This window comes from Triturus cristatus, chromosome 5_1, assembly GCF_964204655.1.
Source record: "Triturus cristatus chromosome 5_1, aTriCri1.1, whole genome shotgun sequence".
NCBI classification, from domain to species: Eukaryota; Metazoa; Chordata; class Amphibia; order Caudata; family Salamandridae; genus Triturus; species Triturus cristatus.
Window position 1 is genome coordinate 142,082,813 of NC_140587.1, and position 461,234 is coordinate 142,544,046.

At 47.1% G+C, this 461,234-nt stretch overlaps 1 protein-coding gene and 1 long non-coding RNA gene across 4 annotated transcripts; one reads left to right on the plus strand and one right to left on the minus strand.

The window, feature by feature from the left end:
• Nucleotides 1-24,429: 24,429 nt before the first annotated feature.
• Nucleotides 24,430-258,725, minus strand: SACK1H (scaffolding CK1 anchoring protein H). Of its 3 annotated transcripts, none has more exons than XM_085604648.1 (6): nucleotides 258,543-258,725; nucleotides 143,708-144,195; nucleotides 132,347-132,511; nucleotides 94,189-94,313; nucleotides 35,498-38,463; nucleotides 24,430-25,139 (listed from the first exon to the last, which is right to left on the minus strand). In XM_085604648.1, exons 2-6 carry the CDS (start codon nucleotides 144,161-144,163, stop codon nucleotides 25,129-25,131), a joined length of 3,723 nt encoding a protein of 1,240 aa, XP_085460774.1. In that variant the 5' UTR covers nucleotides 144,164-144,195; nucleotides 258,543-258,725; the 3' UTR covers nucleotides 24,430-25,128. The 3 variants fall into 3 exon arrangements, with proteins under 3 accessions (XP_085460774.1, XP_085460775.1, XP_085460773.1); XM_085604649.1 differs by lacking the exon at nucleotides 24,430-25,139 and adding an exon at nucleotides 93,101-93,138 and having other exon boundaries at nucleotides 33,343-38,463; nucleotides 258,543-258,676; XM_085604647.1 differs by lacking the exon at nucleotides 24,430-25,139 and having other exon boundaries at nucleotides 33,343-38,463; nucleotides 258,543-258,684.
• Nucleotides 258,726-269,975: 11,250 nt separating this feature from the next.
• LOC146830423 (uncharacterized) lies at nucleotides 269,976-363,490 on the plus strand. The gene is made up of 3 exons (XR_014961424.1): nucleotides 269,976-270,122; nucleotides 322,013-322,107; nucleotides 356,222-363,490. It is a non-coding gene; the product is annotated as an uncharacterized LOC146830423 (long non-coding RNA).
• The last annotated feature ends 97,744 nt before the right edge of the window (nucleotides 363,491-461,234 follow it).

The window sequence follows — 461,234 nt, forward strand, 5'->3', positions numbered from 1 at the left end:
AAATGGGGCTGTAGCACCAGTTATGCGCTTTACTACAGCCATCAACGATTGGAACCAAGTAGCACAAGCCAACGCATCACTACATATATTACAGGAACACATATCCAAGGGCAGCTTAAGCAGTGGTAAAAATAAGCAAACAGATATAGGGTGACCAGACGTCCCGGATGTCCTCAGACAGTCCCGATTTTCAGTGGACTGTCCTGGTGCCCGACGCTTTCATTCATTTTAAATACATGCCCCGGTTTTTGGGACAATGTCAAGTCATCCTGCAAAGGAGAATTTAAAGGTATGCTTTCCTTAAATAATATATCTGTTTCAGGCAACAGCAGGTTGACCTCGGCTGCATGTGTGCTGCAGTGGAGAGGAGGGCAGGGGTAGTCTTGCCATAGTTAATGTTATGTAACTGTACCACGCAAGTGCGTGCATTTTCTTTTCTTCAAAAAATCGAGACAGGACAGACATAGAAGCATGGTTGATGGCGTTAGTCCTACTTTTATGTCTGACCTGTCCCGGTTTTTGCTTCTCAAAATCTGGTCACCCTAAACATACCAACCTTAAGTGGATTCACGCGACTCGCACGTAAAGACGGAAAAAGATTAAACCTGGAATGGACACAGGGAAACAACTAGACCCGAACTTTGGTAGGGGTGGGGCAAAGACTCCCAGTCAGGGCCAGGTCGAGTGCTGGTTGCGGCTGTTACAACAGTCTTTTTTGGGCACTCTCCTCCTCCATAAACTCCTTCTCCATGAAGTCCCCTCACCACCACTCTCCAACATTGAACCTCATCTCTCGGTCGCCTCTCTCTGACGTACATTTCATTTTTTTTATAGTGCTACTCAGAGTTCTCTCACATTCAGTTCTGTAATCTGCATGTTTTTTGCAGCTGGGACATTAACCCTCACAGTACTTTATGATGAGCCAAAACTGCAATTGGACAAAATTCCAAACTCTCACTAGTACGAACATTAATCACCAGAGTTATCTTGACATTTTTATTGTTGCCTGAAAACTGCCTGATGCACAAGAAAGTTCTTGCGCCTTAGTCAATGCGATGTGCAGCTGCAACAGTCGCACCGCCCTAAAGCCAGTCCTGCTCCTAGCAATGGGGCAGGACAATCTTTTCCAGAAATGGGGTCACAGCTAACCTCATTCCGTTACATGAGGAAAAAGATCTATGTAAGTGGTGGGGTGTGATACTTTTCCACAAATTCCAGCAAGCAAAACAATTTAACCTATTAAGGAGTAGACTTCTCCCCTGAGAATTCTTTGACATTTTTAGGATTACATTTCTAAAACGCCACAGACCCTTATAGGGCATTCATGAAATATTCCAGTACTTTCTGGTGCACCAGGGAAGCCTGGTCTTTCCTAGGAGTAGATCTCTTTTTTTTCAAATGTATTAAGTGAGAAATTACTTCCACTATACCAATGTCATCATTTTTTCATAGGTGAGCCCCTTATACCAAGGAGTACATTCAATATGACAGTGCCAGAAATTTGCCATGGATACTTCAGCCAGAGTCATGGGTACCTCTAAAAATTCCCTCCAGTATAGGAGGGTCAGCATTTTGCCATTGACACCCCCTATAAAATGAAAACAGGAAATACTATGACAAGAGTTACCTCAAATATCAGTTCCAACATTTTGCTATGGATCCACCCCATATGCTAAGAATTACGTGCATTATGTCAGGGCCTTCGGCCAGGTGTGTTGGCACGGGTTCGGTGTCCCTGCCGCTGGGTATGACTGGGTTAGCGGCTTCCTCAGTTAGACAGTTCAAGTACCCACAGCCACAATAGAAGCATATGTGAGCCTGCAGTTTGCCATAAGTAACACCTCCCTCCCATATGATATTAGTGGCCCTGTCCATAAGGCAAGAATAACCTCCAGTATACCAGACCAGTAGCAGACTTGCACGTAAAACACACATACACTCACACACACATTCTCACTATAGGGCACATGCATCAAGCATTTGCGAATCGGGCCATTTTCAACTGCAAAAAATGCTTTTCAGATGTAGCTAATCCTATTTTGCGATTCAGTAACCTGTTATCGAAACGCAAAATGGGTTTGCGATTCGCTATTAGGAAGGAGCGTGTTTAGGGCGTCCCTTCCTAGTACCGAATCGCATTGTTATGTAGGAACATTTTGTGACCGAAATGCGGTCGCAAAACATACACATTTTACCACTTACTTTCAAGTGTTAATCAAGCAATTCCAGTCTTGGAAATGAACTAATCCACATTCTAACATGTAATATCACAGCATCCAACGGATCTTATGAAATGCATGACTTCTTCAGCAAACATGGATTTCATCCAGTAACACTTTGCATTCTGGGGTTTTTGAGCGCCAACTTACAATGTAAAAACTGTGTGTCCTGTAATAAAGCATTGTGGTGAATGGAAAGCCAGGAATGGCTGAAGGTGTCACACGATCTTCAATCCAGCACTATACCCCAAAGCCTCGGCCCTAGTCTCCCTCCTTGCATTGGTGCAATGTGAGAGGAGGGCCCGTGTGAGTGTCCGGTGAGGCGAGTGCGTGCGTAGTGAGCGTAGTGAGGGCAGAGTGGTGTGAGTGGTGTGAATGCAAGTAAAGTGGTGTGCCTCTGTGTGGTGTAGTATGAGCAGGGAGAGTGAAGGAAGATCTGTGAGAGTGACTGATGAGTGCATGGTGAGAGGAGTTAGTTCAGAGTGAATGGCGCGTCCCTATGAGTTCCAGCAGACTATTCTCCCTGTGTGCAGGGAGGATGAAGAGACTGCCTGGATCAATGCAGGCTGAGAGGTTTGTCTGTGTGAGTGCAGGGTGAGAGGAGGAAGTGCAGGATGAGTGGTGTGACTCCAAAGGGATTGCTGTGCTTGTGTGAGTGCAGGGTGAGTGCTGTGTGAGTAATAGGAGTGCCTATGTGAGTGCACAGTGAGTGACATGACAGTGTGAGAGTAGGGTGAGAGGAGAGACTGCAGGGTTTGGGTGTGGGTGAAAGAACAGAGTGGGAGGAATGAATGCATGGTGAGTGATGTGGTTGTTTAAGTGAGATTGCAAAATGAGCAGCGAGAGTGACAGGTGAGTGAGGTGTCACATGAGTGCAGGGTGAGTAGTATGCTCATGTAAGTGCTGGGTGAAAAGCATGAGTACATGGTGTGAGTGCAGTGTGATCACTGTTAGTGCAGAGTGATCGGTGTGCTCATGAGACCGCAGGGTAAGTGGTGGAGGAACGGCGTGAGTTATTGGCAAGGGGCATGAGTGCAGTGTGGTCGCTGTGAGTGGAAGGTGATCGGTGTGCCCGTGTGAGTGCAAAGTAAGTGGAGGATGAACGATGTGAGTGTAGGGTAACAGCGTGAGTGCAGTGTGATCGCCGTGAGTGTAGGGTGAGCAGTGAAAGTGACAAGTGAGTGGAGTGTCATGTGCGCGCAGGGTGAGTGGTGTGCTCATCTGAGTGCAAGGTAGGAGGGGGCATGGCATGAGTGCATGGTGAGCAGTGTGAGTGCAGTGTGATCAGTGCGAGTGAAGGGTGAGCGTGAAAGTGAAGGGTGAGTGATGAGAATGAAGAGTGAGTTGTCTGAATGCGGGATGTATACCCAGACACCTGGAGTAACTGAGCATTATACTGACGGCTGTTGTAGGGTTTCTGATGTTAAACTATTGCTATTATGGCATTAATCAGGGATCGAGGGTGGAGGAAACAAATAATGTGCTGATCCTGCAACAAACTTCCAGTCTTATGATTAGGGTTGCCAGCTGATCGGATTTCTACCGGCACCACCAGTATTTTGATGTCCCAGTCAGTACAAAAATACACAAAATCACCCAAAGTGCTGTGGCGGATAGAGCAGCAAAACTGGTATTCGTGGCTCCTTTATATCAAGTCGAAGGGTGCGCAACTATACCCTTTACGGCCACACTCTGTGTACACCCGGTCCCTCCTTTCTTCACACCAGCTCTGACCCACTTCTTGCTTCAGCTATAGTGTCCCAATGCCAGCTGGTAATGTGACCTGTATGGTCGATGTCCGTGTTTTGTCCTTCTGTCGCCATGATTATAACACCTACCCTCCTGCTTGTACCCAACGCTCCTGCTATACACCTGCCCACGCCCCACTTTTAGCCTGAACACCCAGCTCCACCCAGCTGGACTCCGCACACACCCCATACCCCGGTCAACCACACATCGCCCTGTGCTCTCTCCCCTTGACTGCACCAGCCATCTCTGCTTCTCTGCAGTGAAAACAGGATTCTCCAAGCTTCCCTAAGACAAGGAGCAGGTCCAGGACAGGAGGCAGGCCTCTGTTCTTCCTCACAAACACACAACTAGTGCAACGTGCAGCAGTGCACCATTCTAAGTCTGTTGCGACATCTTCTGTGCATTGTTTTTTTTTAATTTAATATATTTATATTTTAACGTAACTGGGTTTATTCCAAATCACACAAACTGTACATTATAGATTATAAACAAATACTTACTTGGTCGATCAAAGAGACCTGTTACTTGCCTGTAACCATAATTGTGCAGCTTGGAGCACTTTTAGATACACATGCTGTGCTTTAGTCTGAGATCTGGTTGTTGGATATCTAATTGCAGGATCAGATTGGTAAGGCGAGTACTCGGGCAATGGCCGAGGGGCCGGCGTCAGTGTTACAGGTGTGGGCTGCTTATTTGGGCAGCCTTGGGGCTGATTTGGACATGTCTTTGCTGTTCGGATGTCGCCAGCGGCCCAGTGGGTGCCGGAGTGGCCTTTCTGGAGGCAGATGGGCGTCCATTACCTCCCTTTTATCAACGGGTAGAGGTATCACCAGGGCCGGACTGGCCGTGGCAGGCACTGGGCGTTTCCCCGGTAGGCTGCCAGGGTGGGGGGCGATTTTGGGCCTCTGGGGGGCCTATTTTGTTACAGGGAGTTTTTGCAGCATACCTGCAATATCGGCCCTGTAACAAAATCGTCCGAAACCGGCCCTGGCAAAGAGGTCGGCCGCCCCCCCCCACGGCCGGGGGGGCGGCCAGCCGAGCACTTTGCCAGGGCCGGTTTTGGTTCTCAGTCCGGCCCTGGGTGTCACTCCCTTTCCCTCGGTCGGCCGGCCCATTACTGTAGGCAAATTGATTGAGCGAAGGGGGCCAGACCAGAAGTGGCCTCACTTGTTTTCAGGTGTGTTTCACCAGTGTGAACTAATCAGTGCATTTATTTTATCAACGAAAAGGCAATATGCAAATGTGGGCTATTTTTTTTTAGCGTGGCCAGACAGATTTTTAATCCCAATCCAACCCGGTCTAGTTGTTGTTGCTGCATGTTAACCAGAGGGCAGTCCCATCAACCCCTTGTGAGGTTGCGTGTAATCCCACAATGCCCAGAAAGTGGTCACCATCTTAAGATTCCTTTTTTTTTGCATTTTTGTTTTTGAGCGCTTCCATCATTCTCTGGGGCGGTGAGTGGGCTGCATGTGAATGTAGAAGGGCTCCAAGTTGCAAAATATTTTTTACAGGTAAGTAACTTGCGTCTTCTGCAGCGTGGATCTCTCGCAGACTCACATGCTATGAATCAATTCAATAGTGGTTTCAGTTAATTGAGGTAGTTAGGAATGAAGGACGGAAGGCCACTTGGCCCATTAGATCCTTCTTCATTAAAGGTCCAAACAGCAGTTTTGAAAACATAAACATATACTCGGACAACCAAGTTTCTGCGCTACATATGTCACTGTCCGAGGCATTCAACAAACAGACTCAAGTTGCCCCTTTCTTCCTTGTGGATGCCATTGGTCTCGGCTACAGGATCTTGCCAGTTTATTGCAGCAGGTCTAGAGATGTCTTCCACTATCCATCGTGCAACTGTGCATTCAATTCTGATATTCAATATTTTGAGCTGTGTGTATGATTTAATCATGATTTTTCGCAGCGAGTAATGGGCCACAAAGCGCGGTTTCCTCTCTGTCCGCAATTGTTCATCTCTAATCTATTTAGCATAATTGGTAGAAAGACGTTGGCTAATATCTCTGACCAATTCATATAATACCAGTGCATTTTCCTGACTTATGCTGTGTGGAAACCTGGATGTGAAGTCTTGGCATTAAACTCTTGCGTGAGTTGCAAAGACGTCTACTTCTAGTATTTCCGAGGGGTGAATAGGTCCATCTACAACACCCTGGTAGAGTCCTCCCTTGTAAGATATTCCTTATTGTCAGCCGAGTTTGGCTGCTTCAGTATTGTGCCCTAACGGTAAATCTCCAGCCCATAGAACCTTCCTCTACATGGCCCACATCCAAGTGTCTTGTGTTCGTTTTCATCGCATGTATGGCTTTATGCCCCCACTTCATCGAAGTAAAACATTGTACTGTTGTCGGTCTGTATTTGCACTCTTTGCATACCTGCTTATGAAAGGCCTTTAAGGCTAAGAACACCATTGTAAGTGTTAACACATTTAAGTGTTTCACTGCTTCCTCCTGTGTCTTCTTATTTTTACATTGTCCAAGTGTGCACCCCACCCCATGTGTGATGCATCCGTTGTAATCGTTGCTGGGGGGACCGGATGTTAGACATTTCTGTCTTTCCTAAATTGCCTACCGTCCGCCTCTTCAATCCTTTTGTTACTTTGTTCATCGAGAACCACTGGGTCACCCCAGCCCACAGGGACTGTTCCCATTGGTTTGTGAGCCATTCCTGTATGGAATGCAAGATGCCACCATCTTCATCACCGCTCTCACCGGCGACGGTATGACCTCTGGCCAAGGTGAACCTGCTCCCTCAGTGCTGGCACACTCTTCTGTATGGGGATGCCATTGGCTCTCACTGAATCCTACTCCGCCCCATGGGAAGTCTTTTGTAGGGCTGGGCAGAATGAGGATTTCTCTCAACCGACTGAGCAGGTTGACCGGCATTGGCAGTGTTGTCAGAAACTGGTTTATGCCCTTTTGGCACTGTGTCATCAAATTCTCCTTCACCAGCCAGTTGTCTTGACAGGGCACACATGTATGCCCTGCAGCTTGAGTGTGACACTTCCACTGATAGGCATTTTGTAATCATTCTTGGAGCAGACTATTTTAAAAGGTAGCACTTGGAACTGATAATAACTTTCCTCCATCAAACCACTTACATTTTCCCTGTGGCTGCTGTTGATGGGGAGAGGAATGCAGATGTTCTTTAGATCAGTGGCTGTCATGTAACCATCCTCTTCTAAAATTGAAATCACTTACTGGAGTGTCACCATTTTCCATTTTTGTGCCTTTATGAATTTGTTTTGAAATGTCACACCCATAATTGGTCTTAAAGTAACATCTTTTTTTGGGAACGTAAAATATACTGAGCTTATACCTCGATTGTATTTTGCGTTTTAGGACTTCTGGAATTGCTCTATTCTTCATTATGTCAGTACCCATTTGTTGAAGGTTATATTCGGGAAGAAATCCCCAGAGTCTGCTCCAATAGATAATGGGGGGGCCTGTCTAGGAGTCATTTGGGTGTATGGCCTGCACCCCAGAAGCTCTGGCCTCTTCCCTCTTGCCATGACTGTTTCGGATGTGCCGATGGTTGCCATTAACAAGATAGGACTTGTGAACCTGAGGGTTGACTGCTTTGGAATTGTTGCTGGAAGGGTTGATGTATTGTCTCCCATATGTTGCTTGGTGTTCCTCTTTGGAAGGACCCTCTTGCTTCTAAGCCTCCATGGTCCTTGCAGTGTCATATTTTTAATTTGCTGTAAAAACTCCTTCACAGCAGAACCAAATATGCTTCCTCCTATAAAAAGGATATGACATTAGCCTACACCTCAGGTCGAATCCTGAAATTCTGAGCTAGGCATATCTTGTGACCTGTGCCTTCTCTATCAGCAGCACCACACTCTGACCAATGACCTGCATCCATCCCCCACTCCATCCATCCCCCACTCCATCCATCCCCCACTCCATCCATCCCCCACTCCATCCATCCCCCACTCCATCCATCCCCCACTCTCTTGTATGGATCTTGACCTTGCCTTAAGGTACCACCCAGAGAGACGTACCCTAATGTGGTTACACTTAAGCTGAGACCTGAGCTCTCTGGCTTCCACCTTCCAGCTCCTCATGCTTTCAGACAGATGCACACTTCAAACATGCTTCACATCCATCAAACTCACCAGAAAATACTCACTCTGCACCCTACCAGTTTGAAACACAGACGGCTTTCCCAGGTTAGTCATCCTCCCACACCTGTGCCTGCGGATAATTGTCCCGGCATGTGCTCTCATTCATGCATCTTTGGTCTGCCACAGCATGCAGAATGCATCTAACCACCTTGCAGCATCTGTGCATATCAGGGGAAGGCTTTTCACCAGGAAGCTGAGCTTACGCAAGAGTAAGGCAAACTGAAACAAACACAGTTCATAGTCAAGACTAGTGCAAGTTTCTACAAATGTTACTTACCACAGAGTGAGAGGAAATTGCCCAATGATCTGATTCTCACATTATTAGAATGGAGCCATGTTGTTGTGCTTGATAAGGTTGATTATTTGAAACAAACTGTACAACACCCCCATGAAAAACTTACCAATGACCTGCTGCCTAAGGATCCTACTGATGAACTTGAACATGCATTTTAAGATAAGTGAGCTAACGGGTGGACAGACGCTTGTTCAATCTTGAACAGTACTGACTTCTGCTAACATTGAAAGAACGAGTGGCAATTCTGTGCAGTTTACAGAGGACTCACAGACCCAATCCATCACCAGCTAGGCAGACTGATTCTCTGAGGCATAAGTAACCTTTCAGAACACCTTTGATGTTACATTGATCGATATCTGTGGTTGCAGGTTTGCAATTTGGCATCCTACGTACAAGAACCACCATGTCCTGGGGAAACCTAAGGATACTTTCAGGAAACTAAATCTCTGGATGGTAATACGTATTGTTCACTCCATCCACACCTTCATTCTCCATTAAGATGGTATGAAATGGTGAAACTTTTTCACATAAGGATCTAAACATCAGATACGTGCTTCTTTATCGGAGAGCTTTTGTACTCACACATAACCATTTTCTTTTTCATGGAGATCTCTCAATACAAATCTGTGGAACTGCAATGGGGAGTAACTTTGTTCCTTAATCTGCACACCTCAGAAGGAGTTGGCAAAAACAAACAATTGCTTGAACTACGGAAACGTGAGTTCAGTGAACACACTTTTTTTGGCAGAGGAATATAGAAAATATAATTGTGTTTTGCAGGGGCTATCAGGATGTGCTAATAAAGATCTAAAAATTGGCAACTTTGCCTCAATTACTAACAGAAAACACCTCCATTTTACACATATCGGGACCCACACTAGTTTTACAAACAATATAACTTTGTTTAATTGTGATCGGTGTCAGTGTAAAGTGTGAAGATCTGTAACTAGCTGAATATTTCAATTAACAGTTAAAAAAGTCTGAAAATTAAATTAAAGAATGAAGCTTTCTGGAAGTAGCTTTCCACACACACTATTTATGTATTCACCTTACCCTCTATAAATGTTTGTGGACAGTACAATACATTACCCATTAATTAAATCAGCCCCACTTAGGAGAAACCACTTTTTTATGCTTCACAGGATATACTGGTTCCTACTTAAAACATCCAGAATAAAGGGCAGTGGAGAAGCCAGATGTATGAGATGTGGTGCCCAGAAGGCGAACGATATCCATGTGTTTGCTTCCTGTCCTAAGATTCAAGAATTCTGGGGAAATGTGGGTAAGACACTCTCCAAGGCTCTTGGTACCGAGATTAAGGTAAGCCCTACTCTTATCTTGTTTGGCATTGCTTGGACACCTGAAGGGTTGTTAGGCTCCATGGGGTTACATAATAAATTGTTTTATTTGATCCTGTTGGCTAGGAGAGAGATCTGTAAACTATGACGTCAGGTGATGCCCCCAACATGGAGTGCCTGGTGGAATTCAGTAAGATATTATAGATTTAGATCAGAAGGTTAATGCATACAGAGAAAGATCAGATCCCGGGTTAATTTGGAACTTGTTAGATGATTTAGTCCCTGATTAGACTAGACTAGTTTACAGGATAAGCTCCAATGATTATACCTCTTGGTCAGCTCAAGATGTGTGCTGCGGGTGGTTCCCATAAGAACATCAGCTGAGACTGGAACCACCAAGTTATAAGCTTGCAGGGGTGGATCAGGCCGAGAGGTTGCTATAGCTAGGGAGATCATATGAGGAATAAAAAAAATACATTCCTGTAAGCGCATAATGTTGAGCATAAAACAGCCAAAGAAAACTGACTTTAAATATGAATTAGCGGTATATGTTGCTGAAAAGCATATTAAGTGCAGGAATAATCTTTTTTTTTTTTTTGCAAGTGGTTGAACTACAAAAGGCATTGGAAGAGGAGACAGCGAAATCGACTAAAGATGAGCAGAATTGAAATAGGTTAAAAACAGGCCAGAGCCTTAGATTTGTAACTTGATGAGTAATTGCTTAAAGTGCAAGGATAGTTCTAGAAAAAACCTTTAATTTTAAAACCATTTGCCCAATAGGAAGAGCAAGTAATTTAGGATTGTGTCAAAGGTCTACTTGATACTTACATTTATGACTAACTGTGTTTTATCTAAAAGTAAATGTGGTCTTCTCTCATTTTACAATCAAAACGTAGGATGTGGACTTGGGTCATATATGCACATTTATTTTGGATTTATCTTTATTGAATTTCCCCAAAACGATTCTCATTAGAATTGAACAGAGCATGAATAGTGTGATAATCTTAGTGAAATGTACTTAAAAGTGGTACACTGCATCGTGGGATATATTAACCATGTCACACAGAACTGTTAAAAACGGCATGCCTGTAATGTGTATATATACCTAATGCTGCTGCTAGGACAATGCAAAGTATTTGATAAATTGTCATTTAATTGAATGTGCACAAGGGAGGTACAGTGTGTGGCAGTCACTTAAAGCTTCAAAAATACATGTTTTAATTAACGTATGGTAGACACACATATGCCAGATATTTTGAAGGCACAGCACATGGGCTTTTTCAGAAAATCCTTATAATCTGTGCTACCTATGAATCAGCATTGGTTGGGGCTTGTGCATTGTCTAAATATAAAAACAAAATTAAAGAAAAAAAATCTGGGATCATGGGCAAATGGTTATGTACAAAAAGCAGAAAGAGAAGTGGGTGTTGATTTTTTTTTTTTTTTGTGGAAAATATGTTTATTTGCATGAAAATCACTCAAATACAGTGCAATCAACACCCAACACTTGCCCGGAACATACCAATATACAATTCCCTTTGCACCAACATCCTTATTATGACTCCACAATAGACGGAACAATTCAGTGCCTCCCCAGCAGACCTTGTGGGGTACCCCTTGGAAGTCCACTATCCAGTGCCCATACGTAGGTAGCTCGTATACCCGTGGGGCCAGCCTTTCACTCGTCATTCGCCGGTATAAGCTTGTGACCGCTTTGATAGTGCCCGTCGCCAAAACTACATACTGACAAACCATCGATGTTTGCGGCTCCGACAACCCACTCCGCCACCGATGCTGAATAGCCGAGACCAGGGACGAGTGAAGCAGGTAGTACCCGCCCGGTAGGTCATAACGCTCGCGAATAGATTCATATGGCAAGAGTACGCCATCCTCATACAGGTCCCCCACCGCCGTCAATCCCGCCTCGCTCCATCCCGATAGCGCTGACCAGTTGCCCCCATGTGGTAGCTGCTGGCACATCAATATGGGTATCTCCGGCGCAAATGGACGGGCCTTTGCATGCAGTCGGCTGCATGCAAAGGGTCGCTTCGCAATCCGCCCACCGAGAAAATTCTGCTCTCCACTTCTGTAAGCGTGGCCCGCGGTGCGATTTCCAGTTAGCAGTAATTTCCCGCTTAGCTAATACCAGCCCTAGGTCAATAAATTTGCTGGTTATTTTATACTTGGAGGTGTGGGGGAACCAGTGCAACAAGCACGGGCCCATGCCAAGTTCAATCTCCCTGTACGTGATAGCACATAATAACGTCCACACCCCCCTCCAGTATCCCCTGATCTGAGTGCAACCCCATAACATGTGGCAGAGGTCAGCTCCCTCTGCCCGACAGCGAGGGCAGGGCGCCGTGAGAGTATGAAAGTAACTCTGAATCTTGGCTGGGGTAAGATAAGCCCGGTGTAGAATAAAGAATTGGATCTGCTGGAAACGAGCATTCCGAGAACATTTCCAAGGGCGCTCGAGCAATTCAGCCCACGCTCTATCAGGTATATCCCTTTCAATATCCTCCTCCCAACACTGTTTTAACCTGTCCAGTGGGGCCAGCCTTTCACTCGTCATTCGCCGGTATAAGCTTGTGACCGCTTTGATAGTGCCCGTCGCCAAAACTACATACTGACAAACCATCGATGTTTGCGGCTCCGACAACCCACTCCGCCACCGATGCTGAATAGCCGAGACCAGGGACGAGTGAAGCAGGTAGTACCCGCCCGGTAGGTCATAACGCTCGCGAATAGATTCATATGGCAAGAGTACACCATCCTCATACAGGTCCCCCACCGCCGTCAATCCCGCCTCGCTCCATCCCGATAGCGCTGACCAGTTGCCCCCATGTGGTAGCTGCTGGCACATCAATATGGGTATCTCCGGCGCAAATGGACGGGCGATCCGCGCCCTCTGCTGACTCCTAGTCCAACACTGCCGAAAGGTCTGTACCTCAGCAGGCAACTCCCCTCCGCGGAACGGCTGCTGGAGAATTATTTTTGCCAGGAGAGAGGCAGATACCCGCCCTCCCCAATTCCCCTCAACTCTCGGGCCACCGCCTGGGTCAACCACTGCAATTGCGCAGCCAAGTAATAAGTCTCTAGATCAGGGACCGCCAAACCACCGTCCCCCCGCGGCCTCATCAGTTTGTGCAAAGCTACCCGACGGTGGCCAGAATTCCATAGAAACCCCGTGATCATCTGCTGGAGTCTTTTAAACGTCGATGCCGGGACCCATACCGGCAGTGTCCGGAAGTAATACAACAGCCGGGGGAGTGCCACCATCTTGAGAAGAGCCACCCGGCCCATCAGGGAGAGTGGCAACGTCTGCCAGAAGTCCATATTACCTCGTAGGCCTCGCATCGCCCTGCCAATATTACCCTCCACCAGGTTCGAGTGGTCATGGTAAATGCGCGTCCCCAAGTATGTTATGCAGGTATACTCCCATCGGACCTCCTCTGTAAAGCCGGGACCTCCCGCCCTCTTGGAGGCGGGGAAGAGACACGACTTGGCCCAATTCACCTTCAGGCCTGCTAAGTCCTCGAGACACCCAAGCAACCTCTTGGCTCCCTCCAGATCTCCCCGCGTATTGCTCAGAAACAGGAGGAGGTCATCCGCGTAGAGTGCGATATAGTGAGCATCACCATCCACCCGGAGACCCCCAAACCAGCTCCCCTTTCGGGCCTGAGCCGCCAGCGGCTCTATGGCTAGTGCGAACAGCAGGGGTGATAATGGGCACCCCTGACGTGTCCCCCTGCCCACTGCGCAGGGGGAGGACACCAGCCTCCCCGTTCTAGTGCGGGCCGTGGAGTCCCTATACAACAGCTCCGTCCAAGACACAAAACGATCTCCCAGACCAAAGGCACGCAGGACCCGAAACAAATACGGCCATTCCAAGCTGTCGAAGGCCTTTTCTATGTCCACCGAGAAAATAGCGGCAGTTTGCGAATGCTGCTACTCAGCCTGCTGCACCCGGAGGAGCCGCCTGACATTACCGGCCGTATTACGCAGAGGGATGAACCCCGCCTGGTCTCCATGAACCAGCCGAGTCATGTAAGGTAGGAGCCGAGTGGCCAATATGCGACTTAAGATTTTATAATCGGTGGTGAGCATCGCCAGTGGGCGGTATGCAGTTACATCAGAGGAGGACTTCCCGGGCTTCAGCAAGAGCACAATCAGCGCTTCCCGCATTGCAGTAGGGAGTCTGCCCACCGCCCATGACTGATTATAGAGGGAAACCAAACTAGGCGCCAAGACATCAACATAAGTTGCGTAAAATTCGATAGGGAGTCCATCCACTCCAGGGGCCTTCTTCCGTGCCATGTGCTTGATGGCACCGCGGACCTCCCCGATCGTAACATCTTGACCCAGCAGATCCGCCAACCCCCTATCGAGTGCCGGCAGGTCCCCACCAACGAGGAAGCTCGCCAACCGATCGTCCTCCAGTGTTACTCTACTGGCGTACAGTGTCTCGTAGTAACCAGCAAATATAGAGTTTATACCCTGCCGGGTATAACACAAATCCCCCGCCGGGTCCGCCAGCGCCAATATGGGGCTCGACTGCTTCAAGGGATTCGCAAGCCAAGCCAGCAACGCTCCAGATTTATCTCGCTCCGCATGCGCTCTAGTCAGGTAGCGCCTATGATCGTAGCACCACAGCCTCTCGACCCCCACAGCCACTGCCTCGTGGGCCTCCAATAGGTCCCCCTGCCCCTCCGGATGTCCCGGGCGAGTACGCTCTAGGGTCCGTTGGCGCTGATCCGCAGCGTCTATGTCCTTAAGGAGGTCCCTCCGCACCCCTATCTTCTGCGCAATACGGAGCCCCCACACCACCACCTTGAAGGCATCCCATTCCACCGCTAGCGTGGAGGCAGTGCCCTCATTTTCCCGGAAGTACTGGGTCACCCCCTCACCAACCGCGTCGCGGAAGACCGCATCTTCCAACAGCTCCGGGTTAAGTCGCCATGCAGGTATCAGCGGGCGCCGCAGGGTCCAACACAGCCGCAATAACAGGGGATTATGGTCTGACAATGTTCTGGTCAAATATTCACTGTGCTGGACTGCCATATGTATATCAGGGTAACACAGCACTGCATCTAACCGCACATGCAAGTCGTGAATCGGGGAGAAAAAGGAGTAATCCCTCTCGTCCGGATGGTGCTCCCTCCAAGTATCCAACAACCCCCAGTTGGCCTGCCATGCGCCTCGGGCCCTGGCAGCCCCAGTAGATGGTGCCGTTAAAAGCGGCGGATGGGACCTGTCAGGAGCAACATCTGGGACTGAGTTGAAATCACCTCCCAGCATAGTTGGGCCAGAAAAGAACGATGAAAGCTTACGGGACAATGAAGCAAAAAATGCCTGTTGCCCAGTGTTCGGGGCGTAGATACTACCCAGTGTGATGTCCCTCCCATCTAGCCTACCCTGCACCAGTACATAGCGCCCCTCTGGATCCACAGCCTGTTGCACCATCTGGAAGGGGACCCCAGCCCTAATCCACACCAATACGCCTCACGCAAAAGCAGAAAATGAGGTATGATACACTTGCCCCCTCCATCGACGGCGGAGTGCCAGGCCCTCGCCACCCGCAATATGTGTCTCTTGCAAGAACGCCACGTGCACCTCCCTCCGTACCAGGTATGCATGTATCCTATGACGTCTGCTCATGGTATGCAAGCCCCTTACATTCCATGTGATGCACTTTAGGTCACTTAGCATACCCATGATCTGTAATATAACCAGTGCCTCAAAGTCAACCCACTATAGTCATGCCGGAGACCCCGAAAAACATCCCGCAACTCCCTCGCCCCCCTCCCAAGGACAGTTACCTCAAAACTAGCACCCATCCAAACATCATGTAACTTAACAATCATTCCTCCGACTACTTCAGAGGTAGGGGTGAACATGAGTGGCCCAGGGCTGGCTCACCGACCCGCCAGCCAGCATCAACAGCCTAGAAATGAGCCACCCTCCCAAAAGCCTCCCATCCCGCATGGAAACAAGTGCAGAATCGTAAGGCACCCAACGCATTCCAGTCTCGACCCAGCACTAAGTCAGACTATATCATCCACACTCTGCGGAGTGACCACCGGAAGCCTCGTACTGCTGGTCGTGGAGTCATCCGTTCCGCTCTCTGTCGACTCATCCGCAGAAGCCCCCTCTTCGCCCTTCTCCGGCGGACCAGGCGAGCCCGACACCGACTCCACCGCCCTCAAGGCCGCCGCCCTTTCCAGTTCCGCCTGTACCGTCGAGGGCCCCGGTCGGGGGCCCCGCCTCCGCATACCAGATCCTCCAGGAAGTCCTCCCCGGGGTGCCGACCCCCCTCGGCGGTCCACAACCGACAGCCCACCTGTGTACTTTTCCAACCACTCAGAGGCCTCCGAAGGAGAGTCAAAGAAATGGGATGTTCCGTCGAGGGCCACCTGGAGGTGCGCCGGAAACAAGAGGGAATATTGCAAGTTTTCCTTTCTCAAAGCTTTCTTGATTTCCTGGTACGAGGCCCTCCGGCGTTGGACTTCCAGTGTATAATCCGGGAACAGCGTCACCTTGCAGTTCCCTACCACGAAAGGCCCCACAGTCCTTGCCCTTTGTAGCAGCTGGTCCCGATCACAGTAGTGAAGTAGTCGGGCAATCACCGGCCTCGGCGGTCTTCCCGGCGCCAGGGGGCGAGCCGGGACCCTATGGGCCCGCTCCAGAGTGTAGAAGCCAGACAAACCCTCTGGGGCCACCTCCGTTTTGAGCCAGGACTCAAGATACCCCACCATGTCGTTCCCCTCCACGCCCTCTGGCAAGCCCACCACCCAGACGTTGTTTCTCCGATTCCTCCCTTCCGCATCATCCGCTCGCCGTTCCAGAGTGTTCACCCTCACCGTGAGCGTGTGCAGCTGCTGGGCCACATCTGCCTTAGCCGGCAGCAGCTCCGCTAAATGCATTTCAGCGTCCTTGACCCGTCCCGCCAGCTTACTGTGCTCATCGCGCAGCAGACTGAGCCCAACCGCCACCGTAGCAATATCTTGGTGGAGGGTAGCCTTCGTGTCCGTTATGGCTGCTAAGATTTCCTGAAGCTGCCGCTGCACAGAGTCCCCGGCAGCTCCCGGCGGTAAACTTGGGGGCACCCCCGCCGGCCCACGACCCGAATCAGCAGTTTTGGGCCTAGGCTTACCCATGGCGCCGATCCAACCAGCCGGTCCCCCACCAAGGCGGCCCCCACACACGGGCCGGGAACCCTCTAATCGGGGGGGGGGGGGGTGGTCTCGCCCTCTGCTCCCCCCTGCGCGCTGCACGCACCTGCAACAGCGGATCCCAGCAGTGCGTGGCCACTTATCTCCTCTCGGGCCCACACCGCCTCCTATTCCTGAAGATTGAGTCGCCACGCCAGTCCCCGGCCACAAGCAAGTCACTCCAGGCCGCGCTCCGCAGGTAGGGACCACAATGCGGGTAGCCCCGGGCAGGGCCGGCCAGGGGCAAGCGGCAGCAGGTCACAGGCAGCCCCAGCGGCCCAGCAGATCCAACTCTAGCCCTCCAGCTAGGCCCCAAACGGACCGCGGGGCGCAATGCCCACCTCCAAACGGTGGGTTTCTGCACCAGGATTCCCGGGGGGCCCCCAGCGGCAGCACCCCCCAAGTGGGAAGCGCAGGGCATCCAAGACATGGACAAGTCTCGCTCCCCCTCTACTCAGCAGCGTTGGGCCCCGTCAGGCCAGGCATCCACCGCAACTATGACTGGGCCAGGCGGCAAGAGTCACCAGCGCCCCTCGGCGCTTCGTGGACGGCCCAGCGGCGGCCGGTGTCCCAGCAGCACCGTCTCACCACTCTACGGGGCCGCTTGGAGGAGATGCGACAGCCCAGCGCCTCTCCCAGCGTCCCAATCACTCAGCCGGGCCGCCTCCAGGATCCCCGATCAGGCGGCCTCCCGCAGCCTCGCCGGCTGCCCAGTGGAAGTCGCCGGGAGTTTCTTCCCTTCGAGGTCGCGCTGCACTCTGGCACCCACAGCTGCCGCCTCCCCCGGCGAGCCGGTCCCAGTACCTCTCGTGTTCTTGACGCTCCCCGCAGACCAGCCACAGCAGCCCAGCGCCGGGTGCACCGGCCTCACTTCCAACCGCCCGGGTCCGCTCCAGATCGCCAGCGGGGCTTCCGTCCACCGAGGCAGCAAGGCAGTCGGGCCGCCTCCTCAGTCTGCTCCGGGGTGCTCCGCCGGGCCCGGCGCTCCACTGCTCCAGATGCAGCCCGTCCAGCGCCTCTCCGCAGACGGCGGCCCACACACCACGTGGGAGCCGCGAGCTCGCGCTAGTCCGCAGTACGCCTCACAGCTCCAGGCAGGATGGGCAGCGCTCCGGCCAAAGTCCCCCAGGACCGCGGCTCCGGCACTCCGCAGCGCTCGCCGCCCAAACTTTCAGCGAAGGTGCCAGAAGTCGTCCGGACCCCACAGCGGCAGTTGGGAGGGGGTCACAGCCGGTAATCAGGAGTTATCAGCAAATCGATGGGCCGACCCACGGGAGCCTCACCACTGCGCGGCCATCTTGTTCCAGCGCCACCTAGCGCCCCCAAGAGAAGTGGGTGTTGATGCCAACATTTGGGACAACGGACTGCTCAAGACTGCCTCCAGTAACAGGTAGAAATTAATAAGCCAGGGATGTCAACTGTTGCACTTCATTTGTCTTGTGACAGGAGGTCTGTGCCATTCCATCCTTTCCTGCTACTATTGTACAGCACTATGGACACACTTGACACAAATAAGTCATCTTAAGCGATAGGGGCTTCAATTCTCAGACAATGAGGCAGGAACAGTGGAAACTCACGTCAAGACTAAGAAATAAGAATGAAGAAGTTAAATACACAAAACAAGAAAAATAGCCTCCCATGAATACATTACCATATTGGTTGGGGCTAAGGAACAGAAGATACAGGTATGCACTACAGCATTAATGAACAGCCTGGACACAATTATCATGAGATAATTGCCTACCGCCCAAGTTATAAATCACAAGGTGAGACATTATAACATGGGTAAGGCAAAATATTTCAAAGATAATGCGCTATAAAAGGCTGATTAATACTTTTAGAACATACTCAGTGGAAGGAGAAGCTATTTAGCAAACTCAGTTAAAAAGGTATAATGTGAACAGTATACCTTTACTTGATGTCAGGAACCACTTTCTCTAGATGACGATTTCCTAGTGCAGCCTATTGTGTGACCTAATAGAAGCCAGAAAAAAGAGGATTAAGAAGCAGAGGGCTTTTGAGGATTAATCAATTGAAATAAGGTGATTGGGATACCGAACATCAATCAAACAATCTAGTTGTATGTGGAACATATAGTCTGGGTGGAATGTTGGTGGTGGAGTGTGGAATATAATGGTCAGGAATTCTTTGTATGCCGGTTGGTGCGCGGCAGTTGGTTCCAGCAGCTTCGCTTCCAGACGTGCCTGCCGCGCTCTGTTACTTACTCGCATCTTGATATAAAGTTGTTTCCTGGACCTACCTGCCTGGATCTTCGTTTCCACCAGAGCTCAAGAGAAAAATGGGAAAGAACCGAAATGAAAAAGTCTCTTCAGGGAAGAAGGACAATAATAATTGGCAAAGCCAAGAGGCCTGGGTTTAACCTGCTAACACAAAGATAATTTCTGGATGGCTGTTTTTTGCATGTGTTAGCTCATTAAAGCCTACTGCTCTGGCAAAGCTTTTTTAAGAGAGAAGAGAGGAGGAAGAACTATTGATAACCAATGTTAAAATTCATACAGGGGAAAATGAACGGGAAATAAACATAAGTGGGAAGTTAGTAGGAAAGCCAAGGACCAGAAAGAATTCAGAAGGTAGACAGGGAAAACACGCACACGGCTTCAGACTAAAACATGAAAAAGCTGGTAGAATGAGCAGCAAGAAAACAACAAGCATTTGCAATGCAATAGGTCTCGAATTTTCGAGTGTTTGAGCTATTGGCATTGTAGATTTTGAGCTATTGGCATTGTCAATTACAACGCCAATAGCTCAAACACTCGCAAATGCGAGACCTATTGCATTGCAAATGCTTGTTTTACAATCCCACTGGAGACCTGATCACTGCAATTTTTGCTGATTTTTGATGGGCCAATGGGGCCTAGTGGGTTAGGGTATCCCTAGCCTACCCCATATATAGAAATATCTATATATATATATATATATATATATATATATATATATATATATTACCTACTGGCGGTCGCCAGTAGGTAGTTATAGTTAGGACCCTGTTTCCATAGGAAAACCGCAACATTCTATTTGGAATAACTTTGGCGCCGGTCGACGAATCCTCGCGAAATTTTCAAAATAGGTGGGGCGCTACGCTCCGCTCCTACCCTAAAAGTCTCAGGGGGATTCGTCAAGCGGGGGCTGAGAAAAAAGGGGGGTCCCAAAACGCGTTTTTCCCATGCATTTTTCCATAGGACCTTTAGACACAGCTACAGCCCGAATGGCTGAACAGATTTACTTGAAATTTGGCAGAGAGGTAGTCCTCAGGTCAAGGAAGTGCCTTTTGTAGGTCTGGTGTAAATCTGTTCAGTAGTTCCTGAGAAAATAGCATTTAAATCAATATATATATCTGTGGCAGCTTACGGTGCGCTTACGGTAAGCTTACCGTACGCGTACGGTGCCGTGCGCGAGCGCGAATCTGATTGGCTGTTAGATCTTAGTAAACATTCAAATCGGTCGAAACCAGGAAGCCGCGGCCGCCATTTTCTCTCTCGCACTCTGACGGGGGGTTGAAAAACAAAGGCCAAAAACATGTAAAGGGGCTATTTAGACAGCTCCTAAGCACATAGCCATGATGACGGAGTCCCCAAAGATCCCCCAAGGCCAAAATTCATACTCTCCCCACCCCGTGTGCAAATGGTGCCCAAAGTGGACCATTTGCGCATGGCATATAACCCAGTTGAAAAATTAAAAGATTACCTTTCACAACGAAGCGTATAATATGTCCTCCATGTGCGCACGGTGCGCGAAGCGCATAGTGCGTACATGGCCCATCTAGCGTAACGTGGGCACGCGGTGCGCGTAGCGCACCGCGTGCCCACCGCGCGTGCACGGCACTAACTGCGTAAAGTGGGCGCGCGGTGCGCGAAGCGCACCGCGTGCTCACTGTGCGCGCACGGTGCGCGAAGCGCACCGTGCGCGCACGGAACGAACTGCGTTAAGTGGGCGCGCACGCCACGAATGGCGTACAGTAACTTAGCATTTAAAAAACCATACAAATTCACTGAAAAAACCATAGGTTTCACACACGTTATAGTTAGGAATTAGCATTTAAAAAACCTTGCAAATTCAGTGAAAAAACCATAAGTTTCACACATGTTATAGTTAGCTGGACATTTTACTGATAAAAAACCATTGAAATTCCCCCGTTATAGTTAGTGCAGGCAACTATAACTCACGCGACCGCAATCCTCTGCTGATGACATATGTGTCTTTATGAAAAAAAAATATTTGTAATATATGTATAGCTAAAATTTAATGGAAGAAGACATGGGCAAATAAGTGTCTAAATACAGTATTAGCATCAGCAGAGGATTGCGGTCGCGTGAGTTATAGTTGCCTGCACTAACTATAACGGGGGAATTTCAATGGTTTTTTATCAGTAAAATGTCCAGCTAACTATAACATGTGTGAAACCTATGGTTTTTTCACTGAATTTGCAAGGTTTTTTAAATGCTAATTCCTAACTATAACGTGTGTGAAACCTATGGTTTTTTCAGTGAATAGATATATAGATATATTTTTTCCAAAAGAATGTGACGTGGGGACACCCAGCCTCACGGGTCGGGGCTTGTCACGGTGCATCGGTCACCGTAAATATTCAGAGAAAGATATGTACTCCTCTTCCAGTAACATTAACACAAGGCCACCAGCCGACCATTAGTGATAGTTCTTTATTCTTTCGGCAAATTGTGCAGCATAACGCGTTTCGACTCCTCACAAGCCTTAATCATATGCAAATGTGAGAGTGCACACTCATTGGATCTTTATAAGAGTAGCTTCATCAACAGTGAAGAAGGACCCATAGTATTGCCAAAATACACAAACACTAAAAACTTACTTAAAGTGGAAGTGGGTCAATCATACAGACATTACAATACACTCCATATTTCAGAATCAGTGAGTGCTTTTAAATTTCAATGCGCTGGTAAATACAAAATTGCAATGCTTTACATTCACTTATTAGTGTCACTTATTTTAGTTTCCTGATTCTAGGAATTTACGGACCACCACAACCATAATGCTTTGTTGTTGCATACATGCAGTTTCCATGTCCTTCATAATCACTAATTTAGTTCTATGTTGCCTTCGGTTTTCACAAATAACTATGTGACCTTATAAAGCCTTCAAAGGATCTAATTCCACTTATGGCAAGTCTGGGTGTGTCAGGACTGTGGATGATGGTCCAGGGTTCCTAGGTGTGGGGGTTATGCAGGACTGTGCATGGTGGTGAACAGTTCTGGTTGGGTGCAGTCTGTAGAAGTTGGCTTAACAGCTGACTGCGTTGGGTCTGTCAATGATAGTCTGGAGGTCTGTGGATGGCGGTGCAGATATCCTGGCTGGGAAGGTCTGTAGATGGTGGTCCAGTCTTCCTGGCTGTGAGTGGTATTGTAGGACATGTAGCTGGGTGCGGTCTGTGGAGGATGGTGTAAGATGTCTGGGTATGTCAGGTCTGTGGATGATGGTGCAGAGTTTCTGTGTGTGGGGGTTAGGCAGGACTGTGGATAGTGATGGACAGTTCTGGTTGGGTGCAGTCTGTAGAAGTTGGCTTAACAGCCGACTGCGTTGGGTCTGTCAATGATAGTCTGGAGGTCTGTGGATGGCGGTGCAGAAATCCTGAGTGGGAAGGTCTGTGGATGGTGGTCCAGTCTTCCTGGCTGTTAGTAGGTCTGTGGATGGTATTGTAGGGACTGGTGGTCTAGAGGTCTGTGGATGGCGGTGCAGAAATCCTTGCTGGGGAGGTCTGTGGATGTTGATGCAGGAGCCCCCGCTATGGGGTGGTGCAGCTCGTCTGACTCCAGCTGTGTGCACGGTCTCCCGTCCCTGCCCTTGAGTCTCTGCTGCAGCCTCGGCTCCGGTCTGCTCTCACAGAGGGGTGTTTAACGAGAGCTCCGGAGGCGACTCTCGCTGTGTGTTCTGCGAGAGGCACATAGCTCATCAGAGCAGTAATTACAGCAGAGCGGGAAGGGGGTGTGTGAAGAGAGGGAGAGAGGGGCGAAGGGGTGGTCCGGAGAGTTAAAGAGGGGCGAGGGAGCCAGGGAAAGAGGGAATGAGTGAGTGTATACACTAAAGTAGAGTACACTGCTCGCCCCTCGCGGCGCTATACTTGTGAGCATGAAACGGGGAGGAACTTTAAGGCAACGAAAGATGGGTTGAGATAAGGAAAGAATGCGGAAGGAACAACTGAGACAATAATAGAATAATGAATAGTGTATATGGAGAGAGCGGACAAGACAAAAGAAAAAGAACAGAAGTAGAGAACGGGCAAAAGGAGCAAATACGGGTGGACAATGCAGGAAACGGTGAAACGAGAGGAGGGTGGACGAGAAGAAAAATGAATAAAAGATGGAAGAGTGGAAAAGACGGGCAAAGACAGAGAGTTAAAACAGAACAAGGAAAGAACGCACGCAAAAAAAAGCGCTCACCAGTCAGCCGCTGTTTATTTTTGCATCGCGCTTTCACTTTAAAGTGAAAGCACGATGCAAAAATAAATACCCGGCGCCATGTTTCCTTTTGAGACGGCCCATCCGGACTGCAGCTGGAGCATGGGGATTCCTTGTCTTTATGGGGCAATGTGTTTCAAACACATGACCCCATAAAGATAAGAAATCGCTTACGACAGAAGGAAAGCAGGCGAGCCAGTCCGGGTGGGCCGGCACAAAAAGCCAAAGGGAGGCAACAAACTGCTCTTTTCCAATGGCTGGCCACCGTTTAGCATAAAAGGTGACACCAGCCAATGGAAATGAGGGGTGGGGCTTAAAGCCCTTTACTAAAAGTGCTCTTTGCATTAAACCTAAAAATGATAGATTGCTTACTGTATACAATACACATGTAAGACAAGTAGTCTAATGTATGATAATATCGTTTACTTTTGAGATGCAAAAGAGACCCTCGTGCATTGCAATTCAAGCACTCCAGAGGTGGTGGAATGATACACCAAACAGCCAATAGAATGAGGGGAGAGAGATATATTGAATTCATCAGAGCCAAAGCCAACTCTATATATGTAGTAAACAATTGGTAACTATCAAGTCACATATCTAATAAAGAACAAAAGGAAATAAGTCCTTCCCAGAAGGACTCAAGCATAAGGGATCGGAATACTGAATATCCATCAACAAAGCTATCTGAAAGGAACAGTAGTTCAAGAGGAGAAAAGAAAGAATGACCTTCAGATGCATTTCAGAAACTTGAAGATTTGCTCGTGAATATATAAAAAATGTAAAGTGTTCTTGTCTTGGAGCCATAAACAAGGGATAAAGTAATTCCAAACATTTGCTCCATTTTTTTTTAGACTTATTGTCGTCTTCATGGTCTTCACAAATAGTTATGTCGGTAAAATCAAGAATATGCTTCTTAGAATTTAGATCTTCATTTAATTCTACCAATTTTTCCAAATATACTAAAATTAACAAACACATCTGGAGCCATCAAAACTAAACACAAGAGCAACAGACATCAAGATCAGAAAAAAATCCATGGATAGATATGACAATAAACATGGGGATTTTTTTTTAAAAAAGGTGCCTTTATTCAGGAACAATTTTAAAAATGCTTATTTATTCAAGAACAAGGTAACTGTGCAGTTTTGACAATGTACAGATTTAAAACCACCCGTGCCCCTCCCCCGCTCTTGTTTTCCAAAGAGTACATCTCTGGTTTGGTCCATGATACAATGCCCACTTCGTCCAGGGCTGCTCGACAATGAGCATAGAAAGGATGCCAGCCGAGGCAGCACCGAGCCCGCAGGGTTATGGTCCGCCACGTAACACTGTAAGAATGGCTTGCGGGACATTTCTCAAGATCAAGTCGCATGTGCGCTCTGAAAAATCCTAGGTAAGTACATGAATTATAAGACCTTGCACATCCTTGTTCCCAGAGTAGTTGTAACAAAAGGGGTCCAGGACGACGAATTTTCACACGTTCTTCTTAAGTCTTATGTTACCGGATACAGTTAAGCTAAGACTGGAGGCCATGTTTGCCTCGGATACCAAAGTACGTGCAGTGAAGAAAAAAGGAGACCACAAAGAATGACCAGGGAGTGAATGGAGTAATCATTAGTAGAGGAAGAAGGTGGAAAGAGTGCTCTTCAGACACAGCTTTGACAGGCAAGAAAATGGAGCAGCAGAGGCTGTAGTCCCAGTTGATCATAGGGAGGTAAGAGTTTGAGCCATACCGGAAAATCTTTAGGTTGAAGTTCCTTAGCTTAACTGTACCCTGTAACATAAGAATAAAGAATTTATTGGTATATGGATTTGTACCTGGACCAACTTCATTACACAGTTCTTGAATAGCTCGGTCACACAACGCCTCTACACACTTCCGACAGCTCTGCAGTACCACAATGTGCCTGATGAGAGTGAGAGTAACAAAAGGCTTAGGCTACTTTTTCCCTGACTTGTGCAGAAAATTGATATTTGGACCGGTGGGAAGCAATATGAGCAGCCTTAATCCATGTTGTGTAGGAAGGAGAGTCCCTCAAGTGCAACCACTGTATTTAAATGATGTTTTAAGGTGAGCTTCCCTGTATGCACAATCCTCTTTACGCCTGCATTGTTGTACTCGTGACCTCAATGTTTGGAGCAATCACATTATTCCCTAAGTCACATAAAAGTTAGGGATATCCTCTCTTACCCAAACCTACAGCAAGCCTGTGCCTAGTCATTTGCATCTGGCCCCAGTGCACGTCCACAACTAATGCTTCCCTAAACTACTTCACTCTGAAGCAAAGACCTAACCCTATGTGCCCAAATCCAAGTCAACGGTTCTTCTAACTGAATCCCCAAACAATTATTGAGTCACTTTTAAATTCTTCCTATTTTATACCACTGTTCTGGTGGTAAAATCATGAAACCAATCAAAAGAACCCCTGTGATCAAATGAAACTTATTTGTAACTTCCCTTTTTTGCAGTCTGGTTGCCTATACATTCATTTACACCTCAAATACCTTTGTCTAAATATCCATTGATATCTATCAATACATCTACATACCTAGCTGTCTGCTTACCTACCTACCCTTCAGTTTGCTTGTTTATCTTACCAGGGGACTGAGCCTAACAGTAGAACTTCTACACACCTTCATCGAGACATTCACCTGGGCATAGGGGACGACAACATCTTAAAAACTACAAAGTGACGTCTGTGTTTCAAGGCTCTACAATGTCAGAGAAATCAATTTCCAGAAGCTGATGATGCAGTGGTGACTACATTAGTGCTTCAGTGCACACTTCCATTGCACACAAATTAGCCTGGAACTCATAGCCTCACAGTTTATAGAGAATTAGCTGATGTGAAGCCTAAATGAGTTAGTTCCTAACAGGTTGCAGCTGTGGGATCTTTGCTATTTCTAAAGCTGCCCTATTCTAGTTGATTCAAACGTTTGATGTCATTGGGTAGTTTTGCACTACTTAGGGATATTTTAATCCAGTTATTTAATCCAGGTCACAGGCTGGGTAAAGTCATTTTTGTTATGTCATTAGAGTCAAAGGTTCTGGGGTCTTGATGTGTAATGTCACTTCTGCTGCTCCAATGATGTTAGTCAAATGCTGACCATGAAAAGAGGTCAATATTGTTCTAGGAAGGCAAAATGATAGGAGTATCTTGTGATGATCAAGAATATAGACTTGGCAGAGCTCAATGTGTCTATCAACATCAACTAGATGTGCATGAACTGGCAGTATGTGAACCATATTCTTGTTTAAAGTGCTGGTGGTTGTCAAAGAGCTACAATATTAGTGCTACCGAACGCCAACAGAGCCCACAGGAACTTATTTAAAGCCTGTTGGAGGCCCAAGCGCTACATTCTGGACCGAAACGCTATTGTTGCTTTCACTTTTAGGTGTTTTCAGAAATGTCATGGCGCTTGATAATTCTAAGAAAGTGGTGTCTGCTTCATGTGTAATCCCTCAAAATGACTGCTGTAATCAGTTTTGTAGAGGACACGTGTGACTCTCATTTAACAGATACTGTAAGTAATCTCTTGCCACCCTCTACATTCTATCCTCTTTTAACTCCACTCCAACTAATATCAGTTCCTTTCACCGGCAACCCTCCTCGAAGAAACCAGTGTAAAGGCGACAACATTGTAAAGGCTGAACTCCACTCCCCACCCACAGCATGCGTCTATTTGCATATGATCTGCATAGTTGCATAGGGAATTTTCCCACCGCAATGTCCCTTTAGCCTGCCAGGGTTTCTCAGTAAACAAAACAGACAAACAATATACCCAATATAAACCATTATGGTAGAAATTACACAGAAAGGCTGGGTTTTGGCACCAATGCTGGGTCCGGAACCATAATTTTGACGCTGTACACAAGTTTGGTGTATTTGTAGTTCTAGTGGCTGTCCCCTCAAGACCACAACCACCCCAAGTAAACCTTATGCTGTCTGGAGAGGGTTTCTCAATTTATATTACCTCCTCAAGAATACTACAGAGCAATTAGTGTCATTATTAAAACATTTGATCATTTCTGGGCAAAGAGTTGCCATGAGGCGTGGCGTTTGACCAGCTGCTAGCGAATGCTGCCTTAAGTGAACCATGCAACCATCATGCCCACTCCAAACCCGTTTTTGAATTGTTTTTTTTTTTAACTTGGTATCCTAGGGGGGACTGCCTACTTTACCTTTAGGGATGAGGAAGCCTTGCGTGCCATTTCAGCTCAGGCCGACAACCTATAAACAAAATGCGTACTCGCTTTCAACATGCAAGCAACTGTGAAAGTAGGCCTGGCCAAGATATACTCCTATCAGGCAGACTTGTGAATGACTCGTCCACAGGAGCATCGCTTCTCGGAGGCGCAGACCTGTTGTGGGGATCTGCTGGCATTGCTGGCATGTCTCAGTAGAGCACAACTCATAAATGTGAGAAGATCACCTTGGATTCAAAATCAAAGATTTAAATAACTGTTTATAAACTGCTAGCCCCATCTCTAATGCCCCTGGAATGCCTACAATTTTACACAAATGCTTTACCTGTCCTTAAGCTATACCTATCCTTAAACTGCTGTGTTGTTATCCTGCTTCTGTTTTTGGACAATTTTATTCATTTACTTTTTTAGAACCATTGCTACGTGGTGAGAGCACGCTTCATATCAACAGAAAGTTATTGAACAGCTCCTTGTTCGATTCCTGCCTCCGAGAATTTGGGTGATTTTATACCTCTATGAAAGATCTAGTTATGGTGGACCCCAGCCATATACCCAAGGGGAGGTAGACACATTTGAGGACCCAAATGCTACCAGTCGGGCGATGGCTGCAGACGTGGCCCACACACGTAGCTGCTGAGCGCCACTCGGTTCACCCTATGCCCCGCCCATATCCTGCTCTGGCTGTTCTCTGAGCTGAGCTGAGCTGGCTGCCTGCTCTCTAGGGGTGGGCGGAATTTGCGAAATTAACTTTCGCAAATTATCGCGAAAATGTTTAAAATTATCGCAAACAAGCGGAAATATCGCGAAGATGCGGAAGTTTTTTTCCGGCATGTTCGCGAGATTTTCTGCATGGTTGCGGGTTGCCAACTTACCCATGTGGTTGCTTGCGGGCGCGGCCATTTTGTTTTGAGTTGTCTCGCGGTGCATGATCGCGAGAAGAAAGACGTGATCGCGCAACGCATGACGTCACTGCGGGCGCGAACTGTCGCGAGACAGCGCAAATGGCTAAAAACAATACAACATCTCATGGAGAACGCGACCGGATCAAGAAAACTTGTCGGCGAACGCAGGGATTCAGGTAAGGCGATCGCGCGAGCGCAAGAATGTATTATTTTACAGCGCGAGCAAGAAACAAAATTGTCGCCAAGCTGCGGAAACCGGAATTTTTGACATTTTCGCGCTCTCCGCAGAACGCGAAAATGTCAAATTATCGCAATTTCCGCGAACGGAACGAAATTTTCGCCCAGGCCTACTGCTCTCCCCTTTGCACGTTGAATTCGAAGGGGGGACCGCCGTGCTGACATGAAACCGACCTGCGTTTGCTATGCAGTAAGGTCGGCAAATGAAGACGACGTGGGGGGGGAAATAAAAAAACATCCCGTTGCTTCTACCACCCTCCGCCTACCGTTTGCCGCTTGAGGCTTGGTTCTGTCGCTCTCTTGGGGGCACACGTGGAGTCCTGTGAAGCTGCGATACGCTGCAGCATCTACATTACGGCTGTGTGAGCAAAATGGTCATCGCTCCTGCGTGCTGGAAAAGTCACTGGTAAGACGCAGTTGGCTCTATTCTGTTGCTTTGTCCCCCGGAGTGTGGGATGTGCAAGGGAGCACAGTGAGTCCCCCCCGCCCCCGACTCCCTGCAATGTTGATTTGAGTGAATTGAGCAAAGAGGATCCCCCATAAAGGGAGGAAAAGAAAGGAAAGAGGAGGAAGAAAGGAGGAGGGTGGGAGAAAATAAAAAAAGAGGGAAAACACAGAATCAGATTAAGGCAGCGGCAGCTGCAATATCAGCAGGGTGACAGAGACTTTATTCTGCATTTATGCCTCAACTGTAGCTCAGCTGCGGCTCTACCTCTTATCAGGACTTCTGTGGAGTTTTCTTTTTTCAATGCTGGTCTACTGTGGACTGGATTTTGCGGACTTACAGTCTCATATCTACCTGCCAACTGGATTGCTCTATATTATTTTCTGGTCAGACTGTACTGAGTGAAATCCACAGACATTTATCAGCACATTAACAGTTTATGGAAACACTATTTAAAACAGTTCAACATAGAACAAGTGGGTACGGAGGAGCACAAACATAAGTATCCCTGATTTACCTGTCTGCTGTCTCTACACTCTGCTCCATCTATATAATCGGAGATGCACATGAAACACACTAAAGCAGGCGAAAAGAAAAGAACTTCAGAAATGTCAGGGCAAGCAACAACACCCTCTCCGGCTCCAAGGGGGATGCGCAGGGGTCAGAGGAATGCTCAGCAGAGGATGGAGCTGAAGGCTAAGGCTCTGGCCGAGAAGAAAAGCAATTAGAGCGGAATGTGCTTATTGACACATTGGACGATGATGAAAGCATATCTGAGCGGATAGTGGAGGAGAATATGGTCAGCCACCTATCAGAGAGTAGAATGTCGACACAGAGATGCCCAGACCAAACTGCAGATGGAGAGATGGATAGTCTGAACAATAAGATATTACTCAGCCCTAAGCAATATCCTCTCTTTTATAAGTACCAGTCACATCAGACTAAGACAAAAGACGCTACGCAGGTCACCTATGAGGGGACAATGAACCCAGCTCAACCTGCTCAGCCAGCTCAGCCGCAAATTCTGATGCATGCAGTGTCAAACCCCCTACAACCTGGCTACGATGTTCCCTCTACTCAAAGTGAGCAAGTGGAAGTCAAGGAATTGCTGAAGAGGTTGAATCTGAGTCTGAGTCTGATCAAGATCAAGTGTCTTTTGGAGATGAGATGAGCGGAGTTGACTCAATAAAAAAAATGCTAATATCTATTCTAAAAGCGATCAGAGATTTTAAATTATCTCAGTCACTCATGAATGCACAGCTACATGAAAGGCTGACCAAACTGGAAGAGAATATATTCAATATTCCAAAAAGACTAACAGAAGCTGAAAGTCGGATCTCTGACCTAGAGGAAAATATCTCAGTCATGCAGAAAGACATGCAAGTTCTAAACAAAAATAAGAATCAGATGGAGTTAAAACTCCAGGACTTAGAAAATTACAATAGACGATCCAATCTGCATCTGGTTGGAATGCCTGAAGGCTCCGAAAGTGCTGATATGGTAGAGTGGACTGGGTCACTCCTGAGGAAAGTAATCCCAGGGCTACAAGGAGATCTTATAATTACTAGAGCCCACAGAGTCCCAGCACAGAAACATCCAAATGCCAAATACCCGCCTACAATCCTAATGAATTTTGCTGACTACAGAATTAAGGAGAAAATATTACGCACAGCAATAGCAAAAAGATCGTTCTCCACTACAGACATTCAACATTTTAAAATCTTTTCGTATAGGTCCGCAGCTTCAGCTCGCAGGCGGAAGGATTTCATCAAGATGATCCATTCCTTCAAGGGGAAAGGAGCCCAAGCAACAATTGTTCAACAACCTGAGTTAAAAGTTTTGGCTAAAGGAAAAAATTTCATTTTTACGGATATTCATGAAGCTCAAGCTCTTTTGGAAGAACTGTGTGTTACTTGAGAAGAAGTCATATTTGAGATATATAGTAGGCTGAGGTGGTAATAGAGAAAAAGTCAAATTAATGTGTAATCTGTTAGACTAAGGGCGGGAATGGGGGGAACCTGAAGGCGCGAGGGGATGCAGCAAGATGGCATCCAGTAAAGAGGGGTGGAAGGAGGGAATGGTGGGTAATTCCGTCCTCCAAGGGTGGGGCGCTGGGAGGGAGATGGAGGGGGTGAAGCATCAGAAAAAAGAGAGTTCTTTTGTGGAGATTTAATTTTGCAGGGTATGTATAGGTGCTACGGCGTAATGTCAAATATAACCCTGTCTCCATTTGGTTTCTTTTGGGGTAGTGCCTTTTGGAAGGGGCAAAACTCTATTGCAAGGATTGTTGTTTGTTATGATAAGTACTGTATATATCTCTTAAGCACTTTATGTACATCACCCATATCATGCACTTTAGGTATCTATGCACTCTTGCACTTTGTATTTTAGCTGTTATGATATCTAAACTGCTCAATGCTGAATTTGCACAATAGACGGCTATCTTCTAGGGTGTATTCCTGGAGGTTCTCAATGATTGTGTATGATCAAGCACGAGGCACTTTCTACAGATGCGAAGTAGCTCGAATGTATGCTTGCACATGGCACCTTTATTATCATAAGTACAGTATTCTCTCGTGTAGGCATTTTCTGATCTCTAGTTGCTACATATTCAATGGAATAATTTATTTCTACACTCAAGGCTTTGTTCTATGTTAGCACAAGTCACTTTAAATATCCCAGGTACTGATATGTTTCTGTGCCTATTTCGTATTCCAGAGGCCTGTGTTGCGCATCAGGGTATATATCTTAGATTATTTGTATATGTTTATACAAGCATTAGAGACCCAAGAGATCTGGAAATATGGGGATTTCTATTGGAGTAGCTGGTAAGATAGCATTACTATAAGTAGGAAAAATCTAACAATACTTTCTTTTAACGCTAACAGTCTTAATAACTTTTTTAGAACTTTTCCTGTCTTAGTCACATCTTGATGCCTCTCTTCTTTAGAAGACACAAGTTTAAAGTCTGTGTATGGGAATGACTTGCCCACCTCACTAATAGCTGTTGAGCTACATTAGAGTCCCAGAAATGCAGGAGCTCTTGTAAAGGAGGTTCTCTGGCAGCCTGACCTCAAACACCCCGGAGGAGGAGTGGTGTAAACACAAGTCCACATGAAGAATAAAGAAGGACCGCCTTTTATTCCAACAAAAAGATGGTGCTTCGTAAATCAAGTGAGAGGAATCTGCAGTTGAGAGACTGTTGAACAACATTTTAAAAAAAAGTCTTAGAGAGGGCTAAAACTTCAAATTACACACTATATGTGCTCTTGTAAACACTGTGCATTAGGACTACAGGGATGTGACAACATGCACATTTTGACCGCCAAATAAAAAAGACATCTTTGACACCTTGTCCACCCTTGATCACTTAACAGACTCCTGTTTGCTGCTGAGGTGATATGGAAAGAGCAAATATTGCAAATTACATAATTTACAACTCCGTTTACTTTCTATTCTTGCAGCAGATTTCAGGCCCCTTGAGTCAAGGGGTAGCAGGGGCAAGCCAGCAAGGGGTGGAATCTGCCAGCACTGCCCCCCCATATACCTCCATACTTGCAAAGAGGAAGCACCTTTGCATTCTCCTTTTAGCAGGATGAGATGGTCTACTACAGAGAGTAGCCGCGTCCCTGCCCCTTTGGACATCATCCTGACTTTGGTTGCCAGAAAGAGGTGGTTGTTTGAGGGAAGGTGGCCGGGCATCTGTCAGCTACTGTCTGGAGAAGCTCGCTAAATGTTCACTTCTTTCGAGTTTTTCAACCTTATTGTATTGCATACCTCTTTCCTCATTTGATGCCACCTATGCCGGTGAAGCAGCCAGATTCTTTTAGTTTTTAGTTTAGTTCTTTCATGAAAAGATGCACTGCAAAATATATTTATAAAATGCATCCACTCCAAAATATAGACTGCCAATACCTTCACCTTACATAGACATGTTTCTACAAACAATATTGAGGCGGATTTCACGCCTAAATCAACACAAACTCGCCTTCCATTCAATTTAGGACTGGATTAAATTACTCTTCTAATCTCAATCATTGTCGTAGATTTTTGCCCATGAATGGAATCTTGGAGCTGTTGACAGACGGCAGATGCATGCTGCGATCCATCTGGGTGGGTCTCATGTTATCCACCGTGAATGGATGGCAATGGATCCGCCGGAATCCACCACAAAGCACTATACACATTTGCATATGGTACTATTTTTATTTGATGGGCCATCTTCACATAGGAAATAAGCAACATGTGTGTAAATGTATTTGTTGAAGCCTCTCAGCACAATCCCCTATTACCAAAATGTATAAAACTCTAACTTGTTGTCATCATAGAGACTCCTGCATCGGGCACGAACCCCGTTCCATGCATTCATGATCACTGGATATATGTGATTTCTTGGCTGTGTCATTTTCCGCATAGTTATGGATTAGCCGCATTTGACTCTCAATTCATCATCTGCTGCATATTTTTCTAGCTCGAACGGATCAAAAATTACTAAAACTACAGCAACATACGTTGCTGTGCAGTGGAAGGCGCTTTTCGAAAGCTGCATGGTCAATACCTACTGCTGCATTTCAGTGTTAAACTGTTATTAATGAGAAGGGACCTTTGCCTAGAGAGTGTAAAATGTGTGTAAAAAACAGACAAAATGTTGCAGCAATACTGTCCAAAAATGTACTGCAGTACGCCACATAATTTGGCTTTTCTTCCCAAATGATTTAGTCAACCCTGCCGCATAATTTGGTCCTGCCCATCACATAATTTGTGCATAAGCACAACATCCTTTCATTTCAAGGCATAGGTGGGCTGTGTGCGCGAGGTCACTTCCTGTAGGCGCGTCGGATCTGCTGAGACTTCCTGCATGTGAGGCTGGGGCTCCCGTTTGATTGGGAAAGTGAAAGAACTGTGGTGAGCATTGGCAACAATGTTGGACACCTGAGAATTAACCCGAAAGAAATCTGCCTAACTTGTTTGTGGTCTGGGCAGGGGCTTAACACAGGCCCCTGTCGCTCTTGCAGTATAGGGGGCCCCCTTCTTCAGGGCCCCCATTTCAGCCCAAGGTCAATGAATATCTGTGAAGAAACTCAATCTATTGGGCATGAGGCTTCTCCCATATTACCACTCAGATGACAAAAGGCATTGTGCCGCCTTCCAACACCCCCAAATTAGGTGTACACTTGACCCTGAACATTCCGTGCATCCCATGGCATTGCCCCCCAGAAGAATGACCTAGCACTGGAGGGCTCTGGGTTACCCAATGTGTTGGTCTCTGTATCACTTTCCATCCCTGAATTCAATCTTTCTGTCTCATCTTAAAATGTACATGGGGATAGTAAACTATACATCTGTACGGACCCTACCCATCTTTATAAATTCATTTTGGAGTTTCATAAAGTGCCACACCTTGGTAAGTGCCTTTAGGACAACAGCTCAAGGTGATGTTTCTGTCCCACTGATCCACCCTGCATCCATCATTAATGTCTGCATGAGCACATCTCATACAGCCAATGGTTAATGATATGTAAGGATTCTATATTGGAATATACTTTCTAGACCTGGGCATTCCATAGTACTACGTCTTATGGCACGAGTGCCTGCGGGCTGTCCAGTTTCTACAAGTATGTACTTCAAAGCATCCTGATGTTAGATATCAGACTAGGAGTGACTGAAGACATTCTTCTGGGATCTACAGCGTAGCTTCAATGCTGCCACTCTGAACCAATTACAGCTGCTCCAGAGAAACCACATATTATGATCATGGGGGTAAGCGGGGTGGTCTTAGCATCACTTGGTGGCCATACACAGGAATGTGGCAAACACAGGGAGAATCGCTCACCCAAAAACAAGAAAACAAGGGGATAAGGGTTTTGGAAAAGGCAAATGATGTTTTCAATCACTTATGGATTTCCCAGAAGCTATGTTCCTCACGCTCGTGAATCACAACCAAGTCCCTGGTGTGGGCAATGTCTCTTGAAGGTGGTTCATTTACACATTCACTTCCAGGTCATTTGACGTAAACATCAAAAGTGATTGTGCAACATCATAAATAGCATTACGCTTCAAGTAGGCCTCCAGTGAAAAGCTGTGCGCCTGCGCTACCTGACTGGCCTATTGGGCACTCGACAAGCCTCAGTGAGCCTGTCGTAACTATGGCTTTTTCAACGGAAGCAGCTAAATGCGATTATAACTAGCCCCCCCCCCCCCAATTCCCATCCTCCAATAAGATAGCTACGACCATGGCACTCCCAAAGGACGGGGTTGCTTAGATCATTTTTTGTTTTTAAAGGTGCTTAGTAGTTTGGGCATGAATTTGCTAATCCTCTTGTCTTTGTGGTCTGCCTCACCATCAGATTCTCCATTGTTTGGCTGCTCGTCTTTCTTGCAGAAGACCTCGAACCTGCTGTAGACCCGTTTCTCCTTGCGCATGCTTTCCATCTTTTTCAAAATGGTGTCCCTGTCCTCGGTCGATGTTTGGGGCCTCATGAATCGGCTGCGGCTTATAAAGCTGTCAGTTCTAGTGAGGGCCTCGTCCTTCGGAGGGGCCTCTTCCATTTGGTTGTCCAGTGAACTGTTACTGCTGGTCAGTTTGGACTTTTCATCATCGTTGTTAGCCGCAAGGGCCTGCTGTGCTTGTTTGGCCATCTCGGTGCGGTTCTTCTGGCTGTGGGCAGAGATTTGCTCCAGGATCACCTTGGTATCGTCACGTAGATTGCTGCTGTAAATGACATTGGATGCTGAAGAGGGAAATCGGCTTTGGGGAGACTGGCTGGTCTTTGGCATTGGAGTTGGTGTTGGAGTTGGTGCTGGGGTTGGTGCTGGCGCTGTCGTTGGTGCTGGTGTTTGTGCTAGCGTTGGTGCTGATGTCGACACAGGTGGTAGTGCGGACGGTTTTTTGAATTTATCATCAATCTCAGTCACTGCTATTGACTCCAGAACATCTCCTTTCGAGTGACGCTTATAAGCCAAGCCCTGCTTCTCTAACTTGTCATTATCAGAAGTTGATTCTTCCTCTACTTTTTTGTCAGCTTTTGGATTCAAGAACTGCTTGAACTTTAATGAGCCTTTCCTCAAAAACTCCATCGGCGTCTGCTCCGGCTTGTCTTCTTCACACTTATTTCCAGCGTTTGATGACTCTGGATTCCTTGACAGACTTTCCAGTGCATTACCAAAAATCAATGAAGAATTTTGTCTGCTGGGTGGCTTCTTTGCCTCAAGATTGGACTGTTTTGGGGGTTCCTCGATTTCTGCCACTGAGGTCAGACTTTCTCTAACCTCTGGAAGAGCAGGTTTGCTGCCGTCTGTGGAGAAGAGTTCAGAGGCCATCTTTTCAACCTTGCTACTCATGGTAACTACGTGATTGTCTGTATTTGGAAGATCTGTAGTATGGGAGCTCACTGAAGACATACTGTACTGTGCATCCAGAAGTGTACGGCTAAAGGGCTCCTTTGTGTCCAGCACCGTGGATTTAATGGTTTTGTACTGCATGGTTTCGGTGCTGAGGCTCTGCGTGCCCTGGGAGTCTTCTTCTTGAACTCTGGAGACCGTCGCCCCTTGGCTCACAGACATGCTTTCTGTGTCTTTACCGATGGATTTGTACTTCTCCAAGATTTGTGCTACTTTAGAGGACATGATTCCGGCTTCGGTTTCATTGGTAACCTCGCTGGCCGTTTCCTCCTTCTGGAAGCGATGCACTTTGACGGTTGCTGAGGCATGCTGTTCAACTTTGGAAGAGCTAAAGATCAGAGAAGACCTCAGCCGCGAACTCCTCTGAATCAGCGGGTTCATTCTGGACCTAAAGGAGTCATGCCGTACTATGGAGGTTTCATCGCCGTCTTTTTCCACCACTGCCCCCTCTTTTGCTTTTTCTGTCTCCAAGGCGGTGGTGTTGAACATGCCAGTAGGTCTGAATGGTGGAATCGGGTCAATGGAGTACTTGGCCAGAGTTTCACTGGTGTTCATTGTTCTCTCTGTTGACGTCACAGCTCCAGAGTACTTTGCCAGCATTTCACTAGTATTCATTGTTCTCTCTGTTGACGTCACAGCTCCAGAGTACTTTGCCAGTAATTCACTAGTGTTCATTTCTCTCTCTTTTTGCACCACAGCCCCAGAGTACTTTGCCAGATTGTCACTAAGGTACATTGCTCTCTCTGTAGGCACCCCTGTTCCGGATGTCCTGTATGGGGGAATGCCATCCACTGAAAACTTGGCCAGTGTTTCACTACTGGGAACTGCTTTCTCCGGAGGAACCAAAGCATCATCGTCATATTCAGGCTCTATTGCCATCTGGAGGCCCTCTTCTGAAGGATCAGGCTGGTAGGCACTCATGTAAGATGAAATTCTCCAGTTCCGCAGACCCTGCTTGTTCTCTTGGGGCTTCTTGTCCACCTCTTGGTCTTGTAAGAATTGTCTTTGTTCCAGACTCTGCTTCTGAGTTGGAGAGGTCTGGCATATGTACTTCTGGCCCACATTTTGCCTCCTCTGAATACTGTGGCCCAGTCTACCCTCTGGTCCAAGGTTCACCTTGTCTGAGCCGAGTCGAGCTTCTCGAGAGGAGCTAGAGTGCACGTAATCGAGTCTCATAGGATAACCTTCCTGCATGTAATTTGGTTCAATTGGTGGAGGCTCCGGTTGGAAGCGCGGATCATTTCCATATTCATCCAGCTCTGGGAATCCCTGGCGGCCAGCTCGGATTTTCTCGAACAGACCCTGTGGTCGTGTGGGTCCCAAATGGCGCTCAGCTTGGTAAAACTGTTCTTTCTGGAAATGACTTGACTGGAATCGATACTCGTCGTTGTTGTTGACAAACATCTGCCGGCTGTACTGTTTGGCGGCGGAATAGTTCTCGTAGGTGCCCTCTGCAAAGCTGTGCCTCTTCAAGCCATCCACCTCCAGCTGTCGGGTCCGTAGAAAACCTCTGTTCTGCTCCATCTCCATCTGCAAGGCCATCTTCTTCTGATCCGTTCGCATAACGTTGCCCTCCATGGTGTGCCGCATCATGTCGTCACGCCGAAAGCCCTGCAGGTAGTGCCGGTCTAGGTCGACCCTCTCGGCATATGTAGGGAGGGAGTTCATTGAACCATCATCTCTTGGGAACATCATGTGAAGCTTCCTTTGATACAAGGGCCGGGGTCCACCATAAGGGGTTATTTGAAATGGGTTATCCATCTTTATAATGGGGGCACCATCCAGAGGAACCAGGGGTTCGGACTGGGCAAAGAGTATCCGAAATTCCTCATCGAAACTGGAGACTAATTCGCCTTGGAAGATATGAGCGATGCTGCGGTGGATCTTCTCATAGGACCACATGAAGCTGCAAAAAGAGAAATAAAAGAGAAGCTTAAAATGCTGCAGACCAATCAGTAAGGAGTTCCATTAAATCAACACATCAGATGCATAGAATCTTATATTTCATAAACCTCATAAGTTGCTTTCTTCATCTGTACAAGCTGGAGCCGAATCATATCAGCCAGTTAGAGCTACCAGGATGTTGCATTGCTCATCAGTAACTCAAAAGTGGTTGAACCAACCCAACCACCCAAAAAAGGCACTCCAGAACGCCAATTTGCACAACCATGCAACGATTATGCCCAGCCTTCTTTAAATGTATGGAAAATGAAATTTAAAAATGGGACATAAAGCGCTCTATTTGAGCTGCACTGTGTCCCTATCTTCAGAAGAAGGGACTTCTCGAAGAGCACTGAAGAGCAAGGTGGTGGGTTACTATGACTTGCTCACCATTCCCCCATCATTGCTGTTCTAGTGTTTACAGATGATACTGTGACATTCAGCATCACAGTGAACCCCCGGAAACAGTCTAACAACTGACTTGTCACCCTTCACCTATCAAACATGCTGTATCATCGATGAAAGTAAAAATCGATACTGGTTAGACAAGCAGCTTAGAACTGGAAATAAGTTATAATGCATCAAACATATAAGAAACTTCTAGTAGAAATGTACCCCCACACCTGATATCCCCAACAAGGCCAAGCCTTCAAGAGAATTATAAAAGTTTACGTCAACAAAGCCCCAAGGAGCTGATGAAGGAAAAATGAAACTCCGCAGCAACAACTATTTTGCACCTTATGGTGTATACAGATTCACCCGCTGTGCATCATTCTGCCATCTAGTAGTTTGCTGCATCAGTTATTCTTCAGTGCCAAAGTATTTCTTAACTGTTTGAAGAAAATCCTAATTGCCCATCATGTTGATTCAAAGAATCTTTAATTTTCGATCACAATAAGGATAATGATTCCTAACATGATGGGAGGAAATAGAGATCAAAGATGGCGATCAAGTTGTTGGGCATTGTGGGTCAGGCAGGGCTCCTCCGTAATAGCGGAGGAGCGTTGCCCCACTACCAGCAGATGAAAAATTAAATGATAATAAAATAATTTTATAAATATTTTATTTATCACTGCCTGAGCGGCCCGAGCCATGGAGTATTAGGCAGGCCCGGGCCATTGATTGCAGGCAGTAGTAGTGGTGGGCACTTATAAGTGCGCATGTCAGTTTGGCCGGCTGTCCTAGGCCGAGCAAACACACAAGCGCACTTATATTTCTCCAACCCGGCTGTGTTGCGTCAGTGGCAGGTAAGATATATATATATATTTTTTTTTTTATGCTTTGCCTAACACACACACCCCTGCACCCATCCTCCACTTTAGATTGGCAGTGGCCGCCACTGTTGTGCATTGAAAGTTGATGTCGTCACACAGCCTAAAACGTTTTTACTAAGGTGCAACCGCTAAATGGCAGTATAATATACAGAATGTGACTCTAGAGCAGGGTCAGACAGTAAAACACCTCCTCGCGCATTAACTGGCTGTAGTAAAGAGCTATTGCTTGTCTATGGTCTGAACAACCTCCACATAGCACCATGCCATCTTTTTGGTCATGTTCGTACTTTATAAAAAAACTAAAATAAATAACTACCATTCCAAACGGAAAATCAATCCCCAGCACTTTCATCATTCACAATCTTCATACCAATGAAAATAAGCACTGGAAATGCCAAAAGGTCTAGCTACAAGGGGCTCTTTTCCTGGTAGAGGTATCTTTCATTGTGTATCTTGCTGTAGCTGTACAACCTGGAGCTATTACACCCAGTTCACAATGTGATAGGGTGTTCAGTCAAAAAAAAGATATTTGCCTTCTCTCAATACAGATAAAGCGCGTGTCCAGGGATCTTCAATATCAAATGATACCCTGCAAGCATCATTACCCTCTTTCCCCCCAAAAAAAGGTCCACCTGCCCTGCGCTTTGAGCTGTTTAACATATTTATGGGAACTATTAAACACTCAGCGGGACAGCTTTTTTCAATGCGCAACATTACAGGGCTGCTCACAATGAAATTGTTACTTACCTGTAAGTGTAGTTTTGCAGCTTGATACATTTTCCCAGATTCTTATGCTCTGCATTATTCTGCCATCTAGTGGTTGAGTCTGGAATACTTCCCTTTTTGTCCTCTTTCTCTGTCTTTTTTTTTTTGGGTGTGTGCATCGTCTGTCACCCTTTGGTGGTATGACCGTCCCCTTATGATATCATACGTGCGCCCTGCAGCCGTAGATGCGGATATGATATAGCAACCCAGTACTGTAAATCTAACCACATATATAGTGATAATGAGTAGCTTCAATAAGGAACTATTATACTGACGGTGCATCCATGCTAAATGTAACTGCACGTTCGGAACTTCAACAAAGCCAGAGGTGATATATTTCAGGGACATTGGTCAGCCGTTAAGGTTCTTGAGAGAGGAGTAGGCTGTGGTGAGATATCTCCACTTGTAGCTTTTAGGTTAAAAAGACCAACAGTAAGAAACCCTATTCAAATGTGGGACCTCTCCATAGTCATAATGGGTTGCAACAGCTCCCTTTTGAGGCTTTGGTGCAAGCAGACTTAAAGACAGCATCTTTGGTCACCATTACCTTGGCAAGGAGAGTTGGGAGTATTGGTTGTTTACTTTTCTTACTTGAAGTTCTTGCCAGGCAAGGTAGTTCTGAGACTGGACCCCAAATGTATCCGCGAGGTGAACTCTGCTTTTCATTTGCCAAAGGAGATCATATTGCCTGTCTTACCGTCAGACATCAATTCAGAAATTCCATATTCTCTGGCCGTAGGGCGAGCTTTGTGCATCAATTTGGACTGGACAAATGAATTCAGAGTTTCTAAATCTCTCCTTGTGTCGTACGGTGAAGTGAACAAAGGCAAGAAGGTCACAACTCGTACGATCAGCAGATGGGTTTACCAGGCGATATCGTAATCATACAACGACAACTATCATTCAAGCACAATCCTCAAGAGGGGTTTCAGCAACCTGGGCTGAAGCGGTGTGTCCCTACAGGAAATCTGTAGGGCTGCGACATGGTCCTCACATCAGACATGTACAGAGCACTATGAACTAGATCTTGCCGATCTAAATGAATGTCATTTTGGTTCGAAAAGTCTTAAAATTAGCAATGAAGCAATTGTCGACTGAACAAATATGATTTATTGCATCACTTGGTTGGCGCATGTGTTTTTCTGAAGATTGGTATATCCTCATTCAGTTATGACTGGGACGATAAGGACGAGATGAGAGGGTAACGATCCAATTACTTACCAGTAATGTTCATTAGCTTGATTCGTAATCCTCCTTGCCCAAGTCCACACCCTTTCCTCTCTTCCAAGTTTAAACCTCCATCTTGAGGTTGTGTGAGTTACAGGAGGAGGGGTGGTGGGAGGTTCATTTGTCTACCAGTATCGGTGAAAATAGAAGAAGGACACAAGAAGTGAGCTAGGAATCCCATAGCGTGTCAGGAGCTCTGCCTGGAAGCAGAATGCCCTCATTCAGTGACAAATGGGGCGAGGAGGACTACGAATCAAGAGTAATGAAGATTACCAGTAAGTAATAGGAACATTTCCGTACACTCAAAGCCCACATTGATCAAATGCTGCTCCCGCCTTCTCCTCCAAGAGGGTCAGACATGTCATAGGTGCTATCCCTCCCATTTAGCAAACGCCTCACATGGTGGCCTCGTAAACATTAGCCTGCAAGACAGCTGAAATGGCTGATACACCTGCAAATGGGATCTTGCACGATCAGACCTTCACAGGTCAGCCACAATTCTAGCACGGTAGCTGAGTGCATTGGTGCCCTAGTAGGAGACACTTGCTAGTGTAACCAGCAGGCTCGAATTCCAGCCACACTGCTATGAGGAAGCCGCTGATTACAGGTGAGCCGAACCAGCCTTTTATCCCATTAAGGCTGATAAAATAATTGCCACCTTGTCAGGTAACCGTAACTGCTATTAAGGAAATCACCAATAAACAACTCAACTCATGCCATGACATTTATGAACATTTGTGCAGCAAATGAACTATGCAGAAGACGTGTTCTGAACAATGGCGATATTCTTGGTGCTTTCCGCAGTTCGCTGCACCATCCCACAGCTGCTGGTCCACATGAGGCTCAATGATGGAACTGGATTATTTCCAATTGTTGCATACAAAAAAATGTATTTAAAAATTTTTTTTGGTTTTTTTCAGGATGTGACAGGCTTTATTTTGACTTTGCATGCAATACACTAAAATCAAATAAATCTCTCAAAGAACTTGTTGGTGGTTCTGAGAGGGATGGTAACGTGGATGTGCGTTTAATGTGGTTCTGTTTGTGCTGTTTATGACCAACTGATGCTGAACGTTTGGTTTTGGCTGGGTGAAGAAAGGTCGTCCAAATTCTCTGTACAACATCCTCTGCTGTGTGGTGAGGGGAGCCTATGCAAAAGAAACAATTGATGGACGGAATGCTGGACAATGCAAACATTCACCCCCAGTCACAAGGATGTGGGTTTAATCCATCATTCTTTTGCTCACCACACCACCCCAGTTTGGACCCAGCCATATGCACATCAGTCTTGACCCTGTTCCTTGTGGGAACAGTCCAGCCCGAACTGCTAAGCCTGTTCCTCCCTGGACCGGAAACAAGCATCCTGGGACCGGTTTCAGGGCATCACCCTTCATCAGCCAGGCTAGCTTGAATCCAGTGGTGTGGTGAGCACGGACCACCGTCTGGGCATATCCTTCCCACTTAGGGCGACATATTAGCCCGAAACCGGTTCTAGGATGCTTGTTTCCAGTCCAGGGAGGACCTGACCTGACAGTTTGGGCTGGACTGTTCCCATTGGGCGCACGGTCAAGACTGATTTGCATATGGCTGGGTCCAAACTGGAATGGCATGGTGAGCAAAAAAACGATGGATTTAGGCCCAGATCTCTGTACTGGGGTGAATGTATGACATTGTTCTGCATTCTGTCCATCAATTGTTCTTTTTGCAATTGTCACCCTGAGTGGGACGGGTATGCCCAGACGTGGCTCCCGTGCTCTTCATGCCACTGGAGTCAAGCTATCCTGGAAGATGAGGGCTTAAAACCCGAAACCGGTCCTAGGATGCCTGTTTCCAGTCCAGGGAGGACCTGACCTGGCAGTTCGGGCTGGACTGTTCCCATTGGGCGCAGGGTCAAGACTGATTTGCATATGGCTGGGTCCAAACTGGAATGGCATGGTGAGCAAAAAAACTATGGATGTAGGCCCAGATCTCCGTACTGGGGTGAATGTATGACATTGTTCTGCATTCTGTCCCTCAATTTTTCTTTTTGCAATTGTCACCCTCGGTGAGGGGAGCATAAAAATAAAATAGTGATGACCGCTGACCCTGTGAATTGTTGCCATTACTGTGCACTACACTGCGTCATTGTGTTTCAATGTGGAGGCCATCTTGAGTGAGTGAACGCCCCTCCAATAGGAGTGTAAGCTGCACTCTCTCAGCAGAAGCATACACATTCTGCCCAATCAAATGGTGTACCCAGATAAAACAGCAAATGGGCGGAGCACACGCCCCCCTCTCTCGAAGAGCTTCTTTAACATCTTTCTTTCTGATGATTACACAAGGTCATGCAACATCTACGCTCTCAAGCCAGACCTAAAGACTGGAGATGACAACATGAGTCTCAAAGTGCAGTGGGGCCTGTGCCTAAGTGCAGGTGGGAAGAAGACATGGCCTACACTTGCTGCAGAGGAGACCACCCTGACAGCCATTTCTACAGATGACAGAACCAATATTATCCAAAATACTGGCGAAGGCTGACACGGAACAGCAGAGCGAAACCACCATCTGAACACTTACAAGGGGAACCCATACCTCTAAGTGAGGGGGGCTTTATGGTCATCCTCATACTGGTCGAATGCCAGCGACCTGCTCTGAGCGCCACCCGCTACGGCGGATCAATACATCCACACGGTAGGGCGGATCAATACATCCCGCAGTCAGGAGTCAGACTGAAGGAACGGTGAGCACAGAATAAAGTGCAGCAGAATGGATCTTACTGGTTCCTCTCAGGGAAACAGCCTGGGTTTGCACTAGATGCAAAGAATTTAATGTGATTCTTCAAATTGTTTATTTATATAGCACAACATGCACAGGAGAGCTGTTTGGGAGCTCATCTACTTAGAAAACACATTGACAGCCCATGAGGGTGGAAGCTGGACTGCAGCGGGAGGAACTGAGTAAAAGATCACACGTAGTGTGCTCAGTGCGGTCGAACTACACGGAATCAAAATCATATGTTTGCCGAAATATCGCCAACTTGCCACCTCAACTGAGAGTGAACAGAAAAAAGTTTTATAAAATTACACCCATTTTGAAGAAGATCTGTATTCGGGCAGCAGAGGGCGCGTTTGAGCTTTGTAACCAATATTGAGCACGCAAGGCACATGTTACTATGTTTCATAAAGGAAAGGACAGGCAGGGCGCTGCAGCCTGATTTGGCAAACGCCCCAGGACTTCCCAAACCAAATGGTGGCATGCAAAGCAACAGCTGTAATGGTCTGCTTTACTGTAAAACGTGTTTTTTGTGTAGCGGAATAAAACACCCAATGTTTTCCGACAGCTGTTCCAAGCAGTGCTTTAGATGGGAAAAAATAAGTGCAGGTACTCATTAAAATGAGCTAGAGGTGTAGTGAGGGGGCGGGGCTAGGGGTGTGGCTAAGGGCAAGACATGATGATACTTAACAACTTCTATATTAGCTGCAGCGCATACCCAAACACATGATAAATGTGTTTATATAACCAAAGCAGGTTAACTCATTACACAAAATGAAAGAGAAATGCGATAATATGTTAACATTTCCTTTTTTAGCAATAGTTGCACCTTCCTAATGCCATACTGTTAATTGCTGTTTAGCACAATACTATATATTTTTGAGCACGCGAGTAGGAAGAAAAATACCCCCACATCGCACCAAAGCTCTTATGGCACCAAGCAAATGAAGCAACTCATCACGACCCTCCCCAGAAGATATCTCTTGTCTCTTCCATCGATCTATCCATTCATCCTTTTCATCCTACCATTTACCTGCTGATGTCCACCATTTAACCTTTACATTCTATCGTCTATTCAGTCTTTTATCAATCAACCAGTTTTTCACCGTTCCGTCTATCCACCCTTCATATCCAAACCTATCCATCCATCCATATATCCCCAAACCTATCCATTCATCCTTTCACTCATCCATCCATCAACCCTTTTACTCCTTTATTCCATCCACCCTTTCACCCAATCCCTCCTTTCACTCATCCATCCTTTCATCCATCCTCCGTACCTTTCATTCATCGATCCAATCTTTCACTTTTCCAACCATCATCCGCTCTTTTATCCAATCATCCACCCTCATTCACCCATGCATGCTTTCACTCATCCATCCATCTATTCATCCATCCATCCATCTATACATCCACCATTGCTTACTCATCCATCTGCTCACTCACCCACCCACCCTTTTACGTTATTTATGAATCTTTGTCACTGAGCAGACATGTACAAACAAAGTGCCACCTATTTTCTTTAAAATACTTACTGAGACTGTGGGTTCTCTTTCACTTTTTTCTTACAAAAACAGGCATACACACAAACATAGCAGACACACAAAAGACTCAGGTATGATAAAAGCCATCTTTTCTCTTCACCTACCATTGCTTTTTTAATTGCCTCAAGGGCCGGACTGGCCGTAACCTGATTGCCACTGCCAGGGGCCTGACATGATTCCTGTGCTTGCACGAACCCACAGGATAGTGTGAATGTGATTGACAGCACAGGGCCTGAATGGACCCTGCTCTGTCAAGCTGGGGCTAAGACCAGGGCTGCAGAAGCGGCGCCCTGGCTGCCAGAGACACGCTCCACTCCTGCTCACCAGCACAGGCATTGAGCCTACCTCTCATGAGTACCGGTACTCTCCACGGCAGTAGAGAAGTGCCGGTCCTCAGAGTGGTAAATCAAAGAAGCACCGGTACTCAGTACCGGTGAGTACCGGACCATTTAAAGCACTGGTTCCAAGCAGAAATGGCAGAGTTATAGTTACATTGGACCTGCAGGTTTTTCAATACATAGGCAGGCACTTTCAAAGTGATTTCCAACCTCACAACAAATGAGGTATTTAAATGGTCTACGATGTGCTCCATCCACCACCCTGAAAGTCGAAAACATGGACCCATGTTACTTACCTCCAAGTCAACGCTGTTGTTAAGGTATCAACTATAAGTGCCAGGAAAAGTCTCCTGTCCTTCAAACCTCTCAATGTATTGAGATAACAAGAAGCCAAGTCATGGGTCACATAGGCCCAGGGCTCCACCGGAAACTATTTAATAGCCTTGAAAGACTCCAGCGCCAGGCCATCACGGTGTGCCTCAACTTGAGAAAGTTTGATGTTGCAAAACCAGCCCTGAAAGCAATATGCTGGCTCCCCGTGGAGGCTGTGATACAACATTAGCCACAAGTTCTACTAGAACGAAGGGCCGCCATACCTACAAAAACTGCCTCACTCTATATTTTCACCAGCAAACTTTGTTCCACCTTGCAAAATGTGATCACATGGCTCCAATTCAAGCGTGTAAAGCTTGCGGGGTGCTGCGGAACAGCAAATCACAGCTGAACCAAAATACTTCTATTCAGTACTTCTTAAAATGGAACTCTTCAAGATATCAGTTGCCTGAATGAATTCTGCCGAGTATCGGGCCACACAGTTATATCAAGATAACAAACAAAGCTTTACAAAACTCTGAAATAAAATAAAAGGGTAGCCATAAGTCCTGGAGTAACCTTGTGTGGCCTGTTCTCAGTGCTTAATTTGAGCCAGTGGTGTTCGGTGATCGCCACCGGCACTTTATTGTCAACGCCGGCTTTTATGATAGCATGCCACATGGTGGCGCCATTTGTCTTATTTCTTTTGAGGAGCACAACAGCTGTAATTGAATAATGAAATATACATTAAAATCACAAATACCTGCCACCCAAACTTTAAGTATACCTTTGGCGGCATGTATTAGTCATTTTAATGCATATTTAATGTCTTAATTATCACACTTTTATGAGTGTGATGACTAGTAGTGATAGTACTGTCATTGGGAGGCTAGTGGGAGTAATGAGTGGTGCAGGCTGCAGTGGCCTCCTGACAGAAGCCCTGGCAGTTCCTTTTTTTCTCTCCAAACTAAGCACTGGCTGTTCCGGCCTGTTTCAAGGGACTCTCCCCCACACTGTCATGGCCTATGTTGTGCTTTGTCCTCAGCCCTCCTTCGGAGACAGAAAGAGGGCCCCCGCCTCATTTAGGGCCAGATGAAGTCTGTGTCCTCAAAACTCCTGAGCTGCAAAGTCAGCGCGCCTGCCTCATCATGTTCCAAGTGTGTCCAGGTCTGGGAAGGATTAGGGTCGGAAGAGGCACCTGCTTCCATGGGACGCAGAGTGAGTCCAGATCTGGAGCACTCCTACGTCAGAGCGAACCACATTTTGTGCATATACCATCCCTTGCACCTGTGGCAAAACATATGTGGGTTCTTCCATAAGAATGCCAAGAGATAGAATGACAGCTCTACAAACTGGTGATGGAAGACATTCAATGTTTGCGCACTTACAAGAACGGCGTACCAGAGAAAAGAAGGATTTTGTGGAATCGAGCACACCACAGAATGGGGGAATAGAAAATATCCATTAAGACGCATTGGATCAGTAGGTTCCACACAGTGGAAGTTTGAATATTGACTCTGAACTGCAAGTATTTTTAAAAGAATAAAGTCCAACTGATTTCTAGCTCGGATGATGCACAACGGATGCGCGGCCGTGAGTTATACGGGATGTCAAATGTCCACAGTGCTGTAAATGTACTTGACAAGAGCAATGTTTTTTACCATTTTTAATGAGCTACAGGATAGAGCGATAGCTGCTCAAATTATTTCTATCAATAAATCACGAGGGAATACATAATTAAAAGACAAGCAGTTCATTGAAAATTGAGCGGACCTTAGTCCAAACTGTAGTCATAGTAATACAAGAGTATAGACTATAATAGGACAGAAGTGAATATGTCCTAATGTCTCTGTCACTGTCACGCATCAGTTAATCGCCATCTTCAAAAAGATGTTAGATGGGGTGACACATACAGATAGTTAGTTTTTGTCTATGAGTAATAACTTACATGGAATAATGTAATAGAAAGGCTACTGTTGTACTAATCATTAGAGAAAACTAGGATCTACGTGAAACGAGTTAAAAAAACAAACTATGGCTCCGGCTGGTGAACTCTGTGCTGGGGCAGTTTCTGTGGGAGGGGGGTAAAGTGCGCGTGGCCCTTCGAACATGCTTTCTATCCCCTTACTGCGGAGTACTCGCGTCCTCGGATATCCTGTTTTATTACCAGGCCTCGCATCTCCTTAATGAGTGGTGGTATGGCGATAGGAGGGATCCGGCGTATGCATTGGAACGACTGCTTATGGGTCCAATACATTGCACACCATCCTGTATTCGGCACCCTTGCGCGGCAGGATACCTTCAGCCACGCGGGTGGTTTTCCTGATATGGCGGCAGGCGTTGCGCCGCATGGGTTGGTGGAACACCTTGACTGGGGAGACCCTCCTTTGGAACAATGAGCGCTTACCAGGACTGGCGGCCCTACAGGGCTTCCGAGGATGGGATGATATTGGCATCTCGACCCTGGGGGATGTTATGAGAGGCACGACACTTAAGTCATCCCAGGACCTACAGAGGGAATGTTCCATGCCCCAGTCACAATTTTATAGGTATCTCCAGTTTCGCCATGCCTTGTCTCCTAGCCTGGCGGGCCTGGCATCCCTCCCCGAGTTCAGTCCGCTGGAAGCAAGAGTTTTTATGGGAGACTTGGAGACCAATAAGATCTCCCGGATCTATCAAACCCTAGTTATACACTGTTCCACAACGCTTTGGAAGCTGCGAGGGGACTGGGAGACAGATGTGGGTGCACTGGATGAGGAGGACTGGAGGGAGGCCCTGGCGGCTCCTAGAGAAGCGGCCATAGCGGTGCGCCTGCACCTCATACAATTTAAATATCTGCAAAGGGTCTACTTTACCCGGGTTCGATTGTACCGAGCGGGCTTGATCACCTCCCTGGATTGCCTTAGATGTGGCCGGGAGGAAGGTACATTTATACATACTACCTGGCATTGCCTTTCCCTGGATCGGCTTTGGAGGGGGGTGTTTACCTGTCTGTCGGAGGACCGGGGATGGGAGCTTCAGCGAACGCCGCGGCTGGCGCTGCTACATGTCATGGAGGGCATTGGGGGTAATATTTACAAGCGACACCTCATGCGGCTTGGCTTCACACTGGCAAAGCGGGACATCGCCAGGGCATGGAAGGCACCGCGAGCCCCATCGGTGACCGCATGGAAAAACGGCCTAGATTTCGGTATTGGGCTGGAACAGCCTATTTTTGTGGCCAGGGGCTGCCCACGCAAACATTATAAAATATGGAAAAGATGGGCGGATTACCGGGGGATGTGGCTGGAGCCGCCAGTAGCTGTAGAGGTTCATCCACTGGGATAATTCTTGAGGTGTGCCGGGATCGGGGGGGGTGTGTTTTATTGTGCTAAGACTTTGTTGCAAGGTATGAAGACTGTGGCAGGGACCGTGGGGATATTGTGCGACACGCGGGGAGAGGAGGGGTCGTTGGGGGGTTGGTTGTATTTTGTCCTACATTTTTATCGCTTTTTGGGATGACACGTATAAAAGTTGATTGCTTCTGTAACATTGTGCAATATGATTTCGCAGATGACTCTGATATACAGGGCTCTGGGATGTGTATGCAATTGACAAATAAAATATGTTAAAAAAAAAAAAAAACAACTATATTCGGATTATAAAGAAAGCTACGATCATAGAGTAGAAAGCTAGCTGTTTTGATTTTACGTCTTCTAGGGAAGCACAACCATAGAGTTCACGTTATGCTTTTTGACGCCAGTTGCCATTTTTATAAATACCTAGATTAGTAAGGTAGTATGAGGAGAAAGAAGTACACCGGTACAGACCTGTACTAGAGGTATACGCCCCCGTTTGTATACATGCCAGCACTGTAGAGCAGACAAGTGGTAGATTTTTTTAAAAAGTCAGGAAAATGCATTTTCCCCTTATATTGAAGCAATCTGCCTGAATCGGGTCTTTTGGCATGTATGGTGATAGACAATCAGCATTTCATTTTTGGCAGTTTAATAACATTGCTCAAACAAAAACAGAGTTCCAAACTCTCTTTTTGTTTGAGTTATGTAAAATTGACAAAAATAAAATGTTGCACCTTGTCACTGTAATGTCGCGATAGGACGTGGGCTAGCCCACACCTATCGCTGTAAGCAGGGGAGTGTTTGATAACCGAGACCCCCGTCACGGGGGACAGGTCGAATGGTCTCGCCCCTGCGGAGACCACGTGATGTATCGAATAAAGTGCCCAGGGCTCTGGGCGGGGACTCACTGCAGGATCACCCTAGCACTATACCGAGTGTCCCGTGTGTGTTTTGTATATGCATGTAGGCCCCCCACTTCAAGGCCCACGATATTACACTGGCGACGACGGTGGTGACTCTCACCTGCCGTGCACCCTCTGTCCGTGCGCTGCCTCCATCGCAGTGCCGGCCTCTGCCCGGGACCTCGCCTGCTGCTCTGGGTGTTTCCCCGCTCCGCCCTGCTGCCGGAGCGTCGCGTGGCGGCCCCGCTACGCCCTCGTCACCTGCCTGGCCTTCTCTGCTGCCGCCTGGACCGGGACTGTGCTTCGCTGTCCCGTGAGGACCCGGGAGTCGCGGTGAGTGTGCGCGTGCCCCCTGCTGCCCCCTGGTGGCCGCCTGCGGTACCGCACCCGCCCTCTCTGCCTGCCTCGCCTGCCTAGGACCTGGCACCTGCACCACGTGCAGCGTCTGCGCACCTCGCGCACCGGCCCTCGCGCCTCAGCACGCCTGCTACAGGTCCATCCTCGCCTGGGGACGGCCAGCACCAGCCCGCTGCGGCCTTTTCGTGCCCTCACGCACGCTCGTCGTGGAGAGCCCCTGTGCCCGTTGTGGGTGCCCCTACCTTGCCACGGTGCACCGCGGTGGCCCCAGTCGCCACCACGCCAGCCTCCTGCAAGGACTCGCCGTTGCTGGCTCCGCGCTGCTGCCCTCCTGCGAAGTAGTTGCTGCACTCCAGGGCCGCGATGACCACTGTCCCTCCCGTGGAGCCTTTTGAAGTGTCTGGCCCGCCGCCGTCTCAGTCGGTGAGGTGGAAAGAGTGGATTGAGCGCCTGGAAACCTTCTTCGAAGCCGCGGAGATCAAAGAACGGCGCCAACGGTCCATGCTGCTTCATTTGGGCGGTAAAGGTATCCACAAGATCGCAAAGACGGTCCACGAAGTTGGGCCCCAGAAGACCTACGCTACGCTGCGGGATGCCATCACGGCGCACTTTGAGCCTTATGCGAACCCGGATTACGAACGTTTCCTCCTTCGGCAAGCAAAGCAACTCCCAGAAGAGTCTGTTGATGTGTTCTACGCCAGGCTGCGAGAGTTAGCCAGCACGTGCACCCTCCCCGACGAAGAGGATGAAGTGCGCGCGCAGTTTATCCAAGGGTGCGCTTCGTCCAAGCTGCGTGAGCGGGTGCTAGAAGAACACAACATGCCGATGCGTGATATCTTGACCTTGGGGCGCTCGAAGGAGCTTTCGAAGGCGAGAGCCGCTCACATGGAACTGAAAGGCCCGCCGACGGTCAAGGAAGAGCCAGTGTGCGCCGTCCAGTCCAACGCCCGCAGCCAACGGCCAAAGCTCAGGAAAACACCAGCTCAGGAGTCCGGGCAGAGTCCGAAACCTCGCCTCTGTGGGTGGTGCGGTGGCTCACTCCCACATGACGGAGCGTGTCCAGCGCAAGGAAAGACGTGCAGTGCCTGCGGCAAAGTCAACCATTTCTCCAAGGTGTGCCGCTCGAAGCCAGCCCGGCGAGGGCACGGTCCAGCAAAACCAGTACGCACTCTAGAAGCAGGACCCGTCGAGGAGTTGTCGAGCAGCGACATGGATGACGATGAAGCCGCAACGGTACACGTAGTGCACATGTTGCATGCCCTGTCGGACGATCCACAATCCGCACCCATGTGCACAGTAAAAGTCAAAGGGCACCCAGTGGCAGCGCTAATCGACACCGGAGCCACGATCAATCTCATGGCGCTCAGCGCGTACAGACAGCTGCCCGATCAGCCGGCCCTCCACCGCACCAATGTCCAGGTGTACGCTTTTGGGACCCGCACCCCTCTCAGGATATGCGGAGTATTTCAACCAGAGCTGTCCCATGGCGAAGCCTGCCTCACAGCCAAAGTGTATGTGTCCAGGGAAGGGTCCGGATTCCTGATTGGCTGCCGTACAGCAGTTGACCTGCGCCTCATTCAGTTCGCGTGCGCCCTCCAATCACCAGGCCTCGACCAGCTGGTAGCTGATTTCGCACCCCTTTTCAATGGCATCGGATGCCTTCAGGGCCCAGCAGTGCGACTGCACATTGACAGGACCATAGCCCCAGTGGCCCTCAGGCACAGAAGGATTGTGTTTCACCTTCGGCCGAAGGTGGAGGCGGAGCTCCGCATGTTGGAGGCGGCAGGGATCATCGAGCGGGTGACAGGGCCCACGCCGTGGGTATCCCCCATCGTGGTCGCTAAGAAGCCAAAACAGCCGGACGCCGTTCGCATATGCATTGATATGCGCATCCCGAACTTGGCGATCAAACGAGAGCGCCACCTGACGCCCACAGTGGACGACATCATAGGCGAACTAGCCGGCTCCAGGTGGTTCTCCAAGATGGACCTTCGCTCCGGATACCACCAAATCCCGCTCCACCCTGAGTCGCGCCCGATAACAACGTTCTCTACACATGCTGGCCTGTGGCGGTATAAGCGCCTCAACTTTGGGATCTCCAGTGCGGCGGAGGTGTTCCAGAACATCATTAAGACGGTACTCCAAGGACTGGAAGGGGTGCTCAATGTGAGTGACGACATTCTGGTCCACGCCCCCTCTCTCGAAGAGCACATCACCCGCCTCCACGCGGTGTTCGCCCGCCTGCAAGACCGCGGGCTAACACTACACCGTGAAAAGTGCGAGTTCCTGCGGAGGGACATCAGTTTCTTTGGATACCGATTCTCCGACAAGGGGATGGGGCCGGATCCCGCCAAAGTCAAGGACATCCAGGAAGCACCTGCCCCAACGTCAGTGACCGGTGTGCGGAGTTTTCTGGGGATGGTCACCTACTGTGGCCGATTCATCCAAAACCTAGCAGACCTGACGGGACCGCTAAGAGACCTCACCAAGTCGACGGCGATGTGGACCTGGGGCCCGGTGCAGGAGCAGTCTTTCCAGCAAACCAAAGCCGCTCTGTCAGCAGACACCACGTTGGTGTACTTCGACCCACGCCAGGAGTCCCAGTTGGTCGTCGATGCCAGCCCCACGGGCCTAGGAGCAGTGTTGTCACAACGGCAGAGCTGCGGCGAGTGGGCGCCAGTAGCGTATGCCAGCAGGACCCTGACGCCCACCGAACAGAGATACTCACAAATAGAGCGGGAAGCGATCGCTATTCTGTGGGGGTGCCGCCATTTCCATATCTACCTGTATGGGCACCCATTCACGGTCATCACGGACCACAAGCCGCTGGTACCACTCTTCCAAGGCTCCTCGTCTCAGCCCCCTCCACGGATCGAAAAATGGATTTTGCAGTTGCAAGAGTTTCAACTGACCGTGGAGTACCGACCGGGCTCGAAGAACCCCGCGGACTTCCTCTCACGGCATGCCAGACCAGTCACGCCACCGGAGGCGGCAGAAGCCGCGGCAACGGAAGACTATGTCAGAATGGTGGTCGAGCGTTCCCGCCCACTCCCAATGTCGCTACAGGAGGTGGTCGCAGCCACACGAGAGGATGACTGTTTACAGCTAGCGATACAGGCTGTCCGGTCAGGAGACTGGCAGCCTCTTCAGTGCCCTTCACCCCTGCGGACGACGACTGCCCAGACCACACTGAAAGCACTCTACCTGGTGCGACATGAACTGTCGGTGTCGGAAGAAGGCTGTCTCCTGCGAGGCCCGCGCCTAGTCCTGCCGGCCGCCCTCACCCAACAGGCCGCGATCCTCGCCCACGGAGCCCACCAAGGGATCGTCAAATCCAAAAGTCGCCTTCGAAGCAAAGTGTGGTTCCCTGGTCTAGACAACCTGATAGAAACTCTAGTACAACGGTGCCCTGCGTGCCTAGCCACCAGTCTTCCGAGCAGACCGGCGCCGGTGATTACGGAAGAAGGGCCTCGGCGGCCATGGGAGAGAGCAAGTGCGGATTTTGGCAGCCTCCCAGATGGACGCTACATGCTAGTAGTAGTCGACGACTACTCCAGGTATCCAGAGGTGGAGTTTGTCCAGTCTACATCAGCGGTGGAAGTCATCCCAAAGCTTGAGAAGATGATAGCCACCCACGGGCTATTCGGAGAGCTACGGACAGACAATGGGCCCCCATTCACCAGCTCAGAATTCGCAGCCTATCTCGTGTCCCAGGGGACCAAGCACCGCAAGATTACCCCGCGCTGGCCGCAAGCCAACGGCGAAGTAGAACGCATAATGCGGACCCTCAAGAAGACTATTCAAATTGCAGTGTCAGAGTCACGCAGCGTAGAGCAGTCGATCTATCAATTTCTGCGAGAGTACCGGCTCACCCCTCACTGCACCACAGGGGTATCACCAAGCCGCCTGTGTTTCGGCCGGACTGTGACAGACACCATTCCCCACCACGCCCTGTGGGAACGGGAGGAAAACCCAGCGAACTCGTCAGATCTGCGGCGAACCCGGACCAATGCTGCAGCATCTCAGAGGAGAGGTGCCCGAGAACCAACCATCGCAGTGGGCGACCAAGTCCTGGTTCAGGACCGACACCCCTCCAGCAAGTTCCAGACACCTTTTGAAAAGGACTCATGGACTGTCACAGCGGTCAAAGGTACCATGGTCACTGCCCGGAAGGGTTCGGAGATCGTCACCAGGAATGTGTCGCTGTTCAAGAAGATTCTCCCCACGGAACAGGCCACGCCTTCCAGCACGCCAGTCCAGAGAGCTACACCCGACAGCCTGCCAGCAGACCCCGGAACCAGCGCGACAGGCCAAGAGTCACCAGGCCCCGGCCTCCTGTCACCCTGCCTGCAGGAGCCGCCGCCACCGACCCAAGAGCCAAGGGGCAGCCAGAGCAGGTACCATCTCCGCCCGTGCCCCCAGCCATCCCAGAAGTACAGAGACTACGTCACCAGTGGCTAGTCGGCGACTGGAGGTCGAGTCGCAGCCCGGACGGGTGGCCAGGAGCCGCAGAACAAGTAAGACTGTTTCAGTTTATTGAACATGGGGTTTGGAGCTAGTGATCCGGGCCATGAGAGACTGCCGAGAGGGCTGGTCACGGAGGACTAGAAGTGACTGTTGGGAAAAGTTATTCAGTTATGCGTTTTGTTGTTATTGGGTTGGGGAGGAATGTAATGTCGCGATAGGACGTGGGCTAGCCCACACCTATCGCTGTAAGCAGGGGAGTGTTTGATAACCGAGACCCCCGTCACGGGGGACAGGTCGAATGGTCTCGCCCCTGCGGAGACCACGTGATGTATCGAATAAAGTGCCCAGGGCTCTGGGCGGGGACTCACTGCAGGATCACCCTAGCACTATACCGAGTGTCCCGTGTGTGTTTTGTATATGCATGTAGGCCCCCCACTTCAAGGCCCACGATATTACAGTCACATGCTCTAATTTCCCCCTCAAAAAGTTAAGGAAAAGTGGTTAACCTTTGATGTCAGAGGTAATTCTTGGAAGGGGAGATCGGAGCGTGCATAACAGGCATTGCCATTGTATTTTTGGAAGTTTTACAAATCTCTGAATGGTTTTCTGCATGCAGCAATCGGGAGGCAAGAGACTGGCCTTGAAATCGGTAATCTCCCGTCTGAATCGGGAGGGTTGCCATGTATGCGTTTGGGACAGCCCGTAACAACTTTGGGTCTTTAACACCTCTGACAAGTCTGTTTCGATAGGTGAAAAGACGTTATGGAAATAGGCGGATGCCGTATAAATAATGATTGGATGCGTTCTGAAATGGAATGCTGAGCCCATCAATGCACAGGCTGGGAGACGTCAGCCGACCCTACAGGAGATGGTGGCTAAAACCCTCCCGCGGGCGGCGGCGGCACAGGGGCGGCAGCCGAGAAGCGCGAAAACGCGTCAAGGCCAAGCCTATTTCGAAAGACCCAATGGAAACCAAGGGGCGGGCCTTCGGAACGGTCAAAGGAGGCGGGGCCTATAGGACGGTCAAAAGGGGCGGGGCATTCGGGACGGTCAAAAGGGGCGGGGCATTCGGGACGGCCAAAAGGGGCCGGACTGTCCATTCTCTGTTGGCCACGATCGTCACGCGCCGGCAAGTGCTGAAAGTTTGAGCCACTTCACAGAGATGTGGAAAGATCATATTTTTGAATCAACTTCCAAAAGGTTGGGAATGATGTTCGGACAAACATTGTGCGTACACAAACCGTCATCTGGCCCTGAAAATGGACCCTGAGAATTCTGAAAGAAACCCTTAAGGTGAGCTGTTCATCATTGCGAGTCCGAAAACAACATCTACTGAGTTGTGACGTCATTACAACTAACACTGGTTGCCATCTTTCCAAAGAAGCTTCCTAAAATACACATGAAAGGGGAAGAGGCAAGGGGTGAACGCAGGTGACGTCTCACATTCGAGTAATGAGTCTGCATTTCTAGCTACCCTGCAATGACGTATAATAAATAGGTCGAAGTTCAAAGTCAAAAAAGAAAACGACGAATAATTTAGTTCACCAAACACAGGTGCCTACTATGGGTAAATATGCAGGACACGTATACCCCTGGGTTTCCGAAGAAGATGACGTGTTCATGGTAGGTACATACAAACTGCCATGTATAGATTGGACGAGAATATTGCGGATACTAAAAGACCATCACGATCAGTGATGCTGTTAGATTGACAAAATGACGGATTAAGATTACATACGTGCTAATGCAGGTTAAAACATAATTTGGATGAAAAAATGAGAGGAGAAATTACTAAAACATGTGTTCAATAATCTTTAATCTTTATGACTGTACAAATAAAATGTCTATGCCTATTTAGAAAATAAGAATGGCAAAACTTATAATGAGGAGTAGAGTCCTATTGGCCTCAGCAATGATGAAACATAGTTTGTGATGATTACAAATAGGGGTGTGCCCCTCCTTTTATACACAATTATTTAGAGTCAAAATAGGCACTTGAGTTAATTGACAATTCATTGTTGAGTAATGTTACATTATGAAAATTGTTGTGATAATGAGTTACAAAAGTTATTTATAATTGTGAGAATTCTTCTTTACTTTTCATTTATATTTCCAGCGCACAGAAGGACACATTATATATGTTAATTGTTTAATGCTCATAAGTAGTGTCCGCAAAATATTTTCAGTACTTAATGTTCTCATTGCCCTGAAGAAGCGTGACATGAAACACGTGTCGGCGCATATCAAAAGTACTAAACTCAAAGAGGACGTTTACAACGTGTATGGCACATTTGGATTTTATTGGATTTCAATTTATATTGGATGAACAAAATGGATTTTTAAACAAAAGGATTTAACAGTAAACAATTAATTTATGCATCCATTGGAATGAGGAGCAGCATTTGGGTTTCTATTGTTCTCGATACAGTTTTTATATGATAGCCCTTGGGCTTAGGTCAATTTTTTGGATAAAAGCTGTTGGACCCGGCCTCGTAGGATGGCCCTCCGTGCCCCCGCACCACCGAAACCTGGTGCCTGCAGCCCTAGCACGCGGCCCAGCCGACCTTTCCCACCAGGACACCTGCGCCAACTCCGGACATCCCCGTCCATGGCCTCTCTCCTTTCGGCCACCCCGGGCCCGCGTGCCCACTCCCTGCAACAAGATGGCCGCCCGGCCCCAGCGCGACCCGGGCCTAGAGGCGCCACTCCGGCTGGAGGAGATCACGCTTCCAGGGGATGAGAGAGGGAGGAGCAGTTTCTATCGCACCTCTGAACTCCCCTGGGACGATGGGTTTCGATCGGCCCTCCGGCCTCCCTGCGGGCTGGCTCCGTGCCTGCTGGGTGTCTGGGACTCCTCCCGACCCGGCCCTGAAAGGATCAAAAGACAATAGCAGGAAACCCCGACAAGCGGCCCCCAGGTGACAAGACCCCTGCCTGCGCAGACTCCGGACATCAAAGCAGGGTCGACCTATAACAAGGGGTGCTCTGAGACTGTCCGGCAGATTCGACGCTGGAACAACGAGAGCCTGCTGACGTGGTCGCGGCTCCTGGAACTGGAACTCTCCTGAGCCCTGCTGAGTGACTCGCGGCTCCCTGAAGATCGTAAGACCTCCGAACTTGTACCTGAGCCCTGCTGAGTGACTCGCGGCTCCCTGAAGATCGTAAGACCTCCGAACTTGTACCTGAGCCCTGCTGAGTGACTCGCGGCTCCCTGAAGATCGTAAGACCTCCGAACTTGTACCTGAGCCCTGCTGAGTGACTCGCGGCTCCCTGAAGATCGTAAGACCTCCGAACTTGTACCTGAGCCCGCTGAGTGACTCGCGGCTCCGACAGACTCTCACGGTCCCGCCGGGCCCCGACTACGACAACGTATCCCCCAGCTCGAGGATTGTGAGCTGTGCGCCGGATACGTCCCTGCTTTGAACCGTTACCAGAGACAGTCCCGCTACCCCCTACCTTTCCGAGACTCTTGAGCCCGTGCTCGCCTTGTACATATTTGCAGTGATACCTATTTGATAAAGCTTGTTCTGAGAATACCCAGTGTGGTCTCTCTGTGTCGTGTGGTGCCAGAAGTACGATCCTAGTTGCGAGATTCCTCCCCCTGGGGAATCTCCCGCCAGTGCCCGGCTACAATACTACACGGGTGGGGACTCAGGGAAGTCAGGACCCCTTTCCGGGATCCTCTGAGTTCGCCGTCTAACATTGGTGCAAGCGACGGGATTCGGGCCCATCACCTAGAGATCGTACAGTGAACAACGGACGCACGACCAACAAAGATGGCAGAAGGAAGCGCCATGAGCTCCGCAGAAACCAACACCAACAGAATGTTCCAGGTGGAGCATCTGGAAGAATACACACACAAAGAGCTAAAACAATTTTGCAAAGAACTTAAAATAGCTACCACTGGCCTCAACACTAAGGAAGACTTGCAGAAAGCACTGAAAACTTGGGTGGAGACCGGGGCCTCCCGCCCGGAAGGCACGGGGGAGCGCCCCGACGAAGCCGAACCCCCCCAAAGTGAAAGCAGTAGCAATCAGGTGCGAGGCATCGTACCAGACGGGGGCCTATCCCCGGAAGAGCTCGCGGACAGAGAGAGAAGCCGCAGTCATGAACTCGAGTTAGCCAAACTCAAAATCGAAGGCGAATTGAAGTTAGCGGAGAAAAAGCTAGCGGTAGAGCAAATGCGCGTACAAGGCGAACTGGAAGAAAAGAAGCTCCAACGGGAGCACGAAGGAAGAAAGCTCCAACTGGAGCACGAACGGAGCTTAAAGGAACTCGAGCTCAAGGCCCGAAATGAGGACGGGAGGCCCCCGGGGAACCGAGAGACGGCCCCCCCAGCGGAACAGAAGGTCCACATCCCCAAGGATGTGGTCAAAGAATATTATAAAAACGATGACATTCAGCAATGGTTTCGGGCCTACGAGGTCGCCATGACCTCCCATCGGATTCCACAGAAGGACTGGGGGGGCGGGGTTGTGGGGACGGTTTCTGAGCGAAGGGAGGGACACCCTGCTCGACCTACCCCTCTCCCTGCAGACCTCCTACAGCCACATGAAAGAGGCTCTCCTCACAAGATACGGCCTCACCCCAGAAATGTACCGCCAACGGTTCCGGGACTGCAGGAAGATCCCGGGCACCACCTGGGTGGAGTATGTAAACTTTTTTAGTCGGGCCTTCGATGGGTGGGTCAAGGGCAGCAAGGTCACCACCCTTGCCGAACTCACTGACCTCATGTTATGGGAACATCTGGCTGCGAACTGCTTCGTAGAGCTACGTCAACATCTGCTGGATAGCAAGCTCACAGATCCCCGGAAGCTGGCCGTGGAGGCCGACCGCTGGACCAACACCCGGGTCTCCCGGGGCATGGTAGGAGAGTACCCCCGAACCAGTCAGGGACCACCCCGCCAGAGAGGGGGAGGGAACCAGGGAGGGCCAAGAGAGTCCCAGCCTAGCCCCCCGAAGACACCACCTCCACCTTTCCCGGCGCCCCCCCCACCAGTAACAGGGCCCCCTGGGAGACGAGGACACCGGGTGACCGTCACATGTTTTCGTTGCCAGAAACCCGGGCACTACGCCAATGACCCAGAGTGCCCCATGGCCACCCAAGTCACCCCTGCGAGACAGATAGCCAACGTAGCCCTGGGGGAGGAGGTTGAGGAAGCCGAGGAGTGGGAACCCGCCGCTATGGCCCTAGTATCCCTGGGAGATAGGGAAATGATCCCTGGTAGCCTCCTACCGTCCAACACACAGAAATATGGGCAGCTCGTCAAGATCAATGGCCACCAGGTAGAGGCCCTGCGGGACACCGGGGCCAGTATCACCGGTGTCCTCAGGCACCTAGTTCCCGAGGAGCAGATCCTCCCCAATGTCTTTTGCCCCGTAATATCTGCAGACAATAGGGAAAGTATGTGTCAGGTAGCCCTGGTGCCATTTGAGTGGGGAGGGGTGATAGGTAAACTCAGGGTGGCCGTAAGAACCTCCCAGCCGGTCGACTGCCTCTTAGGGAACGACCTGGAGAGTTCTCCCTGGAAGCACGTAGAGCGCAAGGCCCACCTAGGAATGATGGGACTCCCCGAGTGGGTGTGTGCCACCACCCGATCTATGACAGCCCGACTCGCTCCCCGGAGAGAAGTCGAGAGCACCCTGGTCGAAGTAGCCAGCACCGTCCCCGCCGAGGGTCCTCCCGTTCCCCCATCGGAAGGGTCCGTCGCCAGCGACGAACCCGCACCATCCGACCCCGCCCCGGTCCCCGAGTTGGGGGATCTACCCGAGTTGGCCCATTGGCGCCACGAGGGCGGGCCCACCCGAGAAGAATTTTGCCGGGAGCAAACCACCTGTCCTTCCCTGGTCGGGCTGCGGCGCCAGGCCGAGGGCCAAGCCGCAGGTGACCAGACCGGAACGCACCGAATCTATTGGGAGAATAACGTCCTGTATAGTGAGCAGAAATCAGTGGAGCTGGGATCCGGACGGGTACTGGTGGTACCCCTCCGCTTCCGGGATTTCCTCCTGGGCTTAGCCCACGATGTCCCCCTCGCCGGTCACCTGGGTCAGGACAAGACCTACAGCCGTCTCGTGACCCATTTTTATTGGCCTAAGATGAAAGCAGCGGTAGAAGCACACTGCAAGTCCTGCCCCATGTGCCAAGCCAGTGGGAAGAGTGGGGGGAAGCGCAAGGCTCCCCTCCAACCCTTCCCGGTCGTCAGTACCCCCTTCGAACGAGTCGGGATCGACATCGTGGGACCACTGGACCCCCCCACCTCCCAAGGTCACCGTTTCATCTTGGTCCTAGTGGACCACGCCACCCGCTACCCAGAGGCTATTCCCCTGCGCACCATTACGGCCCCCGTGGTGGGCCGGGCCCTGATGGGGATCTTCTCCAGGGTGGGTTTCCCCCGCGAGGTCGTGAGCGATCGCCGCACTAATTTTATATCCAGGTATATGACGTCCCTGTGGCAACAATGTGGGGTGTCCTATAAGTTCACCACCCCGTACCATCCCCAAGGGAACGGCCTAGTAGAGAGGTTTAATAGGACTTTGAAAGGGATGATCGCTGGCCTAGAAGAGCCCCTCCGGCGTACGTGGGACGTCCTGCTCCCCTGCCTCTTGTTCGCTTACCGGGAGGTCCCCCAGAAGTCCTTAGGGTTCAGCCCGTTTGAATTACTCTATGGGCACCCCGTCCGAGGTCCCCTCAGTTTGGTTAAGGAAGGGTGGGAGGCAGCACCCCAGACCACCCCCCGAGATGTGTTCCAATATGTCCTGGCCCTCCGGAACCAGACCAGGAGGTTCCGAGAACTGGCCGAGGCCAACCTGGAGGCGAGTCAAGAAGAAATGAAGCGCTGGTACGACCAGAATGCTACTCTGGTCGAGTTCCAGCCGGGCCAGCAGGTGTGGGTCATGGCCCCCGTGAAGCCTGGCGCTCTCCAGGACCGATGGACTGGGCCCTACAAAGTGGTCGAGAGGAAGAGCCAAGTCACCTACTTGGTGGACGTCCAGTCGCCTCGGGATCCCCTCCGGGTCCTGCACGTGAACCGCCTCAAGCCTCACTTCGTGCGGACAGAACTGAGCCTCCTGCTGGCCACCGATGACGGGGCCGAAGATGAGTCGGATCCCCTCCCGGACCTCCTGTGTGTCAAGGAGCAGGATGGCTCCGTGGAGGGGGTGAACCTCTCCCCAGCCCTCACTGCCCAGCAACAAGCGGACTGCCGCCAGCTCCTCAGACAATTTTCTGACCTCTTCTCCCTGACCCCCCGGGTCACCAACTGGTGTGTTCACGATGTGGACACCGGGGACAGCCCGCCGGTGAGACACCGAGCCTACCGGGTTCCTGACCGGGTCCGGTCCTGTATTCAAGCCGAAGTCTCGAAGATGTTGACCCTGGGGGTGATCGAGGCCTCTGACAGTCCCTGGGCCAGCCCGTGGTCCTGGTTCCGAAGGCAGCAGCCCCCGGTGTCGCCCCCGAGCTCCGGTTCTGCGTGGATTACCGGGGGCTCAATGACGTTACCCGAGCCGATGCCCACCCCATTCCACGAGCCGACGAGCTCATTGACCGACTAGGGGCCGCCCGGTTCCTCAGCACTTTCGACCTCACCTGCGGCTACTGGCAGATTGCGCTCACCGAAGGGGCCAAGGAGAGGTCTGCTTTCTCCACCCCCGATGGGCACTACCGCTTCCGCGTGATGCCCTTCGGGATGAAAAATGCCCCGGCCACTTTCCAGAGACTGGTAAATAGGGTCCTGGCCGGACTAGAACAGTTCAGCGCGGCCTACCTGGACGACATCGCTGTCTTCAGTTCAGAGTGGAGTGAGCACCTCCAACACCTCCGGAGAGTGCTAACCGCCCTGCGCCAGGCAGGCCTCACCGTAAAAGCCAGCAAGTGCCAGATCGGGCAAGGATCCGTAGTCTACCTGGGGCACCAAGTCGGGAGTGGCCAGGTCGCTCCTCTACAGCCAAAGATCGACGCCATCCTGGCCTGGGACCCACCCATCACCCAAACGGAAGTCCGGGCCTTTCTGGGACTCACGGGCTACTACCGCCGATTCATTCGGGGATATGGCAGCCTGGTCGGCCCTCTCACTGAACTCACGTCTAAAAAACAGCCAAAGAAGGTGCAATGGACAGCTGCCTGCCAGGAAGCTTTCGATGCTCTAAAAAAGGCCATGTGCACGGCCCCCGTCCTCCAGGCTCCCGACTACACCAAGGAGTTCGTAGTCCAGACCGATGCCTCCGAGCATGGCATTGGGGCCGTCCTGTCCCAAGTGAATGATCAAGGCCTAGACCAGCCCGTCGCCTTCCTCAGTCGGCGGCTGCTACCCCGAGAACAGAAATGGAGCACCATAGAGCGCGAAGCCTTTGCCGTGGTCTGGGCACTCAAAAAACTACGACCCTACCTGTTCGGCACTCATTTCAGGGTCCAAACTGACCATCGGCCCTTGCGATGGCTCATGCAGATGCGAGGAGAAAACCCCAAGCTACTGCGGTGGTGAATCTCCCTCCAGGGAATGGACTTCACCGTAGAACACCGCCCTGGTACGGACCACGCCAACGCGGACGGCCTCTCCCGGTTCTTCCGCCTCAGCGAAGAGAACCCCCCAAGGTGATGGGCAGTTCTCTCCGGCTTTCAGCTGGGGGGGACGCGTGTTGGACCCGGCCTCGTAGGATGGCCCTCCGTGCCCCCGCACCACCGAAACCTGGTGCCTGCAGCCCTAGCACGCGGCCCAGCCGACCTTTCCCACCAGGACACCTGCGCCAACTCCGGACATCCCCGTCCATGGCCTCTCTCCTTTCGGCCACCCCGGGCCCGCGTGCCCACTCCCTGTAACAAGATGGCCGCCCGGCCCCAGCGCGACCCGGGCCTAGAGGCGCCACTCCGGCTGGAGGACATCACGCTTCCAGGGGATGAGAGAGGGAGGAGCAGTTTCTATCGCACCTCTGAACTCCCCTGGGACGATGGGTTTCGATCGGCCCTCCGGCCTCCCTGCGGGCTGGCTCCGTGCCTGCTGGGTGTCTGGGACTCCTCCCGACCCGGCCCTGAAAGGATCAAAAGACAATAGCAGGAAACCCCGACAAGCGGCCCCCAGGTGACAAGACCCCTGCCTGCGCAGACTCCGGACATCAAAGCAGGGTCGACCTATAACAAGGGGTGCTCTGAGACTGTCCGTCAGATTCGAAGCTGGAACAACGAGAGCCTGCTGACGTGGTCGCGGCTCCTGGAACTGGAACTCTCCTGAGCCCTGCTGAGTGACTCACGGCTCCCTGAAGATCGTAAGACCTCCGAACTTGTACCTGAGCCCTGCTGAGTGACTCGCGGCTCCCTGAAGATCGTAAGACCTCCGAACTTGTACCTGAGCCCTGCTGAGTGACTCGCGGCTCCCTGAAGATCGTAAGACCTCCGAACTTGTACCTGAGCCCTGCTGAGTGACTCGCGGCTCCCTGAAGATCGTAAGACCTCCGAACTTGTACCTGAGCCCGCTGAGTGACTCGCGGCTCCGACAGACTCTCACGGTCCCGCCGGGCCCCGACTACGACAACGTATCCCCCAGCTCGAGGATTGTGAGCTGTGCGCCGGATACGTCCCTGCTTTGAACCGTTACCAGAGACAGTCCCGCTACCCCCTACCTTTCCGAGACTCTTGAGCCCGTGCTCGCCTTGTACATATTTGCAGTGATACCTATTTGATAAAGCTTGTTCTGAGAATACCCAGTGTGGTCTCTCTGTGTCGTGTGGTGCCAGAAGTACGATCCTAGTTGCGAGATTCCTCCCCCTGGGGAATCTCCCGCCAGTGCCCGGCTACAATACTACACGGGTGGGGACTCAGGGAAGTCAGGACCCCTTTCCGGGCTCCTCTGAGGTCGCCGTCTAACAAAAGCACAACAGTGAACGTCAGCACCTGAGAGAGAGAGAGAGAGAGAGAGAGAGAGAGAGAGACCACCGCATTGGGGTCTAGGGTGTATCTGAACCTGGAAAACTCCTGGGCCAGAGAAACAGCCCTGCCTCACTGGGGCACAGAGTTTGCCCAGGCCTGGAGATCTCCTGAGACGAGGGAAAGAGAGCCCCTTGCCTTATTGGGGTCCAGAGTTTATGCAGGTCTGGAGAACCCTTGGGCCCCATATAGTGAGAATACCTGCATCACTAGGGCCAGGGTGCATTAGGCTCTGGAGAATGATCGGGCCAGTGTGCACCCATTCAACACACGACTCATTTATTGGTGATAGGATCGAGTACCTTTCAAAATCTTTTTTTTTATTACTAAAAACAGACGAAGACTCAACAGAAGCCCATACCTAGATACTTGGCTTGATCTAACACTATTTCAAGAGTTGGCCTCATCCTATAATCATCAAGTCCTTCAGATCGATTCTGCACCCGAGGCAGCAGTAAGACATTTTCTCTGTTTGATTCTGCCCCAAACATCAGCTTGGGGGTTACAGAGACCTTAGGCCTATACGCGTCCCACATCTGTATTGTGCATGCATTCATCTACGACTGGGGTTTCTTCATTTTCAACTCTCTGGAAGGTTAGGAACAGCCAGCACATATAATGGAATGAAAAAGGTATGTGTGGGGGTCTTTTTAAGGGGGATGAGGCCGAACAACCTTCGCCAGAGGCGCGGCCTATGTAATTAGGGCGTGGTCTACAATAAGTGAACTAGAATCTCATTTCGAAGTTTCTCCAGCAGCATGTCTGACATAAATCTTCTTCCTCTTCATCACTGTCTTTTCAGTTTCTCCCTCTGTACGTCCTCCCTTTGTCTCCTCCTCTACGCCACTCGCTCTGTCTCACACATACACTCACAACCCACTTGTAAACACTTTACCCTGAGGATGTTTCGAAACTGTGTACCTCCTTCAGCAATTGCACACAGACTTGTAGTTACAATTAGCACACACGTGACCATTGATGTGTGCACTTTTCAGAGGCCAAGGAATGGATGAGCATGAATTCCGAATAACTCCATTACCCAAATGACAGGAAAAACTCACACTGCCTTCATCCCCAATTCCAGAGCTCACTGCTGTGCGCCGCCATAAACACCCATCCACACCTTGAACCCACCCAGACACCTCAGTTCACATCATGAGGCATAAAGCCACATATGTTGTATGAATAAGAAAACTTTAGAAACCGAACTTATAGGAAAAATGAAATCTCTTTAAGGAATAGAGACGCACATAATGTGCAATGTGTGGAAGGTAAACGGGGACTGCATTGCCGACTTTGATTACCTTAAGGTTTCTTACACTCATTGACGAGAAATATCACTGTTTTTGCTGGTAAAGATACATATATTACTATGGGGGCTTGTAGGTACCAATTTCAGTCAGGTCCCTAATTCCTGTTGGTGCTGCGCACTGGCAGGACCCGCCTCATGTTAGGTCTGGTCAGGGCACAAGTCCTAAACAAGCATTGGCATAACCAATAGGTCTCGCCTTTGGGACCCTATAAGTGTTTAGCCATGCAACAGTTGCATAACTAAATACTTATAAGGTCCCAAAAGCGAGACCTATTGGCTATGCAAAGTGGCTGTGCGACCGCGAAAGTGAAAGTAATCGCGGTAAAGCGCTTCGCGCGCCCGCGCACATGCACTGTAGCTCTAGGCTGGCCTGGTAGCACTTTTTGGAGCCCTCTCAATAAGTCTCGCTAGACCAGCGCATGCGCTGGGTCAGGCGAGACCTAAAAACAGAAGTGGGGGGACTAACCTCGTTAATCAGTAAGCAAGTGGCATCACGCCGCGTGACATCGCTGCACGTGTAACATCACAGGAAATGGTATCACAAGAAGTGACATCAGATCTTAAGCCCTCACATATATGTTTAGCAGGTGTATCAGTACATTTGAGCACATTTCGAGTATACTTGCAAACCCTCCTGATTTAGGCAGAAGATTCACACTTTTGTACGCTTCACATAAAACAAGGTTGCCTTTTGTCAGCGTAAAACTTCTTCTAGCCATAGTGCTTTAAAAGAAAAAATAGTGATATTTAAATTATTACAACGCCTCCTCAGGGGTAGTAAACACTATATAAATGCTATTTATTTGGTGCAAATACTGGGAAAGACCAACACGTCTGATATTCTTACAGTGCATGCATATCTCCTAAACAGAGACTGAACAAAGTGATAAGCTGCCTCCCTTAAGTATGTGTGAAGTGCTAACAAGGTGTGAGCCTTTGTTTCTCCTCTGCTGAATTTGATTCTAGGTGTGAGACTCCTGCCCGCTGCTAGCCAGGAGACTCGAACAAAGGGAGGCCTGATCACCCCTCAGACTGGGCCTTAGTTAAGAGCCAGCACTGTGAGAAAGCCCCCTCCCGCCTGCACTGTAGCGGATCAAAAGCAGAAAACGTGCAGGCGCTGCTGAAAGTGTCCCAGTGTTCGGAAATTACACCTGGACAAATTCAGCATCATTATTAGTAGGGCCCAACTTCTTGGCAGGGTGTACGCCGTCCACCCTGTGAAAAAAGTTTGTGGACGCCGTCCACCCGCGTGTACCCCCGACGCGTGTCCTGGGTCTGGTGAGCCCATCTCAACCTTTTGATCGGTAGCCTCGCCTACCCACTGAACCCTCCCTGACGCGTGGGTGGTCTCAAACACCACAAGCTTTGATTGGCATTCCCTCTGGAAGTCCCCGTCCAATCGCATCCTCTGTAACAAATACGGGGCAGAAATTCAACATTCGGACCATTCACTCTCTCTCTCTCTCTCCAAGAGTTCAAAACTGAACTGAAAAGACGTCTATTGTAACTGAAAGTACGATCGCCCCCCGCTCCCCTCTGATGTCAGTATGTACAGTTAATGGCTTGAGGCTCGGTTGGCTAACAGCTGTGTTTGTCTGATATGAAAACGTAGTTTAACGCCTTTAGGCTCTAATAAGCTAATATATTTGTGTTGGTCGCCTGCCAATAATTCTCTTACAATGACTCGATTATCTAAGCTTAACGGCTTTTCCATCTGCTTATTTTAAACATCCCGCCTTCCTGAACTACGTTTTAGGCGTTGCTGCTTATTGGTGTGAAATCTGTGAGGTCAGAAGCGGTTAATTTTGGGTACGAGTTATGATTTGTATGTCTGTTGTGTAAGTTATGGTGTGTGGACTCAACCAAAACTGGTGAATTTCAGTGTGACTTTTTGGTTTCAATTTACCACCATATTTGTACTTTAACTGAAGTTTAAGTGAATTTCAGAATTTAAAAAGAAAACCTATGCTATGGTCTTACAACTAATCCTAACAATACATTCTCTTTAAGCGTGGGCTTTTCAGTGAATTTCTTGGTGGTGTTGGGAGTGTGGGGGAATCAGGGGAAGGGATGGGATACTTCAACACACCCTGGACGTCCAACCCCCACGGCACAAATCCCTGGGGTGCAAAGTGGCCACAGCGCCTGTCCGAAAGCAATCACACAGTGGGCAGCAACCCCTGTTGTGTACACCGTTTAACAATGTTCCTTGCCCAACATTCCATGGGCAAATAGTCTCCGCTGTGCATGTTCTTCAGCCGTGCGGAAAGGGTATAGCTGTGAGCAATTGGAGTTTGGCTGCAGTATCTGGCCAAATGCTAAGCCTGTCCTCTGCCCCAGTGGGCATCCGATCCGCACAGTGGCCATAGGGCCCGAGCCTAACCCACCCCAATCAGCCATACGGGGCCCAGGAGCTCATGGAGACAAGCTCTTTTATTGAAATGGTGGTTCTCAAAAGAAACATTCTCTTTTTTTGGTGACCACTTGTTTGTGTAATTACTGTGAGTAGGAGACTGGCTTAGTATATGGTGCTCATTTATGGAAGTGTAGCATCCTACATAAATCCAGACAACCCTTATGGTGATTTTAGTGGTCTTGGACAACCTTAGAAAGCTCTCTAAGTGGTAGCTGTGGAGAGCAGCCTTCAGGCTTAGTCTAGAAGGAGTGTGAAGCAGCTTGTTTTACCAGAACGTAATCTTATAGGTATAGATTAAAGTGAAAAAGAACCACATAGTGTATTTATAAAAATATGTATTTATTATAAGACACTAACACATACAGATATCTCCTACCCTGAGATATATACAATACTTTGAAAAGAAAACAGGTAAGTAGCACAATATGCACAGTGGTCACCAGGGGGACCAAACCATATACTAAAATAGTGGAATGCGACCACAAGTCAAGACTATACCCAGAAGACGTAGAAGTGCTGGGGATCCAAGGAACCACCCAAGTTAAGTTACCAGGAACCCCACGGAGGCCGTGTGCAGAGTGGGAACACAAGCACGTGCTCAATTCAAGTCAATAGGTAAGTTGCGGTTGCAATTATAAAGAAGGGTGATCCTTCCCAGTGGACCCTGAAGAAACCCAGTGGAAGAAAGATGGTTGGAGAGCCACCCCACCCGTGGATGCCCTAGGAACCAGGATACCTACACCAGTTAAGCCGGGGGCATAGGTGCGAAGTGGCGTAGGAAACCTCCAAACTCAATGGAGGACTTCAGGAAGATGCAGCTGGCGAAGAAGGTGAAAGTGTCTGGTGGAACCCAAAGGTGAATTCAAGATGAGAAGTACCTGCAAGCAGAGAGAACAGAGCCTATGCCATTCAGGAGTGACCAGGAGGCACGGAACACGAATGCCCACCGATGTCAGGTGTTGCAGGAGAATTGACATGCCCTTGAATCTGCAGCTGTGTGGACCAAGCGACAGTGTTGAAGACCAGGAGCCATTCACAAGCTGTCCCACATCGGATGTCAAGAGCTGAGTGGAGTCCGTCAGGAGCACCAACAAGCCTTGGCAACTGCAACCAACGTGGCAAGCGAAAAAGGTGCAGTGTCAGGACCAGCAAGGTCCAAGGGACTCACCACAAGCAGGGGGGTCAGAGTAGGCCCCGAGTAATCAGGGAGCCCACTGGAGTCGAAGAAGACCCTCGAGAGGACCCACAGGCCAGAGGCACAGGAGTCGTAAGGGGACCTCAAGCTGCTCACCAAAGATGCAGACCCATGGTGCAAAGGATGCAGTGATGATCAAGATCTTGGTCAGAGGATATGCTTGAGGCTTGAGCTTCTTGAAGCCTGAAGATCTTGGAGGAAGAGAGCCAACAAGCCCTGGCAGCGGCAAGACAATGAGGTGCACAGGGGTTTGATTCCTGCGGTTCCGACGAGGGATACTGGACTCAAACTCGGTGAGAGGATAGCTCAGGCCTCGACAGAGTTGTGGAACCACCACCTTTGTTGCTGAACCCATCGGAGTCCATGAGAGCCCAGAATTAGCAGACCAGTCAGCTTGGTTGCGGTGCCTTTAGATGCAAGTAATTGACTCCTTCACTTCAAGGGAGATTTCTTCAGGTGTCTTTGATGCCCACAGGCCTTGGAAGGATCCTGTATGGAGCACAGGCACAGAAGTTTCAGCGGACGAGCAGGACAACACGACCAGGAGCAGCAGGAGTATTCCCAGTTGCAGTCTTGGTGCCCAGAGCAAAATCCAGCGAAGTCCAGAGTGCTGAGACGGTCGAAGATGAAGTGGTGTCTTGATCTGAATCTTGTCCCATGATGAATCTAGGGACCCAACTGCAGGAAAGCCCTTAAGTACCCTGAGGAAAGGGTTGGGACGATTCAGGGGTCCCTCCCAGAGGAGGAGCTGGACAGTGGGGAGGATACTCCAATGACCTTTGTCCAGTTTCGCGTCAGAGCGGGAGCCAACGTCTCCCTGAATTGGTTTGAGCTGACACCAAATGTGTCCTTCAAGCAGTCTCAGTGGTGCTGGCAAGCGCTCCCACCCTGCCTCAATGCAGTGAACCCTGTCTGGGAGGTGGCCACACCTCCCTGTGACAGGATATCTATTGTTCTGCCTTCCCTGCTGTAGCTTGGCTCAGCAGCAGGAAGGCAGAAACAGGTCTCTGGTCAGTGTCAGCCCTAGCTTGCTGTCCGGTTCTGGAAGACTGGTACCGGGAGCACTGAGGGCCTCCCAGAGGAGCTTTACAGTGCACAGAATCATACCTTCATACCTCCAACACCGTTTATGGTGTGGGGGTATGATTCCAACATGTTTGATACCAAACATAACAGGGTTCGTTACAGCCAGTTTAGAGATTGTCATCGCGTAATGATGCATGGCCCCTCTATATCTTATATGGCTGATGCACTTACAACCCAGGAAAATGGACTTCAAAGGTTGTAGGGGTGTCCTGCTCATGCAGGGGCACACTCACACTTAGAAACGAGACCCTGCATTCAGGATTGAAAAGGCCTGCCTTAACGGTGACTTATAGGTTTTAAGTGGAGTGACCTCCGATATAGGGAAACCTATATCGGTCGTAAGTGGTGCTAGCTCCACTTACACATGCTGCAATGGCAGGCCTGTAATAGCAATTTGAGTGGTCCCCCTTGGGTGGCATAATACATGTTCAGCCCATGGGGGACCCCTGGTGTACGTATGCCCTAGGTACCTTAGTACCATATACTAGGGACTTATAAGGGTACACCAGTAGCCAATCTGGGGTGTACCTAGGTACTCACCATATCCAATTTAGGGGAGAAAGCACAGTGACTGGGGTCCTGATTAGCAGGATCTCAGTCAGACTAGTCAGAAACAGCATCACACCAGGCAAAAAGTGGGGGTAACCATGAAAGCAGATCCTACCTTCCTACACTGTGTTTTCTTACAAATGTGTCAGCACACGACCACTTACAAACATAACCATTTTTATTCTCATTGATGGAATTTCTCCGAATGGTCTTCCATCTTCGTTGCCAATCCCGGGATTCTTCAGATGTTTGTTTTCTATGCCCTGCAGTGAGGTGCAGAGTTGCTCAGATGGGCATTGTTTACTCCAATTTCCTGAAGGAACTTGTAAGGAACCTTTTGTGGTTTATTCCTGGGAAGCCGGTGTTTGGTTTTTTTCTTGGTTCTTCTAGGAACTGTTTTTCATGTGTTGACTGCAGATGTTGCATCAACATTGAAGTCCTAAATGATTAGCCAGCTGCTCAGTTTTTCACCGCACACTTTGCATGTGACCTCACCTGGCGCTATGACTCTACAGGTGGGTGTGTTAACCAAACTCCTACACAATGGAGTGCTTTGAGGATTTTTATCCATCGGTTGTCTCGCCAGTGCAGAGGACTTTCTCTCGCAGAGCTTCGGATGATCCTCCTTGTCTGCTGTTCAGTGTTTAAAGCCGCGCTACCTCTGTGTGGGACTCAACATGCAGTGCTGGATTTACAACTTTGGAACATTCACTTGTTCGTGTGGGGGGGGAGAGGGTAAACCTGTCGGGGTTTGGGAACTCTGGGTTGAGTTCGCAAACCACATGCATCAAACATTTTTTTTCCATTTTAAACGTTGGGAGTGGGGGTTTTGAGTGCACCCCACCTAGGTCTGTAGTTCAAGGTGTACCAACCTTGTCCACTTTAGTTTGCTTTTAGATTTATTTTTCAGGTTTAAGAGACCATACATCGAGTCCAGCAATGTTGATCATAAATGAAAATTTTTAGCCAGCCAGTCAGAGCCTTCGGGAATGCGACCCACGTTTGAGTCCTTGGATCCAAGGTGGATGATGGGAGAAAAAGCATTCTTGTCCAATTAGGTTTGATTATATATATTTTATATACAGGTGGGCCAGAACGTGGGGGGACATCATAATTTACATGGGGAGGGGGACATACCTTTTAAATGTCCCGGGGACTTTCTACCCCAGGGCCTATTCATATGTAAAATTGAGGGGGGGGGGGGGTGTCATCCCCTCCCTGAGCCTTTTTTGAGCGCCAGGCATCCCAGTCCCTGGGGCCAATTCATATATAAAGGGCAGTGGGAATTTTCTTCCGTTACTCAGTTTTATCACATCATATTATGTAGAATTTTAGTTTTAACTAGCTACATATTGTTCTAGTCAATAGCAGTATACAAAGTTCCCAAGAAGCGGAGCAGCAGTGTCCTTAATGTATAGCGTCATTATAGAATGTGTTGTCTAGGGTAGATTGTAGGTGCATCGGTGGGGCGTGCGTGAGGGTGGTGTGGAAATGTGACTTGAAGAGAAGTAAGTAGGACGTTCGCCTGTCTGCTCCTTTACATACTAAGAATAAATACTTGTACTCTTGAACCAATCATCTCATGTGGATCCATGAATGGAAGAAAGTTAGCAATGGGTTAGGGGAACCATTTTGAGGTGAGGGAGCAGACAGTTGTTCCTGTAACCGGGCGAAGAGGAAATCGCTATCCGCAGCCGCTGTGAACTGTAAGCGGGTGACCGAATATACTGTGATCTGAATCACGTAGCTCCCTTTTTGCTACTGTAAAGTATGTGCTACCTTTACAAGTGAAAATAACGACGAAAGTGGTGAATCAGAGATACTACACACCAAAATATTTTTCAGTCAGGAATTTTTATTCCATTTTTAGTGAAGAAGTCTCTACTTGTGCTGTGGTTTACACAGTGAAAGAACACATGAAGTGGTGTGGTGAAGTTTGGACAGTGGAGTAACCCACTTTTACTGATGAAGTAAGGACACTTAACAATTCCACGTTACTTTTGCGATGAGTCAACAGAAGTTCTCATTGTGTCCGCCACAAGCAGTTTGGTCATCTGGCCTGGAACCTGCATTAAGATGCTGAGAATGGAAGGAGTATTTCTTGAATTAAGTTTAAATTGTGGATGCAGATGGGAAAATGTAACCGGGACACAAGAAACTCATTTTATTGCATTCTACAAGCCCAAAGGGGTTGGAAACTTTTAATCAAATGCATAAAGTTGTGGTGGGCAGTGGTGATGTGACTGTTTTCAACATAGCCATTAAAAATCAAGATAAACACTTTGCTCCCAAAGTACGCATAGGTGTAACACACTATGCGTTTTTTCAGAGAAAACAATCAAAGAATAGATTATGTTAGCGAGTTAACAAAATTGGCTACTGATTGTGCACTGAGAGCGGGGGGTTGCAAGAAGACATATTACAGGACCAGGTAGTCATGCATGCGTGCAATCCTGCAATCCAAGAACGTCTGTGTGTCAATGGTGATGCGTGTTTGAACAATGTATTGGCAGTTGGTCCAAAAGAGGAATCCTCTAGCAGATGGGCTAATGCTTTGAAGATCGACGCTAGAGAATCCAACATTGTGTCGAAAATTAAGGGTAGTACCCAGTATAACAAGCATTTACAATGCAATGGTCTCGGCATTGGTAAAGTTAGAGCTATTGGCATTGCTCATGACATTATTTTTGTTTTTAAAACATTTAAAGAAACGGCATTGTTATTTACAATGTCAATAGCTTAATCACTCTCAAATGCGAGACCTATTGCATTTGCACCCACACACAGAGCCACCTACACACACACTGATGAAGCTATTGACATTGTAAATAACAATGCCGTTTCTTTACATGTTTTAAAAACAAAAACATAACCAAATGAGCAATGCCAATAGCTTTAACTTTAACAATGCCGAGACCGTTGCATTGTAAATGCTTGTTAGGACAAGGGCATTGGATATCTCTGAGATAGTGGAGGCTCAGGGGCCTCTCATCTCATGTTGCAGGGGGCACCGCCATTTTGCGGCATGCCACTGAATGCACGGAAGAGATGCCTTGGTGTGATTGGGCCTGGCGGAGCCCTCTTTCACAGGGCATCAGAGCTGTACATCAAACAGGCCTTTCATTTTCCACACTCTGCTGTGTCAACAGCTACCTTACAGCTGCGCAACAGTCTGATGCAGCCCTTCGTGCAGCACTTCTGCGGTGCAGCCCTGGGGTGCTGGAATGAGAGCCCTTGGTTTCCATTCCCCTGTCATACACCACGCCCTGTGAAAATTGCCCCTTCTCACCCTTCAGGCTCACTCATGTTGATTGCTGCAAAAAGAACAATTGATGGACCGAATGCTGAATGCCAAACATTCACCTGGAATACAGAGATCTGGGCCTAAATACATTGTTTTTTTGCCTACCATGCCATTCCAATTCTTTGACAGTCATGAATATGCAAATCATCTCCGTTAATCGAGTCTTAGTTTGTTTTTTTGTTGACAGGAGCTCTCCTGTTTCTTTCCTGGGTGCTATACAACTCCTCCCAAAGACAACCAGGCCGAAAAATGTGAGCTCGCATTACATATATAAAAATACCTAATAATATGAAAAAGATTGCATATATAGGTTTCAGGCGAGGGGGTGCGGTGGGCGGGTGGATCTAATTTACCCAGATTGACTAAAAGCCTGATTAGAACCCAGGTGCCAAAATCAGCAGTTTAGTCAATAAACACAACTCCTCTAGAGTCCCGAGGTGATTTAGCCGCATGCATTCTGGGAATTGTAGTCTTGGCCTAAGTCAAAGAGATAACAGTACAAAACTACAAGGAGTACCAAACGTGCCAGGGAATGAAAAAGAGATCGTCAGCTTTCCCTTCCCAGGGTAGAAGAGTTCCCAGAGGCCCTAAGATCCACTAGTTCTTAGGATTCTGGTAATGTGGGGGGGGGGGCGATGTCTCAGCGACATAACACTCACCTCACACATCTGAAGGGCAGAGCGGCAGAGACTGAACCCTGGCAAGGCAACCCCCCTTTTCTGAGGGGCTCCTTTAAAATACAGACACGTAAACTCTTTCAGAAATAAATTAAGGAGTAAGGCAGAAATGCTACCCCACACCATGAAGGAGCGAAACAATATACATGCTAAACTGACAGAGGTAGTCGCTGTCTTCATCAGTCAGTAAAAGTTTTTAGAAAAAATTGAGATATGAGCACACAGACAAGTAAGAAGGCTTAGAATCGTTTGACCAAATTTACTTCAAATATTATATGGGGCAATCTACCCAATGGCTTACAACTCTAAAGTGGGCGAAGAGGCCATTTACACAATTTATTAAATTTCACATTTGATGGCTCTTAAAGCCCCAATCCTTTTTAATAGCCCGTATAAAGTTTCAGAATAAAGTATTGGGCTACCGGCGAGTATAATTTTGAAGGGATCTCTCAGGGGTACGGTACAAAGCACAGATGGAGGCGAAAATGCTCCGGTAAAGTGCCCGTCACTAAGTGAGACCAACACTCTTGTGACTTGCACACTCAGCTGTAATAGTGAAGGGGGTTGGGATGCTTGCGCACACTACCGTTTCGTTAATCATGGCAGGCAGCAGTCCCTTTAGTCGGGTTGCTGAGAAAATGAATATGGTTAGAAGAGGACACTGTAGGAGGGAAGGTACGCAATCAACATGGGAGGAGGGTGGGAAGACAACCGATAGTGCTGCTGAGGGTGCAGGGTTAAGAAGAGGTTAGAGTAAACAAGTGTTTATAGCAGGAATGATATGGGAAGAGTGCCAGGGAGAAGAGATGCACTTGTACGGAGTGCTCAATAGCAAATTTTTAAAAAGTACCTTCAAGATGTGTAGGCAGTGGGAGCACACTGACCACTAGCAAGTGGCCAGTAAACGGAGGCTGTACTTGGGCCAAGATCCATCACATTGCATGGACAGGCAAGCAGAACAGGAAGTGATGATGTGCTGACTAATAAGAATCGTGTAAATTAGAGCGACATTGGAATGAACCAATGGTAAGTTCAGGTAAGTATTGGATGGGTTCTAAGCCCCTTTTAAGATTTTTTTTTTTTTTACAAGAGATTGCTTTGCAGGCGAAAACTAAAAAAGCGCTGTCCTGTTCCCCCAGGCAATGAGCTAGGCCGGCAGGTGAACTTGTTGCTTGTGATTTAAGTTAAGTATAAATTACCAGATCCCCAAACCACGTGGATCTAGCAGGAATCACTGGAAAGCAGGCAAACAAATGATTCTGTCACATACTCATGGTCAAGGTCATTCACATGGGCTTACCCTCTACCTGTAAATACAATCGTTCCAAGCACACCAATTGACATTTGCTGTTTACTAATATGATGCTTTAAAATTACTAGAGAACTGTCAAAGTTGCAATGAGAGAAGTGTAACATTGAAATACTCTTCAAAACTTGACATTTTTGCTAAATTGGCTTGATCTTGATGCTTCTTTTCACAGGTCACAACATGAAATTGGCTTACCCATTTTTGACTGAAGGGGAGGGTCTTTGTGAAGCTTCATGTAGGCAACACGCAATCTCCATTCTTCGGCTTCACCAATTCATGTCTGATGGGAGTATTGTATGCTGCAACTGCTACTAAAGTAGTACCGATTTACACTGACCTTTAAGGGCACGCATACTAAACAGTAACAAAGCAAGGCAGGTTTCATCAAATTCTCCCAAAAAAAAAAACAATTTCACTGGTATGAGTTATGAGCCAAGAAGTGGAAACTGAGCATACACAGGGGCTTAATTACAAACCTCTTGCGCCGCTGGTGCTTCACTTTTCAACACATAAAATGTGATGCACAGGCATTGCAAGGGGCTTGTAAATAGGTCCCACAATTCCAACCCTGATGGCCAACAGTATAATTTGTACATGCTTTGATGGCACTGCCAACCAGTGGCAGCTGCCACAAACAAAGGGTGGTGGGTGAAGCAACGGAACGTGGGAGGGGGAGCACGCAGGAGGGGGGTGTTAGTAATAATATATATTGAAAAAATAACTTACCTGAAGCCGCTGGCCGCCTCACGTCGCACCTCCTGTCCTTTCCTGGTCCCAGCAACCCCTATGACAGACTCCATCCAATCCCTGTGCTGCTCTCATGCGATGAGAACAGCAAGGGATTGGCCTGAGGATAGGGAGTCTGTGGGTGTTTCTCCAGCTCGGCTGTTCAATGCAGCCAGGCTGAAGAAACCTACATGCGCATGTGTGTTTGGTCTCAGCCAAACACATATGCGCACTTAGGGAGTGCCCATAGCATTCCTCCTCCCATACCCCGCCCTGCACAAGCTGGCAAATAGCCGGGAAATGAAAAATAAAACGATGCTAGAACATAGTCTTACTTTTCAATTGCTGGCTCTGAGCCAGGCAGTGGGGCAACGCTCTTCCGCCATTGAGGAGGAGCTGGCGCTGCTCCCAACTTCAAAAAAAGAGCCTACCAGCACCTTCATCACCAGCCTCGAGTGTTACCAAGGAATTCATGCCGGGACAGTTTGTGAGTGTTCACAAATCTGCAATACTTTACCTCTGCACATGGCCTTCATTGCTTGGTTTTACTCTCAAGAAAGTGTAATTCGAGGTGTCACATTTGATGGTAGAATGCCACTCATCCTGAAACAGTGCTTTAAAAAGGCAGGTACTGATCCCCTGTACTTCTTTATGAGAGGGAGAGTACCTGCACTTCTCACCAGAGGTACAGTACTCTAAACTGGAGAGTACCGGCACGTCTCAGAACCAAGTACTTACCCTGGGACAGACAACCTGCACCTCTATTATTCCATTTCATGCACTTACTGAGAAACCAGGCTCCGGGAAGAAAGTTCCGCAACAGCATGACTAGCTTTATCAGAAATGCAAACTGCAGATGTGTCAAAGTCCCCTGTCTCTCATTCCTACAGGAAATGTAGAAATGCGCCGTTCGAGTGCTAGGCAGCTGTCAGCAGACTCCGAAGTCAGTCGCACTAGTGGCAATAAATACCACCAGTGGCAATAAATGGACAAAGTGCCAAACAGTAGCGAAGCCAGTGTGTCACGGGCCCTAGGGCACGGAAGAAAACGCCCCCTGGCTGTTGTATGAATGATAAAATACAGGAATAATCAGGGTTCATTGGGCCCCTGAGCACACTGGGCCCAGGTGCCACTGCACCTGCTGCACGTAAGGAAGCTCCGCCCAGGGTCACAATTGGGGAGAGATTGTGGCTCAGCGGCCACAGCTGCCGACTGGGAGCTGCAGATCCGAGCTCGAGTCTCGGCGTCGGCGCAACAGCCTGCCATACTAAGCAAATCACTCGATCTCCCGTACCCATGGACAGCGCCTGGATACCCCACGGGTGATAAACTGCGCTATATAAATAAACTAACAAACAATACAATTAAACCTTCTAAGAGCCTCACCATGACACTTTCTAAGAAGCATAGATTCCCCGAGTTGTTGTCTTATGTTTGCGAATTGCATTGCTGCCCCAATTTCTTGAGATCTAATTAAAAACACAAAGCTATGCAACAAATAGTCTTACCAGTTACCGCAAAACTGTGTTTCTTCTTCCATTTTCAGCCTGTTTGAGGTCTGTTCCGCCTTCTCTCGCCCGCTTCTCTTTCCTTTACTCGGGATGAGAAATGAAACCGAAACACCCGTGCAAGTTCATATGGCTCCTCCCAGCCCTTGCCAAGAGCGTGAAAAGGAAACCCCCTTGAGCTGTATGTAGGTGATTGTCGGTTCCGGACGATTCTATGTGCGACGTAATCGAATCTTACAAAATCGACAACACAACAAGATCGTAATGTGCCGAAGGACTACTTCACAACATTCTAAAGTTGGTTTAGGTGACATTTTCAAAGTGCACAGGCCAGAACCGACTTGCAAAATAGACAACAAGCCGAGGGCACTGGAAGACACCACCGCCTTTCTCCGAGGCACAGCAGAAAATGCCTCGGAGAAAGGGAGCGTCCTTTTCGGATTTGGGGGCGTGTTTTGCTGTTGTCTCCTCCCTGAGACTTCTCGCAAAAAACACGCCCCCCAATCCGAAAAGGACGGGGCATAATCGGAGTGACTGGACCTCTTCTCCAGTGGCTGGCCAGCATTTAAGAGGCCAGCCAATGGAGAACAGGAGAGAAGAGGGGCGGGTGCAAGCCCCTCTTCTTAAAGTCATTAAATCTCGCGAGCGAGACTGCGCAAGTGCAGCCATCGCTAGCCGAGACCTAAATAGGGTGCTACCTCAAAATCAGGAAATTCTTTTAAGGAACCTCCTAAATGTTATGGGTGCGGTCATTCGGAGAGTTTGGCATTTGCCAGTGTGTGCCTAGCAAGGGAAGTAAAATACGGCAAAAGTGGCATTGTTGGTCATTATGCCAAAATTTGCTGTAGGAAGTCTAAGAAAGTAACATTTGTAAATGAATGCGACATTGAGCGTGATCATTCTGCACAAGGTGAGGAAGAAACTGTTGAGTGTGTTTCTAAGTTGTAAGAGAAACTCATTTTGAATATTGAAGATGGGTGTTTGTTGGTGGGTAATAAGCCTGAATGTTGGATGAAAATTGGTAGTGTACCTTTCAAAATCTTTGCAGATTTGGGGTCGCCTTAAACCAATGTCAATGAAGACCTATGGAAAAACACTTTTATAAATAAATTTGGAATTAAATTGTTTGCCACAGATATACAACCAGAAGGGTACATAGGTGAAAAGATTGACAGAATTCGGTTTTGTTGGTACAAGTTTGAATTTAAAAATCGACATGCGTATGGCAAGTTATATGTTGCCAGGAAGGGCCCGTCAGTTTTAGGTTGGCAGGATCAGAAAAACCTTCACATTATTTTGGATCCTAATAGTACAGAACAAGTACTTGTGGTCAATGAAGGTGTTAACATTGGTGAAAAAATGATAAGGAACATTTTAACAGTTTTCAAAAAGTATCAGGAATTTACAGGGGCTTGAACATAAAATCAAACTCAAAGAGGGAGCGATCCCAAAAATTCATAAGGTCAGAAGTGTTCCTGTTTCATCATAAGAGAAAGTGAAAAAAGAACTGGAAAAGTTGGTTGCTGCCGATATCATTGAGCCCATAGAGGTTTCAGCATGGATTTCACCTTTGTTTGTAGCGCGCCGGGCTAATGGAAAGCTGAGATTGTGTGTGGATTTGTGACATCAGAATGGTAACATCATAGTAGATCAATTTCCATTGCCCAAAATAAATTAAATGTTATCCATGCAGAAAGGTGCTAAGCGGTATTCCACTATCGATTTGTCAGGGCTTATCATCAAATTTCTTTGTCTAAGGACAGTAAAGAACTTACGGCCTTTATCACACCCTTGGGCTTTTACCAATTTAAAAGGACGCCTTTCGGGTTGGCATCGGCGGCAGCTGTTTTTCAGCATTTAATGCACCAACTCGTTAGGAAGTTGAAGCGCATAAAATGTTTCCAAGACGATATCCTAGTGTACAGGAAGGATAAGGCAGAACATTTTTGAGTCGTGTGGTTTAACTATTGAATATTTTAAGTGCGCATTTGCAGAAACTGATGTTACGTTCCTAGGTCATATAATTGATTGCGAAGGAATTAGACCTAAACTAACATTAGTGGATGCGATACAAAATGCACCAGTACAAAAGAAGAAGTGAGGTCTTTTATTGGGTTGGCAGAATTCTGTTCTAAACACGTACCAAATTTTGCAGCAAAAACGTATAATATCATACAAGTAATCAAAAGCAGGTGAAAATTTGAATGGACTGTTGAGTGTGAAATGGATTTTCAAATGGTAAAGTATTGTATTGCCAATGTGGCACCGCTTAAAGGTTCTGATCCAAATATTCCTTGTGTAATCACCACTGATGCTTGTGGTAAAGGATTGGGAGCGGTTCTTACCCAGGTTGAGCTGGATGGCAAAGAGAATGTGATTGCTTATGCCTCAAAATCATTGTCTCTTACGGAAGAAAGGTATTCAGTGATCGAGAAGGAGACGCTTGCATGTGCATGGGCGGTAGATCACTTCAGAGCCTTTGGGTGGGGAAGGCGTTTTACACGGAGATGTGATCACAAACCTATGGTAAAGATATTGACCACAGAAGGAACTGTTAATACTTTTGCAAGGTTGGCATGGTTGTCAGTAAAATTAAAAGACTACAACTACAAAGTGGAATTTTTACCGGTAAAAGTTAATGTAATTGCTGATTTTCTTTCCCATAAGCAAAAGCAGTTGGTTGAACGTGAGGATGAGGTCTGGAATGGTTTTCAAATTGCTTATTGTGCATGATTCGGGTAATGCCTGCATAAAGAGAGAAGTGTGGGACCTTGCGTACAAGGAGGATAAAGAGTTAACTAAAGCTATAATTTTACTTCAGAATGAATGGCCACTCAAAACAACTTTGGATGTAGGTGTAAAGGCTTTTTGGGAAGTGTGAAAGGAATTGTGTGTGCAAGTTGACTATACTTGGAGGGACAAGAGAGTTGTACCCCCAAAAAGTCTTTGAAGTTTGATGATTGAGCTCTGTCACAAAGGCCATTTCAGGATAATAAGAACTAAACAAATGGTAAAAACTTCATTCTTGTGGCCAAGAATGGATATTGAAATTGAGCGGTATGTTCGAGAATGCCCTAAATGTGCAGACAAATCCTCGGTAACATTGAAACCTCCTATGGGCACATTTCCTATACCAAAGCCATCTTGGGATTCAGTTGCAAGTGATGTAATGGGTGCAATTGGGCAAAAGCAGAAATTCTTATTGTATTGATGGATATGTGCTCTAGGTGGCCAGTTGGTAAGGTGGTGCAAAGAGTGGATATTGATTCTTTTTGATGTTTCTTGGACAAAAATTTCTCAATGGAGGGAATTTCTAAAAACGTATTAAGTGAGAATGGTGTACAATTTAAGTAAAAAAGGGCAAAGGAATATTTTGACAGACTATGAATTAAACACAGACGACATCATTATATAACCAGAACAGTAATGTTATTGTGGAGTGTTTCAACAGAGTACTCAAGAACATCATTTAATTGTCACCTCGAAGGCACATGAGATTACTAGTGATAACAGCAATATTGATGTACAGATGGACTCTAAGTGACAGAGGAAACCCCTGTGTGGTTAAAGGATTAAGGCGCCAGATGTATGATCGATTTTTGCATGCGCAAATGGGTTTTAGAACCGTTGGCGCATGCAAAAAACCTGTGGCCCATGTACTAAGCCTATTTTGTTAGTCGCTAATTAAATAGCGACTCGCAAAATAGGGTTAGCGACTCGCTATTCGGAAGGGGCGTTCCGAGGGCGTCCTTTCCTAATAGCAAGTCTGAACCCTATGCAAGAATGTTTTGCGACCGCAATTGCAGTCGCAAAACACTCACAGTTTACCACCCTCCCAGGGACCACTACCTGCTCTTAAAAAATTAAATAAAAGCGTTTCATTTTTTTGTGTGTTTTTTTTTAAATGCAGCCCGTTTTCCTTCAAGGAAAACGGGCTGCATTTTAAAAAAACTGTTTATTTAAAGAGCAGTCCCAGACATGGAGGTCTGCCGACCCCAGCAGGCCACCATCCCTGGGAGTGCCAGCCATTCCCCATTGGGTCGCAGATTACGACAGCCTCATTAATATGCACGAGGCATGCAATTTTCGAACCCATTGGGAATCGCAAACAGTGTCTCAGACACTGTTGTACATTAGGAATTGCGACTCGCAAATTGCAACTCACACTTTGGCACAATTTGCGAGTTGCAATTACCAATGGTCGTACATCTGGCCCTACATCTCTGAAAACTTTCCTTTATATTTGTTTCCTTGTTTTCTAGCATTTTGTTTTGTGGGAATGCGAAGATAGGGTCCAGTAATTATATTGTAAATAGAAATGTTACATACTTATTAATGACGTTGACATGTGTAAAAAAGTATATATTTATATGCCATACCATTCAGGGGGATGTGTCATGGTCCTTAATGTTGTAGAGTCATTATGGAATGTGTGGTTGCAGGTAGAATGGAGGTGCGTAAGTGGGGAACACGTGAGGGTGCGGTGGACGGTTTACTTGAAGAGACGTTTTTAGGAAGTTCGCCTGTCTGCTACTTACGATACTAATAATAAATACTATACTCTTGAACCGATCATCTTGTGTGGATACATGAGCATAACACAGTGTGACTGTCAAATTGTTTACTAAATCAGCTCTTGCACGCATATTACTCACACTTCGATCTCTTGTCAAGACCACTCCAATATGGCCGACAGAGAGCATAGGCCAGCCTTCTGACCCATGAACTTGAATTAATTTCCTTTTAAACATTGTTCCTTACCTTCCGACTCTGATCTGCCATACGCCACGGCATAAGACAAATGACTTTACAACTTCTTGACTGCAGGGACCTTTTACAAATCCTCAGATTGGAGGTAAGCCTACCTAGCGACCCTCTTTCAGCAAGTTTGGTTTCAACCCTTTCTAATACGGTACTTTATTCCTTCAATGTACCTTCTAGTTACAAGAACAGCGATTTCTATACCAAACCAATATGGAGGCCCAGTAATTAGCTTATCGGCACGCTGAGATTTGAAAGTCAATTATTACGTTGTGCTGTTAACATACCTAAGACCGCTAAGGTAGGCACGTTGCGCCATTATTGGTTTCTCTTTTTAAATACTAAAGTGACAGCCCAGACTACAAGTCCTCTCTTTAATCAACAGGACTGTACTATATCTTGACGTACACATCTTTTTCTGAGAAAATTGAAACATTTTGAATTGTGACTACCAAGATCCACAGACAAAAAAACAGGTAAACCCGACGTTTAGGCCATAAATACATGAGACCTCTAATCATAGAACCAACATAAGTTATAACCTGGATTCTTTATACTCTCAGGTTCCCTTAAGATGCTTACCTAATTAAGATTGCTACCTGCTTAAGAAATGACATACTCCCAACCCGACACCAAAAACACGAGCACTGGGACACGCCTAACAGAAAACCCCTTGCCATTTTCTTTCACTACTAGCATGGAGCGTTGGGCAACAGTTTGTGGCGCACAACGCACCAACTTTAGGGCACAGAGATTGTACAAATAATGAATGTTGTACAACCATCTAATAATGTTTGTGTATTCTTTTTGATTGTTTCATTATTTTTTTTTTATATATATATATATTCACTGAAAAAACCATAGGTTTCAGACATGTTATAGTTAGCGGAAATTTTACTGATAAAAAACCAATGAAATTCCCCCGTTATAGTTAGTGCAGGCAACTATAACTCACGCGACCGCAATCTTATGCTGATGCTAATACTGTATTTAGACACTTATTTGCCCATGTCTTCTTCCATAAATTTTTAGCTATACATATATTAGAAATATTTTTTTTTCATAAAGACACATATGTCATCAGCAGAAGATTGCGGTCGCGTGAGTTATAGTTGCCTGCACTAACTATAACGGGGGAATTTCATTGGTTTTTTATCAGTAAAATTTCCGCTAACTATAACATGTCTGAAACCTATGGTTTTTTCAGTGAATTTGCAAGGTTTTTTAAATGCTAATTCCTAACTATAACGTGTGTGAAACCTATGGTTTTTTCAGTGAATTTGTACGGTTTTTTAAATGCTAAGTTACTTTACGCCATTCGTGGCGTGCACGCCCACTTAACGCAGTTCGTTCCGTGCGCGCACGGTGAGCACGCGGTGCGCTTCCGCACCGTGCGCCCACTTTACGCAGTTAGTGCCATACACGCAAGGTGGGCACGCAGTGCGCTACGCGCACCGCGTGCCCACGTTACGCACCGTGCGCACATGGAGGACATATTATGCGCTTCCTTGTGATAGGTAATCTGTTAAATTTAATTTGTAAGTGATGACAATAATATGCCATGCACAGAGAGTGTTTTTTTTTATTAAAATTTTTTGCGTACGCGTACGGTAAGCGTAATCGGCGAAATTTTCAAAAAATAAAAATTTACCGTTTTTGGCCTTTGAGGACTCAACTAACATGGCTATGTGCATGGGCGCTGTCTAAACAGCCCCTTTATATGTTTTTTGCCTTTATTTACAGCCCCCCCCTCAGAGTGCGAGAGAGAAAATGGCGGCCGCCGCTTCCTGGTTTCGACCGATTCGAATGTTTACTTAGATGTAACAGCCAATCAGAATCGCGCTCGCGCACGCCACCGTACGCGTACGGTAAGCTTACGGTAAGCGTACCGTAAGCTGGCTCAGATATATATATTGATTTAAAGGCTATTTTCTCAGAATCTACTGAACAGATTTACACCAAACCTACAAAAGGCACTTCCTTGACCTGAGGACTACCTCTCTGCCAAATTTCTAGTAATTCTGTTCAGCCGTTCGGGCTGTAGCCCTGTCTAAAGGTCCTATGGAAAAATGCATGGGAAAAACGCGTTTTGGGACCCCCCTTTTATCTCAGCCCCCGCTTGACGAATCCCCCCCGAGACTTTCAGGGTAGGAGCGGAGCGTAGCGCCCCACCTATTTTGAGAAATTCGCGAGGATTCGTCGACCGGCGCCAAAGTTATTCAAAATAGAATGTTGCGGATTTCCTATGGAAAAGGGGTCCTAACTATAACTACCTACTGGCGACCGCCAGTAGGTAATATATATATATATATATATATATATATATAACAACCAACGCTTGTTCCCATTCAGAAAAAAGCACGGCACACTCTGGAGTCTTGTGAGGGCTTTAATCAGATTGAAGCTCGCATAGCAGGTAGTCCATGAGAATCAGGCACATCAAGGTACTGGCAGTTCATGAAGCGTTGGCATACGCGTTTCAGCGATAAATCGCCTTCGTCAGTGCCGGTTTCACAGAGTCGCCAGCACACAGTACAGCTGTTGTAATTCCTGTTCCTGTTAAAAATTTACACATGCCCCTCCTCCACATCATGTGCTTGTTGCAACGCGATGACACTCCCACAGGCCAAAGGATGTTGGGACTTGCAGTCCGTGTGGGCGCTTGAAAAATTTCGTGACGCTCCAAGACATCAAGTGGTGCTCCCAAGTCAATGAGCACGGGCCACAAAACCAGCTCGAGTGCCCGCGGGGGTGTGCGTAAAAGGCCTCACTGGTTCCTCCATCAGGCACACCATAATGCCTCCTCTCTCCCCATCCAAGCCTGTAAAACCCAATGGCGGTACAACTTATATATATATATATATATATTGCCCTTAAACCAAAACAAATGTTTATAATTCTGGAAATGTCTTCTGACGCCTTAAGTTGAGTATGAGGAGTATTTTAACTTAAGTGATGTGGTATGTGCTGTTTACTCGCATAGTCTTTCTTTAGTGCCTGTTGTGGCTGACGCGGTTGTATGGGATGCTTTTGTCATTGTGTTTGTGTGGGGTGAATCCCTCCCCCTTGGCTGCAAGGCCTCTGCTGCTGCGTGACTGGGTCATGTGCTCACACAGCTTATTTAACCTCACCCCAGGCGGTCCAGCCCAGATGACGCATCTTGCTATGGCGTTGCCCCTCTGAGGGTAAAAGGTTTAGGGCATCTCTCCTCTGATGTGATCTTTTACAACCTGGCCAGGGCCCGCACTCCTTTACTGTTTCACCACTTTCCAATCTTTCCTGACAGACACACCTACCTCCCTCTCACTTGTTCAATAACTTAAGTGTACTACTTCCACAGAATCACTGTTTACACTCTCTCTCTCCTTAGGCCCCTTGATATCCACACCTTTGGGTTATTCTAGTACCTTTCCAGGGTGAACCTCACAGCCCTCCCAACAGTCAGGGTGTATGGTGTAAGTTCCAACACGTTGCTGTCTACTGCACCAGCAGGTTACACTGAACCTACCGTGGCTAGCGGTCTAATGGTTGCTCCACTCTCTGGGTTAACTCTATGTGGTACGTACTGCATGCATTTCTGTGACACCGCGGTCAGGCCCTGTCGCTTGTGGGTGGGCTACATTTAGTATTCTGTGGTTGCTTAACCGGAACTCCAAGAGATGGGTTCCTGTTACTCATGGGTGGGCTCCTCATTGTAGTCTCTGATTGCTTAACCAGACCTGCAAGGGTTGGGTTTCTGTTACTCATAGGCGAGCTGTATATTGTATTTTCTGATTGCTTACCTGGACCGTCAAGGGTTGGGTTTGTTACTCATGGGTGAACTCCTCAATGTATTCTCCAGTGGCTTAACCGGACCTACAAGCGCTGGGTTTCTGTTACTCGTGGGCGGGCTCCAGTGCTTAACTTGTAAAAGAATGAGTTATGGTGCCCAGGGCTCTGCTCACCAGCTTGCGGCCGGTGCTTATAAATGTTGGTCCACTGAATACCAAGGCTGTATTCCTAAATCCTTCTCCTGCTTCTTTAATCCACTTCCAGACACTCCCTGCCTGTTTATCTCACTCTTGTCGGCTGCAGATTTCTCACTCTGTAAAGTTGTTTTTCTGTCTTTCTCTTCCTACGTCGTTCTGTTTTGTGTTTTTTTTTCTCTTAAGTGCCTATCCCCAAATATGAGTGCCAGTGGCATCCACTGCCACCCACCTGTGCAAATTAAGCACTGGTAGGCTCTATATTGTATTCGCCGATTGCTTAACCGGAACTCCAAGTGTTGACTTTCTGTTATGCATGGGTGGGCTCCATATAGTATTCTCTGGTTCCTTAACGGCACCTCCAGGGTTGGGGTTCTGTTAGCCAATGGAGGTCTCGGTGTAGCATTCTTGTGGTGCTTAACCAGGCCTCCAGGGCCAGGCTTCTGCCGCTCATGGGTGGACTTCATGAACTATTTTCTGTTTACATCCTCCGACCTCAAATGGTAAGACTTAAGTCTCATTGGTGGACTCCATATAGTCTATTTGTTTAACCATGTCTCTGGCCAGATTCAGACGTTTAGAGGCCCTAAGCATTTAATAATTTTGGTGCCCCCATATCTAATTCATAACATAAACAATAATAAACCGTAAAATAAAATGTTATTTGTCGAAATTAACCCCTTCGCTGCTGCGGACATTCCGCTGCAGCGCTGGGGGGGGCAGGGGGGCAGCGCGGCGGGCCTGTGCTCATGACGGAGCCGCTCCGTCATGAGCCACAGTTGAGCTGTGCTCATGACGGAACGGTTCCGTCATGACTCCGCCCATTTGCGTTGTCGCCCCGCACAGGCGGGGAAACAGCGCCGCGCAGGCGGAGCGGCCGCCGACAGGATTGTCATGACGGAACCGTTCCGTCATGAGCACACGGCAACCGTGGCTCATGACGGAACGGTTCCGTCATGAGCAGGGAAGGGGTTAAACAAAACTTACAATAAGATGGAAAATAATGTTTATTTTCAGATACTTCCACTTTATTTATATGTTCATTTGCAGTTTTGCACCATGTGGTCCATGGTAAATCTGGCAATTAAAACTTTCTGTTGTGTCCCCCCCCATCTCTTGATGCCCTAAGCACGCGCCTGTTTTGCTTAGTGGTTAATCCAGCCCTGCCGTGTGTCTAAGGACTGGGTGTCTGCTGCTATATGGTGATAGCCTCCTAATATTCCATAGCTGCTTAACTGTACCTCCAGCGCCTGGCTCCTGTCGTTCGTGGGTGGACTCGGTCACCTCTCCCTGACCTCTCATCAATCCCCAGAGTTGGGCTTCCCTTACACCTGGGTAGAAAGATATATGGGCATATTTACAAGGCCCCTGTGCCACCAGAGCATCACTTGTTTTGACGCTCCGGTGGTTCTTAATGCCGAGCCATATTTACAAGGCCACACAAATCCACATTGCATGGCTTTTCATGGCCTTGTAAATATGGCCCCCTTTCACACATTTCTCTGCGTCAAAGAGTCATTCCATGGGTGTTGCTGTAGGTATTCCCACGCAACACCCATGCATTCTGACGCATTCCAAGATTTACAAGGTTTCATATCCCTAGGAATGCATCAGATTCTAATGCCTCCTCATGGGAGGCATTAAAGTGGCGCAACAAGGAGAAATAACATTATTTCTCCTCGTTTTTAGGTCTCGCCTGAGCTTGAGCCAGCGCTGCCCTGCGAGACATTTAGTAAGTGGGCTTTTAAAAGTGCTACTTGCGGTTACGTGCGCATGCGCTGGCATACTTATAAGGTCCCAAAAGCGAGACCTAATGGCTATGCCAATGCTTGTTTGCTCTTTCTATGCGTACTGAATACTGCATTACACACAGGAGGAAAACACCATCAATGATTGTTTTTGTGGAGGAAGGTGCCGCTTCCTGCACAAAACAATCATCCCTGCAACACAGGCCCCCTTTCACCATCGTACAAGGGGGCCTGCGTTGGCTCTAGGCAGCCAATTGTTGCAGTAAATACAACGCATCCCTGTACTTTTACTGTCTTTTTTCAAATCTTGCAATAGATAATGCTTAAATGCAATGATTTCACCGGACCATGCTTAGAGCACAACTGCAGACCTCCTGCCCCACAGCCAACACTTTCCATACAGTACGATCTTCAATCACCATGTACTGTGAAAGGGTGCCCTGGAACCCCAAGCAAATCGGAGTCCTTTGTCACTCGTGTCAAGCATATGAAGCACTATATAAATAATGCAATACAAAGCAACTCCATGGGTACCCAAGAGACAGCGTCTGCCAAAATGAGGCGATGAGCATTTACAGGTCTGGAAAACTCCTTGGGTCAGAGGGAGACAACAAAACACCTCACTCCTTGGTGCCTGGATACTGTCCAGGACTGGAGAACACAGAGGTTAGAGAAAGAACGGAAACTGTCCGGGTCTGGAGAACACAGCAGGTTAGAGAAAGAACGGATACTGTCCGGGTCTGGAGAACACAGTGGGTTAGAGAAAGAACAGTTACTGTCTGGGTCTGGGGAACACAGAAGGATAGAGAAAGAACTGATACAGTCCGGGTCTCGAGAACACAGCGGTTAGAGAAAGAACTGATACTGTCCAGACTGGAGAACACAGCGGGTTAGAGAAAGAACGAAAACTGTTCGGGTCTGGAGAACACAGAGGGTTAGCGAGAAAACTGATAGTGTCCAGACTGGAGAACACAGCGGGTTAGAAAAAGAACATATACTGTCCGGGTCTGGGGAACATAGTAGTTAGAGAAAGAACGGATACTGCTCGGCACCTGGAGACCACAGTGGGTTAGAGAAAGAACGGATACTGTCCGGGTCTTGAGAACATAGCGGGTTAGAGAAAGAACTGATACTGTCCAGACTGGAGAACACAGCGGGTTAGAGAAAGAACGCATACTGTTCGGGTCTGGAGAAAACAGCGGGTTAGAGTAAGAACTGATAGTGTCCGTGTCTGGAGAACATAGCGGTTAGAGAAAGAACGGATACTGTCCGGGGCTGGAGAACACAGCGGGTTAGAGAAAGAATGTATAATGTCCGGGGCTGGAGAACACAGCGGGTTAGAGAAAGAACGGATACTGTCCGGGTCTGGAGAACATAGCGGTTAGAGAAAGAACGGATACTGTCCGGGGCTGGAGAACACAGCGGGTTAGAGAAAGAATAAATACTGTCCAGGGCTGGAGAACACAGCGGGTTAGAGAAATAACGGATACTGTCCGGAGCTGGAGAACACAGCGGGTTAGAGAAAGAACTGATAGTGTCCAGACTGGAGAACACAGCGGGTTAGAGAGAGAACGGATACTATCCTGGTCTGGAGAACACAGTGGGTAAGAGAAAGAACAGACACTGTCCGGGTCCAGAGAAGACAGTGGATTAGAGGAAGAATTTATACTGTCCGGGTCTAGAGAACACAGCGGGTGAGAGAAAGAAACTGCGTGGTGGAGCCGTGATTGTTTAAATCATAGGGAAGACTGTCAAGTTAATGCTAACATTAAAAATGCACTACCCCTCTAATCAAGATATGATAAACATTACCAATGTTTTAAGAGATGATGTTCATAAAAAGTACTAGATATGTGAAGCCTAAGTCACTAAAGTATATTGCTTTATAGTTGTGCCATGGCTTACTTGTTATTAGGCAATTTGATGCTACTAAAATGATATGTAAAAAATAATTCATGATAGGAGCTTTCAGCCAGCCTTCTTCGTTCCTTGGTTTTTGTTGCATCATTCTCGTTTTGCTTTCGCCCACCACAGGATCTAAACTAGGACTATGGGTCTTCCCACTTTAGCCATTGGTGTCCTTCATTGTGAGTGACTGTATTCTGCTTGAGCACAACGTGCTTTTCTGCCTACAAAACCGTCCTCTTGAGTGCCCAGAACTGTGTTGATTTTGTTTTTATCCTGCGACACTGCTACAACCCACATAAACCGCCCCGTCCCAAGAGTGAACTGCAAGCAAAATACAATCATTTAATGGCTTTTAATCCCAGTCAAGGATTAGCAACAATGCATGCAGCGGCTTGTATTTGCAACCCCTCATCCAGGTGCCTGTGTTTGTATGTGCTTCCAACCTGCTCAAAGATGGCCGCAAGGGCGTGGACATTTTTGAATGGTTCTGTAAAGCTCGACTACCGAAACATTCAAAGATGCCTGCCAGTGTGCACGCATGCACACTGCTCCATTTTTCTTTCTTTTTTGCAATAATGATTTATTATTTTTTTTTTTTTTAAATACCATTGGTAAAGGAACGTAGTCTGGCAATAAGCACTAGAACTACTGACTTTGCCAGTGCTTAATATATTTTCATGGTGGCTCTCCGTGTTTTTTTCCCTCTTTCTGCCTCCTATTTCTTTAGTGTTGAATTTATATAATATTCAATGTTTAGTTATGCATTTTGCATCTATTTATAATGTTTATCTCTCAATTTTTAACGTTTTAAATGGCACTAACAATATTACTCGTGTAATGTATTCTATCAAAACTCAATTGGGTTATTTTCTCGTGAATCTTTATTTTTCTTAAACTTAAATAAACATTTTCTAAGTTTGATATGATGAAAAAAATTTACCTGCCTCATTGGGGCATAGAGTATCAACTTCGGGAGAACTTTCTGGAAAGGGAGAGAGGAAGAAAAAGAGAAACAGAAAGAGACCGTGAGAAAAAGCGAGAAAAACGAAGGGAAAAACAGTAGAGTGGCTCTCTTATTGTCAAAAGTGTGGAGAAATACAGAAGTTATGAGGGGAGGGAGAGAGAGGGAGAGAGAGTGAGAGAGAGAGATCCTTAGCTCAGTGCTTGGCCTGGATGAAGCTTAATACTCCAATGTTCGAGTGTGCAAAAGAAGCGACCAGCCATCAGCGTTTGCAAAAATAGTTGCGTTTTCTGCTAAGTTTACTAGTAATAGTGGTAGAAGACAGACAGACAGACTAAAAAAAACACTGGGTGAGGTTCTGTACCACGTCACAACAAACGTGCATCATAACCAACAGTGCATAATAAGGGTTTCACATGGGAACCTATTTGTGACAGGAAAATATTCTATGTAGGATTTTCGCATGAGGCCGCACTCAATGAAACTCCATTTATTGACCGTAAAAGGATGGAAGGCTATGTAGAACGAAGGGATATGAACCTTTGATCGTGAGTCAAACACACATCCCTGCAATGGGTAGAGGGCCCACTGGGCCCTCAGACCCGTTTCATATAGGGAACCTTGCGCATGTTATAAGGGGAATGTTCATTGTTTCATATGGGATATTTTCAGTGCCTCACCTATAGAATGTTTCGTTTTGTGTGTTGAACACTGAGGCCCCGATTACGAGAAAAGGTGTTGTTTACCGGCCCTGGTAAATAGCGTACAGGGTACGCTATTTATCAGGTGCGATGAATAACACATGTTATGAGTTTATGGGGAATAACATGCGCCTTTTGGTGTTTAATACAACAAAATCCGCATGACACGGTAAATACTGTATGCTTTCCCTGGTTAAATTTCAGCAGGTTTGACCTGACGAAATTTAACAAAGATTGAGTTATTAACGCATATGGTAATTTTAGGGTTCGTTAAACATCTTCACATTCGTAATTGCGACCCATGGGTAAAGAGGAGGCCCTCGTAACCAGGCCACGAGTATTTCCTTTGAGGCGCACCGAGGACACTCACCTGTAGCTGCCGCTCAGAACCACGTTGCAGTCCACCAGCAGAAACTTCTCCATCAGCTGGCCCTTGAAGGACTTCCCCGTCCGGCAGTAGTAGGTCGGTCCCGTCACTGTCCGCACCCTCAGGAACTGGGAAACAATAGAAGCAAAAAGATGACTACACGCCCTCTGACTACAGGATCGAACAAGCAACGTGCTCTGGTGTGTACTTTACAACAGAAAGGAAAACGGGACCTGCTTCCAGTCTGTCCTGCTCACCAAATATGTTGATTCAGTGTTTAAAAGTGAAAGAAAAGACACTGAGTCCAGACTGAGCTTTTACACGTAGAAGAAAAAGCTCGGGTGTGATTCACAAATGTGGCTTACACTTTTGAGTAAGTTTAATACTTTTTGGCTAGTCACAAAATCTGAATGTAAATTTACTCCAAAAGTGCAACTTGTACCCTGATTTTGAGATTAGCCAAAATGTAATAAATTTACTCTATTGTGTCAATTGCTTTTGTGAATCAGGCCGAAAGTCAAATAATTAAAAGATAAAACATTTACACAATGTTTACCTTTACAAGCAGATGTGCAGAGTGTAATATCATGTTTATTACCAGCGTTGAGTGTGGGGAGGAGCCTGAATCATGAGGGGAGGAGCCTGAATCATGAGAGGTGAAGCCTCGCGCGATCATGGTGCCCCTCCCTCAACAATGAGAATAAATAGCAGATAATGCTCTGCGCATCTACATATCTGGTTTACACCATGGCGTTATTCCATGTGCAGTTGTTCTAGCAAATGTTATTTAATCATAACCAGGATGCAGGGGGTCACATTTGTGCAGCATGGTAAAATCACACCTTGTAACTACTAGGAGAGTTGTTTCCCTATGTAAAGTAATTGTTGCATGGAAACTATGAGGCAGTAAAACATGTTTTTCTAATGTAATTTATGCTGTACTATGGTAATAAACCCAAATTTGAACTTATGACCGTGATAATAAATGTGTCAATGTGCGTTTATCTGTGTAGTTTGTATCACTAATGTGTTATTGGGCCACATTTCTTTTTATTGCCATGGCAATCCTTCAAAGCCTCTGCCGGATTTTGTGCAGATTCGTCACACAGTGGCAATGTTATTAGCAAATGAACACTTTCTTACGCCCATTTTGCTCCCCCTCACACTTTTTCTAGATGTACATAAAGTAATAAAGTAAAAACACCCAAGAGTAGGCTAAATGTGCCCTCTGCTAAATTTGTGAAGATATACAAAACTGTGCCAAAGTTATTATAGAGCCAAAATATCTTTGAGCCCACTTACCTTTGCCCTTCCCTCTCCCCCCACGCCCATTTCGATCTAAACCTGAAATCGAAGCACTGGTTGTAAACTTCCTTACTGCTTGCCTGATTTGGTGTAGACCAATCAAACAGAGTCAAAATGATAAGCAAATACAAAAGTTCCCTCCCCCTCCCCCCAGGACGTGGTTAGCCCCTCCTTGATGAATTGGCACAAGACTTGACATGGCAATTGAAAACTAACAATTCCAAGCCTCTGCCTAATATTTTGCAGATTCACCACACAGTGCCAGATGTATTTGCAAATTAACCTTTTTTGCCCCCTTCCCTCTCTTTACCTGAAACCGGCCGTAGCTCAAGCTCCCATAGAGAATTGGGAGTTTGTGTGAATCACTGCACCGTGTGGCAGGCTCCTCATGGTGCCTGACACATGGTGTAGGGACTCACAGGGTGCCCCTCGGCCCCCATCCGGAGGCCGCAAGCTGAACGAGGCCCTGCTAGGGCCCCCCAATTACACTTTCTGACAGGCTTGCCATGTCGGAAAGCCCGAAACGGGAAGCCTGTCGGAAAATGACATCGTAATCCCAACCGCTGAAACGCCGTTCATTGGGATTATGTGCCGGGCTCCCGACTGGGCGATGGGCTCCTTGAGCCTATCGGAATCTAGCTGGAATGACCGTCCGGTTTCAGTTTTGATCGCCTGCATAGCAATGCGGCGGACAGAATTCAAACTGCAATGAGGCTCGGAAAGCCTCCGAGCCTTATCGTAATTGGGCCCTTTAAGAGTTAAATGCCTATTCAAACAGTTGTAAGTAAATCAACAAATGGCATTTCAACTGACAAGATATACAAAAGTGTTAATCTGTCAAGCCCACGAGGCACCTTTTCCAAATGATAATAGCTCAAAAACTAGGAACAGATTTACACCGAACAGCACACTTTCTGAGTAAAGATTTTCTTCATGTTAAGTTTGGTGTAAATCTATTCAGTGGTTTTGGCTGTAGGCGCGATCAAAATGTCAAATGGAACATAGAATTGGAAAAAAAAGCTTTTGGTAAAATGTGCACAATATATGGCAAATGCACAAAATCCATCGTTATATATAAATGCATTCACAAAATTTCATAAATCTACTCTCCTTTACTATTGCCCACTGTTTTATTATCAATTTATTCCCCTCTGCTCATAGTCTAAAAGTCCTTCACTGAGTCCTTCACTGGCTACGTATTAAGAAGCGGATTGATTTTAAAATATGTTGTCTTGTCCATAAATCTCTCAATGGACAGGGCCCTCAGTATCTGGTAAATAAATTAAAAATATATCAACCAGCTAGAACTCTTCGTTCCGCAAATAAACATCTTTTAATAACTCCTAAGGTTCGCACAGTCAGAAATGGTGGCAGATCATTTTCAAAACTGGCTCCTACTCTTTGGAACTCCTTGCCACTTCACCTTTGGACTGAGATTGAACACCAGAAGTTCCGCAAGTCCCTGAAGACGTGGCTCTTTTAATGTATCTCCTTCCCTCTAGTTCTCCTTTGTCTGTTCTGAGTCTAGGCAAAGCGCTATGAGACCTCTGGGTGAAACATGCGCTCAACAAGAATCATTTTACATTACATTAAAATCACAAAATACAAAAAATATAAACATTTTAATTGTAATAAGTGCCCATGTTAGCTGCACTTTGAAATCTTTCTCAAACTAACCACCCCAAAATAAACATGTAATATAACGTCATACGGATCTGGAGGAGGTAACACGTGTGGAGGAGGTGTGAGTGGGAACCAGAGATCACCCTGGCGCATCATCTTCTGGTTCTGGTGACATTTACAAACCACTCGCCCATCGGCCTCGTGATATAGGCATATGTATGATTCCATCACACACCCAGAAATGCTGAGAGCAATATGATATATATATTACCCTTGTAGAGAGTGGGGGCAGACCATGGCCCAAGGCAAGCAATGCCTTCGCCCTCGGTCAACAATCTACAATGGTAAAAATAACTCTTTACACCCAGCTGACCAGCAAAGGCACAGACAGACACACAGTAGAAATCAAGAAAGATGAGGGTAGTGGAAGAGAAATAGAGAAACAAAGCCATATCACAAAGAATACAATAACCTTCGCAGGAAAGTGTCCTCCTGAGAGCTCGACGTCAATTCCAGGTACATTTTGTATTAACAGAGGACATGAAGAAGGGCACCGATTAAATTGAAGTCCACACGAGTTTGAGTTTGTGGGAAGTGATGATGCAAAACTCACCTAACATGATTTATCTTTTTTTTGGGGTGGATCGTGGGCTGCACTGATGACCTGTTCAAGCTTTTTTAACGCAATATTGAAACTGGATAAGAGACTGGGACGTGGTGTGCGTGGTGTAGATCAAGAGATGGTTAGGGTTCTACAGGAAACTTTAATTTCCGTTTCTGTTTATTTTGTAAGGCGTGCAAATGCCCAAAGGCGTTCTGGTGCTAACACAAGAGACCAGGAAGCGACGAGCCATGGATCTGGCACAGCCTCGTTTTTAATGCCTTTTGAAAGTTCCTATAACTGAAGATTGACCCCGGACGGAAGGAGGTTCTCAAGGGACGCCATTTTGAATGAAAAAAACGCCATTTTTGATTTTTGTTATTCAAAACAGGGAGGCACGAGCAAGTCGAGGGGACACGAATATCATGAAAAGAGAGATGTTAAAGTGCCACAGGGGGAATTATTATTCAGCGCTTTAAAACCTATGCAGAGGAGCTTGAATATAGCGTCTTCATGGGTAGGAACCCAGTGTAGATTAGTGAAGTGGCTAGCTATAGGAGCAGAACGGGAATGGGAGAGTATTCCGGGCCAGCTGTAAGGTGTGGGTAGTAACTGTAGAAAGGCCCAGGTACGAGGCATTTGCATGGTCCAGTCTGGAGCCGACTTGAATGATGTTAAAATGAGTGTGTCAAGGAAAGAAGGGAGAGCCTTCTTCAGGACTTGTAAATGCAAGAAGCACGTGGAGACCACCTTTGGATCCTGGGGTTTAAAAGAGAGATTATCATTGAAATGAACGGGCACATTTTTCGCAGATGTGGAACGAGAAGGATAACGTCCCAGACACTCTGGGCACCAGGCGAATGACCAGTTCGTGGGTCGGTCCTCCTAGGACTATCACCACTATCTTATCTACATTAAGCTTCATGCAGCGATAGTTCATCCATGCTGCTGCATCGAAGAGGCAGGAGTCAAAGTTATGGCAAGCGACATCAGAGTTCCGATATAATCTTAAAATCAGCTGAGTGTCTCCTGCATAATGCATGGCGGGCAGGCCGGAGGGGTGAATCAATTTGAACAGAGGAAAAATAAAAATGGTAAAAAGCATAGGCCTTAGAAATAAGTCATGGGATACTCTACATGTCAGCTACACTGGCGATCAGTAGTACGGAGGTATGAGAACTTACTGAGACCCAATCGAAGGCCTGGCCTTTAATGCCCACCACATGAAGACTGGTAATCAATACACTGTGAGATATCGTATCAAAATTGGCAGACAAGTCGTGCAGAACAAGGGCCGCTACTCCGTCTTGGTCAATGATGATATAGAACTAATTTTGCACTTCAACGAGTGCTATCTCCAATCTACGGGCAGGACGGAACCCTGCCTGGGTAGTACCCAGAAGGCAATCTGAGGAGGTGTGTGAGGAAAGAGGAGCAGATACCTCCTTCTCTTCTATCTTGGCAATGAACAGGAGTAAAGAGATGGGACACTCGTTGCACATTGTACCTTTGTCCAGGGAAAGCTTTTATAGCAGAAGGCTAAGACAGGCATTTTTCCATTCTCTTGGAACCCAGACAGCTGAGAAAGAAGAACTGACCAGTGCCTGGATTTGAGGGGCTACTGAACAGGCAACCTGTTGAAATATTCTGGTGGGACACGGATCCTCTGACTTGCTAAACTACGGATAACGACCAACTGAAATGGGTGAGAAAGTCAGAAAACCGGAGTAGGAAGAAGTCCTAGGGAAGTTTATTTTGGAAAGGAGTAAAAAATGGCCAGAATCTTGGTTTTAAAGAACGCCAAGAGGGATTCATACAACTCCAGAGAAGGCGCAATGGCTTCCAGTGCACAGCTAGAGTTAGTAAATTCACACGATATTTTAAACAATTCCTGAGAAGAAATCTAAGCCCTTGATATCCGGGGGTCCTAAAATTGCATTATGGCAACTGCAATTTCTTTCTTATCATTTTTCATGGCCGCGTTATATTGATTTTAAGCATAGCTGAGCAGTCTTTCCGCAAAAGGCGTTCGAGGTGCTTCCATGCCCGTTTCAGTCTCAGTGGATGATTGAGTGTACCGAGGAGCAGAGGGGGCTTAGCTCACTGTGAATTAACTTATCTGACTCAGGACACCATGTCAGAAACAGTTAGACGGTTGTAAAACCTGTCAGTATTGTATTGAGGGACACCACTGAAAACAAGGACCTAGGTAGATAGTAATTCTGTGAGAGTAGAGACCTGAATTTTAGGGAAATAACGCTTACTCACAAAGGTGGTGGCTAGACATACCTGACCAGTGAGGAACCTCAAATTACAAAGAAAGCAATGGCACCAGGTCAGACCACAGCACAGGGAGAGATTTTAAGTTAGTGAGTATGTCTCCATTAGAGAAAATTAAATTTAGCATGTGACCTGCCCCTTTTTTGGGATCAGATACCAATTGGGTTAGGACTAAGGCTGCCCAGACTTCCTACTTCACCATCCACCCACCCAAACAATCCCAAACAAGTGTCCTTTCCCTACAGCAAAACACTGGCCACATTTTACTATAGAATGCAATGTTTGGTTCAACAAAAAACTTTTATCACCGATCACTTAGACAAACTCTTGCCTTTACAATCACGGTAACGCAGCCTTTCACACCCCTCACACATCATTTGTAACACTATCCATTAAGAAAAATGGCCAATGTGGGACCCGTACTCAACCAAACTCTCCAAACCACCCAAATGTAGACCTCTTCCACTCAGCATTTACACGCTTCTCTCCATCCCCTTTAACCCAACCTTATGTACTATTATCCGGCTCTACTGCCTTGTCCAGTAAGATCTGAATTCAGTTAACTTCACCTCCTTTTTATCAACCTTCCTCCAACAGGTCCCTTAAACCAGTTGCCAACATCAACCAAAACACGCAGAATGGAATCTTCAGTGACTCCTCTGCTTGAACCAGGCCCCCTTCTGAACCAGAGGTGTTTAATGCTTTAGATAGTAAGTACCAAACTTTCAAAGATGAACCCTGTCATTAAGGACAATTTGCATGCACAGGAATCTTTGGTTACAGCAGACTCAGAACTGCAACTCCTTCCTAAGTTTAGACATATAAGCTAAAACCCGTGAGAGATGCAAGTCAAAACAAAATCGTACAGAAATGTTTCAATTTCTCTAAGGTGCAGTAACACGGAACAGTAATTTCATGCCATCATTCGAAAAGCTAGGATAAACTTGACAAAGTTGGGGGTTTTCTCCCTCTGGGGGCTCCTTTTGTGGTCTTTCTATGGAAAAGAGGTTGCTTCACTCTGATGGGATAAAGAAGAACTTAGCTGACAACACTGTGGGCACGGATTGTGCCCCGTGTGTGCATAACCGTGCTTGGTTGGACACATATAACATACGAAGTAACACCCATGATAAAGTCATGGACTTCCCCTTCATTGGGAAGACTCTTCTTCTGCCTTTCATGGGTGTAGTCTTGGAGAAAGGCAAGACCATACATTGCATTCTAGAGTCCTTAAGTGTCATTTTCACACATTCCTAAAATGGGTTCTTATCTTATCCCCTTCACAAGCTTTAGAAATTCTAAAATAGAATTTGCAAAGAAGTTGCCCACATTCAAGAAAAAGCACCTACTCTGCCTTATAAGTCATCACCAAAACCTCAGCTTGACTACTTCCAGAGGGTGCAAGAGTCTCTTCTAGACATCTTGGAGATTGCAACCCCGGGGGATAATGGGTTTAAGGGGTAGAGGCAGGTGTGGTAGAACAGTATGATCCTTTTACAAGCATCTTCTAGGATACATGATTGGTTAAAATACAAATGAAAGGTATGCTTTACTCACTCGTCACTTCCTCCACCATCACAGAGGAGACTTTATAAATCCTTGTTAGAGCTCCTAAGAAGAATCTCAAAAAACGCTATTCGAGAGCACTAGGCCTGGGTTCAGAGAACAACAAGCGGCTACTTTGATTCAGGGACTTCATGCTGTGGAAATGAGCCTTTTTAGGGGCCCACCGGTGCAGGGGTTCACCCTTCTCTGTCCACGGGTCGTTAAACCAACAAAGAAGAGATTGGCACTGAAGCTGGAATTCAAAAACAAGTTTATTCACTCACTGAGACCACGTCCATACAACGCCCTCAAGTGTTCCAGGAGGTAGTGACTTGAATACACAGACCCCTTCCCCTTTATGAATGGGTAACCACGTACTTGAAGTAGTGGTAAAATGCGAATGTTTTACGACTACATTTCAGTAGCAAAACATTCACACATACCACTGCAATTCCGTAATAGGAAAGGACGCCATAGACATGCCTCTTCCTAATACCAAATCGGGAAACTAATTTGTGATTCGGTAATAGGTTACCGAATCACAAATTGGGCCTTTGGACATTGAAAAATGCCTTTTTTCAGAAAAAATGGTTTTGAGCTCTCATAGGGACTTACTCTGACAGAGTTTTTCTGCTTGAGTGAATCTGCTCCTATGGTTTGGGCAGTTAGACGGGATTTTTTTTAAAGTTTGTGAACACCCATAAACTCAGATGTTTGTGTGTATTGGGCCCATTTTGCAACACCAATTGCAGGAAAATATTTATTTCCAGGGTGTGAGCACATCTCAAACATATTGGGAGACAGAGTTGGGTTTTCTCCACTGGAAAAAAAAGTTAAGCTATCAAAGCATTTACACCTGCTTTTTTGCATGTAAACAACTTATTGGGTCAACTTTCTGTCCCAAGTCACTTGCACAGCCAATTGCGTTTGCAAAGTTTTTTCACCATTGTCACTTTTTTAAATTTCTGCTTGTCATTTATAACTCCGTTTGTAATCCACGTTTTCGCTTGCGTTAAATCACATCAGCATGCAAGGAAAGGCCATTTCCCAAATTTCTAATGTTCTTGCCGGGCCATCCGAACCTCTCTTCAAAAACACTACTGAAGCCAAATTCATCAATAGCAGTTTATTGAAATCCAATGCATTTCGGGCCTCTTGGGCCCTTCGTCAGGGAAAAACTGTAAATTGTAATTAAACATGCTTTAGTATTCCATTCCACCAATGTATGAACTGAAATCACATGTATAAAAAAACATTCTTAAAAAGCCGTGTTTAAAGAACCCCTCTTCTTATTTACCCCAACACATCCTCTTTAAATACATTGTTAACTTTACTAAGCTAAATTCCCCCCTAGTGTCTCTGCCAATCGGTTTACTCTGCCGTAAACATCTGAATCATCCTGTCACTCGGTGAATACTTATTATGCTATGATCCTGACTGCTTCAACTTTCGGTGTTCACCTCTTTACTTTCCCCACTGTTTAAACGAACCATCTCTTCTCACAAACCCCTTTCCACGTTGTGTTTGTCGTCCCTGCTAACCATGCGAAAAGTTCAGCCGGCTACCATCCGTCCCACCTTCTACACAGAAAGCTTCCATTCCCTTTTCCCTTAAAACGTCAAACATCCATTCCCTTTACCCTTCAACTCGGTGTCTCCCTTAACCTCCTCTACCTATCGCCCCTTGACGTCGTACCTGCTAACTGGAAAACGCTCTCCTCACGCCATCACTGGAAGAAGCTTTCTTTTCCCTTTCGACCTCCTGATTTTTAAATTCAACTTAGGCCCCTCCTCTCAAGCAGCCCACCCCTTAGTCATCACGTGATGCTCACCTGTGCTGGTTTCAGACTCCCAAATTACCCAGAGACACTACAGCAACCATAATGCAATTTTTCGTTCTCATTGCCTAATAATAAATCATTAAACACATTCCTGCTATAGTATTATGCCACTGCTAATGTTTTAAAATCAATAAGGTTTTCTGAAAACATGTGCTCGGTCCAATTATCATTACTACAGTTGTCCACACTGTTCCGACTCCATAAAATAAACTTGCTTTGTGAACATAGTTGTTCCGCCTTGCATGTGGATGGTTACGAAATTTCAAAATATTCCTTTTGTTACTTTGGTCTTCGTGGGTGCTAACCCGATCGGGCATATCATTCATAAACGTTATATAGGTACGGGTTGCACACCTTGTTCATCATGCTTTAAATCCCAAACAAATCTTGACTTCTAATGTGCTCGTTGCGTGCAAAGTGACGTCGTGCCCAGCCCAAACACAGCACGTAATAAACTAGACAACAACTTATTGGGTCAACTTTCTGTCCCAAGTCACTTGCACAGCCAATTGCGTTTGCAAAGTTTTTTCACCATTGTCACTTTTTTAAATTTCTGCTTGTAAAGGGAATGGATGTTTGACGTTTTAAGGGAAAAGGGAATGGAAGCTTTCTGTGTAGAAGGTGGGACGGATGGTAGCCGGCTGAACTTTTCGCATGGTTAGCAGGGACGACAAACACAACGTGGAAAGGGGTTTGTGAGAAGAGATGGTTCGTTTAAACAGTGGGGAAAGTAAAGAGGTGAACACCGAAAGTTGAAGCAGTCAGGATCATAGCATAATAAGTATTCACCGAGTGACAGGATGATTCAGATGTTTACGGCAGAGTAAACCGATTGGCAGAGACACTAGGGGGGAATTTAGCTTAGTAAAGTTAACAATGTATTTAAAGAGGATGTGTTGGGGTAAATAAGAAGAGGGGTTCTTTAAACACGGCTTTTTAAGAATGTTTTTTTATACATGTGATTTCAGTTCATACATTGGTGGAATGGAATACTAAAGCATGTTTAATTACAATTTACAGTTTTTCCCTGACGAAGAGCCCAAGAGGCCCGAAATGCATTGGATTTCAATAAACTGCTATTGATGAATTTGGCTTCAGTCGTGTTTTTGAAGAGAGGTTCGGATGGCCCGGCAAGAACATTAGAAATTTGGGAAATGGCCTTTCCTTGCATGCTGATGTGATTTAACGCAAGCGAAAACGTGGATTACAAACGGAGTTATAAATGACAAGCAGAAATTTAAAAAAGTGACAATGGTGAAAAAACTTTGCAAACGCAATTGGCTGTGCAAGTGACTTGGGACAGAAAGTTGACCCAATAAGTTGTTGTCTAGTTTATTACGTGCTATGTTTGGGCTGGGCACGACGTCACTTTGCACGCAACGAGCACATTAGAAGTCAAGATTTGTTTGGGATTTAAAGCATGATGAACAAGGTGTGCAACCCGTACCTATATAACGTTTTTGCATGTAAGACAGCAGACTCATATTCTTGTGCGTGAAACTGAAGACCACAAAACCTTCGAACAATTGGGCCTGGAAATTTGCGACGGGTGCAGGTTGTCAGATGCAACCATGAAAAGGTTTTTGAATTCCTGGAATGAGTACATTTGCACCCAAGCAGGATCGGTGATCCCATGACTGAACTTGATTCCTTGGACAGCTCAGACGAACATACTGTAGCTATGTGTGCTGCTGGGGAAAGTTCTACCAGGTATCAATAACAAAGCAAACTGCTTCTGCAACTAGGTAGCGGGAGACCACTTCAATCAATCAATCAGTAGATTTGTACAGTGCTACTTGTCACCCGTGAAGGTATCCAGGCGCTTCAGTCTACTAAATTCCTCCTTGAAAGCTGTACTGTCCTTCAGGGCACAATTAAATGCTTTTTCTGTGGATTGTAGCATCTTCATCCACGCATTCCAGATCCTTCTCCCGATCACCTGCGACTTCAGCCATTCGGTGTGCAGGCTTGGTCCAAAGCCAGGAATGGATTTTGTTGAAAACCTACAGACACGGATTCGATCAGGTAGCAAACAGCCCAACGCACCTGGGGAGGAGCCGCCAAGGGAGCCCAATAGGTAAATGTATGTATGTGTCTTGTAAAGCGCACTGCTGCCCTGAGGCGTCGTGGCGCTGTAGACCGCTGGGGAACCCGTCCTGGCTATCCCTGTGAGATGGTCCCTCCAGGGTATCTCCAAGGTGAAACCAGGCATCCCCGGCGAATGTGGGGGGCCGTTGTGGAGATGAGGCAAGCTAATGCCCAGAGTTGCCGAGTGTGTTCCTGGTTAGAGTAGGTACCGAGGCGAGAATTATCAAGTCCGTTTTTGACCCTGGTCCACGACCCTGCCGCGTCGGGAATTGAACCCTGGTCCCTGGCCGATTCTCTGCTTACGGATCGGCCGCCTCTAACCAGTGAGCCACACCTCTCCACGGTAGACTCGGTAAATTCATAATCTAGAGCATTTACAGCACAAAAAAAACTATTTTCAATCTAGAGCAGGGGGAATCAAACCCAGAGACCCTAGAGAAATGCTCTCTGTGCAGCCCGACAACACTGCAAGGAGGCCTTGAAACCCACAACCTTCCACTTGCCCTCCCAGCACAAATCTCTCCTTGTTTACACCCCAGGAAAAGAAAGTGAGTGTCGGACTATCAAGAGGAAAGCACCTGTTGTTTCCTATAGCATAAAGCAGGGATGCCCAAAGTAGGTTGATAAGGGGCAGATTTTAACCATATTTTAGATTAACCACCGATCTGGTTAAAGAGTTTAATTGGCATTTATCCTATTTCGATATTCTAAAAATCTGACATGGAGGATCCGACCGTTCGGAATTTACAATCTGATACTCAAGTCTGGACAAATTAAAATAACATTGTCTTCAACATGTCCAAAACGTTAATACTTCTGATCGGCTCGGTCCTTTCTCCTTCCCATCTCCTACAACAGCACAAAAGTAGAACAAGCAGTGGCATAGCCAATAGGTCTCGCCTTTGGGACCTTATAAGTGTTTAGCCATGCAACAGCTGATGTTGTTGCACCAAGGCTATTGTGCTGCATAACTAAATACTTATCAGGTCCCAAAAGCGAGACCTATTGGCTATGCCAATGCTTGTTAGATCGCGCGAAAGTGACCAAATTAGAGCTCGTTACACGAGCACCAGATTACATTACATAAGTCAGATTTCTGTTTTTAAGTGACGGGGAGAATGGTGGTTGCAGGACTAGAAGGGTCAAACGGGACAAAGGAGGGATTAGCATATTTGTGTTTTGTTAAGCCTGTGGGTGGGATGCAGTGGCAAAGCCATCAAACACGGCAGTGTGCGATTGGAGGGTCTCACGGCTGTTGAAAGAAAGAAAAAAGTGGGGAGGTTAGTAGTGTGTGGAGGTTTGTCATTGTGGTGGTGTAGTGTGCTGTATTCATTCGCCTGCAAGGCTGCACTTTGCAATATTTTATGGGTGAGGATATCTGCTGCAGAAATCGGTGTGAGCCCAGCAAATTTCAGGGGACAATGATAATGGTAAAATAATTCCTGTGGTTATGGCACCTGCTGAATTTATGTTTTGTCTAGTCACAGTTCTGACTCAAAGTAGCTTGTAAACTTAACATGCCTCATGCAAAGCACAATGCGTAACATGTACATCACAGATTTGTATTTTTTGTAGATAGGTAAGGGGGTGACTGCTTTTGACAGAAATTCTCTTTATTACTTTCAGTCGCTATCCTTCTAATATAGCATAGCGAGCTAAGAACTGGCATCAAAGTGCTGCATTCAAACTGCAAGTCATTGATTTAGATCCTTGCTGTTTTTTTTTCTCAAACTCTTGCTATTCTGAATTTGCGAACAAGTAAACTCTGAAAATACGTTTCAAATCCTGACCTTGTGTTTCTCCTGTGCAAGCACTCTTTACAGAGAACGTCTCCAAGTATAGACAATATGCGACTTCTACACCTTAGAACACTCATTGCGCTATGTCACATTTCCTCTACATTTATTTAAACACTTGTGTAATTTATGATCTCGTGTGTTGTGTGAAGCGCTCTGACAATACATGGGCAGCGCTGTTGGATAAAAAATGAATTAGTAAGTGCCATTTAAATCGTTATTTGTGTGATTACCTCCTACATACAGATACAGACGGCATTCTTACAGTTAATGCACATCTCTTGCATGGGGAGGGGAGGGGGGGTGAACCAAGTCCAGCCTCAAAATTATAGTTTCTACTAAGTGCTTTCTCAACGCGGACTGGTAGTTTCTCATCGCGAGCGGTCGCGAGCATACGCGACCACTCGCAATGAGAAACCTGACCTTCCTGCTGTTGCTGATCGCGAACGAGGAAAAAGTCTCGCCGGGATGTCATTTTGCTTGCTTGCGGTCGCCAACTTGACGTTGAGGACCGCGAGCAAGCAAAAAATGACCGCTGCGCTACGCGTGTTTGCACTGTGCTACGTGCAATTCGCGTAGTGCGAAGTAGCGCAAACGTCGCAAACTACGCGAGTGTAGTGTAGTGCTTTGCCCAGGTTTACTGCTGAACAATATAGATGGCCACCCCCAACCCAGCCTCAAGTAGTTCCCACACGATGTGAGTCACCTCTCAGAAGCAGGGTGCCTCCTACCCTCAGGGGGCATTGATGACTCCGTCCCTGCCGGGGCTGTGTGAACAGCTCCACGTAGAAAGCCCCGTGGTTTGCCACGTGGGTAGAGCGGGAGCGCTGGGTACTACTTACCACCTCCCTGTACCTTTTTGGGCAGTGTCCAAGGACAGACGGCTACCCCGGGGAAGCACGCTCATTGAGAAGTTTGGACTGTGCAAAGACTATAAAATGCCTTGGTCATGCAGCCCGTACCGACTGATGGGTTCTTCACCCTGAGGGAATAAAGGAAGCGGCAGGCTGGATATTTAGGTGAGCACAGAGGGACCGCCACACGGATGTGTGCTGTGCTGCCCAAGTCAGGGGCAACCACTGGCAGGTTTGCCGGAATCCACCCCCTCCTTCCTCACCCCCGCCTCCGGCTTGGCTAGGAGAGTCCGGTTGTGGAGCCAGAGTCAGCGGTTAGTACAGGGAGATGCAGCCATTCCAACAACCTCAGACGTACCATATGTGTGCCTGCGCCACTTTTTCCCCCACCCCACCTCCCCTCCCCTCAACCAGACAGTTAATGCTGGAACAAACGCAGTGACTTTGGCACAGTCTGAGAAGAAAAGGCCGTTCTCACTCTTAAAGTATTTCCTGATGAATAGAAAAGTACGCTCGCATAAAAACGGCACATGCAACACCATAGCACGCATGGGTGAGCACAAATGGAGGCAAAATATACGCAAACGAAAAGGGAACACATAAGTAAATACACAGACATGGGTGCACACCCTACATACGCACATGACAGAAAAGTCCACAGAAACACGTATATAAACGCAAATATATATACGTCGAGAGTTGAACGCATAGCAGAACAATTTAGGCATTCAGAAAAGACAAACACACATGCACATGTACACTGTGACCAACGTGTACTCACTTACCTGCTCATACTGACAACGTAGACGCACACCACGCACGTGTGAATCACAAAGACACAAACCCTTGGACCACAGACAACAGGCAACTAGTACAATCTGGAAGACGCATGTAACCATTAAATTAAAAATAGTCGTGAATGTGTTTGGGACCTCAAGCATAATTAGTCTTCAGGGCGCTGGAAGTTTGTTGTTAAGAGAAGAGTGCATGTTGACGCAGGTTACAGAATCTGTGGTTCTGTGGCAAGAGAGCTGTGCTTATTAAAAAACAAGAGAGGGCAAGGGTGAGAAGAAATGCGCAGCCGCAAAAGTGAACACGACTGCAATCTGCTTCCAATTAACGCGACCGCGAGACAGGCAAATGCAAACAAGCGCGGGCACTATAATTGGAAACAGATGGCGCTGCTGCTCGTGCCCGCAAGGTGTATGCCGTACATGCACGAGTGCTCATTGGAAACAGTGCAGTACATGCTGTGGAAATTTAGCTTGCGAACTGAACATTATCTGCACCATCTTGTCTCTCCCCAGCGCAACACGCAGGAAAGCGCACGGCAGCCATTTTGAGGCACCCTGGTCTCTCCCTGCTCATTGCCGATCGCCAGCGCGTCCCCCTGGCGCTGCGAGCATTCCCCCGCGCGCCGGCCCACCCCCCCCGCTCTCTCATACACAGGCCATAAACCCTCTCCTTCTGCGCGACCCTGCCATGGAACCACATCCCACGCCTGACCGACATCCCATACATGGTCATGCATCTCTTTGATAACCCCCTTCCTCTGCGCTCAATTGTCCGAACCGATCCCAGGCCATCACCTAGCCCTGCGGATGCAGTTTATTGCCCCTACTGTAAGGGAAACACCCCACATCAAAGAGATTACAGTAGATCAAGGCCCCCCACCCCCTGAGACCCGACCGGTCACACACACCCCCGGGAATCGGCGGAATGTCGAGCTGTGTGATAGCCATCTCCTACTGTGGGTGGGGTGGGGACTTCCACTGTAGATATGTGTGGGAGCGAGCTTGAAGTGGGGATTCTGAGGATGTTCTTTCATGTATCAAAGCGATCTCAAGAATGTGCCATGTATGATAAACCTGCAATAAAGTCATAAACCTGTGTATAAGAGGCCAGGCCTCAGAGATGCAGTTAGAGCACCTCGTGACGATACCTCGCTGTCTGATCTGATGTGTTCCACTCCGACGGAATAAAACTTTGTTTCCTGCCTTCCAGTCTCCAGCGCCTGCCTCTTTATTGGTTTAGCATCGAATGGTATAAGAGGCGATTACCGCCGGGCAATACTTGAAAGGTTACCGACTACGACTGCCGCTACCATTTAACAATTGGCGTCCCAAGCGTGGGGCCCATCAGCGACACGTGGATCCAGTGGGAGAGGTCCCAACGACAGAGTGAACGACTGCAATGATCGGGAGAGCTCCTGCCCGATAGACCCTCGTCTGGCAGCCGATCATCCGAACTTCACTGATTCCGAACAGACCTCTCTCGAGTGATCTACGGTCCTGACTGGGAACCATCAGGAGTGCCGCGGCAATAACGGAGAGTAGAGGACGATCGGGCGCTGGAGGCGGAAGACGAGAAACTGTCCACGCGGTCCGGGTAAGGTCGTGAAACACGACAAATTGCGAAACGATTGATTGATTGATTGAAATACTAGTATTTGCTTATTGATTGTTCTCTTTGAGATATTCGCTGTCTACAAACGAGGAGGAGTAGAAATACTCTCTCTTCCTTTGCAGATAGTGAAGGGTAGGTAACGCAGACTTTTGTCCCCATTGTAACCCGTCGTGCCTATTTTTATCTCCCCACTGATTGATTGTCCGAATATTGATTGTTTTGAAGGATAGTGCTCTTTGAGATATTCTCTGTTTGCAAATAACGTAGAATAGAAATATTCTGTCTAGTCTTTGCAAAGAGTGAAGGGTAGGTAACGCAGACTTTTGTCCCCATTGTAACCCGTCGTGCCTATCTCTTTCTCACCATTGATTGATTGATTGTCCGAACACTAGTTGTTCGATATTGGTTCTTTGGAGGTATTCTCTGCTTACAAATAACGAGGAATAGAGATATTCCGTCTAGTCTTTGCAAGCAGTGAAAAGATAGGTAGTGCTGACTTTTGTCCCCGTTGTAACCCGTCATGCCTATCTTCTCCCCACTGATTGGTAGTTGGTTCTGCCCGGACCGCTTATTAGAGGTGAACCATCCGGCTCCACTGGAAGGCACCCCTAATAAGGACATGTTCACTAAATATGGACTAGTCGCCGTAGCTTATAGCAAGCTATGGCATAAATATACAAAGAAGGACCCCGAGAGTCAGTGGCCACTGATGGGATCCTTCGACGACCATAAAATAGAAATGCTAGAAATAGCTCTGCGTAGTAATAAAACGACGCCTACTATGCTTGACAGTATTGGCATGTGGCGCAAAGAAGCAACACAACAGAAAAAGAGGGAAGTAGTAAAAGCAGAAAAGGAATTACGAAAGGCAGCTCACCTTGCCGCTAGAAAGTTAGAGGAAGAAATAAAGGAGAGAAGGGAAGCTAAACTAAGACAAGAGCCTGAAACATCAGGCCAGTACCCTGTTAGGACCCCCTCTATGCTTTACCCTGAGTTGTCTTCTAAGCAACGAACGAATGACGAATTGCTATTAGGTCCCCTGATCATTTACATGCCCCCTCCATACGCACCCTCCCAATCGGTAGTGCAACACCCACAACCCCCAAACACAAGCGAAAGCAGTACCGGGGCCTCGGTCCTCATGGCCTCCGCGCCGGCCGAGCCTCTTGTACTAAACACAACGTTGGCGATAACGTTGGATGACCCTGAGATGAGAAAGAAAGATTCCACCAGAATGAATCGACTAACAAAGGATGAACGGGCAGGAATCGACAAGATAGTAAGGACACTGGTGGAGCGAAAGGAAAGTGAGGAGTATATAACAGACGTGTATAACTCGTATGCCGACAACCGCAGACGACACTTTGTCGTACGACTTTGTTATCACGCCCTGAATACATATGAGGATAGGTACCACGATAAAGGACCCGAAGGCTTAGCGGCCCTATATAGGAAGGTACACATTGGGGAAGAAGGAGAGGGCGATGTGACGGACCTCTTCACTCGTACGCTCGAGGTCTACCGGCACCTTAAAGAGCACAGACAGACAACCAAAGCAGAAACCCCCATAGCGACTAAGCCCCAGGCAGGAAGGGCTGATACCATGATGCCCATCAAAGAGGCTGCCCCCTACTGGGTCCCCCCACGAGGTCAGGGAACACATGACGACATCAACCACCAAGATGCGAAGGGAAGGGTTGTATATAATTGGGTCTACCAGCCATGGGACCGACAAGACATTTTGACCTTTAGAAAAACCCTACCCGACTTAAGAAAGAACCCGACTGCCTTCTACACCGAACTAGGTACAGCCTTAGTTTCAACAATAATGACCTTAGCAGATATCGACTTGTTCTTCGGGTTATGTCTGCCGGCTGATGTGTGGAAGCAAATCCGGAAAGTTGACCACGCTGAGCCGTTCGGATATACTTGGGTACAACTTGATACCATAGACAAACAGCGAGAACCGGGACAGAAACCCCCGAAAGCCATATTGGAGCTCCCAGACAAGATTGTACAGAAGTTGAAGACTCTAATCCCAGAAAGAAAGGTAGACTGGTCGATAGTGACGGCTTGTCGCCAGAAACCCCTGGAGGATGTGTCTGAATACTTCTCTCGATTCGAGACCGTGTTTTCCGATTATAGTGGCCAGGACATGACTACTGCAACCGGACATCACCTCTTTGTCCAGAATTATGTGAAGGGTCTGTCACAAGAAGTCTCCCAGAAGCTACAGACCAGCGAGAGTAGTTGGGCAGCCTCCAAACCCGCAGCAATCCTCCAGATGGCCCAATACTACGAAAACCAAAGAATGAGAACGATAGGGCGTCCGAGAGGAAGAAAAAGGAACTGAAGGAAAGGGTAATGATAGCACAGTTGCAAGGGGTGACCATAGGAAGGGAGCCCCCAAAAGGGAATTACCCACCAACCGCCTCTAGAAAGCTACCCCCTAGAGACCATACACCTGCACCCTACAACGGACGGAGAGATTTAGATGGGAACCAATGTGCGTTCTGTAGAGGGTTCGGACACTGGAAATCCCAGTGCCCGGTCCTTCTGGAAATGAACAAAAATAGGGACCCCAGAGACATAGCATATGACCCCAGAAATAGAGGACAGGGACGAGGGTACACGAACGACACCATCAACGACAGGCCAGGCAGACCAAACACCTTTGATCGTCCCCGACAAAACCAGTGTCAGCAGTCCGACTACGAAAGCACCCATGACTTCGCATAGGACCGCCAGGGGCAAGGGAGGGATCCAGTCGAACTCCGTGTTGACCAACAAGGTCCTTACGTCACTGCTAAGGTCTTGGGCACAAAGTCTCCATTCCTGGTAGATACTGGGGCGACACGTAGTGCGTTATCTAAACGACTGATTCCTAGGACACCCTTGTCTGGCTCGCACGTAACCTCAATAGGCTTCGATGGAACGCCCTCCACTAACCCCTTATCAACACCAATCTCCTTTGACTTAGAAGATAACGCCACTGACACGACCTTTCTGCTCTCCTTCAACACCCCCGATGCTATTATGGGACTCGATTTGCTAAAACATTTCCGAGCTACCATCAGATGTTCCCCAGACGGAGTTCGAGTCATCCTGCACGATAACCCAGATCTGTTCAGACCTTGTCACACACGACGTATGCTCTCTATAACTGATGCTGACCTGTCCCTACTCGACACGTTACCCTCACATCTATGGGCTAAAACCGACTCAGATGTAGGGCGCATGGTGATCGACCCAGTACACATAACCGTCCGACCGGACGCAGTGCTGCCAAAGCTTCCACAGTATCGAATATCGCCCGAAGGTGAGAAGGCATTGGTGGAAATCATCCAGTCCCTAGTCAATGCAGGAGTAGTAGAAGAAGTAGTCAGTAATGTTTGCAACAGCCCTATCCTACCCATTGTAAAGAAGCAAGGCGAGGGAGATGAGAAAGCATACCGCTTCATTGTTGACTTACGAGAAGTTAACAAAGTAGTCATACCTCAGTACCCCGTGGTCTCAGACATCACCACCATCCTCACCCTAATTCCGTCCACTGCCACCACCTTCACTGTTATTGATCTCAAGAACGCATTCTTCTCCATCCCCATCCCCATCCACCCAGACAGCCGCTACCTGTTCGGCTTCACTTTAAAAGCCCGGTCGTACAGATTCTGTAGGGCACCCCAAGGCTACACTGAGAGTCCCAGCATTTATAGCCAAGCCCTCAAGAGACAACTAGATGCAGTCCAATTACCCGATGGAGTGGTGTTAATACAGTACGTCGACGACATCCTTTTGGCGGCCGACACCACCCCACTTGCTGTCACAGCCACCATTCACCTCCTCCACTTCCTCGCCGAGAACGGTCACAAGGTCTCCAGGAAGAAGTTACAGTTCTGCCAACCCCAAGTGACATACCTAGGCCACCTCCTATCCAAGGACGGGAGGAAACTTACCCCTGACCGAATTCAGACTATCCTAGAAACCCCTGTTCCCAAAACTCAGAAGCAAGTGCGGTCTCTAGTAGGCCTCACCTCCTTTTGTCGACAGTGGTTGCCAAACTTCAGTCTTATTGTAAAACCTCTGCTTTCCCTGTTGGCTAAAGATGTCCCCTTCCCCCTCCCCTGGACACCCGAATGCCAATCCTCCTTCAAAGAATTACGAGACGCCCTCTGCTCGGCCCCAGTCCTAGGAACCCCAGACTACACTAAACCTTTCTCCCTCTACACCCACGAAAGGGAGGGATGCGCGTTGTCTGTCCTAACTCAGTCCATAGGTCCTAAACAACGCCCTTGTGCCTACTTCTCTGCCACTCTTGACCCTGTAGCCAGAGCTTTGCCCACCTGCCTTCGAGCAGTAGCCGCCGCTGCCGTCTCTATCCGGCAAAGTGAAGGGATCGTGCTCTCGAACCCCCTCACTGTATTGGTACCCCATGCGGTTGACACCCTCCTGAACCAGACCAAGACTCAACACCTGACTAGCGCACGACTGACTGGCTATGAACTGACCCTGCTTGCACCCCACATCACATTGGAACGATGCACCACTCTGAATCCAGCCACTCTACTACCTCTCCCTGACACTGACCCCAATGCGCCCCCTATAGATGACTGCGTAACTCTCACCGACGAACAGACCAAGAGTAGGGTTGACCTTCGAGATACTGCCTTCCCGGACCCTGACGGAGAACTATGGGTGGATGGCTCATGCATCAAGCTCCCCGATGGCACTACTTCAGCTGCCTATGCAGTCACCACAGCCCGAACAGTTGTTGAGACAGCCCGCATCACACAGCGATCCGCACAGGCGGCTGAACTGATTGCTCTCACACGAGCATGCATCCTGGCAGCAGGGACAACCGCAAACATTTACACAGACAGCCAATACGCCTTCGGGGTAGTTCACCACTTTGGGCTCCTTTGGAAGGAGAGGGGATTCTTGACTTCCCATGGCACACCCATCCTGCATGGAGATCTAGTCTCTGCCCTGACCGAAGCAGTCCTCCTCCCCACACGGCTGGCTGTGATCAAATGCCAGGCACACAAGAAAGTGACAGACATTATAGGACAGGGAAATGCACTAGCTGACATTACTGCCCGAACCACAGCCGAGAATAGGTCCACGACCCGTATGTACGTAACCAGGTCACAAACTGAGAAATGGAAGGATGCTAGGGAAACGATTAGGGACATCCAATCAGCCAGCTCACCACACGAATTGACTGAATGGGCACGGGTGGGATTGAAGGACGATGACGGTTGCTGGCGAACTAAAGACTCGAACAAATGGTTGCTACCAGACTCATACTTGATCCCCATGCTGACCATGGCACACTCCCCCGCACACATAGGGTCTGCTCCCATGATCGAACTCATCTCCAAAGTCTGGCACAACGACAAAATCTCAGACTCAGCCAAACGTCTGGTCCAGCAATGCCTGGTCTGCCTCCAACACAACCCTGGGAAAGGAACTGCTGTACCCCGGGGAGGGTTTGGGGTTCCCAATCATCCCTTTGAAGTCCTACAAATGGACTACGTCCAGTTAGAAAGGTGCCAAGGTTTGAAGTACGTACTTGTCGTTGTGTGCGCCTTCAGCAAGTGGGTGGAAGCCTACCCAACCCGCGACAACACCGCTATGACTACCGCAAAAGTACTACTGAAAGAATTCTTCCCCCGGTACGGCCTTTGTCGAATTTTGTGGAGCGACAACCGCCCCCATTTTGTAGCCGAGGTTATCCAACTCATCTTAAAGGGGCTGGGTGTAAAACAGAAGTTCCATGCGGTCTTCCATCCCCAATCTGCAGGCTTGGTTGAGCGACATAATGCCACATTGAAGCTTAAGATAGCAAAAATAGTTGCCACCACAGGACTGAAATGGCCAGACGCTCTCCCGCTAGCATTGCTATCAATGCGTTCCACCCCCACCAAACACCACTTAACCCCCTACGAGGTCGTCTTCGGGCGGCCCATGAACCTTTGGACTGCACCGAAACCAACATCCATCCACGACGTCCCGGACGTCCTCATGTCTGACTATTTGTACAACCTAACTAAAACGTTGTCTGTTATCCATCAGCAGGTGCTGCAAGCCATTCCCGACGTTTCCAGGGGCCCCGGGCACGACATCCAACCGGGTGACTTTGTCTTAGTGCGTAACTTCCAGCGCACCAAGAGTCTGGAGCCCCAGTGGACGGGCCCTCTACAAGTCCTGATCACCACCCGAACAGCTCTTCGAGTGGAAGGGAAGCGCAATTGGCTGCATGCACACCACTGCAAGAAGGTATCATCGACCCTGACGACCACGGATAACATCACCGCCCAAGAGGAACTTCTGGACAAAGACCGACCATCCCTGAGCCACTGCCCGGATACAGAGACACTTGAATTAACGAAATATCCCGATCCCACTGTGCCAAACAAAGAAGGGTATAACCTACGACGAAAGGAGGGAACTTCGGCTAAGCAGGCCACAAACTAAGTTGAAATCTCAGAGCGGTTGCCTAGCCACCTCAAAGGCCACCAGGAGAGAAACTAAACAAAGTCTGTGGTTCTGCCCGCTACCGAGTCCCTTGAAGGTGATGGAAGCATCCGACATGAAGATGATGGAAGCAACCGGACGCCCAAAGATCCACTACAAAATCCCAAAGACTGACAAAATGCACAGCTCAAAGACTATTGCACTTTTCATTACCCTTCTCTTTTGCCTTCTCCTCATGGTCACCTTCTGGATCATGGAGGAGAGCGCACCCGCCCATAAGACATTGCTGACCACCGTTCCACCTACCACCATGAAAGAACACCATCTGATCTCACTTTCACCCCAACTCCGAGAAAGGCGTAAGGAGTTCTGGAATAACTCTTTTGTGCAGTTGCTCCACCAACACAATCTTGCCTCCAATGCCACTAATTGCTGGATCTGTGGATTGCTACCACATGCCACTGGACACTCTATCCCTTTCATCCCTTCACCTTTTTCGGTCCATGGTTCCTGCCTCGCATGGCTAATCCTCCTGCAGGAAAGCTACAAGGACAATGCCACTTCCGGCAAAACTGTGTCACACTTCTACCATGGGTTCTGGCTGAACAAAACTGGAAAAACTTCTGCCCCCTTCTGTCCCCTGAGATCAAACACTTCCTTTCACATGGACATCCCTGCCAAAGAACGAGTTGAAATGCAGGTGTTTAACAACCCAGCCAGACCCACCTTCTCTTACCTCCGGAAACGAACGGCCGCCACCCTAACAGTGGCCCTATCCGTCATCAACATCACTGGACTTGTGTGCCTCGAAGGCCTGGGGGCGCAGCTGGTGGGCCACAGCTCCTGCCTCATCACCCGAACATTGGACTCAGTTGATCCACCCTCCTTTGTTGCCTCCCCAAATATGTACTTCGTCTGTGGTATTAAGGCCTACACCTGGCTTCCGAGAGGTTGGGGAGGCACCTGCTACATCGCTTTTGTCCTTCCTCCGACATATGTGGCCCCAGCAAACCATCACCGACAGAAACGTGCCAAAGACATTGTGCAAGCCGACTCCACCGGAGCACAGTTCATGGACGCAGTAAAAGGACTTGTTCCACTCTGGGGTCCAATGGCAAACAGCCGTGCCATCCGCCACTTAACTCAGGCAGTCGAAACGGCGATGAACATTACGGCTGGCATCCTCGCCAACAACACCGCCGAGCTTCAGGCCGTCCGCCTGGTGGCTCTTCAGAACCGCCTCGTTCTAGATGTGGTTCTGGCGGATCGTGGAGGAGCATGCCGCATCATTGGGTCCAGCTGTTGTACCTACGTACCGGATAACTCACCCTCAGTCTACAAAGCAATTGAACACCTCCACAGACTTTCCGCAGAGGTTCATCAGGAGCAAGAAGAATGGTCACTGGGAAGTTGGGTTTGGGACACTATTAAAAGTTGGGGATGGAAGCTGTTTTCATTTATCCTAATACCAATTGTGATACTATGTGGATGCTGCTTGGGGATTCAGTGTCTGCCACCTTTATGTTCGCTTTTTATGAACTGCATCTGCCCTAAGACTCTGAACTTTGAAGCAGAGCGAATGAAAGCTTTGTATGAGGTGGAAGTTCGTAGTATCATGGGGATAGATCCGAACTAAAACAAGCTGGCGAGATATGTTAAAAGGGAGGACTGTGGAAATTTAGCTTGCGAACTGAACATTATCTGCGCCATCTTGTCTCTCCCCAGCGCAACACGCAGGAAAGCGCACGGCAGCCATTTTTAGGCACCCTGGTCTCTCCCTGCTCATTGCCGATCGCCAGCGCGTCCCCCTGGTGCTGCGAGCATTCCCCCGCGCGCCGGCCACCCTCCCCCCCCGCTCTCTCATACACAGGGCATAAACGCTCTCCTTCTGCGCGACCCTGCCATGGAACCACATCCCACGCCTGACCGACATCCCATACATGGTCATGCATCTCTTTGATAACCCCCTTCCTCTGCGCTCAATTGTCCGAACCGATCCCAGGCCATCACCTAGCCCTGCGGATGCAGTTTATTGCCCCTACTGTAAGGGAAACACCCCACATCAAAGAGATTACAGTAGATCAAGGCCCCCCACCCCCTGAGACCCGACCGGTCACACACACCCCCGGGAATCGGCGGAATGTCGAGCTGTGTGATAGCCATCTCCTACTGTGGGTGGGGTGGGGACTTCCACCGTAGATATGTGTGGGAGCGAGCTTGGAGTGGGGATTCTGAGGATGTTCTTTCATGTATCAAAGCGATCTCAAGAATGTGCCATGTATGATAAACCTGCAATAAAGTCATAAACCTGTGTATAAGAGGCCAGGCCTCAGAGATGCAGTTAGAGCACCTCGTGACGATACCTCGCTGTCTGATCTGATGTGTTCCACTCCGACGGAATAAAACTTTGTTTCCTGCCTTCCAGTCTCCGGCGCCTGCCTCTTTATTGGTTTAGCATCGAATGGTATAAGAGGCGATTACTGCCGGGCAATACTTGAAAGGTTACCGACTACGACTGCCGCTACCATTTAACAATGCACGAGTTTTACAAAAAGTACAAACCGATTCCAAGAGGTCATCTCCTAAGCAGCGCTTGCGCACTGCTAGGCTCGACCTAAAAAACCTGAGTGGGATCTCTGAGCAAGACCTTTCCTTCATAGCTCATGCTGGAGCCAGAATCAATCACACTGCATTTGTATAGCGCAGCTAATCACCCGCGAGGGTATCCAGGAACTAGATTAATCAGAAACACATGGTTTCAAGTGAGATCAGCCAAGGGTGTTACAGACTCCCTCCCATTTGAAAAAGAAAATAAATTAAATTACTACCCAGCGTGATTTATGCTTGTCCTCTATTTAGTGGTTTTCCTATTTCCTAGGACTAGTCAAATTATACATGGTACACAATAATCAGCCCATTTTATTTTCTATTCTAAGTTTAAGGAGCACTTGATGCCGCTACAGAAAGATATTTACAGGTTTCCTATCAACCCTAGGATTTCATTTGCCTCTGTGTGCAGCATCTTCAGAGTGGATACTAAAAACCTGGTCCACTAAATCTCTAAGCCTGGATCCATCACCATCTACAAACTAAACAACTGGGATCCATAAATAGAATTTTTGTGTAAAACTGTAAATTTAAAAAAAAATAAAAAAAACTGGGATCTCAGTTACAGGAGAGCTGGCCTCAAGTTTATTACATTCTTATGATGCCGCACAGACAGAGCTTTGCAGATATATACTCCAGTCTAGTTGTGTGCCAAATTTAAACTTTGCAGTGAAAATCGGCAACGTTGGCAAACTTTGCCCTTCTCGTTGGTTGCAAAGTTAATGAATAAATCTCCACAAAGTTGTGACGGTAGGAAAAAACTTTACAGAACCCCATTTCAGTTTCCCTTCAGCAGCAAACTCTTTCACAGCACCTCCTTTTCACATGCCCTCAACCTGCTCCTTCTACGCCCAGTTTTACGGTGACCACTTCGTTCAGCAGCACTTAGAAGTGGTTTCTCAGCAGCACGGAGCACCATTCAAATAGAAGTAACAAGTTATAGTTAAAGACCAGTGAATGGTATGAGCAGGTTCTGCCTTGATGCCCTCACTCTAGCAGACACACGTTCACCTTTGGTTACCTACAGTGATCTCAGTCTGAGCTACACTTTCTGTGGCTGATGTGGCGAGTTACCGTAGCCCAGGGGTGCTTAATGAAGGTACAGGAGGCTGGGCCCATATTGGATCCACTTGGGATCAATTTACCTTCAATGAATCTAAACTATGCTCCTTTAAATAGCAAGTGGTTATCTGATTATTTGTCATGGATATGGCTCCCGAACCTATTCTCGACGCCCCTGCTCTACCGTGAGTACCGTGTGTCTCACACCTACTATCTTCTTTTCTTCCGCCTCCCACCATATGCCACTGTCATTTTGTCCTCGCCCCAGGGCGTTATCGCCTCTCCATCATCTTCCTTTCATGGCCAGCAGAAATATCTACAAGGCCATTCGGAACAGCACCCCCTGCTAGAGAAACTAAGCACCTCACGTGGTCACCACCCTGCCAGGAGATCACTGGAAGAGAGGTTAAGAAATGCAAGAAGTAAACATCCAGAAGGCAGACCTTCTCCATCTATTGCAACCAAGAGATGGAACAGCATCCCTATAAACATCAGAAAGCCTACTACCCCCCTACAATTCAGAAAGAAACTTCAAGCCCATCTCTTGAAAGAGCACTACCTTCCTTCAGAACAGAAACCCATTCTAGCCTCCTTTTTTGTAAACAAATTTCAATCGTATCGTAGACCTCGCCCTCTTGATCAGAACTCCACTGCTATCCAGGTAGGTCTGCTCTATACAAATACTTTCACAAACATACAGGCTGTGTCATAACTTGCAAATGACTTTTTGATGGACATGTCAGACATTCCTGTCTCTAAGAGGTGCCTGCCAGCACTTATTTACCAGCTGTTCTCCAACATTACACTCATTCCACACATCCGTACGCCTCCGCTCAGCCACAGCCACATGTTCAGCTCTGTCAGGTTCCGGTGGAGGCCTTTTTCACATTTTTATGACGTTTAGCATTAAAAAGAGCACCCGGCTATATCTCACGCTGGGCTCTGGCTCCACCCATGCAGGGGATCTCGATCTGCTTGGTTTACCGAAATGAGTGATCTTGGCAGATCACTTCATCTCCCAGTGCTTTAACTTTCCCATTTTCCAATTTTGACCATGCCTTGAAATAAGCAAATTGCCAGTACTTAGCCCTAGAGTATACAAAAACCGAACACCTTTAATACTACTGTAGTAAGTCACATTTAGGGTTCTCACAAAAGGAAAGGACCTTCAATATCAATTCCAGACATGTTTGATGATACACAATTAACACACGTCATATGCTTAGCCATACTTTCCACAACCTCACACTGCACACTCTCAACCACAAATGTCCAAATCCAGGCAGGGTGTGCACTGTCACTACCATGCTTAGAAAAGACCTGTACATCCCTTCTCCACACGTTTGGCCCGGCTGTGTGTACGTTTAGTCACTCTTCTAATCTCACACCTGCACTCCACACTCTCAGCCACTCTCCACACATGCCCACACAGGGCCTCCCTCGGCTGCGAAAGGGGTCACGATCCATCATTATGCTGATGACACTCAGCTCTACTTGGAGGCCTTCTCTGGACAAAACATTGACGGTCAAATTGAACCGCACAAAGACAGAAGTTGTACTCCTTGCCACTGACAGACAACAACATGAAGTGCAGGGTGGCTCTCTACGATGAATGTCGATAGCTTCCCCTCGCCACTCGCAAATACCGCAAAATCCTTTGTATGGAACATATGTGTGGATTGCAATAGTCTGGATCCATTCAAGTAGGAAGTAAGATCTTTATTTCATATTAGGGCCTTAGGTTACAGCCCAAACAGGTAGGTCTTGTTAGAGCTCCATTTATGCTCCAAATGTAATCAGCCCCCAGGCTTCACCAAGAGACAGACACCAACATTCCAAGCATCATCACATTCTCTCACAAGCATCCATGCTCAACATTCTACTTCAGTGGCTCTTAACCTTTTGACTTCTGTGGACCCCTCTTTAATCATTCCCGGAACACAAGAACCCCCACTGAATCATTATTAGAATCTGGGGACGCCCACAGAGTCAAAACGTATACCTGGGGACCCCGGCATAGACATTTTCGAAGATTTGAACCATAAAATGATCCACCAAAAAAAGCATTATTAAGCATTTATCAAACAAAGACACAAATGTTGAAATATTTTATTTAGTTCATAAACAAATATGAAACAATCTCAATTTAAATTTTAATGGGAAGATTGGAACTTTTCTAAATTCCATTGAGGCCACTCATTCTGTTTGATGCTCTTGCCCTGCTCCCAAAAATCAATCTGAGGATACTAACATGGGTTTTAGCCTCCAATTTCAGTTGCTTCACATTTGCAGAACATTTTTAAATGTTCACTTTTACATTTTGCTTCTTTATATACACATTTTTCTAACATTGTTAATATTATTTCATTTTCTAAGCAGTCATGGACCCCTAGAATAGGTTTCACGGACCCCCATGGGTCCCGGAGCATAGGTTAAGAACCACTGTTCTACAGCATGCTATGTTATGTTATGTTAATTGGAATTTGTGAAGCGCATTATTACCATGCGTGTCTCTAAGCGCTGTGAGAGGGTACTACCTTAGTCCAGGTGGGGGATGGCGCAAGTTACTGCGTGCCCCAAGCCTCCTGGAAGAGAGCTGTCTTGAGCTTTTTCCTGAACGGGAGCAGGGAATGTTCCTTTCGTACATTCTCAGGCAACTTGTTCCAAATTTGGGGGATGCAGGAGGAGAATGCCCTTCCTCCAATGGAGGACAAGCGAAAGCGAGGGCAGACCAAGAGACTGGCCTCTGATGACCGTAACGTTCTACTTGGATTGTATTTGGCTAAACTGTCCTTGATGTATCTTGGCGCTTGTCCATAAATGGCTTTGTGTGCAATGCAGAGGCCTTTGAATTTAATCCTCTGTCTGACTGCGAGCCAGTGCAGTTGGCGCAGGAGGGGCGTGGCATGCGTTTGTCTGGCTACCTTAAAGATCAGTCTGGCGGCATCGTTTATAACTATCTGCAGTCTTGCCAGAAGTTTTCCTGGGAGACCGAGGTAGAGGGAGTTGCCATAGTCTAGTCTTGATATAATTAGGGCTGATACAGCTAATCTAAGGGTGTCAAAGGTAAAAAGGGGGGCCAATTTGCGTAGCTGTCTCAGCAAGCCTGTGCAAGTGCCTACTATTGCCGATACCTGTTGGGGCATGGATAGCATGGCATCGATGTTCAGGCCCAGGCTTTTCACAGCCTGTACCGGCTCTGGGTATTTGCCTAGTTCTTGAGGCCAGAAGAGATTGCTCCAGGGGTTGGCATCAGTGGTGATGACCAGCACCTCTGTTTTATCTGGATTGATCTTTAGAGAGTTGGCCGTCATCCAGTTGACAGTGAATTTGAGGATGTTCTGAACTCTGGCCTGGGCGATTGGAGAATTATCAATCTGAATGATGATTTGGGTGTCGTCGGCATAGTTGTAGATCTGGCACTCCATCTGATTCAGTGCGGCTATTAAAGGTTGGAGATAGGCATTGAACAGAAGGGGTGACAGTGCTGACCCCTGTGGAACCCTGCAGGGAAGTGTGCCTACTTTGGATACTGCGTCAGTCAGCTGTATTCTCTGGGAACGACCATCCAGAAAGGACGTGAGCCATGTCAGTGCCTTGCCCTGAACTCCTAGATCAGATATCCGCGACAGGAGTAAGTCATGACTGACTGTATCAAATGCCGCGGATTGATCCAGCAGAATCATGGCGCATGGTTTTTTGGTGTCCGCCCTCAGTCTTAATCCAGCCAATACTGACAGCATAACCAGTTCTGTGCTGTGGTGGGTCCAGAAGCCTGCCTGGTTAGTTTGCAAGAAACAATTAACTTCCAGGTGATGTGACAGTGCGAGAAGTACATGCTGTTCTAGAACCTTTGAAAGGAATGGGAGTTGGGAGATTGGCCGAAAATTCTTCAGGTTCTTAGTGTCGGCCCCCGCTTTTTTTGAGAGCGGAATCACACGTGCCTCCTTGAAGTCCTTGGGGACTTGTCCTGTCTCCAGGGATGTGTTGAGAAGTGAAAGGATCTCGGCCTTGATCCCAGGAAAGGCCATCCTAAAAATCCTAGGGGGGCATGGGTCCGCAGGTGAACCTGATTTCACACGCCCTAAAAGTAGAGCCAGAGAATCAGGCGTGAGCACAGGAAAGGAGGTGAGGGATTTTTCAAAGACGGAAGCCTGGGGTGTAGATTCTAAAAGGCAGGGGAGCGTAGGGGTACGCAGGATTTCAGTCAGAAGATCCTCTACTTTAGAGGTGAAGAAGGTTTGAAATAAATTGCTGTCTTCCCTACAAAAGGAAGGCTTCTGTTCCTTCACTTGTCTAAGTTCTTTCAGGATCTTGAAAGTCTCTTTTTGTACATTGTTAGCGGACGCGATCTTGAGTTAATAGAAATCTGATTTTCTTGTTAGTATAGCTTTTGTATAGGCAGAGAATTTTGCATGATATTTTAATCGAGCTTCTGGATCGTAAGGTTTCCGCCAGGCTCTTTCGTATTGACGAAGTTCTTGTTTCAAACTTCGAAGGGTATCATTGAACCAGGGAGCCCCTTTCCCTTTGTCCCTTATTTTTTCCCTACGTGCAGGTGCGAGAGTGCGAATAGCACTGTTCAGCCTTTGTAACAGGGCAGTACTTTGTGCGTCGGGGTCACCTGGAGTGGGACTTCGGGGGCAGGATTTTTTGAAGGCCGAGACCAGGTCCTCTGCTCTGATCTTATTCCAGCTCCTAAGGACTTTCCATTCCGGAGTTGGAAGGGTTTTATGCTCCAGAGGTGGGAGACGGCCCACTCAGCCCACAAATACATGGGCATAGAAGGTCAGAACCTAAACCCCCTTTTCTTACACACAGATCAAACTGGACATGCCACGTCACTAATGGAACACCAACGCCACTGTAAGCTTCAAGAACCCCATTGTACACAAGACCAATTCTGTCAAAACTGCAAAGCGCAGGCATTTCCATCTGAACCTGATTTTAGAGTTGCTGCCCAATGTTTGGCCCTGTCTACCCTTGATTGTGGCAACACCCGAGCAGGCAGGCCAGAGGAGGTACGTCCATAGGAGCCCCAGAGCATTGCCCCCCTGCGTGCCAGCCGTCGCATATAAAATATATTTTTGCAATAAAGTGAATTTAATTATGGCTCGTCCATGACTCTATAACCACGCCCGATGACATACCATGGGCGGGTCCAAGGCAGCATGATGATTGACAATAGCCACCCCCATCGCAGTGAAATGTAGTGCGCATGTCAGTTTGGTCGTTTTGTTTTCCACGGTTAACCTGACATGCGTACTTCAGCTCCTCTCAATGTATGTGTATGCTGTACAAGTGAGTCGAGGGGACAAAGACGCAGCCTCCTGGTCTCTAGATGAGCGCCGTGTCTGCCTGCCTTGTCCAACCCGGGTGCTGCTTTCATGCTCTTCACTAATACAAACAACATGAAAGCAGCATCGGGATTGGTTTATTTGGCAGGTGACACCTCTGCGGGACCACAGAATGCATCATGGGAAACATCGTCCAGTGGTGGAGATGCCACAGGACGAGAAGGTCACGACATCAGCAAAACTACCAGCTGGATCGCCCCGGGAGACCGGTGTGAGGAAATACTGGTTCACTGCGATTATCGGGTAGTGGGAGGCGGGGTATTTTCAGCTGCACTCTTGCTTGGCAACCAGGCCATACAAGCCACACCTTCTTGGCAGTTTGCGTCCAAAAGAGACTGGATGCTGGGATGGGCTGGCAGTGATAACAGTGGTAAGAGAGATATTTACAGATGTGCATGATTCCGTCCAGGGAAGAGTTAAAATGGCGCACATCTGGGTGCAGGGAAATTCCGGTCATGACAAGACAAGCAGAGTACCCCGTTCCACAAAAAGTCGGGGTGGAACAGCCGCCTCTTGTTTAGGTGCAATTAAAGGGTCCTAAACCCAAGACATTAAGGGGTGACGGATACTCAAATCTAAAAATATATATATATGGAACAATAATATAATGTATCTGAAGAGTCGAATGAGGGTTCTCATTTGCATACAATGAATTCCAGTCCCTACAAATGCTGGGGCACAGTGAGAACAAAACAGGTACTTACATCAAGTGATGCAGAGGTAGGGTACAGTGGGAAAAAAGAGTGGGGCAATGAGAGAAAGGGAGACACAGAGGGCCAGCGAGAGGGTCAGAGTTACAGAAAAGGACAGAGAGACGTGCACAAAGAGAGGCACAGACCGTGACAGAGAGAGACGGACGACAGTGATAGCAATGACAGACAGAGCGACAGGCAGATAAATACATAGCAATAAATGTGCTAAGGACAGATAGGGGAAGACAGAGGCAGAAACAGATAGAAGCAGTTAGCAGAAGACAGAGACAGGTAGGTAGAGGCACACAGACAGATATTATTTGGATGCACATGGATAGACTAAGGCAGAGATGCAAAGATGGTTAAAAGAGATAGCTATAAAAAGAATGTTAGATGTAGATCTGAGCAGATGGATAGATGGATAGATGGGTAGATAGATAAGATAGTTTACATGGCTTGGCATAGTTTCAGGAATTTCGCATAACAAGCAGAGCACACAATTTTCAAATCTACATGAATTACGGCGATGTAACTTAGATTTCGCTCAGACCTAATTCTCATTCACTGAGGGGTCATACTAGACATTCAGACCCGTCTGTCTGAGAATCTGTGGTAGGAAATCCACTATTTTAATCCATTTTCTTTCAAAATGTTCTTGCAGGGGGTGTGGTGGAGGACACCCCTACACCCTCCTTTTTCATTACAGGCTCCCTCGCTCATTATACTCGGTTATAAAATTATCGCCTGACCACTTTGAAAATGCACCAGCCGCCACTGAAGCGTGCATACCCGAGGCACACCTGGCTGGCTTCCTCGAAAAATGCCCTTCATGCTGAAGCTTGTCAAATCAAAGGTTGTGGGAAATATGAGAAAGTCATCGCTGCTTTCAGAGAACTCCACCGGCTCTCACTGCCGTCCTGCATCACTTACAAGGCAACGAATTGGTCAACTCAGGCACCGTACTGCCCTACTATGCCTGGCTATCAAGATCATGATCTTGGGTGGACTGCTGAACAGAAATGCAGCAGCACTGCCAGGCTCCAGACCATAAACTGCAGAAGGAAGATGAGACCTCAAGTCTCCAATGCTCCAGTTGTCTGAAAATCCTACTGGCTCCAGATGTGGCACGCACCTTTCTGGAAACAGCTGAAAACGGTGTTTTGAAACATTTCAGTGCTCTTTGGTGCACCGTAACTAGCCTCCCTCCACTTTCCTCTCAGCTACTACGGCCACCCCACCTTATGCACCCGTTACTGCAAGCCTCACCTCTGCCGTGCTCTACTTCCCAACCACACCCCTGGATCACTGACAGAATATCGAGGTACAAAATTATTGACACAAAAATATCGATGTCCAGATTATCGAAGTCCTATCTACATAATGGTAAGTACAAAAATAACGAAAAAAAATATCGGTCAAAATTATCGTTGTTAAAAATATCATTTTTTTAAATATTTAACAAATAATGTAAAATAAAGTAAATAAAACATATAATTACAATAAACATATTTTAACTAATACATATAATGCAAAAATAAATTAAACATATATGTATAAAATCTAATATATATACTTAATATTTATAAATAATTATTTTAATAACAAATTGTTAAAACATTAAAAATTATAATATATATATATATATATATATATATATATATATATATATATATATATACACACACACAAGTAATATAAATAAAAATATATAAAAACAAATTTAAAAAGTGGAATATTTTTAAAATACATTATACACTACATTAACTTAAAACAGTAGAGAAAATATTGGATAGCGGAGGGGATAAAATTACTATTCCTACTTCAGAGAGTGCAACAGTAGGGAAAGTGTTGGATAGCGTAGGAGTAAAAATTACTATTCCCACTCCAAAGAGTGCAACAGTAGGGAAAGTGTTGGAAGGCGAAGGGGTTAAAATTACTATTACCACTCCAGAGAGTGCAACAGCAGGGAAAGTGTAGGATAGCGTAAGGGTAAATTTACTATTCCCACTCCAGAGAGTGTTACTGTACGGAAAGTGTTGGATAGCAGAGGGTTAAAATTACATACTTATCAATTAAATAATTGTTATAATTAAATAACCAATTAATAATTAATCAATAATATATTTATAAATAATAAATAAAAATTAATAATTACTTCATTATAATTAAATTGCTTCCCACTCTATTCCCCTATAGACCCACAACCCGCTCCTAAAAAAATAACATAATTAATATAATTATCAATTATTCAATTAATAAAAAGTAATTACCAATTAATTAATACATTATCAATACCAACAAATAAACATTAATATTTACTTTATAAAAATTAAATTACTTCCCACCTTATTCCCTTATAAACCCACAATCCGGCCCTAAAAAATGTAACACAATTAATGTAATTATCAATTAATAAATTATTAAAAAATAATTATCAATTAATAATGAATGAACAATAAATCAATCCCAATAAAACAAATTAATATTTACTTTATTAAAATTAAATTAGTTTCCACCCTATTCCCCTATAAACCCACAACCCGGTCCTAAAAACTAATTAACACAATTAATATAATCATCAATTAATCAATTGCTAAAAACTCATTTCCAATTAATTAATTAACAATAAATTATCAATACAAATAAATAAAAATTAATAATTACTTTATCATTAAATTACTTCCCACCCTATTCCCCTATAAACCCACAACCAGCTACAGAACTAAAATGCTAAATTTAATTAAAAATAATTAATAATTTCTAAAAATTATTATTAAATTTACTATAATTAAATTACTTCCCACCCTATTCCCCTATAAACCCACAACCCGCTACAGAACTAAAACGCAAAATCTACTTTAAAAAAAATTAATAACTTCTAAAAATGTAATACATATATTTTTAAAAAAATACAATACTTAATAAAAAATATAGAACACATACATTTAAAATACATACTAAAATAAATAACACTAATATAAACATCAATATTATTAACAACGATATTTTTACAGACGATATTACTGACTTCGATATTAACAAAAACGATATTTCTTACCTTCATGTCGATATTCTGGTCACCAATTTTCTTGATGTCGATATTCAGTCCCTTCGATATTTCCAACACGATATTCTTGTACTCCGAAAATAAAAACTCGATATTATGTCTGTGCACCCACACCCCTGCAGCCCACTATCGTGGTGTCCCTCTTCTCTGCTGTGTCCCCCTCCTCTTGTACTGCTCTCTGTTGCTAGTTTGCTGCTCTTTAAATTATATACATGCATGCTCGACCACCATCAAGGTGCGCCTGAGTCATGAAGCCCAACAAGGCTGAAACGAGTTTGCCCATGGCGGGATCCTTCCTGTAATGGCACAGGTGAGCTAAAAAATAATAGAATGGAATGCACCAGAGTATAATGCACAAGATGGTTCAGGCTTTCAGCCACCACACGTTTGCTATCTTTAATTACAGCTGGGTTCCACACACTTCCAGCCACACTCACCCAAGGTTCACTTGCGATTGAGTGGGGTGACTGTTAGAGGGAGAGAATGTGGCCATACACCAGAGTTCTTTTCAGAAACAAGGTGACCTATAAAAGAAGCCTCTTGGAGAAGCTGTAAAGGAAGGTCATATATCTAGAACAAACATGGGCAAAGCCAATAGGTCTGGGTGTAATGATCTAACACATGCAGCTTTGGCACATTAAAGCCAAACAGAGTGGAGATAGCCTGCACAGAGGCCTAAAATTGTAAATAGTCCCTCATGCAGTTCGGTGCAAGTTCTCAAGTGGTTGCGGAAGGACACACTCAAACAGCCAATACCAGTACGTGAGAGGTAACTACTCAAAGCTAAGCAAAAGCGTGACTGACAATATGCCAGGCCAATGGCTGAAAGAGGGTGGTTAAAGGAAGACAATAGATGAAAGGGACAGATTAAATTCCTTTTTCAAAACCCAGACCTAAAAAACTGCAATTTCTAATTGGATACACCTGGCTATAAGGTTACCTCTTATTTCAAACACTGAAAGTGGGAAAAGCTAGGAGCCTGCTGGGTTACCTGTAGAGGCAAAGCAAGAAGCACATGTACCATTGAGGGATCTCGAAGCTCAAAATCAGTCGTGACCCTGCTCCAATGGGAGCAGTCCAGCCCGAACTGCCAGGCCAGGTCCTTCTTGAACTGGAGCATAAGCAACCCAGGAGTGGTTTCACCCTAGTCAGTGCTCATCAGCCAGGTATAGCTTGTCTCCAGTGACACAGTGTGCATGGATCACGTGTGGATGTACCCGTTAGAGGACTAACTACCCAATGAGAAAAAATATATGGAGATGATAATAACAACATAATACTTTTCTATAGCGCCTAAATGCGGCAGCGCAGCTATTTTTCAGCACTGTAAACAAGAGGTGTTACTATTACCTGATTTAATGGTGCTAAATGTATTGGCCTCTGAAACATGACAGCTGAGTTGGCCACGCTTGGAGTGAGTTCGCACCAGATGTGCGTTTCACTCCCACTTCCTGTCCACCAACATTGATAGAATCTGAACAAAAATCAACTCCACAATTCCCACCAACTCTCAAAGCCATCACTGCCTAACACAAAATAATTTTGTTCACCACCTTCTAGTTAACCACGTTGTAGTCACAAAGTGTAAAACCATGGCAAAGACACACAGTACAAGTACAGGATGGGTCTCAGAAGACATGACTTTTATACCCAGCCATCCAATAACCATCAGAAAAACAGATGTCTTTGCCTCGATAAGATGACCAGAATCCCCATGATCAGGCAGAGCCCAATGGCATATCATCAAAACCACACATGTGCCTGTTCTCAAGCACACCAGGCGTCAACCCAACGACCATATTTCTTGAAATGATCGTTGACTCAACAGTTAACACAAATCTCAGAAAAACATGACAATCCCATGTTTAGCCTCAGTGGGGCTACTGAGAAAACACTCAATATTGCTACCGTAAAAGTACTTTGCAAGAGCAATGCAAGCCCACCTACTCTCCTAAGTCAACCAATCAACTGTCTTTACGTATATCGGACCTACCCGATTCTTACAAGTGTTGCAGAACTCTGGGGCCAAACTAATAGCGGAATCAGGAATTGGGATCACATCACCCCAACGCTAGAATGCGAGCAATGAGTATAGCATTTAGTTACTACAGCTCTACGTTGCCCTGAAGGCACTGCTAATAGGTTTCATTCTTTTTGTAAAACTCAGCCAAGAGGAAAGATATGAGAAAACCTTTGTTTTTGGCACATTCTTTTGAAGTAGCTGGCCCACCATTGAAGAGCTCATGTGAACCCCCTGGAGGCATTTAAAAATGGTTAGAACCCCACCTCCTATGCACCATTGTGCCAAACAAACAACACTCCATGATGGTACACTGGCTGCACCACCATAAGATGCACAGACCCAACAGGGGGACTTTAGGAGCAATTTGTGCCGAAACGTATACCCTGTGTATCAGTTCTTGACATTATATGCTGCATAGCTCACCGATATCACTAATCGGTAAAAGTGTTGATTAAAATGTCCACACATTGCCCACAGGCATCGTACCATGAGGACCCACTAGAAACAAGTCTGCAAATCCTCTGCAAAAAGTGTTGCTTACCTCTGCGTAGTTAAGGTTGACCCGACACTTGGCAGCCATCTCCATGAAGAGGGGTGAATTCATATGGTCCAGCAGAATGTAAACAGGGACTCGCCTGGCAGCCGCATCCAAGATGTCGCTGAAGAGGTCCACATCAGTGAAAACGTCCATCACCAAGGCAACCACCTGGAAAGCAAGGGGACACTGTAATTGGCCTTCTCGGTGTCAAATGAGATCAGGTGATGTCACAGCCCAAGACACACAGAAAAGTATGACTTTTGGAGTAATTTGGAGGTACTATATAGGGAAGCGCGGGCTCTAGAATGCTTCCGTTTTAGAAGCCATTTATCTCGAAAAACATGCTTGGAAAATGGTTTTGATGTTAGCCAGGTAAGTGCACCCCAAAATTCTTGATACCTTTCTAGCATGCACACAGATTTGTTTATTTGACAAGTAAAAAGGGCACATTTTATTGACTACTCTATTGCAATGTCAGCTAGGTGTGACATTTACTTCAACCCTGGGACAAGTAGAAGAGCTTCTGATAAAAGTATCCTTAAACAGTCTTAAATAGCAAAGAACACCGCGCACTAAACTGGTTTAGTTGACACTGTGGATTAATGCATGTGCTATTTGTAACAAAAAACAGGCGCCCTTTCATCCAAATTAATCTCACAAAAATGTCATCTTACGGTGGAAGACTGAAAGGCAGAGGTGAAAGGCAGAGGCTGACTCACTTGCAGGCCTGGCTGTGATGCACGCCTTCCAAAGGCCCAGAGCTCTGAGAACTCGAGATTTCCTTAAGGGGCAATGCGGCTTCGCAGCCTTGAACTCACATTCCAAAAGCATGTGGATGTGAAAATGTCTCATGGATTGTTTCTGTAGAGTTTGAAAGTAGCCGACCCGTAGAGCACTTTATAAAGGTCATAAAAAGAAACTTTTAAAGAAAGTGAAAGGAAAGGAGAGCCAGGTGGCCATTGATAGTTTCGACTATCCAGGACTGTGTTTTGCTTAGTTGCCCTGCTCTAAGTGGCACAAATATGACTAGATGTGGGTCCCTATGGTGTCTCCCTCCACCCCCTCCCCCATCCCTCCAACCGGGATTAAAGCTGCATCTCATTAGGTGGCCAAAAAAGGTCAAAACTTGTCTATGATTATTTGAGTTACAATTCAGAGGTGACGGATACTAGTAGTGTGTGACTAGTACTTTTGCGAAGGGCCAAGACTGATCTTCACATGCTTGCTCTGTATCTGTAATGATACAGTGAGCATCAAAACAGTGGAATCGGGTCTTTAAAAGTAATGAGGCATATTTTTGCATCACTTTGGCGTGGGTGTCAGTGCTGTCTTGCAGATGTCATGTGCAGATATAGGGCTCAATAAAATCAATGTTGCATCAGTCTGGGGTGTAATGTGTCCTTGGCAGACCTGTAAACTACAGCAAATGTGTGTATAGACTGCTGCCCTTACAGCAATGCCCGCCTCGGATCATAAACTGAATCCCAGGGCAATCTTCAAATGTTTTTCAGACTTCTTTCAAATTCTGTTCAACCAATGATCAGAAACTGTTGAGCAACTTAACCCCCCATTTCCCTCTTCCATGTAGATTAAATATTTCTCTCCATTAGCATTCTATAATCAAAATTATATTTCTCCTGCAGCTGTTTAAAAAAACTTTTTTGAAACCACACAGCCAGTTCATAAGGCGTCATGAGAGAGAGAGAGAGAGTGTGTGTGTGTGGTTTGTGAATGGTAAGGGTGGAGAACTTGTAGGTAACTCCACACTACTTCTATATTGACTGTATATATGCAGACATGAAGTGTGTGCCAATGTCAGACACAACTTCCTTGGGAAAACCCACCCGGGTAAAAAGACCCATCAGGGCCTTTGCCACTGCCGGTGCAGCCATGGTTCTCAGAGGGATTGCCTCTGCATACCTAGGGGGGTGATCCACCAGAAACAGGATGAACCTGGTGCCTGACACAGACAGAGATGGTTTACACATTTCCATTTGTGATTGACAGTGATTTAATTATGTGTGCATTGCTGCCCTCTAAAGGACACTCTTAAGGACACATTGCCACTGTTCAATATTGACATGCCAGTTTAACAATGCTCCATTAAGTATAAATGGAGGAGACTGAAACAGAAATGGTTTCCACGTTTCCATTTTAGATTCACAGTCATTAGGCAAGTGCACATTTCACTGTTTATTACTCCCATGCCAGTATAGAAATGCCCCATTAGGTATACATTTCCAAGGCAGTCTCAACAGCACTTAGGTGCATGTTACAAAGCCAGGTTTTTGGTCAGTTCAACCTCGTTAACTAGGGGTTTCAGCTCTACAGTTAGACACTATTGCTGCCGAAACATGGGGTGGACAGATGATTAGACAAAAAGGTCTCCCTGGTTAAATTAAGGCCCTAGAGGAGGGAGTGGACAGGACAGGTTAAGCTGCAGCGCAGGTAAGTGCCAGCAACCACTCCAGCCCTATTAGTTACAATACATGGTATCCCATATAGGTTATGTATCCACTGCTTTGTTCTGGGGTCCTTATTCTTAATCACAGTTATTAGGGAAATGAGTGTAGAGACATAAAAAAAATGGTGGCAGAAGGAGGGGCGAGAAAACACACCATATAGAGGAAAGTGCTTAGAAGCTCATGGAATGCTGGCACAGAGCAAATGAATGTGACTTCAAATGAGTCCGTGAATAAACAGGCCGATGACTGCCTCGTTTAAACAAGTTTAAGAACTAGGGACTGAATAGATGAATGAGGAAAGAAGGTCATACATATATCAGTGGGCAAGGGATGTGTTTGTGGTTCACAGTGGTCGAGTTAGTGAGGACATGAAATAGTGAAGGTACAAGTCAGTGAAACACCTTGTGAGTAAGGGGATGGGTTTGAAGGGGCCTTTTGGTGAATTATGTGACAATACAGTTCAAAAGCCAGGAACACATCAAACAAACAACACTTTAGGGCGCTTATTGTTGGTGATTGTTAGAGATGCAGGGCTGGGGAAAGAAAACTGACCCCTTTAAATACGCATAGGCAAAGTCAACAGGTCCGGCCTTCGCTGGTGTGATGGTTAATTTTTCCAATGCAAGATATGCCACAAAAGAAAATGAAACAAAAAACGTGCAGCCCTCTAAATTTGGCTGGGATACGCTCCCAATAAAAAACGAAATTAAAAAACACACATTCACCGAGGTGGACATTTTATTAGTAATGTTTTTCAAATACAAAGCATTTGAGTTATCGCATGCATTTTATAATTTTTATTTGTAAAACAGACTAGAATAAATAGCCACCAAACGGAACACTCAACATGCAGGCACCTATAATGTTACTGTCACTTAAAGACTTTATTCCAGCAAAGTTAAAAAGGAGACAGAAAATAAATCATCACTTATCTGGGCACTGAAAGTGCATGCAAATTTAATTTCCAGTATTTGAAGTTAACAAATAGAAATACAACAAAGCATACTTTGTACCAGTTCTGTCATTGATAAGCAAAAAACTCTTTTTAGGCTGATGTAAACAATGTGCAAGGGATTTGTGCAGTCACTCAGAGTGAAGGGAGCAGATGGGTAAAGTGGGCTGACCCATTGCGCCATGCGGTATGCTCTAACTGGGTGGAAAGTTTTTTGGGGGAAAAATTTGTTACATGAGGAAAATCTGGCTACACACACACACACACACACTACATACAAGTCTTTACAGGCAACTGCACTGTCAGGCCCCAGACTGCTTCACTCCCATCAAGTGCTTCCCTGAAACTAAACGCCACCAAGGGAGAGTTCATTCCTATCACCAACAGCTGCAAACAAGCCGAGCTCCAGCAGCGGCATCTGACATACAACAAGATGAGCTCACACCACAGCTTGATGGGAACAAACACTTTATCATCAACAAACGATCCCACAGAACTCACATCACAATGAAAAGTGTCTACACTGCATGTTTTTTTGATGTGGCTTAACATGTTTTATTGGTGTACATTTGGTAATATATAATGCTATACAGTGCATTCCGGATGTGTGGCCACTCTTTTCCTTCACCCCACCTCTTATACCTTTCACTTCCCCATCTTTATCCCTCCCCAACCCGCTGTTTAATTGGAAAATGCTGTTTTGTTGATTTGAATGTACTGATACATACCAATAAAAACAATAAAAATAAAAAAAACTCGTAAGTGTCTGGTACAAGCTATCCCTCCCTAGGCAATAAAACTGTACCTACTTCAAAAGTTTTCATAACCACGGTACAAGGGGAAGCAGCCTAAACCACGAGGTCTAAACGATGGAGGTGCAACCACGCACGTCTAAACCGCGCATGTGTGTTGACCAAGCATATGCGTAGGTTAGACGTTAGTGGTAGTTAGCGCTCTAGACTCAGGCAGAGGGTCAGACTGGGTGGAGTTTCGAAGGTGACTTCCTACCAGGACGAGGAACGGCTTGATGAGTTCGATTTGTTTATTATTTATGTAGGGGAACTTTATTTTTGTATTATTTATGTCTGGGAACGTTTTTAAAAATTGTGTTATTTATGTCAGGGAACTTTTAAAGGTTTTAGGGCTCGGGCGGGTGGTCAGGGTACTTTAAATGGCACGGAGGTGGGTTTTTGTCCTCAGCGTTGGGGGGCTGGGTAGTTTGCAGGGCCGTGTTTTAAGGCTTCAGGACAAGGGATAGGTTACTTTTTTACGTCAGGGGAGGTTTAGGGCTCAGGGCGGGAGGCTTTGGAGTTTTTTTTAGTCCTGGGGTGCAGGTTATAGGGCTCAGGCGGGGAGGGGTCGGGTCGAGTTCTGGGGTGAAGGTTTTAGGACTCAGGGCTTGGCTGTATTTAGGACTGGGTGGGTTACGTATTCAGGACAGGGGGCTGGGGTATTTTTAGGCCTGGGGTCGTACTCAAGGCAGGTGGCTGAGTTTTAGGACTAGGGCAGAACCTTAACCACGCATATGCATTTACCAAATTTGCCATTACAACTAAACTCGTTGTAAAGGGATGCAAGGTAAAGGCATTCGAGGTTAAGAAGTGGTTGTTATTACGACCGCGTTGTTCAGGCATGCATGGATGCAACACACAACCCTGGGCAGTGATGAAAGCCCATCTCATTAGCATTCCCTGACCATAGACAAAGGAAGAAAGCCCACATCACCGCAACACTGGCAGCACTTCACTGAGGCAACCTACAGCTCCATCCAGTGAAGAGAAAAAAAGACTAGAGGTGTGCGCAACGTGTAATTTGCTGTAGTGTGATTACGTGAAATGACAGCAAAATTACACAAGAGATACGTGTGAGCGTAACTGCATTTAGCGCTACTTTCTTAAGGCGAAATGCACCCTTGTCTCCAAAATGAACCAGGGGATGCCTTTTGCACTAATAAATAGAACGAAGTGCAACAGAACAGGAAGAGCAGCAGCGAGCAGTCGCTCGCGCTCTGCATCTGTGCTCCTGGTAGCAGCGGTCGACGAGCATAAAGTAAAGTATGGGAACTTGGATTCGGAGTTCAATGGGGCGTGACCAGCGAGTGTGGGGATGGGGTCAGAGGTGTGGCTAAAAAATACAAATATTGTGTATCTATTTAGTTGATCTTTCACCTACAGGTAACTGTATATAAAACAGAATGCTCACACCTTAAATGAGAAAGAATGCAACTTAAATGTATCTGTGGTAAAAGCATTTTTCTGGTAGGATAGCTCGATTCGGCGATCTATGCGATCACTTCAGGTGTCTGGGAGTGTCCCCAGACAGTCACTGATTTGAATCCTGGTCGGTCCACTGTGGAAATAGTGACGTGTCTATAGTAAGAGGCCCAACCAAGCATGTGACAGAAAGACCTGTGAATAAGTAAGTCGTTTATTTCAACAAATATATTAAACAAAGTAGAAGACAGGTTGCACACAGTGTAAATGGTGTGTTCCAAAATGGGCAAAAAAATATTTTTATGTTTACAGGGCTTTCAAAAGTTATGCTTGTAGTGATACTCTGATTGTACATAGTGCAAAACTTTTTTTATGGGTTTCCATTAAAAGTACGAATTCCAGGTTCTATGAATTAAAGCCTATGTTGGCTCTCAAGAAGCCTTTAGATTTGTAGAATAACCAAATGCACATGTTTACATTTCTTACAGGTAGCAGGACCCTGGTGAGAAGGCTGTCGTTAGCGGTCAGTCCTTTATCTCATTCTAAGGCAGAGGAGTTCCTTCTTCTCCCCTTTCAACCTGCGGCATATCAACCATTCAGGCACGGCTGGTTTTATATCAAAAGTACAGGAACTGTTTTGATCAAATTAATAAAGCTTTGCAATGTCGTTCCCCTGCCTACCTCAGCCTCTGGTGGGTAGACGTTCTTTGCCCTAAATTACGCAGACAGGATTTTTCGCATACTTTTCGGTAATTTCACATCACAACAGTAACGCGAAATTAACAAAATTACTCCGATTACGATAGCATAATAAACATTTCGTCCAGGTCTAAAGAAACACAATTCTCTTTATCTAGTCACGCATTACTAATAATCACCAACAATAGGCATTCTAGAATGTTGCTTTGTTTGATGACATAGGTTTGGAAACCTATTGTGAAATCATTCGCCAGATGTCCCTTTTAAAGATCTACCCTGTCGTCTGATAGGCACCACCAACACGCCTTCATATATGGATGAAAAAAAATTACAATCTCAGGAGCCCAATGCAACACACGAAGGCAAGAAGAGAAAATCAAAAGCAAAATGGAAGACCAGAAGATAAACTCTGCATTCAGGATTACAGTAACACCTCTCTCTGTCGCTAGTCTACTTCCCAAAGTACCAGAAAAATAAAATTCATTAAGAAGCATCTTATCCCCCACCAATGAGTTACTCCAAGCATCTCTTGCCAAGGAGGGTAAACTAAGAGGAGAACCCCTCCCCCCAAATGGGTACATAATCCTGTAGCCGTTCAGTCGTGTCCACAACAGTGCGACATTGCGAACTACGATGCCACAATGCAATCACAACAGTGGCATTTAGAAGTACCTTCAGACAATTAGGTTTGTGGTGCACCCAATGCAATCAGTACAAAACTCAAGAACTTAGGTGAATGAGTTAGTAAGCCAGGGGATGGATACTCTAGGGAGGTCAGGAATACTCAAGTCAATTGGCAAGGAGATGCCATCTATGAGGGATACTTGATTGAGTGAATGCATCTGTATCTGAATGACCCTTGGGATCACTTCCTAACAAACCTCTCACTATGCGGAGGCGTTAACGAGTCAGTTGTTAAGTGAGGTATACAATGAGCACGTCAGTAAGAGAGCTAGTAAGTAAATACATTAGTGAGTGGATAAGTTTAATGAATAGGTGATTTACTACCGGGGTACGTTACTTAGCAAATTGACAAATGAACGAATAAGGGAGTGGACTATGTAGGTGAATGAGTTTGTGAAACTGAGAGTCGGAAGGTTTATGAGTGAATTAGTGAGAGTAAGCAACTGGATGAGGTTAAAACTGAGCAAGTTGTTTAGAGTATTAGCAAGCCAACCCATGGTTAGTGAATGAGCAGGCTAGGTCAACTGGAAAGCAAACCAGATACAGCCCCATGAAGTCGGGTGCCTGGAAAGGCGATATCTTTCAAAGGAAGCTAGAGGATGAAGAAAGTTAGGAACAGTGAAGTGACTATGCCTATGGAGAGAGACATTCTTCAATTAACATGGTCCATATAATGTGGGGTAAACATAAGTATGGTAACTTTGCATTTGCATTCACAGTAGATGGCAGTGAGGTGGCGAGGATCTACAGCATATTTTATATTGTGAAGACAGTAAAAGGACTCAAAATAAATGGAAATTCATTAATTTCCTCGTCAGTAGTAGGTCTTCCAATTAGTGACTGTGTGTGTAGGGTGAGGCACATGTCTGTCTGTTGAGTGACGTGGGTTTGACTGGTCTACACAAGGGGGTGTGAGGTGGTCGGTTCCATGGTTCGGTCTATACCGAGGTGATGGGGCTGTAGAGAGGGAACAGCAGAATACTATAAACGTACGCTAGTCTAGTTAGTAAATGAGGGTGCACTATTCATCTCAAGAAGTAAGGAAGCTCTTCTTATGAAGTTACAGGGACTAGTCCTTATTCACAATTCCAAACAATAAAAAAAATCTCAAATATACATCTGAATGTTCAAGTATGAGCGTATGGGCAGCAATACACAAACATACTTTGTGTCCTCATAAACCTTTCACTACAATGATCAGCATTTGTGGACATTGATGCAAAGGTGGAATTATGTTTTTTTTTATAGCTGGAAATAAATTATCCATGACCTGCGCAGGGTTTTCACAAGCAATGAGCTGTTGCCCTCTTTACTAGGTGTATGCGCTCTTCTTTTATCCCATTTCCTATGGCAGGTAAATCTGGGACCTTTCAGAATGGGGCTGAATGCTAGTGCGAAGCACTGCACAGATAGCAAGACTGTGGGAATACAACATTTATTGAAATGTCTATAAACAAGCTTCTGCCACAGTGACCTAAACTATGTATAAAAACAGTTTGGAAAAAGAAAGCACAGCTCACATGTACAGCCACTGTTCAAACCGGCACCAACTTTCACCCGCTCTGGAGTTTCCAAGAGTGGACGTGGAGCTCATCTGATCATCGCATAAAGTCCTTTGGACACTTGCGGATGATCGGTGTACAGAACGTTTCAGCTCATCCTGAACTTTCCCTCCATACAATGAGTGACCAGGGCACCTTTTCAAACAATTTCTTTGACATTTAGACATACTGTTGACCAACATACTTGATTTTTTAAGGCTGACTGGATGACATGTTGCCAATCGCATGCCTGGGAAGCTACTTTAAGACAATATCAATCTGACATGGACAAATCCAGGTAGGTTCTGAGAAACAACCAGTTGAAGAATCCCAATTAGTCATGTCCCATAGCAGGAGTTCCCAGAGTAGTTGTACTGCCCATTATAGCTGTGGATACCCAAGTCTACTTGGGACAAAGAGACAAATAATTTGTGCCCAAAACCACATGGGAGAATATATATTTATTGAGGGTCGGTCGGAACAATGTGTATTGCCTTAGAGTTCAAGGTGTCGAGCTCGTTACAGACCATTGTTTTGTTACCTTTGGCCTGTCTCCAGGTCCATTTTGGAGATGGAGCACACATATGTCTTCGTTTTTAAACGTATTCCTCTTGGATACAGATTTATTGAACGATATTCTTTTTTTTTTAAGTTTTAAGATTTTTTTCTTACCTACATTTAGAGTAAAATCTCCATTGTTGCAATATTCTTGGAAGGACGCCTTGCTTATTAGAATTAAATCAAAAAGAACAATTGATGGATGGAATGCTGAACAAATAAAACATTCACCCCCAGTCACAGATCTGAGTTTAATCCATCGTCATGGGGAGCAGGGTCAAGACGGATTTGCATATGGCTGGGAACAAACTGGAATGGCATGGCGAGCAAAAAAATGATGGACTTAACTCAGATCTAGGACTGGGGTGAATGTTTGATTTGTTCAGCATTCTGTGCATCATTTGTTCTTTTTGCACTCAGATCATTTAAAAAAGAGGAGAAAAGATATGGCTCCAGAGGGCAGTCTGGTCTCTAGATATTCCTCGGGTGTTTCACCAGCTACCTCAAATCTACTACAGGCAGAGTTATTTGATTGAAATCTAGTTAGCTTATGCACCAGTGCAAATTCCTTTTTAGCATTAAGTGAAGTATTTTCTTTCTGTCAAAAGCGTGCTCTACATATACAACTGCCCTGAAGGAAGCTCCTTCACCACCTCATGTGACTGCCCCAAAATTGACCAAAAATAAATTCCACTGCTTTGCAAACACCAGAGAAGACCAGATCGAACAATGATTGTCAAAGAGAAAGCGACTTATCCTCTATCCATGAACATTAAACAACTCTTCCCCCTGAACTCTTCTTCAAAGATTACCTTGAGAGGAAAGTCCAGACACAACGCGACCAGCCCGACTGCTGCAGAAAGCAGTCTTATTTCCCTGAATCAGAGTTCATGCCCACTTAGTAATCATTTTACTTTAAAGAAATTCCTGGTTGCCCCCGAAAACTACTATTGTCTTCAAAAACAGGTAAATCCCTTACAAAGCAACCACACTTGGTTACTTGCCCGACCAGACACAAAGAGCCACTTCATGGACAGGCATGAAAGCAAAAAAAAAACAAAAAATGCAAGAAATCTGGAGTCAAGCGTTCTGTCGTTCTGTGCTCTTTCTATGATCCTAGGCTATGGCATAGCCTCACTCCACCGCTCAACATTGCCCCTCACTAGATCGGTCTCTTCAAGGAAAATCCCATCGGCCAGCTGGAAGGCCCCTCAGAACTCCGTCTCTCTCTAGCAAGCCTTGCACTGTATTATTACCAACACTTAATTAGTTTACACAATCGAATACCTCACTGAGTCAATTACAGGAGTCCAAAGGATCACATTCACTTGAACTAGATCTGACTGGATTTTACTTCTATACAAGGCCTTCTTTATATTTTTATAAGTCGGTGGTAAACTCAGAGACCAAATCTTTCATATCTGCCTACTTTTCTGGTGAACAGTGAGAAAAGATATAGTTGAAGTAGGTTAGTGGGTTGTGCTTGGTGAGGCCTGTGGTTGTAGTGGTACCCATCCGCCAATCTTTGTTAAAAGAAGGTATCCAGGATGCGAACTGGTGCTGCTAAGGTCCCTGTATGAGGTAGGTAGCAGACAATGCACTTTGGGAGTGGAAGAATGGAAGGGGGTGGGGGGGGCGGAGGTGTGAGGTCAGACTTGTCCCGAATGGAGTTTAGCCAATATGGTTGGAAATTGAAGGAGTGAGAAGAGAGGGGAGGAACCTTGATAGGAGAGAGTAAGAAACAAGCAAGATGGAAATGAGGTACTAATGACTGCATGTGTCGGGAATACATGTGGGATTTGAACTGAAAGGTGGAGCTGGCGGTAGAGTGTTGGGCCCTCTTTTGGAGTGCGCAGGGTTGAGCAGGTGATGAGAAATGTGTGTGTGTTAAGAGGAGAGAATTTAAGGAAAGTGAAACGAGAGGATTGCATGACCTTGGATACCCTCACGGGTGGCAAGCAGCGCTCTACAAATCCACCTTACCTTGTTGATTTCATTCTGGAGAGTAAGTAGGTCATGTGGGAGGTAGATATGATGGAAAGATCATCGCCCTAAACTTGCTGCCATTCACAGTAGAGACTAGGAAGAAGCAAGCTGTACAGGGATTTGCACTCTGGTCCCTCATGTGGTTTTTTAATTACTCTTCCACAGAACTTACCTCTGTTCTAAGAGCAAACCCCTACCACTGTCAATCTTCTACAGCAATTTCCTCTGTCCTACAAGCAAAGCACTATCACTGTCAATCCTCATACCTGTTGAGCGCATCGGATCATCTTCCTTGCCTCCTCCTTGATGCTGGGATTGTCTGGTGGCGGCGGGTGGATGAGCGTCGTCACCTCTGTTCCCTGAAATCCATAGGTCATTGGCCAGCCAAGGTCCAGTTCAGGGGCCGCCATGTCAGAGTGCATTGGCCAGTAGGTGCCCGAGGAGCCGTCCACATCCATGTCACTGTTGTATAAGGGGTCCTCTTCAGAGCCCTCCTGCGGTGCATAATGAGGATTCTGCAAGTTTTTTGTGATGTGATCCACTTCCCTTTCACATAGAAAGTCGGGGAGGCCTTCATCCGATAGGAAGCCTGTGTAGCTCTCCGGCCCATCCTCGGCCAGCCTGTCAATGGCTATTCGGTAATACTCCTTGTAATGTGGCGGAAGATAGTTCGGATCCAGGGGGTTATCCCCCTGGGAGGAGCTCTGCGACCGGCGCGCCATGGCTCACCAGCAGATTGGGACACAAGTCCGACCTGGAGAGCAGAAAACAAGAGATAGCTGTTAGAACAGAGTTATTTACAGAATGCTGGAGCTACATTCATTCACAGAAACCAAGGCCTACTTTCTTATCGCAGATTGGCAGGAGGCATTCGCTAAAAAAGACAGTGCTCCCTCACATGTATACCAGACTGGCTCTGATTTGACACCCACCATAAAGGAGTTTCAAAGACCTGTCGGCGAGTTTGAGGCGACCTACAAGACAGATGTAACACCATACGCAACAAGGTAGAATGTGTCAGGCAAAATGCTTGAAGTACAAAAATGGAAGGAGGTTAAGCGTGAGGGCCAATAGCCTGTACAACCATGTGCACTGAAACATCTGAAACTGTGGAGTTATAAAGACCTGAAGCCTCCTGTTACTGTCACAGTCGTCTAGTTGGAAATACCTAATGGTTAATAGATACGTTAATGGTTAGCCAATGGTAAGTAGGCAAGTTATTGGTTACCCATTGTTATTAGGCAGGCTGTTCGTGGCACACAGTCACCACCAAACAATGCTTGTTTATCATTGCCATCAAGGTTGGAGTACCAGCATGGGGCGGTGCCAGACTTGGAAGTCTCAGGCTGGCATCTGATGCAGGTGGGTTTGCGCCAACAGCCTCCTGACTGCTCATCTGCTAGAGGCATATCTTACTAGACCTAAGGGACCAGGGGGGAGAGAAACTGTTTCAGACCAGCCTGGGTGGAGGTGGGAGATCTGTGATCTTAGGGAATGGAATACATTGTACCATGGACAAGCCTTATACATCCAGCAAGACACAGTGAGCCGAGGACCCTAGAGAGAGGAAACTGTGACCTACCCAGCGAGAGAGGGAATTGGGATCTACCTCTAGAGAGAGGAAACTGTGACATACCCAGGGAGAGAGGGAATTGGGATCTACCTCTAGAGAGAGGAAACTGTGACATACCCAGGGAGAGAGGGAATTGGGATCTACCTCTAGAGAGAGGAAACTGTGACATACCCAGGGAGAGAGGGAATTGGGATCTACCTCTAGAGAGAGGAAACTGTGACATACCCAGGGAGAGAGGGAATTGGGATCTACCTCTAGAGAGAGGAAACTGTGACATACCCAGGGAGAGAGGGAATTGGGATCTACCTCTAGAGAGAGGAAACTGTGACATACCCAGGGAGAGAGGGAATTGGGATCTACCTCTAGAGAGAGGAAACTGTGACATACCCAGGGAGAGAGGGAATTGGGATCTACCTCTAGAGAGAGGAAACTGTGACATACCCAGGGAGAGAGGGAATTGGGATCTACCTCTAGAGAGAGGAAACTGTGACATACCCAGGGAGAGAGGGAATTGGGATCTACCTCTAGAGAGAGGAAACTGTGACATACCCAGGGAGAGAGGGAATTGGGATCTACCTCTAGAGAGAGGAAACTGTGACATACCCAGGGAGAGAGGGAATTGGGATCTACCTCTAGAGAGAGGAAACTGTGACATGCCCAGGGAGAGAGGGAATTGGGATCTACCTCTAGAGAGAGGAAACTGTAATCTACCCCAGAAGACAGGCAAGCAGCACTGGACACAGAAACTGTGATCTACTTCTAGAGAGACGAAACTGGGGTTTACCGCTAGAGAGGAAAATGGGATCTAACCCACAAGAGAGGAAAGGACCACTGGACACAGGAAACTGGGATCTACCCCTGGAGAGAGAAAACTAGAAATTACCCATACAGAAATAAACTGGGATCTACCCCTGGAGACAGGAAACTAGCACCAGACATTGGGATCTACTTTGGAAGACAGGAAACTACCACCGGACACAGGAAACTAGCAATTAGCCCTGAAGGCAGAAAACTACCACTGGACAGAGGAAATGGGGACAGAAAGCAGGAAACTACCCTTGGAGATAGGAAACTGGGATCTATCCCTGAAGACCGAAAACTACCACCAGACACATGAAACTGGGATCTACCCCTAGAGACAGGAAACTGCCACTGGACACAGGAAACAGAGATCCGAGACAGGAAGCAGGAAATTACCCTTGGATATAGGAAACTGGGATCTATCACTGGAGACAGGAAACTACCACTAGACACAGGAAACTACCATCGAAGGCAGGGAACTAGGAAACTGAGATCTACTCCTAGTGACAGGAAAATGGAAACTACCCATAAAGAAAGGAAACCGGAAACTACACCTGAAGGCAGGAAACTTGGATACATCCCTGGAGACAGGAAACTGGGATCTATCGTTGGAGACAGGAAAGTGCCACCCGACACAGGAAACAGAGATCCACCCCTGGAGACAGGAAGCAGGAAATTGCCCCTGGAGACAGAAAACTGAGATCTTTCCCTGGAGGCAGGAAACAACCACTAGACACAGAAAGCTACTATCGAGCACACGAAATTACCATCTACCCCTGGAGGCAGGGAACTACCATCGGACACAGGAAACTAGCTTCTACCCCAAGTGACTGGAAATGTAAACTACCCCTAGAGAAAGGAAACTGGAAACTACACCTGAAGACAGGGAACTTGGATAAACCCTTGGAGACAGAAAACTGATCTACCCCTGGAGACAGGAAACTGCCACTGGACACAGGAAACAGAGATCCATCCCAGGAGACAGGAAGCAGGCAATTACCCCTGGAGATAGGAAACTAGAATCTATCTATCCCTAGAGACAGGAAACTACCACTAGACAAAGAAAACTTCTGTCGGACACAGAAAACTGGCATCTACCCCGGGAGGCAGGAAACTACCATCGGGCACAGGAAACTAGGATCCACCCCAAGCGACAGGAAAATGGAAACTACCCCTGGAGAAAGAAAACTGGAAACTACACCTGAAGAACTTGGATAAACCCATGGAGACAGGAAACTGACATCTGCCCCTGAAGTCAGGAAACTGGAAACTACCCCTGAAGAAAGAAAACTAGAAACTACACCTGAAGACAGAAAACTGGGGTCTCGCTTGCCTTCTCACCAAACTTTGCTCTTTCTAAAACCAACCATATCGGCATATTGATTCTCACTGTCATGCCTAAACCTATGTGTGATCCCATCCCATTGGTTACAAAGCACTCTGAAGTCAATTCAAGCCCATATGTTTGCTGCGATATAAAGAGCTAAAACATAGATGGGATAAACTACACCCTACCGTGCATCATAAAAAACCGGCAAGTAACCAAAGGGTGTTGTGTCCAAATAGAAGAAAATGACGCCGAACACTGCTCCCTCGTATAAGGTCAGAGAACTCTGGGGGATCCTTTTTATACAAAGTGGGGGCATTTTCAATTCTTGGCCTTCTAACCAAAATCTTCTGGCTACAAATAAAATATAATGAATTTGGAATGAAATAATAAGCACCTTGTAATTTCTTGCAAACAGCAACTCTTAAGCAGTTTAATGCGAGTCAGAATTAAAGCTACTTTTGCGTCTTAGGACGTGTGTGAAATAAACATTATACCCTGAACATTTGATTATTGTGAATTTTCGGGACAGAAGTTAAAGAAGAAGGGAATCTGCGAAGCTGAAACATGGATTTTTCCCATTAATTGTTCAGCTTGCGATTGAGTGTTATTTTCAGTAAGCTGTTCACACTGTCAGCCAGTGCATGCATTCTGATGTCACTACTCCACTGTAATAAATTATTACAGCACGACTACGATGTCGCTTTCTTATTAAAGCGGAGTGGTGATGTCACAATAACACATACAAGGAGCCACATGTGTCTTCTTTCTATCTACATCTTCAGCGCTCAGGTTGGCCCAAACACAACAAAGATGTCACATTTACTCTGCAGGCCGGAGGGGAAAAAACATGGTCGACTTAGGCAAACATAGAACTGTAGACAAATTGTACCATCGAAGAATGCCACAGCATTCATGAACTTTGCACGCTCTGCATACATTTTACTCGGGGCACCTTTGAAGGAACTCACGTATTTGTCACTTTAAACAGTCAATGTTGTCATCACGCTTTAATTACTCCCTCGAATGCATACACAGGCTCCAGGGCAGGTTGTGCCTACGCAGTTGCAATAAACACCCACTTATTTCAATAAATGCGTAGTTACTATGTGCGTAGCCTTACTCCCTGCGGCCAAAACCATTTTCAGCAAGGGAGCACCTCAAAGAGAGAGGCTGTCATACACATCAGTGTTCATTGATGGCCCCGCTGACGCTGAAGACCCATGTGACGGTGTAGAAGGCCACTGAGGGCGCGCAGCCATGTTGGTGTGGGACCTTCTTTCATAACCAGAGCACACTGGAAGTGGGGAGGGTGCTCCCTAGGAGAAGCTGTGGGGGGATTGGACCCTTGCGGAAGGCGCAGTCAGGTTGACTAAACCCCAGTGGGACGTGTAGGCAGGTTGACTGAACCCTACTGAAAGATGTAGGAGATTGACCCCTACTGGAAGGAGTGGGGAGATTGACCCCTACTGGAAGCTGTAGGGAGGTTGTACTCTACTGGAGGGTGTGGGGAGATTGAACCCTACTGGAGGGTGTGGGGAGATTGAACCCTACTGGAGGGTGTGGGGAGGTTGGCCCCTAGTAGAAGGCACAGGCAGCTTGATTGAACCCCAGTGGAAGATGGAGGTCGAGCAGCATGGTAAGATGCGCTTTCCAGGCTAGACACATCAGCGGCGCTCCCAGGTACTGCCCCAGGCTCTAAACCCTTCCTGCTGACTCCTAGGTCTGTCTGTACTCACCAGTCAGATGAACTAACGGTCCCGTGTAAGGTGTCCTTATATCCGTGAAGGTGGACAGGGCCACGGAGTGAATGCACACCAACAACCACAGGCAGTGGGACACTCGCGTCTTTCCTCACCAGGGTTGGTGGGGTTTGCTATCTATGCAGTCACCAGGGGAATGTATGACGGTACAACGCATTCCTTTGCAACGCATGCATTTACCACACATGCATAACTACGTGAATGCCTTTACCACGCATAACCTTTACCACACATTTTTTTATAATGAACATGCCTCTACCACATATGCCTTTACAACAAATTTCATTGTAAAGACATGCATGTTAAAGGCCTATGCGTGGTAAAGGTTTTCACTGTCCCCTGCCCTCAAACCGGTCCCCGGCAACCCCTGCCCCCCCAGCCCTTCTTTAATATACACAGCAACAAGTCTGAACCCTAATACTAGACCCCAGCGCGAACCCCCCGGACCCCATACCTTTTTTAAATCCCCAGCCCCTGCACTGAGCGTTAAAACCAGACCCAGAGATTCTACTCAGCCACTTATCCTTTCAAGGTCAACAAAATAATCCCCAGTGGCTTGGCCAAGAATAAATATTCAGGACAGGAGGGAGTCACATTTTGAAGGAGTATTCCTTTCTGCTTGCAGAGAATCAACAAATGTATTTGTCATGTGAGAATATGGTTTGGAATCTCTTAGTTTACTGGTTTGCCACATCATTTTGGAATTACTGAACTGTTTAGAAGATCCACCTCTTGTGGAAACCCTGTTTTTTTTGTGTCCTCGTTTTTCCCCTTATGTCATATACCTTTATAGATAACTTTGCATAGTTTATTATTGTGGTAAGTTCAATAAACAAACGTTGTTTATTATCCCTTTAAACTATACTCATTGTATGGTCGTTTCATTTTTTTTTCTTGTAACAAGATTATATAAGATATTGTTGTTGAATGGTTTTCTATGAATGATTTAATACATTTGATTGTATTTTTATACTGAGTAGCTTCGAAATATTATAAACAATTGTAAACAAAAAACCGAAAGAAACTCTGAGAGTGTGTCAATACTCTGATGAAGATTTCAGAATTAGGATCACATTATTGATTTGCACAATATTTTGTTATCTTTAAATTTACAAAACAAAATCTTATGGGAAATGTCTTATCAACACTTTCAATGCAAAATCTTTCTGACCAAGCTTCTGCCAGAGAACGCAGTTTTTTTATTTAAAAAATGCACACACTCAGGCTGATTGGTGGCCATGTTTGGATCAGGCATACAGGTACACTATGAAAGCACGTTGAAAACGAGAGTTTGCCTGGCTTTAAAATGGCTGCTGCTTGGGAGGCATCTTTGTTCTATTGCACTGGATCACGTGCCCCCTTTTTTTAACTACCATCGAGGGCACATTTCAGCGCTACCATCTGTGCGCAATAACGGCTTTATACAGTTTATCTGATGAGGCACGGGATCGTGAAGAGCCTATATACGCCATGCTGATGGAACATAAGAACTGGAATTCATGGTATTTCCATGTCAACAGATTGGAAACGAAATAAATTATCATTTCTTGGTAGTCCTTTTTAGGTCTCGCCTGAGCCATGCAACAGGTTATGTTGTTGCACCAAGGCTATTATGCTGCATAACTAAATACTTATAAGGTCTCAAAAGCGAGACCTATTGGCTATGCCAATGCTTGTTTATTGATGCATGTATGAAACCGTCTAGAATGAGAGAACAAGTGTTCTCGTCACACACCATCACACTAACACATGATCACTCACTAAACACATCACATACCACTCCTAAAAACACTCCACACACTTGTGCACCACCACCCAGCCATCATAGCACACGTGTGCACACGCATGAAGACTTGTGCTGCTTCACGTGATGTACCTGTTGTATGATTCAGAGGACGCATGCACAGCCGCTGCGTCTGATACAAGTGTCGAGTGTGCTTCAGGGAAGTTTGCACAGCTGTAGAGCATCCTGGACATAGTCTGTGTGCGTCTGAGAAGCATCTCCTGTAGCTGAAGCCTTCAATGTCAACTTGTTATGGTCTGGCTTGACAAAGCAGCTGTTGCCAGACTATTATGTGTTCATCACTAGAGAGGGGCTTTGGCTCCATCCACATGTTGAGGGCCAGGAGTACATGTTTTGATCAGGCAGACATTGTGTCCTTCCACGAAAAATGTGCTTGCACTCCATGCAGCTGAGACCATTTTGTTTATTTATCCAGCTGCCTGAGCTTGACATATTCAGGGCTCACACATGCCGTTACAATGCTATTTAAGTGTCTTAGATGCCTAGATAATTTGTGGCGCTTCTCTCCGGAAGCAGCGCAGATGGGAGGAGGGCAATCATTAACCTACATATATTTTTAGGACTGGCTCGACAGTGCATTCATAAACTAGACCTATTGGCATTGCTAATGCTTGTTTATTCAAGTAGCAAAAGCCTGGTCTAGCTTTTTAGACTTACTTAAAGAAGTAGCATCATTTCTCTCATCAATATTCAATAATCAATATCTAAGTATATTCAATCATTCACTCTGTGGTGATGCCATTCCCCGAGAATTAAAAAAAATATCTGACTGCAATTAAAAAACTTTATTTAGGCACTAGGTATCTCTATAATTGTAGACCTATGTCAAATCTTGTGTCTACGGTCCTGTTCTGGTATTTGGCACATATTTCTAGATGAAAGACCCATTTTGTGTTGTATTTTGCACAGAGTTTTCTGAGATAATTTCCCAACAAACGGAGTGCTAATCATGCCCTCTATTACCCCTCTTCTCTCACTATTTCACGTTTGCAAAGGTTTCCTTTTAAATCATGCAATAAAGTTACCATTACTATTTCAAGTAAAATAAAGAGATTTTGTGCTTTCTACAGACCCCTCCCCAGTTTGGGAAGACCAGTAGAGTTAACAAGCATTTGCAATGCAACAGGTCTCGCATCAGTTAGATTTAAAGTTCTTGGTATTGTAATTTCAATCTTGTAGACTGGGACCTCTAGGTTTCCAGGATTGCGACTGGGTATTTGAAGAGTGATGCAACGCTTTGTGAAGGCTGGACGTATTCCTTTGTCCCCTATAGCGCGCATGCCAGCACTTCTGAATAACCAAAGGGTAGAGTTGGAGAAAGGTTTGTGGGAATTAATGTTTCAATGCATCACCTTGCATTGGGTGGATTACATTTTTTGAGAGAGAGCTAACCTGGCACTATGCCACTACATACTACACAGCTTGAATAGAACGACGGGAACAAATGAAACACTTTCTTAGATGATCGACAAGAGTGGTAATGAGCAATAATACTAAAAGATAGATGCTGTTAAGATCAGTTTACACGCATGTACAATTTTTTGATGCTAGTCATGTGTTACTATCCAGTCTATAGTCAATATTTCTACTGAAATAAAGAAGGGGGGAACAAATCACGCTATCTGCAACTCACTGGAAAGGGAACATGGTTAATTCCCAGCCCCGTCATGTATGCCATATTCCGTCGTCATTTAGTACACGTTCAATGCAAAAAAGCTAATATAAAACAGAAAAGAAAAATGCATTCGGCATCTACAGGATAAGCAATGAACTAAAGAATAAATAGACTAGACCAACTAACAAACCTATGGGCAAAAGTAACAGAGGGCAATAGATGCATTTACTCTTAATCCATGTGAAATTTACAATTTTCCTTGACCACATTCTGCCCTCGGTGAATTTCTCAAACAAGCAACGCTAAAACATATTTCTTTCAGATCGTTACTAGGTTTCTCAGAATCATATACAGGTGGCCTGAAATATTACTTGTTCTATTATTATTTAACTCCCCCCAACCAAGCAATGTACACGACACTCATTGGAACGTTTAACAGAAACGTATATGTCTAAGCTAAAAGTATCCTCTGCTGTAGAAAATGAAGACTACATGGTAACCATAAACACAGACAGAACAAATACCAAATGTACAATTTTAGAAGGCGTCACTAGAAACCAAAGATTATGTGTTTTACAACAGAAGCAAGGCAAGCTTTCAAACAAGTCCGACACCTCTATTTTAGGTAAACACATTTTCACTACTTACATGGACCTTTCATGAATTCTGCCTTTGGTCTAATATTTACAAGGACGGCCCGTGAATTCAGCCTTCTGGCCGTTATTTGATATTTCACCGGATGGCATTGGTCAATAATATCATTACTTCCAGGTTGTACGTCAGCCAATCCCATGTCTAAACATGTTCTGGGAGACGACTGGGATTGGGAGGGGCTCTTACTGTGTAAAGTCACTTAGGATTGGAGTATTGATAGCATGTCATCCAATACCAGTGCATTGCATTGAATTCTAAAGTGCTGATTGGCTGTGGAATCGCATTTGTATTTTGCGGCGACCGGCATTTAGGACTTCTCTGAAAAGGGTTGTAGATGGCAGTTCTCCTGTAGTTTTGAACGAAGTGTATTAAAAAAAAAAAATTTGGAGCGGTGTGCATTAGGGTAGTTCATAGGAGTCAGTTAGCGATGGACAAGGCTGTAACCTGGACCCGAGGCGTGAGAGTTCCCGGCCGAGAGCAGAGAAGCAGGGTTAGAGCTCAAGTTAGAGAAAGTCCCAGCTAGAGTGAGTGCTAGTCGGAGTTTGGGCACACTAGGTCCCCATGTAGTCGGTGCCTTGACCGACGGGTCTACTGTGTGAATGCTGGTTCTTAGCTAGTTAAGCAAACCCTGCTGGAGTGCGACCAATGTTTCTGGGGCTTAGACCGTTTTGGTGAATACGGAGCGACACCCGTCTAATGCTTCGCGTTTAAGAACGTTGGCTCATGCCGCTCAATTAATTTGCTTTTGGCGGGTGTTACCCGTCGGAAGGACACCTACACGCTACAGTATATCACGATGGCTTAACTGTTGTCTGGGTAACCGGCACAAGTCAGTGTGGCGCAGGCGCACACCAAGGCGGAAGAGACGCCGTGAGCAAAAGAAACGCCGTGCACGTGCACAATCTTCAGTCCGGGTGGGCGAGGCAAACAGGAGACAGGGAGGGAACAAACAAGCCTCCCTTGCAATGAAAAGCGAGCATTTATGATGCGCGCCAATTAAAAGCATGGGTGGAGCTTCCACCTCACTTCCGAAGCAAACCAGACGACAATAGATCTTGCAGAGCGAGCAGCGCATGCCCTGCAACGCTAGGTGAGACCTAAATAGCAATGCTCACTGAATCTGGTTTCCTCCCTGGCGTGGGAAACAGCCAATCCATCAAAAGACAGTCCAATCAGTGCTTAATTTGAGACCGTGTTTTCCGGTGCTTGGCACCGGCACTTAATTGATAGCACCAGCACGAGTGACAGTGCACCACATCGTGGCGCTGTCTGTTTAATTCTGAAAGGATCACAACAACCATCTTTATTAAGTCAATTTGCATAGAAAATGAATAATACCAGCCTCTCACGCCAGCTTTGTGTTGCCTGAAATATTCTCAATTGTCACTTGTAGGACTGCGATGGTTAGGGGTTATGTTGGTACTTTCATTGGCAGCACTGGCAGGGGCAATGCTTTTCGACAAGGGCACTGGCAGTTACTTCTTTACAAATTAAGCACTGGATCCAACCCATAGATTCTCGTATCTACTATAGCAGTACAGCCCATGGCCATGGGCTGAAATGGTTGTTAATGGCCCTTTGCTCAAGTTATAAACAAAAGCCTCAAGCGAGGGCCTATAGGTGGTGGCCTTTAACGAGCACCACAGGACCAGTCATAAGGACTTGTATGCTATTAGAACAGTCCTCCCACTGAGGATAGAATGTTCTGAATTATACGAGAATCATACAGCTACACATTGGAACGTTGGAGCAGAAGGCCTACATCAGCTATTATTGGCCCTCCATTGTCTCCAGTAGAGCTCCCGGAATTCCATTGTTTTAATATAGCCTTAGAGCCCGATGTAGCGGGCTCTACCCTCCACTAAAGGCCCGCTCCAGCGAGGTAGAGCCCACCTTTGGAGGGGGCTATTAGAACTTTCTGCCCTAGAGGCCATAATGTTCTAATATGTCAAACAAAGGCCTCACGGAGGCCTCACGGAGCACAAGGGGGTTGAAATCCCCTCGGGCTCCGTGAGGCCTTTCTTCACAGCAACAGCAACATTGGAATGTTGAAGCTCCGGGCTTCTACAAGCCATCAATAACTTAACAAACCTTGAGGGGGCCCACCTGCAAAGTACATGGGGGGGCCACTCCCCAGACCCAGTCAGGAGCTTTCAGGCAAGTGGCCCGCTGCCCGTGCACAGTGCCGGAAGGGCCCCCTGCAACTCGGCCCCCCCCGCCTCGCAGCTGGCTGCGGGGGCTTTTGTTACACCTTTGCCAGTCATTAGAAGCCCGGAGCACTCCATTCTCTTCGATGGAGTGCTCAACATGCCAGTGTTCTAATAATCCTGGTTTGTTTTTATTCGATCCATCGGTTATCCGGTCGCAGAAGACGCTAACGTCCTGGGTTAATATAACCCAAACTCTGCAGTATCCTAGGGTGACCAGACGTCCCAGTTTTCCCAGGACGGTCCCCGTTTTTGGGGAAATGTCCCCGTGTCCCGACACTTTTCTCCAAGTGACTCAAATGTCCCTGTTTTCAAACAGTGTCCCCGTTAAACACAGAAATGTCCCTGTTTTTCATTGTTCCGGTTGAGCATGCGCGCGCATGCTCTCTTTGCACTGTTTACGGCATGTGTCGTCGCTGAGGTGAGCGCTGTAGCAAGAAGGGAAATCCTTTGAAGAGAGCCATTTTACACGCAGTGCCACCTACGTCATCGTGCCAGCCAAAGTTTCTTCTTTGGATAAAACAATATATCTTCATCCTGTAGCTTGTATTCATAGTCATACAAACTTTTCAGTAGCCCTTATGCATACCGTGCAAGGATTAATGCATTGCTCATTGCATGTTTTATTCATAACCAATTGATGTATGCTTTGTGTTCTCCATATCAAAGCTATGACTTGACCTTTTGACTGACCTTTCAGATCACGGCAAACTGTTTAGCTGGAAAGGACTTAAAGGAGCAGGGTTAACGCCTGTGGGAGAGGCGAGCAGCACTGCTCGAGCTTTTTGCTCAGGTCTTCACACTATTGCACTATGAGATGATACCAATGGCTAGAGTGCACTATACATACCCCAGTAAGGTAACATGACATCTCAGCAGTAACTACGCAAATGTGGGAGGACAGTGTGGTCGGCCAACCTTTGCCACCCTTAAGACCCTAAGGCAGTAATTCCTGGAGAGAAGTTTTTTTTTGTACATTGGTCCATGGCTGCCATTTGGCAATTTTTATTATAAAGGAACAGTGGTCCCATTCAATTCGAATAGATTAAAGTGCCACAATTAGTTCAATGAAAAATTGGGTTTTTATGTTTAAAGACAATGCAAAAATAACTCAAAAATTGTTTACTGTAAATAGTGAAAAAAATTAATAAAACAGTGAGTGAGTTGGTGGCAGAGTAATAGGAAATCAGCCGATTTCCGGTACCCAGGCAAGTGATTTTAAAAGGTGACTTTTTGGTGCTCAAAGGTAATTATTATCAAAAAGTCAATAAAACATTTCATACTCCGACATTTCAATTTTGTAATACACTGGAGTTTAGAAATGATTGTCGACGACGTTTCGATCCCTTAACAACAGCCCGCACCCTGACGCTTAGCCTGATCCTCGCAAGCTCCCCAGGTCCTCGTGGGTTATGCGGCCTGCGTCGTTACTAATTTACCAATTCCTTCGCTTTAATTCTTGACTTCCGCCCCACGTATGTAGGTTTTCGAATCTATCCACAAGCCCGACCGGGCTGCCTCGGAAATCCTATCGGCTTATTAACAAGACCTGACTCGCCCTTTTTGGACCAATTCCTCTGTACTCTTCGCCGCTCCCCTGGCTCACCTATCAGTTCACACGGAATTCTAACACCCGTAGAGCCCAGGTTCTGACGGCTTGTGACGGGACGCTTCATCCTAATTGGTTCCCGTTCTTTATCGCTGGCTCCAATTCTACCCCATTCCGGACCACAACACTAGGATTCTCTAGTTTTGGCTGGCGCGGCTGCGCAACAGTTACTAATTTATTGGGTCATCCTCTCACTGCTTTCTCCCAGGCAATTAATTATCATTTCCTTGTCCTGAAGAGATCCCGATACTTGTTAAGGGATCGAAACGTCGTCGACAATCATTTCTAAACTCCAGTGTATTACAAAATTGAAATGTCGGAGTATGAAATGTTTTATTGACTTTTTGATAATAATTACCTTTGAGCACCAAAAAGTCACCTTTTAAAATCACTTGCCTGGGTACCGGAAATCGGCTGATTTCCTATTACTCTGCCACCAACTCACTCACTGTTTTATTAATTTTTTTCACTATTTACAGTAAACAATTTTTGAGTTATTTTTGCATTGTCTTTAAACATAAAAACCCAATTTTTCATTGAACTAATTGTGGCACTTTAATCTATTCGAATTGAATGGGACCACTGTTCCTTTATAATAATAATTACACCCTCGGTCCCTTCTGACTCCTAGGGTCTCCTTGTTCCTTATAAACGCCATTTGGCAATTTAGCATTCCGCAGTTTACCTCCCATGCTTTTCTGTCATGAGCAACAAAGCAACATTGGTGAGTTGTACTTTATGTGGTGCTGACGTGCAGCTATAGAAACGAGCATTGATAAAGCTATTAAAACTGGTGTTTGCTAGCCTGTGATGTTTTATTGATTTTTGGCAAATATATGCTATAGTCCTTAAAAGTGTAAATGTAATAAAAAGTACTATTGCTGCTGTGTGAAGGAGAGGGTTGCCAATAAAAGACCGCGGATATGTTGTCTGTAATGCTTCATCTCGGTCTGTGGAGGGAGCTGTAATTGTAGTCCTTTTTCTATGTCTGACAGCTGTCAAATTGTCCTACTTTTATGTCGATGGTTACTGCAAACCAAAGTCCTACTTCTATGTCTATGACCTGTCCCCGTTTTTTGTTTTGAGAATCTGGTCACCCTACAGTATCCACATATCTCCTCTGTGTCTGCAGGGCCTCGCATAGACGAGCAAGCCTCCAGCTCAGCTTTTCCTGGCACTTTCCAAGTACAAGAGACATAGCCGGGTCAGTTCTCATGTGCATCAGACAGGCGCCTTCACAGCAACCTTTTAACTAGGAGCACAGAAGGGAAGGAGCCAACAGGCCGGGCAGGGCCAAATTTAAAGGGGCTGGGAGTTCAGCCAGTGGAATGGCGGATGGATTTTCTTATCTCAATTCTTCATTAAATTTTCAAAAAAAGAAAATAAATAATGAACCGCATATAGATGTCCTTACATATACTTGTAGTGTACATATTATGCAAAAGAAAAGAAAAAATACGAACCAATGATTGGAAATAAGTTAAAAAATGTTTAGATAAAAACAAAATTAAAATGAAGAAGAGAAGGAACACGATATTCAAATATTATATCTACTTGTATAAAATGTAAAATATTTTGTCACGGTAAATAAATATAGCAACAAACGTAGATATTAATACATATAAAATATCTTGAAGAAATGTGGAACAAACAGCATTACATTAGATAAACTGTAACAAGGGCACCTTTTGCCAGGGTTCGACAAGTAGGGGTGGTCGAGCCCCTGACAGCTCGAACCATATGCTTGGCTCGGCTCGAGGTCCTCTGGGAACCACGAGCCATACACGAGCCAAAGCCATCTGTGGTTTCTGCCACTCACATTTTTACAGCAATCACCCTCTTCTAGAGCGTCTTCTGCTTCAACTTGGTTTAACATGTGATGCGTATTTATTTAGCACAGCATACTGGTGTAACGACTCCAAGAACTAAAAACAAAGCATTCACTTTTGATTCAAAACTGAAGAGAGAAAGAGACACCCGCCTAGTGGATGAGCTGCACACGCGGGAATCCTGGGGTCAATCCCAGCTTCCCCGCGTGACAAAAGTGTGTGATCCTAGGCACTTACCTTATTTTACTGTGGCTTTTTTTCCCTTTATCATGGCATTTAACACCACCCTGAAATGCATTATTTCAGGATGTGCACTGACAAAAACCTGCGTTTTTTACTGGACTTTACGCCACATATAGGGTATATATGAATAGTGACTTGCCACCTGGTTCACTAATGACATCACATAGCTGGTGGGTGAGGAGAAAGAATGCGTCCAAGTTTACGTTTAGAAACTTTCACTTTTAGTAAAACCAGCCATACAGTGATACAGCCTGGTGCTGTCGAGTGAACCGTCTGCGTGCTTTTCGTATCGTTGCAGGGTCTCTGTCAGACGAACCTTTGTTGCACAATTTACAGGCTGACTATATTGTAAGCTTGGCTGGGAGGGCCCAGCCAGGCCCTTGCCTCGACTCGCCTGAGAATCTTCGAGCTCGCCCACCTCTAGCTAATGGTGCGCATAGAGTGAGGAGTCTGGGCGCACACCGACTCTCTGGACTCTGCTGGGAGTTTGTAGGCCATCGCCCTGCTCACTACTGTACGACAAGCAGCGATGGGCAGTGTAATGCATCATATATTCGCACACACAAGTCGGGGGGTCATGCTTTGCAGGGTGGGCTTTAAAGGCTGGCACAGGCCTTCTACGTTTGTCTTTCTGGTACTCACTCCCCTTTCAATGTACAACATTTAACCCTCAGTGAATGTAATGTTCCAAATGCATTTTAGTCCTTCTGCCACGTGCAATACAGGCCATTAAAGTCACTCCTCTCTCCGGCAGCTTGGACCTACAACTCAGGGAGAAGGCATTTAATAAATAATATGGCCTTTCCTCCAAATAAGGAAAATCATATTCCTAAAAGAAAAAAGAAAATCAAACTTAGAGTTGTAACCTGACAGTAGAGTACATGCTGCAGGATCTGTAGGCCAGGGATTTGTTTGTATTCAGAGGGTATTGTAAATATTCTTTGTTAAAAGATTTTATTCCAGCACTTTCTTCTTTGCCAAAACGAAAACTGAAAACATGGCTGCAACGCGGGAGATTTCCAGTCATGCATCTTACGTCACTAAACAAACCAGTTCAGACAGATCCTCAACTTTACATTTTCCAGCGCTGAAAAAATGTGTCAAGTACTGGCAGAAAACACCCCTTAGCTCAAAAAGCATTGGCAGGTGGGCTTTTCGGAGTACTTGAGGCTAATCACACAATTCTCGGTGGGGTCCACCTATATAACTGACATCACAAGTTAAACGGCCACATTCTGCTTCTCAAGCAATATCTGAAGGAACATTTATGCGTTATGTTAGGTTATGTTAAAAATACTTCTAAAGCGCACTTACACCAAGCGGTTTCATAGCGCTGAGAGCGGGAGGGGCGACAGCGACACAATAACAGAACCTTTACTCGTATGCGTTTATGTGGATTGCTTTTCAAGCGGGACGAATAAGACCCATGTACTAGGCGAGCAGCACGCAACCCAACAGTGATGAGACTTTAGCCATTTAAAGAGGTTTAAAAGAAGGCCAATAATTAGACCTTTTCTTGAGATAATCGTTATTTCATCATCATCAAATTCTTTATTTTCGATCATGAAGATCTTATAAAGTGCAAGGTGCTATAAAATTAGTACAAGCAGTAAAAATAGCATCCAAATACAATGTACAACAATGGTTAAAAAAATATACAGAATACAATATACAACATTATTTAAGAAATGTACAGAGTTAAAAGTCGATAAAATAGCCCCAGTTTTAGCACACAATGATTTAGAAGACTATGTAATACATTTAGAGCGTTTGATCAATGGTGCATACCAGAATCTGGCCAGACCAAATATTTCCTACGTGCATCTTGTGCTAATATTCTCATAGCCTCCAAATAGTGACCCGGACCGACCAGTCTGCATAATGGCACAATCCACTTGGTCCTCATATTTTTGTAGTGAGGGCAGAAAAACAACAGGTGGGCTATTGATTCTGGACAAGCATTACATGCTGGACACTGGTCGTCTACGAACACATTGCTACACCACTTTTTGCAGAATAGTTGAGGTGGCAAGGTTTAAAAGCGATATTGTATAAATAATTTCCTTGCCTAAGGTGGGCCAATTTCATCGATGGCTTCATAAAATAGAGCAAATTTAAAATTAGTAAATTCTTGGGTCAAAGTACCCAACCATCTGGCCACCTCATTCTCCATAATGCCATCCCCGTAGATCTTTTTTACCCTGCACTTTGGAATAAGGCCAAGTTTTCCTGGGGCGGTCCAGTATTCCTCCATCCTAGGACTCTTCAGTAGATTTTTCAAACAGCTAAACCATGGGATGGAGTTATCCTGGGATCGCTTTAGGAGATCTATGGTCTCTGTTCTGTATGGTGTAAGCTCGGTTGCCTACCACAGGCGGTGCCAGAACATTAGCTGCTTATAGCCCATCTTATTCTGAAGCGTTATTTCAAATTATGATTTTTTTTGCAACATCGCCATCTTGAGAGAAACAATGGCGACTGCCTATTCCTTTCTTGATGTTTATTGCATTATTCACATGACGTCCAGGAGCCTGGAATTTTCTACATTATTTCAAGTTCTTTCTGCTTTTTTTGCCAGCATCACCGGTCTTCCAGTTTCAATAAATGAAGAGTGTGATTTTTAGTTTGGTTTTTAGCATGACAGGTTGATATTGAGAAAGATTCACTGTACTTTCACTTACAGGTGTCCAATATACAGTTGAATTTTAAAAGCATTACACACCCAATGAAATTTGGGATTCTGTAATATTTTGTGTTTTCCTTCAAATACGGTTATTTAGTAGCCTTGAAAAAAAAACATTTAAAAATCTGAGGTGAAATGCGTGTTGGCTTAGAGAACTAAACAGTGGATCTTTAAAAAATAACTATCGGCTATGATGACTGTAGGAGAGTGGAATCTGACTAATGGTTGCCCCCAACTTTTTGCCTGGTATTTAAGTGGTTTTTGACTAGTCTGGCTGGGATCCTGCTATCCAGGACCCCAGCCTATCTGCTTTCTCCCTAAAACTGTTGTGAGTACTCTAGGTACAAACATAATTGGATGCTGGGCATGCCCTACCAGTCCCTTGTAGATGGTACCCTAGGTACCCAGGGCATGGGTCCCCCAGTAGGCCTACCAGGGCTGCAGCACTTATTGTGCCACCCTGGGACAGCCACCCAAACTTACACCACCAGGCCACTACTGTAGCCTGGGTAAGGTGGTGCTATCACCCCTTACAGGGATGTAGGTACCCTATGTCCCATACCATTACAACACATATACTCTCATAGGTCACCCCTATGGCAGGCCCTGGTAATCCTACAGGGCTGGGTGCTGAGGTATGTGTGAGGGGGGACCCCTACGTGAGTAGGACCTCTCTGCAACCTTCGTAAAATCGTTACTGGGTTGTTTGTAGTGTAGCCATACCATATACTCTTAACCGCATTATAAGTTATTGCGTCATCGCTGTAACTTAGGAATGGCTACACAGAACCATATCGTGTTTGGTGTCAAACATGAAGGAATCATACCCCCAGTCCAGCCATGGGCATGGGGGCACGATTCCCCCTTGCTAGGAGGGTGATATGGGAAAAGCGGTAGAATTTGGACACCAATTTAAAAGTGCACATGTACCACAAAATGGCTACTGTTCGCCACCTACACGACTCTGGCTGGCTGTTGCTGGGGAAAACCCCAGCCTCGCCATCTGGACAATAGGGCTCCTGTGGCAGGGAGGTGCCAGCACCTCCCCAGACAGGATATGTGGATTGGAACAGGGTGGGTGCACCAAATGTCCTTTCAGAGTTGCACGTAGGCAGCTGCAGAGCCCCAATTCTGCATACACCGCCTGGAACCGGTTCAGGGGCGTCCTGCCCCTCGCCCAGGCGGGAAACACACAAAGGGGAGTGGGTGTAGCCACCCTTTCCCGCCTCTACTCTGATTGGTAGGCTCTCTTTTGGACCATCCCCTAATCTTGGGGATATATGGGAATAACTTTGCCCTAGAGCCTTAGATTCGTACAGGACTTCACAGAACTGACCTTCGACGAGCTGCTGCCCAGCTGACTGAAGAAATCTCCCTTGGGATAAAGGAGTTATCCCCCTGCTTGGCAGGCACCTAAAAGACTACAAGATACCCGGTTGGAACTTCGTTGCTCTCTCGACCTTCGACGCCTTCCAGCAACCTCGAGGTGGGTCTCCAGTGCATCCCAGCGTCCTGTGAGTGTGCCCAGCAAGTCTGAGCACCCTGGACCACGTGGGTGTCGAGATCCCCGCATACCCCGAGACCCCGGCCACCTCTTGTCCAGCACACGACCCCGACCAGTGGGGAAGTTGTGCTTTGGCCCATTCTTGAGCCAACCTTCAAGCAGCATTTGTGCCGACTCTCAGCTCCCTGGCCCGCTCCGGTGGCCCGTGGGAGCCCTTTTACGCACTCCATTTTGCTGCCTTCCGCGGTCCCTTGTCTCTCGACTTGTGGGCCCTGACGGAGGACAATCTTCTTTTCTAAGAGTTCCCCTGGTTGCTCCAGGCCTGCTCTACGCTCCCTGCAAAGGAGAGCACCCTCAGACCTCGTGGGTCTGCACCAGCAGCTGCTTTGTTCATCTTGCGTGGGTTGCGGTTGCCAATGCTTAGTGGATCCAATCGGGACACTAACACCGCAGCGACCCTCAGCCGACGTGGGACAGTCGCCCTCCAGAAGCTGGCCTTCCTTGAAGCCTCCCGGAGCCCGTGACTGCAGAGCCCAGCTGTACCTTCCACACCTGAAGCACCCGACATCCACGAGCTCCTTCCTGTGAGCTCCCTGGTCACTGTGCTGTGACCCAGACTCTGTCCCCTCTGCTTTCAGGTTCCTCTTTGTCTTTTCTTCAACTTTAATCTTCACGACTTCAACGACACTTCCAGCTAGCAGCAGTTCGGACTCCTTTTCCATAGAAAATCAGCCCGCGACCCGACACCAGAATCGACCTATGCACCCGGCTTCCCTGGGGCAGGTAACAGTGGTACTTCGGTACTTCCGTGGTGGTGGGCTCTCCAAAGCCTTAAGTCTCAAGCCTTAACTTTGTACTGTTGTTAGAAGTGTCCTTAAACCTTAATTATTCAACCGCGACATTCTCCATAGGCTAACATTGCGATCCTGATAGCAACTTCTCGCACTGCACACGCCTCCCGTGGGTCCCCTTCCTCTTAACTATGGGTGGATTCTGAAGGGGCCAGCGATCCTGAATGCCCTAGGCATTGCCTGTAGAATTGTCGTGGTTCTTATACCACTATTTTAGTATATGGTTTGGTCCCCCCCTGGGGCCCATTGATTTCTGTGCTATTTATTGTGTTTATAAATGCTTGTTTAAAGTGTAACTTTGCCACTAGCCACATAAAGTGACTGTGGGATTCTGTCTAGAATAAATACATATATTTTATATATATACCTGTGTGGGCTACTCTTTCATTTGGTTATTCAAGAGGTTATTATGGTAAAACAATAAGCTTAACACTCCTTCAAGACTTAGCCTGAAGGCTGCTCTCCACAGCTACCACTAGGATAGCTTTCTTTAAAGGTTGTCTTAAACCTATCATCAATAGGAGTCGAATTGGACTGGTGCAAGGTGTCCCTATAACTAGGAACAGCATATGCCAGGCCAACTTCTCACAATGACGATTTGCATAATATTAATAATTTAAGTCAACATTTAATATAGTACAGTTTTGGAAACTTAGACCTGGCATCTGTAGGAAAGACGTAAACAGTGCAGGTTCTCTAAGACACTTTACAGACCTCTGGCTGACTATGTCCTTCAAAAGGGCAGGGCTGCCGGCGAAGTTTTGAGTTTAGCATCTCTGTCCAGCTGGCCTGAGTTCTTCTTTACTATATCTGAATTCAGATTTGGTCGGCTGCCATTGTTTGTAGTCTGAGACCTCCATTAGTGACGGTGCCTGTGGTACCAGTTCTGGAAGGATCCGGTTCGTTTGACCCAGCTTTTCCCATTGCTAACGGTATCTATTTGTACCTCAGTTCTGAACCTTATTTTCAATTTACTGACTGTACCCCAACTCTCACTGAGGGCATTCTTCATACTCTGTTAATTCCCCCTTTCTTCACTATTTCAATGCTCTTGGGTCTCGTAGACTTTGGTTCTTGAGAAGAGTCTGTCTTCCAAATCTCTGGTTGTATTCACACAGGCTCTATGAACTTTACCAGCCTCTTGAGTCTCCACATCTGGTTATCCCACTCTTCACTGGACCTTTACTCTCAATTCTGGTGGGATGTCCACCATCTTAGTCCCGATTATGTCTACACTCGCTACTTTCCTAGTCTTCCACCTCCACCTGTATGCAAGGTACCGGTGGGCTGCGAGTCCTCCAAATGTACTCTTGCCTCCTGGCTTTGATTTCCCTGACTCTACTAACATTGCTGGTTCTTGTAGGTTGAGGCTTCTCAGGCCTCCTTAGAATTCTTCACTCTATCAACCATCACCACGATGATGGTCCCAGATTCCTCAAACCATGATTTCCTGATTCGTGGATATCTCCGGAGATTCCGTCCAGCCGTGGAAGCTAATGGCATGCATGCAGATCGAACCAGTCCATGCTCTCGAGGGGGGAGCTGGTCTACCTCACCTCACAGAGAAGCATGATGGGAATTAAACCAGACCACACCTACACGTGAAATTAGATATCCGGGAGGGGCAGGGGGGTCACTAGGGCGAGACGAGGCAAGATCCAACACAAACCACACACCAAGAGTCACATCTTATGGCCCACTTTCGCAACTCTAGGCACCTGTCCAAGACTCCTCCGTGTGATGGGTCACAACCTGCGCAATGGATATCTTGTTGATTCCTCCAGATGACGTGCGCACCCAATGACAGGACGCTGAGTCACTTTCAGTGAGCCGGGAGATGATCTTGGCTTGTGGAGAAGGGCACAGGTACATCTTGAAGGCCACGTCTTCGGGGCACGGTCCTCCTTTTTAATTCAGTGTCTTGTTATCCTACTTTTTAGAATCAAGCTTGGTTTCAAAATTGTTGGAAAAGAGACACTTCCAGTGCTTAGTTTGTAAAAACAAAAAAAGCAGGAGCCCAAACCTTTTCTTAGGAGTCCTCCATGCAGAATGTTGGAGCTGCTGAATAGCAAGGCTGCTTTGTCTGATTTCATCTCATGGCTTTTTCTTCCACAGTTCTATATTTCCTGTCACTTTTCCCCTGTAATTCCCTTTCTCCTTTTTTCTACTGGTTTTTAGTCTTCCTCACTCAGACTTTTGAGCAAAGTCTGATGATGATGAAAACCAAGTCGTTGTTCCCAAAGATGAATGCTGGTTCACACACCTATAACCACCAGCACAAATTAAGCACCGGCCAGACTGCATAAGTAGTCATTACCTCAGTACACATGGAAGCCAGCAGGGGGAGAGAGTGCTATAGTTGTAAAGGACTCCCATATGCAGTACAGTGCAAGGACTTGTTTGAAGGCGGAAGGATACGGCCAAACAAGTGATTTAAATGGGCCGGTACTCACCGGTACTTAGTACCGGCACTTCCACATTTTCTGCGCTTGAGTACCGTAACTTCTCCTTGACCAAAGAGAGTACCGGTACTCATGGGGCAGCAAGTCAAGCTCTAAAATGTGGCTTGTACAAAAAGAAGTGCGACAGAGCTGGCGAGTCAGTCCGTTTTGTTGAAGCACTTTTGATAATGGAGTGCTAATCTACCCTTTTAAGGATCTAATTGAGCCGCGGCCCGGCCGTTATGCATTTATTCGGAGCTGGCAGGGAGTTTGGGAGGGGTCGGAGTCACACTGATTGACACAGGGTCTACTCAGGCTCCTTGGAATCAACAGCACGGTAGGTGTTTGAGCAGGGCTTTCTAACAGCTGCATGTCCAGACTCGGCGGGGAATCTAGGAGAAGACTTCCTGCTGGCAGAGCAGAGTGGGTCAAATGTGGTGATAGTGACGCTGTAGCAGAGTGGGTGGGAATCAAGGTTAATAGTGTGGATGTCAGCAAACGTAAGCTTTTCTAAAACGTGTCTGCGCGCACAAGTGCTTCTATGTCAGTGCAGATCTGCTTTCTCCGCAGTTTCGACACAATTGTATTTTGTGTTTTAGAGGCCGTTTTCTCTTGGGTGAAATGCAAGGGCTCTGGGAAGGGTAGAGGAGGGAGAACCAACAAAATAAGGGCCCAGTCAGAGCCGAACCACAAAGTCTGGCTTGGCCTTAAAAGCCTGTGCATAATCAAGCCTTAAAAACATTACCATTGAAATAAGTGTATTTTCTATCCTATGAAAGCATTTCACCTTGGAGCAGGAGCTTACATCACAGCCTTGAGAGGAGTCTGTGCTCCCACAGTGACACCACTGCCATTAGGGAACTAGGAAGCAAGGCGATTTTCATGTGTACATTATATATGGCCTATTTTCTTTTCATGAATGAAGAAACATTATAGTGTATTAAATATAACACATGATGTGATTGTACAGCACACATCTGGAACTCGTGCATTTGAATATACCATCATATGTGCTAACAAAGAAAATGGTGGCTTCGTGAGATAAAATATTTGTCTGGGATCACACAGTTTGGTCATTTGGGGAAACCAGGATTTATCCCAGAATTTCTGCTTTCACTTTGTGCAATTTAGCCTCTAGGAGGCTATATCTTTCTTTCTCTCCTGTAAAAGGTCACTATTTTGTCTTTATTCTTCGCAAATGAGATTCGAGTGTGATTGGCAGGCAGCCGCAACATCAAATTCGGTTAATTTTGGGCTTGAGGGTGCAAGAGGACCTGGAACTGAGCCAGGCATGCTAGATAGAGCTTTCAGAAGCTTGTCAACCTCCAGAAAGAGGGAATCACACTTTAGAGCTGGTAAGGAGTTTTGAGGCAAAGCTATGCCATCTTGGGGGGTAGGGGGGGGCACTGGGTGATGTCTGCTAGCTGGCAATGAAACAAGAGGGATAACCATAGTGAAACGCTTCAAAAAAATCTAAAGTAAAATATCTTGTGCAAGTCATATGTGATTTAGGTGTTGCACCATGAAAAGCCGACTTTAATATTAAATGTACATTTTTGTACGTTAAAGGGGAAAGGAATACTTAAGATATTCCGGAAATGCTTTAGTATCATTATACACATCTGCACACCAATCAAATCTCGATTAAATTAAATGTGTGTCCCTGGCCAAGTCCCATAGCACTGCTCGTAGCCCTGCCCCCAGTAGCTCCGCCCCCAAGCCCCACCCTCTAGTCCACATCTTAATTTGGTGAGTACCTGCACTTATTTTTTTCCATTTAAAGCACTGGACCAAACTGCCTATAGCTTTAGGTGAGAGTGGATTTCCTCCACTAGACTGAGTCAAGAGGTGATTGACAAACTCTCATGCCAATGCCTGAAAGAGGCTGGTCGAAGAAACCAATGGTTGAAAGGGGCAGACCTAAAGACAACTTTATGTATTTTGTTAGCAATAGGACGTGTTTGACAGGTGTGCGGTCAAGGCCAGACCTAACAAGGGCACTGGTCCTTTCGACACCCAGGTTTCCCTATCCGATGAAAATAAATTCACTGGACTCCCAGTACCAGCTATCGCTGTCTCAGTCACCACCAGTATTCCCAGCTCTTTGAAGACCACAACTCCTGTTTACCTTGGCGCACAAATATATATCATCCGTGGATATGATGACGACAGTCCTCCTGGGTGGATACCCCAAACATATCTTTTAATCACATGCGCTACAGTGCAGTCACTGGGAAACGGATGCAGCTGTCCACACTTAGTTACCAACACGGCTGTCATATAACCGGTTGTATTATATTTGCCCCTGAGGAGGCCTTGAAGCGCTTTACGTCGGGTCTGACCGAGCGCTCACCCTGCTCTCGCTGAAGCCTTGGGGATGCTAACCGGCATGTTGACCAAGTCATTAGTGACCGCTGTAAACTCGGCCTCGCATTGTTCCTTTCTTTCCTGCTCAGCCATCAGTGACTGCACAGAAGGTGTCCCTTCCTCTCATTGAAGGCTGCCTGCTCTGCTGCTGCCTGTGGGGCTGAGGGTTTACTTTTCGTTCAGGAAAGATGGCAAGATGGCCTTCCAGCAGTCCACGCATTCATCCCACTGAATCTACAAACCGGGTTCAGTAACATGGGCCTGTGGTGATAGTGGTGAAAGCCAATGAGACTGTAGGCGTGAAGAGATGCAATCATTTGGGGGAGGAGGGGTGCATTGAATTGAGGGGTCGAGGTACTACTGTTCCATGGAACTCGGGCAGATATGGAACAGGGGGGGGGGGGGGATGAGCCAATAGATCTATGGGGGTGAGTAAGGGCTGAGGGCCCGATTCACAGAACTAACTTAAGACAAAATCCTAAACTTACTACCATTTTGGTATTCACAGACGGCACTTACTCATTTCGATATTCACAGAAGCTAGGAGTCCTAACTTTAGGACTCCTAAATGCCTTCTGTGAATACCGAAAGTCTTTAAGTTAGGATTTTTCTCAGTTTAGGAGTAGTAAAGTTAAAATCCTAACTTTAGGACTTTCGGTATTCACGGAAGGCATTTAGGAGTCCTAAAGTTAGGACTCCTAACTTCTGTGAATACCGAAATGAGTAAGTGCCTTCTGTGAATACCAAAATGAGTAAGTGCCTTCTGTGAATACCAAAATGGTAGTAAGTTTAGGATTTTGTCTTAAGTTAATTCTGTGAATCAGGCCCTACGACAGCAGCAAGTGGGAGAGGCGTACATTGTACCAGGGGCGTAACCACTAACCAACTCAAAGCCAAATAATATATGTGAGATATGGGACACCTAGGTGGCCCTCATCACATTCTGTGGGTGTGGGGTGGGGGGACAATTTACATTACGTCATTGCATTCTATAAGCTTGTCGGTACAGAAGAGGCGAGTGGAAATTTCCACAGAGGGATGGAGCCGGAGGGAAGTTGTGCGGTGAAGGCGCGGGTGGGGGAGGAATTATATGCGAGACTGAGGAAAAGCAGATGTGAATTTCGAGGAAGGCTAATAATAGACACCAGGTTGGAGTAGATTTGCGACCTCTCTCTTTGCAGGGTGCTTCGCCGCCTCTACTACCTCTCCTTGCCTTAGGACACTTGTGGTAACTCATTCACCTGCCTCGCTCGTGCTTGAGGGATGAGTCGCCCCCTCCTCCTTCCCAACCCGGCAGCTGTGGGGCGTGCCTGGGCAGAGCCGGTCTAGTAGCCTCCAGGGTCCGCCTCGGAAGCTAGAGAGGCCATGGAGGCCTCACAGGCCCACCCAGGTCTTGTGGTAGTCAAAGATACCTATAATAGTGGTATATCATTGGCTACCTCACAGCACGGGTGCTGGTGCCACTGCACCTGCTGCACCATTGATAGCTACAAGCTGGAGGACCCCGCCAATCCACATACCTAAGATATAACCATTGGAATGCTCAAAGCAGGCACCTGGGCACTTATGTTATGTAGATGAGGATTTTATAGTACAACATTTGCCAATTACTTGGCCTCTAGGCGCTTTATGCAGTCATCGATCTGCAGTTGTGATTAATCCAGCGGGTGGGGGGGGGGTCCAAAACATATTGAATGTCTGACCCCATGAAGGTGGTTGTCTCTATTTCAGCCAACAGCGCTTTGCATGCTGGGAAGTTAAAGCCCACACTTTATAAAGTGGAAGCGGAAACTACAGGCCACACAATGCAAACCGATGTTGGCTAAGAATGCAGGACTGTGTTTCAACATGACATGGGCCCACTTGGCAGCAACCGAGAGAGGTAACACTAGGAGAGAGACTGCAGATAGAAAGGCGGAGCGATGAAAAGATGAGAAAAAGAGACAAGAAGAAGTAGGCGAGGATTGAAAATGTGGACAGTCACCCGAGAAGGTGACATACCGGCTGGCACAGCTGCCCAGTGTTCTCGGCTGGCATGTAAACAAGTGCCACCGTCTACGCCCTTGTGTCAAGTATCCATCAAGTGATACCTACCCCGACCCAGTGACTCACTGTCACTGTACACCCGCGCCCAGGGCACGGTCTGGCTCCGTGGGAAACATCTGAGCTTACTAGAGTTCTGCCCAACACACCCGCTAAACTGCACTTGCCAGGAGTCGAACATTTGACCCCGAGCCCTGGCAGCTCCTAAAATTAGCACCCTAATCACCGGAGCGATTGACTGGCCGAACTTGTTAGTCAAAGGACAAAACTCATGCTGCCAAAAGCAAGCATTGTGTCAGTGTTCATGTTTAGGTCTGGCCCTGGGGCATGATGGGAGGTCCACAGGACAACACTTCTCCCAAATGTAAGTTTTATGATTAGCATTACTTGCTTTCACTAAGCATATCAATAGTATAATTAGTGCTTAAATATTTTCTCAGTGATTGGCTAAAGACATCACTAGCTGTCTGCTAGAGCTCATTTCATTCCAATAAAACCGAGCCTTTGCTATGGAAACTTTTGGCTCCGGCCTCTTCGGGTCCCTGGGCAGCAGAGCCCTTCATATTTCGGATCAGCTCAGAGCACAGCACGCAGAATGTGAGAGAACAAAGAGCAAGAGCAGATCAGCACAGAGCACGCATCGGCTAGATGGCTGATCACTGAAACGGCCAAGCCTCGAAACAATTCTATTTGGTTTGTGAAAGAAATTGCCTCATTTAAGATGGCTGCCTAATGTGTTAATGTGGCAGCCATCTTAGACGAGGTGACTCTCTTTACATTCCTATGGAGTTCGTAGCAGCATCTGACTGGCAGGTGAATTTTTGTCGGTGGCACTGCTCGGGAGGACTACGGCAAGGGAAACTGGGGGTTGTAGTTCAAAAGTAAAATGAGGAGCCTTTCCATTTTATGGGTCAATAGGAACGACAAAGCAGAGGCTGGAACTACAACCCCAAGTATACCATTCGCCACATGACCCACTGGCTGAGACTAGAACAATAATGATAACATTCACATATATGACAATTTTATGTACATTTCTTTAAGTGGAAATCTCTTTCCAAGAAGCCTTCATGGTCAAGACGCAAAACTATGAATACCAGTGGAAGGAGGAAGTCCATGAGGGTTTGTAGAGATAGACTGAGGTATTTTTCTGACATGTTGGGAATGTGAAGGGGGCTCCTGCATAGTAGGAGTCAGCATGATGCCTCAAAGCACACCAGGGTCTTGACACTACACTAAAAGACTAGCGCAGCAGGGAAACTCACTAAGGAAGATACTTGAAAATCCTGTTCCTTTCTACAGACTAATATTTATAGGTGGAGCAATGTTTAACTAGTGGGTTAGGTCAGTGTCGGAAGAGTTGTCTTAGAAGACAGCTAGGTGGACTGCTGATGGTCTGGAGAGGGTTATGTACACGGACTACAAAGAAGAGACCAGCGATAGATGTCCAGACACAATGTAATTCTACATCACATACACAAGAACGAACATACACAGGAACGAGAAAACACCCCCCCCCCCCCCCCCCCCAAATGTAACCTCAATTGATTAGGCTAAACAATAGGAACTGTTTGCGATGCAAACCTCAAATCTTTAGAAGATTGTCCGTATCCTGCCCCAGGTTCTGCCCAGTGACTGCGCACGTGGTTCTGACTGCGTGGATGGTTCCCCAGGTGAGTGTGCACTTGGCAAAGAGAACAAGAAGAATGCAGGGATGGCATTATACACAATACGGCGTCTTCTTAAGCTGTAGACAAAGAGGAGTGTCCCTAACAGCACCGCTTTGCTTGTCATCGCCTGTTGACACAAGAAGGTATGTCGCTCTAATGGGCACAGATCCCTCACAGTTAACCTCACTTCAACCACAGCTGGATAAAATATTTCATAAATACAAAAACTGAGAAACAGACTCCAACCATTGGCCCAATTCATTGCCCAGAGAGAGTCAGGTTTCTAGCAAGAATCCTTCTCTGCACTGCCTGAAACGCGACATGGCGGTGTCTACATTAGTGCCATGGTGGATCAGTGGCACACCATATGTCGCCGACGCTTGGAAGTGTTGGCCACTACATTCCACAGACCATCAGCCACATCCAGGATTTAAGGGGCCATCCAATGAATAGTGAGTGTCTTCTCACCCATTCGTACATCATCAACCATCACATCCAATAAGGGTTCCGGTGGTTCCATCAAACTTTGTTTGTTGACATCAGGTTGGGTTGCAAAACCTATAGTGAGCTCATTCAACAGATAGCCGGAAGGAAGTGTAATTTTAATGGACCCAGAAAAACCTTTTGAATGAGTACCCAGCATCAACCAACCCTTTTAGAACCACACCACTGGGCAGCCAGAAAAACTGCTTCAACAACATGTGGGGATTGCCTCCAACTGGTGAAAACGAATAAAAAAGAAAAATGTGTCGATAATAGACTAAATAAATGTCAGACCATTTTCTCCATGTTTGTTTTTCATGGAAAACACATACAACCCACATCATAACATACAAGGCCTGATAAGGGAATAGTTTAAATCCTTGGCGGGCCAGACACAGCACTGTCCTATTTTTTTTTTACCACGAATGTACTCTCTCCCTATGGCCGATATCTCACCCTAGCTTATGTCACAGACTTCCCTCCCAGCCCTGATCCGGTTGTACAACGAGGGCCTCAAAAGATACCACATTTCTTGCCTAACCGGTTGCCGCTGATACTTTCGCTCGGACAGCGCCCACTCTCCAGCCAGCAGGCTTCTATGTGATCTGAAGTTTGACAACCACAGTTTCACAGGTTAGCACGTGCGTCTGAAGGCGACAGGGCTCAGCAGAAGGTCATCGCCGGTAGTGCAGAACCATGAAACATTAACTCGTGTAAACTAAGTTCATTTATTCAGTGGTAATGTAGTTCATCCTTCGGCCTGCATTTATTTTAGGTCTGGCATCGAGACAGCTTTTGCTGTATCGCCCGTCTCATATTTTCCAAAAATTCTTAATAAAAATACATACATGCAGAGGTTTTCGGTCAGCCGCCTTTATCCCCTGGTCTGTTTGAGAGCATTCCGTTTGCTTCCCTGCACCGCAGTATAGAGCACGGGGCAGTGGGACAGCACGCTTCATCCATGGGTCGCCTTCCACTGTGAGTGACAGCATCTTGTTTGATCACGTGCACAGCTGCTTGAAAAGGAGTGAACTTCAGTGCCAGGACTGGTGCGCCTGGAGAGCGGGGTCACTGCTTTATTGTTTATATCATTTTATATTTTTGACCATGTTTCCTATACATTGCAAATGATTACAAAAAAAAGTAATAATACATTTAATAACAAAAATATTGCACGCTTCCAAGGTCAGACATATTGGATTTTCCAATGTTTTTTGAGTTTTACAGTGAGTTTGCAAGGTCAAGGGCTTCTTGCAAATACAGGTGGAAATACTGCTTCCAATGACTAGTGAATTATTTTCAGAAATGGCGACAATGAATCAAAACACGATCTAGGCACAGAAAGATTTGCAAAAAAACCCTGAAATCTGACAATTAGCTTATTAAATTAAAAAAAGAAACTCAACACCCTTAAAGCAGCCAACCGGTGTAGAGTTATCTTCTCCCAATCCTGCATCACTAACAATCTCCAATAATAGGCGTCTAGAACGTGGCCTTGTTTGATAACGTCTGCTTGGGTATGGAGGCCTGTTGTGACATCATGCACCGGACGGCCCCTTTGAGCTCAGCCGCATACGGCTCATCAAGGTTACTCACAACCAGCGGTGGAGTGTCGCTCCATTGCTCTGGAAAAATAAAATGATTATAATGGCTATGGGGCTATGTTAGGGCGGGACTGGCGGTCACAGGCAGGAGGAGTGGTTTGTGCACCATAAGTGCGCATGACAGTTTAGCTGGACGTCTTGTGCCGGCCAGTTATGCGCACTAAGCATTTCTCAACCTGGCTGTCTTTCACAGCCGGGCTGATAACAGCCCCAAGGCTCCCAGGCACTACCTGAGCGGCCAAACAGGCTGCTCCGACCAATCACCACACTGCTGTCATGCTGGTGACAGAAGCTTTGTGATTGGCTTAGGGGAGTCTGTGTTCTGTCGGGAGGCAGGAAGAGAAGAAGACGGAGGAGAATCTGCAGCCGTAATCAGGTATGTGTTAAAAACAAAATGGTACACCCCCGGCTCACCACCCCCACTCTGTAGCAGCCGTCACTGCTCACAACAGTCATCTAGTCCCTCTAATCAAATGTGTTCAACATCGAGCAACTTAGCAGACACATCTTTAGACTGTGTGAGGCAAAGCAGCGAAGTGAATTACTTTTTTACAAATACTGATCTGCCATCGTTTGTAAAGCACAGTAACAGCGGGGTGTGTCGGCTGGCCTCTGGTACTTTTTGATTTGCTAGGGCAAGGGGAAGTAGTGTGTTTTCGTAGGTAGTAACCTTCATTTAATAGAGTTGCATCCAAAGAAGGCATTTACCAGCAACATCCATGGAAATATCTGCACTATTCAAAACTACGAGGCCTTTCTAAAACGTATTTTCAAGAAGGTAAAGCAGTCGTTCGGTTGTACTCCTTTGCATACTCGAACATATCTTTGTGTATTGGTCCCATAACTTCCAAAATGGGAATAAAATTGAAATATTGAAGAGATATTCATATGCAATTAGTACGAATAGGAAGGACTGTGCCCTCTTTCAACTTTTATTAATAGGAAGTTGGACGTTTCGGGGTCGATTCACAAAGGCATGTAAGAAGAGTACGTAAAAGAGTTCTTCTGTAGTACTACTTCCCGTACTCATAAATCCTTCTCAATTGGCTCTTGGCAGTGTAGTTCCAACTCCCATCACTATCCAAATGTCTCTGCAACGCAAAACATGAAAAAGATGGGAACCCCAATTTTTTCCTCATTGGCGTGGCACTGTCAAACTTATCATTCAATTCAAATTTGGTGAAAATTTAATCATAATCATCAAATATGTAACATCAAGTATTCCCTCTAGATAAAGCGCATCTGTTTGTACCCGTCGCTAGAAACAATGAGTCGATTTACCATTATTACTGGCAATTGCCTTTTCCAAAAGTACTATACAACAAATTTCAACAACCCCTCAGCAATGGAAGAAAAGTTCAACCCTTGATCCCCATTTAGAAATCCAAGCCTGCAATTGAAGGGTGGCCATTTTCTCAAATTAATTTCCAACCTCTCAGTTCGGCTAACCCATTTAAAGTCTGCCGATCTCTCAACTAAATCTATTGTACAATTACTAAACCCGTAACACATCCAATGCAAAGCAACTGATCTCTTAAAATATCCTTAGCACAAATAAGGTGAAAGTTTACTACTTCCTCAGCAAACCCGCTTTGTACATGCACTACACCCTCAACAAACCTTCTGTACATTCTATCAATGAACTTTTTGTAAAATTACTCATGTTTAAATGACGCCTCTACGCATTTCCTTAGATTTGTTGACAGTAGATTGGCAGTTAAATTAGTGAATCTCCCATGAATAAGTGTGTGGTTAATATTTCTCAGTGAGTCCACTGCGGGGTTCCTAATCTCTGAACAATCAGCGGTACAATTCTACGTCTTTCGATACTCTCAGTGACAGCCTTATGATCTCTGCGTAAACAACCTCCAAGGCATAGACTCTCTCCTTTAACCAGCGGTATTGTTAATACTCAAACATACACAGTGTGTCACTGATCCTTCAATAGGTTGCCAGCGCTATTAAGACAGTTGTCGCTAGTGATCTCATAGCAACTTTACTAGTCCTAAAACCATGTTGAAGAAGAGGTTGACAAAAATAGTTTTTCTGGATTTTGATTGAAACAATGTTGCCAGTTTGCACACGTTGCTTCTGTTGTTCAACTGGAGTTCATTAAGATAAACACACTCTAATGTGCGTCCACGCCTTTTGCCTAGTCCGAAGGCAACCAATGCTGAACAGTATACAAGTCTGTGGGAGGAGCACCTTTTCACTAGCGGGAGCACAAGACCAATAACAAAATAAATTGTTATCAAAAAATTAATTCAAATTGTAGTCCAATGATTCCGTTATGATTCAACTCTTGTTCAAATTTCAAAAGAATGTATTCTCGATTATTCATTCATAAACGATGAAATGAAATCCAATCAATTAATAATTTTCCATAATCCAATCAACAACCCAATGCATTTCGGGTCAATAACACGACCCTTCGCAGGAATCATCGCTCAAGGTTCTAAAAAAACAAAAGAAACAAGAGTCTAAACAATATATAGTCCTACAGGCTATCAAGCCACATCCAACAGAAAGTGAATCTCAAACACTCTTGTGTTAATAAATTAATCTAAAACCGCTAAGAACCTTGTGTGAAGTAACACTAGTAATCCCAGTGTCTAAACACAGTGCCCGAAAAGTGGCCATGTGAAAATTAAAAGATAGCGTCATACGTGAAAGAATCGTTCGGTAGCTGTGCAATAAAAGAGAGACCGTACGAAATAAACACTCAGTGCAAGTGAGAAACATGCCAACCAAGGCTCGAGGCGTCACTTCCTTTTGACATATTGTTACCGCGGCTCACGTTTATGGCTGACGGGACTCCGGTAAGCGGGTTGCACGTTTTTGAAATCCGAGAATATTCACTCAATAACTACCGTATGCGCACATGGCCGCGGTTTCTAAGTCTAGGCTGCGCTTGCGCAGTCTCGCTCCGAGATTTAATGTTTTTCAGAAGAGGGGCTTGATCCCGCCCCTCTTCTCCATTGGCTGGCCTCTTAAATGCTGGTCAGCCATTGGAGAAGAGCTTTGTCTCTCCAAACAAGCCCCGTCTTTTTCGGATTCGGGGGCGTTTTTTTTTCGTTTCTTTCTCTTTTTCGTAGTCCCTGCCCCTTTTACACGTGGTGGGTGTGTTTTTTTTGTTTTTTTTTACATCGGATGGTTCGGCCATTTTATGCGCGGTCTTTACGGAGCGGGACGTGGGGTCGCCTCTTCCTTGCTGCAAGGCTGATCTCGGTGTTTCCTCGAGCGGCGTTTCAAGTCCGGCGTTTCCTGGCTCCTTTCAGGTAAAAGCACTCACTGATTTCTGAATAGTGATTAAAAGCGTTAAGGTTAAGATAACAATGTTGTTCCTGCCTGCATTTCCACATGTTTACTTTTCTCTTGGGGCCATCTTTATTGTGCTGCAAACCTTTCCTCCATACCAATTTACCTTTCCCTCATGCACTTTGTTCCTTGGTGGTATCCAGTCTTCCATACCAATAACATTCCCTTACAGCCATCTCTTCCATCCTTGCCCCTCACGGGGGATTATCTCTGCGCTGGAAATCATTCTTCCGTTCCCACCTACCTTTCGCTTACAGACATCTCTTCGGCGCTGGAATCCTCTCGAGCACAGGTTTACTTTCCTCACTGGCCCAAGCTTTCTGCATAGGTCTAGCTTTCGATAGGGGCACCTCTTTTGTGTGGGAGACCTCTCCTTCATAAAGCGCTCTCAACGGTCTTCCCGTTTGAGGGGTTAACATTAGTAGCACCCGTATATAGTAACGCCCCCTACAAGAGGCAGGAGCTATATCTACTCCACAACTAAGCGCCACTTTTACAGAGTTTGCCAGTGAAGCGCTATTTTTGTTTTCTTGTCTTTGTTTTCCCTGGGCTTGCAACTAGTGCACAAATCCTGGAGGTACTGCAAGGTGTGGATTGGAAAACAAAATGTGTACTGCGGCTCTGCGTCCAGGGATGTGGCCTTTTTACCATACTGCTATCGTTTTGTAAGGATATCAGCAATGGCCATTGAAATGGGACCATTCAAGGCCCCTTTCAGGCAAAAGCACTCACTGATTTCTGAATAGTGAGTGTAAAAGCGTTAAGGTAACAATGTTGTTCCTGCTTGCATTTCACATGGTTCACGGGCGGCAGAGAAGTAACAGGACTCTGTCTTTTTCTTCTTACTTACAGAAGAAAAATACAGTGTCCGCTTCTGCTCTGCCGCTTCAGCTGCCCCCCACCCCACTCTTTCATTCCTCCCTCTCTTTCTGTCTAGCAGTTCTTCTCTTACTGAAAACCTTGACTTCAAGATGGGGTTCTCACTCTCTTTCCTCTACTTTCTTTTATTTGCTCCCCTGTGAAATGGATCCAAAAAAGAAAATCATTTTTGCTGGAAATGTCGTATTTTAATTCTAAGGTGCAGCATCTGGAATAAAAGGTTAAAAATATGAAAAATAAATAAATAAAGTAGGACAGTGGTAGCAAACTGGCCAGATTGATTTTATTCACACACAAACACATTAGCGCCACTTTTACAGAGTTTGCCAGTGAAGCGCAATTTTTTTTTCCTTGTCTTTGTTTTCCCGGGGCTTGCAACTAGTGCACCAATCCTGGAGGTACTGCAAGGTGTGGATTGGAAAACAAAATGTGTACTGCGGCTCTGCGTCCAACTGCTAACGTATTGTAAGGATATCAGCAATGGACATTGAAATGGGACCATTCAAGGCCCCTTTCAGGCAAAAGCACTCACAGATTTCTGAATAGTGAGTGTAAAAGCGTTAAGGTAACAATGTTGTTCCTCCTTGCATTTCACATGGTTTGCTAAATTTTGCATTCCCCTATGAGTGTTTGCTTTTTCCAGGATGATGTTACTTATTTTTGTAGGCCGCATATTGCTCTTGACTAGTGCGTCATTTAAATTGAGCCTCATCCAGGTGTTTATAGCCGGCAGCAATTGGGTTGTAGTTGAAGGCAGTGTGAGTTCTCAGAGCGACAGTATGGTGTTCAGTGGGGGAGACGATGTGGCACTATGGCCAGAGCTGCTGAATTTGGAACTGGGGAACCAGGTTCAGCCTTAATAACCAGTCCACCAGACGACTCTGCTGAGAGAGCACAATCCCATGCTAGACCTTAGAAGGCTTCGCAAGACCTTAGAAGCGCTGGTGTCTTAGCACCAGCAGGTGGACCCTAGCACTGGCAAGTGTAGGTTAACCTTCAAGGCTTGTCCACCACTATTCATATTGAAGTTCACCTCCAGTCTTGCGGGCAGGCCTATGAAGCAGCACAGCCAAGAACAACAGTGACTCTGTCACTGAGGTCACAGGACCCTTGAGAAGGGCCAGCTCTAGGGCAGTGCAACCGGTGAGACCGGGCGCTGACTTTGGGTGGAGACATTATGTTTGCAAGTAAATTAAGGTTTTAAAAGCGCTTGCTGCCTCCTTCCTGGCCTCCAGCAATTTTCGGCAACAATAAAAGTGTCATGATGACTCTGGTGTTTAATGTTCTTCCTAGAGAGAGATCGGAGTTTTGTCTAGTGGAAATTTTGACTCCTGGAAAGGTAGCACATAGGGCTAATGTGCCTGCAGCAAAGAACAAGTACCATGCAGATCACAAAGTGCACATAATGTAAATAGGTCAGTGGGCTACTGCGTGTGTGTGTGTGTGTAGGTGGCTCTGTGGGTGGCTCCATTTGTGTGTGGGTTGCTCTATGTGAGTGGCTCTGTGGGTGGCTGTGTGTGTGTGGGTGGCGTTGTGTGTGTGGGTGCAAATGCAATAGGTCTCGCATTTGAGAGTGATTAAGCTATTGACATTGTAAATAACAATGCCGTTTCTTTAAATGTTTTAAAAACAAAAACAAAATTAATGTCAGGAGCAATGCCAATAGCTCTAACTTTAACAATGCCGAGACCATTGCATTGTAAATGCTTGTTGATGTTCGTTTTCACAGGGGTTTGCTTTCATTTTGGTAAGCACTTTAAATGGTTTCTAAGCCGGGCTTATTCGCATTCGAAGAATCACATGCGAGTTCAAACGTTGTTTTCAATTTCAGTCTCGAGCCTTGGTTGGCATGTTTCTCACTTGCACTCATAGGGTCTCTCTTTTATGGCACAGCTACCGAACGATTCTTTCACGTATGACGCTATCTTTTAATTTTCACATGGCTACTTTTCGGGCACTGTGTTTAGACACTGGGATTACTAGTGTTGCTTCACACGCGGTTCTTAGCGGTTTTAGATTCAATTATTAACACATAAGAGTGTTTGAGATTCACTTTCTGTTGGATGTGGCTTGATAGCCTGTATATTGTTTAGACTCTTGTTTCTTTTGTTTTTTAGAATCTTGAGTGATGACCCCTGCGAAGGGTCGCGTTATTGACCCGAAATGCGTTGGGTTGTTGATTGGATTATGGAAAATTATTAATTGATTGGATTGCATTTCATTGTTTATGAATGAATAATCGAGAATAAATTATTTTGAAATTTGAACAAGAGTTGAATCATAACGGAATCATTGGACTACAATTTGAATTAATTTGTTGATAATTTATTTTGTTATTGGTCTTGTGCTCCCGCCAGTGATAAGGTGCTCCTCCCACAGACTTGTATACTGGATTTCGATTGAACAGCTGTCAGACCGACCCATTGCTTACAAAATAGAATATACTTAGAGTGGGCTTTGTCGTCCTCCTCCTCCTCCTCCTCCTCCCTTTACACAAGTGGCTTTTTATTTTCCAAACAGGCTCTTGCAGCCATTGCCTGGAGACTTTTTCAATCATGTTTTGTCTCAGCCAGTATCTTTCCACCCTCACTTACATGTCTGCCGTGAACTACAGGTTGGACTACTTTAGACTGTGCTGTCTTGCTTCTCTCTATAATGTACCAACGTTACGAGTATTAACACATTAAAGCACATCTCTTGGCTTTGCAAATGCTTGTTAATGTTATGAATGAATGAATGACTGAATGAAAACGCTTTCTTTTAGAATGTGACCACCAACATGGAAAGGTATGCAGGCCCTTTGAGTACAGATGCCTGGGGAGGCCAATAGTTACAAATGTACAGCACACGGGGTTGCATCAAGCGTCCACCTGGCTCTACTCTGCAGCGCGTCCCAAGTGACGCAGAAGGAAGGAATCTATTTTAAGATGGAGGAGTCTGGAAACTTTTCCATGGCAGGAAGTGTATCCGAACAAAGAAGGGCCTGATAGAAGGGGGCTATGAGGCGGGAAGGCAAACCGGCTAATACACCGCTGCACACCGAGCAGAACTATAAGGAGGGGGACACTTGAATCAAAATTTAAGCCGTGGGGGTGGGAGTATTTGGCTTCTCTTCACAGTTTTCAGTGCTTGATTTGTAAAAGAATTGGTACCAGTGCGCAAATCTCTGCCCCGGCGGTGCTATTAAAAATCAGCGCGCCGAATACTAAGGCTGCGCGGTGTTGATTCCACCCCCTGACTCTTTAATCCACCAGCAGACACCCCCTGCACCCTTTAATTTCACTCTTTCTGGTCCCTGCTCTCTCCATTGGTGCCTTTCTGTCCATCTCTTCCTCCTTTCCGTTTGTGCGTTGTTCCCTCTCTTGCTCGCGATCAATGTCCGGCGAGGAAACATAAGAGCGGGTCCCCAAAAAGGAGTGCCGGTGGGCACAGGCTGCTACCGGCCCAAATAAAGCACTGGTGGTGAGGAGCTATTCATCTGACCAATAGGCGGGGAACTGGGCAATTTAAAGCACCGGAACAGTGACATTTAGCGAGACCTTAGGACTGTCCCTTAAGAAGTTTTATTCGAATGAATAACAAATCTTGCATTTTAATAAACATCGTCCCAGCAGACTCGGCAATACATGGGATTCTGGTTTCTTTTCTCTGGAACAAATGGGGCCTTCAAATCCCGATAGTTCAGTTGTGTTGGACGGAACCGAACACGACTTAAAAACTACATTTTACAAGAAGCAAAGATTTGAGAAATTGGTGCTGACGCTTCAGATTAAGCACTCTCAATCTGATCTTCAAGTCCTGCAGCCCACAGGACAAGAGGCACATCTCTGGCTGTCTGGGAAGGATGCTGCAAGTCCAGGCGCTGCCTGATTTGATACCTCCCATTCGAAAGTTCTTTCGAGTTCTTCTCGTTGTCTCTGGTTGCACTTCTCCCGTAGTTCACTATGTTGTAACTATCACCAGTTCTGTGATTGCTGTACTAAACCTCTTATTTCTGTTATTGTTTTATCTCTGCGACGTTTGCGTGCCTGCTGCGCTTTTTAAAGCGCTCTCGTACATGTGGTTGCTGCGCGTTATATACATAAAAATATAGGACAAAGCATGGTGAATTTCCCAACAATGCTACTACGTGGCACCCTGATATCCAGAGCCTGCAATATTTTTGGCTTTGAAATGCTGAGTGTGGCACACCCACAACTTGAAATGAGTCCAACATTAGGAAGACGCGGGTGTAGGGTCATGCATGAAGCACAGCAACAGAGCACAAAGTGTGATAATCCATGATTCCATCACAGCACACGTGTAAGACTAAAATTGATCAAACAACCATGACAAGTCATAGCAGTGGCTCAGTGGACTAGTGCGTCCACTGAAGGGGCTTTGTTAGACCTCATGGTCACAGGTTCAAATCCCGGTGGGTCAACACAGCCTTTCATCTTTCTGAGGTCAATAAAATGAGTACTGTTGAGTAACAATAAACATTTTTTATTCTACGCCAAGATGCCCTTCGGGGTGAACATGTGCCTTACAAATACACTTTATGTTATAGTATGACATCACAATACATGTCACTCTAGCTCACTCTCCTCCCCTTCCTAACCTAACATGCAAGATTACAAATTTATCAAAGTCTCAAAAGAGGTTAGCAGCTCGTATTTGTTTGAAGAATGTATTTACACACTAGACTAATCCATTTCGAAATCAGAACTCCAAACAAATCTGTTTTAAGATTACCAAGATGTTATGAGATGTTAATTCTGTCAAAACACATCTGCAGTCTTCCGACCAAGCATTGGCAAAGCCAATAGGTCTCGCCTAGGCCAGAGCTATACACTTTGCTAAAATGTTTTAGCTGTATTGCACACCAGCGTGGTTGCAATACAGCATGGCTAAAAGTTTATGGCGTAGAGGAGAGAGGAGTGGAGTGGAGTGTTGTGGAGCGAAATGGCGTAGTGGAGTAGAGTGTTGTAAAGAGGAGTGACAGAGAGTGTTGTATAGGAGTGGCATAGAGTGGACTGACGTAGAATGCATTGGCATAGTGTTGCAGAATATAGTGGCATAGAGTGAAGTGGTGTAGAGCGGCATAGAATTCAGTGGTATATAATGCAGCATCGTAGATTACGGTATTGCATAGTAGAGTGCAGTGGTGCAGAATAGAGGAGAGTGGCGTGAAGTACAGTGGCATAGAGTGCAGTGCTGTGGAGTTGAGTGGCATAGAGTGATGCGGAGTAAAGTGGCATAGAGTGGTGTGATGTAGAATATAGTGCCGTAGAGTGCAGTGGAGTACGGTGGAGTGCTGCAGAGTTCAGTGGCATACAGTGGAGTGATGTAGAGTAGTAAGGCAAAGAGTGCTGTGCTGTAGAGTGTACTGGCATGGAATGCAGTAGTGCAGAGTGGTATAGATTTAAGTGGCGTAGAGTGCAGTGTTGAAGAGTAGAGAGTCGTAGAGTGCAATGGTGTAGTGTGGAGTAGAGTGCATTTAAATTGAGTACAGTGGTATAGAGTCCAGTGGCATAAAGTGCAGAGACATAAAATAGAGTGCTATGGAGTAGAGTGCCGTGGCGTGAAGAAGCATAGAGTAGAGTGGAATGGTGTAGAGTGCATTGGCAAAAATTATTGTAGAGTATAGTGACGTAGAGTGTAGAGGCATATATTAAAATGGTGCATAGTAGAGTGCAGTGGTAGAGTAGAGTAGTGCCAAGGGGAGTGACAGAGTGCAGTGGTACAGAATGCAGTGGTGTTGAGTGGAGTAGAGTCGCAGAGAGTGCTGTAGTGTAGAGTGCAGTGATGCAGAGTGGAGTAGTGCAGAGTGGAGTGACAGAGTACAGTAGTGCAGAATGCAGTGGTGTGGAGTAGAGTGGCAGAGAGTGATGTGGTGTAGAGTGCAGTGATGCAAAGAGTAGTGGCATAGGGAGCAGTGATGCAGTGTTGAGTGGCGTAGAGTGCATTGGCATAGAGTGCAGTACTGAAGAGTAGAGTGGCATACAGTTCAGTAGCGGAAAGTGCAGTGTTGCAAAGAAGAGTGTCGTAGAGTGCAGTTGTGTAGAGTGGTATAGAGTAGAGTGGCACAGAGAGAAGTGGTGTAGAGCACAGTGGTGCAGAGGACAGTGCATGGCTTAGAGTGCAGCGGTATAGAGTAAAGTGGCATAGAGTGTAATGGCAGAGTAAATTGGTGTAGTGTGCAGTGCAACAGAGTAGATTAGAGTGGTGTACAGTGGATTGCCATAGAGTGCAGGGGCTTACAGTTGAGTGTTATACAGTCAGCTCAATGGCGTAGAGTCAATTGGCAAAGAGTAACAAACCACAAAGTCAATGGTAAGCAACTGGTGGAGTGCTTTCCCAGGTCAACTTTCTGAATATCCCCAAGATGTCTATAGCAAACCAGACAGTGCAGGCTGCAACCTAAAAACAAGCATTGGCATAGCCAAGAGGTCTCGCTTTTGGGACCTTATATGTGTTTAGCCATGCAACACTGGATGTTGTTTAATCAAGGATATTGTGCTGGATTAGTAAACACTTATAATGTCCGAAAGGCGAGACCTATTGGCTATGCATTGGGGGGCCTTATAAGTGTTTAGGTAGAGCTATTGACTGTGCCAATGTTTCTAAGCTGTGCTGTAGAGAAGTGTGGCTGCTGTGCAGCATGCTGAAAAGTTGTAATTAAAAAGTGTAAGAAGCACTGAGTGATGCTGTGGTGTCATTGAGTGATGCTGTGCTGGCCCTGAGTTATGCTGTGGTGGTGCTGAGTGATGCTGAGTGATGCTGTGGTAACGCATAGTGATGCTGTGGTAGCGCATAGTGATGCTGTGGTGGTACTGAGTGATGCTGTGGTGTTCCTGAGTGATGCTGTGGTGAAGGTTAGTGATGCTATGGTGGCCCTGAGTGATGCTGTGGTGGTCCTGAGTGATGCTGTGGTGGTGCTGAGTGACGCTGTGGTGGTGCTGACTGATGCTGTGGTGGCACTGAGTGATAGTGTTCTGTCCCTGAGTGATGCTGTGGTGATGCTGAGTGATGCTGTGGTGGTGCTGACTAATGCTGTGGTGGTGCTGAGTGATGGTGTAGTGGCGCTGAGTGATGCTGTGGTTGTGCTGAGTAATGCCGACGCATATGTGTAGGAGGTCAGAAATTACTTGCAATTTATGTGACAATAACCACCGCTTTGATTTTTTTTATGTTTAGATTTTCTTTGTAACGTGCCACTCCCAGAAATACCTAAACTCCTAAACCTGACCTTAAATTTATGTATGTGATAATTCTGACATACTGGCAGAATTTGCACACTCGTGAGGGTACGTTATAAATGTAAAATTCAGCTAAACCTGATTCTCTGATTTCAATTTGGGATTTTAAATCGATACATTGCTTACTTGATGCATAAATTCGACTTTGTTTGGTAAAACAATGCATGGATCGGGCCCTCTTTCTTAAGAAAATGTGTAAATATGTTTGTACATGTTTTGAAAAGTTATTCAGCAACTAGGTTTTAGCTAAAAATCTGCTGTCCGTATTAAAGTCTTTAAAAGCAATAGATGTGTGATGCATATTTTGCAATGGGTTCATAGTCCATTTCTTATATGTATGCGCTGATGCAACAATCCTTGTGCAAAATGAGCTTGTACACAATCTAGCGGGCTGTCGAGCCCTCACCGCTCAGCCTGGCAGGAGTGGCCCGGACAGCGAGTGTGCCGGGGGGAGGGGTGCTGAGGGGAACCGAGGGCAGAAGAGCAGGAAGCCTCTTATCGCTCACAGACTGTCAGACGGAGAGCCGTCACCCGCCATAAATCCATGTACTGTAAATACGCCTCGTGAAAGGAGCCGGGACAAGGCCGAGGGGTCCAAGTGAAAGACAGCAGGCCAGAGAAGGGAGGCGAGAAAGAGGGTGGAATGAGGGAAAACAAGAGGGCAAGGATGGACGGGAAGAGGGGAGGAGGAAGAGGTGGAGCGAGGGAATATTGTACATAGGAAAGAATGTTGAGAAGGTGGTATACGAGAGGGCGAGGGAAGAAGGTGGGAGGAGAGGGAAAGAGTAAAAGAGACAAGCAGCGACACTGGGGAACAAGACGCACGGCCACGAGACGCGATCTGTGGATCTTACTACCCACTGCCATTTTTTGACAGTTTTTGACTGAAGAGCATAGGAGGGGTGCAGGGGAGGGAGAGTAAGGGGAGGGAAGGGAGTAATGTTTCCTTCTCCTGTCACGGCTGCTTGTTCCAGGCCACGAGACGCGCTTGGGGGTGGGGGAGGGGGAGGAGCGTTGAAGCGCGCGCTTGGGAGAGCAAGCGTGAGGAAAGCTAGATGGCGCCTGATCGTGCGCTGTAAGGGTGTCCACGAGCAATGCGAGGAATGTGCGTTACTGTGTGTGTAACCGCACGCTCTAGGCCAACCAAAAAGCTGTGGTTGGCTTTTTAAAGCCCACTCACTAAATGTCTCCCCAGAGCAGCGCATGCGCTGGCTCAGGCAAGACCTAATGACTGGTGTCTGCTCACAGCCCCTCGGACTTCAGACTGATAAGCACAGTGTGCAGCACTGCGTATACAACAGAGTGGCAGTGGGTAAGTTAGCTCAGTAGGCTGAGTGTTTGCTGTGATGATCACATCAACGTGCACCTGTGGAGCATATATTTGCCGGAGAGTTATCTTGGTGCTTTTGACAGACAACTGATGTTTATTGTTATTCAACTCAACTGTACTCATTTTAGGGACTTCTGAAGAGTTAAAGAAAGCGTGGACCAGGCAAGATTTGAGCATGTTAACCTGGGTTAATCAGACGTCACACCACTGGGCCAGTAGCCCAAATATTAATTTGAGCCTATGACAATGGGATACGACACACGTCACAGCACTGGAACAGTATTCCAAATATTGATTCAGCATTTCATAATAACTTATGTTTTCTATAGCGCCTGATACCGCAGAAAAGTCATGTCTAAGTGCTAATAATCGCTAATTTAACGACCGATCCGCCGTTCACCCTTCTAAAATCGATACAATGATTACAATTTTGTTGGGCCATAAATGACTATGTAGAGTGCTATGAAGCAAAAACACTGCAGAAGCAAGCACTACACAAAACAAGTAACTCGCATATGACTTGCAATAGTTTGTCATTTCGATAGGTGAGCTATCAAAGATATTATACCCAGTTAATTCCCACCCAATTAGAACTGAACTCTTGGTATTGACGTATGAAAACAACAAAAGAGTGTACCTTCATAAGAGAAGAGCAGGCATGAAGAATCTAACTAGATTCTTTAGAAAGCCCTCACTCACCAACCTGGTTGGTGACATGCTTCATCATCGGGCCCCACCAGGAGAGGCCGAGTGCCTCCCCGGTGTGCTTCAACACCAGAATTACTGCGGAGCAGGTTATTTGTTTGAGTGACACGTGAAAGTGAGAGTGTAGTGGTTAAAATGCATAGATTGTGTCCAAAAATGATTTATTCGTTGGCCAATCAGACACACTTAAAAACGGGGTGTGGGACGTAAAAACTGGATAGATTGTTCAGCTATATCCCATTGTGCGAGGTCGACATGTTTCTGCCTATATGATGCTATTTGCCAGGCGTTCTTCAGGACCAGAGAGTGAACCTCTGCGGTATGGGCACGCAAGGCCCACCCTAACCAGAGGTTTTAAGTGTGAAAAAATTAAAATCCTATTAGTAAAGGGTTTCTCTATTTGCACCTGTAACAGGAACACGAACACAGACAAACACACAAAGAGAAAACAGAAAAAACGATTATTCAAATTGCGGGTTTGTTATCAGAAAATTCTCATGCTCTGGTGCTCTTCGAAGTGCACTATAATTGTAACTCAAAGAGCAGAGGTGTACTATGGTGAATAGTAGCGTGCACTCCATTTCACATTATTGATACAGCCAGCTTATATTGTGAAGGTACCTTATGTAAAGTGCTATATCACCTGCACGCCTACTCTGGCGTATAGCGGTATTGTTATTGACACCTGAAGGATAATAGCTGAATCTGCCCTGTTACGTTTTGAAGTTATAAAGAGCAGGGCGTGATAACACTGAGATTAATGTTCACCATTTTCTGATAGAGTGAAGAACTTTCGGTTCCATAAGTTATAGAAACCTATAACAGTCGTAGATTTTCGTGAGGGGTGTGTACAATTTCTGCATGCAGAATTGTACCTTGGGATACAATTCCATAAAAGTGAACGCAAATATGAACTTAAATGCTTTATTTCTCCAAGTCAAAAATATTTTCTCATAGAATAACCCTTCCTACACCCCTACTAGGTATAAATGCGCTCATTCCTCACTTACACCCTGAAGTCACACTCACTCCTGAATCCTGCCTCTTCACATATGTTTCTGGCAAGGGGACAATGCGCAAAATGGTACAAGAAAGCCACAAACTTGTAAGGACGCGGGGTTTCACTCGGTTTGACAGAGCCACCCCATCTTCAGGGATGCCCACCCATTCCTGCTTCTAAATGCGTACACACATCATTCATGGCAGGAGTGAACTGTATTTTAGCATCTATATCTCGCTTCATACCCTGTAGTGGGGTGCCAAAGCGCATTTTCGGACGGATAGCATGCTACTTCATACCCAAAACTAAGGTAATGTTTGCATTCGTAAATGCTACTTACTGAAAAAGTCCAAAATTCTGTAACGAAAAGATGGAATTGTATGTTTGAAAAATCTTGCTTGTGAGCATCTAAGTTAACAAGATATTTGCAAACTTTTAACAATTGGGTCCTTTATGACTGGGATGAGTTGATACTCTAACGTTTAGCAAATACAAAATAAAAAGGCTCATTTCTTTATTTTATATGTGAGTCACTGCACAAATATGCACCCTTATGGTGTCGGAGCACCTTTAGACACTAAACTGCAGACAGAATTGTAGAAGATTGAAGCAAATACTACCAGTCGTAGAAACAAAAGTGTGCCGTTAAATGGTATAGCAACATCCATTACATATAGTGCTCAGAAACAGCAAACATGGCATGAAGCACTATATATTATCATCACTCACTAGAGGAAGGCCCGGGGGATTAGCTGCCCAATGTACGTAAATGTCTCCTTAAAGGAGACCGAATCATAGAAAGTGACGACAGACAAAGGCCACCAGCCCAATTCAGTCTGGCCCCCTTCTAGAACAGTACCGAGAGGCTTTAGTAAGCCACCCATCCAAATGGTTTCAGAAAAAGAAATTGGAGTTAAAAAAACAGAAACCGTGCTCGACAAGACCCGCCCCTCCCTCAAATAAGTTTCCAGGACCTCGTTTGCAATATTAGTTTCTAAAGCAAGCCATAAGCTAGGCCCCCACCACAACACCTAGAAGGCTGAATGAAAAGGACAAAGGCAGATCCGAGGGAACCCAGCAAATGCCATACATCTTTTTAGTAAGCACCACCATGTAGGCCACCAGCGAGTGGCGTCGCTGGAGAGCCTCAAGGATAACATGAGCTGACCTGTCATACACCGCTCCGTGTCAGCCATGGTGCTGTGACCTGACTTACACGCAGAGCTGTAAGTGGGCCGGGTCCTGCCGAAGCTCAACAACGCAGTTCTTAAAAGCAGGTGCCGAGACGGGTCCCTATCGAGAGCTCCATTTCTGCCCTCATCCTCAGGGTGAAAAAAAAAATCTTACCTCTGCAGCAGTACCGCCCTTCACTGTCTTTGATGTAACTTCAAAGAGACTCCTTATAGTTCTTGCACAGCATTGGCATAGCTATGGGTCTTGGCGGTCAGTTCCGAGCTGCACTTTGAGAGCGGCGGCACTTCACGTAAGGTGAGCAATTTTAATTGGCCAGGGAGCAGATTTAGCGGTTGAGGAAGAGGCGGGCCTTTTGTTGTGTATGAGGGGCGGCAACAGTGATGGCTAGCGCAGGTAAGAGCGGTGGAGGTGAGACGACTGACGAGGGAAAATGAAAAGAAAAAGAAAACCAATTGCCTTGCACTCGCCACATCGTCAAAGCGGCGAGCGCAAGGCAAGTGGATTTCTTTTTACTTTATTTTCCCTCCCTCCCCCGCTCTGACCTGCACTGGCTGTCACTGAACGGCAAACTCAGGGACCGCCTCGGGCAGCAAAACTCTAGCTATGCCACTGTTTCCCAGTCTTATCATTTCAAAACTTTCAATATTTTATATAGGGCTCCCGGTTTTATCGTATTTGTTTTTTTACCATTTCCGTCTGTATTTATGCATATTTCGTTTTTGGTCAGTTTATCTGTATAAATCTAGATTTATTTTGTGTTTTGTGTATCGTGTTTTGCGTATAAATGAAGGTGTAAAACTGTACTTTTCCATATTTATTTAACTGATAGATGCACACTTATACTTTGATGTCTGTCGTGTTTTGGCTATTTAAGCTGCCAAATATTATATAAAAATACATCCACTGGTAAATACTAGCATTATACCACAAATGATATTGACACATCCTTTATTTAATGAAATGTAATCCTATTTTTTAATCCTATTTTTTAATTTCCCATGGTACATGCTCGCAGTTATGCTATTATTCAAGAAAGACAGCACGGAGAGTCACTTACAAGCAGCACAATTTTCTGTATTTAATAACTTTTAAAAATAAATGCAGACAGAAAACACATTGTTTTCGGTCTGTATTTATCTGAAAAAAATCTGTAAAAACAGAAAACAGGGAACCTTAATTATATACAACAAAGCCATAGTTGTTGCTAATTTAACTTACGCAACTAACACCCATTGACAAATCCAATAGCCCTGGCTTGTTGAAGACATAGTGTTATTTGTATTATATACCTTGATGTAATGACAGAAGAAGCAAAATACCAGTCGGGAATCATAGGTTTTAAGCCACGCCCTTAATTACATCGGCTACGGCCGTTTCAGAGACCCCCCAGTTTTTTCATCCCACTTGAAGCCCTGCGTATACGCATGTACCAAGCACATCGCCTTGCAGAATAACGCCTTCACGAATGGCATGCCTGACCCTGCCTACATGAACAGGAACATTACAAATGTAATTGTAAAGCACATGTTCACCCCAGCAGGGGCATCGTGGGGCTACCTGAAAATACAGATATTTATTGTTACCCAACTCGATGGCACTCATTTTACCAACATTGGAAGGATGAAAGGTTGCATGGACCTGCTGGGATTTGACCGTGTGGCCACGCGGTTAAACAGAGATTCCTGCAGTAAATGCATTACCCACTGTGCCACCGGACCTGAAACACCAGCCCTTGTCATACTGGACAATGATAAGGCGCAGTTAATGTTCTTTCACAACCACCAGTTACTAACCCACCAATAGGAAACACATGAGTTATAGGTTTTCAGCCAATGGAAAACCTAAAAATAATAAAATAGTTTTTAACATATGTACTTTTTTTTTTTTAAATTTAATAATATCTGTAGATTCGAATGACGTTTACATCTTCCCACCTCTAGCCTCTTAGTGTTATGAGACTATAACCTCGGTTTATTGATCAACTAAATGGCAGCCTAAATTCTATCTTAATTGCTGCTTTTTTTAAACATCTAAAGTACACTCATGTTATTGATCCGGGAAGGTTGGAAGGATGGGTGCCAGTGTTTGAAGGGGCCCTCCAGGGAATGATGTCACAATAGATCACAAACCCCAGGTGACATCATGAAAGCAGCGTTCTAGAAGGCCTGTGGTTGGTGGTAAAGGTACAGGACTAAGCAATGTATGGCCCCTTTAAACTTGTGACTTGTAGATTACACGAAAAACTCAGACATGGGCGCTCAGCTCACCCAGCGACCTCATGTGCTCAGAATGCAACACAAATCTACATGTTTCTGGCAGAGGGGTGTGAATGAAACAGCCTCAGAATGTGCTACAGCTTCCATCATAGAGGTCTTTGGGGAGGCGGATTTCAGGACCCGCAATCCCCAGGCAGCATGGAAAGGTCAGCTGCGTGTCCATCAATACCTCAGAGGTGGGGTCCTTATTCGGGCCATACATTCTGGTACCACCAGCCTCCATTCTGAACGGATTATTAAGATAACGTCGAATTCTGGTACAATATCTTCCCACACGGTTTCTGGTCATCTCAACCAAACTAGAGCAGACAGGGTACCGCCACTTGTTGATGGAAGTCTTTTATCTGCCAAACTCCCAATGAGGCCTTGCAACACTGCTATTTTGTTCCTCGATTGAACAACGTTTACTGAATAAAGTCCACCTAATTTAAGAGGCAGGTCACATTTGGCTCGGTACAGTTAGTAAATCGTGAAATTTCATTTTTTGGTTTTCCAGTGCAGAAGGAACCTACCAGCAGAGGTGGGAAGGGTTCAGGAGGGGAGATGTCAGAGAGTGGCCCTGCTGCAACAGTTCTACTTGCCTGACTCGAAAAATGGACCACAGCCAATTCTCCACTTGTATTTATAGCACTTAGAACCAGCAAAAACTGGTATGAAGAACTATATAAAAAGAGCTCATCATTGTATGATTTCTGTCTTACATGGCTGTTCTCACTTTCATTCTCTATAGACAAGGACTCCAGCCAGTATCTCGTCACCTGTTTCCATCCATCAAGAGTTGCAATGCCCGGAATGTGGTAAAACCTGTGTGACCTCGAATTACAGGATCAAACACCACGGGTTTTGACCAATTTCCCAGGTCTTTTTCTGCAAACCTTTCTATCCTGCTGTGAGCAGGACGAAACTACTGTGGAAACCTCTGCAGATTTACCCTAGTGATCATTCAAAGTGTGGGACCTATGGGCCACTCACAATCGCCTGGAGTGGTATTCTCAGAGCTCACAATCGCCAGAGTGGTATTCTCAAAGCCCACAATCGCCCAAATGGTATTCTCAGAGCTCACAATCGCCTGGAGTAGTATTTGCAGAGCTCACACTCACCTGGAGTGGTATTCTCAGAGCTCACACTCACCTGGAGTGGTATTCTCAGAGAACATAATCGCCTGGAGTAGTATTCGCAGAGCTCACAATCACCTGGAGTGGTATGCTCAGAGCTCACAATCACCTGGAGTAGTATTTGCAGAGCTCACACTCACCTGGAGTGGTATTCTCAGAGCTCACAATCGCCCTAGTAGTATTCTCAGAGCTCACAATCGCCTTGAGTAGTATTTGCAGAGCTCACACTCACCTGAAGTGGTATGCTCAGGGCTCACAATCACCTGGAGTAGTATTATCACAACTCACAATCGCCTGCAGTGGTATTCTTAAAGCTCACAATGTCCTGTGTTGGTATTCTCAAAACTCACAATGGCCTGGAGTGGTATTCTCAGAACTCACAATCACCCAGAGTGATATTCTGAGAATTCACAAACACCGGGAGCGGTATTCTCAGAACTCCCAATCACCCAGAGTGGTATTCTCATAACTCACAATCACCTGAAGCAGTATTCTCTGCTACCCCTTCTTGGTAACTTCTATTGGGGGCCTTAGAGTGTGCACTCTGAGCAGGGCAGGCGGGGCCCTCCGCCACTTTCTGGGAGATGTACCGCATCCGTCAAACTCTAACCCACCACGCATTGCCTAGAAAGGTGCGAATGGAAAAGTACAGCTTCAGAACTTTTCCGTCTCCTTTTCCCTATTGGCCACCTATTTTTTTTCAAAACGTCTAAAAAAAACTTTTGGAAAATGTAGGTAACTCTAGAGGAGCCACGTTTTTAGGTCGTCAACACTGAATCCGTCACGCGGAGGGCTCCGAAACCTCCCAAAAGAGGCCTTTCTTTGTGCAGAGGCCGGGAGCTGGGCGTCCCATCCGAATTTCAGGCTGGTTTCCTATGCGTTGTAATGTGCCGTTCGAGACCCGCTTCCGAACCAGGCCCGTCCGCAGCTATTTTGACCGCGTGCCGCCGGTTCCAGCTTTCCTTTCTTTAAGTGAAGGAGCACAAAGCACACACGGTGCAGTGTACACAGCTGCCATGGCGACGGCTCTGTATTTACACCCCGCCCTCTGGGAGCACAGCCAGCGGCTCGCGCCAGCTGCCGCTGTGTTTTCTGTGAGGGCCAGAGTGGTGAACGCGCAGCGGTGCCCGTGTGAGGCAGGAGGCGGTGGGAGTCCTTCTCGTTTTCCCGCCTCTTTCCCCGGCCCCTCCCCACCTCCGACAGACAAAGTAAAGGAGGGAACAGAGTGACCACCCGGCAAGGAGGCAGATTCTGAGCTGTGACAATGGGTCAATATAGACGACAAAAGTTCAGGGCAAAAGTTCAATTTTATGGACACATCTGAGTACGTCACGAAATAATACATAAGTAAGTAAAAGACAGGGCGAACACATGAACGAGTAAAAGGTTGATTTTCTTTGGTTTTTAAAACTGATAGCAGGATTGAGAAAATAAACTACTTATATAAAATCCCTGGCTCCCTGTCCCCCAGCGCTGCACCTTCAAAGTCGGCTGCCTGGTGTTCAAATCCCTAAACGGTCGCAGCCCTCAATTCATTGATAATCTCATCTCTCGCTACATCCCCCACTCGAAATCTCCGCTCAGCCCCACTCCACCTTCTGACGGTGCCCACCTTCAAACTGAAGTGCCAAGGGGGTTGCAGGTTTGCAACCCTGGCCCCACGCTTGTGGAACTCCATCCCCCTGGAAATCAGACTCCGCACCAATCTACCCAACTTCAGAAATTCTCTCAAAACCTGGTTGTTCACACAAGCTTACGAATGATCTGCTCGGGACTGGCAACCCCCTAGTTTTTTCAGCGCCATGAAACCAACCGGTGTACAAGCACTTTACAAATCATTGATAACATAACAAAGAATAAATAATCAAACATGCCCGCTAAGTAGAATTTGAAAGGGATTGTCATTTGAGAGATAATGTGTTTGTTGGTGTGTATTTCGCATTAATTGTGTCTGACGAAACTAGTGGGAGGAGCCAGTAACCGCTTCCCCCTCTCCCACACTCAGTGCAACTTGCTCGACCCCCTACTTCCACCAACCAGAAGGGGCTTGGTCTTAGACACTAGTTTTAAGGCCTTGAACTACAAGAAATGTCAGATTGAGCACCGTAAAACCCAAACACGCATTAGCAAAGCCAATAGGTTTGACGATTGCACTCGATTGCTGACAAATCAATAAAAAAATCCTATTGCAGCGTAAAGAAATTAAAATAGTATGGCTTTGTGCATACGTGGGCCCAGGTGACACCTAGTGTGGTTCACAATCTAATGAGAGATAGTTCATGTTTATTCTGGGGCTCTCACAACTTTTTCTAGGCAGGACTACTTTCTAAAGCCACGCCACTGGCGTAACAAAAGTCAAGGGGGCCTCCCTGCAAGGCACGTGGATGGGCCCCCTCTGGGCTCAATCAGGAGCTTTGCAGCCAGAGTGCTGTGCTTAGGGGGTCCCCTGGAGCTTGGGGCCCCCCGTGGGGGCTGCAGGGGCCTGTGTTACGCCCCTGAGCCACGCCTCAACCAGCCGCGGCCGGTTCATGTAAGAGCGATGGGGTGGTAGGGCCGGGTAGGGGGGGGTTCGACAGACGACGAAGAGGGAAAATTAATTATATATTTAATTTTCCCTTGTGGTAGTCTGTTGAATCCACCCCCCAACCCAGCCCCACCGTTCTTATCTGCACGGCCAGTTGCTGGCCTCAACTCTGGACGCATTATGAATGCACATGTTCCTGCCAGAGACCTGTCAGGTAATTTCTCACAAACACTCAGACTTGACCTTGTTGGACATAGTGAACAGACGGGATGGAGGCTTAGTGCATAGTTCGGGATTGACGCTAAACTTATGCCCAGGTTAATGACGGATGCTGACACTTTCAAATGAATGTAGGGACGGTGCCCTCCACACTAACATTATGGGAAGCATTTAAGGCCACGATCCGAGGATTTGTGATTAGTAGCCCAGCAAGCCGCAATCGACTCAAGCAGGAAGCTATGGCCTGGAAACATAATTTCCTACTTCACACACACACACCTGAACTACTCTCACAGAAAGCCCACCACAAATGTCCCCTACGGCAGACTCAAATAACCAGATATAGGAGACCATGATGATGCTACAACACCACATCTACCACTGGAGAAACAAAATAGGAAAGGAAAGCTCCTTTATTAGTTAACCGAACAAGTTGACCTCAGGCGCCTCACTCCACAGATCCTACTCCGAAAGGACAACCAATCACCGAGTATCGGGGACCTCCTTTGGCTCTACTGATTATTACCAAACCCGGTGTGCGGTGGGCGCCCTCCCCTGGGGAGGCAACGCAGGACTTTGTTCCTTCCCATACAGTGCTTTCCTGACAAGCTGTCAGCCTTACAGAGCTGAGTGAGGCGATCAGCCTCTTGAAACGGGTTAAACAGCGGCTCCTTAGGGCTTCCCGGTGGTGTTTTCTGAAGAGCCTCTTTGGTAAATGAATCCCACATTTGCTTGCAGTGTTCAAGGTCTCTGTGGGAGGCTGTGGCTGTAATCCGACCTGGGAGAGGCTGAGATCACCATGTTCTCCCTCAAGCTAGGCAGGCTTACTGAGTCCTATGCCTCGTACAGACCGCTCTCCCTACTAAACACGGAGATACAAATTCTGGCTGAGGTCCTGGCAAACAGCTGAACAGCTGTCCTCTAGCGATTAGTCCCCCCGGTGCACCCAGGTCCAAATGCGTTCTTGCTGAACTGGTCTACGAGGCATAACATTAGGAGACTCATCTTGCATCGGCACCAGCACACTGCTTGTAGGGTCCCTCGCTCTGCTTAAGATGGACTTCGAGAAAGCCTTTGACTCTGTAAACTGGGACTTTCCTTTCACTATCATTGAAAAGATGAACTTTGACCCAGGCTTTACCTGGTACAGCCAGCTTCTCTACTTACAATTCACAGCTGGAGCCTGTATTAATGCCTCACTGTCCCCTCCCTTCCCAACAGAGCAGGGTATGAGGCGGGGGAGTAGGGTGGCCCTTATCCCTGCTCTCATTTGCCTTAGTCATAGAACCTCTGGCAGAATGGTTACACCGAGATAGCCAAACTGTGAGCTTTGGACCAGAGATAAGGAGGACAGAGTGTCCCTCTATGCAGATGAACCCCTCTTTCACCTGCAGTATCCTGCCTTGCCTGGGTTAAGAGCCTTAGAAAAGTTGCATTATATGAGGCAAATTTTCAGGCCTTGTGGTTAACACAGCCAAATTATTTCTCTACTTGATAAAGCGCGATACAAGATGCACATGGCTGTGTGCCTTAAAGTTGTGGCTGATGGTTTTAGAAGCCTCGGCATCTATGTATCAAGAGATCAGACGAGTCACTGGCAGGGAAATAAGTCTTTCCTTGTGGATGATCCCTAGAATTATGCTTGTTCTACTTTCCTTGACAGGGTGAATCCCCATAATTCAAAGGGTGTCACTCTTTCAAACACTGTACAAACTTCACAATTATCCCTACTACAAGCCCTCCTCTCTCTCTCTCTCTCTCTTTTTTTTTTTACAGGGCTCAATTCTGAGTCAAAGAATTTATATGGGAAGGCGAGCCACGCCCCCAGTCTCTTGCCACAGGCCTACAAGACAATTTGGGTTTGGATTGATGGAGGGTGGCTATTAGGTGGGATAAACCACTCAGAGGTGAAACTCTACTAGAGCTGGTAACAATATGGAGCAAATAACCTATCAGGTTTTCAAAGGCATCCCCAAATGATGGGGTGTCAGGCATATTTACTAACCTACACTATGAATACGGGCTCCATACACATCAATTCGTTGCATACTTAGAGCTTTGCCATGCCCTCTCCTCATACCAGAAATAGATCGACGTTCTCCCAGGGTTTAAACCACTGAAGCCCAAACTACTGACTGTGTGATATCAGCATCACCCTTTATTGATCACTCTTTATCAATCTCACTAATTCCTTTTTTCCGCATTGTGCAGGAATGGGCGTCAGACCTTGGCCCACTCAAAGAAAAGTTGTGAGACATCTTGATGGCTTTAAGAAAGGCGACAAGCTGAGCCTAATTCAGATGAGTCCAATGCAGTTACCTCCGCTGCATCTACTTGCGAGGCGAGAAGCTCTGGAGCTTCCGACGAGACTCCTACCCTTGATGTCTAAGATACAATGATGCAGGGGGCTTCTTGTACACGACCTGGCTGTGCCCCGGGATGCAGAACAGTTGGTGTAGCGTGACCTACATAGTGTTGCACAGGCTAGAGGTATCCCTTGAGATCACACCCAAACCTGGCATACTCAACATTCTACTGGACTGTGAAACCAATAGGTAAGCCAGAAAATTTCTACACATCAGTATCAAAGCGGGTTTGAGAGACATTGTACACAAATGGCGTAGAGCAACTCCCCCAGACATGGAGACTTGGGCATACGGCCTAGACCACTGACTAACACTGGAGATCCCAGTACACATGCCCAGGACTGCCTTCAAAAGCACCAGAACATAGGACGTTCCTGGGAATTAATATTATTCCTGGGATCCCAGAAGAATTGCACCGTAACAGACGTAGGGGCCACAGACCCTTGGTGAAAGAGCTTCTTGAGAGGATGGCATGTGGGAAAGTATTTGTGACTAACTACTGTTCTTCAAAGCCACTGTTGGCACCGAGTTGTCTACATGTATACTCAGAGTGAGAAGATATGCTGTGTGATGATGCAAGGATATGTGCTTAGTACTATGTATGCTCTATTGAAAATGCCAATAAAGTTTATTGATTAATAAAATAGTGTGTTCATATTTATCCATTCATTCATTCATTCGTGTTTCCATCCATGCACCCACCCAGATCCATCCATCTGTTCATCCACGCCCCACCAACAGCCATCCATTCATGAATCCATCCATTCATCTGCTAATCCATGAACCCACCAGGATCGACCCACCCACACAGATCAGTCTGTCCATCCATCCATGCACCCATCTGTCCAATCGGCCATCCATCCATCGGTAAATGTACCAATCCATCCATCCTGCACCCTCCCACAACCACATATCCGTCCAGGTCCATCAATCCCTCTTCCTGACCAATGGAGTATACATCCCCTCATCTACACCCACTATATTAATCCCCACACTCTTCATTCATCCATCCACCCATGCATCCATCTAATCTATCCATCCCAATGATAACAAAAACATCAACATTAACCCCTTCGCTGCGGCGGAAATTCCACCACAGCGCTGGGGGTGCGGGGGGGGGCAGCGCGGTGGCGCGGTGCTCATGACGGAGCCACTCCGTCATGAGCCACGGTTGGGCTGTGCTCATGACGGAGTGGTTCCGTCATGACTCCGCCCACGGCGCTAATCGCCCGCACAGGCGGGGAATTAGCGCCGCGTGGGCGGCGCGGCAGCCAACGGCCGCAGCATGACGGAACCACTCCGTCATGAGCACACGGCAACCGTGGCTCATGACGGCGTGGTTCCGTCATGAGCACGGAACGAGTTAACATGTTCAAGATAAATAAAAACGTAGGTGCATAAAAATCTTTGTGCCAAGTGTTATGAGAGAAAAACAGTAAAGGGTTCAAATAAATTAGCAAACCATAATAGTAAAAGAAGAATTTCCACAATGGTATCTGTTAGCGAGACAAATATTTATCTGTTCTATTGACATACCAACATTTCATGCCAACATTTTCAAACTGGGAGATTTTGCAAAACAAATCGGAGGAATGTATTTTCCCCATAGGCTTATATTGAAACAAAGGCAATTTTAGGCAGGAGGCAGCTAAAATAAAGCCATTTTCAGCGGCTGCCGCCACATAAAAAAGTGGTGAGGCGGGGCACGGAAGAGGGAGCGTAGGGAGGAGGGAGTTTAATAATAATAAAAAATGTAACGTACCTGCTGCCGCCTGCCTCCCACCTTGTGCCTCTGTGCTGGTTCTTCCTAGTCCCAGCAGACACTGGGACCACGTCACAGACTCCCTGTCCAATCCCCGCGCTGCTCTAGCAGCGCGGGGATTTGCCTCAGCAGCCTGGAAAGACGCTCCACTCAGGTCAGCGACTCTGTGGGGTTTCTCCAGCCCGGCTGTTCAATGCAGCCAGGTTAGAGAAACATAAGTCTGCATGTGCATTTTGGTCGGCCTGAGAAGGCCGGCCAAACACACATGCTCACTTAGAGAGTACAGATAGCACTCCTCCTCTCCCCACCTATGCCCTGGCCCGCCCTACACACGTTGGCTCAGCCAGCTGCTTAAAAATAAAAACGATAATAAAATATTGTTTTATTTTTTAGCTACTGGCTCTGACCAGTGGGGCGAGGCTCCTCCGCCATTGTGGAGGAGCCGCCCCAGGCCATTTTATCTTCATGAATCTGGACAGTAGGACATGAATGGAGGGGCCGGAGGGTTCTTATCTTATCTTATCTTAATGTTTTGGTGAAGCGCTACAGCTGCCCCGGCAATGAGGCGTCCCGGCGCTGAAACCCAGATCCGATCCTGAGCTAGAGGGTCCGAGGACAGAGGAAAGTTACAGGCAAGGGAATAGAAGAGTTTTCACTGCCTTCCGGAAAGCAGATAGGTTGTCTATCGCGCGAATATGATGTGGTAGTTCATTCCACATCTTGGCTCCCAGGAACCTAAAGGAGCGTCCGCCCATGCGGCAGAGTTTTATGCGTGGGACGCAGAGAAGGTTTTGGTTGGAAGATCTTAGGTTCCGTGACGGCGCATAGGGAGTGAGAAGGGGTTGAAGCAGAGGGGGAGTGTTAAGTTTGAGAATTTTGAAGGTCATGATGAGGGTCTTAAACTTGATTCTGGAGTCAACCGGAAGCCAATGCAGTTTTCTGATGGTTGCTCTGGCTGAGCATCTGCGGGGAAGGCCGACCAGAGTTCTAGCGGCCGAGTTCTGCACGCGTTGGAGTCGTGCTAACTCACATTTGTTGGCGCCAAGAAGGAGTACATTGGCATAGTCTAGACGCGAGAGGATGGTGGCTTGGATGATGAGTTGGCGGGTCTTTGCGTCAAAGAAGTCTAGTATGTGGCTAAGGCTTCTCAGTAAGCCAATGCAGGTGCCGGCAACTTTCTTGGTGTGAGCTCGAAAGTTGAGTGAGTCGTCCATCCAGACACCCAAGTTTTTCACTAGGGTTTTGGGGGGAGGGATGGTACCAAGGGAGGATGGCCACCAGTGCTCATTCCAAAGGCTGGTGTTTTTGCCAAGGAGAAGCACCTCTGTTTTTCCGCCGTTGAGTTGTAGACAGTTTGTGGTCATCCATTGGGCGACCGCAGAGAGTCCGTTTTTGAAATTAGAGGAAAGGTTGGAAGGTCCGTCTGAGAGGGCGATGGCCAGTTGTGTATCGTCAGCGTACGATACCAATGTCAAGCCCCATTCTTTGGCTACTGCCGCTAGAGGCTGAACATAAAGATTAAAAAGAGAGGGGCTTAGCGCAGAGCCCTGCGGGACTCCCTGTTCAATAGGGTGGGGTTTAGATAGAAAGGGGGGGGCAGAGACTCGGAAGGACCTGTTTTCGAGGAAGGATCTGAACCACTCCAAGGCATGGCCCGTTACTCCAAAGGTCTCCAGACGTTTAAGAAGGATGACATGGGATACCGTGTCAAAGGCCGCGCTGAGATCCAGAAGGATCAGCGCAGCACCTTGACCGGCATCCAAGATCGTCCGGAGGTGCTCTGTGGTGGCTAAAAGAGCAGACTCAGTGCTATGGCCTGGTCTGAACCCATTTTGTGATGGGTCCAGAATGTTGTTTTTGACCACATGTTGGGATAGAGCGCTGTTAACATGCGCTTCAGCGAGTTTGGAGAGCCATGGAAGCAGGGAGATTGGACGAAAGTTCTCCGGTTTAGATGGATCTAGGGTGGGTTTCTTGATGATAGGCGAAACCCACGCTTGCTTCCAGGCAGATGGTACACACGCTGAAGTAAAGGAGAGGTTCAGGATGGCGGTTAACGCTGGTAGGAAGAAGTCGATTGAATCTAGGAATTGAGCCGGGCGCATAGGGTCTGCGGGGGAGCCAGATTTGACTTTATTGCAAAGTTTAATAAGAGTGTCTTTGGAAATTTCTGGGATGTAGGTCAAGGTCGAGTAGCTAAGAGAAGCGGAGGGATAGCTGATGGTATTAGGGTCATGCTGGGGAAAGGAGGTGTAGATTTTCTGCACTTTGTCAACGAAGAACTTAGCAAGTTCTTCGCACTGTTGCTCAGAGGAGATCATAGGGGGGGGTGTTTTGCTGCTCTGTAGTTCTTGTACGAGTTTGAAAATTTCTTTCGCGGGGGTGGGACTAGTTTCAATTTTGTCGGCGTAGAAGGCGGTCCGTGCAGCACGGATGGCTTTATGATACGTTTTTTGTAGCAGAAGGTATTTAGTTTTGTCTTCTTTATTGTATTCCCTACGCCAAAGGCGTTCTGCCTTTTTACACTCTTTTCGTAGATTTTTGAGTGTGTCGTTGTACCAGGGGTTCGATGGCGAGTTACGACCTTTTGTCCATTTAGCAGGGATAAGACTGTCTAGTCCGCCCGTAATCCACTCGTGAAACGAGCTGTAGATAGTGTTGATGTCAGCGTTAGAGTCAGGGTGAAAATCCCCTAATGTCTTGTGTAGGTCATCATGAGACAGTTTATGCCACGGTCTTTTTAAACGGCTGGTCGGTGCCGTGTTGTGCCTACTTTTGTTGACCGGAATGGCTAATTTAATAAGGGAATGATCTGTCCATCCCATAGGAAGGGGTGGCTCTGAGGTGAGTTCTTCTAAGTTGGAGAAGACTGGGTCTAGGATGTGGCCGGCTAAGTGAGTTGAAGTGGAGATGAAGGGGTTGAGTTGCAGTGCAGAGAGATCTGCAAGGAGCGTTTTGATCGTGGAGTCATTAAGTAGATCAAAGTGGAGATTAAGGTCTCCCAGAATGGTGAAATTGGGGTTTTTGGTGATTAAAGAGGTTGTTGAGTCAAGGAGGGCCTCAATGAATTTTGAAGAGGGGCCAGGTGGGCGGTAGATGTAGAGACCCGACACGGTGAAGTTGGGAGTTATGGTAATTTTGAAGTTGGCGCATTCAGAGTCTACCAGATTTTCCCTGACAAAAGAACAAGAGAGCGTTTTTTTGTGGATTATAGCGAGACCGCCTCCTCTGCCCTTTCTGTTAATGGCCGACATCCGGTAGTCGTCTGGTAGAGTAAGATTGGGAATGGTGGAGGTGCCATCGCAAAGCCATGTTTCGCAGAGGAAGAGGATATCTGGATTTTCATCCAGTATTAGAGTGTTAACCTCTAGGTGGTGTTTAACTAGTGATCTGACATTGAGGTGGAGTATCGTGATGGAGGTGGTTATGTCCGGACCTAAAAACTGTCGGACGGCGTGGGGTTTGGTGGTGGAGAAACTGCAGGTTTGGCATTGTAGGCAGGTAAGACCAGGCTTACCTGTAATGTTTACGCAGGATCTTCCGGGGTTCCAGCTATGAAGCGTCTTACTGTCATAGGCAAGGAATGGTGATGATATTTGGCCAGGGGGTCTGGCGAGAGGCGATGACTTGGCGATGACGGGCGCAGACGGGCTTGCCTTAGGCGCGCCTTCGGCGCGCAAACGGCGCTCCCGCTGCGCTCGTCCGCTGCGCTTCCTATACAGGCACATATCAAGGGAGGGAGGGGGTGTGGCCTGAAGGGGGCGGAGTCAGCGCGCACGCCTGGGAGATTGGCGGCAGCTAAGAAGCGCGAGGTGGGCGCGTCAGCTCAAGGGCAGCTGTGCGCTGAAGCAATGAGGCGCTTAGGTGAGTGTTGTTATCTTTAAAAAACACAGAAAACAGTGACACCACACAAAGCAAGGAAATAGTGGGATTTTTCAATTTTAAAATTTTTCGAGTACCTCCAGCTCCCGGCTTCCGCCTCAGGACTGGGTCAAAGGTTTGTTCGTTGCCGCTGGGAGTCAGCGGTTTAAGTATAGCCAGCAGGGGGCGTGGCCTGAAGGGGGCGGAGTCAGCGCGCACGCCTGGGAGATTGGCGGCAGCTGAGAGCGCGAGGTGGGCGCGTCAGCTCAAGGGCAGCTGTGTGCTGAAGCAATGAGGCGCTTAGGTGAGTGTTGTAATCTTTAAAAAACACAGAAAACAGTGACACCACACAAAGCAAGGAAATAGTGGGATTTTTCAATTTTAAAATTTTTCGAGTACCTCCAGCTCCCGGCTTCCGCCTCAGGACTGGGTCAAAGGTTTGTTCGTTGCCGCTGGGAGTCAGCGGTTTAAGTATAGCCAGCAGGGGGCGTGGCCTGAAGGGGGCGGAGTCAGCGCGCACGCCTGGGAGATTGGCGGCAGCTGAGAGCGCGAGGTGGGCGCGTCAGCTCAAGGGCAGCTGTGTGCTGAAGCAATGAGGCGCTTAGGTGAGTGTTGTAATCTTTAAAAAACACAGAAAACAGTGACACCACACAAAGCAAGGAAATAGTGGGATTTTTCAATTTTAAAATTTTTCGAGTACCTCCAGCTCCCGGCTTCCGCCTCAGGACTGGGTCAAAGGTTTGTTCGTTGCCGCTGGGAGTCAGCGGTTTAAGTATAGCCAGCAGGGGGCGTGGCCTGAAGGGGGCGGAGTCAGCACGCACGCCTGGGAGATTGGCGGCAGCTGAGAAGCGCGAGGTGGGCGCGTCAGCTCAAGGGCAGCTGTGCGCTGAAGCAATGAGGCGCTTAGGTGAGTGTTGTAATCTTTAAAAAACACAGAAAACAGTGACACCACACAAAGCAAGGAAATAGTGGGATTTTTCAATTTTAAAATTTTTCGAGTACCTCCAGCTCCCGGCTTCCGCCTCAGGACTGGGTCAAAGGTTTGTTCGTTGCCGCTGGGAGTCAGCGGTTTAAGTATAGCCAGCAGGGGGCGTGGCCTGAAGGGGGCGGAGTCAGCGCGCACGCGCTACGTCTGCATGGCTCCTGTGAGGAGGTCCTCGGCTCTCTGTTTCACCATGAGCAGAGGGCAGCGTCATAAAAGGGAGACTAGTGAGGTAAGCCAGTGCAGTCTCTGGCACGTGCAGAGCAGGTTCAAAAGACATCACGGCAGCTAACAGCACAGAGGGACACAGACCTGCAAATGGTACTTCCTGAAGTGAAGGACACACGTAAAACGGGGGCGGACAATGGTCTCAAATTATGGACAGTCAGTGTCACAAAAGGACTGATGGTCACCCTAGGCATGAGATTAAAGTGAAGCTAAACTGAAGTTTGTTCATATTTTCTGGAAGAAGACCATAATTACATAGTTAGTCTAAGATCCAGATGCTCCAAATTTCCTCCAGGTGGCCTTAGAAGATAAATAAGCATTGGTAAAGCCAACAGGGCTGGATTTAATGTATTAAAGTATGCAGCGTTAGCAGCTTAGAGGAAGACACAAGGGAGGGAGCCGGCAGGAGAGGGCTATTCTCGTAAAGTACTCCTTAATGCAGTTCAATGCAAGTACTGGAGGTGGAAGGATACATTCAAACAGCAACTACCGCTGGGTCCAAGATAAATTCTCCACTGAGCTGAACCAAGACATGATTGACAAAGTCTGAAGCCAATCCCCTTTCAGCCATTGCTCTGTGGTTTTAGCAAAATATACAATTCTCTTGCCAGGCAGGCATTCAGAACAGGAGCGTGTGTGTTTGCATAAGGGTTAAGAGTCTGCTATGATCTATTTGTGTGTGATAAATATGATCCATGTGCTTTGTGTGTTTGACCTTTGTTTCTATGATCCGAGTATATTGAGGGTGTGTAATGTGTGCATGGTAAGTGACCTGCATGTGGGGCGTGGGAAGCATGTGTACAATGTGTGTGTTTTCGTGCACCTGTGTGCAGCGTGTGTTTGTATGTGTTTTATCCATTTGTGCGTTCTTGTGTGTTTTTGCATGTGTGCATGTATTTGCATGTGTATTTTGCAGGCCAGTGTGTTCATTGATCAGTGGGTGCTTATGCACATCTGTTTTATGTGTATGTGTGTTTATGCAATTGTAAGCATATAGATGCATACATACACACAGTTCAGATTATGCTTGTGTGTGCGCGCGCGCACGCCCCTTGCACCAGGATACTTAAACAGCTGGTAAATGGCTGAGGGCTGCTCCTAGAGCAGAGACAGCTCCGAGGGGAGCAGCTTGGACTTTGCCTTGTTACACTGTGTCCTGTCTTTGGTGTGACCTGTACCCATCAGGCACTGCGCCTCTGTGCATACAGCAGTCCTCTCGCTGTACGTCTCTGCGGACTCCACTACCGCTACAGCTACAAGTTCGAAGATGTGGAACGGACTCAATTACTTATCGGTAATCTTCATTACTCCTAGTCCAGTTCTTCCTGTCGTTGTACAAATAAGAGTACTTCAACACCACACGAAAAAACAGCTATCCCTCCCCCTGTTCTTAAAAGCGCCCAAACGCCCTGTACCCCCTGAGACACTCCCTCAGTCACAGGCTGCCCCATACTAGGTGGGACGGCTCAGAAGGATGGAAGTACCAAGGAAAAGGCAGATAAGGAGGAGATGGACTACGTGGAAATGAGATTACCTGTACTATATCAAACCTTTACCCTGGTGTCCCTTTCCTCGTCCCAGTGCTCACTGGTGCAGATATGTAGCAAGCCAGTGCTCGGTAGGCAGCACTCGGTTCAGATAACGAACGGCCTTAGAATCCACTGAAGAGCGACTGAGACATTTAAGCCGAGTAGAGGACAGTATGAAGGCCAGATTGCTCGTGCAACCTTCAATGCACCATCTCCATGGTTATTAATGGTGTTGGGAGGCACAGCGCCCTCTAAAATGGTTACATGGAGGCGTAACTGCCTCAGAAACTTTATCAATAGTTGCAGGAGGTGAAGAGACCTTCAAAACCTTATCAATGGGATCAGAAGCCTTAGCTACCTCTGAAACCGTATCCATGGGTTTAGAAGACTTAGCTACCCCTGAAACATTATTTATTTTTGAGTAAGAAGGCATAGCTACCTGCGGTAGGTTATCAATCAATCAATGAACTCGGATTTGTAGACTGCGACTAATCACCCGCAAGGGCATCCAGGCGCTGCGTTGATGCTGGGATCAGTCAAAGAGGCAGATTTTGAGGCCCTTTCTGAATTCCCAGAGTGAGGATGATGTTCGGAGATGGTGGTCTTTCCAGGATTTGGTGGTGAGATAGGAGAAGGAACGTCCTCCTTTGTGGCTTCACCGGATGCGGGGAATGTGTGCGAGGGAGTCGGTGCACGGTGTTTGGAGCGTTGGTGGAAGTTCAGTCGGTGGTTGATGTATGCCGGAGCTTGGTCATGGAGGGACTTGTAGGCGTGTGTAAGCATCGTCATCAATGAGACACTAGGAGTATCTGCCTCCAAAATCCTATCAATGCAGTCAGCCAGCCTAGCCACCTCCAACACCCTAGAGAAGTTCCTAACAGCTAAAAACCCAATAGTCCACCTGTAAAACCACCAGAAGACTGATCTCCACTTCTTCCCAACCATACAGTTAGATCATAAACGTGAACCATCATATGCAAAGTCCCACCATCCTGCGTCAATGACCTTCTTGATGACAGGGCACAGGGACGGGATGGTGATACTGGCAAATGAGGGATTGTGCTCCCCCATTTGATGATAAACTAAGACAATCACTGAATGGAAGGACAATTTTCAAATTCAGGCAAAATGACAAAAGGGTTTATAAATTTTGAAGTAGCAGGCCATTGTATTTCACATGCAGATGACAGACCACAGAACAAGCATGTGAAAGCGCCAGAAGTGCACTGTGATGCGCTCACCGATGCATCGCGAGTGCCTGAAGTAAACTAGCGAGCTTTAAACTAACTCTACCCCTGCACTGAGTGGCTCATAGGTAAGTAGCAATGTTAGCTCACCTACTGTTGTCTGTGAATCGTAGGTTGTAGAGTTTGTAACTGTTGTTTTTGCATTTGTCACCCGAGTGGGATGGGTATGCTCAGGCGTGAGTCCCGTGCTCTCCATGCCACTGGAATCAAGCTCTAGGATGCTTGGTTCCAGTCCAGGGAGGACCTGGCTTGGCAGTTCGGGCTGGACTGTTCCCATGAGGCACAGGATCAAGACTGATTTGCATATGGCTGGGTTCAAACCGGAATGGCATGGTGAGCAAAAAAACGATGGATTTATGCCCAGATCTCTGTACTGGGGTGAATGTATGACATTGTTCTGCATTCTGTCCATCAACTGTTGTTTTTGTAGAGTTTGCAACTACAGACCTCATTTTGTTTCGTTAGGGCTCCAAGCTACTCTACTATTTCCTCCATGTCTCTACGTTAGGGATCCTGGTTATTCTGCTGTTCCAGTACTTCTATTTCTCTGCTGCAAGGCTCCAGGGTGTCTCTCTTTATAGTCCTTTGTCTAGTCTCTTACTTTAAGTTTCTCTATCTGAGCCCCTGTCTCAGTTTCCATGTTAGTCCCTTTTCTATTGCATGGCCAAGAACTGCAAGCAACGTTGCAAGTTTAGTATTTCTTCTCTTTTTATGATGCGGTCTCCTCCATGACGCAAAATGGCTCCTGGGAATTCCTTCCACTCCAGGACAAACCTAATTATAAGGAACTCTTCGACAACCGAGGACGGACAAGGAAATGCTAAAAAAGATTTTTGCCAGATTTTCAAGTTTTATCGACTGTCAGTTTCCACCATGAAACCAATATAAAGGCGTATGAAATGAAAGGCATAACAAAGTACGACATGAGATGTCAATAAAAACGTATTATCAACAGTAATAATACAAAGGTTAAAAACAATTAAAATAATAATGCTGTCTGTCATGTTCAGATAAGGTAGACGGTCAAGACTATCTATAAAAGACTGTAAGCACGAGCTGTCAGTGCAAAGATCAGGGCAAGATGCAGGTTTCTGAGTTTTATTATCCAAACTGCACCAGCTCTAACCCGACAGTCCTCAGACTCCAACAAGCATTGTCAAAACCAATAGATCTAGCTTTATTATGTGAAAGGATGCAAACAGCATTTGTGCATGCCTGTTTTGGCATATTACAGCCAGGCCTATTGGCTTTGCCGCTGCTGGTTTATCAAGCTATTTGGAGTGCTCCAACAGGCAAAATGAGAGTACGAATAACACATCAAAGAGCTTTCTGCAGTGAAAAACAAAAAAAAATGCTTTCTGTATATGCTGCATGTATGACGAAAATGTCACGTGTGATGATTATGTTATGAGGTGAGAAAGAAATCCTGCTTTGGGGTGAGCCATACAACTGGTAACAATAGGTATGCAAACAACTGCCCTGTCAAGCCAGACATAAAAACCAGTAGTAAAATAGTCAAAGGGTCTAGCTTTGATTATGACAAAAAGCTTCTGTGCAATGCTTGAAGTAGAAGTATTGTGGGAAGTAATTTGCATGAGTTTCATTAAACCGAATGTGTGTGTAAGAGCAGAGGCAGAAGAAGCATGTCACATCTCTCCAGCGGTTTCATATAATATATTGCATTTATAGCTGGACTTCGGTTTCCAAACCTAGACAATGGACGTAGACTGTCGGAGCCAAGGAGCGGTTTCCAAGTAGTATCTTGGGGTTGCGACAGGCATGAACTCCAAACAACCCATGGGCTAAGGGCCCTTATCTGCTGCCAATGTCTATTCAGCTGCGTATCAGTATATATACAACTGCTTTCTTGCAGCCTTTCCTTGGTTACTGTTTTATTAGGCACACAAAGAAAGCATTGTAGTTACATCTCCTCCTCTGTGCTCCTTAATGTGACCTTCCATTTTGAAGCTTGCACCCCAATCCAAGTCTTTTCTGAGATGCAGTCGAGTAGCCAGCGTCCTCCTGCTGGACTACGAAATGAAAAGGTATTTGATATCAGAGGCCGAATGTACTTTTGGGCTAGATCTAAAGAGGGCATAAATACACAATGTGGGTCACAGTTCTTGGGGTAGTACAAACTATTTTGCACAAGTTGTCGTCTGTAGAGTTTTTAGGCAAAATTCGAGTGGTCGGTAGCGTCAGGACATTCCCATTCAAGTTAGACTTTGAGGGATGCGGTCTCCGAAAGGTAACTTTTTTCCTATAGGTTGTTTAAATCCTTGTCATAAAAAACTCTCTCTTGGAACCATCAGCATAAAAAAGTTAGAGAGAGTAAATCTGGGTATAACCTGCAGGGCCACGTGCTGAGGTCTTGACCCCTCCACCTGGACAGTCCCACCCCATGGAATCTTGGGATCCTGGTTGAAGCCCAGATCTCCATCAACTCCCAAATCAACAGAGTGGTCAGAGGATGGAATCAGCAGGTACACCTGCTCGGGGAGACTCTTCTTAGCTAGTCCTAGGTGTGAATCTATTGAGGCCCGGATCCTCCCGCGAGTGGTCCACCGCAACATCATCTACGCCAGCCCTCCCACGATGCACACTACAAACCTCAAGAGGATACATAACCAAGCAGTAAAGCTATGCAGTAAACCTTGGAAATACTACCACATAAAACTCATTCTGAAGTGCTCACTCTAGAGTACAAAAACAGAATAAAAAAATCCTGTGGCCATGAGCAATACCTCCTTGGCGAAAGATCTCCGGCACTAGCTCCTTTCTATATCCCTGCCAAGGCATTGAGAGCCAGACAGTCCATACGCATCCTTCAACTAACAGACAGAAAAAAACAGTGGAAGTTCGCCTTAAAGGAACTGGAACACAGATCTGGATGAAAAAGCACCATGGTCTAATTGTGCAGGTAAGCTATGTGAGAAGGACTTGAAATCCATACTTTCAAGAAAATCATTTGAGCAATATTAGTGATGGCAGACTACCATGCCACAAAGGTCCAGGCCACCAGATAAAGCCGAGCAAAGATGAGCAGTCGACCAACTCTCTCCCCTTGCATCAAACATCAGCTGCCTGCTCCCCACACATCAGTAGGGTCGTAAAGAAGCGACCCAGGGTAGAGACCAACAGTTCTCATTGGCCAGTCCTACGTCACTAACAATCACAAACAATAGGCGTTGCAGAATGTTCCTTTGTTTGATGATGCCAGCTGCAAAGGGGGGTGAGCTGGTAGGGGGGTGGTTGAGACCTACTGTGACATCATTCATGCGTCATGCGACGGGCCCTTTAACCCCTTCGACGCTCATGACGGAACGGTTCCGTCATGAGCGTCGGTTGAGCTGTGCTCATGACGGAACCGTTCCGTCATGACCACGCCCGCGCAGGTAACGGTCAGCACAGCGGGGGAATCCGCCCCGCATGGAAGGGGTTAATATCTAGTCATTCTAGACCATGCACCTGCCACTTTTTCACACACAAAAATCCATTGAGGCACTGTGGACTTCGCCACCCTCAGACATGGTGGATAGACTATATACCCTAAAGAGAACTATAAATAAAATGAATAGTGAGCAATCTGGACCAGCCAGGTGAGGTGTCCTTGTAGGACTAGGCTCCTACGTCTATACATTAGCATACACAAGCATACTTCGCTTGAGCATCTGGCACCCGTGCCACATGTCTGTGCCCAGACGTGGGTCCCTTGCTCACGTTGTAACTAGAACCAAGCTACACCTGACCGATGAGCCTCAATCAGGGTAAATCCGGTCTTGTGTTTCTGTTCAGAGAGCATCTCGCTTAGCAGTTCGGGCTGGACTGTTGCTATTATAACAGAGGCAAGACTGATTTGCATATTGCTGGATCTAATTTGAGGTGGCATGGTGGGCAAAAGAACAATGGGTTGGAATGCTACCCTGAGTGATTGGCAGTGGTCAGACTTATTGCAAGCATCCTCCCATCACCTTTTGTGTTTTTGATGTGCCCATCAATCCATCCTAATCATTTCTCATCCCCCTTATTCAGCACTCGCCTCTCCCGCTCCATATGTACCCTAGATTTACGAGCAGTGCCCTGCCACTACCCAGGTTCTGGTGACCAGCTATAAAGGAGCTCAGATCAATGGAACTTTCAGCCCCACATTCACCTTACTGCCTGCATATCCCATGGCGACGACAATCCCAGATGCTTGCACTAGGCCCCTTCCATAAACCCTGCGTCTACTGTGCTCTCGCTGAAGCCAAACCCCACAGTGTACCGTTCCCAGTCTAGCTGTTGTCATGCAACAGAATTTTTATATTGACAAATAAGTCTCGAAAAAGAAAAGCATAGCACAGCTCGTCTTGAGCAGTGCTTTAACCCGTTCCGTGCTCATGACGGAATCACTCCGTCATGAGCCACGGGTGCCGTGTGCTCATGACGGAGTGGTTCCGTCATGCTGCGGCCATTGGCGGCCGCTCCGCCCACGCGGCGCTAATTCCCCGCCTGTGCGGGCGATTAGCGCCGTGGGCGGAGTCATGACGGAACCGCTCCGTCATGAGCACAGCTCAACCGTGACTCATGACGGAGTGGTTCCGTCATGAGCACGGCGCCACCGCAGTGCCCCCAAACCCCCCCCCCCCCAGCGCCGCGGCAGAATTCCCGCCGCGGCGAAGGGGTTAAATGGAAATATGTAATTGTTGGCGCTCACTGTCTTAAGTACATGTTTGCTCCTGAAAGGTGCCAGTACTCTCTCACTAAACGTATTGGAAAAGTGCTGGGAAGTGCAGATACTCCCCATGTCAAATAGAATAAGTGCAAGTACTCAGTACTGGAGAGTACCTGCCCATTTAAAGCACTGGTCTTGAGTGAAAACATGCTACACATTTTTAACATAATAATACTAGGGGCCTATAAAATGAACAGAAAAAAACAGAATGGCTACTTGGAGAACAAATAATATAGTTGCTCCCAACTTATGTACCCGCTTTTCAAGCATGGAAAGAGTCAGCAATGGGGATCCCAGCTGGTGACTTGCAAGTTGGAGGCAGAACTCTGTAGAAGGTACTATGTAGCATGCACCTCTGTAGAAGGCACCTATGCAGCAGATGCTTGCCTTTCAGTGGCGGCTCCTCTGCTAAGGCGGAGGTGTGTCGCCCCACTGCGTTGCAGCAGTGAAGAAAAATAAAAATAAAATGATAATAAAGTGATGGGGGGCGGGGCTGCAGGGCAGGGGAGGAGTTGTGGGCACAATGAAGTGCGCATGACGCTGTGGCCGGCCAGCTCGGGCCGGCCAAAGAGTCATGCGCACTTAGCATGTACCCACCCAGGCGGCATTACAGCATGGGTGGAGAACATGGCCAGGCCCGCAGTCCCCGCCCAAGTGCCGAATTACGGTGCTCAGACCAATCACAAGGATGCATTGCAGAGTTGTGATTGGCTCAGGGTAGCCTGGCTGCTCCCTGTTCCGGCCGACGGAGGAGAGACGACGTGGGACAGAGCAGCGAGGAGGTAAGTGTATTTTCTTTTTTTTTTACACTCCCTTACCCCCTCGCCGCACAACCCCAAATCCATGCCGGCTGCCACTGTTGCCTACTGCTTTTAGCTCACACAAGAAGAGACACCGGTTAGACCTAGGATGTCCACAGCAGATTTGCCTTTCCAGGACTTTTTTGTAAAACCAGAAAAGGGCACAATAGCTCAAAAAAGTTTGAGGAAATCAAAAATGTCCACAGTTTGAATTATATTTAAACTATGACTTCCAAATTTGGCGTCTCTGAAGTACTCCTACAAGTGCATCTCTCCATTGCTGTCCTGACCATTTATTCCTGAATCCCTCTCTCCTTGTGCGCCCACATCTGGATGGACACCAGTGCTAATTTCTGCTCCTTGTTCCATTTTGTATCTGTGTGTATGTGGTGTTTGTATAGTGCCTAGAACTTGCCGTAAGAGAGTGAAGCACTGTTCACAGTTAAGTAAAAATACAATCAGTAATTGTATTTTATCAGTGATGAGTAATTGAAGGGAAGCTGGGTTCTGAGAGTGAGAGTGGACTGTCACGTCACGTCACTGTGATGTAGAGTTCTTTAAAGAGGTGAGTGAGCCTTTAGCTTATTCCCAAATTCCACATGCTAGGTTCTTGTAGTTATGTGTGATACAGTTCCTCTTTCACGACTTCATTATATGCATCCTTTGAGCTCAGTAGGCACGCTGTTGCATCACGGTAGTAAAACTAATACACCAAGTGAAATTTCTGATAGATGTTTAGCTCATATTAGAGCTCAAAGGATTTGGTGAAAAACTGAAATTAGAACGGCTTTCAGACCAGCTGTGCTACGTTCCTTTGAGAAGCTCCAACATGAGCGAAACACGTCTCAGGAACTGCACTCAATATATTTTTTGTATTTTGTAGGTATGACACATATTACATGGTCAATATCGCAGAGCAAATCTAGAATCAAAGAGCGATTTAAGCAAAGAAGTGCGCCTGTAAGTGATTTGCTGGTCTGATGGTGCGCACGCCCTGTTGTTTCTAAGCTGTTGCCCTAGATCGGGCATGGCAGGTCCGCCGCCATCCCATTTCTTTGCAGTGCAGTCTGGCATCTCCTGCCCAACATTATTCTTACATGTTGAGGACCACCAGTCTTCTGCACGGAGCTTCTTAAAATTAAGATACTAATTTTGTAAGCACCACTTACACTGGGAGGAGATTCGATGAAAATACCAAATATAACATCTGGTGCATAGCTCAGGTTGGCCAACCGACCTTTGACAGCGGGAACGCACGTGAACCTGACCTCGGAAGTACTAGGTGACGAAGGGTGAATGCTGCTCCACGTGGCCCAGCTCAATTGCGACCAGTGGCGTAGGAAGGGGGTAGCGGTCGGTGCGGGCCACCCCGGGTATCATCACTGAGGGGGGTGACAAGAAACGCCACTGATTGAGACTGCTGCATGCCAAAGTATTACCACTGCCCAGCAGTTGTCACACATTTTGAGTCCCTAGGTCGTGACATTGCCTGCATTGATGCATGTCTCCCTCTGTCAAATAAAAAAATAAACAATCATTGTCCTCCTGCCCCCTGGTTCTCTGACAAACTAAAGGCAGAAGAAACTAAATGCAAAGCGTTGGAGAGACGTTGGAGGAAAGACTATGAACCCGCATCAAGACTTACTTATAAACGGGCAATAAAAGGCTATCATGCCCTGTGTAACGCCGCTCGAGCTGAGCACGCAAATAACACCATTTTGCTGTCCCATACCAGCCCCAAAATCCTGTTTAAAGTGGTGAAAGAACTGTCAGGTGCAACTTGCCAACCAGAGCCTCTGGGGTTAAATGCAGCGCAATGCAAAGATCTGGCAGAGTTCTTTATAGATAAAATTGACAAAATCTATTCAGAATTCAATACTAATGGGAAGCCGTTACCTAAGACCATCGACTTACCATCAGATTGTTGTCCCCGCCCCGTGACATTCGACAAAAATGCTAGACTACGCAATACGCTTGAGAATTGGTTGCCTCTGGACACTCCTTCCTTTTGCCGTATTTTAACTAGTATCAAATCAGGCTCCCCTAAGGATCCCCTTCCCATCCCCACTCCCCAAAAATTGGAATTACCAATTCTTAATGTCATTATGGAACTCCTCAATGCCTCACTACGTGAAGCATTAGTATCTGCGGTGTGGAAACATACCATGATCCTCCCATTGCTAAAAAAAGCAAATGCTGATCCGGAAGTTCTATCTAACTTTCGTCCGATCTCACTACTCCCAGCTTCCTCCAAAATTTGGAAAAACATATCAACCTTCAGCCGACGCAATTTGTAGACTCCCAAAGCATCCTTCACTCATCTCAATCTGGATTTAGAGCAGGCTTCTCTACTGAATCCACGCTCCTGGGAGTCACCGAAATTATTCGCCAACGGCTTGATATGGGAGATACTGTGGCACCCACGACCCTTCTACAAGTCCTACATTCTAGGGGCATTGTCGGATCAGCACTCAAATGGCTGGCGAGCTTTTCGTCAAGCTGGACCTTTCAAGTCTTTTCTCCTACGGCAAGTCCTATGATTCCCCGCATGGAGTGCCACAGGGCTCTATACTTAGCCCTTCTCTTTTCAACATTTATGTCAGCCCCCTGGCGACTATAGCTGAAGAGGCTGGACTAACTATATATTCATATGCAGGCAGATGACACGCAGCTTATCTTCTCCTTGTTCACCAAGGAGACTTCCAATGTGTCCTATCTCCAGGTAGGGCTACAAAATATAGCTGGCTGGATGCATACTAATAGGCTGAAACTTAATGGAGGAAAAACTGAACTCCTAATCCTCGGTGGAAACAAAGCTCTCTGGGGCCCCCAACATTGGCCACTTCAAATGGGCGACATTCCCTACCCGTCACAATCTGTCCGCAACCTCGGCATAATTATAGATGATCAACTATCTATGCGATAGCAAGCGGTAAAGGTCGCCTCAACCTGTTTTACAATTTTGAAATGGCTCAAAAAATTCTCTGGATGCTGCCACCTTCAACACAAAAAACTGTTGTCCAGGCTTTGATCGTGTCCAGACTGGACTACGGCAATGTCCTGTACTTAGGCGCAAATAAGGAGGTGATTTGGAAGCTGCAAGTAGTCCAAAACTCTGCGGCCAGACTTCTATGCCAGTTACCTAGAATGGCCTCTATTACAGGCCCTCTCCGTGACCTCAACTGGCTCCGGATAGAAAACCGCTCCAAATTGAAAGCCCTTTGCTACATGCATAGGATTAATGCCGGTACAGCACCACACTATCACAATACCTTGGTACACCCATACCTACCTACACGTCGCCTTCGATCATCAAATCAGGCTAAGTTTCAAGTCCCCAGGATCAAACGCGCACGTATGGGCGGACGGTCCTTTGCTTACTTGGGCCCTCTACTATGGAATTCTCTCCCACTTCCACTCCGCCACAAACCTATTTACCACAAGTTCCGTAAAGGCTTCAAAACGTGGTTATTTAACCACTAGAGTCTGTCCTTTATTTTTCGAGCACGGGTCCGTAGGCGCCGGGAAACCTCCGGGTAGCTGTTGCGCCATAGAAATTTAACAAATAAATAAATAAATGGAGGGGAGGGGTGAGTCGGGTACACAGCCTTTGCTGTTCTTACTCCAGATTAGAGCTGCTGTCATCAATTTGACATTCAACAGAACTGGTTCACACCTTAAATCCCAGACAGAAAGACAATCCCCTTAGTATCACCCGTATACACCTACAATACAATTACGCATACATAAACACATAAAGGGTACAATTGATTTCTCTTCACATGGCACTTCCCAATACAGTCATGCAGCTTCACAGTACTGCAAAAAAAAAAAAAAAAAAACAGTTGGTGTCCTAAAAGCAATTCAGTGCCACTGATATTATTGACCAAACCTTTTAGAACCACAACCCAGTTTGTAGAAACACAAACTTTCACGACCCAGTCAGCTTTAATGGTCACAAGGCAGGCAAGTTTTTGATGTAACCAAAGCATGGTGTGGTAGAGCTTTGTCTTTTACAGACAGCACGTTTTCCTTTGAAATGGTCACTATGTTTGCACAGACAAACAGATTTACTGATAAAACGAAACTGCGCACAAATGATAATGTGGGGAAATTGGGTTTTAGTGAATATTTATCATTTGTGCATCACCAAGTAAAGTGTCTAGATTTTTTGTGATTTTTTTGCAGTTTTATAGAGCGTTAACTCGACCTGAAGGTATCAGTGTGCTTTACCGGAGCACCAGTTGCATCACAGACAAACACATTCATTTTTTAGCCACGGGAAGATGAAGTGATTTGCTCAGAATCACTGGATGCTTGAGCCTCCTGCCAGACTAGATCCTGGTTCCCCAGCTTCAAGGTCAGCCGCTCTAGCCATTAAGCCACATCCTATTAATTTTTTTGTGCCCTTCACACTTCAAATTACAAACAAAATGTGATTCATATTCCCTATTTGCTGAATTTGTCCAGTTCATTTACAGGTATTTACATCTTGTTGTCAGTTGCAACAAAAACAACATCGGACATCCTTTCCTTTCACTCTCTGTGCAACAGCAAGTGTCACATAATTCACTTTACTTTTCTTTCTCTGACTGCAATGTGAAAGGAGTTTGTAAACACCAATCCCCATGTTAAAAAACACGAGCAGGAATTTGTCAGAAGAGATAGCCTGGCTCTTGAAACGCAGCAAATGTGACAAGGTAAATACAGAATTTAAAGGCATTTTTAGTTATTGCTTGGACATTCAGGAACCACCAAAAATCTGCTCCCGACCAACCCAAAGCTTGAGAAACTGGCATAGAACGGGGAAAATAAGAAGCCGAAAACAACATTGTGGCAATAGCAACAGTAATCCACTAAGCCTGTGGTTCTTAACCTTTCGACTTCTGTGGACAACCACTGAATCGTTACTGGACCCCACGGACCTCCACTGAGTCATTAATGGAAGCCATGGACCCCCAACCTAAGCAATTTCTAGGATTTGAACATCAAAATAATACACAAAAATACAGATAAGTATACACCAAACAAATGCTTAAATATTGAAATATTTGTAATTAATAATTAACTATAGATTTATTTTCACTTTTTCAAAGATGTTTCTTTATTTGGATATGCTTGATTAATTTTATTTGTACTATTTCATTTTTTTAAATCAGTCGCAGACCACTTGAGTAGGCCTTGCAGACCCCCAGTGGTCCTCGGACCAGGGGTTAAGAAGCACTGTACTAAGCTATATTAAAGGCTGTGTTTGCATGACATACATTTCTTTCTCAGGAGAACTACAAAATGAATACCTATGATTAGGTAGTAATTGACACCTATTAATACCTTCCGCAGAGGGCGTTAACAGCTATTAACTGTCCACCTCACAATTATTGGCTTGTAAGCTGAGGGTGCATATAATCATGTGTTAACTTCCAATGGCATGTGCACGGTAAGGATATTAGCAATCATCTCCCTGTATCACGTTACGCAGACACACTGGCCAACTGTCTGCTTCATGCCTCCAATCCACAGTCTCACTGAACCTAGAATGCGGGAAAACAAGAGTGGCTAGCGTCAAGATTCTAAGCATTCTTGTTGGCTGAGCCAGTTTCAGCATTCCACACACGGTTCTACCATGCCTTGAGTCAACAGAAGGCAGGAATGCAGCAAACCATGCAGATAGTTTCAGTATAGAGGTATGCAGTCTATGTTGCTTGCGTCGTATAGTCTTTTCAGGGAACTTGATACCGTTACACGTATCAGAGCGATTATTAATGACTTTTGTACCAGAGACTAACAAACTACATAGAGCCAATCATGAAGAAGAAAGTATTCAAGCCCAAGGCGGGTGGGCAGTCCTGCAACAGGGCAGGGGAGGAGTGGCTACCCCAATGTTGTGGGCCCTGTTTGGTCGGCCCTCTGGGGCCAACCAAACCAGTCATGCGCACTCTGCCATTTTCTCCATGTAGGCTGCATGCAGCCTACATGGAGAAAATGGCCTTCCCATATGCGCCTGGCTGGGCGCCGTCCCCACCAATCACAACGCTGCCATTGCAGCGTTGTGATTGGCTTAGGGGAGGGGAGGGAGGCTGCCTGCTTCCTGCGAGGAACAGAGAAGCAGAGACGACGCAGGACCAGAACGGGCCGGCTAAGGTAAGTTAAGAAAAAAATTATAATTCAATTTAAACCTCCCCCCGCATGACCCCTTCACCGTGCGACCTCCCTGGGCCCCCCATAACCCACAAGTCATGCTGGCCGCGACTGCTTTTTGAACTTGTGGCTGCTTTTGAGACACCGGGCCACCAACTGCTACTACATGGATTCATCAACACAGGAGCTGACTTAATTACTGCTTCAGAGGTAGAACATAATTGGCACACTAGCTCCATTCCTCACTACGCAAAAGCTAGGGGGAGGGAGCCCACTGCCTCTCATCCCAACAGAGTTCATACCATTGCATTCTGGTAAATGCAGTACGCTTACTTCAAAGTTGCTGTACTTTTTAAACCAAATTTGGCGCAGGTAGTGCTGTTATCTAGACACGTTTCTGGGTTTAGCCTTTCATCAATAAAGAGAAGAAGTAGAATAGAGCAGTAAAAAGTCATCTCGAGTTGCTGAAATGCTGCCCAAGTCTTCACAGTTATACTCCACAGGCAGACAGGGGCATCTCAGGAGAGGTTGTTGGCTCAAGCAAGCCTTTTAAAGACAAGGGTGGGCGAGAGCCAAGCACAGTTTACTCCATTGCATTCTGGAAAATGCAGTACACTTACTTCAAAGTTGCTGTAGTTTCTCACAAAAGTTGGTGCAGGTAGTGCTGTTATCTCTAGATACGAGCTGACAAGCAAACCTGGCATGCACCTGTGTGCATGTGGAGTGATACTGTGACCTGTGAAGACTTGGGCAGCATTTCAGCAACCCCAGATGACTTTTCTCTGCTCTCTACTACTTCTGCACTCTACTGATGAAAGGCTTAACCCAAAAACACATGTCTAAAGATAACAGCAACACCCCTGCATCAATTTTGGTGAAAAACTACAGCAACTTTGAAGTAAGCGTCCTGCATTGATCAGAATGCAATGGGATGACCTGTGCTGGGATGAGAGGCAGTGTGCCCCCCCCCCCCCCTCATTAGGCAAAAGACAGGTTTACCCCAAATCTCAACCATCGTCCCCGCTTCTGTGCAACATAATCTGTCCCACTTAAATTTAACTCTTGTAAGCTTCCTTGTTTCAACTGAGCTGTTATAACCAGATTATAATAAAACTGGAAAAACAATCATATCAAGGGAATTCTGGATTCTCCAAATGTATGCAAGCAGCAGACACAGGGCTGATACAAAATCACCTGACACTAAAACCCTGAAAAACTGAGGTTCTCCTCACCTATGCACGAGAAAACCTATGACCTCACGACGGCCTAGTCTAGCCATATTGGATCTCCTCACAGTATATCGACACAAGTACAGAATCCAGATGCGAGTATGGACGTATCTCCACTATGATGCATCTTTCCTTAGTTGGGTCCAAGCCTTATTGGCCTTTGTGCTGGTCAGACCTTGATTATGTAAATGGACATTACATCTGATTTAGAAGTGCTTAATGAACAAACTTCAACAAATCCAGAATGCTGCTGCCAGACAAGCACTTACGCTGAACCAATATGACAATATTACTGCTAGCCACAAGGCGGTGCACTGGCTTCATGTCGCAAGTAGAATTTCCAGCAAAGCACACTGCATCCCCCACCAGCCAATCCACAATACTGAACCAATTTTGTTTTCAGACCAAATTTAGGCTCTGCCCCGAAGATTAGATTAGATAGATTAAGAATTACACCATTCCTGGTCATCTCCACTTTCAGTCATTACCTCGTAGGCGGACGCTCATCCTTTTTGGTACAAACTTTCAAACTATGGAACACCCTACCCAAAAAATAACCATGTAGAAGCACACGTCAGCCATAATTCAGAAAAGCATTAAAATTTGTCTTTTTCCCAAAAGCTGACTTAACTCACTCTACAGCTGTACATTCTCAGTTCCTAACACTGCATACAGCTTTGGTGCAAACAGTGGGGCTGGTCCCCCTGCTTCTGAAGACGCTGTTTATTGAACCAGTCCAGAAAGTGCTATGAACCTTGCAAGGTGTAGGAACGCGTTTTCTAAATGCCAATACCAAACTATACTATATCGGTCTCATCCATCTCATAAACAACTTGAGAATTATAGGACTGTCTATTTCAAGTGTCAGTGGACGTTTTAGCCTGACTCGCTCTCCGTAGTCATAAAAACCAGGAAAAATAACCAGAGGGGTGCACAAAATCCCATAACTTCCATAACTCTTCTGGGGTTTTCGCAATTAAACTGTTTTATTTTAATCTATACAGTAACTAAAGAGAAGATTTATTATTACTAATAATGAGTAGATAAATAAAAGATGTGGGTAATGTGTTTAATTTCACCAAAACATCTAATAAATGTGGTAGGCTATGTTATGTTATGCATATTTGTAGAGCTTACTGTCACCAGGGGCTGCTGGTGATCCTGGGGCTGGGCAAGTTTGAGACTAGGCCCACCTAGGGACTAGCGTGACTACTTCAAAAGCCAGGTCTTCAGCTTCTTATGGAATTCAAGTGAGGAGGAGTCTCTTATATGTAGCAGCAGGATGTTCCACGCTTTAGGAGTAATGTATGAGAAGGTTTAACTGCCGGACCTGGTTTTCCATATGTGTGGGATTTGTGCAATAAGGAGTCCAGAGCAGAGGTGTCTTGAGGGTGTGTGAAAGCAGATGCGATTATTGAGATATGTTGAGCCAGTGTTATGTAGTGCCTAGAAAGTGTGGATGAGGAGTTTGAATAGTCCCCGAAAGGGGAGCCAGTGGCGTTCCTTCAGGTAGGGTGTGAAGTCAGTATACCGGAGGCTGAGAGTGATTCTGGCCGCCGAGTTCTGACTGGTTTTCTGCCTCCTGGAGAGTTTTTTGTTGGTCCCAGCCTAGAGGGTATTCCCGTAGTGCAGCTTGCTTGCGACCAGAGTGTGCGTGACGGCTTTCCGCGTGCTGATTGGGAGCCATTTGAAAACTTTTCTCAGCATCTTCAGGGTATGAAAGCATGAGGCGGGAACATCATTGACTTGGGCGGTCATGTCGGGTTTGCTGTCAATGATGATCCAGAGGTTATTGGTGTCGGTGGCGGATGTCGGTCCCAGTTCTGTTGGCCAATGTGTGTACAGCAATCTAGAGAAATTTGAATTTTAGGTTTGGTTCAATAGTTTAAAAAGTGTAATAAATTTCGTAATGGGCATATCCCCTCGGAACAAATTATTTGATTTTGGCCGATGGTTACCTTCACCGCCAATGACAAACAATTTCAAAAGCTCTGGTCAGGCAGCAACTTGCTGCTACCGTGATGGAGGCGGGATTTCCTGTGTGATGATTGAAAAGACGGATGTTCTGAGTGAACTTCCAGCTTCTTGCTAAGGATTATTGCGAGACTGTCAGAAGGGGTTAAGAGGACAAAAAGTACAGAGCAGACAGCAGGCTAGAGGTGTGCTAAATTTTCATTTTTGCAATGGTCACAACGCTCTATGGAAAACTTGGAAGCTTTGGAAAGGTTGCAGAGATTTTTTTCTTTGCCGTTTGACGCGTGAAAACTTTGATATTTGCATTATTATGCAAGTACGCCACACCTCCCCTTATTTAACACTAACAAAACACTGCTGCATGCCATAGACTTTAGAGAAAACAGTGTTCTGTTTTTTGTACAATAATATGGAGAAAAGAAAAAACTGAGCAAAAGATACATTTTTAGAGAACATTCTGCACACATTTTCCAGCTTGGCAGCGTTCGATTATATTGAAAAATATATTTTTATACAGTAAAATTCATCTCAGAATGTAGAAAAACCTTTACTTGGACAAACCGGGAAACTTTAATAAAGGCGAAAATTGATAATGCTGCAAAATAGATGGCAAATAGGGAAAATGTGGATGTATCCACATGAAAAGTGTGGAAAAGACCAGAAGAAGCAAGTATTGCTTGGATAGGAGGGGAATGAAAGAAAGAGCACAGAGTCCACAGCGAGTGAAAATGGAGAAGTACGATTAGAGAGAAAGAAACAGGCACAACAACTTGAGCCAATGACAGACAGTAAAAGGGATAACTGCGAAGCAGAACAATCAAGCGTAGTGCCCAGAAAAAGCAAAGAAGACTTATGATGGCAGTAAAAGGTATAATAGGAGGATAAATCCCACGGCCCCTGCCCAAATAAACATGGAGTTGTTGAGCAAGAGTTGAGAAGATGGGTGGGGTGTTCTAAAGTCAGTACAAAGACGTAGAGCGCTGCAAGACCCAAAAGAACCCAAGGCCTACTGAAAGCAAGGCATGGGGTTGGAGGAAGTGCAGATGGGTACTGAGGCAATACGCATGGCCAACAGATTTAGAAAGTCAAATGGCGACTGGACAGAATGAGGGAGAAACATTTACACATTCTGCACTGCAATTCTGCATGGCCGAGCAATTTCTAGGCAGTGGCGGCCGACCCAATTCAGGGTGCGATAAAAGTACAAAAGGGCACTTCAGAACTGGTGGAGGGGTGAAGATGGGGTGGCAGGGTCTACCGTGTTTGGTGAGCTGACTGCCTCCCTTGGAGACCAGGAGAAGTGATGGCTGGCCAAGCAGGCTAGCTCAAAAGACTGGGGAGGTCCGCAAGGAGGAGACCTCCCCTTCGAAGGGGACATCCACTGAATGATGTCACAATAATAATAATCCACATTTGTAAAGCGCGAACAATCACCAGTAAGGGTATCTAGGGGCTGGGGGCCGTCGGGAAGATTAAGCAAGCTATTGCCCAGAGTCACATGGTGCTGGGCTAATCTGCCGCCGGCGCTGGGGATCGAACCGTGAACCCCAGATTCTGAAGTCAGTCGCCCTGGCTGCGGCGCCACACCTCTTCCCTTAGATTTTACACCCAACAATTCATCATCAATTAAGGATGTTCTGGAATCCTAATTGTTCGCAATTTTTGAAGATATAAGATTAGGTAAGAAGAGAAACTTTAGGCCTTTTAGTGGGGAGCCTTGTTAGGGAGCTAAAAAGTAGAATTTGATCCAACTACAAATGAAGCAGTAGCTGTGAAGGGCGGATGAGCAACGGGGGGTAGTGTAAGGCCCTCTGTGCTGCTAAGATGCTGTCCATATTTACTACAGCCACAAATAAGCCAAAAAGTGGCATCAAGACCCTGAAGCCACAGAAAGACTCTGGCCTGGATAAGGGTGTTGCTGTGTTTCATCTGCAGTCCTAAAGCCAGCCATGGCCCAGCTTTGTTGGTCTGACAGATGAGAGGAGGCATCATCTGAACCTTGAGGAAGCAGCCTGTGAGGATGGAAACAAATGGCAGGAAGGGGGTCAGGATCACCTGAGCGCCCACAGACTGAAATGTTTTGACACTGGGATGATGTTCTGAAGTTATGTGATCCACCTCTACGCGTGCTGCAGAAAGGCAAGGGATGTATGGAAACAGAAGTGTGTGGAGAAGGCACAGTAGGGTTATGCTGCCCTTCTCCACACAAATTTAGTTAATTTGTAATCAACCTACTCCAACCTCTTCTGTGTTTACAAGATGTGTTCAGACCAGAGTCTTGGCCAGTGTTATTAATGAACAACTCTATGATAACATCTCACAGCTAGGTCTGGAATTCCCATGCAGTACCCATCACAAGAGCATCTCCAGATAGATGACAGTAATGAGTGCTTGGACATCTTATTTGAAAACAGGTCATGTTAGAGACCTCTTTGCTTTCTGTGTCTCTTATACTTAAGTTCCCCTACGAAAAAAAAGAACAAAATGTTTGAAAAAGACCAGGGAGATTTATTAAATGTGAGGAGTCCTGTAGGAGAAACCAAGCAGTACAGCTATTTAATTCACACGTGCCTTAAGAAATATTTACTTAAGTCAAATTACCTATTACACACATGGAAACATTAGGATATATGTTCAAAATGCATGAATTTCCACACACGTAGACGCGCCTGGTTCAGGCTGGATTCTAACAACACAGAAAGTTGGTTTGGAATGTTTGAGCCTTGGATGGACAGACGACTCTGTCATTGCAAATAAGAAACTGTCAAATTGACTAAGACGAATTTTAGGAGCTGAGGAAAATGTATCCATAGCAATACATTGCTTATTGAGTGTGCTATTGATTATTCTACAGGTGAAGCGAGAGAAAATCTTGCAAATTAACTTAATACACATTTAAAGCATGTTATTGATTGGTTTGCTCTGATCACTCTGGAAATGGCTGAACAGCACAACATTTTTTTTGCCTATTTCAACCCCACCTGGAACTTTTTCAAGGGAATTCAAATTTTATTTGTGTAAGTTCCCCCAAAGAATAGACAGCTTGCTGTCTGCCAAGTGTCTTGTTGTTGGCATAGAACATAAACCAGTTATACTGCACATGCCACTTGGTTTCACGTCACAAGGCAGGTGGACTACAATGGTGGATCTTGAAAACATTGACAATTTGCTTAGTTGTTTGATGGATCTTCTACACAAAAAATTCCTTGCAGCCCGTTGTTCTGGTGAACCACTGCTATCAGATGGGTTAGCATTTATTTTTGCAGTAATCGTTAATAACTTATTCAAGCCGAGTATTATGCCCGCCAACCTAAAACGAGCTTGTACATAACGTAAAATGTGCCAATGTTGGAAATTTTGCAAGTGTGAGCAAAATTTTGCCTAGGCCTAGAAGCTATCATCGTGAGACCAGTTATTGCGGCATGCTTGATAATTGTCTTACTGCAAATGTAGACTTATAGATTGTGAAAAATGTTGAATATGATCCGAACCCTTTGTAGGTTGTACTGACTGCTAATTGCTCAGAGAATCAAGTTCAGTAGCCGAAGCTTTCTGGTAGTCCAGAGCTCATGAAAACACTCTCTGACATATGCCATGGCTGTGTTCAGACAGCTACTCTTTGGAGCGCTCTACCGATGAGCATGAGGCAAATGACTCATCATTTTGCTTATGGAAAGGTATAAAAACCTGGCTGTTCCAAGCTCAGATCCTAATTACTCCCCACATTAAATTCACGCCTTGGCAGACTCCGTAGTGTGACTGGATAGAGTTTGATCTGCTGGAACTTGTTTGTATGGAAACTACACTCTAGTCACAGACAGCGGGCAAAGTTACGCATTACGCAGTCCTGCCCTGCAATCCATGCGTGCAAACACGGCCTGTACCAGATCAGATCGTGCCTTCAAGCATGCAAGCTTCGGTTTGCACCATATGACATCGAGCCCGCAAGCATGCAAGCCGCAGCTTGCACTAAGTCGGATAAGGCAGCCATGCTCACAAGAGTCAGCTTGCATCAGACTGGAAGTGGCTACACAGTGCCAGGGCGCACAGAAATACACATCAAGTGAGGGTATGGATTTAACGAAAAAAGGGTGTTATTCTATCCACATCACTAATCTTCCCGACACCAGCTCACGTTTGCACAGCGTAGAGTTCAAAGTACCTCTACGATCCTCACGCACAAGACACAAAATATGGGTACATTCGACCATCCATGCGCAGATCTCATGTGTACCAAATACGGAAAAGGCAACTCTGCCCTCAGGCCACAGTTTGCATCAAACTGATTAATGCAACCAGGCACGTGAGCTCCGGCTTAGACTATACTGGACAGGATTACCAGTCACTCAATCGTCGACTTGCAAAGAATCGCAAACAGCACTACAGCGCAGCAACTGTAGCATCAAAGCACTATACTAATGACATACACTAATTAAATACCTGCTAGTTGGTGAAGCTATCCCTTGAGAAATCCTAGATTCATATTTGGAGGTACACAGGCCTGACTTGCCAAAACAGGTGCCAGCTGAAGCTATAATGAAACAATCTAGTTTCTATTCCAAAAAAGAAAAATATAACCTACTTGTTCCTTTAATCGAAAACGCTGCTGGCAAGACCTATCATGTGTTGTGGGTCACTTTCTTGAACATTGATTTGCAATTTCTAGAAAAACGTAAATAAGATCTAATTAAAACCTCTACTGCTAAAGGACGCCTCCCTCTGGTAGAAAAGTAGCATTCGATAATAATATTATTCTGATCCTGCTTCAGGCCATTTTAAGCTAAAATGACAGAGTTCCTCATTTACATTTATAGGTCTTGCCTACTAGACAGCGCACATGCGGTCTATAGTGAAATGTATTGTTAGCTTACAGTGGGCTTAGAGCCTTCCTTTTGGTTGGCATGTCATTCCCATTTGCTTGCTTCTTATTCACTAGCGTGTGTGGGTTTTTATTCCTTTTCTTGTTTTTGTCCCTCCCCTGGAGTATGGACCCATTACTGTGTCCTTACACTGTTCACTTTTTCATACACTACTTTTTTTTTTGTTTAAGTACCCCACAAGAGTGCATGTGTTTTCCAGCTGTCACCCTAGACACCTTCTCTTTCACTCTGTGTTACCCTCTCTCATTCCAGAGGTTCTCCCTTGCCATCATTTACGCCCCCCCCCCCTGCTTGTTGCTTTCTCGCCCATGTAAGTTACCCACCTCCCAATTTCACACTGAGATCCCTCTCACTTGCCCATTTGCTCTTCTCCAACGCTCTCTGTGCTCCACGTTGCGCTCTCACTTGTTTGTTCCCCACGCTTTCTCGCCTTCCTGCCTGTCTTTCTTCCTCCCACTCTCTTTCCAACGAAAAAAAAAAGCTTTCGCCCATTTTTTTGTTTTTTGATGAGTTGGATCAACAAAAATATAAAAATAAATAAGCAGTAGCTTAATTTTTAGGTAAGCGCTTGCTGTCTGCGTCTGCCTAAAAAAATGCAATAGTTTTTTTTTTTCTCATTTAGTAATGCTGCAAAGCATCGATAGTGATGTGTAGCATGGTAAAAGGCATATATTGGCAAGGCCAGTAGGATCCAAAGGCACGATCAATTGGCTTTGACAACGCTTGTTTAGGTCGCTTCTAGGGTGTACATTTCTCCTTAATAGCCACATCCATTTGGTTGTCAGCGGGGAGAAACGGGTCTCCTGCAAACAGTGGATTTTCTCTTTTTTTGAGTTCCCGGAATGGAGCTGGGTGCAAACATTATACACAGAGAGGGAGCCCCGCAGCGTGCACCTCCGCCCTGGAGCCTTCAAGGCGCTCACTGAATCAGTTGTACCTCAGCACTATATTTGCTTTTCACAGTCCTGGGCTGAGCCGGGCATGAATGAAACCGTCACGCACCTCGAAACCTGTGCTACCGGTACGCGGTGTGCTATTTCGGTTACGCCCCAGCGCGGCATGCCGCCCCGCCCACAAATTCCGGGCTCGTGCGTGTTTGAACAGCGCCCGCCGCGTGCGTTGGCCATGCCATGTGCAAGGTGTGATATTTAGCAAGGATTACAGGCGCTGCCGCCAATGAAACACGGCGTGCAGGGGGGCTTCTGGTAGCAAGAAATCTGATCAGGTACCACAGAGGAAGTCATTAAATAAGGCATAATGCCCGCCATGGCATGTGAACTTCATGAAGCAAGGTACATAGGAAAACCTGCATGCTACGTTCACAATTTAGCATGCTGTGCTCGAGGCAGCAGGAGCGAGGCTGTGCTTAATTTGGGCGAGTCCTCATTTTTGGGAACCAGAACCCATTTGCCATCATCAGACTTGGATGCAAAGCAAGTAAGACAAAGGCAGAAGAGGGGGAAATGGGAAGATGAAGACATGAAAATAACAACAAAGAGAGAAAGCAGGGATTAACGACCTGGAAGAATGAGGTAAAGAGACAGGAAGTGTAGGGTGGAAGACGAAAGAGGCCTGATCAGAATCAAGACAAGGCAGCCATGGAGTTAATGTGATAAAGAGACAAGAAGTGTGGGGTGGTGGAACAAAGAGACACGAGGTGCGGTCATGACTAGGGAGCCTTGGTGTTTGGCAACCACAGCATCAGTGATGGACTCCTGGAAAAAACTTGGGCTCTTGAATTAATTTTCTTAACAATTAAGCACTGACGCCAGTAAGCCTTGGGCAAGAAGCAATGGCTTCTCAAGAATGTTGCCTACACAACCTTAACCAAAGATAACAGAAATTACAACACAACATGACAAACCCATTGCAGAAATCATATTATTTCTAAATTAAGGGGAGGATAACATAATATAGAGCATGTACAGCACTCGGCTGCCATTTGGCTAGGTTTGCGGTATAGAAATATCATATACGTATATACATAGATAGATAGAACCACGTAGTGTCGCACACATTGGGAGATAAACGCCTACAAGAATCATGGACTCATCGCCATACCTGGTGTTCGTGCATTTGCCTCAGCCTTGGATTTGTCACAGAAGAAATTATTTAACAGAAATTGATGGGCGCAGCCTGGCCGCGTCATGAGGTGATTATCATTGCCTGAATGATGGCCATCAGAGCCACAAGGTATGCAGCCGGAACAATGTGGGTCTGCCCGCCGACTTCCACACTGTTGTAGAGAGGACTGAATGGCAAACATTTAGGTATGGTATTTAGAAGCCATGTGGGAGAACCAGAGGACATCCCCAGTCAATGGCACTTGGCAAAAACGCTCTGACCCTCAGAGGGAAAAATACCGACTTGTTCCAAGGCAGGAACCACACAAGGCGCGCACAGCACACGGCCCATCCTGCAGGCCTTCGACAACTGTATGGAAACAGAATCTAAAACTGGTCACAGTACAGCCATCCTTCCAGCAAAACAGAGAGCGGCCAATCAAAAAGGCCCGTTGGAGTAGGTAAAGTAGAACTCCTTTAGGACTGTTTTACATAGTCGTACATGCCTTAAGAGATGGTTTTACGTACTCTTACATGCCTTTGTGAATTGGTCCCAAAGAAATCTAAAATAGGAAGCAAATAGGAATGAATATTCATAAACAATTATTATAAGCAGAAAGGATTGCCTTCTTTGCACTTTTACGAATAGGGAGTTGGACATTTTTGGCAGATTTATAAGGACGAATAAGATATTCCTGTGGTACTGCCAATACTCATAAATGCTTCTGTAAATAGACCCCATAATCTTTCACTCCAATGTTTACGAGAGGACACTCATGTGGGATTACACCGAAGAGCCATAGCTCAAGCATTAGGAGAGGGCATTCACTGTTTCAGTACTGTGTTTAAAGTCCCACTGTGCTTGTAACATGATGTTGGGGTAAAATCTCTCGATAAATGGCCACCGGCGGTGGGCCACGGTAGATGAACAGGGAAATGTTTCTTTCCAACAGAACAAAATACAATAAAATGTTGGGTCCCATTTGGCTATTGTAGGATGTCCTAGCCAAACTATGTAAGTAGAAAATCTTCCTAGATTTCTGAAGTTTCTGCCAATGTTCCCAGACAGAAAACAGGGTCAACGGCTCCAATGCGCCCTGAAGTCGTTTTTGAGCCACATAACTATTTAACATGGCAAGAACGGGATCTAACAGCAACAATGTATGGCCCATTCATTGTAAAGTTTAGAAGGCAGGTTAAAGAGACAAATATGCGGCGGGCAAAGTGAAATGGTTTTGCCTAGTGTATCTGTTGGCTTTGCCAATGCTTATTGCCAATGCTGCCCGGCACAGAGAAAAAACAATATTCTTTTGTGAATGCTGTGCAGCATTGTAGAAAAGAATTAAAGAAGAAAGCCGCAATGAGGTTGGCAAAAACATGCATGATGGAGTACGCCCACCTAGGTCATCACAGGTGTGCATCCACGTCATGACGTGCTTGGTATTTTCTTACATTTTGTTATTTAACAGTTCAAGACAGCAGATGTCACATGGACCCGTTTATAAATAAAATAATTTTTTTAGAGCGAAAGATCTTAATGCACTGCGGAGAGGCCCAGCAGCAAATAACAGTTGCCGGGTCCTGCAATTTTTTTTTTTTAAAGTTAATAAGTCAGCAAAAGATTTGGGGGGCCAAAGAGGAGTGGGGGGGAAGAAACAGGGAGCAGATGGGGAAAATTAAATAAAACTAAAGGCAGTTGGGGGAGAATGGAAAAGAGGCACAAGAGAAAGGAGTAAAATGAAGGGCCAGGTTTGAAGCACACGAGAGAGAGAAAAACAAATGGGTGATGTGAGAAGCACATGTGGAAGGGAGAACAACAAGGATTATGGGGGAAGAGACGCATACAATGGAGACAGCTGGAAAACACATGTACTCCCATGGAGTGTTTAAGCAAAAATGAAAATGAGTTCCCTATAAGCAGCTGCGGTCGGTAGTAGGAGTAACTGCAGGGCGGTGACGTGGGGAGGGGGAGGGGCAGGGTGGGGGGTAGTAAACTATGGATTACGGTGGTTTATAGGTAAGTTAACATATAAATTATTAAAACAAATTTCGTTGCGTGCACTGCATCCCCAAATGCGATGCTGTGCATGCAACGAAATTCGTTTTATTAATGTATTTGTTAATTTACTTGTAAACCTCCGTAATCCATAGTTTACTACCCACACCCTGCCCCTCCCCCTCCCCACGTCACCGCCCTGCCGTTACTCCTACTACCGACCGCGGCTGCCTATAAGTGGCCAGTGGAAGGATAGAAACTAGCCAGTCAGAGAGATGATAAAGTGCTCCAGGGGAGGTATAAACACAAGATGGACACACTGGGACAAGTAAAGCAGTTAAATAAGAAGAAAGCAATTGAGACAGATAATAAAGTAAGCCAAAGGTAAGCAATTGGAGGGCTATAAGCCCCTGTAAGTAATTGGTTAGCACACAATAGGTCTTTTGAACCAAATAGCTTGCGCTGTCTGGTAGGCTCATCCTAAAAGGAAACAAGCTTTGACAAAGCAACTAAGTCTGGCTTTTTGTTAGGGTAAGTATTTGGTGATGTCTGGGTGATTGTGTATGTTAGCCACAGCTATCCTTAAAAGAAAATCCTAAACTGAAGCAACATTTTCGGCTACAATACTATGGAAGCTAGGAGTAGGGCTCCTTTGATTTCACAGATGCAATATCAGAATTATGCTGTATCACAAAAAACAGTGTTATGAAAAGGGGTCAGAAAGTAAAGCTTGCACTGAAAGTGATGCTACTTAAAGGCAAACACAGCTAAATGTAGCACAGAAGGCACTTTGCCAACGTTACACCTTTAAGAAGGCTTGTGTGTGTGTGCACGCTTTTGCTTTGTGAACAAAAAAAGCTGTAAATCCAACAACATGTTATCATAGCAGCAAAGTAAAACAAATGTTCATGGATGAGCAGGAAGAGAATAGCACTGTGTCTTTACAGCAAGGTAAGGCATCTAATTAGCTAGCACTGCCTAAACAAAAAGCCATAAACCAGCAGTTACCGTGTCATTGTGTCATCAAAGTAAATACACCAAAGACCAAACACTGTCTCCAAAGTTAATGTTTCATCGACACAATGTCATCATCCCCAAAATGCACAATCGTAATGAAGAGCCAGCCATGTAATGGCAAACCATTAAAAACATGTACAAGCCAGTGGCTGAAGCGGCTGACCCAAACCCTCTCTCTCTCTGTACATTTTACCGAATTAACGACAAGGGACCAACCAGACAGCTCACGCGGTCAGTAGCAAGACATAGAAAGCTATAAGACATTAAAGGGATTTGACCTAGGCAGAGCTCACCAAATGTGGGGGCATTTTTCTCAAATTTTCATGACCCCCAAAACTGATACTTGAACCTAAACCCCATCTATTGCTGTCAGTGTAAACTTCCCAATTGCTCTCCAGTAGAGATTTGCTGGTACAGAAAATGGCGCAGTTAAACGCTACAGGTGAATGCAGCACTCAACAAAAATAACCTATATGCTGAAATAGCCAATGCACTGGTTTCGCACACAGGAGCCTCTTCTATCTGCCTTCCATCCCACATTTTTACTGGATAATTTAGTCCCTGTAATCTCTTTTAGAAAACTGCCTAAATCAAGAGAACTTCTTCAGAGTACAAATTGAACAGCCATCTTTAAGTGGTGAACTTGGCTCCAATTGCGTCTGACCTTGCTAGAGATCTTTGTGAATCACACCAGTGAACTGCTCACTCATCTTCCATCCCATAAATTAAGATCCAGTTAGTGATACATATATTAAATATGTTTGTTACGCAGCTTCGCTTTTTAAGTAGGCGCATTAGAAATGTTTTAAAAAAATATTTCCAAAGAATGTTCGAATGAACTGAGACGAACTCATTGTTGAACGTAGCTTTGACTGACAGTCTGCAAACCAACCTGATCATATTCCAGTGTTATGATGACGACTGCGGTTGTTATAAAACGTATATAGTGTGTGCAGGGCCCAGCCTCCTGAGGGTCAAGTGAGCACGTGTCTGTTTTCCGGCGCCATCTTTGTGAGTGTGAACGGGTGTTTTGTAGCACCCAGGATACTGGCCCACAGGTAATGTTCTGCTTGTGCTCGTTTTTACCTAACGAGAGGGGACTGTTTTGCAGACGGAAATCTGCAATATGCACAGATAGAAACATGGCTAATGACACAATAAAGAGAGGCTGCTCTCTTCATCTCCTTTCATTGTACACACATTTACTGTATGTGATTTTTGACAGAACTGGAAAGGTCACGTGGTCTAGAACATGATTTACAGTAGCAGAAAATGAGGTGCATATATTGAAGCGTTGCATCCACCAGCAGTAGGCCTAGGCCACAGACGGGCGGCACTATGACTAAATCAGCAGGGGCAAAGCTGGAAAACACTGGGGTCTGTATTCGAACAAGGAGAGTGAGTCAGAAAGTTCCACCACGCTGAAAAGAAAATAGACCTTAAAAAGCAAGTAGTGGAAGCATCGAAGCCAACCAGTGAAAATAAATGGTAAAGAGGAACCACTCCATGGGAGGGACAAACACAAGGCTGCCAAGCTAGAACACAAGAGACAGGAAACTTCCGGTGTGAGGTAGGTTTGAGCACTGTGGTGTTCGGGCTGCACCTTTGAAATTCTCCAGTGTTTGCGTCCAAAGGGTACTTTTCGACCTTTTGCCCAGTCTTATCGGGGAGTGTTTCTTTCGAAAACCATGAGGGAGGAGACAAGGCTGCGGCCGGGATGATGCTATCAGTGGTGCAGGCAGGTGCAGTGGCACAGGGGTCTGGGGCTATACAGGGGTTCCACTGCACCAATATTGTGGAAGTTTTCACTATCAAACCAGGAGACGGGGCTATTAATGTGGGTGCATTCGCGGCTGTGGCATCCATGCTGTGTCTCTAAGCAGCAGACCTGGTGGCACCAACATGGGCAACAAGTTGCATTTTATTAACACGTCTGGCTTTATTAGGTTAAGGAGTCTCAGTGACGAAGAAGCCAGGCACAAGTTAGGTCCTACCATGTCTCTCTAGAAAGTCCTACAGTATACCTGGGTCAAGTGGTGGGAGGAAGATCGTAGACGGTGGATGCTGACACAGAAAACAAGCACTGGAAAAGCAAAAGGTTCTCACTTATTGGGTTTGCCAATTACTTTTAGTCATGTTGTAGAGCAGAGTGGCTGCTGTACAGCATGGCTAAGAGTTATAAAGAAAAGCTCTGTGAAAGTTATTTTTTAAAAACACTATTACGCAGGAAGGTATTTAAAAAAACTCTTTTTTTGCTTATGGCTGGTGGGTGGGGAGCTAACAAAGACAATAGGACAGTGAGAAGGGGAGGGAGAAGGCACCACAGACAACGGGGGCTCAGGTGGGAGGGAAAAAGCAACACAGAAAACAGGAGAGTGGGAAGAGAGAACAAGAAACATAAGCCTTGGGATTGTTGGGAGTGGGAGGCAAGAAGCACCATGGACAAGGGAGGGTTAGGGAGACAAGGAAGAAGCAACACAACAGGAAGAAAAAAAAAAAAAAAAAAAAAAAAAAAAAAAAAAAAAAAGAAGAAGAAGCATTATGACGGAAAGACGAAAAAAAAGAAAAATAGTACCCCAATCAAGGCCAGCAGCAGAAGGACTATAATCATGATGAAGCAATCTGTACTTGGTCCATGCTCCAAAGGAAAGAAGAGGAAGTGAAGCTGTTATGCGCTGCCCATTTAGGAGGCAGAAAATAAAAGTAACAATAAAGCCAACAAATGGTAAGCAATGAGTGAAATCCATGCCCCTGGTTGTTTACAAATTCCTTACAAGTGAGAGTGTATGTGCTGTCGCAGGTGAGACTTAAAAAGTATGCAGCGCAAACGCCTCCAGGTGCACCCTTATGGAAATTAGGTCCCAATGGGATATTTTGCAGACCCGGTATTTTAAAATACATACAACTCAACTAAAACAATAAATCACATTTTGCTGCTACCTCGATTCAACAAGACTGCATGCGGTTTAGGTAATAGCTCACCAGGACTCTGGCACTGCCTACTTTCATGCTGTGTTATTCATATTCCTGAGCCTGGCTTCTACAAGTGCCCAGAAAAGAAAAGATGGGATTGGGAGCGTGCTCCTCCCTACTTTTTCAGCTAATGGAGAGAACGCGGGCCTATCCACCCTATTTGCTTCCATGCAAATGGCCGTTCTATACACACAAGCACTGAACTCATCACAAGGCTATCGGCGAGCAAGGGAGAGATCAAAGAGGCCAGGTTCTCTCAGCTTAAAGGGGCCATCCAGTGAGTGATGGCCCAGCAAGTCTCAAAACGCAAACTGACGCCATCAAACAAAGCAATGTCCTAGAACGCATTTCCTTGGCGATGGTTAGAGCTGCAGGGCTGGGTACGAAGAACTGTTTTTACTGTACACTGGATGTCCCCTTCCGTGAGGGTGATGTGGACACAAGGTACTTTGAGTTATCATAAAGGAGACACAATGTACTCTTGTGTGAAGACCAAGGCACATGCTCCTTCTCTTTAAAGGCATCCCACCCCATGCGCACGTTGAAGTCTCAAATGGGATTTACCTCCAATGGTTCTCCTCCTACATTTCCAACCGATACCAGTTTGTTCACACAAGCACCTCCACGTTATGAAAGATCCCCATCGCCTGTGGATCTCCCAGGGTTCCATATTGTCCCCTGTCATCGCCAACCTCTACACTGAACCACTGGTTGCTATAGTCACGGATAATGTGTATGTTATAACAAGGACCACCCTATCTGCCCACCTGGACAGGGGTAAGTATTATATATATGTACAGGGTGCCGTGGGCATCATTCAGTAGGTAGGACTCTCACCCTCAGTAAGTGATCTCCTTTTGGAAGCAAGAGGAGGTTCTCTCTGCCTGCGCAAGGGGAGGTGTGGCGAATGGAAAAGAGATGTGTGCCTGGAGCGGGTATACATGACAACAGTTGCCAGTGTGTGCGAAAGAGGAGGAAAGTTGAAAGCAGTAACCACTGACGGGAGTGGAGGGCACAGCTAGAGTAGAATATCCAGGAATAAGGGAGACCTGACAGGAGAGAAAAAGCTACACTGCGACCACAGACTAGTCACGTGAGGGACCACGAGTAAAAGAGAAAAGAAAGACTCCGGGTCCTGCAGATCAGACACTCAAGCAGAACGGGGTGCAAGTGAACCTGGAAACGAGGGCTGTTGCGGAATAGCAAAACCAAGTACTCATTCTCATGAGGATCCCAGGGTGCGGGAAGAAACCAAATACTCTGTCTGGAAAGAGGGGGTTCAGAGAACTGGTCACTCTCCTGGGAAGTGGAGGGGTGCATTTAGGGTGACTACCTCATTCCCGGTCATTACGGACACTATCTTCAGTCCTGTACTTTCCAACTACAAATCATTGAGTTAAGGTGTGTTGATCTAGCAAGTTCAATGGACGCAAAGCAAAACTACATCAACCAGAATGCATTAGGTGATGACATGAAAGTTCAGGACTGGAAACAGTGTTTGTAATGACATGGAAGGAGGAGTTCCTTCTGTATATCATAAAAGATCATTAACATTATGCTCAAGTCCCAGGTAATGTTTAGTCTGGTTTGTGTCTGGGCTAATTAGTGGAATTAACAAGCCACGACCAACTCATGCACAGCCTTTCCTTAACTAAGGCCATACACGACTCCTAGCCAATTATGTTTATTCACAATTTATTGGAAATGTATTGCTTGTCCCTGGTTAATTCATGCTATAAACACATCCCTTCTGTTTATTTCTAATATGACCAAAGTCCCAATTACTTCATAGACTGCACAAGCCCAGCTAGATCACGCTGCGAGGCATAGCTTAATGATGCTAAGCCCAGTCAATTCACAGAAGTCACTGCTAGCTCAAAGTATGTGAATGGGATGGGCATACCTCATGAATAATTGACTGCATTCTGGCTCGACCAAGTTCAAATACCGGAGGAAGAGATGGCCTCTAATGACGCCTGTTAATAGAAAGGTACAACAGTGTGGCATGTCTGTCCGGTGATGGTCAGATGGAACACACGCAGCATTGATGCCATGCTACAAACACCAACACAGACCGCTATTAGAGGTGACAGGCCACTAATTAACAAGGGACCAAGGGCTTTAAAAGCCAGTGGACGAGCCAAGTCGAGTAAATGTTTGGCATGTAAATGTGCAACAAACATCGGGTTAAAAGATGATAAGGTCTCTTCAAAATACATTTAAAAAGTGAACTTGTTTAAGATAGAGAAGTGTCTCATTTCAGCGCATTAGATGGCGTCAGTGAGATGCATTTATTAAACTTGATAGTTTCTAAACGTAGAAATATTCACGCCCTGATGACAAAGCCAAGAGGTAAGTGAGTTGTCATTCAGATGTCTATGAGGCCCAGATTCCTAAAATATCTGTAGCAAATCTGCAGTCTATTAAATACTTAATGGGATCTCAAAGGTGAAAATGAAGAAAAATGAAGCTGGGTGAAATCACATATTTACCCGTGGCTGCATCCAAGCTTTGGAACACTCTCCCTCTCTCCATCTCTTGCCTGGAAGCCCAGCTTCCTTTCCACAAGGCCTTGACGACCTGACTTTTTGACTTGGAATTCCCCCCTTTAGGTCAGGGATTATGCACTGAGCCCTCCTCAGTAGACTAATCGCATTGGTGCATTGACGCCTTCCGGCATTGTGCCTTATAAATTTGCAAATCAATTCAGGATCACACAATTTGGTTAAGCGAAGAAGCTGGGATTTATCCAGTCTGTTCTAGTTCCACATTGTGCGATTTAGCCACTATGCTGGTATTTCTCCTTCTCTCCTCTGTTTTACATCACAGGTTAATGCTTTCTATCTAATACTTGGCCCATGAGCTAAGAGGGTGGCGGCAGACAGAAGATACATGAAAGCTTGGCTCCCTAGGGCTCGAAGGTTCAAGTGGACCTCGAGCTGAGCCACAGCCAGGGGCGTACAGCAGGCCCCTGGAGAGCAGGGGGAGCTCCTACCTTCAAGGAGGCCCCATTCAGCCTAAAGGCTATGAATAGCTGGGTGTTATGTAAGACTCACGCCTCTGGTCCCACCTCCAACCATAGTTGTGGCTTTTTGAAGTAAACACTGCAGGGGAATCATACTGATGAGAGGACACAGCTGAGTGCATGAACATTTCCTTTTACTTCAGATACTCTTAAACAGTTACACTGGAAGTGCACAATTCTGCAGCCCCAGCACTTACTGCAGAATTATGAATATACTAGACTCGCCACATAAACCTGCTGCATAATTTGCACATTTCAACAAAAATAAATGTTTCCATCGCAAATGGATAAAAAGTTACTAAGAAAGTACCAAGTGATGGAAAAAAGTGGCAGAGCACTGCCAAAGGTTAATTGGCCACATTTCAGCTGCTGATTGCTCTAATTAAGTGTTAAACGGATACTAATGAGATTAAACGTTTTCCCAGACAGTGTTAGTGTATGTTTAATTTAGAAAATAGTAAAATACTAACGGCAAAAAATGTGCTGCATTGCCCCATATTATTTGGCTTTTATTGCCGCATAATTTAGTCAACCCTACCACATAAGTTGAGTCTTTACTGTTTTATAATTCCAGTGACCCTGCTCTTAAATTTCACATCACAGCATGCCCCACCGCCAGCAGGATGCACCCCATCCCCAGGACAACCATTACAAGGATTTCACACCACCACTCATTACTGAGTTCTATGCCTGAGCAGGGAGATCCAGTCACATATACATACAAATACACTGCACAGGATACAGCACTGTTCAATTCTGAAATATTTTCGGTGCTGTGCAGGGAACTCAAACCAGCCCTGGTAATTTTGTCACAGGAGCCCCCGGGGAGGGAGGGGGGGAATCTGCAAGTGTGAAGCAATGCTGCTGCTTTTGTTACTAGTGGCCGATATATCAGCACATCTGCAAAACCAGCCACCAGTAACAAAACAGGGCCCCAGCCTCCCAGCCTCCCAGGAAAAACGCCAGATGCCCGCTACAGCCAATCTGGCCCTGGTACTGTGCTTGTGATGCCGCAGTTTCGGGCACATATCCTTTAAAGCCAGCACTTGGTGTTTTAGAGGATTCGAACTCTTGAGAGAAACACAAAATGAGGGGGTTAGAGGAGGTTTAGAGACCAGCGAGGGTATGCTCCCCTTACTTCATTAATTGAAAACACACAAACCCACGGATCTAGAGAGAGAAGTTAAGTTACAGGGGGCAACAACAAGACCCAGGAAGCCGTCCCTTTATAGGACGGTCTCCCAGACCCACCAAAGGTGGCATGCTTCATCATTGGGGAATCTCCTCACACCAAGAAGCCTAGTCATGGTGCGGGCTACAACCCCCTCACTGAGAGGGAGGAGCTCAGGGATGTTTTAATTCCATGGGGGGAGGGGGGGGGGGGTATCTACTAAATACCCAATGTGAGCTGAACGGCGTGGTGAGAGGTGCAGTGCAATGAGTGCATGAATTAAAACTAGCTTCAGGGTTCGCTGCACATCTTTATTCAGGCGACTCTGTGCTAGGATTAACCCTGTAACATTTTTTGCGAATGTTTTCTTGTATAAAAATAAAAGCCGAAGGCAGATAAGCACGGCAGGGGATATTAGACCCGCTAGTTTTGCTTACAGATCAACATGTTTCAGCCCGTGACCTAGTTAGTGTCATGGCCTTTGTCAGGATCTAATAAGTGCAAGTGCAACAAAGAAAGTAGTAAATCAAGAAAAAGAAAAGGAAATTCCTTGCGAAGAATAATATATACAAAACCAGTGATCCATTCGTCTTGAGGGTGGATTTACACGTTGTACCCGCCGCAGTCGGGTATCATACTTCAGCTGTCCTAGGCATGGGGGCTCTAAGGTAGTCCCATTTGCAACCAGGTGGCAATACCGGTATACGGTGGTCAAAGCTATGAAAAGAGCTCCAGTTAAAAAATATAGGTCCTACGCAAACTTTCCATTAAAATGCTTTGGTCTGGTTGATTAAACATTTAGTAAGGAAATTATGATGTTGTACATTAAACATGTGGGTGCAAAAAGTCCGGATCTGAAGTGTTGGCGACTCCACAGCTATGTAAAAGTCCACCACTAAGGGTATCTTTAAATGTTCCAATTAGAGGGCGAGAGCCTCCGCTCCCACATGGAGCGGCTACTTGTGGGTTGGATTGTCTGCCAGGATGAAGACAACTGGTGTGTATGATGACCTCCCAGCAAATGGACACCCGAGCTTGCAAAAAAGCACTGTTTCTCTTGAAGCACCCCAGTTACCAGCATCAAGCACATTTTCTACATGTTGGACAGTAGGCCCTCTCCTAAGGGAGACAAACAAAAATGAAGGGGCAATGACCAGACCCTGCCCAGTCTACTGAGAGAGCAACAATGCACAATCAGTCATTAAAATAGGAGATGTCAAGTTTAATTCACAAACATTTTACAGAGCAGGTCAGAAAAAATGTTGCTGGCAGTGGTTGGACTTTTGCCCCTTTATAATGCCTTCAACAAATGGGCTCTGCCATTTAGTCCTCCATATTTTTTCACTTTTGACTCCCAGTTTTTGTAGCTTTTACTGTGAGTGAGTCTCACTGCCTGAGTCTCAATCGCAGTAAATTCACAGAAAGTGGTCTGAGCATGACAACCGCCAGTGTCTACCTTATAAGTTAAGCCCACTGCTGCGCAGCTAGGGTAAGAGACAATGAGCCAGTTGCACATGGACAAGTGTGAGCAGGATCTGCATGCGAGACAACGCGAAATCTGCACATGGGTAGCCTGAAGCAGAAGGGAGTCTTCAAGGATTGATGCTGACCTGAGTTAGGCCTTAAATTGCGAGTGGGTGTTCACAGTGTAGGTCTGTGTTGCTTACACTGTGTACACATTATAGGGGAAACATGCACTAAAGTACAGTTTCACTCCCCTTAGGCCTTCAAGGTCCAGCAAGGTATCAAATCGGGGTAAAACATGACCCCCCCCCCCTCCCAAGGACCCCCCCCCCCCCCCCCGAGTATGAATTTCTGGTCCCCAACATCCACCAAAACATCTTATGGCACTTTGTCTTAATTCCTTGGCTCAGCTCAGAATCAGATTCCGGGCCTTTGTCCTGCCTACTGGCCCAAGTTAATTGCTCTGCTTCCTAGCATAGGGATCAAAAGCGTCCCACACAAATGAGCCATGAACAGGGCTTGCCACATTTCCTGGGAAAGGAAGGGATGGGGCTGAAATATACATCTGAAAATTAGATGGTTGCATGTTTATTACACTCACACACTACTAAATGCTATGTATTAAATTATAAATATACACATCAGGTATATGGAAATACCTTTGGTGACACCCTTACATCCTATTAAGTCCACAGTAAGTCCTGAACCCTGTAATCACAGTACCCCCATACGGCAAGCCTACTGGATTTTTCAGGGAGTCACCACATTAATAACAACAACCAAATGTTATACTTTGTCAGTGTAACTCATGGGAACAATATGAGTATTCATTATAAATGTAAACATTGCACAGTTCATCAGCACTGTAAATAAAGCACTTTCAAATCTAAAACATGTGTCACAGTTTTTCTTCCCATTCCACAGTTCACAAAGTGCAGCCACAGGAACAACTACAAGGGAACTCCATACTCCAGAGCCCAAGAACTCAAGCTCCAGCTCTGGGAGAGTGTGAATCAAGGGTACACCTCTTTCAAGCACATGATTGTAGCTCCCTTGGGAGACTTAGGGAAAGTTTGTAAAGCGCAGTCTGGCAGGGGAGAGGACTTGCCCACAATCCATCCCCAACATATATGACACGTTGGTGGCGCCGCTTCCCTCTTTGGGGCCACTATATGCAAGCTAAGACGAGATTTCAGTTCCGTCGCAGAGCATTATGGGATACTCCTCGCCCTTTTCTTTGAATAGTTTATTAGCACCTCTCTGCACTCTATCCACTTTTTAGGTCTCGCCTGACCCAGCGCATGCGCTGGTCTGGCGAGACTTATTGAGGGCTCCAAAAAGTGCTACCCGGCCAGCCTAGGGCTACAGTGCATGTGCGCGGGCGCGCGCGCCACTTTTACCGCGATCACTTTCACTTTTGCGGCCGCTCGGCAAAGCCAATAGGTCTCGCTTTTGGGACCTTATAAGTGTTTAGTTATGCAACTGTTGCATGGCTAAAACTTATAAGGTCCCAAAGGCGAGACCTATTGGCTATGCCAATGCTTGTTTCTTTTCTGGGCAGGAGGTAGTAGAGGGCTGTGCTGGAAGTCCCAAGGCCCCACTGGCCTCTACTGGCTCCCCACGCTGGGCAGGAGCCAGCATCATTGTTCTGCTTCTGCCCACATTGCTGCCATCGGACGGGAGGAGGGTCTAGCATTTGCTTCTCCCGCCTGTGCTGACCACAGGTGGGAGGCTGAGAGCAGGGTGCCCAGACCCGGGCACAAAGGGCGGGTGAAGCCCCCTGCAGGTCCTCCTCTGTGACCTGGTCCTTCTGTGTCCCAGGGGATAAGGTCCCTGGGAAGTTGATTTGTGTTGAGCCCCAAGATAAATGACTCCCTCGACTCAGTCTTACCATTTAAAACTCTCCCATCCAGTAGGAAATCGTCCAAACTACCATGGTTCTCTGAAGAACTACGCGAAATAAGAAGGAAGGGCAAAAGGCTTGAACGCCAATGGAGAAAGAACTGGAACACAGCCGATAAAAACGACTATAGAACCCATATTAGGTTTTATAAAAACGCATTAAAAACCGCGCAGGCCTCCTACTTTGAGGAGCAAATAGCCTCAGCTGCTAATTCCGCGAAAGAGACCTACCGAATAGTGAAACTCCTCACCAAAATACAAGACCCTCCATCATCCTCAGATTTGGATGGGGCAAAATGTAATCAAATGGCAGATTTCTTTTCGGCAAAAATTGCCAAAATCCTGAACTCCTTCCAGCTCCTTCTACCGCACAAACAGGCTTTGGTTCCCCTCCCCTTCAAGACACCCCAAGATTAACCTTTTTCTCCCAAATCTCCATTGAAACGTTTCTTAACGTTCTACAGAAAATCAAAAGTGGCTCCCCATCAGACCCAGCTCCCATTAGTAAATTGAAGCTAGTTGCTCCCACTATTGCCCCCCTTTTTACCAATCTGATCAACGCTTCCCTTAAAACTGGTATAGTCCCGGCGAACTGGAAAAAAGCCACAGTCAGGCTCTCATAAAAAAACCGCACTTAGATCCCACAGATCCTTCTAATTTTAGACCGATCTCATTGCTACCGGCTATGAGTAAAATAGCCGAACGGGTAGCAAACCAACAACTTTCGGCTTTTTTAGAGACCAATCATCTTCTCCGCATCTCCCAGACAGGCTTTAGACCAGGACAAGGGACTGACACCGCATTGCTAGCCGTGGTCGAAGAAGCTAGGGGCATAATGGACGCAGGAGGATCAGTGGCAGTGATCCTCCTCGACCTGAGTGCCGCCTTCGACACGGTGGACCATGCAACCCTTGTCCAGCGCCTTGGTCTAATGGGAGTGGCGGATTCCGCCTTGGCCTGGATCTCATCCTTTCTCAAAGACAGGTCCTTTCAAGTTGTTGACGGGTATTCCGTCTCCAATGCTCAGTCTCTCAAGTGCGGTGTGCCTCAGGGATCCTCCCTGAGCCCCACACTTTTTAATGTCTACATGGCTCCCCTTGAGGATGTTGTCAAGCCATTCGGCATTAAATCAATAATGTATGCTGACGACACTCAGCTCGTCGTCTCCCTTAACCAACCAGACAACGCCTTGTCCAATCTGAGCAGTTGCCTGGAGAAGGTGCATCAATGGATGTGCGAATCCAGGTTAAAACTGAATGGGGAGAAATCTGAAATTCTCCTCCTGGGAACCTCTAACAAAATCCCCATATCCCTCCCTTGGCCACCATGTATGGGAACGCCACCTATTCCCAAATCCGAAGTCAAGAGCTTAGGGATATGGCTTGACCAGGATCTAAGTTTCAAAACTCAGGCGAGGAAAACGGCGGGAACTTGTTTCGGCCTGATGAAGATGGCTCGAAAGATCTTACATCTACTCCCGCTCCAGTCCAGGAAACTCCTGATGCAGGGGCTTGTGAACTCCAGACTGGACTATGGAAATGTCCTGTATCTGGGGGCCCCAGTCTCGGTTGTCCAAAGACTTCAACGCGCACAGAATGCGGCGGCTAGAATCCTCACAGGAACCCCAGCGAGGAATTCGGCCAAACCAGCTCTCAGAAGCCTGCACTGGTTGCCAGTAAAGGAGAGGGTCAAATTTAAGACCCTGTGCATTACGCATAGAATGTTGCACAACGAAGGCCCTCCCATTCTTAGGACACTCGTGACTCAACAACATTCAAGCCGACAATTAAGATCTAACTCTCTTTCCCTCGCTAATGTCCCTAGAATTAGGAAGGCCAGAGCAGGCGGTCGCCTGTTCTCCTATAATGCTCCTAGACTGTGGAACGCCCTTCCTCTCTCCCTGAGGCAAGAACACAACCACCTCAGGTTCAGGAAACGTCTAAAAACCCTACTTTTCCCTTGAGCTCGTCTTCCTGACTTTTCCTTCCCTCAGTACCGTGGTCTTTGTTAGCGCCGGGATGCCCTAGGGTAGCTGCGCGCTCTAGAAAACCTAAAATCAAATCAAATCAATCAAATCAAGGAATGGGGTCCACTCGGCTGAAAGCTGGCTCAGGGAGGGGCCCCATACTCTCCCCCAGCCCTCTAAGAATTAATTGAAGGAATGATGCGCCGACCCCAAGGCCCTGGCCTAACCCACTGGGTAATTTATAGAAATTGCAGCAGAGTGCTATGTGCCTATTTTTGTTATTTTTGTTCCTGAAAGGGCAAAGCTTTAAATAGCTATACAAAGGTATGTGTATTTAAAGCCGGTAGGGCTGATTTTGACGATCTTTTTCTTGTTTTGCTAGTGGTGGCCATCGCTAGCCACCAGGAGCATTGTCTTCCTATTTCCTGGCCTCTAAAGGGGCGGTTTTAATAGGGAGTTGGGTTTTCATGAGCTGGATGCACCAGATCAACCCTCATCCTGGTTCCTGGGACTCATCTGTTGCTGGTGAAAACATCTGGAGTGGCCCCTCCAAAACCAGCCAGCAAAGCACCCTCCTTATCTTATCTTAAGTGTGACTTGTAAAGCGCGCTGACACCAAAGGCTTCCTGGCGCTACCCCAGTCTAGGATGCCTCCCGTCTTCTTGAAGGGTGGTGGTGTGTCAGTGGAGTCCAGCGCCAGTCCACAGATGTTATAGAGAAGTCATCCGGGGTCCCCCAGCAGGTGGTCTGAAGTGTGATTCCATGGTGACACCATTAAATGTAGACGGTTATCTATCCATTCAAATAATATATTTACTTTTCTAAGTGAGACCTATGCGTGCCTTTGTTTTGTTTAAACATTTATACCCGGGCCTCATGGATTTATGGGTTGCTCTTGTTGCCTAATAAGAGACTTGAAAGGCCTAAAGCAGAAGAAGTAATGCCCCTCATCCTTTCTGAGCTGGGAGAAATAACAAACCTCAACTTGTAAGAGGAGAAATAAAACCCATAATTCATCCTTGGCCAAGAGAGATAACAACTCTCGTACTAAGTCGATAGAAAAAAAACATCCAAATAATTCCTGTACCTGGACATAGATTAGGCACCAACACTTTCCTGCCACAAGACACGTCTATGGATACTCCTGAGTCACTGCCTGGTGAGCCACATGTACTTTCTCACTGTTGAAGAATACATCATGCTTGCGTAAAACTAGATAGAACATTTACATAATAATCACACCCGCCATAGTTACCGTCTCTAGCAAACACGGACAGAGATGAAACCCCTACATATTAGTCAGGAACTTACACACCACAGAATACCAGTCCAGGAGCTACTATACAACAGAATACCAGCCCATGAGCTACTGTGCAACAGAATACCAGCCCATGAGCTACTGTGCAACAGAATACCAGCCAATGAGCTACTGTGCAACAGAATACCGGGCAATGAGTTACTGTGCAACAGAATACCAGCCAATGAGCTACTGTGCAACAGAATACCAGCCAATGAGCTACTATACAACAGAATACCAGCCCATGAGCTACTATACAACAGAATACCAGCCCATGAGCTACTATACAACAGAATACCAGCCCATGAGCTACTATACAACAGAATACCAGTCCATGAGCTACTATACAACAGAATACCGGAATAGGAGTCCATGAGCTACTATACAACAGAATAACAGCTCATGAGCTACTATACAACAGAATAACAGCTCATGATCTACTATACAACAGAATACCAGTCCATGAGCTACTATACAACACAATAACAGTCTGAGCTACTGTGCAATGAAATACCAGCCAATGACCTACTGTGCAACTGTATACCAGCCAGTGAGCTACTGTGCAACTGAATGCCAGCCAATGGACTACTATACAACAGAATACCTGCCAATGAGCAACTGTGCAACTGAATCCCAACCAATGAGCTACTATACAACAGAATACCAGCCAATGAGCTACTGTGCAACTGAATATCAGCCAATGAGCTACTATACAATAGAATACCAATCAATAAGCTACTATGCAACAGAATACCAGCCAATGAGCTACTGTGCAACAGGATACCAGTCAATGAGTTACTGTGCAACAGGATACCAGTCAATGAGTTACTGTGCAACAGAATACCAGCCAATGAGCTACTGTGCAACTGAATACCAGCCAATGAGCTACTGTAAAACAGAATACCAGCCAATGAGCTACTGTGCAACTGAATATCAGCCAATGAGCTACTATACAATAGAATACCAGTCAATAAGCTACTGTGCAACAGAATACCAGCCAATGAGCTACTGTGCAACAGGATACCAGTCAATGAGTTATTGTGCAACAGAATACCAGCCAATGAGCTACTGTGCAACTGAATACCAGCCAATGAGCTACTGTACAACAGAATACCAGCCAATGAGCTACTATGCAACAGAATACCAGCCAATGAGCTACTGTGCAACTGAATATCAGCCAATGAGCTACTATACAACAGAATACCAGCCAATGAGCTACTATGCAACAGAATACCAGCCAATGAGCTACTGTGCAACTGAATATCAGCCAATGAGCTACTATACAACAGAATACCAGCCAATGAGTTACTGTGCAACAGAATACCAGCCAATGAGCTACTATACAACAGAATACCAGCCAATGAGTTACTGTGCAACAGAATACCAGCCAATGAGCTACTATGCAACAGAATACCAGCCAATGAGCTACTATGCAACAGAATATCAGCCCATCAGATACTGTGCAACAGAATACCAGCCAATGAGCTACTATACAACAGAATACCAGCCAATGAGTTACTGTGCAACTGAATACCAGCCAATGAGTTACTGTGCAACAGAATACCAGCCAATGAGCTACTATGCAACAGAATACCAGCCAATGAGCTCCTATGCAACAGAATATCAGCCCATCAGATATTGTGCAACAGAATACCAGCCAATGAGCTACTATACAACAGAATACCAGCCAATGAGTTACTGTGCAACAGAATACTAGCCAATGAGCTACTGTGCAACTGAATACCAGCCAATGAGTTACTGTGTAACAGAATACCAGCCAATGAGTTACAATGCCACAGAATACCAGCCCATGAGTTGCAGTGCCCCAGAAAACCAGCCAATAAGTTACCGTGCTACAGAATACCATCCCATGAGTTACTATGCCACAGAATAGCACCCAATCAGTTACTGTGCCAAACAATACCACCCAGTCCATTACTATGCCAGTGAATACCAGCCAATCAGTTACTCTGCCACAGAATGACTCCCCATGTTACGATGCTGCTCACTGGACACGGTCAAGCTTCAGAAAAGTGAAAGCATGGAGGAGGCTGCAGCAACCGAGGGCCCGAGTCCATAAGCAAGAAATCAATGTTTCTGTGTACCAAAGAGAGATGTAAAGAATATCTTAAAGCTGTGGAATAACGGGGTTCAGAGTAGTTGGTCTGAAAAGCAGGTTTCAGGTTTTTTTCATTAGATAGCTGAGAAATTTAGTAAGAGAACGAGCAGTGATTCAAAGAAATCAATATTTCAGTGCAAAGCACCTTTTTTTCTTGTTCATCTACAATTTGGGCTCAGCTATCAGGGTGTCTGCCCTGAGGAAAAGGCCCCTCTTTCTAGACGGAGATGATGAATAGGATTTGGAAAGTGCACAGATGCTCCAAGAGGTGTCTCTGGCGCTGGTCTTTCCGTAATACTATCACAGCTGAGTAAAAAGCCATGCTTTAAACTTCCTTTTAAAGATCTGCTCCAAACTTGACAGACGGAGGTCCAGGGGAAGTTTATTCCACTGGGAGAGACCCAGAAAGGTGAAAGAGCTCCCACCTGCCCTAGTACAGCGAATTCTTGGGACCTTAGCTATGGCCGGAGCTTCCTAGCTGGAGAGTAGAAGTGAATTCTGGTGGTCGGGTATCTACGGTCTATCCGATGCAAGGCTCGGTAGATCAGAGCCAATGTCTTCAACAAAATGTGTTTCTTCACAGGGAGCCAGTGCAGGGCAAGCAGGTGAATAGGAACCCAAGTTCCCAGAGGAAGATTAAGAAGCAGCCGGAACGCTGCATTCTGGATCACCTGCAGTTTACGTATAACATATTCTGTTAGTCCCAGGTACAGAGCGTTGGCGTAGTCCAGTCTGTTAGTCCCATGTACAGAGCATTGGCGTAGTCCAGTCTGTTAGTCCAAGGCACAGAGCATTGGCGTAGTCCAGCCTAGAAGTGATAAGGGCGTGAATTATAGTCTGCCTGGCTAGACCAAGACAGGAAAACAAACTTTTTCAACACACGGAGGACCCCAAAGTTAAAGCTCTGATTAAGGTTGGCTGCTTTTTGCCTACGTTCGGCATAGTAATACCACATCAATATATGTATGAAGAATTTGTGGGTAGATTACGAACTGCAGGTGCTTGTTCGGAGTGGTGGCAGCCCACCAGTGTGTTTAGGTTTCGCACAGTGAAGTCACCTCGCAGCAGTGGCGGCTGCCAGCAGGCAAAGTGGTAGGGCAGCGTGGGGTACAATATTAAATAAATTACAATAAAAACTTACCTGCCGCCTCGATGCTCTTTTGCTTCTGATCACAAGCTGCCAGACTCCCCTGCGCCAATCCAGGCGCTGCTCCCATGCTGGTAATACTTGTACCCAGCATCAGAGAAGTACTGGGACTGGACGGAGCTGGCTAGTTTTACACTCCCACAGGGAGCCTGTGCCTGCTGTTCTCCATGCAGTAACCTGGTGATATCTAGGTGCGCATGACGGTTTGGCCGTCCGGAGACTGCCCGCCACACCGTCATGCGCAATTGCAGTGCCCACCACTTTTCCTCCATGCTGCTGAACGAAGATGGCCCCTCCCTCAGGACTCGGTTCTGGCTCGTCATGAAAAATAAAATGATAAAACTGCTTTATTATCATTTTATTTTATGTTTTTATCTTCTGGCTGAGGCAGTGGGCGACATTCCTTCACCATAAAAGAGGGGCCGCCTCTGCCTCGCGACTGAGTAACTTCTATATCTAGCTCCAATCGTCTCTTCGAGGACTGGCCTCTACAGCCCCAATAGTGCGGTGTGTGGTAGTTTGTGTGTTGTTCTGGCTCACGGCACAGCAGGGAGAGCAGAGTGAACCATGGAGAGAATTGTGAACATTTCTTTCCAATCTATACAAATATTACAGGCACCAGAGGCCTCTGTGATTGGCTATGGAATTAGATTGAAAATTCCTGGCAGTTTGGAGAGTACACAAATCTTTTATGTCCCTCTGAGGACACCGTACGTGCTCCGTGCTCCCGCCTATCCTGAAAATCTTGTCCTGCTTACCAGGTCAACTACAGGGCAGCCCAGATCTGGCCCCGTCTGTCCCATCCAATGATGCTGTGTCTAGGCGACTGTCTACTGGCTTTGCAAGACAGGAATAAATGACCCTTCTAGGCGCCACCAGAGGCATCAATGCAAGGCTGCTGCCGCAATGCAAGGCTGCTGCCTCAATGCAAGGCTGCTGCCGCCTTCTCCAGACAGCTCTCTCAGTGCCATGAACTATTATCACTGATGACCTCTGACCCCTGGTGCACCAATTAATTCAGACTGTGCAAGTTTCCCTTGGTCCCTGATGATTCAGAATTGCTTGCATACACATTCAATATAATTCAACATTATTAATGTTCCCATTGCCTTGCTCAGCTACGTTACGTGAAAGTCTGCAACGGAGCCTCTGCACGTGTGCAGTCCATGCACCCTTGCTGTTTATTTTTTTACATCCAACAGTTTTTTTCAATACTTCACGCACATCTGGTGTTTACTTGAAGGCCACGTTATCAAAGTCTAAATATGAACCTGCAATTGAATTGCGATCATGATACTGGCTAAAAAAAAAAGTTAAAGTAAGTGTAGATTTCCTCCTATAAACTACGTGGTGACAATATTTCAGAGTGAATATGAGTTGGTATTAATGTCTTGATAAAGTGGTTCAATCGCCTCGTGTTCAGCGTTGGATTTGAAAAGATTTTGCGTAGGTTTTTCCCCAGTAAAACGCATAAAAATCCCATGTGTAATGATCTTAAGAAGAGAAGCTTCCATTCCAGGGAACTCAGCGCCCTGCCCATGAACTTTGCACTTATGCTCCGCGAAGAGCGCGCTCTCCGCCGCGGACCTACGAAGCGCTATGATGTGATTGGATGGTTTGCACTTCCGGCCGAACCGCAGAAATCCCACTGCGGGGCCTTGTTGGCATTTAACAGGATGTCAGTGGACTTCGACCTGTTTGCATCGGTAATACATGCTGGTGCTGATGTTTTAGATATTAAAAAAAAAACTTGCATCTCTTATGGTCCAAGTCAGTTTTAAATGATTGCAAAGCCTGTTGCTGTGCTTGTCTGACTTCTCCCTAGATTACCTGCAGAGTCTCCGGCAGGCCGGAGGCATTCTCCACATCCGAGTATCTCTGTGACGCACCGGACGGTGGGTGAGACGGTGACCTGTCTGTTCTCTCCACTTTGCAGGTATTTTAACTACACACAAGGTCCCGGGGATGGCCTGGCTGTAGGGGTGGGAGGGTCTAGTGATTCCTCCGGCTCGCTTCAGTGTGGCCCTTGCTGGTTGTTTGACTGACCATGGTCCGGGCCAAGGTACCTCGCCCTGGTGCATGGCTTCAGTGTGTGCACCCGCTGTGTGTCTATGCTTGCCCTGGGTGGTGGATTTGTGGGTGGTCGTGTTCCTGGTGCTCAGCTTGTGGCTTTGCATGCCCTGGTGATGTCGCTGGTCTTGTCCTCTGGCTCGGTGCGGTGGCTGGCTCAATCCTGGCCTTCTTGCCCGCCTGGGGTGGTGGTTGGCCATTACTGGAGTGCTGGTTGTGTGTCTGACGGTTGTGGCTGCCAGTGTTCTCGGGCTAATGTTTGGACTAGCCACCCGCAGTCTCTCACCATGAGAGGCTGCCCCCTAGGAGGAGGTACTTGTAGGAAGAGTAAGAGGGGTTAAAGGTCACAGGGTCCGCTCTGCTATGAATGAGGCCTTAGAGAAGTGAATCTCGGACAGCGCCAGTTTGTTGAGATCTCAGAGGCGCATGCGTAGAAGCACATATTTTTTTAGGTCTCGCCTACGCAGCGCGCAAGCGCTGCTTAGGAGGGGACCTTTCGGAATCGCTCAGGAATTTGCTTGAAACTTGTGCATGTTTTGCATTGGTTTCTATTGGCACTCGTGCACGTTTGGCGTTTCCCTTGCAGGAGCAAGCAGCAGCGCCATCTGTTTTTAATTATCTTGCTTGCGCTTTTGAAACAGATGGCGCCGCTGCTCGCTCCCGCAAGGGAAACGCTGTGCGTGTCTCGTCCTTTCCTGTTCTATGATGATGCTGCTCGCTCTCCTCCCCCTGCTCTTGCTGGCTTCCTCCGTACTGCTCCTCACTCACTTTCCTCTGGCTACAGTTGCCTCCTCCTGCTTGTAGGGCTCTTTTCTCCCCTGCAGCCTGTGCAGCACCGATGATTCACCATCCCCTCCCCTTGTTTTGATTTCCTGTTAGTGGCTCTCTTGATACAGAAATATTTTAACACCTGCTCTGTGTGGACGACAACTCTGTTTGGGTTCTAGTCACTGCTGGCCTTGAACAGACACGTTGCGCCACATGTTCTTTTTAGATCGCTCTTTCCAATGAGTCCGTAGATACTTTTAATATATATACCGGGTCCAAGTCACACAAAAGTTATTGTGGTTCATTCGCGCCTATTATAAATCGCACATTCTTCCAGTCAGAAGGTCTTGTGACAAGGACATCTCTTTCGCATTGCTAAGCTCATAGCTGCACAGCAAAGTCCTTTTTGCTTCACGGCAGGTATGTGTTGTGTTTTTTTCGTATTTGTAGTTTTATATAGCGCGAACTCGACCCGAAGGTATCAAAGCGCTTCGCTTTACATGAGCACCAGTTAAATTATAAACAGACATTGATTTTTAGGCACAGGGAGAATAAGTGATTTACCTAGAATCACAGGATGCTTGCGCCACCGGCAAGACTCTAATCACAGGATGCTTGAGCCACCGGCAAGACTCGAACCTGATTCACCAGCTTTAAAATCGGCTGCTCTGGCCGTTAAGCTACTTATTTATTTAGAAGTTGTTTGTTAATACAACAACACATAACTCCCTCTGGATTCGTTGAAACACAGAAAAGGTACAGTGTGAGCCCACTCAATGAAGGGAGGCGTCCTTCGCCGATAGCATTTAAATCCTTGCCTCCGGAAAATCTCAACGTGTCCGCCGCCCTTTGAGAGGGGAGGAAGGAGGCGGGCGGTGGGATAAATCTCACAGACACACCACTGTAGTTTTGGTTGTGTTTCAATGCAAGTTGTTTTTTAAAGAAATAATGTTTGCATATGTACCCCATTCTCAATTATTTATTTATGTTCCTTTATTCATTGTTCCAGGTTTATTGTGTGGGCCTGTGGATGGGGACTACCGTTCTTTAGCACTTTTTGGGTTCACGGGTTCACCTTTAAACATAGTCTGTTTTTATTTCCTAGGGGTTTATTAACTTGCTCATATTTAACTGTGGCACTTGCTTTGAAAATGTCATATTTTCTTTGACTGTTTTAGTCAACAGTGAAGAAAGGGAACATTTAAAAAAAATTATGACATCACAGGGCCCAGAGCCCATAGAAATGTAAAGTCAATATGGGTGTTTTCAGTTTTGGTTTATGAAGAAATTATCTGAGACATACAGTTTGCTGGAAACAACCAGATTTCTCATCAGTGCCCACAGTTCAGGTGCCAGAGATTACTGCAGGCTGGGGCTATGGCTCTCACGCTAACCTGGCCCGCGCTGCAGCCGCTATAACCTAGGTAGTCATTTTGATAGTGGCGTGCAAATCTAATTGGGCTAATATGAAGTACTTTACACAGCAATATGGAAGACACTGTAACTATAACACAAACAAGCATTGGCATAGCCAATAGGTCTCGCCTTCGGGACCTGACAAGTGTTTAGCCATGGAACAGCTGATGTTGTTGCACCAAGGATATTGTGCTCGATAACTAAACACTTATAAGGTCCCAAAGGCGAGACCTATTGGCTATGCCAATGCTTGTTTTACTTATCACTGACATAAGCCAGACCCGTCATGCAATATACTTTTATTTGAATGATTGAGGAGCTATGTGTCCAGCTACCCTGGGCCTCGGACCTGCTCCCCTCTCCTCAGGCCCTCCTCTGTTCTCTCGTGGCTATTGTCCGTTCTACACGGGTCTGATACAGTCTCTGGTGTCTCAAACACAGTGTCTCATACTTTCTCCAGTGTCTCCCTCACTAGGCCTCATATATTCCCCCGTATCTCCTTCACAAACATTCCCAAGTGCCTCATACATAGCACCTCATATATTCCCCGGTGTCCATCACACATTCTCCAATGTTTCCCCCTCAGAGCAAAATACATTCTCCAGAGTTTCCTACTCAGAGCATTATTCATTCTCCAGTGTCTCCCTCACATGGCCACGTGCATTCTCCAGTGTCTCCCTCACATGGCCACGGGCATTCTCCAGTGTCCCTTAGATAGTGCCTCGTGCATTTTCCAGTCTCCCTCACTGGGCCTTGTACATTTTCCAGTGCCTCCCTCAAACGGCTTCATACATGCTGTAGTGTCTTTCGCACAGACCCTCATACATTCTACATTGTCTCCCTCATGGGGCCCCATACATTCTCCAGGGCCCCTCACCGGGTCTCACATACAGAACCAGCACCGAGGCAGAGCCTGCTACAACACCAGCACCAAGGCATGGTCCCCTACAGCACCAGCGCTGAGGCCTGGCCTACTACAGCACCTACAGCGCCCGCACTGAGGCCTGGCCTACTACAGCACCTACAGCGCCCGCACTGAGGCCTGGCCTACTACAGCGCTAGCACTGAGGCCTGGCCTATTACAGCACCTACAGCGCCAGCACTGAGGCCTGGCCTACTACAGCACCTACAGCGCCCGCACTGAGGCCTGGCTTACTACAGCACTTACAGCACCAGCGCTGAGGCCTGGCCTACTACAGCACCTACAGCGCCCGCACTGAGGCCTGGCCTACTACAGCGCCAGCACTGAGGCCTGGCCTACTACAGCACCTACAGTGCCAGCACTGAGGCCTGGCCTACTACAGCACCTACAACGCCAGCACTGAGGTCTGGCCTACCACAGCGCCAGCACTGAGGCCTGGCCTACTACAGCACCTACGGCGCCAGCACCGAGGCCTGGCCTCCTACAGCACCTACAGCGCCAGCACCGAGGCCTGGCCTCCTACAGCACCGAGGCACGGCCTGCTACAACAGCAGAACAAGGACAGTCACAACAGCGGCTCTCTAAGACATGGCCTTCACAATACTGCATGCAGTTTTTAGTATATTTATAACTTATGTTATGTAACTAAAGCCTGCCCTGCAGAAATAGTCCCTATCGATTCTCTGTGCACCCGTTTTGCTACGAGTTTAAATGCAAGAGGAAGAGAGAGAGAGACAGAGGAAGAGAGAGATAGAGAGGAAGAGAGCCAGAGTTGGCCTCACTGCACGAGGGGTGACAGTGCGAGGTTGAAAGTGAATGAAACCTTCGGTGTTCCAACCAAGCCCCGGGGGATCCCACTGAATCCCTACACGCGACCCCTGGCGCAGATCATCTCACTTAGGGCTGTCACCCTCGCAAGGCCCGGACCAATCCTTGACTCGGCTCCAACCCAAAACCCAGAGGGTCCAGAGAGAGGGGTTCCAGCGTTCACGTGTCTTGTAGTGAAAGTGTGAGACCTCAAGTAACTCTTGTGAAAATGTGAGAAATGTTATACAAATTTTATGAGAGTATATACAATTATTATTATTTTTTTTGTAACTTTTTATTGATTTACAACAAGAACCGGGTGCCGGCACAAGCAGTACACATTTACTATAGGACTTTCCCCTTCCATTACTAATATCTTCATTTGTGACCTCCACATCTAGACAAAGTGAAAATCATTACAGGCTTCTACATCCATACAGGACAGAATCCCTCAAAAGAGACAATACATTCCAAGGAGCTCAGATCATAGTGTGATAGGTATCAGGGGCTAGGAAATAACAAAGACAATACGCCTAAGGGGGAGAAGCCAACAATTATTCTTTTTGAATGAAATTTACTTTGCTGGTATCTCATGTGACTTTTTTAACATGAGCACACACTTTGATGAAAAAGGATCTAACAAGTTACCGGCAGGAGATTGGTTTGAGAAGCAAACATAACTCAAAACACATTTTAAGCGTAAACCAGTCTCCCCTCTGTAAAGATTAAGCAAAATTGCACAATGCAATATTTTGAGAATTCGCAAACATTTTGAGAAATTTGTAAAAATATGAAACATTTAGAAATAATGCAAAATTTGGCCGCCTAATTCACATTTCTCCCAGGCCTACTGATAGTACAACTTTACTCCAAGGTAGTACATATTTTTTTTCAACCACACCCTGCTCACCATCAGGAAAGACCTGAAACTTGACCTTTCCAGAGCCACTCAGAGACCTCAGGGCACTCCCAACATCTGTGAACCAACTGATGTAAACAACATGTTCTGACAGTTTCCCTGGATTTCAGATAAGCAATGAAGCAGGTCTTTTCAAGCAAGGAGTCCTGCCTGCAGGGAGATCTTGCACAGTGGTGGAGTAAAGGGCTTGATGTCTCAAACAGAAAGAAGAAGGAGGACTGGTTATCTAGAGATGGGCTGAGAGGTCTCGCAAAGCACTGAGTGGTATTATACTCAGGGCCATTGGTAAATTATGCGGGAAAACAGGGCCTAATTATGTGACAGGGTTGAGTAAATTATGCGGCAAGAAAGGCAAATTATGCTGCACATTTTTTATAGTACTGCTTCTTTATTTCGTCATTTTTTTAAAGCTTTGTAACACTGTGTGGGCATTGGTTGTACCTCATAAGTACAAATTTAAAGTAAGCAGTCCAGCTTTGCAAAGGGCCTACCATTGCACAGAAACACGTGTTGCTGTATAATTTTGATCTGAGGTTGAAACTTTTTTTTGATAAAAACTGCAGATTATGCGGCTAATGGTGGATTATGTGGCAAATCTATAATTATGCTGAAATTGCCGCAGCCGCACAATCGCATAATTCCAGTGGCCTTGATCATACTCTAGAAAGAGAGTATGTCATGTCTGGCGCAGCAGTCCAGTCTTAGGAAGCACAGCAGAGAGATCTCAGCTCGCACAGTATTGAGGTGTCTCACACAGCAGTGATGAGAGGCCCAGCACTGTGAAAGGAGATCCCACAGAGGCCGAGAGATGCCCTGCCCATGGAGGGGGGGAAGTAGGTTTAGTGCATAGATGAGAGGTCTTCCACTACAAAGAGACACACAGATCTTGCAAAGTGAGGGGTCTCGACCAGCTGCGATGGTTCTGGCACTGTGGATTGGCACAAAATGCCACACAAAGTGAGAGGACTCAAAAAGTAGTGAACGGCCTCGTCTGGCACGGAGGGGCCTCACAGAGTGACAAGCACCCTGTACGGTGAAGAAGCTCTGACAGTCCTCACACACCTAGCCTTCCCACGTAGATCCCAGCTTCCGGTAGAGACAGCACACAGCTGAATTCCTTGAAAGTTTCTTTAAAAAGTAAAAGCGACAAAAAGTAAAACGACTGAAGTTTTACAGGAGTTGGAATAACAACAACATAACTTCCAAAAACGACTTCAGGAGGCCACGTTGCAAAGAAGAGGGGGCGACTTCACAACCCCAGATCAAAAGTCCCCACGATGCGCTGCCCGGGCGCCCCGTGGAGCCAACAAGTTCTCGAACACAACATCGCCCGGCACTATCGCCTAGAAGCCAATCAGCCGGCAATGAGCGCTACAGAAACTTCTCTCTGAGAAGTGTTGGGATTACAAGACACAGCAACAAGTGTTCCCCCGCCGGCTGCGGGGCCTCCCGCCCCTGCAGCCCCCTGGCCCCTCACCTGGGATCTCCTCTGTCCTTGCAGGGCCCGGCCTCAGCCCGCTCGGTACACGCTGCGCCCCGGAGCTGGGCTCATCCTCCAGGTGTGGCGGCGGCCGACGGCCTGGCGCTTCCTGGTTCGGTTTTTTCTCTCCCTCCCTCCGGCCGGGAGTCGGGTTTCTGATTCCCTGGCACCTCGGCGAGCGAGGCTCCGCCCCGAGGAGGCCGGGGAGGGCAGGGCCTGCGCCGGGACCGGGAAGATAAGTGCACATTCCAGAGGCGGCACTCCCTGCTCCTACCCCCGGGCTGCGCACACGGGGACACCCGGCTCAGAGTCCTCCCTGGCACAAAGGGGCCCTGCTCACAACTGGCACAATACCAGCCCCCTCCTCCTACATATACAGGGCAGGGGTTACACAGAAGGCCTGCGCAGGAACTTCAAGAAAAGTACACATAATGGAGCCAAGCTGTGCCCAAGGGAACTCTCGGCTCAGAGTCCTACCTGGCACACAAGATCCCTGCTCACAGCTCTAGGTCTTTCCCCACCCCTCACACACACAATGGCAGGGGTGACAACCGTGACACAGAAGACCTGCGCAGGAACTTCAAGAAAAGTCCACATAATGGAGCCAATATGCGGAACTCCCGGCGCAGAGCCCTCTCTGGCAGACGCGGCCTGTGGCACTGCTCACAACTGGCACAACACCAGGTCTCTCACACACTTATATGGGCAGAGGTGGCAGACGAGGCCTAACCCGGCACTGGGAGAAAAGCACACACTGGAGGCAGCTGCACGCGGGAACGCCGAGCGCAGAGCTCTCCCTGGCACACATGGGCCCTGTTCACATCTGGCACAGCACCAGGTCTTCCTCACACACATATAAGGGCAGGGGTGGCAGAGTAGGCCTGCTCTGGGAGAAAAGTACCCACTGTAGAGCCGGGCTGCGCCCAGGGGATACTCTCAGCGCAAAGTCCTTCCTGGCACACAAGAGCCCTGCCCAGAACTGCCACATCTCACCACTTGTACACGCATTCACGGGGTAGCAGAGCAAAGCACACGACCAACTCGCGCATGCATGGTGGCAGTGTAAGAAGGATCTGGACACTCTTTATAACCCGTGCCCCTTCCGCACCCGTGTGAACTCCTTTACACACAAGATACCTCACTAGTGCACAGAACCAGCTGTGTCTCACACGCAGGGTGGCATCGCCACCCAGGATTTAGACTGCAGTTCAGACTGCACAGGCTGACACTCCCCTGACCTGCACAACCGTGGACTCCCGAGAGACTTTTGAAGGCATGGGCAAAGTGGGCTCTGACTCAGGGCCCCGGCCTTTTAAGGGACCCCTGATTGAGCCAGCTCTGTTCTGCAGAGAGTCTTGCCCTGGTGACCTTCAATAATTTTTAGTTGGTTCTAAATACAGTTACCGTAAATTTATTTTTAGTGTGTGTGATTTGTGAGAATGTATTACAGACATTTTGAAACAAAATGTGTTTATGTTTCATGCAAGATCCATCAAAAAGTTGCTTTTAGCTCAAAAGTCTGTGGTGACTTGAAAGTGTGGGTGAGGGGTTTGAATTGGGCTCGTTTGTGAATGGGAGAAAGAGGAGCTCCTTCAGGTGTGGTGTGATGTGAGTGCGGCGTGGGAGGTTGAGAGGGATTCTGGCTGCTGATTCTGAATGGCCTGCAGCCTTCTGGTGAGATTTCTGTCGATCCTGGCATAGAGGGTGTTACCATAGTCCAGCTTGTTTTCATGCGTGACAGTTTTCCGGGTGCTGATTGGGAGCCATTTGAAATTCTTCCTCAGCATCTTCAGGGTATGGAAGCAGGAGGGTTGGTGGCGTTGACTTGGGCGGTTCTGTTGAGTTTGCTGTGAGTGACGATCCTGAGATTGCTGGCATGGGTGGTGGGGGTGTCGGTCCAAGCTCTGTTGGCTACCAGGTTTAGTCCCATGGTGAAGTGCTCTTCCCGTAGGTCACGATTTCGGTCTTGTCTGTGGCCGGCTTCAGACAGCTGATCTTCATCCATCGGGTGATTTCAGTCGTGGAGGCATTGAGCCTTTTCAGATACGTGGGGTCTACAAGGGAGCGAATGAGTTGCGTGTTGTTGGCGTTGGAGAGGACATTGATGTTGTGAGAGCGGATGATGCTGTCTAGAGGGATCATGTATGCAGTGGAGAGGGTCGGACACTGGGAGGATCCTTGCGTAACTCAGCAAATGAGGTTGCGTACGTCAGAAGTGTCTGGTGCCAGGCTGTCTGGCTGGGTCCTTCCAGGGAGGAAGGAGCAGTTCCATTGGAATGCGTGTCCTTGGATTCCGATGTCATGTAGGCGTTGGATGGGGTGGGGGACTGAGTCAAATGCTGCGGAAAGGTCCAGGAGGATGAGGGATGTGGTTTCTCCTACATCCATAGTCATGTGTATGTCATCCCAGTTGGCAATGAGGGTCGTTTCTGTACTGTGGTTGGGTCTGACACCAGAGTGAGTGGTGTCGAGGAGTTGCTGGTCGTTGGGGTGTTCATTGAGGCATCTGTTCATGATATATAGTGAAGATGTTTTATATAGCGCAGATCTAGCCGTAGCACATTAGAGCACTTTACATGAGCACCAGAATATATTTCACACTTTTTAAGGTATTAAGAGATTACATGATTTGTCTAGAATCACACGATGTTGATCTGAGGCCAGATTACCCAATTCCAAGTTGGAAGCTGTAACCAAAGGACACATCTCCTACCATAAAAGATAAGGTCTTAGGTGGGTCTGAACCACCGTTGGCAATGCATAACTAGGCCTCAGGACTTCCAGGATATACTCTGGGTGGAGCAGGAGGACTGTGTTATTGTGGGCTGTTGTAACCAGAATCACTTACAGTTTCTGGTGCTAAACAGGAGCCCAGTGTATCAAAAATCAACCGAGAGGACCATTTTGGACATCTGCAAGGGACTGCAGCGTTGCAGCTACATTACTGTGATAATTGCACAAGTTGTTGGGCTGATGAACTCTGGGATGCACCTGTGCTCTAGGAGTGGTTCAGAAACCTGAGGAGACTAAGCAGCATTGCCAGCACCCCCAAATGTAACTTGTTACTTTCTACTGAAGAAGGCCAAATATCCTGCAACAGGTGTCTAGAAATACATAGCACTGGCTGCAAGAACACTGGTGACTACTAAACTAAAGTGGGTGTTACTATGCACTGCATTTACCACAATGCATCTGGGCGAATTGTGCGCCGGTATGCTAGACAGTGTGCTCATTACCCCCTTTTTCTGTTTGGGGAGTGTACCATGGTAATCCTGGTGTCCTCCCACATCTAACACTAAAATCCAGCTAGAGGCAGTCACTGTACAACATAATAAACTCTGAGACAGAAGTCTGGTAGAACAAAAAGCATAGGTTTCAGCAACCAGAATGGATACACAATAATTGTTTTGGCATCCTGTCTTCGCCCTTTGAAAGGCGCCCCAAGTCTTATACGTAATACCCCAGCAGACCTATCAAGCAGTAGGTGACATTCAAGCAGGATTTGATACTGTTATGTCAAAGCGAGGCCCACTGTGATTTCAGCCTGGCTGGCTGGGGGAACAAATGTCAGCTAACATTTGCCTGTGAGAGGGTAGGCCGCTGAAGTTAGTCAAGTTTCTGGGCCCCGCCCACAGGCCAGCCTGTCAAGAGGGCACAACACCTACCAACAACCAAGGACTTTTGTCCCTGCTCTGGGGGCTATTCAGCTGCTCATGTAATGGGTCTCCAGAGATTTTAGGCACGGAAAAGGTAACTTTCTAAAAGTACCTTTTGCAAAATATTTAATAAAAATTGGACTTCACCAGTGAATTGGCCTTGTAATAAATATTTCAAATAGTCAAATAATTAATTTTGTAGTTATTTCCTAGCCGCCGTTAACATTATTCAATTTAATAATGTTTTCAAATACTTTGCTATGCCACAGCCATCCCTACTGCTGCGAAAAGCTTTTGGCCATTTTCACTGTAATGACATGATTAACATTAAACTTTACATGTCCTACTTCTAAATAACATGTACGCTGCTTTATGGGCAAAAAGGCCCATTTAGGGGTGGCTTATAAATATTTAAAAGGAAAGGTTTGACTAATCAAAAGGGATTATTTGGACAGGTGGGATTTGAAGTTTAAAACTGCAACATCCAGGATACAGATGGTAGTCCTGCAGGCATATTTGCACTGCCACTGTAACAGATGGCACAAGAGGTCCTGCAGTCCACTAGTGGCATTTACCTTACATGCCCTAGGAACACTTCGTACCGTATACTAGGGTCTTAGAGTTAGGTTAACCCTTTGGGTGCCAGGCCTTTTCCCCCTCCTGTGCCTGGCGTTTCCCTAGTGGGTGGGTGTCATGACGAGATAGTCTCGTCATGGGCACAGCGCGACTGTGCTCCATGACGAGACCATCTCGTCATGGGCACAGAAGAGGTTAAGTATCCCAGTTAGGTGTATACCAATTTCCTCATGTTGAAAGAGCAGGCCCAAGCACTTTACCCCTGGTTGGTAGGGGTAAAATGCACAGAGTTCTACAGCCAGCAAGATAGTCAAGGCAAAAATCTGTGGATACGCCATGCAAAAGATGGTCATTTCCAGCATCCACCACTGGTGATATTTCTGGAAATCCACCAGTTAGATTGAGATGCTGGCAGCCATTTTTTAGAAACTGTTAGATAGAAGGTGAAAAAAACCACATAACGTATAGCACAGTAAAAATGATGGTACGTAGTAGCTGTTGTGATCTGTGAACTAAAGAACGAGCAGAGTCAACCAAAATACACAATTCCTGAATCACACAGGCATCACGACCGTAAACTCAGATTTGCGGCCAAAATCCGATTTTTTTTTGTAGAATTCTCTTTATTGAGTTTCAAGAGGAGGCAATTCGCAATGCCGCTACGCAGGGCGGTAGCTTGACAACACAAAAAAGAAAAACAGCAAACCAGATGTGATTGCCCCTATTTGCATAGTCACACACAGAGAAATGAAATACCACATATTACACCAAAGTCACAGGGCAATGATTATATCTTACATAATAATATCGGTTAGTCATCTGCTATGGGATCACTTCGACCCTTCGTCATCAGATATTGCCATAATGGTTCCCAGATGTCTTTGGGCTTAGACGATGACGGAAGTTCTTCTGCATACAATTCAAGAGTCTCTTTACAGTATACCATATACTTCAGCCAATGATCAGTGCAAGGGGCCCAAGAGCTCTCCCAAGATAATGCTATTCGTCGTTTTGCTAATAACAAAGCAATTCTCAAGAATTTCCCCAAAGCACCTTTTATCTGAGGCACAAAACATAGCAAGCAGATCGAAGGAGCGCATTGCAAGTTCTGATTGGACGTGGCTTGTAAACAATTTATTACTTCTTCCCGGTATTTTGCGACAAGATTACAGTGCCACGCCAGATGCCAAAAGTTTGTATCTGGTTGGCCACACCTTTTGCAATTACTTGTGTCCCGGAGGCCAATTTTATACAATTTAAGAGGCGTGTGTTAGATCTGGTGAATATATTTAAAATGGATGATTCCGAGATTTCCATTGTGGGTGAGTTTACCAGTTAATGTGCAAATGTGCTCCCACTCTGATGGAGTCAGCGGAGGATCTAACTTATTATTCCAACGAACCGCGCTAAGGTCATCCCCTCTTACCATTTCAGCGCGCACCGCCCTGTACAGTTTGGTAACCAGTTTTCGTTTCGAGGGTGCGACCAATAAAAGTTGCAAGGATTGTAAACTAGGTGGTTCCACAGGAAACGGCTCATAATGTGTGTTGAATGAAAGTTTTAGGTGATGAACAGTGAACTGATACAATTGCGCCCGATTGGTGATGTATTGAAGGTCCTCAGAGGTGAGAAAGTGCCCATCTGAAAAGAGATCCTGCTTATGCTTAATACCAACCGCTTGCAGTGAGCGGATCAGACCCATTTTCTCTGCATCTAAGAGTGATGCATGATGTGCAATCGGGAGAGCCGTGGGGTATATTGGGAGCTTGGCTGCCAACTTACCAATACCTTGCCAAGCGGCAATGGTAGTGTCTACAGTGTTTATTTCTATCCGGGGGGTGCTTCTACGTGTATGCGTGAGTATCCCAGTCAGTGGAATGGGGTGCGCATCCACATCTTCTACTTCAACATGAGGTGTGAAGGCGTGCGGGTTGTACCAATAATAGGCGTACTGCGCCTGCGCACAGAGGTAGGTCAAGTATAGATCTGGTGCGCAGAATCCACCTTGTGTATAGTCCAGTGTAAGTGTATGCCAGCTTACTCTAGCTTGCTTGCCATTCGAAATTAGTCTAAGTAAGTGGGTTCTTAGTGTGTGAAAGAACTGTTTCGGGAGCTTGATTTGGATGTTACTGAAAAGATCTAGAAAACGTGGTAGCTCGATCATTTTAATAACGGCAATGCGGTTGGCAAGGGATAGTGGTAGAGAGGACCATCTGTCTACTTGAAGTTCCAGGGCCACACAGGCCTTACCATAATTCTCACGTATGACATTCTCCGGATCGCGAAGTACCCACACTCCCAGATACTTCACCGGATCTGTTGACCAGATCAGCGGGAATTCCATTTGCGGGGGCGCTGTGATCGTCGTCAAGGGGACTATCACCGATTTATCCCAGTTAATCAGGAGACCAGAAAACAAGCCGAAACGGATATATTCCCACAGGATAGGGGACAAGCATTTTTGTGGTTCGCGAATGAAAAGCACTGTGTCATCAGCATAGAGGGATATGCCGACGGGGCGATGGTTAAAATTTAGTGCCGTTTCCCTGTGACGCTGTTGAATAACACAAGCCAAGGGCTCAAGCATAAGGGCAAATAAAAACAGCGAAAGAGGGCAGCCCTGCTGAGTGCCCCAGTTGATGGAGAATGGCTCGGAGGTGAGACCCCCTACACTGACACGCGCCGACGGGTCAGTGTACAGAAGCTGCACCCATCGTACAAAAACATTCGAGAGCCCCATCCGCTTTAAAATGTAAAACATATATCGCCATTCGATAGAGTCAAATGCCTTGGCTGCATCTAACATGACTGCAGCAGCCGGGAGATCCGGAGTTAATACATGAAACATGGCAAAAAGAGTTCTTAGATTGTGGGACGTAGAGCACTCCGGTATAAAGCCGGATTGATCAGGCAGCACTAAACAGAACATTAAAGGTTGGAGTTTAGTAGCTAATATTTTGTCTAGTATTTTTGCATCTCAATTGATTAGTGAGAGAGGACGGTAGGAGTCACATTGAGAAGGGGATTTATCTTTTTTGAGCAGTGTAATAATTAAGGCCTGTCGCAGAGATGGTGGTAATATGCCAGTCTCATGAGCTTCCGCATACACCTCTAAGAGGTAGGGCGTTAAAAGATCAGCATACTCCTTATAAAACTCCGCATTAAGTCCGTCCGGACCTGGGGCTTTTTTGTTCGGCAGGGAATGGATCGCTGCTTTGATGTCAGTCTCGTCAATTGGTTGGTTAAGGTACTCCCGGTGACCATCCACCAACCAGGCACAAGCAATATCAGAAAGATAATCATCAAGTGCATCATCGTCCATACTCCTGTGCGAGGTGTACACCTCCGCATAGCAGGATCTGAACTGTTCAACTATCTCTTGGGGCATGAAGTGCTCTCCCCCGCGTGTGTCTACTATTTTTGTGATGTGATGATGTTCAGTTCTGAGATTGAGTTTATTGGCCAGTTGACGACCTGGTCGGCCCCCTTCGCCATATGTCCGAGCGACATGACAGTGCGATAGATAGCGGGTTTCGGTTTCCGCCATTGTGTTGAATTCCAGAATCTGTTCCTGAATACGCACCAACGTGGTGGTGTTTGGATCCACTGTGTATTCCCGTTCCAGGTCTGTCAGTGTAGCCTCTATTTTGGAAAGTTGGCCCCGTAAATCTCGTAGTATGCCTGCTGTTGTACTTATGCAGACCCCCCTCATGGTAACCTTATATGCCTCCCATAGGGTGGCTGCACTCTCTACCGTACCCACATTTATTTCAAAGTATTGTGCTATCACCTTTCTTATGGTGTCAGTATAGATAGGATCTAGCAGCAGTTCAGCTCTGAAGCACCAAGTGAATGGGTGGTGTATAGTGGTGAGGATACTGAGGCACAATTTCACGGGGTTGTGATCAGATAAGGTGCGTGGAAGCAGAACGACATCCATGACCCAATTGTTAGATTCTTCACTTAAGAGCCAAAAGTCCAGTCGGGACCAACTATTATGTGCTGGTGTGGCGTGTGTACCCCCCCAATATCATTATTGCGTATACGCCAAGCATCTACCAGCCCCATCTCCAACATAGCATCACGTATATACTGAGCTACTTTTACGGTGCGCGCTCCCTGCGAGTTTGATTTATCTCTAGCAGGGTCCAAATACGTCTTAAAATCACCCCCCCCCCCCCCCCCCCCCCCCATAAAATGGCTGAATCTGGCCAGGTACGCAGGATACTAAGCATTCGAAGAAATACCTGTGGTTCATCCAAAATAGGGCCGTAGATGTTAATAACTGTGATCATCGATAGTCCCAACTTTCCATGAATCATAGCACAGCACCCCTCATCGTAGACGTATGTTTTGAGTAGTGTAAATGGCAGTCCCCTTTTAAACAGAACAAGAACTACCCTTGCATATGTGGAATATGATGATGCCAGCTTGTAGCTGGCTCATTTAACTGCAATTCTAGCCTCTGATGACTTGGTAAGATGCGTCTCCTGTAGGAGAGCTATCTGAACCATATGTCTGTCCAAATATGCAAATACCTGACGGATGTTTTTGGAGGTGTTGAGCTCTTTGACATTCCATGTCAGACAAGTGTATCTATCGCTCATGAGCTGAGATGGCAATATAAAACTGAAGCGAGTACTGAATCAAACCGTGTATGACTGCAACAATAGATACGTAACGTTGCCAATATAGAGGTACAATCACAAGGAACAATTCCCCTTTAGGAACAATGAAACCCCCCGCCACCCACTTGAGCAATCCCAATACGCCAAAGCCAAAGCCCCAGAATACAACAAACCCCAACACAGAGAACAATCGTACAACTTATAGTGGGGTATACCCAGTGGGGGACACTGTGGCACAACAACTCCCAGATGAACCAGGGAGGTGGCCGCCTTTTATAACTATGTAGACCCTGAGTTATCCATCAAGAATCATCAGAAACAATTTACAGTGGTAACGGCATCCGAACAACTGGCATTGCAGTATGTGGGCGTTATCATCAATATCTATATAGGAGTGAGGAATATCAGAGTATCGAGGGAAGGAACAGGCATAGATGAACAACGCAGCGTGAATCGCTAAACTAGCTAGTTAGCTATTGAGGAGCCCAAGGACAGCAGTTATGTAAAATAACCCTAGAACCACTTCCGCCTATAATAGACCAACAAGGAAACATAACAGTTACCAACATCAGTCTTCATTATCTGATGCATCAGGAGGAACCTGTTTTGTACGACAGAGATTTAGCAAACTCCCTGGCCCGCTTCGGGCTGTTGAAAATCTGGGCCTTATCATCCACCCCTATCCGAAGGCGGGCCGGTACAGCATGGCATATGGGATGTTTTCGTTCATCAGGAGCTTTTTCACATATTGAAATTCCTTCCGCGCTGCTTGAACGGTTGCTGTAAAGTCCAGGTAGAAGGATAAGGTATTGCCCTGATGGAGATGGATCCCTTTTGACGAGAGATGCGTAGGACCGCGTCCCGGTCTCTGTAGTTCAGTAATTGGGCAATAACCGGTCTGGGCGGGGTACCTGGAGGTGGACGAGATGCCAAAGACAGATGAGCCCTTTCCACAATGAGCAATTCAGACAGATTATCAGCACCACAAAGTTCGCGGAACATATTTTCCACATAGGTTTCCAATTTGCCCACGTTTGTGGATTCTGGCAGCCCTAAAATGCACACATTATTGCGCCGTGAGCGCACTTCAAGGTCTTCATTTTTAGCTTGAATAACTGCCAGAACCTTTTCCATGTCAGAGACCTTAGAAGTGACCTGCTGCAGCCCACCTTCAGCATTGGAAATACGTTGCTCGGCCTCACCAATACGAACAGCATGTATGTCTAACTTAGCAGATATAGTGTCCATTCGACCAGCAAGGGCCTCAATTTTGCCATCTATAGATTGCAAGCTAGCTTGAATGGCAGTCAGAGTCTTTTCAAGGGCAGTTGGAGGCGCACTGGCGGTGTCGAGCTCCGAGTCCGACTCCGCAGTCTGACCCTGCTTACCAAAGGTAAGCCGCGGCTGACATCTTTCTGGTTTACCCATGATGGCAAACACAGTGGCCTGGCACAAATGCAATGCGGCAAGGCCCCACAGCCCCCACGCAACTATAAGGCAATGCGTTATGTATCTTTCGGTCCCCAGACGCAGGGGACCCGGGACAGCCTTAGCGCGATAGGCAAGTATGGACGGCTCCTGCGCACGAGGAGATGTGTCCTCTACAAATTGGCATCACGTCCTGAATTTCGTAGCCCGGAAATTGCTCAGGTGGTCCACCAGCTTATCACAAGAGTACGCAGCCAACCACAAGTGCACACTGCGTTGATATCGGCACATTCCCCATGTAGCAGCGTGCAACCCTGGTTAGCAGCAGATGGGGGCAATGTAGTGCACCACAGCTATCACCCTGCAGTTCTGCCAGTTTTCGATAGGGACTCAGCATGCGGCCCAGTCGCGTGGACAGGAACTGCACAGCAGACAGGGGTACCGAGCACACCAGACCGAACAGCAGCAGTGGGGAAAAGGCCCGCCCGCAGCACAGTTCACACTCACAGGGCCCAGGTACTCACGGTGGACAAGCCAGGTCTCATGCGGCTTGAAATTCACACCCCCACTTGCGTTGACAGATCTCACGGTCAGCGTAAGAAAGACCGAGCCAGCGGGAGTCCCATCTGATGCTCGGGAGCCGTGGCGCGTGTGCCCCTCCAGCCGACAGGCGAGGCATCCCGGCCCGCAGCGTATCCATTCCAGCAGCCACCGCACTGGCAATACGGCCCGCAGTCTTCAACAGAGAAGTCCGGTAAGGCGCCAAGCACCGCTACACGCCAGCAGACAGGCCCAGTCAGCCGCGCCGCTCACCAGTCCCAGGAGTAGGGTGACCAACCGTCCGTAAATTTCACGGACAGTCCGTAATTTCGGCCTTCTGTCCGTTGTCCGTGAAGGTTTCTTTAACGGACGCCATTTGTCCGTAATTTTACCTGCTGTTGGGTGACAGTCAATCATGTGCCTTTCTATCGCCAACCGTTTCTCCAATCTTTGCCGTGGAGAACAAACAAGCGATCTAGGATTGGCTTGAAGCCATCAGCCAATCCTAGAGCTCCCTGGTACACTGCAGGAGTGTTCTCAATGAGAACAGCTTTAGCGTACCCAGCCACGGTATTTCTGAACTCGACCCCTTACCTGTAGGCTCATGTGTGCGCGTAGGCCTGGCGTTGGCCTAGTTGTGTGCTGCTACTGCCAGCCTGCCAGAGGAGGAAGACCCGGATCGGAATCACCAATCTACCACGGACCCGCCGTTACCCAGCAAACACCACCTCATTCCGATTTGGTGATCAGTAAGTTCAAACACTTGTTTGAAATACATGTTCTATAAAATGTGTTTCAAGTGAATATCCCCAAGTCAAACAAAGATGCCTCCAACTTGTTACTTTAATCAATCATGGCACACAGCCATCCACATTAATTTCTAGTAGTTGTATATTTATAAGTTTTCTAGCTTTGAAACTATCATTTCTTGTCACATGAGTTCAACATAGGTGGACAAAGGGCAGAGAGCTGTCCGGTTAACATCATGGAGTCAGAACATCCTCGTGAAGTCACTTCCTTCTTTGTGCATCATTTATCTGTAGGAAAAAAAACTAAATGGCATGGGGGCAAAAATATATTCAGTCGTCTCTCAGTCTGTGGTCCACGCCCTCCTGGCAGCTCTCTGTCATGACGCAGTGATCGAGCACCGACTTCCAAAACATTTCCACATTTGTCTGAACAATCCCTCTTCTCATATAACACTTTTCTTTTGTTTGCATCCAACTCGGCCAACAAAGGGCTCCGAAGAAGGGATCTGGGTGGAGAGCAGCACCGAGGGCAGGGCTGCTCACCTAGCGGGATGGACACAAAGTGCTATTGTGGTACTTTTCAGCTTAACAGGAGCAGATGTGCCTGGAAAATAACTATGGTTTTGTCAAAGTTTGTTGTTTTCGGTACTCCGGAGGCCAACATGCCAACAACCATCATAAATTGCCCCTTCTTCCAGGCCAGTCGCTCTGGCACATTCCACAAGCAAATTACGTTTAACCCACAGCATCCTATCCAGCAAATGAGAGCGACTCTTGTGACACCGCCCAACAGTCCTAAAGAGTCATGTGCCTCTAGGTGCAGCAGGTCTCACTCAGGGGTGCGACACTTGCACATTTCTGCTTGTCCAGTCACTATTTAGAATTTTAGAAACAAGCATTTGCAATGCAATAGGTCTCACATTTTTAATTTTTTTTTAGATATGAGTGCATGTCAACAGTAATTACATTGCAGCTTAACATAATTTTCCTTCAGTAAACGGCAGAGAGGTTACAAAGAGAGGAAACCCGATTACCGCTCATTTTTACTACTCCACCACTTAGCCGCATGTTGTAAATGCGAAGTCCCAGGTGCAGATCACTTTATAAATACACAACCCTTCGACAGGGATTAAAGTGCCCCTCGTGGCATAAATATTTAAGAGAAGATATATGTTTGGAACAAAATGAATAAAAGAAACAGGTCCATCCTGCAGTTGAAATGGACTCATGACTTGCCACAATGTTAATGGGTTGGTCTCAATTACATAACTTGCAAAGCAGTAATATGTGTGATTAGGACAACACCATTTTATAGGCTGTGTCCTTAAAAGGTCTTCTCCCTAAAGAACGAGAACCAGCTCCCCCCTCAACATTTGTAGTAAATTCCTCCTCTTCATATTTGTCTTATTATTTAAATGCTAAGAGGCTGATAACACAGAGGTTTTATCCAATCTGTGTTAGCACTGAGTATGGAAAAAAGCACTGCTTGTACCTGCACTAAGTCACAAAACACAAAAATAAATTGCACATGCCCAGGATCAGACAATGTATGCAGAACTCGGGCAGGTTTTATAAATACAGGAGGCAGTATTAATTTCAGAATATTTTAAGATACTGGCACAATGAAGGTGAAAACTTAAAAATGTCCCTGTAGGCAAGTCCGCCTCTGACTTCTTATCCCACGTTTAAGTTTTTAAAAACATTTCAGTTTTACAAATGCTGTGATTCTCCTATGCCTCAGTCTCCGGTGACCAGATCAGCCTAAAAACGGCTGACTCTCCGGTCACAGTATTATGTTTAGGCCTAATCATGTTGCGTGATAGTAGCATGCACAAGTTGTCACCTCAACCAAAAATAACTCCATATACTGAGTGCCTAAAGTAAGGCAACTCAGCACTCTAGTCAGCGCAATGTAATGAGTTTAATATAGCATAGCATGGCTGTATCAAACTCATTACATTGTGCTCACTACAGTGCTAAGTTGCATTACTTTAGGCACTTAGTATGTGGAGCTATTTTCGGTTGAGGTGACACGTTGAACGTTGCTTATGTTTAATTGTATTTTTTATTTACTTAGGTTGAGTTACAATACGTTCGGTTGAGATTATTTTAATTTTCATATGCTGTCATACTATATTCTCCCTTGTGCAAATCCAAGTCACATTTTAAGGATTTTGGGGGGCCACTCTTCACAACATCTTTCAATTTATTATCAATTTCAGCTCTTTGATGCCCTATTTGGCGAGGTCACTGAAACAGGCAGGCTGGTACAAATTGTAAATGAGTTTACAGCTACTGTTCAGGCCAGGATAGTGGTGTGTGTTTTCAATATTATAATTCAGCAGCGGGTCACTAATGTTACATATGAACATGCCACTTGCAACCCTGCGTTACACTGTGTCTTGAATGCCTTAATTTATTTGCGTTAAACCCAACAAACATACTCCTGTGGTTAGGTGCACTACAAGTGGATGTTATTTTTGGATTGCTAAACTTTCAGAAAGTTGCGTTTTTGGATCTCAAAGATGTTTTGTGGGAGAGCATGCTCTTCCTTTGCGTAGTACTGAGTCTTGCCCTGAACTTTTCTTACTTATATCTAAGGATGTTTTTTCTTTCTGCTGCTTGTCGACCTCACCTTAACCGCCGTGATTCCCTTCAAAATTCAGTGCATAGCATCACACAATATTTTTTATTGTGGACTTGATGTAAATATGGGGCTGCAGTCTGTTTTTCCATTCGCTCAATTTATTTCATGCCATTTAATTCAATCTGGTCTACAAGAGGTGACGCAATGAGCAGGAGATGCGAGGTTAATGGAGCCGGCAAGATGGACGTTTGTGGGGTGTTTTTTTTGTGTGTGGGGGGGGGAGGAGAGTGTTTCTCAGTTGAAGTTCACCTGGACTGACACACGTAATAGGTGTGATGTGGATCTTGTTACGGCAGAATTGCAGATCCAGGCGAACATGAAACATTTGTGTGCGGATTTCTACCAATTAGCTCTTAAGAACAAAGAACTTCTGAAGTGTGCTAGTTCAGAGAAAAAATATAATTTCCAACACTAGCACCAAAACTAATATTACCGGTGTCAAAACTCTGTTATTTCCGTGGTCAAATTTTGCTTGATGTGCTGTACTACTTTTATATCTAATATAAACTTATTTTGACTTGTACTTACGTTTGTTGTCTATTTACTTACATACTAATGCACAACCTAATTTGTAGTGTCGGTAAAACTTGCCCTTTGTCCCAAATTTTTGTCCTGAATTTTGACCCTCCGTCCTGAATTTTTGTCCTGAATTTTGACCCTTTGTCCTGAATTTTTACACTCCCTGTCCTGAATTCACATCCATGCCAGTTGGTCACCCTACCCAGGAGGTAGGGGTTAATCTTGTCTTACTCGAGCAGGCCGCGAGCAGAGGCAGCAAGCACCACCCAGCCCGGCGCGTGCCTCACCGTCCGCTGCTCACACAAGCGACGCGATCGCCGCAGATTGCAGTCCGCTCTCACAGCTTCAGATGCGCGGGGATCGGTGCAGCATCTAGCCTGGGACAGGGCCGCATCTAACGCACACTCCAAGCTTCCATCACCGGCGCTGTCACTCACATCGCCGCCATGCTGCCTAGGGGCCAGCGTCCTGAAATCAGTTCAGGCGGCAAGCAGAGGTACACAGAGACCCCCAAAGCAGGCAGTCGGCGCTGAATCGTTGCACAAGGATGTGAGACGTGTTACCTTGCAAAATGGGACTCGGATGGCATCCAGGGATCAGGATAATAGCAGGATAGTGAAGGCAGCCGGCGGAGCTGCACTACAGTGCGGCCATCTTGCCGTGCGCCCTCTAGCGCCCCCCAAAATCTGATATTATGCTAGCCAGGAACCCCCAAAAGGAATTCTGTTAGGAGTAAACTATTTAATATTGGGGTTATTACTGTGGCTCTTTCTTCCTTGAGTGTGTAGAAATTTCCAGTAGTAAATTGCACGCGGGGGGGGGCGTGGTTGGAACAATGCATGGTTACCTTTTTGAGTTTGTGAATGGCTACAAACTTGTATGTTTATAGGCACTCTCAAACTGAAAACCAACCCATTCCCACCCTGGAAATGGTGGGAGATTTACTGGGCTGGAGTGATTTACTTTCCAGGATGGAAAGAGTAACAGATCATCCCCCAGATTTGAAGGAGTGTGGAAAAGGGCTTCCCCCACAGGAAAAATGATCACCCTCCCCCCCATGAGAAAAAAAATATATATACATATTCTTGCACATAAGGCTCCATTACATTATTGTACGCTATGTATGCTTATGCACAGGGAATATGGAAACCCAAGGAATGTGTCACATGACATTCCCAGCATTACGCCTGGATGGCACAATGCCCCGTGCATCAAAACACACTAATCTCAGCCCACATTTCCAGCTGTGGGGGACACAGAGTAGACCCAGACCATGAGTGGGGAGTGGGGAACTGAGATTTAGCGTCAGGGTCCAACGAATAAGTCTTACAATGTTGATTCTGAAACCGTGATGGGTCAGGTGTATGCGCATGGTATACAGCACTCTTACAAAGTTGGGTGAGCCCATTGTCTGTGGCCCTTAGACCACGACATGGCTCTCAGTATTCAAATGACATTAGCCAGATTCGAAGCAGAAGTCACTATTAAAAAAAAAAATCTTTATTGATTTTATGACAAACATTCATAATTCCATACACAGTGGGAGCACACAACATCAAATCGCTGCGGTGATATGTACAAAGCTATGCCAGCATAATCATTCCACATAATACAGTGTTGCGACACACCTTGGAGTGACTAAGCAACTCATGCGGAATTACAAGCACAGCGATACATATCAAGAAATATTCCAAACAGCGACCAAGGGGTGGGGGAGACCATCATGTTCGTCGTGTATCCATAATGTTTCGAGCAGTTTGTTACGGACCAGCGTTGTGCCACCCCAACTCGATGCCCACGCAGCGTAGCCAAACCAAACAACAAGGCCAGTACCGATACTCAAGTAGTTATTATTTAGACACTCCATAGAAATGAATCTATGACAGCCTCAAATACTAGATAGACTCTTCAATTTATTTTAAAATTCTTTTTTTTTTCTATAAAGAATAAATTGAAGAGTCTATCTAGTATTTGAGGCTGTCATAGACTCATTTCTATGGAGTGTCTAAATAATAACTAATTGAGTGTCAGTACTGGCCTTGTTGTTTGGTTTGGTTATAAGGGCTCAGCCTTACTGATTGGAGCCAAGACCCATCCTTGTTTTGTTGCATGCAGCGTAGCAGCACAGGCAGAGGTCACTTAGCATGGAGTGCAGGATTAAATATTTTTGTCCCCCCCATGTTCAGAAATATATTCATTAGGGAGCAAATTTGACAGTCTCTCTGTGCGATTAACTCCTCGTTATTTTCTGCAGATTAGCAAAATGGTGGTTGTTTTGTAATAGTTTTAATTAATCATGCAATAAGTTTATAATTGAATTGATGGGTGAAAGGATGGTTGAATCGGTATCGGGGTGAGCGCCCTGGCCCCGGATGACGAGGGTTCACCTCACTAGCAGTCAGTCCTAGTAATGCTCTCTGCAGGTTCCCGGTCCTCTTGCTGCTCAGATATTCTTAGGTGAGGTCTGGTAGCTGGGCTCAGTGTCCTCGTTCGCTCTATTACGATGTCCTCCCTACGGACTTCCATCTGCTGGGCCTTGCTACTGGATTTTTCTGGTCAGGGACCTGCTCCTCTCCATACAGGGAGCTTCCAGATTCTAGACCTGGTCCTGTGATGCAGTAACAAGCAGGGTTCTGTCCCTGGAAAATGTCACTCTGGGATGGTGCAAAGACTTCTTCTGTACAACTGTCCCTGCAGAGGCCACTGAGAATAAAACACAATATCCGAAGCAAACCCTACGAGAGAGTAAACACAAAGAAAGCATTGGGTATAGGGCTTGGGGAAAGATGCTTTCCTTTCACCTGACTGAAGAGCCCCAATTAGGGCAAAACTGGTCTTGGGTTGAAGAAGGACCTGGCCGGGCTGTTCAGCCTGGATTATTCCATATTGGAGCAGGGTCAAGACTGATTTGCATATGGTTGTGGTCCAAACTGAGGCGCACGGAGTGCAAAATGAAGATGGACTGGGATGCGGCCTTGAGTACTTACCAGTGGCTGAGATTAATTCAAACATTCCACCCATTCCTTTTTTGTATAATTCTTCCTTCCGCAAAGCATTGTTTTCTGGTGTGATAATCAAGTTGAATTGAACAAATTCAAGCCTACAAGTCCCAGAATGCATCAGTGTGCTAAATGAACTGGGAACAAGATACCTCCTTCACATGGAGTTGCTTGATAGCGTTTCCCAATACACTCTCAGAAAAGACACCATGTAAGCCCACCATCTTTCTCCCAAGTGGTTGGTCTTTGCAGTGCTCTCGAGTTGCTGGGTTACAGGAGTAGCTCATTCAGTTAAGCTTTTACATTGTATTCTGGGACTTGGAGTCCTGTAGAACTCATTATAAATGGAGGACTAAAAGTGCCAGATTGGAAAGAAGAAACCTGCACTGGAAGCGCTACCCATGCATACACCTCTCAGAGCTTTCCGACACAGTTAGAGCGTGGTTTTCATTCAGCCCTGATTTCTGAGCCACTATCACCAGGAATGTGGGCAGAATGCTTCTGTTTCTCAGGTCCATGAGTAAGTAACGCATCCAGTCCATGTTTTCTATTTGCATTCTGGGATTTGTAGTCCCTCTTAGCCTGTTATAAAAGTAGAGCTAGAAGTCCCAGGATGCAAAATAGTAGCTGGGACAGCAGGAGTTACACATGGATGGGCCTGTTACTTGAGAGGGCTGAACTAATGTGCTCCTACTTAAAGGAACCAGTGAGACTACAGATACCAGCATGCTTAGTGGTATTCCAAGAAAAAACTAAGACTGTCTGAAAGTTTCCCTGATTATATGGAGCCACCAGTCAACGTCAACCCTACCTTTTTATTTCAGTATCTTTACCTCATGCTGTCTCTGCCTACTTTTCTCTCTTGCCCATACGCTCCCATAAGGCCTCTCTCACTTTTCTTCGCATACCACCTCCCGTGGGGCTCCTTTCCCTTCCTCCCTCTTGTTTCGTCTCCTACACTCCCAGAAGTCTGCGCCTGAGCTCCCATGACCCCTCTCGCCATATCACCCACACGCTGTCAGGCTCACGTACAGAACATTTCACCCTCTGCTATTGCCCAAGTCAAGTTTGTTGGCAGACAACCCTTTTTTTAAACCCAACAAGAAATTCCAAAAAGAAAAGTTCATCTTGCTTGTTGACAGCTGGAGAAATGAGAAACTCAGATTTAAAGTGATCCTGCCTTTTCATTGCTATAATATTTAGCGCCAGAAACAGATCGGGCGATTGGTTGCATTTGGGTGAAAGTCTAGTTTTTGCACAAAAACGCTAACAGGCCATTTAGCGTGTCCACCTCACCGCATAGCACTAAAAATGCTGTTTACAGTCCTGGGCATTTTCTGTGACAACCTGATGCTTTATGGGAATTGTAGTCGTAGTTTACATCAGTTGACCAACTCGTATTAACACACCTGATAAAAATTACTGGAAGTGAGAAACCCAGGACTGGAAACAGTGTCACTGACATAGAGGGAGATGGCCACTCTAAACCCATTACCTCCTGTCTCTCCCTCACCTTCTTTCAGGACAAATGAGGCCCGCCTCCCTCCAGACCTACCCCCAGCCCATAAAAACTCCACCGCCACCACCTCCACCTGTTCTTTTTTTGTCTCCCTAGGTGAGACTTACCTTTGGCGTTCCTCCCTGTGGCGGTGCCGGGGAGTCTTCGGTCTGGTTCTCTGCGATGGCGGGGCCCTCGGAAGCGTTCTCCCGGCATTGCTTCCTCTCCTCGTTTCCCTCATGGTCAGGGGTGAAGAGGTTGCTCAGGAAGCCGTGACGGTGTGTGGCGGTCCTCCTGCGGCTGGGGCTGTGTTTCCAGGTCAGTGTAGCGAGGTAGCCTATACGCCCATGCCTGCACACATCGAGGAGACCTGGCAGGACAGGTTTGAGCCTGGTTTTTTATGTCTTTTTGGCACTTGGTGTTTTTTTTCCGGTTTTGGTGTTGTTTTTGTTGTGGATGGTAGGTAGGTAGCAGGACACTTCTTAGCAGTTACAAGTTAGGTTTATTAGCTTACAGCAGAGCAACACACCTGGCCAGCTGACCAGACCATCAACTGACAAGAGTAGAACACTCTGGTACAAGTTAGAACACTCACAGGTATTCTGGGAGGCTAAGGAGGTAAGAACACTAAGGAAGGGCTAACGACCACTGTCACCCATATTACAAGAAGAATCAATATACAACAGTTTTCCTGGCAGATGTTTATTGGTTGTCAACTGAATTGGTTCTCGCCCTTATAGGAGGGTGCTGGAGGGTGGCTTCTCCATTCTTCTACAAACATGGGTCGCAAGAGGTCGTTCAAGAGGAACAACCTGGTGTCTTCTTCTTCCTCTTCTTCTACCGATGGTTCCCAAGTTCCACCGAAGCACCCTAGAGGCCAGGGCCTTACAGTGGGGTGACGTGCCTCTCATGTCTAAGGAGGAGGTGCGAGGTTGCTGTGACTAGAGCTCTGCAGGCTCGTCCAGTGCCTTCTGGTCCATCTCGTCCTCGTACATTGGATCCTGTAGGCGATTTATCCCTGTCGGGTGGTGAGGGTCCTTCTACCTCCTATGGCGGCAAGTATGTCTCCAGAGAGGAGATGTGGGACGTTCTGGCTCATGCACGGGACAATTTGGGGTTCCCTCTGTTCCAGCTGGGCGAGGCCTGTGGGACTCTTTTTCCGCAGTACACTAAACCCTCTCAATTGGGCATGCCCTTTCAGGGCCCGGTGAAAGAGATGGTGCTCAGGGAATGGCGTGAGGTGGACAGGGTGCATGTCCCTCGCATCTTCTAGAAGCTTTACCATTTGGAGGGGGAGGACTCCTTGCCTCACAATGTGAAATTGGACTCTATCCTGGCCACAGTGATTGGCAAAATGGCTATTCAGCCTGAGGATTGTACCCCAACTGATGCTACGGATAAAAAGGTGGACTCTGGCCTTAAGAAGGCTTTTGCTGCTTTGAACTTGGCGCTGAGGGCTATCCTTTTCTCTGCTTATTCTGCAGTCTTTGACGCAGGTTTTCGAGAAATTGGCGGCAGCTGTGCAGGACGGCTCAGAGTGCTCTGACCTTCTGCCCGCAATGGAACAGCAGGCTAAGCTGTTGGCTGACATTTCATCTGACGTTGTTAAACCTACTGCGATGTCCACTGGGGCCTTGGTGGCGGCGCGTCGTTCCCTTTGGCTCCGGCACCAGATGGCTGATCCTGGGGAAAAGGCGGCTTTGTTGCCATTTGATGGCCAGGCTCTTTCTGGGGACCATTTGCTGGCCATTATCTCTAATGCTTTCAAAGAACGGAAGCATGCATTGCCCTATAAAGAGGGTTCGGCTCCGTCTAGTAAGCCTTCGAATAGGGCCCCTCGGTCATCCCCAAAGTGTGAGTCTTGTCAGTCCTTCTGGCGGAGTCATTTTCAGCCCAGTTTGTCTCCCAAACTAGCTGCCTCCATGCCTAAGGGCTCTGCCAAGAAGGGTCCCTGACAACTACTGTCTGGACGATTCACTGCCGGTTGGCGGCCGACTCCGGCATTTTCTTCCACGGTGACAGCAGGATGTTTCAAATGGCAGGATCCTGAGCATTGTGGGTCTTGGTTACGTGATCGACTTTTGGCAGGTTCCTCCGGATACTGGGGTTCGGCTGACTCCGGTGCCTGTCTCGGGTCTGCGCAGAGTGACTCTGCCAAACGGGCCATCTGCCGAGATCCAGTCGCAGACATCGGCACCGGAGCCTATTCCATTCTGTTCCTGGTGCAGAGGGTGTCAGGCAGTTTTCAGCCCGTTCTGGATCTCAAATGGGTCAACTCCTGGGTTTGAACGGTTCACTTTCGTATGTTGACCCTTCAGGCGATTATTCTTCTGGTTCAGCCAGGCGAGTTTTTGGCCTGCGTGGATCTAGAGGACACCTATCTCCACTTCCCTGTCACTGCTTCTTCTCAGTTTTTCCTGCGGTTCACTGTGGGGGATGACCATTTTCAATTTTGCGTTCTTCCCTTCTCACCCAGGGTGAAATGGATATGTCAACCTCAGCACTCTAGTACAATTATAGTATCAATTCATATAGTTGTTTAGCACAAATGAGTTCAAAGTATCAGCAGGACATTGATTCAGTTCTTGCTGTATCAATTTAATATAAATATATCACCAAATTTTAAATCACAAGTTTCAAATTTAAAACACAGTATCTATATGGTTAGGAATAGACAGCTTCATGTGACAATCCTCCTCTTTAAGCGTTGAACCGGCAGCCGACACGTGTTTCGTTTCTTAGAAACTTTTTCAAGGCTTCAGTCATTGTGTTGCATGGCCAGCACACAAATTTTATGTAGAATTGTCCAAGTCTTTGATGTGAGAATAGTCTTTTTCTTGTTAAGTTCTAGATAAGTTATAGTTCTCTATTCAGTCAGACGACCACGTCACGTGTTAAGCGTATTTAATCCACTGATTGTTTTCTAGTTTAAGTCGTCGCAAGGTTTTGGGCTATGATATGCCCCTTTTGTGTTTAAGAATGCCTTGCAGCGGCGTCTCTCAGAAATTCGTCAGGCAGCCTGCATCAGTGGATTAAATACGCTTAACACGTGATGCGGTTGTCTGTCTCAATAGAGAACTATAACTTATCTAGAACCTAACAGGGAAAGACGATTCTCACATAAAATGCCCATGCAACACAATAACTGAAGCCTTGAAAAAGTTTCTAAGAAACGAAACCCGTGTCGGATGCCGGTTCAACGCTTAAAGAGGAGGATTGTCACATGAAGCTGTCTATTCCTAACCACATAGATACTGTGTTTTAAATTTGAAACTTGGGATTTAAAATTTGGTGATATATATATATATATATATTAAATTGATACAGCAAGAACTGAATCAATGTCCTGCTGATACTTTGAACTCATTTGTGCTAAACAGCTATATGAATTGATACTATAATTGTACTAGAGTGCCGAGGTTGACATATCCATTTTACGTTCGCACTGGGTCCGAATGGGCTTCAGTGTTTTTGCACCTTAGGTAGTGGGGTGCAGTTAGCGGAAACTTGAGGGGCACCAATACTTGGATATATAGATTAAATGCACAAAGAGAATAGATGTGCTACCAATTAAACCACCACTGCCATCTGTAAATATTGTCCTCACCCACGGTCTTCAGGAAGGTCCTGGCGCCCCTCATGGCTCTCCTTCGTGCAGAAGGGTTTTCAATCATCCTTATTTGAACGACCTCTTACTACATGCTGCCGAGGAATCTCTTTTGCTCGCTCAGGTCAGGAGGGCTTTGGAGGATCTTCATGGACACGGCTTTTGGTGAACTGGGGAACACCTTCTATGGCCTCCTCTCGAGACATGGTGTTCACTGGGGCTCGATTTCAGACTTTGCTCGGCTATGTTACTCTGTCCGACCGGCGCCTGGTCTCTTCAGTCGCAGGTTCTGGCATTGATGTCCCGGGAGGCTTCTCCGGTATTGGAGTGGCTGAGGCTGCAGGGGCATTTGGCTTCTGTGGTGTTTCTGGTTCCCAGGGCTCATTTTCATCTTCTTTGCCTGGCCAACTGGATCCTGTTGAGTTGGGCTCCGGGGTCTCAGAGTCTGTTGTCTTCGCTGCCAATGACTGTCCAGATCTGGGAGGAGCTCTCCTGGTGGCTCTGCCGGCGTCATCTTCTGGCCGGGGTATCCTTGGCTCCTCCGGCTCCGCTTGTGGTGACTTCGGATGCTAGCCAGTCCAGGTGGGGTGCTTGGCTGGGGTGGGACCAGGTTCAGGGGTGCTTGTCCCTGCAGGGCTCCCAGAGGTCTTCGAACTGGCGGGAGTTGCGGGCGATTTGGCTGGCCATGGTTCACTTACTAGACTCTCTGCGGGCCATTTGCTGTTGGTTCAGACAGACAATCTGGTGGTGAAGTCCTATGTCTACAGACAGGGGGGACCAGGTCCAGGTCCTTGAACTTGGTGGCCAGCAAAATTTTTCTGTGTGCACATGTCTGGGTCTAACTGCTCTCTACATTCGGGTGGTGGAGAATATACGGGCTGATCGCTTGAGCAGGGACATTCCCTTTTCGAAGGATTTTTCCCTCCTTCCCAGTGTGTTCGACCAGTTGGTGAGTCGGTGAGGCCTCCCTGTGGTGGACCTCTTTGCGAATCCGGAAAATGACAAGATGGGCCTGTTTTATTCACTGGGCAGGTTTCCCAGGGCTCTGGGAGTTGACGGATTGACCTCTCCTTGGCCTCGGGGGTCTTCTGTATATTTTCCCCCCCTTTCCACTGCTCCAAGCCTTTCTGGTTCCAGTTCGGAGGGACCATGCTCAGGTAGTGTTGATTGGGCCCCTTTGGCCTCAGGCGAATTGGTTTCCTCTCCTGGCCTGGTTGTGTTGTGACCAGGAGTGGGTCCTTCCAGTGGTTTCGTCTCCTTTGGTGTTTCCGGACCTTCCCCCTGAGCTCCTTGAAGAGATTACACTCGACAGCCTGGCAGTTGAGCTGCAGGGCTTAGCTGTTTTGGGGGTTCCTGACCATTTGGCTGTTACTTTGCAGGCTTCTCGTAGGTCCTCCACTCTTCTGTCCTATGCTAGACATTGAAGGGCCCTTTCGGCCTGGTGTGCGTGAGAAGGAGGTTGATCCCACGGTGGCTGACCTCTTTGTGGTAATGCAGTTCCTTCAGGATGAGTCTCAGCTGGGGTTGTCGGTGGATCCTCTGCGGGTGCAGTGGTGGCCATTCAGGGATTTTGTGGCTCCTGGCATCATTTGAGGGATGATGGGGGCCGGATGCCTTTTTTTTTTCAGAGTCTGTTGATTTTGTTTCCTCGCCCTGCCCGTTCTTTTCCTTCTTGGAATTTGCAGCTGATTTTGTATGTCCTGTCCAGTCCTCCCTTTGAGCCCCTTGAGGGTCTTGAGTTAAAACTCTTGACTTTTAAAACTTGTTTTTTGGTGGCCATTAACTCGGCGCAGCGCTTGGGTGAGTTGGGGGCTTTTTTCTTGTAAGTACCCTTTCTGCAAGATCTTTTCGGATCGCGTGGTTTTGGTGCCAGTCCCTTCCTTTGTCCCAAAGTTCAATTCTGCATTTCATCTCAGTCAGGAGGTGATTTTGCCTGAAATCTGTCCTGATCCTTCCTCGGCTGAGGAATCTTGTTTGCACTGTCTGGATGTGCGGCGGGCATTGCTGTGGTACCTGCAGGTTATGGAGTTTTTCCGGAAGGGGTACGCTTTGTTTGTTGCCTTTGGTCCTTCTAAGAAGGTTATGAAGCCTTCCACGGCTACGTTGAGGTGTTGGATTCGGTCTACGGTCTTGCTGGCTTACAAGCTTCATGGGGTGGATCCTCTGGTTGGGGTTCAGGGCCGTTCTACTCGCAGTATGGCTGCTACGGTTGCTGAGTTGCAGGGTACCTCTGTGGTGGAGATCTGTTGGGCTGCGACCTGGTCTTCACCTTCTACGTTTGTCCGTCACTATAAGATTGCTTGTCGGGAACGTTTGGATAATGTTTTGGGCCACAGGGTCTTGTCCTCTATGAAGGACTATGGATGTTGATCTGCTGTGTTTGGGGCACGTTCTTTATCACTAAGTTGTCCGTCTCTGTTTTCTTTTGCTTGCAATGTCCTCATTTGTGCTGAAGGAAGGCGAGGGAGGGACGGGAGGTAATGCATCCATTACTATTGATAATGGCATTACTCCTAGTCCTACTTCCTTGCCTTCCTTCTAGGACCCTCCCACCCTCCCGGTGCGGAACATCTGAGTGCTAGCTCGGCTTGTTTACGTACAAGTGGAGGTGGGGGTGTGCTGAGTTTTTGTGGGCTGGGGGTAGGTCTAGAGGGAGGCGGGGCCTCATTTGTGCTGAAGGCAGGTGAGGGAGTAGGACTAGGTGTAATGCCATTATCAATAGTAATGGATGCATTCTAATGGCAGTCGAAAGCATTCATGTGGCGAATAGCCAACCACTGTATTGTGAGCAAAACTGGCCCTGGCAAAGAGCTCTGCTGGCCCCACTGGGTGCGGCCGAGCTGTTTATCAGGGCCGGATTTGGCCGATTTTTTTACAGGGGCCGATTTTGCAGCTATTCTCCAAAAACGGCCCTGTAACAAAAACGGCCCCGAGGCCCAAAATCGGCCCCCACCCTAGCGGCCCACCGGGGAAAAGCCCGGTGCCCACTACGGCCAGTTCGTCCCTGATTGTGAGGCTTAGTCCAGGTCTGCACCTGACCTCTGTAAACAGAAAGTATAGCTGCCACGTGTCCCGGTTCCATGCATGACTAGCAGGGCCGGACTGGGAACCGAAACTGGCCCTGACAAAGTGCTCGGCCGCCCTACCCCCGGAGGGTTGGGGGTGCGGCAGAGCTCTTTGCCAGGGCCGGTTTTCGTCCGATTTTGTTACAGGGCCGTTTTTGCAGCTATGGCCCTGTAACAAAAACGGCCCCGCAGGGGCCCAAAACTAGCCCCCACCCTTGCAGCTCACCGGGGGATTGCCCGGTGCCCGCTACGGCCAGTCTGGCCCTGATGACTAGTTAGGCAAGCCCGAGTTTTTTATTAACATTTTGGGACTTGCAATCTTATTTAACCTATTATAAATACCAGTACTACAGGTCCCAAAATTCTAAGAAAAATGGGCCTGGACTAATTAATCATGCATGGAGCTGGGAAACGTGGCAGCTGTGAGAAAGCCCAGTAAGGGAAGACAAGCCCCGCTGACATGTTGTGATCTTGCAAACCGGACCATACTCAGTGGAGACATTCTACGGCTCCGACGAGTTTCCCAGGTCCATGTGTGATGCGCTGCTGCAGTCCAGGTCTATGCTTTGAATTCTGGGACGTGTTGTCATATTTATTCTGTTATAAAAACAGGACCACATCACGTATGGACCCATGTAACTAGGCAACTATACATGCATTGGGTCACACACATGTAACGCTCACTAGTAAGTCCAGAGCTCAGCTGCGCTCAGTCCCTATATTGAGAGTACCACACTTTACACAGTTGAGCCCTCTCAGACATAGAGAGTTCCCATGTACATGTACACTTTCACTCAGAACACTCCAGTCACACAATACCATCAACCAAGAAACCAGCACCGACCTCTCACCCTGAGGTACGTAAAATCCTGAGTGAACCCTCGTTGCAACCCTAACAGGCGCGATGCCAAGGGGGGATCCTGAGGGCATCTTTTCAGCCAGTCATGCGCGATGTAAACAACACAAAACTTGGAACATTGTATGGCACAGAATGAAATGACCAACTCGAGAAGACTGAAGATAGAATTCTGAGATGTGTAAAAGGACATACACGTCATGGCGCATGCAGTACAGTACGAGATAAGAAACTTCAACGTGCACAATCGACTCTAGAATCAACCAATGTGCATAAAAGTGATAGCCAAAACCACTCATTTCTATTAAAAAAAACAAGACGTTTACTACCCAGAAAAAGAAAGCTGTTTGAATTCTCTGACAGCAAACAAAGAACCACGAAAATAAACGAGGCACATAAACCAATGGGCACTTGTTCTATGCTACAACAGTATGTGAAACCTTAAATGTCGAAATACGAATGCATAAAGCATATCATCTTCGGGTTAAACCACTCTATGCCCAAGTACACCCAGAAGAAAACTAAAAATTACATGATTTATACTAAAAAAAAAATAGCATGACAAATTATATTTATTTCCAAAACAACTATCACACTTTACTATATTCAGGATCACTGTAATTATGCAATTCGGTAACACCTCTGTCTTCCACATACTTATGGATTTACTTCGGATATGGCCTCGTCCAGGGCCACTCTCAAACGTAGCTGGCACAAACTTAAGCTGGATGATCTGCTAGCCCTTTTGACTTCCTGTCCTCTTACCCTTGACATCGACCCAGAACAAGCCTATAACGCTATCTGTGAGTGGATATATGTGACACTAGACTCTCTTATTCCTGCTAAATGGTCTAAGGGCCGTGACTCTGGCTCTAACCCATGGTACACGGATTCCCTTGCCACTATGCGGACTGTCTGTAAACAACGCGAACGAGCCTGGAGGAAGAATTACTGCTCCTCAGCGAAAAAACAGTATCAGGATGCCATCAAAAGTTACCATAAACCTATACAGTTAGCTCGAGCCGCCTTCATCACCAATCAGATAGCATCTAGCAATAACCCTACGAAATGCATTTTTAAGATCCTTAGCGACCTGAAAAAGAGGAAAGATCTGCCCACCTCTATCATCACCTCTGGAAAACATTGTGAGGAACTCGCTACCTACTTCGTTCAAAAAGTTGAAACCATATACATAACTTTTCCCAACTGTCCCAGGGTTTCAGAGTGTCCTTCAATACCTTTAACTCTTGCCACTCTGGAGGTCATTCCTTCCATCTCACAGGAGGGGTTCCTTGCTCTGAGCACCAAAGTTAAATCGGGATCTCCTCTTGACCCCATGAGACTGGCTCAATTTAGAGGCTGCCTATACGTTCTTCTCACACCCTTACTTTTGACCATTAACTCCTCATTTAGTAAGGCTTCGGTTCCCATATCCTGGAAACAAGCCGAGGTGCTACCACTGTTAAAAAACCCACTTTTGGACCCCACTAAGCCCGAAAACTTCCGCCCGATTTCTCTCTTGCCCTGGGTTGCGAAAGTGGCGGAGGCACACGTCAATAAAGTTCTCTCTGACTTTTTAAATATTAACATGATCTTAGACCGGTCCCAGAATGGATTCCGCGCTGGCCACAGCACCGAAACAGCACTCCTGGTGGTGAGTGAACACTTGCGTTCCATCCTAGATGAAGGTCAAACAGCGGCATTCGTATTGCTCGATCTGAGTGCTGCGTTTGACACGGTCTCCCATCAGATCCTTCTGCGTCGGCTAGAAGAAGTTGGAGTAAAAGATCTTGCCCTTGAATGGTTTCGCTCCTTCGTGTCAGACAGATCATTTCAGGTCTATGCTCCCCCTTTCGCTTCCTCCATCAAATCCATTAAGCAGGGAATTCCACAGGGCTCGGCTTTAAGTCCGGCTCTGTTCAACCTTTATGTTCAGCCCCTGGCAGCAGTCGCTCGCGACCATGGTCTTTCCATGGTCTCCTACGCGGATGACACCCAGCTGATGGTGGCTCTTTCGGTTGACTATGCTAACGCCGCCACCCAGTTTCGGACGGGCCTGCAGTTGCGGGCTGGTTGACGGAGAATTGTCTCCAGCTCAACGCCAATAAATCCGAGATGCTACTGGTGGGTAAGGATAAGGGGCTTTGGAACACTCAATGGTGGCCCTCCTCTCTAGGCCCTGCCCCTTCCCCTAAGCTGGTGGTAAAGAACCTCGGGCTTCTGTTCGATTCGACCCTGGGTTTTCAAGAGCACACCAAAAGAATCGCTAGCACTTGCTTCGGTCTGCTACGTGGCTTAAGGCCCATTCTTCGGTTCGTCGACTCGGCCACACGCCAACTCATAGTCCAGGCTACTATCCTCTCCAGACTTGATTATGCGAACTCCCTGTTGCTGGGCGCCAATAAGGCGGAACTGAACCGTCTGCAGCGCGTCCAGAATACAGCAGCACGTGCCATACTTGGCCTTTCAAGATCGTGCTCCGGAGCCGGGGCTGTTAGCCGCTTTCATTGGCTCCCTATCTCTAAAAGGGTTGATTTGAAGACCCTATGTCTCACCTTTAAAATTCTAAAGCACTCTACACCTGAGATCCTGTCGGGCCTGATCACCCCTTACATCCCTAGCCGCATGCTGCGTTCTTCCGAATTGATCCTGGCTTCTGTCCCCAGAGTCAAGCGATCTAGAGCTGGTGGTAAGTCCTTCCGTCTCCTTGCCGCCAAGCTGTGGAATTCCCTTCCTTTGAAGATCCGCAGCTTAGAATGTCGGATATCCTTCCGTAAGGCTATCAAAACCTTTCTTTTTCCCATGGCCTAACCGTCTCTTGCTTGGAAACTGCTGTCAGCGTCGGGACGCCCCTTCGTTGGGGCAGCTGCGCGCTTTATAAATGGTTTTAACATAACATAACATAACTTCCATTGCCACACAATCCGTAATATGCTACACAATTTGCAGTTTTAAATGAAAAAAAAAATTGTTTTAGTTCACACGGATCAAAAAGTTACTAAAAGAGAACCAGAAAAGATGCTGTGCAGAGGCCCTTACTTTCCTAAAGCAATCTGGTTACCTTTCAGTAGATTATTACTGACTGAAACTGAAACTAACGAGGCCCAAATGGTGTTAATGTGTGTGTGATTATGACAAAATAGTGGACTAACACTGCTTCAGAATGAGTCGCATGAAACCCTGTAATTTGCGTTTTCTAGTTACCGATGCTATTTTATTTAATTCACCACAGCCGCATAATTCCAGTGGCCATGTTTCCACTACTGCTCACACTCACTAGAAGGGCATCACACCGAGCTTGTTAGGCCTCCCTCAATGTTTGACAAACCCTGACTGATACTACAGAATACTAACTGTAGATCATTCTCTTTCCTCCTTATTATGGTTTTAATAGACAACCTCATTCAATTCAAGTATACATTCTGTACAGCCTCCTTCCTCCTTTGTGTGTATTTTATAGACAATCTTGCGCCTTATGCAGACAGTCTTTTTCCTGTGTATTCTGTCTCAAACCTCCCTAATATGTATTCTGTAAACAGTTGTCTTTTTCCTCACTGTGTATTTTGTAGATAGTCTCATCCTTCTTAGAATATATTCTGTACACAGCCTCCTTCTTCCCTAGTATATATTCAGTACACAGTCTCCTTTCTCCTCCATGTGCATACTGTATACAGCCTCCATTCTCCTTAATATATATTCAGTAGACAGCCTCCTTTCTCCTCCTTGTGCATACTGTATACAGCCTCCATTCTCCTCAGTATATATTCAGTAGGCAGCCTCCTTTCTCCTCTGTGTGCATACTGCATACAGCCTCCATTCTCCTTAGTATACATTCAGTAGACAGCCTCCATTCTCCTTAAAATATATTCAGTAGACAGCCTCCTTTCTCCTCCTTGTGCATACTGTATACAGCCTCCATTCTCCTCAGTATATATTCAGTAGACAGCCTCCTTTCTCCTCCATGTGCATACTGCATACAGCCTCCATTCTCCTTAGTATATATTCAGTAGACAGCTTCCATTCTCCTTAGTATTTATTCAGTAGACAGTCTAATTTCTTCTCAGTGTGCATACAGTATACAGCCTCCATTCTCCTCAGTATATATTCAGTAGACAGTCTCCTTTCTCCTCAGTGTGCATACAGTATACAGCCTCCATTCTCCTCTGCATTTATTCAGTAGACAGCCTCCTTTCTCTTCCGTGTGCATACCGTATACAGCCTCCATTCTCCTCTATATATATTCAGTAGACAGCCTCCATTCTCCTCAGTGTGCATACTGCATACAGCCTCCAATCTCCGTAGTATATATTCAGTAGACAGTCTCCTTTCTCCTCAGTGTGCATACAGTATACAGGCCTCCATTCTCCTCAGTATATATTCAGTAGACAGTCTCCTTTCTCCTCAGTGTGCATACAGTATACAGCCTCCATTCTTCTCTGTATTTATTCAGTAGACAGCCTCCTTTCTCTTCCATGTGCATACTGTATACAGCCTCCATTCTCCTCTATATATATTCAGTAGACAGCCTCCATTTTCCCCAGTGTGCATACTGCATACAACCTCCAATCTCCTTAGTATATATTCAGTAGACAGCCTCCTTTCTCCTCAGTGTGCATACTGTATACAGCCCTGTAGGAGAGTAGGATCTGCACTTATGTTGCCCCCACTTTTTTCTGATTCTGATGTTAACACTGGTTTCTGGCTATAGTCTGGCTGGGTCCCTGCTAATCAGGGCCCCAGTCTCTCTGTTCTCTCTAAACACCTTGGAGTGCATATTAGATGAACTAGTGATTGGATGCTGTGGTGCCTTATGAGCCCCTAGTATATGGTACCCTAGGTACCAAGGGCATAGGTACTTCACAGGCCTACCAGGGGCTGAAGCATGTATTATGCCACCCCTGGGAAGCAGACTAAATCTGACACCACAGGCCTGCTACTGCAGCCTGGGTGAGGTAGTGTTAGCACTCCTCACGGAGGTATAGGTTCCTATATCTCACTATACACACACATATAAACCTATCAGTCACCCCGAAGGCAGGCCCTATCAATCCTGAGGGCAGGGTGCTTGGTTTACAATGTGAGGGGGTGCCTCTGCATGAGCAGGACTGATTTTAAGGGTTTGTATAATCTTATGATGAGAGAACAGATCCTTAATAATTGCCAAAACCAGTTGTTGCATCCGTACCTGGTGGACTCTGATCTGACCTCTCCCCAAGAATTGGGAAATAAGGCAGACAAATGGGTCAGAACCAGGGTGAGGCAGAAAACCCAGAACCAAGGGGGTGACACTAAGAAGCAGGATCCTAAAGGCTCAGAGAAAGGTGGGGATAAGTCAAAAGACCAGAAGTCTTCACAAGGGCCCCAAAAATCTGCATCTGGTAGGGATTCACAGTCTACAAAGGGAAAAGGCCAAAAGAAGCCCTGGTGCAAATTCTGTAAACAGAAAGGGCACTGGACTTCTGATTGTACTAATTCCAAAGAACAAACCACCACCACTCAAGCCCCTAAGGCAGCTGTTCCCCCTAGTACAGCTACTGGTGGAGGTGGTAATCTGAATAAGGGTGTAGTAGGGTTGACCCTGGGTTCTGATGTGGACTCTGGCCTAGTCAGAGTAACCACACAGGCATTGCTGGTTTGTGGGGGAGACCTTGATATGTCCTTCCTAGTGAGCCCCATTAATCTGGGCAAGTACAAACAGCAGCCTATAATAAATGGCAAACAGGCTTTGGCATTCAGGGACACAGGTGCTAGTGTCACCATGGTGGCAGAGGATCTAGTGGACCCTGCACAGATCATCCTGGGTGAAATGTACCAGATTACCAATGCAAGCAATGTCAGGACCAACCATAGCCTGGCAGTTGTGGATTTCTCCTTGGGAGGGGTAACTGGCCCCAAGAAAGTAGTAGTCAGTGCAGACCTCCCTGTCGAATGTCTATTGGGCAATGATCTAGAGACTTCAGCCTGGTCTGAAGTGGAGTTATGGACTCATGCTGAGATGTTGCGCATATCTGCAGAGGTATTTGCTGTGACCAGGTCACAGGCCAAAATGCATAAAGCTGAACCAGCTGTGGATCCTGAAACTATGGACCAGATGCTACCCAAGAGGAGGAGCAGTAGCGTTAAGGCAGTGCCTTCCCCTCTGTCTCAGATCTCCGATTCCCCTCCTGAGGGAGGAGAAGCAGAGCCTGAAGAAGGAACTGCCCCAGAGGAACTTGAGCCTGGTCAGGTTGAGTTATTGGGGGCAGTGGGACCTTCCAGGGAAGATCTGAGTAAGTAACAACAGTGTGCTGCCCCTCTCTTGAACCCCTCAGACAGCAGGCTGCTGCTGAGGCTGCTGGGAGTGCTAGTGGGTCCCATAACGTTTATTGGGATGAGGCACTCCTATATTCTGAGGCTAGAAATCCTATCCCTGGAGCCACCAGGAGGCTGGTAATACCTCAGAAGCTTAGGGGGTTCCTCTTGACCCTAGCACATGATATCCCATTGGCAGGACACTTGGGCCAAAACAAGACCTGGGACAGGCCTGTTCCACATTTTCATTGGCCACACATGTCAGAGGACACAAAGGAGTTTTGTCGCTCCTGTGTCACTTGCCAAGCCAGTGGCAAGTCAGGTGGCACAACAAAGGCCCCCCTGATACCACTACCTGTGGTGGGTGTTCCCTTAGAAAGGGTAGGGATTGCCATTGTTGGTCCCCTTGACCCTCCAACAGCATCTGGGCACAGGTTTATCCTGGTGGTAGTGGATCATGCTACCAGGTACCCAGATGCAATTCCCCTCAGGACCACCACAGCCCCTGTGGTGGCAAGAGCCCTCATTGGAGTTTTCTCCAGAGTGGGTTTCCCTAAGGAGGTTATATCTGACAGAGGTACCAACTTCATGTCAGGGTATCTAACTGCAATGTGGAAGGAGTGTGGTGTAAACTACAAGTTCACTACTCCCTATCACCCACAATGCAATGGGTTAGTTGAAAGGTTCAACAAAACCCTAAAGGGAATGATTAAAGGCCTCCCAGAGAAGCTTAGGCGAAAATGGGACCTTTTACTTCCCTGCCTTCTGTTTGCATACGGGGAGGTCCCACAGAAGGGGGTTGGCTACAGCCCTTTTAAACTTCTGTTTGGGCACCCTGTCAGAGGCCCATTATATTTGGTGAAGGAGGGCTGGGAGTTACCTCTCAAACCTCCCAAACAGGATGTGATGGACTATGTACTTGGTCTCCGCTCCCGGATGGCTGAATACATGAAGAAGGCAACCAAAAACCTGGAGGCTAGCCAAGAACTGCAAAAAGCTTGGCATGACCAAAAGGCTGTACTGACTGTCTATCAGATAGGACAAAAAGTGTGGGTGTTGGAGCCTGTGGCCACAGCACCTCTCCAAAACAAATGGAGTGGCCCCCATACAACTGTTGAGAAAAAGGGAGAAGTCACCTACTTGGTGGATCTTGGAACTCCCAGGTGCCCCCTTAGGGTGCTCCATGTCAACAGATTAAAGCCATATGTGGACAGGGCTGACATGGGCTTGCTCATGGCAACTGAAGAGGAGGAGAGTGACCCTCTCCCTGACCTGCTCTCACAGAACCCTGATAATGGGCCAGTAGATGGTGTTGCTTTGGCAAGCAGCCTCACTGACCATCAGCAAACTGAGTGCAGACAAGTTCTGCAGCAGTTCAGACTTATGTTTAGCCTGACCCCTAGTCAGACTTCCTGGTGCACCCATGAGGTGGACACAGGAGACAGTCTGCCTGTCAAGAGTAAAATCTACAGGCAACCTGACCGTGTCAGGGACTGTATCAGGACTGAAGTCCAGAAAATGTTGAAACTAGGTGTGATTGAGCCTTCAGATAGCCCTTGGGCTAGTCCAGTAGTCCTTGTGCCTAAACCTCATACCCAGGGTGGTAAGAAAGAAATTAGGTTTTGTGTTGACTACAGAGGCCTCAATGCAGTCACCCGGACTGATGCCTATCCAATTCCCAGGGAAGATGAGCTCATTGATACTTTGGCCTCAGCCAAATATCTGAGTACATTTGACCTAACAGCTGGCTACTGGCAAATCAAGTTAGCTGATGATGCCAAGGCCAAAAGAGCATTTTCAACCCCTGGTGGGCACTACCCCTTTGTGGTGATGCCCTTTGGTTTGAAGAATGCACCTACCACTTTTCAGAGGTTGGTGAATAAAGTTCTGACAGGTATGGAAACTTATTGCTCAGCTTATCTAGATGATATTGCTGCCTTTAGTTCCACCTGGCAGGATCACCTGGTCCACCTCACAAATGTTTTGGAGGCCCTGCAAAAAGCAGGCCTCACTATATAGGCCACTAAGTGCCAGATAGGGCAGAGTCAGGTTGTGTAGCTGGGCCACCTTGTAGGTGGAGGCCAGGTTCAACCATTGTAGAGCAAAATCCAAACCATAATGGAATGGGTAGCTCCAACAACCCAGACACGGGTTAGAGCCTTTTTAGGCCTGACTGGGTACTATAGGAGGTCTGTTAAGGGATATGGATCTATAGTGACCCCCTTAAATGATCTTACCTCGGGAGGAGCCTAGCGCGCAACCAAGATGGCCGCGTAGGTGCGAGGCTCCCGAGGACCTCCGCGACCTCCTGAATTAATCCTGACTATATCCTGTCCTTTTCGAGGGGACTGTGTCGGTGAACCCGAGCTGAGGCGCCACCCGTTTTCCGTGTTCGAATCGGACCCCGAACACCGGCGGGAGCGCCGATCGAAGGTTGCGGCCTTCCCCGTGCCGGCCCCCCGGATTGGAGTAGTGGGGCGATCCGGGGACAAAGTGAACAACAGCGGCGGGCACGGCTGGGCGACTCGCGTACCCCGCGCTTTCACTTTCACTTTTGCGCCCTCCTCGCCTCCAGTGAGGTAGGGTCGCGAAGCGGGGTGCGGTGGTGTGGTCTTGTCCAGGTGCCCGGCTGACCCGCCTGCTGTGGATCGTCCTGCGGTGCGGTGGCTGCCCTCCCTCCCCCGGACCCCGTGAACGGGTCTATCGGCCCTTTTGCGGAGATTGGCACGACGGTGGGGAAGCAAGCATGTCCACCAAACAAGATGGCGACCGGGCGAAGGTGAAGACGACCCGCCGTGGCCCGGCGCACCAATCCAACAGTATGGACCGCTACACCCTCCAGAAGGGATCTCCGGAGACATCGCGCACGTCCCCGGCGGGCCTGACGGAGACATCTGCCCAGCCGGTGGACCTGACCCTCCGGGACGTCATGGGCGCCATCGCGGAGATGAAGGCCTCGGTGGACCAGCGCTTCGACACCCTAGCGCAGAAAATAGACTCGGTCCTGGTGGATGTGAGCCTGGTGAGGGCCGACCTCTCTAAGACGAATGACCGGGTCGATTCCCTGACCCACACCACAACGGGCCTCGAGACAGATGTGGCGGCCCTCCAAAAGGAGGTGCGCCGGCTTGGCCAGGCGAGCGCCCTGATGGACCGGCGACTGGAGGATTCAGAGGGTCGGGCCAGGAGGAATAATGTTCGTATTGTGGGGGTGCCGGAGGGACGAGAGGCGGAGGCCGCCGACCTTTTTGTGGAAGATCTAATCCTTACCCACCTGCAACCCCGGGGCCTGAGTAAGTTTTTTGCGGTTGAGCGTGCTCACCGGGTCCCTGGGGGCAGGCCGAGGGCCGGTGCCCCGCCGCGGCCTCTCATTGCCCGGATTTTTAATTTTCGGGACAGGGACGCTATCCTGCAGACCTCCAGGCAACAGGGACCGGTCAAGCTTGACAACATGGATGTGCGTTTCTACCCAGACTTTACTCCGGCGGTCCAAAAGCAGAGACTCAGTTTTCTCGGTGTTAAACGTCGCCTGCGGGACCTGAACCTAAAGTACTCAATGCTCTTTCCAGCTAAGCTAAGGGTGGAGGTGGAAGGTCGCACGCACTTCTTTGATCGCCCCGAGGCGGCTGGGGACTGGTTGGACACTCTGCCTGATGATCGGGGCCGGGGGGGTGGGGGGGGTGCGGGCGGTGGAGAGGGCCTGCCGGATCAGAACTAAGGGGTGAATAATAGGCACTGCTCGGGACAATACTTCTTTACCATTTCTCGATCGTGTATATTCCCCTCCTATGGAGGTCGTACGGGGTCTGTTGGGGGCTTCCCTCCTCCTCTGGGGTACTAGTTAGTCTTTCTCTATGGGGCGACAGGCACACTGCACTTTGGGGGGGCTGACTGGGCTCATGCAGGGGTGCAGGGAGGGGGGAGTTTTGTTGGGAAGGGGGGGTGGGGGGGGTGTGTTGTTTGTTTGCACCGCAAGGCAAACCCTTTACTGTATTGCTGTTCTCGAAATGCTCTGTGGGGGACGACTGATTGCTTCTACGTATGATGGGGGGTAGGGACTTGGCTGTGTTGTCCTGGAATGTTAACGGCCTGGGGGATCGGATTAAGCGTGGTGTGGTCCTGCAGTTCCTGAAACGTATATCGCCAGATGTTGTCTTCTTGCAGGAGACACACCTTATAGGTAACTCCTTCCATGCCATGAATCGGCGGGGCTATCGTTTGGTGGCCCACTCGGGCTTCACTTCGGGGTCGCGGGGGGTGGGTATCATGATCAAGAACTCGCTTCCACTGGAGATTGATGAGGTGCACCATGACGAGAGGGGACGTTACACTGTCCTGGTGGGTAGAATGGAGGGTAGAGTGATTGTTTTCATGTCAGTGTACGTCCCGCCTGGGTTACAAGCTACTACATTTGCGGACCTGGGGCGCCTCCTCCTGGACCTCCCGGGTGGCCTGCTGGTGGTCGGGGGGGACTTCAATGCGGTAGTTTCTGGGTCTATGGATCGCCACCCCCCTAGGGACCTCCCCCGGGCACGGGCGTGGCTGTCCGGCCTTTTAGACACACTGGGCCTGGTGGATTGCTGGCGACTAAAGCACCCTACGCAGCTGCAATACACTTTCCACTCGGGCGCCCATGGTAGCCTCTCGCGACTTGACTACATCCTGGTCCCGGCGGCCCACGCTGGGAGGGTAGGAGAGGTGTGCCATCTGGCGCGGGGTATTTCGGATCACTCCCCATTACTGTTACATTTTGATGTCTTCCCGAGAGGGGAGGGCAGGGTGGCCCCAATCAATGCATGGTACTTACGAGACCCCACTATTCGTGCCGACTTGATTAAATCCTTACAGCGCTATTTTGACGAGAATGTGGGGTCTGTCCCTTCGGCCATCTCCCTGTGGGAGGCCTTTAAGGTAGTCCTCAGAGGGGAGGCCCTCTCCTTTATCTCCCATGCCCGGAGGCGCGAGCGGGAGGAGGTGACCCGGGTGGAGGCCGAGATTGTGGAACTGGAGGGTGACCTGGGGAGCGGGGTAACGGATGCCAAGTTGCATGTTTTGCACCTCAAGCAGGCGGCCTATAGGGCCCTCGTCACGGAGGCGGCCAGGGGCCTCAGTAGAGAGCAACAGGGACGATTGTATGATGTGGGCGATAAGGCGGGTAAATTGATTGCGTGGTTGGATAAGAGGGAGAGAGCGAGTCGTGTGGTTCCTTTGATTGAGAGGATGGATGGTACGCGTGTCACCGAGCCGGAAGCCATCGTCTCCTGCTTCGCGGATTACTTCCGCGAGGTGTACTCCCCGGTTTCCCCCTGCTCGGAGGAAGATTCCCATTCCCTGCTTCGGGACATCGCGCTGCCCTCCCTTTCGGTGGAGGACAGGGATTCGCTAGACGCTCCTCCCACCTCGGACGAAATTGCCCTGGCTATTCGCTCGGTCGCGTCCGGCAAGGCCATGGGCCCTAATGGTCTTCCCATTGAGCTTTATAAGCTGCGCCCGGATGTGCTAGCGCCCCACCTGCGCGCGATGTTCTTGGCGGCCCACTCGCAGGGTTCCCTCCCGCCGGACCAGCGTCTGGCCACGATTGTGGTGATACACAAGGAGGGGAGACCCCGTGAGCGGGTCACATCCTACAGGCCAATTTCGCTCTTGAACGCGGAACCCAAAATCCTTGCCAAGGTGTTGGCCAATCGGTTGGTCGGTGTGGTGGGCGACTTGGTCCACCAAGACCAATCTGGCTTTATACCCCATCGCAACACGGCTCTTAATCTGCGACGCTTGCACGGGGTGCTCGCGCGTGTCCCGTTTGTGCGGGAGCCGGCCATTTTGGCATCCTTGGACGCCACCATGGCGTTTGACACGCTTGAATGGCCATACATCTGGGCGATGCTGGCGAAATTCGGATTTGGCCCGGGGTTCATTAGCTGGGTCAAATTGCTGTATTCGGGCCCGCTGGCGCAGGTGGTGGTGAATGGGCGAGTCTCGGCCCCATTCGAGTTGGGGCGGGGCACGCGTCAGGGTTGCCCCTTGTCGCCGCTCCTGTTTGCACTGGCCTTGGAGCCCTTGGCTGAGTGGCTACGGTGGCACCCTTCTATCCGTGGTCTCCGCTGGACCCCTGAGTATGAGGACCGCGTGTCCCTCTACGCCGATGATATCCTCTTGTATCTCGCCTCCCCGCGCAAATCGCTGATTGTCCTGGTTGATGTTTTGCGCTCCTTCGGGCGTAACTCAGGCCTTGTCATCAACTGGGCGAAATCCTGCGTATATGTGCTTTCCGGGGAGGCTCCGGCCCTACCGCGTGACTGCCCGATCCAGATTGCCTCCCAGGGGTTCCGGTACCTGGGTATCTATATCACCCTAGACCCGGAGGCCCGCTATGAGCGGAACTTGTTGCCCCCCCTCCAGCGCTTGCGAGAGGATGTCGCGCGTTGGCGGCGTCTTCCGCTCTCGCCACTTGGCCGAGCGGCCTTGTTTAAGATGATGTCCTTGCCGCGCTTTCTGTACGCCCTCCAGAACACTATGGACTTGGTACCAGCGCGCTACTTTCGCGAGGTGGAGGGCCTGCAGCGGCGCCTGTTCTGGGACGGGAGGCCGCGTATTGCTCTGGCCAAATTGACGCTCCCGTGGTACGATGGGGGGGTCGCCCTCCCGGACATTAAACGGTATTACTGGGCCTCCCAGCTAGCTGCAATCAATCATGGCCTTTACGGGCCCGCCTTGAACCCGGCATTTGCAATGGACAGGATGCTCCTGCCCGGTGGCGATTATAATCGAGCGCTCTATTCTGGCACGCCCGACTCCCGTCTGACGGGACCGACGCGTGTCATGGTGCGTGTATGGCACGCGGCTAATGCAGCTATGGGGTGGAAGGACCGTTTGACCCGGGCGTCACCGCTATATGCGTCTGAGAGGTTGGGCTCCCTGTGGACATCGAAGGGCTTCGAGAAGTGGGACACGATCGGAATCAGCACAGTGGGAGATCTCTGGACGAGGGGGGGTTTCAAGACTTTTGAGATGCTGCAGACGGAGTTTCAGCTGCAAGGCAGTGAGTACTTTCGATACTTACAAGTCCGCCACGCGCTGACCTCCGTCTTCCCGGATGCTGCGTCCATTCCGGAGTCTTCCCCCCTGGAGGACAGGGTGCTGGATGGCCATGTACCAGACAGCACGATCTCCCTTATATATAAAAAACTGATTAATGACAGATCGTGCCTGCTGACTGGCCTCCGCGAGGCCTGGGTTGCCGATGGGCTGGAGCTGGACGACGAGGATTGGATCTCCGCGGTGGCCTCTCCGAAGGAGGTGGCCATCCCGGCTCGCCTTCGTTTCGTCCAGCTTAAGATCCTTCACCGGGTTTACGTCACGGGGCCGAGGCTTCTACGTATGGGCTTTGTTGGTGACGGATTGTGTAAGCGCGGCTGTGGTGCTTTGGCAACTTTCATGCATATACTGTGGGAGTGCCCGAAAGTGGAGCGATTCTGGCGTGGTGTGCATGAGGTTTTGCGTGTGGTTACGCGTGTTGCACTGCTGCCTGAAGCGAGGAGATGCTTGCTGAATGTGTGGGAACCAAATGATTATTCGGTCCCGCAGACGCGGTGGGTGACTCTGGGATACATGATAGCGAAGCGGGACATCGCCCAATTGTGGGGATCCCAGAGGCCCCCGGCGGTGTTGGCCTGGAAAGAACATATGGACTGGTGTATGTTTCGTGAAAAAGTAGTGTATGTGGCGAGGGGTAAGCCTGGGGCGTGGGTGAAACTCTGGGGCCCCTGGAACGCCTACCGTGGGGGTATTTGTGAGCCGCCACTCCTACCGGCAGCCTCGCCAGCCCCATCTCCTTAGCCGCCCCCTCCCTCAGCCGTGGGCACGTGGCTCCCCAGTCCCTGCTATACTCCCATTCCCCTCTTCAGAGTTTTGCTGCTGGTTAGGATCCCCCATTACGGAGCATGTACTGCCACTTGGATCGCGGGTTGCCTTGCGGGTGTGGTTTTTTGTGTTGTTCTGTTTGACAAAAGGAAACCGTATTGTGGGCTAGGAATGATGCGGCCTACGCTATTGATATCACCTGATTTGCCAATCTGCTCCGCCAAGAGACTCTCACTGTATGTATGTTATATGCCTTTTGCTACTCTAGCGGCCGGCCGGATGGTTGTAGGCCCATGCCTGTAATTTTTTATCGTGCAATAAACGGTTTCAAAAAAAAAAAAAAAAAAAAAAAAAAAAAAAAAATGATCTTACCTCTAAGAAAATGCCAAAAAAGGTTCAGTGGACAGCTAGCTGTCAAAAGGCATTTGATGACCTGAAGCAGGCCATGTGCACTGCCCCCATCTACACAAAAAAGTTCATTGTTCATTGTCCAAACAGATGCTTCTGAGCTGGGTGTGGGAGCTGTACTGTCTCAACTGAATGATGATGGTCAAGACCAGCCAGTAGCTTTTATAAGCAGAAGGCTGACCCCTAGAGAGAAATGTTGATCAGCTATAGAGAGGGAGGCCTTTGCTGTGGTGTGGGCCCTGAAGAAGCTGAGGCCATACTTGTCTGGCACTTACTTCATAGTTCAGACTGACCACAAGCCCCTCCTATGGCTCAAACAGATGAGAGGTGAAAATCCTAAACTGCTAAGGTGGTCCATTTCCCTACAGGGGATGGACTATACAGTGGAACATAGACCTGGGACCCAACATGCCAAAGCAGATGGACTCTCAAGGTATTTCCACTTAGAACACGAAGCCTCAACTGGTCAAGGTTAGTTTAGTGTCCCTGCGTTTGGGGGGGGGGGGGTGGTTGTGTAGGAGAGTAGGATCTGTACTTATGCTGCCCCCACTTTTTTCTGATGTTAACACTGGTTTCTGGCTATAGTCTGGCTGGGTCCCTGCTAATCAGGGCCCCAGTCTTTCTGTTCTCTCTAAACACCTTGCAGTGCATATTAGATGCACTAGTGATTGGATGCTGTGGTGCCTTATGAGCCCCTAGTATATGGTACCCTAGGTACCAAGGGCATAGGTACTTCACAGGCCTACTAGGGGCTGAAGCATGTATTATGCCACCCCTGGGAAGCAGACTAAATCTGACACCACAGGCCTGCTACTGCAGCCTGGGTGAGGTAGTGTTATCACTCCTCACTGAGGTATAGGTTCCTATATCTCACCATACACACACATATAAACATATCAGTCACCTCTAAGGCAGGCCCTATCAATCCTGAGGGCAGGGTGCTTGGTTTACAATGTGAGGGGGTGCCTCTGCATGAGCAGGACCCCTCTGCAGCTGGCAGAGTTTATTCTCTGTGGCTGTTTGTGGATGCGGTTAAACCATATACTCTTAAGTGCATTATAACCCAACGGTAAATGCTAACTTTGGAATGACTGCATCAAAACATGTTGTGTTTGGTGTCAAACAACTTGGAATTATACCCCCACACCAGTAACTGGTGTGGGAGTATGATTCCCACCCTTCTAGAGGGGACGACATGTACCCACTGTGGTAACACAGTGGAAATCTGAAAGAGCCCTCGCATCACAAAATGGATGCCACCAGCACAGACACTGGGCTGCCCTCCTGCTGCAGACTGAAACTCGCAGTGGAGGAGGCCCAACAATAGGCATCCTGTCACAGGAAGGAGTCACCACCTTCCAGACAGGATTTAGTGTATTGGGGCTGGGTGGGTGCACTCCTAGAGTGCTTTGAAGTCCTGCACTGGTAGAGCAGTAGGCTCCTCTGTGCATATGCCAGCTCAAACCAGTTCAGGGGCTACCTGTCCGTGCTCTGGCATGAAACTGGACAAAGAGAAGTGGGTGTAACCACCCCCTACCCTGACCCTCCCAGAGGAGTGGTCATAAAGCTAGTCCCTCCCTCTCTTTTAGTATAAGACAGGGAACCCTTGCCATTGCAAATCAGATATCCCTGGACGATGCTTTACAAGAAGAATCCTGGCCCTTTGACGTTCCACTATCTTTGGAAGACAGAAGACTCTCCCTTGGAGTCAAGTGACTCCCCTGCTTGGCAGGCACCAAAAACTCTAATAAACGGTCACAAACTTTCCCGCTCCCGCCGGAGTCCGAAGTCCCTGCAGCCCCGGAATTGGATTTCCTCATTTCTCGACGGCCATTGTGAGACCCCAGTAGAGCTGAGGCGAGTGGACCCCACGAGTGACGAGGAACAGCAATACCTGGGTACTGTGCACTATTGTCGAGTGCAACCTCTTCTTGACATTCTACGAACTTGTGCATTGGACCATTTGTGGCCCGTCCTCCAGCATGTTTTGCAGTGAAAATCAGAGGCCTACCCCATCCCGAGTGACCATGGGCTCCTGTAAAGCATTTCCTCACGAGGCGTCTTCGCGATCCCTTGGCCGTTGGCTTGTGGGTCCTCTGATGCCTTTCTGATCAAACCAAAGGACTCCCCTGTTTGCTCCAGGCCTGCCCTCACTCACCTTCGCTGGGTGAGTCCCTCAGACCTTGCTGGTCTGCACCGCTGACTTTATTCACTTTTCACGAGACTTGCTGTTGCCAAAGCTTGTTGGCTCCAATCCGGTATGCCGACACCTCAGTAAGCTGCAGACATCGTGGGACACTCCGAATCCAGTTGCTGGTCATCGTTGATGCCTCCTGGTCCTCGTGAGCGAAGAATCAAAACACCCTTGATCATCTGAAATCACCCGACTTCCGTGGGCATCCATCTTCCTGGCCCCGGGTCACTGGCAAGTGACTGTGAATACTGTCCCTTCTGCTTTCAGGTCATCTTCATTCTGAATCCAGCCTTGGATTTCACCGGACACTTCTTCAGTCTTCGCAAGCAGCAAATCTTCTTTGGCTTCCATAGAAAACAGCAACGCGACCCGACACCAAAAGACACCTATGCTCCCGGCTTCCCTGGGTGAGGTAACTCGTGCACTCCGGTGCCCTAGTGTGTGTTGGCCCTCGAATTACTTACCTTGTAAGTGGCTTGCTTGTAGACTTCCTAGAAGTACCCTAAAACTTTAAAAATCCAACCACGACTTGCTCCATTGCAATCAATAGGGAACCCGCGGCTGTGTTCTCACACTGCACGCGTCTCCCGTGGGTCTTTTACTTACCTGCTTTTGCTGCACTAGTGAAGCCCCAGCGATTCTACAGGCCCTAGGCCTTGTCCCTCTGCAAGTCGACATTCCTAAACCTCTTTTTTTAGGTCTCGCCTGGCGTAGGCTGCGCGCATGCGCAGTCTCGCTGGCGAGATTTAACGTTTATGGGATTTTTTAGTAAGGGGCATTAAGCCCCGCCCCTCTTTCCCATTGGCCGGCGTCACCGTTTATGCTAAACGGCGGCCAGCCATTGGGAAAGAGCTGCTGGTGACATTTTCGCTTGGCTTTTTGAGCCGTCCCATTTGGACGGCCTCGCCTGCCTTCCTTCTGCTGCAAAAGGTTTCTTATCTTTATGGGGCCAAACACATGGCCCCATAAAGATAAGAAACCTATTAGCAGGCAAGGCCACGGCAGAAAAAGCCAAATGAAAACATCATGGCGAGCGCTTGTCTTTCACTGACACTCTCATTCACAACGCTGCGCATAGGATGGATTTTGCTACACTGGGCCTGTAGGCGGGTATTGCGCTGTTTTGCAAGTGGCGGGACACAGGGCGTCTTCGTTGCCACAGTCCCCCGCCTTGCCCTTCTTGGTGCCGGGCTATGCTGCATTGTGGTCGCTGCCATGTAAACACATCTGCCCAGTTCTTTGGGAGGTGCTGGACCAGCTGTTGGTCCATGGAGACGGAGAGACCTTCTAGGCAGAGATCGGTTTCACAGCGGTGCAAAGTCTCCGCTGCTGCCTGGCGACTTGTTTGTAAGCAATGTAAAATGAGCTCCGATAATCCCCGGTTCCGCACCCCCGTCCTGCACACTCCTCCTGGTGCGTGAGCTATGTCATTCCTCCATCTCGTGTTTCTGTAGGGCTGCTGGATCTGTTCCGCTACGTGACATGATGTGGGTGTTTCACTGCCCGCTTAGCAATGATTTCAAAACCTGCAGTGCATGTGTATTAACTATATCATCCTATGAACTATGTGGTTCATCTTGAAAGTTAAGCTGCGTTAGCAAACTGCAATATATAATCAAACTACACGCTCACCTTGTTCTTTTGATATTGTGTGTGTATTCACCAAGTTTCAGGCTGCGGGTTCTTTAGTTGCCAACTAAAATAGAATAAATATGTTTACATCGCATGCGTGTCTTGTGATGCATTGGTGCCAAAGCGTCGTGCAGGAGGCTCAGCTTCCCCTCCTAAAACTACAAACTAGGAACCAAATTAGACTGGGAGATCGTTGTTGTGGTCGGGTAGGGGTGATAAAGTCTGGCTGCTGGCCTGTGCATCTTTGGCTAAAAGCAGCTCTTACACATTGCGAAATAATGCCTCCGCCCGACGCCGTGGGTTTACACCCGTGTCCACTGTGTGAAAGTGGATAATTCAAGCCGCTTTCGTGTCAATTACAGACTCGCATCTTCAAGGCGCATCCGCTTGTCTTCCTGCAGGTGCCAGGGGTCTATTTTCCGTACTCGAACACACCGTGGAAGCAAAGCACCAGTTAACACTATTAAATATGCAAATTAAACAAACCTTCTTCAAAGTTTGGTATAGGTCTGGAGAAACACCACGGCAAATACAATAGACTGTGCTTTTATCTTTTGTCTTTATTTTATATTTTATTATATTTACATGAGTGACAGCCCGGGTTTTCCCAAGGCAGGTGCCCAGCTGCACCGCTGTCAAGAGGTGTGGGGTGCAGTAACAACTCCAAGTGCCATAAACAGCAGAGAAGTGTACGTCACCAGGCAGTAGACACGCATCTTAATGACAATGATGTGTTTTCCGCTTGACTGATGTGTATGTGTGGCGTAGTTTATGTGCGTGCGTGATGTGTGCGGTTGGTGTGTGTGTGCAATACATGCCTGGTGGGTGTAGGGTGTGTGCGTCGAGCCTTTTATATGTTCATGATGTGTTTTCGCGAGGTGTGACTGGTGGGTATGCGTGGTAGGCGTTGCGTGTGAGTTGTTAATGTGTTTGCGTGATCTGTGCTGGTTGGTGTGCGTTTGCTGGGTACATGCCTAGCGGGTGTAGTGTGTATTCGTCAAGTTTGTTATATGTACATTATATGTCTAATTGTCTGGTATGTCTACTGAGTGTGCTATTAATGTGTGATTGGTGCGTTTCATATATTGCCGATAGTTGCACTGTGTGTGATTGATGTGCGGAGTACATGTGGTGTGCGGGTTGCAAGAATGTGTATTAAGTGGTGTGAGTGTACGCATATCCGTGAGTTTTCATTCCCACTATCTGTTACATTTATTTGAAGGTACTTCATTTCATCGGATTCTCAGAGCTCTGCACGGCCTTCCTCCTTTGGCAGTTGCACACACTGGACATTGCGCGTGTATTGTGCGCACGGGAGGGGTGAGTCTACTGTATCGATGCCAGTCTCCGCAACCATCGTTAACCAACCCAGTGCAGGGAGGCAGGGCCCACGGAGCTTGAAATCGGGGTCTGAGTGCACGCATTGTGTGCATGCTACTTAAAGATAACCAACTCTCTATATATGCCAGCACTTATCTACGCTGCGCCTATGAAGCCTCACCCTGCTCTCTCCATAGGGGGTTGCAGTGATACAATGAGAGGAGACAGCAATGCACCAGTGCGGCATAAGTGAGAATGCAACCAAACGCTACCACTTGTTTCTGCTTCGTGTGATTAACGCCCAATGAGACGCCTGCCCAAAGTGTATGCTCTTATTTTAAGCTTAAATTGGTTTACAAATTCATTACACGGTAGCAAAAGCATTAAAGTCCAGTTTATTTTTTTACATCTGGAGACACCATAGTGTTATTTGTGGGGCACCCGTTTCAAGCAGGGCCCACGCCGAAGCATTTTTTATTTATTTGCAGCTTTTATAAATAGCCACACGCTGCCTTATCACAACTGGAGAGTGCCAGAGAGTCTGGGAACTATCAGCTGAGGATATTTGTGTTAAGGATCCAATGGAATTCGAAGCATACAAACCTATGCTGTATACACTGTATGCTACCTTGGAAGAATCAACGTCTCAAAAACAGCCAGCCCAAATAGTTGTGTTTTTGCCAGCAATTCTTGAAGACTATGGTTGAATTCTGTTGGCAAGGTGGGGTTAAAGAGATCTAGTGTCTGGGGATCTTAATGCCTAATAATCTTCCTTCAGGTTTCTGCTGACTGGATGTTTGTTGGTGAATCAGCTACAAGATGGCTAGCTGTAGGGTTCTATTTGGAGTCTAATGTGTAGGGCGACCCCCTCTGACCACTGTCTCCAGTCCTGAAATATTCACCAACAAATTATTGATTTCAGGTGCGTTAATCTAAAATCTATAAAACAAAACAAGCATTTGCAATGCAATTTTAAAAACCAAAACATAAATAAAAGGCATTGTCATTTACAATGCCAATAGCTCAAACTTGCGTAAATGCGAGACCTATTGCATTGCAAATGCTTGTTAGTATATGGTCTGGTACGCCCCTAGGGCCCCAGCCATATTTGTGCTTAACTTTTTGTGAAACGTTGATATTTGAATGTGTTCCTGTCTTCTAATCTCATAAAGAGATTAGTAGAGTGTGTCTAGAAATAAATACATATATATTTGATATATATACCTGTGTGGTGTCCTTTCATTTGGTAATTCAAGAGATTATAAGGTAAAACAAGCTGCTTTACGTTCCTCAGAGACTTAGCCTGAAGGCTGCTCTCCACAGCTACCACTAGGATATCTTTCTTTAAAAGATTGTCTTAAACCTATCTACCATAAGAGTCGAATTGGACTGGTGCAAGGTGGCCACTACAACTAGTGACCAGCATATGCCAAGCCAACTTCTCACAAGCCCCCATTCTCCTTAGTATATATTCAGTAGACAGCCTCCTTTCTCTGTATACATCCTCCATTCTTCTTACTATGTTTTTAGTAGAGAGCCTCCTTTCTCCGCAGTGTACATACTGTATACAGCCCCCATTCTCCTTAGTATATATTCAGTAGACAGCCTCCTTTCTCTGTATACAGCCTCCACTCTTCTTACTATGTTTTTAGTAGACAGACTCCTTTCTCCGCAGTGTGCATGCTGTATACAGCCTCCATTCTCCTTAATATATATTCAGTAGACAGCCTCCTTTCTCCTTACTATATACATTCAGTAAATAGCCTCCTTTCACCTTAGTATATATTCAGTAGACAACCTCCTTTCACCTTAGTATATGTTCAGTAAACAGCCTCCTTTCGCTTTAGTATATATTCAGTAGACAGACTCCTTACTCTATATATTTAGTAGACAACCTCCTTTCACCTTAGTATATATTCAGTAAACAACTTCCTTTCCCTTTAGTATATATTCAGTAGACAACCTCCTTTCACCTTAGTATATATTCAGTAAACAACTTCCTTTCCCTTTAGTATATATTCAGTAGACAGCCTCCTTTCACCTTAGTATATATTCAGTAGACAACCTCCTTTCACCTTAGTATATATTCAGTAAACAACTTCCTTTCCCTTTAGTATATATTCAGTAGACAGCCTCCTTTCTCCTTACTATATACATTCAGTAAATAGCCTCCTTTCACCTTAGTATACATTCAGTAGACAACCTCCTTTCACCTTAGTATATGTTCAGTAAACAGCCTCCTTTCGCTTTAGTATATATTCAGTAGACAGACTTCTTACTCTATATATTTAGTAGACAACCTCCTTTCACCTTAGTATATATTCAGTAAACAACTTCCTTTCCCTTTAGTATATATTCAGTAGACAGCCTCCTTTCTCCTTACTATATACATTCAGTAAATAGCCTCCTTTCACCTTAGTATATATTCAGTAGACAACCTCCTTTCACCTTAGTATATGTTCAGTAAACAGCCTCCTTTCGCTTTAGTATATATTCACTAGACAGACTTCTTACTCTATATATTTAGTAGACAACCTCCTTTTACCTTAGTATATATTCAGTAAACAACTTCCTTTCCCTTTAGTATATATTCAGTAGACAACCTCCTTTCACCTTAGTATATATTCAGTAAACAACTTCCTTTCCCTTTAGTATATATTCAGTAGACAGCTTCCTTTCACCTTAGTATATATTCAGTAGACAACCTCCTTTCACCTTAGTATATATTCAGTAAACAACTTCCTTTCCCTTTAGTATATATTCAGTAGACAGACTCCTTTCTCCCATTTCTCAAAATAATTCCAGTGCTTAAAATAAGATGCTAATGTTGACGGCTTTCTGGGCGCTTAAATGTCTAAAGCCATTTCCCTAGAATAGCCCAGGTGTTGAAGGCCGTGCTTTTCAAGGTCCAAGCCGCGAGAGGCAGATTCGCCAAATGCATCTGAAGACTGACTAGAAAGGTAGAGGGGTTGTCACTGGCGACAAGGCTTGAAGGGAGGAATAAGTCTTACTGTAACACTTGGAAAGGAGCATGAGAAATGAGCCAGTCGCCAAGATATGGAAAGATTTGCACCTCTTGTAACTGTAAAATTACCTCCTCTGGAGCCAGTACCTTTGTGAAGATTCTCAGCGAGGTGGATAAGTCGAAGGGGAGCAAATTCAATCGATAATGCTGATCCGCTAATGCAAATCTCAGAAAATGCTGACAGAATTGGAACAGGTAAATATGGTCCTGCAATTCCCGCCTTATGCAAACAATCTCCCTTTGGTATCAGTGGAATTATGCTTTGCAATGTGATCATCCAGAATGAAGCGCAAAGGATACATTTGTTAAAACTTCTTAAGTCCAGGACTGGCCTGAACCTTCCATCCAACTGCGGTACAAGAAAGATTGTAGACTATAGCCCAAGTCCTCCCTGTGGGGATTGTGCTAGGAGTATGGATTTTGCAACATGGCTTCTCTTTTGAAATCCGACCGGGCAGCTGAGTCATTTTGAAAAGAGATAGGGATGGCGAAAATGCAACTGTCATCACATAACCATCCGTTACCATCGATAGGGCCCACTTGTCCCTCACCGGATCCTAAAACGTTGATCCTTCCCCCAACTCCTTCCACCATATAGTCATTGCTTTGGAATTTGCTGGGTATTACTTGACTCACAGCACAAGCCCCCCTCCCCCATCCTAGAGCCCAGCCTGGAAAGAAGCATCAAACCCTCTTAGATCCCTTGAGATAGCTTTCTCTGAAGAAAGGATTTCTTCCCTCGTGGTGCTCTGAAGGGCTGAAGCATCTTTCTTTCTTCTGCTGACTTCTGTACGAATCTTTTAAGTTCAGCACCAAACAACTTAGGTCTCAGTAAAGGAAGATGATGCATCAAGGATCTCTGGTTAGGCTTCAACTTTCTTTTTTGGTGGTTTTTTATACAGCGCGAACTCGACCTGAAGGTATCCGAGCGCTTTAAATGAGCACCAGTTACGTTACAGACGAACACGTTCATGTTTGTAAGGCACGGGGTGATTAAGTGATTTGCCCAGAATCACAGAATGTTGAGCGTCCCTGCCGAGACTCAAACCCGGTTCCCCAGCTCCGTGGTTGACCACCCCAGCCGTTAGGCCACATTCTCTCGCCAATCCATCACCTTAACCAAGCTTTTGCCGCTGTAGTGGAGGACCATAGCGAGTCACATGTGGTGTATGTGAGCAATTCGGCCATTAGTTCCATATTCCCAAGGATAGAAGTTGGGTCCACCTCTTCCTATAGGAGTAGTAAAGTGATTAGAGCTCTTTTAGTAGAGCTTCAGAGGAATCAGCGGAGTATGCACTAGTTCCTACAGAAACATTAGCCGCTGTGTAGGTACTTTTAAGTGAGGTATCCACTTTTCTCTCCTCTGCATCAGGAAGTGAGGATTCTTCTGTTGCTAGGGAAGACAAAGGCGCCATGCTTGCCGATATCGAGTTGGCTTTGGGTCTCTGTGCAAATTCATCATCAAAGTTTTCCAACGAATACCTTTTAGGCAAAAATATTGGCAACAAGTATGTACCTATATCCTTCCATTCTTTGACAATTATATTTTTGATGACATCATGAAAAGGGGCATTCTCCACTCTTGAAGTAGTGGTTTTTATGCCATGGGCAAATAGGGCAGTTGCCCAGGGTCCCACCTTCTATGGGGCCCCCTGGGAAAGTGAATCATCGCTCTAGCTCATTTCTGTTTATTTCTGTACCTCTGCCTTCAACAAATAGTTCAATATATTTCGACCTTAAAGAGCTTGAATTAGCAGAAAGTGGGCAATAAAATTCAAAGTTGGGCCAAACATTGGACCCCAAAATATTTCTTGCCCGAGGCCCCCACATCTTGAGAAGACACTAGGAAAGGGCTGTTGTGGGGTCGAGGCCACCTCAATATGTTAGGAGTTGGACCGGGACGAGGAGTCTGGACGAAGGGGGAATTTGAAGAATGAGTGGGAATTCACTGAACGGTGATATGAGGAGCGAGTGAGGCTTTACTGAACGGTGATGTGAAGAGCGAGTGATGCTCCATTGAAGGGCGATATGAGGAGAGAGTGAGGCTCCATTGAACGGTGGTATGAGGACCAAGTGACGCTCCATTGAAGAGTGATATACAGTGCTTGATTTGTAAAACATCAAGTGCCAGTGCTCTGACCAGGAGGACACTGCAGCTTGCACCACCCATCGCCCTTGTCATGGCTGCCAAAACAAATACAAACCATCTCTCTTGCATGCATATGGGACAGTTCGGATTATTCCAGGTCCCCAAAGCTATAGGAATGGCTGGGGAGGCAGGTATTAGCAATTTTAATGTGTATTGTATTCTCAAACAACCGTTGTTCTGCTCATCTCTAAATTAGATGAGCAGCGCCACCATGTGGTAGACTGTTCTAAGTGTGGTGTTGACAATTAGGTACAGGTGCCGAGCACCAGAAACCAATTAAGTGTGGGTGCTGAGCACCGGGAAAGCACCGGCTCAAATTAAGCACTGGTGATATGAGGAGTGAAAGAGGTTCCATTGAGGGTGATATGAGGAGTGAGTGAAATCCATTAAAGGGTGATATGAGGAGTGAGTGACGCTCCATTGAACGGTGATATGAGGAGCGAGTGATGCTCCATTGAAGCGTGATATGAGGAGTGAGTGACGCTCCATTGAACGGTGATATGAGGGGCGAGTGATGTTCCATTGAAGCGTGATATGAGGAGTGAGTGACGCTCCATTGAACGGTGATATGAGGGGCGAGTGATGTTCCATTGAAGCGTGATATGAGGAGTGAGTGTGGTGAGGCTCCATTGAAGGGTGATCTGAAGAACAAGTGACGCTCCATCGAGGGTGATATGAGGAGTGAGTGAAAAGCCATTGAAGGGTGATATGAGAAGAGAGTGATGCTCTGAAGAGTGAGTGAGGCTCCATTGAAGGGTGGTATGAGCAGTTGGTGAGGCTCAATTGTAGGATGGTATGAGGAGTGAGTGAGGCTCCATTTAAGTGTGGTATGAGGAGTGAGTGTGGTTGCTTTGAAGGGTGGTACGAGGAGTGAGGCTCCATTGAAGGTTGACGTGAGTTGAGGAGTGGGTGAGGCTCTATTGAAGGTTGATGTGAGTAATGTGTGACGTGCCACTGAAGGGTGATGTAGGGAATGAGCGAGGCTCCTTTGCAGGATTTTTAGCCAGATATGTGAGGAATGAGTGAGGCCGGCGCCAGTTCAGCGTGCGAGCGAGGCCTGTGTATTCAGCGATGCGAAAGTGGCAGATGCAGGCATGAGTAACGCTGCCGGGTGCCGCCTGCACTTGCGCCGGGATGTTTTGCAGGTAAGTCAGACACCTGAGACGAGCTGACTCATGGAGTGAAATGAACACCGTGGGCGGGGCTGACACGCCCCTCTTTTCATCTGCGGTCCCCTCAGCCTCTCCCTCCACTCCTGGCGGCGAGGCCTGTGCGGCGCCCTGCTCTGTGAGGCCTCAGCCAGCCGTGCTCCTCGAGGCCCTCAGCCGTGAGCTAGGAATGCCTCAGCCCTGGAGGGGCCTCGGCCACAGTCTATGTGAGGGCCTCTGACCTACCCCGCGAGGGTTCCAGTCACCCTCAGCCCCAGTCTATGAGGGCCTCAGCCCCAGTCTATGAGGGCCTCTGACCTACCCCGCGAGGGCTCCAGTCACCCTCAGCCCCAGTCTATGAGGGCCTCAGCCCCAGTCTATGAGGGCCTCTGGCCTACCCAGCAAGGGCTCCAGTCACCCTCAGCCCCAGTCTATGAGGGCCTCCGACCTACCCCGCGAGGGCTCCAGTCACCCTCAGCCCCAGTCTATGAGGGCCTCAGCCCCAGTCTATGAGGGCCTCTGGCCTACCCAGCGAGGGTTCCAGTCACCCTCGGCCCCAGTCTATGAGGGCCTCAGCCCCAGTCTATGAGGGCCTCTGGCCTACCCCGCGAGGACTCCAGTCACCCTCAGCCCCAGTCTATGAGGGCCTCAGCCCCAGTCTATGAGGGTCTCTGGCCTATCCAGCGAGGGCTCCAGTCACCCTCAGCCCCAGTCTATGAGGGCCTCTGGCCTACCCCGCGAGGACTCCAGTCACCCTCAGCCCCAGTCTATGAGGGCCTCTAGCCTACCCCGCGAGGGCTCCAGTCACCCAAAGCCCCAGTCTATGAGGGCCTCTGCCCTAGGCTATGAGGGTCTCTGCCCCAGTCTATGAGAGCCTCAGCCCCAGTCTATGAGGGCTGAGGGCCTACCCCGCGAGGGCTCCAGTCACCCTCAGCCCCAGTCTATGATGGCCTCGGCCCTAGTCTATGAGGGTCTCAGCCCCAGCCCCAGTCTATGAGGGCTGGGGCTCATAGACTGGGGCCCAGTCTATGAGGGCATCCACCCCAGTCTATGAGGGCCTAAACCCCAGTCTCTGTGGGACTCTATCCTGCTCTATGAGGGCCTCAGCCCCAGTCTATGAGGGCCTCTACCCTGATCTATGAGGGCCTCAGCCCCAGTCTATGAGGGCCTCTGACCTACCCCGTGAGGGCCTCAGTCACCCTCAGCCATGACCTATGATCACCTCCACTTTGCTCTTTGAGGGCCTCAGCCCTGGTCTATGAGTGTCCTTTCCTTCGATGTGAATACCTCTGCCCAAGCCTGTGAGGGCCTCTGCCCCGGTCTGTGTGTCCCTCAGTCTGCCCTGGTCTATGAGGGCCTTTGCCCTGCTCCATAAGGGCCTAAGCCCTGGTCTGTTAAGCCTCAGTCCTGGTCTATGAGGGTCCCTGCCCACCCCTGTGAGGTCATCAGCCTGAATCTATGAAGGCCTTTGCCTGGCTCTGTGAGGGTCTCTGCACTGGCCTCAGCCAACCCTAGTTGTGAGGGCGTTTGGCCTGCTCTGTGTAGGCGTCCGCTCTACTCTGTAAGGGCCTCAGCCAACCCCAGGGTCCGACTGGGACACAAAATAGGTCTGGGCACCAAAAGGGGCCCCCATTAGGGAACCGGAGAGCTAAAAAAAAAAAAAAGTGCCACATCTGCAAATAAGTCCGGTTATGAACTTGTGAGGGCATGCTGTGGATGTGTTTGGCAGGGTATGGGATACTGCCTGCATTTCTCCCTGCTGCAGGTACATTGTGTGGTAATATCAGGGAAATTAACAGTAAAACCTGGCCCACTAGACCATAAAAAAAGGCCCTAAAACAGTCACAAAACCGGCCTACACACTGACCTACCAGACCAGCTCTTCGGGCACTGCAAGACTGTCCTGTAGGCCCGTCCGACCCTTGCCAACCATGGCCTATGAGGGCCCAGCTGCGAGCTGCTCTGTGAGGGCCTCAGTCTCTGCCTTGTGAGGGCCTCGGTCTCTGCTCTGTGAGGGCCTCGGTCTCTGCTCTGTGAGGGCCTCAGTCTGCTCTGTGAGGGCCTCAACCTCTACTCTGTGAGGGCCTCAGTCTCTGCTCTGTGAGGGCCTTTGTTCTGCTCTATGGGGGCCTTTGTTCTGCTCTGTGAGTGCCTTTGTTCTGCTCTATGGGGGCCTAATTCACCCCTGGATTAGGAGGGCCTAGCTGCGCCTTGTTCTGTGAGGGCCTCTGCCCTGGTGGAGAGACTGCCATCAGCCCCAGTCTCTCCAGCCTCTGACCTATCCTGCGGGGGCCTCTGCTCTGTAGGGGCCTCAGTCAGCCCTGGTCTATGTGGGCCCAGCTGTGCCCTTGCTTTGTGAGGGTCTCGGTGTCTGCTCTGTGGAGGCCTCTGCCCTAGAAGCCTCAGTGAGCCCTTGTCTATGTCCGCCTAGCTGCGCCCTTCTATGTGAGGGTCTCAGTGTCTGCTTTTTGTGGACCTCAGACAGCCATTGATTGTATAATATCGGCATAGCTGCGCCCACCTATGTGAAGGCCTCTCCCTGTAGGGGCCTCAGTCATCCCTGGTCTATGAGGGCGCGCGCAGTTGTGCCCAGCTGTGTGAGATGAGGGCTGTTGTGCCCAGCTGTGTGAGATGAGGGCACGCACAGTTGTGCCCAGCTGTGTGAGATGAGGGCCGCTGTGCCCAGCTGTGTGAGGTGAAGACCGCTGTTCCCAGCTGTGTGAGATGAGGACCGCTGTTCTCAGCTGTGTGAGATGAGGGCCGCTGTGCCCAGCTGTGTGAGATGAGGGCCGCTGTGCCCAGCTGTGTGAGGTGAGGGCCGCTGTGCCCAGCTGTGTGAGGTGAGGGCTGCCGTGCCCAGCTGTGTAAGATGAGGGCCGCTGTGCCCAGCTGTGTGAGGTGAGGACCGCTGTTCCCAGCTGTGTGAGGTGAGGACCGCTGTTCCCAGCTGTGTGAGGTGTGGGCCGCTGTGCCCAGCTGTGTGAGGTGAGGGCCGCGGTGCCCAGCTGTGTGAGATGAGGGCACGCACAGTTGTGCCCAGCTGTGTGAGATGAGGGCCGCTGTGCCCAGCTGTGTGAGGTGAGGGCCGCTGTGCCCAGCTGTGTGAGGTGAGGGCCGCTGTGCCCAGCTGTGTGAGATGAGGGCCGCTGTGCCCAGCTGTGTGAGGTGAGGACCGCTGTTCCCAGCTGTGTGAGATGAGGGCCGCTGTGCCCAGCTGTGTGAGGTGTGGGCCGCTGTGCTCTGCTGTGTGAGGTGAGGGCCGCTGTGCCCTGCTATGTGAGGTGAGGGCCGCTGTGCCCAGCTGTGTGAGGTCTGGGCCGCTGTGCCCTGCTGTGTGAGCTCACTCTGCTCTACCTGCTCTGCCAGGGCCTCGTTTGCCCCGCCTCCTGCAGGCAGCAGAGGGTTAAATGTGACACGGCGGGTGCGGCCTTCCCGCCCCTCTCATGAAGGCACTTTGTTATTAAACATGGCAACGGCCCCGAGGCCCGCGCGCAGGGTGTGGTCATAGGAAGACGGCTGAGCCAGAAGTGCAGGTGCCGGAGGGCGAGAGGTGAGCCGAGGGGGCGGGGCGGGGCGGGAGGATGGGCGGCAGGCATTGCCAATGGGAGAGCACCTGGCCGCCCAGGCAATGTCTAGGCTCATTCCTACCCAGGAGAACACAGTTCACAGCTGCCCGAGCCTGCTGCCATCGGGAGGGTGGGAAACGGGGGCAAGAGACTGGGAACAGTGCAGACCCCTGGAAGCCATGCATTAATAATCAACCAGCGATAGATAATAGAATGTACACCCTGCTCGCATGGGAGCGGATTTACGATCTGTTTTGAATGCACAATACAACGCAGCACACGCTCCTGTAAACCTGCAACAATGACTGGTTTCCAGGAGAGCTGCTAGACAAGTTTTGTGAATTCCTAATTAAGTCTAGGTAGGCTCAGTACCGCATGTGTAACTGAACACAGTCCACACCTGCTCATGCGAAAAAGTCTTTAGTGTCATGGATTATTTTTTTTCTTTCTGTGGAGAAATCCATTCTCTTCCCCTGGAGGAGGATTCACCAAGGTGTAATATTAAACCACCCTGGCGTAATATTCATGATGGATAACCCACGTTTTGTGAATTCCTTATTTCTATGTAGGCTCAGTCAGTACCGCATGCGTAACTGAGCACAGCCCACGCCTGCTCATGCGAAAATGTCTTTAGTCTAATGGATTTTTTTTTCCCCACAGGGAAAATATTTTCCTTGTAAAGAAATCCATTTTTTTCCTCTGTGAGAGGAGTTACCAATGTGTAATATTAAGCAATCCTGGCGTAGTATCAGTGATAGACAACTACCTTTACGGGTGCAAATTCACTTTTTGAGAATGGCAAAGTGATTTGCACACGGACGTTGGATAGATGTGTACATGGCTTCCTGGATCAGGCCCTGACAGGTGGTATTCATGTTTAACCTCAGTGCAGGTGTGTGCGCCTTGACTAGACTGAGACCCCTGGTCCCCCAATCACTGGCTCTGCATGGAACCCTCAACAACGCATCCCCACCTCGCTGAGGACAAGCAGAGTCATACTGCATAAAGGCTGGTACAGAGAGCCATATATCATATCATATCCACTTAATTTAATAGTAATATCACAGAATTTGTGTTCCACCCTGGTGGACCAGCACCTATAGAGTTTGTAAAAGCGAGCGTAGAATTTCCTAATGATAGTGGCGTGACTACTTAAAAATTATGCACTAGTATATGAATGACAATATTTCATTTCATAGCACACAACATCAACTATCTCCTCCACACCAGCCTTTGCAACGCTTATGTGTATTTCTTGGATGTCACAGCCTTTGCTCACTCTCTGGTCTACCACTACATTCTGAACCTTGTACTTATATATTCGTCAATCTGGCATCATCATTTTTTAAGTGGTTGCTTAGTATGTTTCTAAGCACTCCCAGTGTTGGCAGCTAAAGCATCTGAGGCATAGCAATCACACAATGTGCTCTACAAGTGAGCCAGGAATAGAACACAGGTTGTCCTGCTTCCACTTTATCCCATGGACACACCTTCCATCCATGGGCCTCGTTTCCAGTGCTTCTGTGATGACGAGATCAGTGGTAATTACGTAGGTCTGGTGTCAGTCACCTGTTGTCCAATAGCAGGTGGGGTGTTGTGGGTGAAGTGCAGAATTACTGATTATCTCTGTATTTCCTCATTTCTCAGGGGACCCTTAGGGTCCCACACATAATATTCAGTAACTCTGCTCCCTTGGAGTTGATTCCCCTGGTTTACTGGGTACCTCAGGGGCACGCTGAATGATATCCTATTGTAACTGTAATTGAATTTATATAGCGCTTGCTACCCCTGTCGAGGCGTCGAAGTGCTTTTCGGCGAGAAGTATGTTATTCTTCTTTCTTTATTCCTTTGGTTTTGCTTCAGACATCCAACACGTGTTTCGTCGCTTACAAATGGAAATCATCCGCAACTTTCTCAAGGCTATGTCCTTTTTGATAAAGACCTTTCTTTTGTGGTGAAGCAAGACCAAAAGAATAAAGAAAGAAAATAAGAATTGAAATAACTTGTGTATAATTTGTGCTTACATCATGCACTTAACGAATTGTTGATACCTATGACGTGTTCTGAGGATTTCTCTGACACTTAAGTAAGATACTATGTTATGTAATAAATTGTTTATATAACACACATCAAATATTTTCTTGGGGGGTCTTACCCAAAGGTGTATGAAGTGAAGTTTCAGGTTCGCTCAAGAGAGGCTTTCTTTGGTTGTGTCTGAGGACAGACTATGCCTTTATATTATGAGTGTTGTTGTGTTGCTATTTCCTCATTGTGGTGTTTCAGAATGTGGTGTGGTACTGCCAGGGCGTTAAATGAGCAGGTGCTCTCTGGTACTGAGTACCTGCACTTCTTTAATTTGAAAAAAAGAGTACCTGCGCTTGTCAGCATTGATGCAATACATTTAATGGGAGGGTGCAGGCACTTCTCAAGAGCAAACTCTAAATTGTGAGTACCTGAACGTCTGTATTTTCATGATGTGAAAGTTTACCATTTTACCATTGTCTTTGCAAGTATATTACAGCAGGGATGCAGCCTTCTGTCCCTTCACCTAACCCCTACCAGCTCTCTGGTGTAATCCATCCACTTGGGGTCTTCTCAGATCTCATACTAAACAGGATATTATTTCACTTTCCTAGTTGTTTGTAGAGTACTTGTGTATGTCTATATAGTGTGTAGTTGTGTATGTTCAGCCTCTTGTCATGCTCCTCGCCTGACAATCTCTACAGTACTAGAAGATTGGTTTAGTTGTGTTGTCTAGGCTGGTCACAAGTGGTAACACTCCACGTGTACAACTACATCTTCTACGTACTACATTTATAGAGCACCTAATGTTGTAGGGTCTCTCGGTCTCTGGTGTAATTTATCAGGGCCCGTGCCCAAGTTCCTTTACCTCCTGGTTGCTGGGTTTGTTCCTTGCTCACACAAGGAGATGATGGGCAGAAACCTTTCAGACACTCACCTCCAGTCACTATTAGATCTGGGTTGAACCCATCATTGTTCTTAACTCACTTCACCATCCCAGTTTAGACCCAGCCACATGCAAATCAGTCTGACCCTATATATCATGGGAACATTCCAGCCCAAATTGCCTAGCCAGGTCTTTCCTGGACCAGAAACAGGCATGCTGGTATCGGTTTCGGGGTATTGCCCCTCATAAGCCAGGCTAGCTTGAATCTAGTGGCAAAGTGAGCAAGGGACCCACGTCTGGGCATACCCTGCCCAGGGCGAACAAAGTAAATACAAAGGAGATGATGGATGGAGCGCTGAAACTTTTCTGACACTCACCCCCAGTCACAGATCTGGGTTGAATCCATCATCATTATTTAGCTCACTTCGCCACCCCAGTTCAGACCTAACCATATGGAAATCAGTCTTGACCCTGTTCCTCATGGGAACAGTCCAGCGCCGAACCGCCTGCCTCAGATGGCACGAAATCTTCTGTGTCTTGCCATTAGTTTTCCCATGGGCAACCTTCCTGACTGCATGGAGCTTGATGGTCTGCCTTAGATCACACGCTTTACGACATTTTCTATTTGACATGCCACCAGTTTCAAGTCCCTCGGGTAGCTTCCCTGACTACAAAGCCGCACTGATAGCAGAGTGTTTCTACTCTCCCTTTGAACGTCCTATGGGGTCCTGAAGCAATGAGAGTTGATTGGCTTTAGATTCCATGTTAATGGCCGCAACCATGCGAGAATCCATTAATTTAAATGCATGGCTGGTCCTGCAAATTGCAGTTTTTGCCTGCCGTTTTAATACAAACACTTTGGACAGCTCTGGTCCCATTATAGTGCCATGCAATATGTTTACATAGAGGATCACGCATCGCTTTTATTCATTTAAGTTTATTGTGACTATACATTTTGATACTCATACCCTTGCATTACTATGGGTACCACCAATACATTGTTCCATCTCCTCTCACTACTGGAGTCAACTGTTTACACTGTGCTGCTTTACACTGAGGTTGTATTACAATGGAGTTCCCACATGTCCTTCTGTTTATAGGACTTAGATGCCCCCTCGAGCTTGTGCCAAGGTTAAGGTGATACTGATTACCTGACATTGCGGGTAAGCTTGAACTGTATACATACATATCATGGTTTCACTTACTGATGATGTGATGGATGACAATTTTCCATCCCATACTATGCCCACAATGACTCTTGTTTGAAAATCATGTTGTGTCTTTGGAGTGAGTGCAATGGTTTAATTGTACATGATATTTTGGCACATTGTCTCTTTCAGGAAATACACCTAACAGTGAATCCTTGGCTAAGTAATGATCCACTCCACCCACTGGTTTTGTATATCATTTCTTTATGGTTTAGTATATTTGTGAGATGAGCCATACTACCCATCTTTCACTTTGGTCCTGAAGAAAGCCGCCACACCTCTGCAGAGGGTATAAGGCTGAAACATGTCGACCCTCACTGGTCTATGACAGGTTGAATACCCTCCTGTTATAGGTCTGCTTTTAATCCTGACCTTCGGACGCCCCAAAAAAGTTACTGGCGTACCTTGGAGTTGGTTTTATTTCACACACACTTTATTTCTTTTCTACTCCTTACCACACTCAGCTTATCCACAGGTTCAAAGGTTTTAAGATACCTCTTTTTCACATTTAAAACATCCCTGAGCTCCTCCCTCTCAGAGAGGGGGTTGTAGGCCGCATTGCGACCAGGTTCGCAATGCGAGGAGGATACCCTATAATGAAGCATGCCACGTACGGGTGGGTCAGGGAAACCGTCCTGTAGAAGGGACACACCAGCACTCCTCCATTTCACTCAGACCCAGGGGCCTTATTCGTGGTTGTTAGGTAATCTTTTTATAACATAGAACAATGGTGTGTTGTCCTTGTGTTAGAAGCATCTGGGGGAAATACCAGAAGCTACTCAGATGATCTTGTTTTATTTTTTTCAGTGCTAGTGTGTTTCCTACTGAAACTGGCAATTCCAAGAATTGGATGAGGTGTGCTCACTCGCGTAATGTGACATGCTTCATCATAGCAAACACAAAGAGATGATGGCCGGAGTGCTGAAACTTTTCAAACACTCAACCCCAATCACAGATCTGGGTTGAATCCATCATCATTCTTTAGCTCACTTTGCCACCCCAGTTCAGACACAGCTATATGCAAATCAGTCTGACCCTGTGCCTCATGGGAGCAGTCCAGACCGAACTGCCAAGCCAGGTCCTCCCTGGACAGGAAACAAGCATCCTGGGACCGGTATCGGGTTAACAGCCCTCTTCAGCCAGGCTAGCTTGAATCCAGTGGCAAAGTGAGCAAGGGACCCACGTCTGGGCATACCCTGCCAACTTAGGGCGCACAAAGCGATACCAAAGGGGATGATGAACGGAGCGCTAGAGCAAATCAAACACTCACCCCCAGGCAACTGATCTGGGTTTAATCCATCATCATTCTTTAGCTCACTCCACCACCCCAGTTCAGACATGGCCATATGCAAATCAGTCTGACCCTGTGCCTCATGGGAACAGTCCAGCCCGAACTGCCAAGCCATGTCTTCCCTGGACCGGAAAAAAGCCTCCTGGGACCGGTTTCGGGTTCATAACCCCCGTCAGCCAGGCTAGCTTGACTCCAGTGGCAAAGTGAGCAAGGGACCCACGTCTGGGCATACCCTGCCAATGCTTCATCATAGGCCACCTTGCCCCACCCTGGTAAGGGGAAACTACCAGGGCGGACCCGACCTTGGATTGGGCTATCTCGAGGCAGTTCTTAGATATCATTTTTTTCATGGAACATGTAACCAGTAGAACATGGAACCAGTTATTAAACTAAAACTTCCTCATGGTATATACACCACAAAAGTATCCAGTTATTAAAGTGGTACCTTGGGTATCGTTAAAAAGTACTGTTAGGTAACAGCAGAGTATAGGTGTGGATACTATGTTCCTTGCATACCACTGGGATCAACCGACATGTTTCTTCCCTTTACTAAAAGCCTAACTGGTCTTGAGCATTCATCAGGGTTCATATTTACCTTCCTGACCCTACTTTAAAGTGAAGTAAATCATTTGTTAATAAAAACAGAGGGGACCTACCTCTCTGTATTTGATACCTTTAGTAAGGGAGATAAAAAAGGGATATATTGCAATAGCCTAGAAAATATCAGGCATATTTCTGGTGTAATTTGACTGGTCCTCTTGTCCCCACTCCCAGCATATTGTCTGGCTGTAGCGGCTTTCATTAAAACAAGACAAGTATATACATTTATTTTTACAAACATAAAACCACAATGGCACATGTGGGGCAAAAGCAAAAACACACAAGTGACAAAGACACAGGTGAGAAAAAGGAAGGAACCAATGCTTTCTTAGAGTATCTCTGTGCACATATACCTAGTCACTGGGGGCGTTTTGCCTCATGGTCCGTTGAGGAGGGCACCTCCTTTAGTCACACAGTGAAATAATGTTGCAAAGTAACATAGAAATAGGTTCAAAAGTAAATCAGGTGTGTCAAGGTACCTGTTCCCAAGAGGGAAGGTTTGGCTACGATGTTGCTAAATGCACAAGAAAATATGTCCCCAATGTCGTTTGGGGTGCATTTTTATTACAGAAGAACAAGCTGCATGCCGACGAAGGTATTCAAGCCCTTCCATATGGGATTGCAATTGGTAAGCAAGCACCTTCATAGATAGGAAGGATTCAGGAGGGATTTGTGTACAGTAATTGAATGTACATGATCTGCATCGTCTTAGTCAGGTTGGTCTTAGATAAATATTGAGTAAATCCCTTAAGATGGAACGCAGAGATCCCTTTGAGACAACAAAAGCTCTGAATGTTGAGGAGGGACCTCGTCACTTTCTGTAAATCTTCTGGCTGCTTTGATGGTTTAAAGATAGGATGGGATCAACATAACGATAGCAGGCTAACAAGAGGAACATTTGAAGACAGATCTTGGGAGAAGTCAGTGTTATTAAATATTGCCAATTGTGAACACCGCTTGAGTGCCTACTCGTAGGCACATAAAGCCGAGAATAGTTATGAGATTTATAGATGGAGAGAAAATATCTGGACCAATTGACCAAGTAATCTTCTTTTCTTCTCTTTCCATTCCCTCTTTTCTTCGCCTTGATCCCCTTTAGTTCATCTCTACATATTAGGATCGAAACGGATCTTCAAGCATTGTGGTAACATAGAACACAGAAAGTGGACCGGCAGCTCCTGGATACCCTCATAGGTGATTAGCAGCGCTCTACAAATCCGAGTTGTTTGATTGATTGAAAGTGTATGTCTGGTGTTGCTTACTGGATACATTTATGAACCGTCACGCCATGCAAGGCACATGCCTTACCTGGATTCAGCTATGTTGTGTAATGTTTCACAGAGTTTACATGTGCAAGCATGACATTTACTTGGACCCTGATAGCTCTTGCATGCAGATACTTTTGGAGTTTTTTTGTTTGTTTGTTGCATATTTATATAGCGCGAACTCGACCCGAAGGTATTGGAGCGCTTTACAGAGCACCGTATTTACATTACACATTCAGGCACGGGGAGATTAAGTGATTTGCCCAGAATCACAGGATGTGGACGCGACCTCGAGGCTCGAACCCTGGTTTCCTGCACCAGAGGCGGCAGCAGCCGCGGTCGGTAGTAGGAGTAACTGCAGGGCTGTGACGTGGGGAGGGGGAGGGGCAGGGTGGGAGGTAGTAAACTATGGAGGTTTACAGGTAAGTTAACATATACATTAATAAAACTAATTTCGTTGCGTGCACAGCATCGCATTTGGGGATGCAGTGCACGCAACGAAATTCGTTTTATTAATTTATGTTAACTTACCTGTAAACCTCCGTAATCCATAGTTTACTACCCCCCACCCTGCCCCTTCCCCTCCCCACGTCACCGCCCTGCAGTTACTCCTACTACCGACCTCGGCTGGGCGGCAGCGCAGCCGACGGACCACATCCTCTCCCCAAGAGTTGGTGTTAGGGCAGACAGATCAGGCGCAGCATAGTGTGTGCTGATGGCTTTGGTTTTCTCTATGGTTCAGTTCACAAGGAAGGTGGCGTTTTCATCCTGCGGACCAAACCTATGTGGGCGTGAAGGGTTATAGAGCTGCTTGTCGCTGTGCAGTGTATCAGAGTGGTTATTTCTCAAGTATAGGTTTATTGATGAATCAGGTCTTCATCGGGATTTTTCATATTAAACTAGTGATCCCCAAATAAATGGAGATTGAAAAATATGTGAAATAGCACATGGAATGGTCTGAAGAAGTTTAGTGAGATGTCTCTGTATTTAATATATTCTAAATTAAAAACTGAGGAAGAGGAAGACAAACATTGGAATGTTGGGGCTCTGGGATTATGCCAGCCATTATATGCTCAGAGCTACTCCATTGTCGTCAGTGGAGCTCCCAATATTTAAATGTTCTAATATAGCCTTATAGCCTGCTGCCAAGGGCTATACTGGCTGCTAAAGGCCCTGAATCTGAGTTATAGGCCAGAGTCGCAGGCAAGGGCCAATGAAGAGGGAGAGGGCCTTTAACAACTGGTATAGCCTGAGGCGGGAGGTCTATAAGCCTATTAGAACATTCCACCCACTGAGCGTACAATGTTCTAAATTAAAAAGGGAGAAACATGACGCTCCGGGCTTATACCAGGCATTATGAGCCCCGAGCAACTTCATTGTCTTCAATAAAGCTCTCAACATTCCAATGTTCTAATTATTATTGCGCTCCGAGCACCCAGCTTCCACACATTGGGTGACACAAATTGTGTATGAACAGTAGAGCTATAAGCATGTGGCTCAGGATACAGTTTTGCAGGTGCAGACCTCCTGGGTGTCAGATCTTACATTCGATGGCTGTGGCAGGTTTGGGTCAGGTCTGGTTTAGGACTGGGGAAGTTCACACCTGTGCAAGGTTTCTACCTGCCATTCAAAGCAGCATCCATGAGCAAAGCCACTGGAATTATGTGGCAGAGGGTTACCAGATAAGGTGAATGGAGATGTCTAAATTTATTTGCACACAAAGTCAAATTGTGCAGTTAAGAACTTTGAATTATGCTGAATATTATGCTATTAAATTGAAAGTATTGCACACATTGTGTGGCAATATTATATAGCTATTATAACATCTGAATTGGACGATCCCTAAGGAATGCCTTTGCTATGGAAATGCACAGTTTTGTACCTTAAGAAACCTATGCATTTAAATATCACTGGATCACTGCAGGTCCTTTTCAAATGTTTTTGACCAACTAATAGCTTTGTTTTGAGTGGGTGTCAAGGGCCATTTTATTAACACTGACCTTCCCACCTCCCTGAGTAAACTAGGTATATATCAGACATACACACCGTTTCCTTCTATGTGCCTTCAAGTTCTCACACTCTGAGCCCTACCTCTGCTCTCTTGTGGAATCTTCTCAAAATCAGGAAAGTTAGACAAGAAGAACGCTCCTTTTGGTTTCAGGAAGCCCAGATCTGAAATTCTCCTCTTTAACCAAAATGCTCCTAGATAAATAATTCACCGTTTATAAAATCTTTGAAAACGTGGTTGTTTACACCATCAAGTAGTCAGTGTAGGCTTTTAGTAGTTTATTTTCCCGTTAGAAGAGAAGCATAGGGCACCAGGACATCGTCAGGGTATTTGCACGCTTCATGCATTGAAAAAAAAACATTGTACTCAACAGAAAACAAGCCTACATGTACTCACTACTTGCAATAAAATGTGTGCCTCAGTTATTTGGTGGATCAAAGTTGTGTTTTAAAAGATGGTGGGTTTGCCCTAGGGTCACCTAAGGGCCTTTGTAAACGAAACACCTCTTTAATGAACAAAACCGGCCTGAAGTGCAAAATAGTACAGTTTATCTTTATTTTTTAACATGGATCACAAAAGAAAACTTAATGATTTAAGACATTGGACCTTAGAAAGAGATGCAACATATAAAAGATTCCTCGAAATTTCTGTACACTCTTGACATAGCTGCTATTTTGAGAACATTGTCTGTGGTAAGTGCTTTTTTGAGAACAGTGTCCGTGACTTTGTGTGAATAATGAAACAAAACATTTTCTTGGCAAAAAAAGGAAACATTCTTTCCACCCTGTTTGAATTATATTTGGCTTTTTAAGGTTTGTGTTTCCAGTTGCAGACACAGGGTCAGTCCATCAATCCAGAATTGTACTTTATCTGGGTAAAAATGTTAATTATTTAAGCACCTGAATAAATCAATCCACAGCTGTGAGAGGACCAGTTAACTTTTAGAGAGTGGGGTGCATCCCCTGTAAAACTATTTTACTAACTTTGGATTCGTCTGAATTAGAAACAAAGTTCTTTTTTTAGTTAAAAATGAACACGTTCACAGCAGACGGTGGATTAAATAGTGAATCTTGCACAAGGATACTGACGCAGAGCAGGGCTCAGCTGCAAATTCACGTTTTCAGTGTGTTTAGCTCTGAACCCTCTGTCATAGCTTTAACCTTCTTGCATGAGTAAAGGGAGCCAGGGATCTCTGAAGGATGTCTGTGTTTGCACTGCATGTTAACTTTCTGCTGTTACTCACACTAGGTTTATTTTTCTCACATTTTTACCGCGGACCAGACATGTGAAGGGGACATGGCGACGTATAAGCATCGACATATGTAATATGGAATACAAAGTCTATAGTCCCCGGGCCCGATTCACAGAACTAACTTAAGACAAAATCCTAAACTTACTACCATTTTGGTATTCACAGAAGGCACTTACTCATTTTGGTATTCACAGAAGGCACTTACTCATTTCGGTATTCACAGAAGTTAGGAGTCCTAACTTTAGGACTCCTAAATGCCTTCTGTGACTACCGAAAGCCTTAAAATTAGGATTTTTCTCAGTTTAGTAGTAGTATAGTTAGGACTCCTAACTTTAGGACTCCCAAATGCCTTCAGTGAATACCGAAAGTCTTAAAATTAGGATTTTTCTCAATTTAGTAGTCCTAAGTCTAAATTTAGGACTACTAAATTGAGAAAAATCCTAATTTTAAGACTTTCGGTATTCACAGAAGGCATTTAGGAGTCCTAAAGTTAGGAGTCCTAACTATACTACTACTGAACTGCGAAAAATCCTAATTTTAAGACTTTCGGTATTCACAGAAGGCATTTAGGAGTCCTAAAGTTAGGACTCCTAACTTCTGTGAATACCGAAATGAGTAAGTGCCTTCTGTGAATACCAAAATGAGTAAGTGCCTTCTGTGAATACCAAAATGGTAGTAAGTTTAGGATTTTGTCTTAAGTTAGTTCTGTGAATCGGGCCCCCCGAATTTACAGAGCCTGTATTATTTCAGTCATCAGAATATGATGGTTGAAACTGAAAAACAATAGGAGGAGAGAGCATTAGGGGTACAGGAAGTAGGAGACGAAGGAGTCTCTGTTCAAGTAAAAATTACAAAGAAACTTAGAGAAGTGAGACTACAATAGAACTAATGGACATGAGTGAAAATAGATACAGGGTCGACAACACAAAAGATAAAGTTACAATGAAGAATGAATTAATTAGAGGAAGCAGGTAGAAAAGAAACATGGGGTTCTTATTTCTTTCTTCCTTTCTTTCGTTCCTTCCTTCTTCCCTCTTTTTTCTTTCTCTCACTCACCCTCTTTCTCTCCTTTCCTGTTGTCACAGGATCTTTTCTGCAGGATTTTGTACTTTGGTTTCTGGGATCCCAACCATGGACTTTGAAACTTTCTGCTCTATTAACAAGGAAAGTCCACCACCTTCATAGAAGCCCACTGTTCCTAACTAACAAAATGTCTACCCCTAGCTGGTCTGTGTATGCCCTAAATGCAGATACCTGCAGAGTGGCGGAGACTGCCAGAAGCAAAGATGATGCCCAAGGCCGGCTCTGCTCATTTTAATGGAATCAGAACACTGGAATGTGTAGAGCTCCATTGAAGACAATGCGGTGGCTTTGGGCTTATAATGGCTGGTAGAAGCCTGGAGATCCAACATTCCAATCTTTGTCTTCCTGTTTCTCCCCTTTTAATTTAATTTAAAACATTCTACTCTCAGTGGGTGGAGTGTTCTAAGTAATTAAGCTTGCACTTTTTTCTCCACATCTGAGCAGCATTACTACACTGGGTCCACTCACCCTCTTGTGAATATGTTACGATTTATAAAGAAATCATTACATAGGTGGAAAATGGATGAAGCGCATGAGAAAGTGTTACACACCCCAGCAGGTTGATTGTCACAATATCCGGACTGGATTGGTCATGGCACTGTGTTTTTGATCACAGGAGAGGGATGGCAAGTCTCCAACTATTGGCAAGAAAATATAAGCCTGTGAAGGACCCAAAACAAAGTTGAGATGGATATAAAGATACTGGTTGTGGCAGTCAGGACTTACCTGGTGTCAGCAGAAAGCAGGCTGTAACTAGTCCTCGGACGTACCACGAGGCCCTCTCAGGAACCGAACTAAGATGGATCACCTCTGCGGCACTGCAAGGAGAGAGCGTGGGAGACGGGGCTCACACCTGCAAATGATGAGCAGGGTAGGTAACAAGAAACCAGACAAATTCAAGGAATGGGGGAACCAAGGGGACAGAGGAGGGAGAAAACACAAAAGTTGAGTGAGCGGAATAAGCTGGGTGAGAACTATAGAGACAAGCGACACCAAGCCACAACAACCAATGTTGCAAGAAAACATGTCCTTGCACAGGTGAGCGTTTATATATCTTATCTGCCCCTATTGACCCAGAAGTGTAATGACCCCGAACTGTTAGCGGCAGCCATTTTGTGGCTGAGTTAGTGTAGCTGACTCAGGAGGCTCCTGTTCTGTTTATGTAGTTCTCTGTTCTCCGTTGTCCTGTTTTCCACCTTCTCTGTGTCTTCTGTTTTCGAGATCTCTTATGACCTAACCTGCCCTGTGACCTGACAGAAATGCCAACGTCAAATCAAAGAAAAGGAAATCACACGGTTTTGCATAATTAGAAAGCAGACACCGGTGCAGCATTTAGGGCGTACTTTTGGAAAGTTTTTTGAATTTCAAAATGTTGGATATCTACAACCATATGAGGTCGTAGACCTATACGTGAATGTTTACAACTTTGTTTCTGAACCATGCTCACAGGGTTCTTCATTCCTTGGCCAACCCACAGGTACATCTCTCTCAGCATCCTCTGGGGCTCTGATGAGCCTCTTTGGAGGTGTTCCAAGGAAGACTTTGAAGGCTTTAATTGCAGCACCCCTATGGTACCCAAGACACCACTAGTGGATGCATGGTGAAGTGCTCAGGAAACTCCACCCCATAAAGGGCCAACAGATTATTTCTGATTTCCTGAAACTACTGCTGCACCCAACATTTTTACCAGTGTTATCCAGCACCAAGTTGAATAGTTAATGTTCTGTAAAATCCCCAAGTCATTTCTTTTCTGGAAGTAAATCAAGCACCTGATGATACATGGCATTGAAGGTGGACCGGAGATGCTTACATCAATCAATCAATCAATCAATCATGGTATTTGTAAAGCGCGCTACTTACCCGTGAGGGTCTCAAGGCGCTGAGGGGGAGCGGGGGGGGGGGGGGGGGGAGTAGCGCTACTGCTCGAAGAGCCAGGTCTTGAGGAGTCTTCTGAAGGCGAGTAGGTCTTCATCATGGCCCTGTAGGCCACACTTGGCATATGTTAATCTGTGATTCAAGGCACAGCTGCATATCTGGGACTGGAATAAGGCTCAAGCCTTTTTTGTGTGGGATTTGTGCTCTGATCAGTTACAGTAAATTGACACATTTCACACAAAAATTCTTGCTTGTAAGTTGTTGGGTACATTCTTGACAACATAGTCCTGTCCTGTATTCTTTTACAGTTACTAGTTTGTCTTCATCTATGGACTCCTTTTACCGTTCACCTTGTAGTTCCTGGAAAAACATTATTAGATGCACCCCCAGGGCTCTGCAGTGGGCCAGTGGCAGGCTTCGGTCGATATACTCTTCTTTCTGGCCACCGCATGATTTCAGGAAAATAGAAAAATATCTTTCGAGCAGCCCAGTAACCGCCAGTGTCTCCTATGGCGTACAACCTAGGGAACAGTACACACCTTAGTGTCACAATCGATCATGCTTGTTGTTGATATAAAGGACTGGGGCTCCTCACCTTGGTTTATATCTCATCTATTCTCCTTAAAAAAAAGAATGGAAAAAGCTAGAAAGGAAATGTAGAACAAATTACGAAGAACACAAAAAAACTCCAGTTGGCTTGCACTCAAGAACTATCACCTTGAACTTAAAAAGGCCCAAGCTTCTTTCTATGAAGCCTAAATTGACAAGGCAGCTAACTCCTCGAGGGAACCATTCTAAATTGTCAAACCCCTTACCATCCAAAGTCGGGAAACAATCTCCCAGACCCCACAGTAGCACGTAGCAATGAACTTGCAGCGTTTAAAAAAACATCTCTGATATATACTGCACATTACAAAAGACTTAAAACATCACCGATTCCACCTAAGAAATACATATTCACCCTCAATATTCCTTTCAAACTTCCCCCCCATTTGTAGTGAATTACTCCCAGCAGTTTTCTGCAAAGTGAAATCGAGTTCCATTTTGAACTCTGCACCGCCCCAGATACTCCTTCAAGGAGCAACATGTATCTTCCCTCTACCACTAGACCTACTCCATATCCCCCCCGGCATGGAAACATGCTGTTGTTAAAATCTTTATTTAAAAAAAAAAAAAACGGATTGATCCCTATGCCCCAGGAATTATAGGTCCATCTCCCGTCTAAGGGGAAGGGTTTGATAAAACATGTTAATCAAAGTCTTTCCCTGTATCTTGAAGGAAATTCTCTCTTTCATCCCACACAGACGGGATTCCGCCCACAACATAGCAGGGAAACCGCCCTCTTATCAGTCACGTAGGAGCTCCAAATGCCGCTGAACTCAGGAGGATCCGCCGCCATCATCCTCCTTGACTTGAGCACGGAGTTTGATATGGTTGGCCATGAAATACTTATACAAAGAAGGAGTGAAGCCGCAATAAAAAAAATCACTCTTAATTTGCTCACTTCGTTCTTAAAAGAAAGGTAATTTCACACCTGCGAGAACTCATGTTACTCAGACATTTTTGCCCTGAAGTGCGGGGTACCGCAGGGCTCTGCCCTCAGCCCCACACATTAACATTAGCTGACATTGTCCAGGAATTCAGGTTATCCATCGTCTCATATGCCAACGACACACGACTGGTTGTCCCCCTTACACCTGGAAAAAGGACCACAATACCAGCGCCTGTCTCCCTCTTTAGAAAAAGTAGCTAGCTAGGGGGATTGCAAACTGCTGTCTTAAACTAAATGGGGAAAAGACAGAGTTGACGATTCTGGGGAATAGGCCCAACCCTCACCCATCTCTAGAATGGCCAGAGTGTCTGGGGCCCGGCAATCCGCCAATCCCTTCCTCCCCCATAAAAAAGCTTAGGAATGTGGCCTGACCATTCCGTCTCTATGGATGCACTAGCAAAAACACTCACAGCAACCCGCTTTGGCATCCTTAGAACTCTCCGAGAAATCTCAAATCTACTACCCATCTCCTCTAGAAGAATTGTGGTCCAATCTCTGGTTCTCTCTCGCCTGGATTATGGGAACTCCCTATAAGTAGGTTCCCCAAAACATGTAACCAAATGCATCCAGGTCATTCAAAACGTGGCTGCAAGGACTATACTCAATGTCCCAAAACACGCCCTAGCTAAAAATGTCCTGGCCTCCATCCATTGGCTCTCTGTTGAGAAAAGTATACAATTCAAAGCAATATATCTAGCACATAGATGGCTGCACTCCAAAGGACCCTCCTTGATTAGGGCACTATTGAAACCACACACACCTAGCAGGGCACTGAGATCTTTTTCTGCCAGACTTCTGAAGGTGCCTCAAATTCATAGACCTAGATGGGGGGGAAGATCCTTCTCCCATCTTCTCCCTAAACTTTGGAACTCACTGCCCTTGGAATTAAGAAGTCTAGACAAGAAGTCACTGTTTAGGAAACAGCTTAAATTCTGTCTCTTTCCCTATTAAGATCTCCTCACTTGGTCCCCTTTCAGCTCCTGTGCAACACTACGGCTCACCCAGCGGTGGGAAGCCGTCAGTGAAGCCACGCGCTTTAGAAGTTCGAATAGAATAGCTCATGCTGAGGGCCCTCAGCAGATCTTGAGTGTAAGTACATCCCCACACAGGTTGTAAGGTTGGTTCATTTAAGGGGTATGCCCTTGAGCAGGACCTGTTGCAGTTAAGCTCTCTAGCATGCAGTAAGGCTCTCAGTAAGACAGGTCACCTTGGAATGACGATGTCTTGGTGCTTGTTGGTCAGTCATTGTGAGGTGACATTATTCCACATATGCTCTGCTCTTGCCCAGGGCAGGGCGCTGTTCTGTGTGCTGATGCCCCTCGCTCTGCCCTGTACTTGGATCATTTCAAGACTGCACTTGCCTTGGGCTGCTACTTGTATGAACTCCTTCACAAACTTCTCCACTTCTGCGTAGGACCAGCTGTAGAGGACAGCACTCACTCCTTATGTCCATCCAAGGCACCTCCACTTAGGTCGCAGGACGGCATGGGCCATTAGGAAGCCTGTGGGGCCCTTCACACAGTGGCGCTCCAAGAGTCATCTCAGGGAGGTGGTGAAGTCAGGCATGCCGTTGCCTCCTTTCTCGTGGTGGTTAAACCTCCCTCTTCACTAGGCCCATCATAAAGACTGTCTCCTAAATATTGATTACAAATATATAGCCGCACAGTAGTTACTAAAAGAAAACTTACACTCATGGGTGATATTTTTAAAAACTGTACTTGGGACACAATATTTACATCAGGCAACATTTCTGGTAGGTGACAGTTCAACATAAAATCCTACTGGCAGCCTCTCGTTCAGCACAATCAGCGCCTTGCCCTTGATTGTCAACTTCCAGAGGCTCAAATCCCAGCTTTCGGAGGCTCGAGTCCCAGCTTCCAGAGGCTCGTGTCCCAGCTTCCGGAGGCTGGAGTCCCAGCTTCCGGTTTAAGTTTGCCAGATGTGGTTTGTCCCTCACTTTCAAAGAGGTAGCGTTGAACGTGTGCATGGTTGCATCACAGTGTTAATGAGTCCCACAAGGTCACATGGCAGGACATCTGATGTCACTTCCTTCCTCCTGGCCTACTGATGACAGGAAGTGGTATTGTTGTGCTAAGTAACCCTGGGCGGAGTTGGCGTAGTACCACTACGCAGAGTTCCATGGAGTTATGAAAAAAATCAGTGGAACAAGAGCCCACGTCCTGCGGCCAGCCGAGGGTCCGTGTGCCCGGGACGGGGTGCCTCATGCCCGGGCAGGCTCCCAGATCCCCCTGGCCTGGCTGGGTTGAGAAGCAGGGACCGGGCCCGGGCCCGGGTCCTGGGGTTGGGGCAGGGCCTGGGCTGTGGGAGCCCCCGTCCTGGAGCCTGCCAAGGGTCCGTCTGCCCGGGATAAGGGTCCCTGGTACCCGGGGAGGCCCTGCCCCTCCCCGGCCTGGCTGGGTTCAGAAGTGGGGACCGTTTCCGGGGCCTGGGCTCCGGTGGTCCATGGGGTGCGGGAGTCCACATCCTGTGGCCAGCCGAGGGTCCGGATGCCTGTCAAGGGGGTCCATCGGGCCAGGGCAGGCCTCCCCTGCTTCACCTGCGTGTCAAGGTGCCTGTGGGCCCTGGGTCAGAGTTCCGTCGGGGGGCCCTCCCTTGCAGCCCCGTGCCGGCGGGCAGATTGGCATCTGTTGGGCCCGGCCATTTGGTCGCGCCTTTCCCCTCGGACATCTGGTCGCGCGCAATGCTTTCCAATGGGGTGACCAGATGGCCTGGCCGGCCTGGAAGTCTAGATGAGGGCTCGTTTGCCTCCCCGATCACTGCCAGGGCTCCAGGAGGCAGGGCGCCTCCGCACCCTGGGTGCCCTCTGTCACTCGGTGCGCACGGGTTACCAGAAAAAATTGTAGATTTCCTCCTGAATTTTAGGGACAGGGTATGCCGAAACCGCTCCAGGGCTGGCGGTTCTCAAGCGGGGGCCCAAATGGGCTAGGCCCGGACAATACCTCCCCACTGTCCGGGGCTCCCTCCTCCGGCCCGCCGGATGGCAAAGTGCCCGAGATGGGCTCCATCAGTCCTGGGCAGTCCTCCCCTCGGCGTCCGGGCCTGACAGCTCTGGCCGGGATCTCCCATCCCGGGCTCCGTCCCACGCCCTGGGCCCGGGCGGTTCTTCCCCAGCTTGAATGGGTTCAGGAGCATAGGCCGGGGCCCTTGGTGGCCCAACACAGGCCCTCCCCTGTGTGGCCTGGCCCGGGACCGCCGGGCGGGCCCTGGGATGGGTTAAGCTTCGCTATGGGCCCTGGTCAGAGGTCCGCCAGGGACCCCCATTCTCAGCACTGGGACTGAGGCCCAGCTGGGGTCTCTGAGCACCCAGGACACAGAGCCCCTGAGCTCTGCATGGGCAGGCAGAAGCCTTCTGGTGAAGGCTCAGGGCGGGCAGATTGGCGTCCTTCTGGCCCAGCCATCTGGTCACGCCTTTCCTTTTGGCCAACTGGTCGTGCGTAATGCTTTCCAATAGGGCGACCAGATGGCCGGGCAAGCCTGGAAGTCCCGATGAGGGCTTGTCCGCCTCCCCGATCCCAGCCAGGGCTCCAGGAGGTCGGGCACCTCCACGCCCTGGGTCCCCCCCATCACTCGGTTCGCACGGGTTACCAGTAAGAGGGGTATCTTTCCTCCAGATTAGTAGGGACAGGGTATGCCGGAACCCCTCGTGGGCTGGTGGTTCTCAGCCGGGGACCAGATGAGCTGGGACCGGGCACCACCTTCCCCCCTGTCTGGGGCTTCATCCTCCAGCCTGTCACGTGGCAAAGGGCCCAGGACGGGCTCCACCGGGCCCGGGTGGTCCTCGCTTGGGCGTACGGGCCCGAAAACTCTGGCCGGGCACTCCCTACACTGTGTGCCATCCTCCGCTCTGCCATGGGCCCCGGCCCGTCGGGCGTTCCCCAGCTCGTCTTGGGTTCAGGAGCTCCGGCAGGGGCCCTTGGTGGCAGGATAGTGGCAGGTGGGGAGTTTGACTGGGCCGGTCCATCTGTCAAACGATAACGCAGGTGTCCGATGGCGTGCTCAGGGAGGAAAGAAACATCCCGCAGAGCACAAGGGCAAAAGCTCTTGATTTTCAGAATGAATACAGACTGTGAAAGCGGGGCCTCACGATCCTTCTGACTTTTTGGGTTTCAAGCAGGAGGTGTCAGAAAAGTTATCACAGGCATAACTGGCTTGTGGCGGCCATGTTTTTGATCCTTCGATGTCGGCTCTTCCTATCATTGTGAAGCAGAATTCCCCAAGCGTTGGATTGTTCACCCATTAATAGGGAACATGAGCTGAGTTTAGACCGTTGTGAGACAGGTTTGTTTTACACCACTGATGATGTGTTGTTGCAATATTAATCTTGCTCAGTATGAGAGGAACCGCAGGTTCAGACATTTGGTGTATGTACTTGGCTGAGGAGCCAATGGGGCAAAGCTACCATCGATGGGATTATGACTGAACGCCTCTAAGTCAGAATCCCCCCTAAACCGTAACAATACCACAGTGCTGTGGAGCCTCGGTTGGTCTGGGATAGCCGGCCTCTCTCGGGGGGCCGGTGCGTAGAGACGCCAGCTTGGGGACCGGATTCACGGACAGAAGGGGGCCACCTCCATCGCCCTTAGTGTACCGCGTGGTCGTGGGGCACCCGGTGCTAAATCGTTCGTAGACGACCTGATTCTGGGTCAGGGTTTCGTAAGTAGCAGAGCAGCTACCTCGCTGTGATTTATTGAATGTCATCCTCTGAGGCAAACTTTTGTCTCTCCGTGCGTGGGTGCCAGCGGATGCCCTCCTCCCCAACACCCGGGGGTGGGTCCCTCTGCAGCTGGGCTGGCGGGAGGGACACGGAGGGGGTGACGTGGGCCTGTGGGAGGCCACCACCATCACGTGCTCTCCGGCATGGGGGCCTCCCCCTCCCATCCCTGCCCCACTGTGCGGGTCAGCAGGGTGACTAGATGGCCTGGGCCGGCTGGGGCCCACTCCTCCCACGCAAGTCGAGCAGGGAGGCGAGCAGCCCCGGGAGGAGCCTCCCGAGCAGTGGCCTCGGAGCACCTGGCCACCCTCGCCGTCATCGGACTGCAAGGGCAACTGGGTCCAGCCGGCTCAGGCCATATGGGTGCTGGGTCATCCCTGGCCATCTGGTTGCCTTTCTACGCGACCAGATGGCCCTGCGGGCCGGGTGACCAGATGGCCCTGCGGGCTGGGTGACTAGATGGCTGCCCTGCCAGCTGGCCAGGCTAACTTCAACTTTTGTCCTTCCCCAGGGTCCTGTAAGCCTCACTACGTGGGGGCTTAATAGTCGAGGAAAATTGGCTCCCTGGGCAGGACAGCGGGTAGAGGACGTGGCCTTGGCTCAACCCTCCTTGGTTCCTGCCCCCAGGGTCCGGGAAGGTGGAAGGCACCCTGACGTCCAAGGGTCTGGGTGTGGGGCTGACAGTCAATAGCCAGGGCAGGGCGTCTGCAGAGCAGGGAGGACTGCCTAGCTCCCCGCTATCTCCAGGGTAAGGAGCGGCAGGAGGCCAGCCCTGCGTGAAAGGGGGGGCCGAGCCGGAGCTGGAGCCCCCGGAGAGCTTGGAGAAGCCCTTAGGAGGGGACGCCTGGGCCAGGCCTGGGATGGCAGCAACATGCGGATGTCCCGCACCGCCCAGGGGTGTCCAATGGGGCCCGGGGAGGCTCTCCCTGGCATGGCTGGGTTCAGTAGCAGGCACCGGGCCCGGGGTTTGAGCTCTGTCCAGCGGGCCCTGGGGTGCGGGAGCCCCTCGGTCCTGCAAGCCAGCTGAGGGTCCGGGCGCTGGGGATGGGAGTCCATTAGGGCCTGGGGAGACTCTCCCCGGCTTGGCTAGGGTTCGGAAGCTGGGACCGGCCTGGGGCTTGAGCTCCGTCCAGGAGCCCCTGTCCTGCAAGCCAGCTGAAGGTCCGGGCGCTGGGGATGGGGGTCCAATGGGGCCCTGGGAGACTCTCCCCGGCCTGGCTATGGTTCAGAAGCTGGGACCGGGCCCGGGGCTTGAGCTCCGTTTGGCGGGCCCCCGGGTGCGGGAGCCCCCGTCCTGCAAGCCAGCCGAGGGTACTGGGGTCCCATCGGGGCCCGGGGAGGCTCTCCCCGGCCTGGTTAGGGTTCGGAAGCTGGGACCGGGCCCGGGGCTTGAGCTCTGTCCTGCGGGCCCTGGGGTGCGGGAGCCCCTCGGTCCTGCAAGCCAGCTGAGGTTCCGGGCGCTGGGAGTCCATAAGGGCCCGGGGAGACTCTCCCTGGCTTGGCTAGGGTTCGGAAGCTGGGACCGGCCTGGGGCTTGATCTCCTTCCGGCGTTCCCCGGCGTGCGGGAGCCCCTGTCCTGCAAGCCAGCCGAGGGTCTGGGCGCTGCGGATGGGGGTCCATCAGGGCCCTGGGAGACTCTTCCCGGCCTGGCTAGGGTTCAGAAGCTGGGACCGGGCCCGGGGCTTAAGCTCTGTCCCGCGGGCCCCGGTGTGTAGGAGCCCCCCATCCTGCAAGCCAGCCGAGGATCTGGGCACTGGGGACAGAGGGTCCATCGTGGCCCGGGGAGGCTCTCCCCAGCCTGGCTAGGGTTCGGAAGCTGGGACCGGGCCCGGGGGTTGAGCTCCGTCCCGCGGGCCCTGGGGTGTGGGAGCTCCCCGTCCTGCTTGCCAGCCGAGTGTCCGGGCCCTGGAGACGGGGGTGCATTGGGTCTGGGGAGGCTCTCCCTGGCCTGGCTAGGGTTCGGAAGGTGGGACTGGCACCGGGGCTTGAGCTCTGTCTGGCGGGCCCAGAGGTGCGGGAGCCCCCTGTCCTGCAAGCCAGCCAAGGGTCCGGGCGCTGGGGACAGGGGGTCCATCGGGGCCTTGGGAGGCTCTCCCTGGCCTGGCCTAGGGTTCGGAAGCTGGGACTGGGACCGTGCCCGGGGCTTGAGCTCCGTCCGGCATGCCCCGGGGTGCGGAAGCCCCTAATCCTGAAAGCAAGCCGAGGGTCCGGGCGTTGAGGACAGGGGGTCCATCGGGGCCCGGGGAGGCTCTACCCGGCCTGGCTAGGGTTTGGAAGCTGGGACCGGGCCAGGAGGTGGAGGTAGCTGGCTAACTCAGTTCTCTGCCCACCCCTAGTGCTAAGGGAGTGGAGGAGGTCGCGTGAATGGTAGTTTGACAGAGATGAGCTCTCAGACCTACACCAGTCTCAGGTATTTCAGATTATGAAAAACTGAAATTATTATTAGTTATTTACTCGTCTGGAAGTGGAGAAAATGAAGAAAGGACAGGAAGTAGATAGAGGTCTGTGTGTGTTGGACTTCAGGCCAGTGCATACACAAGCCGGTTCAAATCATTTTTCACGTGATGCACAACAACTCATGCATATTTTAGCCTTTCGGCGGCGACACACAAAGACGAGCTGTAAAGATGTAGGGCCTTTTGTGAAGTGAGGGAATGCCCTGTTTTCTTCACACCTGAGGGTGTCTGACATGTGATATCTGAGCCTGGCAGCCTTTACAAAGCAGAGCGCTCTCCTCAGATGACAGCGAGTGATACAGCAGCCATGATGGGTGAAATCACCATGACGTTGTCTGTGGGTGACCGGGTCCTGGGAGAAAGCTTCAGGCACCAGACGCTAGGTCCATGTGTGGAGGCCCAGAATGTGTACATTGGACTGGTGTCACAGGCGGGATCCGTGAATGTGGCCATGCACTGTGCAGCGGATAGGTTCAGATTGGAGGCCCAGGATGTCTTCAGACTCTTTTTGCAAATGTGTTGAATGTCTGGGTTCAGAATGTGGCCATGGTCTGACCTCAGGGCACTGACAAGTTCTGTGCTTGGAATTTGTTCAGGTACAACTTCTGTGGTGCGCTCAGAATGATATATGTGCTCAGAATGCGGCCTGGTTTTGTGCTCTGCACTGGGTCAGGGTCTGTGCAACGCATGTGGTCAGATTATGTGTTCTGAATGAGGGAGGACCTCTGCTCTGGATGTGGCCAGGTTCTGTGATCTGCAGCCAGCCAGACTCTGTGCTCTTAATGTAGTCAGGTTCTGTGCTGTACACGCGCCTAGGTTCTGTGCTCTGCATGGTACCGTGTTCTGTGCTCTTAATGTAGTCAGTTTCTGTGCTCCAGAAAAGGCCAGGCTCTAGATTTAGATGTGGTCTGGTGCTGTGTCCCGCATGGCGCCCGGTTCTGTGCTCTTAATGCAGTCAGTCTCTGTGCTCCGGATAAGGGCAGGCTCTGTGCTGGAGATGTGGCCAGGTGCCGAGGCCCCGCATGGCACCGTGTTCTGTGCTCTTAATGCAATCAGTCTTTGCGCTGCGGATAAGGGCAGGCTCTGTGCTGGAGATGTGGCCAGGTGCTGTGTCCCGCATGGCGCCGGGTTCTGTGCTCTTAATGCAGTCAGTCTCTGTACTACGGATAAGGGCAGGCTCTGTGCTGGAGATGTGGCCAGGTGCCGTGCCCCCCACGGCACCAGGTTCTGTGCCCTTACTGCATCCAGTCTCTGTGCCGCGGATAAGGGCATGCTCTGTGCTGGAGAAGTGGTCTGGTGCCGTACCCCGCATGGCGCAGGGTTCTCAGCTCTTAATGCAGTCAGTATCTGTGCTCCAGAGAAGGGCAGGCTCTGTGCTGGAGATGTGGCCAGCTGCCGTGCCCCGCATGGCGCCGGATTCTGTGCTCTTAATGCAGTCAGTCTCTGTGCTCCGGATAAGGGCAGGCACTGTGCTGGAGATGTGGCCATGTGCCGTGCCCCGCATGGCACCGGGTTCTGTGCTCTTAATGCAGTCATTCTCTGTGCTCCAGATAAGGGCAGGCTCTGTGCTGGAGATATGGCCAAGTGCCGTGCCCCGCATGGCGCCGGGTTCTGGGCTCTTAATGCAGTCAGTCTCTGTGCTGCGGATAAGGGCAGGCTCTGTGCTGGAGAAGTGGCCAGCTGCTGTGCCCCACATGAATAAAGGCAGGCTCTGTGCTGGAGATGTGGGCAGGTGCCGTGCCCCACTTGGCGTCGGGTTCTGTGCCCTTAATGCAGTCAGTATCTGTGCTGCAGATAAGGGCAGGCTCTGTGCTGGAGAAATGGTCTGGTGCCGTGCCCCGCATGGCGCCGGGTTCTGGGCTCTTAATGTAGTCAGTATCTGTGCTCCAGAGAAGGGCAGGCTCTGTGCTGGAGATGTGGCCAGCTGCTGTGCCCCACATGAATAAAGGCAGGCTCTGTGCTGGATATGTGGGCAGGTGCCGTGCCCCACTTGGCGTCGGGTTCTGTGCCCTTAATGCAGTCAGTCTCTGTGCTGCGGATAAGGGCAGGCTCTGTGCTGGAGAAGTGGTCTGGTGCCGTGCCCCGCATGGCGCAGGGTTCTCAGCTCTTCATGCAGTCAGTATCTGTGCTCTAGAGAAGGGCAGGCTCTGTGCTGGAGATGTGGCCAGCTGCCGTGCCCCGCATGGCGCCGGATTCTGTGCTCTTAATGCAGTCAGTCTCTGTGCTCCGGATAAGGGCAGGCACTGTGCTGGAGATGTGGCCAGGTGCCGTGCCCCGCATGGCACCGGGTTCTGTGCTCTTAATGCAGTCATTCTCTGTGCTCCAGATAAGGGCAGGCTCTGTGCTGGAGATATGGCCAAGTGCCGTGCCCCGCATGGCGCCGGGTTCTGGGCTCTTAATGCAGTCAGTCTCTGTGCTGCGGATAAGGGCAGGCTCTGTGCTGGAGATGTGGCCAGCTGCTGTGCCCCACATGAATAAAGGCAGGCTCTGTGCTGGAGATGTGGGCAGGTGCCGTGCCCCACTTGGCGTCGGTTTCTGTGCCTTTAATGCAGTCAGTCTCTGTGCTGCGGATAAGGGCAGGCTCTGTGCTGGAGAAATGGTCTGGTGCCGTGCCCCGCATGGCGCCGGGTTCTGGGCTCTTAATGTAGTCAGTATCTGTGCTCCAGAGAAGGGCAGTGTTGGAAACAGCCCCACTCCCACTCCGCAGGGTGGTGGTGGACCTTCCCAACACAATGGGGTAGCTTGGCTCGAGTGGTCAGGAACCAGGCGCAGTGCTAAGCATACAATATACCCATACAATAACCATGCGTGCATCCGTTCCAAAAACGACTCTACACCGTAAAAATTATGAAAATATTCTTTCTTTATCTTTTTCTCTTAGTTGCTGATTGGAAAAATAAATAGGTCAATCACAATATACAAATTTTAAATACTGCAGGTCAAATAAATATTGGCTGTTTGATGAAATAAATAGGGGTGATCATAAATAACAGGGCATAAATACAAGTGCAATATATACAGACAATTAAATACTTTGAGGCAATAAATACTGTACCAATGAATATTGTACACCAACAAGTCCTGTGGACCTATAAATATAGTGCAGCAATAAATAGGTAAAAACTCAATAAATACAGTATCCCCAATAAATAATTAAAAGTATACAGCACCCCTCATATAATCAGATGACACTTCACTTCTTAAGGGCTGATTTGGCCCAGGCACAGCTTGTAGGGTTGTGGAAGGCTTGAGGGGGGAGGCTACTCCCTGGCTGGGACAAGGCTGAGGCCTAAACTGAGGTAGATCAAAGGGGGGAATACCAATGCCCTGGCTTTCCTTCTCCACACAACCTCTCTAGGTTAGTCCCAGTTCACCCCAGGCACAGTCAGGTGGGTTTCAGCACCTCCCTAGCCCCTTAGAGCAGTCTCTCAGGTCTCCACAGGGCCTTAGGCGCCCTCTACTCCACTTACTGCCCTTTTTCTGATGTTCCGACGCCGCTGGAGTCGTGTCGACGCCGTGAGGCGGTTCCGGTTCGGTCTCGGCGGCCTTGGCACAATGTCAGTTCCTTGACGACGACGGTAGGCGGTTCCGGTCCGATGTCGGCGGCCTCGGTTCGATCTCTACCTCCGATTCGACGACGTCGGGCAGTCTCTTCACGATGTCGACTTCGGGCGGCTCCGGTCCGATGGCGCTCTCGACTCCGATGACGTCGGCCGGCCTGGCCTCGATGTCGACTTCCGGCGACTCCGGGGTGCGATCCTCACCCCCGACCTCCGGTGCTCCTCCTCACAGGTTCCGGGCGACTCCGGAGTGCGATCCTCACTCCCGACCTCCGGTGCTCCTCTACCTCGGTCTCCGACGACTCCGGAGGGCGGACTTCACTCCTCCGATGACGCCGCTCGCTCGACCTCGGTTCACTTCCTCCTCGACCTCTGGAATTCCTCTCGACCCCCGTCGGCGCCCTCTCACGACCTCAGGCGGCTCCGGGTACGACGTCTGCTACTTCAGTCAGCGCCGCTTCTCCACCTCGGGCTCCAGGTCTTCAGGCTACTCGACGCCGGGCTCCAGGGAAACCAGTTCTCAGGTCAGAATCTTGCTGTTTTCTTGGTTCTAAGGCCTGTTCCTGCTGTCCAGGTCCTTAGGATGGTTTTCTTCTGTCTTCTTCCCACACAGGGCTATAGGCTGGGATCCATCAGTAGGGACAAGTATCAAGGGTGGGTTTATGGACCCCACTCCAGGCACAAGTTTCCACCCCTGCTGCTTCACTCCTTCCTCCTTCACTGCTGTGCTCCTCTCTCTTCACCAGTCAGGTGCCAACTGCCAGCTCCAACTGCCAACTGCCTCTCTTATCCTCCCAACATTCTAAACCGCCTCCAACGGTCACAGGGTTCTGGAAGCTCCTGGAATGTTCTGGAAGGTGCTGGTAGGTTCCAGTGGATGCTGGTGATGTCACAGGTGGCCACCATTTTGTGCTCCAGGCCCTCAGACAGAAGTTTCAGGGGTAGCTAAAATGGCTCCCTGAATCTGTAGCAACACGAAAAAGTCTGGTGGTTCCCAAAAAGGAAAAATTCAAACAGGGTTTGAGGCAAAAGTGGGACAAAATAAATAATGATGAGGAGGGACCACCCAAAGGGCTGACAGGTCTAACAGGCAGGCTCTGTAGTGGAGATGTGGGCAGGTGCGGTGCCCCGCATGGCGCTGGGTTCTGTGCTCTTAATGCAGTCAGTCTCTGTGCTGCGGATAAGGGCTGGCTCTGTGCTGGAGATGTGGCCAGGTGCCGCTCCCCGCATGGTGCCGGGTTCTGTGCTCTTAATGCAGTCAGTCTCTGTGCTGCAGGTAAGGGCAGGCTCTGTGCTGTAGATGCCGTCAGGTGCCGTGCTCTGCATGGTGTCGGTTCTGTTCTCTGCACAGGATCCGGGTCTGGTTTGCAATGGGTCAGGCTTCTACTCCTAGTGTGATAGGTCTCTGTACTTTGCGTGCGTTTGGGGTCTGCGATCTGGATGTGTTCAGGCTCTGTGCTCTCAATGTGATCAGGTAATCTCTGTACTTTGCATGGGACCAGGGTCTGTTCTCTGGGTATAGTCTGGTTCTGTGCTATCAATGTGATCAGGTTGTGTGCTTTGTATGGGGTCAATTTCTGTGCTCTGCATGGTATCAGGTTCTGTGCTCTGCATGGTATCAGGTTTTGTGCTCTGCATGGGATCAGGTTCTGTGCTCTTCATAGTGTCAGGTAGCATGCTCTTATTATGGTCAGGCTCTGTGCTCCAGATGAGGTTAGACTCTGTACTCTTAATGTGATCAGGTTTGGTGCTTTGTATATGGTCAGGTTCTGTGCTCTGCCCTGTGCTCTTATATGTTCAGGCTCTGTGCTCTCAATGTGATCAGGTAATCTCTGTACTTTGCATGGGATCAGGGTGTGTTTTTTGGGTATAGTCAGGTTCTGTGCTATCAATGAGCGCTGGGATGCTTTCGAGTAGCCATGCGCTATATAAGAGCCTATTCAATTCAATTCAATTCAATGTGATCAGGTTGTGTGCTTTGGATGGGGTCAATTTTGTCAGGCCCGGCTCCGCTGGATTCAGTCGCAGCAGAAATAAGAGGTCCACCTCCGGATCTTTTCAACACCCAGATAGAGAATACGCACCGGGTGTTCGAATGATCGGGCGGGGGAAAGGGATAAGGAAGGGACAGCGTGGGAAAAGAACCTGCAACAAGAAAGACAAATGATTGATACCATCAAACAGTCTACTCTCGGTAAGTCTCACTAAGAGTAGCTCTTTCTGCGTACCGTAATCTGGCTACTGTGGAAAACACATTCATGTGAAAGTGGCGACACCCTTGTTCCGTACTCTTGGTATACCACTAAAAGAAGGGAAGAGAAGCACAATCGTTACAGTCAGCCACCGCTTTCACGCCAACATCTCCGGCATCAATGCACCCTCATACATACCCCACAGTTCCTGCTCTCTATCTGCTAGGGATCTCAATAGCCGAGTTCTTGGTTCCCACTCAAATGAAACTCAAATCCGGGAACAGGGTTTCCCTTTCCTTTAAAGCAAAGTTTCTTTTGTCGCAACTGAAGTCTCTGAGATTCCTTCGAGGTTTTATTCACCTCGCACATCAAACACATTCCATGATCCTTCACCCTGGTAAGTTCATCAATAGAATCGGTGACCTTTCAACAGTAAACAGAAAAACATAAACGTTTTTATTTCCTTAATTAGGAGGTTCCTTGAATCCTTCACTGGGAGGCGTGGCTCACTTCACCATGGCATCCCGCATTTCTCATTAAGTAGTTTTCTGTGATTGTTCCTAATAATGGCACACACGGTATAATGCGGTACTCCCAACCGCTATCATCCGCTGTGCAGTTAGGTTGATCCACAAGGCTTGCGCTCCCGCTCACGGAAGTATGCGGCGAACTACCTCTGTACTCCGCTGCGTCTTTCAAACGTGCAAGCACTGAACTCCACTTGGCGCACTGAATCCTTTTACGGAACGGCAATACGCGGCTTGAGCCTACTGCCGTATTCCGCTCCCGCAAAGGTCCCAAAAAACAAGCTGTTGCGTACTCACTGAGTCCGTGGCAATGGTACCGCTCATCCAGCTAACAGGGATGTTGGACTCCTCGGACAGATTCTCTCCAACGAAGCCGACTTCTCCCGTCCTCCGAGTGTGAGCGCGAAGTCTTCTCTGGAAACAAAATAATGCGCAGCTTCCTGCGCGACGCCGGCCCCTAAATCCTCTTCCTCCGCCAAGCCTTCTGGGAAATGTAGTTTTGTTGGTTTTGCAGGCGCGGCACGATCGAAGCCTGACAAATGTCTGTGCTCTGCATGGTATCAGGTTTTGTGCTCTGCATGGTATCAGGTTTTGTGCTCTGCATGGGATCAGGTTCTGTGCTCTTCATAGTGTCAGGTAGCATGCTCTTATTATGGTCAGGCTCTGTGCTCCAGATGAGGTTAGACTCTGTACTCTTAATGTGATCAGGTTTGGTGCTTTGTATATGGTCAGGTTCTGTGCTCTGCCCTGTTCTCTTATATGGCCAGGCTCTGTGCTCTCAATGTGATCAGGTAATCTCTGTATTTTGCATGGGATCAGGGTCTGTTCTCTGGGTATCGTCAGATTCTGTGCTATCAATGTGATCAGGTTGTGTGCTTTGGATGGGGTCAATATCTGTGCTCTGCATGGTATCAGTTTCTGTGCTCTGCATGGTATCATGTTTTGTGCTCTTCATGGGATCAGGTTCTGTGCTCTTCATAGTGTCCGGTAGCATGTTCTTATTATGGTCAGGCTCTGTGCTCCAGATGAGGTTAGACTCTGTACTCTTAATGTGATCAGGTTTGGTGCTTTGTATATGGTCAGGTTCTGTGCTCTGCCCTGTGCTCTTATATGGTCAGGCTCTGTGCTCTCAATGTGATCAGGTAATCTCTGTATTTTGCATGGGATCAGGGTCTGTTTTCTGGGTATCGTCAGATTCTGTGCTATCAATGTGATCAGGTTGTGTGCTTTGGATGGGGTCAATTTCTGTGCTCTGCATGGTATCAGGTTTTGTGCTCTGCATGGGATCAGGTTTTGTGCTCTGCATGGGATCAGGTTCTGTGCTCTTCATAGTGTCAGGCAGCATGTTCTTATTATGGTGAGGCTCTGTGCTCCAGATAAGGTTAGACTCTGTACTCTTAATGTGATCAGGTTTGGTGCTTTGTATATGGTCAGGTTCTGTGCTCTGCCCTGTGCTCTTATATGGGCAGGTTCTGTGCTCTGCCTATGTGCTCTAGATGTGACCAGCTTCTGAGCTCTGCCTGGGGGCAGGCTCTGTATTCTTATATGGTCATGTTGGGTGTGTATTACGATTCTGTTCTGGACATGTGTGTGAGATGTGTTTGAGTACTCTGTTCGGTGTGTATTAACGTTTTGTGCCTTGTATGCCCAGGATCTGTTCAAGCTCTGAATTTCTGGATGTGCTTACACGTACGCACATATAGGTGCAAATGCACGAAGAAGAAAAAAAAAACACACACGCGCACACACTCTTTGGGCCCGATTCACAGAACTAACTTAAGACAAAATCCTAAACTTACTACCATTTTCGTATTCACAGAAGGCACTTACTCATTTTGGTATTCACAGAAGACACTTACTCACTTCGGAATTCACAGAAGTTAGGAGTCCTAACTTTAGGACTCCTAAATGCCTTCTGTGAATACCGAAAGTCTTAAAATTAGGATTTTTCTCACTTTAGGAGACCTAAAGTTAGGACTCCTAACTTTACTACTACTAAACTGAGAAAAATCCTAATTTTAAGGCTTTCGGTATTCACAGAATGCATTTAGGAGTCCTAAAGTTAGGAGTCCTAACTTTACTACTACTAAATTGAGAAAAATCCTAATTTTAAGACTTTCGGTATTCACAGAAGGCATTTAGGAGTCCAAAAGTTAGGAGTCCTAACTATACTACTACTAAACTGAGAAAAATCCTAATTTTAAGACTATCGGTATTCACAGAAGGCATTTAGGAGTCCTAAAGTTAGGACTCCTAACTTCTGTGAATACCGAAAGGAGTAAGTGCCTTCTGTGAATACCAAAATGAGTAAGTGCCTTCTGTGAATACCAAAATGGTAGTAAGTTTAGAATGTTGTCTTAAGTTAGTTCTGTGAATCGGGCCCATAGTCTCTCTCTCTCACTCACTCAATCTATTCTTATTCCATGTGCTTTCAACAATTAGTTGTGCTCTGCGTTATCCAGAAGAGGAAATAATTTCCTTGTCCTGCATGAATGCCTATGTGGCCTTCCGAAGTGGGTGGAGAAAAGATTTCTGGTTACACCCCCCATCAAGTGAACATCTTTGTACATCAGTATGCTTACGATACCCGGCTATACCTAAATATGGCACCTTCAGTAGATAAACACAAACGTGATGGGTGGGAGGCTTACAAAAAGTCACAGCACTGGCAATTGCTTGGCCCACATTGGAGTCCACTATATTTTTCACTCTCCTGCCCTTTAGACAAGTGCTTAATTTGTAAACTATTAAGTGTCAGGGTCCTCGTCAGGAGACCCCTGCAGCTTGCACCTTCTATTGCCCCTACCACCACTTCCAGTGGCAGTGCCAGCATAACTACAAACCATCACGTGTGACAATTCAGACTATTCCAGGCCCGCAAAGCTATGAGAATGGCTTTAGTGACAGTTATTAGTTATTTTTAATGTGCATTGATTAATAAAAAAAACTGTTGCATGCTCATCTCTAAACTAGACAAACAGCACCACCATGTGGAACACTGACATAAGGGCCAGTGTTGATAATTAAGTGCTGGTGCTGAGCACCAGAAACAACCGGCTCAAATTAAGCACTACTTCAGACTGAGATCAACCATATGCAAATCAGCCTTTGTCCTGCTCAAAATAGGAAATGTCCAGCCTGAGCAACCAAACTGAACGGAAATACAAACAACTCCAGACCAGTCTAAGCCTACGTAGGCCTCGTTAATGAGGTATAGGTTGAGTTCTGGTGCACAGTGCAGAAGGCACCCATGTCTGGGCATACCCGTCGCACTATGGGCATTGCACTAAGGGAAACACAAAGGTGACATGTGGAATACTTACAAAAATTGTCTCAGCTAGTGGCAGACATTTGGGGGTGCATTGCATCCAATTTCAATGATTTTGACCTGTTCGCCACTCCTGACAGAGATCGGTTAGAGGCAAATCAGCGTTGGTCGTACTTCAGTAGGAGCAGTCTAGCAGGAACTACCAAGTCAGACCCCCTCTGAACGGGAGCCCGAGCAACCACATACCAGCGTCAGCCTTCTTAGGCCAAGTCAATGAGGTTTAGCTTGAGTCCTGAGATGCAGTGAACAAGGGACCTACGTATGGGCATAGGCTTCACACTTCGGGTGTTACACTGAGGAAAACACAACAATGATGGGTTGAATGCTTGCAAAAAGTCTCAGCCAATGGCAATCACTTGAGGCCACCCGTATACCAGTTCATCATTTCTGTGCATTGTGGCACTCCATAGACAAGCCATATGTGAATCAGCCTTGATCCTCCTCCAATAGGAACAGTCATGCCTGGATTACCATGACAGTTACCTTCTGGGAGGGAACACTAGCACAGTGAGCAAGTGACCCGTGCCTGGGCATGCCCTTCATGCTTTAGGCATTGTACCAAGAAAAAGCACTATGGGCCCCATGCATCAAACAAACAAGCATTTACAATGCAATGGTCTCTGCATTGTTAAAGTTAGAGCTATTAGCATTGCTCATGACATTATTTTTGTTTTTGTTTTTAAAACATCTCTCTCTCTCACACAAAAATAAGTCTTATTTTTGTGAGAGAGAGAGAAAGATGTTTTAAAAACAAAAACAAAAATAATGTCATGAGCAATGCCAATAGCTCTAACTTTAACAATGCCGAGACCATTGCATTGTAAATGCTTGTTTATTTTGTTTTTAACTCGTATAAATGACGTGTTTTTCCACATATCGAAGGTCTAGCGTGGAACTGGCTGAAAGTGGCCACATATTACAACGGACCCGTGGAACTTGTGCCTTGCATCCTCAAACTGCTCTTAGGGAATGAACACAATGGTCTGTGTGGGTTCGGTACACTTGTTGTCAAGGTTTGTTTGTTTGTGTCCTTTATCTACACAGCACAGTTTACTGACGGTTCAACAATAGAAGGGTTACTCGTGTCTGATCTCTGCCCCTCAGTTAAGAGGCTCAAAGCTAGGCCACCCCCACAAATAAAGGGGTGCTGCCAGAGGGCTGGGTGCACTTATATCCCTAGGTCAGGTCACACAGCCATTGTTTACAGTACTAGTTGCGGGGGCACAAGGTCACACCTCTCTGATTCAGCCTAAGTCCCCTTTCTAAAAACACTGGCGGGACTCGTACCATCCTCCGCGGCCCGGGTAAGAAAATGAACCTGTAGTCTGTGGCCCACAGGGGTACCTACCGGAGGGCTGGAGCTGTAGAGGAGATGGGGTGAGGTGAGAGGTACTGAATCGATCAGCTGAGGTAATGGGTTGCCGGGCTTCCAGGCACTGTTGTGAGCGTCAGTGGGGCATTAAAGAAGGCGCATCGCAGCGCTGCTATTGGTCAAAAGCTGATCGGATTGAGGTGTTATAAGATCCTAGGCAGAGTGGGTTCAAAGGGCTCCGTCGAGACTTCCCGAGAGAAGGGGGAGGGGCAAGACCCCTCCTCCCCTCCCAAGCATCGTGAGAAGCATCGTGAGAAAAGTGCATCGACTCGAGACAGGCACTGTCGAGCAGGGTAATGGGTTTTAAATACCTCTTTAACAAGGAAGGCCTGTCAGCGCCCCCGCCCCCTCCGGGATGCAACCTGGAGTGCCAGAGAGATCTGGCCTCTCGGGTGCAGGAGGGCTGGCTTCAGGGTGCGTGACCCGGAAACACTGGCAGGGACATAAGACCCTACTGCTTACCTTCTCTCCGGCGACAACATCGAATTCCACCGTCTCGCCATCTCCTACGCTGCGAAGGTATTTCCGGGGATTGTTCTTCTTAATTGCCTAGAAGTGCCTTAGAGACCCCATGCTGCCTGCACGCGCCAGTAGGCTCTCTGATTGGTTGACAAGGTCCACCAATCACAGTGCTTATTTCGTAGTTGCCAACCAATCAGAGAGCCGACTGGTGCGTGTAGGCAGCGTGAAGACATGCTGTCTTGTGGGCGTGTAAGGGGCGGGCTGCTGATAATTAGAAAAGTTGCAAAAAACACGCCCCCGAATCCGACAAGGACGGGGCCTGTTCGGAGTGACGGACCTCTTCTCCAATAGCTGGCCAGCATTCCAGAGGCCAGCCAATAAGGAAGAGGGGAGAAGAGGGGCGGGTTCAAGCCCCTCTTCTCCAAGTCATTATGTCTCGCGAGCGAGACTGCGCAAGCGCAGCCTTCGCTAGCCGAGACCTAAAAAACGGGCAGAATCTGCCCCTTTGCGACCGGTATTTTTGCATTTGGGAAGCATCATCCCAAATGCAAAAATCCCAAATTAAGTAATCTCTAAATTGCGATTACTTAAATTGCGATTGCATTTAAGGAATCCCAAATTGAGATTCCTTAAATGCAATGTATTAAAGTAAAAAAAATTGCGACTTCGCTACTAGGGTGCGCAAATTACCATGAAGTTGAACTTCATGGTAGTTTGCAAAAGCTTTGAAAAAAGCACTTTTGTGCATTTTTCAAAGTTTCATGTTGCGCACACACATTCCCTTAGGGCATGTGTGTGAGCAACATATGTGCAGAGTTAAATTCCAGGGGTGCAACAGGGTGTCCTTTTGACACCCTTGCACCCTGAAATTGCATGCGCAACTTGCGAGTACCTATTGGTACTCGCAAATTGCACTTGTAATTTTCCATTCATTCCTATGGGCCTGTAGGCCCATAGGAATGAATGGGAAGCTATTCCTTATTTGCGACACGCAATTTGTGAGTTGCAAATAAGGAATGTGTAGGAATCGCTATTATTATAGCGATTCCTACATGCATAGGATTTTGCGAGTCCTTAATTGCGAATCCTTAATATTCGCAATTAAGGACTCGCAACATCCTAGCTTGATGCATGTGCCAGTATGTCACTCCAGAGAGAGGCCAGTTAAAAACAAATCAGCCTTTGTGCCGATCCAGTGGAAGCAGTCCAGCCCGAATAACATTGTGAAGTGCTTCTTTGCCGATTTTCAGTAAAGCATTTTCGGTGATAATGTGCAGTACAGCCGGCCTGGCATATAATAATGACAACTTGGTGGTAGCAGTCAGCATGTTTTTTTGATTAATTTATCAAATCCGGATACAGGGCATTTGTTTTGAAAAACAAAAAGAACATTTGGGTCCATCAGTGGATCCTCAGAAGTTAAACGCCTCCAAATGAGGTGGATGAATCATGAGGAGGGTGAAAGGAATACCTGCCAGTTTTTGGAGGATGCCACGAAAACGTGTCCTCTAAATGACCCCCTTAATGGTTCATGTATCAGACCCGATTCACAGAACTAATCTGAGACAAAATCCTAAACTTACTACTTTTGGTATTCACAGAAGGCATTTAGTAATAGTAAAGTTAGGATTTTGTCTAATAGGCTGCGACTTTAATATGCTACAGTGTCCCCAGACAGACACAACCACCACACAACCTACAGGTAAGGTGCGTGCCAGGGAAGCACTTCAACAAATTACAGACTCCTATTATCTATTGGACGCCTGGTGCATGCACCATCCACACACTTCCGATTTCACGTTTTACTCCTCCTCACATGCCATCTGATCTAGGCTGGATTACTGGTTTATCTCAGCAACTGTACATCAATGGCTTGACAACATTGTAGTCCTCTCTCGAACGCTGTCTGACCACAGCCCAGTTCTATTACAGTTAAAAATTCCATATGGCTGCGCTGCAGCCTATTGCTAGAGATTCTGACTAAATAAGGCCTTCAAACAATAACTCGCCCCCCGAAATCCTCTCTCTATACAACAAGTCCTTGAACTACCACCCACACTCTGCGAGGCTGTCCTCACATACTACTGAAGCCAGGCAAAGACCCTAATAAATGTACATCTCGCCGACCTTTGTCGCTGCTAAATCTCGATAAAAAGACCCTCGCCAAGATTCTGGCCAATTGGCTGGCTTTGTTGATGGAGCAGATTGTCTTGCCATCCCAGCATGGCTTTGTCCCACACCTCTCGACCTCCCTCAACCTTAGCACGGTGTTCACAGTACTCAATAAGATTGCCCCGGACGCGCCAGCAGCAGTGGGCCTTCTCAATGCAGAGAAGTCTTTCGATTCGCTCGAGTGGCCCTTCTTGAAATCTATTTTGGCAAAGCTAGGAATATCCCCCTATTCCTAGTGTTGATTATGCTATTATACACTAAACCCACAGCTCACCTCTGGAAAAACGGACCCCTCACAGACTCCATCTTTATATATCAGGGTACTTGGCAGGATTTCCCTCTTTCCCCACTACTTTTTATACACGCAATAGACCCACTAGTTATGTCTCAGCAAGACAACCAGGCCCATACGGGATTGCAATTCACACACGGCCCATTATTATTGTCGCTTTATGAAGAGGACATATTGTTGTTTGTGCGCCACCCGGAAGACAATCTCCTCCCACTCATGCAGGATATAGATAAATTTGGCCAGTTCTCTGGGCTCTGCATTAACTGGACAAAATCGGAGCTCTTCCCACTCACTGACGTTACCCACCCGCCATTGATGGAGCCCCCCCCACGCATGGGCTGCAGACTGTACCAAGTACCTGGGCATTTATTTACATAGGGATAAGGAAGAAGTCCTCCAACGCAACTACGAGCCAGAAGTGGACATCTTATGCACACAAGTAGACAGATGGATAAAACTGCCTCTATCACTGATGGGACGTGTTGCCATTATTAAAACAGTGGTACTATCACGCTTTCTAAATCTATTCACTAACATCCCCATTCCACTTCCAAAAACCTTTTTCAGCAACCTCTGCAGCATATTACTGTGGCTGATATGGGCTGGGGGCTGCCCCCGGGTACATTGGGAAACTTTGACACTGCCTTCATCTCTAATCCTTGCGGCCCAATAACATTACACATATCACTGGTACCACCCGAATTGTATTGTATTGTATTGTATAAAGATTTATATAGCGCGGAGAAACTGTAACCCTACGGGTATCCAGGCGCTCTAACCAGATAAGATGTTTTATCGCGCGAGAAAGGAGGATCAGGGACTTCATGCTACTGGGAAAAGGCAGGTCTTAAGGCCCCTTCTGAAATCTGTCAATGACTGCGTCTGCCTAAGAGCGGGTGGGAGTGCATTCCAGCTTTGAGCTCCGACCACCCTAAAAGCCCTCCCTCCCAGTCTAGCCCGTTTAAAGCTGGGCTGTACCAGCAGGTTGGCCCTGGATGACCGCAGCTGCCTTACGGGGGAGTACCGGGCAAATCTTTCCTGCAGTGGGATCGGGCCTGTTCCGTGAATTGCCTTATGCACCAAGCACAGAGATTTGAAAAGGACCCTCTCTCTAACAGGTAACCAATGTAGTTCCCTTAGTGCCTGGGTGGAGGATGAGTCGAAATTGCGACCGAGTGCCAGCTTGGCAGCAGCTGACTGAACTCTCTGTAGCCCCTGCAGAATGTAATGGGGGGCTCCGAGGTACAGAGAGTTACAGTAATCCAGTCTGCTGAGGATGACGCTTCTAACAACCATGTTGCGAGAGTCTATAGGCAACAATGGGAGAACACGGCGTAGGAGTCGTAGCAGGCCGAAGCAGGTGCTGGAGGTTTTCCTAGCCTGTGAGACCAACTGGAGGTGGTTATCAAATAAAACCCCCAGGTTCCGTACAGTACTAGCTGGGGTCAGTGGAGCTGAGTCTGGTGTAAGCCTAAGTTCCACAGGAAGATTTTGGATCCGTTTCGATGGTGCATAGAGCAGCAATTCAGTTTTGTCTCCGTTAAACTGTTTTTCCGTAGCCAATCCATGGTCTGCCTCATGCAGTTTTGGAACTGCTCCAGAGGAACTGCCTGTTTGCCTTCCAGGGAGAAGGCCAGTTGGGTGTCGTCCGCATAGTTTATCAGCTCCACCCCGAACGCTTTAATGATGGATAATAGCGGTTGTAGATAGATATTAAACAGGATGGGGCTGATACTAGATCCCTGTGGGACCCCAAATTCCACGGGTGTATTCTCTGAGACAAAAGGTCCCATAGTCACCATTTGGTGCCTTCCTGTTGAGTAGGAGTGAAGCCATTGTAATGCCTGGCCCTCCACCCCAACCTCCGTCAACCGTCCCAGCAGCATTTCATGATTCACGGTATCGAATGCGGCTGACAGATCTAGGAGCACCAGCACGGCGGTGCTCCCTGTGTCAGCCCGCATCCGCAGCGAGTCCATCATGGTGACTAGTGCAGACTCGGTTCCGTGACAAGGGCGGAAGCCGAACTGGTCCTTGTCCAGCAGACGATTTGTCTCGAGATAACTCGAGAGGGATCTGCTCACCGCCTTCTCCAAGATTTTAATTGGGAACGGGAGGAGAGAGATAGGCCGGAAGCTGGCGGGAACCGCTGGGTCCAATGTTGGTTTTTTAATGAGGGGGGAGACCGTGGCCTGTTTCCATCTGTCCGGGACCGTACCCTCTGCCAGCGACTGATTGCAAATCTGGCACAGCCAGGGGAAGGTCGGGTGGCCAAATAGCTTCCAAGCCTTCTGAGGCAGAGGGTCAAGGGGGGAGCCCGATGAAATGCTATGTGCAGTTTTAAGAAACGACTCGTCCGAAAAAGGTGGAAAGTTAGTTAGAGAGCAATCCCTGCCTGACTTCTCACGGGTCGTTCCTTTCCCTGAACCGTCGGCCATTCTATCTGTGGCCCTAAAGAGATCCGTTATCTTCGTCACCTTATCCTTGAAATAGGTGGCGATCTCATTACATAACCTCTTGGAGGGTATAACTTTATTTTCAAGGCAGCTTGGGGCCGATAGGGATTTCACTATTCTAAAAAGTTCCCTCGCCCCATTTGGGGCAAGCGCTATGGATTCAGCGTAGAAGCTCGCTTTACGGTCCAGGATAAGTTGCTTATATCTACTCTGTGCAGATTTCAGCGCTATTTTATCCCTGGCAAGTAGCCCCTTCCTCCATTTCCTTTCGGCCCGCCTACACAGCTGTTTTAGCTGTCGCAGATCGTCATCATACCAGGGCACTGATGGCCTGCTCCTAACTCTTATCATTTTTTTCGGGATTAGCAGGTCCAGCTCATTGGTTATGAACTTATGGTAGGCATTATAGTTTGCCTCCACCGATCTGGAGGCTGAGAAAAGGCTAACTGTGGGAGGGGTCAGCAGAATTCCAGTTTTAGTCAATTTAACCCAGTTTCTGCCCTCCCTGTATGTTGCCGTGGTTTCAGGTTGTTAGGATATAGCTGTTAGTAATACTTTAAACTGGATGCAGTAATGGTCTGTCCAAATAAGCGGGTGAATGTTTGAAAGCTCAACCTCCGCCTTATTGGCATACAAAAGATCCAGTAAATGACCTTTTTGGTGAGTGGGGGATGTGACTAATTGGTGAAGATCAAGGCCATAACAGGTGGACGTTAGGTCCCGCAGCTGGTTTTTAGTGCTTGCGTCCTCTCGCCAGTTAAAATCACCTAAGACAATCATTTTAGAGTGTGTGAGTGCTAAATTGGTGATTAAATTCAGGAGAGGTTGCATTGGGGTGTGCAGCCCCGGGGGGCGATAACAGAGCAGACCTGTAAGCAAGTTCCCTCTGTCACCTTGTAGAGAGAAGGCCATTGCTTCAATCCCCTCAAGCCCTTCCATTTGTAGCAAGGTCGGACGTAAACTCTCCCTGCAAATTAGTCCTACCCCACCACCCTTACCCCCTTGTCTGGGTTTATGTAAAAACTTAAAACCCTCCGGACAGGCGGAGGCAATCTCCACTACTGCATCTATCCTGGCCCAAGTTTCGGTGAGGAAAAGCGCATCTAATCGCAGATTATCTAGTAATAACGCAATTTCAATGTGATGCTTAACTAGAGATCTGCAGTTCAGCATAGCGCAGTTGAGGGTACTCGGCTCCTTTATGCGTCTATTACCTGTTCTAATTCCTAAGTTGGGGGGTTGTGTGGCACTCATAGTCTGAGTGGGTACCGTATGACCCATCCTACCCCCTATCTCCAGGAGCTGTAATCTAGTATAACGGTGTTGTCCCTCGGCGTCGCCCGCAAGGTCCTGGGTCGTCCTGTGCTCGTCCGAGGCGCGGACGGGCGCAGACGGGCTTGCCTCTGGCGCGCATTCCATAACTACGCCCAGAACGGGCTTAACTAGATGGTCGTCTCCATTCCCAGATACTTCCCTGTGGGTTACCGTTAGACACTGTAGATATACAGACAGTTTCGATGTAGGCTGCGGTGTGTGCTATGGGGAGGGGGGGCTCCTTTATTCAGAAAAAATCCCTGTATTGGATAATCCATAGATTACCCCTACTAGGGAAACACTAGTTAAAGACACTTTGGAGAAATACTCACTACTCACCCTTGGCGACCTTTACCCTAATGGCCACGCCTTACAGCTACCAGACGACGCACGTATACAAACTGCCTCCTACATGGACCTCTTTGTTCTCAAGAGGCAACAGAGTTCCCTCAGATCCCTTATACCTACATGCCCACACCCACCGGAGGACTTCCCGCCTCTGTCTCTGGTGATTAAGGCATCAGATGGCGGACACATGACATCTAAGCTAAACCACGCCTGCATGTTACGAGGCTGGATACTACCGCCATGATACAGGCGATTTGGGAGAGGGATCTGGGAGTCCCGCTCACTGACCTTATATGGGGTTATTAATGCACAAAAAATAAAGCGTATTTTTATCAACCACAGACACAAGTTGATACACTTTAAATAGCTGACCTTAAAAGATATCTCTTAATTGGATCCTACCAGGCCCGACATTTGCACAAAATGTCAAGCTCCCGGGGCAGACTTTTCCCACCTTACCTGGACCTGTCCAGTGATTGCTTGCTGTTGGGAGAATATATATAGGCAAATACCGGCATGACCGGCTGCAAGTTGACCCCCAATCCTGTAATTGCCATTGTGGGATCCGCCGACTAGTCTCCATGGCGTTGCTGCTTGGCTAGAGGGAGATATCTCTGAGATGGGGAGGAAACAGACCACCCTCTGCTAAAGACTGGCTTGAGAGCATGAGTAGATGTGAGAGTTTGGGAGAACACTATGCTAGTTTACAGCCCCCCACCTCCCATCCCAATGATGTCTGGTCCTACTTTCATGAATACCTCTGTACTCTAGACCAGTGCTAGAGAGAGACCTCTCAATCTCCATAATTCTTCTTATAGAACCGCCATTGCATTTCTAGACATGCGACTTGAAAGCTAGTGCGGGTGCTAGGTTGCGTTGCCTTTTTTGTGATCTTGCATGTTATTTAATGGTCTTTTGTGTACACCAGGATTTGTGATTGGAAGAGATACACTATCTGCATTGTGCTCTACTAGATGTGACTGTATTTTGTATTCAAAATTTAATAAAGACATTAAATTAAAAAGGATTCTTTTCTTCACTCTTGCTTTTATTATCATCAGTGGCCTCTCCTTCGGGACACACATCAAAAAGAAAACTCAAGAAGCCTGATACCTAGTATCGAATGAACAACCACGCCCTGCTCACTGTGATGGTCCAGGCACTGTTGCCTCTGCCGGCCTGCGTACTCTCCAACACCTGCGGTACCACCTACAAGCAACAACTAACTCATCGCTCTAGTTGACAGAAAACTCCCCATCTCAAAATCTCAACGCAATACACAAAGCCTCAAAACCACCAGACTTGAACTCAAAAAGTATAAAAAGACAAAAAAACAGAAAGGCGTAGCAGCTTGTCCGTAGGGGCCCTAGGGCTCTGCCACTGCATCCTGCTGGCGAGCCACCACATACAAATTGTTGTATTTTATTGTTTTTTATTTCAATGTGTGCTCCCAGGGTGGGGCAGGGCGCAGCGCTTTCACTCACGCCATGGATGGGTCTAGGCGTGACCTATCATGAGAGTGGAACCAACAGTGATCCACTTGTCCAGCTGCCACGATGAAGTGAAGTGCATATCTTGGACTGATCAGTCTCTCAGTGCACTGAGTGCTCTTAACCACTCCTCATCTCATGTGTCAGATGACAGTAGGAGCAAATGCCCGGCTCCCCTGTCTCTTGAGGATCAACGGGCTCATGCGCCCAGTCAATCCTGCGCCCCCTCTATTGGGATAAGGAGCATGAGAGCAGCTTTGGGATTGGCTTGGCTGGGATAGGCTGGCCCTAGTTGGCGGTAATCAACCACCCCTGAGATCTTGCACCAAATGACAGGCAGCGCAGGGTGGGAAGATTACCACAACACGGGCAATCATCATGTGACACTGCTAAAATATTCTATCTTTAAAAAAAACAATTCTCCACTCTTCCTTGGCCAAAGTGAAATTTAGGAGCCCTGTTCTTTTTAGTGTAATTCCTATATTGAAGCAATTATGTATTTTATGATTTATGTTTGTCCTTTTCATTTCTTTTTTTTGAAAACCTTTGTTATTGTCATTCACTCAAAAATGAAAAACAAACAGTGCTGGTTACACTTAGCAATGTCCATTATCTTGACACATACATTATTGGCTGTATACACAGAGAGCTGCCGTAATTCACATCTCGAATTGTCAGAGTGTCAGGACCCCCAAACCTGGGCGTGTATCCGGCCCTCTAATAGTCCTTGTGGGCTAATCGCTTAAGTCTGGATCTGATTCTTCTGCCGGGTGCTACAAATATTGCCACAGAATGATTTCCACTTGCCCCACACCCGCTCCCACTTTTTGGGGCACCCTCTGTGTACGAAGACTGCTTTTTCGGCCCCATTGCTCTAGCCATGTCTTGACACCAGTGTTGTTTTAGGGGGGCCGTGGGCGCACCCCAGTGTTGTGAGATATTGCGTCTAGCCAACATGATCCCAAGGGTTGCCCAGTCCTGTGCTGCGTGATTAAGGTCGGTCGGCTCCCATATGTTGAGGAAGCACCTTTTTGGCTCAGGGGGAACTTCAAAGCCACACACCCGGGTAATGGTTTCAATGACCGCCTTCCAGTAGTGTGTTATGTGAGGACAGTCCCAAATCGTGTGGTAAAAAGTGCCCCTTGTTCCACATCCCCGCAGGCAGAGTGGCGTCTCAGCCCGGCCGATTTTGTGACGCATTGTTCTAGTGTAATATGTCCTATGTAGGATCTTCAATTGCACCAAATGTAATCAAGACGGGATTGCCACCTGACGCGGGGACGCCAATGCTTCCTGCCAGTCCTGGTCGTCCATGTATCCAAGGTCAGCCCGCCATTTGTCTCGTAAAGCTTGTATGGGATCTTTCTGATTATTAATTAGTTCTGGTAGGTGAGAGAAATGGCTTTTTTGGTTAGATGGTCGGTAAGGAGACGGTCCTCGAGTGGTGATGATTCGGGGAGAGCTGTGCCTCTGGGTATGCTCCTTGTAAGTGCGTGCTTAATTCGTGTGTAGCAAAACTGTTCTGAGTCAGCCATTTGATATGTTGTTTGTAGTTGGGCACACGTCACTACTTCTCCCTTTTTCCAGAGGTCCCCAATTTTCGAAATACCAATAAGGTCCCATCGTGCAAAGCCTTTACTGTAGCGGAGCATACCTAGCTTAGGCATATCCTACAGTGGTGTAAGTTGGGTGAGGACTCCCTCCCAGCCGAGCGCTCATTGCGCAATGAACCATATGTGTATTGTGTGTGCAATGGGACCGATCCATGCGCCCTTTCTGTTTTTGTGGTAAAGCGCCACTAGGGGTCCTTCGGCCCCGAGAGTGTGCCTGTCAAGCCGGAGAGCTGGTTCCTCCTGCGGGGCATGGAGCCATTGGTTCACTATGATGAGTTGCGAGGCCCACTAATGCAATTGTACGCTGGGCAAGGCGATTCCACCATCGTACCAGCTTCTAGTGAGCTTGGACAGGGCTATGTGGGGGGTTTTCCACCCTAGAGGAGCAGTCCCACTTCAGCCTCAATGGCTTTGAAACAGGAGTTTGGCACCAGGGTAGGTGTATTTTGCAGAGCGTACAAGAACCGCGGGAGAGCCAGCATCTTAAACAAGGCTGCGCTGCCCAGGATGGTCAGGGGTAGGGCATGCCAGTATTTTATGTCATTTTTAAGTCTCTGGAGGGGGGGCACAAGATTACGCTCGTAGAATTGATTATGGTCTGGGGTAATATGGATGCCCAGGTATTTAAAATCGTCTTTTCCAAGCTGTATCGCCACTCCCCTGGGTAGGCACGGGGGGAACCATGGAGGACAAACAAAACCGATTTCGCCCAGTTAATCATGTAACCCGAGTATCTGCCATATGATGCACAGATATCTAATAAACAATTAATTGAGCGGCTGGGGGAGGACATATATAGTAATATATCAACTGCGTACAGTGATATGCGATCTTCCCACTCTTCCGTCCATCTCAGTCCCCGTATCACTGGGTCGTCCTTTTCATTTCTTGATCCTATATGAATCCCATTCAGCCCACACATGTTCAATACTTTACTTTTATTTTCAGAGTTAACACTCGGCTCGGCGCTGTATGTTGGATTGGACCATATCCTAAAATGGCAATTCTAACGCAAGTTAATGCTTGCAAGGGTCACAATTATTTCAGTGCTACAAAATAGTAAATCCCTACAAAAATGGAAATATATAGCGCGCAAATACATGTACATGACCATTCATAACAAGTCACGGAAGTACCCAAAAATTGGTTTTGTATACTCCAAAGACAACCATTCAATCTATGACGAATGTCAGTAATACGCCATCAATATTTCTCCCAATCTCTAACATCCTTTTTTGTTTGGTGAATGAAGGTTCTGAAAAAATTCACCGCTTTACAACAATTAAACTGTCCTACGAAGTCAATGCAACCATTCATTTTTCCTCTCTGAAATTTCAATAGTGAGATTGGTAGAAATTCTCAAGTCACGTATTTTGCCCCGCAAGTAGGGGAGAGCTAACACAGAGGATCGCCGGGGCTAGTGGACAGCGAGGTTGCTGGCAGATGAAATGAGTGGAGGGCTGAGTGATGCTTCTAAACCTGGGAAAGAATTTAATGCTTAAGTAAGTAAAATATTTCTACAGCGCAACGTATGCCGAGCCGTCATGGCGCTAGACGTGATGCTGCACTAGTCGGGGAAAGGAAGTGACATAGACTTGGGGGTAAAGAGCCAAGTTTTGAGCGACTTTCTAAAAAAAGAGCTCTGAGGGAGGAAGGCAAGGTGTTCCAGAATTTGCCCGCCAGGTGGGAGAGGCTTCTGCCACCCCACTTGGCCTTCCCCACCCTGGGAATGACGAACAGACGAGCATTAGCAGACCTCAAATCGAGTCAAGGGACGTACCAGACAATTTCTGGAGGACCTGAGACCTGAGTCTATGCAATGCCTTATGGACCATACACAGTGCCTTGAATTTAATCCTCTCTTGGAATGGCAGCCAATGAAGATCCTTAATGATGTTAGATATAGAACTGAATTTGGGAAGGGAATTTTCAGCAGCCATTGGGATGCAGCATTCTGCATAGACTGAAGTTTTAATTGCAGTCGTTTTTCTATTCGCAGATGGAGAACATTGTAGTAATCTATCTTGGACAAAATCAAGGCAACTGTTACCATTTTTTGGCATCTCCAGTGGGATAAAAGAGAAAATCTTTCTTCGGATCTTTAAGAGATAAAAACACAAGGATGTGATGTGGTTGATATGTTCTTTATGCTTGAAGAGATAATGGCACTCTGTCAAGTATTCAGAAATTTCGAAAGAGACCCAGTTTAGAACTTCCTTTTAAATATTCTGCTTTCCAACTAAATTCTTTATCAAAATTTGCTTTAAAATGCACTTTTTTGTCCTCTTTTTCAAATTATCCTCAGGGGTACACCCCCCCACCCCCAAACTCTGCTTAGTGGGGCTGGCTTACTATGTGTATCTGGTTACTTATTTGTATGTCTCTCCGCTTTTGAAAGTTGCCAGCCGCCACTGCCAGAAAGCGGGCCTTGCCAAAGTATGCAGACATCATTGTACCAAAGATCACGCTCACTCCACCACGAGACAGTCTGAATTTGTTGACCTAAGGGCAAAGGTAAGCGTGTAGAAGAAGATAGTCCCACGTCAATAACTACACTGCTCATGGGTAGCCAAGCAAATTACTTGTTTACTCAACTTAATTGTATGGGGACTGACCCCAAGTTCTCGGTTATGATTTTCACTATCCCAAACAATCTCTAAGTAGCTCCAAAATGTCCTCCTCTATAGTTTACACTTGTTTGGCTCTCTTTTCTAATACTTAAAAAAAGACAGCCTTGTGGAAGTGCAGGAAGCATCAACTTTGGTTGTATGTCATAATATCACTTTAGACCCCCAATAAATTAATCATCCTACATAAATATTGTAACTATCATGATAACAGATTGTATGCCAACATATCGAACACCAACATCTATAATGTAAGTAACAAAAATATCAACAATGATATTGACAGTAAAAACATAGTACATACAAAAATATTGGTTACTGTAATTACGGCAACAAAAATAGAGTATAAATAAATAAAGCAAACTTGATAAATCTATAGATTTCAATAACATAGCATAGAGAAAATGATTTTAAAAAGGTTAAAAATCACCCTGCTATAAACTGAATATATAAATTATTTGCTTTTTAGAATGATGTGGCAGTGTAAGCACGCCATGGCACTGTTACTAAGTTTTGTGTCAGTGCTGCTGCGTGCTTATGCTGCTACTTTTTGAAGGACCTACTTGGGAGTGACTTATCAATCTACCACTTTATTATTCTGGTCCACTATAGTCCAGTAAGAAAATGTAAGATTTTACAAACCCTGATGAAGTCTGTTTCAGGACGAAACGTATTAGCTGGGCTGGATTGTGATGTTTGAAAAACAAAATTTAAAATTCTTTTGGATACCGTATTATGGCTTCTGCCTCATGATGGACTGAAAGTAGAAAATTGCTTGTTTATTGAGCTACAATGAAAATTTTATCAAATGAACCTTTAGTAGACTCATTGGACTTATTGAGCGTTCCCTTTTGGGTATAGTTTTCTGCGAGTGTTCAGGACTTTGATACATCATAACCAGGTGGGCTTTTCCTGTACAGATCATCTTGTAATCATCTACTAACACTGGCACATACCATCTAGTCTACAAAGGATGATCTGAATGAAAAACTGCTCTTTCCCTAGATGCAGAAAAGGCTTTTGATCGTGTCTAATGGCTATACCTCTTCCGCACCATGGCCACATTCACAATCAGCCCTAGGTTCATTCAAATGGTACAGTGCCTCTACCAGTCCCCGATTCTGAAGAACAGCTGCAATGGCATCCTCTCTCCTCTGGTATCCATAACCTGAGGAACAAAACAGGGTTCCCACCATCACTCCTCCACTTCATCTTAGCTATTAGATCCTCGACACGCATCTTGGACATCTAGACGAGGGCGGGGGTATTGAAACTCCTATTGTATGCGGATGACATCCATCTGACCTTGAATAATTCTGATGCATTGATTCCAGTTCTCATGATTCTCTTTGACTCCTTCGACCACTTCTCAGGTTACAAGATTAACTGATTCATTTCAGAAGCAATGCTGTGACTCTCCAGATATCACAACGCTCGGTATCTCAACTACGGGGAACATGGCTCCCGAACAATGCATGGGGAATTAGTCCTCTCCTCCATCTTCATTCCACACATACTGTGTGTAGTAGGCCACCTATAAAAAGCTGATCTCTGGACTTTATTGTCTCCTGGTATCCAGAAAGTTTTCTGAGCTGTTAGAACACTTCTTCGGACTGGACTAAACTTCAAATAGATTTCTCCCAGGCACACTGGTCGCGACTCATAGCAGGGGTGTGAGAGAAGCTTGAATGAAGTTTTGCTACTTTAAGGTTTTACAAGACTGGTACTATTGTGTCTGGCAAAATTACACAAGGCATGACTGACACTTGCGACGTACTGTTGGTGATGTCTCGACCCGAACTGCGACAAACCATACATTCTCTGATCCTGCCCTGTGCTCAAGACTTTCTGGGATGGGGCCGATCACCTTCTACGAGATGCCCTTGGTCATACCACTCCCCTCCAAGCTCCATTGGTGATCCTGCACTACACCAGTGGCTTGCCGACTTGTACCTCACACAAATTCCACTGGATTGCCTCAATCTTGTCAGCCGCCAAACAATGCATACTCTGACCTTGGTCTCCACCCACTGTCCCGACTCAGTAGGACTGGCTGGAGAGTGTGGCACTCACGGATGAACATGAATGTCTAATCTTCCGGTTGAATGAACAGGCACACATATCTGCCCACATATGGGGCCCCCTCATTTGTGAATAAGAGACGTTGCTCCAGACTTCCAACTTCTTCTTGATTGCAGGCCAACACTCCTGATCTTGGCACACCACTCACTTTCCTAGACCTGTTGACGAGATATCTGCCAGCGATCTGACACAGTTTAACCTCTTATGGGAGACGGGGACTCCACTGACTTGCCACTTACCCGTTTGAAGGACGACACCCTAGGGCCTTCCACAAATTTTCACTCATCGACCACAGTTATAGACCTGCAGTTTAGCATTTCGCCACACGTGTCCTGGATTCTAGTGACTTTATATTGCTTCGTTTTTCTCGCCCCTTCCCTTTAATATCACTCGCTGTAGACCTGTCATTTTTTTGTTTCTCATAGATCACTTCTACTATTTATAGACACCATTTACCGTTATCCTCTAGACCCTTTCTGTCTGTTATGTTACGGTTGAGATTACGGAGAGTGAATTGTGGATGCATTATCTGTCATATAATGATGTACCTGTATACAGTTTTTTATTTACACTGTTGTTTCTGCGTTTATAGTGTATACTTTGTGCATTATCTATTTGAAAATGTAATAAAATAGATTTAAAACACAAGCCAGACCCCCTCCTAATGCAAATGAAGCAACGTCTAGTACACATAGACCATGCAACCCTCTAACTATCGGAATTACATGACTTTGTTTTGAAATTCCTGTACCTGATATGAATTAAGGATTTTTCAAGACTAGTAGTCGCATTTCTGTTGGGCTATAAATCTCCCATTTCAGGCAGGTCTGGTCTCATGGTTGGAACTGTATCTGACTCGGACTCGGACTACTTTTCCTTTCTGATCCAAGCCAGGTATCGTTTAAGAGCTGAACATGTATGACTCAGAGTGGTGTGGGCATATCCAGATATTTTGAGGACCATGAATTGTATGGTAGTGACAGTTTGTTCTTTTACCTGCCAGGCTTGTGGTTGACCTTACCCTCTCAACGGGGTATTGACCTCTGGCTGGTTTGGCCCTCTCTTATATTCCTTGCTGGGTTGGGAGTAGGAGCCATCTAGCCGCAGTCACTCTAGCTTCTGCAAGTGATTGCTAATGGTCCTGGATCTGCTGTGCAAGTATTGGTCCTGCCGCTTTGGCTCTCTTTTATACTTCCTGCTGGGGATGGAGTATGGGTTTCAGTCCAGAGCGTCACTGGCTTCTGTGAGTACTCTTTGCTTAGTAGGTAACCTGTAGATTAATCATTGGTCAATCAGGACTCTTTTCATGCTCCCTGCTGGTTGTAGGCCTTAAACTCTGATCATTTTGGGCTTTTTTTTGTATTGCATTCTTTTATTTATATATGGAAGGAAAACAAGTGCATCAGTAGCAGCTTCCATTACCTAAAATGGCCCTGCAGGGCAGGTACTCCGGGCATCATGAAACAGTAACATCCAATCTGTAGAAGCAAGCAACACTGCCTTGCATGAGCAGGGAAGGCATGGGAGGATTGTAGCCCCGTGTAAAGTCTGCAGAGACCCAGCATTCCCGCTTGTCACCAGTAAAAGAGGTGGCCAGAAGACGGATAACAATCAAAGGTAATGATGCCTCAACAAAACGGGATATAGCAGATCTGAAAGACAAATTGAGCGGGAGAAAGTAAAGCGGGGATGGAGGGAGAATATAGAACTCAGGATCTACTTTGTCGCCTGCACCAAGAAGCAGTACGTCTAAAGCCGTATAGAGTGCCGCACCAGTGATACTAATAAAACCCAAAGTCATTCGATGTGTGTGATTAGGACAGACACCTGTGTGGGGGTGGGAAGGTTTAGAAAGGCCAGGTTTGGTAGGAAAGGGTGAATAGCCCCAGTTCCAGTTTGATAGAAAGTTGGTTTTGTCCCACAGTCAGAGTTTGGGAATAAGACCCCAAAGCCACCATCTTGACAGTGATGTTGGAGGTCACTCACTGCGGGTGCACGCTTTGGAGAAACTTCCCCCACAAATTGTGACAAATCCTCAATTTGTCATTCAGTCTGTATGTGATTTTCTCAAATTCCACCATATCATACATTTTTTCTAACCAGTCCTGGAACCTTTGGGTCACTGTGGATTTCCAAAGGTGTATCCCCCCAGTTTAGCAACACCTAACGCCGTAGCCAGCCACCATCTCCCATGGGGATTAAGCGTAGGAAGATCAGTCAATGTCGTCAGTGATGATAGTTCAGTCTGCAGACATTCCCAAATTTGGAGTCAATAACTGTCAAGACTTTTGCACTCCCATAAAATATTCACAAGGTCACTGTTTGACTCACCACATCTCCAACAGCAGGAATTGATACTAAGCTTAGCTGCACACAAATATGCCGGGGACCAGTGCCAACGATGAAGGATTTTGAAAAACTTACATTTCAGGCGTGATTCTCGAAGTCCTGTATTATAGTCAGATAGAATCGATTCCCACTCCCCCTCCTGGAAGCGTATATTCAGTCTGGCTGTCCACCAGTCACATAGACTAGATGACGTATCTCTAGAGAACCTGTGATCAATCAATGTAGCGTACAATTCAGATATCACCCCCTGTTATCTTTCTGCATAAATAAGTATTGCGCAATGGGGGCAGTGTGTCAAGAGTCGGGTGTGTCGTATTCCTCGTAGTGTGTGCACTAATTGGAGGTGTCTTAACCTCTGAGTGTGAGTACTGCCATGAGACCAGTGTGGATCTGTGACATTTTTTGGCACACCCTCCGTTACAATGTCCTCAATACGTTGTATGTTTTTTGTTTTCCAGGAGACCCAACTGATCTCCTCTCCACCTATTGTAATGTCAGCATTCCGCGATAGCGGAACAGTGATATCAATATAACTTGGCACCTTCAGAAATGTATGCACTGTTTTCCAAGCATATTGTGAGGTGTAGACAATATGGTTCAAAAATGGCGTAGTAAGGGGACTATTCGCATAGAATTTAGAAAGGTCATCTTTTGTGTTACAGATGACCACAGTCGCTGAATAGTCCACAGGAGTAAGGGCACGTATCTAGTAATGTACTGTGATAATCTGATGCCCCATGTGCCATGAGCCAGTGATTGAACATAAGACCTGGTAATATTGTGCGGAGGCCCAGAGTCGCTGCAGGAGGCCCTAAGTGTGTGCTGACTCAGCAGGTGGCACCGCCGGCTGCAACAAAGAGAACCGATGGAGCCTCGGAACGAATCCCAGCAGATGTGCAGCTCCATGAATGGGAGCATGCATGCACACGTGTCTTCCTATCTACAGGTTGGCCTGGCGCCGGGATCATGCAGTGGTAGACTCACTGACCCGTCCGTTTGTGGGAGCCTCACAGTTGCGCCACCATACTCATCGGCACCAAGCCTCGACTCTCCATTTTGGGGGATCTGTTCTACTCCCTTATGAGTATGTAGTGTGGCGTGTTAGGCAGGAGTCACTTTGGTTTCTGTGAGTGCTCCAGGGGAGGATCCTCTGTTATGAGGAGCGTCACCCTGCCTGCTTTGAGTGCACCAGCCACACACATTAATAAAATGGTAATAAATACAATTTTATTATGTGTGGCATGCTCACAGTGTTACAGCGCGAGGGCAGGAGGTGGGGCTGATTAGTGCAGTTGCAATATCCCTTCATCCCCCTGCCATTCCTCTTCAAGGCAGCAGCACTTTGCAGCATCACGCCATTGAAAACGACGAAGATTCCTGACACCATTTGACATCTATGCACCTGGCTTCCCTGGGTGTGATAACACAAGTACTTCGGTGCTCACGTCGGTGCTGGCCTTAGAACCTTCTAAGTTTGAATGGGTTTGCCCAAAATCCTCTCCTAAGTGTCCTTAAGCTTTAAAATTCCAACTGTGACTTTCCCATAGGATTGTACGGAGCTCGCGGCTGTGTTCTCACACTGCACGCGTCCCCCGTGGGTCCCCTGTGTCACTACCTTGGGTGGTTCCTTGGGGTCCCAGCGATTCTATGTGCTCTAAGCACTGTGACTAGTCAAGTCGTGGTTGTTATACCACTTTCTTAATATATGGTTTGGTCTCCCCTGGGGCCCACTGTGTATTGTGCTATTTACTGTCGTTATAGCACTGTAATATTGTGTGCCTGGTTCTCTAATCTCATAAAGAGGTTAGTAGAGAGGATTTAGTAACGAATACATATATTTTATATATATACCTTGTGTGGTTCTCCCTTCATTCGGTCATTCAGGAGGTTATAATCTGGTACACCAAGCTGCTTTACATTCCTTCGAGACTTAGCCTGAAGGCTGCTCTCCATTGCTACCACTAGGATAGCTTTCAATAAAGGTTGTCTTTAAGGGCCGTTTGGACTTGTGCAAGGTGCCCACTTTAACTAGTGGACAGCATATACCAGGCCAACTTCTCACAATCGCACCCAACCATATTTAAATGTTGCCGGCCACTTCTGGAGTGCTCCCTGTCGAGTCAGGAGTTTGTGGACTAATCATTGGTTACTCTGGTTCCCTCTTATGCTCCCTTGGAACTCGACAGGTTTGAACAAGGTTGTTTTAGCTTTCTCTTGTACTTCATGCTGGACATGGCTTGTGTGGTATCCCGCTATGGCCACTCTAACTACTGCAACTACTCCCCACTGAGCTGGGGAAAGCTGTTATTTAGTCTTGCTTATTATAGTCTTCTCTTATGCTCGCTGATTTTATTGGTAGTAAAGCCTGGTCGCTGTGCCTTGCTCTTGCCCTCCCTGCTGAGTACTTGGTGTGAGGTGTTGGACCGTGAACACTCTAAAGTATGTGAGTGCTCCTGGTTGAGTCTGTAATTGTGGTTCACTTTTTGGAAACTCTAGTTTCCTCTTATGCTCCTTGCCGGTCTTCGGGCTTGAGGTATTTGATCCAGGTCACTTTGGCTTCCTTTTGTACTTCCTCCTTTCCACCGAGTGTGAGGTTAGACCATTGTTCTCTGAATTATGATTTGATTTGATTTAAATATTTATAGAGCGCAGCTGTCACTCTGGAAGGAGCATCCTGGCACTATACGGAAGAGGCAAAGGCGAAAGCGTAGGTATGTGAGATGATCCCATTATACAAGTGAGGCGCAGATTGCATCCGTGACCTCGAATATCCAGGTTTGCAGTGATTTTCTAAATAGGGTCTCTGCTTGTATCACCCTTAGATGTGCAGGCATGAGATTCCATGCTTTTGTTCCCAAAGCCGCAAAGGACTTCCCTCCTTTTGTTTTGCATCTGAAGGTGGGGGCTTAAGGAGGTTCACGGAGGAGGATCTGAGAGTCCTAGCCCTGATATAATGAGTGCACGTAGCTGTCAGGTATTTGGGTCCAGAGTCTCTAAGGGCTCTATAGGCAATTACCAGGATGTTGAATACAATTGTTTTCTTTATGGGCAGCCTATGCCGAGGATTAAGAGCTGAGGTGGCCGATGATCTACGAGGCATTTTCAGCACCAGACGGGCCGCTGCATCCTGTACAATTTGTGGCTTTTTTACTACTTGTTTATTTGTTCCTGCGAAAAAGCTAATGCAGTAATCTAATCTGGAAAGGATCAGTGCTACTGCCACTGTCTTCTTTGCAGAGTAGGGAATATAGTCGAAAAACCTTTGAAGTGTTTTGATAAGGTTGAAGCACATTCCTGCCACTGCAAGAGCTTGTGGACAGAATGAGTGTGAAGCGTTAAAATTGACTCCCAGATGAGAATGCTCCAGACTCAGTCCGGAGTTGTGATTTAAGTCTTAGGCACTCTAGTTTTCTCTTGTGCTCCCAAATGGTCTAGAGGATGAAAGTGGTAGTTCTCACGTTGTCAGCAGCCCTCAGAAACTATTGCATTTGCAAATACTCCAGTTGGGCTTAGAACTTGGGGAATTGATTGTTGTTGTTCGGGTTTTCTATTATGCTGCCCATGAGGATAGAGATTGTGGTTTAGGTCTAGACTGGACTTACTTCCTTTTACACTCCATGCTCGGTTTGGAGCTTGCAGATTAGATCTTGGTGACTTTGATTCTATCATACTCTATGCTGAGTTTGGAGATCATGGATTAGACCTTAAACCTTTGGTTTTTCTTCTTGTTGTCTTCATCGGAAATGTGAATTGGGTCTTGACCATTCTGGTGTACGCTAATGCTTTCTGCTAGTTCTAGTGCTGATGTATGATGTCTTTATAACTCTAACTTCCTATAATACCCTTGCTGGGCTTGGAGTTTTAAATTCAAGGATAATTGTGGAGCAAAGCCTTAACCACCCTAGCAGGAAGTGTATTAATCTTATAGATCCTCACTAATGGCTTTGGAGCTTTTTGGTTTCAATCCTAGTTCATTTACTCTTTTTTGGGGCCAGGGATTGGGTCCTTCTGGGATTGTAGCTTGGTGTGTTTTAGCTAGTGTTTTACTTCCCAGAACCAGTTAGGTTCTCATGTACAGTAAGATTAATGTGTTGACTGGTGCTGGTCATACCTTTTCGTTTTCTATTCTCATGCTTGGAATTGTTTTTGCTTTTTTTTACTCTTATTTAGAGTTTACCTGAGAGAAGAAATGGAGTCACTGAATAATTTTGCCTTCTGAATGTCTGTCTCTGCTGTGAAGTTGGTGGCTTGATTGGGTTCATAGAGCGCTTAGTTTGTGTTGCTGGGGAGGATCCATTACTGTGCTGTGAGAAGACTCCATTGGTGGGGCGTTAGCTCCTTGATCAGTCTCTCCAGTCATTGTCTAATATTGGCCTCCTTTTTCTGATAACGTTTGGTATTTTTGGGATATTATCTTGGATTTGGCCATTGGTCCCTACGGTATCTCTGGCTATCCTACAGGGGAATTGGGCATTGTTTCTATCTTACGATAGCTTTTTCTTGACTCCCTCAGACCCTTCATTCAGTTCCAGTCTTGGGCTGGTTGTTCTGGGATCTTGCTTCTCAGATTTTGGGACTGGTGGTTTCTCTGGTGTGGCTCATACAGCATGGATTTCTGTTCAAGTGTCTGTTTCCTAGTGTCCTGGGTATGCAGTGATCTTGGATTCTCCAACTCTTGTCTCCTTCCGACATTACCTTTGGTGATGCTGTTTTGAGATGAGGTAGTTGGTATTTGGCAGCAATTTGGTCTTGACGTTACTATGGTATATTCTCAGTGTGTGTGTGCATGCTGCAGTAAAATAAAAAATAAAAAACAAGCACTGGCAAAGCCAAAGATTTGCACCTCTGGGACCGATTCGCTTTGCTGATGGTTTTAGCCATGCTGCACAGCATCCTTGATGAAATGCAGCATGGCTAAAGAATAAAAGGTGAGAAACAATTGTACACAAGAGCGAGCGCAACATGGAGGGGTGCGGGGAGAAGCACGCAGATTATAGAGAGCAACCTGGACTGTAGTTAGTAAAAAGCGTACGAGGGAGACAGCTAAGAAAAAACATACACTCTCATGAAGTGTTTAACCAACAAAAAAAAGTACTGCATGAAAAGCAAGCAGTTAAAGCATAGAAACTAGCTAATCAAAAGCTATGGTAAAGAGGCCATGCTCCATAGGAAGGGCAAGAACAAGACTGACAAACTGGGACACGAATAAGAATAAGAAGCAGGCAAATGAGAGTGACAGGAAAGCCAACCAATGGAACGCAATGGGCCTTCTCCAAGCCCCTCTATGTTCTTGGTAAACACACAATCTGTCTTACAACAGACAGAGCATGTGCATTCAGTAGACAAGACCTAAAAACTATTGCTTGCTTTATAGTGTGCACGTATGAATTGAAGAATGTAATGTGTGATGATTCCGTGTATTTTTGAGATGCAGAGGTATCCCATATACATTGCAAAATGAACATTTGATAGGAAGTGTAATGACATACCAAACAGCTGATAGCATAAACTATAAGTGAAAGACTTCCTTCGAGGTGGAGCTAAAGTCAACATGGTGTATAGATTACAGAATTGGTAACTATAGATCGGGCAGACAGCTGCTCTGTCAAGCCAGACCTAAAAGCAACCTGTGGAGCCTCAGGCTCACCTCCCCCAGAATCCCAGCACATATAACAGTATAAGTCTTCAAAGGTGCATAGACCCAAATAATTCTGAGTAGAAAAAAACAGACATAATCCAGTTCAGGTTTTCCTCCATGCCACTCCCTTACTGCTAGAGATACACCCCTGATCCAGGCCGGATCGCTTGCTCTTGCCATCCCCTTTGTGACAATAATACCAAACACATAACTCCTCGTCACCAAATTCACAATGCTCCAGTCCTTGGGCTTTTCTTTTACAAATCATTGTTAGCAAGAAGGTTGGGTCACTTAGATCAACAGAAGTGAACCAGGACTACAGCTCCCAGAAAGCATTTAGCTGATAAACTAAACACCAGTAGTACAACACAGCATCCCCGTTGAGCTACAGTTTTCCGGTAACTTTAATGCTGTGTCTCGACATCAGGGTGGTGGGGGCTCAGAGCAGCCATCTTCCCCACAAAGTGAGATTAAGGTTCACCTTCAGTCAGTGTCATCTCACCTGCATATAATTCCCTCAGCTATAGCCTGTGCTTGCTGGAAGCATGTTGCATTCTGGGTCTTGTAGTAATGAAAAACCCCATCACACAAAGTCTGGTTGCCTAAAAAGCCAGGGCTGGCTGAAGGTGTCAATACATGATCTGCGGTCACGTAACAGCTATGGGCATTGAAATGCGGCAGTGGCATAGCTATCAATGCTGTGGTAGGTGTGGCGGCACCATGGCCCGGATGGGGGGGAATCAAAGGGGCCTATTTCAACCCAACTATGGCTGTACTTTACTACCAAACGGACAGGAATGTCCATATTTCCTGCTTGATCTGGGACCCATTGCACTCTTGCTACTCCACTGATGTGGCACTAACCAGGGTACATCATGCCCGTCATTCGCAGCTGCGACCCCTGACCTCAGGTGGCAAATTCAGTGGCAGGAACACAGGAGCAGCTGGGGCTCCACTCTCTTTTATTTTCAGTCAATTCTTTTTTATTACACTAGTAGTGAATAAATAAAATATGTTATTCACTAATAGTGTAATAAAAAATGGGTACAATAAGCTTGAATATGCCCTTCCACGGCAGCTGAGGTAAGTAAAATATGCTTTTAAATGTATGTTGTGTGCATGCTTGCTGGTGAGATTGTGTTTATGTGTGAGAGAGTGCATATGTGTTTATTTGTGTGTATGAGTATGTATGTGTGACTGAAAGTGGAGGTCAAAGAGCATGCGATGTCTACTCTGCTACCCCTGGCATTTCGGGGAATTGACGTCCATGAGGTGCATGGTATCAAAACCAAAACTTTTATACCATGAAAACATCAATGCCACGTGCAACCCTCGTGTTCAGAGTGCAGTGGACCCATCGTCGTTGTCACTCTCTCGATAAGGCGAAACTCATTTACGTGTGCATCACTGTAGCGTGCAGGCCATTTTAGCAGAGAAGTGATGCAGCAAATAGGAGAAAGGGCTCCTCAAGACTAAGGGTGGGCTGAGCTGGCGGAGTGCCTCTCTAATCATTGGTCCACGGAGTTTGAAAAAAACTCAGTGGAGCTCAGCTCTGCTCCCTCCCTGTTCCCCCCTCTCCCCAAATTCTTTAAAAATTATAAAAGAAGGCACTTACCTACATTTCTACCACCTCCCCTGCCTGGCCGCTCTCCTTCCTGCTCCTCGCGTCCTTTTTCATTGAAAAAAACACTACGTTGTGCGTCTTGCGGAGGCGGAGTTTAGCTTACCTCCGCGTTCGCAACGGAGCGGGAGTAGGCAAATCGCCACAAACTCCGCTGGCGGAGCGGAGTTACCCGCCCAGGGTTACTCAAGACGTAAAAGCAGCAAACTATCCGCCAACGACGACGGGAGAGAATGTGGCGGGGTTTGAAATTGTGTCAGGTTTCAAATCTGTTTCACGTTGTTGGTGCCTTTATTTTCATTTCTGACGCGCAGAGAAAAAACTGCATTTTTTTGCTTTAAGAATGAAAGAAACTTCTTTGTCTAAGGGAATAAATTCAGAGGATGTATACGACAAGTTTAAGGCACTTAAATCCCAGGCTACTCACTGACTTTCACCTCAGGGCTTGGGCTCAAATATTTCTCATGCCCTGCAGGAAGCATTACACACTGATTCTGCAGGTTAAACCCCGAGTACAAGTGAGCTCGCGATTTTGTTTCGGCTGAACTAGGAGTACAAGTGTTTTAATTATTTCTGAGCATATATCTACCTGTAAAAATATCTAAATGTGCCCAGAAAAGAGGCCTGGACTCGGAATAAATGTGAAACTAATACATTATTCTGCTCTCCACATGTGATTCCTGATGTTAAAGCTCGGCCTTGCCTGTTAAAGGTGCGGTAATAGCGCCCGGTATGAGTAATACCAAAAGGAGCTATCGGAAGGAAGAAGGAAACTGTGCACCTGTGAACATATATTTTATTATCTACAGATACGTTTCTGCTGAACGAATTACTTGCTGTCACATGACCATCCCACATTGACTTGTAATAGACGAAAATAGGCCATGATTGGCATGTTTTATCCCAGTGCTCCACGAGGCCAGTTTCTAGCATGAGCTACAGTGGAAATGACAGTTGTCTTTGGTAAGTTTGCTTTTCTGCTGCTGTTTGCATTACATTCTGTTTGGATTGGGCTTCCCTGTGTTAGGTTTAATCTCTTACACGCCCATTAAAAAATATATATAAATACTATCCTCAGCGCATAAACTCTGTTTCTCAGTTGATGCATGAGTTGCAGACAGCACAGCTCTGAAACTTTGAGCGGCCAGCAAGGCTCTGTGTTTATGAGCTGTACTATCTGCAACTCATGCGCTAGCTAGTTTTCAGTTTGTTGCTGCATGAGATGCAGATAGCATAGCCCTGAAACTCTAAGAGGCCACCAAAGCTCTGTGTTTACGAGCCATACTCTCTGCAGCTCATGCACTAGCTAGTTTTCAGTTAGTCAGTGCATGAGCTGCACACAGCATAGCTCTGAAACTCTGAGAGGCCAGCAAAGCTCTGCGTTTACGAGCTGAACAGTCTGCAGCTCATGCACTAGCTAGTTCTCAGTTAGTCAGTGCATGAGCTGCACACAGCATAGCGCTGAAACTCTGAGAGGCCAGCAAAGCTCTGCGTTTACGAGCTGAACAGTCTGCAGCTCATGCACTAGCTAGTTCTCAGTTAGTCAGTGCATGAGCTGCACACAGCATAGCTCTTATACTCTAAGAGGCCACCAAAGCTCTGTGTTTATGAGCTGTACTATCTGCAACTCATGCACTAGCTAGTTTTCAGTTTGTCAGTGCATGAGCTGCACACAGCATAGCCCTGAAACTCTGAGACGCCAGCAAAGCTCTGTGTTTACGAGCTGAACAGTCTGCAGCTCATGCACTAGCTAGTTCTCAGTTAGTCAGTGCATGAGCTGCACACAGCATAGCTCTTATACTCTAAGAGGCCACCAAAGCTCTGTGTTTACGAGCTGAACAGTCTGCAGCTCATGCACTAGCTAGTTCTCAGTCGGTGCATGAGCTGCACACAGCATAGCCCTGAAACTCTGAGACGCCAGCAAAGCTCTGTGTTTACGAGCTGAACAGTCTGCAGCTCATGCACTAGCTAGTTCTCAGTTAGTCAGTGCATGAGCTGCACACAGCATAGCTCTTATACTCTAAGAGGCCACCGAAGCTCTGTGTTTATGAGCTGTACTATCTGCAACTCATGCACTAGCTAGTTTTCAGTTTGTTGTTGCATGAGATGCAGATAGCATAGCCCTGAAACTCTAAGAGGCCAGTAAAGCTCTGTGTTTACGAGCTGAACAGTCTGTAGCTCATGCACCTGCTAGTTCTCAGTTAGTCAGTGCATGAGCTGCACACAGCATAGCGCTGAAACTCTGAGAGGCCACCAAAGCTCTGTGTTTACGAGCCACAATGTATGCAGCTCATGCACCTGCTAGCTCTCAGTCGGTGCATGAGCTGCAGACAGCATAGCTCTGATACTCTGAGAGGCCAGCAAACTCCGTGTTTACGAGCCACAATGTATGCAGCTCATGCACCTGCTAGCTCTCAGTCGGTGCATGAGCTGCAGACAGCATAGCTCTGATACTCTGAGAGGCCAGCAAACTCTGTGTTTACGAGCCACAATGTATGCAGCTCATGCACCTGCTAGCTCTCAGTCGGTGCATGAGCTGCAGACAGCATAGCTCTGATACTCTGAGAGGCCAGCAAACTCCGTGTTTACGAGCCACAATGTATGCAGCTCATGCACCTGCTAGCTCTCAGTCGGTGCATGAGCTGCAGACAGCATAGCTCTGATACTCTGAGAGGCCAGCAAACTCCGTGTTTACGAGCCACAATGTATGCAGCTCATGCACCTGCTAGCTCTCAGTCGGTGCATGAGCTGCAGACAGCATAGCTCTGATACTCTGAGAGGCCAGCAAACTCCGTGTTTACGAGCCGGACTATCTGTGGCTCATGCACTTGCACTATCTAGTTCTTAGTTAGCCAGTGCATGAGCTGTACAGCATAGCTCTGAAACTCTGAGACGCCAGCAAAGCTCTGTGTTTATGAGCTGTACTGTCTGCAGCTCACGCATTAGCTGGTTCTCAGATGGTTCATGAGCTGCAGGCGACATTGCTCTGATACTCTGAGACGCCAGCAAAGCTCTGTGCTTATGAGCCGTACTGTCTTCAGCTCATGCACTAGCTAGTAGAGCAACACATGAAGTTACTGTATACAGTCTCACTGGCACAGACCCAGTGGGACCATGATACAGCGCCCCATTCTGTTACAGCCTATGAAAGCTAGAATGATAGCACTCACAGTTTGACAGCCGACCCACTGCTAACAATCAACTATCAGATAATAATTTGCATTAAAAACCCTCTAACTGTGGCATTTTGAGCCAGGACCTAATATAAACAAGCACACGCAAAGCCAATAGGTCTGGCCATTGCTGGTGCGACAGTTAATTATTATTTGTGAAAGAGACAAGAATAACTCGCCTCCAAAAACAAGGTCTCAGGTAGCAGGCAGCTACAGTGTTACAGTGACATATAAATACTTTGTTAAAAGAGATGGAAAATAAATCACCATTTAAGTGAGCACCCAAAGTGCAGGCAACATAAATAGCTTGTATTAAAAGATAATATAACAAATAAATAAAGTACACTTTAAAACAGACTTGTCAGTGCAGAGAAAGTTACTATTTTTGGGTGAATGTGCACAGGCTTTGTGCAGTCACCCAAAGTGAAGGGAGCCAATGGGTAAAGAGACCGCCTCATTAACACATGCAGTTTGATGCAAGGGGCGGAAGCAGCATGTGAAGGGCAATTTAACAGACCAATGAATAAAGTCCCCAGGCTAAAAGGGCCTATCTGTTCATATACTATGTAGGATTTGTTTGGAAAAACAATAGTCAGGCGAGACAGTTAAAGATGTCTGAAAGGCCACATCTAAATATTTTGCATAGGCACCCATTTTTAGGTTTCGCCTACTATGTAGGGAATGCTCTGTCTGTTACAAGACATATTGTTAGTTTCCAGTGGGCTTAAATCCTCTCCATTACTTACCATTAGTTGACTTCATTGTCCCTCTCATTTGCTTGTTTCTTATTGGTTAATGTGTATGGACGTTCCTTCCGCTTTTTGTGTTTGTCCTTAGTGGGCTGCTCTTCCCTTCTTTAAGCTGCTCTCACCTGTGTACTTCTCCCCCACCTCAATAATGCGCTTGCCCTTGTGCGATACCCTAATTTGCATTGCTTTCTCATTCGTGTTTTTCTACCACCTCTCTGATCCAAATGGTCTTCCTCTTTCGCCCCTTTGCTTGGCTCCCCTCGCCCCTGTTCTACACTTTGCTCTCGCCTGTTTGCTCTGTCCACATGCCCTTCTTGTTGCTTCACCCCATCCACACCTTCCATGTTGCTTACCGACCCCCATGCTGCTTCAGCCCCTATCGGCCCCTTTGTTGCTACCATGTCCCCATGCTCAGGTAGCTTCCCCCACCCGCTTTTCAAAGAAAACAATGCTGGTGCGTGTTTTTTAGGTCTCGGCTAGCGAAGGCTGCGCTTGCGCAGTCTCGCTCGCGAGATTTAATGACTTGGAGAAGAGGGGCTTGAACCCGCCCCTCTTCTTTCCTCTTCTCCATTGGCTGGCCTCTTAAATGCTGGCCAGCCATTGGAGAAGAGGCTTGTCTCGCAAAACAGGCCCCGTCCTTTTCGGATTCGGGGGCGTGTTTTTTCGTTGCTTTTAGCTGGGCGTGTTTTTCTCTCCTCCAGCCAATGGCAAGAGGAGAGAAAGGAAAACACGCCCCCGAATCCGAAACCGCCGCTGCTTTTCTCCGAGGCATTTCTGCTTCACCTCGGAGAAAGGCAGCGGTGTGCTTGTTACTCTTCCCAACTCTAAAAACGTTTCCATCTGTTGAGGAAACTGTTTTGCAATAATGCACCGCGTAACCGACGTCACGGACCCAATTTATAATATGAATTTTCTTCTGTGAAATTGAACGCATCCTCCTCGGATTGATTTCACGTGCAACCGATTTATCAATTTTGGTCAAAACCATCTGAGGGATTCGCTTTGAGGCGTGTTGGTATTTCTGCCAAGAATTGATCGCCGACCACTTCAAGCTTGAATGTTTCCACAAACAAAGTGATATTAACTTAAACAACATTTGAAAAGAACGCAGCGCGTGCCTCACGCCGAATCTGCTGAGGTGGAAAACCCCTCCCAAAAGTGGATTGTAGCAAAAACGTGTAATGTTTTAGGAGCCTGGGGTATGTTTGTGTCATAATCATACTAAACAAACGGCTTTGCAACAAAAACACATTGTCTTCGGAAGAAGCAAAGGTGTTGCGGCCCGCGAACTGCCAACTCTCGGGTGTAAAATACGCGCTAATCTTTGTGGAGGTCTGCGCGTGCGCGCCGATACTGCTGCTGTTATTATAAATACTCTGATTCATATTATTATCGTTGTTGTTTTCGTTGCTACTATTGTCGCTTTTATTATTGTTACATCAGGTCCATAGTCACGTTCTTTCTTCGTGGTCGGGAGTGAGTGTATTTTTATGTATTGAGGCTCTGTATATGGCCGGAATCAGTGCATCATTGACCGGAAGCTGCGACTCAGCGGGTCCTTGGGCCGGAAGTGGTACATCAGTGGATCATTGGGCCGGAAGCAGACTGAGGCACAATGGGTCTTGGGGCCGAAAGCGGTACATCGGTGGTGCAGAAGGCCGAAAGCTGATTTTGGTGCAGTGTGTTCTGCGGCTGGAAGCGGGGACTTAGTGGGGTATGGGGCCGGCCCCATCAGTGGGGTCCCATCAGTGGGGGCTGGAAGCGGTACATACGTGGGGCTGGGAGAAAGAGGCGGGGCATCAGTTTGGCCATGGACGGATTTCTTATCGCTTGGATCAGTTTCCTATACACCATCATCCAGACTGCAGAGATAGGAAGCCGTGGCTTCTCACGCATCCAGCGTGAATGTGCAAACTTACCTTGCACAAACACTGCACACGAAAACAAGCAAAAGTTATACTCCCACTGGAGCCAAGTTCAGCAGCGTGTGTGCTCCTCATCTGCTCTGTGGATTTCTCATGGCCGCGTAGCTCGCCGCATGGGGCAGGGGCCCCGCTCGCGCCTGGACCTGCTGCGGAATTGCTGACGGCGCTGGTGCGGCACGAGCGCATACAGACAACCTTGGCTCGCGCCGACGAGCTGCGCTTCTATGCCGAGAGGATGAGCACGGGACCGGGTCCGACGGATGGAAGCTGCAGGCTAGTTGGGGGCTAAATGAGTGATTGGTGCACACGCGGGGGCAGGGGATCGTCTGCCGAGCTTGGAGCAGAAAGGCTGAGGCATTTGTAAAAGGCATTTCAATGTGATACATGTGCTTCGGTAAGGTAGATGGTTTAAGAGTGTGGTTATGGCGTCGGGGGTGGGGCGAGTTGCACTCGAGTTCATTAAAGTATATTATATTGGAATCGATGAGCCACACACTCTCTCTCTATCTCACTACCTCACTCTCTATCACTACATCACTATCTATTTCTATCTCACTCTCACTACCTTACTATATCACAACACACTCTCTCAAAACTTCACTACATCACTCTCTCACTACCTCACCACTTCACTCTCTCTTTCTAAATCACTAATTCACTCTCTCTATCTCACTACCTCACTCTCGCTCTCAAATACACTAAGTCACTTACACTCACTCTTTCACTACCTCACTCTATCTCACTACTTCACTACATCACTCTCTGTTTCTATCTTAATACCTCACAACATCCCTCACTACCTCACTCTCTCTTTCACTACCTCAATCTTTCTCTCTCACTACCTCACAACATCACTCACTGTTTCTATCTCACTACGTCAGAAAATACCTCTCACTCACTAACTCACTCTTTCACTACCTCACACTCTATCTACCTCACTCTCTCTCACTACATAACTCTCTATACATCACTACTCCCCTCTATCTATATCACTACCTCACTATCTCACTACTTCTCTCTCTAAAAAGATCACTACCTCACTCTCTCGCTACCTCACTGCTAATGCAATAGGTATCACATATGCAAAAAAAAGCTAATGCCAATAGAATAGACAATACCATTTATTTAGGGATACAAAAATGATAAAAAAATAATGAGCAATACCAATAGCTCTACCTATAATATTGCCGAGACCATTGCATTGTAAATGCTTGTTCTTGTTATTTGCTGATCCGAGTTGATCAGCAAATTAAGGAAAAAAGCAACTGAGTAATTTTGTAGGTGGGTGCATGCATGGTGCACACATTTACAAAATGACACAATGGGCTTTTTTATTTATTTACCCATGCAGTACAGCATCGGGGATGCAGTTCAGCGTCTCTCAAACTATTGGTGAAGCAAATAGGGCCCATAGATGAGACCAACTGACTTTGCCAAATGTTGTCACATTTGCTCTATCAGGAGATGAGCATGAACTGCAGCGTGTTTGAATGTGCATTTAGCACCTGATGATACCTGGTGATAAATGCCCACACAAACCTGTGCGCTAGGGGTTATATCCCGCAGGCAAAACATCTGAAAATAACAAATTGCAGGAGTCAATTTTTTAGCCCAATTCTGTAAATTAGGTTTAAATACAGCGGGAGCAGGTGGTGTGAATGTACTTTATTACCCAGTGTTTTTTGGATTGATATCAGAATGACCCCAGTGGCTGCCTGATGGAAGGCCTGATTTAGATCTTGGACGGGTTACTCCGTGACCACGGTGCCGGAAATCCCATAGGATATAATAGGATTTATATTTCGGTGGACGGGATATCCGTCACAGTTGTGGTGGGGTAACCTGTCCTCCAAGATCTAAATCAGATCCGTAATCTCAGTTGGAACGCTTGCATAAGACAACAAGAACAGTTTTAACATATGAGGAGTTGCCAAATATTTCTAAATTTTGGTAGACAGTAAATTGAATTACTTATTAGGTGTGGTGAAATTTTAAATTATGACAGCTAAAATCGCAAAATTTCCAATATTTCATGAGAAATTCATAAAATGTCTCAATCTTGCATTTTTATCCAACTACACACCTCATAGAAAAAACCTATTGCGACATACCAGTGAGAATCTGGACAGAAAATGTTTAATCGACAAACCTTTTCTTCTCGAACTAGCCTCCTCCTTATAGCTATCAATATTTGCTTGCTAGTAAAAAAAGGTGCACAAGATACTGTAAACCACATTTCACTACAAATGCATACTTTTGCAATATTTTCATGTAATTTCACACAATTTTGTGAAATCAAATTCTAGGATTTGGTTTAATTAATAGCATATGGTGCAATGACAAAAATGTAGCATCATTGTTGGAAATTGGGTTAATGGTTGAGGGGGGTGAAACCCTGTTCAAGCCGTAGCCTCATTTCTGTCGGAGTGCAGTCACAAACAACCCCAAATTAAAATGTGCTTAATCCCCTGGTAGCTTGCCGCAAAAGCATTCAGGCTTAACTTAGAGGCAATATGTAAAGTATTTAAGCTGCACTTCAAACAGTGATCAAGTAAAAAACAACACAAAAAGAATCTTACACCAATTTATAAAAATAGTGTAAAATGTAATCAACTATTTGAGACCAAAACTACAAAAAAACAATCAGTAGAACCAGAGACATGCAACTTTAAAGATTTAAGTAAAAATTGTGCTTAAAAGAAGAAAGTATCAACTATGGTTATCTGGTTACGCTGAACTTAGGTGAAGTCAGAAGTTCAGACTGACCGCAATGGAGCGGATACAGGGACCCAGTTAGGCCCGCTGAACAAAGTACCTTTAAACTTGGTTTGAGGAGTGTTGCAAGATCCCATGTCATGGATGATTTGTGCTATGACTGTTCCGATGAAGCTGCAGAGCTACAATACGTCGTCCTGTGTCATCGTCGAGCATGCCATTAACGAGGGGCTTGCAATGCAAAAGCCTGCGTCGAGGATACGTCGTCGTACAGCGGCAGTTGGGAGGAGACTGCAGGCTGAGATGCGAGGTCCGGTGTCGAGGATGCATTGTTCTGTGGCGGTTCGGAAGCGGCTGAGAGGAGATGCATTGTGCTGCGTTAGTTCTGCTTACAGGACCACAGCTGAGTATCTATAGGCTCACTTACAAGGATCCAGGACTGGGGTGGCACTGCTTGGGGGGCAAGACTCACAGCAGACAGAGTCCAGGTGCTCGATTCAAGGTGGCTGGAACCTTTTATGCCCCTGAGACTCTAACCTTGAGGCCAGCCAACTAGCTCTTGGAGTCACTCTGGTGGTCATGGTTTCAAGATGTAGGTCTAATCCTTTTCACTTAGGCAGCAGGGCAGCAGAGTAGCAGTACTTCTTGCAGAGCAGCACAGCAGTCCTTATGAGCCTTTCGCGGGTCCAGAGGTGTACTAAACAGTTGGCTCTGAGGGTCCATTATTTATACTTGTCACCCACTTTCAAGTAGGAGAAGTTTCTGGAGGCTTACGCCCCCAGAGGTGCTTTGTATTACCTGCCTCCCTGCCCTGGCTCCAGCTTGTCTAGAGACACAAAAGACTACCATCAAAACCCTTTGTGAGTGTGCTGAGCAGAGCCTTTGTGATAGGCAAGTGTGGAATTATGACTTTAAATCTGACTTTGCCATTAAAGAGCGTTTTAAATTACAATTCTTTAGATACAAAACTTGACATTCCTACTTGTTCCCAATTGAAAGTTATCAATTGCTAGATGTAATAAGTTAACCAAATATTATCCCATGGGAGAGGCAGGCCTTGCAGTAGTGAAAACAAATTTGAGTTTTTCACTACCAAGACATGTAAAAGTTTAAAGTAAACATACAACTTTTTAAATGTGCTGCACTCTGCCCTTTGGGCTGTTTAGAGCCTACCCTAAGGGTGACTGATATGCAATACAAGGAAGGTTTAGGCCTGACAAAAGGTTTATTTTGCCAGGTCCAAATGGCAGTTTAAAACTGCACTGAAAGGCTGCAATTGCAGACCTGTGACATGTTTAGAGGCTGCTTAAGTGGGCATCACAAACAGTGCCCCGGGCCCACTAGTAGCATTTAATTTACAGGCCATGGGTATCTTTAGTACCACTTTACTAGGGACTTACAATTAAATTAAAGGTGTCAATTGGGGGAAAGCCAATTTTGCCATGTTTAGAGGAGACAGCACTTTGGCACTCGTTAGCAGTGGTGAAGTGTTCAGGGTTTCTAAAAGCCAACAAAAATGGATTCAGAAAATAGGAATGTGTAGGCACAACGTTTGGGAATGTCCCTGCAGAGAGAGCCAAGTCCAACAATCAGTTTGCTCATTTCCAGAGGGGCCTATTTTATGCCTCGTGGTAATGCAAAATTGGACCCATTCAAATTTTGTGCCCACTTTTCAGCTGGTGCTGGTTTAGGGCTGCAAGGACATTTTGTTTGTTCACATTTTTCCTAGTGCCCCTGCCATGCACAGTTTTGTCATCAAATATGTCATGAGTGATGTAATGTGGGAGGTAATTATCAGTGCATGGCGAGAGCGCGAGTTATAGTTACTTTAGGGCATGAGTTATAGTTACGTGCAATAACTATAACGGTTGAATTTCACTGGTTTTGTTTGTTTAAAACGGTATGTTTTAACTAGGTACCCATTTTCACCTAACTATAATGCCCCCCTTGGGGGCGCTAGAGAGCCCGAAGCAAGATGGCCGCACACTAGTTCTGCTCTGCTGGTCAGGGCCTTAATTCAACAATTATCCTGATATATCGCCGCCATCCAGCGGAAAAAAGCCGCAATATCAATTCCCCTGCATGCAAGGAGTGAGAATTTGTGGATAGCGCTTCCATCTACGAGCTCTGTGGCCAGTTTTCTGAACACAGCAAGACAGGCACAACATGGCGGCTCTCGCGGGCCGCTGCCACATCTTAGCAGACAATGATGAAAGGGTGCTGACGGACGCCTGCAGCATTTACAAAAAAGCGCTCTGAGCGCAGATGACTGCAGAGGAGTAGTGGGCTTGCTGCGGACCTAGCTGACTGCGGTAGGAGGGAGCGATCCGCAATATTGCGAGCTCGATTGCGGGGAGGCCTACGACCATCTGCAGGACCCGGTGAATGAAGCGCGGTCGGCGGTGTGCCTGACACCGTGAGGAGCGGCGAAGGTGTCGCTGACTGCGCTGTCCCCCTCTGCAGTCATCGGGGATGTCAATGTGTCTGATATATTGAAGGAGTTGGCGGAACGCTCCCTCAAGCGCCTGTGAAATAGACATGGGACCGGGAATGCTTGAGATAGTGTGGAGGCAGCCTGGATACAGCGGTGGGTCGGCTGCCTGTCTAGAATAATTATCCTGAGCTGCGCCAGCCGATGTCTCAAGCTACTGCAGGCACGAACATATTACTTGATATGGCACACGTAGATTGGGAAGCTTGAGATGGCGCGGCGATGAGGCGGCAGACCCACTGACCGCGGGCAAGGCCTGTGAATATGAGTGCGACCGCCATTACGAGCGTCTATCAATCCTTTAACTGACAACTGCTAGCGCATCCAAAATGTAAACATTGTGCTATGGAGACATGCCAGAATACTGCATTGGGAGCTGCGACGCTACATGCAACATAAAGGGACCTTCTTCAAATTAAATAGAGCTCCCATGTACTATCTTTAGCCAAGACGCACTGAGTCAGAAGCACAAGCTTAATGGGGATTTCCCTTGTAGGCTGATAAATATTGAGTGGCGGAGTGCTGTTTCAGACAAGGATGTGTGGCCATTACAAGGAGGTTGACTGCTGAGGTGGAGCAAAAGTGGCACGATCTTCGAGTGGAGGCTTGCAGCACCGCTGATGTGAAGCAACGAACTGCTGATTTGGAGCGGGGGAAATTGTGTCCGTAACAACATAGTTGGTGCGGCGTAAAGCTCGCATTGCAGACACGGTACTGTGCCAGCATATCTCCTTTAAAAATCAGCATTTTGGCAGCAAGGTAACTAACATACCTCAAAAAACAGGGCTACACAGCAACTGCTTACTTGGTGCTAGGCCACATTAGAGGAGGCGGAAATTACTCGATGTTGGAAACCGTTCCCCGGGGAGGCTGCGGAATGTGTTCCTGACCACCCTGAGGCCCACCTTTCCCAGAGTTAGGCCGAGCAAGAGCAGGGGGGCCCTTCCTGGAAGGGTCTCGCACCTAGGATCGCACACGCTACGCTTCTCTCTTCTGCGGATAGAGGGACACCACACAGTAAATCGTTGCAAGATAATAAGCTTTTATCGGTGGTTATCAGGAATCTTTATGATCCGGCAGACAGGTGCAGGATTAATGCCACAAGCGGCAGCGATCTTATGATGGAGGGAAAAGGGGTAGCGGGACAGTCTTTCAATCAGTGTCTCTGCGAGGTATCCGGCGCCCAGCTCTCAATCCTCGAGCTGAGGGGATGTTGCTTCTCTCGGCGATCTCTGCCGATTCTCTTGGAGGAGCGGGCCGCGAGTCACTCAGCAGGCACCGGAGGGTCTTAGTTCAGGGAGCCGCGACGGCGTCAGCAGGGCTCAGATGGTTCAGAGTTCGGGGAGCCGCGACAGCGTCAGCAGGGCTCAGGTGGTTCAGAGTTCGGGGAGCCGCGACAGCGTCAGCAGGGCTCAGATGGTTCAGAGTTCGGGGAGCCGCGACAGCGTCAGCAGGGCTCAGATGGTTCAGAGTTCGGGGAGCCGCGACAGCGTCAGCAGGGCTCAGAGGGTTCAGAGTTCGGGTAGCGTTCTTCTGTTCGGGGAGCGATCGAGCCGCGACCAAGTCCGCAGGCTCTCGTCAGTCCAGGTCTTCTCTGCCTCTCGTCCCTTCAGCACCCCTTGTTATACTCCCCCTCCTCTTTGAAGTCCGGAGTCCTCGCGGAGAGGGGTCTGGTGCCTGGGGGGCGGTTTGTCGGGGTTTCCTGTCGCTCGGCCTCTTGATCTGTTCAGGTGGGTCTGGGAGGGACTCCAGACACTCAGCAGGCGAGGCGCTCGCTCACCGGGGGCCTGGTGGTCGATCGAAACCTCCCTCGGGGGAGAGACCAGAGGTGAGACAGGGTCGGCGCCTCTCGGCCTGGTTTGGGGGGGAGGGTTTCGTTCTCCCTCGGATCTGGTCGGCCCTCGAGATGCTGGTCCACGGAAGCCGGGAGGCCGTGCCCACGAGGTTCGGCGTGGTTGTAGTGTCACTTGCTGGTCGGGAGGGCCCACGCCACGAGGCCGGTCTCACACTCGACAATGCGCCAAAACTGTACCAGCGCTGGTTAGCGGTAAACAGACAGAGTACTACCTTCAATGGTCCTGTATGAAGGAGAGGTGGTGCTTGCTGATGTGCTAAAGTGAGCATTATAGTTCAGCATACTGACTGTGGTGTGAGTTAATACAGGCGCTAAAAAATAATGTGTCCATGCTCCTGGGGCTCATAATTGCAGGTTTGTTGGGTTCTGATCAAGGAAAGATGGGTAAAACAGATAAGCAGCAATCCAAGCTCCCATTCGAATCCAAACGTATAAACAAATCCCAAACACAGGTCGCATCGGATACCGAGTCAGAACTGGAGGCAGGTACCAGTAATAAGTTGGAACACATGATGCAACACAGCTTGCAATTGATTGACAGTAAAATAGATGCCCTCAATCTACAAATGGACAATATGGCAACAAAGCTCGACAAGCATGGCTTGCGAGTAACTGAGGTGGAGCAGCGCATCTCCACTGCGGAGGACCAGGTGGAGGTCGCTAGTGTGTCCTGCGCGCAAATGGAGAAACTTCTCGTGGAGATACAGGCAAAAAATGAGGACCTTGAACCCAGGCCCCGGCGGAACAATCATCGTATCACAGGAGTGCCTGAGTCTACCAACACAGGTAAAATGGAACTATATCTCGAAGCCATACTAAAAGACATGCTTGGTGCAGAACATTTTTCAGTCATGCTGGTTGTGGAGAGCGCACATAGATCCTCAGCGCCCAAGCTGGTTTCTGGTGCTCCACCATGGCCTTTAATCGCCAGACTCCTGAATTATCGTGATCACAACACTGCGCTCCGACTGGCCAGGGAAAAAGGTACTACAACAGATCAAGGAGTAGAGGTTGCACTGTTCCCTGACTTCACGACAGCAGTGCAGCAAGCGAGGCATGAATTTCACCCAGTGAAGAAAAAGTTGCGAACACTGAAAATTCAGTATGCCATGCTGTACCCGGCGAGACTCCGGATACAGCACAAGGGTAGAGCCAAGATTTTCACATCACCAAAAGAGGCCATGCAGTTTGTGTGCCAAGTAGAATGGTAGGAGTCCACAAGGCCAGCAGGTGAGGATGCAGACAATGAGTACTAAGGAAGTATACTACATGACGCATTGGACCTGCTAATGTCAGTAAGCTTGATGACTGTTGCACGTAGGGGTATCGCTGCCCTACACTACTGTTTATATGAATTGCTAATTGAAGATATGATGCAATATCTCTGTTAAGGCATGCAATCTATGTGATGTACATCTTACTCAATTGTTTTGTACCATTGCATCTAAGCAGCAGTGCTGTAGCAGTGTGTTGCGTGCACAGGGACCCCAAGATTGATCGCCAGCAAAGATGCAGATGACGCAGGCTGAGCACATGCACTGTATGGATCATTGTACCTGGTAACCATGGCAGACATGGGGCTGATGCATATATGAAATTAACTGGCGAACTTTGTTGTTTCTGAACTATGTGGATAATGCTCTTGCTCCACAAATAATGCTATGAACTTAAGCTATGTGACAGGCATGCTGAATCTGTGGTGACGAGTTTGGCGATATAACTCCATACACTCTAGTGTTGCATCTGTGTATCAAGATATGTGGAGATTCCAGGATTACTTGCATTCAGGTACATTCAAGTTCTGCTGGACGGGGGGGGGGGTTCGTATAATTGCCCCGACCCCCCCTTGTTACGAAGCAGGGGTTGGATGGCCTCTGGTGTCCCCTAAGAGGGTGTACCCCGCATTGGTTTCAAGTTATAGATAGACACCGTATAAGGTGTTATTCTTTGATACAAGACATGCGGTTTCATGAATGTGTTCTTTTGTTTCGAATGGGGATTCTTAGCATAATTGGGATGCTAAAGTGGGTGGGGGTTTGGTTGGGGAACTCTATAACCGTAAAAGCAAGACACCCAAAGTACAATTGTTGATAATGGTACATACAAAGTCGGATGGCACAGATACACGAATTGGTGCACTAGATGGTGACAGCAATGACAGGTAATAATGGTAATATAATAACATGGATGACATGGAATGTCAGAGGTCTTAATAATCCTAAGAAAGCACGACAGGTGTTAGCGTATTTAGACCAGCATAGTGTTCAGGTGGCTCTGTTACAAGAGACTCACCTCACTAAACACTCCTACTCCTCTTACGCGAGGCGTCTAATGGTATTAATTAAAAGAATATACCTTTTGAATTTCTACATGTAGACACAGATGACTTAGGGCACTATATAATAACGCAGGTTAAATTATGTGGTACATTGATGACTATTTTGAATGTCTATGGTCCTAATACAGATGACCCTGTTTTTTATGAGACAATATGGAGTAAGTTACATAAATTGCCCCCGGCTGCGATTATTTGTGGCGGTGTCTTTAATGTTGTGCTAGTGCCGGAAGAGGATCGTATGACCTCTGCAGAGATCACACACTAAAAGGCTGCACTGTCTGTAAATGATGGTATGAGGGATTTGGGTCTGCTGGATGTCTGCCGATTGAGACACCCTGAGATGAGGGAGGGTACATGCCACTCTTATGTACATCAATCGTGGTCACGCCTTGAATTTGGCTGGCCATGAGTGATGTGAATACATGGACTACTACAGTCCAACATTTACCAAAAACATTGTCAGACCACTCCCCGGTTTTATTAAACATGATAATACCCACACACACTCCTTTGCAATTTCAATGGTGCTTGCAATTATCCTCGTTACTAGATCAAGTATTCCGTGAAGGAGTAAGAACAGCAATAACGGACTACTTTATCAACAATGTAGGTTCAGTACAGAGTATGCGGATGACATGGGAAGCGTTCAAAGTGACAATACGCGGAGTCTGTATAGGACTACAAGCAGGAGTACTTAAGTAGCTACGAGGTACAATGAAGCGGCTTGAGCAGGAGTTGGGGTGCCTTGAACGGGAATATGAAATCACATTTTTAGTGCTAGAGTGCTAGAGGCAGTCCTGTGGTCTGACACCCTGTGATGACCTTTGACTACCATTATTTTAATTGACTTTAGTGTTTTATTTTATCCTAGCCTGAATGTACGATGTCCTGCATACGCCTTGCTTCTCTTAAAGGTTTATTTCTTGTAATTTTGCAGTCTTTCAGTGGGAGCTGTCATGAAGTAGAACAGCCTTGCCAAGGATAGAACGTGTGGGATGTGCATTTGAAAGCATGAGAGGGAGAGAGATGTGTGGAATGTACTTTTTGGTCTCGAAGTGCAGTGTTGTGAGCATTGGTGCACAAATGTGCACTGTGTTGTACATTGAGAGATGAAGTATGTGATGCTATAAGCAGTGGTGCACAAATGTGCATTGTGTTGTACATTATGAAGTTCTTATTATTGGCTTTGACATGGCCTCATGTCATCCTGTTTTCTGGCTCTGCCTCGCTTGAGCTTTATTTACGTGCACAGTCACGCTTGCAAGTTGTTTTTTAAAAATATCTAACCATCACTGTACTTTAACCATCGTTTTTTGTAAGTGGATTTCTATATTATTTTAATGTAAATGTAAAGTAAGATGTCCTTCACCATGTGGCCAGGCCCTGCACCTGAACCGCCTTCCCTCAGTCCTCTGGGCAAGGCCGGCTGTATTATGTGACCATATAAAAGGTGTCATTTTAGGTAATGCAGACCTACTAGGTATGCCAAGGATCAAAAACCCTTAAAATAATAGTGACAGGGCCTATTGACTTTATGAGAGGGTCAGCACGTTATCATTTAAAAGTTGACCAATTGGCTTTTTAAAAAAGGTCACTAGTAACCATATTCAAAATGTATATTTCAATAATTCACATACTGAATTACTTAACAATAGTGATTGCATTAGAATTTGTTAGTTAAAGCCCATTTAAAAAACACATTAACTTGTGTAATTGAGTTTTTTAAAAAACTTTCAAGGACACAAAGTACAACCATGAAAATAACCCCTTGAAGTCTTTGCACTCCAGCTGAAGAGCACAAAAGCTCCAGCTCCAGAGTGCTTTGAAAAAAAGATGGTAAGCTCTCCTGAGGCCATGGATTCAATGACCCAGGAGACTCACTGTGTCTTCCTAATGTTGTTTGGGAGCCACTGCCAGTGGCTGCTGGTGATATTTGAAACTGGTGAGGCGTAAAACTATTGTCGTGCTTCACTGTGGCGAGCGCGCGTAGCATGCGAGCCTGAACCACCTACAGAGGTTCGGGGGGGTTTTCCCCCAGAGAAAATTTTGAAAAAAGAGTAGGCAAATGGTGCATTTTCAAGCAAATTTTAGAGTGTGACACTATCCCGGAAGTGCTGCGCATTTTCAGCCCCTGGCCTTTCAAAAAAAAATATATATATATAGTTATATATATATTACCTACTGGCGGTCGCCAGTAGGTAGTTATAGTTAGGACCACGTTTCCATAGGAAATCCGCAACATTCTATTTTGAATAACTTTGGCGCCGGTCGACGAATCCTCGCGAATTTTTCAAAATAGGTGGGGCGCTACGCTCCGCTCCTACCCTGAAAGTCTCGGGGGGATTCGTCAAGCGGGGGCTGAGATAAAAGGGGGGTCCCAAAACACGTTTTTCCCATGCATTTTTCCATAGGACCTTTAGACACAGCTACAGCCCGAACGGCTGAACAGAATTACTTGAAATTTGGCAGAGAGGTAGTCCTCAGGTCAAGGAAGTGCCTTTTGTAGGTTTGGTGTAAATCTGTTCAGTAGATTCTGAGAAAATAGCCTTTAAACCAATATATATATCTGAGCCAGCTTACGGTGCGCTTACGGTGCGCTTACCGTACGTGGCGTGCGCGAGCGCAATTCTGATTGGCTGTTAGATCTTAGTAAACATTCGAATCGGTCGAAACCAGGAAGCGGCGGCCGCCATTTTCTCTCTCGCTCTCTGAGTTGGGCAGCAAAAACGAAGCCCAAAAATGTGTAAAGAGGCAGTCTCTCGAGATCCTAACCACCCAGGATTGATATAGGGGTCCCCAATCAACCCCCAAGCCCAAAAAAAAAAATTTTTTTTTTTTCAGAAATTCGCCGATTACGCCTACCGTACGCGTCCGGTAAAAAATTTAAAAAAAAAAAATTATCCACATTCTCCCCACCCCGTGTGCAAATGGTGCCCGCAGGGCACCATTTGTGCATGGCCTATCACAAGTATGAAATTAACAAAAAATACATTTCACAAAGATGCGCATAATATGTCCCCCATGTGCGCACGGTGCGCGAAGCGCATCGTGCGTACATGGCCCATCCCGCATAACGTGGGCACGCGGTGCGCGCAGCGCACCGCGTGACCACCGTGCGTGCACGGCACTAACTGCGTAAAGTGGGCGCGCGGTGCGCACGGAACGAACTGCGTTAACTGGGCGCGCACGCCACGAATGGCGTAAAGTAACTTAGCATTTAAAAAACCGTACAAATTCACTGAAAAAACCATAGGTTTCACACACGTTATAGTTAGGAATTAGCATTTAAAAAACCTTGTGTCAAGAATTCCTGTCATGCGAGGGGAGGAAAACGGTAACCAGCGAAAACGGACTACATCTCCCAGGATGCTTAGCGGTTGAGAGGTTATGTAAACAGGAGAGCTGTTACATAACTCAAGGAAAACACGCCCTTATGTAAACAGGAGATCTGTTACATAACTCAAGGAAAACACGCCCTTATGTAAACAGGAGAGCTGTTACATAACTCAAGGAAAACACGCCCTTATGTAAACAGGAGAGCTGTTACATAACTCAAGGAAAACACGCCCTTATGTAAACAGGAGAGCTGTTACATAACTCAAGGAAAACACGCCCTTATGTAAACAGGAGAGCTGTTACATAACTCAAGGAAAACACGCCCTATAAAGGGAGGAACCGGGAGGTACAACGCTGTCGGATATTGTGTTTACACCGACGTACCTGCTTAGTGAAGAGCAGTGTTCCGGAGTGGTGCTCCAGTAAGGCAAGAACGGAGGTAGGTCGAGTCGTTACTCCCTGGGCCGTGTCATGCCCCATCGTCACCTGTGAAGGACCCGGAAGCTCTACCGGATAACCATTGAGCTTCGCTTTTTGACTCGGCTGAGTCAACGCGCAGTGGCGCTTTTGCTGGTTGGAGTCGTAACTCCCAGCCCGACCAGAGATACAGGGACTGCCAGCTGTAACGCACACCAGGAGGTGTTTGCCGCGTTACAGACTCGGAAGTCCACGGGATCGATCGAGCGGCTGCTCTCGGTTCAGTCTTCTTTGCTTGTGATTGGGGTATCGGTGACGCATCACCAGGAGGTGACTCCGCGTCCCGGTGCAGTCTGAGGAAGAGGTTGAGCGGCTGCTCCCTTCAGGTAGAGACCCCGGCTGGGTGTTTCCCTGACTCCTCGATTCTCCCCAACACTCTTCGTGCCCCTCACAGCCTACCGATTGGCATTGTCGGCCATTTCATTTCTGCCCTCTGTTGGCATACGCCGGGATCGGCGTATATGCAGAGGACGGTTAGGACCATCCGTGCTGTGGGCTGGTAACGTACTTAGCCTGGAGGATTCCAGTGACTATAACCTTTGTTTATTCCTTGTATTATTTTTGCCTTCATTAAAATAACAAAACCTTCACAAGTGGTTGCGTTCTCATTATCGTGTCTGTTAAACGATCCTGAGACGTTCAGGGCGTTACAAAATATCCGACCTTAATAAACACTAACTGTCTCCCGGTCGATAACAAACATGGCAACACTTGATGATGTGCTGGCTGCTTTAGCGACCGTGCAAATTGAATTGGCTGCCTCCAGGCAAGAAACAGCCGATGTAAAAGCCAGACTGGATGCTATCCAATTGGACCCGCTCACGCCCAGCACCTCCCTCACGAACCAGACCCCTGCGGTAGTAGTGGAAATGCCGGTAGCCGTCCCCTTGGCAACACCAGAGAGGTACAGTGGGGATCCTAACACAGTGCAGGTATTCCTCACACAAGTGGCGCTACATTTATCGTGCAAACCAAGGGCGTTCCCCACGAGTCAGGCTCGTGTGGCTTTCCTTATATCCTATTTGGCTGGAAACGCGGCACAATGGGCCGTACCTCTGGTGAGCAGGGACGACCCCATCTTATGTGATTGGGGTGCTTTTCGCGAGGAATTCCTGAAGGTCTTCGACAGAAGGGCTGACTCGTACACGGCGGACCGTGAAATGCTTGAGTTGAGACAGGGATCCAACGACCTGGTGCAGTATCTCAACGCGTTCCGAAGGCTGGTTGCGGAAACCAAGTGGCCTGTTGCTAAACAGACGGCGCTCTTCCATCACGGGCTGTGCGAGGAGCTCAAGGACGCCGTGGCTCATATTGACCCACAACCCAAGACATGTGAGGGCCTTATCAACCTGGTATTACGGCTGGAACCTAGGCTAAGTGAAAGAAAGGGGGATCATGGGAGAAAAGGAAAATCCCTTCCATCCTATGTGACAGTGGGAAGTCCTGAAACTGCCACCGCATCCAAGGGAGAACCCATGGACATCGGCGCAATACGAGCGAGCCTCACAGCCACGGAGAAAGAGTCACGCCGTAAACAAGGATTGTGCCTATATTGTGGCAAAAAAGGCCACTACGTACGTGAATGCCCTGCCAAACCGAAGACGTCACGTTATCGGGCCAACCGGTCGGTAACAGCCGTGGTGGACGTACCGGCGGAAAACTAGAGGACTCCCAGACCAAAGAAGGGGCATCTCGGAGTCACTCATCCATCCCTTCACTTTCCAACTCGGTCACTAAGGGACAACGACACCTGTTTCTCACGGTGCACGTGGGAGTGCATGACCAGTGGATACCCGTTGTGGCCATGGTGGATTCAGGGGCCACTGGCATGTTTATGGACCACAACGAGGCAAGCAGGCTAGGGCTAGTGCTTCTTCCCAAAGCTGTACCCGAAGACGTCTATGCTGTAGACGGAAGGCGATTGGTGACGGGGCCCATCGGGCAGCACACGGGGGTCCTTCCGATGAGATGTGGGAGGAACCATTTGGAACAAATCGATTTTAACATCATCCGAGCGCCCCAATATGGCGTCATATTGGGATTGCCGTGGCTACAGAAACACAACCCCTCTGTGGATTGGCCAACACATCGCATCGAACTGACGTCACCGTATTGCATCCTGCATTGTGGAATAAGAACGGAATCCCTTGACGCAGATGAGAGCGGGAGTCAGACGGTGGCTACAGCGGCAGAAAAGATGTGGCTCTCCCCCAGGCTTATCACAGTTTTGAGGATGTATTTGATGAGGTGAAGGCGGAAGTGCTACCACCACATAGACAGTTTGACTGCCAGATCGACCTGGTGCCAGGGGCCAGCGTTCCCAGCGGCAGGCTGTATGCCCTGACGGAGCCTGAAAACGTGCATCTCCGGGGGTACCTGGATAAACTCCTCAAGCTAGGATTCATCCGCCCGTCCAAGTCTCCGGCCGCCTCGCCACTCTTCTTCATCCCGAAGGCTAATGGGGAGCTGAGAGCCTGTGTGGACTTTAGGGCAATTGAATGCGATAACCGTAAAGAATCGGTACCCCTTGCCTCTCATCAGTGTACTTCTGGAACAGGTCAAGAAAGCTCGTATCTACACCAAGTTGGATTTGAAAGGGGCATACCATCTGGTGCGCATGAGGGACGGAGACGAGTGGAAGACCGCCTTTAAGACCAGGTTCGGCCTTTTTGAGTACCTCGTCATGCCGTTCGGTCTGTGCAACGCCCCGGCAGCCTTTCAGTACTTTTTGAATGAGGTATTCAGAGAGGAGTTGGATATCTACGTGGTCGTATATATCGACGACATCCTCATCTATTCGTCCAGTGTGGAGGAGCACGTACACCACGTCAAAGCTGTGCTCCAAAAACTGAGGGAAAACATGCTGTTTTGTAAACTCAGCAAGTGTGACTTCCACGTCACATCCGTGGAATTCCTCGGAGTGATGCTGAGTCCAGAGGGACAGGAGATGGCAGAATGAAAGATCAAGGCGGTGAAAAAATGGCCGGTGCCCCAAAGCGTGAAGGACGTCCAAAGTTTCATTGACTTCGCCAACTTTTACAGGCGGTTTATAGATGTATTTTCAGGATTGGTGGCCCCAATCACACAGCTACTGAGGAAGTCCAAGGAGTTTGTCTGGTCCCCTGAAGCGAACACAGCCTTTGAGGCCCTGAAAAGCGCCTTTGGTAAGGCGCCGGTGTTGGCTCACCCCGATCCGGATCTCCCCTACGTGGTGGAAGCGGACGCATCGGATGTGGCGCTGGGGGCTATCTTGTCCCAACGCAACCACGACACAGGGGTGCTTCATCCCGTTGCGTACATGTCCCGCAAACTCAACGACGCCGAACGCAACTACCATATTGCGGAGAAGGAGCTTCTCGCAATCAAGGACGCCTTCACCGAATGGAGGCATTGGTTGATGGGGGCAAGACATGTGGTATCGGTGTACACGGACCATCGGAACCTACAGTTCATGACGGCCACAAGACACCTTTCTCCCAGACAGCTGCGGTGGATGATCTTCTTTGCGGGGTTCAACTTCCGCATCACATATCGGCCGGGGACGGAAAACCGGAAGGCGGACGCCCTGTCCCATCAATCTGCAGTTAAGGAACCATTGCCTGCGACCGAGCATTCCATCATTTCCCAGAGGATGGTATTGGGGGTTATCCAACCGGATACTTTCCTGAGGGGAATAAAGAGAGGGATCAGGTCATTCGCATGGCGGAGGTGGCTCCTCAGTCACAGAGAATGGCAGCTGAAGGACGGGATACCCCTGAAGGGCAGGTGCCTATTGATACCCACGCCTAGGCTAAGGAAACAAGCATTCATCTGGTGCCATGACTCTCCATGCGCAGGTCATTTGGGCTTTGAAAAAACGGTGGCTAGCATGGGACGGCATTTCTGGTGGCCAACCATGAGAGTGGATGTCAGGAGGTGGGGACAGGAGTGTCCTACGTGTGCTACCATGAAGGCCGACCATGGCCGAACCCAAGGGCTCTTACATCCACTTCCGACCCCGGATAGACCATGGGATAGCATATCTCTGGACTTCGTGGTGGGCCTACCGGTAGACCAGGGGATGACGGCAATACTGGTGGTGGTGGATTACTTGATGAAAATGGGGCACTTCATCCCCTGCAAGAGAGTCCCTACGGCCGGGGAATTGGCGTCACTACTCCTAAAGAATGTGGTACGACTGCATGGATTACCTGGGGTGATCGTGTCGGACCGGGGGTCGCAGTTTACTGCGCAATTCTGGAAGACTTGGTGCACTGCGCTGCATGTTAAGACCGCCCTGTCCACCAGCTACCACCCTCAAACGGACGGCCAAACCGAGCGCCTGAACCAAACGCTCAAACAGTATCTGCGATGTTTTGTGGACCAGGGCAGGGAAGAATGGGTCGACTTGCTATGGGTTGCAGAGATAGCCTATAACAATGCCACTCACAGCTCCACACAGTCATCTCCGTTCTATAGCAACTATGGCCAACATCCCAGGTTCTTGCCATTTCTACATCCGTTCAGAGAGGACAGGATTCCCGCCACAGCGGAAAGGGTGGCACACATAAAAGACACGTTGATGCGCTCAAGGGCTGTCCTAATAGAGGCCAAGAGAAGATACAAGGCTGCGGCAGACAGGAAGAGAAAGCCCGGGCCACTGTACCGCACTGGAGACTACGTCTGGATATCCACAAGAAACATGAGGTTTCGAAAGAACAGTGTGTTCCATCCCAAGTACATGGGCCCCTATCGAATTACCAAGTGTATGGGTCCCGTGAACGTGAAGGTGTGCTTGCCCCAGTCATTGCGGATACACCCTGTCTTTCATGTATCATTGCTCAAACCAGCACCCTCCAAGCCGTCTGGGACACCCAGGCCGGTATGCGTGGAGTCGGAGGTGGAGTATGAAGTGTCGGGCATACGGGCGTCCAAATGGCGCAGGGGGAAGCTGTGGTACCTGGTTGCGTGGAAAGGCTATGGCCCGGAGGAGCAGTCATGGGAACCGGCTGAAGGGGTTCATGCTCCGCGCTTGGTCTCCTTGTTCCATCGGCGTTTTCCTGCCAGCGCTGGACCCGTGGGGAGCCGCTGAGAGGGAGGATGTACTGTCAAGAATTCCTGTCATGCGAGGGGAGGAAAACGGTAACCAGCGAAAACGGACTACATCTCCCAGGATGCTTAGCGGTTGAGAGGTTATGTAAACAGGAGAGCTGTTACATAACTCAAGGAAAACACGCCCTTATGTAAACAGGAGAGCTGTTACATAACTCAAGGAAAACACGCCCTTATGTAAACAGGAGAGCTGTTACATAACTCAAGGAAAACACGCCCTTATGTAAACAGGAGAGCTGTTACATAACTCAAGGAAAACACGCCCTTATGTAAACAGGAGAGCTGTTACATAACTCAAGGAAAACACGCCCTATAAAGGGAGGAACCGGGAGGTACAACGCTGTCGGATATTGTGTTTACACCGACGTACCTGCTTAGTGAAGAGCAGTGTTCCGGAGTGGTGCTCCAGTAAGGCAAGAACGGAGGTAGGTCGAGTCGTTACTCCCTGGGCCGTGTCTTGCCCCATCGTCACCTGTGAAGGACCCGGAAGCTCTACCGGATAACCATTGAGCTTCGCTTTTTGACTCGGCTGAGTCAACGCGCAGTGGCGCTTTTGCTGGTTGGAGTCGTAACTCCCAGCCCGACCAGAGATACAGGGACTGCCAGCTGTAACGCACACCAGGAGGTGTTTGCCGCGTTACAGACTCGGAAGTCCACGGGATCGATCGAGCGGCTGCTCTCGGTTCAGTCTTCTTTGCTTGTGATTGGGGTATCGGTGACGCATCACCAGGAGGTGACTCCGCGTCCCGGTGCAGTCTGAGGAAGAGGTTGAGCGGCTGCTCCCTTCAGGTAGAGACCCCGGCTGGGTGTTTCCCTGACTCCTCGATTCTCCCCAACACTCTTCGTGCCCCTCACAGCCTACCGATTGGCATTGTCGGCCATTTCATTTCTGCCCTCTGTTGGCATACGCCGGGATCGGCGTATATGCAGAGGACGGTTAGGACCATCCGTGCTGTGGGCTGGTAACGTACTTAGCCTGGAGGATTCCAGTGACTATAACCTTTGTTTATTCCTTGTATTATTTTTGCCTTCATTAAAATAACAAAACCTTCACAAGTGGTTGCGTTCTCATTATCGTGTCTGTTAAACGATCCTGAGACGTTCAGGGCGTTACACCTTGCAAATTCACTGAAAAAACCATAGGTTTCATACATGTTATAGTTAGCTGTACATTTCACTCGTAAAAAACCAATGAAATTCCCCCGTTATAGTTAGTGCAGGCAACTATAACTCACGCGACCGCAATCTTCTGCTGATGACATATGTGTCTTTATGAAAAAAAAATATTTGTAATATATGTATAGCTAAAATTTAATGGAAGAAGACAGGGGCAAATAAGTGTCTAAATACAGTATTAGCATCAGCAGAGGATTGCGATCGCGTGAGTTATAGTTGCCTGCACTAACTATAACGGGGGAATTTCATTGTTTTTTTATGAGTGAAATGTACAGCTAACTATAACATGTATGAAACCTATGGTTTTTTCAGTGAATTTTCTATATATACATATATATATATATATATATATATATATTTTTTTTTTCACTGAGAAAACCATAGGTTTTACAGACGTTTTAGTTAGGAATTAGCATTTAAAAAACCTTTGAAATTTACTAAAAAACCATAGGTTTCAGGGACGTTATAGTTAGTTGGACATTTGACTCATATAAAACCATACAAATTCTCCTGTTATAGTTAGTTGAGCTAACTATAACTCGCGCGCCCGCAATGCACTGCTGATGACGTCACATATTACATCACTCATGACATGGTCAATGACATCACTGATGACATCACTGATGACATCTCAAATGACATCACTGATGCGTGATTGCCATGTGACCTTAAAAAAAAGCATTTGATTGGTTCATAACATTTCCCATCGTAACAGTTGGAGGACACCACCCATTTTAGTCATTCTCTCTACAGCGTTTGATGAGAGACACCTCTTCTGCTTAGAGAGCTTTTTTGAAATGTTTTTTGCTGTGTATACATATCTTATACTACACACAATCTTGATCAATATTCATGGTCTGTACAGCAGCCTTCCACGTGTGATGGCCATGCATCTGAAACGTTACATCAAAAAACAAATGTGTGTTACACTATGCCCCTGGTGTTTGTGTGTGTGCATTATTATGCTGTCTTTCGGCCTGGGTATTGGTGGCTCGAATGGGTATCATCAGCCACGGGCAGAGTGCACATCCTAGATCACATGTGACAAACAGTAAAGAGTAATGTGTAGATTTGTGTTGCAGTATTCTCTGTTGTCAGGCTTTACCAGTATAGTAGTGTGTCATATGTGAGACTTTCAGCTTCACGTTTGACATGCATTGCTTGACTGTAATGAGCGTTATCACTGTGTATGTCGTAGCCTCACTGCTGATCCTCCCTCCATCCGAGCACATTCACATGTGTGCGCTTCGCGATAGCAACACTTTCAATAATACCGCACACCATTGACATGCGTGTCTGCGCATATCCACAAGCTTGACAACGACATGTGATGTTGGCCATTCAATGTTTTCAGACAGCATCTCATTAGCGATAGTTGCCGCCCTCCCGGTACATGCTACATTAATGTAAATTGTGGATTGTGCGACGTCAAAACTGCAACAGGGACACACACATAAGTACACTTCCTGGCCAGGCAGGAACTGAACAACGCCCAGGTCCCCAGAATAATTATTCACACCCCTACGCTGGCCTGGCATACGCAAGCCCAGCCCACTTTGGGTACGTATAAATAGGATAACAACGACACCACATGTCCCAGTTCTTCCACACTGCCTCAGGTGATAAGGCTGCCTCCACGTCGCATATCACAATGCGCAATTAAAAAAAGGGATCCATGAGGTGTATACCATCCTCGCAATCAAAACTCTATTTGAATTGTGAACCCTGCTGGCCGTCATGTTTGGACACACAACAATGACAGCAGGTGAGCATTGGTGCCTGGGTGCACAGGGGCTGCAATTGAGCGCGGTGCTGCGGGAGGGGTGGGGTGCATCAGCCTGGGTGCGCAGGTGCGATCAAGCGATGTTGCCGTGCGTAATGATGTGATCTCTGACCTCATTAAGTCACATCTCTGTCTCATTTTAAGGACCTGCTGGACTGTACTGTAGGCCTGAGCCAGCGGGCAGCGCTGCCCTACAGACACGTGGCGTTGGCTTTTGGGGCACTGTAGTGAGCTGAATACTAAGTGTACATGCACACAGGCTTGCGCCACTGCATTACACGCGCACAATATGCTTCTAGCATGCGCTCTGTTCCTTTGTATGTGAATGTTGGCATAACATATTATTATTTAACCTTATGTATTCTCGTACACTCCAACTCCTCTTTGAACCACGATTACCACTAACAGCTGATAGATCGTACTTCAAGAAGGAAGGATGCACTCAACTGGTGTTCTCTATTAAGCTTGAAATAAACCTTCATTTACCTCAAGACGTTTCCAGCATTATATTATTTCTCCCTTTTCAGACATTGAGTTAATCGGCGGAGCAGGTACTCAGCCTGTGATGATGACCTGGGCATTCCGACGCCTTCCATCGTGGTATCAAGACACCGTCACAAGACAGGGTTGTCCCATCTCACCACTGCTGTTTGATATTTACATTGAGCTACTGGCGCAAGCCATAAGACTAGATAACTCAATTACCCCCTTTAAATCATTACAATATAGTAGCAAGCTGGCCATTTACGCCGATGATCTGCTGTTATACATAAATAACCCAAAGGAGACTATACCAAGAGTTGAAGCACTGTCAGCTGAATTCGGCACATTATCAGGCTATTTTGTTAATACCTCTAAAACAGAGGTAATGTGTTGGGACATTGATGGCTGTGAGGGACAGACAAGTGAAGAATTGAAATATTTAGGTGTTACCATTGTGAAAAATTTGGACAAGATTCCACAGATCAATCTTACTAGGATTAGTTTTAACTTGAAAACTGAAACCGTATTTAATATTGTCACTCAACTATTGCTTCTGCCTTCACTGGGAGCATGATGGACTGACGGGCTCCTCGGATTGACCAATCTGTATAACGGTGAATGATACGCCGGCCCAAGGGTTGTAGGCCCATGTCTGTAACTCCTTGAAGTCAAATAAAGGTTTCTTTAAAAAAAAAAAAAAATCTTACTAGGATTAGTAATGAGATAGACCGTATATTTGCCAGGTGGAGGAATCTCCCACTGACAATATATGGTAGGGTCAACCTGGTGAAGATGGTTACCTTGCCCAAATTGACATATCTTTTTAATACTATCCCTCTGGTCTTCCCCAGCAAGGGTATTGATAAAATTCAAAGCAAGATCGGAAGTTTTATCTGGGCCAATAAGGGAGCCAGATTGTCCTGGAAAAAGCTAAGACGCAGGCTTGTTAGGGGGGGGGGTTAGCCCTCCCCGACATTAGGTGGTATTCTGTAGCTTTCCAGTTCAAAAATATTAGGATGCTACTTGTTAAGCCGGGGGAATCATCTTGGGGGAGATTACTGGGTGAAATGGTCATGACAGAGGGTGGGTGTGGGGAGGAGAGCTTTTTGTATAAATTCAGGGCGCCAAGGTTTTTCAAGCGAGTGCGCCTGAAGTTACTAAGGGCTGCCTTGGATATATGGGTTAAGGTGAGACGCAGATGGGGGATTGGGTATTATTCCGATTTTTCCCCTATCTGGGATTCACCGGGAACTCCTATCTGCCTGAAGGATAGCCTTGCAGTTCCTATAAAAAGGGCAGGTATCACAATTTGGTCAGATCTGATTTCAGAGGAAGGGGGTCTATCCTTGGGAGGTATTGAGGGCCCGGGTTGGAAGTGATTTCTCTAGGTTTAAATATATGCAGCTGACCTCTTGGTTCAATGCGGAAAAAGGGGATATAAGTGGTGACTGGGAAACAGAACATCTCCTGCAGACTCCTAACCGTAAAAAGAAAGAAATTTCCCTCTGGTATGGAAAACTTATGGATGCTGATGATAAAGAACTGCCTTTGCAATATGCAGTTTGGAACCAGTCCTCCCTTGATGGGATTGCGGTAGATCTTTTTGAACCCTCTATGAAACTTCTGTATAAATAAATATGTTAAACCGGCCAGTTTAAAAAAGAATCACTTTTATGTGGTAAATAGACTCTATTATACACCTGCTAAAATTGCCAGGTTTGCCCCTTCATCATCCCCCAAGTGTCCAAGATGCAATGCCCCGAGTTCCAATGATATACATATCTTCTTTGAGTGCCCTGTCCTTAGAAGATATTGGAGAGAAGTGGGGGATGCCCTATGTGATATTTTTAACTTTAACATCAGGATGAATATCTCTTTGATAATCTTCGGAGGAGTTGGAATACCTGGGAACAACCTATCGCAGTCACAGAGGGGTCTGCTGTTAAACCTAGAATTATTAGCTCGACGTGAGATATGTATGAAGTGGAAAGATCCGGGCCCCCCTAGGGGTGAGGACTGGTACAAGGCTGCATTCGATATGGCCCGATTGGATCAGGGAGGAGGCAGGGAAAGTGAGATGAACATCTAGCAACCCCTACTGTCCTGGGGCCTGAAATTGAGATTTATATAACTTGCCCCTGGTGCCTCCGCTCCCCCCTCCCCCCCTCTTTGTCCTATGATTACACCAAGCCTGCATCAATGGGGCTGGTCTGATTTGACCTAAGCGAAAACAGTGGCCTCAGGGTGTCTAGAACAGAACGACAGCCTTCTCTGTTAATGCTCATTGGTGAGATGAGGATAAAAAAAAGACATCTTCACCGACCTGATACCTGCTGTGCCACCCTGAGAGAGGCACCCCAAAGTCGGAGCTCGCACCGGCACGTCGTTGGACACACCGGTTGTGGCAGGTGAGCAGTGAAGCCTCGGTGCGCAGGAGCTGCAATTGAGCACAGTGGGGGGGAAGGGGCTGGGGTGCAGCAGCCTGGGTGCAGAGGTGCAGGCAAGCGATGTTGCCGTAGATAATAATGTAATCTCTGGCTTCATTCATATCTCTTTTTCATTTTAAGGACTTGCTGGACCGCACTCTTTCTCGCGGACCCCAGCATCCCACACACACGGGTGACGAGAGGAGACCAGTGAGGGCTGGGTGCAGTAGGCTGACGCTCTGTCTCCTCCTCCCTCTGTTCTTTTGACTCTCCCTCCCCTTCTCCCTTCCATCCACTCGCTCTCTGTCCCATTCTCACTTTCTTCCTTTCATTCTGACTACCTTTCTTTTTCTCTTGGACATGGCACACATACTTATGTTTCTTTTTTGTCTTGCAGGTTTTGTATGCTGCTTCCGGAGGAGTCCCACCCACTTATTTCATGTTATACAGTTGTTTCTTCTAATAAAGTTGCATTTCCATTTATTTGTGTTGTTTTAATAAGGGTTATTTTTTTTACCAATAAATAAGTGAGTGTATGGGTCTGTAGTTTATTGTGAAAATCGGCGGTTGATAGGAGGTTATGAGGGAAAACATTTGCAATTTTGCGGTGCACCTACCAAATATAAACCAACAGACTATTACATAAATGAAGCCTGGGTAATTCTACAACTGTAATGCTTCTATGAGTGTATCACTTTATAACACCATGAGTGCTTCCCGTGTGAATACAGAACCAACTGACTGATTCAGAGAAGAGTCCGCTGATTTCTGGTAAGGACTGTTAGAGATAGTCTTTCATTGCGGCAGGTTTTGTAGCGGACCCCTGACAGTTTTATAATTCTAAGACACCGGCTGTTATGTGTATCTTTTCAGGTCCGGTGAAAACTAAAGTATTGATTCCCAGATTAACATCTGACCACCGAGGAGCGGTGAGTTTGTTTGTTTGTGATTATTTCCTTTTGGCAGCGTGTTACGCGGCAGCTTTTTACATATGGCTACCTTTCTCCCCAGATTGAGCGCCCTCGTGGGACACGCTTGTATTCTCAGGAAGAAATTGGTCAATTGAGATACTTTTGTTGACTATAAATGAGGTAATTTATTGCCGTTTGTGCAGTTCCTTTTGGTTTGCTCTTGGGCCTCGTGCAATTCTGGTGGCTGTACTTTTATTAGTAGTGTAACATATAAACACTGGCCACAGCTGATGGTTACGGCTGGTTTGAATTTTAATAGGCTGGTAGGTGATCTTCAGATTTTTTTCTGACTAAGTGTAAGTGTACTTTTGCCACTAACCTACCATATTTCTATACAATTGTAAGTGTATTGTTTATTCAATATGCACGGTAGTTTGTCTTTTACGTTCGTTTATGTATTCAATGTCACTACGGCAGTTTGTTTTTAACGAATGTGTATGTATTCATTGTCACTACTCTAGATAATACCTGGCCATTTTTAGGTATGTCACTGACTACTAATCTTAGACTGAGACTTATGCAATCACTACATCTTACTCTTGCAGATGCAGTTATTACGCTCTCCCTCTAATGAGCCACAGTGCCTATTTCCACTTTGATTTGGCCTCCTAGGGTAAATTAAAGGATTTTGTTTTTGACATTATTTTTAGATTTCTCTGTCTCTCCTGAGACAATTATCCCTAACACTTCTCTAATTATACCTTAGGTGCCCTAATCCCCCCACACAGTCCTGAGGAAGACACCCCTGTAAGGTGAACATTTACCTACATATCCTTGGGGTCGAAACGTCAACACTTTACCTTACGCCAGCTTCAAACAACGGGCATTCTTGTACTGTGTTTTATCAAACAGCATGGCTATGTGTTAAGTATGTGACTCTCCATGTTACAGTGGCTTAGTAAATTAGCCCGTTCTGTATATTGTATTTAAATCTTTGGATTGCACCAATTCTTTTGTCCCCCCATAACACTCTATTTCCACACAATTCACTTTTATCCCCCTTACCCCTGTATCTCTCCTTCTGGGCACTATGCTAATAATAATTAATGTATTTTTCGCTAACATTTGTTGAAACTGAGGATGTGATTAAATAACATTTCTCAGTTCATTTTTTCGTTTGTACTGTTCTTTGATATGTTGTTAGTTTTTCTTTGTAGTAATTATATGTTGAATAGTGCTTACTGGGACCATGTACTATTGTACTGTAACGTAACGTACAGAACCAATAAGGCACTGCCTAGGGCCACTGAGGCTTCAGGGACTGGCGAGGCCCACCCTGCATATTTAAGTTAATCCCCGGAGGGTGGCGATCCCCGGACTTGAGTTGGCCTCGAAGCCCCCCGAACAATTAGTAAACAATACCCGGGAAGGTGGCGATTCCCTAGGCTGCGAAACGTCTCTGTGCCCTCCCGTGCCTAATTTACATGTGAGATTAAGGTCCACAGTGCTGCAGAGACCCCGCATTATAATAATAGGATTGGCCCCGGAACATTACCCACCAGGGGGCTCATTTAAATGAACGGGTGAGACCCCGCTTCATTTTTGTTTCTCCATTTGTACCTTCCGGATCCGCTTTATTGAAGCGATACGAGGTTTTCCTCCTCTCGCTTCATCGAGACAAACAAAGATTTGCTATCACAGAGAGGAAGCCATGCCCCCGCCCTGTAATAGCAAACATAAATTTCCCATGGATGCACACCCCGGGACATTGTATGAGCTGCGCCTGGGAGGTGACGCTCCATAGGGCCATGATGCATTGGTTACAGCATAACTACAGAATTAGTATAAACGCATACTAACACTACTTGCACATGTGTGGTACAGCAACCAGAGTGTAGTGAAGAGGCAGAGGAAGCTCAAAATCAAAAAATATAAATCCTACCAGAGGTCGGATGACATATTTCGATGAGCCGACGACCCTGGGATGAGTAGAAACAGCTTCACCAAGAAAACGGGTCTTCAGCAGAATGCAAGGAAGCTCGAAATATTGGTGAGTGCTGCCTTCTTTTTACCTTCTCCCGCTCCTCGCCAAATTTATGTAGTGAAGAGGCAGACAGCAGTGGATCCGATAAGTAGATTTATTACAGGAAAAGAAGACAGCTTAAACAGCCACCAACAGGAGCAGACAGCAAGGCAACCGTCTTCTACAGCACCGTGTACAAATTCCCCAAGATTCCCCTCATGACAGCCCTACATTCTAACATTACATACTTACATTCTAGTAGCATTACATACTAACATTCTACTATGACTTACATTGGAATACTACACAGAGCACATGACTTTACAGCAATGAGCTCATAGTTTCATCCACGAGTCTTGAGACCGGTAGGGGTGAGTAGTTTGCTTCCCTCTCCCTCTATTGTATAAACACAAACTAACACTACTTCCACAGGTATGCTACAGCGCCCAGAGCACATCACTTTACAGCAATGAGCTCACGGTTTAGGCTCACGGTTTAATCCCCGAGTCTTCAGACCAGTAGGGGTGAGTAGTTCGCTTCCCACTCCCTGTATAGTATAAACGCATACTAGCACTACTTACACAGTTATACTACAGCGGCCAGTATGCTACAGCACCCAGAGCTCATCACTTTACAGCAATCAGCTCGGTTTGATCCCCGAGTCTTTACACCAGTAGGCATGAGTACTTCGCTTCCCACTTCCGGTATAGTATAAATGCACGGTAGGGGTCAGTAGTTCGCTTCCCACTCCCTGTATGGTATAAACGCCTACTAACATGACTTGCACAGGTATGCTACAAAGAATAGCGCACATCACTTTACAGCAATGAGCTCACGGTTTAGGCTCTCGGTTTCATACCCGAGTGTAGCAGCATCTCATCTCAGCACCCTGTCACTCTGAGCAATACCGCACTTTCAGACCGGTAGGAGTGAGTACTTTGCTTCGCACTCTCCCACAGAGGTTACAGTGCTCATATCACAAATTGGCTGCCAACACGTCCTAGTTGCAACAGCTCGCAGCCAATAAGCAGCAAGCTTGTGCTTGTAACCCCTCAGCCAATCAGATGGCAGAATTCCCAAATATCGATATCTGTAAATTTTGATATTTCTCCAAAACTACTGAACGGATTTACACCAAATAAACAAAAGCGTGCTTTCTAGACCAAGACCCTTCTCCCTGCCAAATTTGCAGTAATTCCGTTCACCCGTTCGACCTGTAGCCTTGTCTAACGTTTCCTATGGAAATTGCATGGAGAAAACACGTTTTGGGACCCCCCTTTTTTCTCGGCCCCCCCTTGACGAATCCCCCCAAACATTCAACATAGGAGCTGATATGAACAAAGAATTAGTTTGGTAAATTTCATGAACATTTATCAAACTACGCCAAAGTTATAAGCAAAACAAAAAATGCTCTTCTTATAGAAACTCGGTCCTAACTATAACTACCTACTAAAACAGCCCAGGTACTACACATCAGCTGCAGCCTGGTTTCAGCCAGTGACCCCCAACATGCAGGCCTGTACCAAGAAATCATCCCCACATGTGTCTGGAGCCAGTACACCCCCACCCCTTCTTTCCCTACCTGCATCCAGTGAGTTATTCACTTGGCAACTAGTCACTCTCCTCTTGCCAAGTTCCTGAGCTGCATGAATGACAACAAACACAGCAGAGGAGTCAGACGGCCTCGTTCTGAGCTGCAGCAGACACTACATGCTGCTAGCAATATGCTCTGCCGTCTTGCACTTTTGTCCCGCAAGGGCTTGGATTCAGGGATATTCTCCATGCTCATTTCCGAACTGCCGTCAAAGTTCCATCTTTTTGATCACCCAAACCTCACAGAGAGAAGCAGTTCGCTGCTGGCTTTAAATAATTCTGGGAAACTAACCAGATGTCTCTGCTCTGTGAAAAAACAGTACTTGAGAGGAGTAACGGCTACAGTGTGACCACAGAAATGGACTTATATCCCTCAAATATGGAAAGGTCTGCAGAAGCTAAATAGGCAATTCAGGGGGAGGGACAGGGCACGCTGCCAGCATTTCAAGATTTCAACCTTCCGGCACTAGAGCAGCATGTGCCACCAGAGCTATGGATACCTCTGGAAGGCTCATCCCCCAGCAGTACCCCTGGTCGCCTCTTCTCCTACGGCTCCAGCATACTACTAGAGCTCTGAAAACCTGCGGGCCCCAGCCCCTCCGGCTCCACAGTGGCAGCAACCCCCACAAAGCTCTCAAGTTTCTCCCTATCCATGCATGAGTGTGTAATGTAGGCCAATGTTTTTACTGTGCAATTTACAACTTGAAATCCCGATTTTATGAGGTAAGCAGGATAAATACAAAAATGTGTACTGGATTCGCTAATCACTCGTGGACCTGGAAAACGTGAGATTTCTGTGTACCCGCAGACCCCTCAACCAGCAAAGTAAACATCCAGTCTAACTCCGGCCCTCCCACCACCATCAACGCCATCGCTCTTCGCATGCTGACGATTACATGCTCAATCATGCTCACTCCAGAGAAATCTGGCTGCCACATTAACTTTTAGCGATAAACATACAGGGGAATGATTCTATTAAGGAGTACAGAGGTTGGAATCTAATACTAAAGGGAAAAATACGAGTACCTCTGACACCATCAATATGACATACTTGTGTTAGCCAGTTGGATTTTTTATTTATCCCTGGACAGTAATTAAATACAAAGCAAGACTATTTAAACTCTTTCATCAAGACTTTTGGTTCCTGTGCAACACCTGCTTGGACGTTAGAATAAATGTTTCAAACAATTTGACATACATCTGTAACAATCGGTACAATACAAGGACAAATAGACAATATTTACATCTGTACAAACTTACAGCTAGACACAAAATGAAAAAACAAATGGACAGTACTTATACATTTATATTCATAAGGCTCTGTGAGTGAAAATACATGCAAACAGTCCTACGTTTTTCTTTGAGTAGAGGTACGGGGACTCCTTGTCATAGAGTCCTCACAGTACGAACGTCTTTTATTTAGTGCCAAAGAAAAGAGGAGGTAGCCTCATAATATGGAAACCAGATCCAAAGCCCTGTCGTTAAGAGGGATTTTTTCTATGGAGGTTGGTCAAAAGTAATTTGACAATGGTTCTATCTGGGTTCTTTAAGGCTCGCCTCCACCGTAAGATTACCAACGCGTTTCGACCTTCTGCGTGGCGCTTCTTCTATGGGAGGTCTTCATCAGGGTGAATAAGTTTTTCTACGAAGGACTCGTGATATCTAAATATAAAGAACACGAGTAATGATCAGGTGTATTTATTTACAAGGGTAGTTGTGTGCAGAATAATTACAAGTTGAAGGGAGTGTCTAGTTACAGCGTTTATTCTTACCTACCATCACGGCGGTAAATAAGAACCAGAATCCGGGGCTTCTTGAGTCAATGCTGAGTCTTTTTAGGCTAAGAAAAGTGAGGAGGGGGGAAAGGAAAAAAGGAAAAAATCTGATCACTAAAAAAAATATTCCTAATGTTGCTTTACTATCTAGCCAGATAGAAAGATGAAATTCAAAGAAAGAATTTTGAGACCATCATGCTGGTGCTGGGTTAGAGGAAACAAACCATGGTGACGGGTGGGCACCTAATTTGAAGTGTTATGCTGAAAACGAGGTGATTGAATGGGCACACATTGTAACAGAATCGTTTTTAGGGTGTTTCAAAACGGAGAGGTGAATTAAGTGCTTACCAAATACTAAGGGGGGGGAAAGCATGTTAAAACCTGCCACCTCTCTGTGGTGAGCAACTGCTCAAATCGGTACGGGTGAACCTCTCGGAGCCCATATCGCGTGGTCAACAATCATGCAGGAGACATCAAGAATGAATTACCTTTCGTTCAGTGAACGGGGGTTCGTGTGTTGTCCTGGCCGAAACTCCGAATTAATTGGGGCTGTGTATTGATACCTCGCGGGGAGGGCGCAGCGCGTCTCGGTTTCTATTCCTCCGGCATAGGTGCAGGCAGAGATCAACTGCCACAGTTACAGCCGTTCACCAAATTTTACAATGTGGGCGTGGCCTTAGCGTGACGTCGGAAGGAACTACCAAGTATTTCCGGGTTAAGTAACCGCGGGGAGGGACTACAGGGACACAGCGAGAGACCCCACAGTTACTATGGAGATAAACGCTACTCATAGCAAATTTAAGGTATATTGTACTCAGCAACGAGTGCCACACGCTTGCATATTGACATCTAACAAACACATCGAGTAAAACTGGAATTGATCAGCATAAATCTCGCGAAGCATGGTAACAAATTGTCATGAAAAAATAAATCAATAACAACAATGCTCAAGAGGTGTTTAAACATGGTAATGTACCTTCATAAATGCATAACACTCAATGATAGTCGCAAATCTAATACAAAATACAGAAAGATACCTTAAGACCAGTTCTAGCCCCCCTCATACAAGAATAAAAGGTAGGACAGGGCAGAAAGAGGAACTAACTCGGAGCAGCGGTCATACCCAGTGATTAATCTCACTGAGCTCGTTCAGGCCATTGTCGATTGTATTCAGATACATTATCGTTTTAGCTTCAAATCTAGACAGAAGGCTATCAATATTACCTCCAGACACATGTTTTAGCACGGTCCATTTGATGTCACTTGGACTGTGCTGACACTCTAGACAGTGTGAGACCATAGGTACGTTCATGATTTTGCATCTAATTCTAGAGCGATGTTGGGTCATACGAGCTTTGATAGCTTGGGTTGTTTTGCCTACATATAGTTTTGGACAGGGGCAAATAGCACCATAGATTACATTATGTGTGTTGCAGTTCGTAAATGCTTCATGTTTCACAACCATAAGTAAAGAGAGAGCCTTCTATTGTGCTGTCACATGAGGAACAGTTCCCACATTTACGATGACCTTTAATCGGTGGTAGGGAAAGCATTGTGCGAATAGATTGAGTATTTTTCTTCCTTTCTGTATTCGCATGTACTAGTTTGTCTTTTAGACTTTGGTTTTTCTTAAGTGCAAAGGTTGGGAGTGATTGTAACGGGACCAAGGATTTAACGGTCGACCAGTTCTTTCGTACTATTTTTTTCATATCATTGGTGCAGCCTGAAAAAGTGGTAACACACACAAGGGGGAGGTCATCCTCTCGTGCTTTGGGTGTTAACAATGTTTCTCTGGGAACATACCAAGCTCTCTTCATGACTCTTTTCAGGAGCTTCTTCGGGTAATTCCTGGCAATTAGTTTCACCTTAAGGGCGTTGGCATTTTCAAAATAGTCATCCTTCTTCTTGCAGTTGCGTTTAATTCTTAAGAACTAGAGAAATTAAGTATGGAATTTCTATCTGTTTCCTTCTTGTACAAGGTCGTATATATACTTCCTTCTTCGTGTCTTATCATTAGATCTAGGAAATTCATCTCCGTTTTATTGTAATTCAGCGTGAATTGAATATCGCTTTTTCTGTGATTAATCCAATTAAAAAAGTCCAGAAGTTGTTCTTTCGATCTACGCCAAAGCATAATAACGTCATCAATGTAACGATACCACATTTTAATGTGGCCATCGTATGGATTGTTGGAATATATCCACCTGTCTTCGAATAAGGCCATAAACATAATGGCCATTTCCGGTGCAAATGGACATCCCATCGCGGCTCCTTTGATTTGCACAAATTGGGATCCATTGAAGGTAAAGAAATTGTATTTCAAACAGATTTCTGCCATCTGCCGTATGAAGCTAGTAGGAACATTGTGGGGGCGTTCACATTTTTCCAAGAAGAATTCGATTGCCTCCAACCCCTCTGACTGTGGGATGTTAGTGTACAAATTAACAATATCAAGTGTGACCAGATATTCTTCTTGCTCATCAAAGGGTTTACCTTCCAAAAGTGTGATTGCTTGCATGGTGTCTTTAATGTAGCTGACAGTCTCTCTCACCAGCGGTTTCAAGAACGTATCAACGTATTTTGCAGGTCTTTCAAGGATGGAGTTCACTCCTGAGATGATTGGTCTTCCGGGAGGATTCTCAAGGTTCTTATGGATTTTTGGCAGGACGTATAATAGTGGTGTTCTCGGATTATGAATAATCAGGTATTGAGCTTCTTTTTTAGACAGCCAGCCTTCTTCTTCCCCAAATTCTAGTAGGGGAATGAGTTTCTGTTTAATCAAATGTACGAAGTCTACATCAGAACTTTTATAGTGATCTTCTTGAGTCAATTGTCGTTCCACTTCAGATTCGTATTTGACTCGGGGAAGAATCACAATGGCTCCGCCCTTATCAGCGGGCTTCATCGTACATTAATGTACCCAATGCTGCTTTCTCATTCCTACTCAGATTCCATTTGGTGTAGATCCTCTTTTGGTCCAAAGTATTCAGATCTCGCATGAATTTTTTTTTCAAAAGTGAGTAACTCGATTGGCATAAGATCTGACGTTGGAAGGAAAGTGGAGGGATTCTTGAGACAGGAGTAGTTGGTTACAATGGTCTCTTCCTTGTCAAAGAAGAAGACCTTCAACCTCATCTTCCTGAAAAGTTGTAATAGCTCTAATTTCATTTGGCCAATATCGGGACTGACAGTGGGAATAAATGATAGTCCTTTTTGAAGCAGTGATGTTTCCTCTTGGGAGAGGGTACGTGTGGAGAGATTGTAAATAGAATTATTTTCTTCTTCTACCACCTGTAGACTCTTCTCCGAGTTGTGATCTCCCCCTGATACTGTTGGGGCTGTGGCGGTCGATTGTACCACTGTGTTGATCTGGACCGTCCTGTTGGTCGTCTTGGGCCTCTCCTTAAAAAAGGTCTTGGTTGGAAGTACTGTCTTGATTCGTTGTCTCTGTTACTTGTAGAAGGTTCGCAATCGCTTGAATTGTCTGAGTATGATGAAGCGTCAGAGAAAGTAATATACTGCCTTTTGCTTCTCCCTCCGTAGGTACGAAGCATACCCAGGTTTGACTGTTGCTTGTAGTACTCAGGATCTAAGTAGGGATAGGTCTTTTTTTCTGAAAAATAGCTAATATCTTTCTGAAGTGTAGATCTTTTCAAATCTTCTGTGTTCTTTTTGAAGATTTCGTTTTCTTTTTCAATTTTGATCAGAAGAGCTTGTGCATTCTGCACTGCTGAATTGGTTCTAAATTCTTCCTCTAATTCTTTGATTTGTTCAAGTTCTACTTGGGAGAGTCTCTCTGCTGTCTTGATGGAATGAAACATCCAATCTCTGGATCATTTGGTGCCTATGTGGCTAAACCCTTCGAGATTTTCTGGTTGATCTACAAAGATCACTGGAACATTTTTAACCTGGAGGCCAGCAGGTATGGTCCCTGCTCTTAGATGTTCTAATAGTACCTCACCGTGTATGGCTGAGCGTACCTGTTTCTTTTTTAAATGAGTAATTACTCGTGTTCTTTATATTTAGATATCACAAGTCCTTCGTAGAAAAACGTATTCACCCTGATGAAGACCTCCCATAGAAGAAGCACCACGCAGAAGGTCGAAACGCGTTGGTAATCTTACGGTGGAGGCGAGCCTTAAAGAACCCTGATAGAACCATTGTCAAATTACTTTTGACCAACCTCCATAGAAATAATCCCTCTTAACGACAGGGCTTTGGATCTGGTTTCCGTATTATGAGGCTACCTCCTCTTTTCTTTGGCACTAAATAAAAGACGTTCGTACTGTGAGGACTCTATGACAAAGAGTCCCGGTACCTCTACTCAAAGAAAAACGTAGGACTGTTTGCATGTATTTTCAGTCACCGAGCCTTATGAATATAAATGTATAAGTACTGTCCATTTGTTTTTTCATTTTGTGTCTAGCTGTAAGTTTGTACAGATGTAAATATTGTCTATTTGTCCTTGTATTGTACCGATTGTTACAGATGTATGTCAACTTGTTTGAAACATTTATTCTAACGTCCAAGCAGGTGTTGCACAGGAACCAAAAGTCTTGATGAAAGAGTTTAAATAGTCTTGCTTTGTATTTAATTACTGTCCAGGGATAAATAAAAAATCCAACTGGCTAACACAAGTATGTCATATTGATGGTGTCAGAGGTACTCGTATTTTTCACATTAACTTTTAGCAGCTGATCCAATCCGGTTCACAAGTACCAGAATGCACAGCGATGGTATCTTGAAAGATAGAACCGACAAAGCATCTGACTCTCCTATCCGAGGTCAACATTAAATCCCCGCATACTCACAAGCACTCTGTGACAACCTTCTGCTTCGCTGGATCTTCCAGTGGGAAAATGTACTTGCCTTGGTGGAGGCAGTAAGTGATGGGAGTCTGAGATGAGTGAGCATTAGTACTTGTCTGCTAGTGGCACGTGCCACAAAGGAGTTTGGGCTGAGTGGGCGCCGGCATGTTTAGGCAGACACATATGTGGCACTGAGGTGAAGGAATGCACACGTCTGAGGTGGAAGGCATGTTTTTTATTTCTTTTTGTGTATTAGATTTAAGGAATAACAAAACCATAATGGAAAAAAGGCTAAACATCCCATTTAAAAAAAATTAGGCACAGATTACGTCCTGCATATCACATGCCAAAACACATGGTTACCACCACGGCATTACATCTGGGCAAAGACGTAGCGTAGCCATACCGACTTTCCGCAGTGCCTACACAGTATTTTACAGTTTACACATCTCAACATTAAACCTCACAAAAAGAACAGTACCAAGGGCATAGGCCTATGTTTCCTCTCTCGCTTCTCGAGCAGGCGGGAGGCATAGTGAATGGTGTACATTGGCAGGCGCCCGGTCGGGGGGTACACGCAGGGAGGCGTTTAATTTAAGGATTAAATAACAACAAACTTACCAGGCATCTCCCGCTCTGGTCCCGCATCGCATCACGTCTTCTCTCACAAGACGTTAGTGGAACTAACTTCTCCCCGCTCTTTTGCTTGAAGTTGACTGGCAAATCAGAAGACTGGATAACACTGGAGGCGGCTACTCGGCTGTATCCTGGCATGTGACAGGGCATAGGGCGACTGTACGTCACCGCCCAAGCAAGATCCCATTTTCAGACTCCTGCACTACAGATCCCCACTCCATTCACACACAGCATACCTAATGTAGTGTGAATGGAGTGGGGATCTGAAATAAAAAAGCGCTCTTCTCACAGATGCGCAGTCGGAGTCCAGTTCTGGAATCCTGCTGCTCTCGCCTGCGTGCTCTGTGCGTTTGTTGACTAATGCGAACTTTCACCTGTGAAGCAGCTGCCAGCACAGGCCGGAAATGTAAACAGACGAATTGTCAAAGCGGTCAATTAGTCTGCTTACATTCTATCTTTGCTGCCCGATTCAGTGAGCAGTTTCTTTTTGTGATTGCCTAGTAGGGCGCTGCCCCGGCGCCCCAAAGGACCAGCCACCACTGCACTCCCTGCAGCACCCCAATATATTAATAAGATGCTTGGTTGTGCTCCTACCCCTTCTAGCGACACCTCCAGCAGTAAAATATATATTTTTTAAATGCCCTAGGGCATTATAGGACGCTCCTAGCTGGAGCAGTGAATAATAAATGAGCTGCTTCTGTCCCTCATTTATTACTCTTATGTTTTTTTAATTCATTTTGTGTTTTGTTGCGGAGGGAGCCGCAGGCGCCCTTTAGCAACATCTGTCTCTACAGCAGAACTTTTTTAGTTAAGTGGGTGCTCTGGTGTCTACCCGGGGCAACCACAGCTCCATTTGTGTTGGGGACCGCAGGGAAGCTCTAGGGCCCGCATGGCCCCAGCTGACACACCTAGCAGAGCTGGCTACTTCAATTTTTGGTGGGTGCCCACCCAGTACATTCACAGTCCTTGCTTTGTTGGGGCCGCGAGGGGCACCCCAAGTCCCATGCCGTCTCAGCCAGCACCATACTGGGTGCCAGCAGGAGCCAGCACTATTCCTTTGTTCCCCTCACATGGGAGTAGCATTTTATACTGCTCTCATTGGGCGGGAAAAAATGTCTATTTTCTGCCCAGGAGAGTGCAGGCAGAAAACAGCAGTGTCCTGAGAGATGGGGTCCTCGGGACACTGCTAAGATCTGGCCCTGTAGAATGGGGTCCCCAGGGCTGGACATAAGCTTGGGGAGGGGATCTCCCCTTTTTAGATTTTTTAGCCCTGGGGGATGGGCACCCCTACTCATTATATTAATTGCGGCCCTGGAGGATGAGGTCCCTGGGGCTTCACAAAGCCTCAGAAAGGAGGACTGCCCACACCAAACTGGAAATTTTATTAGACTGAGAAAGATCAACATTTTTTTTAATTGGTGTACTGGATCCACTACACCGATTTAAAAAGAAATGCTGTTTTTGGCACCATGAAGCCTCGGGGACAGGGTATCCCTACCCTGCCCCGTATATCCTTTTTTTAAAAAAATTCCAGGACAGGGGACTCAGTCCCCGAGTCTTAAGATGGCTGCCGTTACATCTTTGTTGATATGTTGGCAGCCAATCAGATGTCATCTTGGCATCTGTTGGCTTTGTGATTCTCATACGTGTGAAATATCCATATTTTTAAAACTTGAATTTCTCTGAAACTACTGAATGGCATTAAGCGAAATCACAAAAAGCACCCTTTCTGAATCAAGATCTTACTTTCAGACAAATTTTGTGTAAACCCGTTCAGCCATTTGGGCTGTAGTGTGTCTGATTTCCTGTGGAAAAATAAATGGGGAAAATGTGTGTTGGGATATCCCCTTTTTCTAGGCCCCTGCTTAACAGATCACTCCAGAACCTTTCAGGAAGGAGGTAAAGTGGAAGAAACTTTTTGGGGGAAAGCTTTGTGGAGATTTGTCAAATGGTGCCAAAGATATTAGCATACCAAAAAATGTTTTTTGTGTGTATATTCACCCAGTGACGTTGGCCACTGGGTAATATCTATCTATCTATCTATCTATCTATCTATCTATCTATCTATCTATCTATCTATCTATCTATCTATCTATCTATCTATCTATCTATCTATCTATCTATCTATCTATCTATCTATCTATCTATCTATCTATCTATCTATTTCCTCCCTCTCTCAATCAAATCCTGTTCTTCCCTTCTGAACTTCAGGAAAATGCTAAAAACCCATCTCTTTCCCACTCCTATTTAGAATTAATCATTTACGTTCTCCCCTCATTTGCTCTGTTTATCAGCGCCAGGAAGCTTCGGTGTCAGTGCGCTTTACAAATTACACTTAACATAACATAACATAACATAACATATCTATCTATCTATCTATCTATCTATCTATCTATCTATCTATCTATCTATCTATCTATCTATCTATCTATCTATCTATCTATCTATCTATCTATCTATCTATCTATCTATCTATCTATCTATCTATCTAAAAAGTGTTGACAGTGACTGATGCATCCCAGTGCAAAATGTAGTGGCAAATCTGTAACCTTTCCAAGTGCTTGTCCTTCATTTATTTTGGTATAATACCTGGTCGCCACTGAATGTAAATCCTCCTCTTAAAATTAAAAAAAGAGAGACCAGCACTTGGGAAGGTTACAGATTTGCCACTAAATTTCGCGCTGGGATGCATCAGTCACTGTCAACACTTTTCGGCCACTACAGCCTGATTATTATACTCTCAAGACTTCCAATTTGGAGTGTTCTCTACCATCATATACACTATTATTCACACTCATGAAGCAACACTAATGTCATGTCTAACTACGTAAATTCCTTTACATTAAAAGTGTTGGAAAGTGGATTATTAGTAGTGGCAGATATACATTTACCACTGGCAATAACTCCACTGACACGATATAGGGCTCAGAATAGGTCTTAGAAAATTATTGCCATGGTCAACCCTTGTAGTTTGGCTGCGAGCAGACAGGCTTAACTTCACAGACAAGTATGTAAAGCATTTAAAAACACCAATTCAGTAAATAATTAGGACACCACACAATAAAAATCCAACACCAATTTAAAAAAATAGGAAATATTTCTATCTTTTAAATGACACCAAAACGAAAAGAATCCACGGTAGGAAACCAGAGATATGAATTTTTAAAGATTAGTCAATTTCTAGTGCCTAGAAACCAACAACAATGCCACTTTTGGACATTTCATTGCCTCTGACAGGGACACATTCACATTTAGCAAATGTTCTGGAGGATCTCTCGCCAGCCTTGTGCAGCCCCCTCCAGCAGGCTGCATCCTGTTAGAACTCCTTCCTGAAGTTCTTTTTTCGGGTCCCAAAGTATTCAACACACAATCCAAGGTTCTGGAATCTCCAAGAGAGTCCTTGAAAGTGTGAGACTTCAATTCCCACAATACACTTGAACAAACCACTGGTAGTGCTCCAGGCTGGGGATTCTTTGTGGTGATGTCCAGGTGAGCTCCGTTAACCTGTAGCTTGCAGGAAGTCCACGTTTTAGTCCTTTTGAAGCAGAGTTGTTCCACAGGGCTGTAGTTTCAGATGGTGCAAAAGGCGCAATCTTCAGAGTACAGGCCTGGTGAATGCACATCATACTCTTCGGCGTGGGCCCTTCTGTTTCTCTTGGGTTTCAAAACCAGATCTGAGAGGCACTGCCCCACTCAGATACTTATTCAGTGTTGTCTGGGGTCAAACAGTAGGGCACTCCTGTACAATGAGGTGCAGGGCAACATCCCAGAGCATAACTACTTCCTGCAGAGTGTATCCAAATGCTAACCCAGAAACCACTATTTTAAAAAAATGTAATATGTCAGAATTTTCAGCAGGTAGACAAGAGCTGGCTAAACCCCCCCCAGGCCCCAGGATGGCTAATCTCCATAGTCTCCCACCTTGCATCTGCTCATTCCTTTCTTTAAAAAAAATGTATTAAAGAGAAAGGCATGTTACATAAACAACACATTTGCAGTCAGGGCGGTTCATACAATGGATAGTCTCTACTCTACCCGAGAGCAGACCTTACAATAACCAGACAGCAGACCCGTCAAACAACATCAAGACCCTCCGTGATGTCTCAGCCACCATGCACCAGTCCATATCGTAGGACCAGTCTTCTATAGTATAGTCGGCTGTTTCGGAGCCCTCCAAAGCTGTGCGATGTTTCTTTTTGCGATCATGAACCCAAGCGACACCTACAGTCGCTCCCTGGAGTTCAGGTCAGTCGGGTTCCATATGTTTAACAGCGCTAACTTTATGTTACAGTGAATCTCTTGCCCCAGTGTCTCAGCCATGCGGCCCACCACCCGTTCCCAATACCCCTGGATCACAGCACATTCCCAGATGGTATGAATAAAAGTGCTGTCTTGCTCATATTGCCTCGCACAGTCACCATCCGGGATGTATCAAATGCGAACCAGCAAAGGTCCAAACAGATAGGATCTATGGAGCAGTTTAAGTTGGACCAGCCTGAACCGGGAGGAGATGGCCACTTCGCGAGGGGAAGCCACCGCCGCCAGCCATTTCTCGTCATCCAAACCTGCGACATCGTGGTCCCACCTAGCCCGCAGGCTGATTAGAGGGTCATCCATATTGTTAATGAGCTTTTTATAAATAAGGGAGATGGCTTTTTCTGGTAGGTCACCATCAAGTATTCTGTCCTCAAGTGGGGAGGTGTCAGGGAGGTCGCTACCTTTAGGAAGAACCGCGAGCAGGGCATGTCTAATTTGAAGATACCAAAAGTATTCAGATTCGGCAAGTTCGTATTCCCGTTGCAGCCGAGAGAAGGGCACCACATCCCCAGACTTCCATAAGTCACCAATCCTGGATATACCAATGAGGTCCCACTTGTCAAAGCCCTTAGACTGGATCAGCCTGCCGAGTTGTTCACTGTGCCATAGTGGCATGGCTTGTGTGAGTTTTCCCTCCCACCCCAGATTCCTGTTGGCCGCCTTCCAAATAGCCACTGCATGCCCTGTCAGGCTGGTAAGAGCAGGCCGCAAAGGTTGCGCATAGATCGCACCACCGAAGCCGCCCCCCGGGAGGAGCCATCAGTTGATCTGGAAGGCTGGGTCGTTATGCGACCGATAGGTGCACTGGTTAATAGCTGCTAAGTGCGCAGCCCAGTAATATTTTTTAATATCAGGGAGCCCTATCCCACCATCGAACCAGCTGAGCGTAAGTTTATGAGCGGCGATACGTGGTGGTCTGCCCTCCCACAAGAGATCCCGAACAACACCGTCGAGGTCCCTGAAATATGTTGCGGGGACTGGAAGTGGAGCATTTTGTAGTGCGTATAAAAATCTAGGAAGGGAGATCATTTTGAACAGGGCTGCGCGCCCCAAGATTGTCAGAGGAAGCGTCTTCCAATGGAGAACGTCAGCCTTGAAACGCACCAGTGCCGGCAGAAGATTGTTGTCATACGACCTAGGGAGTTCTTTCGAGACCCAGATTCCCACGTTTTTGAAGCAGTCAGTGGCTTCCGCTAGCTGGCAGCCCCGGGGAAGCAAGGGCCGGTCACCGTAGAGGACGTAGAGCACCAACTTAGACCAGTTAATGGTGTACCCTGAGAATCTGCCAAACACGCAGAATATGTCCAAGACGACGTTGAGGGAGGCTGCCGTGTAGGCCAGATACAGCAGGATGTCCTCCGCATATAGGGAAATGCGGCCTTCCCACCACTGTTTCCAACGAAGGCTCCGGATGTTGGGGTTCTGACGGACCCATGTTGACAAGGGCTCCAGGGCCAGTGCAAAAAGAAGCGGTGATAGAGGACAGCCCTGTCGGATGCCTCTACCGAGAACGAAAACGGGGGATTTCCTGTTGTTAACAACCACTTGCACAAGCGGCTGGCAATAGAGAAGCCGCACCCAGTCAATGAACTCTGACCCAAACCCCAATTTGAGGAGTACGGCAAACAAATAGGACCACTAAATGGTATCAAAAGCAGATGCTGCGTCCAGGGACACCACGACCGGGTCCTCTCTAATCGTATCTACCCTGCCCAGAACCCTATGAAGACTGCACAGGTTGAGGGAGGTGTTTCTTGCCGGCATAAATTCCGACTGGTCCAGATGGACCAGGCGTGGGAGGACCCTGAGTAAACGAGTGGCAAAGATCTTCCCCAGTATTTTCACTTCACAATTGGGCAATGAGATGGGTCTGTATAATGAACATTTATTAGCGGGTTTACCTGCTTTGGGGATGACAACTATGTTTGCGAGCCTTTGGTCCTTAGGTAAGATACCCCTTTCTTTACTGTCACGAAACATGGCTACAAGATAAGGCGCGCACTTGCTCACCGTGATCTTGAACAATTCTATAGGCATGCCATTAGAACCCGATGCTTTCCCTCCCCGCAGATCATGGATGGTTTTTTCTGTAAGGAATCGGGGCCCGAAGCGCCTACCCAGCGCTTAGAACTACAGTTCCCAGCAGCCCTGGAACCAGGAAGTAGGCGTCTACTTAACGACGCCGCGCACGGCAGGAGACATGCGTTATTCCTTTGATTTGGACGGAGGCGGAAGATTGGAGTGTCCAGACGCCGTGCAGGGCGGTTTTGCAGTTTGAAAGACAACTTAGAGACAGCGCTCCAGACGAAGAAGGTGAGGATTTCCCTTCAGTGCTCAGCGGAGCACGAGACCTCGCACGGCACGGAGGAGCTGTGACCTGAACCCGGCACCCTCATAGGGGCCGTATCTTTATCCCCATGCGCAGCGGAGCACGAAACTTCCACTGCTCGGAGGAGCGGTGGCCCGGAACCGGCACTAACCAAGGTGCCTATTGTTGATCCCGTGCTCGGTGAAGCACGAGAATTTGCACTGCTCGGAGGAGCGGTGACCCGAACCCGGCTCACCCACAGTGCCTCTTTGAACCCAGTGCTTGGCGGAGCTCGCATAGCAAGCACGGCAGGGACCCGAACCCGGCACGAGCAAAGGTGCCTATTTTGATTCCCATGCTAGGTGAAGCACTCTAGGAGGGGTATAGGCTCGGATGAGCATCAGGCCTGGGCTGACGGAGACGCCCGAGCTCCTGGGAAGGGTGTTGGAAAAGACATAGACAGTCTGCCTAAAGTGAATACTCTTTCTAGTACCTTAGCGTGTTGATAATCACAGGAGTGAAGGAGCGCTATGCCTTTTTAGGTCTTAGGCGGCGGTGTACTCACCGTGGAAGCCACCCTTTGTTATTTTGGTTATGTTTGAGGCTGTTTAATCACGGAGTGGAGTTGCGGTCTGAGGGAATCCTGTCGCTCCTCCTATATTTGTTTATTACTAACATCAAGGGGATAGTTCTTCTTGGCGACACAGGGAGTGCCTGTGTACGTTTGGTCTTCATTTGTTTAACCAGGGAGCGGAATCTATGGGAATAGAGGAACGGATGAATAACTCAGGAGCAAATGGTAATTCTATTTTCTAGTGAGACTTACAAGAGTGTAGACCTTGCAAAGAGAAATGTGGTTGAATGATTCTTCTTTTGTCTTTCAGATTCTTGTCCTGGCTGTCCCTTCCCTTTTCTCCCTTCCTTCCCTCACCTGATCACCTCTGGGCCCCGTAACCTTTGGTTGGAGTCCGGGGATATCAGGAGGTGGACCTGTATTGCATCGCCCGGATCCTGAGGAGTACAGTAACCCTAACATTTTCCACTTCCTCCACCGCAATCTCAAGATCCAAGTCGGAGCGATCCTCCCCCGTAAGGAGCGGCATCGAGATATCACGGAGTAGTGAAGCGGCGTCTTCCCCAGAGTGTGCCGTGCGGGAGGTGTAAAGTGACTGGCAATATTGGCCGAACGCGTCCGCTATGTCCTGGGGCATAGTGAGAAGGGGTGGAGAATCAGTCTCCAGCTCCACCACACCCCACTGGGCCCTGTCTCTACAGTCCAACCAGGCCAGCAGTTTGCCCGCCTTGTCTCCCACATCGTAGATCTTACTGAGTGTGACCCGATGATGTGCCTTAGAGGCTTCTGAGGCCAAGTCTGAAAACTCCTTGACTTTTATACGGATTTTCTAGCATACTTCCACCAAGTAGTGTGTTCAAACCGCACTTTCCAGGTCGAGGATCTCCCTCTCCAAGGACACCATAGCGGCCCCTCTGTCCTTTCGTTGTCCTGCGATATGAGCCAGGACCACCCCCGTATTACTACCCTATAGGCCTCCCATAGCACTGTCGATGAGTCAACCAAACCGTTGTTTTCTTGAAAATAGAGATCCGTCTCGGCCAGGACCTTATCTCTGGCGGAGGGATCCGTGAGATACCAAGAGTTGATTGGGGCCACGCGGCCTACCGTTGGCTCCCCGACTTCCAGAAGACATAGGATAGGCGAATAGTTGGAGATTCCCCTGGCTAGATGCTGAATGTCCCTGACCATGTGAAGCTGATGGGCAAGCGTCAGCACGTAATCTATCCGGGAAATGCTACGGTGAGTCCCCGACAGATATGTGTATTGGTGATTGGTTGGATGTAAGCCCCTCCAGACATCGACAAGGCAGATTGCGCCAAGAAAGCTATGGAACCGCTTGTGAGAGGGCTGCAGATCGCTCTGGGGCCATCGATCAAGTGAGTCAGACGCAATGGGGTTAAAGTCGCCACCTATCAATAACCTGCCATCTGGTAAACCAAGAAGGAGATCGCCAAGGTCAAGAAAGGCTTGGGTATGGAGGCCTGGTGGTATATAGACCGAAACAAGGTTGAGTGTGCACCCTTCCCATGTCCCAGAGATGGCTACAAATCTGCCCAGAGCATCATTACGGACCGAGGCCACAGACAGGGGGAACGTTTTCTGGACCAGGATGCCCACCGCCTGGGAGCCGAAGGCCGAGTGGGCCGCCAAATGGAAACCCCAGCGGGAAAGGGCTTTGCGTGCATTACCTAACAAGTGCGTCTCCTGTAGTAATACCACGTCCGGGGCATGACGCTTCACAAACTGGAGAACCACGCCCCTTTTAATTTTGTCGCCCAACATGTTGACATTCCACGACATTAACTTAAGCTTCTGTCTGGTCACCGTACCCATTACACCTCTCTAAAGGAAGATATAAATCCGGAGACAACCACCAGGAACGACCCCCAAAGGGAGACCGTCGCAGGGGCCATGAACCATTCACAAAATTGTCTCCCAAAGACGAGAAACCTGCAACCGCCCATGTGTGAGATTTTTCAGTCGTGTCATGCCTACAGAAGAAAGAAAATATACCACTGCTTATTCCTTTCTTAAGCATAGCATCTGCCTTGGTTCAAAGAGGAGAGTTGTGAATGAAACTGATGTCTTTAGCTTTTCTCCCCCTTCTCTTGAAGAGCATTATTTACTACTCCTCCCCCTGGCTCTGGCATTCCTATGCCAGCAACCTCTCCTCCCCGAGAGGCTTCCTAACCCCAGGGGTAATTTATCACCTCTTCAAAGCAGCCAGGGTCACCCCCTTCTCTGACTCATCAAGGCAGAGCAATAGAGGGCTGAATTGTGTCTTTCAGACAAGAACGTCTTATAACTTCTTGTCTGTACATTTTAGAATAATTTCAACAATACCATATTCTTGGGTTTATCATTACCATTCTACTGAGTCCTTTAATCCTAGTTTTATTGCTTTTCTTTCTCCAGGTATTAACTAATAACCTCTTCCAATGTTAACCTATGGGCTGGGGATCTGCAATGGAAAAATGAACTGGGCAATTTCACCAATACCAGGGCCTATAAAACAGCTTTTTATAAGGAACCTGCTTATACCTACAGGACCCCCACCCCTGGAACACCTAGGAAAGATTTTAGTGGTTCTGAATATATAAAATATTGCAGATCCTCCCTCCACAGTGCTCCTAGCGCAAACATCGATTTTGGGAAGTACTTTACTGCCAATGTGGGGAGTGAAATGTGCAATTTCACTAACCCCAGGGCATATAAAAACCTTGACCCTGACCCCACCACTGGGACACCTAGGGGAGACCCTGGGGGTACCTACCATGTCCAAACATTTGAGTGCCTCAAACATGAAAGTCTAGTTTTGGGCGTAATTTGCATTTTAAAAGCAGTCCTGCAACACAGGGCTGATTTTGAACTGACCCTAGGTTTCAGCAGTGCACACATGCAAGTGTAGAAAAGGGCTGCTGGCCTTTAAACTGCCCTGCCCTATTCTATACTAGAGACTCAAACGTAGTTTCAATCCACCTGCCCTATATGTAATATGGCCTTATAGGGGAGGTCATGCCAATCAAAGGGGTACCCTAACCCATAGTGTACCTAAGTGTATGTAGTTGTCTTCACTGTATTCTACGTGTGTCTTCAGCATAGAACTGGCCCTGGGCCTGTTAGGCAGTGCCCAGAGTCAGTTACCACCAGTATCAGTCAGCAAAAAGTTGGGAGGTGCCCAGGGCACAGCATGAGTTTGCAACAAAAAGTGATTAAATATTTATATAAACAAAAAACAATTAGCTATTCATCCTAATTAGTCTCATGTTTACATGTACATGAGTATTTATAATGATACTCCAGTGGGTTTGTTAGAAAAAGATTACTTCGAAGATGCTTCCCACTTCATGAATCATATCACAGATCTAAATCACAGATCTAAATCAATCACTGTGGGTGTGATTCACAGAGGTAAACTTACAATTTTGTGTAAGTTTACGATGGTTTGCTATTCACAAAGGGATTTACGAGTAGCATCTTTACGAGTGCGTAGTCTCTGTACATAAAAAGATCTATCTTTTTATATACAGAGACTCTACATTTGTAAAGATACTACTTGTAAATCCCTTTGTAAATCCCTTTGTGAATAGCAAACAATTGTAAACTTACACAAAAATGTAAGTTTACCTCTGTGAATCAAAGTTTGTAAAGGCCATATTCACAAGGAGCTATCGCCGAATTAACTGCACTTTATCGCAGCCAAAGTTGTGATAAATGTACCTCCCCATTCACAAGCTGGTGCTAACAGCTCACAGCACCAGTTTACCAGTGATAGCAGCCGCAAAAAACATCGCCACAGATGACCCCCGTAACTGTCGCTAATGAGATGCAGAGTGGGCGTTTCCATGCAAAAGCCGCGACCACACCACTCCTCACCATTCTCAACGACAGACAGATCGGCGATAAAAACACAAAACAGGCGATAAGGCACATTAGCACCAGGAAATCTACACCTGCTCTGACCTGTTGTTAAGTCGGACGGCAGCCAGCACCACAAAAGGGAGCACAGCCCAGGGCCACATCGGAAGTGCAACTGATGCCAAGGAGCCACTCATCATGCGACCCGGACACACAAGAGGGCCACAACACCCACCGACACCACCCCAGGACCCCACCCCCGGTACCCCGCCCCCGGACAACCACAGAGGCAGCGAAAACAAAAACAGCAGACCCCCAGGAAACGCACCAGCCTCACAGACCCAACATCTGATAATGTCACCGTCCACTACAGGCTGAAAGGGACACCCATTCTACGCATCCTGACCAGCATCGCCTAACAGGCCTACGGAACCAACACAGCGGACAACCAACATCCCACCCCACCAAGCTGCTGGATTGGCTGCACCTGTTGGCCCCTGGCACCCCCCCCCCCCCAACATCACCGCCAGAGTCTGAGGAGTCTCACAGCCAGCCACATCCAAGCCCTTCACACCTGTCCTGGATATCATCATCACCCTGGTACCCCAGTCCCCATACGTCCAACACAATGCGCAGGATCCGCTTGATACCAAGCAAGAACCATACGCCATAGCAGGATGCACGCACGTATTGGGGCAATCCACAGCACACGTCTCACCTGTGCCTTCTGGTGACACAGCACACAATCACCGCATCAGGAAGCACACGTCTCACATCAATGTGCAGGCAACAACAGAACACCGTGGAATCTCCAACAATGTCGCCTCCAAATACCCTGCCACTGTGCACGATTCCTTCACCCTCCGACAGTCCATCAGCAACCAGCCTACCCAGGATGGCAACAATGGAAATGCACAGCCCCATGGAAAGTTTCAAATGGACGCCCTATTCACCTCAACTCCACAACCCTCCCCCCCCAGGGCCTTGAGACCCTCACGGGTGAGTAGTGCGCTTTACAAATGTTCTGATTGATTGATTGACAACCATGCAACTCACAACTCTGGCAATGCACACGTCACAAAATCACTACCAACATGCACAACAACATGACCACACACCAGACAACTCACAATGGTTACCTGGCTAAGCCGTGAACATGATCCATCAATGGCATGGCACCTCAGCCACACAACAGCCGAATGTGGGGAGAGGTGGCAAACAGGCATGTGTGAAGGAGGCAGTAGTATCATGATTGGGAAAGTACACAATGCCAAGAGTGGCGGGAGATGTGCTGGACAGACCGCAGTATGCAGCACACACCCATATCCATGGCGACATACACCTCTGGTGTATGGAGTGTAGTGGACAGTGGACGCAACCATGTCACCACAGCCAATGGGGGACCTCGCAGAAATCTTGCCTGTTACGCCCCCCCTAAGCGTGACCAGAGTGGGATTGCCCAGCATATACCACGCCAGCGTAGGGGTGTGAATAAGTAGCACGTGGCCCTGGGCATGGTCCTCTTCCAGAAAGCCCAACGTCTCTGCCAGGGTGGTGCCTCTCACCCTGCCACGAGGCCGATGCCGTCCTCTAGAGCGGAGTTGCCTGCGACGCTGTGCGCCTGCCGGACCACAAACCAGTCAGGCCCGCCCCTGCGCAGCCAGGCCTTACTGATCGCCTGCCGACACCGGCATGTGTCAAGGAGGGCCCACCACGTTACGGCTCAAGCTCCAGGCCCGAGTCTCGCGACCTTGGCAGCCTCCTCAGACCATCACGGCCTCCACGACACAGGCCCACTTGAGTCCTTTTTTGTTGACGTACTCTACTGCCGCCTCAGGCCTGCTCCTTGGCCCAGTAGGTCCCATGTGTGAAACTGTGTCCTGAGTCATGAATGGCAGTGACCCCAAATCCGGGCCACCGGCAGCAGCACCAGACTCCCTTCGATCAGTGAGGCATAGTTCCATATGGGCTACTTGCGACACGTGGTGCCACTAACCCTGTTCAACGCCAGCCGGCAACACGTGGTGCCCCTAACCCTGTTCAACGCCAGCCGGCGACACTTGGTGCCACTAACCCTGTTAAACGCCAGCCTACTACACGTGGTGCCACTAACCCTGTTCAACATCAGCCAGCGATACGTGGATGAGGGACCAGGACTACCCTGCAGACCAGTAGGTCCCACATCCAGCACAGAGGCGCAAATCACGAATGGCAGAGTCCACACCAGTGGTCGCACGGAGAGGAGTAAGAGGAAGATGCGGCTCAGTCCGGACGAAACCCGGGTCACATACACGGAGGTGTCCCAACACGTGGTGCCACTGAACCTGAACTATGCAGGCCGGTGGGGCCATCCAACCTATGTCGGCGACACTCAGTGAATGGGCTGTGCTGACCGCTGCCTCAGGCCTACACCACGGTCAGGAAGGTCACACATTTGGAACTAAACATCGGTCATTCAAAAGGCAGAATACATGTTATCACACGCATGGAGAGGCGTAAGAGGATGACGCGTTGCAGTCCGGAGGGAACAAGATCATTGTTACGAAGATGATCGGACACTACTGACAACTGCCCTTGTGTCACTAACTCTGTGCCTCTCCAGCCAATGACACGTGGCTGTGGGCCACTGCTGACTGCTGCCTCCGGCCTACACTGCGGTCCAGTAGGTCACAGAGTCTTCAATTTGCAATGGCTGAGTTCATATCAGCGTACCGGCATCATCGCAGACAGCATCCCCTCTCAGCCCAGGTGCCACTAAGTCTGTTCCCCGACAATCATGGACACTCTCTGGTCGAACTTTGGTGGCGTCTGAACCTATGGACTAGGGGGCAGTTTTCATCCTCATGTAGCTGATACCTGGTGGCAACGAGGCTGTCGCATTCGACTCCTCCAATTGCTGCTTCTGAATAAAATCAAACCTTTCGGCGTCATGCCCTGGAGGACACCTTCCACTGTCCCCCGATACCCTCCGCAACATACACCCCGGACATTGATGGTGACCCGCTCAGGTCGCATGGCCCATCTGACTGCACCGCAAGTCACCGTCCCGTGGCTGGGTGCCTGTGCGGGCCGCTGTGCATCCGGAGCCACTAACTCTGTGCTGGTCAGGTCTGGGACCCCTTCTTCTGAGATATTGGATGGCCCCTGAAGCGTTGGCCTGGGGGTCATCAACGCCATTTCTCTGGGGCCCTGCGCTGTACGCAGGCTCCGGGCCCAACAGTATCCCACCATGGCTCACACACCAAATCGAGCCCTGACCGACCTGGACGTGGCATCACCGCAGGAGGCACACGCCACCACCACAAGGACCACCTCCAACTGCCATCTGCCAGAGTCCAAACGGTGGTCCTGACAGACTTACGGAGTTGCCCAGACGTGTCGTGGATGCCATCATCGTCCTGATACCTGGCTCAGCACTCCAGGTGCCAGTGACTCAGTGCACCGCAAGCCATTGTCCGTTACTGATTGAGTTATGAGCTGTGGAGAGGTTGTGCAGCTATGTCACCCCAAACAGTGTTGGGGCCCTGAGACATTGATGGGGAAGATGATGCAGGTATGACACACCCCACTGCATCCGCATCAGGTGTCTGTCGGAGGGACACGATCCTAGACTCTTTCTTCACATGGGGGTGCTCATCTCTAGTGCCCCATCCCCAGTGCACTTCAATTCACGGACACTTCTGTTTGCATGTTGGCTGTCCTCTGGACTTTCTCCAGCTCCCTCCATGTTGCTCAGCAGATGACTCTTTTATGCATGTTTTCTGTTTCCGTTGCACTGGTGTCCAATGTTCAAGTGGTTGCCAACACCAGACATTCCGTGCGTGCTGGCTTACACTCACCCCACACACATCCAGCACAGGCATCACTGTACATGTGGTCCTGCCAATAAAGGGGCCAGGCGCATGTGCCCGTAGCCAGTTCAACATGGTATCTGTTTGTGTCCCTGTGGTCTTGTTGTATGCATGAGGGCCCTGGGCCCGACCCATTACATTGTGCTGTGCACATCGGATGCAGACGTGTCACCGCAGGCAGCGTGTTGGAGCTTGGACATGTAGCTTTGTCGTCACCCACTCAATTCGTAAGGGGAGTGGCCAGGGCCATCGTATGCAGAGCCAACATGAGTGTGTGACTGGAATTTGAGCGCCCCTGCCCGTGGTTCTGTACTGTGAATGTGCAATTGTATGTGTCTCTATGGCAGTGTGGGTCTCCTTAGTGGGGTGTTGGTGGCCCCGGAGGGGTAATGGACACCTACGTATGTGTCCTAGTTTGCATTCCATGGGTTCGGCCCACACCCACACCTGTTGCGCCACCTCCTTTTGGCATGCAGGAACATGGCATTGGGGTGTGATGTGTGGGTGGGTGAAGTGTCATCGGCCAGCTGTGCTTGCGGGTGCTTCCTGCTGTGTGGTCTGTTGCAGGCTGGGTGCTCTCCTCTGTGTAGCTTGGCTGTCCAGGTCCTGGTGGGGGGTTGCATGGGATATCCATGTGCTGTTGTAGGGCGTCGGTGTCGACGGTGTGGTGGTCCTCTCCGGCATTGCTTATGTGTTGTATTCTGTGCTCTGCTGAAGGTGTTGTGTGCCCCTCTGCGATGTGAAGGGGAGGTGCGTATTGACTTTGCGTTGACATATATGTTGGAGCATTGTGCAGGTTTGCATGCAGACTGTATGGCAATGTACATTGTGACTGTTTGTAGGGTGCTGGATTCTTCTGCGATACAGTGTAGATTTGGTCTACATGACGGATGTGATGTCGTACGCGTACATTTCCATTTCACAGTTTCCGGCTCCATCAGATGTAGTGGGCATGTTTTGAGCATGTGCGGAGCCAGTTGTGTCCTCTGTTCTGCAGTGTTGGCTATGCGCGTTGTTCCTCGTTGTCGTCAATGTGGGTGTGCTGTTCGTGCTATGTGTGTGTGCTGCAGGGTGCCAAGGGGATCAGGCCCATGGACCTAGGTGATTGTGGGTGTGCAGTGTGCTACACCTCATTGTGCATGTGTGCCATTGTGCCCACTCCCCCGTACTCCCAGTCCCTGTTGATGTTGTGTCAGGTCCTCTTGAGCTGTGTCCGTACTCCCTACTCCTTGCACCGTCTCCACACTGATGAATGTGGCCTGGGTTTCCTTCAGCTCCTCCGGTGGAGCAGGATTGCCACATCCTGTCGCCGTTGCTAACTTCCTGTTGGCAGTGGGTTTGTGCCTGGTTTAGGTAGTCATGTCATGCCGGCGCCTATTGGCCTCCTGGATTGGCCTCCTGGGCACTCCGACTGCAATCCAGGTGGTCTGCTAGTGGGTCAGTTGCTGGTAGTGTTCTGTCACCTCTGTGACGCTGGTCTTGTTTTCCTGCGGTCTGCACCTCATCTTCCTCTCCCTCTTCTCCTTGGCCTTCCCTGACCCCGTTGTTCCTTGCTGGTAGTCTGTGGGGGTTGTGGGGTTCGGGTTGGCCCCTGTGCTGTGTCAGGGTGCATCCATGTTGCTACGCACTTTGGATTGTTTTTGGTGTATTTTTTCTGTGGTTTTTATAGTGCATTGTTCCGTCAGATGTGTGGGATTTGCAGGCCTGTGGCTGTTTTTCGCTACTTTTTGTGCTGCGGTTGGCCTCATCGCATGTTTTTTTGCATTTGCGTATTGCATTTCTGCGGTGTGGTGTTGATTTTGACGCAGAGATTTGGCGCGTTATCTGGTGACTATTGCATGCTACCGCCTTGTTGTGAATCCCACGTTGTCACGGGGTTATTTTCCCGCGATGGGCTGCGATATTGGAAGTTGCGTTAAGCTACTCTTGCTGTAGTTATCACAGGTTCTTGTGAATATACCCCTATGCGTATCTTTATGAACCAAGCCCACAGTATGTAAATTCTCATCATGATCTGAATGCCTACGATCTTGTCCAAGTGGGCCTGACTTGAGGATGAATCGCAGCTTTGTTTTCAGTTGTTCTGTCAAAAATATATGCATTATACTATTAAAGCCCATTGCGTTGTTCAAAATAATGCAACAGAATATTTAAAGGTGCCCCCTATTTAAAAAATAACCACTGAGACATGGGATAGGACAGCATTTCAGAAAAGGAACATGCAAGGGAGAGACTGTTAACAGACAACATCCCGTGAGGAACTGGGATGAGTAATGAGCACGAGTCGGGGACTGATAGCACAAAGTAGGATCGCGAATATACAATCGGCACAGTTAGAGAAACTCTCCAAGAGTGAAATTCCGGAGTGGTGGGAGAGTGCATCACTTAAAAAATATATGGAGAAGGGCAGAATCCCACGAGGACTGCAGATCAAGATAATTCCACGCTATGAAATCTGCATCCGGATCTAATAGGAGAATGGGCTGAACACGATGCGGCAAGTTCACCGGGTACCATTAATATTTTAATAAAGTGTGCTGACATGGACAGAGAAAGGATAGTAGCTCAAATGAAAGACCCTAATGAAACAATCAACAATATTGGGAACAAAGAAGGAGTGAGCAAATACAGATGGCGGTCATGAGAGTGTGATGATCTGTCTGTTTTTTATGTTTCTGGTGGGGGGAGCATGTATGCAAATATACCATGTACTAATAGCGTCTCATTTTGTAAGCAAGGCTGCTATGGCCGAAACGTTTTGAAGGTGACTCGTGCATCAGAGTGCAAAAAAAAGCTTCAAATCTGCAGCTGTCTTGCTCGAGTTTTTGTTTAAAAAAAACGTAGAACTTCACTGAAAAACTAAAACAAAGGTTAAAGTAGCATTATAGTTTGGTGAATTTGTCATTGACAACATTAACGTTTTTAACAAGTTAAAGGCATTTGAGGTGGTGCAAAATGTGATTCCTACCTATTAGAAGTCACATTTTAGTAATTCCAAGATAGGTAATCGCAAAAAAATGAGTTCTAAAATGCAAATCACAAACCGCATGTACAACAAATTTCCTAATGATGACTATGCGCAAAATGGCCATTTAGGAAATGCAATTACAATTGAATCAGATCAGGTGGTAACTAGTTGCAAACTTTGACAAGCATTTGCAATGCAATAGGTCTCACATTTATGACAGTTTGAGCTATTGGCATTGTAAATGACAATGCCTTTTATATATGTGTTTATTTTATTTATTTTGAAGGTTTTATATAGCGCGAACAAGACTCTTGCGAGTATCAGAGCGCTTTACAGGTCATAAGAAGGCACGATATAGTATACAAAGACACAATCAATAAAAAAAATACAGTGAATAGCCATAGAGTACACGTGAATTTAGCCATGAGGATAGCTTTCACTTCTCTTTTGAAGGAGGCAGTGGAGGGGTTCATTCTTGTTTCCCTGGGCAAAGCGTTCCATATCCTCGGAGCCTTACCAGAGAAGGACCGGTTATAAGTTCTTTCTTGGCAAATCGTTGAGGTTGTAGGAGAAGAGTCTTGGCACTCCTGGAGGCTCTGCTGCCTGCAGAGAGCACCAGTTTCTGAGCTAGGTATTGTGGGGCTTTGTGGTAGAGGGCCTTGTCGTCATACCCGCGATTTTTAGGTGAATTCTAGCTTCAAACGGAAGCCAGTTGAGGGCTCTCAGGTCAGGGGAAATGTGAGCGTTTCTCTTAGAACCTGTGATGAGTCTCGCAGCTGAATTGATCGTGGCTCTTAGCGGGGCTGTTGATGATCTTGGGAGGCCGCATAGGGTTACTGCTCCATATTCCACGCGGGGGATTACTAGTGCTTGAACTGCTTGTTTGAAATCGTGTGCCGGCAGAAAGGGTTTCAGTTCTCGCAGGGTCTTTAGGTGGAGGTTGGCTCCTTTAGTTGAGGCGCTAATGTGTTTCTGCATCTTTAAGTTACTGTCTAGCGTTACCCCTAGAGATTTCGCTGAGTCGACTATGAGCGGTTGTCCATTGAGAGCTGTTAGGTGCTTCATCCAGTCCAGTATAGTGTGAGTTTTGTTCGGGGGAGCGATGAAAAGGAATTCCGTTTTGAAGGAGTTAAGTTTCAGATGGTTTTCGGCCAACCACGTTAGGGTTTTTTTAGTGTGGTGTTGAGCAATTTGATGTCCTCCAGTGAGTGTATCTTGATGTATATTTGGGTTTCGTCTGCATACATGTGGAAGTGCATCTTGGTGAGGCTGAGAAGATCAGTAAGAGGTTCCATGAAAGGGTGGAACAAGGTGGATGAGAGGGAGGAGCCTTGTGGGACTCCTAATGTGACTGGCATGGGGTTGGACAGGGGTTGGTTGACCTTGAATCTTTGGGATCTATTTTGGAGGAAAGAGGCGAACCAGTTAAATACATTTCCAGATATTCCCATTCTGTGTTTCATGAGATCAAGCAGGTTGTCGTGTTTGACGGTGTCAAAAGCTGATGACAGGTCGAGTAGGACTAGTAGACAGGCTTCATTTTGGTCTAGGATTTTAAGCGTGTCGTCTAATACATGTGTCATGGCTGATTCGGTGCTGTGACCTGCTCTGAAGCCTGACTGAAATTGGTTCAACAAATTGAATCGATCAATGTGACTGTTCAGCTGTAAGTTAACCCATTTTTCCAGGAGTTTGGCTAACATAGGGATATTAGATATCGGACGATAGTTATTGGGGTCCGAGGGGTCCGCCGTGGTTTTCTTTAGGTGAGACCTGCCCAGTTTTCAGGATGTCTGGAATGGAACCTTGAAGGAGGGAAGTGTTAATGATCTTGGTCCAGCTGGGTAGTAAGAGAGGAATGAAGTCTTTTATGTTTAAAACGTTTTTATTGAAACAAAACGAACCATGGGGGAGGGGGATAGGAGGTTAGGGTACATTTAATACAATCAAAGAAAAAAGGTGCCACTCAAGAGGGTTGGCGATGGATAGCTCGATGGGCCAGGGGAAAAGCACAGTAAATGAAAGGCTAGAAATGCAAACTGTTGAATCCCTGTGTGCATATCCAACACCCCAAATCTGAGCAATGAAAACCAGCAGCAACTCGACAAAGCACAATCCACCCCCCCCCCCATCCCCCATCCCCCCAGTAAAGAAAGGAAGGAAGAAAAAACAATACCCCACCCCCCCCGTCCTATGGTCCCGCGTCAGATTAGTCCTCACCAAGAAGCCCCGCACCCACCCCCCCCCGAGGCCTCTATCTCACATGTGATCTAGTCCGCCGGGATCACCGGCGGCGTCAGCCTGAGAAGCCTAAGATACCTCGGACAGGTGAGCTCCCGGAATTCGGTGGACAGCAGCGCTAGAAAGGGTTGCCACAGCTCTTCAAATTGGTCTATTTCCCCCGCCACCGTGAGCGACAACTTCTCCATTCCCAGCACATGCCAAAGCCTATGCAACCAACCCGTGATGGAGGGGACAGTGTTAGTGCGCCAGTGGATAAGGATGTTCTGGACCGCAGACCCCAGCGCAATCGCGATCTGCCTGCCCCTGCGGGACTTCAGTGGGTACATTAGGTCATTGGGGAGGCCCAGCAGGACATACGCCGGGAAGCGCGGCAGCTCTATCTCAAAGTGCTTATCCACCTCGTCCAAAACTTCCTTCCAGTAAGCAGTCAGCACGGGGCAATCCCAAAGAATGTGTGAGAGGGTACCCTCCTGCCCGCAGCCCCGCCAGCACCCCTTGTCAGTGTGTTTAAGTATTTCATACAGTCGCTTCGGGGTGTAATACCAATAAGTGGACACCTTAGTGAAGGTCTCCGTAAGGCCCGTGTGATATGCAGAGTGCCGCGCCCGATACGCAATTTTGTCCCATTCCTTGTGGCTGAGTGTCCTACCCAATTCCCTGTGCCAGCGCTCCCTCCCCGGGTTGTAATAGTGAAACGGCGGGGGTTGTAGGTACTTGTACAGATCGGTAATTAGCTTAGCGTCGGAGGTCCGGGTAGCCAGCCACCTCTCATACGGTGTAATTTGACGAGCAGCGGTGTCACGCACCTGGGGCTGGAGGGCCCAATGCCGAACCTGCATGTAGCGCAATCTGTCCAGCTCCGTCAGGCCGAACTCCTGGCGGAGTTGCTGAAACGGAATCACTCCCTCCGGGCCATAGATCTGGAAGAGCGCCCTGCAGCCCGCCTGCACCCAATGGGAGGAAACTCCCGGCTCCATCCCTGGGGAGAAGTCCGGGTTGCCCGCTATGGGTGTGAACGGGGAAGGGAAGGTGGTGAGGCCCCGAGCCTCACAGACTGCGTCCCACACCCGCAGGGGGACCCGCGTAATAAAAGAAGCGTAAAGGTTAGGGGGGCGGTGCGCGCGGCGCAAGAATGGAACCTCTTGTAAAGTGCGGCCCGCCACTGCCTGGTCTTGAAAGAGCCAGTGTTTGTCGGACTCCCACCTGCTCCACTTCACCAAATATCGCAGCTGTGCCGCCTGAAAGTACTTACGGAGGTCCGGAATACCGAGGCCCCCCTCCTCCGGAGCAAGCGTGGAGAGGACCCTCTTCATTCGTGGCTTGCGGCCCTGCCAGACAAAGCGGGAGATGTCAGCCTGCATTTGTCGTATCCAGCCCACCGGGGGCTGGAGAGGGAGGGCCCGGAAAAGATACAGTATCTGGGGCAGCACCGTCATCTTAACCGCCGCGATTCGCCCCAGCCAGGACAGTAGGCCTTTGCTCCAGCGACCAAGCTCCTCCTTGATCTTCCTGCTGAGGGAGGCATAGTTAGCCGTGACCATCTCCGGTAATGTGGGCGCCAGCAGAATCCCCAGGTATGGCACCGTGGAGGAGGACCACTGCATGGGGAAGAGTCGCTGCAGGTCCCTCCTGGTGTCCGCAGCCAGGGACACGTCTAACGCCACCGACTTGCTCATATTCATTTTGAAGCCGGCCACACAGGCAAAGGCGTCTAGTTCCTGGAGGCAAGCAGGCAGCGACCTCCTAGGGTCGTCCAAGGTCAACAGGACATCGTCCGCGTAGAGACTGACCGTGTGGACATACTGGCCCATCCGGACCCCAACCGCATCCGGGTTATCGCGAATCCTCTGAGCAAACGGCTCCATGTAGAGGGCAAACAAGAGCGGCAAGAGGGGGCAGCCCTGCCTTGTGCCGCGTTCGATGGCAAATCCACCGGAGCTACACCCGTTGACCCGCACCGACGCTGAAGGATGCTTATAACAGTTGAATACCATGGTGCGGAACTTATCCCCGATTCCCAATTTCTTGTGAACCAGCTCGAGATACGGCCAGTGAACTCTGTCGAAGGCCTTCTCCGCGTCGACGGACAGCAACATCCGCTCCCCCGGGATCCGCGAGGCCTTCTCCAGAACATGCGCCACCCGCTTGGTATTGTCAACCGTCTGTCTGCCGGGTACAAAGCCAGCCTGGTCCACCTCCACCAATCCGGGGAGGTGTGGACCCAGCCTGGACGCTAGAATCCCTGTATACAACTTGAGGTCGACATTTAAGAGCGAGATGGGTCGATACGAACCGCAGAGGGCCCGGTCCTTCCCAGATTTTGGAATTACCGCGACCGTCGCCCTCAGGAGATCCGGTGGGATGGCTCCCGGTTCGGAAAAGGAATTAAATAGCCGAGTAAGGACAGGGGCCACAGCCGTGCAAAAAGTCTTGTAAAACAAAGACGTGTACCCATCCGGGCCCGGGGCCTTACCATGCTTCAGCCGCGCGATAGCGGAAATCACCTCCTCAACATGGATATCCCGCTCCAGGTGGTCCGCCCGAGCCGGATCCAGCACCGGAAGGGTCACCGACTCCAAATAGCCTTCGGCGTCCTGTGGCGAGGAGGGTTCCTCCGCATACAGTGCCTCGTAGAAGCCGCGGAAAGATTCCGCTACCTCTGCGTCCCCGGAGACAACCACCCCGTCCGTGCCCACCAGTTCCCTCACGACGCCACGCTGCTGCGTGACCCGGAGCCGGTGTGCTAGGAGCTTGCCACATTTGTCCCCCCCAGTGTAGAAGGCGTGTTTCAAGCGCAAGGCGGCATACTCCGCCCTATCAAGATCCAATGCCGACAGGAGCTTCCTCGCAGCCTTCAACTGCCTCCACACCCTTGGCGCCCCCGTACGGCGGTGGACCTGCTCAAGCTCCCGGACCTGAACGGTCAGCTCGTCCCTCTTCCGTTGCCGCTCCCTATTTTCGGCTGCGGAGATAGAGATAAATTCCCCCCGGAGGACTGCCTTCAATGCCGCCCACTGTGTCGCCTGCGAAGTGTCGGTGTTGCTATTATGAGTTAGGTAGTCCTGTATGACCTCCCCAATGCGCTGCACTACAGACTTTTTGTGTAGAAGGGAATCCCGGAGGCGCCACACCCCCCGAGAGGGGGAGGCCGCCGGCCACTGGAAAACGCCGGTGACTGGTGAATGGTCAGACAAGGTCAGGACCCCGATGTCCGCCGCCGTGGCAGCGGCATACATCGGTCCACTCACCAGAAGGTAGTCCAGCCGTGAGTAGGTTCGATGTGCGTGTGAAAAGTAAGAGTAGTCCCTATCCGTGGGGTGCATGGAGCGCCAAAGGTCGTGTAAGTCCATTTCCGCAATCCGGGCCTTCACAGCCTGGGACAGTTCCCCCGTCTGCGGGAAGCGCTGCGCCGATCTGTCCATCACAGAATCAAAGACAATATTAAGGTCTCCCCCCAGAATGACGTGGCGGTCGGGGGAAGCAGTGACATCCACCAACACGGAGTCTAGGAAACGCTCTTGGTGGTCGTTTGGGCTATAAACGGAGCCAACCGTAAACGCTATGCCTCCTAAGCGCATGCGATACGCAAGAAGCCTCCCCTTCTGTTCAGCACACTTATACAAAACCTCCCCCCTAAAGGAGCTCGCTAGAAGAATGGCTACCCCCGCCGTCTTGTTCGCTGCCGAGGAGAAGAACTGGGTAGGGAACTTAGCAGAGCGCAGCCTATGGCAATCCCGGGACAATAAGTGGGTCTCCTGTAAAAGGCAAATGTCCGCCTGCGTCCCCTCCAGCAAAGATAAGATCGCTCTGCGCTTCACGGGGTTGTTCAGACCCTGAACATTAAGGGTCACTACCTTTAGGGCCGACATTCCTCTCGGGGATCGGGAGCGCCGTGCAATGGGCAGGGGATCAGCGGGTGGGGCGCGCGGGGCAGCCGCGCAGGACAAGCCATAACAGATCAAGCGTGGGCATGGACAACGTCGGACGGGACCTCCCCAACCCCAGAACAACCCCTACACCCACCCCAAACACAACCCTGGCAACTAGCCAAACGCAAACTCAAACACCCCATTGTCCCAGTCAAGCCCCAAAACGGGCAAGTCCGTAGAAAGGAACGAAGTGGACGTCCAGCCACTCACCTCCAGCCGCTCCCCCCGACCCCCCCGCCCCGAACCCAGCAGTTAAAGAAGCTAAAGGCATCTCCCCCCGGAGTGAGTGTTAGGCCGTCAAGGCCACGCCGGTGGAGCCGGCCGAGTCCCTGGCCGCCGCCCTCAAAGCGTCGGCCATGTCCGCCCTGATGGTAGGGGAATCAGGACGCCCTGCGCTGGCCGCTGATCGTCGCCTCGCCGACCTCCGCCGGCTCCGTCTCTCCGAGGCCCTCCACGACGGTGTAGCTCCTTCCTCCTCCGCCGCCGTAAGCCCCAGGACTCCACAAATGTCCTGCAAGGAGCGTAGCTGGTGTAGCACCCCGTTCCATCGGAAGATCAGGCGGAAGGGATGACCCCAAGAGTACGGCGTCTCGTGCTCGTGCAAAAAGTCAGTGGCAATCCTGAAGGACCTGCGTTTCTGCAGCGTGATGGCGGAGAGGTCCTGGTAAAGCGCCACCGGCCGCTCCCGGAAAGTCAGGGGCTGTTTCCTGCGGGCCTCAGTCATGATGCGTTCCTTCAGCGGGAAATCGGGCAGGAAGGCCAGAATGTCCGGTGGAGGTGCCGATGATTGGCGCTGCCTGCCAACCCTATGTGCCCTATCAATGCTAATGGGGAAGTCTGCAGCTTCCCCCAGGATCTCTCGGAACAGGTCCCGCAGGTAGCTCCCCAGATCGGACCCCTCATCTGCAGTCGGCACACCACGCACTCGAATGTTGTTCCTCCGTGATCTGTTCTCAAGGTCCTCAGAGTGGGCCTGGAGCTCAACACACTGCTCCCGGAGGCGGAGAACGTCCTGTTAAAGATGGCCTATCTCCTCCTCCCGGCGTTGGGCCTCCGTCTCCACCGTTTCAACGCGCTCGCCAAGGCCCTCCACTTCCCTGCGCACTTCCCGGACCTCGCTGGCCACCTCCCGCTTCAGTGTCTGGAAGTCCTCCCTAAGGGAGCTAAACAGTTCCTCCATAAAGGTCCTCGTGACGGGTGGCTCCCCCCCCAGTCACGTCCGCCGAGGCCTGGGAGGTCCCCGGCGAAGGCTGTGTTCTGTCCCTCAGTTGCTGGGCCCTGCCAAGCATGTCCGGCAGGGTGCGGTCCCCCTTCTTCGAGCCTCCTCTTCCAGACATCGCAAGCACTGCGGTCGGGCCCTGGTCCAGCCGCCCCAGGGATGCCCAGCTGCTGGCAAGCACTCGACGTGGGTGTCCCCCCACAAGCAGGGTCGCTGCGTCACAGGTGACAAGATGGCGGTCCAGTCCGGTCACCGCCAGCCGCGGGTGCCCATCCGAGACAGGAATGGAAGCTACAGTGAGGGGCTCCTCGTCAGCACATCCCCCAAAAAGTCAGCCCGGCAGCCGCGGCGGTCACATACATCCACCAGCAAGGGCTCCGGTGAAGGCCAACACCACTGATCCCACGGGGACAAGATGGCGGCAGGGCGAGGCAGGGCAGAGCGACCAGGCCCGGCGACACCACCGGGGCCCCCAAAACGCACAGCAATCAAATAGGTTCCACCGCCGGTGTCAGTCTGTCACACGCAGGGGCCCAGATGGTCCGACCCCAACAGAGAGTCCGCCGTACTTCGGCCAAGGGACAGGGGCCTACACAGTGCGAAGTGTCGCCGACACAGGTCTGAGTGCCAAAGCACCCGTCCGAAGTCTTCCGCACCGTCGGGTCCCCTCCCGCAGGGCTCCTTCACCCTCCGTCGAGCGACGGGCCAGATTCCTTCCAGATCGCAACTTTCAGCACCAGGCCCAGCCGAGGCGCCCGGACAGCACTCCGATGCGCTCCGCCTCTCAGGCCCTCCTTCGCTCCTCGAGCTCGATCGGACTCTTGGGGGCTTCCCCCGAGGCGATCAGAACCAAAACGGCAACAACGTGCGCACCAGGTGCTCCGCCACGCTCCTCTTCCACGCTGAGCCTCAGCGGGGGGAGAAAAGCATAAGAAAAGGGCTCAAGCTTGGCTGGGCCGGAGGAGCTACGGGAGGAAGCGTCCGCTCACCCCGCCATCTTGGCCACGCCCCATGAAGTCTTTTAGGTAGTTCGCAGGGAGCGGGTCAGTGAAGTGATTGGAGGGCTTCAACGTGTTTAGCGTTTTTAATATGGAGTCTTCACAGTAAGTGTCGAAATGGGACCAAGTTGCATTGTTTTTTAGTTTAAATAATGGGAGAACATTAGCTAGGGCACCAGCCAGGGGGAGTGATGGGCTCTTTTTCAAGTCTGATATGGATTTTAGGTCCTTGAGTAGGTCGGATTTAATGGATTCTGTCTTAGAGGCGAAGAAGGAAGCAAACTCATCACAGTTGTGTAGAGAGAGTGGGCTGGCGTTGAGGGCATTAGGTAGGCTCTTAGTTTGGGCTTTGATAAGGTTGAATAGCTTTTTGGGGCGGTTCTTGGCTAGGTCTAATTGAGACCTGAAGAAATCTGTTTTGGATATTCTGATCTTTCTAAAATAGGCATTTCTGGATGTTCTTAGAGTTTTGAGGAGGTCAGTTGAGGGTGTGTCTCTCCAGCTTCGTTCAATCACTCTAAGCGAGCGTCTAAACAGATAAATAAAAGGCATTGTCATTTACAATGCCAATAGCTTAACCTCTTGCAAATGCGAGACCTATTGCATTACGAATGCGTTCGTGCTAGACATTTTTTTTTTAAAAAGCATTAGGAGAAAGCATGTTCTGCCTGCTTTAGCAGGCAGGACAAAGCTATTTGATAAAATAGTGCTCGAGGCAGTAATTAAAGCCTACTGAGTAACAACACATGTAACAGGGGGTGTTGCCATGGGAGGTTACAAAAGGAGAAAAGGAGGCAGTACTAAGGCGGGACTACTAAGCCTATTGACAAATGAACAGCCACAGTTTACAGTCAGTGGACAGTGACACAAGCCAATGAAAAATATGGGCGGAGAGTGGGCGAGCTTCAATTTCCTACCTGAATACAGCATGAAATTCATACGGCTCATTCACAATGGTGGCTTTGTACGTTCTGTCAAGGAGGATGAAGATTTTGGCTGGCAGGCAGAGGAGGGGGAGACAGGAGAGGATATTTAGGGTGAAGGTCACCCTGTTTGGACAGACAGAGGAGGAGATTCATGAAAGGTAGAGACTCAGTAGTCAGGTGATACTTGATTTTAATGCTGAGTTACAACCTCAGCTATAGGCCCCAACAGCAATGCAATCTCACCACATGTGCAGGCATTGTGTTACCTACACCTCTTCGCCTCTTGTAGTTACCAGGGGGTCACAGCAGTAGTCGAGGGGTTGTCACAAAGTGCCCTGTCCAGGTGCCTTCACAGGTTTCTGGACATCATGGTGAGAAAAGGCAACCAATATATACCATTCCCCAGTCCCCCACGATCATTGCAACAAACCAATCTGATGTTCTACAGAGTAGCACAGTTCTCCAGGGTCATTGCCTGTGTTGATAGCACACACATTGCCATATGTCCCCACTCCGCAAATGAATACATATACAGGAACAGAAAAAGCTCACACTCACTCAATGTGCAGGTAGTGTGTGATGCCTTCTGTATCATAACAGAACTTGTGGCAGATTCCCAGGCAGCACTCATGGCTCATTCATGTCCCACCAGAGTGACATACATTACCGACTGGCACAGGGTGAATTTGGCAATGGTTTCCAACAAGGAAATCGAAATGCAGGCTCAAAACATACAGTGGCCAGGATGGTGTGTGAAATGTGACCTAATGGTGTACCTTCTTATGCGCTTAAGGTGACAGTACATATGCCTTGCGTCCCTGGATACTCACACCGTACCTGACTCCAAGAACAAGAAGTGAAATACAGTACAACAGGGCACACAGGACACAAAGATCCATCATAGAGAGGACTTTTGGGATCCTGAAGTCCCGGTTTTGCTGCCTCCACAAGACCTGATACATGTTGCAAGATCATCGCCACCTGTGCCTTACTGCACAATATGACAAAGAGGAAGGGTCTGCAACCATCTCCATAGACTAGAGCCTGAATCCGACTCTGATGAATTACCACCACTACAGGTGGAGCAGGACGGTGCACTTACATCAGAGAGAAGTGCACGATGCACAGAGATAAACAACAACTGTTTCTGAGATAAGAGATTTTCAACCATCCTAAAAATGAGACATCACAAATGATGGTAATGCTTGGTGCAATTTCTGAGTGACCACTGTTTATTCAGGTGGCTACAACATTATTGCAAGCAAGGATCAACTGCATCTTTGTGGATGATACATTGCTAAAAGAATAACAACAAAGTAAATAATGGCAAACAAAACAAAGGCAACTAATTCCACTGAGTGTATAGAGTCCCTTTTTACCGTCTCTTAGGTTTGGTGCTTTGCCAAACTTTACTGTGAGACTGTTGACATGTCATAGCCAGACGTGTGGCGGCGTGAACGCCTGGTACAGCAGGCCTCCTGAAGGGATATGCCACTGAGACTTGAGCCCTCTTCACTCTCAGGTGGGGCCAGGATGTTGGGGATGCTTAGGTTGTGGGTCTGGATGTTCTCTGGTGCTGTGGTAGCTTGCACGAGCCCATGTGCAATGTCCTGACTGCAGTGCACCTTGTCGGTTTGAATATTTACAGTCCACCGTGCCAGCATTGTTCTTGCACCTGCCAGCCGGTTGATGGACCGGGTGAAGGTATCAGACATTTCTAGGTACTGCCTGTGGCACTGTCTCTGCACACGGTGCTCCATCTCCATTGCTGCTAGCCATTGTTCCTGCCTTTTCTCCATATTCTCCAGCAACCTGGACATATGTTACAGTTGCCTATTGACAGTGTGTATCTGTTTGTTATCAGGCGCTGTGTGGAGATGATTGACCTCTTCAGGCCACCATACATAGGGTGTGCATCCGACATGTCGTCTGAATGAACTGCTGAGGCTTGGTCTCTGCGCTGTCGCTGTGTCCTGGTCCTGGATGTTGTGGGGTCCCTGCTCTGCGACTGTCCCTCATCGCTGTTCTCAAACTCTGGCAGTGGTGAAATGGTGGCTCTCCTGCCAGTTGGGCTGATGGTCTTAGGGGACGGTGGTGGGACTTCAATGACCCTCTCACTGTGATCTGTGGAAATGCATGTATATAGTTAGTGTAAATAAATGGTTAATGTTTGACCACAATATTGGTGTGACTCTACTTCATGTTTTTGTTACATATTTATGTTGTACAGATATGTATGGTGTGGTTATCAGCACAGAGTACAGCAAGCAAATGATGTGTACTACAACTCCCATGATGCATTGCCTGGGCGGGCCAAGCACCTAAATGGAGTTATTCATGCTGTGACGTATGATATTTGGATTAGCCAACGATATGTAATGTTAGGTACATAAAGGGAAGATGACTTCCCCTGGCTGGTGCCTGCTGGATTGGAGGTCAGCTAACTATCGGGTTCCAGGGTCCCCTCGATGAGTGTCTCCATGGGAGACAGAGGGAGGGTGATTTGGGGGTCCTCTGCCTGTTCCATGTCTCTCAGTCATTTTCTTCTTCATACAGTACCTCAGGTCATACCACCTCTTGTGAATCTCTGGTATGGTCCTCTGTGTGACTTCTAAGGAGATGACCTTCTCCAGGATCCATGTTTTTTGGAACTCAGATACTCTGAAGGAGGCATTCCCGAACAGTTGGTCCATATGGTAGACACTTTCCTCTGTCAGCATCTCCAGCTCCTTCTGAGAGAATCTCATCTTTCTCTTCCTGCTCCCTGAGTCCTTGTTCCCCTCTTCTGTAGCCCTGGTCTTCTTTGCGAATGGTGTGATGAAACGGCAGCAGTGATGCAGGGGCACTCCTTGCTTCCAGTAGCTTCCTAGGCCTCTGGCGTATGGCCACAGCCTGTATTTGTAAACTTCTTAGTCTGACACCATTGTTCTCATTACAGCAAGCTCAGTTTCCTAATTTATGATTTCCTATAAGAAAATGACAATTTAGCACTTTCCTAATTTGTAATTTTTCTAGTTGCAAATGCAAATTCGTAGGAATCGCTTTTTGTGGAATCAGCGGTTGCATACATACCGATTTGCAATTCCCAAATAGCTATTTCTGTGGATTTGCAATTTAGAAATTGCTAATTCTGAATATTTTACAGATGCTTCTAAGTCCCCGGGTCCTGTAATTGCTGCCAGAAACTTTTTTCCCATGTTGCTGGCAGCCAATCAAAGCGCTCGCTCTCGAGGGCAGCGAGATGGCCCAAGGGAAATAAAGTTCCCTGAGCCACTCAGAACGCTCCATTTTTAAATTGGCACTCCCGGGAGAGTCTCTACCCAACTGCCAAAATATACAATTCTTTTTTAGCCTAAATTTCTCAAAAACTGCTAGACGGATGTACACCAAATCACAAAAAGCACCATCTGTGGACCAAGATCGAGCTTCAGGCTGAATTTGGTGTAATTCCGGTTTTTGCTGTAGCCTCATCTACAGAAAGAACTCTATGCAAAATGCATGGGGATTTTACGTTTTTGGGCCCCCCTTTTTTCCCTTCAGCTCCCGCTTGACAGATCACGCTGAAACTTTCCAGGAAGGAGCTGAGGTGGATGAACTTTTTTGGGGGGAAAGGTTTGTGAAGATTCCTCAAACGGCCCATATATATATTACCTACTGGCGGTCGCCAGTAGGTAGTTATAGTTAGGACCCTGTTTCCATAGGAAATCCGCAACATTCTATTTGGAATAACTTTGGCGCCGGTCGACGAATCCTCGCGAAATTTTCAAAATAGGTGGGGCGCTACGCTCCGCTCCTACCCTGAAAGTCTCGGAGGGATTCGTCAAGCAGGGGCCGAGAAAAAAGGGGGGTCCCAAAACGCGTTTTCCCCATGCATTTTTCCATAGGACCTTTAGACACAGCTACAGCCCGAACGGCTGAACAGAATTACTTGAAATTTGGCAGAGAGGTAGCCATAAGGTCAAGGAAGTGCCTTTTGCAGGTCTGGTGTAAATCTGTTCAGTATTTCCTGAGAAAATAGCATTTAAAAGCATATATATATGTGGGCGGAGCCTAACCACACATCTCATCCTGAGATCTGATTGGCTGTCAGCACTTCATCCAAGAAGTGTTGGCAGCCATCTTGGGACCAATATACATGATAGCACCTCATTAAAAAGCATTGCAGTTAATAGAAGGTTTTAAGACTTTAGTTACATTATAAATCATTTGTTGATGGTACCATACTCATTTTAGGAATTGTGGTATGTTCTAAGGTGATTTCACCATGTGAAAAAGCATTCTGCTGGGATATCATGATTGAGAGAAAAATATTTTCTCATGCTTTTACCACAGAGGTTTGGAAGGTGATCTATAGGCTAAACTGAGAGCTTATTTTCTGTAAATTCACATTATCTTTCTCAGTCATGTGAGAATGAAGTCTGACATTCTCAGTAAAACATGTACATCCAACAAGGGCAGAGACTGTCAGTTGATTCCTTTGTGTTCTACTGCAGCTTCCCAGAGTGTTCCAAAGAACTACTAGAGCGCTAACAGTCCTACTTATGATAAACGTATGGCACACCTGAAGCCATCTTGCTTGGATTAAAGTGGTAACTCTTAAAACATTTAATTTAAAAAGGAACAAAATGAGGGGGTTCATTTTTCCATAAAAAGTATGATTAGTGCTGCAGAAAGAAAAATTAGGGCACATTTTGAGTGACTTCTCAAATCCTCTTCCATTTCATTAAAAAGTTCTGACATGCAGACTGAAACATGCACTTTCAATACCAGCAGCAGTTTTCCCTGGTGAGCAGTAGCTTTACTACAGTGATCTAATGAGCAAAAAGAGTGCTAACATTCTGAATTTATGGCAAATGTGTGACACATCTGAATGCCTTCTTGATGGAATCAAAGTAAAAAACTGAAAGTATTTCCTACTGAGGAGACTGCAGTAAATGAGGAAATTAGGAAACTTCATAACAAATAAGTCTCCCAAGATGGCCACCAGAGACAAAAGAGCCCAAATGTAGCCCAAATATCACCCAGATGTAGCCCAAGTATAGCCCAATGACAGAATGTCCCAGAATGTTCTTAAAAACAACTAGAGCGCTTACTGTCTTCATTATGACAAAAGTATGGCACACCTGAAGCCATCTTGATTGGAATAAACTGGTAACACTTAAAACATTTAATTTAAAAAGGAACACAATGAGGAGGTTCATTTTGCCATAGAAATTATGATTAATGCTGAAGAAAGAAAATGAGGGCACATTTTGAGTGACTTCTCAAATCCTCTTCTATTTCATTAAAAAATTCTGACATGCAGACTGAAACATGCACTTTTAATACCAGGAGCAGACTTCCATGGTGCAGTAGTTTTACTACGGTGATCTAATGAGCAACTAGAGTGCTAACATTCAGAATTTATGGCAAATGTGTGACATATCTGAATACCTTCATGATGGAATCAAAGTAAAAAACTGAAAGCATTTCCTACTGAGGAGACTGCAGTACATGAGGAAATTAGGAAACTTCATAACAAATAAATCTCCCAAGATGGCCACCGGAGACAAAAGAGCCCAAATGTAGCCCAAAATCACCCAGATGTAGCCCAAATATAGCCCAATGACAGAAGTGTGCAAAACACTTATTATTTTGTGTTTTTGCAGTGTTATATAGTGCAGACTTGTCAGGTATTGGAGTGCTTTACATGAGCATTGGTTACATCACACAAGAACAAATTCATTTTGGTTGTAGACATGGGGAGACTAAGTGATTTGACCAGAATCACAGAATGTCGAGCTGAAGCAGAAACTGCAACCTGGTTCCCCAGTTGCAAAGTCTGCAGTTCTGGAAGTAACACCACATCCTCTCCCCTAAGTGCAACATTTAATCAAGTGGTCAACTGGATAAAAAAACATAAAGATAACAAATAATTTAAAAGTGCTTTGTCGCTATTTGAAAACTCAGAAAATATGTCCTTATTTTAGTCTTTTAGAGCACTAACCATAATTTTGATGCCAATAAGACCCTCTCATATATGTAATTTCTAAAGGAAATGCTCTAGGTATTACAGTTTTGATTACATCAAGATGATGTCAGGCGTTCCACACTTTTGTAATAAATATAGAATGTTAGCAATCTAGTTGTTCATTAGGATACTGTTGAGAGGCAGAGGCCAGGGGCACGGACTCTGAAAATTGAAGGCAGGTAGGAGGGTGCAAAGGCAACAATTTAACCACACTGAGCAGGCAGGAAGGGCCGTGGAAGCACAACAGACTATGGAGGGCAGTGGAAAGGGGGGCAGGGGCAACAAACCAACAATATAGGACTTGCAAGAGAGGCTGTTGGAGGGAAGATCTATTACGGGTCAAGGAAACTAGGGGCGGTCCCCAGATCCCCGGGAGCCACCACAGAACTGAGCAGGAGAGTGAGTCAGGGACAAAAGGGGCACCTTAATTTGAGCCGGGGTGCCTAGGAACGCTTGCTCCAAAAATGAAGAAAACAGACATATGAGACATGGAATTGGAGGCAGAATACAATCGCAGTTTAATGAGAAGATGCAACTTCAAAGAAACCGCAGAATAGAGACATAAAGTACAAAATACAGAATCCAGATAATCATACAGCTGTCATAATATTCTCTGTATCTCAATTAATGTACTGACAGAGAGAGAGAGAAAACACATCTATAAATGCATCATGAGAAACAAGTTACACCAAGGAAAATGTTACCTAGGAACACTCACGTTTACTCTTAGAGCAAGCATTCCTGCAATTACAATACAAAATCTTTTAAATGCAAAAGTAAAGAGAACAATGGTTAAACATAACATGACATTTCATATAGGTAAAATAGAATAAGATACTTCAAGCAAAGCAGAGCAAGACATTTTAAGCAAAGGAAGACAAGAGCTCCCAGCTCTTGGGGAAAAACTGCACAGCCTGTTAACCTACATACAGACGGCGAGGTAGTCCGTCGATATCTGTGGGTGCTCCCTTTTTATATCATTTTGTGGGCTCCTTTGCACGCTACATCTACCTACGTATGCTACCCAAAAGCTTCGTCTGCAGATTTTACCAGACATTTCGTCATTTACCCACTTAATGCTGACAATGGACTGGGTGAAAAGGTCAGTCTCTCAGGCCAATCGCTTATCGTAAGTTCCATAGAGCAAGCAGAAAATAATGGGTATTGTACGGGAATTCAATATATTCATGTATAAAATCTCCTCAGTTCTCCTAACTTGACGCTCTGCGGTTGCCACTTCCTTAAAAGCGGGAAACCTGCCCAGGAAGCAAGTACCAGTCCAGGATGCAGCCTACTGTATGTCGACAGCTTCAGGGGGATGTTGAACTTTGATACCGAGCACGGAGCACTCGGGTAGGGTGGGGGCTACTAGTTTGGATCAGAAGGCCTCGCAGACCTGCCTTCAGACTGCTATACACTAAAATTGCAGAGCTATGGTCAATTTAACAAAGAGGCCTACATATTGAACAGAAGGGCCTACACAGGGGTTTTATGCTGGCTGAGTGGTAAGGATGTCTCAGGATAATTATATAGCAACACAGGACCCGCTGGTCAATTTAATACGGCCTACAAATGCAGCTGGCAGGGCAAGGACAAGGGTCTCATACTTCAGGTGTGGACAGAACGGGCCAGGGGCCCCCTGTGATACAAAATCTACCCTCCTTCAAGGCTGTGGCAATGTAATAGACCATTGTGGGCAGAAGGAAGAGGCAATGGTAGTACAACCATACATGCCAACAGACCCGATTCAGCCAGGAAACGACCAATGTTTTTAAGCTCAAATGGGCTTTATTTGATCTGTCTCCTGTCTACAATATCCTCTTTTTCAATGTAACTCAAAGGGGAAAATCAATACCCCAGTTTTTTTTCAAAATCTCCCTCTTACCAAGTTCAAAATGTTCGCAAGTATGGTACATTGGATCATGGAAGGAAATGGGATAGGGACATGGACTTGGATAACAGAGGACAGGAGGGACATGGAGAGGTGCACCAAACTGACCCTGCAGGGCAGGCATCAGGGTTTGCAGCAGCACAATACACCACACAGGGCATGCAGGACAGGAGTGCAGCACAACAATCCATAGAAAGCAAGAGGGAGGGGACAGGACCATGCACATGGACAACAGAGAACAGAGGGGCAAGAGGCAATGGTAGCTAGCTGACCATAATGGACAGACAGGAGAGAAAGCTGCAGCATAACAGACCATAAAGGGCAGGAGGGACGGATCAGGGGCATTACAATGGAACAGACAAGCCAGGAGGGAGGGAGTAGGGCTGGGGGCAAGGGGGCAGGGCAGGAGCAGCAAGATAGCCATGGAGGTCAGGCAGGATGGGCACTAGAAGCAAGACACACCATGAAGAGCAACAGTGAGACTGTGATGGCATACACACAGACCATGGAGGGAAGGTGGGAGGGGGTCAGGGGCAGCTAACTGACCACACAGGGAAGGTGGGAGGGGCCATGGCAGCACAGAAGACCATGCATGGCAAGTGGGAGGGTTAGTGGCAGCACAATGGCTATGATGGGCAAGAAGGAGGGTGGAGGGGCATGCACAAAGGACGATGGAGGATAGAAGGGAGGGTCAGGACCTGTGCACAGACAAGAAAGTTCAGGGGAAGGGACCTCACAACAGACCACACGGGGCAGGCAGGAGGAGCAGTTGCAGCACAACAGACCAGGGAGGGCAGAAGGGTGTGGCAGTACAATGGACCATGTAGGACAGGAGGAAGAGGATAGGGGCATGGCATGTGGACAGGCAGGGTGGAGGTGGCAGGGACAGGTTACAGTCATCTGACAATGCTAGGCAGGAGGGAGGGGAGTGGCAGCTCAACAGAACACTCAGAGTAGATAGGAGTGGCAGGTCCATGGGACATGGTGGGCAAAAAGGGTGGAGCAGGGGCATGCACAAAGACATCGGAGGGCAGGGGGAAGGAGAATAGGCGCAGCAAGCTAAGCACAGAGTTTAAGCAGGAGGTCAATGATGGGGCATAGAATTGGGCAATGGAGGGCAGGAGGAGTGGACTGGTACATCATACTAAATTGAGGGCAGTGGCAGCACATCAGACCATGCATGGCAGGAGGGAGGAGGCTAGTCCATGGATTCACACAACAGAGGATAGGGAGGAAGGGGATGGGACAGCAAGCTAACTGTTCAGAGAAGGCGGGTATTAGGAACTTTATTGTTTTTAAAACATTGAGTCTGTGCGAACTACTTAAAATATGAACAAGTATGCAGCATAATCTCACTTTTATTCAGGAAGAAGAGGACGTTTGTGACTGTGACTCCGGGCTCACTTGGCAGAAACACCCCCTGACCCTCCACCCCCTATCGCAAAAGGTAATGCCCGTGAAAAGGGTAGGTGAACACAGTGTTATATAGAACATAGTCCTGAGAGCACGATTGAAAATGAAAACTAGATATAGTGTATGGTATAAACTATGCACCAAAAAGTGTGATATAAGATGAACCGGGCGTGAAATATAATATGCAATACATTGTGCGCAATGACAGATTCATTGGAGAGCGCGAGATAGCACAGGCACTAGCGCATGCTATGCGATATGCGCCTTGGAGTGTAATATGCACAGGGCAGTGTTGTGTAACCTAACTAGTCTCTAAAGTTGTAATATAAAATATGTGCTGGGGAGTGTAACGTTGCATATGCACTGTGACAAAGATATGGATCCCAGATTGTAATATGTATGGCATAGCACTGTGCGTTATAACATAGGCATCGAGAAAGGCACGTTAGATGGGGCAATATAACCCGTGCGAAGACAAGTGTGGCATGACATATTCACGGGGTGGTGTTACAGTGCACATGGGCTAGAGAGTGTCATAGCATATGCACAAGCTAGTGGAATACAACACAGAGGTGTGTGGCACTCGGCAGGCAATGGTGGGTGTAACACAGCATTGGGCTCTGTCAGGAGCACGCTGTGACTCTCAAGTGATGTTCGTCCCCTTTCCAGAGAGTAAAATAAAAAGTATTACACATCCGGCAGTGGATGTGTGTTTTATTAACCGTGAGGGGGGTTTCTTGCATAGTTTTGGTCGAATCCCCTTTGAATGGCTTGGTGTGCATGTGTATTAAATGTGCCCGTCAATAGCTACCCATGTTTGTATAAATAAACGACAAGGGAGTCTACCAGGATTAGGCACGGTAGGGCATCAGACATGTCAGAGCTTCACTAGTGGTGTAAATACATTCCACGTGGATTCATTGCATGCATAGTCGCCTTTTAATGAATATCACGCAAATCGTCATGGTGATAGGTACGTACGGTTTGTCCAGCATGTCCTAGGTGTGTCTATGAATATATATTTTTTAAAAATAATAAAAAACAGTGGCCGGCCCTGGGGATTGGGGTCAAAAAAATATAATTAGGAGACTGGCCCTGGGGGATGGGGTCATCAGGGCCAATAAATTAGAATAAGAAGGGGAACCAAACAGCCCCCCTTCTTAAAAAACTAAAATAAATAAAAGACTGGCATCGTGCCGGAGGCCATGCCCCCTCCGTGCAGCACTCTGCAAACGCGCCCCCAACAGGCATCTCCAGTATGCGCCAGGGAGCTGCGCTGCAGCCAGGTGTTCTGAGGCCAAGCCCCTTTTTACACCTCTCTGCAACGCAGCTCTGTGGCGCTTACTGGAGGTACCTAGTGGTCTAGTTTGACCCTAGGGACCCTTAGGATTCAATGGGACTTAATCTCTCAACTTAGAACAGCCACAGGGCGCGTTTACACAGTGGTGAAGGGAGGGGACGGGGCCTGAGGTGACGTGTGCAAACACGCACTATGGCACGTTTTAAATTGGGGATATAATTTCCCTTCAATACTGAGGGCCCCTGGGGGCTAACTAGCCCACCAAGTGCTTCCAGTAAGCGCCACTGAGCTGCATTGCAGAGAGGTGGTCTAGGCCGTGCCACTTTTTACACCTCTCTGCAACGCAGCTCTGTGGCACTTACTGGAGGTACCTAGTGGGCTAGTTGGACCCTAGGGACCCTCAGGATTCAAATGAACTTAATCTCCCAACTAAAAATGGACACAGGGCGTGTTTACACAGTGGTGAATGGAGGGGACGGGGCCTGAGTTAACGTGTGCAAAAACGCCCTGTGGCCTGTTTTAAGAGGTAGTTTTAATCCCCATGCCCTATTATATACTAGGGGCTTACAGAGGAGGTCATGCTAATCACAGGGGGACCCCAACGCATAATGTTCCCTAGTGTATGTAGGTGTTTTCACTGTATTCTAAGTGTCTTTTAACATAGCACTGGCTCTAGGACTGGTTAGTCAGACTCAGTTACCACCAGTATCCGTCTGAAAAAGTTGAGGGTACAGGATGATTTTGCAACAAGGCTTCTTTCTGCTCTTCTTTTTGTTCTTTCTGCACGTTATCCTTCTTCCTGCACTTATCTTCGTATTTGAGGACTTCTGTTGCTTCTTTCTTCACTTCTTTTGTTTCTTTCTGTGCATTTTTTCTTCTTTCTTCACATGTCCTATCTCTGTAGGCATAGTTAGAAATTAGCATTTAAAAAACCTTTGAAATTCACAGAAAAAACCATAGGTTTCAGGCACGTTATAGTTAGGAATTAGCATTTAAAAAACCTCAGAAATTCACTGAAAAAACCATAGGTTTCAGGGGTGTTATAGTTAGCTGGACTTTTTACTTGTACAAAACCATTGAAATTCCCCCGTTATAGTTAGTTCAGCTAACTATAACTCGCGCGCCCGCAATGCACTGCTGATGACGTCACATATTACATCACTCATGACATGGTCAGTGACATCACTCATGACATCACTGATGACATCTCAAATGACATCACTGATGACATCATCCTTGTGATAGAGTGGCAGACCTCCTCTCACCCTAATATAACCTTTGATACACACATTCAAAAATAGAGACTAAAATTTTCAAAACAATGGACATACCAATACCAGTTACAACAACCTCTTCAGTAATTCTAAGATCCACATACACATCCACTCATTCACCAACAGTCCTATACAGTCACTCATACATGTACTCACTCATCATATGTACTCATACACCTATACATCCTGTTACACAATGCCACTCATCCATAGAGTTACTCACACACATAGTCACTCATGCTAATAAAGAATCAAACATACATTTACTTGCATATACAGTTATACACACACCACCATACTTACTTCTACGGAAACTTACACATACTTAGTCTTTTAAACAATCACTTATAGAAACACATACTTATTCATACAGGAACTCTTTCAATCTCTCACTCTCACATATACTCACATATATACACCAATAGTCACATATACTAGTTTAAAACATATGTAGTTACTCATAAAGACACTATTGAGACAGTCATTCACTCACTAACACACCCATACACACACTCATCCACCCATACAGTCCTGCACACATGCTGTGTTCAACCCATACAAACAGTGAGTCACTCATTCATGCACCTATGCACTACGTAATACCCCCCACCGAACCATGCAGACACTCAGACTGATACTCAAAAAAACAACTAATAACCTATATAGACACCCATGTAGCTACTCACCAACCCATGCAGCCACTTATACACAAAGTGAGAGACTGATACAGATATTTACATATTTAAACATTACTCACTAAGCCATGTATTCACTATGATACACTTAATCAGTCAGTTACACAATCAATTTTTCAAAAACAAATCATCCATTTAGACACTTATATACCCATTTATTCTTCCATCGACCTTGAGATATACATATATAAAACATATTTAATTTTCAGAAAAACACACATTCACTGGATGATGTCATCAGTGATGTCATCAGTGATGTCATTTGAGATGTCATCAGTGATGTCATGAGTGATGTCACTGACCATGTCATGAGTGATGTAATATGTGACGTCATCAGCAGTGCATTGCGGGCGCGCGAGTTATAGTTAGCTGAACTAACTATAACGGGGGAATTTCAATGGTTTTGTACAAGTAAAAAGTCCAGCTAACTATAACACCCCTGAAACCTATGGTTTTTTCAGTGAATTTCTGAGGTTTTTTAAATGCTAATTCCTAACTATAACGTGCCTGAAACCTATGGTTTTTTCTGTGAATATATATATATATATTACCTACTGGCGGTCGCCAGTAGGTAGTTATAGTTAGGACCCCTTTTCCATAGGAAATCCGCAACATTCTATTTTGAATAACTTTAGCGCCGGTCGATGAATCCTCGCGAATTTCCCAAAATAGGTGGGGCGCTACGCTCCGCTCCTACCCTGAAAGTCTCGGGGGGATTCGTCAAGCGGGGGCTGAGATAAAAGGGGGGTCCCAAAACTCGTTTTTCCCATGCATTTTTCCATAGGACCTTTAGACAGAGCTACAGCCCGAACGGCTGAACAGAATTACTAGAAATTTGGCAGAGAGGTAGTCCCTATGTCAAGGAAGTGCCTTTTGTAGGTTTGGTGTAAATCTGTTCAGTAGATTCTGAGAAAATAGCCTTTAAATCAATATATATATCTGAGCCCGCTTACGGTACGCTTACCGTACGCTTACCATACGCGTACGGTGGCGTGCGCGAGCGCGATTCTGATTGGCTCTTAGATCTTAGTAAACATTCGAATCGGCCGAAACCAGGAAGCGACGTCCGCCATTTTGTCTCTCGCACTGAGTGTTATTTATCAAACATGATGCCCAAAAACATGTTACGGGGCTGTTTTGACAACTCCCTCCCACATAGTCATGTTGAGGGAGTCCCCAAACATCCCCCAAGAGCAAAAACGGTTTTATTTTTTTTTCAGCAATTTCGCCGAGTACGCTTACCGTACGCTTACCGTAAGCGTACGATAAAAAATAGAAATAAAAAAAACACTATCCACACTTACCCCACCCCCTGTGCTTTTGGTTGCTGTAGGCCACCAAATGTACAGGGCTTATTAGATCAGTAAAACAACTATATTTTGGCAACATGAAATTATAAAATCGAAATAAAAAAAACACTATCCACATTGACCCCACCCCCTGTGCTTTTGGTGGCCGAAGGCCACCAAATGTACAGGGCTCATTAAAGTTGATAAAAACCGTGCACGGAACGCACTGCGTTAAGTGGGCGCGCACGCCTCGAATGGCGTAAAGTAACTTAGCATTTAAAAAACCGTACAAATTCACTGAAAAAACCATAGGTTTCACACACGTTATAGTTAGGAATTAGCATTTAAAAAACCTTGCAAATTCACTGAAAAAACCATAGGTTTCACACATGTTATAGTTAGCGGAAATTTTACTGATAAAAAACCAATGAAATTGCCCCGTTATAGTTAGTGCTGGCAACTATAACTCACGCGACCGCAATCTTCTGCTGATGACATATGTGTCTTTATAAAAAAAAATATTTGTAATATATGTATAGCTAAAAATGTATGGAAGAAGACATGGGCAAATAAGTGTCTAAATACAGTATTAGCATCAGCAGAGGATTGCGGTCGCGTGAGTTATAGTTGCCAGCACTAACTATAACGGGGCAATTTCATTGGTTTTTTATCAGTAAAATTTCCGCTAACTATAACATGTGTGAAACCTATGGTTTTTTCAGTGAATTTGCAAGGTTTTTTAAATGCTAATTCCTAACTATAACGTGTGTGAAACCTATGGTTTTTTCAGTGAATATATATATATATATATATACGGTGTTGAATTGTAAAAGTTTAACAATGAAAGAGAAAAAAGAACAAGAGTATAGAAAGCTTGTAATTTTGTAAGTTTGAAATGTTAATGTGAAATGAAATAACTCTTATGAAACGTATATTTAGAAAGGACATGGGCCGATCCACGGCGTGATGGAAACTTTTGCACCATGAACAGTATGCTAGAAAATCTACATAAATAGTTGATATGTACAGATGGGTTTATATAAACGTACATTTTCGAACACTGCTAAGGTGCACTAATATATGAATGTTTACCTATTACAAAATGGCGCTGATGTTATAGCGACCATATGAGTCCTTTCTTTATTTTGTTGATAAGGGTTACGTTGAAAAACATGGCGTTTCCGATGTGCTGGTGACATCGAGAAAGGCATTTTCGCCGAAACGCGTGTGTTGCTGGTCATTTGGCTATTTCAATAAATTGTGTTAAAAACGCCCCGCGAGTGCGACAATTTCCTTTTGACAAAAAGAAAAGGAGCCGAGCGAGATATATATATATATATATATATATATATATATAAAAAACACTTCTCCTATAGATAAAAAAAAGTCCTTGCACTCTAGTAGGAGTTTGCCACCTCGCTTTATTCATTACCGCTTCCCACTCACGAGACCCGTTTTGGCACTTTGGTGCCTTTCTCAATCTGTATCCATGTGCTGATTGTTAAATTAATGCAAATTATCTCTCCATTGACATGAAGAAAATGCTCTCTGCTCGTCCAAAGCAAGCTGGCCTGTCCTAATAAACGTCATGCATATCAATGTTCCAGGTTGCACAGTATTTCAATATTCATATAGAACAATCAAAACGGTAATGTTCTGTGCTCCGAAGTTACAAAATGGTGGGAGCACAAATCATTATCCAAATACATTGAGGAGGGTAGAGTACCGAGGGGGCTACGTATCTTGTTAGCCCCAAGTTATGAGAGCCCCAATCCGGAAATGTTGAAGGAATGGGGACAGAGCAACTTGGAAGCATCAACAAACCTAGTAAACATTTTGGTCAAATATGCAGAAATTGATAGATTGACTTTGGTAAAAGAAATAGATGAAATAAATGAGCTGCTATGCAAATTTGAACCCAATGAATGTATTACAAAATCAAGAAAAGAAATGCAGGAACGGTTGGCTAAACAAGAAGATAAAATCAAGGCACGCAAAGTATACAAATTCGCTCGAGACAAAGAGGACTATGAGCAGGGGCACATTTATACTTTTGCGCGCAAGTTCGACAATGTTAAAAAATCCAAATTAAATCAGAAACCAACCACATCGACTTCACAAAAAGAGGCAACTGCAAGTACAAATATTGAATCTGCCCCAGGCAATAGTGACAGTGATTCATTGTCCAGTATCATGTCGTCAGATGAAGGCAGCGTCAGTAGTATACGACAGGTCCAAAACTTTAGATCTAGGTGAGGACATCGATTTTTTAGTGTACGATCGTTTGCAAACATTGAGGCCCCGTAATCAAAAGAAAAAAGAACAAGAATTAACAAAAGACGGAGAGAGCGCCGCAAAAAGCGGAAACTCCTACAAAAAAACAAAAAGGCAGTATTGGCGCAAAAATCAATAAATGATAATACCATAGTAAACCTTTCTACCATTACTCTTTCCAAGGCTGAAAAACAGCTTCTCAGTCTCGGTTTGTCTTTCTGCCCCATTAGCGATTTTGATTACACACGAACACGTGTAGACGTCTTTTGTTATATCTGCAAACTGAAACTACAGAAATTTTTCAGCATCAAAGAAGGTCTCAAAGAACGAGAACACAATTTGGACAAAGAGTCTAATACTGAACTGACAGCAGCAGATGCAAGATTGTTTCTCACTATGCATCAACTTCAACACGACAATGATGCCTCAGAGGAGTCCTCATCAACTCAACAAGAACTTACCGAAGCAACCATTTCGCAAATTGGAGCCAACACAAGCCCTTTTAAGCCAAAGTCTACTTTTATGACAAACATGCCAAAGGACGCTATTGATACCTTTCATGAGGTCATAGTGGAAGATCTAAAAAAATTGCACTATAAAATCAAACACAGGAGAAGATACAAGAGTGAACAGGAAAAAGAATATGCTGCGTTAATTAAACGATTGAGCAATGCCCATCAAATTATTGTCACTACATCTGATAAGGGGGGCAATATTGTTATTTGGCCTCAAAAGGAATACATCGCAGAGGCGCATAAACAGCTCAATGATCCCTTGTGTTATGCAAAAACTACTCTCAGGGAATACAATGCTCCTAAAGATAATCTCAAAAACATTCTCTTCAAATGGAAAGGAGAAGGTATGAGTTCTACGGAGGAATTCCAGTTCTTACATGTAGAAAATCCTGTTTTACCCAGGTTGTATCTAATACCCAAAGTGCATAAAAAGACATCACCAGTCCCTGGGCGGCCCATTATATCGGCCATACAGGGCGTTGCAGAACATGTTACTCAGTATATTGATTACTTTCTACAGGATTTAGTTACTAGTCTGCCAACTTACATTAAAGACACCGGAGATTTTTCAAAAAAGATCAAGACTATACCTTGGACTGCAGATTCGTTATTCATCACTCTGGATATTGAATCCCTTTATAACAGTATTGAACATCATACTGGATTAAAAGCTTTGGATAATTTTTTAAGTGCCAGACCATTACAGTGTTATAGTCATAACAAAATGATGATGGAATTAGTATCTTGGTGTCTTGACAACAATTATTTCCTGTTTGGTAAAGATATATACTTACAGAAGAGGGGTGTTGCGATGCGGGCCTGTTTCTCTCCCAGCTACGCGTGTCTTCACGTGGGTTGGTGGGAGGAGCAGGTCCTCAAGCGCACATACAATTCTGTTTTTACTGATCATGTGCTAACATGGATGCGTTACATTGATGACGTTTTTATCATATGGAAGGGGGTGAGTTAAGTGCAATTGAATTTGTCAAAGAAGTTAATATCAATCACGAGAATTTAAAATTTACATCTAATATAAGTAGACAACAAGTTGACTTTCTAGATGTCAATATTTTCATACGTGAAGGACAAATTGCAACCACTCTCCACAGGAAAAGCACTGCTGGCAATTCTATCTTACATGCCAGCAGTGCTCATCCCAAACACGTCATTAATAATATTCCATATGGTGAGCTATTAAGGCTCAAACGCATCTGCAGCACAGAAGAGGATCTAGCGCACTATACCAAATTGGCACTCGATAGATTCAAACAGAGAGGTTACAAAGATGCCATTTTAAATCAGGCTGTTAAGAAAATGAAGGCTAAGCCCAGAGATTTATTGTTAGGCAAGGATACAACAAGCATACATGACACAGATCCAATAGTCAAGGATATGGATGCTGCTCCCAGGTTTGTCACAACGTATAATCGTCAAGAAAGGAAGATCAGGTCCATTATTACACAAAGTTGGCCTATACTCTTAACTGATGGGGTTTTAGCCCCTAGACTCCCCAGTGCTATAGAAAAGGACCCTCAATGAGAACTCAAATTACCAAAAGTTTTCCGGAATTGAGCAAAGACTCTATGTGGTTGCAGCCCCGGCCGGGGTTTGTCAAATGTTCCAGCTGCAGGGCTTGCAAGTTTGGAATAAAGACCACACAATATGCCACCCCGTTTTGTCCAGATATGGTTAAAATCAAGGGCACCTATAATTGCAAAACTGAATATGCAGTTTATGTTCTGACATGCACCTGTGGCTTAAAATATGTTGGTAGCACCAAGCTGCAGGTGCATGTCAGAATCCTCCAGCATGTTCGAGCAATCGTGAATAACGACTGCTCATATCCAGTTGCAAGAGATTTTATGTCAGTCCACAACAATGATCTGCAATGTCTCAGGTACTTTGTAATAGCAGCAATTTCAAAACCACACAGAGGAGGAGACAGGGACAAGATGCTGAGGAGGTTGGAATCAAAAATAATTTTAGAATTGGATAGCAAATTTCCCAATGGGTTAAATACCACGGAGGATTTGTATCATTTTCTATAATTGGTTATTTTTCTACAATAACATATGAGAGAGTAATTTTCTGCATTAATTATTTAAGCTGCTTCCCTGCAGCACCGTTGTTTTTAACTTTTTTATTTATTTATTTAACAGACATTATTTTCATGCTTTTGGTATTTTTTTCAAGCTCACGTGGATTGTATCTTATGGTTACACATTCGATAAGATGTTTTCATAGAATATGGTTCAGTCATTCTGTATTTAATATATCTTATGTTGGTGTCAGTATAGGGAATAAGAACTTTTAATGTAAAGATAATAGAGAATCCATCAGCATTTAAGCTGTAAATTGAATGTTTATTGCTATGCGAGACAACATTGGCTTTTGTTATGAGGTTAATTCATTGCTTGCGTTATTTGCACATATTTAAGGTAATTGTTTACAAATTTTGCTTGATTCATATTATGGATCGTAGCGGTATTTGCACATAGATAGCATAATTTGCACAAATTGTGGTAGATATATGCTTTATGTTGCACATATTTATTTGCAATATTTGCACATGAATTGGCATTGGATTTGCACATCTGTCTTTTGCACATATTAATTGCCATGTATCGGTACAAAATTTGAACAAATGAAAATAACAACAAACTGCTCCCGGTTTTTTAGATTATGAAACTGGTTGCCAGAAAAAGAATTTGCATTTATGCTTATTATTTGTTATATTTTCAGTTAGATACATATATCTCTTTGATTGTTAGACTCTACTAAAATCAATTCATGACACACATTTTTTAAACAGAAGAAAGACTGAGCCAAATGTAAGAAACACATTTTTGTATATAGTATTTCCTCTATGTTTATTATCACACGTGGTGAACACCAAGCATATTTAAAAAAATGGCGGGCTATGTACTGACGATCTGTGAGCAAGGGCAACTGCCCGAAACGCGTCAGATTTTTGCAGCTCTGTAAAAAATAAATTAATCCGTGCCTTATTTTTGGGATTCGTGGTGTCTGTTCG

Bases quoted from the DNA above. Each gene is read 5' to 3' on its own strand.
- SACK1H (XM_085604647.1), bottom strand. From the start codon at position 144,163: ATGGCGCGCCGGTCGCAGAGCTCCTCCCAGGGGGATAACCCCCTGGAT. The intron at 132,512-143,707 runs GTATGAGGATTG...CTTGCTTTCCAG, and splicing joins TGATCCGATGCGCTCAACAG to GTGGTTGCCTTGGTGATGGA. The intron at 94,314-132,346 runs GTAAGCAACACT...ATTGTTTCCCAG, and splicing joins TCAACCTTAACTACGCAGAG to TTCCTGAGGGTGCGGACAGT.